General features: G+C 36.3%; 6 protein-coding genes across 20 annotated transcripts; 2 read left to right on the top strand and 4 right to left on the bottom strand.

Annotated features, from left to right (window-relative positions):
• The first annotated feature begins 23,654 nt into the window (after window positions 1-23,654).
• RYR3 (ryanodine receptor 3) lies at window positions 23,655-218,583 on the top strand. 13 transcript variants are annotated; one of them, XM_040067396.2, is made up of 104 exons: window positions 23,655-23,773; window positions 67,884-68,003; window positions 69,726-69,833; window positions 71,985-72,059; window positions 73,035-73,113; window positions 75,545-75,657; window positions 76,036-76,135; window positions 78,852-78,945; window positions 82,575-82,649; window positions 83,509-83,665; window positions 89,563-89,736; window positions 93,604-93,725; window positions 95,007-95,175; window positions 96,249-96,387; window positions 98,053-98,148; window positions 98,926-99,044; window positions 101,481-101,614; window positions 102,243-102,484; window positions 103,565-103,757; window positions 105,489-105,705; window positions 105,902-106,006; window positions 106,424-106,527; window positions 106,959-107,042; window positions 108,336-108,495; window positions 108,927-109,074; window positions 109,173-109,378; window positions 110,033-110,207; window positions 111,654-111,862; window positions 113,053-113,237; window positions 113,933-113,969; window positions 114,332-114,492; window positions 115,027-115,192; window positions 117,999-118,085; window positions 118,471-118,697; window positions 119,739-120,540; window positions 121,062-121,262; window positions 121,529-121,631; window positions 125,366-125,503; window positions 128,503-128,776; window positions 130,465-130,579; window positions 132,290-132,419; window positions 133,360-133,463; window positions 138,140-138,275; window positions 139,125-139,305; window positions 139,762-139,873; window positions 141,053-141,173; window positions 141,767-141,936; window positions 142,587-142,807; window positions 143,625-143,715; window positions 145,144-145,284; window positions 146,990-147,153; window positions 148,089-148,167; window positions 149,412-149,501; window positions 150,936-151,085; window positions 152,537-152,599; window positions 153,024-153,099; window positions 153,269-153,392; window positions 156,795-156,910; window positions 157,189-157,256; window positions 158,241-158,362; window positions 160,616-160,665; window positions 161,357-161,417; window positions 162,456-162,694; window positions 163,648-163,729; window positions 167,506-167,636; window positions 169,003-169,323; window positions 170,654-170,894; window positions 171,214-171,301; window positions 171,407-171,499; window positions 176,154-176,168; window positions 179,229-179,399; window positions 179,815-179,874; window positions 180,986-181,117; window positions 181,894-182,006; window positions 186,012-186,108; window positions 187,670-187,779; window positions 188,598-188,649; window positions 189,323-189,373; window positions 189,677-189,776; window positions 189,979-190,058; window positions 190,391-190,467; window positions 192,084-192,157; window positions 192,412-192,429; window positions 192,918-192,998; window positions 193,395-193,483; window positions 193,861-193,989; window positions 194,322-194,426; window positions 195,389-195,470; window positions 195,789-197,110; window positions 200,401-200,459; window positions 201,511-201,679; window positions 202,264-202,350; window positions 204,059-204,256; window positions 204,841-204,971; window positions 207,356-207,398; window positions 207,965-208,092; window positions 209,020-209,080; window positions 209,897-210,043; window positions 211,724-211,858; window positions 213,807-213,963; window positions 214,962-215,026; window positions 215,130-215,230; window positions 216,778-216,829; window positions 217,641-218,583. In XM_040067396.2, the coding sequence occupies exons 1-104, from the start codon at window positions 23,723-23,725 to the stop codon at window positions 217,734-217,736; spliced, it is 14,616 nt and encodes a 4,871-aa protein (XP_039923330.1). In that variant the 5' UTR covers window positions 23,655-23,722; the 3' UTR covers window positions 217,737-218,583. The 13 variants fall into 13 exon arrangements, with proteins under 13 accessions (XP_039923330.1, XP_058276948.1, XP_039923328.1 ...); XM_058420965.1 differs by lacking the exon at window positions 186,012-186,108 and adding an exon at window positions 184,825-184,924 and having other exon boundaries at window positions 23,658-23,773; window positions 146,972-147,153; XM_040067394.2 differs by having other exon boundaries at window positions 23,658-23,773; window positions 132,287-132,419.
• A 79-nt stretch (window positions 218,584-218,662) lies between these two features.
• AVEN (apoptosis and caspase activation inhibitor) lies at window positions 218,663-304,692 on the bottom strand. Its single transcript, XM_040067562.1, has 6 exons — window positions 304,453-304,692; window positions 284,855-285,035; window positions 225,143-225,213; window positions 221,592-221,687; window positions 219,700-220,057; window positions 218,663-219,097 (listed from the first exon to the last, which is right to left on the bottom strand). Exons 1-6 carry the CDS (start codon window positions 304,690-304,692, stop codon window positions 218,979-218,981), a joined length of 1,065 nt encoding a protein of 354 aa, XP_039923496.1. The 3' UTR covers window positions 218,663-218,978.
• On the top strand, window positions 268,657-313,090 carry CHRM5 (cholinergic receptor muscarinic 5). The gene is made up of 2 exons (XM_040067739.2): window positions 268,657-269,150; window positions 310,811-313,090. Exon 2 carries the CDS (start codon window positions 310,894-310,896, stop codon window positions 312,475-312,477), a length of 1,584 nt encoding a protein of 527 aa, XP_039923673.1. The 5' UTR covers window positions 268,657-269,150; window positions 310,811-310,893; the 3' UTR covers window positions 312,478-313,090.
• Window positions 313,091-319,455: 6,365 nt separating this feature from the next.
• LOC120754803 (fibrinogen-like protein 1-like protein) lies at window positions 319,456-321,738 on the bottom strand. The gene is made up of 2 exons (XM_040068817.1): window positions 321,591-321,738; window positions 319,456-320,156 (listed from the first exon to the last, which is right to left on the bottom strand). Exons 1-2 carry the CDS (start codon window positions 321,736-321,738, stop codon window positions 319,456-319,458), a joined length of 849 nt encoding a protein of 282 aa, XP_039924751.1.
• A 17,551-nt stretch (window positions 321,739-339,289) lies between these two features.
• On the bottom strand, window positions 339,290-346,929 carry EMC7 (ER membrane protein complex subunit 7). Its single transcript, XM_040068193.1, has 5 exons — window positions 346,682-346,929; window positions 344,184-344,303; window positions 342,161-342,299; window positions 341,546-341,626; window positions 339,290-339,766 (listed from the first exon to the last, which is right to left on the bottom strand). The coding sequence occupies exons 1-5, from the start codon at window positions 346,897-346,899 to the stop codon at window positions 339,614-339,616; spliced, it is 711 nt and encodes a 236-aa protein (XP_039924127.1). The 5' UTR covers window positions 346,900-346,929; the 3' UTR covers window positions 339,290-339,613.
• An 11,761-nt stretch (window positions 346,930-358,690) lies between these two features.
• Window positions 358,691-378,203, bottom strand: KATNBL1 (katanin regulatory subunit B1 like 1). 3 transcript variants are annotated; one of them, XM_040068122.2, is made up of 10 exons: window positions 378,081-378,203; window positions 369,776-369,903; window positions 368,966-369,006; window positions 368,294-368,573; window positions 366,776-366,894; window positions 366,544-366,594; window positions 366,370-366,459; window positions 365,741-365,830; window positions 365,265-365,358; window positions 358,691-363,777 (listed from the first exon to the last, which is right to left on the bottom strand). In XM_040068122.2, the coding sequence occupies exons 2-10, from the start codon at window positions 369,887-369,889 to the stop codon at window positions 363,745-363,747; spliced, it is 912 nt and encodes a 303-aa protein (XP_039924056.1). In that variant the 5' UTR covers window positions 369,890-369,903; window positions 378,081-378,203; the 3' UTR covers window positions 358,691-363,744. The 3 variants fall into 3 exon arrangements, with proteins under 3 accessions (XP_039924056.1, XP_039924057.1, XP_039924058.1); XM_040068123.2 differs by having other exon boundaries at window positions 369,776-369,908; window positions 378,081-378,118; XM_040068124.2 differs by lacking the exon at window positions 378,081-378,203 and adding an exon at window positions 377,719-377,847.
• Window positions 378,204-460,175: the final 81,972 nt, after the last annotated feature.

The following is a 460,175-nucleotide window of genomic DNA, read 5'->3' as shown; positions in this document are numbered from 1 at the left end:
CTTTTGAATATATCAATTTGAAAAAGGAAAAATTAAAAACATTAACATCAATAATAGTGAGGCACTTTCTTTGACTGCAAGTTGAAGTAAATGCAACATGACAGTTTACAGTATTTAGCCATGACTTTCCTTAACTGAAGAACAATTACTGTGTAACCTCAATGCAAAACATCCTTATTTATTCTTAGTTTTATTTTTGCTCATGAAGAAAACTGTTGATTATCCTTTCTCAACTCCTATTATTTCACAGCAAGTTTTTAAACACTGACCATACTTCAAATGGCATCCCAAAACAATTAATTTTACTATAGTTTTTAAGAATTTGCTAAGATATCTGCTCACAATAAGTGTTTTGTTGTGGGTTTGTTTGTTTGTTTGGTTGGTTGGTTTTTTTAAGGGCACTAATAACATTAATCAAAGGTTTCTTGACTTTCATTGTAACTCCCTTTGTGAAGCTATAATTAGTTTACACTTGGGATATTTTTTTTTCTTGTATTCTTATTAGAAGTATATGTTGGAAACACTCACTAGGGCAAAAAAAATACATTAATTATAACATTCTGCCCACACTATACAGCATATTGACTCACAAATAATTAATGAAAACCACCAAATTAATTCCATTATGGTTTTCAGAACTACATGAAACTTCAGTATATGCTAGTTAAAGGTAAATACAAAGTTGCAAAACTAATTTGTAGCCTTCCCCACGAGACTAGACGGCCGCCGAAGGTAGAGTCTTGACTCTCTGACTTCGGCGGGATAATTCTGCTTTTATTCTTATGTCCTGCTCAGCCTTGGGACCCTACCCGATGGAAAGCCGATGCCAGAGAGAGCTGGCCCCTGCCCCGCCGTGGCTTTTTCCCCCACGGGGCAGGGCCCAGAGGTGAGACCCAGAGGCACCACCCAATCAGCGATGAAACAGCATTAGGTTACATCTCAGTGAGGGGAGTGGGCACTGCTGGGCAGGGAAAAGGACATTACAAATATAAACCCAGTTAATGCATTACAACACTAATTTCTCAATCCAAGTCACTTAGTTATACTAATACTACATGAAAATATGGTAAGCCTTATTGTAATTTGAATTGAGGGGCGAGAAGATGATTCTAAATTTTGATTGAACTTTCTTTTTAAAGCTATTTAGACAGCTCTCCATCACATGTAATTTTCCATTTTTATACCCAGTGTGCTAGAAGAAGAGAAAGCATACAAATAACTGCTGCGGGGAGATAAGGGCAAGTCCTGCACCCCTAGTACGTGGTCAGCTTTACCTTTGCGGTCTTTTACAGTTGTTACAAATTGCAGCAGCTGCCTTATTTCATCTGCGAAAGCTGTAACTTTGGATGCAGAGCTGATTCATTGGAGTCTAGGTAAAAGTTTGTGGCATTCTGGAGGCTAAATATTATTTCCCATCAATTTCTCATTTCAGCCTGCAGTGTTTTTGGACCTGTCTATGCAGGGTTCAGGAGACTGAAGCAAGTTTGAGATGGGCGAGGCAGCACAGCACCAACCACTCCAGATTTGCTTGCTCTGTTCCCTGAGGCAACCCAGTGGCACAGGTGGCCTTTAGCTACATTTACAGAAGTTAAGTCACAAGGAACTGATCGGGGTTTTTTTGACATTTCAGTTATTAGAGGTTTGTAGGCGCGGGTCGGGGTGTGTCCCGGGACGCCGCAGTGCCGCCGAGCAGGCAGTGCCCGGCAGTGCCCGGCAGTGCCCGGCAGTGCTGCCCGGCCCCGCGGCTGGGCCCCACGGAACCGCGGCCCCGGGACCTCCCGGCACAGCGGCGCTGGGAGCAGCGGATTTCTCTGCGCAGTTAGGGCTCACCCCACCGAGGCCAACGCAGAGACGGGGCAAACCTAAGTACATCTATTGAGGCGTACTCTTCCCAAGCATTTTTTTCAGGGAGCCGCTCGGACCTGCCCGTGGCGAGGGCAGTCGCCCCTGGCAGCCCTGGCTCAGCTGAGCGATATGCTGCCCCCCCCCAAGTGCGGGGGCCAGGAGGGAGCGGGACTCGGGCCCTCCTCCTCCCCCGATGAGGATTTTCCCGGGGAAAGGCTGCGCTCCCGCTCCAGCCCGCCCATCGGACCTTGCTGCTTGGCGCTCTAGAGGTGACCACAACATGCTCGATCTAGGAACTGAGAGGATTCCGCTTTCCTGGAAGGAAGGGGAAGACAGGACCTTCCAGGTCTCGTTGCTTTTCAGTTAACACGACCACCAGGGTCCCCTCTGCATGACCACTGCAAAACCAGTTAGGATGGCTCAGCACAGGATCCATTGAAGATGAGAGGGGGCTTTACAAAATATTCCGTGGTCAGGTTGAGGTACACTGAACCTAAACAATTTACTGGACTTGGTAGAATAGTGCACTCATTGAAACTGCATTGAACAACACACTCTTACCTTATTATTATTATTATTATTATTATTATTATTATTATTATTATTATTATTATTATTATTATTATTATTATTATTTCTTTATTAAACAACTCAACACAATTTTTGAGCAGTTTTCTTTGTTAAAGCTGGTTGGACCATCTAATAGTCTGAGTGATTGTGATCTTCTCTATCTCTATCTAGGCGAATACCTGTTCTTAATTAATCCTGAGACATTAAATTTGAAGAATTAGGGATTTTGGGAAAGTTAAGATAATAGTTGCTGAATTAGCTGAAGTGGGTAGATAAGCTTTGCTTGCAGTCAACAGAAGCCGGATCTTAGATAAGATGTCCCGGATTTAGTAACTCATTGCTTGTCAGCTTTATGTTTAGGTAGCTGTGCTTGTAACAAAAAACCAAAATGCGGTAAATAAGATATAAGATAATTGCAGACTTCCTGCTTAAAGAACCCACTGAACACAGGAAACTATAAGTTCTACCAAGGATTCATTTATCATGAATGCATTGAAAAGTAGAAAGGTCAGGATGAGGAAGACTCACCTTACTTCCTCATTTTTGGTGACCCCTCCCCAGAATAGACCCCCAACTCATTTTAAGAAACAAACTACACATGCTTAATAGCTTTTTTTGCCAATTAGCATATGAAATGAGGAATGGGAGGTGACAGGGATATGAATATGTATTTATAATTTGGGTATTCAACACTTCTGTAAATAAAAGGCTTTGTAATTACCTGTGAATTTCACAGTGCATATTAGGGAGCTATCCTATGTGCTGCCCGGCCATAATTAACATACACTTTCTAACTTTAGACTGTTAGAGAGTTCTTGTATGTCACAGTTGGGTATCCATACTAGATCAATACCCATATTTTTTTAATAAGTCAGTCTCAGGCTTCTAGGACTGCTTCATCTAGAGAACAATATCTCTTTGTAATTGGTTAAAGTAAATATATTCCTTTTTTAGCATCCAATAGATGAATGCAAATAATTAAACTACACATTTCTAGAAGAGCTCTTGGACCTAAATTAATCCAAAGTAGATGATGAAAGCAGATTTTTAAAAATTATTATTATTGTTGTTTTTTTTTTTTTCTTTTTTTTCTTCTTTTCTTTTCTTTTCTTTTCTTTTCTTTTCTTTTCTTTTCTTTTCTTTTCTTTTCTTTTCTTTTCTTTTCTTTTCTTTTCTTTTCTTTTCTTTTCTTTTCTTTTCTTTTCTTTTCTTTTCTTTTCTTTTCTTTTCTTTTCAGATTTAGACTCCTTTATCTTGGGAATATTTGGAAGAGTTAGTCCCATAATTGGTTTCTACACTTTCCCAAGAGATCATATCTAATATTTTCAGAATCTTGTTACAAAAGTTAATTAAAACATCTCCAGCACATTTTCATTTGCTACAACACAAGTAAGATTAATACATTCACAGCATTTATGCTCCAGTTAAGAAAAAGCATTTGATTAACAAGTCATGACAAAAGCCTTACATTTGGATCTTAAACTGCCTATTTAAAGCTGTATAAAATTAACAACAAAAATTGAAAGTAAAACCAAGTAAACAAAGAGGTGAATAAATAGGAATGTACATAAAAGTAGAAATGAGAATGGCTACTTCTTCTAAAGCACACAGTAATACAGACCAATAAGTTTGTACTACACCAAGGAGCACTCAGTACACCACAAGTCATTTTGTGGGAAAAAATTTTAGGCTCCTTGGTTTTTAGTCATTGAGAATTGAGAAAAATGTGGGGATTTTTACAAAAATTATGTCTTAAAGAGTAGAAGCTTGAATTCTTTATTGAATGAAATACAAATTCTGTTCAATTTTTACTTCTTTTTAACACCTTTATCTTCTTAGTTATGCCAATTTCATTTTTTAAAATGATGTTTCCTACAATTGATTTGTAGTTACTACATTCAACTGTTCAAATACAACAGAATTTTAAAATCCCGTATTTTTAGTTTTGCAGAAAGTGGAAGATTTTGTAAGGCTACTACAGCAGATTTTCTCAGTTCTGTTACTTTTTTTTTTTTTTTTCCTGAAGTATTCACAAATGGGCAATTCCAGAAAAGCACTGAAATTCCACTTAACTTTGACCTAGCAGTCATTATGTAACTTTCTAATTATATTTTCAAGTCTAATAAAAGTGTTTATATAAATTTGGAATTAATATGGCTGTTCAATTTCACTTAGGTCTAACTCAAACCGACAAGATGAAGATCATTATCGTTTGAATAGGTATGGTTCTGTACTTGGTATCCCTGGAAAGGATACCTCTTTATGTGATACACAATCTAATTACCACATGTGTAATAAGCTAGAGTAAGTTTATGGACATTTACACTCTGTAAGACTGTAATAATAGCATGATATATAGGGCAATTTAAATTGTGTAATAATATTCAGAATGGAGTTCAATATAGAGTGTAGTCAAAATTGGTTTTGACTGCTAATCCCTTCCTGGGACACTTCTAAAGAACCATTGAGCCAAATTGGTAAAGTGTCGTTTGCAGGCATTTTTCACTTTAAAATTACGTGTGAGTGATTCTAATTCACTTTGGGACCTGATTCTAGAAAAGTGAATTGATCAGACTCGGTAAAAATGGAATTTTGTGTGTCACTGTGGCCTGCTTTTCAATAATGATTTTAGTATTTGCTGTATGTAAATTAACACTGAGAAGGCACTCTTGCAAGTGGCATCTTTCTCAAATATGCTAATTATATAATATATGATATATGATATATGATATATGATATATGATAATATATAATATATAATACATAATATATAATATATAATATATAGTATGTTATATGTTATGTTATATTATATTATATCATATATCATATATCATATATCATATATCATATATCATATATCATATATCATATCATATATTATATATTATATATTATATTATATTATATTATATGTAATATAATCTACTTTAATATTTTATGCATCAGTTGCCATGGTCAGTAGTCATGATCATCAGTACTAGTTCATAGTCATCCAAATCCATAAATTCACAGAATATAAATATAATCTCAACAGTGAGACTTCTATTGTCATGTTTACTGAATTTTAAATTTTACTAATGATATCAAGGTTGTTATTTGTTACAGGAAATGCTGTGCTTACTGGGTGTATCTATATATCTACATATGTATATATAGAGATGTTATTTTGGGCTTGTGTATCTGATGCTTGATTGTTTGCCGCTATGGTGGACTTGACTCATAAACATGAGAGGTCACCTCTCTAAATTTAAAACAATATATCTAGCATGGCTTGTGTTAGAGTAACTGTAGTGGGTTGACCCTGGCTGGGTACCAGACACCCACCAAAGCCTCCCTATGCCCCCTTCCTCAGGGGTGAGAAAATATAACAAAAATTTGCTAAGTGGAGGTACAGACAGGGAGAGATCACTCAACAAATACTGTCATGGGCAAAACAGGCTACAATTAGAGATATTAGTTGAATTTATTATTAACAAAATCAGAGCAGGACAATAAGAAGTAAAAATAGGCCTTAAAGCCACCTTCCCCCCTCCCTCCTTCCCAGCTACCTTCTCTCCCAGAAATGCAGGGAAAGAGGGAATGGGAGTCATAGCCTGTTGTTTCTGCCACTGCCCAGGGAGAGGAGTCCTTCCCCTGCTGCAGTGTGGAGTTCCTCCCGCAGGAGAGAGTCCTCCATGAACTTCTCCAACACTGCTCCCACGGGACAGTTCTTCACAAATTGCTCCAATGTGGGTAATTTTTCCATGGGCTGCTGTCTTTCAGGCATAGCCTGCTCCAGCCTGGGTCCCTCACAGGGTCACAAGTCCTACCCGGGAACCTGCTCCAGTGTGGATTCCTCTCTCCGTGGGTCTGCAGGTCCCTGCCAGGAACCTGCTCCAGCACTCCAGGCCTCCCAGGGGGTCACAGCCTCCTCTCAGGCACTCCCCTGCTCCAATCTGGTTCTACCCCACCGTAAGTGTTAATGTTGGGAAGTAGGATGCTATCAACTTACACTGCAAGTTTCTCTGATTCCTGTCCCAGCCACAACTGTCCTTTCTTCTGACCACTTTTTCTAGATCTGTGTTTGACTAGGATTAATTTGAGACATGCTAGAAATTACTTGCAATAGAAAATACACCTTAGACTATTTCTTTCTATGGTACTATAAGATCTCAAGCTGAACTGGCTTTATGTAGAATTGTGTCAGTAGAAAATATGAAATGATTAAAGAAGTTCAATAGTTCCAATAAATTACCATAAGTAATTTTCTCTAAGGCAGAGTGTGTATTGACATGCTTTTAATTCTCTTTAGAAAAGGAATGATTATTGAAATAGTTCAAGGAGTTTAAAAATGTGGATTATTTTTATATAAAATTTTTATATAAAGTAATTAAATATTTATGCATAAAAGTTCTGAGAAAAGAAAGGTAAATCGTAAGCCAAAGTAAATCTAATGAAAAGTGCTTGAACAATTTTCTCAGAGGCAATCCTAAAAACAGTGTTGGGAGACTTATGTTACCAATTACAACTGAAAAACATAGCTGAATACAAAACACTATATATATGCAACCTGTTAATATTCAGCTGTTTGGATTAGAAAAGCTACAGGGATTATATTGACAGCAATTACAATAGTCTCGAAGGAAGTTAGCATTTAGAAAGCCTTGAGATTTTTTCAGAAATTAAGAAAAAAATATTTATAGTTGCGGAAGAAAAAAATATTTATAGTTGCGGCTCTATAATTAGCTGAAATGGTCACAGCATTTTCTGGTGGCAATTCTTGAATTACATAGTAGATGCAAGAGAAACACTAACTACTTTGTAAGTGTTAATTCTGTTATATTATAGCTTGAGAATTTATCACTTCACTTATGTCAGTACTCTGTATCACATTATGGGAGGCAGCTACTCGGCATTGCTAGTGAAGAATTTTTTCTGTTTCAATTCTTTGTAAATGGCTCGTCATGCTTTTGTCGAATTCAAACTGAATTAATTCAGTTCTCTGTTGGCAGATGGGCTGAAATTTTCTTTGCACAAGCTCCAGGTTCTTCATAATGTGTTGCCACAGGCACTTCTGTAAAATTATAATTTAGTTTCAGTGATTTTTGTTCATAATCTTGAAAATCACTCATTAAAATTTTCTAATTGGTCATCAAAACAATCTATGCTCATATGCTCATTAAAAATTATGCTGAAATGGTCATGCTTCATCTATGAGAGATGGATACGATTTAAGCATATATGACAGATATTTCAATAATAAAGCAAGCTAAGAAATACAAGTTTGTCCTTATAATAGTATGAAGCAGAAACATAAAATTTGGTACTGGTGTCATTTTGAGACCAGTAATGGTTTTGATTTCCCAGAGATAATCTCCCTATATCATGCAACTGTTATAAGACACAAAGTCATAATTTCTAAATATTAGTTAAATTCTTACTGTGCTTAATCAAAATGCTTGACCTCACTCAGAATGAGGAAGTGGATTAGGCCTTCTACAGGAAGCCAGAAGTAGTCTCAAAGTCACAGCCACTGATTCTTTTGCAGGACTTTAACTACTCTTACATCTGCTGGAGAAGCAGTGCGAGAGAGAGAACACAGTGAAGCACAGTCCAGGAGGTTCTTGAAAAGCACGGATGTATAGTGACTTCCTGTCACAGGTAGTGGAGGATCTCACAAGGAATGGTGTGCTGCTTGACCTTATGCTAGCAACCAGAGAAGGACTCTTCCGAGATGGGAAGGTTGAGGGTCGTCTTGGAGTGCCCATGAGTCTGTGGAGTTCAGTATTTGGTGAGGATGAAGCAGGGCAACAAGTAAGGTTGCAACCACAGATTTTAGGAGAACTGACTTTAGTGCCTCTTCAGGGAACTTGCTGGGAGAGTCCCATGAGAACAGGCTCTGAAGGGAAGAGGGGTCCAAGAGAGCTGGTTGATATTTGAGGATCACTTCTCAGCTCAAGAATGATGCATCCCAATGGGTAAGAAATTGGGCAAAAAGGCCAAAAGACCTGTGTGGATAAACAAAAAATGAAGTCCTGACCTTACTCAAGTGTAAGCAAGAAATACATAGGAGAGGGAAGCAGGGTCAGGCCACTTGGAATGAATGCAGATGGGTTGTCAGAATAACCAAAAAATAACAAAAGAAAGACAAAGGCCCATCTGGAATTAAATCTGGTCAAGGATGTCAAGGACAACAAGAAGAAACATATCAGTAACAAAGGAAAACTAAGAGTAATGTAGAGGATGCTGGTAACAGAACACAGAGAAGGCAGAGTTACTGAATGCCTTCTTTGTATTGGTCTTTACTAACAAGACCAACCCTCATGGATCTCTGACCCAGGAGAGCAGAGTAAAGGAATGCTGGAAGGAAGACTCCCTTGGTCAAGAAGGATTGGGTTAGAGAACAGCTAGACAAAATTGGCATCCACAAGTCCTCATGGGATGTATCCACAAGTGCTGAGAGAGCTGGCAGATGTAATAGCTCGACTGCTCATGATCATCTTTGAAAGGTTGTGTTGATTAGTAGAGGCTCCTGAGGACTGTAAGAAAGCAAATTTCAACTCAGCCTTCAGAAAAGCAAGAAAGAGGACCCAAGGAATTATTGAACAGTCAGCCTCACAGTCTGTAATAGTTTAATATAATGAAACTGGGCAGAAACACCAATTAATGTAGTGGTTTTATGTTTGCCAAATTCTGGTTGCCAATTTAGTGTAGTGGTCTTAGTGTTTATTCTTTTTCTGTGGGAGAGAGATTAGGAGAAAAGCAAAGCAGACTTAAGCTTAAAAATGAACAAAACAGTTTTATTAACACACACTAAAAGAATGAAAAAATAAATGTTGAGGGGAAAAAAAAGGGGAAAAAAAAGGAAAAAAGGAAACCAAAACAGAATGAAACTTCAAAACATTCCTCCCTCCCTCTACAAAAGTTACACATTCCCTCTATTAATGTTCTTATAAAACAACATACAAAGACACAACTTGTGATTTTCAGTCAGTTTCACTATTTAAACATAATCATTCATTACTTTAGGAGAAGAGTCTCTCTAGAGTTTTATGGAGACATCTGCTACAAGACAAAACAGTCCAGTAGCTCCCAATGTCACACATCTGCAATCGCCCAGAGTTTTTGCAGACTGTGATGTTCTATCAGCAGCCTTTTTCTTTGGCCATCTATAAGCCTCTCAGTGGAATTGGGGTACTGTTTATGAATAATTCTTCTAGTCTAAAATCATCTTCGTCTCAAAGGCTGAGACCATCCTTTTGACCCAGGAGCAGGGGCTTTAAAGTTCTCTATTAAATCTCAATCACATCAGTCCTCAGTTTTAATTAGAAATAGCATTCTCTCCAACAATGAGATGCTACAAAGAACAGTCATTTCTCCATAGTTTACCCCAGAGAAGTCTGGTTAAAAATGTCCACTTCTCCAATCCTATTCCAATAATATTATTAGTTCTTTCACTTCTAATCCACTGACTTCACGCTGTGTCTGTTTTACGTACCCTCTGTTTTCTTTCTTCTTTCTCTCAAGGAAAGGTTGTGCTTTAGAAGCTCCATGTTGCTAGGAAAGGTTAAATCTGCCCAGGCCTGCAGTGGCCGTGTGCTCTCTGCCCCGGGCTGCAGGGCTGTAGAGATGCAAAGCCGTGCCAACAGGGGAAACCAGTGGAGGTCCTCTTCTCCACCCCTCGGTCTCATCCAGGGTGGCCTGGCACAGAGCTGCCACAAAGCTGTAAGCACGTGGCATTGCTGAGCTGTTCTTTTTTCTCTTCCCGCCAGCAGCCAGGAGAAAAGGGCTCAACCCAGGCCATTCCCACGTAGGCAGCAGCTCCTGGAAGCCTGGCTGGGCCCGGCCCTGACACCCAGAGGGCAGCGAGGCCTGACCCGGGCCCCCCGGCTGCCCACGATATTACCTCATGGCTATCTCAACAGAAAGAGAGCGGTCTGCCAGAGATGAGAGTTTTAAATGTCCTTTCCAATGTCATATTGGCATCTTCATTGGTTAAATTAGCTGCCAATATCTTGGCTAGCTTTCTGATAGGCCCCTGTCCCTCCCCTCCCCACCTTGCAACTCTAAGGTCCTGGCAGGGAAACACATTCCACATTTCTCTGTAACTAGAAAATAAAACTGTGCCAACCCATAATACAGTCCCTTAAAGATGATGGAACATAGCATTTTGGAGGCCATTTCTATCCACATGCATGACAAATAGGTGATCAGAAGTATTCACCATGGATTCACTAAAGGTTCATTCTTGACTTGCCTGGCTGCCTTCTATGATGAAACAACTGTCTGGATGGATGAGGGAAGAGCAGTGGATGTTGTCTACCTCAACTTCAGCAAGGCTTTTGACACTGTGCCTCACAGCATCCTTATAGGCTGTTATAAATAAAATCGACCAGATTCGATGTATCAAAAATTTAGAATTTTATTGTGAGACAAAATATCAGTCTCAGAAAGCCACAATTAAAAGGACAGCGCCGAGCCCGGGATCGGTGCCGGGTGAACACGGATACCAGCCTCTGCCAGCCTGGTATCCCCCCAAGTTCACAATTTCGGTCTCCAGCCGCCCCTTTTTATACACTAGATCGCGGAGTGAAGTCCGGGATTCTGACGGTCTTCTCTCCGAGGCGTCTTCATTAATCATGCAAGTCCCGGTATCGGGAGTCTGAATAGACCGGTAGGGTGGAACAATGCAGCTGATGGCTGAGCCCGGGTGTGTCGTGGATATGTTAATTTCGACGGAGACGAGTAGAGATATCCATCTGAAGTGATTATCTTGGTCTCCGAACTTGTATCTCCGTTTTCCGTTGTCCTTTGTATCTTTTCAGGGATTCCCGGCAGCGATAGTTTCAAGGCCCCCTCTCTGGTAATTCCAATCATACTTTCCTCGTGTCCCTCCCGTGCTTCCCAAGCTGAGGAAATTCTTTCATTTTGGTTTCTCCATTTTACCTTTACCTATGTTAGTTTGAGCACATCTTTAACACTCATTTTTATACAGTTAACATTTACCCTTTATAATTTGATAACACGAATTAACTTTAGCACATATATTACATAGGCAAACTCAGGAAGTGTGGACTGCATAAGTGGACAGTGAGGTGGGTTTAGAACTACCTGCACAGCAGATCCTGGAGCTTTGTAATCAGTGGCACAGGGTCTTTTTGTGGCCTTGTCACTAGTGGCATTGCCCAAGGTACACCATTGGATCCATGATTCTTTACCTTAATTCATTGATTTCTTGGATGAAAGAGAAGATGCCTCCTCAGCAAGTTCCCTGATGACACAAAGCTGGGAGGAGTGGCTGATACCCCAGAGGGCTGTGCAGCCCTGCAGAAGGACCTCAGCAGGCTGGAGAGATGGGCAGAGAAGAACTGTGTGAATCCAACAACAGCAAGGGCAGGCTCCTGCACCTGGGCAGGAATCACCCCACGGAGCAGCACAGACTGAGGGCTGAGCTGCTGGGAAGCAGCTCTGTGGAGAGGGACCTGGGGGTGCTGGTGGACAGCAAACTGTCCTGAGCCAGCAGTGTGTGCTTGTGGCCAAGAAGGCCAGTGGGATCCTGAGCTGCACTAGGAGGAGCATTGGCAGCAGGTGGAGGGAGGGGATCCTGCCCCTCTCCTCACCCTGGTGAGACCTGACCTGGAGTGCTGAGTGCAGTTCTGGGCTCCTCAGGACAGGAGAGACAGGGAACTGTTGGATTGGATCCAGTGAAGGGCAACAAAAATGATGATGAGAGGACTGGGACATCTCTCTTAAAGGAAAGCCTGAGGGAGCTGGGCCTGTTCAGCCTCAAGAAGACGCAAAGGACCTCATCAATGTCTGTCAGTATGTGGTGGTTTCAGGCAGATTTTGGGAGAAACCCTCCCACAGGCCGCCCTCCCCTCCTCCAACTGGTTCGGGAAAAAAGATTTCCTCAGAGAGAAGTGGAAAAAACCTGTTTATTAAACAGGCAAAGCACTCCCAGCACAATACCCGATGACAAGAGCTTCGTGCCGCTTACGGAGGGATAACAAACTTAAAGAAAGTCTCCTCTTGAGGGTCGTCACTGTGCTCCACCACTCCGTCTCCGCTGGCGTTGGGAGAAAAGGAGATGTGCAGGGCTGGTCTTGGTGGGGTGGGTCCCCTGTGGAGGCCCCCGGTGCTTCCCCAGGTCCTTAGTCCGGAGAGGTTGGAACAGTTCCGAGGAGAGGACAAAAAAAGCAAAAAGGAAGGAAAAAAGGACAAAAAAAGAAAAAGAAAAAAAAAAGCAAAAAGCTTCAGCTATTCTACAGCGTCTAACTATGCTAGCACTAAACTAACTAACTGCCGGGGCAAAAAAACAACAGAGCTTCTTTTGTCTTGCCGTGTTCCAACTCCCCCGCTTCAAGGTCACTCCGATGAGCAGGGTTTTCCTGGGGAAAAACAAACCGCGCTTGCCCTCCCCCCTGCACCCAACAGACGATTGGGGATACACAGTCACCCCATGACATCTTCCACCCCTTATCCCCATATCGTTGACTTACAGACAGAACCAATATATATTCCACATAAAACTTCCATCCATTCTCCCCACAGAAAAAAAAAAGAATACAAGCAATACCCTCTCACTTACACATTTCCTTCTATTTCATTCTGCGTGGTTTAAAGTACAGACAATGGCAATAACATTCAGCAGACAGTGATGTTTGTAAATGATTTTCACCCAACAATCAGATCTCCCTGAGGTACACATCGTGTTGTTCCATCTTTCTGCATTATCCACCATGTGCAACCTGGTCCCTGAGCAAAGACAACCCCACGAATGGGTTTGTCTGAACTTGAGGCAGACTTGATCCACACTGTCTTCCCTAACAGACCTCTGGCATGCACCACTGGGACTTTATCTCCATCTATTGTATGCAGAGGCTCAGCCTGCGCAGGGCCTGCTCGGTTGGTGGAGCCTCGGGTGTTGACCAACCAGGTGGCCTTTGCCAAATGCTGCTCCCAATTCTTGAAAGATCCCCCACCCAATGCTTTCAATTGGGTTTTTAACAATGCATTGTGCCTCTCCACTTTGCCTGCAGCGGGTGCATGGTAGGGAATATGGTACACCCACTCAATGCCATGTTCCCTAGCCCAGGTGTTTATAAGGCTGTTCTTGAAATGAGTCCCGTTGTCTGACTCAATTCTCTCGGGGGTACCATGCCTCCACAGGACTTGCTTTTCAAGGCCCAGGATGGTGTTTCGGGCAGTAGCATGGGGCACAGGGTAGGTCTCCAGCCACCCCGTGGTGGCTTCCACCATTGTGAGCACGTAGCGCTTGCCTTGGCGGGTTTGGGGAAGGGTGATGTAGTCAACCTGCCAGGCTTCCCCATACTTATACTTGGACCATCGCCCGCCATACCATAGCGGCTTCACCCGCTTGGCCTGCTTGATGGCAGCACACGTCTCACAGTCATGGATAACCTGAGAAATACTGTCCATGGTTAGATCCACCCCTCGGTCTCGGGCCCACTTATAGGTGGCATCTCTGCCCTGATGGCCTGAGGCATCATGGGCCCATCGAGCTAGGAACAACTCTCCCTTGTGTTCCCAATCTAAATCAATCTTTGAGACCTCTATTTTTGCTGCCCGATCTACCTGCTCGTTGTTTCGATGTTCCTCATTAGCTCTACTCTTGGGGATGTGGGCATCTACGTGGCGAACTTTCACAGGTAATCTCTCTACCCTGGTAGCAATGTCTTTCCACTCCTTAGCAGCCCAAATTGGTTTCCCTCCACGCTGCCAATTAGCCTCTTTCCACCTCTTCAGCCATCCCCACAGAGCATTGGCTACCATCCATGAATCGGTATAGAGGTAGAGCCTCGGCCACCCCTCTCTTTCAGCAATATCCAAGGCCAATTGAACAGCCTTGAGTTCTGCAAGTTGACTTGATCCACCCTCTCCTTCAGTGGCCTCAGCAACCTGTCGTGTGGGGCTCCACACGGCTGCTTTCCACTTTCGGTTCATCCCTACAATACGACAGGAACCGTCAGTGAAAAGGGCATAATGCGTCTCCTCTGCTGGCAATTGGTTGTATGGTGGAGCCTCTTCAGCCCGTGTCACTTGCTCTTGTTCTTCATCTGTGAGGCCAAAGTTTTCACCCTCAGGCCAATTGGTAATTATTTCCAAAATCCCAGGGCGATTCAGTTTACCCATACGGGCGCGCTGCGTAATAAGAGCAATCCACTTGCTCCATGTGGCATCAGTGGCATGATGGGTGGAGGGAACCTCCCCTTTGAACATCCACCCTAGCACAGGCAGTCGAGGTGCCAGGAGGAGTTGCGTCTCTGTACCAATCACCTCCGAAGCGGCTTGAACTCCTTCATAGGCTGCTAAGATTTCCTTCTCAGTTGGGGTGTAATTGGCTTCAGACCCTCTGTAGCTTCGGCTCCAGAATCCCAGGGGTCGGCCTCGAGTCTCCCCAGGCACCTTCTGCCAAAGGCTCCAGGACAGGCCATTGTTCCCGGCTGCTGAGTAGAGCACGTTCTTCACATCTGGTCCCGTCCTGACTGGGCCAAGGGCTACTGCATGAGCGATCTCCTGCTTGATCTGGGCAAAAGCTTGCTGCTGCTCAGGGCCCCAGTGGAAATCGTTCTTTTTGCGGGTGACCAGGTAGAGAGGGCTCACAATCTGACTATACTCGGGAATATGCATCCTCCAGAAACCTATAGCACCTAGGAAAGCTTGCGTCTCCTTCTTATTGGTTGGTGGGGACATCGCTGTAATCTTGTTGATGACCTCAGTGGGAATCTGCCGCCGTCCATCTTGCCACTTTATTCCCAGGAACTGGATCTCATGAGCTGGTCCCTTAACTTTACTCTTCTTGATAGCGAAACCAGCTTCCAGGAGGATCTGGATGATTTTCTTTCCCTTCTCAAACACTTCTGCTGCTGTGTTCCCCCACACAATGATGTCATCGATGTACTGTAGATGTTCCGGAGCCTCACCCTTTTCCAGTGCAGCCTGGATCAGTCCATGGCAGATGGTGGGGCTGTGTTTCCACCCCTGGGGCAATCGGTTCCAGGTGTACTGCATGCCCCTCCAGGTGAAAGCAAACTGAGGCCTGCATTCTGCAGCCAGAGGAATGGAGAAAAAGGCATTAGCAATGTCAATTGTGGCGTACCACTTTGCCGCCTTGGACTCCAGCTCGTACTGGAGTTCCAGCATGTCCGGCACAGCAGCGCTCAATGGTGGGGTCACTTCATTCAAGGCACGGTAGTCCACAGTCAATCTCCATTCTCCGTCAGGCTTGCGCACAGGCCAGATGGGGCTGTTGAAGGGTGAGTGGGTTTTGCTGACCACCCCTTGGCTCTCCAGCTCACGGATCATCTTGTGGATGGGGATCACAGCATCTCGAGTTGTTCTATACTGTCGGCGATGCACTATTGAAGTGGCAATTGGCACTTGTTGCTCTTCCACCTTCAGAAGACCTACAGCAGATGGGTTCTCTGATAGTCCAGGCAAGGTATTCAACTGCTTAACACCCTCTGTCTCCACAGCTGCTATCCCGAATGCCCACCTAAATCCCTTTGGGTCTTTGAAATACCCATTTCGGAGGAAGTCTATGCCCAAAATGCATGGAGCTTCTGGGCCAGTCACAATAGGGTGTCTCTTCCACTCATTTCCAGTCAGGCTCACATCAGCCTCCACCAAAGTAAACTCTTGTGAACCCCCTGTCACCCCAGCAATGGAAACAGATTCTTCCCCCACATGTCTTGATGGAAGTAATGTGCACTGCGCACCAGTGTCAACCAAGGCCTCGTATTTTTGTGGTTCTGATGTGCCAGGCCAACGAATCCACACAGTCCAAAATACACGGTTTTCCCTAGCCTCTACCTGGCTAGAGGCAGGGCCCCTCTAAGCCTGGTTATCCTTCTTTCCTTGAGCATATGTCTTAGAGGTTCCTTCAAGGGGGTCGGACATGTCATCGTCATCATACCTGGCAGTTCGGCTACGGGCAACTGGAGCCGCTTCCCTTTTGGTGGAGCTCCCTCTTTGAGTCTTAACTTCCTTCAATTCACGCACCCGTTGTGCCAGGGCAGCCGTAGATTTTCCATCCCATCTGTTCATATTTTCTCCACAGTCCCGCAGGAAGAACCACAGCTCAGCACGTGGAGTGTATCCTCTCTCCCTAGCCGGGGAGCGTCTACGTTGGCTACCAGAACCTCTGATCTGCACTGCTGAGATTTGGAGAAGGTCCTCTCTAATCTCCTCCCTGAGTTTCTTATGGTTCTCATCTATCTTATCCTCCAGTTTCTGTAGACGTGTTTCTACAGCTGCGATCCTGGCATGTGTTGGGCCATGCACAGCATCTGCATATGCTCGGAGCTTCTTCGCCATATCAAGCACTGTTTCCTCCATGTCCTCCCGCTTCATTACTGCTAAAGCAGAAGCGTATTCTAATGGCCCGAGTCGTATAAGTTTTCGCCACATCACAGATGTACATGATACCAAGTCTGGGTTCCTAGTGTTTATATCATCTGAGAAAACCATCTCTGCCACTGCCATTTCTCTCAAGCGTTGAATCCCTTGTTCTATGGTCTTCCATGGGGTTTGCTGCATATAGAGATCATCTGCACACAAGTATCTTTCTGCCACACTTCCTAGGACCCGTATCCAGAGACTGCAAGGACTAGCCTCTCTCATCATCTCCTGGTCGATGACTGGATCATGTGACAGGGATCCCAGATGCCTCGCTTCAGTGCCATCCAGAATTGTAGCCTCGCCTGCAGCATCCCAAAGACGGACTAACCAACTAATTATAGATTCGTCAGGTTGTCGCCGGTAATCTTTTCTTAGGCCCCGAAGGTCCTTCAGGGAAAAGGAATCAATATTTGCTTCTGATCCTGCGCTAGAAGCTTTGGCTTCTGATTTTGGTGAAGGTCCTTCTCTTGGGTCATCATCGTCCACTGGTCGATCGGTTTTGACTGTATGCTTCTTTGCCGGAGCAACTGCCAGGGGCTTAGGCTTACTGTCTGGTTTAGCTGCCGACTCAGGTTCTAGTCTAGCTGCTGGCTTCATAACTGGGGTGTTGACTGTAGCCTGAGTGACTGGGGTGGCTGTTGATTTGTATCCTTTCCCCCCTGCCTCTGTCTGCTGCCCTACAGTCTCTAGCAACGTGCGATAAGCATATGCCAGGGCCCAGCTTACTGCAGCCATCTTCTCCCCCTTAGAGCCATCATGGTACCTCTCTTTCAGGTATTTCCCCAACTCCACTGGATTCTGAATTTGTTCCCGTGGAAAATCCCAGACTACAGGGTCAGAGAATTCCTTGAGGAGTTGGCCCATATCCTCCCATTCTCCACACCACTCAGGATTTCCTCTGCCTGGGTCAGGAGTTTTATCAGCCTCTCTAGAAATCTCAGCCCATATTCTAGAGAAGCTGCAGACTGTATAGAGGAGGCTTACCAGATGACATACCAGAAAGATGGTCTCTTTAACACTCAGGGGAAACTCAACATTCTCCAGCAATGATTTAACTGATTCAGAGGAGAAGAAGGAAACAAAAGACTGCAACGCTTCATCCTCTGCTCCTCTTCCCACAAACAGGGTGAATAACCATAACCATGACCCATACATAGTAGGAAAAGATCTCAGCACCTTTATAAACTTCCTACAAATGATTATGATTAAACCAAGGCCAATAGCTACTCTAATCCGTGTCCCTCTGCTGTAAAAACTGCGTATTAGTGACAATATTGGGGCTATCTCTGGATATGCAAATAAACCTAAGGACCACAAAGGTATTAAGACCTCAAAGAAGCCTAAGGATCCAAAACACAGCAAGGCCCCCATCCCAAGAGACATGAGGTCAAACAGCATAATTACTGACTGCTAAATATTAATCAGTACAGGGTTTTTCCACTCTCTCGTGCCCCACGTATGGGCGCCAATAAGTTTGTGGTGGTTTCAGGCAGATTTTGGGAGAAACCCTCCCACAGGCCGCCCTCCCCTCCTCCAACTGGTTCGGGAAAAAAGATTTCCTCAGAGAGAAGTGGAAAAAACCTGTTTATTAAACAGGCAAAGCACTCCCAGCACAATACCCGATGACAAGAGCTTCGTGCCGCTTACGGAGGGATAACAAACTTAAAGAAAGTCTCCTCTTGAGGGTCGTCACTGTGCTCCACCACTCCGTCTCCGCTGGCGTTGGGAGAAAAGGAGATGTGCAGGGCTGGTCTTGGTGGGGTGGGTCCCCTGTGGAGGCCCCCGGTGCTTCCCCAGGTCCTTAGTCCGGAGAGGTTGGAACAGTTCCGAGGAGAGGACAAAAAAAGCAAAAAGGAAGGAAAAAAGGACAAAAAAAGAAAAAGAAAAAAAAAAGCAAAAAGCTTCAGCTATTCTACAGCGTCTAACTATGCTAGCACTAAACTAACTAACTGCCGGGGCAAAAAAACAACAGAGCTTCTTTTGTCTTGCCGTGTTCCAACTCCCCCGCTTCAAGGTCACTCCGATGAGCAGGGTTTTCCTGGGGAAAAACAAACCGCGCTTGCCCTCCCCCCTGCACCCAACAGACGATTGGGGATACACAGTCACCCCATGACACAGTATCTGAAGAGAGGTGTCAGAGGATGGATCCAGGCTCTTCTTAGTGGTGTGAAGCAATAGGACAAGAGGCAATGGACAGAAAATGATGCACAGACCATTCCACCTAAACATGAGGAAGAACTTTGTTATTCTGCAGGTCACTGAGCACTGGGACAGGTTGCCCAAAGAGGGTGTGGAATCTCACTCACTGGAGATATTCAAGAACTGTCTGGACACAGTCCTGTGCCATGTGCTCTGGGATAACCTTGCTTGAGCAGGGAAGTTTGTCCACTGTGGACAAATGTATTGCATAATCTATAGTAAAATTGGAAATAAGACTCCTAATATCTTAGGCTAAAATAGTATTAACTACTATGCTTACCTAGCCACGGAATCTTTTTAAAACCTTACCACCAGATGGCAATCTAACATAAAGTTTTGATCATCGGTGAATGAGGGTTTGACACTTCTTTCCTCATTTTGTTTTAAGTTGTGCTGAATTTGCTTAGAAAGCCACTGAATTAGATCTTACAAGCAGTATTGATACTATGTTATGAATTCTGAAACATGATATAGTAAACTTTATGCTTTCACATAGAAATGGCATCAAAGGTTTTATTTTGTTTTTAAAAATTGTGGAAATTTTGACCAAGATCCTACATTTTCCACATGAACATTTAATGCAATTCCTCTAGACTAAATTAAAAATAAACCACCCCCAAACAAACAAACAAACATAAAGACCCAAGTAACATGATAAAATGACAACATAACAAACCCCAGAAGCAAAGAAAGAACTTTTTAAATGGATATTCACAGAAGTTTTCTCTTTGATAAATGAAATGTTCAGCTGTTTAAGCACCTAACATTTATAAACTGAACAAGGAATTGACTGCTGAAGATATTCGACATAATGAATTTGAACACTTTTGTGAAGTTTTCGTAAAGTAAACAATTTTTTCTTTTAATGGCATTTTAAAACCTGTATTTGTGCATGGTTAATGTACTTAAGAGGCACATAAAGAATGCAGAGATATGACAGTATTTTAAGCAGCATTTATCTTTTAGCACTAAGGCCTGTAATTATCAGTGGAGAATATAGTTTTGATTCCTCACCCAGATGACTCCTTGGTAACTGGTATTAGCTGTACTTTTAAAAGTGTCACTGTGCATGTATTACCGTTGCAGGTTTTGCAATAATCTTCTACTTGGTATTTGATTCATCTTTAATTGGGCATGTTAAGTCAATCTTCATAAAGCTAAAATGCACACAACAAAAGTTTTTTTACAGATTGTTCAGATAATTCTTTTTTTACAGAGTGATGATGTTTTATTTTGTTTTTTAATATCCATCTTACTATTTTATTGTCAGGCTACTGCTACTATAACAATTCTATCCTACAATCAAGGACAAGTGAAGAGTCAGTCAGTCTGAATCCCTCAGTGAGAGGCAAGAGATTATGCTGAAGGATAACGAGGCTGCATGTTTGTGATGAAAAGTGGAAGGAAGTTTTCCTTAAATTTGGTTTGTGGAAAAGTACTTTTGGTAGCTTTAAAGTACCATGAATTCTGTCCAGAGTGTGTTTAGGAGCAAAAGTGCTAAATTACTTGAGGATTGCTTGGGATGAATAGAGTATCATAAAACACACAAGAGGTAACAATTCAGATTATTTGACCTGTGTGGCTTTCACAGCGGAATGCTGCTCTTTACAATCATACCCAGTAAAGCACAGTGACTTTGTATTTATATATATATATATACACACACACACATATATATACACTGTGTGCGATCATCACAGCCAGATCTCAGCCTTGTAGCAATGGGCAAGTCCTAGACGGAAAACATGTCTTGAGGAGATGTGGATCTCATTATGCTGTAGTAGGCACATAATTTTCTCCTTAAACATATTGCAGAAAAAACCTAGGGAGCAGAAGTGCTATGCTATGGTTTTGTGTTACAGCTGACAATTGTAAAAAGAGAAAATCTAACAAAAATATTTTGTTTATTATGGCAGGATATTGTTTCCCAAAACAATACACAGGTTACTTTGTAAAAATTAGTATCAAACAAAAGAGGAATTTACAAACAAAACCTCAAACCTACTGGTTTGACATGAATCAGAATTTTACCTAATCTATTATAAGGCTCAAGATATTCCCAATATTCCTTTTTTCATATGCTTTGTCTGTTGTTTAAAGAAATTCAAAGAAATATCCTAGCATGTTGATGTCACCTTAAAGGAAAAATATTGGTAACCTCTCTATCTGCCTTATTAGGAGTTGCAGACATCGACATCTATATCTATCTGTATCAACTGATATAAATATATCATTTTACTCCAAATTTTCTCCATTCCATAGGAAGCATTTTAATGGAATATTCCAACAAATGAGAAAAACACTTGAAAAGTTATATATTTTCCTCCTTTTCATTTGACTCAGGTGGATTAATCTTCGCTTTGCATATTCAGAACTTACTATCTGGAAATCTTATTACATAACTGAAAATTTGGCCAGCACATATACTACATGACATTGATTTCTATTTGTGAAGGAAACTCAGCACTTGTGCTTATTTTGTCAGGTTTTTAGTTATTTCTTGCTTATAATCTTTCAAAGTAAAGTAGTATGCTTGAAAGGATGTTTCATTCAAGATGCTATAGAACAGCTGTCCTTACATGAGTAGGTTTTGCCATGCAATATCTCTATCAAATTCATTGCAGATATAATGGAATCATAGAATGGTTTGTGTTGGAAAGGTCCTTAAAAATCATAGTAGTTCTTACACCCCTGTCTTCACCTACTCTGGTCAAGGAAACCTTTCACTAGAATAGTGAAATAGAAAAGAATATAAATGTATGGATAAGCATATATCATAATTGGTCTTACTGCCTAGGTTTTCTTTAGTAAAATCACTGAGTGGTATGCTTTGTTTTTGGGCAAATTTTTCCCACTTCTCAGGTATTTTTTTTTCTAGACTAATAGTATTCCATAAGAAAGTTCTGTTATGGTGGAATGTTCTTTTTATTGATGAGGAATGAGATAGAACAGTGATCCAATAATGGCTGAAGTTAAAATAAACACCACAAAAAAGCCCCAAACACAAAAATGGATGTTCAAATCCCAACCCTATCAATTTTCTGGCACTTCAAAGAAATGGTTTTCTGCCACATTGTTTTTGCCTTGGACAAAGCTCTTTTTCTTCCTCACAGCAACCAACAAAATCTGCGGGGTAGAGAAAAGGGAGTGGATGGACTGGCAGGGAGAGGCTGTATGACGACTTCAGCTAAAGGCTTCTGAGTTGCTTTTGATCTGAAATTGCCTGTTGCTGAGTAATGTGAATGGCATTATTTTTTTGGATGGATTTTCTCAGGGTAAGAAGACAGAGTGAAATAAAACATTTTTCAAAGCCCATCAAGGAGAGAAAATCTTGGTCATTTTATTTTCTGGCTTGTGATTATGCTTATTTTAATTAGTGCAAAATCAGTATACCATTAATTTTGGAGGGCGGAAGGGCAGTGTGTGCTGGGTTCCGTGTCCAGAGGACAGTTGTCCATAAATTATTAGCTTGTGGGCACGGAGTATTTAGTTTCAGTTTTCAGTGTGCTACACTCGTCCTTGTGACCCCAGGAAAGATATTGTTCCCTTATTGTACCTCTGTTTTCCTTCATAAACCATAAATACATTTTTTTGGGGGAAAAGACTCTATGCATATGGTAGTCTGTGAGGGAATGTATCAGGTTAAATAGGGACTGCACAAAGTTTGGGTAATTCTTCTCAGGGTTTGAATGTAGGGGTAAACTGCAGTTGCAGCTTTATCACAAGATTCAAGATCACACAGTGGATGACTGACTAGAGCTTCCTCAGTGCTTTCTTCTGTTCCTGGTGTCCTGTTTGTTTTACTCCCTTTACTTAATTAAATTTTGTTCTAGTGTTGATCTCCATTTTCCCTTCATTAGATGCTCATATTGAACAAATAAATAGTAATTTTCATTAATTACAAATTTCTTGATTATTGAACTAGAATTTAAAGTTATTTTAATTTTATTTTAACATAACTATGTTTTATGGATTCTGAAGTAAATATGTACAGCGTTCTTTAAATATTCAGGTGTAGTTCTGAAAAGGTACAGATAAAGCCCTTGAAGTCCTTAGGATATAGGTATGAATACCATGTAAAGGGATAGCACAAATAACTATACATAGTTGGTTCAAATCATGAAGTCATCTTGGAAAACAGATTTGCAGCTGCTTGTGCAGAGAATCAAGAAATGGAAATTATTGTAAGCAAGCTGAAAATACCTGCTGTCAAAATCAGTTTGTCCTGTGATCATCAGGATTATATCCTTCTGCTGCATAATCAGTAGGTTCAGAATTGCTGAATTTCAGCAATATATTTCAGTTCAAAATTGGCTGTCCTGATCTGTGAAAATGGAAGCTCGAGCTCTGCTTTTATTAACACTTCACCATTATTGTTTTTCTGCCCAGACAGTATCTGGAGGGAAAAAAATCAACACCTAGTGATGCATATAATGTTTCCTGCAATACCTTAACTGTAGGGGGTTTTGCCTCCCGGGTAGAGAGAAAAGGGAGAGAATTGCTTGCTATGAGCTGGAAAAGCAGCACAGTTGGCTCTGGCAGTGAGGGGGTTGACTGACAGTCTGCAGTGCAGTGGAGTTAGCTGAGCTCCCTATATGGCTGTGGATTAGCTATATGCTAATACTGATAGGAGAGGAGCAGTACAGAGCGCAGTGAGCTGACGGTGGAGGCGATCAGCCTCAGCAGAGCTGACTCCTCAAGAGCCATGGCTGAAGGGGGTGAAGGAGGGGAAGATGAAATACAGTTCCTACGAACTGTAAGTATATGCTTTTTATAGGTCATGTAGTACATGATTTTGTGCCTCATGTCTATTTCTTTTCTGTTGTATTAAAAATAAAGTGTTATTTCTGTGCTAGGCTCTGCCAAATGGCAGAATTGATTTAGTCAGTGGATAAAATAAAGCAAGAATAAGAGCTTTAATAGCATCATGCAGTCTCGGTGTGTTCTTCCCTGAATCTGCTCAATAGCCAGTTTGGTATAAGGAGACCTATTTCCGCTGTAATCCCCTGTGTTTGAAGCGTCCTCGTCAACTTTGTACTTGGGTTTCTAAATGCAGCATGCCAAATATGTGACCTCTGAAACTTCTGTCTGGGTTAGATTTCACTGACATTAACAGAAGCTTTGCAAATAGGAGTGCCTTAAAATGATGAATAAACCAAGCAAGCCCCTGATGACCTCTTCTGATAAACATGCACACAGAAGCACACTTGTGTGTAGAGAATACCAACAGATGTTGAAGTCAGGGCTCTGCAAATGTTTGGGGTCTTTCCTCTACTTAAAAGAAGCTTATCTTTAAAAGACATAAACATTTCTTCGGGGGGAGGGGGGTGGTGTTAATTAGTGAAATATCCTCCACTTGGTGTAATTTTCTATAAAGAACATTCACACCATTCTTTCCTAAAGCTTTACACAAATCTAGTATGACAACTAATTTGGACTTTTAAGCAAGTAGTGTACATGCATTAATTTTTGGGAAGAGGATAACATCCTTTTCATGTCTCATCTTGTGTCTCCTTATCTTTACCCTGCATGACTAAGAGTGTGTTGTTGTGTAACTAGCATGGAAAAACTGCTATTAAATGTGTGTATTCCCTCCTTTTTCCATGCTACCTTTATGTTACATTTTTCACAAATAATGTTTCAGAAACAGGCTCCTCTAGAGTTGATTCAACTTTAAAAGGATAAGTCACAAAAATAAAACATGCTAAATTCCCAAAGCAAGAAATTACAAGATTGATTTGTGAAAGGCTTGCATAAGTTATTTATGGGAAGTAAGGGTTGGAGTGAGGTGATGGCTGCTGCTGTAAGTTGTTTAGGTGTGATGAAGTGTCATTAGCACTTCTAAGCCTCAGAGAATTTCATGGAGGGGGGGATGGATAATGACAACGAAAAATCTTTTCCAACATTCCCCCCCTCCACTACACTCTTTAGAGATACATATTTTAGCAGATTACTCCAGTCTTTAATCTGAGACTGGAGCTTTAAATGTGTATCATTCATCCTTTCACTTTACAGGACATTGCCTTGACTGAACAGCCGTCCTCAGTGATGGAGTGAGAAGCTTTGCCCTTTCATAGGTGCCCTCTGTGTGCTACATGAGATGGCAATTTCTGCTGCTGTGATACTTTCTCATGCTAGAGTAACTCTATTGCGCTTCTTTCCAATGGTTAAAATAAAGTGCTAAATAGAGATATGGGCCAAAAATGGAGATAGCAAAAGGGAGACTATGCAGAAGTGTTCCTTCCATGTAGTGCGAGGAAATCTTCTACAGGGGAGCGAATGGACTAGGTTTCTGTCTTGGAAGTTCTACCTACTCCTTGCTCTAAACGATTCTATCAGTTACTGCTGTCTCCTCTCAATAAAACTTCATTCATCTTCATGGGGAAGGCATGAATTGTTGTTAATATGCTGAGAAAGGAAACATTAGATACTGAGTGCTACAGTGAGTTACACCTTCAGCACTTTTATTTCTTACAGCTTTTATTGCTGCCTAAACAGTGTTTGTGCTTACAAACATTAAGTACAGTAGTCCTTAAGAACCCTTCCAGTGAAATTGTTAATCAATTAGGATCTTCTCCAAATCAAAATATTTTTCTGGAAATTTGGATTGCTACTGAATGTTTCTGAGGCTTATGAAGCTGAATCTTGCTTTGAAAATATTGATATCTGTATTTTTATTTTTGAGTCTTTAGAGAGAATAGGATATTTTAGGATCCCAAGGATATCTCTTTCTTGTTTATGTATAAAATAAGGTTAGATGTCTTTTGATTCAAAGATATCACACAGCATTTTTTGGAGGAACAAGAGAATCACCTCTTAAAAATCTACTGAAATTATTGTTTGCTATCTTAAAGGCAAATGTCCTTTTGTCCTCAATTTTTTGTTGGTTATGATTTTTTTGTCTTCCAGGTCTAAGTCATTGTTTAGTCATGCCTCACTTTTATGTTCTCTCCTCATATAAAAGGTCAAGAAGCTTGTTAATACATGATGATGAAATCTATTTGTTTCTATGGAACAGCAACTCGTGGGCACAATTATAAGATTTGATGGAAAGCTTTTTACTGTCACTTTCTGTTCCAAAACATTCCTTATATTTGATTCGTTTGGCAGCAATGGGAATGAGAAACACCTAAAGAACAAAGTCCAGATAGGATAACAACATTATCATTGTTCTAGTAGTAGTATATCTTCAGTACTCATTTCAAGTATGTCCCAATGCTTGTGTAAAGCCTTTACATGCAATGACAGCATTTAGTTGTTATTTATACAATGTAGTTTCTGTTCTGAATTTTCCCCTGACTTTTAAGTTCAGTATGAACACATATAAATATATAAGCACGCTTTTTTTTTTTTTTTTTTCTTACACTGCTACCCTGATTTTGTGTCTTTGTCATGAAATCTTTGACATTTTCTTTCTTGTAATAATGCTTGGAATTGTTTATATATTTTTCTAATTGGTGGCTTCCTTCTGGTTTTGACTCTGGCTATTTAGTGTGTCATGTAGGGAAGGGAGAAGCAAATCACTTGTTGAATGTGTATAAAATGCAACACTGCTGTGTTTTAGTTTCTCATTTGTTTAGATGATTTTCCCATATTGTTTATTTGTTACCCCCTCCTAATATGTGAATATATGAGAAACCAAAGTGGCTGACATTATGCAGCATTAGGTGAGAATACATATGGTGACCTGTGCTGTTTTGAGACAACATACTGAGGGATATAGAAGGAGTCTTGTTGCCCTTAATGTGAATGAGTGAGTGTAAAGCATTCTTATTTGAGCTTTTCCTAGCTACTAGGAATTCACTGCTATGATAAATTGAATAAGTCCTCTCCTCTCTGGAAACTATTCACAAGTTCCCACTGCTGCTGAATTAGTCAAATGTGAGGTGCTCTCTGTCTTGGAACAAAGAGCTTTTGCCTTCTTCCATTAGAAATAGCTAAATAGTAACCTGCTAATAGTGCTTGAGAACATGGCTGAGGATGGAGGGGAAGTCTCACCCCTGCCCAAGGCCTTTTAAGTGTAATGAAGCATATCAAAGTCATTTGCCATCTTAGAGTCCAAATTATGATGGCAACATTAGTTAATAGGTCTATTGCTTTGCTATTTTTTCCTGAAATTCATGCTATTAATAGAAAGAGTTTATCCTTATTTTCCTTATTTTAATAAAAACACTTTTTTTTTTTTTTTTTTTTTTTTTTAAATAGATGATTCATTAGTCAACAAAGTTCTGCCACATTTTCTGTAAATCTAAATAGTGTTTTTACTGGTGTGTCTGGGTGTAAGTGTACATATGCTTTTGTGCACGTCTGTGTCTGTGTGATTCTTTCCCCGGGTGGTTACTAGTACTTCATTTCTGTGAGTGACAAAGGCCTTACCAACTGATTCTTCTTTAACTTTTGCTCTTTTAACAGCTTCTCTCAAAGACTCAACATTAAGTGTTCTGATAAACCTCTGCAATCACTATCTAAAAGTTTACACATAGGAATAGGAAACTGTTTTCTTCCGTATACTGAGTGTAGTTATCTGTTATACTTAAAATAGCAAAATACTCTCACTACAAAGAGGCAGAAAAGAATATTTGGATTTTTTTTCAAGATCTAGTCCATATATGTAAATTTACACAATGAGTTTACAGATACTTTTAGGATCATTTGTCTATTTAGTTGCTGTTCAGAATAAAGACAATTGAGTAGCTCTCACAGATATTTATTTGTGGATACACATTCCTATCTATACTTCTTGAAAATTAAGTTTTCTGCTGTTCAGAGGTTACAAATGAGATGGGAAATAATCTCAGTTTTACAAGATGAACTCTCAGGTATAGTGTGAATTAGATTTTCCTTTTTTTCCTTAATCATTTGCACTGTCGTTAGATATAAATATAAAAAGTGATTATATCATGCTTCTTAAATACTCTTTTAAGATTTGTACTAAATAATTTTAGTTTATCAGGGATTAGTGTGGCATAAAACTAGAGTTTTTAAAATGTTTCTAATACATGTTGTTTCATGAAATTTGTGTTCCAAGTGGTGTATCTCTAGTGACATAACAAAGAGCATATCAAGTGGAGAGATGAAAATAATTTTTCCTTAGTAGTCCAACTTTGTATCTAATAGTTATGCTACTAAATGCATGCTGATATTCTGTAGCACAGATCTCTGTGGCTTGATTCAGTAAAGTACAGATATCTCCTATAAAATACCCACCAGACCAATACTTTTAAACAAGTATATTGGAAAAATATCCAAATACCAAAAAATAATGGAAGATATTTCTAGGAAGAAGTCTTTGGCACTGCTTAATTAAAAACTGGGGGAAATGCAGAAACTGATCTCAGTGAGTTGTGCATGAATTTATAGAAAAGTATAGAAAGGATAAGAAATATCTTGAGATCAAATCAGTGGAATCTTCCTGATGCCCTTTTTAAGGGAGCTGGCACAAATTCTGTGTGCTTTTTGAACAGCTGTGTGTATTTCACTGAATTGTTTTCAAATTAATTAGAACATTTTGTCTATTGTCACTGAAATGTGCTGCAATTCATGACACAGCAGTTCATTAGTCAGTCAATTCCTTTCCAAAAAGGGGTAAAAATAAAGAATAATGTTGTATAAAACTTGCGTCTGAGAGCTGGTGTGTGTTAGGAGTTCAGTTATTTTTGAGTTAAATATTTCTATATCTGTTTATCTATGTATCTCTGTGCATTAAATCTCCCCTTTCTGATCCCATTGCTGCAGTTGTACAGTTGTGTAGCAGTCCATACTTAAAAGGCTTTTAAGTAGTACAAGAAAAATTATGCAACAAACAAAACAAAACTATACTATGTTTCTTCCTCTCTTTAAAAAGACTCTTTCAAAGAGACTTGGTTTTAGCTTCTTAAACTTCAGGTTATCACCACTACGACTATTCACAATTGCTCTTATTTTCCTTAATTTTCTACCACTGAAATCATACTTAATGTTGTAAATTTATCCTGAGTTATGTTTCTAAGAACTTGTAGTGTCTTTCTTTGGAGCAGTTGCTTGATATCTATGTCAGCTTTTCAATAAATTTGTAATAATGTCCCTTTTGGAGTAAAATAAATGTAAATGTGTATTTTAGGCTCCTGACATGAAATAGTTCTTTGCACCATGTTTAGATGGGAAGGGTTTGGTAGATTTGGTATCTTTAATTTAATGAAATTTGTTTGAAGTTTATAAAAAATGAACTACAATAAATAATCTGGGAAAAATGCATTTTCTGGGAGATGGTGTATTAGAAGACTACATCAGGTAAAGGGGAGCAGAAAGAGAAAAAGGCAAGTAGAGCTTTTGTAGATAAAACAGTGAACAATGAAGACTTGAATTGTGATTAATCAGAGGTGAGGGCGGATTTCTTTCTATCAAATTGAAGGTTGTTGAGGTAGGAATACGCTTCCAAAAGGTCCTGTCTTTGTTCTTGAGATGGTGCATTGTTTGGTTGGTTTCCTTGAGACTTTTCCTACGTTTTATTTAGCATGGATCTATAGAGTCTGTAGTAATACTGTTTTTTCCTAAAAGGAAAAGATCAGTAAAGTTCAAAGATGCTTTGTAAAACAATATATAATCATAGTACATGTATGTATGATGTATGTATGGATATATCGTATCATATCATATCATATCATATCATATCATATCATATCATATCATATCAATCATTTCAATGGGATATATGTAATTATATCTAACAAGTTGCACTTTAACAACCTGCCTCATATTAGACTAGTCTACATGAGTTGAAATCAAAGCAACATTGCACTATATGAACTCAACATCATGCTTTTCTACTGCTTCTTTCTACAGTATAAATTTTTAAAAATCTATTTTGAAAAGAAATCAGTGCATATACTACAATGTTACAATTCCATTGTATTGTTAGAAAATACTTGTGAGATTGAATGTATTCATGACTGATTTAGCTTCTAGGATAGATTTAACTACTTGTTAGTTTTTTTGTTTTGGTTTGTTTTTTTTATTGTTGTTGGTTTTGTTTTGTTTTGTTTTTTCCCCTGGGGGTATTTGATGTTGATGCATTTCTGCAGAAATAACATTAAATTTGTTACAGTCAATAAAAGCTCTTTCTTGCCTTAGAATGTTAGTAAGTGAAAAGTCTTTGACAAGATTTGTGACCGTGCAATAATCTTAAATTAATAACCAAGCATATATTTGCCTATTTCCTCCTAGCCACACTGGTGGTTGTTGTGGGGATTTGTCTTCTGTTCATGCTCTTCTTTTTAGTATCTAAATGGGAATGAATATCTTCAGGAATAAATAGTGAATTTGTTAGTGACGTTATGCATTTTTCTAGAATGCAGTAAGTAGGTTTTCTGATCTCTAGTCCCATGCCATATAACTGGGTATGATTCATATTGAAATCCAGCAGTGAATATTGCCTCTTCTCAGTTCCCATGGCAGTGCTGTGACCACACAGCCAAATGCTGCCAGGTGCATTAGCTACACATTCCAAAAATTAAAACAGAGTTGCAGGCATGGTGGAGATGAAAAACAAAATTGGCACACAGTTATTTTAGAGATACTGAATTCAATAAGAGAACACTAGCTAAAAGTTCTGTCTCTTTACTTCATACACAAAATGCACATTTTCCCAAATGACACGTAACAGTGCAGCTATGTAGTAAGCACAGATATCTATAGAGAGTAAAATTAGCATCTCAATTAAAAAACAATTGTTTACATAAACACACTTTAAAAGATTCAGAAGGAAAACATGAGGTATTAATGTATGCCTCAATGAGTACTTTGGTTTATTTTCTCAATACAGAAATTTTAAATTTATATTCTGTCTTTAATATTATGACAACATCACGAGACCATTCCTTCTGTCTATAACTTAGTAGGATATAGTGGTTTTGGTGATGGAAGATCTAAAATTGTATACCAGATGTTACTTTAGGAGAATGTATGTTCTAATTTCAGCAGATATTTTCCACCTAAATATTTTGGAAACATGCTGTCTGAAAATTACAGCCATGTTCTGAAGTGCAAATGGCAAATATGAGACACCTCAGGGTGCATCTAAAGTAGTACAAGATTGGGATAGGCATTGGAATTACAAAAGCCTATAAGGAAACTGAGATCAGCTCAATCTGCTTTAGTAGCGTCTCAGTATGAGGCAAACAGAGCTGTTGATTGTCAGCCATTGCACCTGCTGTCAGTCAACTCTCAGTCTCCACAGATGGGCTTCAGCTGTATATAGGAGCTGATGACGACTCTCTAATTGCCCTTTTCCAGTCCCCTCTCCTGGCACATCACATCCATGGGGAGAAGCAACAGCTACAGTCAGCAGAAGTAACAGTAGAGACATCAGCAACGTAAGGTGAAAAATTCAGTAGTAACATCAAGTTTGTTCCTTCTACTGGGCTTTTATCCAAATAAGCAAGTGCTAGTTCCTCAGTGAGCTAAGTAGTCAGCGTGCACCTGAGCTGTTTTTAGTTCACAGCAAATATCTCTGTCAGTCTTGAGTATTTCAGGTACTTCAGCACTCAACCATGTTCTCTAATACCTTGTGCCAGAAAACCAACTTCCCTCGACACAATTGCAACAAATTGAAATCTCTTCAATAACAAAGTTATACAGAAGAATTGCGACTTAAATAAAATCTTTTAAAATTATTTGTACAAAAAATAGAATTTCAACTTGCAAACTTTCAACTTTTTAACAGAAGATGTGGAATTAATTTACAGCAGTGGAAGTTTAGCATGCTTTCGAACTGCATCAGCAGTACCACTTACGAATGGGAGTACTAGGATCATCAAGCTTAGAATATGTACTAGCGCTAATGTCAGAGATGATTCACTAGAATGCTCAAGGCCAAATGACTCCCATTTCCCAAGACTCCGTCTGATTGACTCATTGACTTCACTGCCTCATCTTCTCTGTGTATCAAAAATTCTCAGAAGACCTATACACCTGATACACATTAAAGAGACTTAATGTCAGTTTGTATAATTCGGAAGCTGATGAAGAAGGTATAGAAATATTGATACAGTTAGATAACATTTTGACTAAAAAATTAACCCCCACCTCTCAGTATTAAACTCCAAGTTGACAGCCTGTCTTCTCAAGCGCATATCCATTTCTGTTACACTTTTCAAGAGATCAAAATCAACAGACATTACAATTTCTTTATGGCCAAAGCTAGGAAAACTAGCGTTTAGAATTAGGAAGAGCCCAGTCTGATCGTGCGCGTTGTGCTTGCATTTGTAGCTACAAGGTAACATTTTTGTGAAGAACATTCACAGGACAAAAGGTTCTTTGCTGTATTCATATTGACCATTACAGGACTAAATGCTAGTAGGGATTTGTAAGATCTGATTTTCTGATTTGTCTGTGTAAATAGTATTGATTGTGTGCCCCACCTGCATTAAAATATTTGAATATTTGCATATATGAACTACTTTGATATGCTAAAATTAATAGAGTGAGGGGGTTTTAAATGCATAGGAAAATATAAGTATTTTTAATTTGCAGACACTAAACCCTTTCTCTGAGAGTCTCTGAGTTGCTCCTTACTTGCTTTCCTAGTAAAGTTTTGCAGATCTGTTGGAAATCTTTGTTTATTTTAATTACCATTACCATGTGATCCTAGGTGACTGTCTTAGGCAATGTCAAACTGGCCCCATCTTTAACGTAGCTCTGCTGTGTGAGTGAATAAATGAACTGAGTGCTTGAATACCGAGTAGTACCTCAATAATAACTCTTCAAGCAAGTCTTGATTATAAAGGATAGCTATTCCCACTGGATCACTAATCATTGATTATTATTTCAAAAGTTTCAATTAAGCCTTGTTAAATATATCAATTTTAGTAAACTTTCTGCAGTTACAACTCTTTAAAGTAATTTTGTCAATCAACGCCTCTCCCTTCAGTCACTGTGAATGCTGGTTATCCATACTTGCTTTACTTATTTGGTTTTATTCAAGATTTATTTACTGTGTTTATTGTAGCTTTGCTCAAGATATCCCTAAATTTTAAAAAATCTCTTTCATGAAATGGAATGTGGTAAAATTTTGGAACTTGCACAGGTCCAAAATATTTCCACCTGCACAATTAAGTGACATTGCATCTCATATTGTGCCAGGAACTATAAGTGTAGAATATTTGGATTCTATTGTAATCTCTGATTTTGTATACAATTAGACCTATAGTATTTTCTTGTCATGTTTCTCTTAATAAAGATGTTGATATATCTTCTTGTAATATAATGATGTTGATGGGTTTCTTGCATCATTTAAAGCTTTTTTTTTTTTTTAGTATTTTGATTTCTATAAAGATGGGAAAAAAGTTGCTTTATACATACATAGTAAAACCAACTATAATAGAATTTACAAAAAAAAAATTTCAATAGTAGTATGTTAACATAAATTTTTGCTTTATAACAGAAGGAAAAGTCAGCAGCTATTGTGACTCTTTCAAGACTAATGGTTTTTAATAGTGATTTTAAGCTGCACTGCAATGACAAGTTTACTGGACAAAGTTTCACAGAAGGGAATACAACAGTGTTATTCCATAGTACATGGGATTATATCCTTCGCCAGTGATGTAAACATTTTCCCATCGTTGCTTCAGTTTCATGTGTGAAATAGTGAAAGTTTAGTATATCAAAGCTGGCCTGGAGAAGGATCACTTTGCTTTACTCACACAAATCAGCCTGAGTTTCAGAATTCTTTCATTTACACATTTTGCACATTTACACATCCCATTTATGCACAAAATTAACAATACTATGCAGTATGCTTGTATTATTGTGAAAGTTAGGAGAAGTTAAGAACTTCTAAATCAGTTAGGCCTTAATAAATGTTAAGGTCCAAATGAATGTGCTACAATATATGCTATATGTTGCAAATATTGTTTAAACAACTAGATTGTTCTTCCAGTAGGGAAGACATGCTAATTGCTAAGTTATGTAGTGAAGACTTTCCTCAAAGAGGAGAAAAAGGATATCACCTGGGTTTAAAATATATTGATATGAATATATGAAAATATATTGATGATGTTAAAAAAATCTTTACTAAGGAAGAGAACTTTGTCAGAAGGGAAAATGTTTTTCTTACTAAGGCTTTTGTTCATTTTTTGATATGAAAAGTCACAGTTTGATGACTCATTGGGAATGGCCTAGCTAGCCTAAATGCAGATAAGTTACAGAAGCTGTTGTTAATGACCTTTCACTGCTAACCAGAGTATAGTTATTATTTCTTGTCATCGTTGATATTTGCTTGTCACAAGCAATAAGCTGTAATGGTGTATCTACTAGTGCCTTGCTACTGAAAAACACCAACTTTGAGAGAAGCTGAAATCACTTTTCTGTGATTTATTTGAAATTCAGGAAGCTTGGTGCAATCTGGAAGATTCTAGATTCATTCAGAGCATGTAAATTGAATTTCACAACATAGCTTTATTTTTGTTAGAAAGACACATTTTTTTTTCTGCCAGCGAACTTCCCAAGCCAGCTTCTCTCAAGGTTGACCTTAGGCTTAAATAACATCACTGACGAAATAAGGGCCTGTTTATGAAACTTAACTTGCCTATTAGAGTGGTAACATGACCTTTCTTAGCTTTGCCCATATGAAGACCCTTTAGAGTCATAAATCATAACATTCTAAAGGGTGAAATGTGTTCACCACAACATAAAAGATGGAGGGGGAGGGGGAAAGGAAAAGGGAAAAAAAATGATGAAGAAGGGTGACATTCTGCTATAGATAGTCCATGACATCTGTAGAATATTTCTAGTGCTATTTAGAAAATTAATCATATTATAACATAGTTCTATCATGTGTTCATGCAATTTGACTGTATCCTGATTGCTTCTTTTATCTTTTCCCATCTGTGTCTCTTTTCTTTGTTTTTCTAAAACAAACTAGACAGAGAGCCAATGATAACGAGAGTTGATGGAAGATTATCCTGACCTCAGGCTACTTCCAGGCAACATCAGTTAGCAATATCCAATCTCTTTATTTCTGTACATCCCTTAAATCTCCAGCACTACTGCTGCAGAGAAACACCCTATCAGCTAGCTGTGTAATACAACTATATCAGAACACCTGAACCAGATACCAGCTTCTGTGTACACTCTTTTTTCTTTCTGTCATTTCTTAAGCCAGGTGTTTTCACAGCAACAGTAACAACTGTTTGCAGTTGTTATAATAGGAATCACAGAGCTATTCCTCTTAAATGCAGCTGCAGAGGACAGAGGCAAAGACACAGTTGTTATTATTTTCTGGATACTAGGAATAGGGCATTAGGATAGAAAGGGTGTTTGTGGATGGGAATGGGCTGCCCAGGGAGGTGGCAGAGTCACCATTGCTGGAGATGTTTAAGGAAAGTCTGGGTGTGGCACTTGGTGCTGGGGTCTGCTTGGCAAGCTGGTATTTGATCATAGGTTGGACTCGATGATCTCAACCTAGTTAATTCTGTGATCTTGTAATATTGTATAAACACCGCAAAAGTAGTGAGCTTTTAGCAGTGTTGCCTTAGCTCCCATCTGACCATGTCACCGTACAAGAGCAGTTTTCTTTGATTGAGATGGCATCCCAAAAATAACTTATACCTCCTTTTGTTCAAGCAAAGATTTACACAGTCAGGATTCTTGGTACACATGACAATTGTTTGGGTTTCTTAAGGTTGGTGGTGTGATTATAGGATAATTCTACATTGATTTGTAAGGATTTGGCAGGGGGTGGGGGGATATGCAAGGTGAAGAGTTACAATATTTGCAGAAATGCTGCCTTAGACGATGTTGGGCAATGTGCTTGTGTCCTAAAATGGAGGTCTGAAGCAATGGCAACACCTGCTTCTTCCCAAGTATTTCTTCTCCTATTACAATATTCTTTATGCAGATTCACTCTGGTTACTTTCTGTCTAGTACATACATAGTTTGCATGGCTCTTGTCACTATTAGCTGTGCTTGAATCATTGGCTGCAGGTCACGTCTTCAGCTATTTACAAGTTTGTGTAACATTCATATGTAGAACCTGATAAAATTATATAGCTATGTGTAAGAGTTACTGTTAGATTTGACTCAGCATTAAAGAAGTAGAACAACCACTCTTTACATTGCAATGAGAAGTAGTAATTTCAGTCCAGTTATCTAATGATGGCCAAATTTGAAAGAATTATCTTAAACCATCTCAAGTGAACCATGATTTAAACCCATATTTTAGCTTAATTAATGTGCTTTGAAAGGCTCTCTTAATGTTTGCAGCTGTTATTCAAACTGTGGTTTTAATCTAAGTAGAGCAAAACTACCTGTGGATATAACACAAATGTATATAATATGTGGGCAAGAATCTTTTTGTTTTGCTTTTTCTTTTTTTAAATTTGACTAGTTTTGATTTTTATTCTGTTGCACTCAGATAAAGGCTAGGATCTACTTGTGTACAAATGCAGGAAAACAATGCATTTTCTGACAAAGTGGATGTGTGGATGGACAGGCTGCAGATAAGTGCACAAGGAATTGTCAGTATGAACAGGAGTCATCATGCATTTTAAATACTACACTGCAAAATGAAGGCGTTAAATAAAAGTTAAATGCAACAGGTGAAACCACAAGAGCAAACAACCAAACAAAAACTCAAACAAATAAAAAAAATCATAGTGGGTTGCCTCTGCAGGGAATTACCCTCTTGGGAAATGATAGATGATTCCTCAACCAAAATCTAAAACCAACCCCTAACCTGAATATTTTGTAAATGGCATTTGTGATTAGTACCACAAAGTTAACAGAAATGGAATTTAGTTGATTGAAGCAATGGTATCTGAAGTAAGTGTTGCAAAATGTGGAATATCCCCATAAGAAAGGATGTTCTTTGGTGTTTAATCTTTGTATGCTTCCAAGCCTAATCAACAAGAAGGGAGATTTAATCTGTGAAACAGAGAGCAGCTAACAAGCAAGCTCCAAGTGATGTCCATGAGTTAGAAATGCAAATTACTCTTTGGTAGAATTGCCTTAAGGTACAGAGCTGGACATGCTTCAGCAATCTCAGACCTAGGGGGAAGGTAACAAGGCTTGGGAAGTAGGATGCCCACTCAAAGTGGGCACAAGGAATGCAGAATTTATAAACCACCTGGCAGAGCTCCCAAGATAAGGAAGAAACCAAATAGACCCAACTCAGCAACTGTGCTGAAATCAGCTCCAACTGCCTAAAAGGTAATTCCAGCAGGGGGAGATTGCAACCACTGGAACAAGAAACCCACTAACCCAAAAAAAGAGAAAGCCTGAGCATGTGGAGTAATCAGTGTGGGAAATGACAGAATCATTCAATAGAAGACAGAAAACTAATAAATAAGAGAACTGTGCAACTTGTAGCCAATGAACACTATTTCCTTAGTTTGCTGGAATGTTCAAATAGTAAAAATTTTTTATAGTTGCTGTGCTTGATTTGTGGAATACCATGAGACACCCAGGCCTGCACAGCTCTGAAATAAATAATCAATATGTCTCTCAACTGTGTAAATATTGGCTTGTTGCATATCAGAAAACTAATCCAATTTTTGTGGACAACAGAAGGATGAGTTGTAAAAGATATAATTATTTAATGGGATAAGAAGAAAAAGACTAAGGTAAGAGATTTTTTTCTTTGACAAGAAGGTTAGTAATATCATAGTGATAAAAAAAAGGAAGTATGGAGATAGAGCTGACTAGGGAGACAATTTTTATATTCAGTCATTGTGAGTACACATGAGTTGTGAAAATTCTTAAGGAGAGACTGACACACCAGCTCATACCCATTTCCCCTTTAGCTCTACCTGAGGGTGTAAAAAACAGAGTGAGAACAATGGTCCTTCTGTCTCTTGTTGTTTGATATCATAAGAAATATCAAGGAATTATAAGAAATTGATGGATTTTTATGAATTTTGATATGCATGACTTGTCAAAACTGTGATTCTTACAAGGAGTTTGCTTGCTCTTAGTGGAAAATTACAAGTAGCTAGGTATTTTTCTTCTTCAGCTTCAAAGTGGAATCTACATTCAGTAACAAGCAAGGCTGCATTTTCTTAAATCTGGAATGAATAAAACAAACAATAAAGATACTTTGCTGATAATGATGAAATTTCTCAGTCATCACTCCTCAAAGACCATCTTCACAGGTTCTTCTTCAGACTTGTTAAGTCACTGAAACCTTCCAGTCTTTTTGTTCTCCTTATTTTTATCACATAGCATGCATCTGAATTATCTTTTCTCAGATTAGTCTTGAATTTGCTTTTGGTTAATGTGGGAACATTTATTTATGCATCACAAGAAGAGAGGACTGGGAAGAACTTTTTGAGTTTTTGAGGTTTTGAATCAATTTTGAACTAAAATTCAGTTTTAGAGCTAATTATAACTTTTGTCCTGCTGCTTTTATCAAGGTACCAATCCACTAATCTAGCAATCTTCCTTCATTTTTCAGCTTAAATATTTTTATATATTTATAGAATTTTTTCATGTGTCCCAACTGTAATTTATCAATATATTTATAAAGAACAAATCTATTCCCTCTCCACTTTTTCTTTTCTGGAATAAGTAAACTGAGTCTGTTTAGCTTACTTTCATATGACTGCATGTTCGGTTTCCTTAAAATTTTGTTATCTCTTGTCTATAATCCTGCTGTCTAACTCTCCTTTAGACATTGATGACAACCACCTCTTGGACAGTGACATAGTAATTTCCTCTCTTTTGGCCAGGACTTGCTCACCTTTCATAGCAAGGCCATACTGACATATATTAAAGAATATAAATTCAACCTAGACACTAGCCTAGAAAAAGAAGATAGGCTAGGTATCTAAACCTCTTCTGAAGGCTGTAAAATCTCTGACTATGTTAGCAAATGAAATAGCTACAATTAATTCTCTAGCCTTGAGAGAAAGTAGAAGTATACAGCCTACAGGCATACAGCTAAACCTTTTCCCCAGGATATTAGCTGTACTGCCTATTGGAAATAGTCCCTGGTCTGCCAAGGTATTTCTGGCAAGATTCTGGTAGGTACAGGGCAGTATATTTCCTAGATTCCTGCTGAGTGTGGTCTCCTATCTGTGCAATCCCTCTGTACTCTCTAAGAGAATCTGATGAAATGTCAGCTGCTCAGGTAGTCACGAGTCTTTATTTACATTGGCATCAGTCAGAGAGGATTGTAATACTGGTTTTGATGCTCTTAAGAGTGTTTTTTTCCAGTATCACATTTTAGTTTTGAAGGAAATTTAATTTTAATTCAGAAAGAAGTGGTTCCAGAAATATGCTTTCTTTATATAACACCATAGGAAAGAACCATAGACTCATCAAGGTTGGAAAAGACCCTTAAAACTGAGTCTAGATGTTAAGCTAGAAGAGCTGTGCTCATCACTAAACCGTGTTCCACCTATGAACCTTTAAAATACATCCAGGTATGGTGTCACAACCACTTCCCTGTTTCAAAGCTTGACAAACATTTCAGTGAAGAAATTCTTCCTAATATCCAATCTAAACCTGTATTGGTGCATCTTGAGGCCACTTCCTCTTGCCTTACTGCTTGCTGCCTGGGAAAAGAGACTGATTCCCATCCCAGCCTCTTTCAAGGAGCTGCAGAGGGTAATAAGTTTTCCCCTGAACTCCTTTTCTCCAGGCTAAAAAGCCCCAGCTTCCTCAGCCTCACCTCTAGTCCTTTCATCACCTTTTTGCCCTTCTCTGGACATGCTCCAGCACCTCAGTGTCTTTCTTGCAGTCAGAGGCTCAAAAGTGAACACAGTATTCAAGGTACAGCCTCACCAGTGCCAAGTACAGAGGGATGGTCCTGCTGGCCACAGTACTTCTGGTACAAGTCAGGATGCCATTGACTGTCTTGGCTCTCTGAGCACACTGTTGGATCATGTTCAGAAAGCTGTTCACCAACTCCCCCAGGTCCTTTTCCACAGGCAGCTTTCCAGCCACTCTTCCTCAAGCAGTTTGTTAACAGATTATGTGTTACCACTGAATGACTTAGTTCTTCTAACAGTATTTACTCACCCAGCTTAATATTCTTTAAGGCACAGGAATTTATCAGGAATGTGCCCTCTGAGATAGAAACAGCCAGAGAAAGAGTCCTTAGTGCTGAGTCTGAAGGAAGAATTTAGGAATAACACCGCAGTTGTCTATAAGCCAAAACTTTAAACCACGCTTTACAGTCGTAGCTGGATTTCTGTTCACTGAGAGAACTATCCTCAAGGAGTAGGAATGGCATTCCTGATCATTGAATTTATGAAGAATAAAGTATGATAGCCCTAATGTTAATTGATTTGTGCTCAGGAAGCCCATGGTGAAAACTTATATCCAAGCTTGAACATGCAATCAGTGTGCGTTAGAGTAGAACTAGAGCTAACGGTGCTAGGAAATTTAAAAATTCCTTACTCTTGACTATGTCCCAATTACCATGGCTTTAGAGCTGGAAAGTCCTCTTAGAGTATGCATTAATCAGGTCTGAGACAAAATACAAACATATTCAGAAAAGTCAGTGTCCTGCCCAGCTACTGAGAGATAATTTTTATAGCAGATATGGGATGCCTTTTACATAATCAAATTCAAGAGTAGAAATGCAGTTCCTACAAAGGAGGGGAAAGACTGAAGTCAGGATTCTTTTGTACTTTTTACAGTTTGGTTGTTGTTGTTGGGGATTTTTAACATTCACAGTTAAACCAAAACCCTCAGTTCACTTGAAACCATTGTTGATAATAAAGAAGTGCATCAACATGGTGAAGTCTTCCATCGCCCAAGAAACTTACCTGCATTTCTCAGCCAAAGAGTTCTAAATTAGAAAGGCTATGGCTGAAATAGTCAGTAAAAGCTTATAAAAATCCCTCCCTTGAGCTTCTACTTGCGGGTAGAATTTAGGTGACCTAATAAAGCCTGAAAGTGATGCAGTGTCATTTATTTGTCTGCCTGTGTGTTTCCAACAAATGTTTCAAAATGCTGTAATTTTTTTGTGTGGGAGTCTTAGCTCCATGGAAACCATATCCAGTTTAACTCTTTAAGAATCTTGTCACTGCAGAGAAATCTTCTTACTTATTGTTAAATTTACTCCAGTCTCCTTTTAACTGTCTTCCTTTCCTTCCTAACTTCCCCCAAGCAAGGTTTTGTTAAGTATGGATGCAACTGATCCTCTGGTGTAGGATGACATCACTTCAGAATAATTCTTCATGTTTTCCTCATGAGTGAGGAGAGAAATGCAGGGTTAGGACAAAGTAATACTAAGATGATGAGTCAGACGATAGTCTCACAATTTGCAGGAACAGTACCTTTGCCACATTTGAAGTTCAAGATGTGGGAAACAAAGTATTATGAGTATGGAAATATTCTTGCATGAATTGATGATGAAATAATTGTGACCTTTGCAAAAGAAACAGTGCTGTGACAGAGATGCTCTGTAAGTTACATAAGAGTGCCCATTTTCTTTCTTAGCATAAGATAAATTTTGAAGGGAAAAGGTGACAAATTCTTACAAATCATATTTAAGTAAAAGTCTCACATTCAGAAAGAATAAATACACTAGACAATATAGGTTTTCTAATGAGAAATGTATAAGGGAGTTCCTTATACACTCCACCCTAGTACAAGAGATATAAAGCAACCTCTGTACATCTGAAGAATATGAGGAAGTTTCCAGAACGGTTTTAAGATAACTGACTTAGATTCACGTAGTAATTTGTGGAGTGTACAAGGAGGGGGAAGGTAGTTTGTGAATACTTACCACTTTCCTCCAACTAAGAGTGTTCATTTTAAATCACAGTGACATATCAGAAGCTATACCACTGATCTGACTGCTTCTGAAATCACTGAAATCAATGGAAACCTGATGATACATATGTTTGTGGATTTCTGTTATTTGCAGTCGGCTATTGGTGTACAGCCAGGGAGAGAAAGCTCTGTCTCATGTTGAAGTCTGATATCTGGTGCATACTGAATGTAGATTTTATAGTTTTTCTTTCTATATATCTGTTCTCTCTTAAGCAGAGATCAAGTGTTGGCAGTCTAAGAAGACATTAAATTAATTTCATATTATTCCTTCTGGTTACACTCCCATTTGACTTTCACTGTACTGTTGCTTAGTCATTATAATGAAGCCATAATGAAATCCTGGCAACTTGCCTGAGACCTTCACATCCTTCTGTGCTGCAATAAACTGCATCCCGCTATTCTGATAGGAGTCACAATAGATGGTATTGGTTTTTTTGTATTTGTTATTCAGAATTAATTTTTTCTTGTTAGTCAAAGACATGGCTATAAAAACTGGCAGAACTTGAAAACTGCATGCAATTTATTATAGCTGAAATAGTTTTTTTGTTTGTTTGTATCACCAGTCTTTAATGGTACTACATGTAGTTCTCTGGATACTTCATCTTTAAAATATGTCCCACCTCTCTTTACCTGGGTCTGACTAAGCACACAAAAAATTATTTCTTTGAATTATTGCTTGTCTTTGCCTCATGTTGCTTAAAAAATACTCAGGGAGCCCAAATTGCCCTCCTAGCTGAAACTCTAAGTTAGGAAAAGATTCAATGCTGCCTAGAATTGCGGCACCAACCATTTGCTAGTGAAGTGAAATTGATTACAATTCCTTCCAGACAAGCTGCACAAACTGAAGGGCAGAATAGGAGCCTCCACTCTCTTCTGTTTGTCAGAAAAAGCACATTTGAGGGAAGCTGTGGTTGCAGCACCAAGGATATTTATATTTATATTTATATTTATATTTATATTTATATTTAGTTTTAGTTTTAGTTTTAGTTTTAGTTTTAGTTTTAGTTTTAGTTTTAGTTTTCGTTTTCGTTTTCGTTTTCGTTTTCGTTTTAGTTTTAGTTTAGTTTTAGTTATAGTTAATTTACCACTTAAAATGTAAATACAATGTATATTATACTCTCTGCAGCCATCGCTGAACAAAAAATGCAGGTTAATTTCACAAAAACAAGACACACTTCTGGTTTTTTCAGGATCTAGCTTTGTTAAATTAACTAAAATATTTTTGTGCTAAGTACTCAAAGTAGGCTTTCCTTTCTGAAATGATGATATACATATTTGAATTTGATTTTTGAATTTCCATCATATTTTTAGTGTAAGCTTTCAGTAAGCAGATCTCATTGGCTGAAAAATGAACATAATCAGAAATTGCTTCTCTGCCACTATGATTAATCTTGATCCAGGCTTTCAACTGTGGGAAGTTCATGTCTGAATGTGTGTGAGAATGGGTAACTTCTACTATTCTGTGGGGTAAAATATCTTTTGTAAATATTTTCAGGCATATAGGGAAGAAATTGGGACCAGCAATTTTTTTTTTATTTTGCAGTACTGACAATTTGACTTGTTCTTTGTGTCCCGAAATTTGATATCTCTTACACTGGCATACTAAAATTAATGATGATTGAACGTGTGATTTATTGCAGTATTTTTTAAGTTCGCTGAGCAAAGAATTTCATTTAAAATTGAGATTATTAGAACCTCAAGGAAGAGGAGGGAAGAAAAGTAGAATATGAAGTCCTCTGAGTATTAATTTTGGAATTGCCTTTAAAAAACCCAAAACATCTCTTAAGAGATTCTGCCTAAGTAAGACAGCTTTAATTTTTTTTTAAATGATTGAAACACAAAATTAATATTCAATTTAGCTACATCTCTATTTCTCTTATCTCAGATAACACATAAGCCACAATAGATTTTAAAATCGTATCACTTCCTGTCTCAAATTTACCAAGTTCCTACTTTAGAACAGAAAATTCAGTTCACTTTATACATATCATTCAGTTCACTTTATACAGTATCACAAAATACATATCCATATGTATTTTGTCAGCTGGTTTTTTTTGTTGGCAGTGGTGATGGTGTTTGGATTTTGTTTTTATTTGTAATTAAATCAAAGAGTTAACAGAACAACAGAACAACATTTGATTGTGTTTGGTGTGCTTGAATCTCAGACTACAGAGAGTCTTAATTCAAAAATTCAGTTTTTCACATCTGTCTGGTAAATGGCTCTTGTGACATTAATCAAACTTTATATGATAAAATTTAATATAATGCAAATGCCATCATTATCTTGTTCATTAAATTCACTGTCTTGAATATATATTATCAATTTATTTATTTATTTATTTATTTATTTATTTTTCTGGGGGTTTTTTTCCAAAATTGTCTGTGAAAGCCAAGAGGAGAGTGACGTCTGAAATATATTACCTGGAAGATAGCAAGCAGAAAAGAGAACATTAGCATGCTTGATCAATTCCAATACAGAAAAGAGATTTTGTAATAAAAATGGCTAAAGTAATATACTTACTCAGAAAAAAGCACTGGCACTAAAATATGAGATTAACACTTAAACTGTGAAGACACATAACTTTATGTATATTTGATAAAAAAGCAGAAGAGTGCCAATCAAGCTACTGAATTTTTGCTCTTAGGCAAATAAAATAAATCTAAGTAAGATGTAACAAAGAGAAACAGGAGCTCATAGGAACAAGAGAGGCAGGAATCTCTTCAAATGCAAAGCAGTACAGACCTCTATCATTGCCAAGTTGTTTCATCTTGAGAACAGTCAGTTCAGTTCTGTGGTGCTAAAGTTGAAATGTTTAATAAAAAATCTTAGTGGAAGCATTTATTTCAGAGGATGGGATCTATTTGAAGTTCTCTGTATATGTTATCCAGTGCAGAGTGAAACCTATATTGGGACCAAGTGTTTTATACTTTTATTTTTAAATGAAGAATAACAAGAAGGCTATCTCATGAAGGCTGCTGAAGTCACGAATGACCTTTTGCTCTGAATGTGCTAAGGTTTGTGGAATATAAGTTTTTTCCCAGATGTGAGGTTTAGAATAGGCCTATGTGAATAAGTTATCTGTGAATGCTTATCTTAAAAATCATACAATGTTCACACATGTAGAATATTGGAATTGTAGGTTGTACTTTTACTAATGGTGTAGTCTCCCTGAAGAATGCTTCACTAAAAATATAGTAAGGTATTTTAAGTATCTTCGGGGTTAGAAAACTAAATTCCAACTTCTCATTATGTCCTAAATGATTTCCAGTTAATGCAATACATTTAAAAATAAGTGCTGTTTTAGAAATTTGAGTCAGTTATTTCTATAAACGACATAGAATCACCATGAGATTATAGTGTTAGCTGTAGCAGATGACTCTGTATTTACTTAAAAAATTTGTCTTTTGACATTGAAGTGTTATTCCTTCAATATAAAATTAGATTTTTTGAGTAATTAAATAATTTTCAAATAATTATTCAGAAAATTTTCTCTTACAGACTCCTCTAGCATGTACTAGAAACATCAAAGATTTTTTTATACTTGATTTCAAACCAGTGACAAAACAATCATGCAAAAAAAAATCTGATGTCCCAACTACAGTGAGACTGGATTGGAAAGTTAGGGAGTCTCTGTTAGCAAGTCATATCAGGCTTGCATTACAAGATTAGTTCATATCTTTCCAACATTCACAGCTCTATTTGTTTACATTGATTTTACATATAAATCCATGTCCAACCTTTCTAGAACAAAAATATTTATTGCCTCTCTGACTATGTAAACCTTCTTGATTTTTACTGTGTATAAAACACAGCTTCTCTAATTCACTTACTAAAACCTGCAGAACTTTGGCAACAATTTCATGATAACACTTATTTTCTGCAGAAAAAAGCTTTTTTTCATGTTTTACCATATAAATTGCTATATAATTTGGAGCATCATGCACAAAACTACTCCTTTCTCAGCTTTGTTCTATTTCTCATATAAAAACTGTTGCTAATAAAATTCATTTTATATGAAAATAATGTAGCAGTGTATTGGCTAATGGATATATCAGGTCTTCTTGCAGTATAACCAAAAATGTGTTCAGATTTTTGCATATATATGCTGCATAAGAGTTCCACTACCGGCAGGGAAAAGGCTCAGTTTTGTACCACATGACAATCATGAAGCCTGTGATTGGTTTCACTGTGAGTCAGCAAAATCTGTCCTTCATCATATGATGAAGATATTTGATGTCATGTCATCACACACCATAGTGTCTCATAGTGTCTCAACTCAGTTGCCAAGAAAATACTAAGGACTAGGAAGTTATAATATAACAGCCTCTTAAAAATATTACCAATTATTTTTGCTACCTACAAATTAGCTCTGCTTTTTCTGAGAACTGGATTTATAATTTATTTTATTTACTGTTTGTTATTATGCCAGTGCAGGCTATTTTTACACTTGTTTATAATCTAAAGTGTATTATAATACTATGTATAGCAATCTCCCTCAATTATTATTTAAATTAATTTTTAAATGAGCCTACTCATAAAAAGCAGAAAACACTAATAGCTTATCAGACATTTAGAGAATCACAGAATGTTCTGATTAGAAGGGACCAAGGATCACCAAAGTCCAACTCCTGGCCATGCACAGGACACTCCAAGAAGCACACCATGTACCTGAGAGTGTTGATGAAACATTTCTTCAATTCTATCGGGCTGGTGCTGTGACCATTTCCCTGGGGAGACGTTCCAGGGCCCAAATACCCTCTGGGTGAAGAATCTTTCCCTGATATTCAACCTAAATGTCCCCTGACACAGCTTTGGTCCATTTCCTTGGGTCCTGTCACTGGCCACCAGAGAGAAGAGATTGGTGCCTGCCCCTCCTCTTCCCCTCATGACTAAGTTGTAACTGCGATGAGGTCTCCCGTTAGTCTCTTCTTCTCCAGGCTGAACAGACCAGGTGACCTCAGCCATTCCCCATACAGCTGCCTCTCCAGACGTTTCAGCATCTTCATAGCTCTCCTTTGGATGCTCTCCAATGCTTTTTAGCATATTGTGTCCCCCAGAACTGCCCCCAGCACTGGAGGTGAGGCTGCCCCAGTGCAGAGCACAGCAGGACGATCCCCTCCCTTGCCTGGCTGGCCATGCTGTGCCTGATGTCCCCCAGTCCTCCTGGCTGCCAGGGCACTGCTGGCTCAAGTTCAACTTGCCATCAACCAGGACCCCCACTGTGGCACTACTCCAACCTCTCATCCCCCAGTCTACATACATAGCCAGGGATGCTCTGTTCCAGCTCAGAGTCCATAATGCCCTTGTTAATCTCCACACACTTGCCTATTGTTCAGCCCTGTATGAAAGTTGTACTCTTCACTCTCCAGTGGGATTTGAGGAGCAAAGTAAATTACATTTTGGGGTTTTCATTCAGATTATTCAATATAATGATCTGATGCTTTTGAGGCAAAATTTTGATACTACCCCTATAACAGTTTTCTTTCATGTATCAGTAGTTATTTAAGTTAGCAAAATACTGCACATGGTACTCTGGAAGTATTTTATACTCAGTGGAAAAGATATTAGGAAGGCATAGTACTTGTCTCCTGTAATTAATGTGCAGTATCTTACAAATAATTAGAAGTTTTCTCAGGCTTAAGATTTCACATATTAAGAAAATAAAGCAACCTATGTGGCCTCTTGTATAGCTGCTGTGTGTGCTTATTTTTTTCTGAAGTTCTCCTTAAACTCAATTATTTGTGTGCTGGAAATGCATAGAGTGAAACAACTTGGTGGTATAAGCCCTTCAGATTTAATTGAACCCATGGCTTGTTCTATGTATTTACTGAAATAACTGCTTACAAACTTTTTTTTCTAATCTCATTCTGCTTTGCTGTCTGTCAGATTCTGTTACCTGATTTTCTGCTTCTGTTTTATTTCTGATAAATTGAGATGGAATTTCACGTTTTTCTTCAAACCTTTTAGATGGGAAAAAATTAGAATCACAGAATTGAGGCAGAATCCTCAATCTGAAGATCCTGGTAAAGGAAGAGAGACAAGGTAGAAGGTTACAGTGTGGCAAATGACTGGATGAAGGAGCTAGATATGTAGCTTTCCAGAAAAAAAACCACAAACAAAACCAACCAACCAACCAAACAAAAAGGTACTCCTTTGCAAATAGGTCATATTTACCCATTTGTGTTTCCCATCCAAAATAAGATGAAAGAGATGAGAGAGGTAGAAACATAGACCCTGCTATGAATTAAGGGACTATATAACAATGTAGAAGAAGGTACAGCGGCAGAGAAGTAGAGAAAACGGGAACATTTTGTCCCTTTTGACATCTGAGCTGAGGAAGGAGGCAAAGAAGAGGTGGTAAAAGTAATTCCTGACGTTCTTTGTCACTGGTGACCGTGACACAGGCTGTTTTGGCTTACACATGTCTGTGCACCATGCAGGCCTTTAATTGGTGTCTGCCTCTTAAACAGATGCTCTCAGACTCCTGTAGACAAGCTGATATCAGCTGGTGGGAGATAAGTCTCTAACCTGTTGCATTTCTACATTTTGCTGATCCTGATGACCCGTGATCAAACAAGTATCTTTAAGATATGTGAAGTGAGTTCTGAACAGAATATATGTGATGGCATACCTTGAAGAACAGACCTAATATAGGGGTAAAGGGGTCTCTGTCTTACATTTTGATTGCAAATAAGGAACAGATTAATTGATGGAGCCCTGTTAGCATTCACCTGGTATAGAACATAGTTATATTTTTTTTTCAGTAAAACCTCAATTTAGTAACAGATCAACATTTTGTCGTGCTTAAAAAAGTGTTTCTAGCTTTATTGTATATTCAATCTTGCACATTTGTTTATATGCTGCACTGGGTCTGGCAGGGATATTTGACAACTATCAAACCACACTGATTTAAAGTTCAGATTGGCTTCTTTCATTGTATTCTTTAAAAAAACCATTTACAGTCGTGTTTTTTTCAGCTGGGTGTGAAATTTTCACACAAGATGAATCTGCATCAAGAGAGTTTACGTCTTAAAAACAGTATCTGGGCATTTGGCATGCCCATACATATCAGAAGCAGCCAGAACTCTCCTTTAACTGAAATAGACACATTGGGTGTGGGCTGGAGAAGTCAGATAGAATACAGAGAGAAGTGGTTATAAGACTGATGTGCTAAAGGAAGAGTGAAGAAAATCAATATATGACAAAGAGCGTGGTGAGAAATGATGCAAAGAATGGATATGAGAGATGTGCAAAATTGAAAAAGAGGAATTGATAGCTGGGCTAGGTAAGTTCAACTTTTTGAAAGTGTTCTTTTAAGAACTTCATGTCTAAGTACAACTGTGAAAAACACATTCACTAAGATTTTGTTGATTCTGTATAGGAATTCTGTCAGGTAAGTTCCAGTAAATCTTCAGAGACGCTTTTTGAATTCCCATTAAAATAAAGACCAGTAAAAAATTATTGGTATAGGCTTAAAGTTGATGCTCTGTGAACCTTGCAAATAGTGATGCAATCTTTTGAAAGAGATAAAAATGGCTGAAGTTAGTAGTGATGCAGAAAACTTTATCTAGAAATAGAAGGATCCTTCAGGATTATTGTTTACATAAGCATGTTTTTCTTTAGTGGACCTGGGCCAAAATACAACAAGAAAATTGTTATATAGGAGCTTCAGATGTCTTTGAGCCCTGTACTAATGAATACAGATTAGATACAGAAAATACAGAAACAAGATTGTAGAACTGTGGCTTTTGCTGACTTTGGCTGTAGTAGGTTGTAATTTTCCTCTTATTCTAGACTGTTTTAATTTGAATTAAAATACCTTCTCTTTTAAAGATGGAGGAGAGTGTGAGACACTTAAATGTGGCAGAGAGCCCTTTTTAACTCTGACAGAAATATAAAACACTTGATAGTTAACATCACCTGCCTTTCTCCAGGTGTATAACTCTTCTCAAACCTCAGCATATAACCCCTTTAGGGGACTAAAAGAATTGATCTGCAAAGAGGTCTGAAATATTTATATGTGGAAAAATGTTACTTGAAATAGCTTTTTCTCTCTTGTAATTAAAATAATGTCAGCATTCTACTCTGAACATTTTAAAAAAGGATAATGAGTGGTGCCTTTGCAGTGCAATTGCCTCTTCTGCAGTAAAAGAGTATGTAATTTGTTTTCAGTAAATGTAAAAAAAAAAAAAAAAATTACCTGACTGCATTGGTAAACAGCAGATGTCCATAAAGTATGAAATCTTCCTCATCATAAAATGTGGTTCTATAGGTAACAGTATGTGGAAAGTATTTAATAATGATTATCAGATAAAGTTTAAGTCCCCATTTTTGAGATATCCTATAGAACTACAGAGAAGTAATCATTAAGGGTGATCAGTATCTTCACAATCTTCTTTGAACAATAGCACAGAATTACGTTTCTAATATGTTTCATTCACTTAATTGTCAAAAGTGTCTGTATTCTAATTAGGGGTATCATGATTTTAACATTCAGCCTGATATGTTTATTATGCAATTTTTTTCTGCTGTGTTTATGATTCAATTATTTGGCTCTTATCTCTGTGAAGGAAATGTTACTCCTAGCAATTAACTCAGGCTTATCCTTAGGGTTTTATCAGAACAACCACACTCCAGAGATGTCATGCTGCTGAAGGTGACTAAAGAACCCATGTACCCTACTTTCAGTTTCCTTGGTGGCTTTTTCTCATTTGAAATGTACCAGCTGCTAGCATGAACAGTCAGCATTTAGTAAAAACTGAAAAGTGAAAAAGGTTTTTGCTATTGTGTGCTCAGTCAAAACATACTTAAGCACTGTATACTTGCATTGTGTACTTTCTTAGGTAACCTGATGAAAGGTGTGTATGGGATGGCTTAACTGCCCTAAGTACGCCTGTAATTTTCTTAGTGCATTTAATTATCTTGGTGTTATAATTTAAAGAGAACATATCTTTGCATGCTCATTTAGTTAATAAGTAGTCAAGTGAGGGTGGAGGCTTCTCTGTGCTAGTTATCCTACTGTTCTCTATTTCTGCCTAAAAAATCCTGTCTGAGGAGAAAGATGTTCCAAAGCATCTCCAACAGACAGACAGTTTTTATCACCATGCATACATGAGATAAACAGATATATACATGTAAAATTGATTAGAATTTGCATGATGACAAATAGGTTCAATTCTATCCTTTTATTGTGGCTCTATGACAGTTTCTTGCAGATGTTGAAAAATATTTTGTAAGGCAGAGTGCGTTATTGACTACAACAAATGAACCATAATGGAAGGGTAATGGGGCTTGCTGACATATCAAATAATTTCTATCTGATTAATAGCACAGTAATAACTTCTGTGACTAGACAAAATATGCTGTTGCATAATTTTGGAGTGTGCATGGGGTTTGGGTTTTTTGTGGTTTTAGTTTTCTTTTTTGGCATTTTAGTACACATTCATTGTTGTGTCACGGTTTTAATTTTGGCTGCCAATAATGAGTAATTTGTATTCATGTTAGATTGAAATATCAATGTTAACCAGCTTAGATGACATTCAGGATCTAGTTCAAGATCAATTCAGAGTCCCCTGGGTCACAAAATAATTTGAAGTAAAATATTCAACCAATCTCATCCTCAAATTAAAAAGCACTTTACAGATTTTACTATGTGAACAGGACTTGAGACAAAACTCTAAGTGTTTTCTGTCCAGATTTCCCACCCATTCCCCAAAAAACAGGAGCAGAAAGTGTCATGGCTCCCATTTTTCCCACAAATAGGCTAGAGGCAGTAAATTAAGATCCAGTTTCAGATTTTCAGGAACTTTATGTAAGGGATCCAAGTTAAGTGGACCTAAACAGGAAATTCAGGCAAAAATCTGTCTTCACAGAATCACAGAATGTATGGGTTGGAAGAGACCTTCAAGATCATTGAGTCCAACCCATGCCCTAACACCTCAACTAGATCATGGCATAGAGTGCCACATCCAGTCTTTTTTTAAACACGTCCAGGGATGGTGACTCCACCACCTCCCCATGCAGACTGTTGCAGTATTTTATCACTCTTTCCGTGAAAAGCTTTTTCCTAATGTCCAACCTATATTTCCCTTGACACAGCCTGAGACTGTGTTCTCTCATTCTGTCAGTTGCTGCCTGGAGAAAGAGACCAACCTCCAGCCGTCTACAACCACCCTTCAGGGACTTGTAGAGAGTGATAAGGTCACCTCTGAGTCTCCTTTTCTCCAGGCTAAACAACCCCAGCTCCCTAATATTTGTATCTGACACACATAGTGTGTACCACCAAGCCTTCATTTTTGACACTTGCATTAACGAAAACAAGTCCAGTAAAGAGTTTGTTTATTTACATTTTAACACCTGAATTTTCAAAGGACAGGCATGTATCACTGTTGAATGAGTGATACTTTTCTGAAAGTTTCTCATGACTTCCAGGTCAAACCGCTTGTAATTTTTAGACAAAAAAGACCAAGATGAAAGTGTCAGAGAACATGTCAATAGTAACTGCTGAAGCACCTCTTTATTATTTTAAGAACTCAAATTTCTATGCCTTACCACCAAAGAAAAAGAAGTAGTATACTAAATTGATTTTGAGATAGTGTGGCATTTGAAATTAATAAATAAATTTGCCTATATTGCTTATTTAATCTTGAATGAGCATCTAAAAACTTTTAAAAACTCCATGAGTACAAAATTTGGTGGCAGTAAAGTCTAGATTAGGACGGGAATGGTAGAAAAGGTAGCAGAATGTGGATGTACAGATCTAATTTAAAAAAAGGAACAAATCTGATAAATTAACTTTAAAGACCTATGCTTTGGACTTCATCCTAATGATTACTGAACTTTTACAGAAAGTAAAAGTATTCTTCTCTACTGTATATTGTGATACAGTTCATAGTAATCTTCAATGTCCTGGCTTTTATATGGATCCAAGGTGATAATTAGAGGTTATGTTTATATGGAGACAATAAGAAGTTTGTAGCAGAGACAGAATATTTATTAATCCAGGATAAACTACAAAGGAAGCAAGTAACAGATTTTACAGGAGGTGGTGCCAGGTGCATTAATTTGAAGAGATTTTTTCTCTATGCTAATATTTCATAACTGTGTCTTCATTATTTAAGACCTGCATTAATTGCTACGGTCATTAATTTCCAAGTTTTTGTCCTGGAGCACAGCTATGCAAAATCTCATCCATTCTCTAGCTTCAGGCCCCTGATTTGTCACTGAATTAATTTTTAATCTGATCTGTTAAAATTATTCTGTTAAAATCTGAAAATTCAATTGTCTTTCTATGTTGTCCCAAAGTCTTTCTGTTTTTCTTGTATAACTCACGATGAAGAGAAGGTCTAGCAGATGACTCTAAATCTCTGCCTATCTCACTGATACTTCTGTTTGAAATATGAGTGGAATTGATGTAACTTAGATCTTTGGTCTACCCAGTGGTAAAAAAAATAGAATGAAAGGTACTGCTGGTTATACTTTGCAGGTTTAGATTAACAGAAAATGTGTGAAGAAAACGTGGTTCTAGATTTTTTTTTTTTTTTTTGGGGGGGGGGGGGGGAAGAGAAAAAAGAGTAACAGAATACTTGAATATTTATATCTCCAGTAATTTTCTTTCCCCAGATGAGTTTTGTAGACATGAACATTCTGAAATAATGGATGTCAGGCAGTAATTTCTGTAGCAGAAACTCACAGTGGGAATATAACATTTTCCCTGTAAGACAGTTTGAAGTGGTGATAGATTTTGTAACTTTGTAATTTCCTTTTTCTTCATATGTCAAGAGAGAAATGAATCCAACTTAGCATATGTGCAAGCATAAAAATTGGCCTCAGTATTCATGATAAGAAAATCTAATTTAGCTCCTAGTGATAACTAAGGTTTCATGAGAGCAGGCAGTATGATCATGAGTTTTGAAAGTTTAGGCACACAGTAACTTGTAAAGTTGAGGTAGAAAATTTGTTACTCTGCAAGACTGTCTATTTGCAGCAGGATATCAGAAATAAGAATTTCTTCCATTTGCCTGCTTATATCTGTTTGCTGTGTTTGCTTTGGCAATCAGTTGAACCAGATATTTATGGTGATGTAGCATTAAAAAAGCCCACAAGCATTCTATACATCTTGGGACATATGCCAACCTAACATATTATGAAGCCTTTTACTTTTTCTACTGTATATTCTGCTGCTCTGCAAGCAGGGCACTTCTTGCTGGTTTTGAAGTTACAAAGTTCAAGCTTTTTATAGGTACTTTTCCCCAATAATTTCCTTGCACGAGCAGCACTAAAATATTTGCTGAATATTTTTCCTTTTTTTCTTAAAACAAGGTCTAAGTGGAAAAGGAAGGATGAAAGGGGGGGGGGGGTGTGTGGAGCAGGGGGCATTGCTAGATAAACAAAACACACAGAGATACAAACATAGTAGACAGGGGAAAATGGAGACAATGGCAAAGACCAGGGCTCTTCAGCTGTTAATTGATGGCCCATTATGAATACACAGGCAGCATTTGGACAGGAACCATCTGGACTTTGTAAATGATAAGGCCACAAATACAAAGGTTTTTAAAATATTTGAAGGCAATCTGTAAGACTCTGCAAAATTTAGGAAGAGCTGTTTAGTGAAAGGGGTGTGGGGAAGAGTAAAGTGACACTAGGGTATTGACAGGTGAAGCTGCAAAAACGGGCTGTCTGGATTTGCATAAAACCATTTTTAACTTCCGATGTAATACTCACTATTTTCCCTGCGCATGAGCGCTGTAAGGAGTGATGCTAGCAACCAGGGTAACCAGAAGTGAATTTGGATCCAGCAACTGGACTCAGACCTCAAATGAAGCAGTCCCTGTGTGTGTGGTGCCAGCAACTGGAGCAAGTAAAAACATCTCCATAAGTGGCTCTGTGCTCCACGGATATTAGAAGGATTGACAGCTACCGAGTGAACTGGGGTGAGTAAATTTGAGGCAGGAACTGGAATCAGACTTTATGTGAAGGGACACACATTTTATGTGCCAGCATCCAGAGCAACCAAGTTTCAGTCTCAGCTGCTGCTGAAGGACCATGGGTCATCAGTCCTAGGTGCCAGCTGTAGGAGTCTGGGTGAAATGAAGTGAGAGTCTTAGTCTGAGTAGCTGGAGTGGGAGCCACGGTTTATAGGGCCCATGTGCCTAAGCACCAGCTGCTGGGGGTGACACTGGAGTTTACATTTTCCGCTAACCTGGAGTGTGAGGGCCACGTATGTGTAATTTGCAAAGCAAACTTCAGGCTGGCAAGTAAGAGGCCCAAGTGTTAGGCAGAGGGCCTCAGCTGATAACTGAGGGAAATACAAATTTTTGTGTGCTTGTGTGTCTAGAGAGTTTCACTTACAAACTTCAATCCTGATCCTGAAAAGATTTTTTTTTTTTCTTCCTATTTTAGGGATAGTCAAACACTGGAACAGGTAGTCCAGAAAGGCTCAGAAGTCTGTGTCATGACATATTAAAAATCTAAGGGATACAGTTCTGAGAACTTGAATGATGTTGACTCTGCTTTGGGCATAGGGGTAGAACTAGACGGAATCTAAAGATCACTTCCAACTCAGGATAGAAACAGAATTTTTGAGGTTGGAAAAAACCTCTAAGATGATTGACTTCAACTGTTCACATAGCACAACATATTCACCACTAAATCGTATCCCCAAGTGCCACACTGAACCCAGAAATGGTGGTGTCCACTTCCTTGGGCAGCATATTCCAATGCCTGACCACCCTTTCACTGAAGATTTTCCTAAGATCCAATCTAAACCTCTGTTGCAACTTTAGACCATTTCCTTTCATCCTGTCCCTTGTTGTCTGTGAGGAGATGTTGACAGCCTCTGGGCTGTAATCTCCTTTCAGGTAGTTGTAGAAAGTGATAAAGTCCCTGATGTTCTACTCCCAGGCTTATCTCCAGCAAGCTTGGTTTTATCCCTTTCCCCCTTCAAATCTAATTTAAACCTCTTTCAGTGAGCCCTGCTAAAGCCTATACAATCTTTTTTTCTGCTTTGGGACAGGTGTGCCCCATCTGTCGTCAGCAGCCTTGATGTTTTGTAAACTGATCTGTGATGAAAAACCACAAAATCCTGCTGTTAGCACCAGGTTCACAGCAGTTATTCATCTGTGTGACTCCCACCTTCCCCTGCAACTGCCAGAATAGAGAGCGCTACTGTGCTCTAGGTCCCTCAACAAGTTATCCCAAAGCTGTGAGGTCCCTCTTGATATTTCTCAGGCTTCTTGGGACTTCATTGCTGCCCACCTGAAAAACCAGTAATTGATGATAATCAGAGGGCTGTACCAGATTGGAGAGTTTCTTGGTTACATCTCTAACCTGGACCCCAAGGAGGCAGCAGACTTCGCTATGATTTAGTCAGCATATTGATCCTGCTCTTTCTCTCAGAAGGGAGTCGTGGGTGACTTTTTTTCCATAGCTGAGGCAGTCATGGAATGTCAGGTAGAGTAATTCACCCTGGACAATTCCCCAGCCTGTGAACCTTAGTCCATGTTGCCGTATGCCTGACCCTCACTTCCAGAGCCTCATTCCTATTGTATAAGGGCACTTGGGAAGGTGAGGTAGGCTGGGAGAGATTCACCTCTTGCCTTGAGCAGAGACTTGGCTCCATTCCCCTCATCTCTTAGGTCTCCTCCTGCTGCCTGGTGACAAGACAGTTGGGTATCCTTTGCTTCTTGTTGTGGCTGGCTGGTGAACATAATTTGATATGAATTTGTAAAGTGAAAAGCCTGTAAGTGATTATTAAACATTTAAATTTTATGAACTCTGCTGAAAACATATCAAGGTTTGGCTCTCTAATTTGCTAGTGAATGTGTTGGCTGATTTTTGGTAGAACAGGTGTTACAGAATTTTTAAGTGAACCTTATGAAGTCATTTGCAAGTAAGCAAGCACTGCTAACATTTTACCTGGGACAGGAGCAGGGGGGGATACAGTGATACCGAGCTTTCTATAGAAATCAACTTAATTGTGAAATTAAGTGCACTTTCCTGTGGCACCATCTAATTTATGAAATAAGCACAGAGCAAACTAACATGTCTTTATTACGCTTTGTAACATCAATTAGTAGACACTGAGAAATATTTTTTCCTAATTTTATAGAAATCATCCTATTTCCAGTAATTGTGCTTGCCCTCAATTATAGATTCAATTTAATGACATCAGTGACTAAACGTGTACTTAGCTCATGTATTCCCACTCAGTTTGCTAGAGGATAGTGACTGAACTGTCACTTTTTTAGGACATTTCTACCGCTTGCAGATTTGTAGATATCTCCTATTAGAGTAGAAATAATTGTAAGACTAAAACCACTATGCGGGAAAAACTGCCATACAGCTGCCTGTTGGTGGTTTAAATATTTTATAATGGAGGGTATAGCTGATGGATGTAATTCATTTATGCTCTTTCAATATCCTGTCCCTGCCAGTTCTTGTCTAAACCTTGAGTGTTTCACTTTCTATAGCTCAGCTTTTCAAATAAGTGTGAATGCTTGACATGGAATGGATGGCAGTTGAATGTACTTAAATTTTCACATTTTACTTATGTGCTAGCTCTTCTACTTTATTCAATCTTTTTTTTTTTTTTTAATATAATGTATTTTGTATAAAGGCTGTTAAAGTGTCTGCTGTGTTTTTCAAATCCTGTTTGAAAGACTTCTGTTGTAATTTTCCTGCATCTGATGCCTTTTCTCTTTTCAGCTGTAACAGATGTGGATGATTACTGAGTAATAGCGAGGTTTTTGTTTAAAAGAATTTCCAAAAATATCAGAGTTCACTTCTGAATTAAATTTCATAAATCATAATTCAGGATTGTAATGGATAGTTAAGGTCAAATATACATGACAGTAATTTATGGTTTTCAGAACATTTTGTTGAAATAGGAATGTAATTCATCTTAGCAGATTTCTTTCAAAAGTTTTACTGATAGAAAAAACACAACAAATTAACAGGTGTGTGCAAATACATAGTGCACTATGAGCATAATGGAGTATGGATTAAAAGATGGAACATACCAATGGATTTCAAAGGCATTATGTCCTCATATTAAGCATATTTTAAAATAGACTGTAGGCACTATAGCTGTATAAACTATAGTGTTTCTTTAATTCTGTGGTTTAACACTGGGGAAGTAGTTGTGGCTGATGTTGAATCATATATACATGTGTATATATATGTCCACAGAATGGAATTTGCCATTGAAATGTATCAATTTTATCAATGTAAAATTTCTAGTAAATTTTAAAAATCATGCTCAGGGTTCTTTTTTCTAGGCGATATATACTACCATATATGTGATGGCACACTGTTCTGACATTCTCTCAATAAGGATATTATCAGAGAAGTTTAATTAATTGTTTCAGGAAGAGCACTGCATGTACTCTTCAATGTCCTCTACACCCCTTACTATATCTGTATATTGACTGAATGCTCAAATAGACATTATTATATCTGTATATTTGCTAGTACAGGGTAACTACAGGTATTGTACTTCCTTTAGAATTCTTTCTTTGTATAATTTGTGGTCCTCTGTGTACTCATATAAATTTGAACCTCTTTCATAGCTCTCCTATTCTTACCAATCCATGTTTGCCTGGCAGCTCATCAGCTGATGAGTATATACTCACAGCTGTATTTATGTCTTGCCTATAGAAGGCTTGGGGAAGAAGCATCATATTTTATTTAAACCTCTTTAAAACCCTTTGTTGTTTTCCCAACGTATAAAATAGTTACAAAGAGGCCTTTAACAATTCTAGACCCTACAGAACCTTGCATTTCTGCTTCAGACCTACCTGTCTTATCTCATAGTTGGTGTCATATCATCTTTGGATCACTGGCAAAAAAACAAACAAACAAAAAACCAACCAACCAAACAAACTTTTTATGGCAATATTCCAGCTCTCACTTCCCCCCTCCCCTCCTTTTAAAATCCTTTTAAAGTCACAGGCAAGTATTAATTGGCTATTCACAGACTCACTCTAATTCTGAGACCTGCTGCAACAGGGTCTTGCAAACTCTCTGTATGTGTCTAAATGCTGCTGTCTGTTTATCTGTGGTTCTGCTGCCTACACCTGACAAGGATAAGACATAAATTCGGGTCGCTGTGACATTGTAAAATCTCCTCTGAGTATACTATTTTTTAAAAAAAGTATCTGTAAAGGTTTCTTCTGTCTTCCTGTAGAAAGCAGCTAGCTTACAATTTCATATAGTGACTGAGCAAGTTCTGCTTTGTTTAATCTTTTTTTAGGACCTTTTACAATTTGTTTTGAGTTCCTAAAATTTTAGGTAATGTTTTGTCTCATTGTATGTCCCTAATTTTCAATGCTGTACGCTAAGTACCCCTTTTGTCAATGGTCGATATAGACCATGTTTAAAATCCTGAACGGTATTGTGTTCTGTAAGAAAATCCATACTATTTTTGTCTTAAAGTCAGCATTCAAGTTTCCTAGTAAAAACTGTTAGTCTAGAAGGGAAGTCTTACATCTTACATCAAAAAAGTGTGGTTTTAAATAAATATCTGAAATATTTATAGTTGATAGTTCTAGCCATATACAGAATACAAGATTCAAAGAATATGCTAAATACAGCACACACCCATTCTCATTTTGAAATAGATATGATCTAAATGTTTGTTGTTGGTGGTATCTTTACTAATCTGGTAGTGGTCATGCACTAAGATTCCAAAAGGCTGACAGCTTCTATTTGGATTCCTTCTTGCTGTCAGGTGCCAAGTTTTTTAAATTGGTTCATCTGTAATTGAGACAAGACACTGGCTATTCCATTAATATTTATGGTCATCTTTCAAACAGTGAAAATTTCTAAGCTAAACCCTGCAGTCTGAGTTTATTATGCCAAAATCTCTTACATCTGTGAACTTTTGTTACCAGTTATTTCTGAAATGAAAGAAATTTGGTGTAAATTTGTTGTAGTGGGTGTCCTATGTTATATCTTCCTGCTCACTGGTTAGCCTGCTCCACTTGCACCAGATGTAAAAGAAATGGATAAAACAAACAAAATATGTGCAACTATGTACATACACAATAATGTATCTTACATTAATTTCTCTCTCCAAAAAGATGCTCCATTAAAATGAACTATAACACCTTCCTTTCCTAATATATCTAGTATATTTCTTCATTTGCTTATGTAACCTTTGCCAGAGGTTATGAATGTGAGAGTTGCAAAGCACGCCAGTACTGACACCACAACTCATAGAATCATAGAATGGTTTGGGTCAGAAGGGAACTTTAAAGATCATTTACTCCAGCCCCTGCCATGGGCAGGAACATTTTTCACTGGATCAGGTTGCTCAGAGACCTGTTCCAATGATGGGACATCCACAGCTTTTCTGGACAACGTGTTCTGGTGTCTTATCACCCTCATTCTAAAACAGTTTTTTCTTGAGTCCAATCTGCATCTATACTCTTTTAGTTTAAAACCTCTCCTTACAAGACCTGGTAAAAACTCTCTCTTCATCTTTCTTATAAGTTCCCTTAAGCGCTGAAATTCTTCATTGAGATCTCCCTGAAGCCTTCTCTTCTGCAGGATGAATAACCCCAGCTCTTTCAGCCTTCTTGATGAGACAATTGGTCCCACTCTCTCAGCCTTTCTTGACAAGAGCCCTGCTCCAAACCCCTGACTGTTTCACGGCCCTCCTTGGGACCTGCTCTTACATGTCCATTCAGTAAGTAATGATAAGGTACTTAGGCAGGGTACACCATTCTTGGACAGCTCCACTTCCTTGGTCAGCATGAGGTATGTCTTGACTTTTAGTCAATCTGCCCTTCTGTTAATTAACGTGTATACCTATTGTCACTTTGTTTCTGTTGTGGCTGAACCCCAGCCAGCAGCCAAGCCCCATGCAGCCGCTTGCTCACTCCCCCACCACCAGAATCAGGGAGAGAATCAGAAGAGTAAAAGCCATAAAACCCCTGGACTGAGACAAAGACAGTTTAACAGGGAAAGCAAAAGCTGTGCACACCAGCAAAGCAAAACAAGGAATGAATTCAGTGCTTCCCATGGGCAGGCAGGTGTTCAGCCATCACCAGGGGAGCCAGGGCCCCATCATCTGTAATGGTGAATGGGAAAGACAAACACCATCACTCCAAATATCCCCCCATTCCTCCTTCTTCCCCCAACTTTATACACTGAGCATGATGTCACATGGTCTGGAATGTCCCTTTGGTCAGTTGGGGTCACCTGCCCTGGCTGTGTCCCCTCCCAGCCTCCCGTGCACCCCCAGCTTCCTCACCAGTGTGGCCACAGGAAAAGCAGAAAAGGTCTTGGCTCTGTGTAAGCCGTGCTCAGCGGTAACAAAAATATGTCTATGTTGTTAACCCTGTGTTCAGCACAAATTTAAAACATAGTCCTGTACCAGCTTCTGTGAAGAAGATTAACTCTACCCCTGCTGAAACCAGAATACTTTCTTAAAGAAAGACAGGGCTCGGCTGGAGAGGAGATATTTAATTTGCCTGAGGTGCATCAACATGGTCTGCGCAGCTAGTTTTCCCCAGCTCTATTAATAAGTCTTCTTTTCCTCAAAGCTTTAAGGATAGATGATAGATAAATATTTTGGATATTACACTTGGTCTTGGTATGTGGTGTGGATGTGCCTTTATGGTCACTCTCTCATCCTATCTCATTTCCACAAATAACTGCACAAAGCGAGAGGTGGAGAAAGCTGTGATACAAGGGGCAGCAAACTGTCTAAATGCTTCAATGGCAACTATACTGCCTGGATTCTGATTGGAAAAAAAAAAAAAATAAGCAGAATGGTCAATTTTCCAGTACTTGACTTTCTGAAGCAATTTTTTATTCAAATAGGTTTTTTTGTTTCTTCTTGTTGTTGTTTTGTCTTTGGTTTTGTTTTATTGCTGTATATTTGCTTAATCTGCCTTGCTGATGGGTTGATATAAGATATGGGAGTATGTTCCAGAGTTATGATTAGGCTTTGGTCCAACCACTATTGAAGGAGTAGACTGACAACGGAAACCCCAACTCTATTTTTAAAATCTTCTGAGAACTGTCAGGGGGTGCTGTGTGAATTTCCATCAAAGAACTCTGCTGTCATCATAAGGATCCATTTGCAGTGAACAGGCTGTGGTTACTGGGAAAAAATTGTATGCTTGCTGGGGGAAGACAGGCCCCAGACAGGCCCCACCTTGGTATGTTACTACAAAGAAATAAAGGCTTTTAATTTATAAAAAGATGTTAAAAGCAACCAGTAGAAAGGACTGGAAGAAAAGCTAAATCTCCTCAGAATTCACCTCCCCATGGCCACCACTGATTTAAGATCTGCTCTGGATATTGGTTTCCTTCAATTTTTTGTGGGTTTTGTGGTGATTTACAAAATGAGTTGTTTAAGCACACCTTTATTTTAGATGCTAACACATATTGCTTACCAGAATATTTATTTATAAACATTTAAAGCAAAGGAAAGACTAAGATGATATATTCACATGACGTCTTCCCAATTCAATACGTGACTGTGATATCTGTAGTTTGAGACCAAAATATTCATGCAGTATGCACTTTTGTCTGGAGGTCCTACTGAATTTTAACATATTGCAGCAGACCTGTATAAGCTTTTCTAATTACAGAAGTGAAAAATATAAATCTTTTATGAACCTTTCTTTGGTTCATAAGCTGACTCTGATAATAAACCTTACTTTAGGATATCTTTGGATACATCTGCTAGTAAACAATACTTCTCATATTAATTTATGAAGCAAGTATGTTAGTATTTATTGAAAAATTTTATCTTCACTATTATAAGTGGATAGTGTGGGGAAAAGAAGTGCTCTCAAGAGATATACAAAAGATTCAGGTCTGTTTGGCAGAATGACAGAATGTAACTGCCATGAGATAAAATTGGTAGTTCTGTAAACAGGAAACATTTGCTTTGCATGTATGTAAGAGAAAAAACATTAAAAATGGTTTAATGACTGGAAATGTAGTTTTAGTCTCTTTTTTAAATAAGGGTAATAATTAAATTTGTGCTGATAACTTATCTTTCTTAGCAGTTTATATTTTCTTTAATTTTTTTCCCATTATTATAATTTGTGATTTGTGTATTTTTTGATGAGAAGGCAAAGGTTGTTTTTTTTTTCTTCTGCTGCCTGACAATATGATTGAAATTCTTTTAACATGGAAATACTGAACAGAATACTGAATAGAATGTGAGTACCTGTTACACAGCCTTTTAAGTCGAATAGAAGTATAGTTACTTATAAGAGCATTTGAACTAGGACAAATAAGTATGTCCAAACATAAGTTTAAATTATTACTTAAATTCCAGAACTTTTTAAATGTTCACAAAGCCTCAACATGGATCATATGCATTGCATATTGCCTCTTTGTTCTCTTCATTTCTAATTTTATAAGGAAGCATAGGATTAAAGTTCATATTACACAAATTAACTTAAAAAGACAGATTTGAGTTGTTGAAGAACTGGGTGACTTTTTATTGTTTTGACCTGAAGAAGAAAAGAGAGTAAAAGAATACATAATGAAACTGTCCTAGAAGACACAAAACACTTTCTTTCCCTATGTACATCCTTAGTTTATGTCTAAAGAGGAGGTTCACGAGCTGTCCTCCCTTTCAAAGTTCACAGACTTTGAAGGGTGATTGTTCCTGCTCCTTCACATAACCATGTCTGTAGCGTACCTTTCACCAGGTGCTTGGTAAGGCAAAGCTGCTTCTAACAGCTACCCACTCTTCAGTGAAACTCTGGATTCCACAGGCGTCTGTACTAATGTTTGGGGACGGCTGATCTAAGTTGAGTCATCAGTAAAAACCTGCTAGGTTGCATTTATAGTAACTACAGGTAAGTGCGTAAGCCTAGTAGGGTGCAGTTAATTTTTTGTTTTGTTTCTTTGTTTCTATGTGCTTTGGGTTTGGGTCTTTTCGACACTTAAATGTGTTTTTTTGAGGTTTCCTGTTTCTTTTTTCTCATGACTAGTCAAAAAAAAAAAAAAAAAAAAAAAAAGGTTGCTTTTTTATCTTGATGAAGAGTAGGCAAAATGAAAAATCCATCCCATACACTAGCTTTGTAACTGTAATAAAAATTATTTTTCAAGTGAGAAATGTCTTTAAAAAAGAAAAAAATCCAAAATATTCAAAACTTCAGTTAGTCAAATCTGTACCGCATACTACACGTGAGTGTCAGTTACTATACATAAGTGTCAGTCATTGTGTAACACTGAGCAATTATTTTCTTTATTAAGAATGGAATTGCCTTAGCAAATAAATAAAGATTTATACAGAACAGCTTTTGGAAATTTCCCTCAAGGAATTTTTTGTTGAGGGTTTTACCTCAATTATTTGGCAGAGAAAAAGTGTTATGACGGTGAAGCAAGACTTCGGATGTAGTTATGTACTTTGCTCTGAATCTGACATCTGCATGGACATGATACACAATTGTTCTTAATTGCAGGAAAATTACTCTGCTTTTGCAGTACAGGAACCTAAACAAACTGAATTGTTCTAGCTAGATGGCAAATAAATACATTAAGTTATTTTTCTGGATCATAGCCCCAAACCCAAAACAACCCAAGTAAGATTTAATCAAAGAAGCTTTTAATTTTTATGAACCTAATTAGGAAGTCTAAATAGTTAAGACTGTGTTGCCTTGGTAAATAATAAATTCAGCAGATAGAATTTTTCCACATCCTTCATCAGAAGTAGAAGAGCAGTAGCAGAAATAATAAGTCATACAAGATCTGTTTTCTGTATCAGTTTTATGAAATTATTTTTTGCAATATAAAAGGGAGAAAAAATACAATTTTGCCAAGTGTTGCAGTAACAATAACTGAAGCAATAAATCCCAATAATAATGCATGAGTTTATAGGTTTGAAAAGTTCTTTTCAAGTGTGGAAGTAGTGGAATCCTTTATAGTGGTGTTTTATGGAGATTCTGTCTTAGAATTAGTGGAATAATTGACTACATCTACTAAGAAGTTGAAAACTAGGTGAATTATGGACTCTTTTTTTAATGAATCATTTAAATGGATTTATACAACAGAATCATATTGTTAACACACTTTATTTTTATACTAGTATTTAGGAAGTCTTGGCACACTTCATCAGCTTGCTAATTTGAGTCACCTTTCTTCAATTACCTTTTTTAATGCAACGAACCAAGGAATGAGTGTGACAAATGTTTCATATACATCATCAGCCTTATACCAGGTGTAAAATTTGACTAAAGCACAGAGATTTATCACTACCAAAACAAATAAACAAAAAAGTCACATTAAGTGAAAAAGAATTTTGACTACTTACTTAATTCTTTATTTTCACTGTTGTCTGGTGATTTAGTCTTGTTTCCCACAAAACACGGTGTAGAAATTCAAAGCTAACCTACAGCTTTTATTAAAGCTGCTGTATTACCCATGATGTAGGTGGATATTGTGTATATGGTCTTCCTTTTTTTTTTTTTTTTTTTTTTTTTTTTTTTTTTTTTTTTTTTTTTTTTGTAAAAACTGGATATGATACATTATTTTTTTTGAGAATAAACTGTTTATAAAATTATTATGGACATAAACAATAGAATTGAAAAACAATTATTTCCTCTATCTAAGTGAAATATATATATGCTGAGCATGATGTCCCATGGGCTGGAATGTCCCTTTGGTCAGTTGGGGTCACCTGCCCTGGCTGTGTCCCCTCCCAGCCTCCCGTGCACCCCCAGCTTCCTCACCAGTGTGGCCACAGGAAAAGCAGAAAAGGTCTTGGCTTTGTGTAAGCCCTGCTCAGCCATAACAACAAACTTGTGGGTGCAAACAAATTGATCAAATCCAACATTTACCCCAACCCCCCAAAATAAATGGACTAGAACATGGAAATGACAGAGCTGATAGATGAGAAAAATTGCATTTTAAACACTTACTGAATCAAAACAATTATGATTTGAATTCATGGTTCACAAATTAAGTACTGAAAACAAAGTACTGCTGACACATTGCATTTTCATGATAGCACAGCAACTCCATAAAATTCATTTCTATTAGCATCTTCAGGCCAGAAAAGCAATTACAGACCTACAGCCAGAATGATTTTTTTTTTAGTGAGAATATGTTAATACTGAATCATCTTAACAGGGAATAATTGCCTCATTTGTAGATTGTATAGGTTTTGCTAATTCTTTATGCTCAGTCGTGAATGAATACTTTTTAAAACTTCACAGCAAAACATTCTGAAATACCATAAAATATAATATTCTTTCCACTTTTTAAAAAACTATTGAAGCTTTTTTTTTTTTTTTTTTTTCTAAATAGCAAATAGCCAGCTTGGTAAGTGTTACAGCACAAAGGAAAGGGCACATTGGCCATTTAGGGGAATAACATAAAATATTAGTGTTGAATGCTGCATACATTTTCTAAGTCATTCTGTGCTTGTATTTTGGAATTGCTGCACTTAATAATTGATAAAGTTTTTCTGATGCCAGTATAAATTCTGAGTGCTTATTTTTCTGAATTCTAGAATATTAAAATATTAATTTAATTATATTAGGAACGCTTGCCCTTTTATGTATGTGGATTTAAAAAGAAAATAGTTCATTTATTTGATTAATTCTCATTTAAAGTAAGTTTTATGTATGTTCATAAAATCACACAACAGCTTTTTATAGAAATGGAAGCAGAAGCAACAGGAGGAAAAATAATTTTTAGCATTAATTAATTCTGTCTAACTGCTACATTTTAGAATTGTTTGAAATAATGTATTCAATTCTTTTTCTGTACTTTTGAAACCACTATTGATTGTCATGCAAGACTAGATAAGAAAAATACTGTCTATAACTGCTGATTAGTCTGAAATGTAATAGCTGCCCATTTCAGTAACTAGAAGTAAGTAGGCAGTGAAGTGAAGGGTCACCTAAAAAAACCCCAACCCTGTAACTTGCACACACCTGTGAAATCACACAGGAGAAAAACATGCTTTTGATTTCCCTCTTTAAAGGGTGTGTCACTTAGTTCCTTTGGTGAACATGACTGCTGCTCCCGGCTTCTCTTTCAAGTGTCCAAAGCTGTGGTAGTGTCATAGTATTGCAGTTGCATAAGGGCAGTGTAAATAGCGGAGCTGCTTTTAGAACATAATGGTTCAAGTGATCTCAGAGTTCAGCACAGGCGGCTGTTGTGTATCTGCTTTGATAATAATAATTGACACCAGTAGAACTTTGTAGCTGGAGGGGATAGTGACATATCATATCACTCCTGTTTTATCAGCTTCCGCCCCCTTAAAAACCTGTCAGCCAGTGTCTTCTGGTGAACAGTAACATGCCTGTATAAAAATAAGTGCTTCTACATGCTACTCTCTCAGTGCTGTTTTTCTTAGTTAGTGGACAAGTTTTGGAAAGCTAAAATTAATTTCAATTCTGTATATAGCTTTGACACAGTTCAAACACTAAAAATAATCTCTTTTGGCTCGCTTATATCAGCCGTAGTGTTACATATTAAGAGGTGAAAAAGGGCTTGGCACTTTATATGTTTGGCATTAGATTATGCAACAATTTGTTAAAGTGCTTTTCCAGAGTGTTCTTATTATTGAGATATGTCTTTTGAAGATCAAGTTCTTAAGGACTTATTTGAACTTTCTCTTGAAAAATGCCTCTTGCATCTTTGGTTGTTCAGAGAGATTTCTATAATGCATGAAAACTTAAAAGTTAGGATTTTGCATTCTGAGAAATAGTGTTGATAGTTTACTGTGCTACCAAATAGCACTGTTGTTTGCAATATCAGAGTAAAGGGTTTTTTTACTGCAAGCATAAAAATTCTTTTGCTGAGTAAAACTGAGTAACAGTGTGCTTTCAGTTTGTTTTATATCACTAAAGAAACAAAAGGACACAACACTTGTAAAAGCCTTGGAGTGTGCAGTCTTTGTCACATTGATAAAGTCTTCATTACAAATCTATATAGAAATCTTTATATGTTTATAGACCTATTATAGGTATACATCATAATAATCTCTACATATGTACATTATATGATTTGGAAGTATAATGTGTTAATTTTCAACAGATGCTGCAGGATTTCCTAACATTATAGTGTGCATATAAATTCCAAGTAATGTTTTTTTTTCTTGTTGTTTTTATTGTGACAGGATGATGAAGTAGTACTTCAGTGTGTCGCCAGTATTCACAAAGAACAAAGGAAGTTTTGCTTGGCAGCTGAGGGACTTGGGAATCGCCTGTGCTTTTTGGAGCCAACATCAGAAGCTAAAGTAAGAAGCTGATACTCTCAACTGGTGTAACAGATCAGGGAATGTTAACCTACTTATTCACAAGCACATTTAATTATGGTTTCTTAAATGGGATGCTAGAGGAAACTTATGTATGCTTTTCTTCCCTACTGAATCTTAGAATTGTTTGCAAAAATTTCCTAGATATGCCAAATAAATTGAGGCACACCTGTGACCAGTCAAAACCTGCTATTCTTTAACTAAGAAAATTCCTGTAACTGAAATACTTCCTATTTTTAAGATAAAGTCTCCAGAGTGCTATTGAGATTTAAGTTCACTAAACCCCCATCTTTCTATTTCTGCTATAGGTCCAAATATGTTGATACACTGGACTGAAAATTTTAGAATCATTGTCACCTGCTAGTTACTGGTGTTTAGTGCAGCTCCTGACTTCATTATCAATCAGAAAGTTAAATGTACAGGGATAAGAATGATTAAGTGAAAGAGAATTTTAAAAGATTAAAAACAGCAAATTGAAAAAAGAAGCTAGAGATGTGTGAAGCAAAAAACCCCAAAAAACACAGGGTAATAAGCAGAGCTTGAGAGGAGAAAGGTGACAAGAGATGAAACTGTAAACCTCCATTAGAGCAGAATGTTAAACCAGAGGAGGACCTCCTCTCTCTTTTGTTCTATCTGCATCTTTTTTCCTAAATTGTTTTTATTTCTTCACTTTTCACCAGCTTAAAAAGCAACATTATCCAGAATTTCATTCTTACTTGTCACTCTGATTTAAAGAAGTGCATATCCACTTTAAAGCTCATCCACAGCCGTGATCTTTGTCATGCATCATAGAATACGGAGTTGTTAAGGTTGGAAAGAATCTGTGAAGGTCATCTAGTCCAAACTCTCCTCTTAGAATAACTTCAGACAGAACAGATTGCTTAGGACACTCAGATTAGAATCTGAGTATCTCCATGGGTGGAGACCCTACAACCTCTCTGGGCAACCTTCGCTACTGTTTACCATGCTCACAGTAAAAGAAGGAGGGTTTGGTCATGTTTAAAAAGTATTTCCTGTAGTTCACTTTGTATCAATTTCATCCTGTCCTTTCACTGTGTTCTACTGTGTAGTTTCTGGGTCTGTCTTTGTGCTTTTCTGCCATGTATTTATATACGTTGGTGGCTCCCTTGAGACTTTTTTCTCATGAACATATTTTTCTTTGGACATATTGGTGCCAAGAAATTGGAGGAAAAAAAGTCTGCTGTGAAGTTTCATATTTCAAAAAGAGGAGACATATTGATTCAAAAAATAAGATTTCCTAAAAGGGTTCATATTATTATGTCATAAGATTCTGAATCTTAGCTGTATAGTTACTGCTGTAAATGTATCAACCTCATACATGATATAAGATCATATTTACTTTCTCTTCTGTTTTTTCAGTGACTATAGAACAAATACCATGGTGTCATTCTAAAAAACAGGAAGGCAATAATACTTAGGGGAAAAGTTTTTGCTTTTGAACCTGAAGAAGTTTCATTTTACTGTGAGGAATACAGCTCAAGGAAGTAAAATTACTGTGTTGTCAATCTATGAAGAATGGAATTATATTGTTTTCAATCAGGAGATTTACATGTACCTCAAAAAAATGGGTAGACATTAAGCATAGATTCAAAAATTGAAATAAACCTGTGTTCAAACACACTTTTCATCCTGTTTCACTTGTTCTGCTGATCTGTTCTTGCACTGTTTAATTTATTTTTGCAGTATGTCCCTCCAGACCTTTGCGTCTGTAATTTCGTCCTTGAACAGTCACTATCCGTCAGAGCCCTTCAAGAAATGCTGGCCAGCACAGGGGATAATGCCAGTGAAGGGGTAAGTAAATTGACCTCAAAGAACATTAAATCTGAATATAGAGTGTCCTTATTTCTTTCCTTGTCCAGGATTTTCTAGAAGAGGCTCCTGATGTCATTGTATTCTTGGGATATTATTGCTCCACTTCTGTATTCACATTAATTTCTCTTTGGCAGTGAGGAGCTGGTGCAATTGTCTTTTGAATATTTGTGATCAACAAATTCAGAAACATCATCAATTAGGTGCTTTGACCATAATTCTCCAATTTCAGCTGAATCGAACTGAATTGAACTTTTATTCTCTTACAAACAGAGCTCTATAAAACTCTACTGCTTTATTTATTTTACATCCTAATGGCTTATTCTGCACTTCAGATCTTTAACTGGCACATATTATTGCATAGATGGGAAAGATGGAGTTCTATCACCTCTGATTTTGCACTGACAACTTTTGCATACATGGTTTTCAGACTTCATTAATACCGACCTTTTGTTTCCCACTGCTTAAAAAGTGTGACTTTTTTATTTTTGCAATTACATTGTGTTTTATAAAACAAATCTTGCTGAAAATCAAAGCATAGGCTTAGGAAATCAAAAGATTTATTTAAACTTTTCTAGGATTCCCAAGAAATTACATAGTTTTTAATATTTCCAAAATATTCACCCCAAACTGCAGGTGAAAGATGGATTCTGAGGTTAATAATGCTGTATGAATATATTTTTGGGGATTGGAAGCAGAGGATATATAATCTATTTGTTAAAAATGATCATGGTCTTGCTTGAGGGGCATAGACAAACAAAAAATGAATATAATCTGCTCTGCTGTATTTATTTTGAAACTTGTCCTGCATTTATTTTGAAGTTAGGTACAATCCATTGCAGAAGCTGTAATAGGAACCCACTGGTTCATACTAATAGCAAGGCTGAAATAAAAAATTATTTGCTTTTCATATTAAATTTAGTTTGGAACAGAGTTCTGCTGCTAGCTTCAGATTGTTTCTAGAGGAAGATTGTGGCTTATTCAGTTTGGAGGTTGTGTTGTTTTGGTTGTGTTTTTTTCCTCCTTTTTTTTTTTTTTTTTTTTTTTTTTTTTTTAAGTCAGCCTTAAGCTCACAAGTGGTTCATTTAAAAAAAATCAGTAATAAAATAGCAGGAAGTGTTTCATTGCTTGTTCTCGGTATTCATATAATTGTTGAAAACTGAATACATGTAATTTTCTTATGATGACCTGTTTGTTATTACAGTTGACTTTGCTGTTAAGGTTTTCCTTTTTCATTAAAAAATTAATTGTAATGCATAAAAGAGGTATTATATTCACTGCTACTTGTTTTTCCAGTTTTCTCCACCAAGCAGTGACAAGCTCCTGAAGGATTAAAACCATTTTTTATGAATGACATATTCTGAAGAAGCTTATGTATTGTTCACAGTGTTTAAAACCATTTGCCTACACATGTATAACCATTATTTGAGTCCTTGGAGTATTCTTTAATTACTTTTGTCCCTTCCAAATCTCATCCAAGGGTGAGAACTGACCTTAAATGCCATCCAAAAGGAATCCAAAATGTGTTAAATATTAAATCCTCTAAAGGATGCAAATGGGAAATCCAGTTTTGCCTCTCCCTGATCTTGTCATAGTTTTACATATCCAAAATTAATAACTGTACTTAGTTGAAACTATGGATTCAGTCGCTTTAATGAATCTGAAACATGTTAAAGATTTATATTAACAAGTAAATATTTGTAGTATATGCTTAAATTATTCTGAGAAGTAGGTATGTTGTTTTCTCTTTCAGATCTGAGTTTTTGTATGTATATGTGTATTTATGTTGTTGTTATTTTTTTTAATGCCTGCATGAAGTTTATAAGAAAGGTAAGTAGTATATTATTTAACTTAAAATACATTTTTGCAAATGCCGTATTTTACTAAATCATTATAAAAATTAGGTAACAATAGAAGCCTTTGTCAAAGAACATTTTTTCCTTTGGAAGATATTTGGTTATTGCTGTAGCTACTTCATTATTAAGATTTTTTCCCCAGTGTGCACGTTACATGATTTGCTGGAATATGTGCACTTATTCATTGAACTGCCATGGCTCTCCATGCTGTTGAGTAGTTCTGATCATGGCCCACTCAGAGCAGTGGAGTTCTGACCTCCTCCATCCTGTTCCACAGGCAGCCCAAGGCGGTGGCCACCGGACCCTGCTGTACGGCCACGCGATACTACTTCGGCATTCCTTTAGTGAAATGGTGAGTGAGGGAGCACCGGCACAGAATGAGTAGCAGGAATAATAAATGTCTCTTCACCAAAAGAAAAAAAGAAAAAACAAACAAACAAACAAACAAAACAAAAATTGGAAATAATATTCTTTCCAAGCTATCTTCTGCACGAGATGAAAAAGAAGTAAATAACTTGCGGTGTCTCAACAAAACAGATTTTTTAAAATTCAGATTCTTTATCTAACTCAGAATTGTTGCCGAAAAGCTCCTTTGGCCATGGATTATTTCTGTGCCATAAAGAATCCATTTTAATGATACTTCCATTAGCAAGTATTTCTACAGCAAATTAGTTTATTGTGATATATCTTATTTTCTTCCCCATCATATTTTATAAGATAAGGTGTTCCATTTGATATCCCATAGTTCCCAGGGATTATGCCCACAAAGATGCTGTCTTCAGGCTGCCTTATATAAATTTCATCATACTATATTCTACAGCTGAAGAAATTCAGCTGTTTTGAATCTTTTACCTGCTAGGATCCATGTAAATACACCTAATACAAGGCTGAAGAAATGACAAGTCAGAAGAACAATTTCCCTCCTTTTTCCTGTACTAGAAAATGCTACATTAATCTTCAAACTGTGTTGCTCATGAACCTTTAACCGTGAACCTTGAAAACTGTAGTTGCCTTGATATACCAGAGTTGCAAGTATAATAATTGCCTTTTGGTATATTTTTTAATGTTTTCATGAATCAAACTTCTTATGATAGGGCTGTAATTAGATGTTTACCTGTTCCTATCTGATGAGCTGTATAAAACTTCAGAAGGTAGAAGTAGGTTCAGGAAGAGTTCCTGTATGAATAACAACACCATCTTTAACTGTTTAAAAAAAAAAAAATAAAAAGTATGATAGTTAGATGAAGTAATGTGAATGTATTTATTTGGCATGTGTGTTAATGGATGTTGTTGGGTTTTTGTTTTCAATAACTTCACTATTTTGCAGTATTTGACATGTTTAACATCATCAAGGTCCCAGACAGATAAACTTGCATTTGATGTGGGACTACGAGAAAATGCAGCAGGTACGGCAAGTTACTTTTGAAGGAAAATGGGTCACCTATTTCTTGTTTCAGAAGAGGCCTTGAGTTTAATGTAACTGTAGGCTTATGAATGGGCTCCTTATGGGTTCATCAGAAACAAGATGACTGAAAGGAATGACTGTTACTACTAACAGCTTTCAGCACATTAAATTACTTTGTGTAAGAATGTAAGAGAGTCCTGCAATTAAACTGACTTAGCACAACTGCAATAAAATGCATGATAATGGTCGAAGTAGAAAAATTTCTGTTGAATACAGTAAGTTTGATGTTTTGATTTGTTCTTTTTTTTCTGTTGTTTTGAGACTTAGAGTAGAGAAAAGACATGTACTGGTGTATTCACAATATACATTGTAACTGAATAACCAAAGAAGTTTGCAACTTGCAGTGCAAGAAACCAGAAAATAAGTAGTGGAGACATTGCTAAAAGAGCTGGATAGAAATATATGCATAATATGGACATACTAATAATGGGACGAAGTGGAAGAGATAGAACACAAATATGACATTATGAGAAAGATTTAAAATCTAATTAATGTATTTCTGGGAGTACTGCCATTACCATTACTGCTGACAGAAATACAGTAAAAAAAATTTCTGCTTCCATGAAAACACATCTAAATTATGAGTTTCCACTGGGAGCAATATTAAATTAATTTAAAGGTAGCTTAGCCACAAAGAGCCACAAATAGATTTACATGCTGCTGTTTACATAGTGCTCATGGTTTCTGGAAGTGATGAGTACTCAGAAAGTAACTGAGGAGTGACTCTGTAATAATCAGGCTCAGACATATATCTTAAAGGGAAAATCTAAGTATCTGTATACACACTACATTAATGTAAAGCTCAAATAAAGAAATACCGGTTGTGTTAATATAAACCTGTGCTTTCTATTGTTTTTTCATTATTTTGAAAAGAAATTCAAATCAAATAGACTAATGACCCATGCTGGAGAGGCACTGGCAGTGCAGGTGCTAAAATGTTTGTAAATCATAATCTTTGGATTTCAGGCAACTCTCTACAAAAGTTTGTCTTTTGAATAAGTGAAGATTGTCTTTCAGTCATTTATAGCCGTACAGAAGATGGCTTTAGACAGATATTAGCAGCCTGTTACTTGGCTGTCTTTGATTGTTGTCTTAGATGGAGAACTTTTTCTTTAGGCATATTAAGAAAAGGAATTTATGTGATAAAATGAATATGTGTGTTTAATGTCTGCTAAAATATTTTCAGTGAAATCTGCTTTTATAATTTTATAGTTTTTTTTTTTTTTTAGAATTATTGTACATATATCTGCTTTTATCTATGAGGTTTTACAACAAGTATCTGTAGTTGTTTAACTGGTATTTGTTTAACTGCTTAACACAAGAAAACCCTTACCCTTGTACATGTAAGTAAGATTCAGAAAAATTTAGTTGTGTTTCTACACAGAGGGCTTTGGTAACTACTGCATGTCTGTAACGCTCATAAACTGAGTGCCATAATATCACTTCCCCTTGCACTATTGCCCCACCTATGAAACTATGCTAATGAATCAGTTTCTGTCACCGGAGGTATTCGTCATGTAGCAGAGGGAAAAGACACTGGTTATTAAAAATTATTCCCTTTGAAGATTTAGCATTTTACACTTGTATGGGTGTAACTTCTATTTATTGTCTTCACTATAATTAGTTTCATAACCCTCAAATTTTGTTTTAAGGAGGTTTTACATGAAGTAACTTAATCAATCAAAAAATTTTGTACTTTGATTCTACCAAATTTACCTCCCCCCCCCCCCCTCCCCCCCCTTTGCATTGTCTGGTGAGAAAGTTTTATTCAGCTTATTTTCTTCGAGGTCTTATCTTTCACATTCTAGAGTGTGAAATTGTGAAATGAACTAGGTAATCTTCCCAGAATTTGTGGCTCTGTGTGTGTGCAGAGTAACCTAGAATCTTATGTTTAGTTTGTAGGAAACATTCTATTCTTGTCATCCTTAGGCTTGGCTATTTTGTAATTATATAATTTGTAGTGCCAGCTGAGCTGCTTACAGGGTTGTTACACTATGTGACACAGAAGGTTGTGAATTAAATATGACCACTAAACAAAAGAAGAGACAACAGGTGATAAATAAGACCAAGGTGGCTGTCAGCAATTTCCTGGCAAGCAGAGCCTTCAGTGAAGAGCAGTTTTGAGCAGTGTTTTGTAAACAGTCCCTTTAAAAGTACTCGAAAAGGGAAATATGGCAAAAATTGTTTGACAAAAAGGATCAAGCAAAAAGAAAAGCATTAAAAATGATTGAAAAGAGAAAAGAGGTGGGTTTATAAGGTGAATGTCTTATAAGACAATTTTTATAATGATATTTTAATGTTTTATAAAGATCCTTAGATTTCTTGGGAATTGTCTGTTTTGTAGAACCTTGATTAGTGCCTCTGTCCCTTAGGTGAGGCATGCTGGTGGACAATACACCCTGCTTCAAAGCAAAGGTCAGAAGGAGAAAAAGTTCGAATAGGTGATGACCTTATCCTGGTCAGTGTGTCCTCTGAAAGATACCTGGTAAGCTTGTTTATTTAGATAGTGGTCAAATTGTGGGAAAACACAAAGTTCTGTGGGGATATCAGGAGATTGGTTGGGATTCCTGCGAATTATTTTTTTCTAATCTAGGGAGTAATGTCTGGTTGTAGTGCATTTTATTTTTCCACACTGAAAGGGTGGGAGCTGTGTGTGTGTGTATGTGTGTGTGTGTGTGGATGAGTCCCTCCTCCAGAGCAAGACTGCATCCATGCCTTTTCCCCAGAATTTAGAAGAATACTAATTTTAGAAGAAATTTATGTATTTACTTTATGATACATTATCTTCTGTTGATAAATAATTATACTAAATATTTTTGGTGCATACTTTTCATTGTTTCCTGTTACCATTGTCTTCTTTCAGCATCTCTCTGTGTCAAATGGAAATATTCAGGTGGATGCCTCCTTTATGCAGACACTATGGAATGTACATCCTATATGCTCAGGAAGCAATATTACAGAAGGTTTGCAATTTTATTTATTTACACGTGAATATAAATTAGATTAATGTATGCTTTTAATAAAGAGGGGAAATTAAAAAAACCCAAATCCCCTCAGAATATCAACCAAAAAATTTAATGAAAGTACAGAAAAGGAGCTTAGGAGAGAAGAATACTTGAAGGGAAGACAGGGATATACAGATACATCAGCTGGATTTACTGAAGAAAAGCTAAAATGAGTGCTGTAACTTTAGAATAACAAAGATTTAATAGCTGCTTGAGAAATGAAGTTTAGTTTAATTTGGTGGAGAAGGAGCTGTAGAATAACTAAAGACAGAAAACTTAGGTTTTTGCATACAATTTTTCCAATTGCTGTTCTCCCACTACAGATGAAACAGAAGAGAGATAAAGGTACAGGCAAAATGGAAAGCACTTTTCTCAAACCTCCTTTTCCAGTCTCTTAGTTCTGTTTTTTACAGACATCTCCTCAATATACTTTTGGGATGTCACAGTCAGGCATCCTTATGGTCTTCTCTTATTCAGCCTAAATCCTACATCAAGGTTCAGGATTTCCTTCTGGAAATTTTATGTCACTTCATGGTCATGTTTGAGAAGCATCACCTTATTCTGAGAAATGTCTTGCTCTGTACTAAAAGTCTGATACGCTCAGCATTTCAGTGCCACAGATTGTCACTAACAGTGTCGTAGCAAACCTCGTACTTCACCTTCACTGTTTGTTCTTATTCAAAGTATCAGCACTCAACATTCACAAACAAATGTCTTTAAGTTAGGGTCATTTTGTATCACTTGTCTATAAAATTATCATGTATGATATACTAATATACAATAACATATGACAAAATGGAGCTTTAAGGGAACTGAGAGAGATGTAGCACTTCCTGGGGATCAACTGTAGTAAGTCTTGATAGAAGATGACTACCTGTATGTTAGACTTAATTAAGTAGTCTTATTTGAACTATGATTGGGTTTTTCTAAATCCAAGTGGTTTAAATCAGCATCCCACAGTGTTTCTGTACACAGGCCCATAGGAAACCTGTTTCAGAGAGCTAGGTTTTAATTTTAAAATCATATGGGAGATGGATTTTGCTTGTAATACTTTCTGATTGCTTTGGCATGCTGAAGCTGCATATTTAAAAATGGCTGTCTGGGGCCTGCCCTTTACGGGTCATAAATAGAATAGGGATCAACCTGGAAAAGGTGCAAAAAGACCTGGAAAAGAAGCAAAGAGCAAAATCATCCTACAGCAAATTTAAAACTTGTAGCAGATCAAAAACATAATGGGCTGTGTAGAAAGATCATGGAAGACCAGTGGTATATTTTGGATAGCTGAGAAGATCTGGCAGCTAAACTTTGTAAGAGCTTACAGAATTAGAGTCATTGAGGTTGGAAAGGATTTGGTCCAATCCACAGTCCAAGCTGATCCACTAGAACATGCAGTCTAGGAATTTATCTAGACGGGTTTAGACTCTCTCCAGGAATGCAAACTCCACAACATGCCTGGGGAACCTGTGCCACTTCGCACTCACATTCCCCGTACAAAAGTGTTTCCTGATGTTCAAACAGACCCTGCCACGTTGTAGTGTGGGTCCATTGCCTCTGCTTCTGTCACTGGGCACAGCTGAGGAGACTTTGATCCCAAAGTCTTTACAGTGATAAGATCCCCCCAGAGCCTTGCCCCCTCTCCCTCTTTCCCAGTTGTCTCAGCCTTTTCTCATGTGCGACATACACCCGTTCCTTAACCATCTTAGTGGCCTTTTGCAGTATTTGGAACCCTTACACTGTGTGGCCCAGAATTATTTGCATAATCCAAAATACTGCAATCAAAAACAACAACAACAAAAAAACAACGTTAGGGTGGAGTAAGAAGGGAAGTAAAATAACAGAAAGGTACATTTTTCCCCCCACTATTTCTCCGCTTTGACTTTTATATTAATTGGCAGGACTGTACTTGTTAGTTACAGATTTCCTCATTTACAAATTTATGTTGAATCAGCTGGACAGCATGAAAGTTTCCTTCTACCCTTCCTCCTTAATGTGTGTTCTTTTAAAAGGCAGTAACTACCTACAAGGTCAGAACGGTTTGGGCTAGGATCTGATGAGTCATTCTCCTACACCTCCTTTGTCCTTTCTCTTTAATGTGATGCAGAGTGACTGGTTTTTGACCTGTACTCTTTGTGTTAAATGGGTTGGAAAGTTAGTTTCCATTAAACCTAATCTTCAGAACTGCAAAATGTTCTTCGGTCCTCTGTCTCCTGCTGCACCTCTGATTTTGACACAAATGATAAATGTCAGAAGAAATGAATGAAATCATGAAACTATTTTGTATTGAGATCATTTAAACTGTATTAACAGGGAGAAAACTATGGTATTATCTATTTGATTTGGCTTTTACTTAGAGGATTCAATTTCAAAACAATAATTATTTTTGTTGTTTTAAAGAAGTTTTTAATTTCCTTTTCTTTCTCAGAATCCTAATTTTGAGTTGTAAGTGTTAAAAGTTTGCTTTTGCTCTGTCTTCATTTTCAGAAGAAATAATAATTTAAAAAAAGGTACTAAAACCCAGTATGTTTTATATTTGCTCTTGTTCAGTTTCAGTTATGAGTGAAAATTTGGAAAATAGATCTTATCTAGATCTGGAATTTTTTACACTTTCAGGGTGAAAGGGTGTTATTTTCATAGTCAATGTTTTAGCTAATGAGTTAATGAGCCTCTTTTTCAGGGTTTCTTCTTGGTGGGCATGTAGTACGTTTCTTCCATGGCCATGATGAGTGCTTGACAATTCCATCTACAGATCAGAATGATTCACAGCACAAGTAAGTGATTGTGCAATTTTAACACTTCCTTCTTTCAAAAAGGAAACAGGACGTCAGTTGAATTTGAGGTTAAGAAGATTAAACACTTTACATCAGTCCTTAGGCAATGACGTTGTACAAGAAATTGAGACCTACTAAGCAGAAAATCAGTCATGTTGCTGAACTTCAAGCAGTGGATTTTCACTGAGATTTCATCCTGTTTTGTTGCTTGTCTCTAGTTCATACCACTATAAGTAGAGGTAAGAAAGTGTTAGCAGGAAGATGGTAATGTGAAAAAACCACAGTCCCTACAATATCTAAGTTTGGCCTCTACAGTGACTTTCATATTTTTTATATTTAGCACCTTTTTTTTGCAAATTTTTAGCTTTTTCAAATTTGATTAACATATTAAGAAAACTACATATGAGCTAGACTAAAACACTTTTGTATTTAACTTATATATACAGTTGTCAACTATTTTGTTGATTTATTTTTTTGAAATTTTCTGTACTTTTAAATTTTTTGTTAATCAGAAGCAAAGTGAGCTAATAATTTTGCTACACATACCTCCTAGCTTTAAAAATCACATTCAATAAATAAGACCTTTCTACCCATTGTGGTGAATAAGTTATGCTTTAGGTAATCTGATACCACAAGAAACATTCAATTAAGTCAGGTATAAATTTTCCATGTTTACATTTCTATGGAGTAACAATGTCTCCAAGTCCTAAAGAGAAGCCAAACTGAATTTTTTATTGGTGTTCTCTACATTCATGTAAAGAAAAATAAAAAATGTTTTGGCTGTATATGAAGATGTACACAGCTAGTACAAAAATACTGGCAAACATGTTAGGATGCTGCATTCAGACTTATTTTATGAAGGACCAGTTTTATCAAGGTAAAAACAGATGGTGAGCTGCTTCAGTGTGTTCAGAAGTGCTGTGCTTTGCTACTTCTCTTACTTATCTAGAAGTCAGCTATAGCTAATATTAAAACTAATTGTAGAGTCCTATTCCCCAGTATGATGTGATTCTTTATGTAGGGTTGATGTGTACTGTTACTGCCTTGTGATTTATTCCATGATTTTTATGCCAAGTAAATAAAAGGGTAAAATTAAAATGTGTATTTTTCTGAATGAAATCTACATATTTTATAATCCTAAAATTGGAAAAAATGTGAATCCTATATTGAAAATTTTCAAATGTGTGATAGTGATAGATGATTTGAAAATGTCTTTTCTCTTGGATTTACGAGCTGAGTAACAGACATAAGGCCAAGTTTGTACTGTGTCATAGTTGTAGGAGCCATGTTTACATTATCAAAACAAAATAGTTGTTTGTTTCCTTTTCTTTATTTAATTAGTTCTATGCAATTCATTAGGACTTTTAAATAAGTTAAGTTGCACAAGAGTGATTATTTCTTTTTTCAAAAAACAAAAGTCTTATTTTTGAGTGTTTCTGTAAAGAATGCTCTTCAACAATTCACAAAGAGACTATTCTCTGACAAAATCTTAAGGTCTTTTTTTTACAGGCCAAATGGAAATACTTGGGGTGGACATATTGGACAGCGAAAAGGCTAGCTTGGCAAGAAAAAAAAAGATAAGATGGATAGGTGGAATCAAGTAGATGAAAAAAATATTATGTGGATGCTGCTGTGAAAAAGCAGCAATACTTTTTTACATACATACATACTTACTGAAAACAGGTCAGTTACTCTAGTCCAGCGCTGTGTATAGAAAAAGCTGGAAAAATATCTGAAATTTTTAAAAGTACAGACATTAAAAATATAAGAGGTGAACAGAAACTATGACTATATCAAGTGAACTGAACTGTGTCTGTGATACTGAACTGTACCTATGATACCTTTAGAGACAGAATGCTGGAGTTGGGCCAAGGAGAAATGAAGGAAGTCAGAGAGAGTGGAAATGAATACTCAGTTTTGAGCTTAGCTAGGATTTAGACTCTGCCAAAAGTAAAATCTGTAAGGTCAGTGGGACCAGAGATATAGAATGAAAATGGAGAGCTCCAGATAGTTATTGTGCATTCAGTATATTCAGAGAATCACGTCACAGCCCAGGTTGGAAGTGACCTTGAAGATCAAATTCATAGAGTCTGGAAATGAAGATGAGTTGAAAACTATGGCTTTTTCTTTGGTTTATTTTTTTTCTAGAGTACCAATACATTTTCACGCAAGGTAAGGTGTGTAGGGAGTATTACTAGCTTTACTATGAGGAATATTTATTCTTACTCTTCTGGTGAACTAAAGTTTTGAAATACTTAATATCACATATGTGCTCTTAAATGTGACTCAAGTAAAGTAGAGGTGTAAATACAAGTCCATCATTTTATAAAGCTGCTGGGTGCAAATGATTTGCTCCAGTATACTTCATGATTCTTCCAGGATTGTATTGGTGTTGCTCAAGAAAGAGACCCTTAAGTGTTCTCAGTAGGAGAAAAGGTGTAGAAATACTTGCTCAGATATGAGAAACAAAACTTTTATTTTAAAAGCTGATTTTCAGGTCCCATAGGAGCAACACCAAACACCTTTTTAAATTTCTGCCTGCTAGCTGTCAAAAGTAGCTAAAGAATTTGACAATATGGAAAGCCAGTTAAAAGTCTGCGTTTCAAAATGCTACTTTAATTCAGCTGTATGACAGCTAGATTTTGACATCTTTATGCATGTATTTGCTGCATTCAGTCAAGTTTACCAGAGCAGGAAGGCAGATTTTAAATTACCTTGCTGCACATTTTTTCAGACACTTAAGTACAATAGAAGATCCAGCTTCTGTGCATGCTAGGATGGATTAGTCCTTGTCAGAGGAATAACATGTAAGAAAGTTTTTCATCTTTTGGTAGGCATTCAGACCTTTCCTATTATCCATTATATTTCCTATACTCATTATAAATGAGAAAGTTTATACAAATTTGGTGATTAGATGACAAAACATGAATGATTATTAAGACATTTAAAACTTCATGTGAACAGGGCTAATCCACCATAGTTTTTCTTTGTTTGTATTTCATTATTGAGTAGACTATTAGTTTCTGCACGAGAAAACATTACTAACCCTCAGCCTCAGGTTCAAGAAAACCAAATTAGAGTAAAGGTGTAATCCTTTCCCTTCCTGTTCATTATTTCTCTGAATGCATTATCTGTTTTGTAAGGATTATAGTACAGAATTTTTGTTATCACCACAATTTTTTTTTCACTTTAATAAGAATTGCAGACATTATTTTAGGAATGAAATCTCTGATGTCATGTTCTTGTTTTCATCTGAAAATGTACATCTTTATTTTAAAATATGGTATGTATTTAGAACCATTGTTAATGTAGATTAATATTTTGGGAACTGTAGGAATTATATATTTTTATGGCTGATTAAATGACAGGAAAAGTTTCCCAGCCACTTTCAAAGCTAAGCATTTTATCAGCTCTTAAGAGAGACTACCCTAATGGAAGTGATCTAATTTACCTGGAACATTTGGAATGTTTGTCATAGTCTCACTAATGAGTAGAAATCTTCTATCCTTTCAGTGATATTTGTTTACTAGGAGAAACGTAGTGAGTCATGTACAGTTTCCAGAGAAGTTATAAATACAATGTAAGCACAAATAAACACAAGAAAATGGTCATGTGAATCTTTTCTGTAGGAAAGTATTCTATGAAACTGGAGGAGCTGGCATTCGAGCACGGTCATTGTGGAGAGTAGAACCCCTGCGAATAAGGTACGGATATTTTGTAAACTTTTTTGGTTAGCAACTTTTGCTACATTAATAGAAATTTAATTGTTGCAGACACGGCAGAATATTTATCTGCCACACTTTATGATATGTGTTAGTAGGCTCTTTATCAATAATAAAAAGCAATGTATTGAGATAAAATAGACTTTTTCTGTCTCCCATATCAAAAGCAGCATTGCCTATGAGATATGTGTACTTAGCATTGCTTCTTTCCAAAAGCATTCCTAGTTTTACTTGGAGCTTTATAAGCATGAGTGGAAATAAGAGCAATAATGGCCCTTCTGTGTTTCTTGGGGTTTTTATTTATTTTTTTAAAGATTATCTCCTTCTTATGTGATTATGTGTCTGTAATTTCCCTGCAAGTGAAATTTCAATATCTATCATAAGAGTATGTATAGCCTTTGATGGCCATCTGAACTGTGTGTTTGTTTTACCCTTGGTGTGTTTGTGATTGTAAGTGAAATACCCTCATAACTAACTCAGATGTAGGAAAATTCTGTGTAAAGTTGAATCCCCACTTAGTTTCAATTTGTTTGTTTAGTCAGTGAACTAAAATACAGTAGTTTATTTACATATGTAGGAATTTTTTATGGACACCATATGTAGCTCCCTGATGAGACGGAGAGAGGGTGTAGAAACAAGAAGATGGAAGCCATTCCAGGGTTCCTTCTGCAAATGAATTAACAGTTTTGCATCTGATTTAATGCAAGTATTAAAATCAGAACCAAAAAGGGAATACATATATATAGCATATTCTATTTTCTGAACACCTTTTAAAACCGACAGAAAAATTCTAGTTTTGCTTACTTTACTTAAACTATTTTTTTATGTCTCTTATGTTTAGCTGGAGTGGAAGTAATATCAGATGGGGGCAACCTTTTCGTCTTCGACATATTACAACAGGAAAGTACTTGGCTCTGAATGAGGATGAAGGAGTAGTAATATTAGACAGAGAAAAGTCAGACACAGCATCAACAGCCTTTTGTTTTAGAGCATCAAAGGTAAATGAAAACCATGCAAATTTGTTCTGAATGTGGAGCACTCAAATACTAAATCTGAATTGTTTCAACAACTGTGTAAATTACTTGTAATTTCTAAATTGAAGCTAATTCTAAGGATTGTGCATTTAAATTCAGATTTAAACAGCCACTGTCAAGAATAACAAAGGTTTCATGGAGGAAAAATAAGGGTGATTAATAAACTTTAGAATAAACTAAACTGTTACCAGTTTAAAAAACAAGATTAAAACCAAATACACTGCAAGATATAGTGGTTTAAAATGAATATTTTAATAATTATCGACCTATTTTAGATGGATAGAATTTCATTAGAGTGTTACATGTTCCAGCTCTATCAGTCATAATTGAGTTCAGTTGAATTCAGTTCAGTTGCTATTCTTTATGCCGTGTGCTGATAAGAACTGAACTCAAATTTTTTCTAAATGTTAGGCAAATGAAGTCAGTAATTTCTAAACCATATGTTTTCAAATTATGCTCTTTAGTGAGCTGCTAACTGCATGTTATTAGCTTTTTCATTGTTTCCAGCTGGGAAAAACAAGGGAGAGACAATGAAGAATGGTTATGGAGGTAGGCAAAATTAATAACTTTTTTTCCCAAGGAAGTGAAAGGTTTTATAATCAAAGATGGATTAAAGTTTTTATATTCTTTAATGATTTTACTTATAAATAGTTGCCATAGCTATTACAATGGAGTTTTTTATTCACTATGAAAAGCTATATTTTCTATGTAGTTCTGAATGCTACGTGATCATTAAGAAAAAAGAAATCCCAAAGTGAAAAAGTATCTTTAAAATTAGTTATACACTAGATAAATCTAACAGTAGGAGTATTGACAAATGCTAGACTTTTTTTAGTATAATACATCGAATACTTCTTTTAAGCATGTTTAAAGTAATGATGTTTATTAGTGTGACAGAGTATGATATTTCATGAATTTTTATTTTAGCCAATCAAAATAATTGAAAAACTGTCAGGAAATTTTCTTAGATTGCTAAGATTTACTTAGCACATAGTTTTTCATTTTTTGTTCAGTGTGAAGGCTACGTACTATAGAGTTTACATTTGATGTTGTGCTGGGGCATTTACTACAGCTGTAATTTTTCCCGTTAATGGGAAATCATTGATAAGAATGGTGAGTACCTCAGGAGTGCCACAGTGACTGGTTAAACTTTGAGTTAAATTCCTTTGATATATTCACTGCCTAATTGAACACTAGCTGTTCTACTGTTTTTCAATATTTTAATCTATGCATATAAATATATAAATTTTGAGCATGTAAACTTACTGGTTATGTATACACATTCATAAAATTATTTCTGTTACATTGAGTAAACATTCCCTCTTTTCTTACTCTTTTTGTTGAGGTGTGCCTCAAAGGCACAACTAATGAAATTTAGTGCATTGTCCAAAATGGCTAAGCTGAAGTACAGTAGTCATTAATTATGCAGAAGTCGTTCATGCCTACTATTTATACACAATATGGTTGTTAATGTACATTTTCTATATTAAATGCAGGCTCAGTGTCTCATCATCCTGTCCCATTTGTGCTGTGCTATACAGAAAAGAATGTTTGTAGCTCATGATAGGTTCTGAATATGGTGCCAAGAGCAAGGATTGTTATTTATTGTTCGGGCACATAAGAGCTTCAATGTCCCATCGTTGGAGACATTACTGTTTCCAAAGATATGGGGAACAAACAATGATAACTTTCCTGAAGAAAGAAAGGTGATGTTTGAGAAGACAATAAACTCCAAAGATTGACCTGGACTGTAAGAAGAAAAGGGCTCTTAAAGCCAAGTACTGCTTGCACACAGATGGTAGGGGAAAAGGACCATAGATGCAATAGATAGACTAGATATATGCAGGTGTTTTTATCTTAATTCCTGCATAAATGTACTTGTAAACATTTTATTCCTTCATTTTCTCAACGAAGAAATCTTTTCATTTGCATGTATCTTAACACAGCATGAATTCAGGAAAATTTCCAGATATCTGTTCAGTGTCTTCCTGTCCAGTTGTGTACAGATTCTTAAAAATAGGGTGCTGTATACCTGTCTTGTTACAGCAGTCCCAACCCTTAGGGTCATAGAATAATTCTGATTGAGAAGGACCCTGGAAAGCCATTTAGTCCAGACTTTTGCTCCAGTTAGGGTCAACACCAGTTCAGACCAGGTTGTTTACAATAAGCATTGCTGCTGAGTATCCAAGAGGAAATGAAACATTTTTTCATTGTGGGAATCTTTCCAGTTTGGAAGCCAGCAAAAGGGTTTTATAGGAAAGTTATTATCTTTGCCAGAAAGCAGAGCTATGTGGATATGCAAATCCTCAAGGCTACCCAGGAGCCTGTAACACACGACTTAAATAAAATCTTATTTTCCAGCAGTTGTTATAATGACCCTCTGGTTGAAAAATCATCTTAATCTTCAATATTGTTACATTCCACTTCAGCAATCATGTGTGTTCCTCACTTGTCAAAACCTATGATTGCATTCATAGTGTATTTACTTTCACTGTTTCTTATCCTTCCCAGATGGATAACACTGGAAATTGAAACACTAATTTTGAATTATAAAATTCAAATTAGAGTTTTCCTTAACAAGTTTTTACATAAATAAGAACAGAAGGGAACTTTAAAAAAAGTTAAGGTATATGCTAAAGAACAATATTGTGCTGATTTCAATGAAAATAACGTATGTAATACGTGCTTGTTTTGCTTCCTAATTCCTGCAAACTAATTATACAAGCATCAGAAATTGATGGACAACCTCCCCCTCCAAATTAAATCTTTTATTGGTTTTAACATACAGCTTACTTTTGACCAAGTTTTAAAATTTGTACCTTTATATTTTAAGGCAACAGATTTCTAATGCCTTGTGACAACAGAGATAGCAGTCCCTCTACACCAGATGGAATCCTGTTTTGAAATGGGATGTTCTCATTCCAGCACAGTACTTGGCTCAGTATACACTGCTAAGGAGAATCTTGCGTCTGCTTACAAATTTCCTTGAGACTAAACACAGTGCAAACAAGAGCATATCTAAAAATAATTGTTTATTTTAATTTGTGTAGCCCAGAATTAATATTTGAGATTTCATATTTTATTTTTGTGGTAGTATGTAAAATCGACAACGAAGAAGTTATTGGTCTAGTCTTGGTAAGTAACATTCTGACACATTCAAAAGTCACAGATGACTCATGCAGAAGGATTTGATATCGTTTTAATATTACTGCCAACATGTAGCTGTCTTAGGGACTCAACATGGCATAAGGTTGTCGTAATAGTATGGTACTAATCATAAAGTTTAATTTGGTTTTGTAGCAAGATCATAGGTATTGCAAAGGCCTTTATCTACATTTGTCTCTAAAAGTTCAAATACTTATTTTTAAGTTAATATTTTATACTAATAATTTCCCAGTAACCACTGCTTTTCAAATGCAGTATTAAACTGTCTTTTCTATTTATTTTTTGTGGGAAGAGAAAACAGAAGGTGAAATGAAAGTAACTTTTTTTTTTCCTTGCGTCTCCTGGAATGTACAAATGTATAAAGCAAAGTATACAGAGTGCAATAATACCACTAGCAAGCTCTTACATCTGTAAACCTTTTATCTTTCTTTTGTTGAATTGGAGTATCTGTGGCACTACTTTTACCTTAGTAACAGGGTGCAATATCAAAAGATAAAATTTTAATCAGCTCATGAAAGTTAGCTTTAGTAAGGGTTCAGCAGACAGGTTGTTTTGCCATTCTTAGGGCTGTCTAAACAAGCCCTTAAGCTGGCAAAAATGTTTCCCCTACTGTGTTTTTACTATTGTAAAATCTTTGTAAAGAAAGTTGAGTTTATTTGTTCTGTTCACATTGCCATTCCTCATATTTCTTTTATCACGTTGGAAGCCATGATTCTTTCTCACTTTCTAATTCTTGCCCTTCCTCTAATATATTAAACAACTTTTGAAAATATCATCTTTGACAGCTTTGCCCTCAAATTCCTTTGTTCATTCCATCTTTTTTTGCTTGGTTCGTTTGGGGTATTTTTGTTGTTTTTGTTGCTATTATTTTTCCTTTGCCAGCTTCTGTGATTTAATTCATGGCCTAAGGGAATTAAACTAGGCTGCAAAGTGAGAGTTTTAAAAGCCAAAATGTTTGGATATTTTACTCTTAAGAAATGTACAAATACCTAGATAAGAGAAGTTCTTTCCCCCTTCTCCCCCAGTAATCTTTATCTGGCTAGACTTTTCAGCTGTTATAAAATGCACCATGTCTTTGCACACTGTGATCAAATTACTTGGCTGAAATCCTAGAGAAGCTGGACAGAGAGCAAAGAGCAAAGCACGAAGAGGAATTTGTGCTGTATTTCTCAAAGTGAACACAGCCTTCAGGCCCTTGAAATAATTCTAAAAATTTATTTCTGATATGAAAAAAAAATGTGTTTTTTTCCACTATGTGTAGTGTTGTCAAAAGGGATCAGTATCACTCATTTTTTTCAAAAAAGTAACTTCATTAGGATTGCTTCTTACTACACTATGATTTCTTTCTTTGAAATTTTCATTGATGCTTGATTATTGATACAGGCACCATATTTGAAGAAAAAAGTTTTAATCTTCCAGTTACTTTGTAGAGACAGATAATTAATTGCTGACAGTTAGTGAATTTGTTCTATTTTATTGTATTTTTAACCAAATGTCCTCACTGCAAATGTGTATTTAAATAGTTCATCTTTTTTCTATATGTGACAGCACAGTCCACAAAATTTGATGTGACATGTTTTCCCTATAGTCTTGACATTGGAATGGTATCTCCAAACATGTCTTGTAATTTCATTCAACTTCATCTTGGCATTATAATGTTACCTATTTCAACTGAAATTATTGTTGAAATGTGACAGTTAAATTACGTATAAATGAAAGCAGATTAGCATAGATATAACACAACTCCTGTTTACTCCACTGATGTTGAATATTATATAACCTGAAATGAAATTAAAAAACCTTGTGACACATATAAAACCAGCACAATCACATGTATCCATAACTTCCTCTTACAAAGTTTGCAGCATAATTCTGTTCCTATTCCTAAACTGATTTTCTAAAGGACAACTGCTTTAGTTTGAAGTGCTGAAGCCTTAAAATCTCCTAGTTGTAAATGAAGAGTAATGGGATTAAGAAATAAATTTGGCTTAAAAAAATGGGTTTTCCAGCCAAGCAGTGAGCAATGTCTTTAAAGGAGGTTTGAAAAATCTTCTTACAAAGTGGATAAATAAATAATTATTTATTTAATTAAATAAATGTAAAAATTTGAGAAATGCAAAAGTAAAACAAAATTTAAAAACCAAATTGTACTTTAAAAATAATGAATATTTTCTTTTTTGATGGGATTTCAATACCAAGGCATTATTCTAAGCAAAATGTTTATCCCTGTACATACAAATTATAAACAAAAAGTTATTCAGCATAAAAATATTTTAACAACATTGCCAAGCAGGCTTATTTTTATTTTTCACTTCTAAGCTAAAATTCAGAAATTTTGGCTACATAGAATTCTATAAACTGTGAAACTGAAACTTTACTTAGATCTGTAACCCCATTACTGAATAGGTTAAGATAAACATCTAAGGATTATTTTGTATGAATCCACTGGAATGGATTTGACTTGATTTTTCTTGCTTCAGTGAAAATGATGATTCAGATTTGAAATTATTTTTAATCACAGTCTGAAAGGTTAATTGGATAGAAGCTGAAGTTACATGAATTGAAATTTGGCTGCATCTTAATGGCATGAGTAGCATAAATATTGTTCAGTATTGTAATGTGTATCAGTGTAGAATTCAATGCTTTATCCTATTCCAATATAGAGATTAAATACCAACTTTATTTTATCTCCTTAGGAGCTGAAAGAAAAGCAGGAATCTAGTCTCAAACGTGACATTGATGGAATGGGAGTCCCAGAAATAAAGTATGGAGATTCAATCTGTTTTGTCCAGCATGTGGCCACTGCCTTATGGTTGACTTACAAAGCACAGGATGCTAAATCAGCACGTTTAGGTCCCTTGAAAAGAAAGGTAATGTTCAGGGGTTTTTTTAATTACTTGGAGTTTAATAGTTTTGTGCTCTTATATTGAAAATATGAATATTTCACTGTGAAAATAGTGATGGATATTAATGTAACCATGTAATTGAAGAAAATATTTTTCCTTAAGAAATGTATTTAACTACTTTTTTTCTCAGAATTATTAGTTTGTGCTCAATTTTTATTTTTTACACCAGAAAAAGACAGAAATTCCTGATTTAGATAATTATTTAAAATCTAAATTTAACTGTTATACCTGGTGTAAACAAATAAAAAGTCTAATATCCACTGATGTTTCAGATTTTTTTAAAAAGTCTAATATCCACTGATGTTTCAGATTTTTTTAAACTTAGTATGTTATGTGAAATGACAACTGAATTTGTCACTTAAGACATGGCCTCAGAAAATCATCAAATTTCTTAAGGGATATTAGAGAATAATTTCCTCCCAAAACATTAGCCATAATTGTGATGTGACATTAAGAAGGTCTTTCTGTCGGTCTTTTGATTTTAGGGTATGATGATATTCTTAATTAGTGGCATATGACCTGTTATATCTTCAAATTTTTTGTTCATATTTCATCCAGAGTTAAGGGGTTTAGTACCAGCTTCACATAACTTTGTCATTACCAAAGGATTCCTTTATTCTCCATTTGTAGATTTTTACAACTTGAACCCATCCTTAGAACATGGAAAAGAAAAAAAAAGGTGCATTACTGAAAAGAAGTTGGAATTCTTCTGTAGTTACTTGTACACATGTACATTGATAAGAGAATACCCACACACAGGCACTGCAGCACAGAGCAATGAGATCCTTCTCACACTCCCTAGGCACAATCACATTTATTCCTATGCAGCACACATGATCATCACCAACGGGCAGGGAGTGCCCAACCCCTTCACTTCTCAGCAACATGACTGGTCAGAGAAATTCTTTAAATGCTAGTCATTTAGTGTTTTCTTGATATTAGATTAAACCACAAAACGATGGCCTCTCCCTTTCCCATGCCAGAATGACATTGGTTGTGTCATTCTGTTTCCTCAGAGGGTCCAATTTCACTTCTTGAAAAGGCAACGTGTTGACTCTTCCTCTGTATTCAATGAAGAATTGTACAGTAGCTTCCTGTGGCATTTAGTATTTTGTTTCTCCAGTTTTCTGCTCAGCAGCAAGAGACTAAAAGAACCTCCATAATTGTTGGTCACTTTTATTCTCCTTTGAAACAGTTCCCTTCATGTTCAAAGACTTAGAAATCTTTTATTGCCCTCTCACCTGGAGAATTCTGTCTTGTTATCTGTCTTCAAATGAAGGAAAATCCAAACCTTCTAACTTCATGCAATTGATTTTCCTGTGGAGGCAAGAACAGTTTTTCATTTCCTTCAATATATGATACTAGGCTATAATCTTCTAAGCAATTTGAGATATACATCCATTTAAATTTCATACCAAATTGATTTTTCTACATTAGAACTGAACTCATTTCTTTGTATTCATCCTCTGCCATCATTCTGTCAGACAGTTTTCACTTTCACTCACTGTATTCCTTTTGAAACTGTCCTGCCCTTCTTGTAACACGATTCATTAGTCCTAGGAAGATTGAGAAATACCTTGTTTTTGCAAGAGGCAAAGGATGCTTTTAACCTAGCTATTATCACTCTCAGCTTCTGTAAAGCTGTAGAGAGGAGAAAACAACTACAAGATTAGTTCTGTTATAAAATACTAAAAATTCCAAGTAAAATTTTCTGGGTTTTGGCTTTGGTGTAGCTTCAAGTGTCTAACTATTATATTAACAAACATGAAAAAAATTCTGGCATCCTTTATGAGGCTTTTGTTGCATGATTTTCTGCCAGGATTTTTATTTGTTGTCTCTCTCTCTCTGAGATTGTGGTAACCAAAGGTTCCAGATTTTGCCAGGTAATGATGATGTTTACATCAATATCCTTGTCAACATCCTTCTACCATCCAGTGAGTGATGGATGTCCATCTTTCCAGTTTGAGAGCTTGCTTTTGTGCAAGTAATGAACTCCTGGAGAGCTTGGAAATGCTAGAGCTCAGGGAACAGAAAAGCCTCAGCTACATGATTTGGATCCATGCTCTGGAGGCCGTTGCTCACAGTGTTGGTCAGTGCCTTGCTGTACTTCAACAAACAAGGCATTGCCAGATGCTTTTTTATATGCAGAGAAGTGTTTTATCTGAGGAATTGATGTAGCCAGAGCTGGATGCTTCTGCCTGTGATGTGCTTACTGGAATTCTAAATAGCACTTTCCTGTCATTGTGATGTTTCTGGATGATTTAGTTGAGGTTTGGGTTGTTTGCTGGTTTTCTGGTTTGTTTTTTTGTCGTTGTTATTTTGTTTTTTTGTTGTTGTTTTTGTTTTGGCTTTTTTTTTTTTTTTTTTTTTCCCCAGAGAAATAGTTAAGATTAGGTCCTTCTAAAGGACCTTTCCCTCACCCACTGCATACTTACAGAGAAGAGTGCATATTGCTCTACAATAATGAAGATGCAATTCTTTTGCCAGACATGACAGCTTTAATACCCTATCCTTCAAATGTTTTCATTCCTATAGCTCCAAAATTTGGAGCTACATACAATGGCCTGAGGAAACATTTAACTGTCAAATGTTTTCTTACTGTTTTGAGATGGGAAGAGCAGATCTTCACTTCTCAGTTTAGAGACCTCGGGACTTTCTCAGTGATATTTAAGCTAGCAAAGTCACCCACAGCATGATTCTAAATAAAGAAGTATCTGAAAAAAGAGGAAAGATGACCAAATTTTAAAGTAGTCTCCTTCAAGAAAAATATTATTAATGTAATAATTCAAAAATATCTTTCCAAATGTCTCTATCATATTTCCATGGGTTCTGCTGTCCAGACAAACTCATCAGGTGATGTTCCTCTCTTTTAAAAGCTCTTCCTCAGCACGTTTGAAGGAAAAGAGCACGTGTAGCGTAGATTTTGCCAAGCATAGAGATACATCACTTTGCAGTGCTTTGATACACCTATATGCTAGTATGTACAAAAGCTGTTGGTAAATAACTTCCCCGTTTGTTGTAGTAACCATTTGTATAACATTACTTGTTTCTTTGTTAACTATTCATGCCGGGCTAACAGGGAAGGTGGGTTGGAAATTTTTATTAATTCGAAGAGAAAAAGATACCTTTTTTCAGAATTCAGTAGATTGCCTCTTGGGAAAAGAAACAGGATAACTCACATTTACTTCTTACTTGCTGTAGGATTTTATTGACTCAAAATGACCAAACTTGTTTTTGTGACATCTTAAAGTAATGCTAGATTTTTGTGATTTTGTGGGGTTTTTTCAAAGTGAAAGATTAAAAAGGATCTCTGTTATTGCTTGAAGTTCATATGATGTTCATATCTGGTTTGGATAAGAACACAACATACTGTGTAAAAATAGTTAAATGAATCAGAAGTTGCTCATAAACACTATTGCTCCTTTAGCACCACTGTAATATTTGCTTGCCACTCCGGCTTGATTTTTCTTATCAGTAGTCTTAAAACATAAATCATTCCATAAATGATGCTTAAGAAAGTGAAGTTCCTCTTTCCCTGAGAGCTAGAATATAAAAACAATGACATTTTTTTTTGTTGTTACAATTTGAAAATGTTTTTTAAGAGTATTTTTTAAATGAATTGTGGAAGAATAAAAACACCTTACATTCTCTTCTCTGAATAACTTATGTGAGACTGAAAAACTTGTAGTTTTTTAATGAGTGTCTACATAAAGTGATTAACAAATCTGCATATATGCAAATTACTTTTTTCTGTGCAGTATTGAAAAAAGTAAAAAAATACTTTAAAAGTGTTTCTAAGTAATTATTGTGACAATTACTGACTCTCAACAGGTTATATTACACCAAGAAGGTCATATGGATGATGGTCTCACATTACAAAGATGTCAGCGTGAGGAATCCCAGGCTGCTCGAATCATTCGCAATACTACAAGCTTATTCAGCCACTTTATAAGGTAGTTGTTACCCTTCTTTTAAAGTATTCTGAAATCATAAGAATTTCTCTAAGATCATCCTTGTGTCCTGCTTTCAAGTATTTGAATTTAGAAGCTATTAGAAATATATTTTTACTGACTGAAATTTGAAATGTTGATTAGTAATGCCATTGAATAGATAGAACAGTTTATGTGAGATTATTTACATGAAATCTAATACCTTGAAGGCAGAAGCAAGCTGGATCATGATCCAGGTTGAAGAAAACATGTTAACTGATCTTAGTCTAACTCTGCTAGTGAGTATTCAGTGGTACCTAGAACTTTGTGTAATTACATCTATAAGAATGTATTTTTTACTGAAGAAACAATTTTTTTTGTAGTGCTTGGCAGAAGTTTTAATTATGATGATGAAGGGTTCACCCTTATAATACTTCATGTAATATTTGATAAAAAAATAAAAGAGACTTTGTAATTATTTATTTGCCCACCATATGAGCCTGTGTTTAAAACATCATTACTCCAGTATCTCAAGAACTTGCATCACTCCTTTATATTTTTTGGGCTGAGGATATAAAACACAGCCACCTTTGCTAGCAGTCAGTGCCTGCTAGATGATACAATTTATAGTAGCCAGGCTGTGGAAAATTGGGTTATCACACAAAATTGAGAAAGTACTTTGACAGAAAAAGACATTATTTTACTGTAACAGAGTTTCCTTGAAACACTTTATATTTTTAAATCCCCCTTCTTTATTTACTATATGGAATAGATACAGAAGATCAAATTTATGGTTAGAGTTACCTGCTATTTTTGTGGGTTTTTTTCTCAGAAGAATGTGGATATATAACTTCAATAACTGCTACTGTTATTGCACACTACGCCTGTAATGTTATTGGGATTTAAAGTAGCTAAACAAAATCAATTACTGTGGAAGAAGAACTTTCATCTCTTTATTTTTCTTTTTGTTGAATTATATTGCTTCTTCTATTTTTTTCCTTTCTCTCTCTCTCTCTCTCTCTCCCTTTTTTTTTTTTTTTTTTTTTTTTTTTTTTTTTTTTTTTTTTTTTTTAACATTCTCTATGTTTATATCAGTGCAGAAAGGGAAATATGATTCCACTTTAGGATGCTCTGAGTGCTGGACACCCAAAAATAGGTTTTTGAATTATGTTCAATTTGGATCATCTGTTGCTTATATTCATACATGTAACAAGACTTGATTTAGGTATCAAAAGACAATAGTCTGCTACATAATACTGTAAATTACAGTGGGAAAGTGATTAATGCCAGTCCTGTTTTCCATAGTGGGAACAACAGAGCACTATCACCCACTGCCCTGCCTGTTGAGGAGATGGCTCAGACTCTGCAAGACCTGATCACTTACTTCCAGCTTCCCGAAGAAGACCTGCAACATGAAGATAAGCAAAACAAACTTCGCTCACTCAAAAACAGACAAAATCTATTCAAAGAAGAGGTATAGAGAAAGGGATTTTTGGATTATTTTAAGTGTATTGTCTCAGAAACTTTGAGAAAAATCTAGATGTATGCATGTTATCATCTAGATGTATGCATATGATCTATAATGTAATGTTCCTAGTTGAAATATACATATATAAGTATATTAAACTTGTCACAACCCACACATTCTGTCACAAAATTTCCTCTTAATACTTCTGAGCATCTTTAAATGGATCTTAATTTACCAGAAATTTCTTTTTCTCTTTGTGAAGTTATACAACCTGGTTACTCCAAATGAATGATAAAACCTGGGTCAATAGTGGATGTTATTTCTGATGTCTTTTCTGTCCTGTGAATCCTCCTGTAACTTCTTTACCTCTAGAAACTCTAAGAATTCCAGAGAAGGCATTTGTCTTTTAGAGAAAGTTATGTATTATATAATTTTTTAATTGCTCCTCTCTGAAAATGGAATAACTGCATTTTGGCAGAAATACTAAACATATTTCATTATGTTTTTAGACACGTTTGAATTTCTTGCAGGTTTTAAATACCATTTGAGTATGCAATCAAAACACATTTACAAATCTCTTGTAGTATTTAAAAGCCTTTGATTAACAGATAATTTTATTGGCTAGTAAAATTTCCACCGTTTTTAATCAATGAAAGTTCTTTTTGATCTAAATTTAAAGGATTTTTTTTTCCTTTTGCAAGGAAGATTTTATGTAAAAAGAATATCCTTAAAAATTGTAAAAGTATTTATTTTCAGATTTTTATTCCCTATTTTGCATAATACCTAGTTATGTAAGTAAGTGTGGAATCATTCTCTAAACTGAATTCTTTTTATACAGAAAAATACATAAAATACTTAAAAAATACATGAAATACAAAAAAAATACATAAAATACTTAAAAGTATTTTATATATATAAAAATACATATTCAAATCTTTTAAGTACAACTGGCTTGTTTGTGATTTTCCTAATTGAAGATAATGCAACCTTCCAATTTATACAGGAAAATGTCTTTAAAAAAATAATGACCAATGCTTTTTCATGTACAGTTCCCTTTCCTCTCTGTCTTATATATTTAGGGAATGCTGGCACTAGTTTTAAATTGCATTGATCGCTTAAACGACTACAACAGCGCAGCTCATTTTGCAGGAATTGTAAGAGAAGAACATGGTGGTACATCATGGAAAGAAATTTTGAATCTCCTATACAAATTATTAGGTAAGTTGTTCAAAAACCTACTAATGTAAACAAAACAAAACAGAACAAAAAAAACACCCCCCAAAAAACAGAATACATATGCTTGGTATCCTACTTGCTGCTTCACCACCAAAGAAAACCTTGAGTATTATTCAGTTTATTATGTAAATTACAGAATTTCTTCCATATAGTTGCTGCTATTTATTACAGAGAACAGAACTTATGGAGCAATTATACATCAGAAAATTAGATCTCAGGTAGGAAAATGTTCTATGAAGCACACCAAAACTTTTTTTTTTTTTTTTTAAATTTAAATGTACCTGTGATATGCAAACAGATGTGAATTATTACCTTAAAAATTAGAAAATCTGGAAAACAGTCTTTTTATATGAAATTGAAGAAAAGTCTAAAAGCAGTAGTCAGGTCTACTCAATCTGTGTTGGTCACTTCAGGCTTAATGTTGATGTTGATAAAAATAATTATATAAAAAACAAGTATTTTTTTTCAATATCAGGGCCAGGTTTTCTAGAGCACTGCTGGCCAAGAACACACTGCTTCTTCGTTGTAGAATGACCAAAATTATAGAGCAGGAAAAGTACATTTATGTGTATTCTTTAAATTTCTTATTTGACACCTAGTTTGTGTTATTCCTCATTTAAGAGAAGCTTTTCTTCTGATGGAGATTAAATACATTCTATTTTCATTACAAAGGGAGGTAGTCCTGATCCATAGTGAAATAAGGAAGTTGACAACAGGAATAAAAGAAACGAGGGGAAGTGCTTTGAAGCATGAGGTTATTCACATGGAATAGACATGCAGGTGCTTCTGATGAAATCTCATTGCCTTAGAAACTAAAAAGATACCACAGGCTGCCTTTTACTAGAGTCATAAGAGTTTAAAGAAAAATAGGATGAAAAGAAACTCTCTTTAGTACTTTGTGTATTTTTTTTCAGATTTTTTTCATGATTTTCATCTGCAGGTACATTTTGAACACTGTTATTCTGATGTAATATTTATTGTGCTGCATAATGAAAATCATTGACAATTGTATACAAAAGGCGGGGGGGCGTTGTTACTTTTTTTCCTCCCTATGATCTGTGACTTCCAGAAGGAAGAAGATCAGCAGTACTACTTGAAAGACTTGAATATTGATGAACTTTCAAAGTGCAGTCGGCACTACTGAAAGACTAAAATCTATGCATTCTACAACATTGCAATCAGAAAGTAGAACTAAAAACACCAATAGGCCTAATCTGCACTTGACCTCAAACTTCTGCATATGATCTCCCCACACTTGGTAGGAAGAAATAGAAAAATAAATGTTACAGGTCCATGATCACGACAGTACTTGACATCAAGCAAAGGTTCTGGATAACTTCTATTTAAATTCAACAACAAAATAGAAAATAAAAAAACCTTTTTTTTTTTTTTTTTTTGCTGAGATTCCTGGTTATCCAGTAGACCCCCTTCAACTTCATAAACTGTATGCTCCTTAGAAATTATGTCAGCTGCTGTTATTCAAAGTAATGAAAATCTCAATACTTTATTAAGGTAACAAATATGGACTTGTCTTTTCATTGTTTTATGGAGCTACTCTAAAAATTGTGTTAAAATACATATGATAAATGTTGTTGATTTAGAACCGAAATCTCCTGTTATAAAATTACACCTTGTGGTTTTTTCCAGCTGCTCTCATTCGTGGCAACAGAAACAACTGTGCTCAATTTTCCTGTAACCTGGATTGGCTAATCAGTAAATTGGACAGATTAGAATCTTCCTCAGGTGAGACTCACTTTTACAAAGCAAATTAACTATCAGTCAATGCCTCTTTTATCTTATTGACAGAGCTTTCCTTGAAGCCAACGCATATTAGAAAGCAAACACAACCTTTGGTTGTGGTTTTGGTTTATTGTTTTTGTTTGGGTTTAATTTTTTGTTTGATTTTGGTTTTTGGTTGGTTTTAGTTTTTTTTTTGGGGGGGGGGTTTGTGCTGATTTTAATTGACAAAAGTAATATAGAAATTAGAGTAATTTAGAGAGACATTCATATGATAGTTTTTTGCTTCAATGCATTTGTGATGTGCAGTACTACATCCAGTCAGTGTTGAATGTGACTCTGGTGAATTAAGGAATTGGGTCAAAAAATATGAAGAATGGTGTACCATGAAACAACACATATTTGTGGCATGCATATAAACCCCATATAGATGTGTATTATAAAGGGTTTTTTTTACAGTGGAGTATTCAACAAAATATTGATATTCTATACAGTGCTCCCTATTAAAAACCTTTACCTCTTCCATTGAAAAGAAGGAGCTAAACTTGCAAATTTCTCAAGTTTTAAAATTGTGGCTACATTCAAAAGAAAACAGAAATTAACATTTTTATTATGCATTTATTCCTAATGTACCATGTTCATATAATTATTTCTTAGAAGTGGTTTCATTCTCTTTTTAGGCCAGGGAAAACATAACCTCTTGTAAGACAGTAATTTACAGAGCTTTTAGTTCAGTGGTGCAGGTGATTTAATGCCAGAATTTTTTCTGTGGCATCCATATAGGCATTTTGGAAGTGTTGCACTGCATCTTGACTGAAAGTCCAGAAGCTTTAAATCTAGTATCTGAGGAACACATCAAATCCATTATTTCACTGTTGGATAAACATGGGCGCAATTACAAGGTATGTTTGCAAAAATCAGGATGTAATGTTAATCATACAATAATTTGTGGGGGGAAAAGATGAGAAATGTCTACATGGGAATATTTGATTCTAGTACCTTTAAAGGAATAAAATAGCCTTAATGTCCATCTGCAAAATTTCTTTGTTGAGAGTAAAAGAATTTTTAATATATAATTGCTTTTCAGCAATTTTCAAATACCAAAAATCAGTATGAGAAGTAAACAGTTAAGAAATATTGGGAACCAGCCAGAAAATTGAATTTGATGAGAAAAGGAAGTATTCTTGTAGCTGTAAGAAAGTGGGCAGAGTAGCTTTCTTTGTGATTCAGGGCTCTGGAGGAGTACTGGACTACCATTGCATCCACAGACGTAGAAAACTATATCCCACAAAGTCATTCTTAATTTGATAATAATAGTAGTAGCAGAAAAGAAAAAAAAAAAATTAACAAATCAGAAAAATAATCCAAATATCTGAAAACACAGGTGTTCTGAAGAAAGAAAAAAACCCCTGAGTTTCCAGAAGATATACTGGATGAAATTAATTTAGACACCAATATGCAATTTATTATGCTAGAAGAAGGTGAACAGAGTTTCTGGCTGCAACCAGGATGACATCACAACACAGACGAAGATATAGGTTTTTGTGTGATTTTCTGATGTGAGTTTCCTTCCTCAATTAAAATTTTATTTGAAAGACTGATAACCTCGAGGAAGAACAGAGAAAGTTTTAGTGAGCTGAAATTACCTTCTCTTATAAATCACTAATACAGAGAACCTAACTAACTACAGATACAGTAAAGGAAAAAAGAATTTTTAAGCATGGTTAAGGAGTATGAACTGATATAAGTAGGCATAAGATAAATAGTTGAAATTACAGCAGGAATTTTTGCTTTCTATTTTTATCTCTTAGCAAGATTACTGTGTTATGTCAGTCATCTAGAAAGAACCTTTTCTCTGAAACTTCTTAATGTAGCTCTTATAGTGAGAACTTACAGCAGAAACAGAAAATGTACACAGGAGAAGAATTATACTGGGTAATGGATTTGTTCATTTCCATTTTTAGTGTCTTTGACTATACCATGGAAAGTAATGAAGGATGGGAAGAAATGAATTTTTCTGTCTTTCCACAAACAGTATATCTTGTTCTCCTGTTAGATCAGAAATTCTGTTGAGATTTAGGAAATACAAAAAAATAATGAGCAAAATAGTCCTGGAAATTATTGAGTTGAAGGACTTTTGAAATTAAAAGCCTTCTGTCAGAAATAGAGTCAGCAAATTACAAAGATTATTTAAACAGTTTACACGTAAAATCTGAGTTCCTGGTAATCATTAATGTTACTAAGATGCTTTACAGCTGAGTACTGGTCAGAGCTTATGTGGTTCTTCAAATAATTACCTCTGTCCTTCTGCTAGCTGGTTTCTGCCCAACAGCAGAGGTGGTAGAAAGGAAAATGCATGGTCTGGGACATAAAAAAGTGTTTAAGCAAATATATCAGCTCAAACAGCATAAGCTGTTAATGGTGGATCTGTGTAAAATTCACTAGTCAGACAACAGGAGTAGATAAAATGTACTTTATATTCTGCTGTTTCTGAAGCTGTACGATAGTAACGACATAATCCATGGTGCAAAGAGGAGTCTTTTGTCGTGGAGGTGGTGTGTAGCAATTTAGACCACTTGGGCTCATTGCTCAGGGACTGTTTGTCAGAGGTCAAGTACACATGGAAGTACACTCTGGTTTTTTGCTAAAGCATGCAGCCTTGGTCCTCAGCACTAAGCAACTTCATGTTACCGTGTTCTCTCTTCCAAAACCTCCTGCTTCAGTACTCTGGAAGAATGATATCAATCTCTTTCAATTTTCAGACTCTAAGCTAAAAAAAAATCTGAAATTTTAGAATAACATCTTTCTGAAATTCTATTTTAATTTATAGTGAACTTTTAAAGTATTTTACAAAGAAACGGATTATTTCTCAAATTGAAAACATTCTTTCCAGAAGAGACTCATAACAAGTCAGATCATTGCCATTGAGAATTATCCACTAATTTTGCCCATCAAGTTTTTTGGCCTGCAGAAAATTTTTCAAGGAATTTCATTTTATATTCAATTTTTAAATAAGATTTAATTAAGAAGTCTTAAAGAGGTGACATACAGCTGTTTTAACTTTGTTTTTTCTGATCAAAATGAGATCAGAAAGGAATTGTAAAGGAAGATTTTGATGCATTCTCAAACCCTGTGCTCTGATTTTATATTCCACAAATATTTGATATCCTCTATTAAATGTGCAGACTACATTTGGTCCAAATGTGTGAAAAATATGTAAAAAACAATAATGTGCATTATATCGTTTAGGCTTATTCTGAATGTAAATTAATCTGACAACTGAATAGAGTGTGTGTGCTCCTTTCTGCCTTGATCTTACTTCTGATTTTTCTTTTAAGGTTCTCGATGTGCTTTGCTCTCTCTGTGTCTGCAATGGAGTTGCAGTCCGTGCCAATCAAAATTTGATCTGTGACAATTTACTGCCTAGAAGAGACTTACTTTTGCAAACACGTTTGATTAATGATGTGACAAGGTATAGTGGTATGCTTTATTGTTATATTAGAAAAAATTGAATTTCCAGATCTTCAATAATTAATTGAATAAAAGACTGTAACCTAAGAAATGTCCCAAAGCTTTAAATACTGAGAAACGCACCTTAGGAAGTGATAATGTATTATGTAATAACTTGTGGAAAAACCCACATTTTTACTGACAATATGGCATTTGTATGGAACCTGGGATCAAATAGAAATTGCTAATTCATAATCAGAGCTGTTTTAAAATGGAAACATGAAATTTGCTTGTTTCTGAGTCAAAACAGGGCACAGAGTATGTAAACATACTCTGAAATACTTGTGTGTTTTAAGAGGGACTTGATTTCCTGGCAACCTTACTGCAGGCTTTTTGATTTTAGGAAATAATCTTGTCATTTCTCTTTTGACTGTAAGTTTTTTAAAGCAAGGAACCTCTACCTTAGAAGAATGTTCTACAGCAGCTTTATTAATTTATACAAAATGGTTCACCTTTTAAAATATTATAAGCAAAGTGCCAGTATCTACACTTGTATCATACTTGTTAAGTGAATATGACAATTATACAGCAATATAATTCCTATGTCACACTTTATGTTTACACTAACTGGCTTACATTTTCTTTCTTAGCATAAGACCAAACATATTTTTGGGTGTTGCTGAGGGCTCTGCACAATACAAGAAGTGGTACTTTGAGTTAATAATTGATCAGGTTGATCCATTCTTGACGGCAGAACCAACTCACTTACGAGTCGGATGGGCCTCTACTTCAGGTTATGCCCCCTATCCTGGAGGTGGAGAAGGATGGGGAGGCAATGGTGTTGGTGATGATCTCTACTCTTTTGGGTTTGATGGCCTTCATCTGTGGTCTGGTGAGTACTCTGTGAGCTACCACTTATTCTTACATTTAACATTTACCTGCCTTTGCCTTCCATTTCTTTGTGTATATATAACATGCTATTTTAGAGTAAGGTACATACAGAAATCCAGGTTATCATGAAGTTATTTTGAAGTTCAGATCAGACTTCTTGCCTGAGATGTTGGCCAGTATTGAATTACGCCACTTAGGGTTTTTAGCAGATTGCTTCTCTTTTCGTGATTTTGATCACAGAATGGCATTTTCCAGATCTAGATCAATACTGACTTAATTGTGTCCATCTAAAATCAATGGATGCATTGATCTCAGATAAATTAATTCTATACAAATTGACATTTGCATTATTATTTTACTTTAAATCTACAGCTGAAGCAAAATGACAGTTATTTTTAAACCCGTTGATAGATATGACAAATTGAATTAAAATTTTAAGGAATAGTTTCATAATTTTTTTGCCAATAAAAAATAACAATTGCTACACTACTGCCAACTTCATTATTTTAGTCCTTGTGTATAGAGCCTTTAATTATGAACTAGCACTTTATTTTTTCTTCTGTATTTCTCTTGTATGCACAGTAAAAGATGGTTATTTTTTAGCTTGTTCAGTTTGTGGCCAATGTTCAATGTGCAATTTTCAAGGCATGTAGACAACCCTTAGTTTCCCCATATTTCTCAGAGCCTTTAGATGCCATATACATCTAGGTATTCTTTAATTGCTCTGAAAATAATAGACTGGGGCCATGCAAAGGAAAGGTGTGTTTTAATGAGAGTGTCTATATATGAAGTAAATTTTAAACAATTTTTCCAATAATTCATAATCTGAGAATGTTTCCTTTGTCAATTATATTAACAATGTTCTAGCATTGTGTTTTGTATATAAAATACATGCATGCAGACACATATAATTCAGTATTTTATTTCAACTCTACTGAACAATTATCCAATGTCAAAAATTATCTTTTTTTGGAGAAGAGTAGGAGACATCCATAACATACTCCATTAGAAATTGCTAAATAAATAATTTTTTTAATTAAGCGTGCCTAAATCTTCTGATTCCTAAATACTTTTTTCCTAGGTCGGGTACCCAGAGCTGTAGCATCTGTCAATCAGCATTTATTAGCATCTGATGATGTGGTTAGCTGCTGCTTGGATTTAGGTGTACCCAGCATTTCATTCCGCATTAATGGACAGCCTGTACAAGGAATGTTTGAGAACTTTAGTACAGAAGGGTTTTTCTTCCCTGTCGTAAGCTTATCAGCAGGTGTAAAGTAAGTACAACTTAATTTTAATTGTTTTTCTTGCTGTCTTATCACACAAAATATTTTCCAAATTCTAGCATGATTTATTCTCTTTTGTTGCTTCATTTTTGCCCAAATAGCAGCTAGAAGGAAGAGAGGGAAGTTATGATTTGTTCAGTGATGAATTAATTTCAAAGTGAAATGTAAGCTTGTAAACTATTTGACCAAGTTGCAATGTCTGGATAGTATTGTTTTATGGGTATTTGGTGACCTAGGGGAAATTAATTTTGTTTCATGCCAATTATCAGTGAAAAAAGCATGTTAGAAACACAGCACCATATTTGGCACTAATTAAGATTCTCACTGGCTTTCTCAGCAGGGAGTAAAATGCCTAAATCATCATGAAAACTGATACTGTGCTCACAGTAGGAAACAGAACTGATGAGAAGAATTTTGAAATCTCTTTACTAATACTGCCTATTTCTTACCTCTCCTATTGCTAAAATAGTAAAATTCAAACTTGCTGTATTCAGTTTATATTGTTGTTTATGTTCAACGAATTCAGAAAATCTCCTGTATAGGTTAAATTAAATTAAACAGAATAAAGGAGGGTTGGGAAAGGCTTAGTAAACCTATTTCGTTTGTTGCCCAGGAATGACCCTACTGTGTAACTCAGATAATACAAAGTTTTTGAAAATGTTCACTACTTTGTTACTGTAACAAATCTCCTGAAACTGGTGTAATTTTTTCTCTTTTTTTTCATTCTTATTTGATGTTGCTTTTATACATTGTGAGAACATTTTGTAGTTTATAGTAGCTGATGTTAACAGAAGATGTATGTCATCACCTGTGCCTTATTATTGCCGGGGAAATATTTTAGCTGGGAATCCAGAGTTCATGAGTAAGGAAGGATGTTCTGGGGTCTTAATTTTTCTCCTCTTTTTAAAAATGTAAACAAAATATGTTAATCTATTCTAATATTGGTGTATGTTTGGTTGTGGTGTTTGGTTTTTTTTGTTTTTTGTTTTTTTTTTTTTTTTTTAATATGTTTCTGTGTTTATTTACCACTAGAGTTTGCCCACTTGAGGACCAAAAGTCCACAGCTGGATAGTTTTTGTCTTTTGTGTTTTTCCTGGTGTACTCTTAAATTTGTATGAAAAATCTATATCTGAGGAGAAAAGGAACATTTTAGGGGTTTACAAGGCATCTTAGCTGTGTTTCTGGAACCCATTCCCAGTTGTAACATTCAGTATAATATTTTTTGCTTTCTTAATGTATTATGGTTTTAGTGTTTTGTTTGGTTCTTTATTTTTCTCATGTGCCACACTGCCTGCATGAGTTCACCTAGAAGTAACTTTAAAACATTCAAGTTATGCATCAATAGTCCCAATAGTATTTTTAGGGTAACAGTCCAATTTAAATTAGATTTGTTTCCAAATCCCTTAAATCCATTTAAAAATTCACAACTTGCAACAATTTGATTTTGAGTGAGAAATATTTAAATATGCCACTCCCTTAAATTTTTAGTCTTGCTTTGGCCAAAACAATTTTTTAAAAAATATTGGGTAGGTGATGGTTTTACTGACAGTATCTGCTAGTATGAATTCTTGGTAACCCTTTGCTGTTTACCAAAACACGAAGCACACGTGCGTTTTTGTAAATGGTAGCAAAATAAATGCTTAGGTTTCTACATTTTTTATTCATAATGATGGTATATGCTGACTATCTAAGAGTCTAATTGTTTCATTGAAAATTGCACAGAGTCCGTTTCTTGTTGGGTGGACGTCACGGAGAGTTTAAATTTCTGCCTCCTGCTGGTTATGCTCCCTGTTACGAAGCATTGCTTCCAAAAGAAAAGATGAAACTGGAACCAGTCAAAGAATATAAAAGAGATTTTGAAGGTGTGAGGGATTTGTTGGGTACAACACAATTTCTCTCACAAGCTTCTTTTATCCCTTGCCCAATAGACACCAGTCAGGTATGTGAAGTATGCAATGATGGGATCCATAATATATGTGTCTGTTCAAAATTTAAATTCACAATAAAATCGTCCCTCTTTCTTAGCAATACTTTAGTAGTTTTTGTGATATACTGACTAAATTAGATGATTTTGGACATACAAGGTGTGGTAACAGCAACCACTTACTTCCTGAATTATTATGTTTTTCTCTTAGGTTGCTCTTCCTTTTCATCTTGAAAAGATCAGGGACAAACTAGCTGAAAATATCCATGAACTATGGGGAATGAATAAAATCGAACTGGGCTGGACATATGGCAAGGTATGTTTTGAATGACCTGTCTGGATATAGTCTCCTGTATTATGTAAAGTCTCTTACCAGCCCAAAACCTTGACTTGGAATTTGAACAGGGTATGCCATGGTATTCTATACATTACCAACAAATGACCATGTAAGCTGGAAGGAGACAGTGGTATTAACTTTTTGGTGATTTTTTTCATTCATTCAAATTCCTCAAATTCCTTTGTTTCGTTATTTCATTTATTATGGAGGAATATTTATAGTGTACATTATAAATAAATCATGGGAAAAGAAGATTTATATAGTTATAGTAGCTGCCATTGAACAAAGATAAATGGTATTGCTTATAATGACTTCATGACTGTAAATAATTTACTGGGTTTTGCTGTGATTCTTGATTCTACCAGGAAAGTACTCTTTTCTGTTACTCTTTTTCAGATACGGGATGATAATAAAAGGCATCATCCATGTCTTGTGGAATTCTCTAAACTGCCTGAAACAGAGAAGAATTATAATCTGCAAATGTCAACTGAAACCCTCAAGTGAGATTTAAATAGAAAAGAAAATAAACTTTTAAAATTTTAGTTTTATTCAAGTGCATCATACTGTTCTAAGATAGAAAAACCCTTCAAATATCTCCTTCAAAGATATCCTGCTAGCTTTACTAGAAGTCCCAGGAGCCCAACCAGACTGATGTAGAGAAATTGTCTCTACAAAGAGATAAAAAACCCCACACACCTCTAAATCCTGTTGGTTTCAATAAAGTGGTAGAAATCTCAAGCCATAGTTTAGTGCCTTTTTAGTCTTTGAAGGGGGCTTTTATTTATTATTTCTGATAAATTAAAATATTGGGGGTTTTAAATACCATTATTTTGTATTACTTCCATGTTTTTAAAATATAATTTCTTTTGCATAGTTATACGATACATGAGACCTATAATGTTGTGTTTCACTAATGCCATTTTTATGCCAGAACCCTGTTGGCCCTTGGATGTCACATTGTTCATGCTCATCCAGCAGCTGAGGAAGATCTTAAAAAAGTCAAACTTCCTAAAAAGTATGTACCTTATGGTAACAGCTACATATTACAATATTATTATAAACATAAAATATTTTACGTTCATTTAAAGAATAATGGATATGAACCCCATACCTGATGAGGTCTTACAGATCTCTGGTTAGGCCAGTACCTTGTGATGATGTTGGAATATGAATGCTGCTGCACTATGTCACCTCCTGAAGTTGTTCAGAGACAGAAGGAGTCACGTACTTAAACCACAGGCAATTGTAGTGGTGTTACATCACCCTAGAACAGAGACTCCAAAGTTAAATACAACATTGTAGTGCTTTTCTGTCTCATAGTAAAGAACAGTCTATTCATATGATGGCAACTGTATTTACTTGAAAGAGGATTTACCACTTTATTGTAGGAGACAGAAACGGCAAGTTGGACACTTGCCATTTCACATCAGTTTATCATCCCACTGTATGTCTTTTTATTCTGAAAGAAATTTATCCATGAGAAACAAAGTTATTTGTTTAATGTGAGCAGTAAAATACGTAGTTTTATGATATGAGAGATGGTAATCTTGATCCAGTTGATGGAATTAATTAAAAAAAGAGGAAAAAAAATCTATTCTCAAGGTTCATACTGCAGACAGTCTATCATAATACTGGTTTGCTGTAATTCTCTTGTTAAAATACCTATAGCCTATATGAAACCTTCTAATTAATATAAATGACTTGATTTGAGCAAAAGAGAATCTGAATATGTCTAAAAGGGCAGGTAGTTCTTATACAATATGAAATGGTTGGAGAAGATAATAGCTACTGCTGAAAAAGTACTAAACTTATTATTCAGTGAAAAAGTGGTAAGAACAATAGTTCAAATTTTTTCTTCTGTTGGAAAAAAAAAATTGGTAATTTATCTATGGAATAGTTAATTAAAATACCATACTAAATAATACATAAAAGAGTTTAATATGAAGTCATCATACAGATCTTCAAAATTGAAATTGAAATGTTTAAATGGCATATATTATATATATAAAAAAAAGTAGTCACTCAATAACAATTTTGTTGCTTTATAGCAATGATTTAGGCATGCAAATATGGATCTGAGTCACATTTAATTAGCTATTGTGCAAGTGGGTGGAAAATGAAATGGTCTGCTAGAATCCAGTTGACATCCTAGTCAATGACCAAATGCCATGGAAGATTTTTTTCAAAGAAACAGGAGATTAAATAAAGTGGAGAGAATGTGATTTCCACCCTATGAATGGCTCATAGAAAGATTTGAACATCATAACTGAGATATCTTGGCTCTCTGTTTTGCTTTGTTGACTTACAGTTACATGATGTCAAATGGATATAAACCTGCCCCTCTTGATCTTTCTGAAGTGAAATTGTTACCTTCTCAAGAATTTCTAGTTGACAAACTAGCAGAAAATGCACATAATGTCTGGGCAAAAGACAGAATAAAGCAAGGATGGACCTATGGCATTCAACAGGTAGGAACTTCTTTACATGCATTTGGAATAAGTAAAGAATATGAGATTTTTTTTGTTGAACATCATTTGGGAGGGAGTTTTAGTTAAGATGATAGATACCAACTGCCTTGTAATAATTGGAAAAGCCAGAGGGGCTTGGGAGCAGGAAAAGAAGCTCTACCTACAAAAATCTGGATTGTCAGACCTGTATGGTGGCTTTTGCTGGATGCATGAGAATATATTTCCATCCTTCTCTTTTTTTTATGTTTAGGTTTTCATTGTTATTAGCAGATAATCAATTGAGCTTACATTCATAGAACTCGTCTTCATTAATGCTGTTTCTCTTCTGTAATAATTACATGGTGCCACAGTACACTCTGTCTCATTATTCAAAGTCTTTGTGATGTCTAAACAGACTTTTCTTCTTGTGTTTTTTTTTTAATCCCTTTCAGGATCTTAAGAACAAACGTAATCCTCGGCTAGTGCCATATGCATTATTAGATGAACGTACTAAAAAATCAAACCGAGACAGCCTACGTGAAGCTGTTAGAACATTTGCAGGCTACGGTTATAGTATTGAGCCGCCTGACCAAGAGATAGGTGTGTATTTTCAATAAGAATCATGGCCTTTTTTAGTGACATTTATAGTTTCATTTTATTATTAAAAGAGGGGTTTTTTTCCTCTGTTTGTTTTACAGCTGACCAAACAGTGGAAAAAGTCAGCATTGACAAGATACGTTTTTTCAGAGTAGAACAGTCCTATGCAGTGAAGTCTGGAAAGTGGTACTTTGAGTTTGAAGCTGTGACAGGTGGAGATATGCGTGTTGGCTGGGCCAGACCAGGCTGTCGACCTGACATAGAGTTGGGAGCTGATGACCAAGCATTTGTATTTGAAGGAAGCAAAGTCAGTACACCTTTACCTCTTTTGATCTACAAACATCCTAGACACAGAACTGCGGGATAGGTTTCCTCTGTGTACTCCACATCAACTACTGGAATGTTTTTGATCCATATAAAGATATCTCAGAGCTCTGTTTCACCCTGGATAGTACTTCCATTTTGATTCTGGTCATGAGATTACGCTAACATAGAAATGTTGGTTTATATGTATCTTCCTAGGCCATACCCAACTAAGTACAGAAGTCTGTTATAAACAAGATACAGCATTCATTTCCATTTTTTAAAGTGGTGTTTTACAAAAATCAAAAAAAGATTCTTCATTAACTGAGAGAACCACAGTCTGTTTTCCTTTTTCTGTCTTTTCTGCTTTCTGCATGTCCTTTCTTCCCAAGCTTGTCTCCTAAAGGACCGGAAGGATAATAATGACCCAGCGTGTAAGAAGTTGAATACAGTGAACAGTATTTATCAGGTTCCAAATTGCTGAAGTTAGGGTGCCTTAGTCATTCTATGTCTCTGTTATCTCTAAGGCAAAAGTCATGATCAGTGCTGTTTGCAAATTACTTTGAGATCCTGAAAAATAACGTCTGGGTTTCTTTATTTATTTTGTATTTAATTTTTAATTTTAGCACTGTATTTATTGACTTGTTTTTCCACTTAGGGCCAGTGTTGGCATCAAGGCAGTGGATTCTTTGGACGAAGCTGGCAACCAGGAGATGTGGTTGGTTGTATGATAAACTTGGATGACAAATCAATCATCTTTACTCTGAATGGAGAGTTGCTTATAACCAGTAAAGGTTCTGAACTTGCGTTTGCTGACTTTGCAATAGAAAATGGTAACTTCCCCTTTATAGTCACAATACAATATAACACAACAAGTAGAGATAGCGGTCTGTCGCAATGACTCAGTGAGCTGAGATATCATATTTCAATGACATGAGCCTTCAGACTGTGCTATATATTAACTTCATAAAAATTTATTTTGAGAGTGCTTGTGTAGCACAAACAGAATTTCTTTTCTCCTTTAACCACATTAATGGGCTTTCAGCAGTCAGAGTGGATAAATTTTTCTCACTGTTGCTAGGCTCTCTCTCAGGACTTCAGTGCTAAGAAGTGGTAATAATAATAATCATCCTGAAAAATTTCCAAACCCTGAAAATTTAGTCTCTGATAATCTCACTGGAGCATAAATATACTATGTACATGTCTGCGAATGAGAAAATGAGTACTGTGTGGTGATAGTCTGCATCAAAAGAAAGATCTTTGCAACATAACTTGAGTCCAATTTTTTTTCTCTGTCCTATTCATAACTTATCCAAATCTCCTATTTTCCTGGGATGTTTTTTTCCTCTTCTGTTTTTGGTCTTTGGTTTTCAAAAAGTAGTATTTACACGACTGTAGTAAAAGAGTTGGGGAACATTTTCAGACTGTTTTGCTTTATATTTCCATTGACATTTTCTTTGTAAGTGTACCTCCTCAAACCAGTAATAACTTCATACCTGTTAGTAATTGCCAGAAAACTTTGCAGTTGCTCACTGCTCGTCTTTGATCTTACCATTGATAGAGTTTTATAAAGGCAGAGAATGAAGGACTGCCTTAACAAAGCTGTACTGAAGTTTTAAAGTTTAGGAGAGATAATCTCTCCTTTTGTGTTTGAACTGTTGGCTTTTCCTTAATCTTCCCCCAAATTCTGTTTCTTGGGAAAATGGTGAAATAAGTCAACAGCCTTTCATTTCTGCCTAAAGGTATATGGAGATCAAGTTGAGTCATAAAAAATGCTAGCATTAAAGGAGTGTGTATTTGCCCATTGTGAATGATGGAGGAATGAAGGCTGGCAAAAAAAGAAAAAAAAAGTACCCATTGATGATAAAGTAAATTTTAAACTTATGTATTGAGATACCTGAACCTCATCTCAAATCCTTTTGAAAATTTGGTGCCCTCAGAGACCATATTTAACTTTTGTTAATAACTTTGACTTTGCCAAGGTTGGCTTCCAGTGTCCAGCCTGTTGTGTAAAGCCATGTTTATTAGTCTAAAAATGAGAAAGATAACAAATTAGATGGGATGCTGCCTAAGTTCTCTGGAGTTTTGGTAGCAATTTTATTGATCTTAGACATTAGTATATAAGGTGCCTTTAAATTCTTGCTACTGTCATCACTTCATATGCATTACTTGTAGGAGCTAAAGTTTAGTTCCCATTAGATCGAAAATAAAGAATGTCTAGTTTTAAACTAAGTTATTGTTAAGTTTTGTTTGGTTTTGTTTTGTTTTTTTTTCTTTAGGTTTTGTTCCAATTTGTGCACTGGGCCTATCTCAGATTGGTCGCATGAACCTTGGAATGGATGCCAGTACATTCAAGTATTATACGATGTGTGGCCTCCAGGAAGGTTTTGAACCTTTTGCTGTTAACATGAACCGAGATGTTGCTATGTGGTTTAGTAAACGCTTACCAACATTTGTCAATGTGCCAAAAAACCATCCTCACATTAAGGTAACATTACATGTCAGGGAGACACCTGTTCAATGACTGTTTGTTTAGCAAGCTGAGACATTAAACCCTTACTAATACTTACTGTCATCAGATAGTTTGTCATATAACTCTATTAGGTCACTCTTAGATAATTCCAGATGATCTTGTCTATCTTCTGTTTCATTTATGGTAGTATGGATTCCTATGGATATACCTATCTGGTTTATGATACGACTTACTAATGTATGTGGTGGTTAGCTACTGGAAACCACAGTTTAGTTATGAGGTTATTTCATATTCTATCTATTCTACTTTATATGCTTTCACTTTTTAAACATTTTTTGCTATAAATTTTTCTTACGTATCTGAAAATTGTTCAGCTGAAGTCTGAGGACATGTAAGTGTACCTGTGGTGTCACTGATTCTTTCATTATAATGCTCCAGTAATAGGAATTCAAAACTCCCCAACTAATCTATCCTAGAACAGAATAATATATGCTGTTTTTTCTATAAATTGTTCCATATTAGTATATTCCAAAATGATACATTTGAATTCCTGAGGAGTTTTTTTACTATAATCTCTCTAGGTCATTTGCTTTAATTTAGGGGTAGCCAATTATTCTCTAATGCTTGTCTCTGGATATTTCCTTCTTAAGCAAAATGAATTTCACTGAATTCCAATGAAATTATCTCAGGTTTTTTTTTGTTTTTTTTTTTCATTTTATCAGGACTATTTCATCACTATTCCTGTCTTTAAAAGTTTTTTAAATGCTCCTATCACTGAGTTTAAAAACTCACTTTTTTTCAGCACAAGGAAAAGTAATATCAGACTCAAAGTCCATAATGACCCTCTGAGCAATTCTAATTGATATTTGTTCTCATTGTGGTAGAAAATTACTGATTCTTCTGATGCAGTTTTTCAGTGAATTGTACTCAAAGTGAATTAGTTCAATAAACCATATACTTTTTTTTTTAATGCCTGAATGGAACATCTTGAAAATATTTACTGTTGTCAGGATATACTAAATCTGTTGCCTGCCTTGGTTTTCAGGTTAAATTCAGTGTCAGAGAATAAAGCTGTGTAGTTTTGAAGATAATTAATGTGAAAAATTTAAGTTGGCTCTTTCAGTTTTCTTGTCCTCTAATTGCTTAATGGAAGTTTTCAGCTTTTTTGGGGTAGTATTATTTGAAAATATTTCTGTTATTTTTAGATATGGAGAATTGATGGAACCATTGAGAGTCCACCTCGGTTAAAAGTTACTCACAAAACATTTGGCACACAGAACAGCAATTCAGACATGATATATTGTCGTTTGAGTATGCCTGTTGAGTTCCACTCATCATTCAACTTTGGCATGGGTGTGGAAAATGCCTCATCTGATATTTTCCAAAAACGGTTAGACTTGTGTTTGCTTATCCTAATTCATGCTTTCAGTGTAAATGTATTATGCTATATTTATTATTATTGCATACTCAAAATTTTATATTCTTCCGCTAAGCACAGCTTACCATAAAATGCGTGTTACTCAGATTTTTTATTCTTGATGGTTTTAAAAGCCACCTTTGCTACAGAATGCTGTATCCAGACAAGAGAGAGCCTTTTCTAAAGAGTTGCATCATAAAGTCTATAGAGCTTTGCCTAAGCAGCTCTTTTTTTATTTTTTTAATTATTATGATTTGCAAAAGCTAGGCTGGAAAACCAGCTCAGTCTTTTACCCATTGGATTGCTCATCAACATTCAATAGCTCTTTGTTACCAGAAAAGTGCCTAATTCATTAAAAGAAAAAAGATTGTGGGACAGATTTTCAAAGATACCAGGTATCAATGAGTCCTGCACCTTTCAGAGTTACCTCTGTCTTTATTTAACTGCTGTAAATCTGCCTCTTCTCCTACTCTCTACCTTAACTACAACCAATTATTTTACTTGTATATTTGTATCCTATACAGTCTTTGCTAATGCATACTCAGTACCAAGCAAACTAGTTATCCAGTTAATTTATATTACTAAGCTTTTAAGTATACTTAGCCTAATAATTACAAATTTTTTGCTAATATTTTTTATAATTATTTACTGATTTTTCTTAATCGTAGAAAGCACAGCCAAGAAATTGCTCCTCCTTCTACTACAGTAAGTAAATATGTTGAGATACTTGGTTCTTCTAATATTTTGAAGTTGATTTATTTGTGGTAGCATGTTCATTAGAAATTGAAAGAAGCCTTTTAAATCATTTTCTATGATATAACACTGTTTATAAATAGTGATGTCCAGAGTTGCATGACTTGTGTAAACATAAACCTCACCAACTTAAAAGACTAGGTTCTTGGATTTTTAAATTTAAGAGTATTTTAAATGACTTATTAAAAGAATGTGAGTTACTATAATTAAAGTTTGATATATGGAAGAGGGTTTTAAAAAAAAATCACTATTTGAGTATTCCTGATAAAATACTTCAGATTTCTATTGCTAATATGCTCTTTTCCTCCTTTCAGTATTTTTACTCACTACGGATATTTGCTGGCCAAGACCCATCCTCTGTCTGGGTTGGTTGGGTAACACCAGACTATCATTTTTACAGTGAGAATTTTGACCTAAATAAAAATTGTACAGTGACAGTTACTTTAGGTGATGAGAGAGGCAGAGTTCATGAAAGGTATGGAATTGTTTATAGCTTATTAAAGTTTTCATTTTAATACTGTTGTTTAAAAGTCAGATGTTCACAAGCTTGATGATATTTTAAATATTAATTTAAAGAAATAAGGAAATTGATTATGGAGTATGAATTTTCTGTGCTCATTTATATATGAATGTGTTTTAGGTAGACATGTTAAAGTGAGTATATCATTAATGTTCCATTGGAAAGAAAATTTCTTTTAGAAGGAATTTTAAATGAAATATGCTTCTTTAATTTAATATCTATATTTACTCCCTGTGGATGAACTCATTTGTTTTACTGTAATTTACAAGTGCACACAGAAGCCTGTGAAACTTTTTCATAACTATAAAAAAGAAAAAAACAGTGTATTTAATCTGATTCCTTACCCATGATGATGCTGATACATTACAAAAAATAGAGGTTTTTTAATGAGCATAACAATCACCTTTGAAGATCTCTAGGTATTCCTCCATTGAAAAGTATATCTCCACCAAGTTCAGTGTGACCTATGCTTTGTCCCTGTTCTTTCAGTGTGAAGCGCAGCAACTGCTACATGGTTTGGGGAGGAGATGTAATTGCTAATTCCCAGAGATCAGGTCGCAGTAATGTTGATATAGAAATCGGATGCTTTGTTGACCTGGCTACCGGAATGGTGTCATTCACAGCCAATGGAAGAGAGCTTGGCACTTGTTATCAGGTATTATCAAATTTTCAGGAAGCTATCTAGTAAGCTTCTTGTTCTGATGCTACTTCTCTTTTTCAGAAATCTAACTGGACGCCATTTATGAGATGATAACATGTTTTCCTATATCATTCTGGTTTATCCTTCTTTTTGTCACTCTTTAGTAAGGCTATGTTTTTTGAGTTGTTTCAATATGTTCAGATAAATGCTTTTTATATCTCAGTTTGTATGGTTCAGAATCCTGATTAATAAAGTTAATTCTTTAAATTAGTTTTTCAACTGAATCTGTTATACAATAAAGGGGAGATAAATATTTTAACTAGCAGAAGGTCAAAAGTAGACTTTAGATATAGTAATTTTTGGTATGAATTAAGAAAAATTTAGTTTTTTATTACCAGGGTTTGTGTCTTCTGCAGATAGCTGTGATTTGGAGACCTTGTGATTTGATAAGTTCAAAAACTAAAATTCAAATATGCATTAATGCAGAAAGCCAAAACAAGGGGTGTGGGCCCTAAATGCTATTAATATCTTCAAAACATGGTGCCATTATGCAAATGGATCAGTGGTTGACAGGAGTTTTCAGCACCAGATTGTCGAGATTTCCTCTTAGTAAGATCAGCTGTCCGTAGTAAAGCACTCACCGTGGAAAATGTTGTCCAGTGTTAGCAACAATTAATTACTTTCTTCTATATCATCCCATCAAATCTGTAATACAGACAAAACTGAAATGTTATTTAACTAAATTTAATGGGACTTTTATACTGAATCCATTGAAAATGAATGTGGCAGGGTTGCACACAGCCTGTAAATGGCGGTGGGAGGTTATCTAGTAATTGTGATTTGGAATATTTTGTAATAGTGGTCAGTAACTTCAGTGCCACGCTGGGAGAATATTGAATGTCAACACAATGTGAAAAGAAAACAGGGAATTAAAGAGCTTAAGCTCTGCTTTGTTGTTTTTCTAACTAGATACAAATCAACACGGAAGCTTCTGAGCAAACCCATGAAACTTTGGTGTGTTCCTTTGTAGTGGGTGTATGTGGGTTTTTTCTTCAACAGCCTTTAGCTGTTCTTCTTACCTTGCTAGGAGATATATGAAAAGACAGATATGGAAGATGCACATTATTGAATTTAGTGCAAATAGCGCTTTCAGGTCTTCTCTTATATGACTTGGAATTAATATAACCAAGTTCTCTGTAAATTTAAAACTATCTCAGAAAATCTTGTTATTTCTCTTCTGTTTCTTCTCTGTTTTATGGAGAAATACCTGGAGTTCTTTCAGGAAATATTTTTTCAATAAACCTGTTACACCTGGTCTGCTGGAAAATGAAAATATCCAGCATTTTCTATAGATATAAAATAGTATAAGCCGACAAGATTGTTACAACTGATGGTGAAATATTGTTTATTTTTTTCTTCTTTTGAATAATTTAAATATTTTCTCTTTTTGAAAGTAATGAAAATAGTACAGTATTAAAATTATGTAGTTTTAATTTCCATATCGTGATTATTTTTACAATAAATACCTTTTAAATATTTTAATAAATCAAATATCTCACTCAAATTGCCACAAATAATTGATATTTGTCTGGTCTAGGTAATTCATCTAGTCTTATAACAGTAGCTTTGCAAGTACTTTTCAGTTTTCTTAACTGAAATAGAAGGACAATATTTGTATGCTGTTTTCATTTTAAAAGGCCTATTTATTTCAAAGATTTTTTTAAAAGGCTTAAAATATTTAAGAGAAGAAATTAACTTTTTTGTAATTCTTGATCTAACTATTTAATACCACGGTGATATCCAGGAAAAAAACCCATACACCAAGCAGAACAGAATGCCTTTTTTTCTGGATTTGGGGTTGTGGATTTTTTAACTTACCAAAAAGTTTGGAATGTTAATACCTAGCCCTATATAATTTTGTCTATGCCCATAATCATAGTTCTGAGAAAACCGTTTTTGATAGATCATTGTCCTCAAAGTTAGGACTCCTTCACAGCACAAATATTGCAGTTGTGTTTATTAGGTGTAATGTGTCTACGTGATACACATAATGCACCATGATGTGATTAATATATTTAATTTAACTTCTGAAACTTTGATTTAATTGTAGAGATGTACTTTTTTCAGCCACGCTGGAGCACTGCATTTTTAAAAATAATATACTATGCTATAATTATATTTTTAATTTATTTCATGGCACTGGCGGTGGGTAATCTTGTTCAGTGTTCTTTAGAATAAATTGGACTTCTTACACTGACACGCACTTTGAATCCAGCTATAATGGGAAAAAACCCCCGCAAAAACGTAGCTGTCATGAAAGTCCCCAAAACAACCAGAAAATTTAAAAGTACAGCACTGTGATTCCCTGTGGTTTTATAAGACCGGAGACCAATGCTAGGCCTGAAAATATAGAGCTCTTAAAAAAAAATTATATTATTCTACTTTTAGAGTATGGATAAGGAAATCACTAATCTTAATAGGAAATAAAGATTTGCACTATGATCCCACAATGTGCTCACAATCTCTAGAATGAGTTGTTGAACTTGGATGTTTTTGAGAAAAAACTACACTGTTACCAAAGTTAATTCCTATAGGCGTTGAGAGCACATAAGGCTACAAAACACTAGTCTCAGAATTAAGTGATCCTATAAAAAACCTGAAAATACTATATTATAGGTAGATGCTATTTTACACTTTATTTAGTAAAGTCTCTAAATTATTTAATAATGAAGTGTAATGTATTTATTTCATATCATATTCAGGAAGATGATTTTTTTCTTTTCTTAATTTTTTAAAAATTTTGATTTCATTTTACTTCTAGGTTGAACCAAACACAAAGCTTTTTCCAGCAACTTTTTTACAGCCTACAAGCACTAATTTGATTCAGTTTGAACTCGGTAAATTAAAGGTAGGAAGTATTTTTGCATTCTATGGAAAGAAAATCTTTATGTAAATGTGCTCTTTTAAATCTGTTTATTTCTATGCAAATTTCTGCTCAGTTAAATTTGTTTAGGCAGGTTGAATTAAAGGCATGACTTGTAATTTGACTTCTACGTTAATTTCTGTAAATGTTGTTATTAAATGCAGTTAACTGACTATCTGCCTTTGTCAAAATAAACTAATATTATTTGAAGATAACACCATTAATGTTGGGGGGTTTTAATGGATTTCATTTGTTGCAATAGCTTTTAACTTCTATTATTTCCTTGCTATTTAAAAGTTATACTTCCTTTTGGCATTATGGGTTTATTCACACATGTTTCAAAAATAATTAATACATACATTTGTTTCAGAATACCATGCCTTTATCAGCAGCAATTTTTAAAAGTGAAGAAAGAAATCCTATTCCTCAGTGTCCCCCTCGCCTTGATGTACAAACAATTACACCTGTTTTATGGAGCCGGATGCCAAACAGCTTTCTAAGAGTAGAAACTGAGCGTGTCAGTGAACGTCATGGCTGGGTTGTACAGTGTTTGGAACCTCTGCAGATGATGGCACTTCATATCCCAGAAGAAAACAGGTACATTGATAATGAGATAAAATTACTTCATGTGGACAAAATATTTGAAAAAATATGTCAGCCTATTGATGAAACCTGCCTCGCTGAATATTTACCCTATAGTTGTCGAGAATTTTCTGATCTTACCTGATATCATATCAGATATTATAGTATTTGTGAGACTTAAGTAAATACAGGAGACTGAACTTTAATGCCACGTACCAAATTTTACATGCATAAAAGAAAGCATGGCTATTAAATTTTATTTAAATTTAATGTCTTAAATCTGTAGGTCTTTAAACATAGAGATTTTTGGTCAGCTTGGGAAAAACAAGCATAAAGAACATGCAAGTACTATTTTGCTGATCTTTTCTATAATAGAAACCTGTGATCTCTTCCTTTTTCAATCTTCACTGAATTTACATGAATTAAGTTCTTATGTTCTTATTGACAAGATCATGCCTTTCTTTGATTTATATTAGATTTTACCTTCAGAGTGAGGACAATAAAGATCTATGCAAATATCAAATGTCATAACCGGTGAAAAATCAAACAGCAAAATCATAGTGGAAAGATGATTTAACAGCTGTACTTTTAATAATAATTTTAAAATTTCTTTTAATGTTTTGAAATTCAATTTTATTTATTGTTAATAAAAATGAATTCAAGAAAAGAGTGAATGTCTTGTGGAAAATGAACCAGTAATCCTGAGTAAACTAGAAAGGCATTGTTTAGTAATGGTAGTAATGCAGATTTTCAGCATGCCTAATAAATCTATTTTAAAAACAAGTTCTAATTTACAATGGATTCCAAAAAAGCACCTCCATCTTAGATTTTGGGGTTTTTTATTTCCTATGGAGTACTAATTTTAAAGACTCGCAACAAATTACTTCCACCATTTACTGTGTTTTAATGATGCATATACTAAGATTAGTTAGTATCAACTTTTATATGAGTGGGTTGAAGAGAAACTGACTGAAATGGTCAGACTATAGAACTGTCCTTTTTCAAAGTTTATATTCGTGGCATTGACTGGTGTTCTGTTTCTTCATTTCATAACAGATGTGTTGATATTTTGGAACTATGTGAACAAGAAGATTTGATGATGTTTCACTACCACACTTTAAAACTCTATAGCTCAGTCAGTGCTCTAGGTAACACTAGAGTTGCTTACGCACTTTGTAGCCATGTAGATGTATCTCAGCTATTTTTTACAATAGATAATCAATACTTACCTGGACTTCTACGTTCTGGATTCTATGACTTGCTCATTAGCATTCACTTGGAGCATGCCAAGCAAGCCAAGCTCATGATGAGCAATGAATTTATCATTCCAGTTACAGATGAAACTCGAAATATTAAATTATATCCCGATGAAACAAAGAAGCATGGTTTACCTGGAGTAGGACTTAGCACTTGTCTTAAACCAGGCTTTAATTTTTCTACTCCATGCTTTATTGCAACCACTGAAGATCATCAGACATCCATCCCAGAGATACCCCTGGAGATACTTAAATCCAAGGCCATAAGTATGTTAACAGAGGCAGTACAGTGCAGCGGAAGTCATATACGAGACCCTGTTGGAGGACAGGTTGCATTCCAGTTCGTTCCTGTTCTTAAACTGATAGCAACATTGCTCATAATGGGTGTTTTTGATGATGATGATGTGAAGCAGGTGTTACTCCTCATTGATCCCACTGTGTTTGGAGATCACAAGGAAGAAACAGAAGAGAGGACAGAGAAGGAAGAAGTGACACAAGTTGAAGAAAAAGCTGTAGAAGCTGGGGAGAAAGCAATCAAACAAACAAAAGCTCCTGCAAAGGGCCTGTTGCAGACAAGATTACCAGAATCTGTTAAGCTTCAGGTGATCATTTATTATAAATATGTTATATTCTACTCTTGATGAAAAAAAGATTGTTCTTTTTGTCTGTTTTCTACTTACTAAGATTTGCAGTTCTCAAGGTCTTTAATTCCGCTTTGCCTGAAAACCTCAAATTAATTAAAAAAAAAAAAAAAAAATTATGATGTCGATGATGATGCAGTTCTTTCTATGTGTATCAACACTGGAAATAGATATGTGATTTTTTTTTTTCCCCCCCCCCCATAAAACCAGAAGGGTTAGACCAGGTGATCTTTAAAGGACCCTTCCAAGCCAAACTGGTGTGTGATTTCTAGATATTTTGAGTGTATGGAGTGAAAGATTGTGTGTGTAATATATTATCAATCAGATAATGAAACAACCATTTTGTAACCTTTACAGTGTTAAAACAAAAATATAGGAAAAATGCCTCTCATTTTTACAGTCTGATGCAGTGTATAGCATATACTCAACTTCTTCCCCAGCGTTTGTAAAGCTGTTGAGATTGTCTATTTTCTCCATCCTAGATGTGTCATTTACTCAATTATTTTTGTGACTGTGAACTACAACACAGAGTGGAAGCAATTGTGTCATTTGCAGACCGTTATGTATCAAAATTGCAGTATAACCAGAAATACAGGTACAATGAACTCATGCAAGCCTTGAACATGTCTGCTGCATTGACTGCCAAGAAGACTAAAGAATTTCGGTCTCCCCCACAAGAGCAGGTAATTAAAAAAAAAAAAAAAAAAAAAAGAATTAAATATTTTAAAAAACACTTTGTGGTGACAAAACGAAGTCCTGACTTGCTGGAGAACCAAAATGAATTTGAAAATAATTTTTTTCCATGCTGATACTGAATGTCAGAATGCTGAAACTTGTGGTTTTGAACTCAAGCTGTAAAACTAAGTTATAAACAGGTAAATTATGGCTGTATACTAGAATATGTCTTAGGCTATTTCAGGGTTTTAACTATGTTTTAAATCCCTTGAAGATTAATATGTTGCTGAATTTTCAACTGGGAGAAGATTGTCCCTGTCCAGAGGAGATTCGGGAGGAACTATATGAATTTCATGATGATCTTCTAATTCACTGTGGTGAGTGGCAAGTTGTTCATACAAGTTTTGTTTGTCTATTTGGCACTTGACAGATCAGTTGAAAGATATACTAGCATGAGAGGTATTTTTATTAGAGGTATTACCGCCTACAAAGTGACTTTACTGACAAACTTTGGTGTATATTACAAAAATGGGAAGCCTGTGCATGGTTTTAAGTTTCACGGTTAGATCTCTAATAAATATTATCTAATATTATTCTGTTTATATACCAGTTTTAGTTTTATTGGGGGGAAAATCATCCAAACAAGAAGGCTGGCTTACCGTAAAAGATTTATATAAGCACATGTATGAGTACAAGAAGATAAAAGGTATTGAGGAAACACAATTGCTGCAAAGCTGAGCATCAGAAATTTAATAAAAACCAGCAGATGCAGAGTAGTCTGCCTTCTTTAGCTTAGTTTCCTATTGTATGCATAACTGTGAGAGTCAATCATTATAAAACACTCTTGCACTGCACATTCCAACTTGAATTGCCCCCACTCATTTAATTTGGATTTCCTGTGCAATTTTATGTGGGTTTTTTTGATATCTATTTATTTTTGTTAGTTTATTGAGTTTATTGAGATCTCAGTCTAATTCAGACAATCATGGAATTATTATCATTTGTAGTCTGAGTCATCTAATTATTGCTGTTCATTCCCAGTAATTATGCAGTTAAAACTGAAATAAACAAGCTTTTCCTATTGACCTACACAGTATATATATTCATAGTTACTCTTCCAGTGTGTTGCTTAGTCTTATGGTTATTGGCATCCGTCTTGTCTGAAAAGAAGGGGCCAATATCATTACAATGAGTTGACAGCATCTCTTCCCCAGGAAGAGCATGATATTCTTAATGGTTAGTTCTTCCTTGTCTACCTTTTTGCTTGAGGTCATTATCAAATGTTTACCAATACAAACTGATATGACTCTCTTTGCTGGTTATGGCTAAAATCAGTGTTACCTGGTTCATGGAATTGTAGTTTTAATGACCTGTAATTAAGTTTCTGTTTTCTGTTTAGAGGCATGGTGCCTCCTATACCATTCTGTGCTTGTATTGTTAAGGCTTCTGATATTATTTTACACTGTTATGTCTGAATACCCTCTTAGAATCTCCAGAACCCAGCAAGCTGTGGTTTCATAGTAATTGTAATTTTTCAACTACCTCAGCCTTAGCCTCAGCCAAAGATGAGTAGGTATGTGGGTATCCAAGCTATATTCCATCACAAGACAGTATTAGAAGTCCTTAAAATCAAGATTCGTGTCTGTAAGGCAGAAATTTATTTGGTTTAACATTTTTTGGTTTCCACAATCCTCTGTTAGTTGTTATTCATCCTTGCCTCTAAGTGCTTACCAAAAACTGTTTCTTCCATTCCATCATTTTTCAGTATTAAAGTGAATAGTTATTATTCTCCTATTTACTCCTCTTTTGCTCAATTTTTTTTACATATATCATAATAAATTATTACAGCCACCTCCATTGTTCAGTCACTTAGCCCTTGATCTGACCTCTGGTTTCCAAAGACAATGCCTGTTTGGCAGCACAGAGTACTCTAAGACTCCAGGATGAAGATTATGGAAAACCTACAACTTACTTGGAAAAGTCTTAACTTCACAATCAATTAATTTTGGCTTAAAATCTCGTGGCTGGTATGATTACTGAGTTAGTTTATCTCCTAATCATTCTTCATATCTCATGAGGTGAAACGCTAGTTATTATATGCATTGAGATTTTTCTTTTTAGGGATGTACTTTTATTATTTGTTTGCTACATAATAAACGTATATTTTGGATGAAAGTTCAAGATAGAGAAAGCGTTTTCTCATGATTAAAAATGTTTAAAGGTCTTCTGGATTCTAATATTCATTACTTTGTACAGATTTATCAGAGGTTGTTGCTGTGGATAAGTGCTCCTCATTATCTGTGTCCTGACTTGGTCCTGAAAATAAGTACTAAGCAATCACAGCTGCAGATTAAATGAATAGGAGTTCTGCTTGGAATGTTTATTCAGCTTTTTAATGCTAAGTATACTTTGCCATCTAAGTGGAAAACTATGTATGCAATCAAGTAATTAAAGGCTTCTTCATAATGAATATAAGCAAATAGTTACTCAGGCAGTCTTAATCCCTTGCACATCCTAACTGTGAGTGGTTAATTTTCATGGCAAAATAATTGTCCTCTATCATATTTTTTGTGTGCAATTTCCTGGTTATAAAAAACACCAAACAAATTTACAGCATATTTTGTAGCATCATATCAAACCGACAGTTATTTGAGTTGAAAACATCTGTACCCATGCGCAGACCTCTGCCCCTTGAAGGAAGCAATTTGCCAGTAGCAACAAGACATAGTCACCTTCTGAATGGATTGCAACTATAAGAATGAACATTTAATGATATGGAACTCCTCCCCATCTGGAGGATTCACAGACCCCACCTACCCCAGTCCAGCACTGTCTTAACTCATGATCCCAGTGCATTTCTTCTTTTCCGTCTATTTCAGAACTCTTAAGAGTTCTGTTCCCAGAGTCTTTCTCTTGTGTCCAGGGTTTTATTCCAATTCCAGGTAGTTTCTTCCTTTAATATCCTTGTCTGCTTTCTCTTTCCTTTCATTACTGGTGACATTTCTTGTTCTTACTTTTTTTTCAGACTGATTATACCGTTTCTTCTTTCTTAACTTTTCATTTTCCCAAGCCAGTTTCACTTATCCCATTTCTTAAATTCCATATTTACTGTCCAATTTCAATTTTGACTTGTTTCATTCCATCCCAGTGCCTTTGAATTTTATCACTTAGTCACTCATAGTCATAATTCCCACTCCCCCTTTGTAGCTGCCAGCAGCAAAATTTCTCCAACTTGATACCACACGTCTGTTCTATTTTCTTTCTTAGTTAATTGTTTAGTACCAGTTTTAGCTACTGCAGTTTATTTTTCTCCCCTTTGCTTCAGTTTCTGGATCTAGTATCCTGTCTGAAAAACTTTTCCTTTTCTCAGTTTCTCTTTGACAAGCAAACTGCAAAAGCTTACATTTCAGCTTGGCGCAGTTATCTCTGATCTGAAGGGAGCCTGCTTAGTTGTTCTTTGCTTCTGCACATAACACATGTGGTGTCTGATGATCACTAACAGGTGTGAGAGACTTTGAATGGTTGTGAAGCAGTGGAGTGAACTGAACTGTATTAAACTACGTGGTAAAATGGCATCCTGTCTTATTGTATAAATTTTCATGAAAAGCATGTATTACCAACATGATCTCTGAATGTCTCCCTCCTTGCAGCTTTAAATTCAGTTGATATACTTGTTTATGGCTGCTAAATATCTCTACTGAAAAACTGTACTGTATTGTAAGATACAGCCATACACTTCTTTCTTTAGCCTACATTCTGCAATATGAAACAAAGGATCACATATTTTATCAGATATGACCATGAGGCATGTTTAATTGCCATAGTAGACTCTTAAAGATATACCACGTTTGTGGTCATAATAGTGAAAAATGAATACTATAAATCTGGATGTAAGAAGTATGTGTACTGAAATGAACATTATTTGAGGGGTGCCTCTGGGCCTATGTGTTAAAAATGCTGGCCTTACTACTACTTCTTTTATCCTGTATGAAATTTGCTGGTTAAAAAACTATCCCTCCAGCTATTTTAATATTGTTTAAATATTGCAGGAGTTAAACTTCAAAGTTAAAAGGTGAAGTTTTGGTTCTAACCAGTTTTATTTTATGCTAAGGTATTCCTCTAGAAGAAGAGGAGGAGGAAGAGGAAGATTCCTCCTTGACTGGCAAACTCCGTTCGTTAATGTATAAAATCAAAGGTCCACCAAAAGCAGAAAAATTGGAGCCTAAGGAAGAAGAAGAGAAAGCTCCTAGTAAGTTTTCTTTCCATATAAACACTTTCATAATGCAAGTATTAAAGTTTTACACAGTCTAAAGGAGTGTATTTCTAATAAAATTTTATAAGGGGCTGAAGATGGAGACTACCTGTTGAAGTTTTGTCTGACTCTTAGAACTATCATTCAGCATACTGAACACCTCAGATGCATTTTTAAACAAGAAATTAAAATGAGTGGAATATTTTGGATCCAGATCATTAACTCTGGATTTGAAAATTTACATATTCTTTACGAAGAACTGTGAAAAGCTAATTATAGCACAATAATCTAAACTCAAGCACTCTAAACTTGGGAAGATCTAATTTTTATGGTTTGGCTTTTTTAATGTAAAATTTCTTCTTTAGAGCTTATCTCCATTTCCTTCTATTACCTTACGCTACGTATACGCGCAAGCACATGAACCCCCAAAAGACTTTTAATCTGATTCTGAGCAGTATTCCTGTACATATCCATTCCCATACCCTCTTCCATTACATGCAAAGGGTGTTTGTGGTCTTTACAGGTGAGATTGGTCCTCTCCCTGCAATTCCTCAACTATTTGCATAAGATTTTTATTGAGCCTCTTTGAACAACTCACCTGATTCTCACTGCCACTGTGCTCACATGCTACATGAGAATTCACCCCAGTGAGGGTTATGTGTGGTATGAATCTCACAAACTGTGTCTTTGCTGTGATATGTTTATGAGTTTTCAATCCTTAGTAGTGACTACGGATGGCAAACCATAAGCAAGGCAAAAAGCCAAATTCCTCCAGGTCTTCCCTTAGGACATGTTTTTGCTGAGGTTTATTTCCTGAATCAAGACTGAGTTTCTAGCTCTAAATTTCTGTAACACCATCCAAATATCATGGGCGGGATTCTCCAAATGATTTGAAGTTGGTCAGCCAATGATGGTTATTCCCCCCTTTTTTTTTCCAAGTGGCTCAGTTTGGCAATAGGCCCAAGTATAGATGTGGAACAGTTAATTCATTTCGGCCCCAATAATTTCATCAAGAGTTGTGTTGAGATTAGGCAGCAAAGTTATTTTACAACTCATGATGTACCTTACATGATCTGCTTGCTCTGGAAAGAGCCTTAGAGTGTTTGTCCTGGTCTGAAAGCATATTTTGGTCTGTTGAGCTCGTTACTGGGTTGTAAGTACATTAACTCTTATAAAAATCTGATATGCTGCATGAAACAGGGATTCATTCTCCAGTGACTCATCTGCTAGCATCTGCTTTCTTTTTAATAGTAGCAGGACTTAGTATCTGGAAGGATAATTTCTTCTCCAGGTTTCATGTGGATTCTACTGTCATGAATCAGGAAGTATTCACTCCTAAAGCCTCAGGGCACGTGGTGTTTGGTCCTTGGAACAGCGCAGTTCACTTATTTCAGTCACCAGAGCTTTGGGTTACAAGAAATATAGGTTGGAAAAATGATCCTACAGTGTCTATTTTTCTAGAAATTTCAGATGATTTCTTTGGGCTTGACTTCTCCTTGGAGTGATGCATAGTACAAATATGCATGTGGATTAAGTCAGTCAAAGCACAGTGAAAAATAACATAAATATATTATATTATATACCTAATTATAGGCGGAGACTCTGAGGTTTTAGTCCGTGTGTGCACTTCCCCTTTTTGTACCAGGGAATTTGGAATTTAGAGATTAAAGGAAATGGGTGTTGGAGATACCCCCAATCCTCTTATGTGCATGAAGACGTGTGGTGGTGTGCATGATGTGTACCTATTTTCAAGGTTAAAATCTCTGTCCTGGAGTGTCTTGGCTTTGGTCATACATACTCAGGGTGCGAATATTCATAAGAAAGAACTATTTACTACAAATAAATCTTCCTTTCCTCTAAGCATACACTCATTTCTTCTATCTATCACTATTTCTTCTATCTATCTTCTATCATTTCTTCTCTTTCTATCACAAATGAACTTTTGCCCAAGTGAGGAATGCCAGCAATTTCCACCTAGTATTAATGATGAATCAATAAATTTTGTATTTTAAAACAAGTTAGAACTCTGAAAGTAAACACATAGAGGCAATGAATTAGTGTTAATAATGATTATAGGACTTTTGTAACTACCGTGTCAAAACTGAGATAAGGCATCACATGCCACTAAGACTAGGACTACCTCTGTGAAGTTCAGAATTTCTTCCCACAGATCGAAAGTCTAATGATTGAACAGAACATCAGAATTAATGATGGGTTTGCATAAATACCATATTAAGTAAACTAAGAAAGAAGTCTTAGCAAGTGAAAGAATAGTGTAGGCACAAACCCCAATGGATCTACACTCTCTACAAACGCTTCAGATGGAAAGGGGGAGGGAGCCATTCTTGCCATTGGAAGAACTTTGGGAAAGTCAAGGATAAGTTTACTGGTAATAGAAGAAAGGAACTTGCATTGTTTTAAGAGGTAAGGTGGTTATTCCTGTTCTACTTGATATCAAGCACAAACATTTGTTGGAACAAGGACTTGGAACATGAATCTAGTTTTCAGGTAAATTCCCTAAATTTTGGGTTCAGCAAAATTGTTTTCATCATCACTGAATTTGCAATGTCTGCAACACAAGTGTTTCAAGCCATACTTATTCTGTAGTTCCAAACAATACAAAGTCTTTAGAAAGTACAATCCCAAGTGACAGTGACTTGATATAGAAATGGAGGATAAATTAAAAGTTGAAATGCAACATTTAATTTACAAGGATGATTCTTGGTCATGCTTATCATCATCATCAAAGGTTTTCATCATCCACAGTGCTGGTATGGACTTGAATCCTAAGTAGATGTTTGTTTTCTATCTCTCAAGAACATTACACTTATCTTGAAAGATCTGAAAATTTCTTTTCCGATTTAAAAGTCCTGTTCAGTCTACTTGTGTTTTTTTACAAACTCTTTGTTGTCTTCTCTTACATACTTTAGTATCATACATGTTTTTGATATTTTCTGTTGGAAGAGCTAGTAACATTCAATGTGTTTTACTTTTAGCTACACTGAAAGAACTCATATCGCAGACAATGGTGCGCTGGTCCCAGGAAGATCAGATCCAAGATCCTGAATTAGTTCGGATTATGTACAGCCTCCTTCGTAGGCAATATGACAGCATTGGTGAGCTACTGCAAGCCCTGAGGAAAGCATACACTATTAGTGCTGCCTCTGTGAAGGATACCATTAATCTGCTTGCAGCACTGGGCCAGATTCGCTCGCTTCTCAGTGTGAGGATGGGAAAAGAGGAGGAATTGCTAATGATTAATGGATTAGGGTATGGAATTAACAGAATTTTGTTTTTAAGTTGGTGTGAAGCTTTTTGTTATATTAGTAAAACCTCTAATTTTTATTCCTAAATGAAAATTAATGCTGTACTGAAGTGTAAATATGCACCAGACATTTACATTTTCACATATAATTCCAAGGTGACTCCAACTGATCTCTCAGTATCAAATGGGTGAAAGTTCTGTGAACTAAGGCATTATCTAAAGAAAATGGACTCCTTTTACTACAGTTAAGATTGATGCCTAAACCCTAATCAAAGTACCTGTTTTAGTAGCTTGGGAGAAAAACATCATTTAAATTTTTACTAGTGTCTATCTATAGTGCATTTTCCCCAAACTTAACATTCATTTTATATTTTGTGTATCAGTGAATAAACTTGCTAGTGTCTTTTCAATTGGAAATTCAGAAGAAATTTCATTTATATAGCACCAGATGATGTAAGAATATTTTCTTTGTTATAAATGATGCATTCCTGCATGCTTGTTATTCCTCTTGTGTGACTAAATGCTGGTTGGGCCAATTAATACTGGAAGGAGAAAAAAAAAATCACAGAAAGCAAATTACTTCAATTAAAATGGTGCATTTAGAAAGAGAGAAAATTATAGGATTGTTACCTGAGAACTTGTCTTTCTTCAGGAAAATTTTAAAAATTCTCTCCTTTACAACAATTTTAAGAAAGTTCCATTATTCTTACTATTTCAATGTAAAATTTATACTGTTTTTGTAAAAATTGCAAAGACTAATCTCTTAATTTGAATTAATCAAGTCATGGTAATGACTCATTAAGCAGTGTGTGACACTATTACCCAATTTGTCCTTGATGCTGAGTTTGTAAATTTGCTGAGAATTATATAAAGGATGAAGGATAAATTTTGCCTAAACGTGGTATGCATATAAACACCTTCCAGAACGTGCTGTATTGAGACTCATCCATTCTCAATTTTCTGTATTTCTTTAAAGCAGGCATGATTCCTGTTTTTTGCCATGTGTTTTTAACAGGTTGTCCTAAAACGCTAGTAATCCCTGGATTTTATTGAAATCTAGTCCCTGGATTATTTTGAAATACATAAATTGTCTTCTGGATTATAGCAGATTCTAGAAAATGTTGAGAGGATGGTGGGCACAGTGAAAAAGTTAAAACAGTCCTTCATAATGGACCTTTCTGCAACTTCTGACAGAATTTGGAAATACTGATGAAATACATATAACAGATAACCTTCAATACTAAGTTATTTATTGATTTTACTTTGTGAAAAGAGGGAACTAATTAAGTGGTAACTGCAGAAATATGGTTGATTAGATTTCATTTTCTTGATCTCTGTTCTCAGCTTAAAACCTAACAAAACATATTCCTTTCCACTTAGATCATCACAGATTTTTTTTTTTTTTTAACTTATTTAAACAGAACAGATGGTAGGAACAATTTAGACATGAAGAATTGCCATCTCGAAATAATTTGGAGGTTAATATTCTCATTATGAAGAATCTATGAGAATTAGAGGAATGAGAGCATATTGAAATGTGAAGCATTTTGTTCTCAGGTGTTTTTGTATTATGCTGACTTCTAAGAATTTAAAATTGTGTTAATACAATGAATGTATACTTCTGAAATCTCAATGCAGTGACTTAAATTAACTTGGGGTTTCTTATAAACAAATTGTCTTTTCTCCATTTTAGGGATATAATGAACAACAAGGTGTTTTATCAGCATCCTAACTTAATGAGAGTCTTGGGCATGCATGAGACTGTTATGGATGTGATGGTCAATGTGCTTGGAGGAGATAAATCTCAGGTAATTTCACCACAATTTGTTTTGTGTTTTGCATTCTGAACTTCCCCAAAAATATATTAGGATGTTTAAGAAGTGAACAAAAATATATCTCATCTAAGCTAGATTTTGCTTGTCCAAATTAAAGTATTCATTAATGAAAAAAGTAGTGTCTTTTTTATTTTACTAGAGGGAGAAGTCCAGTAGCCTAGCCTGGACTTTTAAAACCCGAGATGTTATAGGTGTTTCATTTTTCTTGTAATAAGATTGTAAAATGTTTTGTTCTTAAATTAAATATATACTTTAACTGCATTTATTGGAGGTGTAGCTCTGGTAGGAAAATTTACCTTTCCATCTTAAATGAAGTGTTACTAATATTAAATTTTAATAAGAGAGCAACCAAATTTAAATATTAATTCTCAAATTCATGTACTTGAATTGAGCAAAATTTTTCTTGCAGTGTTGTGTTCTCTTTTCTCTGTGTTATGCTTGAATATATATACATGTTATTTTAAAGGCAAAGTGGTGTAAATTTTGAGAAACCTAACAGAAAATTTTGATTTTCAAAGAAAGTGAGAAGTGAAGTGTGCATATTTTCTTTCTTCTCTTTTCTCATGCCAGATGTTTTTATCCTGCTGCTTCCACCCCAAAAAGAGGTGTCTTCTCTGATGCCAGTATTCTTTATCTAATATCATTCTGCCTGGCTACTCATTTTTCTTATGTATTTGGAAAAATTTTCAGCCCAGTATTCTACGTTTTGCTTATCTTTTCAGTGTCTTTCAATTTTTCATAACTTGATTGTCCTCTATGTGCAGCTGCACCACTCTTTCTTTGCCTCTTTGATTGTATTGCTTATATAATTCTCTGAAATGCTTATACATTTAATCTACACCATTGCAGTTTTACAAAGTACCCACATACCAGTGTAATGTTGCATTTCAAGGCAAGTTATTACTTTGCTAATTTTTAGGTATTACAATACTCTGGTTTTGCTACAACTTGTACATAGTGCCAAAGATGACAAAAAAACCCCCCGAAACCCAAAACAATGATAATCCTCAATGCCTTCTAATTTTATTAAAAATGTTTTCCTATAAAATTTTAATAACACAGATCTCCAAAAATGCTTTACAGAAATTACCGTGATAGCCTTCAAAGGAAATGCTGACTGAGAAAACTGCTTAGTCACCTGGTGTTGTGCCATCAAATGTGCTTGGCCACCTAAAATAACCTATTTTATGTCTCTGTCTTTATGAATTGCATGTAGACAGTAGGTACCTCATGAACATTTCTTTCTGTTCAGTGTTGTAGCTTCAAGAGATGGAATGAGCCATCATGAACTGTATTCTGTGGTTTAGGGATTTGCCATTTTCCGCAGTTGTGGAAGCAGGTGGTTTAAGCTAGATCTCCAACTTCTTGGAATAAATGGTTAATCATGAGGCTGTATTGAGACGTCTCTGAATGAGTGTTGAGAAGGTAAAAACTTGTCAGTTCAAACTGATATGTCACCTATAGTTCTCAGAAAAATGATTTTTCAACACTTCAATGGCCTAATGAATGTGAAAGCTAGAAGGAAATGTGGGTCCTTTCTCAAGTTAGAACCAAAGCAACTTTCAGTTGCTTATCACCTTGGTAACTTCATTATAGTTTCCTTCTTAGGAGAGCAGGAAGAAGAACTGGAACAGATTGGTAATTAACATATTTCACTGCTTTGTCAACTTTCCTCTTCAGCAGATCGCTTTTCCTAAGATGGTGGCAAGCTGTTGTCGGTTCCTGTGCTACTTCTGTCGCATTAGTCGTCAAAACCAAAAGGCCATGTTTGAGCATCTCAGTTACTTACTGGAAAACAGCAGTGTTGGACTGGGTACGCCATGTAGCTGCAACACCTAAAAACAAGAGTAGGAGCAACTGTAATATCACAAGACTGATATATAATTTGTATCACAGGCTGAAACATGCTTAAATCAACTGTGTTTTTTTCACAATTGTATCATGCTTATGTGTCTGAATTGTATTAGAAACAAGACAGTCTGATCTGAAAACACCTTGGAAGAAATTAGTATTAAACATATGGTTTGACATTTTTCCATTCAAAATAGTTGTGGTTTGAAATCTAAGATTAAATTGACTCCTTATGGTGCTTGCCTGTTTCATCTGGTTTAATTTTCCTTGCCTCTACAGTTTAGGCTACTGAAGTAAATTTCATCTTTTTCTTTTGAACATTGAAAGTATGCTTTTTAGTGCATGTGCATTAGCTTTTGTAACACAAGGAAAATTTTATTGGATAGATAGGTGGCTATAATAAATCTAGGCAAGACAGCATGTGATTTCACAATGATTTAGCTCTTTATGTGTGCATTTGGCCACAATAAACAGAAAACTGGAAAAGATTAAAGAAAGAAACCAGGTAACTGAAGCTTGAAATGTCTCTTTTTTGCTAAAAATTGGCATATTTTAAAATCTTGCCTCAATAAGGCTGTGCAGAATTATGTAGTTAACATGTTGGTCTCCTAAGGAAATAGTATTCCTCTGGTTTGCTATATTGCTAATAATGATTTTTTTTCATCTGTATTTAAAACCACTGTGGTCAAGTATGCTTATAGAAATGGATGTGAAGTCAGAAAAAAAAAGTCAGTATTCTTATTTTATTAAAAATAATTGACTGTATTCAACAAAGAATTGCCCAAAAATGTACTAGGAATATAATTATGTTCTGGATTCTAGCGGGATTGCTGCCCTCTGCTGCATGAATATGTTTACTGCAAACTCCATTTAATTATTATGTATTAACTTTTTTCCTGCAGCATTTCCTTCAATGAGGGGTTCGACACCACTCGATGTGGCAGCAGCCTCTGTAATGGACAACAATGAGCTTGCACTTGCATTGGAGGAGCCAGATCTTGATAAGGTGGCCACTCTGACCTATTTACCCATTTACTGAATGCTGTACTTGTGATAAAAGTGTTTAAAAGAGCAAATGTGGTCATAGTAGTTTTTGAATATGTTGTCCTCAGAAATATCCACTCAGTTGCCTGAGCAGTATTTCCCTGATTTTGCTTTATGCTTATCAGGATTCAGAGCAAAAGAGATTTATTTCTATCTTCTACATCCTTTCACTATTGTTATCAGGTAGAAAGGATGACAAGAAAAAAGACATGAAACAGGAATATTGTTGGTTGGGGAGGAAAAAATTGAGAATTAAGAGGAGAATGTTAAAAAAAGGACCCAGGTCTTTTGGCTTAAATCATAGCGATTTTAGAACTAAGAGAATGGAAGGGCAGGTATTTCAAGATGAAAGGTGAAACAGAATTTTAAGAGTAGGGTTAATGGGAAACTGAATCCAGAATTTAAGTCATTGGCAATGGTTAGGAATAAAGGGGAATGTGAGGAGAGGAAGGATGAGCTGGAAAATGTGGTAAAATGTAAAAAATGGCATAAAAATTGTATGTATATCACAGGAGGACAACAGATTTAGAGATGGAAGTGCATCTCTAGGATGCACTTCCTAGACAAAGGAAGGAGGTAACTGAAGTTAGACGTGCTAGCAAAGCATTGGGCTACAGAAAAGAGAAAACAGGATTTAATGTAACACCTAAAATGATAGCTTAGCACAGGGAAAATCTCTGTGCAGTATGAGAGAATCCTGTGGTGGCAGTGGAACTTGTGGGACGGTTTGTGATCAGTATATGGTGTGGGAGAGGAAAAGTTGTGAAATTGAAATAAACGGGCATGTTACATAGCTTGGGGAAGACAGACAAGAATATAAATGGAAAGGATGTGAGAGAGCACGTCCTTACTAGGCAATATGCTGTTGAGAAGAATAAGCAATTCTCTATCACTTGCAAAATGGCTGAGTGTACTCTGTCCTGTCATTAATGAAAAACTAAATGGTATTGATACCAATCCTTGGGATACAAAACTAGTGACTGTCTTATATTTTCATGGAAACTACTGTAGAGAAAGTCACTTAAACTGAATTTCACTGTTGACCATATATTTAATTTACTGATTACTTACCTTGAAATACTTGGCCCTTTGTTTACTGAAATACTTGGCATTGTACAAATCCTGAATATTCAAACTGTAACAGATATCTGCTGCAACATAAGCAGTATTTTACGCTGAAAAAATCAGGGTGTATGTGCCTCAGACTGGGCTTCTCAAAATCATTAGTTATTTTAGCTGAAAAAATCACGATGTATTGGCTGCAATGTACTACCTTTGGTGAGAAAATAATTATCTAGTGCAGTATATGGAGGTTATTCATTAAACAAATCTATATACTAAATAATTGGAGAAAAATAATGCTGTCTGAATATTAGCTGATGGATGTGACAGACACCGTATTCACAGAATGATGCAGCATTTCTAAGTGACTAAAGGTGTAGAGGCTTTAGTATTTATTCTTTTCCTGTGGCAGGGAGAGATTAGGAGAAAAAGCAAAACAGGCTTAAGCTTAAAAATGAACAAAAATAGTTTTATTAACACACACTAAAAGAATGAAAAAAAAAGTTGAGAAAAAGAAAACTTAAACTAAAACAGAATGACACTTTAAAACACTCTTCTCCCTCCTTACAAATTATTAACTTTCTTACTAAACAACATAGAAAGACACAACTTGTGATTTTCAGTCAGTTTCACTATTTAGACATAATCACTCATTACTTTCGGAGAAGAGTCTCTCTAAGGTTTTTTTCATTAAGACGTTTGCCACAAGAAAAAATAGTCCAGTGCTTCCAATGGCGCACATCTGCTACCGCCTGGAGTTTTTGCAGACTGTGATGTTCTATCAGCAAGGCCTCTCAGTGTATCTGGGGTATTATTTACAAATACTTCTTCTAGTCTAAAATCATCTTTATCTCAAAGGCTGAGACCTCCTTTTAATCCAGGAGTGGGGGCTTTAAAGCTCTCAATTAAATCTCAATCACATCAGTCCTCAATTTTGATTAGAATTAGCATTCTCCCTAACAACACTAAGATGCTACAAAGAGCAGTCCATTTCTCCATAGTTTACCCTCGAAAAGTCCAGTTAAAAATGTCCACTTCTTCAATCCTATTTCAATCTTATTAGTTCTTTCACTTCTAATCCACTGACTTCACACGGTGTCTGTTCTACATACCCTCTGTTTTCTTTCTTCTTTCTCTCAAGGAAGGGTTGTGCTTTAAAAGCTCCATGTTGCTAGGAAAGAGTTAAATCTGCCCAAGCTTGCAGGGGCCATGTGCAGGCGCCTGGCTGCATGAGGCTGAAGAAAATGCAAAGCTGTGCTGATGGAGGAGGCTGGTAGATGTCCTTTTTTCCACCCCTTGGTCTCATCCAGGGCGGTCTGGCTCAGAGCTATGACAAAGCTGTAAAAGGGCTCAACCCAGGCCACTCCCATGCGAGTAGCAGTTCTTGGGGTCCTGGCTGGGCTCGGCCCGGCCGCCCAGAGGGCACCAGGGCCTGATCCGGGCTCCCCTGCTCTCCATGCGGGCAGCAGCTTCCAGAGAACCGGCTGGGCCTGGCCCGGCCGCCCAGAGGAGCAGCAGGGCCCGACCCAAGCCTGCCTACCGCCTACGATGTTACCTCATGGCTGATTCCAAGCGAGAGCGTGAGATCCGCTGCAGATTAGTTTTAAGTGTCCTTTCCAAAGTCGCATTGGCATCCTTATTGGTCAAACTAGCTGCCAATATCTTGGCTAGCTTTCTGATAGGTCCCTGTCCTCCCCCTCCACAACCACTCTACGGTCCTGACAGAGAAAAACATTTCACATTTCTCTATGACCAGAAAACAAAACGTGCCAACCCATGATAATAGCTTATCCCATAAAAACTGTGCAAAACAAATAAATTACACATAGACAGCTTAAATACTGAGCTTTTGCCACTGCAAATTTAAACTTTGTTGCATATAGGTAAAGCCTTACCAAATAAGGGCCTTGTTACCCTTGTAAAATCATGACTCAGGCCTGCTACTTCAGCTAAGCAGAAGAGGACTATGGGAAAGTGACTCAGCTGAATTGGAGGTAGAAAAACAGGCTATATAACCATTGCCTGTTCACATTGTGGTGTATTTTGGTTGGCTGGATTATGTTTATTATGATTTAAAACTTTACCTACTAAAGGCCTCACTGCTTAAAATGGCCTGGTTTTCGCAATAAAACTGCTCCCCTCTGCACCTGCCTGGGGAGTCTGCATTGCTTTGCCTCCTACAAAACTCTTTTTACTGCAAATGTGTGACTGTGTGGATGGTAGAGGATCACACAAGAAATGTATCCCATGGCTGGATGATGTGCTGTAGTAAACTGAATAGATTGAAATTATATGGCTTGGTGGTAACACTGTAAAATCTTAGAAGAAAGAGATTTATTCTACTGGTGTTCTCACATTTTTTTATGATCTGCATTTCTAGACCCCTGTGCAAGTATGTATTCACTTATATCTTCTGAATAAATGCTTGAAAACTATCAAGAAATTTTTAGAAATTACTTACTTTTTCCACAGAGTGCTCTGAGTAACTTCCTTACTGCATACTGCAATAAGCAAATTTTCCACATCAGTCCATTTTTCCACTGTTGCAGCCTTTTGCAAGCAATTTATATACTCAGCAGACATATAATTCGTCTTCCTAAATTCATAACTTTTTCTCTCTTAGGACACTGGATAAGATTATATTAAGTATAATCTCATCATATATCTCCCTTTTGCCATTAATTTTGGCTGACTACCATTTTAAGAAATTATAATTTGTATCTTTTTTTACAAGTTCATGGAAGATTTTTCATGGTCATTACTTACTTTAAGTGCTATAACCATGCTCATGTGTTGTGCTTTGCACAAACTTATGATTTTTTATTTTATTTGAAATATACAGTTATCTGCAAATTTCCTTTTAGACGAATGAGGAAATTATTCTGAATATATTTCTAAAATTCAGTTTGCTATAATTAAAGTAATTTTTCATAATTTCTCAAATATTTCCCTTAGTTAAGGAGATTCCTCTTGATAAGAAATATTGTGTTTAAAAATTTTATATTACCAAAATTTTTCAGTCTTTCTGGGTTCCGACTCTTAAAACTGCTCATTGATATTTGTCATTCTTCTGAAGAAATGTGATGGTTTTCATATCTATTTAAATTAGAATTGCACTCTATAAACTATATATACATTTGATGCAATGTTTATTTTTCTGTTGTAGCAAATAAGCCATACATGACTTTTGATCTGATTTTAAAGCTGATCAGTATTTTAGTTGTCATGTATATACCGTCAAAAAGATCTGGATTATACAAAATTTTATTCTACTTTCCATATTCCATATTTGTTCATGTTGTATTTTTGTGTCATCATATAATTAGGTAACTTCAGAAACAGAGTGATAGCCTTTTTCATTTAAAAAACCCTATGACAGATAAAATAATGAGCTATGTTGTTAGATTCTTAGCTTAAATACCCAGAATATAAAAGATCTTGTAATTGAAAAGAATAAAAAAAAAAAAAAAAAAAAAAAAAAAAAAAAAAAAGAAAAGAAAAGGATCATTTTGGTTTGTAGCTATTTTTAGAAATGTATTTCCAACGTATGAATAAACGATTACTTCTGTATTGCAGGTTGTTACCTACCTGGCGGGTTGTGGCCTGCAGAGTTGTCCAGTATTGCTGGCTAAAGGATACCCAGACATTGGATGGAACCCAATAGAGGGTGAACGTTATCTGTCATTCTTACGATTTGCAGTTTTTGCTAACAGTAAGTCTGATTTCTTGGCCTCCAGATTCCACCAAAAGGTTTCCTTTAAATTAATTTCCTAACCATAAAAAAATGTTAAATCTGAAGAGAGGTTGATGCATACTCTTCTCATTACAAACACAAGACTATTGGTGTATGCTTATTATTGTAATTTTTTTTTTTTTTTTGACTCTTCATAGCTGTATTTTTTTTCTTAATTTTTTTTTGCAAATCACATAATTGAGTAAATTAACCTGTAGCCATGATAGCAAATCATGTTAGGAATTCCTTGGGGGTTACATCATTATATTCCTGCCACTTCTCCAGAAGAGTCTTTCCCATGCTCTAGCATGTGGTCCCTCCCATGGGAGACAGTCCTCCACAACCTTCTCCAACATGAGTCCATCCCACAGGCAAAAATTCTCAACAAACTGTTGCAATGTGTCACTTTTCCATGGGGTGCAGTCCTTCTAGGACAGGTTGCTCCAGTGTGAATTCCCCACAAGTCCTACCAGGAAACCTGCTCCAGTGAGGGCTCCACTCCCCTCAGGTCTGCAGGTGACTCTCTGCCAGGAGCCTGCTACAGCACAGGCCTCCCACGGGTTCACAGCCTCCTCTCAGGCATCCCCCTCTGCAGTGTGGGTCTCCTCCAGGGGCTGCAGGTGGATCTCCACATCTCTGGGGACCTCCATGGGCTGCAGGGGCACAGCTGCCTCAGCCATGGTCTGCACCACTGCTGCAGAGGAACCTCAACTCATCCTTAGGATGAGGACTTGTTTTATATTTTGTAACTTGGGAGAAAATGGAGTTTTCTTCTGACTTAAGAATACCTTTCAGGAGAAAATATATGTAGTGCTTTTTGGTCCTCAGGTGAGAGTGTTGAGGAAAATGCAAGTGTTGTTGTCAAGCTCCTTATTCGACGGCCAGAGTGCTTCGGGCCAGACCTTAGGGGAGAAGGAGGAAATGGTTTGCTGGCTGCTATGCAGGAAGCTATCAGAATTTCAGAGAATCCCAGTCGTGACCTTCCTTCCCAGGCATATAAAAGAGAAGGGTAAGTAAATGTAAATGCTTGTTTGGTAAATGAAGATTTAATAGCTGGTTCAATCATGCTTGCAGTATGTGGATGATAGACTTTGTTGTGTAAGGCATTACACAAACAAGGAGAATTAGAGATTCACATCCATAAGCAGTTGTCATATGGTATTCATAAAGTATTAGCTAGATAAAAGTGGAATAAGAGTTACAGAGAGAAAAAGCCTGAAGGATAAAACAAATGAGAATATTACTGTGGAATGGAGCTAGAGTTAAGGTAAAGTAAAAGAGGAAGGTAGAAGTCTCATGTGAAACCAGCTATTGCATGCTTACCCTAGAGACAAAAACCCTTTAGTCTGGAGCCAAAGGGATGAGTATGTCTGGTGAATAGTCTCTGGATCATGTCATTAGCTCCAGAGAAGAGCTATAAAACTTAGATTAGCAAAATTGCTCACTGTTATTTTTAACTTTTTAGTGAGGAGGAGGAGGAGGAGGAGGAAGAGGAGACTGTGCACATGGGAAATGCTATCATGTCATTTTACTCAGCTCTCATAGATTTACTTGGACGCTGTGCACCAGAAATGCATGTAAGTTCATTTTACCACTGGCTCAGAAAATGTAGGATATTTGTAAACAAAACTGCACATTCTAACTAAAACTTTCTCTATTCAAAGCCTTATTCCCTTCAGAACGTAGACTTTATGGCTTCTTGCTGTATCTAAGTAGATGCTGCAAGCTGTTAATAAAGGACCATAGTTTTTGATTCCCTTATGCTTCTTTATTTATCCAAAATTTTGATAATTTTTACATGACTATGGAATCAAAGCAACTTGAACTACCAGTATTACACAATTAAGTGACCAGTATAATAACTTCTGAAATTGACCCTTGATTAATTCTCTAGAGAGCCATAAAAATAATTTTTATAAGAATGTGATAGAGGGCTGCTTTTCATGCACATTGATGAAATATGGTGCCCACATCATGTGAATATGTGGAAAAATATGTAAAATAACTGTTTCAACCATAATGCCTGTAACAGCCACGTGCAAGACTTAGTTTTATTAGACTGACTGTTGCTTGTTGTTAAAATTCTTTAGTAGCTTAAAATCCTCTATATATCTCAATACAATAAGAGTAGCAAGTTTGGCTTGCAGCCTCCCTACTTACTCTTACAAAAGCTATTAAGATTATTAGCTGTATGTAGTAGCTATCTATTGCCAGACACTGTAGCTTCATGTTATGAAAATTACTGGTAGAGATTTTCAAACACAGGTTATGAATACGTGATTTCTGCTAGATGTTGAAGGGAATTGCTCACCTCATTGTTGCAAATGCCTTTTGAAGATTTTACAGCATAGAAATAATAGAAAAATGCATGAACACATCACACAGGCTGCTGCATCCATTTGTAGTGTAAAAAAAAGCAAGCTCAAAACTTGTCATCATGGGTTCTCTGGGTAATATGGGCATTTCATAAGTTTGGGTTTCATCACTGTATCTGGTTGGTTTAGAAATCTTACCAATGTGGAGTTTTTGGCATTGTTGGGAATTTATAATATTGTGAAATCATTGATATAAAAGTAAGGAAAGATACAAAAGTAGGAACATCTGAATTTGACAGCTTCATTCATTCTTGGATAAATTGAATTACTATACACTTTCTTCCACTGTTTGAAGAAAATCATATTAATAGAAATATTTTGAGGAAAATATTCTTATGTCCCTCAATACTAAATATCTTAATCAATAAATTTTTCTAACAGCTTATTCAAAGTGGAAAGGGAGAAGCTATTCGAATCAGGTCAATTCTTCGATCCCTAGTGCCAACTGAAGATTTGGTGGGGATTATAAGTATACCCCTAAAGTTGTCCACAGTTAACAAAGGTAACCAATACTTTATTAAACCATTTATCTTTCATAAAAAGTCTTTTACCACATTAGCTTTCAGATGAAAAATAGAGCAGTTTTGTTAGAATGGAATGTAAGCAGAGAAATGTTCTGTAAATTTTAATTAGATCTGCATCAGTTAGAGCTGCTCCAGTGGCACAGATATTTGCTCCTGTAGCACAGAGAATGTAAGAACATAATACTTTAAAGGATCACACAGATGGGCCAGTACCTTGTCTCCAGCAGTGGCTCTAGAGACACTACTTCTTTACGTAAAATATTTAAGCTTGAGCTCATCCCTTTATATTTCCACATTATCCAGTCATTTGTAGAATATTTTACCATTCATTTCTAAGTTTTCATTTTAGAGTGAGAGATAATTAAATTGCAAAACAATAGGGGGTTTTAAATAATAAAAACAGCATTCTAAATCATTCTTTTTCAGCATAGAACAAAACTGAACAAGAATGCAATTTTCTTTGAGTATGTGACTTTACGCATTAAATGTAATTATTATGTCTTTCATTGCCTTGGTGTTTTTTGTTTTATCAGTTATCTACTATTAAAAATTGCATTGTATATTTGTGTAGATGGCACAGTAAATGAGCCAGACATGTCTGCCAGTTTCTGTCCTGATCATAAAGCACCCATGGTGCTCTTCTTGGACCGTGTCTATGGTATTAAGGACCAAAGCTTCCTCCTTCACCTACTGGAAGTTGGATTTTTACCAGATTTAAGAGCTTCTGCCTCTTTGGATACTGTACGTATTTCAATATTGAGTTTAGTGGCTGGATATAGTTGGCTCTGTGAGCGTAAAAAACCTGGAATTTCAAGTCAAAACAGCTTTTAAACAACGGTATTATCCACTCACTGTATTAAAAAAATCAGCATTAATTCACTTACTATTAGTTTATATTGATTTAAGCATTCAGTAGCACCTTGTAAAGTGTAAAAGTAGTTTAAAATCTTTTGATAGAGGCTGTACAGTTATAGAATAAGTAGATTGAGTATACTGCAATAGGCCGAATGATTGCTTTTATTTCATGTTTGTTTCCAACAATTACACTGAAAATCCAGGCGTATGAAGAAATTGAGATGATGATGACAAGTGTTATTTAATGCTTAGTGGGGTTTTCTAACCCATTTCATCATGATAAACACAGCATATTTTTTTCTGCTGATATTGGTTCTGGGTGCAGGGGTGCAAGAGACAGGACGTAAATGGATGGCTTGGATTTTCTCCAGTTGAAAAAGAAATGGTTTTAGTCCTTGTGTATATCCTGAGAATACCATGTTAGCACCCAGACACCTAGGAGACTTAAGGACTATTACATTATTATGTTTTATAGCCTTCATATTTAGTGACTTTTATCCAGTATGATACTAACAATTATTTACTACTTCATACAGGTTTCTCTAAGTACCACAGAGGCAGCTCTCGCACTAAATAGATATATTTGCTCAGCTGTGTTTCCGTTGCTCAAAAGATGTGCTCCCCTCTTTTCTGGAACAGAGCATCATGCCTCTCTGGTTGACTCCACGCTTCACACAATATATAGGTTATCCAAGGGACGCTCCCTCACAAAAGCTCAAAGAGATGCTATTGAGGAATGCCTGCTTGCTATTTGCCAGTACGTATAAAACCTGTGTACAAATCAATTTCTTTTGTGCAGGATACATATTTTGACAACTTCTTTCTTTGCCTGTAGTGTGGACCAATGTGGAGGCCCAGGGGCCTGCCACCAAGATTATTGTGCTTCAGCCATGGGGGGGGCTGGGACAGATGAGGAGAAAACACCCCTTTAGGTGAGGGCAAGGAGAGTCTTGCTCTCGTACGGACCTTGGCAGACATATGTTAGTTTTCCTTAGGTTCTGTTATCCCATTGGTTTTCCCGGTTCCTGGCCCCTCCTATGGATCACTGTACCTTGTCTCTATTGGACACTATCCCTCAGATCCGCCCCTTCTTCCCTGTATTTAACCCTGTGCCCTCAGCCTCTCCTGGGTCTCTTGTCCCTGGAAGGTATTTGAGACTGTCTCCTATGCATGTGCTGAAACAAACAGCACTCAGGTTTCCAAACAGGACCCCGTCTCCTCACCTTCATCGTCAGCCTTTCTTAGCAAAGTGCTCCAGGTCCCGACAGCGCAGGTCGCTCTCAGGGGCAGCTATTGCACGCTGCAACAGACCTATTTTATTCTTGCATGAAATAAATGAGCAGTGTTATCTCAGGAACTGAAATGTAGATTTGCCTGTTCAGAAGTAGCACAATGTTCTGTGCTATGTCCTTCTATAAGTAGATAGTGAGATTCCATAAGCACCTAGCACTGTTTTTTCAAAATGCTTTTAATGAGAGTTTCGTCTCCCAATACGTAAATTTACTTCAATTTTTATTTCATTTACACTGAACTGTATGAATTTTGCTAATAACATTTATTTTTTACATTTACAGCCATTTGCGTCCCTCTATGCTACAACAGCTGTTGAGAAGGCTGGTTTTTGATGTGCCCCTGCTCAATGAATACTGTAAAATGCCTCTCAAGGTAAATACTTTATTTTCTGTACGTGCATCCAGCATAAAACTTCAAAATAAACTGTTGTTGTTTTTAAAAACAGAATGGGAAGGGTAAAGCAATGTAAAATTACTTCTGAATTGAAAATAATGTTATTGCTTTGTAGTCTTTCAAATTAAATGTAATGTTTGCAAAATTTTTGAAATCATGCCTAATGCAAAGAGTAAGGGGATTATGATATTTTGTATGGTGAACTGTTGACTTTCACATTGCTTCAGCAAAAGAGTATTTGAATGTATCAATTTAAATGTCAGTGTTATCTTGAGACTTCTTTTTCTGCTATGTGAACTATAATAACTCTTTGTGGGATGCATGGTCCAGGAATGAATTTTGAGTGAAATCTAAGAGAAAGGATGCAGGAAGGAAAATTCACCATTTATTTCTGAGTAATATGTAACTCAAGTTTTATATATCCTTTTGTTCTGTAAAAACAGAATTACAATTGTTAAATGATAAATACTATTTAGAACTGTTCTATCAGGTTTGTTCCTTTTTTGTTGTTGTTCTTGTTGTTGTTCTTGTTGTTGCAATAAAACAGCCTGATCTTAGGTCTGTGTCTTTTTGTGAAAGAATTGAAATTTTATCATATTTTAAAGCAGAGCGGCCATATTCACAAACGTACTCTGGAGCATCATTAATTTTTGACTAAAAGTGTGGTGTAGAGGGAGTGTTTTGTCTGGTTTTTAATTATTATTTTTCCCTTCCTACACAGAATTGTAGTAAAAACTAAGATGTCAAGATTCTAGTTTGATATTAAATTTCCATGGGATTGGAATTTTTAGTTCTACAGAATAAACTGGTAGAAATTCAGAGTTATATGGAAATTGCACCAATAATCATATATACTGGCTCTTTAAAGTTACATATTTCCTGCATGATAGTTCTTTCTGTCAACTTTTCCAGAGCTGAGCAGTCACAGCCCAAGAGGGTGTTCTGCAGGTGTCTTTTGTAGTGTTTTGAATAACACTGAAGTCATCAACTACAAATGAACAGGAGTTAAATCAATTTGAATTACTAAAACTTTTCATCATCATCTTCTATCGTGTCCTGCCTTATACCCATTTCAGTTTCTCTATTTTTATCCAGTGAGCTAGTCTGTACTCAAAGGGTGACAACTCTGAAATTTTGCTACTCCCTGTAAGCACTGAGAATCCCACAGCAGGAGCTGGAGATAATATAGGCTTTATACTTTCACAAAATGGGCTCTGCTGCTCTTCCAAAAAGAAAAAGAAGGAAAAAAGACCATTATTCTGAGCCATTGGAAATGAAGAGACAGACACAGATAATATTACTCCTTTAACTGTTTAACGTATTACTCCTTTAACTGTTTAACGTAACAGTTTTTTATTTTCCTAGATACCAATGTTTCACATGCATTTCTATTTCTTGAAAATCTAGCTTCTGACAAATCACTATGAGCAGTGCTGGAAATATTACTGTCTACCCTCAGGAATGGGAAGCTATGGAATTGCAGCAGAAGAAGAATTACATTTAACTGAAAAACTTTTCTGGGGAATATTTGATTCCTTGTCTCATAAGGTAATGGCTGCAATTCACATTACATTATGGGGTGGGTATAAAAGCTTTGCAGTGATAATTTGCTGTGCCAAGATCAGAAATTCCTATTTTAACGGTTGTTTCATCTAATATGGGAGATACAGCAATGAATGCTTTTAATGAAGTGAAAAATTCAATACTGAATCTTGAAAGTTTCTCTCCAAGCTGACGAAATGTCAAATCTTTGCTTGATATACTTGTAAGCTTTGCGCTACTAATGAGGAGATATGCATGTGTGTGTGTGTGTGTGTATATATATATATATATATACACACACACACATGCATATATGTGTGTATATATATATATACACATACACATATATATACATATGTAATATTTAGTTTTCACTGCACTAACGTGTCAGTGTTGTCTGCTCTCTTATCTCTACCAAACATTTTAAATTACTTTTTACTGACATAAAATTAATTTTGATAATTATACGAATATGCTTATCCAATTGTTGGTATATGCAGAATAAATTTCCATTGCCTGTATTCAAATATATTTATATTTCTTTAGTTTTCCAGCTATTGCCCAGCTTAAGAGATATGATGCAATACACTATGAAATAAACCCTCTTCCATTTTTCTCTTACAAAGTGTGCTATTTGGACTTTTTAATTTAGTTTTTCTCTTAGTAAGAAAAAGTTACATTTCTGATATGAGAAATGTCTTACTGAGTAAACACTTTTTGTGCTTGCTTGGGATCAAATTCAGCCCAATCAAAAATCAGTTTTTGCTTCAGGAAAATAAAAAATCATATTCATTGTGTCTCACTGAATTTATATTCTCTTTCTAAGCAATGGATTTAGATGATTGCTCCTCTTGGCCTTCCGATTTATAATATGGACATAAAAAGGGTCTTTACATTATTCTGAAATGGCTTTTTACGCTTTATTTGTATTTGATTTTAGTAACATTTACCCCTCTCTTACTGCTTTCACAAGTGTGAAGAGTGTCAGGAGTGCCTGATGCAATAAACTGTTTCTAATTAGTGCATCTTAGATTTTAACAGATAAATTAACATGATGTAGTTTCTGCCAATACTGGTGGCTCTCTATAATAACATTTCTATTTTTCTGTAAATCATTGTTAGCCCAGTGAAAGAAGAGTTGTGTAAATCTGATCTGCTCACCTACAGTTTTCTCCACTATTCTTTTTTGTTCTAAAATATTTACAGGTTTGATGTCATTAAAAATAATGAAAATTACTTTGCTACATTAAATCACAATTTCCTTTAATGAATATATATTAAAATGAAATAGTGCAGGGTGAAAGAAAGGCAAAATGACAATAGCTTCTGCTAATTCTGCAGGAATTAGTAATTGTAGAACTAGGCAGCATTTTACAGATGGTCATGCTCTGTACCTAGGCAAACAAGACTTTATCCTCCCTATACAGGCCTTCATGGCCCAAAGAAAGCTTGAATTGAACTCGTATTGCATATACATACACAGTGTCAGCACACTATTATGTCAATCTGAGTAGTCTTAAGAATATATCGTGTTGATATAGTGGAAAATAGATGTCTTGCAACAATAATTTTGCTCTGTTTGAGTTTTAAATGTGATTTACTGTTTGTTTGCATCTTCTAATATTTGTACGTGGCCATGGCTGCTTGGTTTCACTAACATTTTGCATGTTTTTCTATTGGATTTTCCAACCAGTTCCTATCTCTCCTGCAGAAGTATGATCCAGAGCTCTTTCGAATGGCTTTGCCTTGTTTAAGTGCTATAGCTGGTGCCTTGCCCCCTGATTATTTAGATACACGCATTATGTCAACTTTGGAAAAGCAGACTTCAGTGGATCCAGAAGGAAATTTTGATCCCAAACCTGTCAGCACATCAAAGTGAGTCATGTCATTCATAGTGGTTTCCCTCCCTTAAATATTTTTATACTATTCCTTGTTTACAATTTTTTGTTTTCTCTAGGGAGAGTTGGCTGGTGACTGACATGTTAGTGGTATTAAGACTTTCAGAAGTAGTACAGGGATTTTTGCTTTCTTCTGCCATGTACTTCACTGCAACATGTCCTGTTTACCAGACATAAACCATATTCTTCTCAGCCCTGAACTGACGTTAGATATTTCCATCTTATATCTGCAGAGAAACTAGTAAATTTTATATTCATTAGGGACCCTATTGCCTAATAGTCGAAATGTTTGAGATGGATAAATTAAAGACCACCATTATTTTGTGTGTGTTTATGAAAATTTGCACAAGATCACAAAAATCTGGTGATTCAATTGGTCTATAGCCTCATTTTTATAAAAATCTTCAATTAATTTTGATCTGTAGAAGCATGATATGGAAAAATAAGCAGATCATGTAGAATGATTAAACAGAGATCTGACCTTCCTAGTAATTTTGTGCTTTTAAAATACAGACTTTATATTCAAGAACTGAGGATCACGAGCTCAGTCTTGCTATTTAAGCCTTATCCTTCCATCATTATGCACTGTGAAACATCCATGCAAATATTACTCTGTATTAAGAATTAGCAACAAAATTACCGGTATTACAATGAAACAGTTCTTTGTTTCTTTGTGATTTCAGTTGCTAGAAAGTGTGACTGTTATGTACTTAAAGGCTCTCTGTAAATGCCATTATAGCTGTTCCCTTTTTGTGGCATTTCTTTTAAAAAATAGGGAACTGCCATATCAAATGCCTTGCCTTCATTCAGAGGTGAAGCATTTTGATTAGTCTATATTATGCTGGCTTTTTTTTTCATAAATCAGACTTCACTAACTTATGATTGAATGACCATATCCCTCTTTGCTTACAGCCTTGTACTTCCTGAGAAGTTGGAATATATTGTAAGCAAGTATGCTGAACATTCCCACGATAAATGGGCCTTTGAAAAGGTAGGAGTTATTTTAAGACTGGCAAATAATAAATAAGGACTAGTAAATAATTCCTAGTCTGAATATTGGAATTGAAACTGAGCAGTTTAACTGATAGGCCCTTGTTCAGAGTATATGGATGTCTACATGTTTGTTTTGGCATATGTGGAAGAAACGTCTTGCTTAAGAAAATGCATTGTAATTTGTTACTTTTTCAAAGAATTTATTAGGAGAAACTTGAGGGGACTGAAAAAAAGGGAGTTTGGTTTGGGACTTTTTTTATTTGTTTGGGCTTTTGGTGAGTTTTTGTTGTTCTAGTTTCTGTTTCGGTGGGGGTTTTTGTGGGTTTTTTTAATTTGTTTGTTTGGTTTGGGGTGTTTTTTGCTTGTTTGTTTGTTTTGGTTTGGGTTTTTTTTGTTTTTTGGGTAAGTAAGAATATATAGCTCTTTAGGCATCACTTTGCCTGGTAATGGTGCAGCAGCTCCATGATCTAAGAAAGTACAGCCTAATGTAATTTTTAAAATTTCAGATAAGTAGCTGTAGCTTTTCTTTCATTTTAGCTTTAAGAAGTTATGTATTGAATTTCTCTATAATTTTCCAAATGCTCTGTCACTCTGTCATGTTTCTGTTTCATTATTTCTACAGAGCTACAAGATATGACAACGAATTCTTAAATAATTTATTGTAACAATTAATAACAAATGAATAGCAATTTTATGGAAGAGTTGTATAAAATAATTCTGTTGTTTGAGGAGCCTATGTATGCAAATTTTTAGAGGAAGGTACGCATACATACACATGTGTAAATATGCACAGAATAGTTTCAAACCATAAATTTCAGTTACTATTGCTTAAGGTCAAGAATTCCTTCGTTATATTCTTTGTTGCTCTGTCTGGTAGTGTTACCTGTTCTTCTCTGTGTTTCTGACTTTGGCCTCCCATAGAATTGAGACAATCTTTTTTGCCTCAGTCAGTGCAGTCTCAATGCATGAGCCCACTTGAATGTAAGTTAGGCTCAGGATGGTCTCATGAGACCCACTACTCACAGGTAGCCCCCATTCTGTCCCAGGCATGTTTTGTTCCTGCATGTCCACAGATTGATGCACGCTCCTCTCCTGTGGCACTGAGCAGCTCCTGGAGTGGGTTGGCAGTTTGATGTGACAAAGGAAACTGGCTAATTTGCTCTTGTCATTGAGAGAACAGCTCATCGACATTGTTCTCATCTTATTTCAGTGGGTTTTCGGTTGGTTTTCTTTCTTTTTCAGACTAATAGTGGATGGAAATATGGTGTTTCACTGGATGAAAACATGAAGACTCACCCATTAATAAGGCCTTTCAAAACTTTAGCTGAAAAGGTAATAGAGGGAATTTCAGCTGCATCAATATGAAGAAGATTGATTTGTGTACTTTAAAAAATCTATTTCAAATATAACCTGTTAAATGTCAGGCAAAAGCACAAACAAGAATTCTTACAGTTAATAGGTACAACTTTATGCTGAAGTGATTTTTCAGTTAATCTTGCTCTGAGTCTGGTATAATTTGCTTCCATTAGGCATAATGTTCATTGTTTCTTCATAGGCCTGGGCAAATTTGAACTCAAAAGTATCAGTAGCACAGTTTTTTCAGGCTTCCATGGATGAGAAATGACTGGCAGAAACTCCTGGAGCTTAATGAAAGCATAATTTAACATATCTGAAGGCAATTTTTTCTTCCAGAAAGAGCGTAGAAAAATGTAAAAAATGCGTAGGAGATTATTCAGTTGAAAATGCAGAAAAACATTTAAAGTTTGAATTGACAATTTAACATTTGAATTTCTTGACTAGGCACAAATGTCTTCTAATTGTCAGAACAGTGAAGTGAATCTGAATTCTGTTACTTATTGTTGTAATGATTCACTGGGAGACAAAAGTCAGTTACATATGTCCCTCTTCACCACATTTTTCATGTTCAGAAAATAGACATGACAAGAATCAATAGGGATTAAAGAGGCTGAGTTTCTTAAGGTTTTTAAATTGCTTTGGAATCTGTGGAGAGGAGCCAAAGCATTGTTGGTTGTTATTTAAGCAGTTCAAAGAGAATTTTCTGAATTGTCTTAAATTAGAACTTTTGAACATAAAAATCAAGTCTATCCCTAAAAGCTGACATTTTGAGCAACTGGTTTATGGCACAACCTGAAATACTTTTGTTTAATTGATTTGAAAATCTTAATATGGCATACTCAGAATTTTGCCACAAATTTTCAGAATTTTTCTAACACTTTTACTTTTCAAAGTAGTATTGGAATATGGGCTGCTGCTATTTTTTTATTGGTAGCTGTGTTTATATGAAGAGGTGCATAGTTCAGTAACCTTCTGTGTCTGTGAGTGGATATAAGTAATGGAAGATTAAAAAGAAATCTTGAGTGCTTGATGCATTTGAAGATACATACTTGTTTAACTGATTCATAGCACTCCGAGTACTATCTTTTCTTTATTTTGTGCTGATGGAATTAATGAATAAGTTGCCAGGTCCAATCCACATTATTGCTCCAGGGCTCATCACAGTGCTGTTAGTTTCTATCATATATCCCAGCAATAAGTGCCACTAAGAATATTGTTTTTTTTTTTAATTGTAGGTATTTCAAAGGTTTTCTCTCATGCAAAAATAACTATATTTTGTGTTCTCATGTAATATAGAATTTTTCTATACTTTTGTTGCACATGGCACTTAGCAGAGAAGGATAGAATATTTTTATTGTGCTTCTGCTACTTACTAAATACAGAAAAAAAATTACATTATTTTCTTCAAAGGAAAAGGAAATTTATCGTTGGCCTGCCAGAGAATCATTGAAAACCATGTTGGCATTGGGATGGAGCCTAGAAAGGACCAAGGAGGGAGGAGAAGCAATAATACATCAGCGTGAAAATGAAAAGCTTCGTAGCATATCTCAGTCTAGTCAGGTAAGGTAGAACTTAAACTTTTTAGTTTAGAAAACAAAAGGCCTATTCATTAATTAACTTATAAATTATAAACAGTTATGTCACTTTTATATTCTTTTAGTGAATAGAAACTTTTAATGGTAGAGTTCTGCGATCAGAAGTCAAGTCACTATAATAAACACTGTGCAACACTAAAGAGGGGATTCCAAAAATATAATGAGGCTGTAAGAGAGCATAGATATTAATTTTTGTAGAAGAACTGAAGATATTTTTAATATAGTCATTGAAAGCAAACCGACAAAGTATTTTAAGTCCTAAATCTAGCAATTTTCTTTTTTTTTTTTTTGTCAAAAAGAAGAGCCTAACATGAGTTTTTGTTAAGATTATAATTGTGACTGACAAAAGAGATAGCACATTTGATATTCTTTTTTTTTTGTTTTTTTAAAGCTACAGGCAAAATTTTCAGGTGCTGATAGTGTTGGGGAAGTTGTTATTGTACTCCTCGAGGTGAATTACACATTTTTACATAAATATAGTGAGAGTTAATAAGCAATGCATTGGGCACAAGCCCTGGAAGGAGTGTGCATTGCTGTGTCGCAAGCTAACTCCTTATGTACACTTGCACCAGCACTGATCCTGTGAGCATCAGTACCTGGCACATTAAGCCTGTGTTGGGCTTCTTCTTCAGAACCAGTATTTGTTTCCCAAAAGGGGCCCCTGAGCACTCCATTACAAGATAGTTCTTCAGCATTTCTTATCTCTTCAGCAAACCTCGCTCCCTTATAGAAAATTCTGCTGTCTCTGGAATCTCTGCTTCCTGCCAGTTGAACTTATTCTGCAGTTGGGCCTTGTTGCCCAAGAAGATGCATGATAGAGAAATGACAGAGGAGAGGTTTTCAGCACATAGTTAACTTGAGTACATGTTTGGACTCTGTGATTTGTTTATATGTACCCTTTCACCTTTAACATGCACCTCTAACAGGTTTTTGAACTGGAGCTTTCTCACTTAAACCAGTTGAAGATTATGTTAATATATTACACTACTGCTTTTTCTAGTCTGTAAATTCCTCAAGAAAATAACTTATCTTTTTGTTGTGTTGTCAGTCTTTAGCACAGGACCCACTCAGGTGTTCCCACATGGTTCTGTCACGTTTTGAAGTCACACCTTGTGTGTCTCATGATTGGTCTCCTCCTAGGCTAAAAGCTTAGTTCTTTTCAGCTTGACACCTAGAGTGAATAGAGAGATCTAATTATCTGCAGCAACCTGCATGATTCCACACTAGCAAACCCATTCTCTTAATCATCCAGTGCCTTCAGTACATTTTAAAATAGGTGAATTGTTTCTACAAGGAAGTATAAAATTGGGAATGGTGTTACTCTAATCAGGTCAATGACAGAGGTGTTGTAGTTGAATATTTGGTTCCTTTATCTGACATTATTTTATCTGAGAATAATTTTCTTTTCCCCTGCAGGGAAATGGGTACAGCCCGACACCACTTGATCTCTCTAATGTGGCACTTTCTAGGGAACTTCAGGTTTGTATTTGTGTTTTGCATATATTATGTTGAAAGGAATGGATATACTTGGTTTCATTATTACCAACAAGCTGAATTTAGTTTGGCTTCATAAGTGTATTTCTGACTGTAGTAATGGTAAGGGTGCATGCTATTAACGTACTAAAAGATGAAATTTCTACGGTTCATGCCATTGTTGCTTCCTGAGTTCCCAGAAAATAATTAAGCACGAAGCTAGGGAAGAGGCTCTCAAAAGCATGTTATAATATGAGTATCCTGTGTTTGTGTTGACTTCAGAGGATAGCTGAATATAGAAATTCCACTTAACTATGATGTTTCTTTATCACAAGAGTGTAGACTTTACTCAAGACTGTAAAATTATGTAGCATAACAATTTTAAATTGTCACCTAAACTTGCATCTTGTTCTTTCTGATGCTAATGTAGGGAATGGTTGAGGTAATGGCAGAAAACTACCATAATATATGGGCCAAAAAGAAGAAAATGGAGTTGGAAAGCAAAGGTAAGCCACAGTCCTGCAAACCACACCAAAAAAGACAAGGAGAATGAGGGAGAAGAAACAATCTGAAAGATGACAGTGTAAGACAATCAGAAGTGATTAGTTCCTTTTGTACATGAAGCAGAATAAATCTTACAGTAGAAAAACTTACGGTTCTTTCAACTTACTAAAGGTGGAGGTAGTCATCCTTTACTGGTGCCTTATGACACATTGACAGCCAAGGAGAAATCACGGGACCGTGAAAAGGCACAAGAGCTGTTTAAATTCCTTCAAGTCAATGGTATAATCATATCTCGGTAAGTCACACATCTTTTCAGATGCTTGCTTGCATTCAGTGCCCAAACCAGCACGTTAATCTTATCTCCCTGCAGACTGGCAGTTATTAACATAATTACCGTTCGGCATATCTTCTATGAATCAGAGTTATTTTTATGTTCAGAAAGACTCTTCTAAGATAGCACATTCAGGCAACATTTTTGATAAGTATGTGATCATAGTAAATACAAAATGCAACAGTAGGGTAATTAAACAAGAGGATAATTTAAAATGTCTAGATTAGTAGCCAGCAGTGTCAGTGGGAAATTAATCTGAAACATATCTATCTAAAACTGCTTTTTAATCCAGTTTTTGAAAAAAATCTTGCTTTGAGTTCTGTAAAGTAATAAGATAAATGTCCACTTTGTGGACATTAACTTCTACTCTAGCAAAAGCATAGACTTCCTTTGCTGTAACTTGAATTGCTGTGTCTCAAAGGAGCTGGCCTGTGGGGCTGTATATGGCTTTATATAATGGAATTGTGAATTGCTGTACTATAAGTCTCCTCTTTTATTGTATGTCAAACACCTGAATACAAAGGAAACCTCAATTTTCTGGCATTAAGCATTTTTGTGAACTAAATTGTATTAATGAACAAATTTTTCTCTACATGCATAGAGTCAGATCTAACCTGTTTTAATTTATTTCTACTTTTTAAGTCTATTTGAAGTATACTCTGAAATTTATAAAAATCAATTTTTAGGATCTGCAAAAGGTAACTCTGTTCGCGTCAAGAATCAGTAATATTTCTAAGAGGAGAGAAAAAAGTTCTAATACATTTCTGTATTACTACAGAGAAAAATTCCTTCCTGTCACATATATAGGTTCTCAGCCTGAACACAAAATGTCGGTATGCCACCAAATATTTTTATAACCTCTATAGTTGCTTCAGAGACATTAAATAAGAAAAGCTGGTCTACTTAGTTCAAATGAATGATCTTTTGAAACACCACTGGGATTGCTCAAATTTCACAGCTCCGTGTGTTTGGATCAGGAAACCATTTTTTTCAGTGTTTTATCATGGGACAAATCAACTTGAAAAAGCATATTAAAACTTCATTGATATGGCCAAAGAACTTGCAGTGATTGCCTTGTATAAGGAAGAATCAAGATTATCCTCTTTTCAGATTTTTTTTTTTAAATTCAGATGAATATATATGAATATATTCAGATGTGTATATATATATATGTAAATATATATATATATATATTCTTTTTAATACCCATTGCAATTATCACATTGCAAGATGTCATTCTTGAAAACATTGGACTAATCATTAAAACATAGGAATTGTTTATATTTGGAAATGTATAGGCGGAACAGCATGTGTACTTTACGTATACCATCTGCCTCCAGTTTTGGGTTTTTGTTCTTTTCTGAGAAAATTTTTGAAACACTTTGTGTGTTTATGACATACAGATAAATTTCTCAGGCCTTACTCAAGTATGCATTAGAAGTAACATGGTATTTTGTTAAGCATATTTAAGTATCTGCAAGGTCTTTGGATATTGTTTTTTATACTTCACAGACCTATCTTCACATCTTTCAATATTTAGGAAAGTATGTGTAATCTCTTAGGAAACATGACTTCTTATAAACTCAAAAAGAAAATATTTACAATAACCTCGCTGAAAATACAGATAAGTGCTTAGTCTCCATTGTGAGAGTGAGGCAGCAGAAGATGCCTCGCAAGCATACAGAGCTGTTAATTCATATTAAACAATTTGATTGCACAGGTGATAATTGAGATTCATCAAAGTATATGAACTAGAACTCTTAAAATAGAATTTTTATTAATTTTTTTTACAAATTAAACTAAGATGGGAGATTAGAGTCCTACTAAGTTTGTGTTTAAAATGGGATTGTAATGTCTTCCTTGGTTCTCTGGCTGTGTTCCCCCAGACTATAACAATTTCTTTCTTAACGGTGTTTTGACATGGCAAAGAACATATATATATATTTATTACATTTTTTTGATGTTAAAATTTCTGCTCCATCAACCTCCTCCAGGAATTTCTTCCCCCCCACCCCCCCCCCCCCCTTGGATTTCTGTCGCAGCTGTTTTTAAACTGCTAGTCTAATACTCCCCTGGTCTACTCCCATACCAGTGGTAAGGACTCTCAGTACAAATGGCCATTTTCTTATACCGCAGCCGTGAGTCCAGCAACTTCTCTTTTTTTCTTCTTCCTTTCTTGCTTTTGCCTCAGTGCCACAAACTACCGGTTCCTTCCTTCTTCCCGACTTCTGACACACTGTTCAGCTCCTCTGTAGTTTCTGCATGTCCCGTGGACAGATTATTTTCTCTTAACTGATAAGGGCTGAGCCTTCCTATCTCCTACTATTTGAAGAGGCTGTATAGAAGCAGATGAAGCCATTTACAATTAACCAGAGGGTTTTCCTTAATGTCACTCATTTATTTCCTCACTTGATAAAGTTAGATATCCCAGGTACAACCCACCATCTACCAATAGAAAATCCAATCAGAGTTTAGATTTTTCGATATTGGAAAAAAGAGACTATGAAGAAGTTGCAAACTAAACAAAAGTACGAGAGAACTTCAAGGAAATGAAGATGAAAAAATTAATGACCTGTGACAGCAAGTACATTTGAAAACAGAATAAATTTTAAAAATGTATAAAATTAAGTGATTTCAAAAGGGCAGTGAAAAAAAAAATCTCTGCTCTTGTCCTTGATGCCAAGACAGAAAGCATTGTTTGCAGATTCGTGGAAGGAAGAATGAGGAATTTATTCCTCTTTAATATCTTGTATGATCAGCCATGATTTAGGCAATGAATTTATCCTAAAGAATAAACACCTCTTTGGAAATGATTATGTTGAAATTTTTCAAATACTTTAATAATATAATAGTTTGTTACTTACATTTAAGTTTTAATTTAGTAGCTGAAGTAATTTTGGCTTTGTTCCTTCATAAAATTAAAGGACAAAATGAAGTTTAACAGTGATTAATCGAATGAAAGATAGTACTTAGGCTGATTTTATGAAGATGCAACTGCTGACTTCCCAAACACCTGGAACATAAATGTGCCAGCAGTCGAAATTGAGTGACCAATTAATTACTTTGTTATATTCAGATGTATGATGGCTTTGTCTGTGCAATAAGGTAGCACTCTAAAGTTCTTCTCCTAAAATAACTGTATTTTGGGCACTTAAATCATAAGCTATTATACTTCTTATTAAAGTCAGTTCATTTTTCTCTATTTCTTCCTAGACAGTTGATAATTAAGAGTTACCATGGTCATTTTCTCCTTCTTATGAAAATTTACAATATTAAAAAAATCAGGCATGAAATGCTTCATAGTAGTGTCATCATTTGTACTAGTGCCATCCTCAATGCTACTTCTCTTAATCCTTGTCAAAACAGGGGCCTGAACGACATGGAGCTGGATGCTTCATCTATGGAAAAGAGGTTTGCCTTCAAGTTTCTGAAGAAAATTTTAAAATATGTTGATTCTGCTCAAGAGTTTATTGCACATTTGGGTAAGTTGCAGATTTTCGTTTTCAAATCATTAAAATTGTTGAAATTTAAATATTTGATTGATAGGTTTACATTTTTAATAATAGATTTTATTGCATTCAAGAAACTTAAATAATGTCTTTTAATTTTCAGAATTAATTCTTGAACATTTGTAACTAGCTAAACTGTTTCTGCTCTTTTATTTGAGTAAACTAATTTTTGGTGTCTATCTTAAGGTCTATTGTGTTATTTATTATTAGACAACTTCTTATTTGTGTCTGCCTTGATTGTATCCTTGCAGAAGCCATTGTAACCAGTGGAAAAACTGAAAAATCTCCACATGACCAGGAAATAAAATTCTTTGCTAAAGTGAGTGATTATCTCATGTTCATATATGTTCCTCTATACAGAATATATAAATTTGTAATGTTAGACTGCTTTTCACATAATAGAAATACATCTTTTCCATTTTTAAAATGATAACTAATCAAACTGTTATAAATTATTTTGAAATGTCTTCAAAAGTATCTCAGTATATTTGATGGATTCAAATATTTCAAAATACTTCAATGTATCTGTTTTTGTGTGAGAAGGAACATAAAAATTAAAAGGCAGATTATTCATTGCATGATATTAAATACTCTCACTGAATATATAAATTTAATCTGATTTTTTTTACCACAAGATATCACTGAAGATACCATCTAAGTAGCAGAAAAAATACTTCTATGCAGTATTAGATCCAAAAGAGATATCTCTGTGGAAGTCTGTTTATTATTTATGTAACTTTGAATAAAATGGTAAGGCTTCAGGTTTTAATTTACATGAGTTTTTGTTTGAAATAAAAAATACAGTTGTTACTCTGGTTTTTCTGAGTTTCTTTATTAGCCTTTTGATTTTCATAAATGGAGTCAGATCTTTTAGTTACTGTAGAATATTAGAGCAGTTTTCTACCTTTCCCACAGAAGTAATATAAACAAACCCTTTGTTTTTCATTCTTTGTCCTTTGTTTGCATATTTCTAACCTGAAAACAATTATAACTGACAACTCGTCTGGCCACTGAGGCTGAGGGGTGGAAACCCCAAAAAGCCAATCTTCTGCTAGACCCACAAATGTATAAAAAGTAAAAGAATAAACAAAGGGGTCTCTTCTCTCCGCTCTTTCAGCTGGGAGCTGGATCAGAGGAACCTCTGCGAAAATCTCTTGTCTGCGTGTGATTGCTTTGTGTGTCTCAGTGACATACAGTTGTTACAAAACTAAAATTCTTCTTATGAACTTTGAACAATCAGAGCATTCCTGCTACACTTACCATTGTGCTCTTTATAAAATACATTTTGTGTCTATGTTTTTAGGTTCTTCTACCATTAGTTGATCAATACTTTACAAATCACTGCCTCTACTTCCTGTCTTCTCCATCAAAAACCCTCAGTAGCAGTGGATATGCATCAAATAAGGAAAAGGAAATGGTAGCAAGGTAAGTAAAAAATTAAGATATCCACAGTAGGGTTTTATTCAGATAACTAAAGGTATCTTCTTAGACAACAAAGACAGTTCAAAAGCTTACTTTCCTCACCTAGAAAGTGGATATTTTATTCTGTACAAGAATGGCAGTAAGTGATTCCTCATCTTGTGATTCTTTATATACGTATATGTAAACATATATATATATTATATATACACATATACACACATACATACATATAATAATATAAACACAACTAAAGAGTTAAGCATATATCATAACTATTTTTTTTACAATCTGTAATTGTAGATTATGACATCAAAATGCTTATAAACTATTCTGTGAGCAGTGGAATTACTTAGTTTCTGACAGGGTTCTGTTTCATTGTTGGTGGCAGTTTCTGTTTGAAGCTCTTTCCACTTTTGGTTCATTTAAATGGTCTCAAATTTATTTAAATTTTCAGCTCCCAAAAAAGTGTTAAAAATACCATGAGACAGCTTTTTAGGGGGAAATATGGATTCTATGCAAAATTACTTCTACCCCTGCACAAGTACTACTGGAATTTAATAATTTTTGTATGTCTTTACTGTTTGGTTGAAATCAGCCATTTGACACAAAGTTATTCTAGAAAATTCTGTTAAAAATAATTGCTTTTTAATTTATAACATACTGTCTGTATAAAATATATATATTTCTCTTTTCTGCAATTAAAATAAAAAATAATATTATATAATATTTAATTGTGTTTTAACAATTACTGTAATTTAATAAGTTGCCAGGTTTTTTTCTTCCCCTTGAGGTGTGCTGCTGATTACTTTCTTTTGGAAATTTTGTATCATAGTATTTCAAGCTGTTTTACTCTCATGCTTTCTTAGTTTAGCTGCCAGTTTCTCAGATTTCTTTTACTTTCCTTCACTGAATTGATCAGAATTAACTGCTTTTTCCAGTGGAAAGTAGATATAAAATTTGAAAGTAAAGGTTACTTACCTGTTATTACATAAGATCAGGCCCAGGACTCAGCTTCCTAGATTCCATTCTTTAGTTTATCTCTCAACACATTTTTTTTCATTTCTTTAAATTATTATGAGCCTATTATTACCATTACCCTTGTTTCCATATTCTTTGTGGGTGGCAGTCCTTACAGAGAAGTTGTGTGTAAGTGTGGTAAGTCCCCAAGATTCTGCTTTACTCAGGTATTTACAGATATTTACAAACCTGCAAGATAGTCCTCCAGGAGCTGGGAAAGACAGTTCAGGCTTCAATTTCATACTTTCTCTCTGAATACTCCTGTTACTTCCCTAAAGTCCATCAGGTCTTAATGAAGGTAGGAGGATAAAAGTGGCTTTACAAGGCACCTGAGAAAGTTAGATGTCTAGCTCATGTATCTGCTAGTATAACTGCAGAATTATCTTATAATTCTTCTTGCATCCTTCACTGAGAGAAGTGACTATCTGCCATTTTCAGCTTATAGGAAGTATAGTGTCTCCTTACAATTGTGAAGATAATAAAAATCTGTGGTTAGTATGAGACCAGACCAAGTCCTAACATATATGCTTCATTTTCCTATGTCCTAATTCCATTTGTAAAGTATGGCCCAAAGGATATGCAAGTCTGTATAGCTGTCTTTGCTAAAGTAGCCCCTTTAATCTTTAGGGAGTTAGTGCTATATTCTCTTAATTATTCTCCTATTTTGATGGGTAGGTTAGATACGCAACTATCTAATGTACTTGCTAGAAGTTCTTTTAGTGTGTATATATTTAGGATTCATATTATCATCATCAGAGGGTAAACACAGATTTATTTATTTACAAAGGACATTCTTTGCCCAAATTATTTTAGTATTTTGATGTTATTTTAATAATTTTTTAAGGTATGAAGGTTTTTAACATTCATTTCCTGCAGAATGCTAAGTAAAACACTAAAATATTTCTCATTTTTTCTTGTTCTTACAAAAACATTTTCTTATTCAGAAATAATAGTCATAAAGAAAGACTCAGCCATATAGTATGCAATTGTTGAAAACCACTGTCAAAAGAAAGTTTTAGATTTCAAGACACTTCTGAAGTGGTGAACTATAGAAAATGAGATATTTCAGGAGCTTCAAAGTGTTACTCTACTTGATGCAGTTGACTGTTATCATGTATCACTCAAAGTACACTTTCCAGGAACTTTCTCATATTCCTACTGTTCTTTACCTCATATTCTAAATAAATCCTTCATCTTTATCTTATCTTGTTTTGCTCTCTCTGTTCTTCTCGACTTTAGCCTGTTCTGCAAACTAGCTGCTCTTGTTAGACATAGGATCTCACTTTTTGGTAAGTTGTTAAGAAAGAGCTTGATAAAAGTTAAAGAATACATAACCTTGTTTCTATGTTACCCAAAGATTTTTACAACTATAAGCAAAATTCAATTACTGCTACATAAGCTTCTAGTGAAATTAGTAAGGGCATTGGACATGGCTCTGAAGCTAACACTTCATAAAATACATAGAGTGTTGAAGCAGGAAAAAATAGCACATTGTCACATCTCCAGACCCCATGAAAAAAAATCAGTGCTTTGCAGTTACTTTTAGCTTTTCAAAAGTAATCTTACACTAATTATTTTGATTTCTGTCATCCAACTGTTGACTCCAATAGACTAATTTCTGAATAGATAAAAGGGGATGTAAAGAAAAATAATACACCTCCTACAAAGATATTGGTAAAAAAAAAAAAAAAAAAAATTAAAGAAATATAAGTATTACAGACACGAAGTTCAGAATGTTGCAAGTGGTGAAAATGTGTCCAAGCAGACATTAGTTATTCTGTTTAGCTCTTACATGGAAATGGACTTAAAAATTAAGTTAGTTCTAGAACCAGACTTAGCTCCCCCTCCAGTGACCTAAGGTGGGAGACATAGGTAAAGTCTTGCTTAAACTGTGCATCTCCAGTAAGGATATTTTTGGCTCATTAGATGATGTGATGTTTCCTGTGCTATTGTGCTCCCATAGTATCTCTTTCTAACCAGGTAGTGATTCTGCTACAATGGTGAACTGCCTGCACATCTTAGCTCAGTCTCTTGACACACGGTAAGTTTGCAACTTTTGTGCCAAGCAAACTACAAAGGTTTCCAGACCTTTTCAGAAGCAATTGGATTGTTTCTGTATTTTTTTAAAATTCTTTATTTCTAATCAATGACTTAGCAGCATCACCAATTCAGATATTGGCCTCTGTAGTAGCAAATTTTGTCTAAAGTGTTTCATCTACATTTTTCTGCTCGATGTCTGTCATTCAAACACTGAAAACACATGTCAACGTTTCCAAGTTCATTTGAAGACTTTATGAGGAGATATAAATGACATGATCATTGGAACCAAAAGTAGTGATACCTACAGATATTAAGAAAGTCTAGTGCATAGTGGAAAATTAGTCATTAGAAGTATGCAAAGTATATTAATACATAGGCATAGTTATATTTGCAAACTTTTACTGCTTATCATTGAAGTGATTGTGTAGATTAAAACAGAGACCAGAAAAGTTTTCTAATTTGAGCTGTTTTCTGGCCTGCTTAATACACAGCAGCCTGATAATGAACTTATTGTGAATTTTTGAACACTGGAATCTTCATTAAGGCATCACAGAAGCATGCAAAAAGTCAAGGAATGGGACTGTGATTCTGGTATTGCAGTTGCATTGTCTGGATTTAGGGTGCTTTGAAATATCCTGACTTAGCTAGTTACTGTGGCTCCCATAAAGCATAGTGATTGAGAGTTGGAGGGTTTTGAGCATATTTTATAGAGGAGATTTCTCATGACTTTCAACATTTACTGAAAAGGCATTATCTTATTCAAAAGCAAATCACAAAAACATAGAAAGGCAAGACTGTGTAATCAAGGTCTTTGTTGTTATTATTTTTTAATCAATACTCAAAGAAAATTGTTGCTTATGCTGCTATTCAGATGTGAGTGCCCTTTTCTGTTCATAATGTGGAGTTTCCTGTTAGGTGTGGGTATCTTCAAAGACTGACAGAATGTAACTAACATGTACATGTATCTCTATACAACTACTAAATAGCAAGGCAAACTTGATATTTTTTCTTTTTCTTTTTCTTTTTTTTTTTTCCCCAGAACTGTTATGAAATCAGGATCTGAGCTTGTTAAAGCAGGATTGCGTGCCTTTTTTGAAAATGCAGCTGAAGACTTGGAAAAAACTTCAGAAAATCTTAAACTAGGAAAATTTACTCATTCACGAACACAAATCAAAGGTGTTTCACAGAATATCAATTATACTACAGTAGCATTGTTACCAATCTTAACATCAATTTTTGAACATATTTCACAATATCACTTTGGAATAGATTTGCTTTGTAAGTATTCTGATCTTGACTTTTATTGTGTTATAATGCTACAGATGCTTTTAAGTAATGACTGTATGGATTCAGAGGATGAAATTCTGTTTTCAGTAACATGTACATTTCCAAAATTAATTCTGAAATCAGCAACACAGTATCTTATTTCTAGTAAATGTTCAAAAATAATACTCAATAAGCTTAAGGTTAATTATGTACAAAATTTCTCCAAACATTGAGAGGGAAATTAAAATATCCCTTGAAGTGCTGTCTTAACAAATGTGTGGATGAGGCTAGTTTTCTGTGCAAAATTTGTATTTCGTTATATTAAAGGAGATACCTGACTGTAAGTTGCCTGTGGATTTTTCCTTACATGGGAAAACCACTGTAGGTCTTTGAATTCAAATTTTCCCTGTTTTCAACATTGGTTAGCTTAAAAATACTGGAATGACTCCTTAAGATTCAGCAATATGCTGAATGGTCTTATTATGTTCTAATATTTTTCATGTCTATAATTATGTTCCACAATTTTGTATATATTTAGGTCCTAAGTAAAAGATGGATAACCATGAATATAATTTCTTTAAAAATATAGTGTACATTTAGATCATGTACCTAAAGATTAGACACACAGAATGACGTAGTTTAGCTTAAAAATGTACTCTGTGAGTGTGATAACCTGGAATATCTTATTAGCAAGTATCCGCTGTCCTCTTGGAATGTCTGATGATCTGGTAGGCTTTGGAATAAATGCAGATGATAGAGGAATTAGAGATACTGGAGGTAAATACCATGTGGAATATGTATGTATGTATGTATGTATACCACGTGGACAGTCAGGAATGTTCAGTGATAACATGTGCTAAAAGTTTTAGATACTGTTTAACAGGTTGCATAAAGCAGATGTTTGATATTTGAAAAGTAAACCTCAGCTGAATAAATACTGATAATGTATTTTTATTTTCCTCTAGTGGGTGATGTACAAGTTTCATGTTACAGAATTCTTTGTAGCCTCTATTCTCTTGGGACTGGGAAGAACATCTATGTTGAAAGGTATTAAGTGTAAAACTCATGCAAAATTTTTTCTTATTTACAAGCCTGTTGCTTAGGTAATAGAGCAGTTTGGATGAAAGATGAATTTGAAAGAGTGAGAGATGTTTAAAATTCACTTTCCCTTGAAAATAGTTGCCTATACTTTAGCATTCAATTCCACAGGGAAGAAAACCCTCAAGAGGAAGCAAATAACTACATCCTGCATATGGCAGTGTATCTGCACAGAGTCTATTTTTCCCATTAGAAAAGCTAATTTTTTCTTTGCGTTGCCATTATGTTCTCAAAGTTTTTCTACCACATATTGCTGTGATAAGTGGGATGAGTACTAAGAAGGAAGCATCTGTTTCACGCCCAAGCCTATACAGGGCTCTCAAAAGAGTTGTCCTGAGCATAAAATCCAGAGGATATGTAGAGTATTCTGACAACCATTAACTCTACAAAGGAAAACACTAATTACTTGTATTTTTAAAAAATACTAAGGTCTATAATTCCTTTAAGCATCTAGTTGCTATGCTATGTTTCAAGACCTTTCTTACAATAGAAGGTGGTCAAATCTGTATATGTTAGCTCAGAAAAGAGAATCCTAATTGCTTGTCTGTGTGTCACAAGACAGGAACCAAGGTAAGGATAACCTGTCTTCATACTTGTGAAAGTTTTAGGTTAAGCAATTTTCACTGCCCTTCTTATGATGAAAAGTTTAAGATCCATAGGGAGAGAGAGACTAAAGTGGAAGAAATTCGAGTCTGTAGTCTCATTAGGAGAGGCTTTGCCTAGTGTGAGGAATGCTGGTCTCCAGTTCCTTCCTTCCAGAATTTATTCAGAATTCTTTCATACAAAATAAAAGAGGTGGGTGGACAAATCTTTCCTCCCACTCTGCATGCATGCACATGTGTGCACAAGCTGTATGTTCTCATTCAGGCATTTATGCATCCATCTCTAATCACAAAGCTATACTCTTTTTCTTCTCTTTACAGGCTTCAAAATCCTAAATACTCCTTTACATAGATCTGATAAGAAAAATAGGAAGTGCCTTGCCCCTTATCTAACTAGCAATCAGGGTCTCCTCACAGGAAATGAAGCATGACTTTGTTTGAGCTGCCTGTCAATAAGAAAAGCTCACAGCGCAGGCCTCTGCTTGACTGGCAAAAGCTGAAAGCACTGGACAGTTTCCTTAAACATATCAATGCTAGCAGCATCACCTTTGCCTGCAGCAATTATCTTCTTGGATGGAAAAGTCATCAGATTAGACATATCCAAGGAAACTAATTATTCTCCTAAGGCTGTGTGAGAGGTTCTCAACGGTGAATTTCATTTAGTTTGTTTTTCACTAGTCTCAGGCTCCTAAATTACAGTTGTAGGCAGACATCAGCGTCTAGGTGGGAAGTAGGATTTCAAACACAATGCCCAATGTTTCAACAAAACTTAGAAGTGAGTGATTGAGCTGACTTGAACAGTTATTCAAATTAAGCAATGTTCAATTTCAGAATCAAATTGCAGGTTTTTCTCCTAGGGAATTTTGGCAGGGACATTAAGAAGTTTTACCTTTCATTGCAGAATGAGTCATAGTTCACTTTTCATAGATAAATATCTCTTTTTATGGCTGAAATAGTTCTTCTGGCTGCAGTAGCTTGGAACTAATCCTTGATTCAATTGCTGCTGCTGCCCTGTTGAGACAAACTTCACTGTCAAATGTTTTATACTTTTTACAAAGACTGTTTATCTTCTTTAGGATGTCGGAGATGCTTCCAGTTTTTCTGTGAACATTCCTTCCCTAAAAGTCTCCATGGTTCATAAATGCTGAGAACTGGATGCAAAATCCTGTAGCTCTGGATTACTTTGAGCCCTAATGCTCTACTGACTGGCTATCTTTCTTCATGGTGTTTCACTTCGTGCACTAATAGATGATCCTTGAAAAGATACCTTTCCCTCACACTTGCCAGGAGTCGCCTCCAGAGGCTAAGAGTTTCTGCCCTTTTCCCAATTCCTTTTGCAATGCTCACATCCCAGGACAGGGAATCCCAAATGCTTGGCTTCACTACCATCCAATTTCATATCATGGGCCACAATACCCCAGCATTGGAGCAGACAGGTCACAAGGGGCTCACCTGACTGATGGATGAAATCTATTCACACATCTCACAGCTCACCCAGGGATAGGGATCAGGTGATTATCTCTCACCCTGAGTGTTCCTCCTTGTGACGGTCCTACTTCCTCTTCCTCCCTCACTAAGCAAATTGATTTTCTCTGTCTTGTATTTTGTCTGCTGTGTAGGGGTTACTGCTACTGACACAGTTGTTTCCCTGGTTCAGCTGCAGTTTGAGTGGCCACAATGCATTGCTTTCCTCCTCCTCCCCCTGAAGGTGCTGTCTAGTATCAATCAGTGTTAAAAATATTAGCTAGAGCCGAGCATGTTGCATAACTTTGCAACTCCCTGGAACTGCCACAGCAGTTTTCCTTCAAATATTCTGCCACTTTATCAAGCACTCTAGTTCCTCTGGGGTGAACTTAAAAACCATCAGAGCAGAATCATCATTCGAAAGTTGGCTCATTGTCTTCCACCTTCCATACCACTTGGCTATCCACCCTTCTGGCAGACCTCTGAAATACTCTCCTAAACATCTCTTTTGTTACTCCATTGTGTGTAGCAAAGTGAGGGGACCCAGCAGACCAAGCAATAAGAGCAGGCTTTCCTGAACATCCTAGGGAAGTTCAAAATCCTCAAAAGCACTTGTAACAGGCCTAAAGGAGGATAAGGGGGTGAAAACTGGGGAAAATTATCCGCCCTCTTCTTCCCACAGGCTGGGTACAATTATTAATGGATTCCCTGAGGTAGTGCCCAAGGTAAGGGCAGAAGAGCAACGCTGGATACACATCCCAGATGACCTTCGTTGTCCTTGTTATCGTGTCCTAAGCTGATATTACACAGTGCAGCAACTAAGAAATCATGATACCTGAAAAATATCACCATGAGGAGCACATGTGGCATATATAGGAATGTATGTAGCATTAGTTACTGCAGTCACATGAATCGACCAAGCAACATTGTGATCAGTGGCTCTGGACCTAGCACAACAAATGCTTAGATCACCTTTGCTTCCTACCTGCTCTGTGGTCAGATCTGTTGTTCTCATCCTTTCCTGCCCTATGTTGAGTGCCAAATCAGGGTTGGTTTCAAAATGGTATTCCCTCAGTATTTCTCACGGAAACACTCCAAACCGTGTGCCACTTGCTCAGTCCCTCCTCCCCTGTCCCTGTGGTGGATGAAGAGAACTGGAGGCACTAAAGGTAAATATCATGGGTTATCATAAGAGCAATTTACTAGAAACTGCAACAAAATAAGGCAATGAGCAACAATAGTAGCAGTGGTGTACAAGAAAGAGGCAAACAATTCACAGGCAATTGCTCATCATCACACAGGACCCCTGACAATGTCTGACCCCTAAGGAACCCTGTCCCTGGCAAAGAACGTGAGGTGGCATAGAATAACCTCCGGGTTCTGTCCATGGTAAAAATTAACCCTGTCATGATCAGAACCAGAACATTGGTGGAGGTCGGGTTTTTTAAACTGTTTTTCTTGCACCATGGTGATCTCCGGTAGTTCTTTTCATGTGAGAAATTAATTTTTTCTAAGTAGTCAGATAGTTTCTAATGTTTAAGAAACATTTTAAAAGTCAGCTATAAATACTAATACTTCTTTTTATCATGTATGCTAGCCACTGAAAGACTGGTGAAACACTTTTCCTCCCAGATGACTTTTAGTGTCTCTCACATACAGGCAGCGTCCTGCACTTGGGGAGTGTTTAGCATCTCTTGCGGCAGCCATTCCAGTAGCATTCCTTGAACCTTCCCTCAACCATTACAATCCACTGTCTGTTTTCAACACAAAAAGTGCAAGAGAAAGAGCAAGTAAGTACTATTACTCAGCAAAAAGAAAAAAAGCTGTTCACTCCACTCCAACTAAATAATAGAAGTTGTGTAATGAAAAAGCCCTGAATGCACATCTCAGCAGAGAGCTCCTGCTACTGATGTTTTATTGCTTGCCATTTTAGCCTTGCTTTACTTTGTTGAGACTCTGCCAATAATGTTCTCTTTCTCCTAATATTTTTTGATATATTTCTGAACATGATGTTTGAATACTGTTCTAAAGAGGCATCCTTATATGTAATATTTAAATCTTAGTCGTTCATCTACATATCTACATTACAAAAATTTTTGGCAAAATACCTTTGTGTTCATGTAGCAAAATGCAAGAGGTATAATATCTGATTTAGGTGAACAGGAAAATAATTTCTATGGTTTAAAGTGGTTAAAGTGATTCAAAGCAGCTTGGTATAGGGAACTTCCAGCAGAACATGATTAATTCCATGAAACCTTGATGAAAAAGGGACCTTGACAAGTTGGAGAGATGGGCAGAGAAGAACTGCCTGAAATTCAACAAAGGCAAATGTAGGGTCCTGCACCTGGGGAAGACTAACTCCATGAACCAGTCCAGGCTGGGAGCTGATCTGCTGGGAAGCAGCTCTGTGGAGAAAGATCTGGGGGTACTGGTGGACAGCAAACTGTCCCTGAGCCAGCAGTGTGTGCTTGTGGCCAAGAAGGCCAGTGGGATCCTGAGCTGTGTTAGGAAGAGGGAGGGGATTCTGTCCCTCTACTCAGCCCTGGTGAGGCCTGACCTGGAGTGCTGAGTGCAGTTCTGGGCTCCTCAGGATGAGAGACAGGGAGCTACCAGAGCAGGTCTGGTGGAGGGCAACAAAGATGATGAGGAGACTGGAGCATCCTTCTCATAAGCAAAGGCTGAGGGAGCTGGGCCTGTTCAGAAAGAGAAGACTGGGGGGGACCCCATCAAATCATACAAAATATCTAAAGGGAGGATGTCAAGCGGATGGAGCCAGGCTCTCCTCAGTGGTGACTAGCAATATGAAAATTAACACAAAAATTGTGAATGATGATGAACACAATATCCAGAGTGTAACCAATATGAATATAAGCTTTCTGTTATGCATTTTTACATAACTCAGCAGATAATTGCAGGACATCTTAGGTTAAAGCCATAGCTTTATGGCAGCTATTGTTTACATTATTACTTTACGCACATAATCTGCACATAAGACACAATTTATGAAAGGAAATATCCATGCATACCCCAAAGTGTTGCTATAGTCTTGCCTGTCCAAGATGATGAAGGAAAAAAATCTGAGCCATTTGTGTTGAAACATAGATATTCTCTTTCATTTTGCTAATTAATCTTTTGGTTTTTTATCCTTACTTGCAGTTTTAGGTATGCCTGATACAGTAGAAGAAATGTGTCCAGAGATCCCTCAGCTGGAAAGACTAATAAAGGAAATAAATGATTTAGCAGAGTCTGGAGCAAGGTATACTGAAATGCCTCATGTAATTGAGGTGATCTTACCCATGCTATGCAACTATTTATCCTACTGGTGGGAAAGAGGGTCTGAGAGTGTTCCTCAAAGTGCTGGGCCTTGCTGTACAATGATAACATCTGAGCATCTGAGCATCGTTCTTGGAAACATTCTAAAAATCATTAACAACAATCTGGGAATAGATGAAGCATCCTGGATGAAAAGAATTGCAGGTACTGTAAATATTTTTTGAACAGTAATTGTACTAATAACATTTAATTACTTTGCTACACTTTACCTTATTGCCCAGTGATAACAAAAAATTATAACTGGAATGATCAAGACAGAAAGATAAATAAAAGATAAGTAACAATAAGAGAAATATGTTTATATTTTATTATTAGTTATATGCATGCATTGTAGAATCACTGTAAGTAGAAAGCTTTCTATTCACCATAAGAGATTTTCAAAATCTCCTCTATGCATTGTGTAAGATGTGTTTAATTTGGAGTTGTGAATTCCACTGATTTTTAAGACACCTGAGTTTTTCAGTAGAGGGTATAAGTGCTGTGAATTCTGTTCATGAAATATCAGGGAAAAATGGAAAGAAAGTGTAAATGGTGTAGTAATTTCAGGAGTAACCCAAGTTCAAAATTAGTTGGTTTGCCTGAATAAATGTGTGAACTATTAAATAAGCTGAAAGTTTTTTCAAAATATCACATAATATATAGTACCTATCCTGTAAAGAAGTTTACCATATGCAAATTTTATCATTCATATTATACAATGTAAGAATATAATGTGCAATAACATGGTTCAAGAAAATCTATGTAAAGGTAATAATTTCCTGCTAAATTTGAATAACCAGAACGTATTACTACTGTGTTTTTTGGTATTTTAATTGCCGAAAGGTCTGTAATAATAACAAAGATTCCATTAAAATTTAGTAAGAAATTTGCTGCTTACTTATAGAGAGTGTTTCCTGCAGTTTTGTACTGATTGTTCATCTACATAAGGTAATAATATTCTCATGTTGTTCTTGCAAGAGTTTTTGACTTGGGTAGTTTGCACTTTATTGCTACTGCTTGTGCAAAATTGATCTATGACCTTGAATTACTTATTAATTCTCCGTACTTTAAGTTGTCCAAGGCAATATAGGTAAAGTAATTCTTTCAGAACACTATTTAATGGTGGTTTTCTGACATATAAAATATACCATCCCAGACACAAAAAAACCCAAACAAAGCAAAAAGGATTTTTGTGAGGACTTTGTGTCTCAATCCTTACTTTGCTTAAGTTCTTAGTTAGAGACATAGGGCTTGCCAAAACCAAGATAGTTTAATTTATATAAGAATGAAATACAATCCAAATCCATAGTCTTTTAATCTCTCAATGCACAGTTTTTATAAAGCTATGTTCATAGGTCTATCAATAATTTTATGGTGCAGAAATTTATGAAGCCCCATAACCTTTACTGTTTCTTCAACTTCAGCATTCACGTTAATACAATGAAAAACACCAGTTATACATTAACCATAGAATTATCTATGTTTTCATGTATAGTTTATGCTCAACCCATCATCAGCAAAGCCAGACCTGATCTTCTCAGATCTCACTTTATTCCAACACTGGATAAATTGAAGAAAAAAGCTATGAAGATAGTGATGGAAGAGGAGCAACTGAAAGCAGACAGTAAAAATGACACCCAAGAAGCTGAGCTACTCATTCTTGATGAGTTTGCTGTACTTTGTAGAGACCTTTATGCCTTCTATCCAATGCTGATACGTTATGTAGACAACAACAGGTAAAAAACCCTAATGATTAAACTCATATTCATTACTTAATGTAATAATTCTGTAATAAATCATGCAATCTATGATTAATCAGGAGGAACAGAGTTCACTTAATGTTAGGGTGAGAATCAGATTTTAAGATTCTTAAATCTTAATCCTGAATAATTTAAGATTCTTAAAGGATGCTGTACCTTGAACTCCCACATTTTGCTCGGATGCAAATTCCTAGATTAACTACGAAAATGTCACCTGATATATTAAATAGAGACCATTATGTTAAACTGTCTTTTTAAAATTATTATTTTAAATTTCTCTTATTTTTGTAATTAGAGCTAATTGGCTAAAGAAACCAGATGCAGATTCTGATGAGCTCTTTCGAATGGTTGCTGAAGTTTTTATCCTGTGGTGCAAATCACATGTAAGATAAAATGTACACTTTTCCTTTCATTTCATTCTGTCTTTAAATATAAATGTGGTTCATGCAGATGAGTTAAACTTCTGGTGATTTTTTTTTTTTCTTTAGAATTTCAAAAGAGAAGAACAAAATTTTGTGATTCAGAATGAAATCAACAATTTGGCATTTTTAACAGGAGACACCAAGAGCAAGATGTCTAAAGTAAGTTAATAAAAAATTGTGGATCAGGTAAATCCACACTATGTGTTTAAAATGTTGAAAGAAGGCTCTGGAAATCTACTCAGGTTGCAGCTGCTCTGCTTTTAGAACAAAAATAATTTTTCTTCTTGATGACAGACGTGACAACTACTATGCAAAATATAGTCTATGTACCTTAGACTTACATACTAAATGTCTGCAAACACTCAAAGACACAAGATTAAAATAAAAGTCTTAATTTGAAAAAGTTGCATATATAAGAAAATAGGGGCTGTATTATAAAAAACTGGTTATTGAGCATTCAGGAAAGAAAAAGGTAGATTATTTTATAAATGCAAGTGAAGAAACATTGCCTCATGATTTTCATGTGAATGTCAGTCTGTATTGTTCTATCAGCTCTGCTGGAGCACTGCTCTCCTTGCGTATACTTCTTTATTTATATATATATATATAGTGTTATACATGTACACCATTTTTGTGATTTCTTATCAATTACTACATTAATTTCTTTTTTTCTAATTTTCAATATGACAAGGTGCTGATATGATGGCTTCAAAGTACATCTTGTTACCTGTATAATATTGTCAAGGTAATTGTCAAAGGTTGCTTTGACCTTAGCTGAGGAAACTGGCTTACTCAGATAAAGCCAGATGAAGTCTATTTCCAGTTTAGTGTTGGTAAATACAGTGAAGAAACTCTTTCTTATATTCATATTTATAATGAACTTGGAGTAATCCAGTTCTGAAGGTGTTGCAGAGAAGCAGCATTTAAAGTTTTTCATTTCACTGTATTTTGGTTACCTGTAACCTAGCTACTGCAAGTCCAACTTCAAACAGTAGAGAAGCAGATAAAATGTGCCGTTAATTATATTTAAAAATGTGTTTTAAAATGTATTTAAAACCCAAGGGTTTTTTCCTTGTTTTTTTCTTATGAATTTTTAAGTTTTGAAACCTGAATAAACCAAACCCTGGAATTTTTACAAGCAAAAATAGCATATTATCTGCTGATCATTATTGCATGACTAGCACTTAAAACCAAGTCCAACTTTTTAAATAATTCTGTATTTGGAGATAAGGAAATTGTTAACCTGTTTTCTTATTGTCAAGACACAGCTTATCAAAATTGTTTGATAGAATTGGAATGTCTGTATCATCCTTATTAACAAGATAAGTAGTGGGCACACCCAGGCTATTTGAGGAGCAATTGCACAATATAACAGAGTATAATATGTAGGTCTATGCTTTTATCATATGGCAATTATTGCGCACACATTTATTATGTGTATTTTAACATTTATACATTACAACTGGCCTGAGGAGACAAAAAAATAGGTGTAAATAGGTGTACTTCCTTTTTTTAGACATCATAGATTAGAAAGAGTATATTTAATATAGATTGTGTCCCACTGCAGTACTGATAACAGGATAATATGAAGTAAAGTGTTACTGTCATATTGTTGTCAGTCTGGCATGGCAGGAATAAAAGACAAGTGTTTACAAAATGAGGAATAGGTAGGTCTCATACTGCTCTGATTTAGATAAAATCACAGGAATTTAAAATCAAGAATCTCTGTTACCCAAATCTGATTTTGAGATTATATTTTCAAATGCCTGTTGTATATATTTAAGTGTACAGATATACTTTATATGAATAAATGTGTGAATATACCTGTAACAGAGATGTAGAGGCACACGTAAATGCATTTTTATTCTGATGGGTATACAGTACAGAGAGATTCTGGGTTTTTTTGTATGCGTATAATTTTTTGTAAGCATTAATGTCAACTTAGGGTGTTTCAGGACACTGTGCAAGGTTATTGCTAATAAAAGAAGAAAGAAGATACTGTATTGTTCATGACTGAATATTTTATTAATATGGTACTGTAACAGCAGGCATTTAGGTATTTGTTTCATGACCATTTAAATACCGTGATGAAATATATGAAGCGTCTTTTAGAAGGGTTGTATTTGTTTTCTATATATCCTTTCTAAGCAGGAAATTTCTAATATTTCATAAGATAAAATGTAAGTGGGTCTAAACCCAGAACATCCAATAAATGATAGATATATCTCTGTTTGTTTTTCGGGTCTTTTTTTTAAGACTGCATAGGTTAAAAGAAACAAGAAATTCTTTAAGAAACTGTATTTCAGGGGTTTTTTTTGCAGGTTTGATATTTATTTCTATCCTTAGACATTGATCAGGAGAGGACATTACATTAGGGAACATTATAATTTCTTGTTTTAATAATATTTATCTCAAAAAGTAGCATGTTAAGAGAATAATTAGCCCTTTCCTCTCTATCACTTATTCCTCTTCATTCACATTATTCCTAGTGGAAGCAATTCTTATCCAGTATTTATCAAGCATGAGAAAGTATAGAAAACTGAATATGAACATTAGCTATTGACAGTGGGCCCAAGGCAGAACTCTTGGGGTCTCCTAAAGGTGTAAGGCCTCAGGCTGGTCTCAGACTGCTTTAGGTAACAGAGGCAGAGACTGTGTTTCTCTGGATACAAAACATTGGAATGCTATCAGAGTGTAAATGTAGTATATCGTGTACAGAAGGTTCTATATCCATACGTGCCATTTGGAAGGAGAGAAACAAGCAGAGGAGGAAGGAGTAGTATTATGTTACTTAATTCGTAGCTAGTTGGTAAAAAATTATTCATCATTATAATCAAGAAATTTATTAAGCACCCATTGTACTTTTATTATATCATATTAACTTTGTTAATAGTTTTTCAAATAAATGTATTAACAGCTGAGAATTTAATTTTTCTTTTCTAAAAATATGGCAGCAGAATGCTCGGAGGGGAATGGTAAGTTAGAGTACTTTCAGTCTGAGAGAGACTGGTAACTTAGATCACATTAAAATACCAGATTTGTGATGAAAGTGTTGAAATGGAGAATTTAAACATTCAACTCCACTAGTCTGTTATTTTGGACCCCTTTATAGGCTTATTGATAAAACAGCCTTACGGTTAAGAGGAAATGATGTCCTATTGTGATTTTCAGTTAACTGGAATAGAAGACTAAATGCATACATTCACATGTACATAATAACTGTGTAATATTTATGTGGGCAATTTTTCTGTGTCAGTTTTGGAATCTAAATGAATGTGTGGCTAGATATACACCCTCAGTTGCTAAACATTTGCATATCCTACTGAAGTTTTATTTGATTTTTCTCTCATCAATTTTTAATCTATTTTTCAGAATGTTTGAGTAGACCAATTATAGAAGTTAGAGGCAGTCATAAAATGCAAGTTTGTAATATGAAACACCATGTTTGTTTGTGCCCATCTGCAATTGTGCATATTGTTTGCAGATTTACAATAGAGGATTTAATGTTAGTATTTTCTGCAGGAATTTTAGATCTCTGAGAATATTTCATTTGCATAGGATACATTTCCTTTGGATATACTGAGGTAAATCAGGAGTGAATTATTTTTATGGTCACCTACAATAAATTAAATATAATTAACATCTTGTCTTTCCTTACCTTTAGTGTAAAGCTAAGCTGAGCCATGTCTATGCAGCATCTACATATTTCACAGAACTGAAATTTTAAATTAAAGTTTGCTATTTGTCTAAGGTATTAAAGATTCTAAGATGCTAAGATTCTAACTCTTGAATATTAGTCTCGCTTTTCTTGAATTGCACCTGTTTTTCTTACTATGTGATATAAATCAAGTAGGCTATAAAAATATTTTAATAATAGATTGACGTCAACATTTTGAAACTTATTCAGGTATCACAAGAAAATGAAGTTACTATTAAGAATGACAGAAGTGAGGGCTTGTATGTGTTTTTTTCTGCTTGTTTTTTAACCAACAGCTTTCTATAGTATTTTCCTATTCCAGGCTGAAGATTCTTTTCAGTGATAGTTTATTTTATTTTACCATAAATAAATGGTTTTGTTGTTATTTTCTTAAGATTTCCTGACACAATTATATTATAATTTTGACTGTGGAATACATATTTATGTAAGTGTATTTATGATATAAATACAATAAGCAGGAAAAAATCCTGTATATGAGATTTACAGCTGAGTTTATAATATTATTCTCAAAATGGGTAGTGCTGAGAGATGCAAGATAAAGTTTCTCTCACACTGTCTTCAAAAGAGTAGCAAGCTATGCAGTGAGAAAATAGATCTGTAAATTAAGTGCTACACCTTGCCAGTGATAGTTTGATTTCTAAACAGTTTTTTCTCAAACATAATTTGGTGGCGAAAAGAAGTAGAAAGAGCTATTTTTGTGAAAATGTGAATATTTTTCGTTCCTGGATTATCCAGAGTTCTAGACACCTTTCTTCCTCTAACAAAATCAGTAAAAGGTGCAGTAATCAGTGTATTGATAGGTTAACTCACTGGATGTCCTTATATGTGCAAGCAATAAATGGAAGTGTGTGGTAGAATAGCAACAGAAATTCAGTTCAATCATTCAATATCAAAATCATTCAATTAAGATTAATGATTTCACTAAGATCTCATTTGGTTATGCATTTACAGTCTATTGTTTTAGCTATTAGCTTATTATATTTTTACTGTCCTCATAAAGCTGAGTAAGTTTATAAGAAACTTATAAAATTACCATCCTTTCATCTCTTTTACTTATGTTTGTTTTTTTTTTCCCTTTATTTTTTTTTCATACAGGCCATGCAAGTAAAGGTACAGGTCAAAGTGCATGATGTGTCTTTGTTTTAGATTTAGAGATGATCAGGCTCCAAGCACTCTTTCCATTGATCATAGCAGTGGCGTCACAAAGTGAAGCACCACGTTCCACCTACTATAAATTTTGTCCCAGCTAAAGTGGCAGTCTTTGACCGCAGCAGATGAAATTCCCTTTGGCACTCCTAAATACCGCTTAATGTGAAAAATGTACTGAAGCTACCTTTTGTAACTATTTTATATGTACATTCTGCCTCTGCTCTCCTTCTGCATCCTAGTTTTGTTTTTTTTTTTAAATAATGAAGTAGACATTGTAAAAGAAATGTCTAAGTAGAGTCATTAGAAAGATGTATTTGGCTTATGATATTCAAGAAGAATATTTGGGAGAAACGTACTATAACCTCTACGCTATCTGTAGATGAATAGAAGATTGCATTAAATACAATAAGTTTAAATAAGATGTATAATTCAAATCCTACCTTTTTCCAAAAGTAAAATGGACTTTACTAAAGGTGTGAGATGTGACAATGCTTTTGAATTTGAATTGAATTCTTTCTTTTATGCACTTAATGCATTTGAAGATTTGTTTTCCTCCAGTGAACTATAGGTCACTTGCCTTTGTATCATTCATATTATTTTTTTTTAAAAAAATCTGAATTTCTAATATAGAAGAATACTTTCTGACCTATGGAGCGTTCTTCATCAGTGAAGCAGAATAAGCAGCAAAATGGAGCATAAATCCTTTCAACTTGTCCTTCAACCTGTGTGCTGAGAAGAGCTTTTAATCTATTAAACCTGAGACATGGGTTAAAAAGAGAATCTCTGTTAAACTAATAACCCAGTTTCATGCTTTGCTATTGCCAGACTTCTCCAGGTACACAGAGTAGGATTTAATGACTGCCCTCATAGTAATCTCAAAGAACTGAAGCTCAAAGGCTGATAGAAATACAAAAAATATTAACTCCATAATCTTAACCAGTTTTACCTGATTTTTTAGTGTAAATAAAATATTTCTTCCTTTACATTGTGTATTTAGTTATTATTAATCTACTAAAGAATTTGTAATTGTATTTTGATTTTTTTTTTGTCAGAAATATCCATTTATGTGTTTAAATCCACAGATAAGTAAGATCATTACATGCTTTTAGGTGACCAAATTATATCATTCCTCCTGTTGGGGTCCTTTTAGCGTAGTTAATTATTTAGGCAAAATATATCAGATTTAATGCTTTTTACATATGTAATGCAGGCATTGTGTGTACATAGGTGTATATTAGAACTGAAAGAGAAAATTCCATTGTCATTTAGTTTTCAATCTGTGACTCTACTTATACATTTACCAGTTGGCGAAGTGAATTTACAGACAGCAGAATTTATGGCAAAGGCAGAATGAATCTTTTCATTTTCTGAAAATTCTCCAGCTTTAAGGTTCACCAATCTTATTAATTTCATATGAACATAAAGAAAATTGGATGTGCAAAATATCCACTGGTGTAAAAGATGCAGAAACCAGTATCTCTCCTTTCCCTTTTTTTTTTGTTTTTTTTTTTTTTTTTAAAATATATCTATTATGTAATTTGTTGTTCCTTATTTAAGATGCATAGTGACGCCACTGGAATACAGTGATACATTGTGGGATTTGTTTGTCTTCTGTCAATGTAGAGTACAAATAATGTCATTATTAAAGCCATCGCACCACTGTTCCTAAGGCACTTTGAAAAGCAAAGCTTTGAGGCAAAGTACTCTCCTGCAATTGTTAGTTCCTTAAGAAAGGAAGCCACATCCATTGCGTGTTCCCTCACACTTGCAAAAGACTTACCACAAGCTATGTACATAGAGATTCACCATCTAGAAGACAGAATTTGCCAAAATTTATCACCAAATAGAATATGTACAGCTGCCTTTTTCTTTAAGTGATTACTGTGATAATAGTGAAGCATAATTTGGGAAATAATGAATAGCAATGGATTCTGCTGTATCCTTATGTGGAACTAAACAATATATCATATGAACAGTAGTTTGTAAATCCTAATTGACAGAAGGAAAAGGATGTGGAGGTTAAATGAAAGCATTTGTTATTTCGTAGTGTTGTACAAGTCTGGAGGCCTAGTCCTGAAATCTTATCTTAAACAAAACTCCCCTTGAGTATTGTAGGAGTTTATTCTAGGTACAGAATTCAGAACTGGGCTGTTTGATGTTGTTGCTGTTTACTGTGTGTTCTTTAAATATATGGGTCTGTTTGAAAGATTTTGGTTCTCTGTCTCATAAAGGAAAAGCTGGGTGTGGAATATGTTGTATAGTGTCTGTCATAAGAAGATAGGGCAGATGTTATTCTGTTGTGCTGCTTACTTCTGTCTCTTGTTTTCCTTTTCCTAGTACTGATGATATGCAAAGATACCAAATTTAAATTTTTTTGTCCCAAATTTACTAATATTATCCAAAGCCAAAGGGCAGTACTTTCCCAGAGGCACTGATTCATCAGCATTTTATGACATTGAATCAAAGCCTTTTAATTAATACTCTTTATCAGATGAGACAGGTCGGGCAATATTCATTCATTCAGACCCTGGATAACTATCTTTATATAAATCTTACAAAAATATAAACATCCCCAATTTGTCTCTGTAACATTAGACAAATATTAGTATCCCCTGAGAATGATTCAGCTTTTAATTTTAGGGTTGTTTCTGATTTGAAAGGTAAGATCCAGAAAGTATTGTCAAAATCATATGTATGAATGCACACAAAAGAGTGCGACTCCTGTTACAACATTACTCTTACTGCATTTTCTGCAGTGGTGCACCAAAAGTATTCCTTTACATTTCCTGCCCAAGACTGTACACCCATTCTCTAGTGTAGCATTTCTACTTATTTTTCCTATATCAGGAAAAAAGTTTCCTTGGACCATTAGGGGAAGAGCCTTTTGGAGAAGTGTGTGATCAGAGAATTAAAGTAATTTTTCCTTTTTTTTCTTTTCTTCCCCTCCCCCCGCCCCCCCCCCCCCCCCCCCCCCCCCCCCCCCCTTAAAAAAACAAACCAAAAAACCACCCAAACTTATAGTCTGGAGGACAAGATCAAGAGAGGAAGAAATCAAAACGTAGAGGGGATTTGTACTCCATACAAACATCCTTGATTGTGGCTGCACTTAAAAAGATGCTTCCTATTGGTTTGAATATGTGCACTCCGGGAGACCAAGAGCTCATCTCTTTGGCTAAGACTAGATACAGCCATGTAAGTGTGTTCTATTAATAGTTTTTAATGCAAACTAAACAGAACTTTCTAAACTGAATTTTGAAGCATAGATATCTAAGCAGTCAATATTATTAAATATCTGTAAGTACTGTAAGCAATTATAGCTGCTAATTATTGTGCTTCTTTTTAAAAAAAAAAGTGTGTACTATGTGTGGTTTTATATATTCATGTTCTTTTGCACCAAATACTGAACTACAATCTAGTTAGCTTTAATTCCCTTCAAAGTTTAATCCTTGTTTTATGGTTAAAGAAGGCCTTTGCCCCTTGTGGTATCTTACTTACTTTGAAAGCAAACGAGGTTAAATTTCAAAAATTAAATATAAGCTGTTCTGTGTTGTAAAAGTTCTTATGAAATTAATCATAATCTGAAAAAGACTCTTCTGCCTTTTTACAGAGGGACACAGATGAGGAAGTTAAAGAACACTTACGCAACAACTTACACTTGCAGGAAAAGGTAATAAAAGAAAATCTGTCTTATAGATGCTGATATGCACTTTTAAAATACAGAAGGTGCAACTGTTTCTTTTCATTGTGATACATTAAAAAAGATAATAAAAAAACTATTAGAAAGGTTTCCATTTTAACATTATTCTTCATGATTTTTCATTGCAATAAATGGCTTATTTGTAACTTTTTTGATATATTCAAGTTTCTGGAAGATTTATAGAATGGAACAAGTGTGATGAATTGAGATACTGGTAGTATTAAAGCTCTAATTACTTAGAATCAGCTTGATCCAAGAAAAAAAAAAAAATTGAAACTATACAACTTAAGCTTTTCTTCTTGAATTTAGCTTTCACTAATAATTAAATTAGGTATTTCTAAGAAGGTATACATTTAAAATTACTATAATAAAATACAAAAAGCTTGTGTCATCTTATCACTTGTGAGTTTTACATGTACATTTATATTCCTATAAATGAATACAGTCAAAGGTAATACCAATATGGAGTCCTCCATATCAATCTGTAAATTAAAAATAATTTAGATCATTGTCTACAGTACTGTTCAAACACAGTAAGAGTAACTTATTTATCTGTCATGGATGTTGACTGTATAGTTGCTGTAAGTTTGTGATTGTATACATTTAAATGGGCACAAGAAGTAATTCAATGTGGTTTTCCTATTTCTTTCTTGCAAGAAAAAAACCCCAAACCAAAAACTTTGGCTGTAACTATTCATCTACTGAAATTTCAGCTGTCTTTTCCAGACTCCAAAAAACAGCTTTAGAGTCTCAGTACAAAGGCTCTGCAAATTAAACTCTATCCCAGTACCACATATGCTTCCTTATTTTTAATGGAGTTAAGTGGAATAAATGAGGTACTTTATTTGGTTTCATGAAATAAAAATACAGAACCTTGCTTAAGAATTCAGTTCAATTGCCCAATAATATATAGAATCAATGCCATTTTTTGAGCAGCTAGTAGATGTTAATTTGGTCTGAAAAGGGACAGAAATTGGGAGTATTTATAACCTTCTTTATTATACTATTGGAATAGAAGTGGTGTTGATCAAATTCAGTGACTTCATTCAGCAGCTTACAAATGGAATCTGTTGGGTTTCAGTCTGATGATCCAGCTGTGAAATGGCAGCTAAATCTTTACAAAGACATTTTAAAGAGTGATGGACCTACTGACCCGGAGAAAAATGTGGAACGTGTACAGAGAATATCAGCTGCTTTGTATCATCTGGAGCAGGTAAAAAGCCAAGTGTCTATACTTTGTCCATTTTAAAAAAACTGAGATTTTTCCTTGCAGTGATTATTTCAGGTACAGATAAATCTTGAGGTTTTGTACATGTGTGCATGTAAGTACCCATGCACATATAGATATGTATTTATGAAAAATTTTCAGTGTAATCTTTTGAAGTGCCTCCAATTAGCTGCAGGGAAAACTCAGGATATATTTCTGCAAAACTGCATGAACAGTCACAAGTATATTACACAGTCATCTCCATGCAATAGCTGAAAACCATGAGATTTTAGGAAGAGGTGTTTGCTTGTGCACTTATTTTTAATAGGCTGAGCTTAGCCTGTCTCCTAATTCTACATCATGGGATGCTGTAGCAACTTTTGAATTGCTTTCCTGTTTGTCCAAATTATGCAATTTAAATATAGAAAGGCTTTTGTACTCTTCCTACATGAAGTTAATCCATTCCATTCACAAATGATATATATAGCACAGAAATACATTCACATGAACTGAATATGCGTTTTTAGAAACAGACAAAATAATTTTTGAAATTTACCAGGTAGACCTGCACAAGGTACTTCAGCATCTTGAACTTGTCTGAGTAAACTGAGAGATTTCTATATTGGCGGTTCCCAGGATTTTTCCTTATTAATAAAAAAGCAATCCCCAAAAGATTAGTAACATTTTCTACTTTGCTAACTAGCTAACCACTAGCTGAATAGAAAATATGGATGAAAGTTGAAAAGTTTCCATTGCATATACTAGAGGATATTTTCCCATAGGTTGAACAACCACTGAGATCAAAAAAAGCTGTTTGGCACAAACTCCTGTCAAAACAACGCAAAAGGGCTGTTGTTGCGTGTTTTAGAATGGCACCATTATACAACCTGCCAAGGTAAGTGGCTGAAAGGATTATTTCTTCGTAACTTGTGGTTTTATTGTTTACCGAGTGCAAATACTGCTTGTGTGTTTACCTATGTGTTTGATGATTGTTAGGTGTATATAATTTTAAGAGACAAGAATTGATTAGTGATAAACTAATTCCTCACAGTAGCAAAATAATCATCTCATGACAAATAATTTGAGAGGGAATACACCATAAGAATTACATGCTTCATTTTTGTCAGTAATTCTGTTTAGCTCCTCAGCTTATCAGTGAAAATCATTAAGATGCTGCTGTTTCTGTCCATTTTTGTCTCTGATTGGTTGCTCTTTTTACTCTTTAGTCTTCTGTGTTTTTATTTTGTTCTCTCTCTCTCTCTTTTTTTGTTTTTTAATTATTATTTTTTTTTAATTATTATTATTTTGTATGTCTCGTCCTCTCCTCTTGCATGAACACTTCATGCTCTGTAGCTTGTCTGGGCCAATCTTAAGATAGAACATCAGAATGTTATATGAATTAAAGCAACTATTGGGGCAGAGCAGTGCAGAGAGCACTGCAGAATGATATTTTAGTCTTCTATGTTGCTCTGCTTCTTATTCCAGTTGAATGTAGATAACAAAAAGTCCAATATAAAATGCATCCCGTGCCTGGATCCATCTACTGCTTTAAGCAGAATATTAAAATCATGTGGCACTGGAGTAACTTCCTTTGCTCTTTTTCTTCTCAAAAATCTGAGATTTATTCAGATAGAGGTTAAGCACATCTTTAATGAGATTTTCTTCTCATTTTCTGCAATGTTTCACTTTTTGTGTTTAATATTATTATTCAAAGATTTTTGGCAAAGTATTTCACTGTAGAGTTGCGTTGAATTTTTAAATGACTTTATTAAAGCCAATTTACACACCTGGTGGAAAGGTCTTTAGCTAAAGATCTGTAGCTGCCACTAACACCCTGGAGGAATATTAGGTTTGCACAGGACAAACAAAAAGCCAGTTTATACCATAAAAAGCACACAACCTTCTTTTACAAAAATGAGTAATTCTAGACTATAGTAATTTCTCCAAGTTCTCATGCTACCACCTGGCCCTCTTTTAAGAATCAGAGAAATGAAGCGGATTAAATACAACTTAAGAAACCAGCCAGTGTCAACCCTTCCATCTTCAAGTGCTGTGTTTGGCAAAACAAGACGAAGTGGTATGAAGAAATAAAATATCAGGACAACCTTTTTGTGAAGAAGTTTTGGTGGTTTTTTTTTACAACCATATTCTGCCTTTGTAAATTCTTAAAATGTTTACAATAAATGCATGAGCAGCCAAATGTTAAAAGGGCTAATCTTTTTTTTTTGCCTTATAGAGCACTCTCTTTTGTTTTTATATTTGAGGTTGATGGAATGCTTGCCAAGAGGGAAAGTGGTTTATGAATGTTTAAATTCTTTATTTTTTAATTTTCAATAAAATATGGAATAATACCATATTGAAATGGAACATTTACATTTATCTGTATTTTTTTAAAATTATTTTTCTTAAAAACTTTTCTTGAAATTTTTCTTCTCAAACTTAACAGATTTTGTGGAGCAGTTTGCTAATTTAAATATGAGGCAAATCAACTCAGCTATTTAATTTTGTAGTTGCTAAAAATGAACTCTCATAAAACTATTTTTGTCAATTAATTGTGCTCTCTGCACTTCACAACAGACAAGAGTGAAAGTAGAGTTTGACTTAAAATCCTAAAGTTGGGGAACAGTTTGGTTTGGAATGGACCATTTTAAAGGTCATCTATTCCGACCCTGTTGCCATGAGAAAACTTCTAGATATATCGCTCAATTGATAGGTGGAAACTAAAGATTTAAAGTTCACTAGCTTATAGATATTTTTTTTTTTTCCCCCCTAGATAAATCATAGGATTCTGACAGGAAAATAAAGCTATCATACTGTTATAACAATCTCCATCATCTAAATTGACAGTGTTGCTCAGACATGTCTGAACCCTAGGGAGATTATTTAAAGTGGTGTATGATTTATTCTAGGAGCAATTTAAATCTCATGATCCAGAGTTTAAAGTGCAGTTCTCTTTCTTATCTATTTCCTCATTTTAGTTGCAGCTTTGTGTTTGTAAAACTCCCCACTAACACTGGGAATGTTAGTTCTAACTTTGATGCTAGAATCAATTAATTTAAAGGGCAGTAAACAAATATTATGGTAGTAACCTTTCATTTATCCTAGAAAATATAAATCTTCAGTAAATGTTAAGTTGGTTCTTTTGAAAATTTTCCAGATATTTAGGTAGTTTATTTTTAATCTCAGAGTTTAAGGTAATTTTCTCCAAAACTCACTCTAATGTCTACCAGTTTTCAGGAATTTCAGTAAGATATTTCAGAAATGTACATGTCTATTGATATGAAGGAGTCACAGAAAAATTGCTTTAATTTCTTCCATAAATATGCCAAGAACTCCCTTTGATGCAAAGTGCCTGTGGATACAAAACAAATAGCTTTATTTTATTAAAAAAATATATTTTTCAGAGAATTAGACATCAGTTAAGTTAGGAAGCACTAATACATTTTCTCTGTTTATTGAACATACATGGCTTTGAAAAAGTGTCTTATGTGATAAGTGTTTTCTCTGAGATGTGTCTATTTATGTTTGATGTTTTAAGAGAATGAATTTGAAAGAACTTTGTCTTATTGTGTGTCATCTGTATATGCACATAGATACAGCAAAGATGTACACGGCAATTTTTCAAACACGGTTTAGGAATACATTCTTTCTGACTTCTTTATTGAGTTTAACTTGTGCCTTTCTTCAATGAAAACCTATATGCTTTTCTTCAGACACAAAATTAGCAATTTCTTCCTGAGCACCTTTCAACGTGTTTGGCTGGAAAAAGTACATGAAAAAACTCAGTATGACAGGCTTATACTCAAGTTAACGGTAATGTAACTTGTGGAGAGCCTCTTGCTTATGCGCTCACTTCTTCCTTCCCAGCCATGATTTGATATTATCATAAAAACATGAATTTGTACAATTTTCAGAGGGGATTCTGATTGGTCAGTTTTTGAAATTTGATAATAAAACAGCAACAGTGTCAGCAAGTGAGCCTAAAGTGTTGACTCAATAGCTATTCCATTATAAAATACTGATTTGTGTACATAGTGTATTTAAAAGGTATTTAAATTATAAATTTATAGCATTTTTCTAGCTTTTTTTAGTGGCAATAGATAAAAAGTAAATGAAAAAGCTGTATGGAACAGCCTTTCTAACCTCATGTAGTGCAGCTCAGAAAAAAAAATTCCCCAAAGTAATGTAAAGATGGAATTATTTTGCCATTATTATATGCAGTCTTATTGCCATGAGCTGTATTTTCTGTGGAAAGTTAAAGTAATGAATAGTATACAGTAGCAATTAATATGACTTAGTGTTTTCTAAAATTGGTCATTTTATAGAGCAGGTTTTGTATATTTCTAATGCAACTTCTTTGAGAACATGCTAGTAGTGCCCTGATTTGGAACTGGAAGACAAGAAGCTGAGGTTAGGCTTCTTTCTGTGGAAGAAGGCAGTGATTGTCTGTAGATATTACGCTAGAAAGCACATGATAATTATTTTGGTGTTGATGGCCAGTGTCTGCTGTCTTGATGTCCTAAATCTGGTAACTTAGATTTACGCCTTGTAGATGTAAACCCCACTCACTCATTCTCAGTCCATTCAAGTGTGTGTTTTTCTCATGCTTGCATTAAGGTATCAGTCCTGCAGTTTCATGTATATGTATTTTAGGCCTCCCTTAGCCTTCAAAATAAAAAAGTAATATGTATATATATATGTGTGTGTATAAAAACAGTAAGAATGTTCAAAAGTACCTGCAGATTTGTCACTGAATGTTAGTTTTGTTTTGCATTTTGTTTCACTGACCAATCAGAGGATCAGAATTGTACAAATATGTATCCTTACTAACCATTAACCATCTGAGCTGTTATACTCTGTTCTGTTACCCCTCTTGATCTCACTTTCACAACCCCCCCAGGCACCGTTCTATTAACCTCTTCCTCAATGGCTATCAGAACTTTTGGATAGAAACAGAGGAATATTCATTTGAGGAGAAACTAGTTCAGGATTTGGCTGTAAGTACTGACATGATTGGGCATATATTTCAATGCCCACTTCAGTGTGTATTCTGTGTATCTATTATAAACTATATTTAATTTTTGTGTACTATATGCATAAGCTTATAAAATATTAAACCATATGCTTCAGAGCATAAGGTCATTTTCTGCTGTGGTCAAAAAGACATTTGCCCTGTGATGCGCACTGAAGTGCATTAAGGTGATTTATGCCTTCAGACAAGCTATGTGATACTCTTTCTTGGGAAGAGAAATGGATTAGATGAACAGTCAGACTATTTTTGTCTTTATGGTAATTCCTATGTTTGTATATATTATTTACTGGTTTGGTTTTTTTAAAGCTTAACACTATTGATCCTTTTCCCTTTCAAAAAATATTATGCATAATTAATTTTAACATTTTCAGCTTTGATACAAATTAATTTTGCTGTTTTCCTTTTGGATCCGTCATAAGGAGAAGTAAATATATTCAGCCAAATTCAGCAAAAATATCATTTACCTGTGTACTTGATAAAAGTGATTGGTAAACTTCAGAATGTCTAGTGCTTTTTCTCTTCCCTCTATGTAGTTGGCTTGTCAAAAATGCCTCCAAGGAATTTATCTCCACAGCCTCCTAACACCATGAAAGTTAACATATGGCTTCATGGATCACATGCAGATGCATCAGGAAGTGCTTCAGTGTTAACAAAACCAGTCATGTTATGCTTTTTAAAAACCCATTATACCTGATATTGTAGAGACGTGGGATGGTTTGGGTTGGAAGGGACCATAGAGATCACCTAGCTCCAACCCCGCTGCCGTGGGTAGGGACATTCTTCACATGCTCTGGACAGTTACGTGGTCGGTCTTTGACTTTGTTGCTTCTTGCCAAAGGAAAGAATGAGGCCACTAATCAAAGCAGTGCCTGCAATTCTTTCAGATTTCCTAGAGAAGTAAATTGAACTTCAGTGATTACAATTATTACTGTAATTACAATATATCTACAATAACCAGAAAAACTACAAAGGTGTAATAACACAAGGTAAGGGTAATAGTCTGATCTTTGGCCAGTTATGACTATGTTATATTTTTAACTGCCAAAAAAAAAAAAGTTTGAAGTTTACAATAATGAGCATTAATTAAACCAAGGTTACTTAGAAATGCTGTATGAAAATATTGCAGCTGACACTAGTCCGAATAGGATGTATTTGATGATGCTATTGAAAACTACTCCAGTATTCTGCTACAAAATAATTGAGCTAGAACTTCCTTACATTTGGGTCAGATGGGAGATGCATGATTTCTCTTGAATAAGGCTTCCACAAGATTTTCCCTTTCTTATTCTCAATACCCTGCAAATGAGAAACTTCTAAAGTTACAAAAAACATGAATAAAAATCATATACTCTTATTTCTTTTGAGTCACACAGGCACATAATGTTGCAGGTTATGCTGTAAACTCCTGAATAAGATTAATACAGGCAGTTAATACAAAAAATTACTGAAATCCTTTCCTAAGCTTATATCCTGAAATTTGTTCTTACTTATGAAGCTTAACTTTTATATTCTAAATCTTGAGATAGACATCTCCAAAAAAAGATGAAGAAGAGGAAGAAGAGACTGAGAAAAACCATCCTGATCCACTTCATCAGATTATCCTCTATTTTAGTCGCAGTGCTCTTACAGAGAGAAGGTAAAAGAGCTGTGTGGAAAAGCCCACTGAATAAAAGCACATAGTAACTGAATTTTTAGTAACATTACCAAAGTGATTTAACACAAATGTAGTCCATTATTGTACATGGGGAATACCTTTTTCCTTCTCAGTTTCACTGGAGTTTTCATGTATTTAAACTCAGTATAACCTTTGCATTGAAATAAATATTGACTATTTTTGACATTTTAAAATCCTGGTAAATACTAATGCAGAAATAATTGAGCATGACTTCTCATACAAACAAAATTCTACAGGAATTGCAGGTTTAACCAGAGTACCTTGCCCTGGTCTCTCTTGGTAATAGAGGTGTGTTCTTGGCTTTGGTATTCATTACATTTCACTCAGTAAATCAGAAAAGGTTTTGTTGATGTTTATGAATCTCATTGCCAGTTTGTGTTTTGAATTTAGATTGTTGATTAGAAAGATTAGAATTAGATTTTTATGAGTACTCCAGAGCTTCATATAAAGAAAAACTGTATGACTAATAAAGTCTTGCCATCTGACAGTTATAATTATTTTCATTTATATCTCTATATTACTTTTCCACACCTTCAACAGCCAGTGATGATCCAAAATGACTGAATTGAATCCACAAATATACCTTTGAATTGTTTGAGTAACATCTTAGAGACTTGGATTTAGATAAGAGAAGTCATTCATGACACAAGCTTCAAGTGTAATAGCATTTCAAGTAGTCTACTTTAATAAAATATCCTTCAATAAAAAAGGTTGGCATATGACATCTTTATATTACTATATAATAAAATAATTAAAAAATATATTTTTACTCTTCACAGCAATCTAGAACATGATCCTCTGTATATTGCCTATTCTGCCATGATGGCAAAAGTAAGTATATAATTTCATACTCCATCCCTCACTGCATTTAGGTACTTCCCATTAATTTTAGATGCTTATTATATGCTTCTTTCTGTTTCTTATATTGACTGCTTTATACTAGTAACTTCTGTGTTTTTAATGAAGCAAATGCTGTTCAGAGTTTTACATATAGGTATATGCGAAATTTCCTGTGTTAAAACAATACTATAAAATTCCAGTAGATGCAGTCCTGTTCCTTTCACTTGGCACATTTTTTTGCATATGATTAACTCACAAGCAGTTTAAACCCATTAGTGATCTTTTTTCTTTGGGCAATTATTTTTGGGTTAATACTTGAAGTCTGTCAAAAATAAGTCAGTTTTTGCAACACATTGATTACAGCTGACTCGTGATGAGAGCTTGACTGTGAAGAGAAATATCATAGTTATAGAGATATGGGACAAGACTGTATAGCCTGCAATTACAGGGTGTATATGTAGTTGAATACCCTGAAATACTCATACACTAGAGAATATAATCTTCTTAGTGTGGATGAACACAATTATTTACAATAACAGGGTTTTTAAAAATCTTAATACCTTTAGTAATTGCTGGGTCATTTTTGCAGAAATACTATAGCAAAAGTAGGCATTATGTTTCTTAATAAGCAAGATCTTGTGATTTCTGTTTTTAACATAAAAAGAGCTGTCAGGAAGAAGAAGAGGGAGATGAAGAAAAAGAAAAGACATTTGAGGTGAGAGTTTAAACAACATTTCTTTCTCATAATCTAATGTGGAAGTATTTTATATATGTCCACTAGAATAAATCAAAAAATAGCATAACACATTGTGTGTTGAACACAGTGAACTGGTTTACTAGGCTATTCATATGAAAGAAAGGTGGGGTGTTTTGAAGCTTTGGAGTCAAACAACCCATGGATTTTGGAGGCAGATGGTCTTCAACAACTTCAGATTTCTCATCTTCCTATTTTTTCTGGATCCATTCCAATCTGTTCTACAGTTGTACAGTCTGTTCTCATTTTTGTTCCCAAACGCAGGAGAAAGAAATGGAAAAACAGAGAACTCTCTATCAGCAAGCTCGCTTACATGATCGTGGAGCTGCTGAGATGGTGCTTCAGATGATTAGTGCAAGCAAAGGTAATACTCTGTGATATCTTTATACATTGGGGTGTTATGTCATTATACTTATCATGTAAATATCACATACAACTTCTATAAGACAGTTAATGATGCAGAATAAATGTCAGTAATAACTGCACTAAGTAAAAGTTCCAGACTGCATTTCTGATTGAAGAGTTCATAACTGCAAGTTTTAAGGAGTGTATCCTTGTTTCGACAGGTCATACAGGACCTATGGTTGTTGAAACACTGAAACTTGGTATTGCTATTCTGAATGGTGGAAACACCATAGTTCAACAGGTAATGCTTTTCTAACTACTGTGAGTCCTGCTTGCATAAATGAGGCGAGTAATTTTGAAAATTTTAGTGTCCTATTGTTTAAATTAGTGTATTTAATTTTAAGCCACACAGTGAAGAAATATCAGCATATTTTTGGTGCAAGAGCAATAATATTAGTTTTTGCCAGTGATTTGTTTTTCAAGAAATTAATTCAGTAAGTTTTGAATTAATATAATTTAAATATCATTAATTATAAGGGTACTTATTACTTTAACTATTTTATTCTTGCTAATAATTAATAATTGTATATTTTGTTAACATTGTATTTTTTCCCTTCAAAAATATACGTTTAGAAAATGCTAGACTACCTGAAGGAGAAAAAGGATGATGGATTTTTTCAAAGCCTCTCTGGCTTGATGCAGTCCTGCAGGTAAAACCATAAATTGCATTATTACAGGTTCCATTTATTCATGTTGGTGGCTTATTGCTCAGTGCAGGTGGATGCATTAGATTTAAATTACAGGAGTCACAGGTTGTAGAACTCTTGTGGGAAAGTTTTGGGAATCACAGGAACAGCCTGTTAATCTTCTAGAGTATTCTTCCAAAGGGGAAAATAAAGCAAAAGCCTGCACCGGCCTTTGAAGTCTTAGTTTGAAGAGGCAGAAAAGTAAAATATGATGTCTCTTTTACTGACCCTAGATCCGTCAAGGTTTTTGCTGGTAGGTTCCAAGAATGGAGAAAAGCCACTACCAAGGGAGAGACAGGCCAGTGGAGCTTTGTTAAGCTTTCAGCGTCTGCACATTTCTGGCGAGTTGCATAATCTCTGTTTTTTCTGCATCCTCTGCATATATATCAGGTTTGTTAGAGTTGGCAGGTGACCAGTGGGACTGTAGTAGTCTATTCCCTTGATAAAACAGTTCAAATTAGCTAAGGTAAAGGGCTCCCATACAGAAGATGGAAATTTGCTGGTGTTTTTGATAACTCTTCCAGTAGACAACCTCCTTTTCTCAGCCTTTTAAAGAACCACAAGGGTTCTGAAGGAGTAGACTGGGATTAGAAGTGGAGCAGCTGTGTGAATAGAGGATAAAATGTGGAAGGAATGGTGATCTGCATTGCAGAAATTATTTTTGAATAGTTGCAGCCTAATTAAGTAATAATCTGCCTTGTAATTTTTTCATTTATGTAGAACAGTTCAGCAGGGATTTGCTCAAACAGGCCCTGCTGTAATATTATTACCAGTTGTGTATATATATTATTCAGGACTTCATTAAAAGAGGTATTGATAAAATTACTTGAACATGATAAAAGAATGCAAATGATGCCTTAAGAAATACTTTTAGTTTTAATAGTGTCACTAAATTGAATATGTGACTGCATTGCTATTTAATTGAACTAAATTAGGTAATGATAGGATTATATTGGATGGCTTGAATGAAAGTATTCTGACTAGGTGGTGAGAAAAACCATGATTTGCTATTCCATGTGCTGAGCTATGTCAAGTTAACAAAATAAAATTTAGATATCAGTGTCTTTTGACCATGGAAGATATGGAACCTCTGATTACATTTCTTGTGCATATAGAATCAGAAATGCCATACATCTTCTGAATCATATAACCATGAATAATATATACAGAAACAATAAAATAAAAGTAATAGCAACAACTTACTGGAAAACAGTGTGAGAAACAATGGCATAGTGCCCTTTTGTTGGTAGGTTTAAATCAACATAAAGAGTAATATTTCAGGCTCCTTTTCTACTAATTTGTGCATGAAATAATGGATGACATTAACAGGAGTGGAGTAAGTGGTGAGACCTGACCTAAGACTCATTTCTTTTCAGAGGACACTGGAGCCTTAGTTTCACCCAAAGCTCATTTATTTAATATGAGTATTAAATAAAATATGAGGCAATTCATGTTGTGGTGGGTCAAGAATAGTTATTGAAGGCCTCTAGATATTTTTTAGAAGAAAATGATTCTCCATTGGTTACTCTATTCCTTTTTCCTGTTGGTGCCTTTTTTTTTTCTTTTTTTTTAAATATCAGTGTTCTTGACTTGAATGCATTTGAGAGACAGAATAAAGCAGAAGGCCTGGGAATGGTTACTGAAGAAGGAACTCGTAAGTAGAATGAAATTGATTCCAGTAGTGCTTGAAACATTATTTGTGCTTCCTCCTTTAACTAGAAGTGTTATTTTCTGTGGCTTAAGGTATCTGTTTTTAAACTTATTATAAGTAATTCTAGGCTCTGGTTTCTGAATATGTTTTGGTTTCTCTTTTTTTTTTACAATATCTTTAGCAATAATTTTTAAGAAAAATATTGTAAATTCAAATATTCTTATCTTGTATTCTTGTTATTTTTCTTTGATCCACAGTCATCGTTCGTGAGCGTGGTATGTTTGGGTTTACAGTTTTTGATACTATTGTTGCAAAAGTGTGTTGCAAATACAGAGAGAAATCTCTCATTGCATCTTCTCAGATATCTTTAGGTTTAGCTTTATGGTCTGCAGCAGGTTGTGTGTTTAGCTTGAATAAAGAGTTTGATGCTTATTAAAGAAGTGTCACTCATATTTAAGGCATGATTTTAGTTATAACTAACAATTTACTTATTAGATATATATCCTGTTGCCTTTTTTTTTTCAAATTAGTGTTGTTTTTTTAACCATGGATGCATTGGAGTGCTAAATACTTTGGCTCTGCTTTTTCTGTCTCAGTTTTTCTTTTCATTATTATTAGTCTGTTTCTTTTAAATTGCTTTAACGCTTTTAAATACTGGTTCTTTTATTAAAATTCCAGTTTAAAAGGTTACTGTAAGATTATGTGTTCTGCATTATTAATCATAACAGCTGTCACATAAACATTGTATTTATATATTTTAAAGGTGAAAAAGTCTTGCAGCATGATGAATTTACTCGAGATCTATTTAGATTTTTGCAACTTCTCTGTGAAGGGCATAACAATGGTAAGAGAACAGAATTAATTTTGTAGAAAATGTGTGGCGAGTCTGTTCCTAAACAGAGTGCAATAGAATCAATTCTGATGTTTTCCTCTAATGCATTAAGTTTTCTGAGGGGAAACCAGCATGACAACAATTTGAATTGCAGAATCCAATTTGATTTTTTAAGTCTTAATATCGTTTTGGTGTTTAGCATATTACTAGTAAAGCCTGTTCCAAGTCACCTGGATAACAATTCTTTCAGTTATATTTATTTGAGATCTAAAGTTCAATTTTTTTACCACATAAGCATCTGTATCCAACAAGATACTTAAAAAGAAGGGATTGCCCAATAAAACAGGAAAATAATGTAATTTTTTCCCCTTTATATACTAACCAAGGACAACTCACTTCTAATTTCAGATTTTCAGAATTACTTACGTACTCAGATGGGAAACACCACAACAGTGAATATTATAATTAGTACTGTTGACTATCTCTTGCGTCTTCAGGTGAGGAAAAAAAAGATGAAAATGGAGTATAACATATTTGCCTTTCCTTCACTTGTGTAGATTCACATTTTATTGGAATCAAACCTGAAAATTCTCTCAAAAGGGATATGCAAAAGGAAGAATTTTTATTTATTTCATGTAGTTTTGCCTTTGAAAACATGACATTTCAGAATTCTGTGTGAAATCAGATGTTTGATAATGGATTTCATCATGCACTTCTGAAGAGGGTGCACAATATCATAATGAGAAATAGATTGACAAAGATATGCTGAATTTCATCTGAACTACTGATGCAAGTTTTGATGATACAAATACAGACAGTAAATACTGCATAGAGAATTCAAAACTAGAAAAGGTAATACTGTTTTTTTTCTTAGGAATCCATCAGTGACTTCTATTGGTACTATTCAGGAAAGGATGTCATTGATGAATCAGGACAACGTAACTTTTCTAAAGCTCTGGCCGTCACCAAACAAATATTCAATTCTCTTACAGAATATATCCAGGTAAACAGAATGTGTTACTAAAGGTACTAACAGAGAAGTTCCATGCTCACACAGCATGATCATGTTCTTTCATAAATTCGTGAATGCTTTGCACCTATTTTCTTAAAATTTTGATAAAGTTACATGGAATCACTGGACCAGTGTAAAGTGAAAACTAAACAGGCAAACAGCTATGTATTTAACAGGATACAATTTGGTATTCTTGCACTAGATACCCAGAGGTCTTGGAAAACCTTCTCATGTAGCTTCATGGCTGCCTGAGACTTCTTTTTGATTTATTTGTTTTGGTTTATTTGACATAAATAAAAAGTGTTTTTCTTAATTTTTTTTAGGGCCCGTGCATAGGTAATCAACAGAGTCTGGCTCATAGTAGGCTGTGGGATGCAGTTGTTGGCTTTCTTCATGTGTTTGCCAATATGCAAATGAAACTTTCACAGGTATTTTCAACATTAATTGTCACTGTGAACTCACCTTCACTGAAACCAGACTTTACATTTACAGCTCAGTTATACCTTTCTGATAATGAATGTGGCAGTTTGGTCTCTTCTTCCCTGCTGCCAAAACCCAAGGATCTGTAAGAGCAGAAGCACTATTAAAAGCATGGATCCCATGCTGAAGATAAGCAGGCCAAGAGAAAAGCTGAGAAAGATCCAAACAGGGAGGGAGTGTGACATTTGGTCAACTTATCCAGTTAATTATTCAAAGACACTGGGCATGGTGGCACAGGCAGTGTTAATTTCACCATACAGAGCACAGTGGAGTCCCACTCCACATTGTCAGGATTCTGTGTTCTTCTGTGACTTCTGCTTAATGCATCTATACACTCAAACTCTGCACTGAATGCAACAGTGATTTTCTCTCTTATTCAGTGTCTCTGCTGTCCTCTGACTTACACGATTTCTTCCCACCCTACAGAAGCATATCAGAATAGTATTTAGGACCTTAATGTCAAACACAAATCTACTTATCTACTCTGACTTAATGTTCTGTAATAATACTGAACAGTTTTAGTCCTCTTTGAGTGGTAATGCATTATGTCATTAAATATTGCCAGTGAAGTGAAAAAGGATGGATTCTTTCTGAGAGACTTTCAGATCTGTGTAGCAACAATTTTATTTTTTTCCTGATGTCCCTTACCTGCACTTTGGTACTCCTTAATGTTTTATTATAGCTTAACTTTATGGTGTTAATACCTCTGCTGCAGTAAGTTGCATGTTGTATTAGACTTCTGATAGCAATCATAAGAAAATGACAATGAAATGTGGCTGAATAATGTAAATGAAATTTAGCTGATCATCTTTAATACCATTTTTATCTAAATTTATTTAGGTTTCCATATAAATACAAATTAAAAAAAAAAATCTTACAGTCCTTTTTTTTTTTTTTTTTTTTTTTTTAGGACTCTGCACAGATTGAATTGCTTAAGGAACTGCTGGATCTACTAAAGGATATGGTAGTGATGCTCTTGTCACTGCTTGAAGGTTGGACCTGGTTTTCTTTATGGTCAAATATGATTATCTCACCTTCCTAGTGTAAAGCGTAATTATTATGTTCATCTTTCTAAACTGCTTTTTACTTGCCTTTATGTAATTTTGGGGAAAAATACATTCTTCATGTTTATTTAAGAATTATTCTGGAATATATATAGTCATGAAATAGAGGGCTGCTAGACAAAAGCATGTCGGAATAAAAAATACTAATATTTAAGAACATTTTTGTTCTGTTTTCACCACAAATATGAAATGTCATTATTTAAAATGTAGCCGTCAAATAACTTTCTGTTGTAACACACTACTTAGGTAACGTTGTAAATGGAACTATTGGAAAGCAAATGGTGGACACGCTTGTAGAATCATCTAGCAATGTAGAAATGATTTTGAAGTTCTTTGACATGTTCCTGAAGTTAAAAGATCTGACTAATTCAGATGCTTTCAAAGAGTATGATCCAGATGGTAAAGGAATAATTTCCAAGAAGGAATTTCAGAAATCAATGGAGGCCCAAAAACAATACATACAGTCAGAGATTGAGTTCCTGCTGTCCTGTACAGAAGCTGATGAAAACGACATGTTTAATTATGTTGACTTTGTGGAAAGATTCCACGAACCAGCCAAAGACATTGGATTTAATGTAGTAGTATTGCTAACAAACCTTTCAGAGCACATGCCTAATGATCCACGCCTTCAGAGCTTACTTGAGCCTGCAGAAAGTGTTCTTAATTACTTTGAACCATACCTTGGCCGTATTGAAATAATGGGTGGAGCCAAGAAAATAGAAAGAGTTTACTTTGAAATCAGTGAATCCAGTAGAATGCAGTGGGAGAAGCCACAGGTGAAGGAATCTAAAAGACAGTTCATATTTGATGTTGTAAATGAAGGTGGAGAGCAAGAAAAAATGGAACTCTTTGTGAATTTCTGTGAGGACACAATTTTTGAAATGCAGTTAGCATCCCAGATCTCTGAAACAGATTCATCTGAGAGACCCGATGAGGAGGATGAGGCAGAGTCTGCTTATGTAATGGATATTGGAGTTGACGAGGAAGAAGAAAAGTCCCTGGAGCCTGCTTCAGCTTTTGCAGTGGCCTGTGTTGCAGTGAAGAAGAATGTTGCCAACTTTTTTAAAATGGTCACTGTGAAGAATCTTAGGAAACAATACAGGAAAGTTAAAAAGATGACAGTAAAAGAGATGGTGAAAGTGTTTTTCTCCTTTTTCTGGATCCTATTTGTAGGGACATTCCAAATGTTCTTTTCTATAGTGTGGGGGATATTCCAGATCCTTTGGAGTACTGTATTTGGGGGTGGCCTGGTTGAAGGAGCCAAAAATATAAAAGTTACAAAAATATTAGGGGATATGCCTGATCCAACACAGTTTGGAATCCATGATGATGTTATGGAAGCAGAAAAAGCAGAAGTTGCTGAGCATGGCATAAGAGCTGAGCTCGGGGAGTTTGTGAAGAGTGAAAAGGGAGAAACTGACATAATCGCAGACATTTTTGGCATTCCTACAAAGAAAGAAGGATCAAAACATGGTCATGATGCTGGACTTGGAGATATTGCAGAAATCCTTGGTACTGAGATTCAGACACCTTTGGAAAACACAGTTCATAAGAAAAAAAGATTACAGGTAAATTAAAGAGATTTTTAAAATTTATTTTAAGATAATAATGATAATGATAATTATAATAAGCTGCTGAAGGTTAATAACAGATTTATTTGATATATAACTGATTAATATATATTATCCGTAAGAACTTACTTTATAATCTCTACATATTTAAAAACCAACAAGAAATTCTGCTACAGAAAATTTCAGCCCAGTGTTTAGATTTCAGCGCTGAAATTGTTACTGTTCATTTGGACTTTATTCAAAACAAACTGCTAGCAAATTTCTAGTCACAGTTTTTGCTTTAAATGATTTATGGTCATGTTTATTCAGCATACCCCGTATTTTCATAGTATACTTCAAGTACTTTTACAACTCATTATCTCCATAATAATGCCTTATCATTAACATCTTTCTTCTATATGCTTTACATGCAATACAATATCCTTTTTTCCCTATTATTTGAAATATATTTGTCTGAATTTATTGCTAGTTTAATGTTTATAATATAATTATTCTTTACTCTTTTTCCGATTTATAAGCAATATATTTTGTTCCACTCAGCTGGACTAAAGAGAATATTTTTCTGTGTAAAAATGGATAGGACGAAATGTCAAAACCAAAATTTATTTGTCATATTTTGAAGGCATTATGTTTCACTTTACACCTCAGGTCTGTTTCTACTTGTTATTCAAAAGTATCTTTTCTCTCATCATTAACCCACCTCTTTATGGTATATTTTCCAGATATTTTCAAGATGAATCTGTTCAACTTCTTAGTGCATTATTTTCTCTGAATTAGTATGTTTTTCTCCAGATATCGGTTCTTGCCTAAATTGAACTCTTTTTTTGCATATGTTTTTCTCATTTGTTTATTAAATCATTTTTATGTGTGGACTTAAAAATTAAAGTCTATTAAAATCTTGTCTCATTTGGCATAGATATAATGTGGTTTGTATTTTAAAGGAAGTATTTTAATGCAAGAATCTTGGCAGGTATATGTTAACATTTTAGAATCTTCTTCAACAATAGTTGAAGTAAATATTTTATTTCAGATCTGAATGAAAACTTTAGAATATTCTTTACTTTGATTTATACAATTCTCACAGATGTGTTTGATACTATTGATGAAAATGCTCTGTAATTTTTGCAGATAGTTGGAGTCATTAATGTGAAGTCAGTTATGCAATTTATCTAGCTTTTGCCTTTAATATGTTACCTAGTGAAACTTACCAAAGCAATGTTTGCACTAATTGTATATTACAGGAATTGCTATTCATTTCCCATTAAATGCCTTGCGTAAACTAGTTAGAGGAATGGATAGAAAGAATAAGTGGAGCTCCAAGCAGAAACAGCAGTGTAAGAATCAAAAATTCCCTTCAGGAAGTCACTATGTCTTTCTTAGGCATTTGCAATGACAAAACTCACACAAATGGATAGAAGTAGAAAATCAGATCTATAGACTGAAAAAGTGTACTGATAAGATCAGTGACATACACTATATGGCCAGAGAAATAGCAAAATAACCTATGGAATTGTATATGATAAAGCCTTTTAGGCTTTTAGTGTAAGGTTCTACACGAATCTGTGCTGAGGCTTGTGTGGGTTCACAAATTAAAGAAAAGTAGTAGTGACATACCAGTTTGATGATAAGTCTAATTACTGGTAGCAATAAAAAATCGAGAGCTAACTTTTAAGTTGCCTAAAAATAGCAGATAAAAATCAGTGAAGTGATGAATACAGGAGGAAAAGTTATAATTTTACCTGTAAAATGCTTCATTTTGATCGTATTGTTACTGTTCATGTATGAAATCTTGGGAATATAATTGAGTTGTACAATATCAGTTCAATGATAACGTCATTCAAGCAAACTGAAATGTTGAATTGTTGAGAAAGGAAGAGAGGAAACCCCCACATCACTATGCACCATGAACCTTAATTGAAGACCAGGTTCACTCATTTCAAAAAGAGTCTGATAAAACTGGAAAAGATTCAGAGAACATCAATGAGCTGTTAAAACCTGATAAGGAATAAATCTTGTGTACGGAATTAAGTAGGTCAAGGCTCTTCATCCTCGAAAAGAGAAAATTGAGAGAGCATATATGGATAAGGCAGATAGGGATTTATTCATTCTTCTACCACCCTACCCCACAGAAGAACCAGGCATCATGAAACAATCTCTTGATTACCCTCCACTGCCTTGAGATCCTAGGGGAGACTCTTTGTGAAATAATTACACCTGCCTCTTTTGCTAGGTGAGGTTCCACAGATAATATGTGAGATATACAAGGCAAGATCAACTTAATAAATTCTTTCCTATATCCTTTTCCCACATACTTTCCAGAGAAAGGCATCCATATGAGTAGTGGCAGAAACTTTCGATAATGTTGTATATGTATTAACCAGAAATATAGGACCAATAGACAAGTGCTGTCTAAGCACTTCAAGAGAATGCAGAGGTGGATTAAGAGTTAACACAGGTTTTTGCAAAAGGGAATGGAAACAAATTTAAGCACTTTAAATTTCTTTGTGAGTCTAGGATGTCAAGGCCTAAACCTCTTGGACTTCCACTGAAGCTTAGGTACTCAAACTGCATTTGAGATGAGTTTACTTTGATCTTGTAACACCAAGCCTAAGGTGTTTGATATCCAGGCCCCAGCTTTTTGCCGCAGTTAGCCATCTGTAAAATTGTGTATTGGTTTTTCCTTATCTCAAGGGAAAGCTGTAAACACACGCTTGGGAGGGTTGTGTGGTATGCCAGCAAAAGTTTAATGAACCATCAGCCTAGCTAAGATAAATAGCTTGAAGAAAACATTGTGTAAGTAGAAGTTGTTTTAAGTATTTGTCTGTTTTCAGTTGTATTACTTGATCACGGCCAAGTAATTGGGTTTTGTGATATCTAATAGTTACATAGACATTATTCAGATTTTTGATGATAATGTTAATATATTGTTTCTTGTTTCAATCAGTAACTCCACTGAATCTTCGTGGGTGACTTTAGTATCCGGATATGATCTGGATGTAGTTACCTTCATCCTCAGCTGGTCACATAATTTGCCTGATCACTGTATATAATTAAGTTGTTCAGTCAACTGGACTCATTAGAGTATTGATAATTTTATACTGAAATTTTTTTGCCTTTTTTCACTGTTAAAATATAGCCTAAGTTCTCTATCTTTAAAGATCTAACACCTTAAAAGTGCAAAGTGCGATAAAAATATTATTAATTATTTTGTTTCTTAGAAGACAGTAACTAAAGAATTACCAGAATTTTATTTGAATGGATCATTTTGACAGTTAAAATTTTTACAGATATCTGAAATTGCAAAAGAAGCTGGAACACAAAGAAAAGCAGAAGCTGAGAAGGCTGAGTAAGTCAATTTTACAAAATTCCTGCTTAATGCCTTGGTACTTCCTAATGCTAAATAATTTGGCCAGAAATAATGCAAGAAATGCTCAGGATTCAAAGAACTTTATGTACACTTTGTCTCAGCAGTATTTTGAAAATATACTAAGGGGTACATATTAAGTATTTTGCAAACATACTAAAAGATGGCAGACCATCTCACTAGGAAACACAATGGTAATTTGATTTTTGTGGTACTTGACAATTATGCACACATAGCTCTGTGGCCATTGTCTTTTTAAAAATTCACAGAAAAAAGCCCATAACTTCCTTTAAAAATGAGCACCAGCCTTAAAACCCCTCTGCAATTTATCATTACTGCTTTCCGCTTTCCCTACTACCCACTATAATTTTTATGGAATTTTCATTGGATCATTAAAACAAAAGATTTAACTAACTGAACTATTTTTATTTATTGCTGTTTTATGAGATCTTGACAGCAGTTACATTCCTTTGTCCAGTCATCCTATATATGACTGCCTAAACAATATTTAAAATACTTACCTTGCTTTAGCAGCATTCTACATTTAAGGAACATCCTGTCTGCCTGGACCTGCAGCCACACGGCAATAACAGATTAAAATATTTTCTAGAGACACTCAAAAGGTGTCCTAGAGATTCTTACAGATTCAAAAGCTATATATAATTATCTTTTTCTATTTTGCTTCGTGTTTAAAATATTTACTTCAGAGTCATTTATCTTTCTCCTCTTATCTGCCAAAGTTAGGGGTTTTTTGAGCGTATCATCAGTGTCAATACCTTTAGACAATCATATTGATGCCTCAAAATTATTTCACACATATGTAAATCCGGCTTCTTGCTTTTTTTTCTTGGGGGTTTTTTTTTTTTTTTTTTTTTTTTTTTTTTTTTTTTTTTTTTTAGTAAATAAATTTTTCTAATGCTACATACAGTATAAAAACTAAATTTCAAAGCCAAACTTAATTAACTCAGATTCATTTGAAATTAATGCATTTACATTTGGCCAGGTATTTTTGTTTAGTTAACCTTTCTTCTAGCATGGAAGATGGTGAGAAACAAGATAAAGCAAAGGAAGTACAATCTGAGCAGCTAGAAGAGGGAAAAATGAAGAAAAAGAAGAGAAGGCATGGACAAAAAATTGAGAAGCCAGAGGCTGTTATGGCTAACTTCTTCAAAGCTTTGGAAATTTATCAAACAAAGATGCTTGTAAGTTTGTCTTATATTCTTTAGCCATTCAGTTTTCATTTATAGAACCCTTTTTTGATATTTTATGTAGAATTGTCGTCATAAAGGTAAATTTGGCATGAGTGTTCAGACAATTGGCTCTAGTCAATCCCTTGTGATTTTATAATACTTCGTAGAGTTATATAATTGTTTCTATGTGAAATTTCTAACAGGACAGATGAGCCTCTTGAGCTCCTTCTTAGGAGCTTTCTGTTTTCCATAATCTAATTTCTAGAATCTTTAACTCTACTTTCTATTTTCTTTATTCTTAAAATTATGAGATGTTGAATTCTCTGAAAACTCAAGTATTTTTTTTCCAGTATTCTAACCTAGATTTCCACACTTCTTTGTGTTTCAGTCTTCTCTGACTTATAATTTTAGGGCCATTATTTTTAATTCCATTTATCATGAAAAGCGGGGGATAAGCTTCCGAGAAATGCTCTTGCTTATTATAACTGATATGAAGGCAACACAATTATGTATTTACTGTTTTAAAAATCTTGCTATCTATTTTTCTTATTTTGATCTTACAGCCTACCTTTAATTTTTTTTTTTTTAACTTTCAGAACTACTTGGCAAGAAATTTTTACAATTTAAGGTTTCTTGCTCTATTTGTTGCATTTGCCATCAATTTTATTCTTCTATTTTACAAGGTAAGGTAACATTGTTTTTAAAATACTTAGTACTAGAGGATACAATAGTTTAATGTATGTAACTATTCTATTTTTATTTTATTCAGCCTGAATTAAAAAAAGGTTTATTTAATTTCTCCTTCATAGTTGAGTTTCTAGGCATTTTTCATTTAATCACATGTCTGTTATTGTTTGGACTGTTAATCTTGTGGGAAAATTGAAATTGACTAAAATAATTCAAATGTCAAAACGGTTGAATTATTTTTCTTTCATTTTTTCTCAAGATATTTAGAGACTTCAGTTAATCTGATTATTCTCAGTTACCTTTTTTTTTAATAGTAGGCTACAGTTCTTTTAGTTTAGCTTACTGATGAAGAATGCTATACATTCACACTTTAAACCTAATCTTAGAGGTTCACCTGAATCTAGAGCTGTTTCAGGTTCTGGTGTGTAATACCAGATGACACAAAGTAGAACATCTTCTGCAGCCTCCACCAATTTCCTTCATGCATCTTCACAACCTTGAAATGAAACAGGTTAGAATTCAATAAAGATAACTCTCATCCATAAAGGCCTAATTTTCCCCCCTTCTGGAGTCTGGAAGAAGAGTTCTGATTTATCTGTATCCTGAAATATGGACCTTTTGATTTTCCCCTCCTAGATATAGAATGAAAGTTGATAAGCTGATGAACCCTGTGATTTCCAGTATTACATATTCTATTACATATTCTGTTACCTAAAACCAAGAACTTCAACAACAAAAGCAGCTGACTGAACATTCTGTCTAGAAATAACTGAGTCCTCTTCTCAAAAACCTTGAAATGTAACTCCTATAACGCAATTATGTTCTCAGAGGCAGAGCAGGTAAAGATGTGAAAAGCTCTTGGAAACTGGGCAGAATGTACGTGCACATTCCAGGAGAAAGATGTCATGGCTGTTTAGAGCTTCCTCCTTGTCTCTTTCATTCCTTCCCATAAGGTTAGAGAAGATGGACTTCAAATATACATGTAGAATTCTGCTTTTGTCTATGCCGGTCTCCTTTTCTCCTCATTCTCTCCTGCTTTTCTTTGAGTCTGGTGGGTGACAACCCATTCTGTTGCAGAGCAAGGACAAAAGTTGATGTCTATCAGTGCAAGCCTATCTGTCAGACATAAGAAAGGGTCAGTGGGAGTCAAACAGGACTGAAAAGGACTTTCAGATAAAGCTGTCATAAAAGTGCCTGTAGGGATTTTATTTTAAAGGGCAGGTTTTTAAAGTCACTGGAAGAATTTAGGGCAGTATGTCAGCTGATGAAATACTGTATATAATTTGTAAGTTCTAAACTGAGTCATGAAGCAAAAAGTTATGAACAGCGTGTACAAGTTGATTATATGAAAATTTTGCTTCTTTTTAAACTCAAGTAATCAGGAACTATGTAGATTACAAAAAAACCCCTGAATTCAGTCATAATAGATGACCCTGTCATTCCTCGCTTCTTCCAAGAAATCATTTTTGCCTGTTTCATTTGTTTTAGTTTTGCTACAGCATTGTTAGAGATTTGTAAACTGCCTGCTTTTTTCCGATTTTCTTCTCAGTGCTATGACATGTTGTAGAGACTTCTGTTGCGCAAATGAAGAATGTTTAAAGCTGATGATCTATCTTCCCTTGAGCAGGCTTTGCAAACATCATGTGTCATTAGAGTATAGGGAAAGCTTTTATTTTGTTTTCAATGTGCTTGAATTTTTCTCAGGTGACAGAAGAGCCACTTGATGAAGTGGAGGAAGACTCTAATCTCTGGAATTCCTTTGCTGAAGAAGAAGAGGAGGAGGGCATGGTGTTTTTTGTTTTAGAAGAAAGTACAGGCTACATGGCACCTGCTCTCAGAGCACTGGCAGTTATTCATACTGTCATTTCCTTTGTCTGTGTGATTGGATACTACTGCTTAAAGGCAAGTTCTTAATCTTACTGCTAATCTGTTTGGCATTGTCCCACATTGGCTATGTCCCACAGTGGCTTGTGGTGCTAATACTGGAATACCTGTTTTTACCTGGCTGTTTACAAATTCTCACTGCTCAATAGGTATATGTTTTCCTCCTATGTTCTGACCAGCAAAAATGGAGTTAGTTTTCTTCCTAGCAGTGTGCGTGTGTTTTGGATTTGTGGTTAAAACAGTGCAGGTAACACAGAGACAGTTGGCTATTGCTGGGCAGTGTTTGCATAGTGCAAGGGCTCTTTCTTTGCTTTACCCACTCTGTGCATCCTTCAGCAGGTATGCTGGGAGGGGTCACAGCCAGCACAGCTCAGCCAGCCAGCCAGAGCAATATTCCATGGCATGTAGCATCACACTCAGCAATAAAAGGCCGTGTGTGGGGGAGAACTGAGGCTTGACTGCCAAGGTGGCCAATGCTCAGAGGCTGCCTAGGCATTGATCTGCCTGTGGGAGATTCTTGTGATGTTTGGTCTTACATTTTTAGTGTTATAGAGGCAAAAATTCAAAAACCATGACAAAGATGGCCACTGTCATTTTCACAGGTCCCTCTGGTTGTATTCAAGAGGGAAAAGGAGGTAGCCAGAAAGCTGGAATTTGATGGACTGTACATAACTGAACAACCCACTGAGGATGATATTAAAGGGCAATGGGATCGCCTTGTTATAAATACTCCGTAAGTAAAATTAAATTACTGTATGCTTATGAATATTATAGCTCATTAAGCCACTGATCTAGAACCTTTCCTGCCCATCTGCCACTTAGTTAATCTAAAAGAAAGGCATTTAGCACCTTATATTAGATGCCACAGAAGTAGATTCTAACATTAAATCCTGTATTACCTTTTTATTTAATAAATACTATGATAACACATACTTTCCACCTCCTTTTCATTTTCTAGGCTTTGCAAGAATTATGTATTTCACCTCACAATGTCCCTCCAAGTAATTTCATGTATTAGTCTCTATTGAGAAAATTTTAAAAAGATAACTTTCATTCTTTCCAGTGACACTATCTCACTTGTACCATAATACTCTTGTCCCTTTCTTTCCCATTCCTTGTTAAAGAAATTTGTATGTGACGAGAGGACTAAATCTAGTGAAAAATAGCATTCCTAGAATTTGAGTAGGTCTGACAGGAATTTCTGTCAAGTTGTAGACATTAGCAAATACTGTAGTTGTCATACACTGATTCTAAGAGTCTCAGTAAGCTGCAGCAGTTTGTGACCCAGACAAAATAGCAAGTCAGCTCTCTTCCCACAGAAAGAATGCCTTAATACAGGCTGGTTTTCAGAATTTACTGGCAGGTTTAGATCAGCTATTAGAAAGAAGTTCTTTACTACAACAGTGGTGAGGCACTGGAACAGGTTGCCCAGAGAAGCTGTGGATGCCACAGCCCTCAAAGTGTTCAAGGCCAGGCTGGAAGGGGCTTTGAGCAACCTGGTCTAGAGGAAGCTGGCCCTGCTCTTGGCAGGAAGTTGGAACTAGGTGATCTTTAAGGTCCCTTCCATCTTTGTTTCCACAATTAGAATTTCTAATTTCTAACTGAAAATTCTTGAGCTTTGTCTTCCTACACCTAAGTTTTAAGATTTTTTTCTTGATTTCCTTCAGTGGTACGGACTATCATGTATTATTACAGTAACAACAGAAGGTAATTGGGAAACTGGAGAGCTTGCTTATTTTCCAACCAGTTTCTTTCACTACTGATAGCAACCCATCTAGATACCCAATAGGTTTATCTTCAGCAAAAAGAAGCACCAATTAATGAAATATATTGTCTTATCCCTAATGACATGCTGTACAGTCTGTTCTCAGCATGTTGCACTGGCTACTGAAGTTAAACAAAAGATTAAAGCGTATTTAAGCTGGCTAATCGTTCCCTCTGATGTTAACTGAGTCTTGAGGTTTAGTGCAAGTGCTGTACAATCAGAGTAACCACTGCTGGAGGGTACCTAGTGTTCTGTATAAACTGAAATGTATTTTATGTAACTGGAAAAAAGTAATTAAAAGAGCTAAAGAGGTACTCTGAAAAATTATTGAATGATTTTGGTAAAAGAGATAGACACAAGCTGGCTACACGATGACATATTTTGCTTAAAGTCTGAGAAATCAAGCAAAAAATAATACAGAACATTGGACTAGAATTTACCATCCATTGGAGTCACTAGGAGCATTTAACTTTATCTGGATTAATTTAATTCAGAATTCCAATTCAGAAAGGTAACAGTTGGAGCACAGACATCGGGAAGTATGCCTCACATCCCAGCAGAACATTGTTCTGGAATCTCATTTTTCTTGTGCTAGCGCTTACTTTGTTTTACCAATACTGTCCTTTAGTTTGAGTAGTTATTTTTCTCTTTTACATTCCTGCAAATTTTCTCAACTCAGTGTTATTTCCAGGAAATAAGAAGAGAAAAATCTTCAACTTTGTAGTGTTTCCTGCTAACTGGCATTCCTCAGAATGGATATAATATACAGCAAGATCATTAGAATTAGCAGTTCTTGGATACTGCTCTAAATATATATATAATTTGCTATATATTGGCAAATGATCATCTTGAATTTTCTTGGCAAGTTTAGTATTTTTAAATTTTATGTTGGCAAACAGTTGACTGGTTCTCAAGTGTCTCAGCCTCTATTTTAAAATGTAATACAAGGAACTTAAAATTATTTATGCTTTAAGATTCTCTTATTTTTCTCTGCAAATCATTGTCTGGTTTGATTTTTCTGGCTAGGGGTGATAACGTATTTATTTAGGAGATGAATGATATTACAGAGACTAACCTGCTAATATGGAATTGTTAAGCTGTCCTTTTGTAGCCAGTCATATCTGTGGGTGGGAAAAAGAAAGGGGGAAGATGATATTGCAGCAAATTATTATTAATAACAGCTGTTGTCCACCTGAGAACAAATCATTCTCCTGATCTGAAGCCCAGTGAGTGAACAAAATTTGCAATGATCAGGAACATTGTATTTTCTTTTTTGCTGTTGTTTTTTTTTTTTTTCCCCCTTTCCCCTAACAAGTTAAATAACTTGCAATACTTTTGCCTTATCTATTTAGGTCCTTCCCTAACAATTACTGGGACAAATTTGTGAAACGGAAGGTAGGCTTTTTATATTTCTATTATGTTTTTCAGAGCAATAATCTACTATTGGGTTAATTCGGATATCTGTATAATATGCTTCTGTACACATAAATGCAGAAATAACTGAGAACTGGAATTTGTTTTATGGAAATCATTGTTGTGTTAAATATCTCAGTGAACAGGCAGCTGTGGCGTAGGTGGGAGGAGGGAGGAAGACAGAAGGCTGTGGTTTCCTTCCTAGACTCAGGCATTTGAAATAACTTTGTGCTGTCAATCACCAGCAGGTCTAATTTACAATCATTGTCATCTTTAGGATACAAAGCCCCCTCATTGCCCTAAAAAAAGAAAAACATGCCAGCTTAAATGACAGCAAATTATACATAAGCTTTCAGATAATAGCCTTTAATAGCTTCTATTTTTCTTTTTTATACCCCCAGGTTTCCTGGGAGTTCTTACTGTTCTAGTGGTGTTAATTGTGAAGGACTTTTTTTTTTTTTTTAAATTCCTGACAACTAATGGTCTAAAGTAAGTGAATGTCACTGAGGAGTTTCTGTGAGCAAAAGCTTCTCTTCTTCCCTTTCTAGGTTATTAACAAGTATGGAGACTTATACGGAGCAGAACGCATTGCAGAACTTCTGGGTTTGGACAAAAGTGCCCTTGATTTTAGTCCAGTGGAAGAGAGCAAACCAGAAGAGGCATCTCTTGTGTCATGGTATGACTTCTGAACTTCAGAGACAAATTATGTGTTGGTATAACTTCACCATCAAAGATAAAAACTGATCTCATTTTGAAACTGTTGCAATGTTTTCCTCAACATGGCAAATTGAAATGGAAAAGTCTTCCTAGTGTGGAAGTAAAACAAAATAGCTTTTTGTTTGTTCTAAACCACAGTTGTGTTATAAAAGCAAGAAAAAAAAATCAGCAAATTTTTGCTGATACAGCTGGCCGCTCTTTCATTTTAAACAATAATTAATGGAGCATTTAAAGGTCTTACAACAGAGTTTATAAAACAAAGGACAGTAAAAGTGTTGATAATAAATACCTAGATAAAAGGTGTCTAGTACAGATTCAGAGATGTTTACCTGACTTAACCAGTCAGTCTGGATGAGAGCTTGAAAGTGTCACAGTTCCAAGTGCTCCTATAGGAGTTGGTTTTCTCAGTATGTAAGATGCACAAGAATGATTTCCCTTTTCATGCCATCCAATGGATAATAAAACATTCAGAATATTGCAGAAGGCATTCCCTTTTCTCTTGGTTTTTCTGGCAATATTTTACACTAGACAGAACACTTACCTCTTGAATTAAGCAATTTGTGTTTCACATCCCACTACTTTTGGCACAGATTTTAATTTTTTTAAGTCTGGAAGACGGCCGTATCAGTATTCCTGAAATTGTTACACCAGTTTTGTTGGTTTGGAAGCTATGGTGCTCAGAATTAATACTCTCTGAAAAATGAAGCATCCAGACCACTCAAAAAATGAACAGTTAATTTATATCAACACTTTCAGCAAAAACATGTGAAGTGCCAAAACTAGTTTGCTGTTTGTAAATACAACAATTATAAATAAAATTTTGTAAATACAGAATTCAATACTTATTTTTGACATTTATGCATTTCAAAAACTTTGTATTTCTTAGGCTAAGCTCCATTGATACAAAGTACCACATCTGGAAGCTCGGAGTAGTTTTCACTGATAATGTAAGTATGTTAGCCTAGAAAAAAGTGCTTTGATTTACTCTAAACACGGTTGTATGTCTTCAACCATCTACTTTTATTTTAAACAAGCATACAGAAATAATATTGCATTACAGGGCCATTTTAAAGTATTTTTTTCTGTCTTGTGATTAGACTAGATATTTTAATCAGAATTATATACTGCACAGTATAGATGGTTATAACTGCTATTATAGTACATTATTGATTAAATTAATGGTTTAAAAGGTAGATTAATAATTACTTGCCCTTACCAGCAACAGTGGGCAAACCTCTTTGGTTCAGCCTCAAGGAATAACCCTGGGGAGTGTTCCCACTCAAATAAGAATCTACACACGTCCCTTGGGAGTGCTAGAAATCCCTGCCATTAAAATGCAGGACTGAGCTTTTACAACATAAAGTGATTGACTGGAACTCACATGTTCCCAGGCTAGTCATGCTAGCTCAGCAGAGCACCATTCATCTTGAAATAAATTATTAGTAATACCAATCAGCGGTTGCTCTATGAGGAGACACCTGCCTTCCACATCCCTGCCAGTGGCAGTAGCTGTCAGGATTTTTCACACCCTTGTGATATTTATTTTTGAGGCTGTCAAGTCTCAGCATTTTTCAACAGCAAAAGCAGTATGATATCCCCCTCTATCACTGTTAATTTTCAAAAGTTGGGTGAAATTTGAGCTGTTTAGTCCCTACATAGGCAGTGTCCTAATACAACTTGAGTGACTTAAAAACACTATGTTCTGGATCCAATAACCCACATCAGCACCTGCTAACGCTCTGCACTTTTCACTCTCTCTGTAGTCATTTTTATACTTAGCTTGGTACACAACTATGTCTATCCTTGGGCACTACAACAACTTCTTCTTTGCTGCTCATCTGCTGGATATTGCTATGGGTTTTAAGACATTGCGAACGATTTTGTCTTCAGTCACTCACAATGGCAAACAGGTTAGTGCTACGTGCAAAGGTTTGAAAATAAATACACTTTGTAAAAGTACTGGAAAAAAAAATTTTGTACTGGAAATATTGAAATGCAATTCATTTTTATAATGATAGTATTGACTGTAACTTCTGCAGCACACTTAATCCATGTTAAATCCTATGAAATTATAACAATCCAAGTGACCAACTGACAACAGATAAAGAAGTGTTGTACACAATACAAACACAAACTATTTTAGAAAAATACAAGATTATGAATTATTACCTAACCAGCTCCTTCTATATTCTCAATGATGAGCTGATTAGTGATAAATATTAAGAATCCCTCCTTAGCTACAGCAGTAATAATGATCTGGACACTGAGATTTCAACACCTGGCTAATAAGAAGGTGCTTAAAGGTGTGGGCATTCTGCGATGTGGGATATGATTCTATGGCACTTTGTCATGCAAAAATCAGGTTAATAAAGTGTACTTCTAAAATTAATTGTTTAAATTTCTGCAGGGAATCATGCTCTGATCTCCAAAGAATCCATGTTCCTAGCTACCATAACAACAAACACCAAGCTTTACAGTTACTTTTAAACTCATATTTAAGAAATCTAAATTCCCCAAAATATAATTTCTAACATACATATTCCATTCCTTCTCAAATGCAGTAGATATATTCTAAGCCCACTCCTATTTCCTGCTAGATTTGTCAAAGCATTTTAAACCACATGATGTTTTGGAAGAGGCATAAAAATATACCCACCCAAGGTGATGATGTGTTACCATCGCACAAACAAATTAAATCTCTGGTTTTATACGATTTATTTTACTCCAGGATGACCAATTTTGTATGAGTTTTAATGATTGTAATGATTTTTGCATTTTCCTTATGAAATTTTAAAATGTAATAGTCAAAACTGAGCATAGCTGACAAGACTGTTTTAACTCAAGACCCTGGCTTTTAGATTCTTAACAAGCAATGAACAGTTTTTCTAATCCTGCTGCTTTTCTGGCTAGCAAATATTAGCACTGAAAGACAGCTGCAGATTTCTGAATTGAAATGTTCACTTTGGGAGCATACTGACAGATTTGCAGATAGTGATAATTGATCAGCTTGTCCTTCAGTACTCTCATGTTTCTTTTAAAAGGGTAAATACTGGTTGTTGCATTTTTAAAAATATATAGCTTTCAGTAAACTCCTCTCCAGAGCTGTATCTTCTAACAGCTACTTCAACAGACAATATATCTAGTCTCATTAAATGCTAAACTTTTTTCACCTAATGATTTTATTTCCTTACAGGCAGTACCTGGAAATTACTTACCCTTACCTAAAAAATTTTCTCTCCATTTTAACCATGGCTTTTCTAAACAGCTTTGAAAGAGAAAAAGATTATGATATAGCCTTCATGAGTCCTAATAAGTCCCAGTTGAACTTCTCAAATTATCTAAAGGGTTTTATTTTTATTACTTAATTTTATTGTATATCCAGTGTTTCAAGTTACTATAATTGAACTTTTAAACTAAAGAGTGTAAAAAATTGCTTTGGTGATACACTCATAACTGCTGTCTTTAGTTTCCTTATTGGGCAAAGTACAATATCACCCATTTTCAATATTTAAGGCAATGCACCAAGCAGGCATGTCTCTTCTGACAAAATGATATTGAGACCTATTTTTGTGTCACATCTCCACACACAGCTTGTACTTACTGTGGGACTCCTCGCTGTAGTAGTGTACCTTTACACTGTGGTGGCCTTCAACTTCTTCCGCAAATTCTACAACAAAAGCGAAGATGAAGATGAACCAGACATGAAGTGTGATGACATGATGACGGTAACTAAAACATCACCTGCATGCCTCAAATATCATCCTCAATTTTCAAAGAGATACTTTAGAGAGAATGATAAGTAAGGAGGGATGTTTGTTGTTAAACCCATTGGCTTCTTCTTCTCGATACACGTAATTTTGGAAATACAAATAGTCTTGAAATTCCCTCTGCATTCTCCAGTGGTCTAAACTCAACAGCAAATAGATGACCCATAGGGAGATATTCTGAATTTTTCTCCTAAATACTCTGGTTTATGATGTGCCACAATGATTTTACAGCTGAGGATGGCAAACACTCAAAGTAAAAAAGGAATTTCTTGACAAACTGGTCAGAGGTCCAAAAAAGAAGCTATGTTGTCACAACAAAGAAGCCCCATTTGTTCCCAAAGTTCGCAAGTGTGCAAGCTCTTCCTGTCCTTATTTAGGTTATATGAATTAAGTGATGTTACTAGCTCTGCTCCAAAATTACAATTAGTAATTTAGTCATGAAGAAAGAAGGGTGAGAAAATAGAAACTACAACTTATGGGTGATACCAATTTACAGTCTGATTTCTACCCATTACCACTGAGTGTTATTTCTGTCAAAATAAACAGATATATTATTAATGTATGAAGAGGATTTGATTTTCTTACTGCATACAGAAAACAAAAATTTAGGTATTAAAAATGTAATATTCTGAGTTCAGGACCAGCTGATATCTCCCATGGAACGGAAACTCTCTGCCCTGCATTTTACACCAGAGATAGACTAAAATACCTCAGAACAGAAGTGTATTGTAAAATAGACTTCACAGAAAGATCCTCCCTATTCTTGATCTTTCTTTCAAACACTCAGTGCAGGTTAGACATGCAAATTACAGAAATTATGAAACCTGCCCAAACTTTGTGAGCCGAATACTATGGTCTGGTCATAAAATAGGTATAGGAATAATTCGAATAATAAAACTATAGTACATTATAAACCCCTCTATCAAGTGAGGTAAATCAATTCTAAGCTACATTTTAAAGTATTATTAAACTAGCACTAGCATCTTAACGTCATCAGTAAAACTGCATTATAAAAATGGATGTATAGTTCTGTTTAGTGTTTGCGAGTGCCAGGTTTTATACTTATTATTTAACACCCACTGCTGTCTAATGTGACTCCAGAAAACTGACTGTGCTTAGAGATTGATACTGTTTTTAACCCACACTGTGTGGCTGAAGGTGGTTTATAAGATTCTGTAGCCAATCATTCAGGAACATCAGTAATTTATCACTCCTGCAGAAGATTCCATTCCAAAATACTTACAGAGCTTAAATATACAGATTATTGAAGATTTTTTTGATTGAGATTTATATCTTAAAAAAATATGGCAATACTTTTGTAAAGTGATTTCTTCTGTATTGAACTGAACACAGACCACAACTCATTTACAATATAATAAATGAGATATCTAGTATTACAAAATTAATTTATCTAGAAGCCCCCTACAACCAGGTAGATCTACTTGTTGTGAATATCCCGCTATTTATTTTATGGCAATATTTTCCACATTTCTAAACTTCACTGCAAGACTAAAAGATGTCCTCTGCTTACTCAGAGCAAGACAGAACCTTAGGAATTAATATAAAGAGTAGAATAAAGTTGAATATGGTAACAGTAAATACAAGAAAAATCACCCCAAAATAGTCTCAGTCTGAAAGTAAGACCCAGGGAGTGAGGAGCAGGTAGCAGCTGATGCTGACTCCCCATCTTAGGAAGTGTACCTGAAGGTGGAATCACATTAGTTAAGACAGTAACAGATTTTCAGTGCAGTGTGTTTGAGACATGAGGAATGATATTATGTGTTCTTGTTTTAAAATTGTCAAGAGATTAAGCAGAGCAGAATAATTTAAAAAAAAAAAAGGAAAAAAAAACCCCAAAGAATAATTAATAGTAAATGTAACTCTAATTTTCCTCTGTCTTTTTTAGTGTTACCTGTTCCACATGTATGTAGGTGTAAGAGCTGGTGGTGGCATTGGAGATGAAATTGAGGATCCTGCTGGAGACCCTTATGAAATGTACCGAATTGTCTTTGACATCACATTTTTCTTCTTTGTTATTGTTATCCTACTGGCCATTATTCAAGGTACCATCATTTACCTTAGTAGACATTGTTCAAAATTAATTCATCATTGAAAACTATATATATGTTTGAAGTAAATTTAGCAGTATTGATGTAAAGACTTATTTCTGAATTTATAAAATCATTAATTCTGAAAGTAATAATTTTATATTCATTCATACATAATGGGCCTTTTACCAAGTACTACACAAAGTCAAAGCACAATCTTTGCAACTTACATGGGTTGCAGTGTTTATGAACACTGTAATAACTATCCAGCAAATATGGACCTTGTGCAGGATCACTTCTCCTATAATCCGCATTTAAACTTGGGAGAGCCTTGCTGACAACACTCTTCCCACTTTTAGCCTGGAATCACTTCAGCTGACTGGGGGATGGAGACTTTCCAATTAGAAAGAGTAAAGGACATGGAGAAAATCACCATGGCCATGCAGCCATTTCCTCCTTTCTTTAGAGGCTGATCTGCAGTTTAAATTGGTTTGCAGTTGTGGTTTACAGCAAACAAGACGCCTCTTCAGTGATGGGCAGCGTTCAGCAGTCATTGCATAAAATCTTCTAAGCCTGTTAGGAAAAGCAAGCACTGTTTTATGGCAAAGAAAAAATGTAACACATCTATACTGAGAAAAAGTTATAAATGTCACAGTCCCCAGAATGATCCAATTCTTTTCTTAAAACGTTGAAAGAGGAGGAGTAATGCTTCAAATGTGAAGCAGACTCACAAACTGTCCAAGGTGGGCTGTTGGAGCAGAGCTGTCTTTGTTGAACAAAACATGGGATATAAGAGTTTCACGAGAAGGAGAGTGAAAACTAATTTCATTCATGGGAACAAAGGAGATAAGCTCGTGTAAGGTTACTATAATAATGCAAAAAAAGTCTTTCCACTCTCAAGATCCTGCCTGTGTGTAAAAGTACGCTAAATTCTAGACACTGGAGGACTGACACTACTTGCAATATGAATATTGCTAAGTACTGAAGTGTTGCTTCTTTTCTATTTGAAATAGGTCTCATTATTGATGCTTTTGGTGAATTAAGAGACCAGCAAGAACAAGTGAGGGAAGACATGGAGGTAGGAAGCATATTACATTTTTCATTGCTCTTGCTCACTGAGATTTTCACCAATTAGTGTCTTTGAGTTAAAGTTCACCTGTAACCACAACTTTTGCTTTCAGACCAAATGCTTTATTTGTGGAATTGGCAATGACTATTTTGACACAACCCCACACGGCTTTGAAACACATACTTTGCAAGAACATAACTTGGCAAACTATCTGTAAGTACATTTTACAATTGGAATTCTGATAAAGAGCTCTTTCAGATGTAGTGTAATTTAGGTGCACACAATGCTGAAAATCCCAAGGCAGAATTCTACAAAACTGAGGAATATTTCCTCTCCTTTCTGGTCTCCCCTCCTCTATTCCACCCTGCTGGTTACCTTTCAAGTGCTCACCTTACACATGAGCTACCTTAGTAGTCCGAGAAGGCACATCTACTCCTTATTCTGCTTGGGGGAAAGCCAACTAGGGGACAATTTAATAAGTTGCTTTAGTTTGGAAGTTTTGATTGTGACTTCTTGGGAGGCTTGGTAATGCTGATGAGACCATAGAAGATAGGCTTCAATTTGACAAAAAAAAAAACCCAAAGTGAAACAAAGCAAATAAAGGCACTTGTAGAAAGTTCTTCAGAGATAAGCTCCAAAAAAGAATTAACTCTGTCCCTATAGTTCTTTAGTGACAGTGGAGCTTTTTGAAACCTTGAAGCATTCAGGGGCTGTACATGTTTAGGCTATACCACAATCCCAAAAGAGTGCTCTTCCACTCTCATTAGTAAATAAAGAGCAGGCTTAAGAGGACATTAAAAAGGTATTCTTGTTGCATCTGTTACTCATACAACAAAGATAATTAGCTATACAAGCATTGTGCCAGCAGAATGAAAGGAGAAGCTGATGAAATCTTATAGCAGTCTGGCTTTGGAATACAGCATCTGAACTTTTTTAAATTTAAAAGAAAAATAAATTGCTTAATGTGACGCAAATTTCTATTAATATCCATAGACTTACTAGTCTATAACATGCAAGCTTTTCTTACTGTATTGCATTGCTTAGCTGTTACATGGGAACCTCTAATTCACCATAAATTAAAAATGGCCATTTTCTTCATAATAGAATATATAGTGAACAATCTTTTTACTCAGGTTACCCTTTAATTAAACAACTGTTAAAATCAGTGTACTTTACTTCCTTCACAACAAAAGCACATAACTAAGCCTAATTCCAAATTCACTGCCTCAAAACTGTCCAACCATGAATATTATTACCTCTAAGCAGACCACAGCTGGTTCTCTACAGTCTTCCTAATTAGTTGAAACTCTCAACATTTGACTGAGCACAGGTGTTGGAGAAGGATAGGCTCAGCCTATGAGCTGTATAGCAGCAGTGCTCGGAATTCCTGGTGCAGCTCAGTATTTACCACACTTCTCATGCAGTAGCCATAGTAACTTCTTCCAAGGTGAAATGTTTGAGCATATGTGCTCAGAATTTGGCATATGCCTAATTCAGGTATTGCTCCTCACACTGAAAGGAAGGAAATGCTAAACTGCATTTGTCTGTCTAAAATCCATCTACAGATTTTTTATCTGTTAGCACTTTCACAGGAGCCATGCTTCAGGACAGAATTTTCTCCCTTAAAATAAGCACTTTAGATGCCTGGCAGTGTCATTGCTTTGCTGGTTGGCATAATCTTCCTCACATACCCCAGACTAGAAAAGTTCAGGCAGAGATATGTTTCCTGCATTAATACCAACTTCATGTGCTTGTTTCAGGTTCTTCTTAATGTATCTAATTAACAAGGATGAAACTGAGCATACTGGCCAGGTGAGTAGAAAATAAAACTTAAGGAAAAAGATTAAGGTAATTTTTAAACATTTTTGTCTTCTCAAGCCTTGTAGCTGTGTACCAGCAGGTGGAACTGATGTACCACTGAGAAGTGTGGATGATGCCACTCTGCCCAAGAGTCTAATGCCAGTGAAAGAAAAGAAGAGTTAAAACAAAAAGGAAGGGGGGGATGATGCACTGTGCTATTTTACCCAGCAGTGAACTCTGTCAGAAGTCAGTTAGTAGTAATTTTACTGTCATCTTATCTCTGAAAAGAAAATCTCAAATGCACCAGGTGTAGTTTATTCCCGAAAGGCTTAAGTATTTAAGCTGCTATATTTATAGCCAAAATCTATGTATATATGTCAGTAGATAGATAGGTATTTGGGTGATCATATGTTTAGCATTGTTAGGCCTGAAAGGTAAATAAATAAGAAAATAAGTAGAACTTAATTCTATCGTATCTCTAATAGGAAGCTCTTATGCAAACACTACAGAAATACCTTTGTTTTCCATTCAAAGCAAAACACATTTGCTTATAGACAAATTTATCAACAGGCTTGCTCTGATATAAATAGACTGATTAATTTATACTTCTATATTTTACTAATAGAGCTTTAATTTCAGTTTTACTGAAATAAGAGAAGTGTAAAACTTTTATAAACATTATTGAGTTGCAATCTTTTGAGTTCCAGTGTCTTTACAGTTCTACTCCATGGCAGCAGGCACAGTATATGGTTATTGTTAAAACCTTATCTACAGCACTAACTGCACAGTGACTGGTAAAATAAATACTCTTTCTCATTTTCAGGAATCATTTGTGTGGAAGATGTACCAAGAAAGATGTTGGGATTTTTTCCCAGCAGGGGACTGCTTTCGAAAACAGTATGAGGATCAACTTGGCTAATATCACAAAAGAAATGATTTATTCATGAACTGCTAAGATCCAGTACACTAAAAAAAAAAAAAAAAAAATCTGTTCCTTTCATGGTGTAATTTCACAGCTTGTATTTGCTTCAAATGTCTTCAAAGTTCAAGACACACATAAAATTTGACACTATTTCAGAGGGTTTTTGTGCCTACCACATATAAAACAGGTCTTTTGTTGGAATTTTAATTAGCAAAAACTATGCCAGATTAACTTAAGCCTTCCAGTTCAAACATGGCCTAAAATTATAACAGCTTTTCAACCACATCAACCTGGTGTTTGGCAGTACAGTTGAAAGGGCTAAAAGGCATCTTAATTGCACATCTGACATTGAAGAACTTGAACATCAGAGACCGTACCTCAGAAAAAATAGTTCAACTATAACTGCTGTCCAGTTTTTCCCCACAGTATTTGCTAGTGAATGTATTAAGATACAGTTTGAAGAGCTTTAAGCAGTTAAAAAGAAATCATTTTCAAACACTTTGTCAACCTTGAAACATTAAAGTGCCTTAAAACGTCTGTAGACATAGCTATGCAAACTTTTTGTTAGTGTTCTAGATGAACAGACCCATTAACTGTATTGCTTTTCTGTCTTTCTGTATCAAATTGCACTTGAAGTTTGTTTATATACTACCTTCAATAACAGCTTATTAGATGCTGCTGTTAAAAGACATATACTGTATCAAAATGAACACAACTTAAATCTTAAGCCAAAATAAAACAATGCTCTACAGTCACCTGCAAGTAGAAGTTGTTAGGATTATGCTTTTTTTTTTTTTTCCTTCTAATAAAAAAGTGCCCATTGCAATAAAGTATTACAAACCAAATGTAACTGTTTCTATTGTCTTTCCCATTTTTCTACAATATGGAATTTTGTGATAATGGTAACTAAAAACCACATATACTCATTTTTCATCCACAGCTTTATTTTAAGGACTACATAGAGCAAGTACAAGCTGAAATAACTGTTCTCTTTCTGTACTGTAGCCTGCTTCTTTAGCAAGAAAACTAACTTCATCACAAATATTAGACCTTTCTAATAATATCATTAGTCTTCAACAATTTTCAATCTCATCTAAATTATTTTTGGTTGCACAAAATTTTAAGTGCCAGCAAAGAAAAACAGGCATTTGGCATACATAGAAAGGAAACAGCAAGAAGATAAAGAAAGATTCAAGTTTCTACATAATGTTCAATTATTCATATGAGGAAATCTGAGCTTCAGGCAATCATGCTGTCCAGCCAATCTTCAAGCTCTTCTTCAGTAACATCTTTAGATGTACTTTGCTGCTGCTGTGATGATGTGCTCTTCTCTTCAGGCGTATCTACTTTTAAAGGCTCTAGAGAAGTGAAAATAACAAGACTGAAAATCTGGAAACAATTCCAAACTACCTCTGTCCTGCATAGTTTTGCTTTTAAGTCACAACTGCCCGTATTTAAACATATTCTCTCCTTCTTGAAGAACAGCAAGTCATATCCCAAAAATAGTTTCCATGCTAAACTTCATTTTGTAAAATTTAAGGCTAGTACTGTTTGAAAGTAGCACTTAGAAGAAGTCATCAGAAAGAGCTGTCAATGCTTCTGTACACTATTAGCACAGTGAACTAAAGGCTGATGAAGTTACATGAATACTTTCTCTTCCCTGCAATAAAATTTCCTAGCAGTTCACTTTTTTTTTTTTTTTAAATTTAATTTTTTGCTAAATCATAAGCCCAATGCTGTTTTGGAGAAGAATTTCACTTAATGTTTGAAGTGAACCGATGATAGTGAAACTTCAAGTTAGTGAGGAGTTAAAACTGAAAATGAACACAGGCCCAGATAAATGCAGTGTGACAGAGATGATGATAGCAGTACTGTTGACTGGCCAATCAAAAATTTTAAAACATCACCAAAACAGAGAGCAGTGGAAATTAAATAAGGTCATGCTGGGGAGAAAACTTACCGTTTTCTTTACAATCAACCTGCAAATCTTTCTCAGTTGATATGCTGCAGGATAATGTACCTGACACAGGTCTATTTTCTGTATTAATGGGAGCCTCTAAATTCAGGAGAAGATCTAGTTCTTCATCCAAATGGTCAGTGTCTTGATTTGACAGTGGATGGACTCTTTGAAATGATTCTCTTGCATTTGTAGAGCCATTTCTACTCCCAGGTTCTGATGGAGCAACAGAATTACCAAAAGGATTGGAGACCAATGCAGTTTTACTTTGAGCCAGGGATTGTCGAAACAGCTGATCTCTCTTCTTCCCATCTTCAAAAATTTTAGATTTCATCTGTGGGATCTCTAGAGGTGTTGATGCCTAGGAGTGCAAGAAAAGACTTGAATCTTTATGATGATTATCTATTATAACTATTCTGTCTAATTTGGATTATAGTTCATACTTGCTAACCTTGATCACTTAAGGTGGTACAGGAAATTTGTGCAGAATCAAATCAGAAGTAAACTAAAGTTATCTTGATACTTTTACAAAAGCAAATGCAAAATACAAGCTCCTTTTATCCCTTATTATAGAGTATGAGATTGCATGCTAACACTGATACTGACAGAATCATAGAACAGTTTGGAAGGAACCTTAAAGATTACCTGTTCCAAACTGTCATGGGCAGGGAACTTTCCACTAATCCAGATTGCTCAAAGCCTCATTCAACCTGGCACTAAACACTTCCAGGGATAGGGAGTCCATAGCTTCTCTAGGAAAGCTGTTCCAGCACCTCACCACTCTTACAGTCAAGAACTTATTGAAATCTAATCTAAACCAACTTTCCTTCAGCTTAAAGCTATTTCCTTTGTCCCATCTATACATGCCCTTGTGAAAATTCCCTCTCCAGTTCTGCTCTGTAGGCCTGCTTAAGGTACTGGAAGGTGCTGTGAGGTTTCCCTGGCTCCTTCTGTTCTCCAGCCCAAAGAGCCCCAACTCTCAGCCTGTCTTCACAGGAAAGGTGCTTCAGCTCTCTGATCAACTTTGTGGCCTTCCTCTGCACTCATTCCAACAGGTCCATGACTTTCTTGTGCTGGGGACCCCAGAGGTGGATGCAGCTCTCCAGGTGGGGTCTCACAAGGGCAGAGCAGACAGCAAGAATCACCTCCCTCAACATGATGGTCAGGTTTCCTTTGAAACATGATGCACATTGCTGAGTCATGTTGAGATTTTCATTCACAAACACCCCAAAGTCCTTCTCCCTGGGGCTAGTCTTAATTATTCTGTAAGGGCCATACTTCTCCTTGCTTGGACAAATAGATCCCTTTAAGAATTTTGGTTTTATATTTAAGTCTCACTGCCTCTTTTCCCCTTACATTACTATTTTCTTTTTCACAGTTTGAAGGAACACTTTACTAATATTGTTGCTATCCCTCCACTGGAGAATAAATGATATTTTCTTCACTTGTACAATTGACAGTTTTATCTATAGGAAGTGATTAATGAAAAAAAAAATCATGTATGTTGATATTAGCTATGTAAAAAATTAAAGCACAATTAATATAATTAACAGGAAGAATGTGAAAGCACTTAGAAAATTTTGGTGCAAGCTTTTAACAGCTGCTAAAAAGAGAGGCAAACACAAAAATAGTGCAACCATTCCATGTCAAACACTCTGATACCTGATTTCAAATCTAATATGCTGCCCATCCAGACATTTTGTTTAAGGCCAAATAAGTACACAAAATGTGTCCATAGAGGGGTATCCTGCATTACCAGGCCACTTGACACAGCAGTCTAAATGAATGCATTTACTTACAGAATACATTCTACTTCTGTCTGAAGACTAATCATTCTTGCACACATTATTTCTCCTAAAATATTTTCATTTTCTTGTGAAATTTTACAGCATTACCTGCACAAGGTCAGCAGCTACATTCAGCCTCAGATGTAGAGGCAATTCCTGAAGGGCCTGGACCAAAGACTGGCAGTCAACAGAAAGTGCAGAGAACTGAAACACAATTCAACACATAGCACATTTGTGAAAAAAACCAAAACCAAAACAAACAAACAAACCCCACCAAAACAACCAACAAAAAAAAACCTTCATAATTTTAATGTATTACATTCCCCCTTCACATACGTTCAAGAAATCTAATGAAATACACAAATTAATAGTTTAAAATAAACTTTTATGAAGCACCTTGGCTAAATAATAACATATAAACACCTAAAATGCAAATAATCACTTAAGGCTAAAAACCAAGGTGTAAATAGAATGCTCCTTAAACAATACCTTGAAATTCCAAAGTGGGAAATAGTTCAGGAAGTTGACAATGGCATAAGAAGCTTTTCCAACTGAAACATCTTTTGAACTGTGAAGCTTTCATGCAGTGTGAAACACCATTCTCTAACGAGCTGCTACTATTTCCTAAGCAATCATCCTGTATAGCTTCTGTACAGCTAAATTTAATGCGTCAACAGAGGCCTTTTCATACTTCCCCAAATGTTTTGATACTTCCAAATCAACAAAGTATATTGTTATAAACACTTCTAAACTAACACTCGAGAAAAATATGCTACTGCTGTTAAACAAGAACTCACTACTGTAGCAGGTATTAAAGTTGCCTTTTCTCTTGACCCATTTTTTAAAAACAAAGTTACACAAAATGGACTAGCAATAAATACTAGCAGTTTCTACAGAATAGAGCAGATTTAAGTAGTTTTAAAACAGATTTCAAGCTCAGAGTACAGCAGAACATTCTGAGCACATTCACCATGGGTAAACTGGCAAAGAAAAACCTGATATCCATCAAATATTTTTAAATCTGACAATGAAATGCTTAAGTTCAGTCTATGCTCTCAGTCTGTATTTTCATGGAAGTAGAGAATTTGCTTCCAAAACTCACTTGCAGGACAAAAAATTTGTCCCTCTCAATATAATGTACACTGGCGCAAACATTTAGAAGTCCAAATACTCATAAATTAGGAGAGTTTTGTGACCTATCGTAAGAGATTTGTCAAAGAAAGCCATACTGCTTCCAAAAGCCAATCAACACCTTTTAACAGGCTTAAATTTTAACACCTGAACACATGAAGCAAGAATGAACATCAAAGATATAGTGTGTTCTGACAGTGTATTTACAAAATTTTAAAAAATTTAAAAATGAAAGAATGCAGTTGATTTAAGAGTTTATTGTATCCAAATTCAGATTCTAGTATCCAGTAATGAGAATAAAAGGACTAAAAAAAAATCTCATGTAAGAATTTTTCTTCTGTACTAAGCACTTTATTTTACAATGGATTAGTGATCACAATCAAGGATGATTCACTGGTGCAGGTAACCTCACAAAGTCTTCAGCAAATAATTCTTGTTGCCCAGCAATAAACTAGATGTTCAGAAAATCCAGTTATTTTGACAGATTTTAAGGATCAAATGTAGCTTCTGCACAGTTGCAAAAGACAAGGAAATGTATGAATCTGGTCACACAATTCTAGAGAGTATAACTGAAAAACAAATATTTAAGTACGTTTTGGAAGTGCTATGTATACTTGCAAAAATATTAACATGAATGAACATTGCAAATGAAGGTAAAAAAGTGCAGATACAGAAGAGGAGGAAATGTTAAGGATAAAGGAAAGGAAGACTTTTGAGAAATAATAGAAGGAATTTGATATCTAAGTAGAGACTTCTCTAAAAGTGGTGTTCTAACAAAAAGCAAAGGGATGAAAACAGTATTTAATAAATTATGAACACTTCATGGCACATAGTGTTATTTGTCAAAAAAAACGTAGAGGCATACTTTGTTGCTGGCATTGCCATTTTTTACTGAAAAATCCAAATTGTTAACAACTGTTTGCTTTTTCAATTGCAGACCATAATATGAAATATTTTTATTGCATTTTATCAATATGCAACGGAGCAAATGCAAATCTTCTTTTCTGTGAAAATGAAAAACAGTATTCTTAATAAACTAAAATTTTGTTATTGTTGAGGTCACTGTGACATTTCCATTCCACATTTGAAACTGGTGCTTTGCCATTGCTTTCTACAAAAGATAGAGAATGAGAAATATTTAATAATTCTGCAACTAATTTTATTTCTTTTCTGTTTTATTCTGTTTCCTCATAACCAATTTACTTCAGTTTAAAATTATCTAACCCTGTACATAGTGTGTAGACAGGCAAAGAAGCAGAAACAGGTGAGTTAAGAGGCAAAGGCCAGGAATTTGGCAAATGGGATCTAGGATGAAAATTAGACTTGGATCTGGCTTTCAGGGAAAAGAAAGATGGGTCAGAAACAAAAAGGAGATACCAGGCTGAAGATCAGAGACAACATGAAAAATCAGATAATGCTGTGAAACCATCTGGGACAGGATTCTGGATTAAAATAAGAAATCAAAGGAAGCGTAATGGTGACAACATGCAGCTTCAGTCTGCTCACAATGGCTTTAGCCATTCAGGAATTAATTACTGTGTACTAATCACCTAAATGCTATAATGAAAAGCCTCTGAGGAAGTTCTGAAGAAATTAATATTTGGGAACTGCCGCCATCCTGCACACTAGGAACAGAATTGATATGAAAAAACAGTCACTGAAAGCCTGTGTCCCACTGAATAAACAGGTGGTGGTTTAGACAAATGCTGCATTTGGCTTTATTTTCTCACTTTAACTTGACTTTGCAACCCTAAAGTACCTTTAAATTCCCCTTCCCAGGGAATAATTATTGTAATATTTTAGAAAATAAATAGCAAATGTTTAAAATTTGAATACATGTGGATGTTACAAGAAACACACGAGCCAAGTTTCATAGCAATTTTAAGAAAAGCCTGGAAGACAAAACCATATATTTTGCAAAAATTTAGTTGACTTCAATGAGGAAGACAGCTGCAGAGATTGAGATACTTTAAGGTAACCTGATAGAGAAAGCAGCAGACTTCTATTGCTGCACTCCTTTTTATTCAAGCATAAAGAATTCAAACACAAAAAATCTAGTTGGTGCCCTCATTATTCAGGGCATAAAGTTTAAACCAGAGGATATGAACTGTTAATTTGTAGGAACTAGAATGCTTCTCAGTACAATATATGAATATACACCTACAGGTTTAGTTATAGCCATTCTATTAAACATTTTTCTCTGGAATATAGCTGAAAAAGGAAAGATGAATTTCTGTCAGTAAAGCAAAGAGACAGTCCCCTATTTTCTCTTCACTGGAGGGCTTTCTTGTTCTTTCCTCTCAACATTACTTAAAAACTGAGCCTGTGGCTTTGATTAGTCTTCAGCAGAAACAAAAATACAAGGCCTAAGGACAAGAGCCTCCAGTATTAGAGAGAAGTCGATAAAAATATACAGAATAAAGAGTGCTATTATTGTATTAACAATTTGTTGCTGAAGGCACAACTGCCTACATATTCTGTCCCAGGTGATTATCTATAAAAAATCATTTGAACGACAATTCAGTTACCTGCTTATGGCATATACTTTCTTTATCCCATTCTTTCTCATCAGCAAATCGAAATTGTGTAAAGGAATCTCCTAAGGAAAAGAAATAAAAAATATATTTATTTAAAAAAGAAAAAAGTTTTCTCTGAAGCTTCTAACCCTAAAGAAGTAGATTCAAGAAATAAATCTCAACACTTCAAAAATTTTTATTAAATATTAATGCTGCTTGAATTCACAATATTAAACTTATTTATGCCAAACTTCTATAGGACTTTTAACAGTTTATTGGATGACAGTACTAAAAAGGGGCAAAAAATATAAAACTGAATGATGAGGTGATAGGCGCCACGCCAACATGCAAGATTTTCATTCAAAAGTCCAATTTGAACAACATACTAGGAATACACAAAGTATTCACGGAGGCAGTTTCTTACGAACAGCTTTGAAAGTTCTGTAGATAGATTTTCTCTTAATGGATTATATATATATTTTTAAATCACCTTGTACAAGCCAAATAAAGACTTCCTGTTGTCTGGTAGCTATATTCTCTCTCTTCTTTGAACTACTCCCTCCTCCAGCACATCATCAAAAAAGGCACTGAACCCCAAATTCCACTTCATATGCAAAAAGGACTGAATTAAAAGAAACCCTCGTATAGGACTAATTAATTTAAATATGGAACTACAGGATCTTTTAACCTACCACATTCCTTCAAGCCAGTAGAGACTGTTTCTTTCAATAACGGATACTGAATCATCATTTTGTTTGAAATGCAATATTTTTATTGCAGCCCCATGCTGTGTTATAAAAGACAGACCTACAAATTTATTTACCAAAAAAACCCCATACAAGAACTCCAGCATCTCAAAAAAAAGCAGCAACGTCTGTGACAGAGGACACATGGAAGATTAGGGTTGCAAGACGATAGCCAAAGGTACAGAGAAGAAGAAAGCTAAAATGCTTCTTCTTAGACTGAAATTTAAGGACAAATAACTATTTCAGGAGTTCTGTTAGGAGAAAAAAAGAAAAAAAAGCCATGCAGAATTATTACATGGAGATGAAATCTGATCCTGAGAGTTAGAGAGCTACTAAGTTGGTCAGGGGTCTTGGAGAATCTCTCATTTGACAAAAGGCTGAGTGAGCTGGGCCTGTTCAGTGTCAAGAAGAGATGACTGAAAGGGGAGTTCATCACTGTCTGTAGGTATCTGAAGGGAGGGTGTTAAGGAGCTGTCTTTAGTGGTGCCAAGCAATAGGACAAGAAGCAATGGGTAGAGACTGATGCACAGGAAGTTACACCAAAACATGAGGAAGAACTTCTTTCCTGTGAGCACTGGAACAGGTTGTCCAGGGAGGTTGTGGAGGTTCCCTCACTGGAGAAATTCAAGAATGATCTGGACTCAATCCTGTGCCGTGTGCTCTGAGATGACCCTGGCTGAGCAGGGAAGTTGGGCCAGATGACCACTGTGAGCCATTCCAACCTGACCCATCACCTGTAAGTCACTATGATTTATTTAAGCAGTCAGTTGAGAAGCAACAGCTCTCTCTAAAGAGAATGAATGCCCTCATAGGAAGTTTTCAATGGCTTTACCAACAATCGATCATCTAGCTTTCATTTGGCTCTCGACATCCTAACTGCCATTCGTACCTCTGACAATTCCTGAATCATGGCCTGCAGACAAAATCTGAACATATAATTTGCCTTCCCCAAAATGGTTTCTTTTACATTGTCTGCCTGTCCCAAAATGTAGGAGAGTGCAACCTTTCAGCAGTTTTACTCAATAGTGCAAGTCATCAGCTGGCTTCTGTTTTGCAAACAAAATGAATAAGCAGCAAAATGGCATAGCAATTGGCATATTTCTTTCCCAAATAACAAGAAACGGGAGATCTAATCATCCTTCAGGCAGGATTTAAAATTTACTGGCCGTGAATTTTAGAATTTTTTAGTATCTAAAGTGCACTTCTAGTTCATTGCATTTCATGTGTGGTCATTGTGTATGCAAATACAGTCACATAGTAGTAACACTGAGTACCTGGCACATCCACCATTGTAATTTTCAGATTACAGCAAGGAAGGGGCATTCTCAGCTGATTATCTGCATAGATATTTAAGGCCATTACCATGTCCAGCTTGAATATGCATTTCTATGTTTTCAATTGCTTTATCCAACATGGCTCAGCAGTATTGTGCTGATATACAACCTTGCCTGATCAGTTATGCTTTGGTTTACTTTCAGTGTCTCCAGACATTACCATTTTGAAAACAGCCATTATCAAACAGTACAAATGCCAACAGTTAAAAATAAGTACTGAAATTAACAATTAGGTATCTAACAAGGTCGCTAATCTTCCAAATGTTCAGTTCATACAATACTAACACCAGGTTCCATGCTTTTTTAGGGATGCTCAGCAGTGTGGGAAAATAAGACCCTGTATCTATGCATCTATCTGCAGATGCAAACACTTCACTTGAGCACTCACAGTTGTCTCACTACTGACAAAGGCACCTCACTCGTCATTGCATAAGAGAGAAATAAATGCCTCTGTTTCAAAATATCTAGAGTACTGCTAATACATAATAACTAATTCTGAAAACCACAGAAATAAAAATATTAGTCTCCTGATTTTAAAATGGGTATGAAAATGTGCAAATTAATGTTTTAACAACTCACATTTTAAAGGTTCTATTTAGTTACATTTGCAAAGAAGTCCTACCAAAAACAAAATGGTCCTCAAAGTCTTCTTAACTACTAGAACAAAGGCATAGGTACTTTCTTCCAATATCCCAAAGACTGCCCTAGTTATTGTTCATGCTGCATCAAGGAGGAAATAGGTTTCTAGACTCTTATAAAAGAGTAAAATTAAACTAAAGGATTAGTTAAATACTTTCAGTATCTGAGAATGATCAGATGTAAACTAGCTAAATCAACCTACTTCATCTTGATCAAGAACTGATTTATGATTGTCCACACTCACAAAGTTGGTAATCACAAATCCTCAGTTTGATATTGTATTGCTGAATTAAAGAGCTACTTGAACTGTAGTTTAATTACGCTCTTTAAGTAAGTTAACAAAGCATGCCTTTCAAATGGAAAAGCATAACTACAATTCACAGTAGCATATTTAATGCAAATTAGGTCAATGAGAATGTTAGTCTAACCAATTATCTTTTCACACATTCCTTTGCCCTGAAAATAACCTCATTTTAAGTCATGAATAGTAATCAAACCACTTGCAATAACTCTTGAGTTCTTTCCAACACAAAAAATTACTTCTTGAGAATAATTTTCATGTTACCTACAGGTATCATCTGGCATTCAAATACAGAGTAGCTGAAAATAATTCGTTTAAGTAAAACTTACACATGGTCTTTGGTAACAGTCATGATAAACCAATATTGTTTAATATTGTTTATTGTTTTAAAATGTGAAATTATTATGAAAATGGCAGAACTAAACCACCACACTTTCCTACCACTCAAATATATCATAAATCTAAATCAATTTATTTAAATAAAAGGTATCTTTCATTTTTCCACTATCTTAATCATCTTTTCCTACAAGTATTCATTGTGAATAGCAGAATCAAATGTTTTCTCATTTGTGAAATTTAAAGTCTAAAAATAGAAAAAACAGAAGAAAAACAGTTTGCAGCAGGAAAAATTCTATCAGTGGAATGATTTTGTTAATTTAAAACTATCAATCACATAAAACATTACTGAAGACAGAGGAAAAATACTCTGTAGTCTTAGAGATTAAATTGGAGTATGAGAATAGCAAGGAATTAACATGATCCTTTTAAGATTGCCATGGCTGTAAAGAAGTGCTGCAAGTGCAAATATAATACTCTAAACCCACTTTTTATAAATAATCTCTCTTTTAACCCTCTTTGGGTAGAGAAAGGTGCTGTAAGGTTTCCCCAGAGTGTTCTCTTCCTCAGACTGAAATCCCCCAACTCTTTCAGGTTATCTCTGCAGGATACTGAGAGCAAGGATATTTGTAGCTTGCACTGCAAACTATAAACCCAATGCAAAAAGAATATTCTAAATTATTTCCCTGGCACAACTATGCAGCACTACTAGTCCCATTTCAAAATAAAAACATCTGTCCAAACAGCAGGATTATCAGACCAAGGCTAAATGACGTCTTCAAAATTTAAAATGTGTCACAGAGAAAGGAGTGAGAAGGAAGGATCTTTGGGAACCAGTGTTGGTTCATGAATGAAGAGTGTCTGTTCGGGAAGAACAGAACTAATTTAACACATAAAGGAACTGCAGACTGTTGAAATCAGACAGATTTTCAAGTGAGAAGCGGGGTGAAGCCAAAAAATGCCAAAACACACAATGGTTTAAAAAAAAAAAAAAAAAAAAAAAAAGCGCCAATACCACACACACAAAAAAATCCCCACAAAACAAATCTTCTTACTAAAAACTAAAGCAAAGGCTAACAGCAGTCAGGAAAATCAAACAAATAAAATTATCCTGAAAGAAGTTCAGAGAAACAAACAGTAGTACACTTGCTTCCAGGTAACTAAGACATAACACAGAAGGAACAGGAATGCCTTTAAGCCTTTAAAACTTTAAAGAGCTAAATGATGGCTCAAGGATACTGGGAACAGTGAAAGGGAAACTGGGGAGGACAATGCAATACCATCTCAATGTGTTTGATGGACAAAGTAGAAACTATCAGAAATTTAATGCCCATGCAGATAAATACAGTATTTTGGAGAAGGGTCAACGTGGCATCTGAAGTTCTGCTGTGTGATCTAAGATAAACTTTCTTCTTGAAAGAAGCAAAATATCATGCACATAAGCAGGATCTAGTTCATATAATTTACATGCACTTCCAAAAGCTCTCACCGACATCCCACTCCCTTTCCCACCCAAAACTTCAGAGCAGCAAAAAGAAGAGGAGGCTTCGTATGAATAAATAATTACGTTAAAGTAGGAAGAAAACAGTAAATTGTCAATTTTCACATTAAAAGAAACAACCTGTGCAATTCTCTGGGGTTCTAGCTGTTTAATCTCTTCCCTCAATTAAAACAGAAGAGGATGAAATGAATTAACACAATTTGCTGATGATACCATGTGTTAGTGCAGATGAAGGTAGGCTGTGAAGAATGACATAAGAACACCATAAGATTGAGAAAGCAGATTTTAAAATGGCAAATGAAGCTCAATACTGAAAATGCAAAATGCAGCAATTCTCGAAGAAAGTTAAGAGCAACACCATTCCAAATCAGTGTGCAAATCAGTGATCTCTGGGGAATTCTTAAAAAGGCAGTAGTGAACAACACACAGAACATCATTACACCACTAACACGCATTACCTCAAATACTGTCCAGAGTCTTGGTTTCCCAAGCCCAGTCTCAAAATAGGTAGCAGCATTAGAAAAGGCATAGAACAGATTCTGGATCAGAAGCAATTTAGTACCTTACGCCAAAGGAGAGGAAGCAAGTGAACATGAAAGAGATCTAAAAACAGGAAAGGCATAAAAAGGGCAGATGGGGACTAACTGCTCATTCTCTCTTCTCACCTAGAGGCAGCAAATTAACGCAGCAGGTAGCAGACTCAAAACAAACAAAATATGGCAAATCTTTATAACTTGAAGCTGGGTTGTGGGACTCTGTGCCATCAGATGGTGCAGAGAGCACAACATGCCAGGAGGGATACAGGATAACTATTTCTAAACACAGAGATTATACATCTGGCTCAGCAAGTCCCTCAGACATAAATTACTGAAGGTCAGCGAAGTATGTGGGAAAGTAGCTTATAATATAGTACATTCATATATGTTAGCTCAGGTGTCTCCAGATGGACCTGCTTCAGGAGAACCAACCCTAAACTACAGCAAATAGCTAGGGTTTTTTAATGTTTAGAGCTCTACCATTCTCTTAATTGGCTTTCTTAAAAAAAAAAAAAAAAAAAAAAGGAAAGGTAGGCAATCCACAAATTTCTTTTTAGTCTGTAGCTAAGTGTTCAAGTCAATGCACATTTGTGTTTTCTATCTTCTTCCATATTTTTGTGAATTTATAATTATTTTTCATATGTAATTTTTTATTAATGACTTCATTACTATAGCTTTTGGAATGCTGCAAAAATGTAAAATATTAAACTAAAATGCATTGAACTAAAGAATATATTCAAAATTTCTCTCAACTACAATAGCCTGGTTATTCATAAGCACCAATTCCATCTCCTCCAGTATTCACTTTTTTACTGAATAAACAATAAAATTATATTTAAGGTTAAAGTTATTGATTTCCCCATAGGTAAGCTTAAACTTTTCATTAAGTTTAAGCTAGTCACCTTAAATATTTACATTCTTCCTGATGCTTTATGACATTTTCTAATGTCATTTTTTTCAAGCCACTAATTTATAACATACTTAGTGATTTTTAAATGTCACTGCAGCCAGCTTGCAATATTAGACAAAGTACATAAATCCACTGAGCATACTGGTTTTTGAGCAGTATCATTCAAGTAGGCTGGGGAGGGAAAAAAAAAAAAAAAAAGGAAAAGACTGCTGCATAACTTAAAAATGAAACTTAATTACTGCATAAATACACAAGATCAATGAAATTTGTGATTCTTCCTGGGGATAGGGACAGAAACTCCTTTAGATAAAACGGAGAGTACTCATATATTCTGATAAGCCTGGATCCAACAGAGGAAAAAGTAGCTTAACAGAAGAGTTTGTAATCCACACAGATGGACAGTTTAAGGGAACTAATGATCTGGCCCCTTGTGAAGACCCTGTTTTCTCCAACACCATATAAGCAAGAAATGTCAGTCCAGCACGTGTCCATATAAGGAAGCAAAACTGAAATTCAACACTGGAAAAAAAGAAGATATGGCAAGGTTCCCACCCACAAAGAAAGATTTGCATAACGTCAAACTGCAGAACTCAAAAGAGGAATCCATTTGCATCTGCTGGCACAAGGTGCTCTTATATTCTGGCTTATGAGGAGAGACATCATGAAAAGAAAAGAATCCAAGAGGAATAACATTCACTCAGAATGAAAGACAGTCATCCCAAAAGATCCGTGGTTTGCCCTGCCTAGTTACAGGAACCACTGTGTGGCAGCCATAGAGAACGGGCACTGAAGGATGAAAAAGAGGGGAGAGGGATGCACTCCTGTGCATCCTAGTAAGCAAAATCAATGCCTTGAGACCTTGGGGCAGATGGTTCCCCTAAGCTCACACAACCACTTTAAAAGCAAAATGACGGCTTGGATAAACAGTTTAGTTTTATACTGAAATGAGGTTAAAGCTGAAACAGCACCCTACATTGATACTTTAGTCTGTACAGCTTGCAAATAATTCATCATCCTGTCCTGCTAAGGTTTGATATTTTGAGTAGCTAAAAAATATATCCCATAATGGATAACAAAACTTCTGCCGTTCATTTGGGAGGTTTTAATTTTTTCTAAATTACACATGAAGACCAACTTTTACAGTGCTTCCAAATCCAAAGCTTAAGTAAAGTACGTGTTTCAAAAACACAATAAAACTACTGCTCTTGTTTAGATACCTCATGTCATGCTAGCTACAAGAAAGAACAATAGAAACTGCATGTTAATAGCTTTTGCTGAGTAGCAGAATGGCACTCACTGGCCTAGGTTCTTTGCCTTGTCCTATTTAAGAAAAAGTTCCTCCCAATTAGTCTTTATTAGGATTATTGTTCATTATACCTCCTGCGTAAACAGTGCACACAAACACACTGCTGTATCGTATCCAGGAGGTGAGAACATCATTGGAGCAGATTTCTTCTTGTACTTTTCCATCCAAGAGAACTTCATATCTAACTGTCATGCAGGTAGCTAAGATTAGTTGCATTGCATAAACTTACACTAGGATTACTACTGTTTTCAGTAAGCAGGCTGGCAGAATATTTGGTCTGAAGACTTCGAAATTCATTACACAGCTTACTTGTCCAAAAAATGCAGGAATATATAAAATAAGTCCCCTTTATTCCACATTGTACCTCCACCCACAAAAAATTTATTTTTAGAAAAAGAATGCCCAAACTGCCATGACAGTAACCTTAAAGCAAACAAATGAACAAGCTTAATAAATATTTTAACTAGCTTGCTAATTTTTAATTGCAATAATAATAACTAATTGACTCAATTAGAGAAAAAAAATCTCATCTCTGCAGTCCTTACATACCACACAAACACTGGAAATCTTCTTTTACTGTATTCTTCTTCCCTCCAATTTTATAGCAGACAAGTCATAGAAGTTTACAATAGATTTGACAGTTGAACCTTCCAACTTCCATTTTAAGCACTTAAAGTCAGTCTTAATTTTGAGTGGTTAAGTGCACATTATTTGACACCCCTCACATTATTAGAATTTCAAAACAGAAAAAAATTCTAGATTTTTCTTAGTGCAACAGTTTGATTCCTTACTCTTTGACAGAACATTTACAACAAAACTATAATTGTACAATCAATAAATATTCTTTATGATACTGTTCTGACTATTTTTAATATCACATCCGAATTAGTACTATCCTTCCCTAAAGCACAATTCACTATTCATGTAGGTGGTAAATTATGCTCTGTCTATGGGACAATCTTTCAAAAGTATTCATAAATTATATACAAATGTGCAAGCCTAAAAATATTCAAGCAGCTTGAGACAGTGAGTATGAGGCTTGGCTTTCTTGCATTTGTGAGGAGTTCTGCAAGATATGAGAAGTCATAGTACTAACATGAGCTTGCAAGATTTTTTTTAATGAAAAAAAAGTAGCTTCACAGAACAAGACTGGAAGATTTTCTTCTGAAATGTTAATAAAATTACAAGGATAACAATTAGCAAATAGCAAATCTTGTAAAGCTCCAGTTCTATAAGCATGCAAGAGCCTAGAAAGCTTTTCTTCGTATGTGCAAGTTACTCATACCCCTCCTAAGACAGTAGTGGATTGACTTACCAGAGAATCCTGACCATCCAATTAAATTTAACAGCAGATTGGTAAATATTCACTTGTGGTGAAAAATACAAGCAAACAGCATACTGGATTTGCCTTATCAAAGGCTAAGTGGCTACAGACACTACATTCTTGGTCCAAATTTGCAAAAGTGTGCTTTTTAAAAAGATATTACAGGGGACTTTTCCCATTGCTGCAAAGCAATTGTCAATGCAAAGTTTCAAAACCTGTATTAAAAGAAATTAGGAGTTTCTTATGCAAAGTGAAAAGAAGAAAAATAATTACTTACTAGCTACAATTCTTTGTGCCATGTTAAAAGGAAATTGTAGCCACATACAAGCTTCTGCTCATTATTTGTATTAGGTACCTTGAGGGATTTCCTAACAAATTTATCATAAGTAAATAAAGATTGGGTTAGCTCAACTGAAAACACCAGTACTCCTAATGCTAACCTCTGCTCTTGTGCCTTGGTCTTGAACATTCCACATTCTATAGCTTACAATGAATGCCTCTTAGCAACAAATCCTGTAGTCTTCTTATGCAAGTTCTCCTTCTATGGAAGTGATAAGACCTTCAGCTCTCCCACAAATTAAGAAACAAGAACTGTTGGTGCATAATGGAGAACTACAGTTTTCTGGATGACAAATACCATCTGGGCTACGTATTTATCACTGACACACAGTGTTTCACTGGTCTGAAAAATGCAAAAGTATTGATTTGTGTTTCACGACCTTCTGTATTCAAAGAGTAGAAAATTTAAATGTGCATGTTAATGTTAATTTTGAAATATTAATTTGAAGATTCTATTTTCTATCACACAATTGACATACTATTAAATAGCATCACAGCAATACCAAAATTCAAGTTTTAAGATATTGAAGACTGTGACATATCTGCTAATGTCAACTAAATTGAAAAATCACCTGTATCCCAGCTATTCACTAGACATATTTGCTTTCTGTTGTTTTTATTTGTAGTGTTTTTTCTATGATCTAGTTCTATAGAGTTTAAAAGAAAAAAAAAAAATGGTTTGCACAACTTTGGCCCCCAAGGACATTACATCATGATTTATTTTAATGTCACGCTAAGGCCTCCCCCGCCCATTCATTCATCCACCACTCTGTTCTGTTCTAGCACTGTTTGTTGGGGTTTTTTTATCTTTTAACCTTGTTTAAATCTATTCTTCCAGATTTCTGATCATGATTGTGGTATTTTAAGTCCCTTTAGTCTACTTGAAACATAATAAGCAGGTGCTAATCAATGAATTTTTTTACTTTAGCAGGAATTGATCTGTGAATCATGCAGAAAGTACTCTTTATTCTCTGTTCTGCCTTTTCAAATTGCATTGCTATTTCACTGTGCACAAAAATATGCATGACATTTATCACACATTGTTCTCAGTGTTTAATTCTGAATATGTATTTCAAAACAAAAGGTTACAACATTTTTCTTTTGTTTACAGGAGTTTCAAAATGCTTCCCGTTTTTGTTTTCTCTCTGTTTTCCCTTCCCCCTGCTTTTTTTTTTTTAATGTTTTGAATCACCCTTACCTTATTGGGTACATTAGTTTTGTTCAGTTAGCAATCTGAGAGCAAGGATTAGCAGACAATGAAAAGTTCTTAGAATAGGTAATAAATACTTAGCAGCTACAAATCTTAACGGTATATAAGAAAAAAGTAAAAATTATAGTGTTCATAGAATAAGAAAAAAACATCCACCAAGATACTGCTCCTGTCCATGTGTTCTCCCACAGATGAAAAAAAACCCACCTCTTCTCTAGGCATACATTCAGGATTTTAACACCTCTTCTGCTTTTGGTCAGCACTTTTAAAATTAACATTTGTAAAATACCTTTGTTCATTTTGCTTTTAAGCTTCAGAACCTAGAAAAGAATCAGAATCAATCAAATTCTTAGGATGACAACAAGATTACTTAGGCCTCTACTCATAGCATAACACATACGGCCTTCAACTCTCTATAGTCCACAGGCTTCATTTAGCACTTCCGAAGATCAGCCCAAAAATGGGAACAATCTTCTTAACTGTGAAGGAATGTACTGGGACAGGGATGCAAGGGAAAAAAATCACTCTCCACTGTAACCAAGAAAACTATATATGGTACTACAGAGCCAGTTCTCATATTTGTCAAATATGAACCTGTTTATGAGCTTAAACAGTTCTTTCTAAAGCACCGTAAAATCTAAGATCATACAAGCGCTAAGATCTAACACCAGTATTTGTTGCCAGTCCTGCTACCACCAAAAACGTGTTTTCCTGCTGAAGCCTTGTATCACTGCAAAATCACTTAAAGATTTTGGCTACTGCTGAAGAAAAGAATGAAAAAAGGTTTGAATGAACGACAGTTTAGATAATTAACCACTCATTCTAAAAAATCTACAAATGGAGCTCAACTTTAAAACAGCTCTGCTTTATAACAATCCACAGCTCTCAAAGGCAGGAACTAATCTTTGCTTGCCTTTTTCACATCGCACATCTTGCCTTTGCTAAGTGCAAATACAAAATGCAGGTGTTTTTCTAATGGTTCTAAATTTTTCAAAATTAAGTTTGAACAGCAAAGCTAGGCTTTTAATTCCTTCAGAACTGAATAAAGAAATTGATCACCATATCTTCAAATTAACTTCGAACCACAGAGTCTTCTGGAATATTGTATTTCCATTGAATACCTCTCAATTTTCAAGGGATAGGATTCAAATTATTCAGAGGTACTGAATAACTGTCCAGTAATACCATGAAGAGATTTATAGGAGAACAAGTTCCCTGATGACTATTTACCTTCCACAATACATTTTTATACGTGTTTTCAAAGACACAGAAGTGACAGCAAAATCAGTATTTCCTATACAAACTTCTACAGGTTCTTCAGTTTGAGAATACAACAGGAAACTGCAGTAAGGTATCTGAGCCTGCTCAAGGGAGAGTACTTTATCACACTGACTAGAAAATATTCAGAATAGAGCAGAAGTTCAATCCATTAACAAAAAGTCACAATTTGAAGACTAGAATAATATGTCAATCAAACTATATATATAAAAAGTGAGACTTAAGTTTAAGAAAACAAAACTGAAATTTCAAGGCTGAGTTTTAATTCAACTAAATATGGTTTTATCCATTCCTAATTTCTTTACTCAGAGAACTCTGTATTCACGATTTTCAGCCATGATTTTTATGGACGATCTCTCTGGGACCCTGAAAAAAGTGATGAAAGCAACATGAGACTGTGATAGTGTCACCACTGGATTCCACACCACACTGAGGAAAAAAAAAAAAAAAAGCATCAACTCAAGATCTATCTGCAAGTAAAAAAAAAATAAAGTCCATTCAGGTCAGTTTAACTACTCCAGTAATTAAATTTTATATTACATATGCAGGCTATCAAGGGTTCTCTGAAAATCCAATTAAAAATATACTTGAATTGTCAAAGCTCACTTGCATTTTATTCATCTTTGGTTTTGAGAGGTGAGCTGCTCTAACCTGCTGGCTGCAGCTTCCTCACCTTACATCAAATCCACGATGAGTCACTGAAGAAACTAGACATACTGCAAGGCTGATATGGATGGATGACTCAGAACTAAGAATTAGCAACCATTGGAGAGATAAGAGAAAAAACAGAATTTGGAAAGGTCACATATTGCTAGATAGATTTGAAAGCAAAACCTAACTTTTCCTATGCCCTCAAAGGTTGTGGTGGGGAAATATTCTGGACTAATGTCAGGAGGAAGTGTTGTTCAATGGGTTGTCATTGGTTCAATGGGTTAGTGATCAATAGATTGTTGCGCTTTCAGAAATATTTTTTATTGCGCTGTATGGTAGCACAACATCCACGATTAGTAATTTATCAGTATTGCACATAAAAAAAAAAAAAATTAAAGAAAAGCAAATATACCAAAAAACTCCCTTAACTACTGAAAAGCCATGCATCTCTCTGGTTCTATAAAAATGAAGTCAATACAGGCTGAAAATTACTATTGTTTAAAATATACTTTTGAAAAATATTATCATCCTCCCATGAATTTATTAAGTTTGGAAGAATAAAAAACTGTTTGGCAATTGGTTATCTTAGAAAAAAGCTCTTTCTGTGACTGTCAAAATGCACACTAGGAAACTTAGGAAAATGCCACCTACTGAATTCATGAGCAATTTTGTGTTTATCGTGTCTGCACTTCACTGTGAGATTTTCTCAGCAGGATGATAAAAATAAGATAGAAATCACCAGACTAGTGTAAAGGCAGACATATCCTCACTATTGGTCAAACCTGCACACGGGAAAGCGACAGCCACATCCATCAGCCTGAGCTGGAGAGAGCCCAGGGTCTCTGGGCTGAACAGAAGGAATCTCCAAGAGCTGTTGGAGGTGGTGGTTGCTTAGAACACCCCAAGACAAATAATCAAGGAACTTGCTCCAAATTTTTTTGTTCTGAATAAAAATGGAAAAATTATTTTTAATTTTCACAGAATGTATGAATGAAAACTATAGTTCAACAGGTCAATTAGCACCAGTAATTGAATTCAGTAACACCAAGTTCAGTAATTGTGCATTTAAGAAAGACTTTTTTGCTACAGTGATAAAAGGGAAGTATCTTTGATGAAAAGATGTAAAAGTGACATGGTTACCAGATAGATGAGGTGTCTTTAGGAAAGAGCTAGTTTCATGACTTGACTCTCATAACTTTGGTATAATGAGTAATGTTACATCCTCTGTACAATACTACTGTAAATGAACATGAAAATGTGAATGTCAGCTGGAGAGAAGTATACATACATGCCAGGTACTCTCATGCTAGTTCACTGACTACATAAAGGAAGGATAATCCAATGTATTTGATGATGTTAAGTACAAAGAGAAATGTGACCCTGATTATATTATTATTTAAATCTTGTAATCTGAATGTGTCTTCTTGTATGATTTTTCTACAGTTAGAAAAGTTGAATTTAATAGGTCTAATAAAATGTTTCTCATTCAGATTAAGATTTTATTGATTACAGTACATAAGATTGCTTCCTTGAACTTCTGTCATCAGGTATGTCCTGAGAATCAAGCATATAGACTGCACATGTTTCTAGGAAAGAACTAGGAAAGACAAAATTTCTAGGCCAACTTTAAGTTATAAGTAATTTCAGTTTACTAGACAGTAATAGCTCAAGGTAGAAAAGGATGCATCACCTGATTTGATCATAAAAATGTGACTTCATACTAAGCTTATCTTCCAAAATTCTGGAAAGTGTTACTCTCTCAAGAAAGTCCTCTATGCAGTTTCTCTACAATAGTTTCTCTACTGTAGATTCATTTTGCTTCTTCCATGTGTATAAATAAATAATGAAAAAAGCTATTGCATGAGGTGCGACATGTCTGTAAGTGGTCATATGCCCTTAAAGGTGGCCAAGTTCATCCTGGAAACTGCAAACTTGATTTCACAGGGCAGTTTGGCATCCATTAACAGTGCATTTATTCACGCTTCTGTGAGCCCAGAACTGAGCCCATAAATTTTACAGGGCAGACATAGTCAAAAGGTCTTTGTAAGAGGCTACACAAAGGAAAAGAAAGGAAGTCCTCTTTAGCTACATAGTATTTTCAGACTTCCTTTTCTACATTTGAGATTCTTGTACCAGACTAATGACTGCATTCACCTGTCTCTGAATTTGCTCACAGGAAGTGTCTTTCATAAACCAGACATCTTCATGTACAGACAAATGCTCAGCCTAGCAGAACACACATGGGCCACTACAGCGTTTTCCTAAATGTTCTCACTGCTGCTGAAAGGTCAAATCAGCACCCTGTACAGCTGCTTAATGTATTGTAACATAGTCCAAGTGAGGATCTCAAAAGCTTTTTGTTGGCTGGATGAGTACTTACAGAAGTAGGTACCTCTGCTATTGCTTTTTATCTGATAATGGAAACAAAACAGTGACCAATGTGAATACAACACAGCAGATTAAATAATTCAATTCCCTCAGTTGAATTCACCACTTTTCTTTGAAAGCAGGAAATAGCAATCTCCTCACCTGAGATAAGAAGATACAAATCCCATGCCTGCTGCAATGGTAAGGGTTTATTCTCTCTTTGAGTAAATTTTCAATGAGACACATTCATGAGATTAGAGAGAGAACAGCTGGAAATAGTATGTGTATTTTGTGCCTTGTTTACTCTTTTGATCTTCATTGGGGCTCTCTATGAGTAACAGAGGCCCCTTTTCTTATGAGTAAAGGATTATGAAGAGCAGCTACAATCAAGATCAAACCTACAATCCAAAAGTGTGCTAACTGGGGAACACTGTGTCAGCTTATCTTCCTAGGATTCTTTGTAGGTTTTAAACTCATAGAGTGCAACCCCTAAAATCTGATAATGAATATCCCCTGTTGTAAAGGTTCATCAGGTAATTGTATACTGATAAAATTTTAAAATTGCTTCTCTGGGCAGGTACTTTTACACTCTGTAGTTACAGGAGAACAAGAAATACTGCTGTTTTGTGTAACAAAATCAATGATTAAGACTTAAATAAAAGTAGGTAATGCTTTGTTCTATTATCAGCCCAAATAAGACTGCTACATATTTAGACCTTTTACATTCCCAGAAATAGAAAGAACAGTGGGTTATGTAAAAACTCCCAATGTATTTTTCATTCTATCAGTCAGTGAATGCAGTGTTAGTGCCTAGTGTTTTACTGGAAAAAGCAATAGTAGTGACTTCGTTTACTGAAAAAAATACTCATTGTTAAATAGAAACCATTGAAATTCAAAGTTTTAACAGCATCTATTTCTATTGCTGAAGCATATGACATCAAAGTATAAGCTATAATTTTCACTTAAAATCTAGGCATAACAAAGAGAACTAGTGTATCTGTTAAAATGGGAGTTTTGATCTCAGGGTACTATGTCCTTGGAGAGGAACATGAAAAATGGATGAGGGATCAGAGAATTTAGTTCACATACTTTTGTCACTGAAGTGACAGTCAAAGAGAAATTAATTTAGAGAGCAGAAATCTGAACTTCACGGTCTGAGACTATGACAACCAACCTTGTTGATGACACTTGATTTCTTCTCCCTGTGGGCCATTAGAACTTAGTCCCTAAGGTCAGACCCTCTAAGCAGCAATAAAGTTCTTTTTTATGTATGGAAAACTTTACAGGATATTCTAGTTATTTCTTGTAAGATATCGAAAATCATCTAGGTCAAAAAGTAAATACAATTCTTTTTCCAGCCTGAAGAAATTGCTGCTATCACTGCTTTTTCATTTTAAAATACTTTGTACATAAATCTACTATCAAAAAGGGCTCATTACTCTACTTGGCAACACGTTTCTCCTGTGCATTATTTAGCTGTAACCTACAAGTCTCACTGGAAGACATTATTTTAAAAAAGAAAAATTAATCTTAATTAATATAAAACATCTATGAAGTACTGACAGAGCAAAAAGTCACAAATTAAGGACAAGAGTGAAACTACCAATTATTTATTAGAACTCTGTAATTTGTTCCATCTATTTTTTCAAGGGCATATTTTGTAATACTTTATTCAAGTTAATATAAAAATGAAAACTGTTACTAATAATTCTTTGGTCTCTTTTGAAACACTTACTTAACTGCAGTAATATAATGGAAGTTTCAATAAAGGTTAAAAACCAACTAGTACCTGACAGCCAAGCATAACTAAAACAGAAACACAGAAGAAAATCTGTAATAAAAAGAATAACATGACAAATAAACACACTAGTTGAAAGTGAAAACAGAGAAGTTTAAGAAAATGCAGTTAAGAAACAGTATCAAAACATTTTTTAAAAATCTTATTTTAAAATTAGTAAGATGTTTCTCCAAAACAGCTGCATTTGGAAGTGCACAAAAATGTACAAGCATCTATTTCAACTAAAATACTGTTCAATCAGTCCTGAAGTTTCATTTCCACAAGTAAACAAATTCCCAAATATTTTTTCTCTGACTGATCTGTATTCCTCAGCTCCATTATCTTTAGATTATTTATTATTCTTAGGCAGATAAAAAGGAAAAAACATTTTTTTTTAGCAAAATATGAAGGCAGCAATCAGACAATACAAAATATTTAAGCAATTTTTACTTCTGGCTACCAGCAAAAAAGACCACTTCATTTTAGGAAGTACATGGTTATATCTATGATCCAACACTTCTATTCTAAAAACATACCAGTTAACTTCCCATATAATTAATATTTACTGTGTGAAGTTTATGGCCAAAGACTCCTTATATTAATCTGTGCCATCATCCTTAATACCTAGCATAAGTGTGCAAATGGCAAAAAGTGTTCGGCGCAGCAATGGCTACCACACAGGTAGTACTTGTAAGCACCAAGCTTCTGGCACAGAACTTACTGCTCAGCCATGTCAGAGAGATGTGTCCCACTCCTCTCTGCTTCCCTCCACACCACAGCTCTGTAAACATCCACCTTCTCCCTCGGGCTGCCTCTGGGGGCTCTCCCACTCATGCCTCCTCTTGCTCAGGTCCTAGATGTATAGCTGCAAATCCTTCTTCCTGCTGAATCCTTACTGAGCTGACTCACTTTGTTAAAACATGAGAAAAGCAATGCTTTTTGTTTGTCAATTAAATTTTCTGTCATTTTAGCAAGCAGATTCCAAGAAGCATGAGAGCTGGCACAGCAGGGAAAAAAAAGGATAAATGCTGTCAGGAGCAGTGAAGAGAAATGATAAACTAGGATAAAGCAGAACACTAGCTCTATTCAAGAGCAGACTCTTACACAAAGTCCTACAATTGAGTGTCTTGAACTGAAGAAACAAAACTGCATCAAGCTCAAAAGCTTAAAAATGAATGTCTGAAAAGAGTATTAATTGCTAATATTTAAGAACCCATTTGCTTTGAAACTAGGCATATTATTCAGATGGCATTTTTTTCCCAAGAAAGCATATAGAATATTTATAAAGCGGAAGCTGTAACATCAAAGCACAAGTAAAAAACCAGTTTGCATGTCTCCTGCATGTGATGAGGTCAGCACAACACAACAGCAGAACTACTGGCAATCACTTCTCTCTCTCCAAAACTTTTTCCTCAGCGTGAGGGAAAAGCATTAACTCATGAATTGTCAGTGAGATAGATACAAATATTTCAGAACATATTTTTCTGACAAAATTGGGTCAGAGTAGCCATGGACTGGAATTTGAAAATGCTGATCTATATTCAAAGATGAATGGGAAGAAAAAGGAATTAAAAAAAAAAATTACAAGGAGAGCACTGTTACAAAAAGCTTTAACAACAATAGCTACTGATCTGTCCAAGCATCATAAAGTCATCCTAGGACATGATCTTAAAGAAAATGTACCATTTCCATTAGCAAAGCACTAGGCAAACCATTTTTATTACATTCAAACTATAAATAACATTTTTTTTCCTTATGCAATCTGAACAAAAATATCAAGTGGGTGACCACATTAATTTTAGACATAATAAATACAATTAAAAGAAAAATCCAGGCCAGTAATTTTAATCAAAACAACTCATCTGTCTCTAGTTACAGAAATATTGTGATGTGAATTCTGCAGATGACATATTTTTTTTTAAAGGACACTTATGCCTTTTAGAATGAAAATGTAGCATATCTTCACCAACAGAACTCTTGGGAAATGTCCTCCTGGGTAGCGCCATTAAATTTCTTCACAAACTGGGATTGCATAGTCTTGGTTCTTAAAATGACATAGATACATAGCTGTGATATCATCTGGCACTAGAGAGATCTATTCTGTAGAAAGACAAAACACCCCAACGTCTCTCTTGGTCTCACTATTGCTGAAGTGAGACCAAGAGAGACTCTGACTTAAAGAAGAAATATTTTTCATCCATGAAAATATTTGTTTTCACATAAGTGCTTTTCTGGAAAATTTCAGATAAATGCACATAAAATTTTTACTTTCAGCATATATAAACGTGATACAGAAATGAAGCGAATGTCTGTAATTTGTCTTGCTTGTTAATTCTCCATTCTGCAAAAACTGTTTTTCCTTTTCCAATTAAACTTGTTTCTCAACAGCTTTCTTGCCCCACAGCTAACTTGAGAAGCTCTATGGCCCAACCAAAACAATTAATTAAAGAACAACTGTATCATTCTTTTTCTGAAATAGCCTAGAATACACTGACATTAATATTACCTTCCTCCTATCAAAAATCCTCATTGTTGCAGCATTCCCTAGCTTTTCACTTCAAAATATAGTAAAAGTCATATCAAAATGACTGGAAGTTGCACAGAAATTATTTTTAAAATCATGCATCTGATGAAGCTAAGCTTCTTGTCTCTGTATAAGAGAACAACTGAATAACTAACAGAAGTTGCATGCCTACAGATATGTCACATACAAAATTAAAACATGGCACGAATTTCCTGAGATATGTAAACAAATACATCAAACCCATTGAAAACAGTACATCCTGAAACCTAAAAAAAAAGTACATCAATTTTAGGAACAGCTTGCCTACGCTACCTTTTCTCATAAATAGTTTCTATCTGATAAACTAAACACACTTGGAAAGAAAATGTTAGTACCTTTTAATACAACTTAACTAAGTTTTCATCAAAAGTTTACTGTGAAGAGCTCTATATGAATAGGGGAATATTAGTAAAACAAAGTCTGGATTAACCAAACGATCATAGTATGAACCAAATCACAGTAATTTGGAATGACTGTAAGGTTCTCTTCAATACTTCATTTCTTTACCCAAACTAAAACACCAGCAAAGATGCATCCAGAGCACAAAAATCAGGCAGCTCAGAGAACTTTTTCTATACATATCTGCAAGTAAGCATTGTGTGATCAAACAAACCCTGTCCACAGAATGAAAAAGCAGGTTTATTCTATAAACTGAAACCACATAACTCATGACCAAACTATCATTTAATTTGGTTTTTGTTAAGTAGTTATTTCCTCTGATTTAAGCCTTAAATTAAAATAAACAACCAAAATTCAATATCTATAATAAAAAATAAGGTGAAGCAGTGCATTGACAAAAACATACAAACAAAAACATAGCAATTTTGCTATAACAAAGCAATAACAACATTTTGACTCAATGTGGGGCTCCACATATTTTATTTGCTCACTTGGTTTATGGAGTGCAACTGGCTCACATCTTGGACCTCTTGGAGTATGTCCGTGTGCAAAAGCACATGGCAGGTTTAACTATCTCCAGCCATTTGTTCATTTTGCTTTACTGAGATTTCTACATTTTATGTTTTGTAATTTTTATAAATAAACAAGTACAGTGCACTAGTACTTCACACTAGTACTACAGTGTTGCTCATGAAGTTGCAAGACTTAGACTTATGAAAGTACCATTATTTTTATGAAAGCTTCACAGAAAATGTATTTTTATTTTCAAATCTTATGGGTTAAATTAGGATTTAAATTGATATCCAGAAATAAGATAAAAACTTAGATACTTTGAGAAATACAAGGTGAATAATTTTTCTATCAAGAGAAACCATGGCACTTCATATAATTTAGTGAAGTACAGTGTCTTCCTAGTTCATTAAATTACAGCAGGCTTTTAATAATTGAACATTTTTCCAAATAGTATGAAGCTGAATGATTAATAAAAGTCTTTCATTTTAAGAAGAAATTAATCTGCTTTAATGATGGTTAACCACACCGGTTTTTTAGTGCTGAGGAGGCTCATGGAAGAAGGCAATTATTAAACAGCTCTAACTATCTATATATAGGCATACATATAGATAAAGGCTGGCACAAACATTTATTCTAAAACTATGACATACTCTCAGAACACTTTTTCCTGAAGTATTCTACTTCCATGGTGCAAATACTCCACATCTGGAAAATCCGTATTAAAATACTATGGCTTTTAGTACCTAAGTTAAATTGCATAATAGCATCCATGTTGCCGCATGGATAAAGCTATTTATAACTCAAAAGTCCTGTTAAGTCCATGTGCTGTTACAGAGCAGTCTTGCCCTAATACTTAAAAAGCCTCCCTAACAAAGTCTGTGTTACAAGACCTACTAATTCTTCAAACACCAGAAGCTTTATAAAATATTTGCTAAGAACAGCAATCTTTCTGTATTGCAACCCTTTTCTAGTGTGTTTCATGTCTAAAGGTCCACTGGCCTCCCTGACCACAATCACGACTTCAAGGACATCATTTCAATAACTGAACAGGTGTTCACTGACTGACATCCGAAACAAAACCTCCAGAGAGACTGAGTCTCTCTTCGAAGGAATCAATCACAACTGGCTACACAACACTACTTTAATTTTAAATTCTAATTCACACAAAACAAAGGGTAGAGGTGAGCAGTCATCTCTGAGGTCAAATTTGTCAAAAAAAAAAAAAAAAGCAAAACAAGGATGTAAACTCATTTCCTCTGATAAGGGATAGATATTACGAACTTGTTTCATAACTAAAGAAGAGTGAAAATATGCTGCCCACTTGTAAGTAAACCTTGCATTTCAGCTTTTCAGATTTTTCCCTCTTCATAAATCCTAGACAGCACATTTCACTTTTGCTACAGTAACATGAATTTCTTGCATGATTCCCTTGATGCTCCCTGTTCTACTAATTCCATTTTCAAACACAAATTATCAAGACTGTACTCTGCCTGGATTAATTCTCTTCAGTTTCAACCACAGGAATAATCCTGTCGTTTCCTCTGCACTGACATTGGTGCATTCCTTTGTCTCCCAAAGAAATGTAGCTTACGCTCACCAAGACTCCATGCATCAATACATGTATAAATACATCAACATTAAAAGAAAAAAAAAAATCCTATATCTGAATTGAAAAGCCTTGATATTTCTTGTACTGATAATCAGAACCCAAGCTGTACAACCATTACCAAAAGGAACTAAGTATTTCTGTTTCCCTGAATGATGTAATGACTAAATCAGAAGGATGGTTAACCATCAAATTATAACTGGGCACACAAAAATGTAACAGTAAGCCTACCAGCAAATGCATTTTAAAAACATTTTGAGACCTATTTATTTATTTACAAGACTAATTCTTAATGAAATATGGTTTATGAGATATACCATTTGTCCTTCTACCCATAATTTTTGATCTATGTAACAAATTCTAATTTAATGTAAGAGCAGGTGAAGCTTTTGAATATACATAGGTCCACATTTTGTGACCAAAACTCAACAGGTAAAGATAAGCCCTTGAATGTGTTTGTCAAAGGAATGACAATTAAAATTCCTCCTCTTATTCATTCAAAAAAATGCAGCAACCAACAGAGCCAATGACTAAATCTGTAAGCATAAACCAATAATAACATAGAGTGACAACTGTCCAGATCAAAAAAACACTAGAAACATAGAAGTGTATATATAAACAAACTCTCAGAAAAATAAACTTGGTAGTTTCCTTGCCCATGGGAAAACCTATTTTTAAGAAGAACTCTCAGAAAAGTTTCATTTGTTTTCAGGGTATTATGTCAGAGAATTATTACAAAATTTTGTTGCCACTGTCAAATCTAGGACTGACTACCCAGTCTTACCCTGATTCATGTTAATGATTTCAATTTGAAAAGTTACTAAGATATTAAAGACAGAAGACTACATAGTCTTTACCAAATTTTAACTTAAATCACAGGGAAACAACACCTTAATTCCCATTTACTTTCTCCTTTAGTTTTCATACAATGTGTTTCCTAGTTAGAAGCTGAGGTTGGTAGGAAATTCAGCATCTTACATTTCTGAATGCCTGGTTTATAAGGTCTTCAGAAAAAGGAATTTACCTTCCAATGAATCCTACTGTGAAGTATACAGATGTTTTTATTAAAAAATTAATGAATAAGATACAGTGAGGAGAGCTAGAAAGTGTGTTATTATTGCCCTACCTGACTAATTTACAGTTCATACCTGACTAGCTAATAACCCTTTTACCTGTTTCAGATACTTTTACTAGCGAGGCTTTTTGACATTCATAATCTATTCCACCACATCTAAATGAAGAAACAGAGTATCAGGGGTCTTGGTTTGGAAAGACAGGTATCTGTCTTCCAAACATTCCAAGGGAGCTCCCCTTGGAACGGAGAATGTAAACCCCCTCCCCCCAAATTATTATAATTTTGCAATTAGAGCCTTTCAGGCAAAGACATGGGAATGGGGTTAACAATTCTTTACTAGGAATATTAAAAAATACAAATTTAGTAGTATAAGAAAAAAAAACAAACCCAAGCAAACAAACAATCCTAGAAACCCTGACAGAGTCAGAAATATGACCTCACACCCTGTTCCTCAGGGTGTTAGAAGCAGTCCAACTAAATCCTCCTGGAGTAACAGTTGTGGTTCTGTTGGAGTAGAGATGATCCTGTAGAAAGGGTCCAGTGGCGGCAAGATGGGTCCAGTCTTCCTCTGGAATACAGTGGAAAACAGGCTGTCCTGCTGTGCTAGATTTCAGCTTTTATCTAGGTAGGAATCCATGGCTCTTCCCACTGGGTGGAGTATCTCATAATTGGATGATGCAATGTTGTGGTGAGCCTTAATGACCCATTAACAGAAGATAGCCCTTTGGAGGGAGGATGGGTCATGGAAGAGATAAGGAACACTGCTCCACCTGATTTTAACAGCTGGCCCATCAGCAGCAGGCACCCGCCCCCTTCTCCCACTGGAGTAAGGAAAGAGAGAGAAAAAACAAAACACCAAAAAACCCACAAAAACCACCAACCAACAAACACCACCCTAAAACAACAACAAAAAACTTTTCAACTGGTTTCAACAGATTGGGAATAGAATACGTGCTTTTGCATATATATTGCAACCCAAGACAATCAGGGAAAAAGATAGAGAATGGAAACAAGGTGAAAGGCAACCTCAGAAAAACTCACACTTCCATTAATTATACACATGTACTTAGATGAAAGAGCAAAAACAGTACAATGAATTTAAAACTATACAAGTATATCAAGGGAAACAAACAGGCTCTACTTCAGTGGAATTTTACCTTTACAGTGGCCCTACAAAAAACAAGAAATGCTTGCCAAACAGGGCATAACTGAATACAAATGAAGGTGGCAGAATCTATACTTTAATCTATACTGATATTAAAAGGATTATTTGTACTATTGCATCTAGTAAACTAGCTCATAAAATATATTATACAAATTAGTGATATGGATTTTTTTCTTCAGCTTGTAGAAGGGATGGACAAAATGGCACTATTTCTTTCTGCCATTACCATCATTAACATTGAAGTTAATGGCTGGAGAAGGGAGTGCTTAAGCTTAAATCTCTCTAACTTAGTCTTTAAAAGAGTCTCTAATATATAGACCACGTTAGCAGTTGAAAACTAGATCTATTATCAGGGAATTTCACTGATACTCAGTTAGACACACACAAAATACCAAGTTTGGGCAATACAAATTCACCAGGAAAAATTTTAAAAATAACATATTAGTAGAGACAAGGCCCTGTTTGTTCTGTCTTTGTCTTTAGGATACAGTCACTCATAAACATGATCACCCATGCAAATGTATTCAAAAAGCCCAAGATAAAGCTAGCATTAAAAATTAATATTAAACTACATCATAGACTTATTTCTCCAATCTCATTAAGATCAAAATTTCAGTCAAGTGTTTACCTGAACACTAATGAGAATACTGAAACTAAACTGAGGAACTAGAGGAAAGAGGGATACCTTCAGGTTCACATCAGCCTCTCTCCCTGCCTTCAGGCCAACTGCTCCTCACTCTGCTGACTTGGCATTTTTTAAAGCCACATTCTGTCTTTCACTGTTGAAATCCACTGGAGACAGCATTTTGAGACCTCTAAGAACCGCACAATAAGTAACCAAAAAAAAAAAGCTAAATTCACCTCAAACTACTATTTCTGAGGGGTTTTTTTATCTTACTGCTTTTATTTCATCTCAAGCTACTACTTCTGAGGGTTTTTTAAATCTTATTGCTTTTATTAAATAGGGTTAACTTTGTTCTTTTAGAAAATCTGCACCATTTCCTTAAGCAAAATTCCCTCAAAATTTAATATTAGAATAATAGTATATTGATATAGGATTAGTAGTAAGCAATCATTTTGTTTGTAATTGAATAAACAACAGCAATTAAAGAACAGCAGATGTCAATACTTGCATAGATAGCCTATAAAGCTCCAAATCAATACCTGCTTCCAGTTCCATTAATGAAGACACACTCTCATTCCCTAATGGCTACTTAAAATGATACAAGATGAAATACTCATATAAATAATCTTCTAGAAAGAAAGAGAAGGACGTTTATTAAAGCAACTACCTAACAAAGAAGCATTTTAAACTTTAATGTATACATTAATCTACATTAGAGTTTTCAGTGCTAACATCATGCTGACATTGTCTTTTTTTTGTACTCTAGAAAGTTAAACATGCAATCTTACCTGAAAACATTTGCCATTAATGAATGTTTGAGAAAATGCCACTATGGCATTACTCTTCCAACACCTGATACCCCAAGACATACTTGCTTCAGAAATTACTGTAAACCAGCACATTTGTAACAAGTATCAATCAACATTATTGAAATTATAAAATGGCTACCAATATTAAGATGTACAGAAAAAATATTTTAAGAAAACCCAATGCAGTGCTTTGAAGACTCATTTAATAGCTCTGGACTGCCCAAGTTACAACCCATTAACAATTTAATCTATTAACATACCTTTAAGTGACATTAAAGAATTTTCTCAACTTGTTTCCACTTTTGCCTGTTTGACTCAGATCAAACTCTTTTTTTTTACAAATTTACAAATCAATGACAATCTCTTAATTCAGTTTTCTACTTCCATGACTTTTCAGAGATATTTTAAAATCAGGCAGTTAAACAAATATAGTAACACATAGTAACCTGCCTTCTTTACCCCTTCATTCCACATTGTTGAAAACTACCAGAAAGCTGACAGACACAATAAAAATACTTAAAATACTGTTCATCATTCTGTAGTGATCCTGACACTAATATTATACTGTGGATAAGTTAGAGGGGAAATGGCAAAGACTACCATCATTGGGAAAGGTCGTGATGACAGTTTCTGGTAAATCATTTGGCTGTTTCATAGGAACTAGTAAAGAACTTTATTAAAAAAAAAAAAAAAAAAAAAAAAAAAAAAAAAAAAAAAAAACCACACCACAAACAACCACACAAACCAAATAAAAAACCAAAACAAAGAAACAAACAAACAAAACCAAAAAAATCCCACAAAACAGAAGAAAACAAAAGAAAATAATCAAAATTACCTTGAAAGACTCATACATATATAGCAGAACAGCCTATTCTTCCATATGAAATTAATAAATGATGCATAACCACTTCTAAATCTCCTAGGATGATAAGTCATTTAACCCTTCATATCTAGAGGCAGAGAAATAAAACCACAAATTTTGATCATGTATCTCCTCACTAGACCTCAAAAAGTGAAGACAGAAGAGTGAGCTAATACCTTGCATGTATGTGTGGAAAAGTACTGGTAACCAAGCAACAGGCAGAACACATGTCAGAAAGGAAAAGCATATTTACAGTCCTAACAGCCTCTCATTTATACACAATTATAGATACCAGTTACAAGAGGAGAGGTTCAGACTGCACAAAGCAGTCACTGCACCTTTTCCTTTTTATTTTTCCATTTTGCTTTACTACAGATATTGCTGGGGTTTAATCAGATTAATCTCACATGACAATATCTGCCTTAATTCCCTTAATTCATAATAGAATGAGCAACTTGCCTAAATTCTAAATGAATAGATGCACAAATAGAGAATGCATCCTGAACTTCCTACTTGTTTGGGTTTGTATTTTAACAGGATTCTCTATTAGTACTTCACGTGAATTATTCACTTTTTCTGTATGATCAGCAGAACACTCAGGAAAAAGAAAATATATATCATTTGACAAATATATTGTGTATATGTATGCTCAGCATGATTATTCATGCAAAGACAGTTTTTCACATACACACACCTGCTTAGAGAGTTTTATCTTTAACCTTGAAGTTCTTAAGACTTAGTCTTAAGACTTAGTTTATAAAATGCCCAAATGGAGAAATTCCATTTTTTGTTATTTCATTTGCTCCTTTTAAACATACAAATGGCAAATAGGAAGGTTATACATAGTTATATTTAAGCATTTCTGGGAACACAAGTGTAGCAGAAACAACATCTATCAATGTTTCTTCAAACTAAAGCATTCTAAAACCTCAAGGGAGTAGAGTAAGTAACGAAACATTAAATATATTTTTAATCTTATGTTCCCCTTTTAGTTAGCATTTATTGAAACACAACTATTAATGCGTGTATTTCAAGCAAGCTGTGGAAGCAGTAGAGGCCCTGGTCCTCACTACACCTAAAAGATACTTGCCAAATGCACCAGAACACATACACACAAAGACACAAGTCTTTTGATTTGAGTTTTGGTTGGAGCCCTGAGGAGGAAAACAAATCTTTCCAGGGTAAATTTCTGCTTCTTCAGAGGCAAACACCATGTATTTTCATTCTTGCATAGAATACATTCTATTTTTGATACAATATTGGTGCTAAATCTAAAGTCAATCTCTTAAAATGACACAAATGACAAGAGGTATTGCTCCTGATTTCTAATAAAAAATACAATAAATTATATTTATAACTTCATAATAAAAGAATTAAAATATGGTGATCACAGTCATCTAGAAGCCCAGTATATAATTTGATTTTATTTGATCATCATGATACTTGTACTCTTTAGTACAATCAGGAGTACAATTTAAATCATGCTCACTGTATTACAGGTTATTAACTCAAAGAAGATTTAATAAAATGACAACATAATCAATTCGAGTCTGAAATAAGTCTTTAAAAAGTAGACCACAAAGTAAAGAAAAACAAGTGGTCATTTCTAGGATTGCCAGTTGCCTCAGACATTTCTTCTTTCAACTTTCAGTGACACAGTAACACTTGTTACGCCACAAGAAAAGAACACTATTTTGAGTATATAACAATAATCAAAGGAAAGATGGAAACAGTATCAGTAATTGTGAGAAATATAAAAGGATATGGCTAAGTGAGCCTTGCTTGAGCAATAATTAATAATTTAAGACTGAAATGGAATATAGAACAGAAATGGTGACACATATATATTTTCCTCTGTTTTCACTTCTATAGCTTATGGTATATAGGCCTATGCCCATTCATATAAACGTATTTCATGCAATGTTAACTCAAATAGTTAATAATATTTAGAAGGAAAATGATAGGATCTTTTGCTCCTGTTCAGACTATCGTGAAATCACAGAACTTGAACAGGCCTCACATGAACATCTAGACCTTTTTCTTTCCCAACCAGGCTCACCTATGTCATTCCTGGAAGGTGTTTTTCTAGCTTGTTGTAGAAGACCTTCCATTACAGAGACAGTCTAGTGTCTCTAGTCAGTTTGCTCAAAATATTTGTCTGTTCTCACAATAAGTATTATTTTTTCCATGTTTAACCTAAACCCTGTCTAACTGCAATGCACATGCTACATCACTTTTCACCTGCGCCCTAAAGATGTATCCAGGCTGCAGCAGGGGCCTGACCAGGCACCAAGCTGCTCGGCAGTGCTTCCTCAGAGCTGCTCAGATCACACCTGGAATACTGCACTGGTTTGGGCCCCCAGAACAGACACCGGTAAATGGCAGTGAGTTCAGCAGAGCCAGTAAGATGGCTGGGGGCTGCAGCACTTGCCAGTGAGAAAAGGCTGGGGGAATGAGACCTGCTCAGCCTGCACAAGAGACAGCTTTGTGGGAGAACTAACAGCAGCCTGCCAGTACCTGCAGTGGGGAGGTTATCAAAATTATTGACCTGGGGTACTCTATGCGCATGGTGGGAAGGACAAGAAACAACTGAAATAAATTGAAATGAGAGGGTCAGACTGGATATAAAGAAAAACATTTTCACCATGGGTCAGGCAATTGAGCAGGTTATGCAATGCCAACCTTTGAGACTCCAACCGGATAAAGCCCTGGAGAACATTGTCTGACCACAGCTGACCTTGCTTTGCTCAAGAGGCTGGACTAGAGACCTTCTGAAGAGTGACAACCTGAATTATTGTGTGAACCTATAACATCAATATAGCTTCACAGAATCACAGAGTCATTTAGGTTGGAAAAGATCTCCAAGATTACTAAGTCCAACTTTTGACTGATCACCACCTTGTCAACTAGACCACAGCACTAAGAGCGACATCCAATCATTTCTTGAACATCACCTCCCTGGGCAGTCTGTTCCAATGCTTAACAACCCTCTTCACGAAGAAATTCTTCCTGACGTCTAAACATCAGCCGTATAGAGACAGTCACACATACCAAGGCTAGACCCCCTGTTTAATATTTTTTCTTTACAACCATAAGGATTGTCGTACTTATTCAGACTGATGGTCAATCACACAGTATCTCACCTTTGTGACTTGTGACAAGTAGTTACCTAAGGCAAAGTGAAACAACAGAGGAAGGATACTCTCTCCACCCTAATATTACTTCAACTAAGTGGAAATTTGAAACCAATAACATTTCCAGAACTCTCTAATAGAACCCACTTCCAAATGCTGTTAGAAATATGTTAGCTATTCAGTCAGAGAGGATCTAGTTAGTATGAATTTATGCAAAAAAGAAGTTATTCAAAGCTTTCATTTTCCTGCTTTCACCTGTTAGCAACTTTCCTCCCTGCCCAGCAGTGGGCAATTCTTTTGCTCATTTTTATTCAAAAACCTACAACAAAACTAGTAGCAGAGATAATTAGAAAAGAATGTCATCTTCAATTACTCTTACACTAGATCTTTTGAGTGCTTCCACACTGCTTTTTTTTACCACAACAGACTCTTACTCTGTTCCTTCATGACACCAGAGTCATCTAATTTCTTTGACCCTTATCAGAAGTATCAAACACACGCGTACAGTGTTAATAAAATGCTGGGTAATCTCTTTCCCAGGAAAAATTCAGATTTTCTGTAGTTTGGGTTTGGGTTTTGTTTTAGTTTGAAGTGTCCATTTTCTTTTCCTATTTGTCTACAATCTTAACTCTCTCAGATTATTTTCTGTTTTCCACCAAAATGACACAGACCAGTAAAATAAACATGGAAAGATCAGAATAATTATGGCAAAAACCTTCTGTCATCTGATTTTTCATAAACATAATTAACCTAAGTGTCTACCTGGACAATAAATTAATCTGTCCAATATTTAATAACACCATCCCAATGAAATAATATTTTACCATTTAATACATGCATTCTACGACAGCTCATTTTCTGTGTCGAGTGCCAGAGCTTCTAAGAGCTTTATTTAATCATAAATGTTGAAAAAATTCCATGCCAAACTCACCAAAGAAAGTATAAATACATATTATATCTAGTCACACTTTGTTAGAACAGTGTGTTCCAATAAGGGCTTCAGTAAAACAAAATTATACAACTTGCAGTATCATTTAAAGCATTTATAATTTCTAGTGCACTGAAATTGCCAAGAAATCCTGAGAAGCAGATGGGCATTACTGCTGTTAAAATGCAATCAGTTACACCAGAAAAGAATTGTTCCTTTCATACTTACAGAAGAAACATTACAGTTTCCTATAATTTAATTTCTTATTTTTATTAACAAATAGTATAAATGAACTTATTTTTAAAAATCTGGTTTCCTTAATAGATTCCACTAGTGGCATCTCTACTTCTAGTTAAGAACATGATCAAAAAATAAATCACTATCTAGGCAACATCTCATTCAAAGAATTCCCAGCAGCAAGCCACCTGAACTAAAGTTTTTCTTACTGAGTGCCATAAACCAAAGCTTCATTAAAATCTTGATTTGCTTAAAAAAAACCAGAAAAATCCAGCAGCTTCAATACAAGGACTAAATTCTAAATTCTACATTTACTTTCAACTTTCAATACATTTCTTCTTTATATTCCATTATTTTTATAAAATATCATCCATTATAATCATATCCATTACAATCAAATACCAACATTCATCATTATTCACTAGAGAAGCAGCCCTCGCATCCAGTATAAGATTATAGCATTATAAAAATAAAAACTAGAAAATTTATATGAAATATTATTTTAAAGTCACCATATGTAATACAAAAATAAGGCTTACCTGAGATTGTCTATGTTTGATTACTCCAATGAAATTTTTCTGAACATTGGTCTCACCAAAGAAGGTGCTTGCTTATTTCAAGAACATCAAAAAAAGGATTTCCAAATGGGCACTCTTTAACTGAGATATAATTTAAAATTTTTGAATGTATATCCTGCGGATTACCTCAAAATGCTCAACAAATTTTGAAGCTGTGCTATCAGCATGATCTGCATAGAAGATTACTGTAATTTGGAACACACAGAGAAGAAATAAAATGTCTAAATCAACATGCCTGGCATACTTTTATAATGAGCCTTATTACACTTACACAACTATTTTCTGTTATACCAACAGAACATTCACCAACTCTTTTACTTTCAGAAGTAGATCACCTGATCAAAAGAAACCACGTTTTATAATACAGGGTATGTTTTGTACTCAGCTATCCGCAGTTGGACCACTTTCAAAGCCAAGATTGTTAACCAAGGTGTTTCTACAGATAGCAGCATCTCTTTGGCTGTTGGAGGTAAATGTCATCTTTAATTCATTAAACAAACAGCACTTCTTTTCTCCTAGGCAGAAAATGCTGTCAGCCGTAATATTTTCAAGTTATTTTTTAATACATTTAAGACATTTTTTGCAGGAATTTTTACTTAGATAACAGGAAAGTGGATGATGAAAAAGGAAGTTTCTGAGGCATGAATATCTATCCATACACCCAATGAAGGATATTAATAAAAAAAAAAAAAAAGAAAGGGCACTGAACTGTCTGTTAACTGTCCCAACTAATACACAAAATAGTTTCAAATATTTCTAGAATCTCATGGACAGATAAAGTGCATGAAATTGCTCTCATCGCTCATTGTTCCTAAAACTACTGAAAAGCACACAGCTGTTTCACAGATCACATTTGCTTCTAGAAGATGATGCTTTTTTACATATCCTGGACCAGTCAAATAAGAGCTAAAAGTACACAGATAACAGTTAACTTCTATATTCTAAAATTTAGTTTCTTATTTTTATGTTGTCTCTCTGTTAAACATGATATCGCAACACTGTTGCAGAATGTCGACTATGTAAAAATCTTTTCAAGAAAGAATGTTCTTTGGTGTTTAATCTTTGTATGTTTCCAAGCCTAATCAACAAGAAAGGAGATTTAATCTGTGAAACAGAGAGCAGCTAACAAGCAAGCTCCAACTGATGTCCATGAGTTAGAAATGCAAATTACTCATTGGTAGAATTGCCTTAAGGTACAGAGCTGGACATGCTTCAGCAATCTCAGACCTAGGGGGAAGGTAACAAGGCTTGGGAAGTAGGATGCCCACTCAAAGTGGGCACAAGGAATGCAGAATTTATAAACCACCTGGCAGAGCTCCCAGGATAAGAAAGAAACCAAATAGACCCAACTCAGCAACTGTGCTGAAATCAGCTCCAATTGCCTAAAAGGTAATTCCAGCAGGGGGAGATTGCAACCACTGGAACAAGAAACCCACTAACCCAAAAAAAGAGAAAGCCTGAGCATGTGAAGTAATCAGTGTGAGAAATGAAGAATCATTAACCGATAGAATACTAATAAAAGAGAACTGTGCAACTTGTAGCTAATGAACACTATTTCCTTAGTTTGCTAAAACATAAAAATAGTAAAAATTCTTGATAGTTGATTAGTGGCTTGCTGCACGTAGGTAACAAATATGGTTTTTGAAGACAATAACCTTCCCACTCCCTACTTCCTGCAGGGGAAAGGGAAAAAAAGGTCCTTGATGGCTACCCTGAAAAAATGAATTCAAATTGTGGAAAACGGGACTGGGAAGAATCGCTACTCCTCAAGAGGCAGGTCAAACAAATCTCCTGGAAAGAAAAAGGACAGAAAAATGAAACTTCCCGCTGCATACACAGCCTATTCCATCTGAGGATAGATTTCATGGAACACTGCTCCATTCAAGCACGCAGCAGGAAGCAAAGCCTGACATTTCTGAAGATACTCAAAGTCTCTGGATGAGCAGAACCACAGTTTAACTTCCTGTTTCCTCCCATCACACAAGTGGTCTCCATAAGAGATATTTACTGCATAGATGCATTCGTTTGCCAGTGCTGAATTTTAATGTTCGCCTCTATGTTAAAGTGGTAATCAACAAGACAGGCTTTCCCAAAAAGCCGTTCTCTGAAGTATACTAGAATCAAATGTAGAACTTGTATGCATCAAACACAGCCATGGGAATGGGCAATCCTGCTCACTGATGATGCAGACATATATGCATATCCGCTCATGTGAGAAAAATGTTCCTGTCCTGCAGGTACCTCAGCTGCAAGGTAGGGCCTGAGGCTTCCTTTGTGCTTCTGCACAGCCCTGTTGCCTCTCACCCAGCTCTTGCTGGCCAGGCCTCTTTGGTCTGTACATCTTTCCTCTTCTACCCAAGTACACTTTACGTGGCTGACAGAAGCATACTGAGATAGCAGTCTTTTGCTGCCATTATGCAGGTTGCCTGCAGTGTGGCAGGGGACCATGTGATGAATCACAGAAGCATGAGTCTTGTGCTCCCCTCTGAGACTTGACGTCTGTGTGATTGGAAGAAAAGACAGAGATTCCTTAAAAATAAGGCTGAGATAAGGCATAAAGCATGATACTTATAATCCAGCTGACAAATGCATTCATACATTGAGTCACTCAAAAAGCATATAATGAAAAAAACAAAGTATACATTTTCATAATTCCCAGCTGAATGGAAATGGAAAATGATTGCATTAAAATACTATTTAAATAACTAGATAATTATTAAAAGTTTTTGGGTCTTTCCTACTGTACATTCCTACTCCAGATATAGAAAGACACATTGGACACTAGGATGTAAGGGTACACTTTTTTACCTGTAGTTCCAGTGACAAAACCAGAATTGCATGCCCAAACAGCTGTTTGAAGATGCTATCTGCATTACCCCAGCACCACTCAGCAAGAGGCTAATTCTCTCCTAGGACAGCTACACTTGAAAAACTTTAAAAAATGCAATTTAACAAATTGTAACTGAGCATAATTAACACTCAGCATGCAAACAGGTAAGCACTGCATTGCATTTAGATTAGTTTATCCTGCAAATATAGCATCCTTGAAATTGTAAGAAGAACATGAGGTATCAAAATACAGTCTTTCTCAAAACTCTTAAATAATTTTAAAATGAAAGAGAGTTAAGTGGAATCTGTCACAAATAATTATAAAGGTGTTCTACTAAGGTTTTTTCCCAGTTCCCAACGCTGCAGCAGTAAACCTTCAGGGGAAAAAAAAAAAAAAAAAAAAACCAAAAAAAAACCCCCCCAAAAAACCAACACAACCACAAAAAACACAATGAAAACAAAAACAAACCACACCAAAACAAAACAGAACATCCTCCTGAGATACAATCCCAGTCCCTGTTCCACAAGTGGGCAGAGACAAACCAGCTCAGAGGATTCTTTAATTGAATAGTAAAGTGCTGACTAATGCAAAAGAATTAATCTCAACAACGAACGCCCCTACATCTATATAAAACAGCACGATAATGTACTCATGATGCAGAGACATTTGTAACTTTCTCATCTTTCCTGATTTTTTTTTGCCTTCCAGTGTGCACTCTCAGTGGTGCCTCATTCATTGATATTCCCCTGCCAAACGACACCTAGATTCCTTTCTCCTTTAGACTTCCTTATCTATTGTTAGCAATAGCTTTTAAGCCTGCAAAAGTGAATTCATTACTTCATTAATTCTTAGTTCTGGCAAAGGCTTCAGTAGATGTTTTTAAACTGGTAAAAAATGCATAAACCGTAACAGGTTACTTAATAGGCTGGACAGTAACAAACAGAATTTGAAAGTGCAAACTAAAATTCCAGTATCTTTAATATTACAAATTCATTACTTAATGGACTAGATTTTAAACTGTACCACTGCAGTAGTCCTTTATTTTGTCCTAATTATTATGCAAATTCAAATTATAATTTTTGTGTACAGATTTCACTTCAAAATTGCCAAGCTTATAAAATGAGTCTTTAGAAAAACCTGCATACAATCTGAAAGCAGGAAGAAAGGACTTCCTTTTCCTGAGTAATACATGTATGAAAGCAGAGATACAGCAGGAAAATCATTGAGGTTTTTGAACAAGACCTGGTTTTCTACCTCACTTGGGAGACTTCAGAGATCACTCCTCACTTACTGCGAAACTAGCAAGTTTTGTGTCTTTTGTGGGATGTCTCTGCCCTTCTGCAGAATACAAACATCAAGCTCATTTGTCGCATCACAAGACAGAGAATGAACCACACAACATCACTATGAAACCACCTGAATTACAGGCATGTGTTCTTCAGACACATGACTATCTGCTGGGTGACATCCACACAAACAGCTCGCAACCAACATTAATTAACCTAGGAAAAAAACTACAGGAAATTAATAAACTGTTCAGATAAGTCTGAAATTTAAAATTTGAACCTTAGCTCAACAGAAGGCTGAGCAATAAAATTTCAGCAAAAATAATGTTTATCTATTAGAAAGAAAGGACACAAAATTTTGTATTAGTAAATGTCCAAAAAGCTTTTTCAATTTCAGCTATTTTGCAACCACATAATATTTTTAAGGGAACTATTTTCAAAATTATATAAGACATGAAGTAAGAAGAAAGGGAACCTGTTACTGATTGCTTCCTGGAAACAAGCTGTACCTAGGCATTTATAGATAATAGCTTATACAGTTTGCAAACCATGGTCTTTAAAAAAAAATGCAAACCCCGGTCTGTACTTCTATTTAAATCTTCCCTTCATAAATATATATTTCCCTACCTAATCTCTAATACACTGAAGATCAACATAGTATATGTTTTAGAAAAAAGAAAAGCTTTTGCAACAACTTATCCCTACAACCCAGACTACATTAATACTGTTAGTTTTATACTGCTGTTCTGAGAAGCAACTGACATCAAACCTTATCTTTTACCTGAGTTGTCATGAATAAAGAAGATCTTTCAAAGCATTTCTAGCAAAACCTTTTAACTAAGATAAGTTCAACAGCTCCAGAGAACTGTCTAACAGATTTCAAAGAAAATGTAGACAGACTACAGTTTACCCAAAGCCTGCAATATTAAGCAACTCCTTTCCATGACTCCTCTCATCTAAAGTAGATTACTGAAGAACAGCACCAAGCTAGGATTCTGTTCAGATATTTACTCCTATGAAGACAGTTGGAGAGATAAGACAGAGTAACTTCCCACAGCTATGAAGTCTGCTAAGGATGCAAAATTTTCCATTAATTTTTATTTATCACAGAAAGGACAAAATCTTTTACAATGGGAATCACAACAGGACACAGAACCTAGAAAGCAACTAACCCTTCATGCTTAAATTTAAAATTAATCCTCCAGGTCTAAGAAGTCTCAGAAAATCAAAGCTCCATGAATTTAGGGAATGGGGAGGAAGTAAAAGGAAAAACTAACAAAAGATGATAGAAGTACAAATGCATACTTCTGTAAAACCTAGAAAAATAAATGCCATTTGCAAATACCATAATAATGTAGGACTTTCAAAATAATTTCTTTATGGAGCAGTTAAGTGGGTTTTCTTGCAACATTACAGGGTTTTGGCTGTTAAGCCTTATACTCAGTTGGGAAAAAACTCTCAAAAGCAATTTTCTGAATATGATTTCAAAGGCATGCTATAGAAAATGGCTAGCAATTAAACCAATTCTGACAGGGAAGTGGAAAACACATTAAGAAATGAAGCAATAAAAGGGCAATGGCGTCTTCAGACACAGGATATCCAGGCTGAATATTGCACCTGTCTAGAATGACAGTCTATGCTGAAGGCATCAATGAACTTTTAAAAAACTATTTCTATTTCTCAGTTGAGAAATACCTACAATTTTTCTTCAGAATAAGATACACTTAAACAAATACTTTCTTTCATATTAGGATGATTAAATTAGATATATTTTCCTTTAAAAGTAAAAACCAAAGAAATCTGCCTTTGAAATGAACAGCTGTGATTACTACAGACCATTCAAATCAGTCTTTTAAAGTTACATGTTGTTGCTGATGTTTTACAAACACCAACCAAGGTGATACAAATGCTGAAATAGCTGCCACTATATCTTATTACAGTGAAGTAGAACCATAGATTAACTAAAGAAAAAAAGAACACACTTCAAATTTAAGTAATTTTATGTAATTGAAGACTTCAATTCAAAGTAAAATAAAAACAAATTGGGATTAAAAAGAATATGAAAATTTTGGGCTTTTTTTATAACATACTGTTATGCTGTCTCCTACAGCAAAACCACATAATTTTGTTTTAGGGGCAAGCGTCTTGCAATACATCTGGCAATAAGATAGGCAAAAAAAAAAAAAAAAAAAAAAAAAAACAAAAAACCAAAAAAAAACCAAAACAAAAAAAAAAACAAAACAAAACAAAAAAAAACCCACACCACACAACCAAAAATCCCATGAATCCTCACAAGTATGTGATTCATAATTATTCAGGGTAGCAAGTTTGTGCTGTGCCTTGTAAATTTTCCTGAAATAAATGTGTTTAAATAAAACCCCCAAAATCTATTTGGGTGAAATAAAGTCTTGAAACAATCCCTTTATCACAGGCTTAGCAGAATCACTCAAGGAGTTACAGAACACCTTCGGCAAGTTATGCAACTGCTTTGATACATTTCCCAGGTTAAACAATTTCCAGATTTCAGAAAGTTGTATTGTAGTTATGCACAATGCCTTGCTAAAATTCTGTAAGAGGAACTGCATCTACGATGAATAACTGACTTTTTCCAGTACTAGAAACAGACTCACCCTCTACTTCTTGCCTTTCAAAAATCGTCCACTATTTAACATTGCTAGTCTTTATTTAACACAAAAATAATTATAAAAGTATTGAAGATGTCAAACACTTATTTCTTAATGAGAAATGAAACTCTGTTATTAAAAAGGTTATATTTTTCCTGCTTCCCAGAAAAGCGCCATGTTCACACTAACCTTTTAACTAGCAGGAACAGATGGGTCTAACTGGATACAGGCGTGATGGGGCATTGTGGTAGAGCAAAAGAACATGTTGATTCTCATACCTCTGGCAGATGGGAAACAGTCAAAATTAATTTTAGACTAAAAATGTTTTGCTGCTTCTCAGTAAAATAAGAAAAGAAAAAACCCACTTGGAACAATATGCTATTTTATACATGCCATCAGAGCTCAGACAACAGCAGCTTTCAAAAAGTTGGTACCATACATTAAAATCAATTACATAGACTTACTGTATGCCATTTTTAAGCTTGTGAATAAATTAGAAATTCCTGAAAACAGTAGCTTATATGGAAGTGCTGACACAACCTTAACTACAGCAGTAAATGTGCAGCTATTATGAAGTTGTTATGGCAACTAGAAAGATCAAATTGAGAGAGAAAGGAAGAATATGCATAAGCAAAACTTAAAAAGTCTTTGACACTACCCCCCACAAACTCTTCCCAAATTTGTGGTCACAGCGTTATTGCTCCTTACCTTTACCAAAGAAAACAAACAAACAACTCCCCCACACCAAGCAAACAAACAACCCCCCCGCCAAAAAACCAAAAAAAAGCAACCAAAAATCAAAACCACCAACCCCCAAAAAACCGCAGAACTTTCCTTTAACACAGGTGAGGGGTAGAGCTGACAAAATAGTGTAAAAGCCAAAACACATCCAAGGTCATTATCCATTTTGTTCATGAACAGTCTAAAAAATAGAGTCAATTGAAAGATATCTGGCCAGCATCTGATGAGCACATATTCATCAGACATCACAAGTTAACAAACAATTACACAAAACTATTCACTCTTCAAAACAGTTCCATAATTTGTTACCAATCCGAACAGTTTAGTAACAGCAACCTGCTGTAATTTGGCTGAATCAAACAGACAGTACATTCACAAATACTTTTCCATTAATTAAAAGGTAATTAATTTGAATTACAGTTGAAGCTCATATATTTGTGAAACAATCATTACTTACCCTTCCTAATACTGTATTAAACAAAAGCAGAAGTCTTTGGCTGTTTCTAATATTGAAATAATGAAGGAAAAATGTACCAAGGCAGTCAAGTTTTAATACCTTTTTAATTTTAATACAAAAATGCTCGAAGTCTGATTTCCAAAACAAATTCATCAGAATCTGTGTCAGCACACTAGTTACCCTTCTCAAAAAAATAAATTAATAGTTTACTTGCAAGTGTAATTCTTGCAAAATTTCACCGAATAAAATTTCCAACAAAATATTAGTAGCAACCAACAGCACTAGAAAGAATGTTAAATTATCTTTATTAGGAGTAGTGGTGTACATTTTTATTACAGCATCCAAATTCATCTACTAGCAACACTTTGATTAGAAAAGTAGGAAACAAACTACTTGTTTGTCTTTTCAAAGAATTTCATATTAAAGGCAATTTGTCTCAAGTCTAGTTTTACCGCCATAACTAAAATCTAGGAAACACAAAAGCCCTCAGATGTCTGACATGATAAGAATTGTACTAAGTACTTTTACTCACTCATTTCCTAGGTAACCAAAACACCTTTTCTTCTAAGTGATCTCATTCCATTTCTCTTTGAAGCTTGTTGATTACACCATTTTCTAGACTACAGGAAATACCTACTTAATGAGAAGTTAATCACTTTTAAGAAATACCTAAGTATCTACATTCACTGAGAGCTAGTAGATATTACTGTTAAATTCAAAATAATTTTAAGATTTAGGTTGGCATGTTCTTAAGTCAAAAATTATTCAGTGTTAATTATCCAATTGATTTCAAAATCTTAAAACTTTGAAGACTTTTTATTTTTAGACACAACGTATTCTATATTAAACAGTGAAAACCACAATTTTGCAGATGAACTTCATTTAGCTGGAAAATATTCCACTGACAAAAGAGAATTATTTAATCTGCAGTAATCAATAATTATTAATATGAGATCACAAAATACACACAACGCTCCTCCCCCCAAAAAGGAAAAAAAAAAAAAAAAAAAAAAAAAAAAAAAAAAGAAAAAAAAAGGGATAAAAGAAGGTAAAAGAGTACTTTGTTCACAAAGGCAAGAAATACTTCTAGGCAACAAAAGCAGAAATAATGATGACATTTTCTTCAGAACATTAGTTCTTCAGCAATTTAAAAATTCTGATAAATACACCATTTTACTCTGAAAAGCTAGTACTAGTTATCAACTTGCTTGAAACAGGTAATCTTGCAGCTCTCTAAAAGCTGAATGACGATATTCAGAAAAAAGGTAAAAAACAGGATTTCCATGTGTATAGCTGTTTGTTAGGTAAATGGTAAATATTTGATAAAATTCTCAAAACGAAAATGCTTAGAAGTGTTCTCTAACACTACGTCTTTTTTTAGGGTTTTTTCAAATTCATTTGCAGTGCTAACGTTAGTGATTATCACGCATTTTATAACTTGTAGAAATGGTTCATTGAGATCTAGCTTTACTGATTAATCTCTCATTCTTACTAGAAAAAGGGTTTTTTCCAATATATTTGACAAATTATTTTCATACAGTGGGGGAAATACTTGGCCTTTAGGACTTGAAGAATTCATAATTATTAATTGGGAATGGACTAACACAGATGATACACGGCTTATTACTATTTGCAAAAGAACTAGCTTTGATACTGTAAATGCTAAATATCACTGTGAGATTGCAATGTCATTTCAGTGAGCTTTCAAATCAAATGCTCACACACTTAAAATGCAAAATGTTTTTAAGAAAGCATTCTGCTCACTTATGCAATTTTTAAAAACCACTCTTCTTAAAGCAGGTAAGTACATTATTCACCCTAGATCCAATTTTCAGGTGCAGAGTTTCAACTCACTGTTAACTAAAGCTTTAGAGTAGTTTTTTGTGCATAAGAACACTCAAAAAAGTAGGAACTGAAACAGAAGTTGGTCCAAGTACGGGACTTTTTGCCTCACTACGTCACAAAGTTATGCAGAAGACAACACTCCTGTGATCCAAATGAAGCGGAGTAGAGAGATGTAGTCAGTGCCCTGTGATTCCTTACTGCTGGCTCAGAGGTGTGAGAACTTCATGTCAACTGATGTTATTTACAGATGTGGCATCCCTCATCAGGCCACACTGTGAGTCCAAGATAACCAAACTCTGCAAGGAAGTTTCCTCCAGTGCAGCACTGACTGTCATGCAGTAGATATCCAGTCACAAGATGGACTATAGGCCCTTTGGAGTGCTCAGTAGTGCGTGCTCAAAGTTTCTGCTATGTCGGACATACCAGCAACATTCTCCACCACAGATGCTATATATCCACTGTAGTCATGCAGCTTATATATAACTTATTCCTGCTGCAGATTGACCAAACAAAAGAGATTTTCAGAACACCATGCTAAAAATACAATTCTTTGTGCTGCATTCAAGGTGGAAAATTTTAACCACCTTCATCTTCAGTGTTTGAATTCTTAACACCAATCGTGTCTTATCCCAGACTGAAGCTGTACATTAAGATGTCAGAATTATTGTCATCCCCTAGATTTTAACATGCTGCTTTATCTGAGTTGCCCTCATCTCCAGGTATGAGACAGCAGAATACTTTTGATACTAACACACAGTTACTAATGCTCAGTTTACCTTGTCCTGAAGAGGGGAAAAAAGTGGGAGATAGATAGATAGATAGATATAGAAATTATTTTTTGCTTCAGGACTTCTTCAGGGGATAATGACAGCATAGATATTTGAGTCCTCTGTTTTGGGATTTGCAAAGGGGGAAGCAGACCGGGCTAGTGTTTGTCTCCCAAAAGGTTATCTGAGAACACAAAGGTTGTGCCTTGTCAGATTCCAGTTACTTGGAAGGTTTTTATGAGAATCAACACTTTCATGAAATATGCTAATAAATTTAGGATACTTTCAGTTCAGCATGGGCACCAACTCCAGGCATAGATTGTATATGTGAAGACAGAAATCATGAGAGAGAAAGTGTTAATATTAATTCAGAAAATATGCCTCATTCCAGTACTTTCAGCATGGACTTTATATCATGTATCCATTGTATCCTTGGCAACTCGACTTGTTATCTAAAGAGACAACATTGACAATTTAGATTTAAAGTTACAGCCATCATATACTTCTAGGCTTGGATTTGGTCTGGAGCTAGATGGAATGCAAGGCTAGAGAGCAAAAATATTCCAAAAGCTATTTGATGTGATATAAAGGTATAACAGTCTTCATGATTTTCGACTGGATAAATTAGAAAATGCTTTACCCAGATGCTCTCCATCATTTCATAATAAGGAAGATGAAGGTAAGTTTTCCTCTTCAGAGGACAGAGGTTCCTCAGAGTAAACAAGTACAAACCAGCAGAAGCAGCCCTTTCTCCCATCTCCTTTTTTGTGGGTGTTATATTTAACCCTGGTTTGAAAGTAGCTATCATCTTATCTCTTCTTCACCTTCAAGGTACAGAAGGAAAAAGAAATAAATTGATTGTAAACATTATCTTGTTAATATTTTTTTAAAAAGTTATAATAAAGAAGATTCTGAGAGGAAAAAAACCCTCTATTTTACAGAAAAGTTCTAAACATGGCATTATTTGTCCCACAATCATCATATGTTGCCCTAAGCAACATTGATATTGTGAACGAAGATTTTATCCATCATATTTTATATTTATGATGGCTTATGTACTTTATGCTACTGAAGTGAGTTCTTCAAAATATATTTTTTTCCATATTAACCTCAAGAGAGCAGTTCCTCATCATTAAATCAGACAATTAAAATTTCTAAATTAATTAGAAACGGATTTGTGAGTGTCTATGATACAAAGTATGTGTTGAGTTTGAACACAATCTTCATAAAGAAAGTCCTTTGAAAAACATTTTTTTGAAAAGTTGTTTCCTTTTGCAGGGGAAAAAAAAGAAATGTGTGGGTTTAATCTATAAATTAAGTTATAAATGAAAAACTACAAGACAACAGCCAGACTTCCCAAATGAAAGGCTACATGAAGCAAACAGAAACGATGATTTTTAAAGCAGATCTATTTGAACATCTTTTTTATAAAAAGCTGGCTTTGACTAGACCTTAACTTGACTGGAGTTTTTAACCCTATGAATGACATCCACACTGTCAAAACAGCTCTGGTCTGTTTTACCTTATCATATCCCAAAACAGCAATTTTTTTCCTGGTTTGTTTCTTAATGACAAGCTTTTAAAGCACAGAGAACCTATCAAACCTAGTATTATCATCTGCTGCTCTTTTCTTCTAGTACACGCTGCCGTCCATCAGCAGAAATAATTAATAGTTCTATTATGTATGAAAGCATCATCCTGTCAGTTCAGTGACTGGTTTGAACAGCACATATCTGCCACTCATTGATGCCATGCGTGCTCGCTGTCCTGAGAGATGACAAAACACTACACCCTTTAGGATCTTTTTTCCTCTCTCTCTAAAGCAGCATTTCACATCTGTGTCTGACAGAAGCATGAGGAGCTGAGAGAGGCAGACCTTCATCATCCTTCACAGAATAATGTTGCATGGATTCAAAGTTAAGACCTGATGTCTACTGATCCTGTATATTTCCTACAAAAATCCAAAATGTGGAGGCTACCAAAATATGTAGGGAAATAACTTTTCAGTGTTGGAATAGCACCAGAAAACAGATGGAATTTACTGGATATCAAATATTTTAATGATTTTTTTTAAATGGGTGCTAAATACTTGAGTTAACTGGGGTCAGTGCAATTGCCTTTTTTTAATATTTTTTGGTGGGGAGGGAAAGTTCACAGGTCCTTTCTGTTACCTGATCAGGGAAGAATTATCAAAAATCCTGAATGTGGAAGAACACAGATGCTGAAGATACCTGGAAATAAACTGGAAACAACCAATACCACAAGAGCAAAGCAGCAGTGAACAAGAAGACGCTGTGGAAAAGAAATCACAAGACGAGAGTGCACAATGCATTTCAAATAGAAAAAAGCTTCCTATCTGCTGAGTGAGTCTCAGTATATTCTGACAGAGCACAGACAAAGCTTCAATCAAGTATCTCCTAGGTAAGTTTTTATTTCATATACTGCTTTGATTGTTTATCACATCAACATATACTTTAATGTATTGAAAATAACTCAATTTAAAATTCTTTATGCTAACACTGAAGTTTAAATTAAATTACAGATATTAGATGTTCTTAGATTTCCTATACTGTAAAAATAACATCTATTTTTTGATATTAAGGTTATTCAAAGGAAAAACTCTTAAATTATGTCTTGACTTATACCAGAGTGAAATATTTCCTAAGATTTAAATCCTTCCAAATATTTTAATACATATTTCCATGCATGGCTGTTTAAGAAAGATATTTTTTAAAAGCTACGCTTCTGTTAATAGTAGCACAAAACATTTACTGCACTTCATTATGTATTTAATCTGGCAAAGCAAACAATATTTTGCACCACAGCAGCAGATGTAAGAGGATATCTTTTATTACAGAATAATAAATCTCTGTTTATATAAAAGAATATTAAATAAAGCTACAAGTGTTGATCAGTTATTTATGAAAGGTAAACTACAGCACAATAAGGAAACAATACCATGTTAATGCACCCCAAGGTACTGTGTCAGAGTGTCAATAAGAAGACTGGACATCTGTCCCCCAGTTAAATTATAAAAAAGAAGATGCAGCTTATCTCTTTTTTTCCCACTGCTTTACAGCATTCATATGAGTCACATAGACATGAATTCAACATCAAATAGGCATGCAAAACATTTCAGAATGAGATTCTAACATCTATAAGGGATTAAGAAATAAATGCTATACCTTTTAATCAAAAAATTACACTTAGATGTCATAGAGAAAGATACATTTGCTCACATACAAAAACCACCAACAACCCTTGAAATTAAAAAAGGACTAAGAATTTTATATCATTTAACATACCATTTATACTATCACACTGGTCAATTTTGTAATCAATAGCAGCTTTGAAAAAACACATCTTTGCTGCTGCTGTTTTTTTTATTGTTTCCGCACAATTTTTTCTACTTATTAAGATGCAACATTTATTCTTCTAGCTTTAAGTATCTCCTCTACTTCTCTCTGTATCACTTCCCTTGTTTTTATTTAGCACATCTGATTATATGATAATCTTATTTAATATAACCTTCAGTTCATTCTGGTTTTTTTCATGTTTTGCTAACTTACTTAATATCTCTCTTTCCTGATCCTTGCTAAAGACAGACTGATTTGCCATTCACAAATACCCATTATGAATCCTTCACTTGTGCACAAAACATTTGAGGATTCTAGCAAGTGTTAGAAAACTGAACTTACTGGCCAAAGACTGGTAGAATAGTATGAGACTAAAAAACTCAAGAGTTGATATGAGACAACACTCATGGTAGTATAAGGAGTCAACAACATACTCCTAAAATAATGGCAGGATATGTGAAACAACTTTGCAAGAAAGGGATCAGCTCATGCATATTACTGTGGTATATTTTGGTATCTGAAACTTGTTCTACAAGTCACACTTTTCACTGCCATGGAAGGGGGGACAACCCATTTCTCTAAACACACAAGTCTTCTGCTTAATACAGGCAAAACCATTTCTATTATTCTAACCATTTTCCACTTTCCCATATCCTGTATTTAACGAGAACTTGACAGAATTGTATCTAGTGCACCCATAACTCAGCCATTTTGTTGTTGACAGGTTCCAGCCCTCTGTATTTCCCGAGTTTCTGTCCTTTTCTCTCTCAATCATTTCTTCCCATGTCTCACTTATCACCCTGACCCAGCAAGAATTCATCCTGCCTCCACACAGCTCCTATACAGCCTACACTGCTACTCTGTCTCACATCCAACACACCAGGAAAAAGTCATAAGAGAGGAAGTAGGTTCTGTACAATATAAACTGAAATAGTATGGCTGTAAGTTTAAATAGAACCAGATCATGATTTCCATAACTTGAACCATCAAAGCCTACTACAAACCAATAATATCTGCAACAAGCAGCAAATGCAGTACAGCTTTTGTCAGCTGATTTCAGAAGACAGCTTTGTATACGCTGGATGTGGTTCAGAGTTGGATATTAAAAAAGAGAGAAAAATAAGAATTGGAATTCAGCCTTTATTTCTCCAAGTACTGTTCTAACACTAGAAGTTTTGTTAACCTGAATGTTTTCTGAGTTTTCTGCCGTCTCTTTTGTAAAAGATACTGCTTATCATGGCTTAAAAACAAAACAAACAACCCCCGCCCCCCAAAAAAACCACCACTCCAATCACTAAACATGCCAGCTAACCAACATCCCCATTTAAGAAAAATCAGGTGATTATTCAAAGAAGATCTCAGAGGCTTACTCAAAATCTTGTGTTTTAGAAGCTTCTGAACTGAGAACTGCAGTTAGGGTTTTTTAAGCTCAGTTGTAAATATGAGAGGGCTAAGAATAAGTGGAAAGCTTACTTGTAGGAAGAAGAACTGGATACAACTAATATTTTTTTCAATAAGTAATATTTTTAAAGGGTGGATTTTTTCAGATGTATTCATTAATAATATTAAGTCATCAAGATAAATGCTATTTTTATTTTAAGTGGATTATTTCTCTCACTTATCCTCAAAGAATTCAGATATATTAACTAAATGAACAGTTTATTATTAGTTTCAAAACCTAACCTTCCATGCAACGAGAAATAAATATCAAAGAATCACAGAATATTATGAGTTGGAAGGAATCCACAAGGATCATTGAGTACAACTATTTGCCCAGTATAGGACCATCCCCACGAATCACACCAGGTGCCCAAGAGTCACGAAGGATTTTCCAAAATGTGTAACTATGTAAAATCTTTTCACCTGAAAGGAGTAAGTCAATATTTATTTTTCCACCTTTATCATAATTGGTTGTTTAAGGATCACTAAGCAACTGACAAGGATATCTTTTCATTTCCACTCTGTATTGAGTTGTTTGTATATGTGAAATGAATAAACCACATCAAAAATAACAACAGGCAATTGTTCAAAGAGAGCACATCTGCTTAGCAAAACGGCACATGTGGGACCCTCTTCCCAACTAATTCAGCAAATAACAAATAATAAAGTGATAAAATACAGTTTAGTAAGTCTGTTAAAAATTATGCGAATTGGACACAAATCAAAAGTGCCAACTGCCCATTCTGGGCAGTTATCAGCTAAAAGAATTCCACAAATAGGAGCACAGGCTTGGAGGTACATATATTGCTGAGCTGTTGGCCTATCTTCTTCATTCACTTTCACGACTCTCAAGACTACTAACTTACAGGTAAAACATAAGATAGATACACTTTTACACTTCCAATCTTTTATTAAAAGAACTTAAACAAGCTAATAGAAAGTAAGGAGCAAAATCCAGAACTTATGCTTCTATATAAATCACTGATGCAGTAAGTCCATTTCACCTTGAGCTACAAATGAACACAAAATTCACAATGGTCATTCATGTCTCTCTCAAGCCCTTCATTAAATTATCCCATACCTCCAAAAATTACTTTTAATGAGAAAAAGGGAACTAAAACACTTCAAACCATTTACACTATAAATACACGATGGTAATATTATGCGGTACTTCCAACCCCGTGAAAAGACCTATCTCTCAAAAAGCCAAACTGAATTATATTGGTTATATTAATATATATTTTTCATATACATTTCACATATATTTTTTCATTTATATTCATATATAGAGAGTTGGTTTGGGGTTGGTTTTTGTTGTTGTTTTGGTTTTTGTTTGTTTGGTGTTTTTTGTATAAACAAGCAGAGGCAGTTGACACAAAACCAATTTATGGCTACAGGAACAGGGTAGATATTCAGGCCTCTATCAGTACAAACTATGACTTAAAACAGAAGCACAAGGTCTTACAAACATGTATGGCAGATTTAAACTGCTTTGGGAAGAGTCTAACACGGCAAAGCAGCATCTGCATAGAAGGAAGCTTTTTTACAGCAGATGCAGCCATGTGTTCCTGGCAACTCAAAACCTGCAGCCCAACAGCCTCGACATACATCTGCTCAGCTCATTCCTCTCTCTGTGATACCTGGTCCTTGACAAGTATTAGGTCCTGCAAGGGCTGCCTCCTCACTTTAAATCTTAATTAACCAAATCCTTTATCAGCTTTTCCATTTTTTTTTTTCCCCAGAATCCACGGATCTACAGTTATCTAAGTAGTTCTATTTGATAGCATTTTTTCACTTCTAGAAAGATAGTCCCTAGTGTGTTTCGATATTAGTGAAACTATGAGACATTAAAAATACCCATTTGTATAGTCTGCCTTAATGAGCAGTATTGATGTTTTACAAGGAATTCAACTTGCTATTCCTCCGCTACATATTTATATAACAACCAGTGGTGAAGCCATCAAGCGTGTAAAAAATCTTAAAACTACAGAAAAGTGAATTCTTTGCAGGACCTTCCAAAAGTTTTGAACTGACACCATCTCAAACTTTAAATATTAATTTAGTGATTCTGTAGCTTACAAACAAGGAAGAAAGAAGCACATTACTTGGAAAGGTCACACCATATCCATCAGAAGCTCCATACAGCCCCAGAATTTAGTTTGGTATGGGGTATTGCACAATAACCAAGAGCATGAGTCTATAGACAACTGAAAACCGGGTACACACACAGGGATTATTTCCTCAGAATTATTCTGCCTGCCTCTAGCTATTTGCAGTTCAGGGATTTTTTGAGAATGAAATAATGTCTTATTTATAAGATAACCCTTAAAGTATTTTTCCAGCTGTTTTTGAACCTGCAAAAAAATGCAGTTTCCACAAGATCCTGTGACAAATTTCCATATTTAATTATGAGTTACACCAAAAAATACCTTTGCTTTGAATTTGGTACCAGATAGTTTCATTCAATACTCCTGACTTCTACCACTAGCAGGGACAATAATAATTTCTTAATTATCATATTAATTCTTCCGTGGTTTCACAGAGGGTTATGGCATACTGTTCTCATCTGTCTTTGCAGCTGAAGACTTCTATTTTACTCTACTCAGCAGGTCAACCTTCAGTCTGTGCTAGTCCATGGGGTTATTCTTCCCCAGCTGCAGGATCTTACACTTATATTTGTTGAACTTCAATCGGTTCCCCTCTGCCCAGCTCTCAAGCCTGTCTAGGATGGCAGCACAGCACTCTGGGGTATTGGCCACTTCTCACAGTTTGGTACTCTGCCCCTCCATGCAGGCCACTGATCAGTAAGTTTGAAAGGACGCAGTACCGAGCCCTGAGACACAATGCCAGCTACAGCCCCCTAACTAGAGGCACTGATCACAAGCCTCCAAGCTCTGCCATCCTGCCAGTTCTCAATCCACCTCTCCATTCACTCACCCAGCCTGCATTTCCTGAGCTTAACTCTGAGGATGTTATGGGACACATGTCAAAAGCCATGTCGAAGTCAAAGCAGATGGGTTCAAATCAAGACTGACAAGGGCTTTTGACAGTAGCTGTACCAAGAGATGTGCCTTAAGTCAAACACTAGCTAGGTCACAACTTGCTTTGATGTCTCCCCATAATTTTCCTGTTATTCAGAAAAGTTCACCTAATCACAAAGGGTTTCCTTGGCTTTGTAATCTATTAATTTTACTGGCTATGCTGGGGTTAGCCCTTCATTTACCACTAGAGAGAATCTTGCCCACTATCTTTCAAGCCAGTAAGAAATTTGAGCTAGGGAAAGAAACAACAGCAAGCTTCCCTTCCTCAAATTTGTCTCAAACTTTACTGAAACTATTGGGGGTTTTTTGTTATGCTTGCTATTTCACATGCTTTGCGAGTTAAAAAATGAAGGTACTATACTTTATGTTTCTTGGTAGTATTTTATCTCTAACATCTAAAAGCAAATAATGGCAAATATTATTTCATTAAAAATTAAATGATATATGTTTTTAAAACATCTTGCAAGGAGAGGAGGAAATGGAATACTTTCTAAGTTTAGCTGTGCCCAGCTGCCAGAACTCAGTTACAGACTCAAAAAAAAACCACCTAAGGTGTCTTAAACACCTATACATACCCTCCTTATTTGGCTATTCAAGAACTCTTTTACCTATTGTAACGTAAATTAGATAAATTATCTCTAGTTCCATTACAGGATGCCATCTCTTCCTGACTCATACTGTAGGTGTATACTATCACTTGTCACTAAATTGTATCTTGCCTGTGTTATATTGCCCTTGGATTAATCTACTGTGTTTTCCTTTCATGACTAAATAAATTCTAGTCACATGAGGTTACATTGCCAATGTGGTTGTTCAATGTCTGAGTTTTCAAAAACGCATTATAGCAGCTTTTTATCATATAATATAGCTTGCTCAGTGAGGCATTTCCATAACAGAACAAACTATTTCAATAGTCCTTTTGAATGAAATGATTCCAATTTAAAACCAGTCTGGGAGAGCAACATATTTCAGGAATAGTGCTCATATTTATTCCAGGTACTTAGAAAATAAGATTGCCTATAGCCTCTGTCACCACCATAAATCATATACAATTGTGAGATAAAATGATTAAATACCTCTATAGGTTTTTTTAATTAAAAAAATGTCTTCCTATTTTGTTGTTGTTGTTTTGGTGGGGGTTTTTTTGGTGTTTGTTTTTTTTTTTTTAATTCATGCCAAAATTTAGACCATAAATATTCTTTTCCCCTATTCAGCAAGTTTGTAAAAACAGGTCTTTAATTCATACTCCCAGTTTTGCTTCCCAAACGGGTTCTATGGTTCACTTCCTCAGTCACTGCAGCAGTAGAAAAAGGTTATGTTAAAATACTTTAAAGTAGAAAAAACTGCAAATAGAAACCCCCAAAAGAACAAAGGACTCTTCTATTAATAAATGAACAGACAATAGAAGGTTCACATGCACTGATATAGACAAATCATTCTGAAGTACAGACACTAAACACAAATAATCACTAGGGTTTTTTAAAACAACAAGATAACATGACCAAATCAAACACTTAAGACACTTTAAAATGCTTTGTCTCTATTTAAGTGAAGACCAATTTTCTTTGACAAGCTAAACTGTGCTCGTAAGGTAAAGGTATGAGGTCTGATGCTTTCAGATCACATTTCTACAAGTTAATTTACTCATCTCATATTTGTAGGCAATTTTCCTCTAAGAGGCTAGATTATTCTTCCTGGGATTTCTACTCCTCCTTTTTTCATAATCAAATACAACTCAGAGAAATAAAGCTCTCTGTGGGACAGAAAGAGAATATATAAAACCAAGAGTAAGGGAACACTTAATAAGGCATTATGAAATGAATATCAGAAGAAACATAAAAGAAGGAGCAGACAGAACCATGTGGAGTTACACGAAAGAAAATTTAAAGCAAGAAAGGCTGTGGACTTTTATTTGCATTAGAAATTTTACTTGTTGTCAATATTCTAACTGCAAATGTACGTTAAAATGAATCAGAACTAGGCATCTGGATTTATCCAACTTAACCCAATATAAATGCATGTTACCACCCTTACTATTATCAATAGCAATTCTAGTCTTTTACTCGTTCTGCAAGATCTTTCCCTTCTCACCAGCTGTTCAATTTCATGTTCCTGCCAACTCTTTTGCACCATTCATGTAGTCAAATCAGGCAATGAGATCCATATCTGGTGATGGGCCAAATCCATAATATCACTAAAGTGATATTCAAACCTTTTTCTTGATAAGAGGAGAGGTGACCTTAATTTATTATCAAGGGCAGAAGCAAAATATAAAGCAATTTCAAATTCTGTCATGCCAAATTCTATCTTCTAACGACTTTTGAAACATTAAGCACACCTAGGAAAAAAACCAAACAAATAAAAAAAAAAAAGCCACCAAAAAAAAAACCCAAACAAAACCAAACCGAACAAAACAAATGAAACAAACACAAACCCACAACACTAACAAGGCTCCATTGTAAGGAAGTGAAAAAGTGCTGTTTTCTATTAAAACAACTGGTATATTTCCTCGGGCATTGGAAAGATTACAGTGAACACTGCAAAAAGAGTGTCTTGTCCTGAACAGCACAAATTGTATAGATTTGCTGTCTGGAACTGTTACTCTTACATCCCTAGCATTTTATTTATTAAAAAAAAATATATATATATATATATATATTCTAACTCAGCTTACCTCCTATTACCAGTGAAATGTCCATTTATAACACTTCGCTTTCCAAAACTTCCATTTTGCCAGCATTTTCCCAGCAGAAGCTTAACTAAGTTTCTTGAATGAAAATTTCACTACTGTAAATAACTGCAGTTATGGCCCCTAGCCTTTATTACACAAAAATCAACAGAATTATATCATGATTTTAAATCATTCCCATCTTGAAATAGTTCTTTCACCTTGCCCCCTCTTATTTTGTATCAAGCTGATACACAATTTTCAGTGACTCATTTTCTGTATATTGAAGCACATGCATGTACTCAGCCAAAGAAACCCATACTATCACAGGCTGCTTCCAGTCAACAGTATAAAAAGAAGTAAAGAGAGTATGATCACTTTCACAATCCAAATTATCCGCAGCGTATTGAAAGGAAGGTCATCTGATTCATATTCAGTAAAGGTTGAAAATTAGTCAGAATCAAAGAAAATATAATTCTTCCCCACTTGCACCCTATTCTGACCCTCAAACATGACTTTATTTAAAGGAGTTTTTAGTTCACAATTTTACACACGCAAGGGCTTGGTTTGCAAGAAAGGACAACAGTGGGACACAAAGAATTCCTTTGAGGCTGGAATAGACAGTTAATACAATTCTTGTTTTGAAACAAGCTTTAGAAAGGCTCAATATGCCTTTGACATTCTTCAGGAAAATTACTCAAATCTAGACAAAAAATAAGCTGTTTCAGGAAAAAAAAAACCAAGACAACCTTTTAAGTGCTCAGAAGAGCCATCTTCCTATACAACACCCAGAAATGCCAAAGATACCATTTCCCTGATGAACTGAGAGTGAACAATAGGCAAGAGAACATAGAAAAAATGAGGAACCAACAAGTGATTTGGACAGATACAAAAATATGAGGCAGGGGAAGGGTCAAGAGAAAGTCTACACTAGAAACTGGATGTAGGCATTCTTGAGCAATAGGATGAAACCAAGGAAAGAACAAATTAATAGGTGTGCGTGAAAGAACAAAATTAATAGGTGTGGCTAAAGCAGATTAAACGAAAAGCATTAAAAGAAGAGCAGGACAAGGAGAGCCCAAGCTATCAAGACCAGATTTGAGGAGAAATTTCAGGATCACAGATGGAATAACAAGAAAGGAGGAGCCGTAAATGAGATTAAGGAACAAACAGGCACTCCGTATCCTTTAGAGCACTGTCTACTTCACAGCCCTTCTTTCACTCCAAAACTGATGCTGAGAAACAGAATTGTTCCTTGCAAATGAATTTCTGAGACTATTGCTAGAACAGGTCTCGCCATCTCTTCTGATGGTTTCATGTAGGCTGATCACAACACTTTGGAACATGGATCAATGAACAAGAAACCATTCCTATCATAATTATTTTGTTTGTTAACAGATATCAAGAATAAACACACACTCATGAGAAACAGAACAGCAAATGCAGTCTGATTTCTACAATTAAATCAATCAGCTACACATGATAGTCTTATCATCTTTACCATAAACAAAAACTTCTAGTTTTACAAAACTTTGTAGATTTTCTGTTTCTATTTTGTTTCTTTCTCTAATGTAAGCTGCTGAGAAATGGAACAAAAAATATTACAATTAAAACAAACACAGCTCCTCCAAATCAATCAACACCTTTTAGTATTACCATAGAAGTGATATCTATTAATGTCATTATTTGAAAAGAACCAGTATTTTACCAATAACCAAAAGAATATCTCTGCTCTAAAAAGTTTACAGTCTAATTCAGGTGACTTAAAAGTGGTCAGAATTTAAAAGAATCAAAAGTGTAAAAAGAAAATAAACAAACAAAAAAAATCAACAGTAATATGCAGTAATTATGAAAATCAAAAAGTTTTTAAAAAATTCAAAGTAAGGAATGGCACAAAATAAACAAAATCCGGTAGAACTAGGAGAAAGTGAAGAAGAATGTCATTGCAATAACACACTGAACTTTGAAAATGAATATTGGAATGAGAAATGTACCATCTGAGTACAAGAGTCAGAGTAATTCAGTTTTGGTTAGGGGATTTCCATGGCAGAAGTTTCAGAGATGATGCAGCAGAAACGCAGATGAACAAGATGAGGCCTAGTCAGGCAGAACAATTTTAGGGGCTTTATAAAAACAAAGGACACTATTAAACTAGAGAAACAGTCATTCAGATGAATAGACATTCTTATCTAGGTCTCATGCCTACAAATTCAAGTAGTGGACATGACAACAGCAAGACAGGAAAAACTGCTCCACATTTAAACTTACTGATTTGTAATTTCATAACCAAAACATACTTCCAACATAATTCAGCAGAATTACCATCAATATAAAGTGGAAGCAAAAGATTAAAGACTCAGTGTTAGAGAAGGACATTGGTCAGAAAACCTTTTAAATCCAGAAATCTGGAACTTCACAAATAATGACAGAACTCAAGATGTGAAAAATTAAAAGACTTGGGAAAAGCTTACCTCACTGATTTTGATGGGAACAAAATTTAACCCCTTTAGTCTGTGAATCTTACTCTATTCAATTATAAATCAAAAAACATACAAATTTCTCTGAAATACTGAAACCTTTCAGATTTTTTTAAATTACTTACCAGTAATTATACAGTACTACTACTGATACTTAAAGCCGTACAGTTCCAAGATATCAGAATGTTAAAATGATGATGTGTTATCTGTTGTGGCCCTTGAGCCATGACAATTCTACATCTATATTCAAATCATGGAGTCACATTATACTTCCACACTTCAATCATAGGTATGGTTATATTTTAGGTAAAACTTAGAAAGGAAAAGGTTACAGATATGAAAGCACATATAATGACCATAGACTACCTATTACAGGAAAACACATTTATCAAGAAAATGTAATTAATACATAAAATCTGGCACTTCTTATTTTTAGTTCACACTTAAAAAAAAAAAAAATAAAGAAAGACAGCTTGGCTTGTCTGATTAGGAAAAAAAAAAAAAAAAAAAAGAATTTCTGTAATGTTAGGAACAGTTTAGGAAGAAGCACTGAGCAGATGGAGAACCAGCTTCCACTGATGCCAAGTCCTGTGACTTCAATGCAAATCTTTATTGTGGAAGGGTTTTTCTTGGTTTTTTTTTTCTGTTTGTTTAGGAGAAAAGGAGTACAGGAGAGACTGCATTTTTGTTGACTTCAGTTACCTACAGGTACATAAGCCAGAAGTATCTCTTATGTCTAGTAACAAGTCCAAATTTGCAGACTGCCCTGCTGCAAATAAAACATGTGCAAGTGGAAATGAGACCACTTGGATACAAAGCCTCTACAGATGGGAAATGTTATCTACCAGAGGACCATCAAAAAGGAAATGAAAGTTCTGATGTGCTGAAATAGGGCTAGAAGGAGAAGCAGACTAGGAAAGCATGCCATGGAAACTCAGAGAACATTTAGGGAATGAGATAGTAGAAAAACAGAGAACATGAAGAAAGATGTAAGTAAAGCACATGCCCACTCCTATTTATGTCAGGAGCACGTAAACTAGCAATATTTAAGTGACCTGTTACCAATCCTTAGTGCAACAGTGTAATCACCTTTCAAGACCAGTAACCTGGCACCTTTATCTTAAAGCTGATGATAAGTGGTAAGATGTAACCAATACTGTTATGCTCTACACACACAGCTCACGTCAGCTGGGGAACAGCAAGAACTTGGAAGTTTTGTATCAGCTGATTTTTTTGGCCAATTTCTGGCATAGAAGTAGCTGAGTTGTCATGCAAGTACCACCGAAAAATGGGACTGTGACACATACAGTAATCCTATTCAGCAATGAGTTAGGCATTTCTGTAAAGAAAACTGATTTTCAGCTATTCTCTATAATTTGAAAACTCAAGATTCTTTTTTAGTACTTGAACTATGCCCTGCTATGCCCATTCTTTTTGCTTGAGAAGAATTACTATTAAAAAAAAAGAAAACAGATTTACTCTTCATTCAACATTTTTTTCTTTCTTTTTTTCAAAAAAAACTTGGAAAAGTCTCTACTTGAGATAGAAAAGTTGAAGGAAAACTTACTTTTAATGCACACTTTGCTCTACAAGTTTATCCGTTCAGGTTTTCCAAGATGGCCAAAGATCTTTTGTGTACTTCTAATTCTCAAGCATGTACTGATCATGTAAATAACAAAAATGCAGCAATGTATTGCAATAGACACATCAAAATTAAACAGAGACCCAAAAGAAAGAGGTTAAAAAAACCAAATCAGGTGTTTAGGGAAAGGAATGTAACTGTTACCTCCTAATTCTTATACGTATTGTTCATTACTATTATGATCCAGTAACTTTTCTTTTGATTTTTATTCTACATTTTCATTGTATTCAGCTGCTAGGTACCTACAAAAATTATATGTATTATAATAATAAATTATATGTATTCTTACAATATCAAAACCATTCTCCCAGTTTTATTTGAACCGCATAGCATTTCTCCATCTTAACCTTTAACACACCAGAATTATTCAGCTATGGCCTAAAAAACCAAATGGGAAAAAATTCATGTCCAAAATTATATTTTTTCATCTTGATAATCATCATCTTGCAGTCTGAGTATTGTTATTGAGGCATGTATGTTGACAGTTTTTGGCTGGTGTACTGCTAATGCCTACCACATTTAAAGAAAAGAAATCAAGTGCCTAGATACATTTTGATCACCTCTATAATGACATTGTAAAAAATATTTTTGAAGAATTTATTCACAGCCAAAAACGAGGGCAGCTCTTCAAACATGGCAAGATTTTGCCTGCTAAGGAAGGTTATCCTATCACTTCCAATTCTCTTGCTCTTTATGCTTCAACAGCATTTTTCTAAATTGATTCAAGACCCCTTCCCCGAAGGCTTCACAGTGGACCTGTATTTCACGTCAGCTAGACAAAGGCAACACGGAAAAGTTTGCTATATTCAAGATAATTAAAAATAAATAAATTATAAAATGCTAAAAAAAGAAACATACTTAAAAACTTAAGCTGAACCCAGGGCACCTATTTTACACAGAAGTATAATAAGACCTAACAAAGAAGCTTTATCAGGCCAGTGACATCAGCTGTTATCAAAGCTATCTGGCAGTCCTGAGGACTATTTTCAGCTGCCTTTTTAACTATTCAGTATGAAATTTTCATGGTCTGTTGTCTGCTTCAGGTGGCTTTTCCTTATCCTCCCTTTCCCACCACCTTGTAAAGGAACCCAGAGAATGACTTGAATATTTTTCTTTGTGAAAGCACTTGAGAAACTGTAACCACTTTCCTGCCCTGAATCACTAACTTGAAGTCAGACTGCACCATGATTTCGTATGAAAGAGATACGCTCTGCGCATTTGGTGAAAAATCTGACCTAACATAGCCAAGCTACAAGCTTCTAGAAATCAGAGTTTGTACCTATTTTTTACAAGATCTCCTGCAGCTTAACAACCAATCACCGCATCTACCTCCTCAGTGGTCTTCTGCACATCATCTCAAAGTGCAAGGCAACTGAATTAAGTTTGCTCTTACTTTCAGTTTTGAGTGACAGTCAGATCTTCCACTGTAGGAGAAGTCTGTGTTTAAGAGGATTTAGGTAGAACACCGAACACAAAGTGTAGCCTTGCATATTTCTGCAGCCTCACCTACGGTGATACCCTTAACACAGCTGAAAACAATGATCTGTCACTTTATATTGTTGGGTAACTTGAGCAGAATTTAGGGTATACTGACAGAGAACATGGAGAGAAGATGGAAAAAGCAGTTTATAATGGAAATTAGAATTGGAAGCTTGAAAGAATAAACTGGTATTGACTAGACAACTAAGAGGAACCTAACAAGATGTGGTAGTGATAGTGAATTAAACCAAATGAGCAATGCCAAGCAGAACAACTAAGACTTGGGGATCACCAGGACTGGAAAGAATGAGGGGCAGATTTTCTGTCTCTGATGGAATTTGAAAGAATTGGATTTTAATAAATATATATGGAAGGAACACAACAAAAGACCAAAAAAAAAGATCCACCAACAGGAATCAGAAACACAGACAAGAAGAAAAAAAGAGGAAGGAAGAGTGAGAAGAATTAGTAGGCAGGCAAGGGCTGACAGCAGAGAAACAACAATGCAGTCAAGATACGGTCTGGGACTACAAAGGCCTAAATATTAGATTTGTCCCCAGAAGCTATTGAAAGCCATAACATAAAATACCCTAAAGACTTTACATTCTCTGCAAGTATCTGCAAACTCCTTATTCCACTGCAATTTCTTATCAATTTATTTCACTGTAGAGAATAGTAACAATACATCCTAAAATAAAGCACTCTCTAAATCAAAGATTTGGAATCAATAAATAGGATTAATATATGAATACTACCTTCCAATATTAGCATTTGAAGCATTAAGAGAATCTAAAGAGTAAAATAAATGGGGAGCTTATAAATGTGTTGAAGTATAACTCATGAAAAATACGAATTAGCAGAGCTAAATACTATTTTGTTATAGCCTCAGTTCAAAAGTACTATTCTTCAGAACATTTTAAAGACATTCTGAAGTCTAATTACAGAGTTACTGAAGTTATTAAAAAGCTGAACCATGAAGACATGGCAGCTCAGGACAGGTCTCTTGATTTAAAAAAGTTTTGAATTAATATATCTACTTTGCCCTAGATTCTGTTAAATACACATTTCTGAAGTCCATACTACGTGCCTTGACTCCAGCATTGTTTGCCATGCAACATAAGATTCAGAGAAGTCAATACCATGCTACTGTGATTAAAACCTGACAGCTTAGGCCCATCTTCGCAACGTTCATGTGAAACAGAACTTCAGAAACTGATTCTTACACAAAGAAAGGAAACTCTGTTCTTTGTTTCTTTACTGTAGCTAACTTTTAACTTACCCTACCAAACTGTGACTGAAAAAATCCAGTTATTTAGATTTGAGAGACTGCAGAATTTCCAAGATAGTACAGAACTGTCGAAATACATTGTTTGCAGCTTTTTACTGAATGATATTCCAACACAATGGCACATCAAGAGTTTCTGAAATAATTTTAGGTAGCTGTTTTTAGTGTAACAATCCTATACTATTAACGTATGGCTGAAAAACCCCAGAATCTAGTAGAGACTATCCCTCCACTTCCTCCTTTATTATCTCCTCTAAACAGAGGAAAACAACTGGCCGTATTTTCAAAGAGAGTAACACTTGCTATTCATGCACACATCTCTACAGTGCTGATTTCAAATCTCTGTTGAAACAAACAAGAGCAAGCAGCTGCCTGACTGTTATACTAGCAACCTTTTTTGTTTCCTGAAAAGCAACCCAATAATCAAGATCAGCAAGAATAAGCTCAAGGTTACTGGATGCTGCACACGCTCAGACCTGCCTTTTCACAAGGCTATAAATGCACTTGCCAGCAGCCCTTTCTTACTCCCCATCTGTCACAGATCAGTGCAGCCTGTATGCTATGAGGCTGCACCCATGGAGACTTTCAACACTCTTAAATACATAAATGGCAGACTTACAGAGGCATATAGGAATGGTATTCTAGGGTGGAGTTTCATCATCAAGGACACGAGTCAGAAAAGTAGTCATGTCTCAAAATGCAAAACTAAAGAACCCTACAGACTGGAAAATGCTTACCTGCTGAGCTAAGCAAAACACTGAAGTCTGTTCCTCTCTGTGACTCCCCAGCTTCACTCTGTCCCTCTTTTTCTGTATCCTCATAGCGACTCCAGTTAGAAAATACCTTTCTTCTTGAATAGCATTTCACTTCTTCCTTCTCATCCTCATGCCGTGATTCGGTATCATCATCCTCCTCTACCTGTAACATTTAAATGGACAGTTAAGCCATTGCAACTTAATAGCATTTTGTTCTGTATTGAAACAATCATTCATACAAACAATTCCAACCACAGAAATAAAACCCAGAAAAACAAATCCATCTGGATACCCACATACATTTTATGTGGTACAATCTGTGAACTGTATGTAATTCATCAAGAGGGTAACTAAAAACACAGAGTAAAGTTTCAGCTCTTACAGGCGGTCAAGCAGTGACACTGACACAAGTTCCACTACTTTCCCTCCTATCCTGAAAATTCATTATGAATAGCCTTCTTCCTAAATCAGAGAGCAAAGAATAGGGATAGAACTAAGAACTGAAACCAAGTGCCTCTGTCCAAGAGTTGCAGTGATACAGACGATAACTGAAAAAAAATGATGTTTGTAGAGTGGAGTAAGAAAAGATGCATTCTACAGAAAAACATTTCAAAAATGGTGATTTATAGGAGAATTACCATTATAACCGACTATAGAGTCTAAAATCAAGTAATATGGAATAATTAAACAAATTTCGTTTCCTTCATTAAAGCCATTTTATGGACATGAAGAAATTAAATACACTGCTAGCAGTCAATCTACTAATCTTAACCTCTTAAAAACTCCTAAGATCAAAAGCAGAATTCATTGCAGAATCAACTTAAGATAGAAGTAAAATAGGCATTTGCCACAAATACTCAACAGCTGTGGAAAACTCTCCCCTGTCTTGAATTATCTATATATGCAGCTCTCCCAGAGCTTGGGATTTAGCTGAAATGACTGTTGTTTCACAAAAAGAAAGATATGCTTCCTGGAGGGAGGAGCACTAAACAGGCAAGAGATTAAATCTGTCACAATCGTATAAACACACTCCCAGGTGTCAAAAAGGAAAATATTCTGTGCATTCTTAGTGGTTCTGTGCAATTTTTAGATAAATTCTCTTTTCTTTGTATTCATCAGATAAATACACTAAAATGGTTCTTGTAGGTAAACTGTTGGTTATGTGAGCCACTGGATGAAGTGAAAATTACATTACTGGAAACTGAGGCAGAACAATAATTTCCATACAACAAAGGCCAAATCCACTTACATCAAAACAAAAATAAACTTATTTCTTCCCTATTCTTCTCCTATGAAATTACTGATTTGCATTCATTTGAATCCAACAAACCTAGTGAAATTCAGTGCCCAAAATAACTTGGAGTTGATATGATTCACAGCCAAAGCAAGAACAGTACTACAGAGATTGATCAATTTTGTACTTTATTTTTAAGAAAAGATCAGAATCATCTTAAAAAACTATGACAGTATAGATAATTAATTCTTATAGACCTGTTTGAAGAATTCATTCCTTTCGGCTGTAAACATAAAAACCCCAGGAGTACCACTTCCACAGTTCAACACGCTTCCCGTAAACTAGTATGGATACAAATGTTTTATCTTAAAACAGGTTAAACTCTTTTTCACATTCTGTTATTAGCTATGCTATACAGTGAACCTCAAGGAAATTTCACTTCTTAGAAGTGAAATAGTTAACTTCAAGAAATTAAGCACAAATTCTCAGGAGCGTTAACAGCAGCTGTGCAACCTGGTTCCCCAAGTACTGTCCTGAGGCTTACTGTTAAAACAAGTAAAATTTAAAAACCTGATTCCGTTTCCAATAAATATTTAATGGAAAATCTTACACGATGCACCACCAAGCTATAAAACAAAACTGCAAATAATCGCAATTGAATAGTCAACATTCAATCAATTTAAAGATGTGTTAAGATTTTCAAATACATTTAAAAACTCATCAGTGAAACTTCAGAAAATAGCTTGCCCATCTCACATGAGACAGCTACCAAGTAAAAACCACAGAAACTCAGAAACATACATTTTAATCACCTTTGTCTTAGCTGCCTATTCAGCTACATCATATGCTACTAACATTGTCATCCCACCTTACTGAAAATTAGTCTTAATCAGTATAGAGCAAACATCTGGCCTATGCATAATGAAATAAAGCAACTACCCTCTTGCCACATCGTCAAATAACAAAAGACGCAGGCTGAAACAAATCCTAGAAGCCAACTCAGGTATAACCTTTAAAAAATATTACTCACATAAGGAGGAAAACTTGGGCTTTTAAATCGTATTAAACTACATACATGTTATAGCTCAGTGTTCTAACACACCGTGATACCACAGCAGGTATAGCATGTATCTGCTGTGCCTCAGTTCCAGACAGTAATGCATCACCATTTGTACATTTCATTGGAATTTTCAAAGTGGGGAAAGCATGCAAAAACCCAGCTGAACAAAATCAGAAAACCTTCAAACTATTTTGCATATCAAAAGAAAAAAAAAAAAGTGCAGAATATTCCACCTAAACCCTAAAGCACTCAAACAACAGTGAAAGGGCCAAGCTCCCCTGCAGAGGAACTTGAACAATTTGTGGTCTTCTGCCCAGCAATGCATTTTTACCATTTATGAGAGCCTGTGACTGCACTTTTCTTCTCAAGGAAAGCAAATAGACAAATGACCATAATCTGCAGTGTAATAGAGCAAAAAATTACTTTAGTACACTAATTTTACATACAGGGTTGGAGACAGTATGGTATTAAGAAAATACAGGAAAGTGGGCTTTTTGTTTGACTTTTCTTATAGATGAGAATTCGATGTACGTGGGTCAGGAATGAAGGTGTTTAAATGAAGTAAACATTGTTCTGAAAAAGCAATTTCCCCTGGGGTCATCCTCCTGCACTTCCCTGGAACCCAGAGAGGTTTGGATCAAACCCAGGCTGAAGTACAGAATGGAGAATGTGCAACAGTGACCTCTTGCATCCTGATTCAATTACTCAACCACTCTCCACTGTAAGTGCAATCAGTCCTAGCATGTTAAACACACATGTCCAAGCACTCAACAAGAATTGTTGAGCTCACAGCCCTTTAACAAAACAAAACAAAACAAAACAAAACTCAAAGTGCATTAAAGTTAGGGCTTCCACTAAGACTTTCTAAAACTGTATTTATTAACCTTAGGAAGCCACAGGAGGTAGAGCTTATAGCCTTCTTCCTGTTCAATTCTGGTAACAGTACAGGAAAAATTTAAAACTCTTCATCTTTGTCAGTACTTTGAATATCCTACAGTAACAGAAACATCAGATGTTCAGTCTACCTTTCTCTGGGCCATCTGCTGTTCCCTATCATGTAGGTATCATGCATTATTAGATTTCTGTTCTTATTTATTTTGTAGCTTTCCTCCCAGTATCTATGTAAACATAATTTGAGCTTTTTTGTTAATCTCTTAGAAAGAGCATAGCTATTTGTCTTCTTCACTTCCTTCTCAAATTATCTTTAGAAACTCTTCAAAATTATATTGATCAGGTGCTATCTTCCCATTTGTTATTTAATCTATGTATTACTGATTAGAATATTACACCTGCAATTTATTCACATTTCCTAATCTTTTCCATTCCTTATTAGGGACACTCACCCAGACATCATATATATCAACTCAGAGTCACAATAAACAGTCACTGCCATATGGGGACACCTGCATGTTCACGGACACTCATAACCACCGTCTACTCCCTATATTTGCTGCTCTCACAACAAGCAACACCACGCACCAAGTCCTTGCATAAACTTATGTCTTCATACCCTCTTCTCCTTGTGGAAACTGCTGTACAGCTAAAATTCAAGTTTATCCACATGTCTCAATCTCATTTTCTCTTCTCATCGGGGTAAAAGGCTAGCAAGACAAAATGAAAACATTCTCTGGGTTAAATTTGATGCAGATTATCAGCTGCATCATGAAGGAGCACATACCTTTTTTTCTCGTTTATATTTAAAATAATAAGGTGTATATGCAGAGACAATTTATCTTTTGCTCCTCATCTTAACTTTGGATCTGCTAAGGCCAAATTTTCACAGAAGGAACTTCTAAATCAAAGGGTCAAAAAACCATATATAATTAAGCAACAAAGCAGTTCACAATCTCTACACCTTAAATTGTTTCACAGAATAGAAGTCTGTATATGGAGGCTTGTATGCATGTAAATTAGTAAGGCAGCTTGGCTGATACTGACTTCTTAGTGGTTGCTGCAGGCAGATATAAGTGGAAATATTAAAGAATGTTGCTCTCTAATGTTAGAGACACTCTTTGATGACTTAAATTGCTCTTGGAAAGATATACTTGCTTTTAATTTCATGTTATTAGTGGTGTAACCAAACAGGAGCAATGGGATTACACCAGGAATTATCTTAGTACATTACAGACACAACACAATCTCAGAAAGATTTCCTTTTTTAGCAACAATTCTCATTAAATGCACTTTATTTACATTTAAGCCCAAAGAGGTACAGGAGAATCCCCATACAGCTTAATTTGTGTATTACTATGATTGATAGGCTAATACCACATGATAGCATAAAAATCTTCAAAAGTTTTATTTTTCACATTTAATTAATGTTTTTTTGTGGTGGAAATTTAATGGACTTTCTAAATAATGAACTAGTATGGTTTATTAAAGAAAAACAGACCATATTCAGAATTATGGCAAATGGAAGCAGAACTTGCTGTTCCACTGGATCAAAAACACATCTCCTAAAATATTCTTTGTGCTCTTTAAAGTTTAAGCATGATCAAGCACCAGGACAAAAAGGGGTACTGCATCTTTCTCACAAATCATTATTAATATTTCCACAAGCCATAGCCATATTCTATACGAATGTTACATCTCACTGAATTGGAATGAGGACTTCTGTTAAGGGGTGAATCTCTCCCTTTGATTCACTGAAATTTGGAGCGGGGGAGAAAGGCCCACAGGCTAACAGCTTGGTTATTTTGTGGTTTAAATGGCAGACCACATTCTCTTTCAAAGACCTAGAAAAGAATCCATAAATCCTGATGTTCACTCTTCACTGCCCTCTCAGAAACACCTCCATGACCTGCTAGTTCATGATTAGCCGCATGGTCCTTCAAAGGAGAGCATTACAAGGGGCAAAGTGAACCAATCTAATACACACTTGCTCAAGTTTTGCACTGCGGCTTTCAGAGACTCAGTTTGAAAACTGTTGACTTCTAGATAAATTAAACTTAGTAACCATGCTCTGTAGGTTAGCAAGACTTTGTTCTTGGTAAAGCCTGCCAAGTAATTACTTATTTCAGAAAGTGCGTAATTGAGGGTGCTGCTCATTAGATACAGATTTTGCAAACTACAAAGCCACTAGCTAAAATTTCACTCTACTGATGTAGATTAAAACTCCAAACTGAAGGATACTTGATGGGGTATGTTGTGATAACAGTACCATTATAAATTCAGTCCTCATTCTGCACTAACTGGAAAATTTGGTAGAGTATCAACAAGTTGCATTAACTGCAGAAGCAGTCCTTTGCCTCTCTTCCCCAAGGCTGTCCCATGCTGCGAACAAAGAGTCTGCAGGAAGTTTGTCCAGCTGCTGTCTGTAGATAACAAGACTTTTGATTTTCTAAACTTGCCAAGCTAATATATTTCCACCAACAGAAAATTAACTGTTTTTCTTTAATTCAGTGGAAATGATTTTATGAAAGTTACTGGCAACTATGTAAATTCATCTATCAATTCATACAAAATTGTCACATGGACCTGCACAAAAACTGGCAGGTCTTCTACCTTCAAATTGTCAGTAACTTTAAAAACTGATTTTTTTGTCTTACAAACATCAGTCAAAAATATGAGTGTAAAGAAAAAATAGGAGCCTCTGTCTTGACAGAAATAACGGGTTTCAAGAAAGCCTTACAAAGTAAGTATATTGCCACAAAGGTTGCAGCATTTTCAGTAAGATTACCCATTGTTCCTATGTATAGGCTGTACTTGGCAAAAACCAGAAGATGTATATATTTCACACATATGGATCCACATATGTGAATGTTGCATGTCTTATTCCAAAACCAAGTTACACTTAGTATCCTGGATCAGTTAAGGAAATCTTCTGGACAAAGATAATTGTTTTTACCAAATCTGTTCCTATAAAGAAGTTTCCTAAGCTGCATTAGAGACTGACAATACCCTGAAACTGTTTCAATTCTTATGTGTTAATGTCACAGTATTATAGAGTAATCCAAACTGAAAGAGATTGCAAGAGGTCATCTTGCCCAACTGCATACTTAAAAGAAGGTCAAAACTGAAATCAGACCATGTAGGCTGGGGCTTTGTCTACTCAGGGCTTGAAAACCTCCAACAGTCTACTTAATCCTTAGTTTTTCATTTTGCTGTTTTATACCTGCACTTCTAAAATTGCAAAAGCAGTTTTATTAACTATGCTTTTACAATAACTTGTAAAGAACACGCATGAGGAGTTCTGTAACACCAAGAAAGCAAAATTTATTGAGGGGAGATATTCATCTCAACACCTAAATAAGAGATGTTTTAAAGAATATTGCTATTTTACTAGTCTTCATAAGTCAATAGGTAAGACAGCCACCCTCAATAAACATATCTGTTATAAACTTCTACGTATTGAAAAGCTTTGTACTTCTAAAACCATACCAATAATGAAGTAAAAGCACAACCAATTATGTAAAAAGCTCAAAGTATCCACCTGCAGAACAGAGAAAAAATTGATTCTAACTCATGGAGTTTATTTCATAAACTTGGAATGAAGTCTGCTCAAAAGAGCAAGGTTTAGAGAAGACCTCCGTTATATTGACAAATCTAATGTTTATTTAACAACCCCTACATGCATACAGCTTTAGAACAATGCCAACAAAAATCCAGCAACTGTATCAAGATCAAAAACAACAAGAAGAAGCTTCAGGGTTTCTTAGGCAAGGAGAAGTACATGACAAAGTTTCTCAACAGATCTACTTTTTGCCACAATGAAAACAGAAAAAAATAAACAAACAACCCCTCTCCAAAAACCTCTCAAAAAATTTCTGTTCTGCAATATTACACATGAAAGGAAACCTCCAAAGTTTACATTTTAATAACAACAAATGTATCACCTACCTTTAAATTCAAAAATATTTGATAAGAGATAGTAACAAGTTAAAAGTTTAGGGCTTTTTAAAATGCATCTATTTTGTAAAACAGAAAGCACACAGGAGTAAGACATTATTTTTCTATGTATTTCAAAACATGGAAATAGCTTAGTGTTATTCACCCACACTGTTCTATTTTCATTGTCAGTCTTAAAGAAGAAAAAATTCTGAAAAGATGCCAAACAGAACACAATTGTTTGAAATGGTATCCCTAAACTGATGGAACCTCAATCAATAGTTTTCTCTTCTACTTTTAACCTTCTGCCAGCTTCAGTTCCTTTGTCAGTTCACAGCTGAATCAGACAAGTACTGGTTAGACAGGCTGGAAGCATGCCATGAAACATGGAAACTGGAAAGCAGGTCCTTCCTTCATGTCTGCCAGCAGTTATCTGTTAGATTGGCTAAGTGTACTCGAAAGCCATATCCTTGGTTTTAATTTCCTGCAATGTTAAACTCTTTTTTCTAAAGTAAATTTTGTTTTCTCTTTCCATTAGACTCAAAGATTCTCCACAACTAATCCTCACGTAATACATGTGGACACAGAGGTGTCCTTTGTCAAAGTCATATAGCTTTAAAAAAAATCTTTGCTACATATATTTATGTTGATTAATAAAATTTTTAACAGAAACTTCAGAACATCTGTCATTTGTGACTGCTTTTAGACCCCTTTTTCAGTTAAAGTCTTAATGTAGTCATTCAGATGTGCAAGGCGTCATTTCAGAGGTTCTCTGTACAAGTATTGGTGTTTAGTTCACAGTGGGAAATACTATCCTGATCTTAAATTAGAACTGACAACATCTGTCATTTTTTCAGATCAACCTTCACACAATAATAGCATATTCCAGATACATAAATAGCTACATAATGAAAATTAAAGCTGAAAAAGGAGATTACCAAATTGAAACCCCGTAAAGGTCCTGTACAAGAAATCCCAGATGAAAGCATTGTGTTTTCCTCACCCCTTTCACTATATCTACCACATTGCCAGTAGCACAGCTGCTACATTTTTCATCTTTCATTACTAATGTATTGCCATTTCATAAATATAATTTCACATGCTACCAAAAAACCTCACATCTCTATTACCCCTCTATCAACAAACTAGCAGACACAGCCATTAGGCATTTTGTAAATTAAATTTCATTATAACATTTATGTTATGGCACATTGAAATACTAAAACTTGAATTACAAATAGCCTGATTTAACAATATTTCCAGTAAGGGGAGTAAAAAAAAGGGTACTTTTTAGGACCAATAGAGAGCCACATAGTAAATCAATGAACAGTAAGCTATTAAAAATATACTAAGGATAAAAAGCAGTTTGACATGCAAACAAAATACACAACTATAACCCAGAATGAAAAATCCTGTATCAAGAAACAAACAAGCAGAATATATAAATATTGAATTAAACAGATTATAAAAATAATCGAGCCAAGCTAAACAAAATAATCATGTATTACAGCAATGATACATCAAAATATGCTATCCTTGACTCACAGAGTTTTAAATGGCATTTCCAAGACCAATACTACAATGAACTTCTTTATACAGTGGAAAAACAGAAAAGACATAGTACTAACTCCCCACTTGACAGACATGAAAACCTTTCTTCTTCCTTGTGTTTTAAATTAAACGAGAAATGTACAGGCTGATCTGTTTTCTTAGGTATCCGCAAACCAGCCAACTCAGTGATCCAAGGAAAGGAGAAATGAGTGAAATAGTAATTCATCAAGGATACGAATTTAAGAGATGCAAGTCTCACAGTCAAGGCAGGATCTCCGTGACAGAGTATCCAAGTAGTGAAAAAAAAGCAGTTACTTACACCCTCCATTATCAACTTGCCTTGCACAAGTCAGTAGCTCCTTTCCTAGAACAAACTCAGCTGAAAAAGAACTAATAATGTGGAGTTCTCTCAGGCACTGTGCAAGGTGTCCCCATTATGCAGCAAATTACAGCCAAATGTCTGATTTTTGGTGGTTTTGTCTTTGAGAGACTTGTGTTGAATCCACATGAATTGTAATTCAAAATACAACTGTATAATACACAATGTGTCTCCATGATGCTCCCCCAAATCAAAAGGCAGCTACACACCACACACCCCGTACCCCGTTTTCAGGCTCTTTCAGTAGGATAGCTCAAAGATGGTAAAGGCAGTAGTATCTGAGAGCATGTTCTCCAACTGCTATACTGCCATCTGAGAATTAATGATGAGTATGTTTGGGGACTCTTATCACAATGATAAAAGGTGTAGAGACACCACACTGTCTTGACTCAACGTAAGTCAGAAACAGAATCATTTATTATCAATGTGTGGCATACGCTTGGCCTCAAAGCAGTGCATTTTGAACCAAAAAATATTTATATAATTTTCTCCAGCAAAAATAGTTCTGCTTGTCCTGCAATGAACGGAGAATAGACAGAGAGTGCAGCAAAAGAGAGGGGAATGCCAAAACTAAGCACCTCAAAGAGATGTGTAAATAAATAGAATCCACGTTTCTGCAGCTATTGCACAAAAACAGCATTTAATCCAGAAAGTGGAAATAAATTCAATTCCCTTTTCTGCACAAACACATTCCAAGTTGCATCTCCCATTTCTCACGAGAATACAGTGGTTTTACACACTCTGGAGTAGGAGATCTAGCCTCTTTTCTCAGCCAGATCTATTATACTTTGTACAGCACCTGGACACTCCCAGTAGAACTCGAGAAGCTGCTGGCCTATGTGTCCTGCAGATGCACAATCACTACACACATACAAAAAAAAAAGTAACATACAGTCAGTCTTTCATTCCTACTTGCTTCATGATGACAATATCATGTTTGTACATAAAGTACAAAGGGATTGGAAAAAAAGGAATTGAAGGAAATTCAGATAAAAATTATTTCAAGTTCATTGGCAGGTCACTTATCTAAGAAGTGAAAAAAAGCTTCACTGCACTTTGTATTTGAAACTGGGAAGAAAACAGATCGCATCTTGAACTTTTTTCCACTTCCTCAAATCCTTCAGTCAGTAGTCACTGCAGACTGAAACTTTTTTATTGTGTACTCCCTGTATCCAACACAGGTTCTGTATTCCCTGCCTGCCTTTTTAGCAAAGAGCATCACCCATAATGGCTATGTAACATTACCCACAAGCTGTTTCTAATGTAAACTGGCACACACAAGGACGATTTTGCTATATATTTTGAGAGAGCTGTGAGTTTTTTTCTGCATCATAACCAGTATTTTCTGGGGCTAACAAAGAATACAATAAGGCAAGAAAACAAACAAATACTGATAAGGTCATCAGTCTGTTTTGCTGTCTCACTGAAAATAATTAAACCACTTTTCATTATACTTCTTCCTTCAGGGTTTCATATAATTTAAATAAGATTTTTTTCTCCTTTCAATTATTCAACAGAAAACAAGCATTTATAACAGTCATTTAATGGCAATTCTTGGCAGGCAGCTTAAACAAGTAGTATAGATATTTGCAAACCCTTTTGTTTTTATGTATTATGTTTTCCAGACTACACCTGATGAAATGCAAAGACAAAACAAAAAACTTGATATTTAATATTTTCTGTATTGAACTTTCTGATTTGTCAACAGTATTAATAAGATTAAATTGTATTGTTAAACATTCAATCTAGTCCATCATTAAAGTGACACGCACCAGAGTAAGATTATTAAAATTATTTAAAAATAATTAAAAATAATTTCTACAAAAGTATTAATGGGGATGTTTCTATGTTCACAGTCTCTTCATATTGCCACAGTGACCTTATCTCTCAGAAACAGAAACAATTTACTTTCTTATTGTTCACCTATCAGAGCTCCTCCAGTACAGATTCAAGTTTCTACTATAAACATATTTTTAAACTTGAGGGAAAAAGGAAAAAAGCTAAAGCTTTTTTTTTTTTTTTTCCTTTAGACTTAAGGAAGGAAGAGCCTTGACTCAAAGGTTCTTTCATGAAAAGAAAAAAAGAAAAATATCCTACAAAGAGTAATCCTCTTCACTAGTTTGCTCTATTGGTGACCTTTAGAGAGATCCACCAAAGCTGAAGAGAAGCTTAATTAGCAGAAAGGGCAGCTGAGAGAACAGGTAGCATGAAGAAAAAAGCTTCTAGTCTTTATTGTACGGGATGAGAATTTTTGAACGAGGGATGAAATACTAAAACTGGTTCATATATGTTGGATACTGGAACTCAGCACTCTGAGTTAGCTAAAGATAGAATTAGCCAAGAGAGAAATCCCAATCGGAAACCAATGCTTTGCCTAACAGGAATGAGGCTCCAGTTAAAGGCAAAAACATCTCATCAAGTACACAAGAAAGAGACTCGTGCTTGAAGTTTCTACATAAAATTGTTACTGCTTCAACAGCCACAAAGTATGGTTCTAGAAACCATCATAACTTCAATAGCAAAAAATATTTCTCCTTCCTTGATTTTCAAATCTGTTCTGGGTAATTCAAACAGCTTAGTCATGTGACTGTGACATGGTATGTACTATCACCCTCTAAAATATGTAACTTGTAGATAAAGAGTATAAACAAAGGTTCCTCTCTAAAAATAATCACTGGAGTTGCAGAATCTCAATATGAAATACCAGAAGAAAAAAGTCTAGATCCTGAAAAGTTCTTATGTTCAAACCTATTTACTGCTGAAGAAAAGAGCATGACTCATATTTAGACATAACATCTACAAAAAGCCTAACATTAAACAAAGCTCAAACAATTCTACACAAACAGAACAAAACTTATCAAGAGTTCATGGAGAACTCCACTTCTGTGCATTGTATCTCCATGTTTATTCTGTCACTATCAGCCTCTTGAGATGCTCAGTGTTGCAGTGCTGTTTCATATTTGAATCATCATTATGAAACTGTTTCATAACTATACCAGAGTAGTATAATACCATGGATGTTTTCAAATACCTGTCTCTGCATTCACTCAAAAAAATACCCTTTGTTATTTTTATATCAAATTTGAATTGAACTTACTGCAGATATTTTAGAAAGCACCACTCAAAATTCTGACATCCCTTCCTCATTCACCTCCAACCTTTTTTGGAAGAGGGTGGAGGGAGAAATCCTGTGAAAGATATTTTTCTAAATAGCCTTAGAGAACATGCGCCCCTAAATCCAACATGCAGCTTGAGATGAAGTAGTGAAGAATCATTGTCCAAGGTCCTCAATGCTGCAATGCCACACTTAAAACACCAGGATGTTAAAATCTAATTTTATTTTGCAACTGGTCTGGAGTATAATTTAAAAAATAAGAGTTATCACACAATGATGTTCCTAGACCCTGAAGTTAACACTGATGAAAATTAAAAAGTAATTTAGAACTTTCTGAGAGTGCAAGTGCACTGAAATTACCAACAAGGACTGGGCTATAACTGCTGGGATGCCCTACAATCCCATGATTTTATGTGCCCATCATATCCTTACATGCTACAAAATTTGCACTGGTGAGCCAACTTAGGCGCACACAGAGCAGTAACTGCAGGAAAACTTTGCATCCAGTGTTCAGCTGTCTGGACAACTGGTGGAGAACTTCAACTGTGACTCCATCAGGAGTGAAACCACATTGAGTCTGCTAATATTACACCCAAGTGTAACCCACAAGGCAAATTTGCATCAAAACCCCATCCTTGACAGTAATTCAAACTAAGAGCCACACCAAAAATACTGAAGGAATTAGTTTTTCTCATTAGCACATTTTTAAAATTTTGTCTCTACAAAAACATTTTACTCTGAGACAATAATCCTTTAACATCCTTGCTAAAAATTTGGTTGAAGTGGAAGAAAAAGAAATACTGAGGATGGGATAATTTGCACTTCCATTGCTTCCATGGGCATGCCACCTTTGGTTACAAATTAACAGAAACATAATACATAAGTGAAGTCAGAAAAGCAGCATAATGTGAATAATGCAGTCTGAATCAGGACACTGAAGAAAAACCAAAACCAAACCAAACCAACCAAACAAACAAAAAAAACCCCCACAAACAAACAAACAACAAAAAAACCCCAAAAACCAAACCAACAACAACAACAAAACCCCCAAAAACAAATTTAAAAAAAAAAAAAAAACCCAACAACAAATAAACCAACAGCAACAAAAAAACCACCACAACCAAGCCAGCCAGCAAAACTCCCTAGTTTGGGCTATTTCAGGGTTAAGAAGAGAGACTGTACAATCTCTAATGTAGAATTATCCTCTGGGAAAAGAGAAACAGGAATAGAAACAGGAATAGAACCTTAAGGCAAGGTTCTTACACACTCCAGCAGATTTATGGTTTTACAGCAGTATTACAGTGTTGACCTGCAGAAAAGTTGAATTCTTATTTTCAAAAATAAAACAAATAAACAAACTAACAGGAAAAACCCAACCCTCCCCCTCAGGCCCCCTACATATACATAATACAGAGGAATTGCATACATGAAAGAGAACAGTGGGAAATAAATGGACACCCCTCTATGCCTTACTACAAAACATTGAATCACATAGGCTTGAAATCCTGTGATTTCAGGTGAAAACCTGAAAGAAATACTCTTCTGTACTTTTTAAAACTCTCTAAATCACCACTGAATCAACCACCACCACTGGTTTGATTTTTTATTTTTTTTTTTAAGTACAGCGAAACCTGACTGCTACAAAAGACTGTGCAGCACTATTTGACTGGCTGGAAACCCAAAACAGGGCTCCTGAAACTACCCAGTCACTTTTGTGAGGAAAAACAGCAGCAGTACGCATGGCATAATTTTTTAAACAAATTCATCACTTCTACAAATTTGTTGATAATTCAGCAGAAGTACTTGCTGCCTCTCACTTGATGAGCCAAACAAACCCCTGTATTGTGCTATATGGAACACTCATCCCAGTAGCACAAGATTTTTAGCTCAGAACTACTAAGTGTACCCTTCCTACAAATAGCTTTCCTTCACAGCTGCATTTCGAAGACCCAGGGGCAATAACTCATAATAACTCACAGGTACACGTGACTTTCACACGTGGTGCTACACGTTCAGAAAACATCACCCTGAGACGAGAAGAACATTCCAACCCCACGATGCGCACCCGTCCTGACTCCTCACCAAGTAATTCCGTCCCGGCACGGGAGCCGCCAGCGCCAAGGGGCGAGCTGCCGGCACCACCTACTGGTACCTTACAGCACGGGTTCATCGCATGGATGGATGCATGCATGGATGGATGCATGCATGCATTCTTAACCTGTGGAGATTTAGTTCTTCCCGAAATTCTAACATCTTCACTTAAATATGACGGGAAGATCTTCTCCAGTATTCAATTAATTGCCATTTTATATTTCCTCTGAATAAAATCCACAGCACACACACTAGATAATTACATCTAAATAAGATTATGATTGAAAGCTGTGTTTCACACAACTAATCAAACATGCAGCCAGTTACTTCTTTAAGCTAGAAAATATTTCGAACAACTTGTTACCAAAAAGCTACCAAATTACTACCCCAGAGACTTGAGAGTAAAAAAATGAGGAACAAAAGCATTTAAGTAGGTGAGGACAGAAATGCACAGGCATCTAAAATATATTTTTAAAAAACCCTCAAGCTCTTTCCAAGGAAGTTACAGAAAAAAAGTTGGACATGAAGTTGCTCTGCAGCAATGATATTCACCTGTGCAATGGGATGCTCTCAATACAAATCTGTCAAGTTAGATCAGCAGGAAAGTTAGTAAAATATGCTGAATGAATAACAATAAATATCACTAAACCATTCCACACTAAACAATTAGGGACTATTTCGAAACTCTGGAGTCCTCAGCACTGTAAAAACCAGGTTCCTCCATTGCCTAGAAACCAAAAGGAATACATTAACTTTGGATGTATAAAAACCATTTATGTTTTTTTCCATTGCACAGACAGCCTTGAAAAAATAAAAGAAAAGTAAGTAGGGCTGTGACAAGTGGTTACACAGCAGGTCTACTGCGTAGGCTCAGTAACCTTCACCATACATATTCTTCTGTCCTGATTCCCATGTACTTCCTATACAAGCCATCTAATCCCTCAGTCACAAATTTTATTCTCAAGGCCCCAATTAAACCACTTCTTTCTTAATATTTTTTTTTTTTTTCTTGTCCTGCCTAAAATGGATCTCTTTGCAGCAACCTTTCTACTTTATGGAACATTGCTAACCAGGCCTTTCCAAGGCATTCTCTTCACCAAAAGGAAAAAAAAAAAAAAAAAAAAAAAAAAAAAAAAAAAAAAAAAAAAAAAAAAGAAGAGAGAGAAAGAACCAGGTTCTTCAGGCCTTTCCTCCTCAATCATATCCTCTTTGCATCTTTCTTCATTCCTTTCCCCTGAACTTTGCCTAGCTAGTCCCAGTCTTTCAAAAATAGAAATAGTTCTTCAACGTAATAGCATCACTAATTGATACCTTCTCATCCATTAAGCTGACAGTCCTCTTCTATAAAATTGCACCTTAATCAGTCACACATTGCTACAGATTTTTCCTACGTAGCGGTGGTTGTATTATATTTGACCTTGAATCACACTCAAATGCAGGCTGTTTCTTCTATTTGTTGAGACTGTGTTCTGTGCTCCACCCTCCTGCCAGCTTAGCACTGTCTGCAAATTTTAACACTGTATATTTTAATCCTTCCCTGCAATTATTAATAGAAAACTGAACAAGAGCAGATATAGAATGAAGCCTTGCAGAATCCCATTTAACAACAGTTTGACAACTCGACCACGACAGTAGAGAAACTCCTGAGAAAGGAAGCCCTTCACACCTCATTAGTAATTAAGTACAGCTTACAAATAGATGTACATTAATCTAAGTAAGTTTTTTCTAGTTGCTTTTGAGAACATTAACACAAAATGTCAAAAGACATTTTGCAGTTTTTTTGCAACTTTTTGCAGTTGCTTAGATTGTAAAGGGTTAGTTCATATTAATTGAAAATTTATCTAATTAACAGCATTAGATGTTCTCTTAGATCACTTCTATATGTGCATGGACACAAGAATTAAGACATAATAAATACTACATAAATGTGATGCAATCTTGAAACTAACCACACATGAGAAAGACTGCACTAAAATCCATCTGTTAAACTCCATTTTATAACAATAAAATGTTTACTGCAACACTGCGCAAAGCCAGAAAGGGAACATTGAAACAGACCTGCCAATTCCAACTGCACTGAAGTTGTAGCATGCGTCACATGCACACTCAGTCTATCATTGTTAAAAGAATCTCATACATTGCAAATGTAATGAACATAAAAAACAAAAGAAAATCTTCTTAAGCCACCACTTCCACTCCCCCCCCCCCCCCCAAAAAAAAAATGTGGTCAAAGAGCGTCAAAATAAAACCCAGCATCATATCCACAATCTCAGAAAGATTTTAACATACTGTATCTCATAGAGAGAGCAATTTTAAAATTCTGACAGTACAGAAAACAAGAATTCTGAGTTAGACCAAAAGTGGGAGATAATATTGGACCAATGCCAATTGTACCTTTTACTTTAAGCATTATAATGCCACATTTTACTAAAAATGAGTCATTTCAAAGGTGTTTTATTTAACATAGCATAGATGAGCAAAAGAAGACTGAAACAATGGAAAAATATTCAAGATGACATATCTACAAAGAAATCTGCCATTTGGTAAACCAGCTGGCCTTAATTAGATATTCATTTTTGAAGGGAGGACACAGGATCTTCAGTAATCAAAACAGTTAAATCAACATGCACACTAGTTACAAAAAGACATAACAAGTGGAAGATCCTTTTCCCTCTTCACAAGGAGTAAGAACACTTTTTCTCATGGTTTCTAAATCAATTTCATGTGTGAGAGAGGCAGCATCCTGTTTCAAAAGTGGAGCTGGGAATTTACTCAGAGAGCCACCTTCTCAAGAGTGGACAGAAGCTTTCTTCTCCAAGATTCTGATCCACAGCTGGAGATACCATGCAAGACATGAATACAAACACAGCACCTAATCTCCTTCTCCCTTAGCACGCTGCTAAGGAGGGGAGAAACTGACTTAGCAATTTCTGGGTCTTCCCAGGCTATGCCAATAACAACAGCTGATCAGCCATGACCAAAACCAAAGAATTACAGGACCCCTGCAGCAGCCTAAAGCACGCAGTATGCAGTCTTTATGTGCCACCACAACACTTTCTTCTCCCTCTTGTACAGGTCAGAAATAAAGTACTCCCATAGCTTCAAATGCAAGCTTAGGAGCCATTAAATAAGAACATCCAAAACACAACATTTTAAGACTAGCAGCGCTTTTACATGAATGCAATTGACTAAGAAATATTGCTGCCAAAATATTATGCAATCTAATGCCAATTTCTACTTCACTGTAAAAAAAAAAAAAAAAAAAAAAAAAAAAAAAAAAAAAAAAAAAATTTCTGAAAAGACTCCAGCATCTCAGCACACAGTAAGGAAAGGGAATGTGGTAAGACCATCATGCTCCCTGCTTTATTACCTGATTTTCCAAGATTCCAATTCACACATCACCACTTCAGGAGATTTGCCACCTGTTGCTGAAAGACAGCAGGGTCTTGACACACAAAATGCTTACTCTGGGCCAAGCATTCTATCATTGAGGTGGTGCACTCTTGTAACACAAGTCACTCTGCTGAACAGAGAGAACACTAAGGAACTGGGATTAAAAGGGTGAAACTCTCTGTCAGATAAATGCTGGCTATACTGATAGAAGGAAGAGGTGAGGCCTGCCCCGCTCCACAAATGGTGAACTATGAGATTGGCTCAGAGGTAGCACTAAAATTCAGCAGCTGCAGGCTAGCACAGCTGCTGATGCTATGGCTGGATTGCTGGAAGCAAGCCCCATCCAAGCTGCTAAACACAGAGTTTGTAGCAGGTGCGCTAAGAGACCATTCAGTGCTTAACGTCAAAATCCTCCAGTGCAGGAAGAGCATTACATTTGAACAATCTTTAGCAGAGTTCTCAGAAAATCTTAGCTATTGCTTCACTTTTAAAATCCCAAACCATAATAGTCTTGGCCAAAAATAAAGTCACTGCGCTAGGCTAAGACAAAGAGCATATCCAAGTCACCAACAGAGTGATCAGTGGCAAAACATATTGTAATGTGTCCCAAAAGAAAAAATTTTAATTGCAGGGCTGAATGAGCTGGGAAAAAAATCAGTCCAGGATAGAAATGCTTCTGCAGCTTATGAGGGAGCACAGTTTTTTCACATCCAGGATCCAAATCTGTCCACAAACACCAGTGTGAATTCAGCAATTTATATTGCTTAAATGGGAAAGCACTGACCAGTATTCTACGTAACTGCACCAACTGAGCTGCAATTTTATCTCCCAAAACATGAGCAGTATGTAACTAAATACAATAACAAAATCAGTATTTTTTATTTTTAAAATCCACCAGCAAGCACGGGAGTTCTAATACAGATAAAACACTGGCTGGGTTCAACTGAAGCCATGGCATCATAAAAGTCAAAGTGAATCTAATCAACATGATGCTGGAATTGAGGTAGCATCTGGTCCATCTACATTAGGACTCCCAGTGCTGCCAACATCAATTAGTATTAGGTCATCAATGCAATCTCTTTGCCAATTCAGGGACAACTATGATTTCTATGTTGCAACAACGCTAAAAGTAGCAAGACAATCTGAATGAAGTAGTCAAAGCATTTTTTGGTGGAAACTCTTTTTGAAGGCACAGTGTTGATCTCAGTACCATGGCGAGTTAGAGAACACATTTCAATACCTCCACAGGAAATTGCCTATGTAGTTGTGGTACACAAGGGTATGTCTGCGCTTTTAATCTGCTTAAACATTTTATAATGGGTCGAAGCACAGCTATCAATTTCTATTAATGACAAGTGATAACCAGTGAATATCCCTTATGTAAGGTGTGCTCTGTTACCATGTCTTCACTGCGAGAACCACAGGCTGGACAAGACACATGCTCATTTCAGCTGCCCATCGTTATCGTTAAGGCTGGAAAGGATCTCTAAGATGGTCCGAGTCCAACCATTAAAACAACTGTGCTAAAAATGCTCAACAATTCTTCATCTCTATTTGCAAACTGAGGATATATTTCTTCAGATGCATTTTTCAAACAAGACTTTTTATCTTTTCAGCGCAAAATTAGACACAGAATTCGGCAAGAAAAGCCCTGCGTATGCCGCACCGGAGGGCGTAGGGCGAGCTGTCCCAGAAAGGAAGAGATCACAAGGAGGCTGCAGCTGCCGAGCTGTCGCGGGCGGTACCGCCGGCACCCCAACCCACCGCTGCCAGCCTGGCTCCACCTCGGGGAGGGGAGGAGAGGGGAGAGGAGGAGCTGGGGAGGGGAGGGTCGCGCCCCCAGCCCAAGGGCCGCCCCGGGGCCCCGCAGGCTCAGCTCCGCCTCTCCCCGCTGCTGCTGCTGCGGTGGGCGGGCTCTCCTCCTGCTTACCCGCCGGTGCTGCTCGGCGCCGGGCGGTGCCGCTGCCCCGCGACCTCGAGGCTCTCGCCTGCCCCGTCCCCCGCCTCCTCGGTGCCCGTAAGCGCCGCCTCTTCCCCGGCACCCGCCTCCTCCGCGCCCGCGGCCGTCCCCGCCGCCTCCTTCCGTCGCCGCGTCGGACGCGCCGCCGCGCCGCCGGCCGTGCCGGGCCCCTTCCCTGCGGGGCCGGCTGCCTCCCCGCTCCGCCTGCATGGCCGGGCTCTCCTGCTGCGGGCCGCCGGGGCCGCGCCCGTCCCGCCCACTGCCGGAAAGGGCCGCTCGCCCGGGCCCGGGGAGATGGCGGCGGCGCGGCGTCGGCAGCGCCCCCTGCGGGCGGCGGGCGCGAGCGGCGGCAGGGCCCGCAGTGCGGGCCGGACCTCCTGCCGGTACCGAGGAGCGAGGAGGGCGTCCACATGTATGAATAAAAGGAGAAAAAACGTGTAGTTAGTGTTTAGAAAATAGTGCTCTTAGCTAGAGCTCTTAGGTGAATTGTTTAGGTTGGAAAAGACCTTGGATATTACTTAGTCCAGTTGTTAACCCTGCACTGCCACTTAAGCCATGTTCATAAGCCCCACGTGCGGGCATCTTTTAAATACCTCCAGGGAAAGTGATCCTATTGCTTCCCTGGGCAGCCAGTTCCAGTGCCTAACCATCCTCTTGGTGAAGAAATTTACCTAATACCCCATGTAAATTTCCTCTGGTGCAGCTTGAGGCTGTCTTGTCACTTGCTACCAGGGAGAAGAAACCAATCCTCATCTCACTACAACTTCGTTTGAGGCTGTTGGAGAGCGTGATGAGGTCTCCCCTGAGCCACCTTTTCTCCAGACTAACCAAATGCATGTCCCTCAGATGCTCCTCACAGGACTTGTGCTCCAGACCCTTCCCCACCTCTGCTGCCCTTCTCTGGCCACACTCCAGCTCCTCAATGTCCTTGTAGTGAGGGGCCCGAAGCTGGATGCAGGACTCGAGCTGTGGCCTCACCAGTGCCAAGTACAGAGTGGGCAATGATCGCTGCCGTGCTATTGCTGATACGGGCCAGGATGCCACTGGCCTTTTTGGCCACCTGGGCACACACTGGCTCATGTTCAGCTGCTGTCAACCAGCACTTCCAGAACCTTTTCCACTAGGCAGCTTTCCAGCCACGTTTCACCCAGCCTGTAGAGCTGCATGTGATTATTATGACCCAAGTGCAAGACCTTTGCTTTCTGTAGCAAATGAGGGAAAAAGCAACGGACCCCAAGCTGACAAGGTGTTACACAGATGCCTGCACTACGTGAACCCCAAGAGATGACTGCAGCCTCGCCTCTTGAGGAGCATCCTCCTCTCAGGACACAGAGCAGAGACGCGGGAACAGCTTTGTGCCATAGTGCTAGACTGGTTTGTCCTGCTCTTCTTAAACTAAGCAGGCACCCATGCTGCTCTTGGGGAACATATAGCCCGAGTTTACCAGTTTCCTAACACCAGCTAGCCTGATCCCTCTTGAACACTCAGGATGTCGTTTGACAACACATTAAACCATCAGTCTGGTCTGGAAGGGTTTTTAAACCCAGGATTCGTTCCAGAAAACTGTGACCAAAACTCCCATTTTGTGAAATCGTGGGTTGTACTGTAGCTGCACAACTACCTGTGTTGTGGGCTGTGGAGTTCTGGGGCACAGTGGGCAGCAAATCCGCAAATTAACTTAGCACATAAGCAAATAAATAAATAAAGTAACAGAGCAGCATTGGCAAGCACATTGCAAAGATATCCAAGCAATACTCATGCAGCCACCACAGGTCTGACAGACCCAGAATGAGACAGAGCTAATAAAACCTGGTGAACCCAAGCTGTGCCTGCATCTGTGGTGCAATTAATCTGTGACATGAACAATCTGCCTGCAGATAACTGTAAGCTGACTTTATGTACAAATTTAACAACTCACATTAATTAGTACTTACAGATAGATTGAAAAAAATATCACTACTACTTGGCAGCACATAACAAATACCATTACAACTCACAAGTGTGAACATCACACATTAATAATTATGAGACAAAGCAAAGTCATGATACTGTACGTATGCATTTTGATTTTATAATTCAGTTTTGATCTCCCTATTATTAACATCTCTTATGATAGACAATTAACACAAATTATGTTACCATAGCACACAAAAGTCCCACTCACAGGCTCTATTACCATGAGTGATACACAAATAGATGAAAAAAGATAGTGCCACAAAGTGTTGACACCGACCTACTAAACAAAAGAGGATAGAGTATGATGAGATGGTGAGAATGGTCAACATGCCAAGAAGACATCTTTGCATATACTAGTAAATCAGCTGTTGTCAACTTTATAGACATCACAGTAAAATAGCCCATTAGGGAGGGAAGGCTTGCATGATGATAAAAAACAGTGCTTTTTTATTAAGAAATGATTAAGGAATTGATTAAGAAATAATGTCGTTTCCATAACATATTATCAGTATTTCTCCAACCCATATCAGTTTAAACCAAGAATATCTGTGTCACAACAACAACAACCATTTCTGCTTCTCCTGTTGCTCTGAAGTCTGCAATCCACACAGTGTGGTTTGAGCAGTCTTTCTTCTTAATTGCTAGTGTTAGGGCATGTAAGTGACCTGAGGGGGGAGGTGGGCACTTGCTATCTATGGCAAAGACAAAGCATTACAGGCCACAGCATCTATACAATTTCCAGTCTTCCCTCTTCTGAGGCAAGTGCCATCTTCTGGCAAAATAAGGCAGAAAGTTGAAACCATCGGTAATTCTTCTACATGGCTGCTCAAACCCAGGTGTTAGGCAAATCTAGTTTGTAAAGGTTTATTCATTCATGTGCCTGATATTCATGGCTGTGCCTTTTAAAGACCAACTCTAGCCTTAGCTGATAGTCCAAGGCCAGCTGCTCTGCTGGTAAGGCCTGTTGAAGAAAACTAGAAATGAGAGACTCCCTCTCCTTTTCCTTGGGAGGTGCTTTTAAGCTAGGGTTGTACCACTGGCCCTCACCAGCGCTACATTGCAGCCAGGCAGGCACTACATCTACACCTGGCCTTCTGTCTCCTCAGTCCTGGCTCAGATCCTGGCTCAGACCTGTGGGCTGGGCTTCCTGGCTTGGTCTCAGACCTACCTCATCACTACAGACTTGCTGTGCGAGCACCGGGCTATCACTGTCTCTGGCCTTCTCATGAACCAAATGTGCTTCTCCACATCCTGTGACTTCTTTGTCAGGCCTCAGCTCTCATCTGCCTTGGCATTGTCCTCACCTTCCATCACAGAGTGAACAGCCCTCATTTTCCCTTGACATTCCCACACTAAACCCACTACCACACTGCCATGCTTGGAAATTTAGTCACATGGAGCTTTTAATGTGCAGAACAACTTTGCTGACTGTCCACAGGAAAAGAACCATAAGCCACCTGAGGGAGCAGAAACACAGATTCCTCTCTCATAGCTCAGCTACCTACCACAGCCATTCAGCTGCTCCACACACCTTTGTTTCACATGAAATGAATTTCTACCCTTCAAGTTTTTGTGAAGATTTTGTAAAGCCAGTGCATCAGCCATCAAGACAGCTCTGACTTGGGAGAGGTCTTTGCAGAATGCAGAACCAGGAGGAAATGTCTTTCTTGCATAGGACTAATTAGAACTGCTGTGACACTTCAGCTATTCTTTGGCTGATAGACTGACTCTGGAGGTTGAAGAGAGAGAGAGAACCAAGTGTACAGATGGCCAACATGTGTGTATTATGATTGTTACTAGTCTGAAAGGTCTATACATGATGAGAATCCTGTTGAATTAGGCTCAGTATCTGCTGTGTATGAGCAGAATACAGATGCAGGAACATTTAAATATAAAATGGGAGATGACAGACACACACAGATGGAGGAGAACCATTTTGAGAAGTACGATAGGCAGAAGTCTCCATCCATCAGGAAACTTACCATTATCCAGTTTCATCACAACAAGAGATCACCATTTAAGCAGGGTTTGAAGTAGAAACATGATACGCTTCTGTGGATATTTAGGATAGGTGGGGAAAAAAAGTAAAAGAAACAGTAAAAGCAAATAAGAATCATGGAATCGAAGAATCATCAAGGTTGGAAGATGTTGGAGTCCAAGGCATTCCTTTGGTTGCCCTGGAAGGTGGGAGACCTGGGCAGAGGGGTCTGGGACCTGACAGGGGGGTCTGGGACCCTGGCACAGAGCCCAGGAAGACACTGGCTTTGATCCCAGTCCATGGGAGAGGCTTCCTACATTGCAAGATGAATTACAGGCCACAAGAGTGTGAAAGATAGTAGTTTAGCGTATCACAGGGTGAAAAACAGTGGGTTTGGGTTTTTAGTATGGAAGTAGATGGGAGCAAGATGGAGAATTTTGGACGTTGTCTCTTGTTTCTTCTTTCTTCTTCCTTCACTCCAGTTTCTGTAGTGACAATGGCACAAAGTAGTTTAAGAAGATTGGGTCAAAGTAGAGATGACCTGTTTAGTATAGGTAGTAGGTATTGGCAAATAATGATAAATAAAGAGTACGTAACAATTAGTATAAGAGGCAGCAACAACCCAGTGCTGAGGGAGTCATCAGATGCCCGAGCAGCTGCACAGACCTTAGCTGGGCACTGAGAGAATTGTAAGATAAGAAGTAATAAACAAAGCGTGCAACCTTGAAAATCAGAACCTGAAGACTCCGTCTCTTTCTTGCGTCCAGCTCAGGGCTTTGCAAAAGGCAAAAATACTCTAAAGCCACCTGAATCTTGGGACAAAAACCCAAGAGAAAGAGACTCGTAAAATCAAGTCCAGAACCCAGAACTACCACTTTAATCCCTAAACCACTAAACCAGTGTCAGGCCCAGATACCTCTTAAAGACCTCTAAGGTTGGTGACCTCCCTGGATAAAGAGGACTATGAGAGAAAATTACATGCTTTTCTGAAAGTTCAACTAGTGGCTATTAAAAATTCTGTTCAGCTGGTGAGAGGCAGGACACAACTACTTGGTACAAAAGACAGATGTGGGAAAGAGATAGGCTGTAAAAGCTTGCACTTAATAAAAGACACTTGCCAAGGCCAAAGAAAACAATATTCTGAGAGTTAGGATGAAAGATGAAAACACAGAAAGGTGGTGTGGATGAGTAGGGAGGATCATATAACAGAGATCTGATGCAGAGAGAATCTTAAAGACTTAGAAATGGACTTTAATAGCTGATTCATGTGATAATTTCAGCTGAATCTATGTCTGCTTTGAAAAAAGAGATCATACCAGTTTTACACTGGCTAAAAACCCAGTAGAAAAATCTGTTAATAAATTACCTTTAATTTCTTACTTTAAAAACTGAATACTATTTGACTATTTCAAAATTACACAGTTCAGTGAGACTAAGCATTGAATAAGTGATTAGCATCATCTGATATGATGGAATTGCTCAAAACCCAGCAGGTATCTTTGAAAGAAATTTTGCCTAATACAGGTTCACTGGCACAAGAAACAGCAGTGAGGAATGTAGAAAGCAATGGATGTCAGTGGCATGTATGCATTAATAGAGTGGTCCTGTTTTCACCTTTTGTTGCTTATGCAAGTATTAAATTGGCATTTGAAACTGGTTATTAAATTTGCCCTTTTTACCACTGTGGTTATCTTCTGCTTCTTCCTCTTCAGTTTACTCCTCTGTATCCTCAATCCTACCATTCACTTATCCAAACTTCCCAGATTATAGTTCCATGCTTAACCCCATCAGTTTCCTCCTTGGTAGAGTTTTTTCACAAACATCTTGGCTTTGCCTGCTTCATTTGCTCAAAGATTGCCCTCCATTGCCTCAAGCACTTCTAACACCTATTTGTTTCTTGCTGTTGCCATGCCAGTGTCATTCCTAATTCCCATGCATCCCCAATATTCACTTACTCTCTTTCTATTGTTGGTGACTTCTACAAACTTTTCAAAGATAATTTCTGAAACCTTGGCAGGCATTTTAAATACAGTAGGAAACAACATTTTCTCATTGCACTGCAAAACTTCAAATGTCTGTCTTTGAGAATATGTAGAGCATTCCTAAGGTATTCAAAATGTAAGAGCTGGGGTGGTTGACTGTCTTATGAAATAATAGTTAGACTGCATTTTGAAATGTCATAAAATGCCAGAGCATGTTCTCCTAGAATGTACATTTTTGTGTTTTAGTTATGTTCACAATTGTAGAAATAACAATCAGAATGCAAAAAGAGAACACATATAATATGATAGGTTGTTTCACAAGTGTTTTCATGGTAACTAATGGAAGTCTGTGCTTTTTAATGAGCTACTTAAATTTTCTGTGGGTTTGTTTTTTTTTCTTTGATCTTTATAGCTATCTCCAAAAGGATGCTTCTGAGTACAGAAAGCAGTGTGCAACTGTGCTAAAGTCCTGATGACAGTACGCCAAGGACAAGAATGGAAGTCAATTTATTCAGCAATTCTACGGTTGCAAACAGTTCATCCATCAACCACAAGCAGTTAGAAGGGCATAGCCTCTGGGAAGTCATTACTATTGCCACTGTAACTGCAATTGTAAGCTTAATAACCATAGTGGGAAATATTCTTGTAATGATATCCTTTAAGGTTAACAGTCAGCTCAAAACTGTCAACAATTATTACTTGCTCAGCCTTGCCTGTGCAGATCTCATCATTGGGATATTTTCTATGAACCTCTATACATCCTACATACTCATAGGCCATTGGACTCTTGGAAGCCTTGCCTGTGACCTGTGGCTAGCACTGGACTATGTAGCTAGCAATGCCTCAGTAATGAACCTCCTAGTCATCAGTTTTGACAGATATTTTTCCATCACGAGGCCTTTAACTTACAGGGCCAAACGCACACCCAAAAGAGCTGGCATCATGATTGGTATGGCTTGGCTAATTTCCTTCATGTTGTGGGCACCTGTTATCTTATGCTGGCAGTATTTTGTAGGTGAAAGAACAGTACCGCCTGACGAGTGCCAGATACAGTTTCTCTATGAACCCATTATTACCTTTGGCACTGCAATTGCTGCTTTTTACATTCCAGTGTCTGTGATGACCATTCTGTACTGCCGCATCTATAAAGAGACAGAGAAACGCACCAAGGACCTTGCTGAACTGCAGGGCTCAGAGTCTGTGGCAGAGTTTGAGGCAGTAAAGCCTCAGAAAACTCTCCTGAAGTCTTGCTTCAGTTGCAAACAACAAAACTTAGTCAAAAGAGAGAGGTGTCAGGCTTCTTGGTCTTCATCTAGTCGAAGTACGTCAGCTACAGCGAAGGCCTCCCAGGCAGCAAGTACTTGTATGGACTGGGCTAAGGCTGACCAGTTAACCACCTGCAGCAGCTACGCATCATCAGAAGATGAGGATAAACTTGCCACTGACTCAGTTTTCCAGGTAACTTACAAAAGTCCATCTAAAATTCAAACAGAAGAGTATAATGAGACTACAGATGTTGTCAAAGACCAACCTGAAGAAAGTGATTTTGAGAACCAGAAATACTTCTTGTCCCCTACCAAAGAACACGTACAAAAAAGTAAAAAATGTGTGGCCTATAAATTCCGTTTGGTGGTTAAGGCTGATGGCACCCAGGAAGCTAATAATGGTTGCCGAAAAGTAAAAATAACTCCTTGTTCTGCTGCTCTGTCAAAGGAACCTTCCATCAAAAGCATGGATCCAAATATAAATAACCAAATCACCAAAAGGAAACGGATGGTTCTTATAAAGGAACGCAAAGCAGCACAGACTTTAAGCGCCATTCTTTTGGCTTTTATCCTCACATGGACTCCCTATAATATCATGGTTTTGATCTCGACATTTTGCTCTGACTGCATTCCCCTGACACTGTGGCACCTTGGATATTGGTTATGCTATGTGAACAGCACTGTTAACCCCATTTGTTATGCTCTCTGTAATAAAACTTTCAGGAAGACTTTTAAGATGCTGCTTTTCTGCCAGTGGAAAAAGAAAAAAGTGGAAGAGAAACTATACTGGCAGGGCAATACCAGACTGCCATAATTGTTCTTTTATAAGAAATAAGGGGAAATACAGATATTGATGTAACCTAGAAAATTCTCTCTTTTCAGAGCCAGTGCTGTTGTGTCTAGTGGTTAAAAAAAAATCTGCTGAAAAGTTAAATTTTGCATGAAAGTAGTGTGCTTGGGATAAAAAGTCAGTGGCTGCTATAAGCAACCCAGGTTGTTATTGACTGTGTAGTGAACTGCATTACAATTATTGTGTTTGGTGTCATGTCCTTTCTTTCAGCCTAAGAATAGATGGAGTAAACGATAAACTACTAGAAATTAGACAGGGGTGATCATCCAGTCATCACATTAGGTCATTCAGTCTGTCTCTCTGTACAGCAGAACTGTTTCTTCCTATAGTTCTTTCCTAGTGTATTGTTTATTTAGTTTTCAATGTACCAAGCAATGCAGCCAATGCTACTTCTGTTTTGAGGCTTTACCATCAGCTGTTGAGATGAAACAAGGACTATCTAAAGGGTAAATGCTGTCAACCCCAATACTAAATGGTTAGGGAGATTTATAATACTCAAAATGAACACACACATTATAGGAGAATATAATACTGAGAAAATTTCCACTTTAAGGATGACCCTTGTGGAGACTTAGGAAGGGCTAGTAAGTGGAAGGGCTTATAGTGGAAGAAACAGGTAATGTATTTTGTACATGAAGAAGCCAGTCCCAGTATCAGTTCCATCATGCAAGTCATAGTCATTTGTAAAAACAGTGATGGTTAGAAGACACCTCTGAATTTCTCCAGTTCCCAGTACCTCTGAAGGAAATTTTAAAATTTCATTCAACAGTGACAATGGTACAAATCAGAACTGACTGTAAAGCCTAATGGATGCAGTCTATGTAAATACAAGTCTTTTTTGCAATCTCCTTTGTTGCCCAACACCTTGCTCCAGAAGTTTCCAAAGCATTTACCTATATATAAACAGTGAAAGCACTGTCATCCTTTAAAGAGAAAAGATTTTTTAAGCAACTTTTTAATGTTTCTGTAAATCTATCAAAACCACTTTGTATTCTTTGCCTTTAAATAGCTTTACAAGTACTAGTCAATATCAGTCAATATCATGAGTAATCTTTAGGCACTCTCTGTTCAGCAAAATCACATCTGCTACACATGTGGCTGGAGTCAACGCCTCTAGTGGCTGTGGCTTCTGGGACTGGGTTGTACTTGCCTACTTATGAGCTGAGGCAGACCACTAGCTGAGATTTTGGGAGGGCTTTTGTGCCAGAGCTGAATGTGCCTGATGTCAGTGTTAGATAAGCAGGAGCCCTGCAGCGCTGACCAAGTGAGTGGGTAAGCATGGGCTGCCTTCAGCAGAAGGCCTTTGGAATGGGGCTAGTGACCTGGCTCCTTGTGGTGGGAACAAGAAGCTTCAGAAACGGTCCTGAGAAAATAAAGTTAACAGCAACAGGAGTCACGAGGTGTGGAAGTCCTAAAGAAAAATGTTTATGAAGAGATAAGAAAGATCTTCATGTACACAAAATTCAAAGTCAGTTCTAGCCTTTATATCAAGATTCTGAGTGCGATACTTTGGAATATTATTTTGAGACAATCTTCATACTGTATCTGCTGTACACTTTAGTGGGACATTTCAATGGTGACATTACGCAGTTGCACATTTCAGGGATTGTATAAGTCATCATGAATGTACCGTTGCCCTCAGCGAAACTGTTTGTACAACATATTAAATCATACCATCAGAATGTTTTCCTGCAGATAGATAAATTCTCCATGGCAACAATCACAGTAGAAGTAATTAACACTTTTTTAGCCCCAGTGTCCACAGGGGAATATTTTGTCAGTGAGAGATAAGCAGTGTACTAATGTAAAAATATGTTCTCTAACTTCACATGATTGATCTTGTAACACACCATACCGGGCCTATTATATTTTGTGCATTAGCATATGATTACTTACGAAAGGAAAACAGAGGTCTTTATAAAAATTCTTTCATCAGCTTTGTTCTGTCACTATCCAGAGCTTTTCTTGTGTATAGTAGCTATGTACAAATTTGTTATTAGAGTGGGTTTATTTTATATTACATCAAATCAGCCATTCAGTAAACTATCTTTGATTTTTAGCAAATGAATGTGTCTCTTGGGGGGCACAAGCTGTAATTAAAGGCAAAACTTATGAGGTAGTAACAGTCCCTGCTAGCTGCACTTTTACTGCTGAAATGAAGCATTGGCTCTTATTGAAATTAAATGGGGTATTTTTTGTTGTTTTTGATGTCTGTTGATCAAGAATGTCTGTAAATTTATTAGAATACACAGTGATGGATGCAATAATTTTGGTTCAATGTAATTGTGAAATATGTGCTCAGATTATGCTGCTAGCACCTAACCATGTGAGAGATTACATGGCCACACATGAGTACATTGTAAATATGAAGAATTATATAAAGAGGTGTGTGTTACTTTATTGTTATGTAGGATGCTTATTCTTAAAAAATCAAAACCACAAAAAGACAAATGTGGTCCTCATCAGAGTATCAGTTAGTACTTGATTGTATTTTGTACCTTTAAAAAGCGTGGTGGGACTTTTGCAGTGTAGGACAATCTTGTTATCTTGTTAGCTATGCTTTTAATGACATTTTTACTGATCCCGTAATTCATTATTGTCATGGACTAATGAAATGTTTTTTGTAAAGTTACATTTTGGTTGTATATGATTTCATACACATACATATATATAGATATGTATGTATTATCAATTTAGATGCATAAACACACATCCCTAACTAAGCTTTTCAGAGACCCAGCACCTTTTACACTTTCAAGTACTGAATTTTCCCACAAACTGGGGGTATGATTTTTGTCTCTCCCTTTTCATTTATGCCAGCATCCCTTCATATTCCAGATCCCCATAATTTATCAACTAACATTCATTTTTTGCAAATATCATTTCTGTTTGTAGATAAATACTTGGAAGAGTTCCTAGAATTTTTAAACAGATGTAGAACACCTGGATACAGCTGTGCACTTTCTGTGACTATTTAGAGTGAAGAGCTTTGCAAAGGACAGCTCTTGTAATTCTTCCACAGCTGCTGCCTTCTCTGTTTTGAACCACAGGCTAAACCTTAACTCTAGAAAAGGATACTGGGGCTTTTCACTTCACTGCTTAACTTTACCCCTACCAAGTCAGTAAGAGGCCCCTGTTTCTTGTGTGGTCTCTCCCAAATCTAAATTGCTGCCTTTTGAACTCCCTAAGAAGTGTTCTTCCACATACATTTAACAGCTGAGTGTCATAAAACCTTAAGCTTTAATAAGCTTCTTGTTTATGATTTTATTAATAGTTACCCTGTAAGTAGTTAAAACAATTAAAAATTCATAACATCATATTGTAAAACATGGAGATAATATATGACTATTAGTGGCTTCAGAAAGGGATGGTGTTACAACTCTTTTTTGCATCTTGGTAAATGTATTTCTTCAGGATTAAGGAACTTCTGTCTTTGTTACACTCACTAAAAGCATTGCTTTTTACTCAGTATTTTTGCCATTGGTCACTAAATGTCACTAGTTTCTTCATGTATCTGCTGATATACCAAAGTCCGTCCTCTTCAAATAAACCAAACACTTCAAATCCTTCAGAAGTTTTCTTCTCAACAGGTCCTCCTCCAGACCCTGTTTGCTGGTGGCTTCTGTTTCAGCAGACCTCTTAATTTGAGGTGGGGGAGGGGGGTGTGGGTGTTACTGAATTCCTGGATTACAATGCCAAGATAGAAGCTGAAATCTCTATTAATCCTTACATGCAGCAGCAACCTGGATGTAGTGGACGTCAGACAGTTTTTAGTGTGTGCTGTCCATAAGGCCTCCTTTAGTGTGCAATTCATCAGGTAGCTATAGGAGGAAGAGTGGAGAGAGGGTACAGTGGAGGATTCCAGCTGTGGAACATGGCCGGATTCAGCTCTGTAGCCCCCCACTCTGACTGTGGCCCGATGCCTTCTGAAACACAAAAGACATGAGGGTGACTGAAGGACTTTTTGTTAATTCTAGTAGGAGAAAATGAGGCCATGCAGCTACCGTTGTTAATTTTTTGGTGCAGTGTATTGCATCAAGAAATTAACATTAGTCAGTTAGCCCCTAAAACCACTTGGTCATACTTTTAAATCTATGGTTAACACATAAAAAATGAGGTTACCTAGAAGTCTGGGCAATCAGAAACAAAAGCAAACACTTTGTCATATGAAAGTTGATTTATTTTTAAAGACAAATAATAAATAAATTCTGAGTTGATTAATTATTGTATGTGAGAGTGTGCTTACATTTCCTGCAGTTGACAGTATAAGGAGAAATGCAAAGTAGCAGAGGTAAAGAAAACTATTTCACTGTTATTGTTATGAGATTGCATGGTTAAAGTGGAACATGCCTCCCATTCACAGGTGCTTAGAGCTGGAACCTTTTGCTCTAGACCTGGTCATACTTGCTCATTTTGGAAGGATATTTATTTGACCAAATAAATCTGTTTCAGCAGCTACTCCTGGGAAGACCCTCCTTCTTTCCTGTACTGCAGGAGGCAGTAAAATCAGGAAAGGCTAAGAGAGAAGGCGTAGGAGAAATGTGATTGGCAAAAGAACTTAGGAGTAGGTAGAATAGAAACCCCTATGTTTCAGTCTGTGATTTCATTGATGCAGTGATGAAGGCTATCGACATTGCTCTGGGTATCTGGTGATCAAGGTTCAGCAACAGAAGAAAAAAATGTGTTCAGTTAAGATAGTCTTTTGCTAAGGAATTAGGAAGTTTAGTCTACTTCCAAAGGTTCCATGCTACTGGATGTTCTAGAATATTCTTACTTATTTTCATCCAGTACTTAGTCCCTAACCCAGCCCCAATAGTAATTTCCATCCATGTTTTGTTTAGAAGTGTGGAATGTAGCTCAGTCCCTGAGTTCGATTAAATGTCTCAGCTTTCTTGCTGATAGACTTCTTGTTATGTGTTTTTATTACATTTCAAATTTCATTTTTGTACCGGAATTCACTGCATAGGTTTGTAGGGCTCCAGTTAATACTAGACTTCCTCCAGCACTGGGCAGCTGGATTTGGTCTGCTGGTGCCCAAGTTATTCATACAGCTTATTTGCAGAGCCCTCCAAAATCCTCTAAATCGAGCTAAGGGTGTGCTGCCGAGCAGGTTACCTGCCTTTGATGATCAGATGCAGCCTGTGGACTCTCCCTTCTGCACTTCCATATCAAGGTCATTAATAGCACATTTTTGGAAGGTGAGTGAGCATCTGGCTGTATGGCCAGGAATTCTAATAAAAGCTATGTGAGACTGGCAGTACTCAGGTGATTTTCTTGTATCCTCATCACAGCTTTGGAGGCATCCGGATAAAATTACGCAGAGCCCACATTAAATTGACTCAATGATATAAACTCAACTCAGGTGCTAACCATTTCTCCCCCTATTATAGTTCTGTCTTCAAACACAAATTCAGGGGGAAAAAAATCCGATGCTTCAAAATTGACATGTGTGCTATGTTGGCCTCACCCACATGACATAGCGGTATCTCTTTCTGAAAATGCAGCAGTGCATCAAGAAAAATAAAAATTGCTTTCTTGGCTTTTTTGCTTCCAAAATAGTTTCTCATCTTAAGCAATCATGACAGTTTTGGTCTTATTAAAACACAATAGAATTTATTTTCTGAAGCAATTTTCATGGAAATGATAAATAGTATTTTAAATTAAAAGGCAGGAGTTTGACAGTAACTGCTGGTGGAGTTTCTTCAGCTGAAATATCTAAGAAAAAATACATGATAATCATCATTCTGACATTTTGTAAACACAACCCTTCAGTTGTCATTTAGCTTTCCAATGATACAGAATTGTGTGAAGCAACTCAAACAGTGGTAGAAGAAAACAAGGTCTTCAAGGTTATAAAAATTGAAATCCTTTTGTTCATTGTTTTAAAACAGAATAATTTATAATTAAATTCTATTTTATTTTATAATTAGAAAAAAGCACTGTTAATTGATGTCAAGCTTGAGTACTAAAACAATTGAAACCATTAAATGTGAAATACAGGCAACATTCTCTTCTCACAGTGGTATTAAAAAAGAAAAAGCTGAAGCACAGCATGGAACACTGAGAAGTAGCAGTCAAATAATGGTAATTATTTGACTGGAGTACTCTTCAGGGGGAAAATGGGGGAATAAATAAACAATTGCAATATCAGTCTGATCTTTTTAAAAATGTATTCACTTGGGGGGAAGTTTCTTGGGGGAAAAGTTCAGAGGGGTTGTAAGCGTTGCATCAGTGGCTTTAAATGGGAAAGCTGGCAATCTCATTAGTGCTGAGTGCTCTAAAATGAAGGCAGAAAGGAAAAGCCTGTGATGAGTACTTCACTGTATATGGGATCATTAAAAAGCAGAGATAAAAAAAGAGTCAATGAAGAGGGAAAGAAGCCATGGGAGATGAGATTAATTCCAGTTTTAAATATTAAAGTACCATTCACTAAAGTTAGAAAGAAAAGGCCTGTTGGCGCCCTGAGGCACATAATACTCTTCAATATGCCCTTTGTAAATGTAGGTATTTAAACTGGAAATTTCCTCCCTGCATTATATATGAAGATGTACAATTATAGATGTGCAATCAATCATGAACATTGACACCAGAGCAAAACCTTCTGAAATGCATTTTTATTCATGTGTATATTGTATAAAACATCATATCCTGGATTTCATACCGGACTTGTCTTATGGCTAAAATAGTATGAAATTAATTATTTAAATCTTCTGGTTATTTAAATCTTGTGATAAGGGCCTCAGTTTCTGATAGTTTCTCACTTATGTGGCTGGCAAATTTCTGTGACGTGTTCCAGTCCTGGACAATATGTCATCATAAAGCCCTTGCAGAGGCCCCATTTACATTTTCAGTCATGGTTACTTCAGGTTATTACTCAGTCAGTGAGTTCACTTCAGTTACATAAGAAAGAGTCCATGTTCCTGTCGAATACTCATGGCTTGTCTACAGTTCAACTTTCTGACAAGGACAGGCCTTGCTGGGGTATGACTGGTGGTGCTCGATGGGTTTGATCATCATCCATGCAAACTTGCACGGGCGTTGCTTGCTGCAGTCTTTTTGCCAGTATATCATGTTCCTGCGGTTTAGATTTGCTCCAGCACACGCGTCGTACCACCAGCCTCCCCCAGGAATTCCATTGAGTTCCAGTTTGGCACAATTCATAAAGTAATTGTCGTTGTCTCTGTCCTTGGTGGTGAACTTCTGGTTGTCATGGAGATAAGCTTCTGTGTCCAGGGTCAGCGCATCAGTGGCGTTGCCTTTGTAAAGACCAACCCTAATTCGGTATTGAGATTCTTCCCCCTCAATCAGAAATGGCTCATACTGTCCCCATTTGACTTCAGCATTTAGATTTACAAGTTTAACTCCAAGTATGTATTGCACTGAGCTGCCAGTTAACTGATGCATGTATTCATTTCCTAGCCAGTGGTTCTCATGAACAGAGCCAAATCCATATTTGTAGTCCTGCCAGGTCCTGTCAAAGTCGACAGTACTGTTGGCTGTAATGTGCTGGATTACTGTCCAGCCACCATCCTGCATGTTACAAAAGACAGCAATTGGTTCCTCTTTTGGTTGGATGATGTAAAGGCCATCTCTGGAATTTCCTTTGGAGCGCTGTAAAATCTCAAAACAGTCCCTTGGATAGTCTTGAGTTTAAAAAAAAAAAAAAAAAAAAAAAAAAAGTTGTTCAAATAATAAATATCAAAAATTGAACTCTGTCCTTAAGAGTGACTGACTGACTCTTTTCAGATGGGAAGCTGACTGATTTCATTGTAGCTGATGGGCATTTATTCAGCTAAAGGGGGAAGATTTCTGTCGAACACACAGAAGTATTCAGAAATTCAAAATTGGCTTGTTACTCTCTCATACAACAGAAGTCTGATTTTGCATTTACAACAGAAATATGGTTGAAAAGCCAAAAGCTTTGTATAGATCATTCCTTTTCCACCAGTGTTCTTCCAGTTTGAGCACTCAGCAAGTTTGCAATTCCCTGTGCCATCTGTAGTACAACTGAGTTTAATAACTAGACCTAGTCTTTTTCTCAATGAACAAATTAATTTCTCTTGAACCAATTTATACTTCAGGCACCTCTAACACCTTTTGTGCTAAATTCTGAAATGTATGCCATGTGTTCATTGATAAAAGGGAGATATTAAAACATATTTCTTGTTAATATAAAGCTTATAAACATCTGAGGATTTTCTTAGGAAGTGTTCTTTTCACTCAAACTCCAGGCTAAATTTTATCATGGATTTACAGATACAATAACTGTTCTGTTCAGTGCTGAACACCAGTATCAGGAAAATAAGTGAAAGTGCTTTTCCATTTTATTGCTTATCCAGTAGATTCAGAGAGTAATAAAAATGGCATATAAGGCTTGGGTTGACTCTCTCCATTGGGCTAAAATATTTACTGGGGTTTTTTAAAATGTAACATGCTTATAAGGTAACTTACTGCTCTAGTATAATATCAACCATCTCTGAGACTACGGCACAATGCTCCAAATTTTACAATTGATTGTGAGGTTTCTTAAGAGCCAGAACATAATTATTTAAATATACATTTATATATGTATGAACTTATATAGAGAGAATTTCTTTTGTAGAGAAGGATGATATTCATTGTTCTGTTACTCAGAAATATGTTTATGAATTGAAATCACTCGCTTCTCCATAGAGTTCAAAGGCATGTCCTTGTGTCATCAAACTGTGGAATACTTGTAATTTGCATTTAATAAAACCTTGAACATTTTATTATCTCTGTGAAAAAAAAATCAGTAAAAATTACATTTACCTGGTAGACATAGCCTACCTGACTCCAAGCGTGATGCCATGATTTTAGAGGAGGGTTATTTAAGTAATTTATATGGTGTGTCCAAGCCAGCAGTATACACTGCCCTTCTCAGTGAACATTATAAAACAACTTCTACAGAGAGGTTCAGGACTTTGTGGCAGGACACATCCATATTGCAAATTATTCTTCCTGGGCTAGCTTTCATTTATGTTGGTTGAAAATGTTACAGCAAAGCAATAAAGTAAAACACAGAACTCTTCCATAACACTTGCTGCCTTCATGAGTACCTTTTTCGTTGGCATTTTCCAGTCTCTCATAGTCTCTTTGTGGGAGAAGGTGGGCATTAGCCAGGACCACTGCCTCTTTGGTGCCCAGTGACACAGTGCATTGGGAGAGCAGGAACAGCATGAATCCTATTGAGCTCCTCAACAGCATCTTCCTTCTGCGTCAGTCCTCCTGCAGCAATAACTGTAACACAGCTTGGAGCTGAAAATGGCAATATTTATGGCTTTTAGTAAAAAAGTCCTGAAGGAGAAAGGTTTTGAAATACTGAGCTTCAATATGGTAAGCCTCTGTCAAAGTTAGCTTCTCCCATGTTTGAAGGACCTCTCCTTTCCTGATGTCTCAGACCTCATTTCTGACAAGTCATTCATTTCTCTGACACAGAGCTCTGTGCTGAGACACTTAGAACATCTCTCACCTGTGTCACCTTGTGGCATGCTGGACAATGAAACGTAGTGGGATTGGGAGTGTGGCAAAAAGCCATCAAGAGTAATGTAATGACAAAAGAAAAAGCTTAACTCCTAATTATCAGAGTTGAATAATTGTTCTTATTCCCTGAGTCTAAACTGCAGTGAAATAGAGACACACCAATGTTCAAAGAGACAGAAACAGTAGTATTAGCTCTGCTGTCTATAGCTCAGACAGTATTCAGAAACATGGCTTTCCTGGTGCTGGACAGGTTTCCATGCACTGGTGAGCTCACTTAACCTGAACTATACTTTTTTGTGAATTCCTGTCTACAGATTGAAATAACAGGTCACAGGTTTCAATTAGATTAAAAAAAAAAAAAAAAAAAAAAAAAGGTTAAGTAAACAAAGCAAAAGAACTTTTCTTTAGCCTCTTCAAAATGCACAAGGGTTGAATATACTGAATTGAAATAGCTTTAAGCCTTATTTTATACACCTTTTGGGGTACATGTCTATTAATACTTCATTCAGTACAGAAGAAGACTTGGGCTGTTACTGGACTAAATCCTGGGGTCCTCACTTAGGCAAATCCCAGATTCTCTGAAGAGGAGTTTCTGTCAACAACAGCTTAGAATGAATCAGGTAAACAAACCTTTCCTCTGCTCTCAAAGGATATATTTACTTAGACTCTAACCAAACTCTTTTAATGCTTTTTTTAAATTATATTTTTTTTTAATGACTGGGCTCCCCACAGTGGCTTTGCTGCAGTCAGAAAATAGATCTAGCAAAAAAGCTCTTTGGTCAGGGCTTATTTCCTGCCAGCATCAGCACACAGTCTGCAGAGGCCAGTTCCCTTCTCCACAGTGGCTCATGTTGCAATAAAGCCTCATTCCTTATAAATCTAATGACTTAGCAACAGATTCAGCAAACAGTTTTCCAGAGTGAAAAAATTCAGCACATTTTTTTAAAAAAATGTCCAAGATAAATCATTGTAATAAAGTTCAGGTTTGAGAGTTAATTTTTCTACCTACCATACACAAAGCCAGCAAACTAGAATTTTCTATTCTACCTAAAAATATTCAGTAATAACTATGATATACTATTAAAATATAATTTGCCATCTTATGCAAATCTGGTCATTTGATATTGGGATCATAATAAACTGGAAAATTACCTTCCATGAAATTTGGCACAGTGCTTCCCTTTAAGCATTTAAATTTTGCTGTACTTGTATTTTCTACTGTCATATTATCATTTTCACTGAAAGCTTTGATTAGTTTTTCTATTATGAAGTATTAAATTATAAATTACTTTGAATCAAACCCCAATCCACAAGCCCAAATACTGATTTTCATGAAATTTGAACTTGGATCTGGAGTTATTTTTTTGAACTGTTTTGTTTTTCTTTTAGCATTTTTTCTGCACTTATATTTATGAATAAACATTGAAAATTGATTTAAAGATCAATTTAATTCCTGAATAGAAATTGCTATTAAAAATTATTAAGAAAACACCCAAGGAACAGAGCATTGGGCAGGCACCTTACCTCTTTCAAGTGAAGACTGAAAGGCAAAGAACACGAATGAGCTCACTTTCTTCTCTACAGTTGTACTTTGCCTGCTGCTTAAGTCCAGGTGAATAAATCAGACCCAATGTGCTATCTCAAATGCAGCAAAATTGCATATTCCTTATTTCACATTGTGCTTAATATGCTGGACTTTGCTCTGACATACTATACTTGCAATTAAGTGTGTATGAATTATAAAGTGCAAAGTTCTTCGATAATGATTAAAATGGCATAGAAATTAAATTAAATTTCCTTTATTAACCAATAGTGGTGGAGAACCATGAAGAAATTTCAGTTCAGTAATTTATGTTGCTTAAATAGACACTTAAATAGGCAGATGCTAAAATTTACTTTGCCATTTTGCATAGATGAATTAACTCAAAGCTTGAAATGTAGTCACATTTAAATTGCAGACATCTTGATTTTTAAGTATTACGAAGAATCCAACTATAAACCATGTTGTTAATTTGTGTTTTATTGTGAATGAATCAGAAACAGTGTCTGAGAGCTCTAAAAATAGAGCGAACAAAAGCAGAACAGGCTGGTCAACAGGTTTCTATTTTAGTTTATGGGGATTAACAAGAGTCAGTTAACATTAACTCAGATCACAACTGTCATGAACGAAATAATTTAATTATTGCTATGTAGCTATGTATCTGAAAGTTCTACTGTCTGCCTGAGTGGCCTTTAGGTGACATCTAATCTACATTTACCCTTTGAAAGATTAGACAACACTTAGGTTTTTGAGCTTCCTGATCTACCCTGCAACCCACTTTGATCAGATTCTATCCTTGAAACAAATCACAATTAAAATGGATGGAACTTTTAACACCTGTGCAAGCTCTACTTCAGGGTTCACATCACGTCATAATTTCTGTTCTTCAATAATTCATCTTCAGTGAGGATTTGTATTTCATGTACAATTAAATCAATACCCACAGCAAATGTTTTAGGAAATATTTGCTTGTAACATTTAAAACTCAGTGATCTTTCTCTTCCTTTTTAAAGTACAAGCAATCTATTACACAGGAGGATGTCCACAGGGAGTCAGAACAGTATCTTCTCTGTTACACTGGTCAGTTGTAGAGCTACAGGGGAAAGTTTAAGAATACATATTCTCTGCTTTTAGCATTACGAAGCTCAGGGAATTTCTGATATTTGTGTGTTTGACAATATCTAATTTATGGCTGGTACCAAGTATTATAAGCCTTGTCTAAGGCATGAAAATAGTGTGTGGTAGCTTATGAAATATAAAATTGCTTTGAACACATACAGATCTTGCTGAAATAGTATGCTAAGAAAAGGTAGGGGAAGGTACCTTTCCACTCTGTCCATACAGTTACACTCTGAAAAACGCCATTGACTCTAGTGGTATTTATTGATGGGCCTCTCCTCACCCTGATATAAATCGGGGTGCATCTTTGGTGCCTTTGATACCCATATATTTCATAACTGTTTATCTCCCCTCCTGTTTTTCCATTTTTCTTTACTTTCTTGCTGTTTGCTTCTTTGTTGGTTTCCAAACTTTCATCTGAGCTGGCAGAGCAGAAGTGAAGTGGGAAGTGTTTAATTAGAAGAGAGAAGAAAGGGCATCAGCATTCATTCACTCACGCTCAGAAAGGCATCTATTTTTGTAGATGAAAATTTTGAAAAACAATTTAAATCTTTAAATCTCCCTCTCTGCTCTTGATTCTGAGAATAACTTTTCAGAAATTATATCATGTTCTTAAGGTCAGAGTATTTTACATAGGTATGGTTTGGTAATATACAGATTTCAAGATGAAACATTGCTACAATGACTTGTTGTTGGCCACGTTAATTAAGATACTTCATTTCCTAGCCCAATGACCACATATTCCTTCTCTACAGTATGCTGAAGTTTTAATTATCCTTCTGATTCTACTGAGATTTAACTGACAAACATTTGTTTGAATTTTTCCAATTTGTGCTCTCCTGTGTGGAAATACTCTTTACACATTCTTTATATCCATATGGCCCATCAATCCAGCCTGTTCAGATCCTTCTGCAGAGCCTTCCTGCCCTCTGGCAGATCAACACTCCCACCCAACTTGTCTGCAAACTGGCTGAGGGTGCATTTGATTCCCTCATCCAAATCATTGATAAAGACATTAAGCACAACTGGGGAACTGAGCCCTGGGGAACACCACAGGTGACCAGTCACCAGCTGCATGTAGCACCGCTCACCCCCACTCTCTGGGCTACATATGGAGCCACTTTCTTACCCAGAGATGAGTGCACCCGTCCAAGCCGTAGGAATCCAGTCTCTGCAGGAGAATGCTATGGGAAACATCAAAGGCTTGACTAAGGTCCAGGTAGACGACCTCCACAGCCTTCCCATCGTCCACTTGAGTAGGTCAGCTTGTCATAAGAGATCCAGTTGTTCAGGGTCTTTCACAAACCCATGACGTATGGGCCTGATCCCCTGGTTGTCCTGAGTGCCGTCAGAATGTGGAAGCTTCCATGAGCTTCCCCAGCACCAAGGTCAGAATAACAGGCCTGTAGTTCCCAGATACTCCTTCCAGTGTTGTAGATGGATGTTGCGTTTCCCCTAACCTTCCTGGTTAGCCAGGACTGCTGATAAATGGCGGGAAGTGGCTCAGCGAGCAGTTCCACCAGCTCCCGCCTGGCCTCATAGACCTGAGTGTGCCTAAGTGGCACAGCAGGTCACTGAGCATTTCCCCTTGGATTTTAGTGACTTGATTCTGCTCCCCATTCCTGTCTTCCAACTCTAAGGGCTGAGTAGCTTGAGAACAACTGGTCTTGCTCTTAACCACTTTAAGCTTTAAGCACCTCAGCCTCTTCCTTGTCCTTTGTCACTGTTTACCCCTGCATCCAATCAAGAATGGAGGTTATCCTTAGCCCTCCTTTTGCTGGTATTGCATTTATAGAAACATTTTTATTGTCTTTTAGGGCAGTAGTCAGATTAAATTCCAGTTGTGCTTTGACTCTTCTAATTGCATTCCCCGTAAGCTCACGTTATCTTTGTAGTTTTTCTCAGTTTCCTGCCCCTTCTTCCAAAGGTCATAAAATCTGAGTTTCTCTCTGAGTTTCTGTCCAAGTTCAGCCAAGCCACTCCTCCTTGCCACCTTTTGGCACATGGGACAGTTTGCTCTTGCATCTAAGATTTCCCTGTTGGAGAATGTTCTGCCTTTCTGGACTCCTTTGCACTTCAGGATGGGGACCAAGCTCTCTGGAAGTCCAAGGCAGTTCTGCTGTCCCCTCTCCTTACTTTTCCAAGAACTTTAAAATCCATCATTTTATGATCTCTGTGCCTTAGACGGACGCTGTGATTATGGGAAAGGCTTTGACATAGGCTGGCAACTTGCATACCCAGGATCTTCAAAAGGCTTGACAAGGGTGATTCATGGATTTGCATGGTTGCCAGAAGCATGCAAAATGCTAACTTAATGCAAGAAAGCTGTTCGGTATACTGAGGAACACAGGAGACTAAGTTCTAACATGACAAAACACATAAAACACATAACCAGGACTCACTGGGTTTCTTTCCTGAAAGAAGCTTCATGAGCGCACGGCGCAAGTGATTGCTTTGGGAAAACAAACTAACAAACCGACAAAGCCCCACCAAACAACAAAATAAGGCCATAGAAATAGTTCTGCAGCTTTGAGTGATTTTGAATTGCTTTGCAGCCTTGGCTAAATGCACTTCGGTATCTTTGCATAGGATCAGGAACAAAAAAATATGTTCATAACAGCTTTCACTTGTTCTTGAACTTATGAGCTGGCATTGGCATATGAAATGTGTGTTTTGTCTGACAATGCAGAAAGCCATTATTAACTGCTGAAGCACATTGCACATAAGGCTATTTTCAATTGAAATTTTAAATCTCTTTTTACACATTCAGTATTTGTGAGATGAACCATTATTTGGGGAATGAACCAAAGTATATTTTCTGACTGAATGTAAAACAGAAAAAATGCTACTACACTCTTAGAAACATTTGACTTTTCAAATGTTCAGCAAATTTATTGAGATTTCTTACAAAAATATTTTAAGAATGGAAGTAAATACTAAAACATATTCTTTGTGTCTTTCTGCTGAACCCAAGACTAAATTCTAAGGGTGTAAAAACTTAAGAGAATTGAAGAGGATTTGCTTTCAACAAAAACACTGACCTAACCCGAAAAATACAATCAAAACCCTCATCATGGAAGATGCTGGGAAATAACTGTTTGGTTAGCTGACAGTTAGGACTGGTGGTAATGAAAAACTTAAGTTACTCAGGTAGCTTTGAAAAACAGTATGATAAGCAACATCTGGTAATTGATTATTTTTTAGCCTAAAGGTGGCAAAAATTGCCAGATACGAACACTGTGGGTGAAAACTGTTAGAGAATGCTTGTGTGGAATGCCAATTATGTGACATCTATCTTAAGATAGTAGAATTCATGATTCTGAGGAAAAGTATGTGCAGCATTGTAAGGACAATATATTTTAAAAAATAAAAGGCAGACAAATAAACTTAGGCAACCATCTTCTATCCTTTCTCACTAAGAGTCTGAGAGAGACAGGCTCTTTGAGCAGACTGGCAATTAATAAAAGGTACTGTAGTGATGATGAAATGACAAATTATTTCTCATGAAGAAAGACAGGAGCCATAGTAAGAGTGAAAAAGGTCTGGCTAAAAAGTTCTCTAAAAATCTCAAAGTCAGAATGAAATTGTGTAGCAACTTATGAAGCAAGGGGAGTCAAAAGGACAAATCCTAAGAGGGACTATATAGGGATAACACAATAACCAATCATGATAAAATTAGAGGTTAAGATTAAAAATGTTACCACTATCAAGGGACATAAAACCCCAACAAATATTCCATAAATGTATTGGACATAAAAATAAGTTAAACCCAAAATGCCATTATTTTATGAGGGAGAAGGGCAAATGGCACAGGTTTTTTTTGTTGCAGACTTCATAACCAATGATCAGATACTTAAGGAAATTAATTTTAATGAAGAACTAGGACTGGAATCCAGATTAAGTGAAAAACATCTCAACAAAACTGAAGTAGTTAAGTGTTTTCAAAGTGGCAAGTACAGGTAAAATTTTGTATGTACCTTACAATCTAGCAAAAGTCCTCTCTGAACCCTTTACAACTGCATTTTAGAAGTAATGGAGGTCCCAGAGAGTTTTATTTGGCCTATCTCTTAAAAAGGGGAAAAAGCTAAGCAAAATAAAGAAGCGTAAGATACCTTCAAAACACAGAAAATAAGATGATAATTAAAAACTGGGATGATAAGCTGATGAAAAGCAGCCAGCAAAAACTGGTCAAGAAATAAACCAATTCACCTACTATCTGTAGTTTAGAGAAAATAAACTTTAAAAGTATTTAGCATTTCAGATCTGATCCAGATTTGGCATATTGCAAAGTATGAGTCAAACAGAGAGTCATATTTTAAACACTACCTGTCTAGGTAGCAGTCAGCTTTCAGGATAATTTCTACTACAAAAACACATCTAGTAAAATCAGTAAGCTGAAAATATTTTCCATTGGAATGCACCAGTTTTACCTCAAGTACTTGAAAAAAATATTTGAGAAGTACCTGCACAAATATTTGAGTCAAGAATTTCAGATGATTTTCAGCCCAAACATATTTAAAAAGCAATGTTTTGATCTTAATTTTAAATTAATTAATTAGCTATATGATTTAGTTTTAAACATTATAGCTTAACCTTGTAATATAGGAGTCTAAAAATTATTTTCTCAACTGGGACAAGAAGCAGCTGGAAGCATTGCCATGGCAACTATCTCATTTCCAAAGAGAGATTCTGTGACTTTTGTTTCTCTTTAACAAGCTCACAGATCAGGAGCAATGCTGGGAAAAAAAAAAAAAAAAAAAAAAAAGGATGGGGGGAGAGGGGCTTGGAAGAATCACGAAAAGAATGCTTCAAAACATAAGGCAGGCTTTAAGTAAACAAAGTAAATTCTCAGTCTGATGTTGAGCCTAAGGAAAAGAACCAAACCAAAAAAAACCAAACCAAAACACATATATCCCACTGCTCTAACATGTGTCTTTGCAAATGACTGTAGAATCAATCTCTCCTGGAAATTATGTTTATCACAGATTTCACTGTCTCACACTAAGTACGTGACTTAGTTTCTTGATCCTACTGTTTAAGGAAAATTGATAGCAACATGAATAATACACAGGGGGTGGATAGGGTGGGAGCAAAAAAAATTCTGTCAAAATAACACATTTTACTGCCCACAGCTCTCCCCAAGAGAGAGGTTGAGATCATATAATAAGAATTAGTCAGACTGCTCAATGACTACTGAAGGATTTTAAGGAACTATAGTGTTATGAACCTATAGTCTAAGAACTTGTACAGACTACAAAACCTGCAATACCTCTTTAACACATTGGTTCAGAAAAAGCTATAGAATTTAGAAATTAAGGGAAGATCATGCACAGATCTCAGGGTTATGTTTTAAACTCTTATTTACACCTGCTTCAGTCTAGTTGGTTAAATGCCCTTTCCTGGCTACTGGAGTATTGCATGGTTATGGCACGTTTGGATTGCAGATGATGGTCACTCAGACAACATTGTGCTGAAGTGCTACAGCAGCACAAGGCCATACACAGGCTAAAAGCATATTCCTACAGTGTAGGCTGGCAGCTTTTCATCATCTGTATCTGCAGTCATGCTGTCTGTGCTCCACTCCTGAGACCAGCACCCCTTGTGTAGGCTGGAGGAGGAATACTAAAGGTCCCTTCTGAAGGAACCCTGTATAGCAGAGCAAGACCTTCAGAGGTGTGCATGTATTTTTGCACAGGTATGAATGGAACCTGGCTACACTGGTGACTTTAGTCTATATTTTGTTCATAAAGGAGCTAACTGAAGCAAGTAAGCACTGCTAAAAATAGTAAATACTGTAGAGCCTAATTCCTAGTTCAGACTTCTGTGGATAAACCACATCATGTTCTTATTGCATAAACACTTGCTTATTCAAATTCCTAACTTGGAATGTAAAGGAATTGTTAGGATGTAAAAGCATGTAAAAACTATATATATCAAGTATTAAAAATACATAAGGAAAGAACAGACAATAAAACACCATTAAAAAACAAACAAACAAACAAACAAACAACAACCAAAAAAAACCCACAAAAAAACCCCAGTGCTTAAATCAAGTTAGAAATTTAAATCTTTTTAAATGTAATCATGTTTTGCAAAGAAGCAAATTTAGAAAGTGGAACTTTATTTAGTTTAAAAAAAAAGCTATCAAATTTGAACAATGTTCAAGAAGATTAAAAAAGGCTAATGAGGGACTGCAAAGCTGTAAAGGCCCTTAATGAGCTTCAGAAGACAAGTGTATTCTGTCATATATAAAAGACACATAAAGAAGTACAATGTGTGAACAAGAGCATGCAGATTTTTTGTAATCAATAGATTAAATTGAGAGGCAGAATTCTACAAATGTGTTTCTTTACTATGAGATACGGATGAAGTAGGTTGAAAGCAGCAGGTGACTTTTAGTGTTAGTTAATGGGATTTAAGACGACTCTTTTCACTAAGAGCTATCCAGACCCCTTGGACATTTTACTCAATCATCTTTTTTCCCCCAGTGAAATAGCTGTAAACAGTGCATTATGTCGAACTCCTGTGTTTGTAGTGAACGGTGTTGGATTCTATAAAATCCTTCTAATACTCTCCTCAGTGTACACTTATACTTTTTGAAAAAAACCCAAACAAATCCTAACAATAAAATAAGTTTTAATCATATTACAAAGAAAGCACAGCAGTTTGATCAGATCTTTCCAGGACCAATGACCTCTCCAACATTAGTCAGCTACCTGGTGATAGAAATAATTGGTTGCTACCAGTGAAACACTTGAAAGAACAAGTGATGTATACAGTTATTTCTGCCAACACCAGCTCAATAGAGCTTTGCTACTGCAATTTCAACAAGACTCTTTTAGTCTTCATAAAAATGAAGGGCAAAAAGAAGTGAAAAATTTCTGTGCAAATACCATGTGAATAGAAATGGCAGAAAAACCAACCTAAAGTAAAGAGGAAGTATCAACACTACAATTCAAAACCAAAAGTGAGAGGATTTCAGGAAAATGTTCCTCTAAGAATCTCTACTGATTATCTGTAGATGCTCATGTCTAATGTAGGGGACCCTTACAAAGCTACAGGTAGGGTTATTATTTTTATGAAGCAAACATTTAATCACAAACCTGGTAATAACACCATAGTTCAATTCTCATCACTTTTGGTAAATATGATGATGGATGCTGTACTTATTCCACTATTAGCCTGTCTTTCAGTAACTTTTAGTAACTGCTCCACCTCTTATCTGAGCTCGTCCTCTTTTTAAGAGAGAATGTTTAGCATGGAAAAAATACAGGTTCATTAGGAGGTTTGACCTCAGATTTCTTTGGACACTCTTTACTAATACAGCTTATGCATAATTTTCACCTGCCAAGCTGAAGCATTCTGAACCATATCAATGGATGATTGAGAAAACTGGTAGGAAAAGAAACACTCCTCCCCACTGCCAGAAATTTGTTTGCCAGAAAGTCTTATTCTGTTCTGATCCTGGGAATGGATAGTATTACTCCCAAGTATTTAACTGGATTCTTCATGCATCTGCATGGTAAATAGCAGTCCTGTGCCCCGCACACCAGGCTATGAGCTTGGGTGTCCTATTCTCCATTCTGACACACAATGGAAACCCACACCCAGTGTACCAGACAGCAAGAAGACCCTTAAAGAATCCAGAGAACTTCTGAGGAGAAAATTCTAATATTTCATACAGAAAAAAAAGTCCCATTAAAAAAATCTTTTTCCTTTTTTACTTGCTGTGTTTGCAAATGAGTTTTACCACCTGCTATATTACTTTTTAAATGTCTGTATTCAAATTAAAAGACTCAGTCGAGAATTCAGTTTTGTTAGAAAAATGCCACAAGAGGTTTTCTTTCTGTTGCATATTCACTACCTTTTGCCCTTGACTGAATGACAATCTTTAATTAATTTTTATTCCTACCAGCCATGCAGAGCCAAACACAAAATACAAATGATCCTAACTGTGATGTTTTGTGCATCATCAATAAATGAGCTAACTACCTAAGGTTCCACTTGTTTTTCCACAGAGCGTATACTGTCATTAATCTTTACAGCCTTATTAGAAACAGGGTGTTACATAAAGGTTACTGGCAGCATAATTGAGGGAATAACCTTGTAATTTCAAAAGTGAACTGGTTTTCCTGAAAAATCAATATTTATTATGAAAGAGGATGAACAATCCTTTATTGCTTTTGAAACACAGAAACAAATTAAAATGCCTCAGCCTATTTATGACCTCAAGAAGCTTTCACTAGCTCAATCTGATAATAGGCTAAAACTCAATACTATTCCTACAGACAGTCTTCTGACTAAAAGTTCCCTGAATGTTGTATTAATATATGGCCTGAATCACCTGATTATTCACACAGTATAATGTTCAAAATAGTAGTTAAGATCTAAGGTTCTGTTTTTAAAGCCACTGAAATTATGAAAGAAGTAAGTGTCTTTAAAATTCCATTTTTTTCACTATCGATACTGATTGCTTTCTGGAAGTCAAAGTGTAATAGTGTATTTATTAGAAGGCTATTACATTGAATGAACCCTGCACTGAGTGGGGGAAAACTGGCTAGATTGTACCACTTAGGGAAGAGCCCAGGTGCCTAGTTTTTATATAGTGACACAGGGAAAGACTGATGAACTTCATCTCTTGAATGGTATAACAATCTCTCCCAGATGGAGAGAAACATGGGATAACTGGTTTTTCTTTACTCACATGGGTAGTAGGCAATTGCCAAATAGGTAAGAAGTCAGTGCTCTCCTAAAGGCTGTGACTATAGCTCATTTGCTCACTTATCTCTTGCCAACACTACATTCACCTAGAAAACAATGTCTGTTGAACATCATGGAAACATTTCCCAGTTACAATTTTTTGCAAACCTTAATGTTTGAGTTAAATATGCCATGACAGAAATACTTTTTTTTTTTTTTTTTTTTTTTTTTTTTTTTTTTTTTTTTTTTTTTTTCCCTACCTTTGGGGGCTTTCTCCAAATTTTTCTCCTTACAATTAGTTATAGCTTCAAGTATCTTACTAAATGAACTACTACCAGAGAACTTCCCTAGACATGGGAAATCTGCTGATTCATAGTATTAAGCTTGTGTAATAGCTGTCAATACATTTTTGGAATATGCCTAATAACAACACTGTCCTTCCCCTCCCAGTAATTCCTGGAGATGGTAGCAAAGTTAGCAGGGCAATAAATGACTCCTGAGCTGCAGTGTCTCCAAGCTCTGTTTTGGAGAGCACAGCATGCATAGGGGTTGTCCTGCCAAGCTGGCCTCTGTGCCATCTCCTGGCTGGGAACAAGCCTTTGGAGATATAGACCATGATTAAGCCTGTTAAGTGGGACCTTCCAAATGCCCTGTGCACCACAGACGCCTCTTGTGCTTCTCCTGCCTGAAAATGTGCAAAATGTTATCTTTTCAACCTTTTAACAGGGTTCAGTAAATCTGCTTTTCCACTGATTTGAAGTTTAAAATTTTAAGTTCTGTATTCCTTAGCCCATCAACAGTAAACATTTCCATTTTCCTTCAGTTTGTTAAATCAGCACAATATATAGCCAAATATATCCATAATTTATTCTGACCCATCAGAATGAAAATCACTAAGGGTTTGACACTATTTGTTTTATATTGGTTATTTTTCTAAAAGAAATGAGTCTCAAATGAAACATAAAATTACAGGAGTACAAATTCACTATCTACTAACTACCAATAGCAACAAAATTAAGGTGAAAGATGTCTTAAACATGAGAATTAAATCCTTTAATACTTTAAGGTACTGGTATCACTGTTAGCTTAGGGTCCTTTTAGCAAACTGTAAAACAAACTTTGCCCTCTTTGAGTTACTGATCACACAGAACCTTTATGCAATTGAGGATACATCAACACCCAACTGGAGATGTTTAAATGAATCAGTCTTTTAATACACTTTTCACTAAGTTGGAAAATGGTATGTACTTAAATTGCCTAGATTGTTTTTGAAATTTTGACAAGCAGTTAATTAAAAAGGGCTGCTTTAACAGATACATATAAAGATCCACACAATAATGCTTAACAAAGGTAGTATTTAACAAGATTACATACTGGATTTTTTTCAGTAAGCTCATTGCCACACTGAGTACCCAATATTTATTATTAAATTTATCTTCACAGTGACTTTTATGAGATGAGTTTCTCATAATTCATACACAAGAAAATGAAACAGAAATAATAGATGTTTTGTACAGTCTGACAGTTGCACCCGAACTCAAGACACTTGATACTAAAGTTCTCTTCACAAATACAAGTCTTAATCACAAGCCAGCCTGTCTCTCTGAAGCAATACACACCCCATTTACAGAGTCATTATCATCCCCACTGCATGAAAAAGATAAAGAGCACCAACATGTATTTTTTTTTGTTTAAAACAAAGGGGAGATAGCTGTACATTAGATTTCTTCCTTATATGTGTAGAATGTGAGCATCTTTGATGACACAATCGGTAAAATTATTTCAAAATGTTACAAACACCTTCCAGACCATCTTAAATGACTAACAGCTAAAACAGACTTCAGCAAAATATGTCTCCTCTCCCTTCTACATGGCTTGTCATAAACTCAGTTGCCCACTCATTCAGAACGTGGCTAAATGAGCTCTCCAGCTACAAATCCTCGAGATGCAGTGAGCTCATTGTATTACTCACACTCACTGCCAGGAACAGAGAATTCCTGCCTCTGACTGAATGTTTCTGGTGCTTACTTTCTGCTGGCTCTGGGGTTTCTTTGATCCTTCTGTGAGCTGATTTAACTTTCTAAAACATAAGAGAATTCCAGCAGACCGATGAACCAATTTTGCTTGTTAAATCAAGGCGTGACAAAGCCTGACAAATACCAGAACTTGTAATCAGAAGGCAGCAGGGTTATCCAGTCCAAGCTGAGGGAGCATGTCTTCCTCCTTCTGGCAATAAGGAAATCAGCTTGTCTGTAGTCCAAGTAAATCTTTAATTTCTGTCTTGAGGTATCAGTTGCTTCAATTCACAGTCTGCCTTATGTTATCTCAAGAAGTCTCTCTAAAAGGCAGCTATGTTGGGTTTTTTTAAAAATGGAGATGCCAGACCTAACACAGAGGACTGATTCTAAAAATCTATAAATAAGAAAATAAAACTGAACTACAGCAAACATTTATTTTCTGCAGAAATTCAACACTGCAATATAACTGCTACAGGATCAAGTTTTGTAGTGGCATTTATGATAACCCAAGGCCACTTTAATTGACTGCTGATTTTGAGTGGTAGTTATAACCCTCAGGGTGGCTGGTGTGGGGCCACACCTAGGACTTATGCTGGAAACAGTGTTGACAACCCAGAGACATTTTCATTACTGCTGCACAGTGCTCCCACAGAGCCAAGGCCTTAATTGCTGCCCACGCCACCGGCAAGGGGCCCGGGAGTGCACAAGGAGCGCAGCCAGGACAGCTGACCCCAAATGAACAAAGGGGTCATTTCATATTCCAGACCACATGGCATCATGCTCTGCATACAGAGTGAGGGGAAGAAGAGTGGGATATCTGGAGTGATGGCTTTGTCATCCCAAGTATGCATTAGGTGTGCTGGAGCCCTGTTGTCCTGAGGATGACTGAACACCTGCCTGCCCATAGGAAGTTGTGAATTGTTTTGTGTGTGCAGATTTTGCTCTCCCTATTAAACTGTCTTTATTTCAATCCACAAGTGTTCTTTTACCCTTCTGACTCTCTTCCCCATCCCACGGTGGGAAGTGAGTGAGCAGCTGCGTGGAGCTAGGCTGTTGGCCGAGGTTAAACTACAACAATGACCAATTGACCAAGTGACCAATGCACTCTGGCTAGAACCTCTTTGCTCACTTGACACACGGATTCCAGCTCTAAAATAATTAAAAAAAAAAAAAAAAGTAACTTGCAGTAGTTCAGCAGCAGACTAACACACTTCTACAAACTGCTCTACCACAAAGGTGTCTGAAAAGAAGATGAATAATGTATAAGATTTTTGGGCTTGGATTTTTCTCGTAACAGGTTTCTGAGAGCAGGACACTGCATCTGATCCTGATGAACAAAGGAACTGCTTCAACCTTCATATAAAAAGTCCTAAGAAACAGAGAAGTTTTGAATATTCCATATGCTCCTTCCAAAGTTTGACTACAATTTTTACAGTTTCTGCGAACTTTTTCACTCTGAACTCTTAACTAAAACTTCCATCTTTTCATGGCCTGAATTCTCTATTCTCCCTTGAAGACAAATCAAGAACATGAACAGACACCGTGAAAGAAGACAGAAATATTAGTTCTTACCTCTGGAATTTTTCCATGTTCCTAACATGGAAAAATGCATCAGTATGATTAATTATGAGCTAATGCTATTCAATTGTTATTTCAATTACTGTTAAACAGAAGTATCTCATGGCTTGTACTTTCTAGGATAGCACAGTAACAATGCTAATTTCTCCATCTTCAAAGAACAGCTTTTTGTTTTTCATATAATTTTTTCATAAGACACTGCTGAAAGAGTTTTAATAGTTTTTCCTTCTTCACCAATCCAACTTGACATTTATTTCAGTAGACCCTTCCAGCAATAATATCCAAATATCTTCTTGTCTCCACTGAAAATATTTTACTTAATATGTAAAACAAAAAGACCATTCCAGCAAAACAAAAAGGGAGCACAATGTGAAGCTCACTTTGCCGAGTGGAATCTTTCATTCTCCACAGAAAACACTAGGTTGTTTCTTCTCAAACACCTTAAAAATTGACTTAATCTTATGAATGAGTATTTAGTCTGTTGCAACTTTAATGCTTCCCAGCATAACTTCTAAATATGTATTCTAAGAAAATTTATAGCCTTCTTGTGTATGGCAGAACAAATACATGCATTAGAATTGATTTTGCTTCAGATGTACTGTAAGTGGATGTTAAATACCATTCTTGGAAGCAGATATACGTTACCTACACTGCATGGACACTGTTACCTAAGAAGTTACCAACTGTAACGATGAAAAACAGCATTTATGATGAAAAAAAATTTTATGGACCATTGCTAATAGGGTGTAGCAAGTTTGCAGTCATTTTAATTTGCAGATGTCCAACTCATGAAAACAATCAGTTTTTTCAACTTTTCTCTGGGTAGCTTGAAAAGATACTGCGCAAAAGATATACAGTCATGCTCAAAGAACAAAGTTCTGCCAGTGACTTAGCATTCCTTGAGAGCCATGTACTTTGGAACATAATTTATAAGATGAGCAGAATTTAGATTCCTGCTACACCTTAAGTTCTTTTCTTTCATTTTAAAATTAGTTAATTTGAACTTCTGTGGTGGTGTGAGAATTGTTTTTATTAAGTTATTAAGTTATTTTTGTAAGATTTTGAGTTACTTTTGTAATGGTTTAGTCCACTGTATACCCCTGTGTTCTGTATTGGTTTTCCCCTTTTGAGTTAGGTCGTTTAACTAGACGTTTTCTGTCAGTCATCCCTTCCCTGCACCTGTGGCTGTCAATCCCCGCCTCTCTCCTCGTGGTCGTCCTGTCTGTCACTCGGAGACCCTTCCCTGGCTTCTGGAAAACTCCAGGAGGGGTGTCGAATGATAGGCTGGGGCCCAGGAGACCCCCTCCCATCATTTTGTGGTTGGTCCCCAGTTCCATGGTTCACACCCCCGGTTAACCCCCCGATTCCTGTGACTGGCTGACCGGTTGTTGCCACCCCCGTTTCCACCCCCCCTTAAAAACTGCCGCACGCCTGCTCTCGGGGTCTCTCCTGGGCAGCAGGTGCAGTGTGCAGAGCCCCGCGCTTCCTCTGCCTCAATAAACCTACGTTACATCCTGCTCGGGAGAGTCCGCCTTTCATTCAGCTGCCGCGGTTGCTTCTTTCATCTTCGTGCCCGTCGCTGACGGTGGGATCCAAGTCCCCACAGGGAGGAGGTGGCTCGCTCTGCCTGCCGCCCCGACCTTACCATGTTGCCGCAGTGAGACACACTGAGCTAGCCTGTGGCCGCGCTGGTCAGCGCGAACCGGACACTGCGACAAACTTCATTTAAAATTCTGTATTTGGCCTCAAATCATTCCACTGGTAAGTTGAAAGCACAGCGCACATGAAAAGAGCGAGAAGCCTCAGTGTCACAGAAGTGATACACGTGAATTAGAAAAGAAAGCTCCAAGATCTTGACAGCTTAAATGACTTCCTCATCCAAGATACTTTGCTTTCTTGACTCCCAAAGAGTTTTTAGCAGAAAGTAGGTCAGAATAAAACTGGGCAATACATAGTGGAAAACCTTTGAATAAAGATTGCCCAGAAAGGTTGTGGAGTCTCCCTCACTGGAGATATCCAAGAACCATCTGGATGCAATCCCATGCCATGTGCTCTAGGATGATGCTGATTGGGAGATTCAGTGGATCAGAGGACCCACTGTGGTCCCCTCCAACCTTACCCACTCTGTGATTCTGTAAATTGTATAGGCAGCAAACAGCATAAAATAAAATTATTTTATATGTGTGTGACAAGCTGATACAGCAAATTATTTACCCAGGAAACTCAAAACTCCATTTTGAAAGGATGATTTGTTCATTTCAGAACTCAACAAGTGTAAAACATTAAAGACATCTTAAAACTGAAGTCCACTCCTATTATTTTTGAGGGTTTTTTATACATTGTCTTAGGACATTTATTACCATGAAGCACATAGTATAATTTATTTTTATTCTCTACAGAACAATGTAGTTAATTCAGTATCATCAATAACTTTATACAGATACAGTACTGAAGCCATGTCATCTTTTGCTTACTCTCAAGTACAAAACAAATTATACAGTCTAAAAAAAGCTACAAACCACACTTGTAGCATAACGTATGTTGTGCCTGGTTAAAGTTTACAGCAGTGGCTTTTTGATCTTTCAAGACAAATAAACATGACAACAAAGAGGTGTGGAAAATCAGACTTAGGAGGAAGACTCAACTACCTCCTTTTTCCAGAACTACTTTTCCCTGCTTTACTGCTGCTGCCACCAGACTTGCTGGAAGATTTTGAAGAGAAAAGTCTTGTCATGAATTCAGATACATCTGGCAGCTCATGGTTGGAATTCAGCATGTTCATTGACTGCTCCATTTCCTGCATGCAAAGATCAGATAATCTTAACAGCTTGTAACAATTCTGCCCGTATCTCAGGCATCAGTTCAAAGACTGCAGGAGAAAGATACCTAATTTTCCCAAATACTGTTTTACTTTTGTAGTCCCCCAGAATACATATTGCTAATAGTTTTATGCAACCACAGCCAAACACCCAGCTACACAGAAACACAAAACCCTCAAACTACAAGCAGCAGTGTATGGAAAATGGTAACCATGTCTTAAGCAGTCTTACAGGGCAACCATCTGATTAAAAAAAAACTAAAAGATGAAAATTATTTATTTTCAGCACTACTTTTCTCCATATTAAAATTTATGCTATCAATTAGATATTCAGATCTGTTTTCTCATAGATGTCACACTTTTGTTTTTCAAATTAGTATTATTTATAGCAAATTAACAAATTTTTCATGCTGTTTGAAGGGATTAGGTATTTTTATTGACCTACTTTCTGACACCAAGCTACTAGAGTACTGCAGCTGAGTTGTCATTAATTCAGGAAAAAAAGCATTTTAATGTAAGACTGTATACCCAGGTAAGCTTAATGTAATTAGGGTCTAGGACAGTGGTTCTATGAAATGAATTAGTACATTTTAAAATAAACCAATCCTGAATTACTTTTAATGCCTACAACAACTGAACTGCACATCCACAAAGGGATAATGCTTATAGCAACTCTAAGTTTCACATGAGATTGTCACCTTGTCCTTCTGAAGTGCTTTCAAAGCATTTTAGTAGCCTTTGTTACTATTGCATCTACACTACACCTCTGCAACAAGCACAGTTACTAAATCATTAAAATTTCTATACAAACTAGTACTGTGCTGATTCCAGACAGAAAAAAGAAGTTAATTTGAAAAACGTCACACAACCTCCATATACTCCACAAGTTAACATGTAACAATTTAATGCATGGTCATCTAGAGAATGCCATTACAATTTAGTTCTTAAAAACAACTTTTTCCTAATTCTTTCAAGTTAAAAATTTCTCCTTAAGACGACGTATCAGTTATCTGATAAGAACTAAATAATTGGAAGTTGTAACAGTTTTACCATCAGAACAGCCTGTCTATAAGCAGCGTCAGATCAGTGAAAAAAAAAGAATACGTGATTATCTTTTTTTAAAATTCAACTTTCAGAGTTCAGCTTGGTTTGAAGAACATGCCATGAATACCTAGCATATCTCTGTATCTGATTTTGAATCAAAATTATAGCCAAAAGAGCATTATACAGCTCTGATATGCTTTATAAAGGTATTACTTATTAAAAAAAATATTCAGACACCTATAAAGTACTACTGAAGACAGTGGTCATTTATAGAAAAAAGTTTTTATTTAACCAAGCCTCCAAAAAGCAGCCACCCATGACAGACACATAATACTTGTAAAATAAAAGATTTAGCAAACACCTTGAATCTCCATTTTGTCCTAGCCTTCTGCTATTCAGCATTTTGCATGATGAAAGGACAATCAATCAGATAATTTAATGACTACATTAAGACTGCATATCATATAAACTAGTGCAACATCTGGATTTAAAGTAAACGGTGGTTTAGGCTGAAGCTCAAGAGAACCCCACATCACACTCAACACACTTGACACTTATTAAATGACTCATTGCTAAACAGCAACACTGTATTAGCTAAATAAATGATGCCCATTAAGCCTTCCTTTAAAGTACAGTTTTGTTTTTATTACTTTTCTGTGCCTTGAAATCTCATTATCTTTGGTCTCTCCATACAGATCAATTGAATGTACTTACCCGCCTCATATCAGGATCACTGGTGTTGACAACTTTAGGCAAAAGCACAAATATCAGTAATGGAAGAACCATCATCATCACCTACAGAGAAAACAGGAAATACCTCTTCAGCTTAGCTGTTGCTCTAAACACTTTTAGACCTATTAAAATAAAATGGAGCTCTACAAAACAGCCAAACTCTAGAACTACTGCATTCTGAATCAGTAAACCAGTAACACTTGCCAGGAATGAAACCTGGTAAGGGAATACTGTGCTTTAAACAACAGTTTTCAGAGCTGGACCAAAAAGGCAAATGGTTGTTCTCTCTTACACCTGTTCTAATTACAGTTTTGGAACACGTTGATCTCTGCACTAGTAGAACAACATCACATTGTCAAAAGAAGAGACTATGGGCTATTTTCAGAGGATGTACATTAACTGTGGTATATAGGGGAGGAGATGTCAGAGAAAAACTTCCCATTTGTAAGCAAGTAAAATACAAGTAAACAATCCTTTCAGAAGAGCAAAGGAAAAAATGCACATTTTTCCTCAATTGTTTTATTCTTAGTATTCTGACAAATAGCTGTATTTGGATCCTTAGCATACTTGTAATATTTGTGTGCTGCCTGTACATACCATAGGGTTCATGAGGAAATCTGTCCATCCCCAAGATTCTCTCTTTATAAAGTATGAAGGTGGTCCAGAAGATTTCATCTGCAGTGGATATGGCAGCCTGACAACTTCAGAGGGTTTGATGTAATTCACATATCTTGCTCTATTAGGCAAAATGAAAATAATTGAAAATATAAACATTGAATCTTTCGCAAATAATAAAGATTTAAAAAATCCAAACAAGTTTTAATAGAAGACTACAAACAAAACCATCTGCTATGCAGTGTCAGTTAGGCTTCACTTTTGAAAAGCTAATTGTCTCAGCAGCTTATTTTAAGGAATCAAAAGCAAATCATTGTCACCTTGTAAACAAGCAAGAAAAACTACGCTGTTTAAGGTCCAGCTTTCAACAGTGCAGTGTAGTTTAACCAGTTTGCTCAGGATATCAACTACTTGTGAAGTTAACACCTCTTCCATAAGTGCATTACTCTGCGCTTATCAATACTGAATCTCAGTCTTTATTACTTCATAAGGTATTTCCATATTTCATCACTAGTATTCTTCATTTGGGCCTAATATTTAGATAATTACTCACCATTAACATCTTTGTCATTTCTGACCCATTGTTCATGATTTATGAATATTTATCCACTTTATGCAACTCCAGAGATGTCTTCTGTCCATAAACAATTTATTCCTTGTAAATTTTTCACCAAATACTCACCTATAGAATGTCTTTCCCTCATACCTTATGGCTATGTGTTTTCTTCAAAACCTGAGATTTTCAAGTAGATCTTACCAAATACATTTGTTACCCACATGATGTTTCCTCTTTCTAGTTATTACCATAACTTTCTAAAGCAGCACATCCCTTAGAAAAGCCCTGCTAACATTCTCCCCAAGTATCATAGTTTTTCTTGCATCTCTGACTCCTCAACTTCATTCCTCATTACAGTTTCTATCTGTTGGACTGGTAGAGATACCAAGCCTCCTGCTACTTTTCTCTGCTGATGTATCCCATCAATTTACTCAACATGAAATTTGTTACCTTACTAGTCCTTAGATACACAAACAGTGATAAGGGTGAGGTTATATTCAATACTTTGTCTATATCTTTGTATTTGTTACCTATTAATTATTGTCAGTAAGATACTAACAAAGCATAAAAATTCCATAAAGTCTGGAAAAAACTCAGCTCAGACAAACAGTTTGGGCTTATTATAAACTCAAACTTTATTATATTATTACTATAATTATATATTATAAACATATAATAATATTATTATATTACATTAATTATTATTATTATTATAAAGAGACTGCACTGTTTTCAGTGAGATTTCAATTTTTAACCTCCCCTAAATATACTGCAGGAGTTATTTACACTGGTGATTGTATTCCTAAAAGTTAAGATGCTATATGCATGCTTGAACAAAGAAAACTTAAATATGAGCATTTTCATTTAAATGAAAATCACCTTAATAGATTTTTCTGTATTACTGAATAGTCTGCAGGTACAGTAAAGAGTGGTTTGGCCACAACATAAAAACAAGGCAACAATCCTACAGGAAAAATGCAAACTAGCAACTGCTAATATTAACCAGTAACTGTAACGTGTGTCCTATGGGGGTGCAACAGAAATATTTAAAAATTCCATTGTGCCCAGTACTGACAGTGTATTTATTAAAGAAATGTATGGGGAAAACGGGAAAAGGGAACAAGGAAAACAAAAGTGTTGACAAATAATAAAGCAGTTAACTAATTCATGCCTAGATTTTATTTCAGGATAGCTAAAAAAAAAAAAAACACGCAAACAGATGAACTTTTAAAGTCTCTTTTCTCTTATTTCAGGCCACAAATACGAAAGGAAGAAAGGTATCAGGCTTTGAATTTGAGAAACGTGCTTCTAGAAGTGATGTTGAAAGAAGCTGACACATACAGTCTGAGATGGAACATCAGACCTACAGCACTGCTTCCATGAGTTTTCACACTGTGCTGTCAAGCACACGTAATTCATCAATACAGAGGCACATCAGGAAAGACTCACCTCATTTTGCCTTTTGAAGTTATGTCAACTCGCACAGGCTCAAATTTATGAGCAGGGGATATAACTTCTACTACGTAAGATCCTGAAGGTACATCATGAACCACAAAACTTCCATCTGTCCTGAAAAAAACAGTGAGTTCCACGACATTTCAGTGTGCTCCAGAATTTAAGAAAGGGTGTTCTGTTGAACTTTTTCTTTTTTTTAAGAAGCTATATCATTTTATATTACAAATCCTAATATAACCAAAATGACCAAAAGGAAAATTTAAATCAGTTAGCAGTCACAATATCAAGCCCCTTGAATTTATCAATGCATGCTGCAACAGGAGCAGAGATTCCCTGTTAAGTTGAAGATTTTGTTGCACCCTCAAGGTGTTGTCCTGCTGGAGGAGTCATTTAACAGCCCTAATAAGATCAGAAATAAGTTGTATTTCAGGTATTCAAGTGATGGCAGGAATAATTTACACCTTCCTTCCTCCTTCTGAAATACATACAATGAAGTTTACTTTGCTTCAGTGCTTCTGCTGAAAGCAAAGCTCCCCCCAGACTGACATTCTTCATAGTGTGGGTGGGTATAAGGGACAATTTGCAATGCACAAAAATAGCGATTTGTGCCTTTGTCGCAAAATAGCTGTTTTTACTTCTAATTGCTCCCTTTAGGACCAGCCCACGCTGGAAAGCTCAATCACAGCCATAAGGAAATTAAGAGCTCTGAACATATACGCAGAAGGGAGTTTTAACCAGGTGGCTTTTATTTTAAAATATGAAACTTGAATATTTGATGAAAATATTAGTAAAAGGTTACTTGCAAGCTTCAGCACTAGTTGCCTTAAAGGTATAGAAGTTTTCCTCCTATGTGTCCTCCCGAAGTCTCCAGTAAGAAAAACCTAGTGCTCTCTACCCTGTTAAGAGCAACATCAAAGATCTCTTTCCTAAAAATAAGATGCAAAGACAAAAATTTTTTCAAACGGCAAAAAATCTAATAAACCCCAACAAATTAGTAAACTGAAGCAGAAAGACAAATAAATGAGCCCTCTTAAAAGTGAATTCTCAAAGAATTTGTGATTATGTTCTTCACATCTCTCTCTAACACGCACAACAGATAAGGACCAATCCACCTTTATGTGATGATTTGAATCCCTAAGAATGCTTACACTATCTTATATTTCAACTGCTATAAGAATGTTTCCCTGACATTTCCTTTCAACTTTTCATTCTTTACAGTATTGGAGAAATTTAGTGTTTCAATTAAGCATTAAAAATTTGCCAACCTGATAGCAGCTATTAAATCAACTCCCAAATACAGTGTCAGGCTCTCCTAACTTGTTTGTAGTGTCTTAGCAGGTGCAACAATGTCAAGATTCCACAAGATCTACAGAATCTGTTGTGCTAATGTATTGACAGAACCCGAGGTCAAAGTTAAATTTAACGCCTATTGGAGAGGGATTAATTTAAAAATTATGAATATTTATGAGGGTGTATCTTCATTCCATGTAATGTCATTTTTATACATATTTTAAAATCAATGTATTATACTGTATTGAAAATCACAAAGAATAATTTAGAATTCTACTCTTGAAATTAGTTCAGTTCTTAATTCTGAGGATATTTTCTATGTCTTAGATTCTCTAGATCTTTTGCTTATCTGAATATATCCAGTACCACTTGAGCATGAATAAGATAATGATTCTCTACAGCTTCCAGCTACATTTGCATGATGCTGTGTGAAGGAATAAAGCCACGTCCCTTAAATTAGCTTTTACCAGTACAGTTTAAGTTTTCCACGGGTACTCATAACACAGAACTACAACTGCAACTTCTGCCATTGAACAAATGCATCTGCACATCGGATAAATTCTTAGCCAAGGTGAAGTTCTTAAATAAAAGGGGGCAGAATTTACAACAGAAGCTGAGAATACACACGGTCCTCCAGACAGTGCGAACCTGTGCGAACCTGTTTGGGGTTTCTGTTTTGGCTGTTTTTTTTTTTTTTTTTTTTTTTTGTTTTGTTTTGTTTTGTTTTGTTTTGTTTTTTGTTTTTGTTTTTGTTTTTGTTTTTGGGGGGGGGTGTTGTTGTTTTTTGTTGTTGTTGGGTTTTTTTGTTTGCTTTTTTAAAATTAAAACTCCGTCCCTAAGTTTTGGCCAGCAACCTGAGTCATCAGTCTGGATACGTCTGCTGGAGGCTGAGGCCAAAACTTACGGCGCTGTTCGGCTGGCTGTGCCCAACCCATTACAAGGGCCCGGTGTTCGCAGTACCGCCGGCAGCTCAGCTCGAGATTCTGTGATTCCACGATCCCGCAGCCGTGCGCGCTGACCGGGATACGGTCCAGCCCTGCAGGGGCCGCCCCCTCCGCCCACCATCTCAGGACAGGACCGGACCGGGCCGGGCCTGCGAGCGGGCCGCGCGGCCCCGGGAGACGCCGGCTCCCTCCCGGGCAAGGCCGCCCGCCGCCCCGGGGCCCGAGCGCCCGCCCCGCTCCGCCCCGCCCGCCGCTCACTTCAGGAAGCCGACGTGCTCCTCCCCGTCCACCAGCACCCGGGCCCCCGCGATCCAGTCCTGCGGCTTCACCCCGGGCACCACGGCCCGGCCCTCGATCTTAAACCGCTCCCCGGGGCCCGCGCCGCCCGACGGCTCCGCCGGCCCGACGGGCTCCGATCCGCGGGCCAGCGAGAGCCAGAGCAGCGCCAGCCACAGGCCCCCGGCCCGCGCCGCCATCGCCGCGCTCCGCCCGCCCCGCACTGCGCCTGCGCCTGCTCCTGCACCGCCGGGGATGGGCCCGCCCCTCGGCTACGCCCCCAGGCTGCGGCCCCGCCCATGAGCCCCACCCATCAGCTGCCGCTCACCGGCCGTGCGCTGGGAAGGGCCCGAGCGCCGTGTGCCGCTCACCGGCCGGTGCGCCGGACGGGCCCGAGCGCCGTGTGCCGCCCACCGGCCGGGGCGCCGGACGGGCCCGAGCGCCGTGTGCCGCTCACCGGCCGGGGCGCCGGACGGGCCCGAGCGCCGTGTGCCGCCCACCGGCCGGGGCGCCGGAAGGGCCCGAGCGCCGTGTGCCGCTCACCGGCCGGGGCGCTGCAAGGGCCCGAGCGCCGTGTGCCGCTCACCGGCCGTGCGCCGGAAGGGCCCGAGCGCCGTGTGCCGCCCACCGGCCGGGGCGCTGGAAGGGCACGGAGGGCTCCCTTGTGTTTAGCTTTGTGAATAAGAGCAAAGGATAAGTTGCCTCTTAAAATGTGGAATGACAGAAACGTGAACCTGAAGAAAAAGGATGTGTAAGATGTACATGTATATTCCTTGGTAATGGATCTATTTAAGGCGTTCTAGTTTGAAATCTTAATAGATACCGTGAGAAGATAATAAACATTTTCTAGGGGGGAAAAAATAACCAAAAAAAAAAAAATCTTACAAAAGATTAAAATTGGCCTAAAGCGTAATCTTTTAAAATTATTTATAGCATTGCATTTTGTTTTATTAGTTAAAATAGAATGAAAATGTGTTACTTAGTAGGCAGGCACAGACTTAGGGGAGAAACCACGAGGGCTGTAATTTGTAAATTTCCTTGGCCCCTAATTTGCCTTTACAGAGCACATCCTGTTATGTCATATGTATTCATTGCCACGTTGTGGCTACATTACTTCCTTTTACCTGTCTTATGTATGTCAGAGTTAATTACTGAAACTGTGGAAAACACTATCATTAAACAAGATGAACCTGGTCATCAGCTGATAATAAAAATACTACATTATACTAGACATGATTTTAAAAATATTTGTCATCTTGTGTCAGTGGGATGTTGTGACTTATTTGTCTATTAGTATCTTTGAGCTGTCTCTTGCTTTGGAGAAAATCAGGAAGATGTCTGATCTATGAGGTTCTTCTGTCACATAAGCTCACAAACACCTAAAACTCCAGCTGCTTTGGGGGATGGAAACCTAAGAAAGCCAGAACTGAATAGTGTTAGCAGTACTTACCAATAGAATCACTAAGCAGAAGCATTTATGTTAAAGCTACTGACAACACTCTTTGCCAGACAGACAAACATCATCTTCATAGTGACATATCATGCAGTTAGTATAAACATTCTCCTTTTTATAAAATATCCTCAAGGAACTGTATTAGCATACTGTCAGACCAGTATGAATGATCATATCATCCAGTTTTAGGGATTTCCTCATCCTAATAATTTGGTTTTATAACCTATATAATACAGTTTCCTTGGAGGACCCAAAGAAAAAGACTCCCCTGTTTGTTCTTTCATAATCCAATCCAAGAAGCTTCTCTCTATATGTGTAATTCTGTTACCAAATCGAGTTAATTAAACAGCATCTTGCCTTTTCCAATAGCCGCACTGGCATGCACCCTTTTCAGTGTTAGGTTAGTAGTCCCTTGTCCTCTCACCATGTAACTTCTTTACATATTAAAAGTTCTCTTTCATTCAAATATATCAGTTACCATATTTTTAAGTGTACACAACTAAGAAAAAAATTAATTTGGTTGACTATTGCCTTTTTCTGGTTAAGACTTGCTACAACAGCAGCTTGAGCGGATTGCACAATGCCATTTTGTGAGTTTTTGTATCATGCTGTGGATGTTTTCTTCTAGCTAAAAAGAAAAATCCCAAAACAACAGTAGTACAAAAACTACAAAGCAAAGACATAAAAACATCCAGGCATATATTTATCAAAATAATTAGTACCTCAGCTGGGAGATGCTACCCGTTTTTATTCTGGAAGGAATTTTACTATTAGCAAAGTTGTTTGTGCAGCCTGATTTCAAGCAAATCTCTCATCAAAAGACAGATAAAACTGCCAAGTAACAGTTTCAGTTCAATGGAAACAACCAAACAATTCTATGAACTTGAAAATGCAGTTAAGAATGACTTCCATGTTTTGTAGTTGTCTCTTCATTGATGGATTCACTGCTTGAGTAGAAAATTGCAAGTTTCTTAAAAGTTCTACCCTGCTCACAAGAACATTTTTGGTTTTGTCTGAGTTGCTTCAACCAGCTGCTGCTAATGCTACAGAACTGTCAGCCAGATGGATGAGAGCTGACAGCCCCTAATGGGTTGAACAAAAAGAAGGCCTAGACTAATGTAATGCCATCACACTGGTAACACTGAAATCTGTCTCAAGATTCTTGTCACCTTTGGTTTCACAAACATACAAAAAGCAGAGGAAACCTATTAAATGCCTCTGAATGCATCATCAGAATCCAAGATCATCACAGCTGTTTACAAAGAATTAAGTGTCTTGGAGTACTTTTGGATACTGTAAGAGAGTTTTATAATCTTTCAAGGATAAAAGGAGTTTGCAAAAAAATGTAGCAGAACTTATTTTTTGATTAATCCTTTTCACAGTCAGAATGCTAGCAAAACTTGCTAGGTGTCTTTTGCTTACCAGGTCACCCTTAGTAAAGCATTTAATTCACCTTTGAACATTTCAGTGTAATTGCTCTGAAAACTTCTCTTTCCATAAAGCTAATAGTACCTTGGCTAGTATTTAAATATTTGCTTTGGAAAATGAAGATGATTTGTTATTGATATTGGTTTACTGTAATACACCAGACAGGTGCTGAGCCACAAACAGCAGCAGTCCAAAATCTGTTTTGTGCATGACTCAGGCTGAATATGCAGAGGTGTTAACTTTGACCTGACAAGCAGGGAGCACCTTCAGCCATCTGCCTCTAATCTTACCATAATCTTTGAGTCAGTCCCCCGATATAGATACACAGATAACAACACTCAACACACCAGATGAGTAATGCTGGTTCACAAATGTTTGGTGAAAGCAAAGATACAGTCCTTGCCGACACAAAGGATAGCTAAGAACTACCTGTGCATCAGAATACTCATAGCTACATCCTATTTGATTTTTGATAAACTAGTTAGAGGTGAGAAGAAATCAAAATGCCCAGCAAAGTGAGCAGATTTATGAGAATACACAAACTGAATATAGATGGAAGAGTTCAGCATAAAGGTACTGTGAAGACAACAGCCAGGTAACTCATATAATGAGTTCTCTCCTACCAAAGGAACTTTACTATGATTAAACACAAAATTAATAAAAAATTGTGCTGCATATTTCTTTCAGCACGATTTAAAAAAAAAAAAAAAAAAAAAAAAATTGTGGTGTGCCATCTACTGGCAATTTACTGTGCCACACTGGAAATGGTAACAAAAGTCAGGATTGCAGCCTGAGCTCAGCAACAGTCTTCGTGTTCTTTTGCATACTAGATACCCTGAGAGGGTCTCTGACTTGGGGCAGAAAGTGCACAGGCTATCTTCAGTTGCTGCAGAATACCAGTCTGCTTCAAACAGATTCCATTCAAAGAACGGCAATGAATCTGATGAAAGCACAAGTCTCATAAGAAGCTGCTAATGGAGCTGGGTTTTTTTTTAGCCTGGAGAAAAGGAGGCTCAGAGGAGACCGTATTGTTCTCTAAAACTACCTGAAAAGAAGTTGCAGCAGTGTGGGAATCAGCCTCTTCAACCAAGGAACTCATGACAGGAGGAAATGGCCTCAAATTGCACCAGGGGAGGTTTAGATGGGACATTAGGAAAAAATTCTTAATCCAAAGCATTGTGAAGCATGGCAACAGGCTTCTCAAGGGAAGTGGTGAAGTCCCCATTCCTGGAAGTATTTAAATGACACGGAGATGCTTAGGGATGCGGTTTAGTGGTGGACTTGGCAGTGTCAGTTTACTGGTTGGACTTGATGACCTAAGATGTCTTTGGCAATCTAAATGATTCTATGTTGGGGCAGAAAATCTCTTAATCCCCTGCAAACTCTTCAGCTGTCAGAACGATTCCTGCATCTCCAACACGTCCACCCTCACAGCATGGAGTTTAGCATGTAGGATTGAGGACTTTCCTGTCTCAGAGAGATAACATTCCCCTATTCCCTTGTTTGCTTTCACCTCAAGTTGACTGGACAAACTTCCTCAGGACTCTTTTTTTCAGGAATGAATTCTTTTCATCTTCCTATATTATATGTCCAAAACCATGAGCAGGACACTCTACTTTGTCACACTTACCCTGGGAGATAGCAAATGCTGACATCGAGATTGCAAGACGATAGCCAGTTTTGTCTGCTTGCAACTGAACTCATCTTTACTAAATTCAAATTCATTCTTCAATGGAGGAAATTTAATTAACAGTTTAAGTGCTGGGATAAGGAACATAATTTTCCTGCTGAAAGAATTTCTAGACTCCCTCATGCAAGCAAAGCAAGTATGTAACATGATGGTAACCTGGAAGTCAGTTTTACAGTACTTTGACTGCACTCCTCATCTGTTCTCTGTAAAAATTTGTCCCTACATCTGTTAAGCAGCAATTGGGCATTAACCATGCAAGCAGTAGGTTTAATAAGTGCAGTATTCATTAAGCTGACTAGGTAATAAGCTATGACCCACAGAATGGTGCTACACAGGTCCTCAGATTCCTGTGTTGTTACTTGTATGGACAGCACCTGTAATTGTTTTACATGAGGTTAGAATGAGACATCGGTGTGATATTTGGGTTCTAAAAATATAAGCAGTTTAGAATCCTTATTTCTTGCCAATATGCAGTCTAAATGCTGTTGTTTCTTTACATCTGGGTTTTACTTCCATAATGCCACAAGGTGGCCTCCACATAATACAGCGTTATCATCACATCCTTCACAGCATGAAATCTGAAAGCATGCTTTTGCTTTTCTGCAATGTCAGTAAATTACCACCACAAAATGACATTCTTTTCTTTGTATTTCAGGCTCAAGAAGCTTACATGCTGTGCAGAATTAGTTCACATCTGACAGGAGGTCAGAGCAACACAAAGCAGCTACAAGCATTTTCGTAGGATGTTCTACCAGAGAGAAGCTTGTTCATGAACCAAGCGTGTGACACACTCACAGAGCAGGTCTAGAAGTTGTCTGCCCTGCAGAGTCTGGGAAATCCTGCATCCCACATGTGAAGGCTGCAATAATTCAGACAGCTTTAAGCAGTTGCTTAAATTATGGTAGTTACTTCTGTGCTAGGAGGATCCGAAGAAAGAAAGCCCCAAAGCAGCAGAGATCCTCTTTTTGACTGGAAGTTAAACCATTTCTTGCCTATCAGAAAGCTGATGTTGTTTTTCAAGAAGGTGAATGACCAAAGCCCACTAAAGATTGATTTGCACTATTTCAAAGCTTAGAGTTCCTTCATTTTTATGGGGGGGGTGGTGGGGGGGTGGGTGGAGCTTTATTTTACACAATTTATAGTGGAACTTCAAAGTGTAACAATGCAAGTGGAATTGGAGTAGCAATTTCTAGATGATAAACATTTTCTTTGGTATATTAAAAATGTTACAAAAGCTATTACATTGTGTACTACTAGCAAATCTAGATTCAAACTAAAGGAGAAAAGTAGTAAAACCTGTGAGTTCGCAATAGTTGACAAAGCAAAAGGAACAAAGCTGGGTCTTAAACTCATTTTCTCATTTACAGAGAAAATTACAGTGGCTCTAAAGTGAATCTTCAGCAGTAGCTGTAGGAACCCTTTTCTTTTAAACACAATCTGTCCATTTTTGAGAAGCTGAGAACTGTGACTCTCCTTGGTTTTAAATTCATCACACACCTTTCTTGTACAAGGCTGGCATTTGAGATACATAACCCTACGTGTACACAGCTGATTGAAAAAGTTTACCAAGTTTCTACTTCCTTGAAATTCAACACTTAGAAGAATAACTATTGGTAACTTTCTCCTACTGTCTTCTTTCAATGTATTGACCTGTAATTCTCCTGTAACTCTTTTCAAGCTATTGTTGAAATAAGCAACTTTTGTTCTGTCCTTCAATCTTTGCCTTGTTTATCTGAACGAAATAATTTGGAGGTGCATTACACCTCCATTACACTTTAAGTAAGCTAAATATGAATCTTGTTTTTATCTTTAAAGTGTATTCCTATTTGTGTGGGTTTTTATGCTGAATCAGACTGTGCAAGTAAAGACATGCCTTAATGAGCCTGAGTTTGTACATGACCAAGAACTGTTTAAATGTCCCACTGTAGGGAACTGCACACATGATCTATCATTAATCAATGGCAAACAAGCTAATTTTCTATGTGTTGTTACATTGCTATTCAGTGTGTTAAGCAGTTCCATTAAAGCAACATGATTAACAGCTTTGCAGTTAAGTAGTAGTTCCTGTTTGACTCAAATATATCTATGTCAGCCTTATACAGGTAAGTAGGAGTCCTGTGGGAGTACAGTGATTCCATCTGTATTATAGCAGTATTTTTTTTTTAAAAGCTTTAATAATTCAGCCTGAAGCAGGATTTGCCAATTCTCAAATAAGCACTGTGGGATTAAATGAAATATTTTTCAGCTTTATAATATTAGCATTATCATATAAAGTCTTTCCAATTGCAGCATGAAGTTTTGTACTGGCCATATGATTCATGAGTTTGGAAGCCTATGTTTCCTTCCTCAATTTTTTAAGCTAAATAAAAATGGCTTATTTTTCTATTTTTCATACCTTTTTTTTGAAGAAAATAATAGCACAAGTGACCTTTCAATGCTTTTTCTTCCCTCTAGCTACTTGCTTTCATTATTTGTAAATGTACTGTTAATATATGTGACAGCAGGTTCCTCTGGGAAGCTCTGTATAACGGCTGGTCAAATCCAGGGCTCACTGGAAGCTTTGCACAGATAGCTAAAGTCCTCAATTTAACTTTGTTCTTTGCTTTTAGATTCTTATTTTAGCCAAATAAAGTAACTATGATCTACTGAAAGAGTGTTGCAGGATTTTATCTACAACTTTTACTGTCTCCTGCAAGCCTGAAGAATTCAGCAAAGCATCTTCAAACTGGTGTTCATTCCAGGTGACAGACTGTGCTGTCTAGTTTAGAATTACTTCTTGCAAGTGTAAAGGTATGTATTTAAATATTGACATGTCAAAACATTAGGAGGAGGAAACAAAATCAAGTAATTGCCAGGACTGCTTTGTTTTCAATGCAGAAGTTGTGGGGACAGGTGGGTGGGACAGAGAGGGGAAGAAACTTAACAGAAGTATACATTGCACTGAGGTCCCAGGTAATACCTCTCTAGAAAAGAAACAAAGAACCTAAATCAAACCCACCATTCTGCTCATCTCTGCAAGTTATTTTATAGGAATAGCGCTATCCCTTTGTCCATAAAACAGTGTGATGCTCAGTGAAAAAGCAACTGGACCTCTTAAAGGCTGCAGTGTAGCTACCTAGAAGAGAAGCATTCTTCAGCAAGGCCACAGAGAGCTTGAGCTCAGGTGAACCACCAAGTCCCACTGCAGGCTTTTGCACAGCCCAATATCTGGCTGGAAAGTCTCTGTGGCAGACAAAACATAGAGAGATTAGAAAGCTTAAGCTTAAAATTTAAAATTAGAAGATTCTCCTTGCATACAAAGCACATAGTCACATCTTAACTTGGAACAGACACATACAGGAAAGAAAACCAGGTTCTTTCATAACTGAATTGTCGACACAACTCTAGATGAGAGTTTGGAACATCTAAGGGTAGTTCAGCTAGGAAAGAATCCTACAAAGGGTTCACCAAAAGGGTCTCTTAGCAGTTGATGCTGTGTCTGAAGCTCACAAAGCAGATCAGGGAGCAGTGTTGCTTAGCTGACTGCTGGCAGCCATATATATGAGAGACAGCCATATATATGGGACAAGTAGCTGTGATTGAAGCTGGGTTCAACCTATCTTTAAATCAGTAACTGCTGCTTATCTTCCTTTTATTTCACCACTAGATGTGGGAACGAAAGTTAAGGCTTGCTGGAGCCATGTAATTCAAATTAGTTCTTCCTCTCACTTGAGTCTCTCATTGTTGAGACCACAGAATTCAATTATATTGCTGCAAGGCCAGCACAAATGATATTTTCATCCAAAACCATACCGCCCCAAAGCACCAGTGAAGATATTATTTTAGACTATTAAAATCAGTTCAAGTTCTGAATGTATTTACTAGCCAAAAGACAGCCTCATATAAATTCCTGAAAAATGAAATAATTATGCTAAACCAGAAACACATGGACAGCAGTACCTTGGAGATGTACCTTAGGGCTAATGGATAAAAAGTGCTCTGTAAGGTAGGAAAAAATATCATAAGGTGAGTAAATACCACAAATGAACAACAGACAAATCAATTTTGTCAGAAAAAAAGTATGAATGAGGATACTAAAATCTGTAGATTAATGATTTCTTAATACAGAAGCCTATTACAAGCAAGATTTAGATTTGGTGAGTTTCCAAAGGAAGAGAGGACTAACAGTTCCTTTCACATGAGCAGAAATCCTTAACATCAGAATTGTTTCAACCAAACTAAACTTAAAGGAATTGCCAAAGGCTAAATGCTCATTTTCCAGAGCACAGAGAGAACTATCAAGTAAGAAAGCAGCATCAGAAGTTTGTATGCCAAATCTTGCAAACAGAAATGCTGGAATATGCCTCGCTACTCCCTAAGGTAAAAGCTGAAGTTAGGAAGCTGCCAGTTGCGAAGAAAAGCTCCAAGGGCGTTCTCCTCTAATTTATGGCCCTTCAGAGTAAGGAGGCTGAGGTCACGAACCAAATAGTCACTTAGAAAGTAAACTAAATCAGTGCTCTAACCCTCAAAAATCCAAAACAATTTGTAACATCAGAGACTCCTTGCTCAGAAAGGCACTCATGTCCTTTTTTTATGAAAAATGGAGAGCAGCATTTGTTGTCATTTGTCTGCAGCACTACTTTATGCTAGAGACAAGTGAATTCTAGGATTTTGGTTTGGGTTGAGTTTAGAATTGCTGTTTGTGCTGTGGTGGTTTTTGTTGGGTCATGTCATGCCTGTTCTGTCCCAACATCTCCTCCTACCCCCCAGCCCGATTTCTATTTTTTAGCTTTAGTAGCAACCTTCTGTTCATCTGGAAAGAAACTAATCTGCTTTTTGAATCAAGAACTGTGAAGTGGAACGAACCCCTTTAGAGATGTTAAGGGACGTGCCACCATTAGAAACATAAATGTATTGGAATGTAGAAGAAAGGGCAAAAATGATACTCCTGCACAGAAATGAATGGAAACGTGCTTATACAGCACTTTGTGTACATAACACATCCTCACTCTACCCAACATCCTGATTATTTTGTGTGGTCAGAAAGCCATAAGCGTGTAAAAATGAAAATTCAAATTGGCACCAATGAATCTAAAGAGCTGCACTCAAAGGGGGAGGCAAGATGGGTGAATAGGAAAAAAATCCCCAACCCAAACCAACAAACCACTAGCCCCCCTAAGCAGCAGGATTTCTCCCTAACTAGTCACTAGCCTGCCATTTGCAAAGGTTCCGAACTGTAGGCATTTTTAATTAATAGGCAGTAGAATATTGGTAGAGCATTCATGTTTAAAAAGCATTTATACACACACAAACCCTCTTAATACAGCTTCATCTTAAATATCATAGTGGCCTCTACAGTTGCTCTGTATAGGGCATAAGCCTAAGCCTCTGAGTTTTCACTAAGTTGTTTTTGTAGTGAGAACCTGGAAGACCTGAGGGACAAGACATCACTTGGGAAACTAGGTGTGCCAAATATGAAGGCATTTTATTCTCACTTGGATAAGTGACAAGGATGTGGAGCTGGAAATTCAGCCAAGCATTTGTGCCCCAACATGTCAGAGGGGTGGAAATGCAGCAACTGTGAGGAAAGAGGACTGCTCTGTGAGCATCAGGTCTCCAGCTGTTCTTTGTGAAGTGCCTCACTGCTGTGGATTAGGCACATAGGACTGGGAAGACTTTCAGTTATCATCATACCCCAATCTCCCAACAACCACAGGCACACTTTTCAGGTAATGGGAATTTTTGTACCATATTTTAAACACTCCTCCTTCCCCAGTTTTATGCAATACATTTACACCCAGGAAAGCACACTTTGGCCACAGTCCTGATTAGAACGTGCCTGCATTCAAGCCCTCAACCCCCTGTAGATTACTCATGCCACCACTCAAGAGGACAGTATTTTTAGAGGTACCTCTTACAGCACCACCCCATCATTCAGTTAACAAACTCCCAGTCTGCTCTCTTTATCCAAAAACACCTTAACTATAATATCTTCCAAAAAAAAAAAAAACAACCCCCCAAAAATACCCCAAAACCCCCCAAAACAAACAAAAAACACCCCACAACAAAACAAAAAACCCAAGGCTCTAAGAAAATTTATGTGAAAAGACAGTTGCTCTGGTAGGCAGGGTTCACATCACGATCAGCTACTCTGCTTATTCTTATGCTAATGCTGGCTGCTGGCACAGAATTACTCCAGAATTAACACTCCCATCAATCACCACTCATTTTGGCTGATTAAAAAGTCAAGCTTTTTGGACTTACCAAACACAAGGTTGAGAACAAAACAGCTATGTTTTTAGTCCTGCTGTGCTTTACTAGTAATGCTGCTTCACTTACAATGTTGAAAATCAAGTTTTATCACTACCTGCACCATGATGGTTAATTATGTTTTTGTAATTTACTATTTCCTGCAGCTGCAACACGAGGTGGCAGAGTCATCCAGAAATTAACTAATGTAGCAAGGTTGGGTTTTTTTCCCTATTCAGTCAGAAACTTGTTATTTTAATAACTAAAATTTTAAGCAAACACACATAAATACTTATGCCTTTAAGCTTCAAGGCAAAGTACTATTAGCAGATATAGAAAGTATTAAGAGATTTCTGCTCTCCAAACCAAGCACAACAAATAGCTCCTTTCTGCACTCATTGTAGTAATTTTGTCAGAATGGAGAGCAGTTTTAGTTTCTTACAGCCAAGAGCTTTTAAGACTTCAAAAGACTCCCCAATAACCCATCATTCCACTTTTATCTAGACTAAGTAGATAACAGGACAGCTGATTCACACGAAAAAAGACAATCCAATAGTAATGAAATGCGCGCTGTCCTAATAGCTGACTCTATTTGTGCAATTTCGCCATTTAGAACCAAACATGGCATAGGTTTCTTTTATGTGGCCACCCTTCTCTGAAATGCTCCTAAAAATTATTTAAACTCTTGCAGAAAAGTATTTGTCTCATGCAGAACAGATGTAATGAAAGCCTGTTATCAGAAAAGACAAAATGATCAGCTATTTTTCTGAAGGTGGAATATGTACTTCACTAAGTTTTCAAATCCATAGAATATACGAAATGGGTAGAAGTGGCAACTGCAAGATCCAAACATAATTTGGGCTTTTTACAAGTGAAGTTCAACAGATTCAATTTGACAAAGAGACATCATAAAGTACAAGAGCTATTTTAAACTGTCTACAGGCCACTTTAACATATACTAGGGTGCATATGTATTTCAACACACCTGTAAGAGCAGGCAGTTTTGGAATGTAACTTTATCTTGATATTTAGATTATCTGGGTTTATTGTTTCACAATATACATAGTGCTTATGTAAAAAAAAGTATCAAGAATACAATTACAGTATCAGTGAAGTCCACTAGTTGTTTATTTCCAGTCTATACATACAGAACACAGCCTCCTTCCCACATCCACAGAAAACTGATATTCACAGAACTGTATTTAAAAAAATCAGAAGAATGTGTAAACGTATTTTATCACATTTTAGCATCTATCACTTTCCAAAGGTGATCCAAATGGTTCTAAGCACTTAAATAAAAGAATAAGGGAAGAATAAAAAGGTGGGAAAGATAAAGGTGGGTGTTCTTGTGTTTTGTTACAGCAAAGAACAGATGTTTGAGACCCCAACACTTAGTTGCTCATCTACACTAGAGCACTCAAAGCACTGACTGCCTGAACTGAAGCAGTGATCCATATGAATCACAACCACTATGGATTCACAACATTCAACCACATTCAAGCTGAAAGTAGCAGATATCATTTTACAGCAATGATCAGCAGTCACAATCTAAAGAGATATACTACAAAACTCCCATCAGTACAGAAACAAAAATATTCTAGGTCTGCAACAGTTGAAGACTATGTGGATATTTCCATTTTATCCCTTTAAGGGACAGTGCTACACTTCCTGCCTCCCTTATGGCAGGTTAGTATCCAAGTCCAGCTTACTACTCAACACACAAAAAAAACCAACAGAAACAATTCTGCAGCTACAGTTATTTAGAACAGAAAGCACTTTATTTTTTTCCAACCAAGTTCAAAGTCAAACTTCAAGCTGTGAGTGCACACTTCAATTTGTAGGTATTAACAAAATTTGCGTGAAAAGTTTTGAAGTTAAAAATTTTTCAGTTGCTTCTAACTGAATCATGTTAAACAGCTAGCCCTGTGTTTTGTCTAGCGTTCTCATCTTCCCCTCCTCACTTCTAACAAGACACACTCAGTATATTTAAAGTAGATGAGCAATAAATAACATCATTAAGTGCTAAAGAATATATGTGGAAAGGGGCAGAAAAATTGCTGCATTTAGTCTTATTCTGAGAAATAAACCAAGCTATTTAACCCATGGAATAAACATAAATTATTTAAAGACCGATAACATAAGCACTAATAACACAAGCATGCTCAATCTATTTCTCTGTGAATCTTTTATCTGTAGCCTACAATGATTACTGTGTGTAGGATGGTAGACTGAAGGCAAAAATTAAGACTACACTGTCTGGCTTTTACCAAGGCTATTAAAAACTGCTTTGTTTTTTTCCTTCACTAATGCAACATCAGCTCAATATAAAGTTCCTCTTGAAAGAATCAACGGCTTCCATAAACGTAAGCATTTGTTGTGGAAAGCTAGAATAACTTTACACCGGTACCACAATTTGCATGGTTTTGTATTCTGAAATAGTTGACTATGAACCACCAGTTTCACTTTGCACCAATAAACTAGGCGCAAACAATAGCTGCAAATCTCCACACTAAGACTGACATTCAGTCTTCCGTAGAACTGGAAGATTTGTCAAGATGAACTGGCAAAAAGCAACCACTTGCTAAGTCTAAAATATAAGTTTCACATAAGAAACTTTCAAGTTTCCACACATAAGAATGACCGATCTTTCAAGAAAGAAGAAAAAAACAAACAAACAAACAAAAAACCCACACCTGCAAAAAAACCCCGAAACAACCAACCAACCAAAAAAAACCCCAAAGGACAAATTAACACTGTAGCATCCATCTTCAAAACCTTTATCTCTTCAATGCAAAATGTATTAAAGACATTTAACTCCAAAGTTGCTCACTTCAGAGGCCAGGAAATGAAAATACAGCCTGCTTTATAATGCAGCGGAGCTGATGTCACTGAGCATAGGGCATGCATACTTTTCGTCACTTCCTACTCTCCCATCCCTCCTGCACCTCAAGTGTTAAAACTGTGGACTCTGATAAAGCAACAATAACAGGAGAGGAAAAAAAAACCAAAATATTTATATCTCACTGCAGAGGGAAAGATCTTGGAGGGCTGATGCTATTTTTTTTAATGCCAGCAACAATCTGCAAGCACTATTAAGGAATGTGGAACTGACGTACCTGTGTGATAAAAGAGAAATAGGCATAGCTCCTTCAAAATAAAGCCATACATAATCATTAAGACACGCAAACTTCTTCATATTCAGCTAATTAATGGGTATTTTTCCACCTCCACTCTTCAGCCAGCTATCAGCAATACCTCGGCTTGGCCACTTACATTTACAAAATACCAGACTTTTTTTTTTTTTTGAGCCCTGCAGAAAAAGACAGTTTGCCAGAAGGATTCTTTAATTTCAGTTTAGGGGATGAGCAAATTCTGGGTCACACTTAAAAGTACTCCTTCAGCAAAACAGCCTCAAGTTCTTTTGGGGAACACTGAGGCAAAAGACACTGTTTTCTAAAGACATCAGTTTTGTATCAAGTGGTATGACATGAAGAACAGCTTTGTGGAGGCATCCTTCATCCTCAAGTACACATATGCTTCTGCACCACACGAACAGGAAAAGGATTAATTCTGCCTGGATCTTCTGACACATCCTAGAAACACCATTTTTATAAACGGTCACAAAGATTAGCATTTATGCATGGGGTAGCTGAAACTTAATACTTTGATTCACTGGGACAACTCTATGAATCTAGTAAAGTTACACAGAGGATAAGACATTTAACTCATGCCAACTTTGATCAGGTATTATACATTTACATTTTGCAACAGCAAAACTGTTCCTAGCCATTTAAGAACTAGAGAGAATACAAGAAGCTGAGCCTGAATATTAGTGCGAATAGTTTAAATGAATTAAGAACATGATGGAAAAAATCATTTAATAATACAATAATACCTGAATCCTGTTCTTACAGTCTAGTAGCTGCCTGAAAACAGTAAAAAATTCATTTAAAATAAGGCACAGATGCTAATGACAATGTTTAATACTGTATTATTGATCCTGTCAAAATACAACTTCTGGCAGTTAAAAAGAATGCATTACTTTATTAGATATTCCTCAGTAATGATCCTCATATCAATCTTACCTTGCCTCTAAAACAAAAGCACTGTCCACACTTAGGATTTGGTAACTCTATGGCCACATACAGAATTCATTATAAGCCCATGTATCTAAATCTACATTCAAGCTAGATTTTTAAATACTAGAGTGTTTCTTTAATTAATTACAACTATGCTTTCTTATATTCTCAGAAATTAATGGCCATGAGTTACTTTATTTTGTCTATTAAAAAAAAATAAAAATCTGAGTTTCTATAGACAGTATTCTCCTTGACGAATAATCTAACAGTTTCAGTAATTGCCACCCAAATGATTAAACTAGACTTCGTTACTTTTTCATCTAAGCATCCAACAGAACAGTAAAGTAATACAGAGTGCTGTCATACTATAGTTCCTTTAGATTTTTAATTGACAGTAAGGATATTTGAAAAGTCCTATCTCAAAACTTTTTGAGCATGAAATATCTCTAATGATACATAATAATTCTAGCAAAAAGATTGGCTATGTGCATGTCTCCAGATTGTCCCACAAAGTTTCTGGATGTCCCAGAAACTCTTTGTAACTGACTGCCCTAGGAAATGCAAAACTTTGGTGGTTTACAGAACAGTCAAATATCAAAAGCACCAAGTTCTGATGACAGATTTCTAGTTGGCCTTCAGAAGTCAGCAACAATGATACATAAACTAAATACAAAACTAAGCAACAGGAGGCCTGAAGTTTTTGACCGCTACAGGAGTTTAAAATTTATTTATTTATTCTGTAAAGCAAAAACCACTTGGGGCTATCAAAAGACCCTTCTCCTGCACGTCAGTAAAAGTGCACATACTTAATGCTAGGTATGAAAACAACCCTTGCAAGTATTAATTTTTAAGGAAGTAGTCTATTTGGTCATACATGCTGTACATGTATACTTTTAAGTGAAGAGCTGGCACTTCATGAGTTTTAACTGAAAAAGCACGCTTCCTAATCACAAAATTTAAAAAGGCAACAGCAAGCCTAAGATTAAGACTCCCTCAGAGCTATTACTTTTAAATTAAAGTAGACCAGCATATCAATACGACAGTAAAAGTTTATAGCTGTATTCTCAATGCTGTTGTTGCTAAGAATTTGCCATCATTGATCAGGTTAGAACTTGACCAATTTTGCAAAAGCTCTTTGTCATTTTCTTAAAGGAGGTAGTATAAAAAGGGTGTGATTTGAATAACACGGCCTCACCTGGCTGTAAACATTTCAAACAACAGACAAACATCTATGATAAAAAGTGTGGAAGAGATTATTCTAGAAATTGGTTTTTTTGAACTTGAAAAGAAAAAACAGTAGATATATTTAATATATTTACTTATTTGCATGTAGTTTGATGATACAGAACAAGATTACTTTGTTAGAAATCCACATACAGTATAAAAACATTTGTTAGACATAAATTCACCATTCTGCTGACATTTGCAATAACTGTTTATCCAAGCTTAACTTCAGGTATTTATAATATTTTTCATACATGTATCTTTGTATATGTGCAATGTTTCATTAACTACACAATGTGAAACCCTGATTTTTGTAGTTTTTCATCACAATCTGAACATAATAGCTATTTGCATCTTAACACATTGGCTTTTTGAAACACTAGTAATTAAGGCATCATTTCTGTATAGTTTCTCAATAGTGCAAACAAAAACTGTCTTTAATAATTTGATTAAAACATAGAGTAACTGAATATATCAAATTTTTTTGTATTTTTTAATGTAATTAGAAGATAGTTGTGCATTTTGGAGTTCTCTTGTGAAAGAGACATTTAAAAGCTCTTAATGCTGATTGGTTTTGTTGGTTCCTTATAACTGGTTCTGCTGTCTTGTCTTCATGACAGTGTAATTCATCTTCTTTTACACGATGATGTAAAATACAGTAGCATTTAAAGGAATACCTAGTAACTGAGCGAATCCCAAATGCAGCAAAGGCATACAGTTTTCATAGTGCACTTTCACCTCACTGAAGTAAAAGTTGCTCCTACTAGACAATTTTCCACTTCAATGTGAAGTAGATTGTTAGGGTTTTTGTTAGTGGTTTCATTAAAGAGCTTGACAGTTCAGTTCTCTTCTACCAGTATTATCTCAAAAGGCTTTCAGTACATATTTCAGGGATACTTTAGGGGATTGTTCCACCACATAAGCACACTGTTTCCCCATCATGTCAGTGCAGCTGCAATAAATAAGCATTTACATCCTAGAAGGAAAAAAAGGAGAAAGTATTTGTCACATTACATAATAGCTCTAACATCAACTCTATGTCTGAAGCAGGGTAACCAATCAGGACCGTAACACAACAATAATTATATCTGCCCAAATTTCAGAACAAGTTATCTTCACAATTATTTTCAATTAATGCTTTCAATGACATTTCTTTATGTAGTAAAAAGCCTGCAAGAGTAGAATTAGTTTTCAAAGCCATCAATTCAGTCTGTTATTCCTCTGCTCCCTGCACAAGCAGAAAAGATCATCATCTGATCATGTAGTTAAAAATATTATATATGATATTCCTTTACCCAACCCCTCCAATATCCTTGTAGTATTTTTTCTCTGACTTGCTCAGGTGACCTTGGTCACAATCTAACCTGATATACATTAAGTAGCCAGCAAATGGACATAAAGGGAACCTGAACCCTAGAGAAACAAACTGACACTACCTATACCTGCTATTCTGATCTAGAAAAAGAACTAGGCATTCTACATCACATGCTCTCATCACTCTATCAAGTTGGGAGTTAGAACTCAGTTCTTCTGCATCCCTGCTGACTGAAATTCTGAAAGAAGTTTAAACTTATTCCTTTAGGGACATCAAAATTGAAGTCTCAGGCACACAACAGTCCCAGAAAAAAAGGAAATAATTCACTTGTTTGACACAAAGTGATCGATTCTGTAGGCACAGAATTACAGATTCACCAAAACTCCTTAAGATGCAATTTTAAAGTTTTCTTCAAGTTCACTTAAATCCTACACACAATCAAGTGTCTGCTGTAACTCCTTTCTGTCTACCTTCATCAGGTCCCTCCACTTGGACAGGTTTCTATCCAGTGTAACTGTCGGTGCCCCATCTCAGAAAGCCATGTTCATAGAGATGAGCACAACCAGCAAAACATGCATCTAACCAGGCCCCCTCATTATGTCACTAAGAAATACAAGCAGAGATTTGTCTCAGATAGGCTCATCTACTCTCCACAAACTCATCATTTTCTAAGCATTAGGTCAGCAATAAGCTTTAGAATTTAGTATGTTGTCACTTGCCCCAGTCACTTAATGCATAAATGCTAACGACACTCCTGGGCTAAGATTCTCCATTCTGCATTACACCTACAACAATGGGTACAACAGATCTAAGAGAAAACATCTGTCCTTTCCACAGTCTACCTACTCAACTGAGCCCTTTCTCACATCAATTTGAAGGCTCATTACTATTGGCTACTTTGTTATAAAGGAGATGCTTCCTCTGTAATGTAAGAAAAAAGGATAAAAATTATTGTAATTCCAAATCACACAACTATCATAGGGAATCAACTCCAGATTTCTGTAAAAACCATGCAATACACATAAGCATTTGCAGAAACTAAAGTAGAAGTATTTCTGTCCGACCACAGTTTAGCATAAGTAAAACAAGAGGAATACTGTCAGTGATACAACCATGTTTATTACTGAACACAACCAGAACGGGATTACCTTAGCTATATTACCAGTATATCCTGGAACCAGAGTAAGATGATTCTCCTGTTCCCACAAAACACTTAGCTGTTGTTTTAAAATATGAATGTTTCTGAAAGAGAATGAACATCACTTTATAACAGAGGTAGTACATTTCATTAGTCTCTTTTACTAAAATGAATTATTAATACCGCATACAGACTTAGCCTACATAATAGATATTGCCACAAGGTCTGAAAAATTTTAATTCAACTTCTACAGCATTTGTATAATCCCTGATATGACTATGTCCTACATGTATTAAAACAGTAGCAAAAAAAAAAGAAAAACAAAACTAGTAACTTGACTATCCTTAAAGTACTTTTAAGCTTTAACTTTAAAATTATAATTTTGCCTTTTGTAGCTAAGTTGTGCTCCTACTGATCAAAATTAAAACACATTTGAGATTAAATTGGCTACAGAAACATTTAAACATTCCCCAACACTATACTCACCCATCTTCTGCCTTTTCTGTATGCGCAGATAGTTCTGACCACCATCTTTTAATGACAGCCTGAAGCCAGTTTAAACCAACTATCACATACCTGTAACAACACATTTTACACATTATGCATTTCCCCCTCCCTGTACATTATCTACAGGCCAGATAAAGCGTTGAGATAAATTATTAAGCAATTCAGAAAGCAACACATTTTCTATTCTGGAAGAAGGAAAGTCTAGACAAATTGGTAGGTTTAAATACTTGCTTACACTTGCAATTTCTAAGTGGTAAACTGAAGTTCTTGTTGAAAAAAACAGAAGAAAACTCTGCCTTGATTTCATGTCAAAAAGCATACTGAAACCTCAGTGCTATTCTTTTTTACTGTTTAGGATAAATAAATCTGCGTAAGGGCAAAGCCAGTCCTCCCCACCAAGTCCCTAACATTGCAGAAAAAAATTTCTGCACCACTGTTTTGTTAAAGGATAAAGCTTCCATTCCGGAGCTTTCTCATTTCCTGAGAGAGGCAGAGTTGGGAGAAGTGCAGAGGGAACAAGAGTCAGAGAATAAAAAACCATTGATTTCTAAGGCTCTGCATAGCCAGAAAGTAATACTGTATTAAGAACATCCCAAGCTGATACTTACTCTTCATATTTGCTTTTAAGCAGGGATTTCACTAAAGGCAAAAGATCTACACAGCAGCCAACTGAAACATATGGTTTTTCTTCCTGTAAACTTAAAAAAACAAGATGTTTCAGAAGTGCTGAACTTCAACGTGGTTAAAAGCAGATACTAATTCCCCAAATTTTCAATTTGTACCTGTTTGTAAGCACAGGAAGGCAGTCTACAACTACTCCAAGATCCTGTATCCTAGAAACATTAAGAATAAAATCAGAAGTGTTACTAGTAGATCCTACTAGTAGAAGTATATGCTTCCACTATGATTTAAAAAGAGTATCTAAGTCACAACATTTACAGAACTGCTAAAATTATTGTGGCATATTTGAGAGTGCTATCATTTTAAGGATATAAAAGAAGAGACTTATTTTACCTCACTAAGTAGGCTACCAGTTCACTTATACTTCTCCTTCTCCAAAAGGTTAAAGCCACATTCAGTCTCAGATTCCTGCTGAAAAGAACTTGAGCCATAGTTTCATGGTCCTGAGAAACCTGCATATTTTTAAAAACATAAAAAGTTGCCACAAGTTAAGTAGACAGCAATAAAACAATAAGCTACTCTAATATAATCTGGTATATGATAATACACTTTTCTACCTGTATTTTGATGAGTTTGTTTTAGAAATGTTGCAAGACAGAAATTTATCTAAGAATAGACTTGAACCCAATATGTCCCTTTAGAAGGGGGCAAAAAAATACTAGGCCTACTTTACATGAAAGCTGCAAGAATAAGATTTGTACCTCTTTACCACCTAAGACAGGTATCTAATAATTAAAATGAGCTTTCATGAGCATCAACCAATAATTCTTACCAATGCTGAGAACTTTTTACTTGGATGATTATTAATTTTGACACAATTTAGATACAAGTAGTTATATGAATTATTCCGAACTCAGACAGAAAAGGTTCATTTCTGAAAAGGCTTGTTCTCTGAATGAAGTTCAGGCATTTTAATTAATTAGACCTTGGACTGGAATGAATACTGCAGAGCCGCACACATTTCCCAAACCAGCTAAATAGTCATTTGTGGCCAGAGGTCAGTTATCTGGTCCTTAGCTTCTCAGAAAATGAATCTTCCCCTGCCTTCATCTCTTTACCCATCTTTCTGCAACCTCTTTATTTTAGCTATTCACCATCAAACTAAACAGTGCAAAAGTGCTGCAGACTTGCATCTTCAGCCCACTGGCCTCTCAGGGATCTCTCCAAATGCCAGCCCACATTTACAGCACCATGACAAGACAGCATGGTGATGGTATCTGATCTTACCTTCCCTGCCATGCCTCACCTTAAACACATGGCAAACCTTGATGAGTAACAAAAATCTACTGTGACAGAAATGAAAACTTCAACATTAAGGGCCTTAAATGGCCCTCACTGTCACAAAATCCATTTCATTTAAATATCTGATCTTTTAGCCAGCTTCAGAAGCCCTGCAAGCATCGACTAGGTCTCCTCAACCAATCCTAACAAGAAATAAGGCTCATACAAACACTCAAGTTAGTTTTGCACAAAGTTGATAGTGCTATTGAAAATTGTCCTATCTATCCTCCCAGCTATTTCTCATTGATACACTAACATTTTGACACTTCTACAAATACACATACGGACAAGTGTCCTGGCAGTTTACAAAACCTAAGCAGGTCAAAACAATGTTCTTCTTTAGTCTGGTACAATTTTAACCCAGTCAAGTCTGGCAGTTCTGAGCTTCTGACACACACAGATACGAAGAAAAGTGGCAGAACTATTATTGACAACCGTTATCACCATAAACATCACAAGACCTGATACCTGCAGAACTGAAGAAAATGAATCTAAATAAAGAAAACTTTCACAACTAATTACTAGGAACACTTCTTTTTTTAAACTGGAGTTTCTTCAAACTCTACCCACCTCCGAAAAAAATGCGCTGTATTTGGATGAGGGGCCTTCTGTTTGAGATGAGCCAGAGTCACTAGAATTCAGCAAGTGTGTACGACTGTTGTGAAGTTTTGCTGGCAGATTCCCTGCACAAGCCAGTTCATTTTCTTTATTTGCCATGTCACGGCCCCTAGATTTAGGGCACAGTTTCTTTCTGTAACAAGGCTTTGCAGTATAACAATGAACTTTCCTTTTACAATATACCACTTTGAAAAGAGAGAGTGGACTGGTCACCGTTTTTCCAACCGTTACTCTGCAATAATAAAGCACTATTTTAGTGAAGGTCAATCCAAACAGAATCAACTGCATTATTATGTGTGTGTGTATATATATATATATATATATATATTAAAAAATTATGAATTCAGTAGACAGAATTCAGGTTACTGAAAACATCTTTCCCCCAGTACATATCTTAATGACACTTGGGTTATCAGAAGTCATGCTACCAATATTCTTCCCTGTTTTTATTAATTCAGAGACTCATTATTATGGAAGAAAACACAAGAACCAAGAACTGTCATTAAAATCAATACCTATCATCCACTTGTCTTTGCTTTGGTGCTGTAATCAATTTCAACTGTGTCTTCCTCCCTACCTCTTCCACACTTTAAACTCAGATATTAAACAGCACAGCCCTCCTACCTGTTTGTGTATGAAGCCAGCTGTTTTGGAGATTTCTTACCCTGGGAGAAAGGAAATAGAGAAAAAAAAGCTGTATTACTAAAAAGAGTGAAACACTCCTGTCTGTACTACTTAGCATTAATGGTAACACATTGTGTGCCTCAGCAAGACAATGTTATGATCTTTTTTTGTTAACACAGGTCATAAAATGTTTGTCTTAATACCAATGAACAGAGGCTACTGACATCTCCACCGCTGTTTGAAGAGGTCTTACAGTAAGTTTGCCTCTCTAGTGCTTCCTCTGTACTCCACTGTCTTACTCTTCAGCCAGTACACAGCCATGAGGTTACAAAAACTATTCTTGAGTAGCAAGAATCCAGTGAAAATCTGAGTGTTACCAACGTGGTAGAAGAAGCTGTGTAATGAGTATACGACAGATCCATTTCAATGAGTGGGTTTCACCTACTCCACCTCTCACTTTTGCCATTAAGCTCTCTCGGCAAGAAAGAACTTTTTCGTGACAGAATTCCTGTATTGAAACATTTTTGGCTAGACTGCAGAAAAGCAGGCATGAATGAGACTGCATCAGCACCTACTGCTCATATGGACGATATGATGCACTGCCCTGTGCAGCTGCTGCCTGTATCTATTGTAACACAGTTTCCATATTACAACTGCTGTGCAACTTAAAGTTCTATTGCACATCTAAATATCAAATGCTTACCAGTGCTGTGCTTCTAGATTTAGACTGCTCAGAACTATGAACTTGTTTAAATCTTCACTTTTCTCAGAGGACATAAAACAACCCAACAAACAACACAAACAGCTTACCTCCTTCATGATCTTTTTAGTGGAAGAAGAGATTCTTTTTCTGGGGAGATCAACGGGATGACCTTCAATATGCAATACTTTCTGTTTTTTAACATTGTGAGCTTCAGATGCCATAATCTCTCAAATCCCTGTACTCGAGGGAAAGATATTTAGTTTTATTTTCTAAAACATTCCATCAGCTTTCTTCAAATGCAGCTAGCAACACTACAACTCAACTATTTGCAAGATCTTCCATGCTGTATATAGCCCAAGACATCATCCTTTAGCGAATGTTAGCTGGAGGTCTTACTATTAACATACTGAGCATTTCAAAAACCCTATTTAGCTTTCAAAAAAAAGAGGGAACAAAACCAAAATCACCCAAGAAGCAAGAGGCAGAGATTTTGTTTTCACACTAGTTTCTACATCTGCGTTGAAGGTGCCGTACAAGCAAGAATTCAAGTACAGAACAGGGCAATTTTTGAGACACTTTCCTCACACAATAATTTTCACCCGCCACCTACAGAAAAATAATTAGTTTCACACCTGTTTCCAAGTGGAAAAGGCAGCTAAAAATCTGATTCTCATTTTTCAGGAAGTAAGCAAACTTCATCAAAATAACAAAGGTTGAAAAGAAAAAAAGAAATGAAAGATCTTCCCCACAGTTTATTGGTAAATGTACATCCCCCTTCCCCCATTTTTGTCAAAGCAGTACTTCGGCTATTTTTCATACAAAAACCCACAATTTTATGTCTAAAGTCTTTTGTCTTGAAGTATGCAAGTATTTCTATAAGAATCAACACCAAGAGTGAGACAGTTGTTTGATATATGATTTTGCATCTTTTGTAACTGATTGTAACTGCAACATTGCTTAAGACTAGGTTTAATTATTACATCATCACAGAGGTACTATTCTTGAAGCGTTTTAGTAAGACATCCTATGCTACTTTTAAAAGACAACCTCTTGCTCCAATATTACTGGTTTTTCCCCTAAAAGGTGAAACTCTGATTTCAATGTGAGTGTTCCAATCTCTGCCCTCCACCTTTAGCAGCAGCCCTATCCCTTTTACTCTATGTAGCAGATTTACCCCACATTAAGAACTTCAGCATTTAAAAGACTAAGACACTGAGCACTGAATAAGCCAGGCAGGAAACAGCTTATTAGCCATGAAGATCCATGCAGCAGCCAAAGGCCGTCAAATAAAACAAGCAGGTGGCAGAGCCAGATGCTGTACTCAGGCACATTAAAACCCCTGTTGTAGGGTACAGTAGAAAAAAAATAAATTCTTCAAATGTTCTGGTATTCTTTAGAATTGGATCAGTACTAAAGAACTTCACCTGAGATCTCTCTTCCAAAAAATGGAGTATTTACTGACAGAACTCCTTACCCTGTAAAATGGGAACATGGAGCCCTCACACTACAGCAAGAACTGCAAATGGCACCATTATTTAGGGCAATATCTTTAACAGCTGGTGGTCAGTATTTTCCCAGATGTAAGTCTGGCTTAAGACTGGTTCATTACCTTCATTTTTTCACACTATGAGACAGTGATGAAGACCTATCACTTTCTTAGCTCTCCACACAGGCTTGTAAATAAACTTCATTTCCCAGAAGTTTAGGAAAAAACTCAAACACATTTTCCTCTGCTTATCAGACTGGTTAAAACCCTTATTTGGGCTCAAAATGGGCTGTATATTAAAATTTGGACTTGGAGCACAACACAAAGGCATATGCTGAACAACTGGAGTTTTGAAGAAAAACCCAACAGTCCTAAAATCCAAACAAATCTATCCTTTAATTCAGGTCAGTGATGAAGAGGACCTGGAAAAAGTCTTGATTTATTTTCTTCTTCTATCTACTGTTTGACAGTAATACTGAGGGGAAAGCAATAAACTAAAATATTAGCAGAGGCAACCTCCAGCCAAGAGAGTTAAAACCCACAGTCACCTCATCAGATGTTATAAAAATCCCTAATCTCTGCTGCTGAAGAATAATTTTTGTGACTACTCCCATAACACACTATCAGCTTACAATTCTTCAAGCCTAACAGTGACTGTTCCTTATTCTTCCTTGCTTAATAAATGATCTTAATCTTTCACACTAAGCAGCACACAAGAATCTGATCACCAAAATAAATGACAGCACTATATAACCAAAATACTTTTTGCTTAAAAGAAGTGTAAAAATATTAGGAGGCTAGAAAGAAATGTCTTACCAAAGAAATTCAATCTGTATATCAGCTTTTAATACTGGGCTCTAAAGAGCATCTAACATCTCAAAATACCTGTACTGGAGCTATCTGAACTGGAGAGAGAGGACTCTGGACAGAAGGAAGTTCCTTACAAAAGGTTGCACGTGTCCAGGAGAAAAATTAAGAGAATTTTACGCTCTGAGAAATCTGATATAAGAATATATTGTTCCCCAGCCTCCCAGCTGAAACAGAATGAAACAACAGAACTATCAATTCTTTCTGTAAAGACTGGTAAAAGAAATTCAAAAGGTCAAAAGATGATCAGATATAAAGGAACATCTGATGAAGCAAGTTAAATCCTTTTTTATGACTTCAATGTCCAACAGATTAGTGAGACTTCCATAGTTTAACCCGTTGAGGGTCTCAGATTATGCAGAAGTAGCAGTGAACACTCAAGCAGTAATGAAACAGCTGTGGTTTTAGCCAAGGCACAGAATCTCTCCCTTGGAGCTGATGAAGTACCTAGAGAAAGCATAGTCAATATTTACAGAGCACCTCAAGGAAGATCCAGATTGACATCTCTGTTGTGCTAATTAGTAAACAATGTAATCAAGAATAGACTTAGTGGACACAAACAAATAATATAAAGGGAAAGATTCAGCCTGGCTGTCACTAAGGCAACACAGCCTGGAAAAGAGAAGGTTCCAGGGTGACCTCACTGTGGCCTTCAGTATCTGGAGGGGCTACAAGAGAACTGGAAAGGGACTTTCTACCACGGCATTTGTAATAGACCAAAGAGTAATTGATTCAGACTGAAAGAGGGTAGGTTTAGATTGGATATTAGGACAAAAATCTTTACTGAGAGGGTGGAAAGGCACTGGAACACATTTCCTAGAGAAGTGGTTAATGCCTTGTCCCTGGAAGTGTTCAAGGCCAAGTTAGGTGACACCTTGTGCAGTCTAGTGGAAGGTGTCCCCTCCTTCCCATGCTAGGGAAATTGGAACTAAAAAATCTTTAACCCATTCTAACCCAAATTATTCTATGATTCTAGGAAGTCCTGCTCTGCAAAATTAATGGAATTTATTAAGAGTATGGGATAGTACAACATGGATAAAAGGCAACTAAATGATAGAGTCTGAGTTTCCAAGTCCTTCACTTAAATCTTGAGGAAATTAAGCAACCAAGTGAAAAAAGGGAAATCTTTTGCAGGTACAAGTATCTCAGGGAACAACCACAAACTGTCTAAGCAGTTTACACACTGCAGAAAATCACCTACAGATCCCTGGGGAAAACCTCCATTGCTTTATGCTCATAATATATTCATAAATTACCTCACAAAAGGGGATGAAGACTGTTGACAATAAAAAGTCATACCAGTGAAGATAAGGCCTAACTGAAGAACTGGAGAAGGACTTAGATGTAGAATAGGAGAAGCAATGCTTATAGATCAATATAAAGCAAAGCCTATGTATCTGCAGGTAGGAGAAAATTCTGGGTTCCTGTTGGAATCACAGCCTCTGAGCTAAGAATTGCCACCCACAACAGTATCTGGGTATAGGACAGTTTATTTTAGATCAGTTGAACTGTTAAGGCTCCATATGAATCAATAAGTAGAAAAATAAACAGAACACTATTCTGACAGTGTACAGAACTAATTTGTGCCTGTATTTCAAATACTGAGAGCAGAGATAGTTAACTTTCTTTAAAAAAACCAAACCAACCCTAAAAAGCAAAAAAACCCCACTTCTCAGTAAAGTAAAAAACAGCTCAGACAAAGGCAAGTTAAAAAACACATGGAATACCTTTCATATAATCAACAACTGATTAGATTAGCCTGGAGTTGGCTACAGGTAGCCTCTTCTCCTTCAGTCTGGAGAAGGGGCTACTTATAGCCAAGTGGGGAAATAAGACAAAGGCCTACAAAATTAATGGCTTGGAGAAGTTGCATAGAGATTGTGCCCTCTCTTGCCCAACATGAAAATAAAGGGTCAAAAGACAATAGCTGAAGATCGGATCAAAACTAACAAGGGTAAGCGTGTGTAAATTATTGTCCACCTGAACTTGCCACAAGATGTTGTAGATCCAGACATTTTATACGGGTTCTAGAACAGACTGAAAATACATTAAAAAAAATAGACTGAAAGTGACTAAATTCAGATACACAGCCCATAGTCCAGACTGAGCAGAACACAAGCAGAAGAATCTGATATATACAAACCTAACAGTGCTATAATAAACCTAGTCAATATCTTAAGAAACCAGCTTTGAAAGGCTTAGTAACACCTAGGAAAATGCTGGCTGGGCAGCAATTAAAAAGATGAATGCTACAGGATGAAAGGCACACTACATGGCTCATCACAATTTTGATTTCCTATTTGCAGTCAGGTATCACCTAGTAATAGCTAATTAGACATCACAGCCCCCTGTAATTTTGGGATATATACACAGGGTTCTTAAACTGGCATTAGATACTAATTTGTACAGAGTCAAACAATCTATCTATACCCCAATGTCTTTAATTTCTGACTTTTCCCTTGTGATGAGCACAGCTAGTTGTATTTGATCAAGACAATCTGCTATACAATCTCATTGAGGCCAATGCATTTCCCTCACTTTACAAAGTTTTAAAAATTAAGGATAGAATGCATGTCCGTTCAGCTCTGCCTTGGTCTATCGAAAAATCCTAAACTATTTTACAACTGAACAAAGTAGACCACAAATCTGAACAGAGATGTATGATTTCATTAGGACTACAATCAAATTCCACCAGTCTCCCCTGTACTGTGAGTGATTTCTCACAGCAGACAATCTTCCCTTCCCCCATTTCTATTCTCCTCAATCTTCAGTAAGCAGAAAGACTTAAGTGATAGTAGCCATATCTCCTGAGAAGAAGCTGGTTTGCCCCCACAGTCAACAGAGAGCACCTGTGCAAAGTTTTCTTAAAGGTTCTACTGGTATTTTCTTTCTCTGATCTCTCCCAGATGCAATAAAACTCTTTAGGTCATACCAGAATCAGGCAAAGAAAGTCAGTACTTAGAGGCATTCAAGTGCATATCTATCAAAGGCAAGTATTAACAACTCTGCCACTCCCTCCCATGTCCTAAGTTCTGGGCAAGGCCCCCAGAGAGGGACAAACTCTTCTTAGCACATTATGTAATCTACATGCATATGAACATAATATTTCATGTATTTTTTTACAGAACACAGGCTGGACTACTTTGCATGGCAGTAAGGAAAATGTAAAATAGTTAGATATCTTAAGCCATCAGCAATACCTTTTAAAACACACATTCTTCCATCCTATTCCTTGTCCAAATTCTTAATAGCTACTTTTTTCTGCAGCATTCCATGTGCACTAGCCATAGCAAATGTTCCTGTGATTCTCGTCCACCCCACAATAACCCAACTGCTAGTTCAAGGATGACAATATTAAACTCAGATGAAAGAGCTAATTAATCATTATTCCCAAGGAAAGGAGCACATGCTTTGAAAGCATTCCAACTAGGTATCCAACAGGGAAGCAGTAATGGTCAACTAATTTCACTGACCATTACCATATCTACAATGGTCACAAGAAATTTCCAAAAATGGTTATTTCAAACTTACTTCCAAAAGGGTGATTTGTTTACAAAAATAATTTAGTACTATCTTATGATGTAGAAGTGATTTTGTAAGTTTGGCATAGCTCCCTTTCATTTTAGCTCTGATAAATGTTACAAAATCCATCTGCCTTTGCTTTAGAAGGCTTTCACATCCTTTGCATATGAAACAGTTTGGTTTTTTTGAATTCCTTTTTTAGTAATTGATGCACTGATGGTTCACCAGCTGTTAAATAGTGATTTTTCTTAAAAAAAGAAAGTGGAGTTCAAGATTCTAAGGAGTGTGTTAATGAAAAATTTTTTCTGCAACATTATAGAGTGTTATATGCCAGCAGATCATAGGTCTTAAATGTGCCATACTTGTCAGGCCATTTGTTACAGTTTGAAGTTTCCTATGTTGATAAAAACTATAGGAATTTCACTAAATCAGCAGTAAATAAAAATACTATTTGAACAACTTGTTATGGTAAGTTAGATTATACCTAAGATTTAAGCTCATTTTCCTCTTAAGTATGGAATTCACATGTGGCCCACTGTCAGTCATAATGAACCTCCAAAAATGACCCCAAGTCACAGTTCATCCAAGTTTAGTGAGGATGAAGCCAGGTGTGCATTAGCCCTCCTTGTGGAGATAGCCCAGGAGTCTAATAACTGAACTTTGTTTACATTTTCTGGGAGAAAAAAAAAAAAGTCAAACAAGAACTCAGTTCTCTGCATCTGGAGGTACCATTTGCAGATACGTTAAGCTGCCATAACGTAATAGCAGTTGTCAGTGGTTAAGTCCTTTCTGAAGTCATCTTTCACTGATGAAAAGATACTTCTACCTGTTGATCTTCAGTTACAAACACTCTGGGGACAGTAAGTCTGGAAAAGCTTTATAACTGAGAGGCGTTATAAAAGAAATAAATTTCCACAACACTGAAGCTTCCACATTAACGTTTTACACAACTCTTTAAGAAATTACCCACTCAATTAAATACAGCAATTTCTTTTACCATTTATTGCTCAACCCAAAGAGTTAAAAAAACCTGCAATGAGAATTTTGAATTCAAACCCAGAGATGGATACACTGGCAAACCCCTCAAGCTCCAAACTTGGTGGAGGCTAAGGAAGTACTCACCACATGCCCACCTGGCTGAACAGACTGTGATTACATGTCACACAACTCTCACATGGCTTTTTATGATACCCTCAAATACACTTCTATTATTGACTGTAGTCTGTTTATAGCATTTAAAAAACCTTCTTAACTTATAGTCAAGCTTCTTACCCTAGGACCAATATAAAGTTATTTTTTTTAAACAGCTGATTTAAATGACTATGAGATAATATATATATAAAATACATAACACACAATCATTATATATAACAATATTCTGAAATATTAAATAAACTTAAAAGCAAAGTTTTGAAGGTGGGCAACTGAATATATATACACATGGCTATTAAGAATATATGCACATCAGCATACTAAAATATGCTTTTAAATATACACGTATAAAATACCTTAATAACATTATTTTTAATATATTATAATGTAATCCTGAGTTTTAAAGTTTAGGAAGTCAAAGCAATGCTAATTTGAGTTCAATTAAATAACATTAGAGAAATTTAAATCAAAACTACATGGGCTGCTAATAAGAAATTAAAGCGATATCTTTAGACAAGAACATGTTCTTTCCAATCAGCAAGGCCAAAGAGGCACACATCAGCCTTCTGCTACGCTTTAATTCTACTAAACATAGGTAACTACATATTTTTAATTCTTTCCCTGATTACAGCCAGAGAATAAGAGGAGGAAAAAAACAGGGGGACAGGAAAAGTAAAAATTATGTTCCAAGAAGAGATGGATGAAGGCTGCTTTTAAGCAAACAGGACTTAACCTTGCTCCAAAGCAGAGCATGTAACAAAAACAGAGACAAAAGATTTCCAAAGATCACCACCTAATCTCTCTTCTTAAAAGATCTCCCTATTCAAAATGTTAAATTCAAAATTTTAAATCTGCATGCCAAATCATCCAGCACAACACTGAAAAAAATAATTTGAAGGCTTTTGAACAAAGCAATTAATGCAGGATCTGATCTTCAAGCACTTAAGACTCTCCCCCCGCTTCTTTTCCCCCTGGAATCTGTCACACCCAAGAAATTAAATCCGTCAGCAGAGCAGGCCTCACACCCAGCTTGTTGTCCTCCCTGTCGGCAGCACCAGAGCCTTCCCTGCTCTCCTGGCACGTATTCGCCGCTGCACACGCTTGCTTCGAGCGGAGGCTGCTGGCACCATTTCAGAAAGGGACCGAAGTGCCAGAACCCACTCTCCGGAGGAGGCAGGCAACGCACACAGCCGTGCCGGGACGCCGGGCGAGCCCGCCGGGGAGCGGGACGGAGCGATCCGCGCCCCCGCGCCGCCCGCGGCCCCCGCCGCCGGCGCGCACGCCCGCCGCGACGCCGCGGTGCCGCGCCCGGTCCCGGCGGGGCAGAGCGCGGCCCCGCCGCGCTCCCCCCGGCGGCGGCCCGGGACACCCCCCGCGCCACTCACCCGCTGCTCATGTTCGGGGCCGGGCCGGGCCGGGCGAGCGGAGCGGCGGGAGCGCTACTGCCGGGGCCCGGCACCCGGAGCCTGCGCCATTCAAACGCCGCCGCGGTGCACGCCGGGCCGCGCGCGCCGCACCACGCCCCCGCCGCGCGCGCCGCGCGACATCGCGGCGCCCTCTGCCGGCCGCGGCCTCGCGCCCCGCCCCGCCCCGCCGCGCGCCGCTCGCGTCACTGCGCGCGCGGCCTCGGGGGCGGAGCTGCGCCGCCGGGAGGGAGCCTGGGAGTGGCGGCTGATCCCCGGTCACGGAGCTGCGGGTCCGCGCTCTCTGCTCGCGGCCGGCCGCCAATGACGAGCCGTGGTTATGAGAGTGCAACGCTCAGACTGGCTGAGGAATCCATGGCAGCTCCACGCTCTGCTGCATTATCACAGAACCACAGAATAAGCTGAGTTGGAAATGCCCCACAGTGATGACCAAGTCCAACTCTTGCGTAGCACTATCCCCAAGAGTCATACTGTGTGCCCGACAGCACTGCAGGCTGTCAGGCTGGTGCTGTTCTAGTGCTTAAATACCCTTTTGATGAAAAACCATTTCCTAATAGCCAACCTTATTCTCCCCTGATACAATTTCAGGACATTATCTCAGGTCCTGTCACTGGTCACTGCAGAGAAGAGATCAGTGACCCCTCCAATTCCCTTCACAAGGAAGTTGTAGATTGCAATGAGGTCTCCCCTCAGTCTTCTTCAGGCTGAAAAAAGTGACTTCAACCACTTCTCATACAGCTTCCTCTCAACATCCTGCACCATCTTAATTGCCCTACTTTGGATGCTCTCTAATAGCTTAATAACATCTTATATTGTGGTGCCCAAAATTACACCCAGCACTCGAGGTGAGGCTGCCCCAGTGCAGCGCACAGCAGGACGATCCCCTCCCTTGCCCAGCTGGCCATGCTGTGCCTGATGTCCCCCAGGACAGGCTTGGCCCTCCTGGTTGCCAGGGCACTGCTGGCTCATATCCAACTTGCCACTGACCAGGACCACCAGGTCCCTCTCTGTGGCACTACTTCCCAGTCTCATTCCCCAGACTGTCCATACATCCAGGGCTGTTCCATCCCAGGTGCAGAATCTGTAACTTTCCCTTGTTGAACTTCATATGGTTAGTGATTTTCCAGCCCTCTAATACGTGAGGGTGTCCCTGCAGGGCCTCCCTGCCTTTGAGGGAGTCAACAGCTCCTCCCAGTCTTGTACTGTCTGCAAATCTGTTTAGTATCTCTTCCAGTCCTGTGCCCAGCTCATTAATGAAGATGTTGACAAGCACAGGGACAAGGATGGAGCCTTGGGAACTACACTAGTGACAGGTCACCAGTTTGATGTCACCCCCTTCACTATAGCCCTTTTCACCAGACTCGTGAGCCAGATGCTCACCCATCATGTGATGTCTTTATCCAGCTGTGTGTTCAACATTTTATCCAGAAAGATACTATGAGGAAAAGTATTGAAAACTTTGCTAAAGGCCAAGTAAGGCCATTTTTCCTTTCCAAGGAAAGCACGTAGCCCCAGTTTCAGATGCAGATGAAAAGCTGCAAAGGGGAGGTAATAAACAGTATTTTTTGATGTATCATCATTCCCCTTTTCATCTAAAACACCTTGGTGATTAGTAATGCATTCTTATTTCCAGTTAAAATTTATTAATGTCCTTATTCTTCTAGTACCAATATTACCCTGTAGTTTAAATGACTCTCACAGACTATCACGGCTGTTTGCTATAAGAGAGTAACATAAGAGTAATTTCACCATCTCAATGATTTCATTTCACTCACCTAACAGGCTTGGCCTCTCATTGCAGGATAGATAGCCATTTTGTTCTTTCAGTCACCTAAAGTCAATTTTACCTACATTTTTTAAGATGTTGCAGTTTCTACTCCATGTGCGTAGTGCTGAATATGCACATGGTTTTACTCATCTGAGCAGCTGTGGATATCCAGGTACATATTCCCACTAAGGGTTTTTAAAATAATATTTTCTTTGAGCTGTGAGTGTTGATGGAAACTTTTCAAAGAAAAGAGAAGATGCTGGTTTAGAGAACAGGGCAATTGGCAGATAATGTACACTAAAGAAATGTTCAGGCTTTCCAAAACAGACCTTCCCGGTGAAGTCTGTCAGGAGCACATAGTTACATACCAAATGGTTTTTAGATTATTGCCAGCTAAATGCAGTTAAGTTCCACGTGGATGCCAGACAGTGACAAATGGCAGCAGTGCTTCGTGTGATCTCACATTTAGCTTTTTAGCCCCTGTCGTGTCGGTTCATGGCCTTGTCACGCAGCCCCTAATGGGTCATGGCATAGCCACATCGCTCCACCCCCAACCCCTCCTCCAGCACCACCCCCATTGCATCATCAGATTAGGGTTTTGGTAAAAATTGGGATTACGGTTAGGGGTAGGGTTAGTGTTTAGATTTATGGTTAGGGTTATGGTTAGGGTTTGGGTTAGATTTAGGGGTAGGGTTGGGTTAGGACTAGGGTTAAGGATTATGGTTATGGTTTAGGGATTGGGGTCCAGATTAGGTTTAGGGTTAGAATTAGGTGTTAGGATTAGTGTTTAGTTTAGGTTTAGGTTTAGTGTTAGGGGTTATTGTTAGGGTTACGGTTTGATTTTGTGGTCAGGGTTAGTTGTAAGCTTGAACAGTCTAGTCTTCCAGATGTGTGAATGGTCTTGCCGTCCTGTTAATTTTAGTGGGACTGGATTTTATATGTGTCTTGGTTTTGAAAGACAGTTGTCTGTCAGGGAAAGCTGAGGCCTCCCTTGGAATGGAGAATGTAAACCCCCTCCCCTCCAAATTATTATAATTTTGCTATTAGGCAAAGAGTCAGGGATACAACCTGGCATCTCGGTGCCAATAAATCCTCCTGGAGTAACAGATGTGGTTCTGTGGAGTAGAGGTGGTCCTTTAGAAAGTCCAGTAATGACGAGATGTGTCCAGTCTTCCTCTGGGAATCCACTGGAAAAACAGGATCCCTTGTGTCCTTCACTCCCAGTTTTTACCTAGCTAGGAACAGTTGGCTCCTCCCCCACTGTATGGAGCATCTCACAATGGGATGATGCAATGTGTCATGTCATTGGTGGGCCCTGATGGCCCATTATCAGAAGATGTCCCCATGGAGGATGGAGGGGTGGTGAAAGAGATAAGAAACACTGCCCCACCTGGTTTTAATGGCTGGGCCATTATCAGAAGGCATCGGCCCCCTTCCCCCGTGGAGTAAGAAGGATAAAACACCTCCCAAAAAACCAGCTTTCAACAGATGAAATAAAATACACATTTTTAGGTTACATAATCCAAGACAATAAGGTCATGTCATGTAATCTGAATCATGTTTTTCTGCAGGAGTGACAGAATATAGATCCAAATATATCTGTATCTAACATAGTAATGTGTATATATTTACCTTTAAAATTTACTTACTAGCTCCTTTGTCTTTCAAAGTTTATACAGGTACTTAACTTATTTGCATTTTTAAAGAACTGCAGTGATTACGTCAGTATTTAGAGAAGCTCAGAAATTCTGTGAGTTTTTTTCCTTTCAGTTTTCTTTAACTCCAAATTATATGCTTTTTGTGGTCTTTGCAAATGTAAAAGTAGCTTCTCTGGTATTTTATAGTGTAAACCAGAATTTTTGATAGCAATTGTGGATGCAATACAGCAATCTATTGTGTACAATTTAAAGATTGAATGTGCAGCAGAGCAACGTACTTGTGCAGGGGGCAAAGAAAATGCGGATGGTGGAATGAATAAGCTTGCTAAAACTGGTTCTTGTGTTCTGAGCTGATTAAGGTGTTCTGACTGTGTAGTATTAATACCAATAATGATTCTTTTCTTGAAACCTGCAAAAGGGAATTGCATAATGGTATTTTCTTCTAACGATGCCTACTCTATTTATTTCCAGACTGCGTTTCTCACAAATTGCCTGCTTGGATTTTCTACTTTTCCTTATATATTTTCTGCAATAAACTTTTCCTTCCATACGTTGCATATGTAGTACTATCCGAATTGATGCTCTAATTTTACCAGTCTGGCTTCTTTTTCATTCCTCCTTAGGTAGAATTTAAAGTCAATAAAATAAAGTCAATAAAATCTCCCAGATCTGCCCAGTAGATGCCTGAGATGTGCAGTGGATGGGATATTTGAGGGGGTGGTAGTTACTCCAAGACTATTAACTGTTTAATCTTTAGCTTGCAGGTTGGAGACAGGATGGCTCAGGCAATTGGTAATGGGATAAAGCTTTTCACCTCTGAATTGCCAACTCTGGTCCAGATTAGTAGGACAGGATATTTCCACCATCTGGTGTCTCTTCAGTGACCCATATGAGGGAAATCAGTAGCCATCCCTGCTTCTGGTGAACAGCTTTACAATTAACTCCTCCTCACCCCCAACACATACTGTGTATGTGTTGTGAGAATGATTGCACCACAAACAGCTCCAAATGAGCACGAGGACTAAAAATCGCTTTAGAACCTTGATGATCGGGACTCAGCACGCTGAAGGGAGTGTGGGGAAATTTGCCAGCATGAACTGTCAGGGGATGCTGTTTCACTGGGAATATTCACTTTAGGGAAAGCTAGTTTTTTAGACAGCAAGCAACTGATGATTCTTGGCTGAAAGTAACAACAGCTGCTAAGAAAAGTAACTTGATTTTTCTGTGATGTAGAAAAGCTGAACTTCAAAAAGCAAATATCCACCAATAATATTTCTTGTTGCCCTATGATGTCAATACTCAAACAGGATGAAAAGGATGCTCTATTCAAATGCGTAAAAGTTTTGCAATCTGAGATAGGTTAGCAGATTTAATGAATAAAGAATTATGAATCAGTGGATTCATAATTCATAATCCAAATATTTGGATTATTTGTAACAAAGCACTTCTGGACACTACATCCATTTCCTATTTTAGAAATAAGGCCAGGTGTAATTATAGGATCTGTGAATTGGGCTAGTGTCTGAATTTCTGTAGCTTTCTGAAGCAATATTCTGTCTGAATCAAGAAACGTGAGTAATATTTAACTCACTGAGAGAGAAAAAAAGCCCTCATATTGTAATATTAAAATTGTAATATTAAAAATTGTTATTTCCTAATTATGGAAATAAAAAACTCTCTCTTTGAGAAAAACTGAACACCTAGGCCCCAATAAAGAGATTTAAGGAAACATATGAAGAATTTCGTGTCCGACTTTCCGCGTTGCTAATGCGGTTCGGTTCGGTTTGCAGTCCGGCTGTCGGTCCCCGCGGTTTCGGAGCCGGGGCGCGGGCGGTGCCGCGGGTTGGCCTCGGGGCGCCGCCGCCCCGGCTCGGCCCGGGCCCGAGAGCTGTGCTTTTCCAAACCGCATTCTCTTTGTGAGCGACTGCTCCATAAAACACCCCAGCCTTTTTACGTCTGCTGTTACGGTTATCCTGTCATTTTATTCATCGTGAGCTGTGGATTGCTCAGGCATCATAACCCTTGATCAATTCTTCTCATCCACAATATTCCAGAAACAGCCCCTGAAATAATTGTCGCTATTGATAGCTTGCAAGGGCAGTTGGCTTTTAAAAAAATAATAATAAAAAAAGCTTGATTTTGTAAAATGTTGTAACTCAGGGTGGCATAACGATTGAAACTCTTTTTGCTCGTGTATGGCAAGAATTTTTGGATTTCAGTAACAGGGTGTGGTGTCTGTGATCTCACCTATGGTTTGTACTTTGGGATTTCACTTTCACAGAAGCCACGGAATACATTCTGGGATAAAAGAAGTTGGCTGAGACATCTCACCTCAAATACATGCTTTTTCTGTTAGGCCTTCAGACTCAGAAACATATTGGAAAGAACTATTTTGTCTGTTTTGGAAAGAACCTTTGTCTCTGCAGATTCAGTTAATGACTAGCAAACAAATACAGCAAAATCATGTTGCATTCAATTACATCTATTTTGCTTAACAATTCTTGTTTCAAAAATTAGTGACTGTAATATCGCTTTTTGTGCTTCTGTCTATACCTTCATTCTCTTTAATTTTATTTATTTATTTCTCCCTTTAATCCCTCCATGTCCTTAAATCCTTTGGTTCAGCCTAATCCTTCAAATCCTATAATTACTCAAACAAAGCATTTTAACCTTGTGGCCTTTCTGGACTCTTGCCTATTGCTTATGACGTGTAGGTCTTGCTTGACTAATGATGTTTACTGCTATATTTTCTTTCCTAGGATACTCATGGAAAATTTCATATTACATAGCTCCCGTTTATAGCAGGGCTCAGTCTCACAGTATTACTATGAGCATTGGAAAAATAGTAGTGACTGCCTTCTACTCTTAGAACAATTGCTTCAAGTTGACCTTGGTGTAATCACAAATAATTAACCCCAGCAAAGCCTAGATTTTGATCATTTTGATTTCAAGTAGTTATTCTTTGTGTCTCTTTAGAAGTGGGGTTTTTTTGCATACTATGTAAGGTGTATAACCAGTTTAATTCATCTAAGAATGACAGCACTTGATGAAACTATGTTGGTTTGCCTGAATATTTGTCTAACCACTTAATAAACACATTATATTAGTTTCTGTTAGAAGATTCTGAATATTAGGATGAAGATGTTTGTTTATGGTATTTATAATTTTTCCTGGAAGGTATTTTGTAAATAAGTAGTCACACCTTTATTTACTTTATTTATTTTAATTTTTTAAAGAGGAATGAGTGGACCAGGCTCTGACTAAAATTAACAAGTGATTTTGTTAACAGAAATGATATTTAAAAAGATAATTAAGAACAATTTTATATAATATTAGAAGGGGAAAAGGAAATAAAGTTGTTGCAGGAAATTTAGAAAAAGGCTGCAAATTTTAATGACCTACAGTATCAAGAAGAGGAGTATCAAATTAAGCATGTGAAAATACAGGAAACAAATACCTGGAATGTGAGTAATAGAAACAAACTAGCCTGAAGGAATAAAGGAACTCTATATATGTATCTATGAATTTTGTATGTACTTTAAATTATTATTATTAAACATTATGATTCTAGCTGAAAAAAAACCACAGTTCTGTTTTCAACATTAAGCACCTGTGTTAGCAAAAAGTTCTAAACTGTTCTGAATGTTTTATGTAGTAAGAAAGATAAATTTCTTTGGAGATAGTGATAAACAGAAGAGTCATGACATCTGCAATTTTATTCTGTGTTGAGCTGTTCCAAAGCTGTTGTGGGGGATACACATGATTGCAGAGGGATGTGCATTGACAGCTTGAATTCTGCAAGCTCAAGTAGAGGGAGACTCTCCTTGTTACTGTTTTTGTGACCTGTGAGCACAGTTCTCTAACCAATGTTTGAGCCACAGCCTTTGGCTCTCACCTCTGTGCCTTTTACAGTTAATACATGGCGTATTTGCCAGATGTACAGTGAGTGATTTTTTTTTTTTTTTTTTTTTTATTTTTTAATATACACACATTACTTTAAACTGCCTAAACAAACCATGGAAGCATTTATGAAAATATGCTGGGGTGACTTTTAGGTACCAGAGACTTGCACATCTGGGCCTGACAGAGATTTATGGCATCACCTTTTCCAGTATGTCTTTGAAAGATGTTCTGCCTAAGAAAATATGTATTCTCCTTATAAGGCACTCTAAGCTCAGCTGGAAGCAACAGAATGCCCAGAACTATTTTCTCAATGTGATTTCTTGGGAGAATATTTTTTTCTGAGATTGAGTAACCAAGACTAAGCTGTTGATAATAAAATTAGTTCATAAAACAAGGTTTTTTTTCTTTTATTTAGAATAACCAGACTCCTTATACTCACTTTCCCATCCCACACCAAAAAGGACATAATTCTAGGTACGAGAAGGGTGAACAAACATGGTAAGATATAGGATGTGGGAGAAAATTAATTTCTGGAGAAGGGACATTGAAAAGAATTGTATGGCACAATTTGTGGAGGAGACACCTAAGTTTGGATTTCCGCCCAGTGGAGTCAATGAGAGCAGAGCTATCTCATGGCAAAGGTTACTAATTAATGAGGAGTGCACATTTCTTGTGTTTGTCAATACAATTAGATTAAAGACACTGTAAAACAGCACTTAAAGTGCAGCTGCTGTGTCAAAATGTGTAGGTAGAGATAATACAGGGGGTTTGGGTGTTTTTTTGACCAATCTAATACTGTTGGAAATATAGGGATATTTTGGGACATGCACAGTTTTTGCCCATGTGGACCAAGTAAACAAATGTCTGTATTAGCTCAGATTAACTGTGCAGTTGAGTTCACCTCTGCAGGATGTTACTGAGACAAATAGCACAATATGATGTGATATAACATAAAAAGAAAACAGTTAAAAGGTTAAAGGAGAAAGTAAAAATTTTGCAAATACTTAAAATTTAAAGGAAAATATTTTAATTGCTAGGAATGTAACAAAAATTGCACCATCTTAGTACTGCTGCCAGACCCCTTATTTTCCTCTTTCCTTTAGCATTTTTCACTGCTGATAAAAATGCTGTATATTTACTGAAAATACCCTGGACACTACATTGCTTGACTCTTTGAGAGAATTCATGGTGACTGCAATAACTTTGAGCTTGCTGTTGCTTGCATAAAATTATTACAGCTGTGGAGAAAAGCTGTAAGTGAAATACATCAATTTAAGGACCAGCCATACTTGATCACAATGATCAGTATTGTATCCCCACAGCCTTAATTTTAATACTGTGTTTTAAAGTGTGTTTAATGTCAATGGAATTAAGGAATTGTCACACTACGGGATCTCAGATGATAGTTCTTATTTGCAATCATATTTTGAAAAGTTTTAATTCTTTTGAGCATAATAATGTTGTGGCTATTGATTGAAGAAAAGCTTTGTGGAGACTTCTAGATCAGTATTGTATCCCTACAGCCTTAATTTTAATACTGTGTTTTAAAGTGTGTTTAATGTCAATGGAATTACGGAATTGTCACACTATGGGATCTCAGATGATAGTTCTTATTTGCAATCATATTTTGAAAAGTTTTAATTCTTTTGAACATAATAATGTTGTGGCTATTGATTGAAGAAAAGCTTTGTGGCGACTTCTAGAACTAATTCTGCTTTTTGCTGGTTCATTTAAAAACATAAAGATTCAAAGCAGATAATTTCTGTCAAACTTTGTTAAAGAGATGGGGCATGTTTCCCTTCAGGGTTATCTACATAATAGGACTTCATAAGAGACAAGTTTTCATAATTTAAGTAAACCAGCTATTCTCAAGATCAGATACAAATAGATTACATAAGCTGTTATAAAACTGAAGTGGAATTAAAATATGAAATACAACCTAAAATGCTGTGGTTAAGAAAGTCCACATCCAACAGTGACCAAAATGATGTGCAGCTATAAATGTGTATCCAGGCATGCAAAGAAAGGACAAGGCAAGGATATGTTATGTTAACTGCAATGCTGCAGTACTATACCCAGACAATCTCATAACTCTCTCTTCTCCATGCCTGTACTGTTTGGTTGTGTCTCACTTCCTTCAGAGTATAGAAAGTTTATTTCTGGGTCCAAGTGACCTCAGACATGTCAAAAAATGCCCACTATAACTCCAGTTTTGATTGAACTTTAATTCTAAGCCTGTTATTCTGCATCACTCCACATGGTGTCTTCAGGGACTGCAAATCTTGAAAAATAATTCACAAGCCAGTTCCCTTCAAATCCAGCCTTTCATTCTTCCTTTCTCTCCTGTGCACATGTGTATTAACACATAGCTCATGTCTGACACATTTGTGATTTGACAATATTTAAAGCTGTTTACTTTGAAGACTTGATTTTTTGTTTTCTGCAAGGAAGGTGACCTAGCAAATTAATAATTTTAAGTTGCTTTAGGGAGTTAAGTATGTTAGAATAACATGGTTTTGTTTTTGAAAGCTTTGAAGTGATTCTCCTTTACTTTTGAAGTGCGCACATTCAGAAGCAATGTTGTTCAATGCGTTACTGTAGGTCAGATTCCCAAGCAAGAGAGTGAGATAGTGGAACAGCATGTGAAGAAATTCCCGAGAAGAAAATCAGAGGAATGGAGTTTGTTCAGCCTGGAGAGAAGAAGGCTTGGGGTGATGCAGTTTCAGTCTTCCAGTTCTTAAAAGCGCAGCTGTGGTGGAGAGGGAGGTGCTTTCTTCTTAAGCTAGCACAAGGACAGGACAAGAGGCAATAGGCACAAGTTCTTCAGAAAAAAATCCCTCTGGACACAGGAAAGCTTTTCTTCACTGTGAAAACAACTAAACTCTGGAATAGGTTGCTCAGAGAAATGGTGGAAAGTTCCTCACAGGAATTAATAAGACCTTGGCTTGACAGAGCCCTGGGTAACCTAATCTAGATCTCTGCTTTCAGGAATTTAGTCACTTTTCAACTTAGACTATTCTGTGTTTGTATGGTTGTTCTTGTCACCCAATTCGTAAAGTTAAATGTTGGAAATAATTTGTCTTTAAGGAGAAAATTCTGATGTTACTTTTAGTGTGCTAGGGAGTTGTTGTGCGATGAGGACCCAAAGCATAGTGGTATACAATATACATAAAGACAGACACATACGGAAAGACATGTAGAAAGAAGTAAGACGTGCAAAAAGTGTATGATCTATAAAAAGTCATCCAGCCTGGCAAAGTCTTTCACAGGTTCCTTCTCCCATTTTGTGACAGCATCAGTTGCAGTGAATGTCTTAGTTACTGAGACTGTGTTAGAATGGAAATAAGCTTTTAAGACACTTCCCAGACTTTAGAAAGCCAGAGTAGTCACTGATCTCACTATTACAGGAGAAAGTGTCAGTCTGCATGGGCCATCTCTTCTACTGAGAAAACTGTAAAAACTATTCCACCTAATCCTGGAATTCAAATACTTGATGCTTATAAAGCAGTAAGATTTTTGGGTTTGCTTCATCAAGACAGAATTATTTTCATATGTAAGAACTGCCTGGAGACCTGGGTCAGTGCCAGAGTCCAGGGCATTCCTTTGGTTGCCCTGGAAGGTCAGAGACCTGGGCAGAGGGGTCTGGGACCTGGACAGGGGGGTATGGGACCCTGGCACAGAGCCCAGGAAGACACTGGCTTTGACCTCAGTCCATGGGAAAGGCTTCCTATATTGCAAGGTGAATTACAGGCCCCAAGAGTGTGAAAGATAGTAGTATAGCTTATCACAGGGTGGAAAATCGTAGTTTGGGGTTTCTTAGTATGAAAGTGAATGGGAGCAAGATGGAGAATTTTGGGCATTGTCTCTTGCTTCTTCTTTCTTCTTCCTTCACTCCATTTTCTGTCGTGACGGTGGCACAAAGTAATTTAAGGAGATTGGGTCAAAGTAGGGATGACCTGTTTAGTATGAGTGATAGGTATTGGCAAATAATGATAAATAAAGAGTACGTAACAATTAGCATAAGAGGCAGCGACAGCCCAGTGCTGGGGGAGTCATCAGATGCCCGAGCAGCTGCACAGACCTTAGCTGGGCACTGAGAGAATTGTAAGATAAGAAACGATAAACGAAGCGCGCAACCTTGAAAATCAGAACCTGAAGACTCCGTCTCTTTCTTGCATCTGGCTCAGGGCTTTGCACAAGGCAAAAGACTCTAAAACCTGAAAAAAGATTCTAAAACTCTAATACCTGGACCTCGGGAACAAAACCTGAGAGGTCAGCTATGACGCAAGCAAACTTTTTAAAAATAGGTAACTAAAAGCATGAAAGATAATATATTCAATTCTTGGTGTACCTTGAAATTAGAAAAGCAGAATAAGAAAGCCTGGAAGTCCTCAAACAATAAGAGTATAAATGCAGCATTTTCAAAGATCACGGTGAATGTACATGACAGTTTTCACCGAATTACTGATCATTACTAGTGATAAAAGGAAAAGCCTACGCTGCCTTTTTTGGTGTAGAGAAGACACTACAGAGAATGAAGCATAAAGCATAAAACTGTAAGTAAAAGGGGAGAGGATATATTTTTTTAAAAATTACATCACAATAAATTGCCAAGGAGAGTTTGGAAACGCCAAAAAGCAGGTGTCACTATGTCTCTCATGTAGCCACTTTCTGGTGTTTCAAATCCAGAACTCTGTGCTACATACCTTGGCTCCCTCTCACCCTCAGAGATTTCTATTCTTTCCTGTATGGAATCATCACAGCTCCAGCAGGAAGGGAGGATACGCTAGTGTCTAACAGAGGAGGCAGAGCTCTGAGTCAAAGCTTGTAAATATTCTTATTAAGGTTGTAAATAGTTTCAGTGTAATAAATAATAAATTAATTTACATGCTGCTTACAATGAAAATGTTCCAGCTTCTTTAGAAAAAGAAACCTATAGTGATGCAAAATTCCTCACAATGCTTCCTCCTTTTCAGGTACTTGTGGGATAAACTCAGAGAAAATTAGTAATTTTGTTCATAAAAGTCTTGCTGGGAGCTGGAATAAAGAACTGTTCGCAGTGAAATAAATGACAGATCTTTCAGTATTGTTATTCAATAGTAGGTTAGGATTTCATGCTTGGCATCTTTCATATGTTTTTGAAATCTGGTCATCAGCTGGTGCAAAAGTCTAAATACAAACATGTCTCATTCCTCTTGTTAAATAAATTTATTTATTCTATGTAAAGTAAAGCAATTTTAAAATCTTTATAATTTTTTCTTCTCTTGCCACTTCTTTATCATATGAGCAGACTTTTGTTCTAATTGCTTCAAGTACAGCTCTTGAGGTTTAAATGTTAGAAGATTTGGGTCTGAGGCTACATTTTTTTTTCCATATCGAGAATTTCCAGGTCAACCTCAGTAATATCGAAATAAGGTGTAAAGGGTATGAGCTATTAATAGATGCCACTGGTTCACAGCCATTATATCAAAGTTAAGTTTACAGATGCTCACAGAAACACCATTTCTTTACCTCAGTCTCTGAAACAAGTTTTAAAGTCCGCTTTAGCAATATCAGAAAGTGAATACTAAATTTTGTTAAATGAATAAGTAAAGTTTGTAAATGAATAATGACTAAAGATTTATTTACTATAGCAATTTACAAAAGGTGGCTTTTAAGAGATTTTTTACAGAAAACTTCTTGTGAAGCATAGTTTAAAACAGTGCCCATTTTGTTAAAGGCCTTGATAAAACCCCACAATAATTGTCATTAACTGACAATAAAACAGTACAGGACTACATATATTTTGCAGTATTCAAACTCTGCTTTTCAGAGAAAGTGATTAATCCCCTCATCCACCTTTTTATTCCATCTTTCTATCTCAGAAGTGTACAGATGCTTGTTTTCACCACAGCTCTGCAAAAGAAGTGATTATTACATTATTTAGCAAAGGGGAGACACAGATTCAAAGGACTGCATGTGCTCTCCATTCAAGATAATAATTAGTGGTGTAAGTCAATCACTCTTCAGATCCTGGCTGCCAGTTTTGCCAGCAAAAGGAAGCCAAGACTGAATTTTTTGAGCTACTATGAGTTGTGGCATGATTTCTTCACTCAGCTTGGCATTAAACATTTCATATGTTTAGACATGACTTCCAATAAGGTAGTAAACCTGTCATCTAGAACATGCTCTACTGGCAGTCTGTGAAACACTTGGTTTAATTGATTTGTCAGCATTGCACAGGAGATCAGCAGTGTGATACGGGATGAGAATGAGCTTGAAGAAAACTATGTCGGTAAAGGCTGTATCGTAATGCAGTCAAAAACAATGAAAACTCAAGCAGTTTCTATTTGCTAAGCGCTTGATTCTATACACAAATACTTTCTTAATGTGTTTTTTATGGATAATTTCTTAGCTTAAAAAAGAGAACTCAAAGCCCTTGTGCCTCATCACAGTAAAGCCCAAGTTCCTTTTCCTGTATTTCTCCAAGTAACATTTAAACTCATTGATAAATTTAAAGGTTTCCAATAGGTGTAGCAGTCTTAAGAATATCAAATGTTTTTCAGATATGGTGAAAATTTGTAGCAGAACAGAGAAATAAGATCCCACTATGCAGTACTACTATGGAGTGATACGGCAGAGCAGGCACTTTCTTGGCTTGCGTTGTGTCCTACAAGTTATAAGAATGAAGTATACCTGCCTGAATAATAAAAATAAAACAAAAAATGAGTAAATATAATAATTTGTTATTTTTACAATTCCTTTATGTATGCAATGACATTTGCTAATCCATTTTGTACCTTTACTGATCAAATCTTGTGTATACTAAATGTATACTAATTCCATCTTTACTAACCCAATCATCTCCTTTTTTTTTCTTTTTTTTTACTTGCCCTAGCATTCCTGCACTTGTGACTTAAAAAAAAAATATATATATTGTTATTTATATTTTCTCTATAATCGTATCTGGGTGTCTATGAAGAACATACTTAGAATGCAAGCATAAATCCATGTCTAAAAGAAAGATGAGAATTTCTATGCTTAGGGGCATATGCAATAGCAATAGAAACATAGAGAACCATGGAATACTTTGGGTTGGAAGGGGCCTTTAAAGGCCACCTAGTCCAACACTCCTGTAATGGATAATTTTCAGGGGTATTCTTGCTCAGAACCCCATCCAACCTGACCTGGAATGGTTCCAAGAATGGGGCATGTGCCACCTCCTCAGGCAATTTGTTCCCAGTGTGTCACCACTCTGTAAAAAATGTCTTCCTTATATCTAGTCTAAACCTACTTTTTCAGTTTAAAGCCTTTACCCCTTGTCCTGTCTCAACAAAATGTCTGTCCCCATATTTCCTATAGGTGTGCTTTACATACTGGAAGGCTGCAATAATGTCTCCTCAGAGCCTTCTCCAGACTGAACAACCCTGGTTCTCTCAGTCTGTCTCCACAGGAGAGGCGTTTAAGCCTTCTGATCATCTTTGTGGCTCTCCTCTGGACTTGCTGTAATGGGTCCATGTCTTTCCTGCACTGGGGTCTCACCAGAGGGGAGCAGAGCACAAAGAATCATCTGCCTTGTCGTGCTGGCCACATATCTTTTGATGCAGCCTAATAGTCACCATGAGGCAGCTTTCTGCTAGCTTTAGGTAAGCAGAAAATCCTGGGGAAGACATCTCTTTTGAGTGATAGGAGGAATAAGCACTCCTAAGAATTATTGAGATGAAAGATTGAATTGTTCAAACAGCATAAAACACCACAAGGCAACAGCCCACTGCTTTTTTTTCCTTTTTGTTTTGATTTGCAGACTGGAAAATTCCCAGGACTCCTGAAATGCTTGTGGTCAGTTTGATATTTTCCTATAAATTGTGTTTTATAAATATACCTGTCCAACCTATATAACAGGTATCTCTTAAAAAGTCTATAGGCATCCGTGCAACGCTGTGTGGTGGAAGGGCAATTGGGACTGGAAAAAATAGGAAGGCTATTACATTAATTTATAATGTGCAAGTAAACCCATCTTTTCTTCCAAATAGCTTTATATAAAACTGAATACGAAACTGTTTGCAGGAGAGCTAACTTCATAAGCTCTGGAAAAATTTAAGGATCAGAGTGGAGCTTTTCAGATAGTGATCAGGGAGGTAATACTTATACAACCTTCCTGCTTCCTGCTTAAAAAAGTCTGTGCCTTTTCTTCCTCAATTCCCAATACATATACAGTATGGTATATGAATAAAGAAACAGTATGGCTTGCAGAGTAGAGAAATTAATCTTTTTTATGTAAGGTTTTTATATTTTTGATGTTGTAAAATCAACAATCAACTTTCTGAGAGAAAAATGTAATATTTAATTTAAGGATTTCCAGCTCTTTGCTGTCTCTCTTCTGTCTCCTTTTCTTCTCTGTTGTTCCTTTTGTGCTTATTCTAACTTGTCTTTGAAATTAACAGCTCTTTCAAGGTGGATTATTGGAATATTTAGCCAAATTATTGCATTTTATCCACACCCTCCTCCTTATAAATTGATGTTTCTTCAAAGTAAAATGTATATCTATGAAACGAGGTACACACTGCATTTTAAATTTTTAGTTTAAAAATCTGTCTCTTTTCTCATATTTAATCTGCAAAATTCTAAGGATTTTTTTCTGTATGGAACAGAAATCAAAGCAATGATAAAAGTCTTTTTTATGACATTTACTTTGGAAATGAAGTCATAATCACTTGTTAAACTTGGCTGGTTTTACATATTAATTCACAGGGGATTTCATTTGGATTCAATGTAGCCAAAACAGATGTGTTTTAATAGCAATGAAAGCTGATTATAATTTGTTTTCGTGAACAAGCAGCTTTCATTGATGTTTTGTAGTTCACATAAACTCTAGTGACTTGCCTCAGAAAGTCTGAACACCTTTTTTGAGGCTAAAACTGTAGAAAGCCCTCTGAAATAATCTTTGATGTGATTTTTCAAGCAGCGACAGGTCAAAGTGACTAAAGGGGACTTTATATGGAGAAGTTAACGAGTCTTTTCCCATTCTGCTCTCATTTACAGTCTGCCTGAAATTCTAGGAATCTTACCTGTCCAGCTACTGCTTTTCCTGTAAGACAGCCCCCATTGCTACAATCAGCATGGGTTTTATAAATCCTTTTCATAACGAGATGTGTTGTGAAGTAGCAGAAATTTCTATTGTGAACTTAATGAACTTCACTGCCAAATCCGTGGAGAAAAGACAGCAAACACAGGGAAAGAGCCAACACTTCTGACCCCATTCAATTTCTTAAAATTCATATTCTACACAAGTTTTGGGAATGGGAATATTAGTATTTCTACTCATTAAATCAATCTTAGTGGAAATGGGAGGCTCTGATAGCTGTCCATTCATGCTTTCCCCTAAAATTTTCATTTCCCTAAGTTGTACATGCATGTAGGTCCAAATATAGTGAGAAATAAAGGTGCAATTTTACAATTCCTAGGTACATTGAATTTTGATTTTCACAGAGGTAAGGACTGTTTTCCTTCTTTGTGTATTTTCTTATTTTGTAAAACACAGCAAAACAAGAGCATCTTTGACATCATCAGAGGGGCTGCACACAGATCTGGATTAGTATTTTCATTCAGACCAAATCGTTTTCATGACAGGCCTGATATGTTTGCTTAGGTAATTCTTCATTTACATGAAAATGTTTGGGTCGATAGACAGATGACTGGCAATCTTGCTGTGAATGCTTTTTTCTCTGTACTTTCTAGTGTGTTTTGACATTTGATTTTGATGTGACAGGATATTGTTCTTTAAAAGTCCTTGTTGCTCTGCCCCTTTTGTGACCTTTAAAGAAAGTCAAAAGCCTTCTTCTATGTTGGTGCTCTCTTTACCACAAAACACAAATACTCTTTCCTGGAATATTTGCTAAAGTCCATGGGATTTACCTTTCTAGTAGCTCGTTTCATGGAGAATACTTACAGGAAGGAACATGTCTCCTTTCTGTTTGATTTTCCATTCCTGAAGCAAAGATTTTAGCCTCTTTATCTACTTCACTGAATTTTCAGACTACTAGCATGGTTCATTCTTCGTCTAAAACCCCTTTACCTCCTTTTTTTCAACTGAAGTCAGCTTATGTTTCAACACTGAGGCTGAAGAATAGATCAAATCCTTCATGGATCTTTTGTAATATATATTGAAGTTTGTGTTTATGTATTGTATGCATTGTTCTCCAACTGATTTGAAAACTTACTGAAATATATGGTATTAAAGGCAAGAGAGCAGCAAATTTTTTTTTATTAAACTGAGAAAAGATGTAGTATTTATATATATATTATAATATTGGCTAAAATGTAACTTGAGCAGAATTACGCTTAATTAATTTCTGAGTTATTTTCAAGCACAAAGTGCTTGCTTATTCTACTATCTTTGAATTTTCACTAAAACAGTCACACTCATGGTTTGTGCAGGAAACTTTTAAACATTATATCTTTACAGCTTATGTTTTAATATCGGAGTCTTTCATAAAAATTCTCTATATTTATTATGTGTATAAGGATAAATTCATGATGAAAAGAATTTTTAACATTTTCTAAAATGCTACATATAATTTTTATAACCCTAGAAAATGTTCTATTTCAGAAATTCCTGAGACAAATATTGCAATGATCTTAATTTAGTTTTATAACACCTGCTCTTTGAGCAGTTGCAAATAAAAATAGATATTGTCCTCTAGGTTACCAGCATGAAACAGAATTCCAAGAAATTGTATATCTTTTCATTCTTGTTGGCATTATGACTTACAGATTTATATTCAAAGAAATTTCATATATCATTCTGACATTCTAATTTACTGAAACTTTTCAGATAGTACCAAAGCATATTTTGTAAGCAGTCAGTTCTCTTTTTGTACAGAACGATGACTCATTTTATCCTACTGAAATTGTAAACAAGAAGAAATTGTTCTAAGAGCACACATGCCTTCCTGCTACTGTTCGTGTTAACATTTAGGACAGGGTGGAGCAGCCACAGAATTTTCACTGTCAGATCTTTTTAATTGCTAGATTTCTGTCTTATTTTACAAGATTTTAATAAAAAAATGTACACCTATGAGATGAAAGAACTTTTACAAAACTTATCAAAACATTTTTTGTTAAAAATATTTTGATCAGCTTGTGTCTTCCTTTTATTTAAAGAAACCAAGACTGACCTTAGAAAGCTCTAGCTGATTTATGTAATAATACATACAGCTTTATTTCTATGCTGGAAACATAACGATAATTTGTGGTTTGATATTGATAATTGTTGTTTTTATTTGGTAATAAAAAGGAAAATAAATTAGAAGCTATATTCAATAAAGTTTGACACCATAAAATTTAGTTTTTTAAGAACTTTGCCCCAGATTACTCTACAGAACCCAGTTTTTATTACTACGCAACTTCAATAGTGAGTTTGAAGTGAAAGATTTTTAAAGGTCTATTGCTAAGAAGGAATCACCCAATATCTAATCTGAGGTAAGGGGAAATCTCAAATCTCATTCCTCAGACTGTTTCCTCCAGCCTATAGAGATGGATCCTCTTACACAGGATCTGCAGCACTAAATTCCCTCCTGGAGTTAGTTGCTCATTTCATTTTTCCTTAAAATACAAGTTAGGCTCATCCTTTCTTTTGTGAACAGAATGTGGTAGGTGAAGCATATTCTGAATTTAATTCTCAGCTGTTCTTGAAGGTACTCACACCGACATCCAACAGGATTTCCTGATCAGTATGTGAGAGATTTCTGCCTGGGCACTTGCTACCTTTCCTGAAGAAGCTGTGCAGAAAGTTGTGAGAGGTTAGTCAGGGCCATCCAGCTCCAAGCTGGGTGTTCGCTGAATTCCTGATCCAAAGCATGCTTTCACTTATAACTAAAAAGACAACACAGAAGCAGACTAGACTGAGATTATTATTACTTATAGAATGTAAATGTTGCAACGTACTCCTATTTGGATGCCCAGCACTGGTTAACACTTTGAAGGAAAACAAATATAACCACTTTTTTTCCTATGAAAATTCAGAATTAAATTATGAGGCAGAGTTCCTCCAGAAATTTAGTGCAACAGCAATCTTTGTGTATACTTGACTGGTGTTTTAAGATTTTCTGTGATTCAGATACCATTCTGGCGGAAGAGGCAGAGTCATAATAAGACAAATGCATATTGAGTGTGAAGGAATATTTTTTTTCTGCCCTCTAAAAAATCTTCCAAAAATATATCATAATTCCAAGTAACATTGCCTTTCTCAGAAAATTTAATTCTGAGAATTACTGAAGATAAATTGCCCAAGAAAAAGTCTTGCAGTAAAGTTAGTGCTTGCTGTAGGAGCCACAACTATAGAGACAGCTGTCTCTGCTCAGATGCAGTGCAATGGAGAGAACAGTCTCCTTTGGATGTTTCTTGCTAGATCCTCCTCCTGGAAATTTTGTAGGTGAGGATCTACGCATCTTTCCTGGCTTCAGGGCAGGCTGGATTTTCACAGCTATTATTAAAACAAATTTTGAGCTTTTGACTGCAGCTGTAGTTACTTGGTGAGTAAGGTCAAGGGTTTTAGTGAGAATAACAATACAATGTTTGCCCTGACTTTGGTTTGTGATAAACAACTGAGGATTTTTTCATACTTTAGGTAAATCAAGTCCAGAACTTAATCATTCTCCACTTGAAGTCAAGAGCAGAATACCCATCGCCTTCATATATGCAGACTCAAGCCTTGGGGGAAGTAAGAGTTGACTCCAGGAATTTTTATATATATATATATATATATATATATATATATATATATATATATATATATAATATTATCTATTATCTATTATCTATTATCTATTATATATTATATATTATATATATAATATTATATATAAAGAGCTGAGGATAGTGGCTGGCAAATAGTAAGTAATTTAATACGTATCTTTCTTTTTGCAAGCAAAAAAAAGTTTTCACTGCCGCTGATTTAGTCAGGACCAATCACATTAACATGCAATCCAGTGTCTGCCCACTCCAAAGTTCAGACAAGTGATCAATTATTTCAGGAGCAGCTGTTTTTCCAGTACACTTATTTTTCATTATGTGTTCTTAATTTTGTCATATTTATTTTCTTCTCATTTGTTTATGAACAAAGGACAGTTTATATAACTGCCTGATTTTTCATAGCTTCCTATTTGCTTCTGGAATAAATTTTAGATTATTTAATTTACAGATGAAATCACAAAAATTTTATATTTAAATGACCCTGTCAACCAGTGTGAGAGAGCTGTTTTAGTTCTTCAAAATGCTATTGTTTTGGCATTTCTAGCTGTGATAATGAAATGCACAAACTTAGAAGTATTCACAATGTGGATTGTGTACTAGTCAGAGAACACATTTTGAGTTTGATAAACACCACTAATGTATTAGGAATTTGATAGGTTGGGGTTTTTTCCTCAAGGAACATAGACTAACAGCACTTTGAATAGTCATAAATTTAGAAAAGATGCTTACCTGAATATGGAAGAAAACTATTTATAAGCCAAATCTTACTAAATGGGAAAGTCTAATAGTATTTTTTTTTAATTACTATTTTTATTACTTCTGGTCTATAACCAGCACTGCTAAACAATGTGACATTTGGAAAGTGACATTTTTTACATTATCAAGTGGGTTGGAAAAGATTTCAAGAGGCCATCTAGTCCAATCTCCTGGTCAAAACCACTCTTACTGCTTGTGGTGTGAGAACTGCTGGATATTCTGGTGAGTCACAGTTAAGACATCACTGGCTTGGTAATAAGAGCAGCACATTTGTTCTTTAATTAGTCTTGTTTTCCCTACTTTGCATGGTCTTTTGAAATTCTGGTGAATAACTGGATGTATACCTGTGATCTTGACCAAAATCATGCAGAAAATAAACAGCTGAGCTACATACAAAATTCAGAAATCTGACTCTAATTCCTTTGTCCAAGCCCTATTCTCTCTGGACTGCTATGAAATTATTTGGGAAAATCCTTATGGAATTTTGTGTGAGATTTGTGTTGAGGCATCAAACAGGAAAACCTCTGTCTATCATGGAAAAAAATTCTGCATGGCAGCTCTGCACCCTATGCAGCAATATGTTCAGCTCTGTACTTACAGCACTTATAACACATGAAGAACAGATATTTTCTATTGACATCTTAACATTTTTGGTGATATGGAAAAAAATATGCCAATTTAAAAATAGATTATCACATTTAGATACTGTTTTTTTTATTTTGTTCCCAACACAGGTCCCACAGTATTATTAAATGTTAATCTGAGCAAAGTTTTACATTGGTTGATGGTCAAAATGCAGGATCAATGCTGCTCGCTCAACAGGTCTTAGTGAGAATTAGTTTTATCATGTAGTAATTGCATAAAACATAATTTTCTGATAGACTAAGGAAAGTTTGATTTTTCTGCTTTTATTATCTATTAAAAAATAATTCCCTAAATGCTGCACTTAATCATGTGCTAGTTAATGGTATGTTCAGCAATTCTATTGCTGGTTGCAATATTTAGTCAAAAAACATCTTCTAATGCAAAGACATTCAAAAGGGTTTTTTTCTACTGCCTTCACGAAATGTGAGAGATGAGGTGTGGATAGAGATTAAGAGAGAGCTGCTTTCTGCAAAGACTTTTGATGGGGTCATGGGACCTGTGGCTTACAGGATTCTGTTCCAGCTCCTAGATGATATTGGAAGAGTATGAGTTATTTATGCCTCAGGAATAAAGCATACCATCACACTGCAGGGTACTGTATTTCAAGTGCCGTCCTTATTGGCTGGTGAGAAGGGCTGTTTTATAAGAAGATACTTGGTAGCAAAAAAAGCACTGAGATTCTAATGTTCAAACCCTATTTTTATCAATAAAAATAGGTAATTTTAATTTTTTTAAAATTTTTAACCTCAGTTGAAGAACTGAACAAAACCTTCACTATCTGGATTATTTGCAAAATAGATCTAGACATATTATACTAAATGTCCTTTTTTAAACTATTCTGTTTCCTTTGAGGAGGTTCTCATGTGAGATATTGCACTGAAGAAAATTGTGAGTGCTCTACTTGATTACAGAGAGTGTGCTGAGTTCTTCATGTTTCCACACTTCATATTTTTAGAGTCTTTCATCTTTAGCCAAAGACTGAAAGTTCTACTCACATCTCTCTTAAAAATCCTGGGAGGAGAGGTGGGCATAATTCCAGCATCCCTTCTAATCATACCTCAATGTAATCTCTTGTAACATCAAAGCAGTTGGAGGATGATGACTGGGGGTGGGAAAAAAAAAAAGAGTCAGCTAAAGTTCAGTCTCTGAATAGGTTGTGCTTGCCTTTAGATTTGTGAGTGAGGAGGAAGGGGGTGGTGGTGTCAAACTAATCACATTGAAATCTTGGCTTTTCCTGAAATAGACTCATATATGCCTAGATAATGAAATTTTCAATTACTACTTGCCTTCATTAATGTGAGGGGAATCAGTTCATGTAGGAATTCAAGCTAGTGATTTTTAGCTTTTAAATATCAGACATCTGAGTTTCATTTCTAGAAGCAGTGTCAAATGTGCTATGTGGCACTTTTAGACAAATTTGCAGCTGATAAATCACTTGTATTGCATCTCTGCGAGCCAAGTATGGACTGCATATATCGAATTGATTTGCAGAACTAGAAAGAAACTAATGCCAGATGTCACTTGTTCTTAACACTTTGAAAATCAGTCACAAACCTTTTGCTTGTCCAGTTAGGGCAGGTAGGAGAGGATATTATTGCTTGCATAAAAGCAGTAGGCATGAAAGTCCCTCTCAAAAAACAGTCAATGAATGCTGAGACTATAAGAACATAGACTTCTCCCCACATCTCTTCTGTGCACTGTGGTGAATTGTTTACACAAATTCTGCTTGTTTTTGCAGAAGACTTGTAACAAAGTCATCACTTAACACTTCAACTCCTACAAAACATTTTCTGCAGATCATGCCTTGGGTTTTTGCTGCTTTCTTGAAAGGAACTGACCCATTAGAATATCAGAAATTATTTTCTCATTGATCATATCCCAAAGCGCTTTCTTGCTTGGACTCTTGTCTGTGTGATTCTTAAGTTGTCAGACAGTCTTTCACTGAGGTATCCTGATCAGTACCACAGCTATTGTTCCTGAATATCTGGTTACTTACACATTCTTTATCCAGAGAAAGGACTTGGGTTCAAATTCTGATCCTCCTGATGATAGCTATTCTTATGAAAGCTATCTTTTTACACTTTTCTATCTACAGATCTCGGAGAATGGAAAATGTTAGGAATACTGGAGTAAGAATAAGCTTGTATGCACTAAGAATGACGTATTTTATTCTGTATATTACTCTAACAGTTCACAGGTAGTTTTCCATTACAGCAATTTAACTGAAATTTATTTAAAAATTTGGGCACAAACACTTTCACCAACTTTTGTTTCTCTCTCAGAGTGTAGCATCTGTGACTGAAAAAAAAGCTTTAAATTTCCTGTTTATTATCTGCAGAGTTATTTGCATGAACCTGAAATAAGGTCTGTATATGCCTGAATAATGACATTTTCAGTAACTATCTGCCTTCATTAATGTGAGGGGGAAAGTTTCATAGAAAGTTTCAGTAGAAACTTGAGAAACCTGGTGTAGTTGAAGATATCCTTGCTCATTGCAGCAGGGTTGGACTAGATGGCCTTCAAATGTCCCTTCCAGTCCAGGTTGTTCTGTGATTCCATGGTTTTCTGCAGAAGTTCTTCATATGAAGCAATAATAAAGTAATAATAAAGAGTTGAATGTGAACTCACTTGCATGTCCCAAAATTGCTTTTTGTAGATGGAAATTGTTATTCAGTAATCCTTTCACAACTTCTATATACATTTCAGGTTCACCTGCACTCAAAAGAGCTAGGAGTTTGGGCACCTGTGTGCTATTCCTGGTATTTTCAGTTCAGCGAAAGAAAGTTAAACATCAGGTTACGTGGATGCTTTAGGCAATAGTGATGGTAAGTAGAAAAGCACTCTTTGAAGTATCAGAGGTGCAAGCTCACAATCCTTAAGTTTCTGGATTTCAGGTTGTAAATTGACTAGAAGATTGAGGAATAGAAAAAAACATTTTACTACTCTATATTTGTCATTGTGGGAATATGATTCTTATATTGTGAGTTTATTTCCTATGGTAATTAAATGCTATAAAATAAGTTTGATATTCCAACACTGTTAGACTTCAAAACTAAATAGTGCCCTTTTTTGTTAAAACTCTAAATGGTCCTTTCCCAAACAAAGCAGCACTTGCTAATTTCTATTGCAGTACTTTTTAGGAATGATGCTCTGAATCCAAAAATCTTTTTCTGGCACGGGGGGATGGTGTGAAAGTTTGTAAATTTCTTGTTAGAGTTCACAGACCTAGTTTAAAAGTGTAAAATATCTTTTTCCTACTAGCTCTATTTAAATCAGTGAGGAAAAAAGTTTAACTCCTGGGCAGATGAACTTATGCCTGATCAGATATAATTAATTCACTATGATTTCATTGTTTCTTTTCTCCTTCATATAGGATAAGATGATCATACCAACTTATTCCAATGTTTGTATGAACTTGTTGATCTGGACTTTCTAGGAAATAGAACAGTGTTCTTCTGCCTCGTGGGTAAACACGTAATGCGTGATAAGGAAGCACGCTTGCAGATACGGATTTATGAGGGAGGTTTCTTTTTCATGTAAGACAGTTGAAGCAAAACAAACTCAGAGCCAATCTGAACAGTTTTCAAGCCCAACCAACACAGCTGCACATTATCTTTGTAATCAGTACCAAGAAAAGTGGCTCTGTGGCTTGGACACCAAATTTTAATGCTGTGAGGGTGCTTTGACTGTGAAAGTGAGTCTATATGCTTAGCTGGGCATCTTTCCAGCCATTTAATTCATGAATTGGCCTTCTCTCTAGTTCAGGTGAGCTGCTCATTAGAGCTTCTGTGCTCTAATGAGTTGGTTGGCACAGGATGTGTGTACTCACAACCAAAAAATTCCAGTTGTCTGAGACTTGATTTTTTGCCTTTGAATAGCAATTGAAACACATCTATTAAATAGCCTTCTGTACATTCCTCTCACCGCAGTGCTGTGTTATTGAACAAACTAAACCCATGACATCACTTGATGAGTTAAAGGTACTTAGCACCAAACCATTCAGGAAATACTCAGACTATTGCAGAATCAGGCCCCTAATTACAAACTTATGTGCAGTGTTCTGGTTCATTTCTGTTACTGATCTCTTTCAGTAGCAAACTTTTTTCTCAGTAATCCACTCTGTGACTCTAAATATTAATCTCCAACCACAAAGATGGCTGCAGCAGAATGTGAGACAACGTTCCATAGTTGAATTTCACATGCAGCTAATAATATAAGGTTGTGACAGAAGTAACGTCTGTCTTGTAAAATGTTATTGTTATTGTTGTCTTTATCTACTAGCAAAAATAGATTAAAAATTAATTTTTATGCTACTCTGCAGCATAATGGGCCTGACACTTTAGAGATCAATAAGCAGCCTTTTGGGCTGTTTCCTTGCACAGAAAACAAGCTTTTTGATGGTTGAACACAATATTCTTTTTAAAACTAAAGTTCTGGATAAAATGATTACCAAATTGTTGGTACTTTTACAAGACAGTTTCTAAAGAAGCATAAGAGACTGACACAAATTGATTTGCAATCTCTAGAATGCCTACCCCAGAAGTTAGAAATGCTGTATAACTAAATAATGTGAATTTTAAAATAGGTAACTAATGCATTTAGCATTAATGCAACCAGTGATAGGACTGTGACTTTCCTTTTGGCTTCCTTCAGAACTGTACCAGCCCTACCTCTTGCAGACTATGATTGCTGGCATAAATCCGCTAGTCTATGTGCTAACAGAACAACGTAAGGCTCAATGTTCTCCATACAGTCCTGGTCCCATTTAATGACTGCACAGGATTCTGTCTAAAAGTAGGTGATATGACTAGGGATACGGAAAACAGTGGCCTGTTGTAATGTCTGTAGAAATGAAGAAGAAAAAAGCTTGCTATGGAATGCCATGTTTATTTCTATAAACCTGGTATTCACATACCCTTTAAGGCTTAGTTAAGCAGTTGAAATCTACAGGAATCGCTGTAGAAAACTCTGAACATGGGTAGTCCCTACATCTATATTATTGTCCTTTGATACCTTTTAAACGCCACCAAATTCTTTGTTATATCCTTTTTCAAATAGTCCATTATTTTGTATGTATATATTTATTTTTCAAGAGTTTGCCTAGAGCGGACTTGATTCATGTGGAGGTTGCATCTAATTCTGTTAATGTGAGTAATAAAAACTGAGTGTTCTGTGGTTAAAAATAGTATTTGAAAACTACATATCCTTATCCTGTTAGAAGTTTCAAATTTTTATATTCTGTCTTCCATAATGACATGTTATTTTTGTACATTCATACACACAGAGAAGGACCTTGTCTCTTCTTGTCAACCCTTCCTCTGGTTCATTCTATCCCATTCTGCCTGTTTGGGGGAATTCAAAGCTTGCAATTGACAGTGGTTTATATTTTTATAATGTTATTGCTTTAGTAGGTATTTTTAGAGATATCTTAAGCCTAACTGTGTTTATAAATCCAAGGACTGATTTTAAAAACAGGAAAATAAGTAGCAGAAACAAAATCTCTATTATGAAGGAGTTATTTTCATTCCAATATTCAAAGGAATGAAACTGTAAAGGAATGGTGAATATGTGATATATAAAAACTCCTTCTGAGCAGAATGATTTTTAGGAGATTTCATTTTATTTTTTAAGTAATTCAATAAGGGACAGCTGTAGACAAGAGAAACAAAAATATCTCTGAAAGTAATTAAAAATGTGTTTTGGCAACCATTTTAGAAAAGTAGAAAACATTTCAGAGGTAGATTCTAATTCATTAAATGGATCCATCCTTTTATGCTTTGTAGCTGTGAGTCCTGTCAGTTCTTGCTGCTAAAAGTAAACAGAGTAGCTTGGAAAAGCTTTCTCATCTTTTGTTAGTTTACTAGGAAAGAAGGTCTGTCCAGCTTCTGCCTTTTTATTCTCTGCATTGTTTACATGTCCGAGTGAAATAACTTCATTTAGCTACACCACATTTCAGATCAAATATTGTGTCTGGTTGCTTGGCAAATGTTAGGTCAATTATTTTCCAGGGTATGGAAACTTAAATCTGTCCATTATCCTAGAAAATCTTTCATTTTAATTTAGGAACTCTGTATCTAAAACGGTTACCCTCACTGCTCCCTTTCATTAAAATCGCTTATCCCCATGGACATTGAGCAGTCTGTTTTCCTGCATGATAGTTGTGTTTTGTTGGTGAACCAACAGCCTGTACCACTTTGTATAGCTCACCTAAGCTTTACAGTTTTTGTAAATGAGCCATAAAAACCCCCTTAACAGGAATATGGGACAAGATCACACTTACACATATGTGAAGCCAAGCTTCAAGAGCTATGTATCTTCCCTAGCAAATAACCCACCTATTTTATATATGACACTCCTGATGTTACCCAGCTGCTTGCCAGCTACATTTAAAAATTACCCCTTTTTTATTGTCATAGAAGCCTTGCATTTAAATCCCAATAAAATGTCAACCTGTTGAGGATACGGGCTACAGGTTTATTCACCTTCATACTAAGCCCATAGATATTCTAAATAAACCTTCAATTAAAAACACTGAATGGTATTTTTGTCTGATAGGCCATTTTTAGATAATCATAACTATATCACTGCATAGTATGACTGTAATTTAATAACATTAGACCTTGTTGTAGTTACCTATCTCTACTTGCACCTTTGAGCAAACTGGAAGTTTAAATTTAAATATTAGATTTTCTGGTATTTCTCTGTTTTAAAGGGCTAGAGAAAAAATAGACCAGATATTTTATTTAACATATTTGTGTCTTCTTACACATAGATTGGCAAGTTAAAGGTAATTTTTAAGTCACATGTTAGTTCAAAACAAAGGGGGACAAAATGGTGTTATTGTCAAATTTAAATGTCATGCTAGTCCTGCTAGTCTTTCTGGCGTGTAAATAGGTAGGGGTTTGCATTTCTGCAGTGTCTTTCATCCCAGAGAACTTAAAAAACTGGAGTAATACATACAACAAGCCCTTGAATTTAATTGCTGCTACTGAGAGCTTTGATAGCAGAGTGTGTGTGCAGTTAAAAAAGGATTAACTCTTGCACCAAATAGAGCATCCCTTTACAAACTGAATGCACAAAGATCCTAACTCATAAAGTATAATTAAAAATGCTGAAAGTCGTAAGGTTAAAGGACTAAATTTACTGAGTATCCTTTGATGTGACAGTGTAGGTTTTATGTATTTCATCCTGCATTGTATCCAGTGTCAAAGTGTGCTTACATGGAACAGTATATCTTATTACTGAGCTAAAACTCTTGATGTCTAAAATACAAACCAACAATATATAATTTTGGGGAAAAAAAAAGATAGTGAGATCAAGAAGGGATGTTTGAAAAAGGAACAAACTGGAACACAGGAATAAACAGATGTTGCAAAACCAATGAAATGTCAGCATTTTCCTGAAGTGATCATGCTGAAGGTCCAATGACCTCTCGAGCAGCTAGTATGAAATTTGTGTGTGCATATGCATGGTCCAGATGCAGATCTGGAATGAAATTTTCCATCATGAAACTTGCTTGGTTTCCCCCATGTGAAAATAGGCAGATCCTAACTGTGTACAATTCTGTCTAGGAGGCTCCTGGGACATTTTAGAGCATAAATAATACTTTTATCTGAAAATGATCCAAGTTCAGACAGCTGCGTGTAAAGGCCCCCAGCCTATTCCTAAGAGAGGAATAAAAGTAAGAGTAGTTGTTTGTGATTTATTAGTGATACTGTTGGTAAATTCAAGGTTGCAGCAATCAGAGAAGGTATATATTTTAGAAGTTATAGGCTGGGGCACATAAATAAGAAAACTATTCAGAATGAAACAGTAAACAGCTTTATTACAGCTATGAATCTCACTCAGTGATAGTTGATGTATGGCCACAGAAGTTGTTTTTAAGAGACTGAGTGCTGGACACGAGCTAGGAATGATCCTCGGCTATTTTCAAGAAATTCCATGGCTGTTTGATTTCCATGTAAACAACGCATTAAAGATGAATTGCAAGACTGTAGCTTTTATAATACCTCAAGACTGACAAAATTCAGAGCCTTTGATGACTACATCACCGTTCTACTGGGACTAACAATGGCAAAAAATTGAAATTGTTTTATAGAATTAGACAAGGTAATACACCTTAGCTTTATTGTGGTATAGCTTTTCCTTTAACCCCTGAAGAAGATGGTGTCTATTTATTGTCTGCAGTTACCCTTCCCCAACAGAGCAAAAACATCTAGCTTAGCACTGCAGAACAATCCAAAATGGTGCAAGTCTTCATTTTTTTGAGCTTTGGGAATGAGGGCATACATTTTAATTTCCAAATAAAATATATCTACAACAATAAGCTCTTTAGATTAAACTCTACTAGTCCCTTTACTTTACCTTCTAAATTTGGTAGGGGTGTCACACACATATGGAAGGCCCATTTCCTGTATTGCCTGGCTAGCACATCTGTAATGTGCTTTGGAAATAGGACCTTTGAATGTATTTTAGTATTCCATGTTCTCTCTGCAGAGGCTGCCAGCCAGTCTACAAGTAATGCCAGATGAGGATGCTACATTTTGGATAGGTTTTTGCTTGTCTCCAAAACAAAAGTAATTGTGCAATGATTTGTTTATATTTTGCTACGTCAAGCTTGTAACAATTCCTGCCATTGTAATGGAATGGAGATGTCACCTTCGTTTCTCACCTGCAAGAAGTTGCTGCCTCAGATAAATGAGGCTTTCTGCTCCTTCTGTTTTGACTTAGATGGTCTTCAGCTGAAAGGTTGCAATACAGGATGAAACCACAGAACCCTTGCTTTGAGCTGAAAATATTTCCATGAATAGATGAGACTCATACCCTCAAGGTCACTGTTTTGGCAAAGAACGTTTTGAAAGAAATATGTGAGAAATTACGCTTATTCTAAGAGGAATGAAAGGAAATGTATAACTTTATTATATTTCTTAAATACTGATATTTGAAAAATACAGTCTTTGAAAAAAGGAGGCTTTAAGAATGACCTGGACTGGAAGCAAATTTAACTATAGTTTGGAACAAAACAAAATCAAAGAGATTTGAATCACTAAAGTTGAAAGACACAATAGAAGGCAAAACTAAAAACAGCTGTGGCAGCACCCTGTGTGAAGATTTTGTGGGACATAAGGTCTTCTGAGCACACCTTTTGGAAGGCAGCTGAAGCTTCTGTCACTTTCCAACATTCATCCTTTAGTTCAGAGATACTACAGACCAGTAAAGTATTTCCTTCAAGACATTTGCTGAGCCAATTTATCCTCTTTGTCTGGTGCTGAAAGTGTTCTATCTATCTGTACTGCCTGGTTTGGTATTACATTTTTGACTTCTGAACTAGATTTTTCAGTCTGCAGTCTGATCACTTTAGCAGAGCTTATTTTGTGAAACTGGCATTTTTATGCCTCTTTTAGGCAGCAGAATTTTTCACTTCCTAGACTCTGAACTGCCCTTAAAGCTTTGTTTAAATGTACCTGGCAGTGAAAGCATAAGGATCAATTTATGATTTTTTGAAAAATAATAAATAATAAAATTTACAGAAATTAATTCAAATAAGTGAGAATATTTCTCTCTGACAAACTAGATGAGAAAATATTTATATCCCTTTCCTAACCTTTGTGTGCTTGTCAGTAAGCCACATGGTCACCTAAGGACAGGGACTAGCCATTTGTGATTTTTTTTTTCTATATGTATATGTATATGTATGTGCTTGTGTGCACACACAATGTGTATTTTTGTCTTTATATCTGTGTAAGTAATAGAAACATATTTACCATCTCTCCTTATAGTAAATCTCAAAGTGCATTACAAGGTTTAGATCCTCTCCTGCTGAATCTGCAGCCTCATTAAGACTTTTAACAATGTTTATATGAGTAGAATGAGAGAGAGCAGTAAGTTCTGAGGTCCAAGATTATTATACTTAAAACAGTCATGTAACACATGTCTTTTATATAGCACATGAATGCTTGTGCACCTTGCATCTTACTGCAATACAAAACATTGGCCTCATCTTTGAAGCAGATATATCCTTGGAAGTTTTTGGAGATTCTTCTTTCCTTTGGGACAGCATTACTTATGATCTGTGGTTCATTTACATTTACTTCATAGATTCTGCTTTTTAGTTCCTTCAGAGATCATTCTTAATGCTTCTGTCAGATGCTGAGATCAATTCTGTCCATGCTGGGGAAGCAAGATATTGGAACTGCAATCTGCTGTTGTACGTAAAAGAATTTTATTTCAACTGAAGAGCTTGTCAGTGCCCATGAAAAACATGTTTGTGAAATAATATCATTTGTGCCTCTAGCTATTCTTTAATAGTTAGAATGCAATTTAAGCTGAAAGCAATGGCGAAATTATTAGAAGCTTTTATCCTTCAGCCAGGGAGAGACTTATTCCCTATAGATAGCTTTCTCAGTTTTGTTGGCTTTGTACAGGTGTGCAAGAAAGAGGTATTCTTTAACCTTTTCCAAGCTGCATCTTGAAGCCTGATTCATAAATGAGATAATTTTTCTCCATATAAATTCACTCGTGATAAGGCAGTGCATCCACAAAATCAGTGCAATTATCATTGTTAGAAATGCCTCTCTACTGTGTCTACCTGAAATAGAGAAAAGTCAGTCCCAAGTTTTCCTTAAGATAAAGCTTAATGCTACCCCAGTTGCTTGTGTATATCTTCACTGAGTGAAAATAAGCTTTACTAGATAATTTTGGTCAAAATGCAAGAAAAATTCTTTTATACTAGCTGTAATAGATTTTTGAAGTGACTGGCTGAAAATAATGAAGGCTTTTATTGTAACTAAACTATTTAAAAATATTTAATATGTATAACATTTAAAAATTAAGATTCTTGGTCACACTAGATAGTTTAGTTATGTCTACCAAGGCTCAGTCCTACCAGGTAAATAGATCTGTGTGCAAACTCAAGTACACAAAGAGTTCTCTTAACACCCCTTTCTGATAAGCCATGCACCACTATCTCAAGACCATTTCTTGACAATAGGTAGGCATTCAGCCTTTGTTCCTCCTGCAAGTTTATTGAATGCTTATTATTGGCCAGACTTAGCTCCCCGGGTGATTCTGCTTTTCCTAGGTGAGTGTCTAAGTAAAAATCTATCTCTACAGTGACACTTGAGCTATGTAGTAAAAAATCACTCACTGGGAACTTTTATCTTTTCCTAATGCATCCTTGGGAATTTAGCAATGTTGTGAAACTATCTGAGAAACCGTGGTAATGGAAATGTTAACAGAAACCAGACAGTACTGTTTAGAAAGCTATTATGAACTTTAGCTTCTGTTCACACAGTTCTCAGAAAAAACAAAACTTTCAGTTGCTGAAACTGCAGTCTGAAGGGGGTGAATGTTTACCAGATTCTTTGTTACCAGCCAAAGAATCCACAGAAAGCATATTCCATCATATGTTTACATAGCAAATCACATCCACATACAAATGCTTTCATCAGTTGAACTCCACTGGAGATGCTCAGCTGAAAAGGCTTATTATACTAAAGCATATTGAAGTCAGTGGAAATTTTCACATGGACTGCAGCAAGCTTTCTTTCAAGTAAGGTTCTAAATCTACCTTTAGCAGCTAAGTTAAAGAAGTAACTCCATAAGTCATAAGCTCACAGCACACTGTGATCTGTGTCAGACCCAGCCTTGTGACATGATTATTCATTATTATGCTGCAGTAAAATAGTGGTGAATATTGCACACTTTCCATAGATAAAATCTTATAAAATTTGCATTCTCGGTAGAATAAGCCTATGCATACCTAAACTACTTCATAGACATGAAAATTCCTCTTTATATGCACAAATTCCGAGAACTGGTGGTTTGAGTTGGCTTCAAAAGATATACAGTTTATTAACCAGGCCTGTGACTATTTCTTTTACAAATATATTTCTGAAGTCTACTGTACAAGGGAAAAAAATGCAAATGGTTAGGGCAGGGTATGGCCTGCAGTTCAGCTCCTATGTCTCTTCTACATTTTAGCTGGATCTGATTTGATATGGCAGTTTGAACAAGGAAATTCCTTCATCCAATAGCAACCTCTGTACAGTCCTGTGATGTGTACTTCTTGCATTTCTCTGTGGGGAACTTGAAAATTTAGGGTTTTTTCCAATTTGAGCCATGAATATTTTGCTACATGAAGGTGACAAAAACTAGGTTTTGGGGAGTGAGTACATTACTATTAGATGGGATTGCTAAGGACTGACATGGTACGTCAACAAAGAGTAGAATCATAGAAAGGTTTGGATTGGAAGAGACATTTAAAGATAATCTGGTTCCACCTCACTTTCCATGGCCAGGGACATCTTCCACTAGGCCACATTGATCAGAGCCCCATCCAACCTGGCCTTGAACACTTCAAGGTACAGGGTATCCACAGCTTCTCAAGGCAACCTGTTCCAATGTAATACATATCCTTCTCTCTGACGACTGAATGGGTAAACACAGATTGCTTGGATATGAAGATCAATGCATCTATGGCAGTTCTGACAAGGGAAAGTTAACAGGAAGTGTTGAGAGCTGTTGGCTGACCCAGAGAGCTAGTGGTGTGACTGGGCTACCATCTATTCACTCATCCTGTTATTCAGTCTTTCTCACTGCATCTCTGGAAATTCACATCTTCATGACCTGTCTGGCCAATGCATAAAGAAATATAGTTTCATATACAAAGGATCAGGGAAGAGTGAGGAGGGCAATGAAAAATGCTTTTCTTTTCTGAAGTATTTGTGAGACTTTAAAAGATTTTTTTCATCTTTAAATGTTAGCAAAAATCCATTGGAGGAGCTTCTGAGAAAAAAAAAATCTATGTTTTTTGCAGCTGGCTCAAATCAAATGATGTGTTTCCTTTAAAAAGCTTATCTTTTGAATATATGAGTAATTCCAATTCAGACTAAGTATGACATAGTCACAGAGTGTTTCTGTATATAAAGTTGTTGTAAATTCTTCTAGGTATAAAAGACAGACATAGAACATGACTTGAGAAAAACAGTCTGCTAACGGACTTCTTGGAGCTGAACTTTGCTCGTAGCATGCTCTAGGGAACATGATGACACACAGTGACCTTAGCCACAGAGAAACATAGAATACATTTTCTCAAAACGAGAAATAGTGGTAGCTCTGCTGTCAGCTTCTATAAATCTGGGAACAGAAGCTGTGAACAAAACTTCTGTCAAAACAGCCTCCTAATAAGCCACCAAGTGCAAGTTTTTTGTTATTCTATTTTAAATATTCACTTAACTTCCTATGAAAATGGACACTGTACTTGGATTTTCTGTAGGCCTCCATTTTATGTTCCATATAATTTTTCTTCAAAGCATGAACACTAAATTATAAAACTAAACTTTTCCTCACAGCTTAGTTGAAATTAAGGATACAATTGCATCTAAAACCTGCAATCAATTTCCCTGAAACTGAAATCCTGAATTAAAACCAGATCAAATTTTATAAGATGGCTTTCTCTTTTGTTCAAGTTAGCTTGTTTGAATATCTTGATTTTTATTTTAATATTTTGACTTTAAGTCAGGCTGGGTGCTGGATTTAAAAACTCTTACTCCACATCTGAGTTTTGTCACTGACCTACCACAGGGTGGAATGTCAGTTCAGATATTTCAATCAGGTTCAGAGCTGTCTCAAAAATCTCTATTTCATGTCTTTTGCGCCCAGAGAGAGGCTTAGATAGGAGATCTCTTCCTAAAAAGGTTGTTGGGGAAACAAAACACATTGTATAACAGGATTAGGATCACTTTGAACTGCTAGTGGTTACTTAAAAATAACCTCGTGGACCTGGAACTGAAAATTCCAGTTTATTTTTAACAGTAGGTGTTGCTGTAGGAAAAGAGAACAAAGCACGCAAAGCAAACTGCATTCACAGGAACGGCACATTAGTGAAGAAAAAGGGCAGCCAGAATGCTTTGTTTAGAACTACTTAGAAAAACGCTATTGGCAGTTTATGTGATTTAAAATTTGATGTTATCACCTTTTCTCAGTCGGTCTGCTGAATTGCCTGTTAAAAACAGTTAGGTAGTTGAGTATTTTGAATATTTTGTCTGATTATAAAATTATCCCTCAAAATTAAACCTTCTTCTTCTCACTGAAATTTATATTAAAATTCTGTCGGCATGAAAACTGAATCATAGACATATATACACTTCTAAATACCACAGCCTGGCTAGTATTTCAACCTGAAGGTGTGGACAGATCAGAACAAAAGGTAGGAATTACATTAAGTAAACATGGTGCACAGCTTATTCTTATGCCTAGATTAGCAGATACTTCTGGCAAAGCTCAGAGAGTCACTGTAGGTACCCATTTGGCATGTTGGGTTTGCAGACAGATAAGGCTGGGTGATGCTATCATTTTCCAATATGCTGATATAAGTAATTTGTGTTGCAGTGGTTCCAGACCCTGATCAGAGAGAGCTCCATGTGTACATAGTGTACACACATGCAGAAGGACACATTTGCCCTGGTCTGCGCTTGATCCTGAGGTACTGAGACAAACATGCATTTCCTGAGCAGCAGAAGCTCATGGGAGATAAATAAGCATGTTTGTTAAATTTTTGATCTGGAAGTGATTAGAGGGATTGCTAGGAGATTGTGGTGGAAGTGTGTTTGGTTGAAAAAAGAGGGAAAAAGTCACAGCCATGTTTTTGCCAGGTGTTACCTGGGGAGAGCATGCTCTGCTCCAGCCACTGGGAGGACAGGCCCTCTTTTGACCTGGGCTTTTTCTTTCAAGCTTTCCCCTCCCTCACTTATATTACAGTTCAGAACTTCAGGATAAAAAAACTGTTGCCTTCTGATGTTCATCATGTTTGGGTGAAGGATATGTGCTGTAAAACAGGTTTGTGGGGGAGGACTGCGTGAGTGAGCACAAGCCGACAACTTGCTGAAAGCCCAGGGGCTCAGCTTTCCTTGTACACTGTGCTCAGCCTGTACTGTCGTTAGTATTCCAGATATCTGCTTATGGCGAAGAACAGAGGGATTCTTCACTTCTTACTCTGTGGAGGCACACAGAAGTCAAGATCTCTGGTGTTACTTCTTACTTAATAACATCGTGATACTATCAGCAATGAGAGTTCTTGGTTTGATGGCATAAATTATTCACTGAATTATGAAAGCTTTATAGGAAAAGCAATAATTGGAAGTGAACCAAGATGCCTTATAAGGACATAATTGTAAACACCAGAGCCTCAATCTGCTCCCAAATCAGACTACTAGATCCAGCTGACTCCGTCAAACCGGAACAATGACTCAGTAGAGATTCCAAGGTTTTCATCAAGTTACTAAAAATTTAGGAATATAGCAGAAAGATGCTTTTTTTGATATATCTAACTGGAGATTTAAGTAGTGATGTCTGTTGAGGAACAGTCAGAGATGATGAAGTGTAAATTGCATCATATTGAAAAGTCATTTGAAAGTCTCTTTTTATGGCATGGAGAGATTTACTGTGTTGAGAAGTTATGGATGTAAGGTCATTTTGGACCAATCATAACAGAGGCAAAAGGGTTTGAGCTATGCTTAAAACTGTATAATGTTTATATATGTGATGTTTGTGGTCCAAAATAAGTGAATCAATGAATCAGTTCATTGTACAGGAATACTTTCTGGTCTCTCTAACCCATACTATTCAAATTTAGAGAAGTGAGAGGGTTTAATGGTTTAATTATTAGTTCTTTTCTTCATGATTTGGGTGCTATTAAGGTATGAGCTATTTTCCTTGGAAGAAATTACAAAAAATATTATTTAAAAACTATAATTTATTGGAAAGTGAAAGAGAGACAAGTCCCCACCCAAGGAGAAAACTGTAATAGCACTGGAAATTTAACAATGAAAGATCTCATCAGTGAAATTTGTAATAATATTGATAGCAGAAAGGATCAACAAGTGCTGAATTTTGCCCAAAGGGTAAAAGATATGATGAGCGTTTGTTAATGGGATTGAATTCTTATCCTAACATTCCTTGGGTCTGTTCTTTCAAGGGTGTCTTGGCAAACGGAAATGAGATATTTCCTCCTTTATATCTTAAAAGTATGCAACCAGTACCTACCTCATTCTCCTCACAGCACCGAGATTTCCACTCGTTCCACACATGCAGCCGCATCCTCCTGTCGTGCACTCTGCTGAGGGGAGGAGCAGCTCCAGCCAAGGTGCAGAGCACAGCTGCCTCTTGCTTCTCGGAGTTTTTTTCAGGCAACACTAGGAGACATGATGAAGTAGAAACATAGGAAAGAGGAGAAAGCTAGCTTCACAGTTCAATTGTTAGCATTAGCACTTCAAAGATTTGATTTGATTTTGCATACTTTTAGATATTACTTCCCCATCGTCTGAGGTCATACTCCACAACATTTGCAAACATAAAAAACTACATAGACAGAATAAGAGGGAGTCTTTAAGTTAAAACATGCAGAAATTGCTTCAAATGAAGGAACAGATTTTTTTTTCCTCTTTACTGAATATACACAGTCCTCATATAATTCTAAATTTTCGCTAAGTGTAAAAGAATGGATGATAACGTAACGTCTGACAGAGCTGACTGATAATGACTGCAAGCCTATAGTAAAGATCCTTGTTCCAGTGATTTTCTCTTGGTATATTTTAAATATTGTGTATGGAAACCAGTGTTTTGTACATATTAACAGCTCTGTTACAAAGTCAGCCTTTGCTTGCAGCTTGTTTTTTTCAACAATGTGGTTGGACTGTGGCTCTACTGAAAGGCTCAAACTTCAGGACATTTTCAAGCTCAGCTGAATCATTTATATCGCATCTGCCTTGGAGTAAAATTAGGAGTTACTACTAGATCCTGCAGTATGAAGTGCCTTCTCCATCATTAGCTCTCCTAAGCCAGGTTCTTCTGCAGTACATTTGGAACACAGCCATGAGCCATGACATTTGATCACAGGCAATTTACCACAACAGTCATGGAATCCCTTGCTTCTGGCTCTTGACTCCTGGATTTCGTGTATTTTGCGTTTGCTGTGCCTCTGAAAACAGACCATGCCTGGAAGGGAACACAAGCCAGAAATACCTATCAGAAAGACTCAGTTTGGCATAATGTAGATAAATTAGAACACACTCCCACTCTATGTTTGATTTTAGAAGCAGAATGTGGGCACCAGTGCTGCAGGTTGAAAGATATATTTGAAAAGATTGCTCAAGGTTTTACTCCTGCATCTCCTCTGATCTTTTGAGTGAATCCTGTAGTTAAGTTTTCATATAAAATCATACACAAGTACACACAAGTCACCAATTTTGCTGACTGTCTTGAAAGATGGAATTCCCTGTGAGGAACAGAGAATTGGACTTGATGATCTTTATGGGTCCTTTTTAACTTGAGATATCCTATGATTCTATGATTATAATCTTCTGGAGTCCAAAGGAGCTGTGTTTGAAAACAGTTTTGTTTGGGAGCCCTTATTGCTGGTGCTTTCTATACATCTTGTTAAAGAAAACCCTGTCCCTTTCCAAAACTAGCAGTGGAAGTCAAAATGGCAGTGAGAAAAGAAAAAAAGATGTGCCAAGATTTGCACAACAGACAAAAGGCAAAGCAGAGAATATCATCCTTTTTCCAAGACTGCATATACTGTTGACTCACAAATTCTCTTGAATTCTCCAAGCAGTAGTAAATATGCAAAGAAGTGAAACTGCTGAGAGATTGAAGGCTTATCTTTGCAACAATGCTCAGGCCCTATTACGAAAAATACTATATAGGAACATCAAGAGCCTAAACTTTTCCCCTCGCTGGTAATACCAATTCATGAATTTAAAAGAACTGATTGACCCTCTTCCCAGCAAGAAAATTCCTAAGTATTTAAAGTTCTTCCATATAAGGATTGTATTCCTTTGAAATTAAATGATATAAAAATATGAAAATAGTCTGCAGTTGAATCATACTTATCTTTTTTAATATAGGTTTATCCAGCAAATTGGCTACCAGTTGAGAGCAATGGTTTCCATACTACGATTTGTGGTGTATTCAAAACAGATGGAAGCATCTCAAAGCCTGCTTTGTCCAAAGCCAAGAACATTTTTCGGCAAGAAGTCTGAACTTGTTGCCACATAAACAAAATGAGTGATTTAACTTAGTGTCTACATATTTTGGATTGGCAAAAACTACTGTAAAAAAGTAAAGCCAGAGAGCAGACTCTACAAAAATACAGAAAAGACAGAGCAAGAAAAAGAGAGACCTTCACACACATATGCGTGCACCACACACAAACACACCCATTCTGGCAACTGTTAGACCTGAAGTGTTTGTGTTGTGAGGTTCTAAACAAGTAACAGGGCATTTTGGTCCAGCTGGAAAATTTCTTACACTTTTTGTTCCCTGAGTTTAGGGACCTACATCAATATTGAAGAAAGCATATTTGTATGCCTTCAATTGGCTGTCCCTAAAAATAAAATTAAGCTTGTAGATATTCAGCAAGATACTGAAGAATATACCAAGAAACTAAGTGTATCCTATAACTGAAATACAGAAAGGTAAAGAGAGTAGATAATAATCTTGGCAGCTGTATATGTGCATACTTGTGTGGAAGGGGTCAAAGATTTAATTTTGGACTAAGACTCGTGCTGAGTTGTTTGGCCTTGAACTTCACCTAGAGGATTCTGTTGTAGAGACTGTCATTGAGCATTTCCAAATCTGCAGGTTTTGTAGACATTGAAGTTCTGTCCTGGAAGTGCTCTTGGAAAAGGACTGAGTATGGGAGTAGACAGAGAAAGCTGTGCGTAAGTCTGCCTCTGTCATTGATGTCTTTTGGCGGTTTTGGTGTTGCTGAGCTGTATAGGTGTAACTCTCCAGTTTTGTTCCCTTTTCTAGGGCAGTGTATCTAGTTAAAGTGTACATCAGACTGTTTGCTAAAATGTCTTCTAACCTTGCTTTGTTCCTCCAGTTTTTCCTATGGCAGAAGTGATGATGGTGACATGAAATGAGAAGTTATTATGAAAAATGTCATACATGGCATCGGATATAAACCAATGCATTTTGTGAGGTTTCAAAGCCTGTAGGTGAACAATGCAAGATTCAAAAAACAGACTGGCCAAGAAAGTGAGTTCCAAATCTCATTGAAAAAAACTCATAATAGATTTCTGATTTAAAAAATGTAGGACAGTTCAGGAATGCTGTTGTTTGGTTGTACTATTTTCTTAACTATAGAAGTATTTTTTACTATATATCTCACAATTTAAGGACAATGGAGCACACAATGAGGCAGCTGCTACATTTGTGAATGAGCAAAAATGGGTTTTTTTCAGAGAATGAATAAATAGTTTAAGTATCTATATTAACCTATAACCTATAAGTAATTCAGAAGTAGAACTAATCTAGATCCAGAAAAAAAGACTTATTAATTTCTGATAGATATTAAACTGCAAAAAGTCTAGTCATGTCAGGAAAGGGGAAGTCTAATTTGGGCCCCATAAATGCCCAATGAAATACAATTTATCTGCAGTGAGAACATGGTGAAAGATTATTCAGAACTGGTTCAGTCATGGTGAACTTGATTTAACAGCCAAGACTACCTATTAGAGAGAAAGCTCAATGCTTGTTTTTTATAAGAAATAGGGCAATTAATGGCACCATGAGTAGTAATTGAATTTGTATTGCTGACAAGATTTTAGGGGATTGTGACAAATAGTCTCCAGAGCAGGATCTGACAGGATCTGTTTGACCCCTGCAAGAGGCATCTGTGAGAGACAACAGCTACAGAGGTACTATGAAAGAGGTCTCGGAGCTCCTGCCACACGTGAAGCTGGCGATGGACACATACTCAAGCAGCATTTTGATTCTATGTTGCAGTCAGATGCAGTTGCACATCCCATTATTCACAGCCTTGGATTTCCTTCAGAATTAAGTCTAGATGTGAAACAGAGAAAAACTTCATTTGAGTCTAGACAGGCACCGGATTTGGACAGATGGGAAAGTGATATGCTGAGATGCACAGCAGAGTGCCATTGCTCTACATTTTAGATAGCCTATGAGAGGCAGAAATTGGAAGAAATAAAGCAGTTACATGGGCAATGAAGTCTAGCTAAGAAAACCTCTGTCTGAGAAAAAACTAAATGGAGCATGTATCTAGCACAACACCCATGGGGTTTTTTTGTTTGTTTGTTTGTTTTGTCACAATTATCAACACTTCTTTCAGGACTGTTTTTTGATTGTTACACATAGCAAATTCTAAGCCTAGCTATCTTCATGGTTTTCTTCTACGGACGAGATGCATTTTCTGTAGAATGGGTGTGTTGAAATGTAGTCATGACTGTCCCACAAGTCTTTCACTATTTCATGCTTGCTGGCCAAGTAGATCAGGAAAACACGGCGCAGGACAAAAGCAGGCTGTGGGGTACATTGAATTGAATAGATAGATTGAATAGGTAGATTGAATAGGTAGATTGAATCAGTGAGTTTTTTACTTCATATGACTCCTTCTTTTATCTGCTAGCATTTTATTAGCAAAAAGAGGTCATTTTTTTAAAATCTTGTGTAGCTCTGTTAAAGTCAATGAGCTCAGAAATATGGTTTTGTGTGACTATGCACTTTATAGAAATGTCCCCAGATGATTAGAAAGCAATCTTTGAATGTCATGGAAGGAAAAGAAGCTATCAAAACTCCTGTGATTTTACTTGATTTGCCAAAAAACATTAATCCAACATGCATTTGTAGAAAACAGTGTCTTTCTCAGTAATCTGTTTTCTTCTAGAATATAACATAATGAAACATATGCCAATAGATTATCAAGCACAATGGCAATTTGATGTGATTTAGTGACGGTGAAGGTGGTAAGACTTCATGTTCATAACAAACAGTTGAGGAAGCACCACAGGAGCCCTAAACTCATATGTGAAAACTAATATGACAGGGGATTTATACTTTAATTTTGTATCAGTCACAATAAAATATATAATGTATCTTTAGAAGGATGGTAATTTCATTTTACTGAGATCATTATTTTATTAGACATTAGCTCAAAACTTTAGTAAAATTTGCTGTTCATTTAATAGATATGAAGGTGATAATTCTTTAGAATACACCAAAGCTTTGAAGGATTATGCCAGCACATTCTACAAAGAGAAGATGGGAAGGAATAAGGATATATAACTTTTCTCCTCATCCTTGTATTTTTGACGTTCAAAATTATACTTTTAAAGAAGCTGCATATGAAGACTTGTGATTTTAAGCTGCATTCCATTTATATTAGGTGCTCTGTTTGTAGATTTCTGACATATCTAATTTTAAAAGTGCTTTACTAATACTATATTTAAAATCAAAACCAAAAACAGGAGCCTTTTAAGGATTCTTTTACTTTTGTGCTCCTTGTTGGATTTTTGTGGTTAGAGAACCACATTTTTGTTTCAAATCCAACAGTTCTGTTATGAGAACAAAACCTAATGATGAGGGAGAATCTTGCCGAGAGATGATTTCTAGTGTATGTCAAATGGAAGAACCATTGCTTATAGTGAAAAATGGCTCTACTGATTCTGGGCTTTAGCTTTATATTCTAATTAAAATTGAGAGACTGTAATCCAGAAGAAGCAAAATTGTACTCAGTAAGGATTTTAACACTGCGTAATCAGAGAAGTAGTTAATTTCAAATGGTTTAACTCTGTGTAGGTGGTCCATGCTCACAATTTTTTTTAATTTTGACACAGATCTCAGAGATGTGTCAGAGGTCCCTGAAGAGCAGTAAAGCTGGAGTCTAAGATTTCAACCATAGTAAAAGGTGGAGGCAGTGAATCAGCTTTTTAGCTACTAAGCCTTGGCACCTTGTGGTTTTTCTTACACTGGTGCCCTTCAGATTAAAAATTCAGGCTTTTGTAATAGTAATGATTTTGGAAGTGACCACTTATTGGTCATTAAAAATTGTGATTCCCAAGCAGAACTGACACAGTGCTTTTCAGCAATGTAGAAGAACAGCAATTTTCCTGTCTCAGGGGAGAGTTCTGCCATAGGAAGCATGGGGACAGATGTCCAGGAAGTCTATCATAGGGAAAGACCATGGAGAGTAGGGATTGCTGCTCCCACTGCCATGGGAAGTTTGGTCAGACAGCTGCTGTTTGTGAGGACCACTCCACACCACAGAATGAGATTTTGCCAAACCAACACTGGTTTGGAAGCTGCCAGACTGGTTTCCCACACCTTAGGTGTGGGTAAAGGAAGCAACCAGGCCAAGGTAACTGATAACAACCCAGAGCTTGCGGTCTTAGAAAACTTTCTGCTGTTCCTGAGCCTGCAGTAAGTCTCTATTGATCTTCTGCCTTTGGGTTCTGTATGTATTATTTGAAGAGAATCTGTAGTTGATTATGCAGTTTACATCCAGGAATTTCTGCTTCTTACTTTAAATCTGAATGCTGTCTGTCTCAGTGGTCTGGGTAAGTAATTTTTTTTATTTTTCTCCACCTTTCTCAGGTTTCATAGTATGTCAATCACTCACACGACTGTGGCTAGGATTTGCCAATGTCAGTAAAGGGGTTTTAAAATAAGGTCAATTATAATGTCACAGAGTGTACCTGCTACAGATTGGGTTTTTTTTATTCAGCAAACAGCAACTCTTCAGAGACAGAAAGACTCTACCAGCTGAAATGGTAGCATTGCACCACTGCAGACAATCTCAGGCAATGGAAAATCCTTGAAGAAGGGTTTCTCCTCATTTTGTCTAAGATTTATGTTGAACACTTGGACCTCCAGGCCAGGAGATGCATGTTGTACAGGGAGAGGGCAGTTCTGAGAAGGGTTATAAGAAGTCCTGCTAACACCAGACAGCTTGGAAGAGTAACTTTACGTAAGAGAATGGAGTATTCTGGTTTGAACAGCCATAACTCTCTGTGCTGAGAAGCTATGAGAGTAAGGTCTAAGAGATACAGAATCCTTCTTTCTTCATGAATTCCTTTCTCCTGTGTGCTCATTTTGTGGATCACATTATCAGAACTGCAAATTGCTTGGAGATAGAAAAGTCACAGAAATCACAGAAATCACAGAATATCTTGAGTTGGAAGGGCTGTTTAGTGAATGGTTCATACAGGGATCAGACCCACGACCTCGGCATTAATAGCACCATGCCCTATCCAACTGAGACATTTATTGTTCAAATGTACATTGAAATATGTACTCTTCAAATGCTAATAATTATGTCCTTTCCTGAATGTATATCTACTTCACTTTATCAAACACATATTTCAAACAGGGATTGCAAAATTGTACTTTTAACTAAGATTTCGAGGTGAATAAAGAAAGCTCAGTTGAATCTTAAACATGTCCAGGATTCTTAACAGTAATAAGTGCTAATTGAAAAATACTCTGTCTTGATTTTTTTTTTTTTTTCTGGTCTAGAAGGTTACCTCTGAAAAATACCTGTTTTATTTTTAGACCTTTAGCATGAAAAAGTTAGATGACTTAACTGTGATACTTCAATTCAGCCCAAGCTTGAGAATTCTCGATTTTCTTTCCATATCATATGTTGCCTTCACTAAAGAAATTAAGAAAGGAAGTAGCATTAGATGATCTATGCATATTCTTTAAATCTTAATTATTCTTATTTGCAGTGGTAAGACAGTGTGTGGCAAACATCAAATCACTTATCATAGAAAGCTTTCCAGCAGCAGGTAAGTGGAATCTATTTTATTGGGCAGAGAAGCATGCCATGCAAACCCATTAAGAATTGCAGATTTTCATAAGACACTTGTCTTCCAACACTTTAGGGGTAAGCCTGGTTGGCTATATTGTCTGTTGGCCTTGGTGGTCCATGGTACACTTTTGTAGACACAAAGTTTTCACTGTCTCAGAAAAGGAAGGGGCCCTTTTTGTTTACCAAGTTTCTAAACACCGGGGCTCAGCAGAGAATCCTGGGACAAAAGGAGTCACCCTATGTTCAAGGAGAGATGATATCATTTGGAAGTCATTTGCTCAGGGAAGAAATAGGAGGGAGAAAACATCTGTTGACTGTTGGGAGGCTTGCCAAGCAAAACAGGAGTTGCGGTTGATAGTTAGGACATGCTAACAAAACCAAGGAAAGTAATAATTGTGTATAGAAACATACAAGATACATACTACACATAGTTTTCGAAAGAGGACCTTCAAACTAACACAGCTGGAATTTTTCTGAAGTATGGTTATCTGTCTTTGCTTTTCATGAAGAAAGTAAATGGAAACTAAACAATTTTCTCTTAAATATTTTATGCATGAAAGAAAACTCACTTTGTCAGCTGTTTCTCAGCCTTCCAGATGATTTGAAAGACATACTTGCACTGGAACTACGGGAAAAAAACCTGTGAGACAGAAAAAAAATGTACACTTGCATTTCACATACTGCATAATCACTCTCCCCCTCGGCAGCCTGTTCATGTGCTCTGCCACCTTCAATATAGAGAAGGGCTAGTTTTAATATTTGGGCAGATCTTCTGTACAAAGAAGGCTGGGTGACCCGTTCCTTCACCCTTTTGTTCCACTTTCTTATGGTCAATTACCATGGGAGATACAATGTGGCTACAATTACTCTTAGTTGATTGTTAAGATAAAGACAGCGCCCAATGTCCAAAAGGTAAAAGAAAAGGGAATATTGATGAAACAATACAGTGAAAAAATATAGAGTTGGTTTCTCAATTTTTTTCCCCTGTTTTTCCCCTAGAATATTACTAAGAGTATTCTAATGATATTTCCCTCTTAAAAAAATCCTTAGGTCACAATATATTGTGGTGGGGAAAAATAATTAGCATGAAATGTAAGTACTAAAATTAATTAAACAGATTGGATGAACTTCCCTGTGCTGGGTAATATAGAAATGGAACCTCATACCTATGATATGGGTAGCTGCTCATATCTTTAGTCATGTTTGTCTGGACATCTCATGGGGAAAAAACTCTTTCTTGCTTTATTTCAACATCCAGGTGTGGTCTCTGATGGTATCAGGAAATTCTGAAGCACAAGAAAAATGAAAGCAACAGACTGTTAAAAAGACCAACATGTAAGTTTAAGGATTTATGATAGACTGGGTCTCCAAAAGTCAGGATGAGTCTCCCATAACTTTCCATGGTATCTTAAAAACAAAAATAGTGAACAAAAGGAAATTAAATATAATTTCCCCTGAGCTTTAATAGTGTTAAGATTTATTACAAATCATCAAGAGCTGAGAAGTATGGCTTTAGTTCCCTGATGGTATTCCTTAATTCCTGTATCTTCTAGAGCTCTCTAGTATTGGTAATACTGAAGTCTGTATGAGAATAAAACTTCCTGACTACCTGGAAAAAATTGCGATGTGTTAAGTCTTCCTGCTTTCATTTCAGAGGTCTCCTGAAGGTCTTCACTTCTTTATACAGAAGACATAAACATGCATTTAATGGACCCATTGCTACTTAATGTCTTGTGAAAGTTGTGGCCAAATAGAAAATTTAGGCAAAGTCCACATTTTCTAAAATCCCAGAGACCATGACTATTATAATTTCAGAATTACTCTTCCATCCTGGTAAGGGGGTATTGTAGATCTTCTACATATCAGGGTCCATGGAGTACTTAATTATGTCCTCACCTTTACTCAAGGTGATTGCCAAACACAGGTGCTATGTTTTTGTATGTATGAATACTGCCTACAGAAGTACATGGATAGACTGGGAACTGCCTCAAAAAGGCTTTAAGTGTGAGACCAAAGGGACAATGTGGGAATTCAGGCCAGTAAGCATTACAGGGATGAAGGTGGATCTAATTTTCTCTCTTGCAGAAGAGGAGTGTCCTGAAAACAAGGAGCCAAGAAAATATGAATCCCAGGTTGGATAGAGACCTAAGACTGATTATATGATTCTCTGGATTTTGAGGAATGACTGTGAACTCTTTTTTACCCCTGAGAAAGGTAGGAACTTGAATCACCCCAAGTACTTTGAGCAGCCTGTCTTTTCATTCAGTAGCAATTTGAAGGGTTTTTTCTTTGAGGAAAAACCTCATCACTTAAATTTTATATCTCTTTAAACATATATGGTTTTATATAACTGCTGAGTTTTGCTATTGTTATTTCCATTTCTTCAGGATGAAACTCTTACCAAATGGTTTGCTTGCAAAACTTGTCATTAAGCATAGCAGAATAAATAGCTATGGATATGTGACCTTTGTGGTGTTTTGGGTTTGCAGATCCTCTAGAACTTTATTTCATAATTCTTTGAACTGATGAAATATGGCAAGTTTCACACCCCCCCCCCCCCCCCCCCCCCCCATGCCATTTAATTTTCTTGTTCTGCCAGTGTATTTGTAACTGGGTGGAATAATGTGTTATTTAAATAATGATTCCTGTCTGAAAGTAATTTCTGCCCTGTTTGTGGAAGAACTGTTCATGCAAAAACAAAACCTGTGGCAGCTTAGGATTTCTATTTGAAATCCTGAATGGAATAAAATGACTGGAAATAAAGCCTCAAAATATTGTGTGTTGTAATTCCTTGTTCTGTTCTAAACATAGAACTCTGAGTTTTTAAAGGGTCCAATTTCTGGCACAAATATTTTTCTCCTTCTTTTTTAATAATTGCCGGTGTTAACCAGACATGGTGACAACAACCTTTGATGCTTATAGTGATATTCATAAATCTCCCAGGTGCATCCAGTAAAACAGTTTCAGAACTGCTGAAAATAAGTTTGTGCTTGCTTGATATACATTGATCTATTATAAGAATACAAAAATACGAATGCATTTTGTGTTGTCTCTTGTGAAGGAGATTTGGAGTGCTAAACCCTGGAAGATTAATGCTGTGGTTGCCTTCTTAGCAACAGTACATTTGAAAGCACTAATACTTTTTCAATAATGAGAACAGAATATGTCAAATAGTATGCAATCCCTGGTGCCAACATGCTTTATGTAAATATTTGCAGTAAACTACTTCTTCATAATAGATTACATATTATATACATATATAAACATAAACACACATATATCAGAATGCTGGAAAAAGTCACATTTGTACAGCCATCTCTCATTTTCCATGGGACTTTTTTTCTTCCTTCTCATCTGGTTTCAGAACTATCTCTGAAGTATTATCAAAGTAATAAAGGAAATGGCTAAAATTCCACTAATGTAAGGTAAATATTGTTTTTAAACATTTGATTAGAGTGAATCTAATCCAGCCTGCACAGTTAGGGATTCAGTGCTCTCCACAGCACTACCTCAATTCCCAGAAAGAATGATTGTAAGCTGAAATATAATATTCTGCCAGGAAATCACTAGTTCCGAGTTATTAGATTCCAGCCCTGGTTGAGACTGAGGCAAGGAGACAGCACAGGAAGCACTAAGAGTTCTTCCTAAGTGTGGCTCAACATTTTTTAAATAGTGTCCTTTCAAAGGTAATGGAGATGATGGACTGCAGCAACTAAACTGCAGGTGCAAAGAGACCCTCCTGTAAACTGATTATTGCTTCTTTTCCTGTTGAAAGTGTGAGCACAAGTACTTAATTTTGTTCTCTAATGTTTGGAATTGAAGTATTTATATTTCTTGCAGTTTGAAGTAACCATGTCTATTTTTGCATGAATCCCTGTGTGTGGGACGCATAATGTTATGTTCTCTTTGAGCAGAGCCCACAAAATTTCAATCTTCACTAAACTTCAGCCTAAATCAGAAACATGGACCAAAAATCCTCTAAGGTTACTGAAGCTGCTCTTTGATGCCATATTCTCAATGCTAAGGAGCTTTAAAATACTGATTAAGAGGATCATATTGTCTACATGAGTGAAGTAGATGATTCAAACCTGAAAACAAATAGTCTATAGTGTATCAGTTATGATTTATTTTCTTTTAAATCAAGGCAATACTGCTATTTTTCTTTTAATTAAAGCACATCTTTTGGAGAAAGCATCTGTTTAGTGAAGGCCAAGAAAAACATTTTTTAATGTTGCTCTTTTGTCACGTGGGACCTGCAGTTCAGGTATTTCCTGTTCTTACTTTTTCTCAGTTGTGTTTCCCAGTAGATGACATCTACCCTGTTTATTTTTCAACATAAATCCTTATAGATTATTCTTGGGACAATATTGCCAGTTACATTGGACTCCTCTCACAGATCAAATTCTGTACTGGGCAGCCTTAACTAGAATATGACATATGAGTGAAAAGCTGCTTACATGGAATTATAAAATTTTTATTTCTGTTAGGTGAGAATTGGGCAGCTACTATAAAACCCCATAACCCATTTTCTGTTGAAGCAAACATTTGCATTGCCTGTTTTAGTAGGGATCAAGGACTGCATCCACTATGAAGAAATAATCAGATTCCTTTCTATGCTTTGACTACACAGGAAAGAAAAACTTTTTTTTTTTTTTTTTTTTATCTCCCTGTCTGTAACAATTAAGTTATTGATGGAACCACACTCTGGTGTTTAGGTAACTCCAGGTAATGCTGTCAGGGAAAAAGTAGGGTCCTCTTAGTCCTCACTCCTTCTTTTTTAATAACTATCCCTGAAACTGCTCTAATAATCATTACATGTCCAAATCAGAAGAATTTTAAATAGTATTTTCTCTGTCAAGTGTCCTGCATTTCAGGCTTCCCAACAGATCTGCTGTCCTTGATGGCAACCTCCAGGCAAGTCTGTGGCACTGTTCAGAAGATTGGTATTTTAAAAAGGGTCATTCAGAGGTTTGGACTAAATTTGCATTTCAGTCCTTCTGGTAGACTGAAACATAAGTAAAGATACATGGAGTGTAAAGAACAAGTGTGTGAATTCACACAGTAAACTCAGAAGGAAAATATTTTCAAAAACCCTAATGAATCAGAAATAAAAATAATTCCCTTTCCTTTTTGTCATCAGTATTCTGTTAATGGGGTCCAATAACTTTTCACATCAAAATAATCATCAGTAGGGGAAATGGTAAAATAGTGATGCAGATATAGTTCTACTTCTATAGAAGTAGAATATACTTCTGACTAGTGTCTACATTTTTTTACTGGAACCTTCATCATTAATTTTTGATTTAGTAAAGGAAAAATACTTTGCAGAAATTCTAATTTCTGTGAATGCTCATTTCAGAAAAACACTGTGGAAAAAAACCATAGCTACAACTTTTCTTGTTGATCTACTGAGTTTTTAATAAGAACAGCTGGATAAACTTTTTCTTAAGTTAATATTATGCTGTTAGAGGTATGAGATGCATCTTCATGAAATAATCATGTTGTTTTCCTCAGAAATAAAATTCATGCTAAAATATTTGGGCTTGCCAGTCTAAGCAACAGAAAATAAAATAAGGAGCCTACCGAAAAACACAGGACTGTTTCATTTTTCTTGGATCTTGTGGAAGGATATTACTTTTAAAATTGCAGCTCTGCTACCTCATCTGTCAGGTTAATTTCACCAATGTTTTCCATTTCCTTCTGTTGAAAACCATTAAAATGATGGTGTTTAAAATGAAGCCTCATTTTAGTGTAGTGTTTATTTAAGACAATTGATGCAATGAAAGAATTTGGTTCTCTTTTTCAAAAGTTACAGGATTTTCACTACCCAGATAAAGCCTCCCTAAAGTGACCTGTTAATTGATTTTGGTTAATGTCATAAATATTCTTTAGGTTCATAAATGTCATAGTCTCATAAATATTATTGTTCTTAAAACTGGATTGAAGGTTGTAGGCTGTTTATTTTCACTCTATGCTCATTTAACACAGGATACTGTCCACCTACTATCTCCACCTCACTGAAGTGGACAGAGTTGTAAACAAAAATTTATTTACCGTAAGCATTCTGCTTCTCTGGTCCCTTTATCAAGATTAAGAAAACACGAAAACATCAGAACAACGGGCCGCCCGAAGTCGAGTGCTGGCAGTTGCCCCGGATGACCTGCCGGACCCAGGGCAGAGACAAAGCCAGCGTCTCTCTGGCAGTCAGGGACGTGCAGGAGCTGCCCTGCCAGCCCGGGTTTGGCTTGGCCCGCTTAAGGCCAAGTGTGGTTATCTTGTATTCCCTCAGGCTGCTTTCTGGTGCGGAAGAAGCAGAAGACCTAGAAGACCTGATTGCTCGAATATTTTTACTGCTTGAATGTCATGTTTCAGGCTGATGCACTCACCTGCAAGGTAAGAGAACAGAGGGCCGTGCTCACTGCCCGCGCCCGCCGCAGCTGAGGGAGCCGCTGAGCGGGCAGAAGGCTGTCCGTGCGCATAGCTGCGCCTACACATTTTTTAACACTGCAGTGGTATTCTCACCCCTTATTTATAACAGCCGTACCCTTTAATTTGAAGAGAAAAATATGTATTTTATCTGGTAGGTCCTCGTAGTCTTTGTTCGCCGACCCCCGGCGGCCCCGCTCCCGGCCGGCCCGTGCCGTGCCCTCCCATCCGCCTCCCGGGTCTCGTTGCCCCGGGCCCTCCGCGGAGCCGCAGCTCCGGACCCGCCTCCGCGGGCACGGGCGGGGGCGCTGCCGCGGAGGAACACCAGAGGGCGCCCGCGCACCGCCCGCAGCGGGGCCTGAGGGGCCGCGCCGCACCCGCGGCGCTCCCGCAGCGCCCGCGTCCTCGCATCCCCCACAGCTCATGCAGCCCCTGGAATCCCCGCGGCCCCCGCGGAACTCCCCCATCCCCGGAACCCACAGCCCGTACAGCCTTTGAATCCCCGCTGCCCCGCAGCCTCCGCCCCGAGAGCAGCGCCGGCCGGGGGGCCGTGCGGCCAGCGGGTACGGCTTGCGCGGCGGGATCAGCCTGTTCAGACGTTCCGCTTGTGGAACCCTCCCGGGGGTGGCTCTCGGCGCAGGTAACGCGGAGATGGTTTTGCAAGGCAGCTCCGAGCGTCTTTCCTCTGCCTGCCCGACCAAGTATCAAGTGGCAAACACCACAGGAGAAACCACTTTTTCGAGTGTTCACTCCTGACATAATAGTTTTAAAATGTTTCAAGTGTAAATTTCAAAAGGTAGGAGGGAAAAAAGAATGTCCTGTCTAGGCGCAGGAGGATCCAAGCGGAGATACGGTTCTGCATCGATACATTTGTTTAAGAGCATACCTTGACTTTTCAAAATGTTCCCCATATCCTGTATATGAAAAATATACATATTGGTGTTGAGAGCTTTTCCTGTGTATTAGTGCTAAAAGATTAGTTTATTTAGAGGTATGCAAGTTTAGAGTGTAAAGCAAGTCACACTATGGTACCTTCAAGATCTTGGATGTGAAGTGAAAAGAATCTCAAGCGCAGTAGCAAATACTCTGTCAAATGCAAGAACCTGACTTTCCAGTACTATACTTCTGTTTTTAAATATGATTTTCTCTAGCAATGGGGTAGATAACTCTGTCGTGGGAGACTTTGAAGAAAAAAGCAATGTTTTTTAAGGTTTAAAAAATTTTGTTTGCTTCTGGGCAGGGTTAGGTCTGACTGGGAATAATATCTTCCGTTTTGGAAATAGAGATATGAGACGTTTGTTATTGAGACATCAGAGAGAGAGAGAGGGAGATCTTGTGGTCTGAAACAACTTCCAGGGCTCTAATTCCACATCCTCTGCAATATTTACAAGGCAAATAATTTATATGTAATCTGGCTTTACTCAGTGGAGCTCCTCTTGATCTATACACTGCAGTAGAAATCATAAACAGATATTCCACATCTGTTTCTGGTTTTGTGCATGGGAAGAAAGGAACTGAAACTTAGCATCTAAGCCTTGGTCCATACATATTAATATTCTAAATGAGACATATCTCCAGTAGGATGACTTGCCTGCTATGGAGTGGATATGGGTTAATTAATTAACATCCTTTGCAGACACTTTTTAAAGCACACAGCACAACAAATGCAGAGCTATCAGTTACTTCAAAGCACCTCCAGTTAGCAGTGCTTTTCTGACTTTCCTCAGTTTTAAAACCCATGTGTTTTTTGTGGTTCTGTCTCAGATGCAGGAAGGCTGCAGCACTGGCATTGAGACATACCATAGCAGGGTTTGTGGCCTTTTCCAATGACTAGGTTATATCATGGTTATAGTTCTAGATGTTAATATATAGAATAAATCATAGGCCCTGAAGTAAAGCCCTGTAAACACTGAGCATTAAGCGGATGATGACATCGTAATTAACCAGAAGGGCAAGGTTCCAGAGCTTGCTGTTGTCACCAGGACCTTCTGTAATTACAGCTTTGTCCATGGTATCTTCCTGTTTCACTTTTTTCTCTTTATAATTCAGAAACCAGTTAACATTTTTAGTAGAAAACAGATTGCTGGTAGAGGAATATAATCTGACAGCTAAAAATTGTAACTATCAACATTGGCATTTTACAGAGCCTAAATCATTGTCTTCATCAAATGTACTCGACTGAGTATGACAGTTCTGTCAACAGGGGATTAATGCCTAGCAGAGTTCTTTTGTGTCAATCCTACTTATTCTTACACAGAAGCCAAGGGAGGCAGAGAAGGCAATTCATGGTGTTTTAGTTGTCTCAGAAGCTGGACAATTCTCTTTGCAAAGAGGTGATGACTGTATTTGGAAACTATTTCAGATATAGTATGCTCCCTGACTCAAGCAGCGTAAGAACTGGGTTCATTTACTGCATGAAATAGAAAACAGAGATGGGGCATATCTAGACTTGTGGATTTGCTGAGTTGAAAGAGTAGTTTTGGGACTTTAGGCCTCTCAGAGCAGTTCTGTTGCTGGATGTTGGCTCTCTGCATCTGGCCTTTAAGAAGCTCATCCAAACAACTGCACTTGTGATGAAGACACTTTCAGAGGTAATAATTACCTCTGAAATAAGGGATAAGTAATGAGGTCAAATCATATCATATCCATATCACACATTATACATACATATGTATTTAATGGCAAGATAGGATTTGTGTCTTAATTCAGGCAGAAAGAATCACAGAATGTCCTGATTTGGAAAGGATCCACAATGATCACTGAGTCCAGCTTCTGGGTCTTTACAGGAGAACCCCAAGAATTGCACCATATGTCTGAGAGCATTCTCCAAATGTTTCTTGAACTCTGTCAGACTGCTTCTGTGACCACTTCCCTCAGGGCCTGTTCCAGTGCCCAGCCTCCCTCTGAGTGAAGAACCTTTGCCTAATAACCAGTCTTCATTTAATCCCGTTGTGTAAATGTAAAAATCTGAGTTCCTACCGTATGGAACTCTCAAAACACTGATTCACCTGCCACAAAGCTCCTTCCTCTGTCTGATATTTTGCAGTATCTCATTATCAGGCTGCAGATTTGGTGAAATGTGGGTTCTTTCTTTGCTTATTAGTAGCTACAACTCAAGTGGAAGTGTTCCCACCTTGTGAAGAAGTCCTTCTGGATGGCAGCATAATCCTCCGAATCCAAGGAGAGCTGTGTCTCCCTTGTGTTACCTCTACTTATTTTTACGGGATCAAACCTTACAAGTGTTGTTGAGGTTTTTTCAAGAAAGGACTTCATTTTAGAAACAGAAGTATTTTGTTTCTTTGATGAATCAAAGAGAAGTTTTTGCCTCATAAAAATGAGTACAGGACAATTTATCATCACCAAAAGTATTACAGAATAGAAGTTATTTCATTTATTATGCAATTGTCTCTGGTCATCACCATGATACATCACTATGACTAGTCTTTTTTCTTCATTTTACACATTGATAAAGAAAAATCATGTGATTTGCAAAAATCAAGCAATGACTTCTATGATTCATCTTTAAAATCCATACCTCCAGACCAGTCTGTTAAAACATTAATACTTTATACTTTGAGTTTCATATTCTCTTTACTGGGAAAATGAGAGCAGATCTTTGTGATAACAAGGCAGATGAAATCTGTGAAGTGATTCACTGTGAAGTGATTCCCCATTTGCCTGGAATTTAATTGGACAGCAGTCTTTATCCAGTAATGGTTATGATACTTAAAATGCTGAGTGCTCCAAGACTGATGTTCACTAAATCACAGAATAGGATTCAACCTCTGTTGAAGACGTTTGCACAGAATCCTCACGTTTTTCCGATTGAAAGAAAGACTTCTGGTCCAATCTAAAGGTGTCAGTTAAATTAACTAAATTTTCTTGGTATAAAACAATGATTAAATCAGGGACTGGGATGTTTCTCTGATGATTAGAAAATACTTTTTTATCCCCTCTCCAACTAAAATATGTGATGCATTTTTTTCAGGGAGAATAATTTCAATGGAAGAAAAAATATGTTCAATGGTATAGAAAAAAACCCCTTCTTGTGCATTTGTTCAAGTCAGGCTTCTGGTGACAAGGAAAATGTCAGGGGATATGTGTTTTCTTTATTCAAAGTGGGTGCTTTCAATTGCACAGTAAGTAAATGAATTTTTGCCAATTCTTATTTCATAACTTTGTGCCTTCACTTTTTTACTACTATTTGGAAATGCAACATTTAGGAAGAATTGAGCCGGTTTGTTTTCCTAGTCCTCAATATTTTTTTCTCCTTAAATTTTTCTTTGCACTTTCATTTCCGATCAACCCAAATTTGATTTTTTCTATTCAATTCTGAAGCTAAATTGACAATTTAGTTATTCACAGTTACTCTTAACATTTTTTCCCCATTTTTCCCAGAGGCTCTTGGGCTTAAAACTTTGTTGCTGTGTTCAAGCCTATATTTCTAGCAAGTTTTGTAGTGGCTTTGTGTGTAATATTACAGCTGTGCCCCTTGAGGCGATAGTCTTAAATGCTGAAATTTATTTTTTCTTTTATAAAATGAGCAAAATGAAAATTTTATTATTAATAAGCCTTCATATTAAATAACATGATATTCTGTTTGTGCCTCAAGATGCACCATAACTCATTATTTCCAAGTGTAGGTACGTATTAATTTCATCTCACAGGGCATTTGTAAGCCTGTTAATAAGGGCAAGTCTTAACATCAGAAACCTCCCTGCAGTTTAGAGGGGCTTGTCTTGTTTCCTGCTCAAGAGGCAGCATTTTACTTCTGTGAGCGCGCCTTTGCCCTTTTAAAATTAGACTCTGGCTTTGCACATTACACAGTAATCTCAGTTAGGAATTCTGGGTAGTGTTTTCTGAAACTCCAGGTGCACAGTATCCCCAGCATTCCCCATGTTTGTATTGGCAGCCACAGGCTCAAACAATTCCAGCAACTAATTGAGGCATGCATGCCCTTCGCTTCCTGAGACCGTGTTGGCTACCCTTGATTCAAGATGTGGTTTACTGACTGTTCTTCCATTTGCTCTTTTCCAAGGCTTTCCCCACAACTGGTGCAAAGCTGCAGGAATAAGTCTATAGTTTCTTAATCAATAGGTGCTAAAAATGGCCTTATTTTGGTGACTTGACACACTTTGAATTATTTTCAGCCTGTGTTCCTTTAGTTTCTTTCCTTTGAGTTGCAAAAGCCAGAAATTCATATCAATCTTTCTTTAGGGTTAACATTTGTCAGGATTTGCTACCTGGAACTGATAAGTCTTGAGAGCTTCAATGCAATCATCTGGTCCAAAGGAATGGTGAAGGGAACACAGATAAGAGGTTTTGTCATTGGATGATGAAGCAGTTAAGCCTAGTAGAACATCACAAATTCCTACATCTTATAATGAAATCTTGTGCTTCTTCAGAAGCCTGCATGTCTCAGATCGTAAAATCTGCCAGTTTCTTGCTCTGTTGAAATCTGTGGGCTTTCGCTTTCATAGTTGAATAATACTTGCAGCCAAAAAGAAGATTTTTAGATAAAACACCATTCAGAACAGAGGCAGAAATTGCATCTTTGACTCATCCGTCTTTCATATTTGATCATCATAAAAAATCATAAACCTTTGGTCCTTTGACTAAACTAAAAATTGAAATGAATATTTTGTAGAAATAAATGTGGTGAAAAAGAAGGTAGCAGTTTGCTAAGCAATTATTGTAGAAGGCTGTTCAACATCATTTTCTTCTCCAGTAATTTCCCAAATAATTCTCTGTTTTTAAATCTTTCATGAACTTCTCTTTTAGTAAGCAAAGCCCAAACAAATACCCTGGGGTCCTTTGGTGGACCCCAGGTTATTTTCTTAAAACTGTTCTTTTAACTCTGTATCAAAACTTAGTAGTCGCCTTTTGCCTTAACTCTTGTTTCTTTAAGTGCATTAAGTGTTTCTTTAAGTGCATGATGAACTTCAAAGAAAAGAACAGAATTATGTACTATTTCTGCAAAATTGCTAAAATATTTTTGGGAACATTCTGAACATTTTTCTGTTAATTCTATGTTGCTGGAATAATATTTTGAAATATAAAAATAATTGTTAGTGTTCAATATGCAATTTTCACTAAAATTTAAAAAAATTGACAATAATAACAAAACCCCCAGGAAAACAGATGGGAAAAACAGTTTAAAATTTGGCAGAGTAGAAGATCCTTCTTTTCATAATTTTTGTGATAAATTGAATTAAAACTCACAGTTGCTTTGCATATTATTTACACAAGGCCTTTTTTGGTTATGTGGTGTTGCCAAGTGCTTGGGAGCCATATTTCATTTTTTAGCACTGGCCTGCCAAGTTATATAAAGGAAATGTTTGCCCTGAATGTTGTTTCTTCTAAATTATTTGGAGTGCTGTGTTTCAGTCTCCTTTGGGTCTATTCATTTTACAGAGGTTCTGTATTCTGTCCCTTCTGTTCATCTTCCAATAATAGCAAATGTCTTAGATCCAGAAATCTTTTCTTCAGTTGAAGCAGATAGATCCCTCAATTCCTTGATTCCCACTACCCTTCACACAACCTATGCCTGCATTTTTCTGCCAGGAAAAAAACTTTTGGGAATCTGTTTTTCCCATGCTGTTTACCTTCATTCTCATTTGGTTTTCCTTTCCTGACTCACTTTTTCTGTGTCCCCACTCTGTTGCAGTGATATAATACTTACATGCACATGAAAAATGGGTATCAGAACTTACAAGTGAACCAAATGACTGTTAGGAGAGGAGTCTGAACTGGAAGATTTAAAAATGTCCTTTGTCTGTCAAGGTAAAGCTAGTAACTTTCCATGGAGCCTTTAGAACTGAGTAAAATGTTCTGATATGTTGTAGTTAGTGAAGTGGGGTTGTGAAATGTTGTGTCGTTAAATGAAGAAGCAGAGATCAGCTGGCCTGACAAGTCCTTGTTTTCAGAAATTAAATGCTATGTAAATCAGTTATGGAAATGTGAGGTTTAATATAGCTTGTTCAAATTAGATCTTTCCTACACACACTTAACTAAATATTTTGCTGTGTCTGAGTGCTGCAAGTATACACTGAATGGGAGTGGTGACAATATTAAGTTACACAGAGCCATCACAAATGGTGACATGGTGACATGAGGCATGTTATTAATTTCTGTTTTCAGAGAAAAAGGAGTGATGCCAGAGTAAAGATTCCTGAGCTACAGTTAGTGATTGAGAAAATAATTTGGCTATTGTGTTTAAAGGGCTTATTTCACAGCATTTTTCACTTAATGATCCTAGTTTCCAGGAGGAACCCATGCAGCTCTGGGACTTCAGGACATATGGGATCTGCATCTTTGTTGCTGACTCCCACTTGTGTTTTAAAAGGCAGCAAGATAAACTGATTATGTGACAGGGGGTTGACTTATGTCACACCACAAATGTCCCAGGCTTAAGGTATGGTTATATCTGTGTTAATCTAAGCATCACAACAATGTAAACAATGGTATGTGTGACTAACAGTGGAGCTTTGTTGAGAATATTTGTACCAATTATATTATGAATGATGGAATTTCAGGCACGTGTTTGGATTACCTATCCATTTCAGTCGTTTCCTGTTGTTGATTCTTTCTAGCAGTAATATTTTCCAATTACAGGAATCGTTAGGGTTTTTTTTTCCTGGACACACTAGGCCTTTAGTATAGGTAGGAAAAGAGTCTCAATGGTTTACATAGTCATATCCTCAAAGGAGCTGCTGCATAGGGTATCTTTCAAAGCTTAGCAGAGTGCATACCACAGCTAGAGGATGTAGAACTTCTCAAGGGTCCCTGTGGCTGTTTAACTCTTTGAAATGAATGGTTCCCTCCAGCATGAAAAGGAAAAACAACCCACATTGGTTTGCCAAAGCTGTGCAAACACATTCATCCAAATAACGCTGATCAGTTATGTAAAAATGGGACGTTTTGGACGCTACATGCAGATGAAGGGAAAGAGGCACAATTTATTTATTCAGTGATCAGTTTTGCAGAGATGAACACTATAATAGGGAAAATCAGCTGCTAAAAGATATATTCTGCTTATGCAAATGAAGGAAATGGGCTTTCTCTTTATTATTTAGAGAACCAGAAGGTGCAAAAAATGGGCCTGTTTCCAAGAGCACACACTTTTTCCTTCAGTGGGGAAGAGATAGAAATACAAGTTTTCTTAGAAATGTTGATCACTCAGTTTGTGGCGCAAGATACCCTTTTGCTAACACTAGCAAAGACGTGATATTTACCCTAAACATGAATTAAACTTCAGGTATCAGTGGAAATTTTCAGCAATAACCTCAATTTGTAGAAATACTGTTCTATTCCCAGAATATTGTATCACAATGGGCTCAACTTGTATAAAGATGAGACAAAAGCAACCTTTTCTGTGGTAGAGACGAAAGCCGTCTTGCTAAATTTAGCAGTGGGCTGTAAAAAAATTAGCCGTTGTGAGCAGTGAGCATGAAACAGTGAGCAACTAGTTCATGGGTTGGATACAAAATGGGGTGGCATGAGACGGTCAGTAGTTCCTGTGGGGTTCTGGAGGGTTTCATTTTGGGGAAATGAACACAAACCTAGAATGTGTACTAGATATGTTTAATGGTGATGTAAAATTTGGAGAAGCTGTTGACGCCCTCAAAGACTGGGAGGCCCTGCAGAAAAACCTTGGCAAATCAGAGGACTGTGCAATCACCAACCACATGGAATTAAACAAGGAAAAGCTCCTGATTCTGTGCCTGGGATGGGCAATCCTGGATGTAAGGACAGACTGGGGAATGAGAGGCTGGGAAGCAGCACTGTGGAATGGGACCTGATGGTCCTGGTCTGTGGCAAGCTTAACTTGTGTCAGCAGTCCCCTGGCAGACAGGGGAGCATCAGGCACAGCATCACAGCTGGACAAGGGAGGGGATTGTCCTGCTGTGCTCTGCACTGGTGCAGCCTCACCTCAAGTGCTGGGGGCAGTTTTGGTGTTAGAAGAACACTGACCTTTTAGAGAGAGTCCAGAAGAGGGCATGAAGGGTGGATAAAGATGCTGAAGGGTCTTGAGGGGTAGCCATATGGGGAATGGCTGAGGTAACTTGGTCTGTTCATCCAGGAGCAGCCTGAGGGATGACCTCATAGCTGTCTCCAGCTTCCTCAGGAGGGGAAGCAGAGGGGCAGGCACTGATGTCTTCTCTCTAGTGACCAGTGTACAGGACCCAAGGGAACGGCCTGAAGTTGTGTCAGTGGACTTTTAGGTTGTATGTTAGGAAAAGGTTCTTCACCCGGAGGGTGGTTGGGCCCTGGAACAGGCTCCCCAGGAAAGTGGTCACTGTACCAGCCTGTACCACTGTACCAAGCATTTGGGCTCTCAGGCACATGGTAATTTCTTGGAATTGTCCTGTGCTGGACCAAGAGGTGGACTTCAATGATCCTTGTGAGTCCCTTCCAGCTGAGATATTCTCTGATTCCTTAAGTAATTAAGAGATTTGAGGTCAGAGCAATACACTCCAGTGCTGTTTCTATCCGCTTTTTAATTTTCCAGATATCCTTTAATGAAAAGTGTTACAGAATTTGCCTCTAGAAGGTGGTAAATGGATTAGAAGAATGTAATGCAGTGTATTGTCTAAGTGGAATGAAGGAATTTGAGCTCTAAGACTGTCTTGTCAACTAAGTGATAGCTTAGAATTGCAATGCGGAATTCTATTGCTTAGAAAATATGCAATTTCCATTTGTTCCACCCTGTTTTATGTTATATGAGGCAGCAAGGTTTAAAAACAATAAGGCTTTCTGAAGACCTGCAGGGGTACAGAAAATTAGTTTAGTATCTCTGTTTGACTGTGTAATGGTCGAGTATTGAGCAAAGGCAGCTCTAAGAAAAGGGTTTTGCGGTTGCCTGATAAGCAAAAAAAATTTAATTTACTAGCTGTTTCATGTTATGTAAACCTATTGGTCTGTACTCTCACCTAAACACTTAAAAATGATGGGTACCTGCTTGCTTAGCATTCATGTCAGCAGCAGCTACCCACCTTTTCCTAGACTTAAAATTGCATTTCTAGTAGTGTTTTATCTTTTATTACCTGAAATTTTCCTCTGAAAAGAAATATGAGCATTTTTGAACTTAGGAACTAACACTATTCACCCCGATGTTTTATAGATAGAAACAGAAACAGAAAATGGAATTTTCAGAGCACAAGGATTAGATGAAACAGAAAAATAGTGCAAAAGTTTGCACATCTAATTAGTTAATTTAGGTATTTTTAATCAAAACTCCTCAATGTACATATAAATAATCCATCCATCACTCCTTATAGGACTCTGTGACTGAGTTATAATTCTGTCACTGAAATACGAGGGAAATCAATTTTTTCAGATGATAAAATTCATTCGCACTTTTTGTACAAGCAGTTTTGTTCCCTCTTGAGTGGGAAAAATTCAAATTTTCTGACCTGAATTTTCCCCTAGAAAGCTTTTCTTTCATTTTCTACTATGTGAATCTCCTCTCCAAGTACCTTCCTGTGCAGTTTTTGCAGAAGTAGCTCTTTGGACTGTTAACTGAGTACCATGGCATGTGATGCTATTGTTCCTTAGATGACTGAAAATACTAAGAACATGCCATGCATGTGGGAAACACAATACGAGAAATTATTTGTTACAGAAATTTTACGAGAGTATGGCACTTACCAAGTTTTTATAACAAGTTTTTGAAGGGTTCTTAGCCACTCAATGACTTATAATAAGATTTAATCTGAAAGGTTATATTTCCTTTTAAAGTCTGACAAAAAAAAAAAAAAAAAAAAAAAAAAAAAAAGAGGAATGCTATTTAAAAGAAAACCATGTTATCTGAACAATTAAAGCAGCATGGAGACCTGTTGTGTAGATGCTGCTTCTATAACTGCATGGAACACGTCATTGTCTGGGACTTTGTCTGGACAGGAGACAAATAACTTGAAATGTTGGATGGATATAATCTCCTACATGAACACTTTTATTAGAGAAGAAACATTTACTTACTTTAACTTAGAGCTCTTCCCATGTGATGTAAACAAACTTCAAAAAGTTTTGTGGTATTGAAAGCAAAACATCTGCATTTAAGGCCGTAGTTGCATTATTTCAAATTTACAATAAAACTGTACCAAAACAAATCTCTTGTTATGACAAGGCTGAGTTCTGTAACCTCATTGCATGGTCAGCAAAAAGGAGTGATTGAAAAAGCTTGCTGTGCTCCACCAAATGAGTAGTTGGGAATGATGGATTTGAAGAGAGTAATCCATGGGTAAGAGAGAAAATCACTACCTAGTGGGCATGAGTAAAAAAGGTGTAAAGTATGACTGTTTTCAACAGAAGAAAACCTATAATTATATCTTATATTTACATCTCTATGGAAAAAGGAAGATCTATTTAATGATACATAGACATCATTTCCATAGAACACAGATGATGAGAAATAAAGTAATATAAATAGCAAACTGAAATTTCAATATTGCACATTGTGAAAGAAAAATATTTTTAAGTTTTCTTTCTTCTGTCTTAGAATCCTTTTTCTTTTTAACAGTGTACATTTTACCTATCTGCATACTAATGTACATATTTAATGCAGACTGTAATTGCTTGTATAGGTTTATAAGCAAGCTAGAATAGAAAACTCCAGAAATATTGCCATCAGGAATACTTTTCACCACTCTCATACCTGATATTTTTCTAAAATTGTGGGTGGGATGCCTTCTAGCAAAGAGCCAGGAAAAGATGTATTTTGTCTTGGTGCCAGTGTCAGCTTCGGGCCATGACTGATGGTTTTCTAATCCCTGTCAGCTATGGCCACAAAGGCAGCTCCTTTGGAACCTCAGCAATTGGTATAAATTAGTGCAGCCTTCAAGATGTTAAAATTTGTATGGAAAAGCTGGCCAGGCACAGGTGTGGCCTCAGGCAGTGAAACAGAGAGGTGGCTTGATGCCTCCCTCTGGGTCCTTTTGTTTAGGCTGGTATAAGAGGACTGATCTTCAGACTTGCACATGGCAAAAACATGAGCAAAATTATTTGTGTTTATGGATAAAATTGTTTAGTTGGTTTTCATTTTTGGTCACAAAGTTCAGAAGGTCTTGTGGGATGTTTCTTTTACAGTGAGTTTGTTTCCATGACAGTTTCTAAGTATGTAATTTCTAAATACTTATTTCTTAGTTTCCTGAAAGATATATAAAGAGTGATCCTATATGGAAGTGGTCTTTGATAGCAATGCGTTTTACATGGCTGCATTCCTGTTATTTGTGAATTAAAGGATCTGTGGTTTTTTTCTTCATACATTGGTATATTGTGTTATGTTACTTCTGGCAAGCATCATATAAAATCACTAAATATATCTGTCTGACACAAAATTGGAGTGATTACTGGAGTCCTAAAGGAGAGATGTAGTGATATTACATATCCTGAAGTTTCAATCTGACCAGCAGAAAAAAGAGAGTTCCTTCATGTCCCTAAGGTGAAGAGTTTTGTATTCTTAGGATATTATCTAGCTATTTCATGGGATTTTTTTTGTTGTTGTTTTGTTGTAACATCTAAATATCAGGTTTGTGGAGAAAGTGCTTAAGAAAACTGACAGATACGTTTTAGGAAGGAATAGCAATACACATAATATACTTTAGAGAGTCCTAGGATATGAAGCCATCTCATGCAATATCTCAATTTTACATTAAATGCTATGTTTTTCTTTTAACTGAGCAGTTAAGTCAGCTTGCTCCTGCATTTCTTATGGTATGGACCAGAATGTAACTATATGCACCCTTGAGCAGCCATGTGCTTTATAGAGTTTACAAATGAGCCATTTTCTTCTACTTTTTACTTTGAAGATGAAGCTGAAATTTATGTCTTCATTTAACATTTGTTCTTTACATGTGGTGGCTCCTTACAGTGCTTCTCCTCTCAGAGGTGCCCTTGGTTCAGTGCAGGGCACCAGCCAGATGCCACTGACCAGCAGCGCCACAGGACGCTATTTGAGCATTTAAATAACAGTGACTCTCTCACACTGTAGCTAACTGCTGGTTAGTTTTCTCCTCAGATTTCAGAATTTTTAGTCATACAAAGAAATGGAAATGCCTTGTTTAAAAATAGAGCTGTGTGATGTTTTCATGTTAAGATGGACTTAGGACCCCGAGGACTGCTTGCATGCAAATGGCCTGTCAAGGTAAAACAAATACGACTGGGGATTTGCAATATCTAGTGTCCCTCTGTCTTATCTACTTACCCAAAGTGAGTATCAGGTGTTGTGAGATTATTTCAAATCAATTCTGCATGCTGTTAATTTATACACTTACACAGAAATGTATTACAATGAGTTTTACTTTATTTCATGTCTGTTCTTCGGTATCAAAATGGTGAGTTCTGGAGTGTTTTTACAGTAGGCAAGCTTTTGACTTTGCCTTGTATGCTCGAGCAACTGACTTCAAAGTTTCCCTGTGATGTCTGGTGGAACATCTACAAGAGATAAGACAAAAGAAAATTTTATAAGAAAACACTATAATCTTCAAGACCCAAATTTAAAGAAGCATAGAGATTCATCACTGTGGAATGTCAACCTTTATTTATTCTCCAGAAAGAGTGTGCAAATACTTATAGTGTACTTAGAGTTATGTAGGATTTTATTTACTGGGTATGTTTGTTTGGATGTTAACTTGACCCTTCATAACTCTATATTTTGCTAATACAGTTTTTCTAGTTTTATTTCTGAGCTATCTTAAATAATTGTGAACAGCAACAATGTATTCTAAAGAAAAAATTCTAAAAGGATGAACCCTCCAGAAATAATCAGTTAATGAATTTTTAAAATTTTTAGTTTATACATATACTTATGCCCTTGCACAGTAATTTTTTTTTTTTTTTTTTTTAATGGAAGAGGGAAAAAAGGGCTTAGCATGGAAGAAAGTGAAAAGAAGAAAATGAGAAGTAGATGATAAAAGGAAAATTTAAAAGAAAGAGGGATAAAAGGATTAAAAAATGGGAAAGGAAAGGGAAAATGATAAAAAGAAAGGGGAAGCAAGAAGTTTACATCTCTTGAGACAGGAAATTTATTAAACATGAGAAGCGAGAATATTTTATATGGAAACACATGGAAGTAATTCCTGGTTTATATTCATAGATCTGGGAAAATAATGTTGGAAAGCCAGATAGTAAAGGTACGTCTTCCAACCAAGCCTCTACCAAATATCACATATTTGAACTTTTCTTATTTAGATGTTTTTGGTTTTTTCTATATAAATATATATATTTTTTTTTAATTTACGGCAAAAGCATTCTCTAAAATGAATAGAAGGTTTTGCTGTTGTTGTTGTTGTTGTTGTTGTTGTTTTTAAATGTTTGTATAAATGTCTAGAGATAAAAAATACTCTACTTTTTCTACTGAGACCGATAGGTTTCATCTAGGACTATACTGCGGAGAGTCTGTTGTAAATTATATAATACTTTCTTAAAAGCTGCTTTATAGAAAGTCACATGCTCCATCCCTGCAAAATAGGACCACAGGTTGGACTGGACACTGCCACAGTGGATGTTTCCTCTGACACAGTTCCAGCATCCTCTGAAGTTGAGGAAGATGCATGAGGACTCACTCAAGCAGTATTCCTTTCTTTGGAATAGTGTATTCTTTTGCTTGAAAAGTATGTATTTGAAATACTGAAGTTTTTAAACTGAAATGCACTTGTATTTATCTGGTCAACAAAACAAGTGCTTGTTGATATCTTTGCTGAGCTGGCAGGCTGGCAGTCCTATATAGGATCATGAAAAAGAAAATACCACTTGTAATAACAGATTTAGTATGATCACCCTTACTTTAAAGTGAAAAGGAGGAATCATACTTCATCTTAAAAGAACCATCCATATAATTATCATTCCAGCTGTAAATAAATATATCCCAACAGTGGTTAGGAGAGGGTGTCTCATTGTACAGCCTTTATGTCCTCAAATCAAAATAGACAGTGGTGATGCTGAACATTCTTCATGTTGGCCGTGTCATCCCCCGAGAACTAAGTAGCAGACAGAAGTTGCCTTTGAATCTCAGTAATACTCCATGCCTTTGCCACATAGTTACTTTGTTAAAGGCTTCCAGAACTTTTTTTCTGGTTACAGGTCAGATAGGCAACACAAAACATTAAAGGTGTTGAAGTGATAATCAATTGGGATTTATTTACCTCTTTGGAAGTATTTTGAAAAGCGGCCATGGGATTTCATGATTGGAAACTGGCTCACATTCCTTAGGGAAATGGTGTCCAGGTCAGTGCCTGTCATTTAAATGGGATGAGGTGGTGTCAGGGAATGTTTTTATCAGTATAGTAGTACCAGTGGATATTACATTGTAATGCTAAAGAGAGTGAACACAAGACTTTATGCAAACAAGTACTGATTTCATTTAAAATGCAAACAAAATCAACTCAGCCTCAAAAATGTAGGGTTTACTTGTGGTGGGGTTTTTTGTTTGGGTTTTCTGGTGAAAATTTTGGTGAAATTTTTTTTAAAACTCTCATTCAGATCATTACATAATGACTGACCCAAATCTTTAAAACATACCATCCCCCAAATGCTTGATTTAAAATTATTGGAATCTGGACTTACAAATCCTCATCTGAATTTGGACGCGGTAGGTCAACTCTGATTCTAGAAGTAATTGAGTAACATCATAGTTGTCTAGCTTACATTTCAAATTAAAGTCTTGTGCTCCCTTTGCATTGAAATTTCTGCTACTTGAAATATCACCAGTAATTTTGCAACTAAAGCAAATTTAAAGCAAATCTTCACTAATTTGAAATTATGTCTGTTTAATACACTTAATATGATCTTGCATTCATTCAGTCAAAGAATCCAGTGATCTACACACCCAGTGGTATTCAAGGAATGCAGATTGCATTTAATAATGATTGGCTGTTATTCCCCAGGACTGGCTCAAAATCAATACACATTTTCATGATTATTATATAAGAAAAAAATTGTGAATAATTTGAAACTATTATTTGAAGCTGTAATAATAACAATGCACAGCAGGAATAAATCTGTAAAACAATTGCTTTAACTTTTTTTCTGCCCAGCAGCATTTATGCAGTCGTGATTTTTCTGGATGGCAAAACTTATACCCATAAAAAAGATGTTAGAAAGCTGTCATCAGAGAAGGATCAAGAGAGAATGCTGTCCTTCTTCTCAATTCTTTGGCACAAGTCTGGAGTGAGAAGGCAGAGAGGGACTTTTTGTTGTTGTTGCTGTTGTTGTTTTTTGTTATTTGTTATTTAGGTGTTGCACTTTTAGAAAGAAATTGATATTTGTACTCAATCCTCAAGCTCCCCCAGTAAACAAGTTATAGCTGTGAGATTGATACTAGTCAACTCAGCATCCTTCATTTTGTGGCAGATCTGACTTCCCTTCTGAGTCCACTTGTATTCATTTTACATTGAAGAACTGATAGTGGCGTTGTGTAGAAACTGATTCAACTGCCCAACATTTTCTATTCGTTCGCTCTGCCTTAAGCTAAGTCTTTTTGAAGGCTGTTATTGTCCTCTGAAAGAGCTTCTTGGGAAATGTTCTGTGTAATGGTAGCTACTGAGGTTTTTTGAATCTTTCTACTGTTGATGAAGCAAGGATTTACAGCTGTCCTTTTATTTGGACTTTTATATATTTTGAGAGAAGGAAATTCAGTGAAGGAGATTAAGTTCTCCAAGGAGTGACATGTCATACTTGGAACAGTCAATAAGTCAATGACAATACTAGGAAGTGGAAAATAGAAGTGGAGTCCTTGTTAGCTTGATTTGATGCAAGGACAGAACACTTCAGTGTCGGATGAATGTTGCAGTCACAGAACAATTGGACTTTCTTGTGTAAGGACTGTCTGATTTACATCCTGCATCTAAGAAACAAACATTTCCATTTGCTCAAGAATGGGCCCACATTTGGCTTGAAAATTCTTCCCACTAGTCATGATAAAATAGTTTTTGAAAAGAAGGTTGTTGTAAGGACAGAAAATCAATTCATCGCCTTGAAGTTGCACTGTTTTTCTTGATGTGGATAAATTGTAGGGAATTCTAGACAGGATATAACTGCCCTGAGAGTTTCTTTTAGGAAGCTACCACAGTCAGCGTCTGTCTGATGACCTATATCCCTTTTCTGAACCAGCTATAGTATTCATCACTGAAATCTGCCTCTACTGAAAAATAGTAATTCTTTTCAGGGCATGAATTGTTCTTTCAAAGCTGAGCTTTGTAAGTGTCTGTGAGATAATGCACAAGGTCAGTTGGGTAGTGCCTTGATACATGCACACAGACTGGTATGAGGCCATATCCCCATAATAAGCACAGCTGCCACAAATCTTGTGTGCCCACACTGGTACTTTGGGTTTAGCCAAATGCCTGGTGATTATCTAAATTCAAGAACTTTTTTTCTGTGTTTCCCTCTGATTGGTATTGTAGCTCAGGGAGGAAAAATTCCAAAACCAATGTATTGCTCAGTGGAGCTTCCAAAGAAACATACTGTACATCTTAAAAACACACTGAAATTTTGACACTAATTTGTCAATGAAGGGCTATGTAATGTAAGCTGACTACTTTGATAGTACCAAGAGTGTCTGAAATCTATTCCATATTTTGATATCCCTCCTATCTCAAGATTGCTTCAATGAGCGTGCACACTTTTAATATACAACTTAAAGGGAAGATGGGTCCCCAAGCAGAGAGGCTTTGTGTTCAGTGTTCTGGCTTCTGCACTTGTCTCATCTCTAGGAATACTTGCCGAGATTAAATCTCCTGGGAATGTGTCAGATCTCTCATTTGCATGTCAGTGATTGAAAACAGGTTGATAGACTCTGCATATGAAACTTGATGAATCTTTCTTCATGAAAATATAGTGCAGAAACATTTGCTGAATTTATAATTTAAAATGTGATTGCTCTTAAAAATCACATGTGAGGTTATGGAAGAAACCTGTGGTGCTTTTAATAATATTTAAAAAATAACATGAGAGTTCAAGGGTTGGACCAGATGATCATTGTGGGTCCCTTCCAACTCAGAATATTACATAATTCTGTGATTCTCAAGTGCCGAGTCTATGAAAACAAACATACTTTGTGTATTTGCTTTTTAAATTTTGGTAGCTGATTTGACGTCTATAAGTTGCTTTCTTCCAATGTTTTTATATTTATATATTTATTTTAAATGGCGTTGTCAAAGGAATGTTTTTGATTTTTGCCTGTTTACAATAGAACACATGTGGGCCAGAATTTTGATGCTTTCCTAAACAAGCGATGTAGGAGACACAAGAAACAGGGCAAATTATTGCCAGACTATCTGTACTGTACGGTGATGAAGTCTAGTGGCCCCAGTCATAAATCAGGTACTCAGCAAATAAAGAGGAAAAGTTAACACATGCCAGTGTAAGGAATGAATCAGAGGGAAAAACAACTTTGGTAAATAAACAAATATTAGAAAATGCATTTTCCTCTGGGCATGTTGTCAAAGAATGGGAGTTTCAGTCCTTTCCTCAAATGCATATTTAAACTTCCAGATGTCAGACACTAAATATCAGACAAAGTAGATTATTTGCTAGAATATGGTTTTCTTCTAAAATTTACCTTTATCCCCAGTCTCTTGAGAGGGCTGTAAAGTAAAAGAAGTGTTTTAAGATCTCTTCTATATGGAATCCATATCCATACATGCTCTTTTAATAGGAGGAAAGGCAATGGAAACATGAAAGCAAGCAGAATTTAAAAGCAAGTACATGAATAAAGAAGAGCAAATTAATATAAGCTTTAAATACAGAAGTAAAAAGTAAATCCATGATTTTGAGTCCATCAAACAAAAAGGGCAGTAGGAAGTGACAAGTCTGCAAAGCAGCTCTTCTTTTACCTCTTCTTTCCCTTTAATAGTTTTTCTTTCTTTCAGTGGAAAGTGTTGGCTTCTTTTTCCACCTTGTTTATTTTTTCCCTTTTCTTTTGGTGAAAACATGTTTCTTTCCAGAAATCCACTTTGCCTGCATCCTGGCAGAAACTTCCCACTGTCCTTAATATCCCCTCACACTTAGCACAGCACAGGTCTTACCTCAAACGAGAACTTTGTTCCTTGCCTCTTCTTTTTCTAAGTTGCCCATATACTTCTTGTAGGTTATCCAAATGTCTGCCAAAGACCACTCTATCCAAGTCCACAAAGATCTGATGGAATTATCTGCCTGAATGTCTAGTCTTTGAAGGATACTGTTATTTTGGATGATTCATAGTGACTGCTTATTTTGCTACTGCTTCAGTAATAAACACATTATTTTAATGGCTCAGAAACAAATCCTGCAGTTCTCACTGAGCAAAACTCCTATTGACTACAATAAGTTTTCCTGAGCAAGTTTAGAAAAATGGCTTCAGTATTTGGCTGAAAATAAGTTACCTGAAATGTGTGTGTTTTTCAAAACATTAATAAAGTATGTTGATTTTTTTTTTTTTTTACTTTTAAAATTACATCTTTCAATATCTTTGCCTGGTTTGCCTTCTGAAACCAAGAAAAAACTTCACCATTGCTGGAACTAAGTATCCTTCAGGCATTTGATTTTTGCCAAGAATGCCAGGGCCAAAATTCCTTTCTCAAGTGTTTGTGAACTGGAAAAAATATGTATTCTGGTTTCTGGCATATGTATAAGCATGAGTTGGCTACTATTCCCCTGCATACTTCAATGGTCATAATAGTTTTCCATTACTTGTTAACTCCTGTTAATAGCGCTGCATCAAGGGATTACAATAAAAGTAGGGTTGATAAAATTCTGACTCACATGTAGCAAATGGGAAGTTTGGCTTCACCCAATGAAGTGCTCCTCTTGATGTGTCAAGACATTACTGTAATAAACACAGTTGCAGTGTGTGGCACTTTTACTATGAATATGTACCCAAAGGGATGATAAAATCTGGCACTTAGATTCTAGTTCAGTTCTGGATGCACCTGTTCCTTGTGAAAGGCAGAAGGAATTATCTACTCATTCAGAGCTAGAGCTGACTTGGCTCAGCTGGAGATGTTGAAGTGCTGCAGAAAAGCAGAGAAAGAGATGGGCTAAATTTAAGGACAAGATTATTTTTCCGAATCTGATACTAAACTTATTGCCTAATATTAAACAAAAGTGATTTTTTGGTGACTCCTTAGCATTGCAACAGGACACAGATATGCAGTCTTTCAGTCACACCCCACGTAGTATGATAATGTAAAAGAATAAGAGGTAGGTAGAACAGCTCATGAACTTGAAGTTCAAGCTTCTGACTGCCAATATCATAGCTTTTTCATCAATGTAGATGCCTGAAAAAGAGTTATTTATTCACAACTGAAATTTCTGTTTCTTTTGTATGAAAAAAAAAAAAAAAAAAGCTAAGAATACGCGCAATGATAGCTTTTGTTGTCATGTTGCAGAATAACTTCAGAAGTTTAGGTTGGCACTGGCTAAGCATAAGGTCTCAGCAACATAGCCTAGAAAGGGGCTCTTAACACACACTGATCTCTGAATCATACAAGAACTCTCTGGCAGGACAGATGAATACAACAAGCCTTTTTTTGAAACACTTTTTTTTCAGTTCTGTTCTACCTGTTACTGTTTCTGCTGAACTTATTGCTCCTGCATTCCTGAGCATGTAGCCTGTCTCTCAGCTCAGGGTAAATTAATCCATTACCATTGCACCTTTCTATTTTCGTCCTCCTTTTAAAAATCATTGCTCTTTTCCTGATCATTTTTTCTTGTAAATGAGATAAAATTTTACACTGAAATAGCCATATTGTTTTAAACTGTCCAAGTCCCAGTTCCCATAAAGGATTGACATATGTAAATTATACCTTTATGTTTCTTCCTCTAACAGTTAGATATGAAAAACTGTGGTAAGAGGAAACAATTATTTAGATGGCAATTGCTTGCTGATGCTCGAAATACCAAAATTAATGCCTGCACTTTAAATCTAGTGTAGGCACAGATGTTCTCTGGAGGGAAGAAATAGTCTTTTATTCTCAGTGATTTCTCCCATGGATATACAAATGCACTCTAGGCAAGTTACAATACTAAGGTCAATGAATTAAGAACCCTGGGGGATTTCAACATACTTCAAAACTTTCTTATTAAGACAATGTGACTGGAATAAGATAAACAGATACATTTTAAGTCCATTGCTCTTTCTGTTACATTTCTTCTTTCTTCTGTAATACATCTAAGTTACTGATACCTATTTAACTTTTATAAATAGCCTTCTAGAAACCAGATATTGTTACACAATCATCTATCAAGACATGAAAATAAATTAAACTTTTCTCTGTTTTCCAAAATAATTCTGCAGATATTCTGAGCAAGTGACATACTTTGCTGGAACATTTCATTTGTCCATTGTAACTCGTGTCTTAAGTTTATGCCCTCACCCTTAGAATTTTCAATTTAATTTACAGTTGTTTTCTTTCAAGAGTATATAAAGTAATATATTAAAAAAATAATAAAATGGATCATGGAAAGACTGAATCCATGATTATGCCCGTGGCAGGGGCATTGGCTAGATGATGTGTAAAGGTCCTTTCAACCCAAACCACCCTCTGATTCTGTTATTCAAAAATAAGAAAGTACTGTGTTTTCAAATTCAATTACATTTTTTACTGAAATAACTCAAAACTAGATTGCGTCTGCTGAAACACTAATGGGATCTAGGGAGGCATTGGAGAAGAAGATTCACTTTGCCATAGACAAGAGAACAAGGCAGTGTCAGTGTACTGTATCCTTAGTTACAGCCATCCAGAGCTATTCTTGATGTATATGCAGCAAGACATGATTACCAAGTAATTGCATTTTTTCTTTCATGAAATGCAGCCCCTATGGGAGGATTCTCCTCTGCTGTATGATCAGGCAAGCCACATCTTCTCATCATGATCAGGACCATGATTCTTGACAGAGATAACATTTTCCAAGGAAGATATTAATTAACTTTCATTGGAGGTAAGAATGCTACTGCCATGTTTTTGGTTTTTTCCCAATAAGCGGCAAAGACCCAAAGACACATTTAGGACATGTGGTAGACACCTGCTACGTAGGCTGAGAGCCTGGCTCTTTCCTCCCCTCAGGTCCTCCAGCTCTTTCTCAGCTCTTCATAGATAAAGTGTTGGTGCTGTTACAGTCAGTAGGGGATAGGCCTTTAATTTGAGCAGGTCCAGGATTTCCCATCGTAAAATGTGAAAATAATTTCATAGTCCAGTCCAGACTGCACCATGGAAAGAAGGAAGTATTGTTTTGCTTTTCATGGTGATTGATCTGAGATTTTCCTCATACTTGACATGAAATATGGAGCTGTATGTCTTGAAAGCATGTGCAAGAGACCAAACATTTATGCTACTCATAATGCTGCTGAGAACCTATTTGCCTTCTTTGTTTCTGGTAGAAATATATGAATCATTTTAATCAAGACTGGCCAATTGGATTGAAGTGTCTTGAGCGTTCAGCAAGGTTTGCAAGTATTTGGAAGTTTGTTCTTTAACTTTCATAATGAATTTAGCTATACTGTCTCCTGTTCCTGTCCAGAAGCAAAGGAACTGATATATTATATGAAATATAGCTCCTAGATAGTCCTTAGACTCAGTAGAAGAAATTTCCAAAAAGGTGTCTAGAACTGAGATATTTAGAGAGCACATTTTCACATTACTTCAGCATCTCAGCTTTTGGATACAGATTATCTGAAACAAATCCCTGCATCTCTGAAGACTTGCCTACCACCTGCTTGGTTGAACTATGATGCATACCAGGGGCTTTGTAAGGACTTGAATTTTAGTCTGGACTGAAAGTTCTCACTGTTGTCTTTGGAACTCTATCTCAGTGTAACAACACATAAGAAAACAATAATCTAAAAGGGCTTTCATTGAAATTGAAATAGAATTACCTATTGTGGTTCACCATCTGTCAGATGTCCTATGCCTGAGGTCATTGGATTAGACCTTGACAACACTGATAAGATTAACTTGTCATTCCTGGTGTTGAGTTGCAGATTTATGGATTTGACTTCTACTAGGAGTAGCTCCAAGAATAGGAGGAAAAACAGCTTATAAATTCTTCGGAGTTCTTTGGTGCCAACAGCCACTTTTTGGCTGGCTTTGCAAGTGATATTATTTAAAGGCTACTTGGAGACATGAGAATAATTGAAGAGTAAAATGAAGAGTGAAAAATACTGGAAAGTTACTTCTCTTATAGAAAAATAATGCATTCATTATTATCTCCAGTAATGTTTCTCATCACAAGTAAACATTCTGTCTTTGCTGCAAAGGTAAGCATTCTTCAGGTAGATCACTCATTGACTTAGCTACATTTACTACTCTGTTTATCACTCATTTCCTTGGAACATATTTGTGAAAAATGGGCAATTGTATTTTACTAAGATTTATTGGACTTTGGTGAATAAATTCCATTAACTTATTATCTTTTTAAATGTCCAAACTGAAGCTGACTGGGAAAGACAGAAAAAGAATGAGAGGTTTTTGTTCACAAGAAAAGAAAACACTTCAACAAGTCAAATCATTAAGCTTTTATTTGGGAGCATGGAGTAAGTACTTATTGTCACATCATGAATTGAAACAGATAAAGTTATGGATATTTTGCAGAACTGTCATGGAGGAGTCTCTCAGACCTTGTTTCACTTCTAGCTGATAAAGATCTAATGAAAGTAGTCGGATTCTGAGAAGATACTTGTCCTGGTTTGGGACAAATTTGGGAGAAAACCCCTGTATAGGATCCCTCTAAGGAAGCAAACCCAAGTGGCCCCTCCCTCCAACCGGTCCGGTAAAAAAAAAAAAACCCTTTGGAGAAAAGTGGAAAAAACTATTTTACTAAACAAATGAAGTGCATACAAGTATAAAGAATGAATAATATGAAACAATAAAACCTCTCATTCTGGAGTGAGAAGGCAAATTGAGAAAGTCCTTGCCGTGGGTGTAGCTCGGCTCTCTCTCTCAGTCTCTCCTCAGTCCCAGTCCCTCCGGCGCTGCTGGAAAATGCCGAGGTCCAGGCCCCGGTGGGCCGCAGGTGCAGCCCCCAGTGCTCCCCTGGGTTTTCAGTCCAGAGCAGGTTTAAACAGTTCCAAGAAAAAGGAAAAAAAAAACAGTCCAGGGAACTTCTCTGCCCTAGCTAGCTGAAACTAACTAAAAGCAGAAATATCTCTGTCCTGCAGTCTCTCCAAGCCTCCGCCGAACACGCTGTCCACAGAAGAATGTGGAGGAGTCAGGCAGTTTTCTCAAAACAAACTCCGCGCTTCTCCTTGCTCTTAGAACCAGTCTTAAAGGCACAGGACTCAATATACAGCACAAACAGAACAGACGATTGGGGATACAGGCATCATAAAGTTACCCTAGGACAATACTCCACAGGTTATGGAGACATTCAGATTTTAATTTTATTGGTTTATCATCCACCTTAGAGAATGCAATAGGATCCCAAGTCATGGATCCTTCTGTCTATTGAGACCTCAAAACCCAATATAACAGAAAACTTCTTGTTTTGATTTTGGTAGACTTCTTCATAAGTGACTAGTGCTAGCTGAATCTGTGGGGATCAGGTGTCAGGAAATACAGAAGTAATGAAGCCAGATCTTGGCTGTAGCTGAGTAGATCACAGCAGAGCTGAGATTTAAAAAGGATTAAAAAATTAGCTATAGTCACACCTTGCCATAAGTGAGACTAGCTAGGGTAAACAAAAATGATAATATCTTGCTGTGCTTGCATTGTAGTTACAGCAGAGTTGCAATAATGTAATTGTGACCAAAAAAAATTGTCTCATTAATTTAATATTTATAGGTGGGAATTCTGATCCAGACCTTTGAAAATCTGTACCATGTCCTGCTGAAAAGAATTCAGTGTTTATGCTGGGGTACTAATTAAGAGTGTTAGCAAATCTGAAACAGGTTGTTGTCCCTTTCTTTGAAATTCATTAGTATTTTTCCAGGAAACAGCAATAATTTTAGTCCTTGAACTTGTGCAGACCAAAAGATTTATCAGTAGATCTTTCTTTAAAATATCTGAGGTTTTAATTTTTTTTTTAATTGAAAGGTGAGAATTATGTAAATGCATAAGTATACACTCGATACATTCTTTGTTTTTCTTAATGACTTCTTTTATTTTCTGCTACAGAACTTTGAAGGAGACAGAACTAGACAGACTTTTCATCTTGCACAAAATGGCTAGTTAATGCCCTTATCTTCCTAAGGCTAATGCCTAAGTGCTTCCTTTTGTGTGCAGTAGTTAGGGAGTTGGGCTGGAATGATGACAGATGCTATTCAGGTTGTCTTCCACCTGTTTCACAATACTCTGGGATGACAAATTGCATTCTGACTCTCAGACCCCTTGTTTCAACAGTCAACAGGTGCCTTTTGAATGGGAAAGTTTGGCTCTTGCCACCCAATTCCTTTTTGGCCATGTTTCAAAAAAATATTGAAAGCTTGAATCTTACTATGAGATCAAAATACATCTCTGCAGGCAGCTCTACCACCTGTGCTTCAGGTTCCCTAAATAAGTATTTCTAAAAATTTGCACAGTATTTAAGATTTGTCAGTGTAGTAGATTGAAAAGGTTTTTGAACCCCATGTGCTTATTCTTTTTTACCTTTTTTTTATCAGGGTTGCCTAGAGACTAAGAACAAATGTTGCTTACCTGTCTGTGAATACATATGTATACAGAATTTAAAAGAAGTGGTAAAAAATAAGCTTTTTTTTTGTGTTGTGGAGCCAAAAGGTAGAGATCTTTGGCTCAAAAGGCTTCAAATTCATATTCCAGTGAGGATTTTTGAGTTTTTCTGAAAAGCTCTAATTGGAGGCTGCTATTCTAAGCACAGGAGGCAGGAACAGCCAGTGACATTGGGGTTCGCATCCCCTCTGTGAACCAGCAGTACTCGCTTCATCCCTTAAAAACTTTACATCACCATAGTTGGAATTAGAGATGTTGTGGGAGCTGAGTGGGAGTCAGTACTGAAATACTTACTATTTTACATAAATGGAAGACTCTCGAGAACTTTGGGTCTGCAAGAAGCTGAAATGGCTATAAGAACCATTTTTGCAAAAGAATTATGCTAAAGATGCTTAAAGGGTTTTTCTTGTGTTATGACTTTTTTTTTTTTCCATAACAAATTTATTTTTCTTGAAAGTATTTAGATGCATTTACAGGTAAGTAATGAACTACGTTCCCCTTGGAGTGTGTGTTTGTGTGATTTAAGAGATATCTTAAGGTTATTCAAGAAAAAAATAGACCAGAGGATAATTTATTAGCAGCATGCTAATAGAGGCAAATAAGGGTACAGTAACAAAAGTGGAGTACGTCTTAGACAAAATTGGTACACCATTTCCAGATAAAGAATACCAAGTGCTTATGCACAAAATATCAGGACACTGACTTCCCAGGTCCTTGTTCAGACCCTTGATCTTACATTAAACAGTAGTTATAGGTAATATTGCTGGTTGGCCACTATCAAATTAGTGAGTAATTGAGGACTAATTTCTTTTCAAGTCTATGCTCACAAGGTCATTATTATATTTGCTCCAGTTTTGTGGTTCTACAGCGTGACTGAGGATGAATTTTGAAAGAATGTAATTGGTGCAAAACTTGACTAAAACAGGATTTCTGGACAAGAAACAGAAAATCTGATCTCTCTAATATTTCAAATCAACCTGGTCTTGGTGGATTTTTTTAAATTTATGTCTTTTTGTTTACATTTTATTGTTTACCATAGTTGTGTGTCCCATAGAACCTACTTGAAACTCCTCCAGGGTATCTAGATTTTCTCAGAAAATGGACTTAATGAAGGTGTTAATTTTCTTTTATTGAAGGGAGGAATAATTGGATGTGATAACAGGAGTCATGACACATCCTGAGTTTGAGCAGGTATTTCTGAAAGCCTAGAATGAGCGGTGACGTAACTCCATGCACTAAGAAGAAGCAAAAGAAAATACCTTTTATAAATGAGAACTGTGTGGACATTTAAAATATATAGAAGCCATGAATTTCCTAAGGGAATGGAAATAGGGGTTGCTTATCTCAGCTCCTGTGCTCAGTAAATGTTAATTCATATACTGTTCTGGTTGATTAACAGATGGTTTGGTAAATGTGCTTGAATAGAGACTGAATTCAGAGAATTCTTGAACACAGTTTCCAAAAGCCAAATTTTGCACCCACCGAGCTCCACTTCTACAGTTGCTTTGCCATTTGTAAGTAGTTAACCTACATTGCAACGCACTATAAATTACAACAAATCTAGTAAACTACTACTACTACTACTAAATTTACTATTAGTAAATTACTACAAATCTCTATAGAGTCATACAGTGTAGTGTAGTCAGCAGTATGCCAGTAACAAAATTACTCTTCTAGTATAAATTCACTTGGATTTGGGGAAGCTTTTTGTGGAATATCAAATTTCACTGTGTGTGGCACACTTTTTTTTGCTTTAGCTTCTTCGTGTGCAGCATGAAGTGACTGTTACTGGGATCCATTCTCATCATCACGAAAATCTCTTTCTCAAACTCTTTGATGTACATGTAATTTCTGTTAAGACACTGTATTTTCTGCTGCCAGGAATATTTTTTATATGATGCTTGTATATCCAGTTGCAACTGTTTTTTCCTAAACATACATCAAAGGGATCTATGCCACTGGTGACTTGTGCTGTTCTTCTGTACTGCATGAGAAGAAACTGGCCTATTCCTTCCTCTAGAGTGCTGTTTTCTGACCATACATTTCAGCAAATAAGCACACTATTGCCAAGTAAGCTTTGAAAATGCCTGACTCCTACTAAGGCAACTTACAGGATGTCCTATATTAATCTTTGTTATCGAGATCTTTCCATCTGTGCCCTTTCAATGACAATATTGAATGTCCTGTATTAAACATGCAGATATTCAACAACCACTTCTCTCCCACCCCTATATATTGTGCTTATTTTTTTAAGGCATGAACCAGCCCTTGAGTATCCTACTCTAAATGGACCCTCCATAATGTATAGTTTCAAAGAAAAATTCCACTTCCCTTTTATATCTATTAGAACATTGGAATCAAGGATATTAAAAAACACCAGGAAACTTTTCTTTTTTACTTTTTTACTTTTTACTTTTTTATTACTATCCTACTATCCTATGTACTATGTATTACTATGTACTATCCTACTGAAGGAAATCTGAGTGGTTGCAACTTTTTTATCTAATTATTCATGACTAGAAAGCTAATAAAATACAGAATTTTCTGGAGTAATTCAGAATGGCTGATTTTCAAGATAAAGAAGCAAGCTTCTCCCTTGTGAGGTCTTCAGAAAGGGAAACTGTCCCCTGCTTGATGGAGCATGATCCATAAGTCTCCTCTTTAGTGTGCTTTCAAATGAAACTCTTCTGGTCCCTGCCTGAAAGAGGATTGCAGGGGGAGAGAGGTTGCCCTGTTGTGAAAATTGAGTCAGATGGGTCTAATAATGGGACTTAATTTTTTACCTTTACAAATTTTTGTTGTCATAATAACAAATGGCTACTTATTTTTGGGTGTGAAACTTGTCTATGTCAGTCTAAGCCAGAACAGCCTCAGCCATGTGTTTGTATTTTGGTCTGAAGCCTCAAGAAGCCTCAACACACCACACAAAGCTCCTCTGTCTCTAGGCTGAGTAACAGCTATATGATACTCCCAGACATACCTTTCCTAGCCACATGACATATTGCCATTCCAAGTACTGAAAGTCTGTATATTTCTCTTTCCTGTTATTATAAATTCCATGTAAAAACTAAACTTCAGAAATACAGTGAGGTATTTGCTAGAGACTTGAACCTAGGACTGAGTGCTTTTCTGGGACCTCTTCTGTCAGTTTGGGCCTCTCCACACACTCTGGTGGCCCTCAGGGGATGTGTGGAGACCTAGACTCCAAAAGGGGGTGCAAGAAAGAGAAATGTTTTTACAGGCATAAGTGGTAGTGACCTGAGGTGGCCCTGTAAATCAACAAAAATGTGCAAAAGGTTTTTGTTGCATGAGCAGAGAGGGAGCTTGAGTCACCTAAAAAATAAAAGGAAAAAGGAACATGTTTGGTGGAAGCCAGCAGGGACAACATAAGAGTAGGAGAAGAAAAGCTGAAGATGGAAGATGGGTGTGACAAGCTCCAAGAATGAGAGATGCATGAAGGAAAAGGAGTGTGTGTACAATTCAGAATCGCAGAATGACACAGAGTCACAGAATATTTGAGGGTGGAAGGGACCTCTGGGGAACATTGAGTCCAACCCTCCTGCTAAGGCAGGTTCATCCAGAACAGCTTGCACAGGATCACAAGTAGGTGTTGCATATCTCCAGAGAAGGAGTCTCCACAACCTCCCCAGGCAGCCTATTCCAGTACTCTGTCACCCTTGAAGAAGTTTTTCCTCATATTCATATGGAACTTGCTGTGTTTAAATTTTTGCCTGTTGCCCCTTGTCCAAATGCTGGACTACTTAAAAATGTGTGCCTAAACCCCAAATTTTGTTATTGTGTATGCTCTAGTTCAATAGTTATGTTTTGATTAAACAATATTTGTGGTGAATAATTCTCTTCTTTGACCTGATTCCCCTTATGGTGGAATTCTCCATTTGGTTGACTTGAAGAAAGGAAAATTAAGTTCAAGGGTGCAATGGTCACTGTCCATTCAAACTTGCATTATTTGTATTCATCTGTATCTGAAGGAAAAGAAATTAGGAGTTATAGGAAAAGGGAGAAAAGAGGACACCACAGTATGTGAAGGCCTTCGTACTGTTTATGTCTACCTGCAGTCCACTTGCTGCAAGGGACACAAGTTTCTTTGTGGGAGAACAAGACTTAATTACACCGAAAAGTGCATAATATTGAGTCATCAAAACTTACAGTTGGATATTCAGCTATACAAGAAATAAGGATTTGCAATATCCCAAAGTCCAATGAACATTCCAACTTAGCCTATGTCTACAGGCATAGTTAGTTGGTCATAGTGTGTTTACTGTGCATAGTAGTTGGTGTGCATAGTTGTGACTCAACTTGAAATGTCAGAGTCCTGTACCACAACGATTGTCATGGAGACATTCTTAGTGAACCTCCTCCTGCACACAGCAGCCCACCAAATAATTACAGTGCTATAGTGGCATGAGATCCTACACACAGACATCTCTCCTTACTAAGAAATGGGGACGTCAAGTTACCTTTCTCCTACTATTTATTCCATGCAATAACAATCTGAATCATCATAATTGTTTGATTAAGAAACACCCCAGAGAGAAGCAAATGAATTGTAAAAAGGATCAGTGGAAGCTACTGCACACATTTCTCTCTCCTATGCCCCAAGAAAGAAAACCAAAAAATATTATTTTTACTGTCATTACTAAATTCTATCTGAATCTTTCTTGAACTATATTCAATGTATTCTGTAAGAATACACCTTTTCAAGATGACAGGTTGTACTGTCAATGATGGCTGTGAGCCTGGACCTGACTATCCCAAGATTTATAGGAAAGGAAGTGGGTGGAGATAATGATCTAAAAATAGATGCATGGCCACATTTTTCAAACAACCTCTCTCTGTGGAAAAAAAACCAAAAACCTGAATACCTCTAAACTTTGAAATGTTGCTGCTGGAAAT

This window comes from Hirundo rustica, chromosome 6 (genome assembly GCF_015227805.2).
Source record: "Hirundo rustica isolate bHirRus1 chromosome 6, bHirRus1.pri.v3, whole genome shotgun sequence".
Taxonomy (NCBI): Eukaryota; Metazoa; Chordata; class Aves; order Passeriformes; family Hirundinidae; genus Hirundo; species Hirundo rustica.
Note: the sequence above shows the minus strand (reverse complement) of the source record. Positions and strands in the feature narration are given on the sequence as shown.

Excerpts from the sequence above, each read along its gene's own strand:
- CHRM5 (XM_040067739.2), top strand. The coding sequence starts at position 310,894 with ATGGAAGTCAATTTATTCAGCAATTCTACGGTTGCAAACAGTTCATCC.
- LOC120754803 (XM_040068817.1), bottom strand. The coding sequence starts at position 321,738 with ATGCTGTTGAGGAGCTCAATAGGATTCATGCTGTTCCTGCTCTCCCAA. Across the intron at positions 320,157-321,590 it reads GGAAAATGCCAACGAAAAAG|ACTATCCAAGGGACTGTTTT; the intron begins GTACTCATGAAG and ends TTTAAACTCAAG.
- RYR3 (XM_058420964.1), top strand. The coding sequence starts at position 23,723 with ATGGCTGAAGGGGGTGAAGGAGGGGAAGATGAAATACAGTTCCTACGA. Across the intron at positions 118,086-118,470 it reads TTGAACTCGGTAAATTAAAG|AATACCATGCCTTTATCAGC; the intron begins GTAGGAAGTATT and ends CATTTGTTTCAG. Across the intron at positions 125,504-128,502 it reads AGAAGAAGAGAAAGCTCCTA|CTACACTGAAAGAACTCATA; the intron begins GTAAGTTTTCTT and ends TTTTACTTTTAG.
- AVEN (XM_040067562.1), bottom strand. The coding sequence starts at position 304,692 with ATGCAGGCGGAGCGGGGAGGCAGCCGGCCCCGCAGGGAAGGGGCCCGG. Across the intron at positions 285,036-304,452 it reads GCGCCGAGCAGCACCGGCGG|GTAGAGGAGGATGATGATAC; the intron begins GTAAGCAGGAGG and ends TAAATGTTACAG. Across the intron at positions 219,098-219,699 it reads GGTTGATTGTAAAGAAAACG|AGCCTTTAAAAGTAGATACG; the intron begins GTAAGTTTTCTC and ends TCACTTCTCTAG.
- EMC7 (XM_040068193.1), bottom strand. The coding sequence starts at position 346,899 with ATGGCGGCGCGGGCCGGGGGCCTGTGGCTGGCGCTGCTCTGGCTCTCG. Across the intron at positions 344,304-346,681 it reads GAGCACGTCGGCTTCCTGAA|GACAGATGGAAGTTTTGTGG; the intron begins GTGAGCGGCGGG and ends TGTTTTTTTCAG. Across the intron at positions 341,627-342,160 it reads ATTTCCTCATGAACCCTATG|GTGATGATGATGGTTCTTCC; the intron begins GTATGTACAGGC and ends TTTTCTCTGTAG.
- KATNBL1 (XM_040068122.2), bottom strand. The coding sequence starts at position 369,889 with ATGGCATCTGAAGCTCACAATGTTAAAAAACAGAAAGTATTGCATATT. Across the intron at positions 365,831-366,369 it reads CTTAAAAGCAAATATGAAGA|GTATGTGATAGTTGGTTTAA; the intron begins GTAAGTATCAGC and ends GTGTTGTTACAG. Across the intron at positions 363,778-365,264 it reads ATACTGGTAATATAGCTAAG|GATGTAAATGCTTATTTATT; the intron begins GTAATCCCGTTC and ends TTTTCCTTCTAG.